The sequence below is a fragment of the Archocentrus centrarchus genome, chromosome 21 (assembly GCF_007364275.1).
Source record: "Archocentrus centrarchus isolate MPI-CPG fArcCen1 chromosome 21, fArcCen1, whole genome shotgun sequence".
NCBI lineage: Eukaryota > Metazoa > Chordata > Actinopteri > Cichliformes > Cichlidae > Archocentrus > Archocentrus centrarchus.
Genome location: NC_044366.1, coordinates 17167638 through 17659195, shown reverse-complemented (window position 1 = coordinate 17659195; position 491558 = coordinate 17167638). Strand labels below are relative to the sequence as shown.

Below are 491558 nucleotides of genomic sequence, written 5' to 3'. Positions count from 1 at the left end.
GCGATGCAGTCAAGCTAGCTGCTTGACTGCGTCTTCGAAAATGAGGGCTCACTTGACCGCAGTACTCTTGGCAGCATTACAACCAACCATTTGTGATAACTGGCGAGTCTTTCACATCACTGTAGAGGAATTTTGGCCCCCTCATCTACGCAGAATTGTTTTAATTCAGCCACACTGGAGGGTTTTTGGCCATGAATGGCCTGTTTAGGGTCATGAAGCATCTCAGATTTCAGCCCAGACATTGACTAGGACACTGTTCAGCTATTCAGAGGTGGACTTCCTGGTGTGTTTCAAATTATTGCTCTGCTGTATAACGCAAATGCACTTCACGGTACGAACTGATAGTTGAACATTCTCCTTCAGGATTTTCTGGTAAAGAGCAGAATTCATGGTTCCATCAATTATGGCAAGTCGTAGCCCCAGACCAGAGCTGTCCCAAGGTATAGGAGACTTAAGCGGCTGCATAGGGCCCCCTGACCACCAGGGGGCCCCCAAGCTCACCTACATTTGTGATGAAAATTTGTTCTTTTTTAACACGACAATGTCCTAAAAGAAAGAAGAAACCATTCCCTTTATATTTGTACAATTGCAACAACACTAATTTAATGAATAGGGCCCTTGCTGACTGACTGCACGTGTCAGCGTGAATTCAGGTAGTCTGGGCAGGCTGTGCATCGGCAGTGCTCCAGGTGACCTGATGCAAGGGCGTAGGAATGAGTTTCCTATTGGGGAGGACACATATCGGAAACTTGACAGATCCATAAATACTCTGAGAAAAGCATTAAAAAAAATGCTATTTGATCTTTTACTTTATTATTTTTCAAATGTTTCTTGGAAAAATAGTGTTGTGTACACTTATATGATTGCATGTATAATTTACATATGTATATGTTTTATAATCGTAGGACGTGGGCAAACTGGCTTGATCACAGATAAATGTTACCAGTGTATAGTTACCAGTGCACAGATAAATGATACTAGTGCACAGATAAATGTTAACAATGCACAGATAAATGTTACCAGTGCACAGAGAAATGTTACCAATACACAGATAAATCGTCCCCTTAGAATTATAAGGTTCTGACATTTTTGACGAAACTGAGTTATTGTCATATACTTATTTACTGACCACTTATGAACAATATGTAAGAGATTTTTTTCAAATATATATATTTTTGGGCATTTTATTCACAAAATAATAAGGTTCTATCTGCAAAATCAAGCTTTACCTTGGTACTATAAGGTTCTATCTGTGAACCAATAGGCACTCGAAATGTTCACAAGAGAGCCAATCAGGCTGCTTCTTTTTTGTAATGTTGGTGCCCAATGTCAAGCAGAGGAGCAGAGGAGATGCTAGAGAAAATGTTTCATGGTAAGCTGGGGCTGTTTACAAGACATCTAAAGCTTGAGGATTTCAAAAATGAGTTGATAACAGACAGAAGTACTAATGGCAGGAAAATTCTTAACTTTTGATTTCTTTTTTATTTAGATTGCACTGAGCTGTTTCTTTGCACTGTTAGCTACGAAGCTAGCGAGCTAAGACTAGTTTTGTATTGTTTGTGGTCAGTGCTAACATCAAAAAACAAACAATGTAGTTGGTAATATTGAGAATAGTCAGAGGTCATAATATAAGTTATCTCACGTATAAAATATTATTGATTGAAGAATGACTTCAGATTTTAATATATTCTATGACCTAGCAGTGGTACCATGCTAATGAGCGCTGTCTATTTTTATTTCTGTCATCAAACTCCAGAAGAGCAAGTAAAAGAAAAAAACACCAGAAAAAGGACGGCAAAGAAATTGTTACATTTTTCCTGAATAAATACAACCGAAAGAAAACAGTTCATTGTCAGTGACATTTTTATAGCAGAATAATTTTAATTAAAGATCCAAGTATAAAAAATCTACCTTTTAAGTGGGATGTGTTTTTATTTGGATTTTTGTACTCAGTGGACATGGACTCAGAATCTAAATGTTTGTTAAAAATTTTCAAGAATGCTTTTTCAGGTAGATTGCAGCTTGTAAAATTTAAAAAGATCTAGGCACATTTAATAGGATTTTGAAATTACTGATTTAGAATACATATATAGGGTGTGTTTCATAATCATGTGTGAACAAGACTTATTCCATGTGTAATTTTTGCTATACAGAGTGCAAAAACTTTAAAGCTCAATATCTCAAAACTGGTCAGAGCATAGATAGAACCTTATAATTCTAAGGGGACAAAATGTTACCAGTGCACAGATAAATGTTACCAGTGCACAGATAACTGTTACCAATGCACAGATAAATGTTACCAGTGCACAGATAAATGTTACAAGTGCATAGATAAATGTTACCAATGCATAGATAATTGTTATCAGTGCATACACAAATATTACCAGTGCATAGATAATTGTTGCAAATGTATAGATAATTGTTACCAGTGCACAGATAAATGTTACCAATGCATATTTACCAGTGCACAGATAAATGTTACCAGTGCACAGATAATTGTTACCAATGCACAGATAATTGTTACCAGTGCACTAGCATAAAGTTTCATTACAAATGTATGTGAGCTTGGGGGCCCCTTGGTGGTGGTAGCCGCATATGTCGCCTATGCCTCAGTCTAGCTCTGTTCATGGCAACAATCCCGACAGACTGTTTTACCTCATTCAAGAGTTTCTGACTCCTGCCGCTGTCTCCCACCTCCCAAACACTCAGAGCCGTTCAGAGGAAGGGGGGGAGTGCATGTTGTGCCTTCAAAATAAAAGCACGTGAGTTAAAGATTTTAAAATCAAGTATTTTTCTCCTCTGCTGTGTATTTTTGGTTGGGACAAATGCGCCTGTATCCAATATTGGGGGGACACGCTAGCTGGCTAACCTGCCAGCTGTGTCAGCATCCTCAGTGTGTTACTAGGTAGTATACATTTTGCTTGGATCTTATCATGGTCGTGGGTTTTTGACCCAGGGTTTATAATTTTAGGACTTTCATTTTTCAATTTATTTTGTTAATGTTACTCTTTGATTCCTAGTTTATTGTGTTTTTGCAGTTTTGAATTTTTGTCTTTTCCTGTTAATTCCTGTTTTTTTTCACTGTTTATATCCACAAGCTTCTTAGTTTTCTGAGTGCTGTTCTTGGCTGTTGTTCAGTTTCTATTTAATCCTGTTTCAGTTCTCAGCCTTCCCATGTTCCCGGTTCTGTTTGGTGTTTCATTGTTTCTGGTTTGTTTTCCTGTTAAGTGGATTTTAGTCCTGGTCTTTGTTCCTTGTGCTATCTTTAAGTCCTCCTCTTGTGTCCAAAAGCAGGTCAAACACCCTAAATCACATATTTCCTAAAAAGTCTATGCCCTCTAGATTGGATATGGAATGTATTCAACTATGTCATGGACATAGTTTTACAATGTGTATCATATTGAAATACATTGTTTTTCAGTGGGCTGAGACTGAAACAGTGATGCATCCCAAAAAATTAATTTTCAACTTCAAACTTTCAGCATCAATAATGGTTAGGCTCAGGGGACACTGAAGTGATATAAGGGGGGCCTCCCCAAATCAAATTTTGCTTAGGGCCTCTTCAAGGCTTGGGCCAACCTTGTATGGATCCCACAGTTGTGGGAGCTAGGCTAACAACTCCCTGGGAGAGTTGAAGGTCCAGCATGTAATCAGCCATTTAATACAGTCATACATTTTTGATTATAGAAAAGCCAATTTTGATAACTATGGGTAAACCTGATGAGCATGTGTCCCCACACACCTGAGTGTTTTTATCTAACTTTTCCTTGACACCTAGTGGAGACTGAGAGAAGATATGTGGCATATGATGAATGTTTGAAAGTCTGCAGTGTTAAAAAATGCAATTTCAAAACAGTTTTTGTGGGGAGACTTTATAGGACCAGTAAAATACGGTGATAAAATAATAAAAATAAAATGAGTTAATTACATTCACGAGGCAATGACGCCATGCAAGCAAAAACACAAGTTAGTTCGTCCTATACCATCTACAAACAAACTGACAGAAACCTTTTTTTTTTGTTTTTGCATTTATTTATGCATATAAAGAAGACAAAACTAACAATACACTTTACCAACACTATTTTATATATTGTAGTTCTAAAAGACTCAGGCAAAAAAAAGTTAAAGATTTTGAAAGTGAAAACATTAAACTCAACAATCAAAACGACCCCCTATGAGCAAGCACATGGCGACAGTGGGAAGGATAAACTCCCTTTGCAAAGGAAGAAACCTCTGGCAGAACCAGGCTCAAGGAAGGGTGGCCATCTGCCATGACCAGTTGGGCTGGAAGTCAAAAAGTTTAAATAAAGTTTGAAAGTGAAAAAGTTAGAACCCAACAGTCAAAACGACCCCCTATGAGCAAGCACATGTGACAGTGGGAAGGATAAACTCCCTTTTAAAAGGAAGAAACCTCTGGCAGAACCAGGCACAAGGAGGGGCGGCCATCTGCCATGACTGGTTAGGCTGGAAGTGAAAAAGTTTGAATAAAGTTCGAACATAAAAAGTTAAAACCCAACAGTCAAAACAACCCCCTATGAGAAAGCATGTGGCGACAGTGGGAAGGATAAACTCCCTTTGAAAAGGAAGAAACCTCTGGCAGAACCAGGATCAAGGAGGGGCGGCCATCTGCCATGACCGGTTGGGCTGGAGGTCAGAAAGTTCAAATAATGTTTGAAAGTGAAAAAGTTAAAACCCAACAGTCAAAACGACCCCCTATGAGCAAGCACATGGTGACAGTGGGAAGGATAAACTCCCTTTTAAAAGGAAGAAACCTCCGGCAGAACCAGGATCAAGGAGGGGCGGCCATCTGCCATGACCGGTTGGGCTGGAGGTCAGAAAGTTCAAATAATGTTTGAAAGTGAAAACGTTAAAACCCAACAGTCAAAATGACCTCCTATGAGCAAGCACGTGGCGACAGTGGGAAGGATGAACTTCCTTTTAAAAGGAAGAAACCCCCGGCAGAACCAGGCTCAAGGGGGTTGGCCATCTGCCATGACCGGTTACGCTGGAAGTCAAAAAGTTTAAATAAAGTTTGAAAGTGAAAAAGTTAAAACCCAACAGTCAAAACGACCCCCTATGAGCAAGCACGTGGCAACACTTGGAAGGATAAACTTCCTTTTAAAAGGAAGAAACCTCCGGCAAAACCAGGCTCAAGGAGGGGCGGCCATCTGCCATGACCGGTTGGGCTGGAAGTCAGAAAGTTCAAATAATGTTTGAAAGTTTAAAAGGTAAAACCCAACAGTCAAAACGACCCCCTATGAGCAAGCACATGGCAACAGTGGGAAGGATAAACTCCCTTTTAAAAGGAAGAAACCTCCGGCAGAACCAGGCTCAAGGAGGGGCGGCCATCTGCCATGACCGGTTAGGCTGAAAGTCGAAAAGTTCAAATAAAGTTTGAAAGTGAAAAAGTTAAAACTCAACAGTCAAAATGACAGTAAAAATGACCCTCTATAAACAAGCACGTGGCAACAGTGGGAAGGATAAACTCCCTTTTAAAAGGAAGAAACCTCTGGCAGAACCAGGCTCAAGGAGGGGTGGCCATCTGCCATGACCGTTTAGGCTGGAAGTGAAAAAGTTCAAATAAAGTTTGAACATAACTTAAAACTCAACATTTAAAATGACCCTCTATAAACAAGCACATGTCAACAGTGGGAAGGATAAACTTCCTTTTAAAAGGAAGAAACCTCCGGCAGAACCAGGCTCAAGGAGGGGCGACCATCTGCCATGACCGGTTAGGCTGGAAGTCGAAAAGTTCAAATAGAGTTTGAAAGTGAAAAAGTTAAAACCCAACAGTCAAAATGACAGTAAAAATGACCCTCTATAAACCAGCACGTGGCAACAGTGGGAAGAAAGTTCAAATAATGTTTGAAAGTGAAAAAGTTAAAACCCAACAGTAAAAATGACCCCCTATGAGCAAGCACATGGCAACAGTGGGAAGGATAAACTCCCTTTTAAAAGGAAGAAACCTCCAGCAGAACCAGGCTCAAGGAGGGGCGGCCATCTGCCATGACCAGTTGGGCTGGAAGTCAGAAAGTTCAAATAAAGTTTGAAAGTGAAAACGTTAAAACCCAACAGTAAAAATGACCCTCTATGAGCAAGCACATGGTGACAGTGGGAAGGATAAACTCCCTTTTAAAAGGAAGAAACCTCCGGCAGAACCAGGATCAAGGAGGGGGCCGCCATCTGCCATGACCGGTTGGGCTGGAAGTCAGAAAGTTCAAATAAAGTTTGAAAGTGAAAACGTTAAAACCCAACAGTAAAAACGACCCCCTATGAGCAAGCACATGGCGACAGTGGGAAGGATAAACTCCCTTTTAAAAGGAAGAAGCCTCCAGCAGAACCAGGCTCAAGGAGGGGCGGCCAACTGCCATGACCGGTTGGGCTGGAAGTCAGAAAGTTCAAATAAAGTTTGAAAGTGAAAAGGTTAAAACCCAACAGTAAAAATGACCCCCTATGAGCAAGCACATGGCGACAGTGGGAAGGATAAACTTCCTTTTAAAAGGAAGAAACCTCCGGCAGAACCAGGCTCAAGGAGGGGCGACCATCTGCCATGACCGGTTAGGCTGGAAGTTGAAAAGTTCAAATAAAGTTTGAAAGTGAAAAAGTTAAAACCCAACAGTCAAAATGACAGTAAAAATGACCCTCTATAAACAAGCACGTGGCAACAGTGGGAAGGATAAACTCCCTTTTAAAAGGAAGAAACCTCTGGCAGAACCAGGCTCAAGGAGGGGTGGCCATCTGCCATGACCGTTTAGGCTGGAAGTGAAAAAGTTCAAATAAAGTTTGAACATAACTTAAAACTCAACATTCAAAATGACCCTCTATAAACAAGCACATGTCAACAGTGGGAAGGATAAACTCCCTTTTAAAAGGAAGAAACCTCCAGCAGAACCAGGCTCAAGGAGGGGCGGCCATCTGCCATGACCGGTTGGGCTGGAAGTCAGAAAGTTTAAATAAAGTTTGAAAGTGAAAACGTTAAAACCCAACAGTAAAAATGACCCCCTATGAGCAAGCACATGGCAACAGTGGGAAGGATAAACTCCCTTTTAAAAGGAAGAAACCTCCGGCAGAACCAGGCTCAAGGAGGGGCGACCATCTGCCATGACCGGTTGGGGTGGAAGTCAGAAAGTTCAAATAAAGTTTGAAAGTTTTTGTCAAGACCCGGGGAGGAAGAGGACACACAAGCGGTGGCTGATGAAAGCAAGGTGCAAGTTTATTTACAGTGATCGAGAAATGTGCAAAGACAAGGGGGTCCAGGGAGGCGAGGGTGGAGGCGGCTGAAGCGGGTCGAGAGGCTGGAGGAATTCCCAGGTGGTGAGGGGAGGTCAGGCAGGTGAGTGAGTCAGGGAAAGGAGCCAGCTGTGGTACGGCGTGGAACGGCGGGATGACGAAAAGCCGGGGTTCCGAAAGGACGAGCAGGAACTGACACGGGGATCTGAAAAGGAGCGAACACGAAGAGCAGGTAAGTAATATAAATACACGAGAGCGAGAGTCACACGAGAGAGCCGGTACTAACTGAGAAGTAGTCAATGATCCAGCGAAGAGTGATGGTCTGCTGGCAGCTTAAAGAGACCCTGCCTGATGACTTGATCCGTAGCAGGTGTGGTGATCTCCGCCCTAGGGAGGCGGAGACACCGGAACCTCCGCTGTGGCCCGCAGGACAAACACACATGTATACAGACACACACACCCCCACACACACAGACCCTCTCCCAAGGTTATGACAGTACCTCCCCCTCAACGGGAGCCTCCTGGCGACCGAAACTTCTTGGGATGGCGCCGCCGGAACTCCCGCACCATGGCCGCATCCAGGATGTTAGCTCGGGACACCCAGGATCGCTCTTCGGGATCGTAGCCCTCCCAGTCCACCAAGAACTGCCCCCCGACGGCGGGCGTCCATAATGCGACGGACGGTGTAGATCCGCTGGCCATCAAGAAAACGGGCAGGAGGAGGTGAGGCAGCTGGAGGGCACAAAGGACTGGTGGCAACAGGCTTAAGTTGGGAGACATGGAAGACGTTATGGATGCGCATGGTACGAGGGAGTTTGAGGCGGACAGACACAGGGTTAACGATGGAGTCGATCTCGAAGGGACCCAGGAAGGTGGGGGCCAGTTTCCTAGACTCGGCACGGACTGGAACATTTTTCGTGGAGAGCCATACCTTTTGGCCTGGTTGGTAGTCCGGCACAGGGGTCCGATGGCGATCAGCGATGCGTTTGTTCTGCTCCTTTGTCCGAAGCAGAGCTGCGCGGGTGGACCTCCATAGCCGGCGACAGCGGCGAAGGTGGTGCTGGACGGAGGGAATGGTGAGATCCTCCTCGATGGCAGGGAGGAGTGGCGGTTGGAAACCCAGGGAGGCCTCGAAGGGGGACACCCCTGTGGCGGAGGAGGAGAGAGAGTTATGTGCATACTCAACCCACGCCAAGTGGGAACTCCAGGTGGCCTGATTGGTGGACGCCACGCATCGTAATGCTGCCTCCAACTCCTGGTTGGCCCGTTCCGTCTGCCCATTGGTCTGAGGATGATAACCAGAGGAGAGGCTCACCTTGGCTCCGAGAGATTTACAGAACTCCTTCCAGACCTGAGATGTGAACTGGGGCCCCCGATCCGACACGATGTCTTCAGGAATCCCATGGAGTCGAAAAACGTGCGTGGTGAGAAGCAGGGCCGTCTCCAAGGCGGAGGGGAGCTTGGGTAGCGCAACGAAGTGGGTGGCCTTGGAAAACCGGTCGATAATGGTCAGGACCATGGTGTTTCCTTCAGAGGGAGGAAGGCCTGTGACGAAGTCCAGAGCTATGTGAGACCATGGTCGCTTAGGGGTGGGTAAGGGCCGGAGGAGACCTGATGGAGGTGACAGAGAAGGTTTATTTTGTGCACAAACGCTGCATGCTGCCACGTACTCACGGGTATCCTTAATCAATGTAGGCCACCAGAAATAACGCTGGAGGAAGGCCACAGTGCGATTGGCCCCGGGATGGCACGTGAATTTGGCTGTGTGTCCCCATTGCAGTACGCGGCTTCGCACTTGAGAGGGCACATAAAGGCGGTTGGGGGGTCCCGTCCCAGGATCTGGTTCAGTCTGTAGAGCTGCCTGAATGGCAGATTCGATCTCCCAGGTGATGGCTCCAATGACGCAAGAGGGAGGCAAGACGAACTCTGGCTGCGAGGAGGAGTCCGTGGAGCTGAACTGTCGGGACAGAGCGTCGGGCTTGACATTCCGTGATCCAGGTCTGTAAGAGATAGTAAAGTTAAATCGGGTAAAAAACAAAGCCCACCTGGCCTGCCGGGGTTTCAAACGTCTGGCGGTTCGCAGATAGGCCAGGTTCTTGTGATCAGTCCAGACCAAGAAGGGATGCGTCGCGCCCTCCAGCCAGTGCCGCCATTCCTCCAAGGCTAGTTTGATGGCCAGCAGCTCCCGGTCCCCTACGTCGTAATTCCGTTCTGCCGGGGAGAGGCGGCGAGAGAAGAAGGCGCAGGGTCGGAGGCTACCCACGGACTGTTGGGACAACACTGCCCCTACCCCCACGTCGGACGCGTCCACCTCCACGACGAATGATTTGGATAGGTCAGGTTGGATGAGGATGGGTGCGGAGGCAAACCGACCCTTCAGGAGCGCGAAAGCCTCTGCAGCGGCGGGGGTCCATCTGAAAGGAATCTTGGGAGAGGTGAGAGAGGTCAGAGCATGGATGATGGAGCTGTAATCTTTAATGAAGCGGCGGTAGAAATTGGCGAAGCCCAGAAAATGCTGCAGCTGTTTCCGATCCGCTGGCTCGGGCCAATCCAGGACCGCTTGTACCTTAACTGGGTCCGCCTTGATCTGCCCTTTTCCAATAATGTATCCCAAGAACGCAGTGGACTCCACATGAAACTCGCACTTCTCCCCCTTCACGAACAGACGATTTTCCAGTAACCGCTGCAACACCTGCTGCACATGTCCCTGATGCTCCTGTAATGAGGATGAGAAGATCAAAATATCATCGAGATAGACAAACACAAAATGATTGATGAAGTCCCGGAGTATGTCGTTTACAAGGGCCTGGAACACAGCTGGCGCGTTGGTTAGGCCGAAAGGCATGACAAGATACTCGAAGTGGCCGAGGTGGGTGTTGAAGGCAGTCTTCCACTCGTCTCCCTGCCGGATCCGGACGAGATGGTAAGCGTTCCGGAGATCCAGTTTGGTGAAGACGGCTGCCCCCTGCAGGAGCTCAAACGCAGAGGTGAGAAGTGGCAAAGGATATTTGTTGCGCACAGTGATTTCGTTCAGACCGCGGTAGTCAATACAGGGCCGGAGGGTCTGGTCCTTCTTGGCCACGAAGAAAAACCCCGCGCCCATGGGAGAGGTGGAGGGTCGAATCAGACCGGACGCCCGAGCTTCGGTGATATATTTTTCCATGGCATCCCGTTCCTGCCGAGAGATGCTGTAGAGGCGGCTGGAGGGGTAGGGCGCCCCCGGGATGAGGTCGATGGCGCAGTCGTAAGGCCGGTGGGGAGGCAGGGAAACAGCCCGGTCCTTATTGAATACTTCAGCGAGGTCGTGATAGATCGAGGGGACGCCGGACAGGTCAGGTGGGGTCCCCTCCCCCAAATCGGTGGACCGAGGGACAGAGGAAGTTGCGGATCTGAGGCAGCGCTGGTGGCACCGCTCACTCCAACCCAAGATGCTGCGATTCGCCCAGTTGATCTGTGGATTGTGCAGTTGCAACCAGGGAAAGCCGAGGACGATGGGCGTCTGTGCAGAGTCAAACAGGTAAAAGGAGAGCCGTTCAGAGTGATTACCCAACAAAGTCACAGAAAGTGGTTGTGTCTTATGAGTGATTTCAGAAAGCTTGGCGCCATCCAGAGCGGAGACCAGGAGAGGCATGGGTAGCGCTGTGGATAGAACGCCCCACTGCTGGGCGAGGGCACGGTCCATGAGATTTTTCTCAGCTCCAGAATCGAGGAGTGCCAAGACTGTGTGACTGCCTGATGGAAGATTGATCCTTGCCTGAAGCGTGAATCTGGGCAGGGAGGAGCATGCGTAAGCTTGACCCGCCAGTATCCCCACCATTACTGACGGGCGCGGTCTTTTGGGCGAACAGGGCAGGACGCGATGTAATGGCCCTTTTTGCCACAGTAGATGCACTCCCCCGCCTCCCATCTCCGTCGTCGCTCAGAGAGAGACAGCCGTGCGCGGCCGAGTTGCATGGGTTGCTCCTCCGCGCCGCAAGGGGGCGCCGTATCTGCGCTGTCGTCCGCTAGGAGGGGCCTCCGGTCCGCGGAAACCGCGCGGCGAGGGGCATGCTGGGAGTTGCAGTTCCTCGGAGTCCGTCGTGCTCTCAGGCGGTCATCTACATGGATACACAATGAAATCACGGCCTCCAAGGACTGAGGCAAATCCCTAGTGGCAAGTTCGTACTTGAGATCATCATTAATATTGTTCAGGAATACTCCCCTGAGCGCCTTTTCCTCCCAGCCGGCCTCCTCCGCGAGGATCCGGAAATCCACGGAGAAATCCGCCATGCTCCGTTGTCCCTGCCGCAGGCTGAGCAACTTCTGGGATGCGGATTCGGGGCTGGTTCCTTTATCAAACACCTCCTTAAATCGAGACAAGAAAGCATGGAAAGACAGATCGGGGTTTCCCCGTAACACAGCGTGCCCCCACTCTAATGCTCTTCCGCGGAACAGATTGACCATAAAACCAATCTTTGCACAATCAGAAGCGTAGGCATTTCTTTGTTGCCGGAAAACGAGGGAACATTGGGTGAGGAAACCTCCACATTTCCCTAACTCACCGCGGAACACCTCCGGGATGGGCAGGGCTTTTTCCGACGCTACGGCGGGCTCGGTCGCGGAAGCCAAACCAGCCGGCGGATCTGTCGGCGGAGGGGATAAATCCTGGTGACGGGGCGCAGCTGATGACATGGTGGATTCCAACATACCTCGGAGATCGGCGAGCTGTTGGGTGGCTGCGCCCAGCTGACTGGAAACCAGACGGAGCATATGGTCATGACGCTGGAGGGTTTCCTCTTGAATAGCCAGGGCCCGATGAACCGGATCAGCGTCCGCGGTGTCCGGTTTTGGCTGGATCATTCTGTCAAGACCCGGGGAGGAAGAGGACACACAAGCTTGATCACACAAGACTTGATCCGTAGCAGGTGTGGTGATCTCCGCCCTAGGGAGGCGGAGACACCGGAACCTCCGCTGTGGCCCGCAGGACAAACACACATGTATACAAACACACACACACCCCCACACACACAGACCCTCTCCCAAGGTTATGACAGTTTTAAAGTTAGAACCCAACAGTAAAAACGACCCCCCATGAGCAAGCACATGTGACAGTGGGAAGGATAAACTCCCTTTTAAAAGGAAGAAACCTCTGGCAGAACCAGGCTCAAGGAGGGGTGGCCATCTGCCATGACCGTTTAGGCTGGAAGTGAAAAAGTTCAAATAAAGTTTGAACATAACTTAAAACTCAACATTCAAAATGACCCTCTATAAACAAGTACATGTGACAGTCGGAAGGATAAACTCCCTTTTAAAAGGAAGAAACCTCCGGCAGAACCAGGCTCAAGGAGGGGCGGCCATCTGCCATGACCGGTTAGGCTGGAAGTCAGAAAGTTCAAATAAAGTTTTAAAGTGAAAAAGTTAAAACCCAACAGTCAAAACGACCCCCTATGAGCAAGCACGTGGCAACAGTGGGAAGAATAAACTCCCTTTTAAAAGGAAGAAACCTCCGGCAGAACCAGGCTCAAGGAGGGTCGGCCATCTGCCATGACCGGTTGGGCTGGAAGTCATAAAGTTCAAATAATGTTTGAAAGTTTTAAAGTTAGAACCCAACAGTCAAAACGACCCCCTATGAGCAAGCACATGTGACAGTGGGAAGGATAAACTCCCTTTTAAAAGGAAGAAACCTCCGGCAGAACCAGGCTCAAGGAGGGGCGACCATCTGCCATGACCAGTTAGGCTGGAAGTCAGAAAGTTCAAATAAAGTTTGAAAGTGAAAAAGTTAAAACCCAACAGTCAAAATGACCCCCTATGAGCAAGCACATGGCGACAGTGGGAAGGATAAACTCCCTTTTAAAAGAAAGAAACCTCCGGCAGAACCAGGCTCAAGGAGGGGCGACCATCTGCCATGACCGGTTGGGCTGGAAGTCGAAAAGTTCAAATAGAGTTTGAAAGTGAAAAAGTTAAAACCCAACAGTCAAAATTACAGTAAAAATGACCCTCTATAAACAAGCATGTGGCAACAGTGGGAAGAAGTTCAAATAAAGTTTGACAGTGAAAACGGTAAAACCCAACAGTCAAAACGACGACCTATGAGCAAGCACATGGCAACAGTGGGAAGGATAAACTCCCCTTTAAAAGGAAGAAACCTCCAGCAGAACCAGGCTCAAGGAGGGGCGGCCATCTGCCATGACCGGTTGGGCTGGAAGTTGAAAAGTTCAAATAAAGTTTGAAAGTGAAAAAGTTAAAACCCAACAGTCAAAACAACCCCCTATGAGCAAGCACGTGGCAACAGTGGGAAGGATAAACTTCCTTTTAAAAGGAAGAATCCTCCGGCAAAACCAGGCTCAAGGAGGGGCGGCCATCTGCCATGACCGGTTGGGCTGGAAGTCAGAAAGTTCAAATAATGTTTGAAAGTTTTAAAGTTAGAACCCAACAGTCAAAACGACCCCCTATGAGCAAGCACATGTGACAGTGGGAAGGATAAACTCCCTTTTAAAAGGAAGAAACCTCCGGCAGAACCAGGCTCAAAGAGGGGCGACCATCTGCCATGACCGGTTAGGCTGGAAGTCAGAAAGTTCAAATAAAGTTTGAAAGCGAAAAAGTTAAAACCCAACAGTCAAAACGACCCCCTATGAGCAAGCACGTGGCAACAGTGGAAAGGATAAACTTCCTTTTAAAAGGAAGAAACCTCCGGCAAAACCAGGCTCAAGGAGGGGCGGCCATCTGCCATGACCGGTTGGGCTGGAAGTCAGAAAGTTTAAATAAAGTTTGAAAGTGAAAAAGTTAAAACCCAACAGTCAAAATGACCCCCTATGAGCAAGCACATGGCGACAGTGGGAAGGATAAACTCCCTTTTAAAAGGAAGAAACCTCCGGCAAAACCAGGCTCAAGGAGGGGCGGCCATCTGCCATGACCGTTTAGGCTGGAAGTCAAAAAGTTCAAATAAAGTTTGAAAGTGAAAAGGTTAAAACCCAACAGTCAAAACGACCCCCTACGAGCAAGCATGTGGCGACAGTGGGAAGAATAAACTCCCTTTTAAAAGGAAGAAACCTCCGGCAGAACCAAGCTCAAGGAGGGGCAGCCATCTGCCATGACCGGTTAGGCTGGAAGTCAGAAAGTTCAAATAATGTTTGAAAGTTTTAAAGTTAGAACCCAACAGTCAAAACGACCCCCCATGAGCAAGCACATGTGACAGTGGGAAGGATAAACTCCCTTTTAAAAGGAAGAAACCTCCGGCAGAATCAGGCTCAAGGAGGGGCGACCATCTGCCATGACCAGTTAGGCTGAAAGTTGAAAAGTTCAAATAAAGTTTGAAAGTGAAAAAGTTAAAACCCAACAGTCAAAATGACAGTAAAAATGACCCTCTATAAACAAGCACATGGCAACAGTGGGAAGGATAAACTCCCTTTTAAAAGGAAGAAACCTCTGGCAGAACCAGGCTCAAGGAGGGGCGACCATCTGCCATGACCGGTTAGGCTGGAAGTCAAAAAGTTCAAATAAAGTTTGAAAGTGAAAAGGTTAAAACCCAACAGTCAAAACGACCCCCTACGAGCAAGCATGTGGCGACAGTGGGAAGAATAAACTCCCTTTTAAAAGGAAGAAACCTCCGGCAGAACCAAGCTCAAGGAGGGTCGGCCATCTGCCATGACCGGTTGGGCTGGAAGTCAGAAAGTTCAAATAAAGTTTTAAAGTGAAAAAGTTAAAACCCAACAGTCAAAATGACCCCCTACGAGCAAGTACGTGGCGACAGTGGGAAGGATAAACTCCCTTTTAAAAGGAAGAAACCCCCGGCAGAACCAGGCTTAAGTTGGGGCGGCCATCTGCCATGACCGGTTAGGCTGGAAGTCAGAAAGTTCAAATAAAGTTTGAACATAAGTTAAAACTCAACATTCAAAATGACCCTCTATAAACAAGCACGTGGCAACAGTGGGAAGGATAAACTCCCTTTTAAAAGGAAGAAACCTCTGGCAGAACCAGGCTCAAGGAGGGGTGGCCATCTGCCATGACTGGTTGGGCTGGAAGTCGAAAAATTCAAATAAAGTTTGAACATAAACTTAACATTCAACATGACCCTGTATAAACAAGCATGTGGCAACAGTGGGAAGGATAAACTTCCTTTTAAAAGGAAGAAACCTCTGGCAGAACCAGGCTCAAGGAGGGGTGGCCATGTGCCATGACCGGTTACGCTGGAAGTCAGAAAGTTCAAATAAAGTTTGAAAGTGAAAAAGTTAAAACCCAACAATCAAAACGACCCCCTACGAGCAAGCATGTGGCAACAGTGGGAAGAATAAACTTCCTTTTAAAAGGAAGAAACCTCCGGCAGAACCAGGTTTAAAGAGGTGTGGCCATCTGCCATGACCGGTTGAGCTGGAAGTCAGAAAATTCAAATAAAGTTTGAAAGTGAAAAAGTTAAAACCCAACAGTCAAAATGACCCCCTATGAGCAAGCACATGGCCACAGTGGGAAGGATAAACTCCCAATCACGCCCCTCCAGGTCTCACTGTCATTGCCCACGTGAGCGTTGAAGTCTTCCAGCAAGACTATGGAGTCACCAGATGGAGCACTTTCCAGCAGCCCACCCAGCGACTCCAAAAAGGGTGGGTACTCTGAACTGTCATTCGGCGCATAAGCGCAAACAACAGTCAGGACCCATTCCCCGGCCCGAAGGCGCAGGGAAACAACCCTCTCGTCCACCAGTGAAAACTCCGACGTACAGGCAGTAAGCCGGGGGGATACAAGAATACCCACCCCAGCTCGCCGCCTCTCACCGAGGGCAACTCCAGACTGGAACAGAGTCCAGCCCTTCTCCAGGACACTGGTTCCAGAGCCCAGGCCATGCGTTGAGGTGAGCCCAACTATATCTAGCTGGTATCTCTCAACTTCACACACTAGCTCAGGCTCCTTCCCCACCAGAGAGGTGACATTCCATGTCCCAATAGCCAGTCTCGATAGCCGGGGATCGGTCCGCCAGGGCCTCCGCCCTCGGCCACCGCCCGACACACATTGCACCAACCCCTACGACACCTCCTGCGGGTGGTGGGCCTACAGGAGGGCGGGCCCATGTAACCTCTTCGGGCTGCGCCCGGCCGAGCACCACAGGCTAATGCCCGGCCACCAGACGCTCTCCCTCGAGCTCCCTCCCCAGGCCTGGCTCCAGGGTGGGACCTCGGTAACCCTATCCCGGACAGGGTAAACTGTTCCCTTGCTTTTATAGACATAGGGGTCTTCTGAACCGCTCTTTGTCTGGGCCCTCACCCAGGACCAATTTGCCATGGGAGACCCTACCAGGGGGACAAGCCCCCGAGCAACATAGCTCCTGGGATCACTGGGACACACAAACCCCTCCACCACGATAAGGTGGCGATTCACGGAGGAGCAACTGGAAAACCCATTTCTTAATATGATTGGGTGAATCAACGACAGGGGTTTTCCAGAGCCATAACCAGAGGGCGTAGTTTTTGTCAGGTGATTTTGTTTTGGCCAGTTAACATATATATGTATATGTGTGTGTGTGTGTGTGTGTGTGTGTGTGTGTGTGTGTGTGTGTGTGTGTGTGCGCTTGTCATAGTACCGGCAAGAATTTAAAACTACTTTCACCCCAGGCACCTGGGTGGCTTAGTGGTGAAGCTGGCGACCACATACATATGCTGCGTTGCGGTGCGGGCGGCCCGGGTTCGTGTGCTGGCCCGGGTTCGCGTCCTGGCCCATCGCCAATTTGCCCGCGTGACTTCCCCTGTATCTTTCCCCCATTTCCTGTCTCTCTCTACTGTCAATAAAAGCTGCTGTGGCCAAAAATGCAAAAAAAAAAAAAACTACTTTCACCCCTGGCCATGACGCAGTACTGTAGTCAAGCCCACCTAACCTGAGGCAAGACTAAGACAAGAGTGTACCGAGACTTTTAGAATCCAAGACTGAGTCAAGACTAAGACTGAGGGAGAGTGAGACAAGACCAAGACCAAGACCAGTGCCCCACTCTACATGACACAATAAAATGTGAAACATGATCAAACTCACTTGTCAAATTGATCTGAAAGAGCCACAGTCCCATAAAAACATTTAGATATTAAACATTCACAGGTCAAATAAATATAAATATCTTTGGGTGACTTCCATCATCTATCACAGAATGTAAAACAATTATTCATTATTCATCACAATAGTCTTAACTCTTCTCTGCCTTTCATAAACCATACATAAAGTTATGTTGTTTTTAAACCAACAACAATCTTTGTGAAAATGGGTGCTATTTCAAAACCACATAGCTAAATGTGTAAAACTGAAAAAATGGCAAACAATCATCGACAGTAAGAACTAAAGCCACAAGTTTCTCTCTTATACAGATTAAAGCTGCAGTACGTAAGTTTTAATAAAACTGTCACCATGTCATGACAGTATGAGAAACATAATCTGTGAAAAAAATCGAGCTACTCCACCTCCTCCCTGAACTGTTCACGTTCAAAGACAACCAATCAGAGCCAGGAGGAGGGTCTTAGCACTGTCAATCACTCCTCGTATATGTGCTGCTCAATGTAGTGGTGTGCGATACTGCAAGACTTGGTATTGATCAAATGCCAAGTAAATACAGGGCCAGTATCGCCGATATTGATACTGATACTTTTTAATAATTATGAAGAATTTTCAAGAAGTTGAACTGGTTTGTGGTTATTTTCCTTTGGATCATTAATTAGTTAAAACCCAGGACAGAATTGGGCAAAGTTTATAGGTAAATAGAAAATACTTTATCAAAAGAAAAGTTATCATTCTGAAACAATAGAACATTAACAAAACAATTTTCCCCATACATTGATGTCTGGATTTCTTTTTTCATAAATAAAGTGTACAAAATCCTAACTCAAGAACAACTGCAAACTTTTTTCCAGATAGTGTTCAGAAAGTACAATACAAAAATGTAATAAAAAATACCTCTTCATTCACCAATTTTCAGGATTTTTTCTTAAATAAACAAGCTGTACAAAAAAATGTGTCACGTGACGGTATAACGTCAAAACAGTGCGGGGATGGGAGGAGCAAAGTGTGCCTGCTCTTTGCTGTGACAGGAGCGGCACTTAAACAGACAGTCAGCTCGCATTTTTGATGAAACCACAGCACTGCATACAGGAGAGAAACTGAAGCCAAAATATTGATCTCATTACACTAGTATTGATCAATACCAATACCAACGTTGGTATTGATATTATCGATATTTTGATTGATCTGCCCGCCATTAGCTCAATGTACTAATGGTGGAGAAACAACTTACTTATCTGTTGTCATTGGTGGCCATGCTAACTACAGTGTTCTAGCAAGAAATATTTTTCAGCCCAGCACTAATGCTAATTAGCAAGCTAATGCTAAAAGCCGCTCCTGCTTGTTAATTGAGTGATGGGGCCTACGAAGCTAGGCAGTAATCACAGTCTTTGTGGATGTGTAGTTACATTTCTCAAGGTGCATGTCAGGTTAGGTTTAGAAAGGATTTTCAGTTATGTACAAAGGACCAATGCAGAAATCTAAATCAAGACTTATTAGATCGATGAAGTGATAATTTTTGCATATAATCCACAAGAGTTACATTTATGTCATGCATTTAATGTGTCCCAGAGTGTCATTTCCTTCCACTGATGGGTTTGCAGAAATCACATAAAAAGCCTACACAACAAAAACATAATTCAGATTTCCTAAGTTAGAATATCAGCCACCATGTTGTGAGCATAAATTATCACAATTTTAATGCAACAACAGGAAGTGATATCCTCTTACCTGGAACTGTAGTTTTTTTTTTTAATTCTTGAAGGCCTTTCAAAGCTCCACTCAAACTAATGTTTGACTATGGCTTCCTGAATACACACGCGTGCGTATAAACCTGTGTACTGTGTGACATAAGCTGCTGCTTTACGTATATGTTTCTGATCATTTTGTTCTATTTTAAATTAAATTCTTGTGTATTTTTTATTTCTTAAAATGATTCAAATGACTTCATTCAGTGCTCCATCACGCAACATCTCAATAATTCAAACTGAACTTTTTACATTTCAAGTTCAAGGACACGGCAAGGAACCAGCCACAAGATTTAGGGAAAATATTTACGTAGAAACACACATTGTGGCTTAAAGGTGTTTTTTTTTGAGAAGTTTCATTGTATAAACCTAAATAACCTTAAAAGGATCCATGTAAGTACTTACCAACGATAATTAGAGATGGATTTGTTCTATATTGTAAAATGTTTGCTTTTTGGAGCTCTGAAAAGCAGGTGTTCACACGGTGAAGTTCATCGATGAAGTGAATCATTTCAGCCTAAACACAAGACAACAAAGACAGATGTCTTTGATGGCTTGGGTTCTATAGAACACTGCAGAGGAGCTACATTTTGACATCACTTCTGAACATTCCATTCCACTCCTGCCTGTTTCCAGCAATTCCTTGTCCACAATCTTCATCATGGCTAGATCAACGTCCTCAGGGACTCCAGAAAACAGTTGGTGGGCCCCCACTGAGCCCACAGTAAAAATCAGAATCCTTATTCCCTAAGGAAACCAAATTATAAGCACAGACACAAAACAGTGTTCAGAAATCCTTGTTTTTGTTTCTGTTTGGAGCAATTTATTTATTATTTATTTACTTTTAGAGTGGGTAGAGTGGAAACAACCCCTGTTGTTCCCTGATATACATCTTTTGGATGAAAACATGTCCAACATGTCCAAAAGCAGGTCAGATATCCAAAATGACATATTTCCTAAAAGGCCTATGTTCTTTCTCTACATTGGATATGGCATTACTGATGCTTGTCCCAACCTCCTCAGTGTCATGGACATGACACAGTTTTACAATGTTCATCATACTGAAATACATTGTTTTTCAACAGGCTTGTGTACATGAAACAGCAATGGATAGGGCCTCTTTCAGGCTTGGGCCGGCCCTGCCAGAGCTAATCATTTTAGGTATAGAAAGGCTTTGGTTAATATTAGCCTCTTATGTATTAGCATAACATCAAACCTAATCTTTTTCAGTCTTTTAATGTCTAAATGTGACTATTTCACAAATAATTTCAGGCAAATGTCCACAATTACCAGAATGTTTTCTCACAGAAAAAGTAGTTAGTTTAGCTAAACTGGCATATTTTTCTGCTAACACTGCAACATATACAAAAATGCAGGTAGTAAAAGTTAAAACTGCCCACAGCTTTCATGACTTAGCCTCTCAACCGTTCATCCATGGTTACTAAGGTTTAATATTTTTCCCGAAAATGACATGAATCAAATCCCGGGAAATGACGAGCCATTTCCCGGGAATCCCGGGAAAAAGTTTATTTATTTTTTTATTTTAATTAGGCCTTCTGTAGCCTCAGACCCGTCGCTATGGGCGGGCCCTGGGGGGCCGTGCCCGCCCACTGATACGCTTGGGCCCGCCCTGGCCCGCCAACCAGCCAGATCACTAATCAAGCTAATAATAGTGGTGCCCCCCCTGTTGGATTTCATAAGCCCCCCTTAAGAGTGAGATCTGGCGACGGGACTGTGTAGCCTGTGTCGGCCTTAACCTATTGTGATATTGTAGAGGTAGCTTTCCAGCTATGTCCTGTTATGCCCAGTAGGGGGTAACGTCGGCTTGATTAACGCAATAAAACCTACATCTGGACATTCGAGTGCTCGAGCTATGCGGTGTTGTATCGTTCCTCAACACTCCCTTAACAAATATAATTCGAATATTCCTCCATTGTACATGGAATTATACCAAGCTATTTTACAACTGCTGGTGCAAAACAATACGGTTCATCTCCACAGCATTGATAAAGGCTCAGCCACGCTGTCGTGGCGACATCTGTTGCGCTATATCTCCACCAGTGGAACGCTGTAATAGTCATTGAAAAGTTAACTACCGTACTACACTATAATATGGCATAACACAGGGCCTTGAGAAATGTACTACGACTTGGTCATTGCCATTCTGGCAACAGCAAATTTATAACACCGTGTCTGAGGGTTAAAGTAGGTTCGCTGTGAATCGTCTTTTGAAAAACTGGCCAATCCTTATAGCCTAAAAAATATACATTTTACTCAACTCCATTTTAAAAGCGAAATATGTTAAAGTATCTATTTCATGATAATTTCTTCACACATTAGGCCCGTATCCCAATTCATGATTGTTAGTAAGCGGCTGCAAACGAGGAAAAGAAACACTCGAAGTTAAACAGATATTTCTTTATTGTTCAGGGCAGGCATATTTTATAGGCTATAATGCAATATAACAATATATAATATAAAATTATATAATACAAAATACCTTAGGGTAAACACATTGCCTACGATTTCAACAAATTAAAGAGGAAAAAAGTACAACTGTGTAATACCTCTATTAAAACGCTTGAGATGAAGGCTGAAGCCTTAAACGGAGGCTGAACGTGCCTGAAATGAAGAGTAATGCTTTTCGCATTAAACGAACCCTTCTCTCAATATTTCCTTAAATTTAACATTCTGAAGCTTTCTTTTCTTTCTGAAAGTCAAATCGACGCGCGCGACTTTTTTCCCGGTTTCCCGTCTAACGTTTCCCGGGAAACGGGAAATGGTTCTGATCGCATTTCCCGGGAATCCCGGATCCCGGGATTAAACCCTAATGGTTACCATGTTCAATTCAATTCAATTCAATTTTATTTATATAGCGCCAAATCGCAACAAACAGTCACCTCAATGCAGTTCACATTGTAAGGTAAAGACACTATAATAATTATAGAGAAAATCCAGTAGTCGAAACAACCCCCTGTGAGCAAGCACTTGGCGACAGTGGGAAGGAAAAACTTTTCACAGAAAGAAACCTCCGGCAGAACCAGGCTCAGAGAGGGGCAGTCATCTGCCTCAACTGGTAGAAGAAAACTCACACGTTTGTTAAAAATATGACCTCTAGCACTGATGGCAATGTAACTGCATTACTTTGAAACATAGAAAGCTAAAATTGCTCATATCTACAATACATCCTCCTCAGGCCCAGCAGTTCATTTTAGGGGACATGAGTCAGAGATGTCAAGCACCATTTATGTAATCTATGTGAGTCCTACAGTACTGTCAACAGGACATGCCCCGAGGCATAGGCGACATATGCGGCTGCATAGGGCCCCCTGACCCCCCCCCCTCCCAAGCTCACCTACATTTGTGATGAAACTTTGTTCGTTTTTAACATGGCAGTCTCCTAAAAGAAAGAAGAAACTATCAAACTCTGACATGTTTAATACGAACATATAACATTGTAAGAAACATTGTAACAAGTAAGAAGTTAAGAAACAAAGTCAAGGAAAAAGAGATATATTCAACATTTAATTTTAAGGATCTGAGAGATGCAGTCACCTAAATCCACATAATTTAATTTTAGATTAAGGACAGTATAAAGGACTGGTTCTTTTATGTTTAAATCCAGTAGAAATAATGTACATCCCTCAAGAAACATCAGAGTGATCCATATATGTCCCCAACAGTAAGTGAGGTCAGGCGAGTCTTAATTTAACAGACACTGTTCATCACCTGACTCATTAGGCAGCACATGACAGGCCTCTTTTCACTGTTGGCTCAGTACATTTAGCACATCTGTCACAATCACACAGCTACATCTGCCTAAAAGACCATATTTTATAATGCATTTCATGGACCATTACCTTAAACAAGAGTAAAAATAACAAAATGAGTTGATTTGAGATTGTTAGCGCCCCTATTGCAAACCAAAATCAGTGTCACATGCTGGTGCAGAGGTTCTGTACTAAATCTTCACCAACATCACATTCATGTTCATTTTTAATTTCTTTTAAAGCACCTTGTCATTACTACGAGCTTTATATGTCATTTCTGTTTTCCTATTTTTCATCAGATTTTCCATTACTTTTACTTATTTTACTGCAGTATAAATAACTTAGCTGTATAAATAATTTATCCATCACTTTCAGCTTACTACTTCAATAGCTTTTACATAACTATGAGCTTTTTCACACAGAAAGATTTGACATATCAGAGTAGGAAAAGCACCAGTGTTAATGTGGCTCAGTTTTATTCAAGAGTAGCCTTTGAAATTAAAGAATGCATAGTGGGATGGATGTGGCTCAGGAGGTAGAGCAGGTTATCCACTATCAGAAGGTTGGTTTGATCCCTGGCTGCTCCAGTCTGCATGCCAAAGTATCCTTGGGCAAGAAAGTGAACTGAAAGGTGCTCCCAATGCATTCATTGTATGAATGTTAGCTAGAAAAAAAAGTGCTTGTATGAATGGGTGAATGAAGACACATAAAGTGTTTGAGTAAAAAAGTGCTGTTTAGCATTTAAACAGGATTCAACCATTACTAATAGTGATACTTTCATGTGTGCTTTTCTTAGTGTGGCAAGGAAAGTGAAAAGGTCCTAATCTGTGGAAATTAAATGGTTGTCGTGGGTTTATTTTTCTTTGTGTGTGTGTGTTTTAAATTAAAGAAGCAAAAAGCTTTCTGTTTACTGTAAGATTTGTCAAAAGACATTAATTGACTCCAAAGGACCATAAAAGCTAAGATCTTTAACAAACAAGGCTGTGCATTATCAGTACACATAATTCAAATTCACTTGTGTATTAAAACATGTTAGTGCATTAACAACCAATGAATTAGAAGATTTTTGGAAACGTAATTGATTTAGCTACCAAACACGTACTCTATCTATCTATCTATCTATCGAAAGAAAGAAAGAAAGAAAGAAAGAAAGAAAGAAAGAAAGAAAGAAAGAAGTTGTCTCTCTAGCTTCACATATTCCGATTGCCCGGTAAGCACTTCCTGAACACCCGCTGACGCGACTCTTACACTTTGAGGGCTCTGCCTATCCGTAATCAGAGGATGGTTTTGATTGGTTCGGTCATTGCATGGATACCAGGCAACAAACGCGGACTACGTCGAGCGGACAGTCTGACAAACGTAAGCTAACAACTGTAAAAATAAAATAAAATAAAAATAAAAACGTTTACATTTTTTTTGTAATTTAGATTATTTTCTTTATTTAGTAGCCACTGCATCCGATAGAAATGGCAGCGGTGGTTCTGTACGGCCGTCGGAGAGGATCCAGTAAGAATGGTGAGAGCTTAAGGAACACTAAAAGTTTATTCAGTATAGGGACAGCTGTTTTTAATTTTCAGTGTTGAAAATATATCAGAAATCGTGTAACGCCGATCAAGAAGTGCAGCTATGGTAGTAAGAATAAAAATTCTGAGCAATGTCAGTTATTATTTGATAAGTAGGATGTTACGGTTTCTTTTATATATACAGTATAACATCTTCTCTTCTATAACATAGAGTAGTGACCTCTGTGTGCTCAGTGGTTGCACTGGCCCTGCTAACATAAATACGTATCACCACTGCAAAATAATAACTAAAGCTTTAAAATAAATGGTATGGAGTAGTTTACATTTACCTAACAAGTGAAAGATCCAGGAGGAGAAGTTGGGGTTGTGTAAGGAAGATCAAAGATTAAACCTCCTGTGGCGACCCCTTGTGAATAAGTGAACAGCTGAAAGTAGCTTTTAGTACAATATTTGCATCTAAAATATAGCAGAGTGAAAGCACCAAGTAGCATAATATAGAAATACAAGTAAACCTGCACTTGCTAAGATGGGGCATTAAATCATCCTGACTATCCAGATTACACAAACTGAGGTTGCATTTTCGAGGTTACCTTCCTGGTGTAGTGGTCACTTTATGCAGCATGTTCTAACGATAATTTATTTTTTAAAGTGTCAGCAGATGAAGCCATTAGAGCTACGCAGCCACCAGACCTCCGACATGTTACTGTCTTAGGTCAGGCTGAATGGCTGAGGATTCAGGATGAACTGAGTGGGGTTAATAAAGAAGAGAAAAGAATAAGAGAGGCAGCTAAACAGAGAGAAAACCTGCACCTTCAGTCACAGGAGGTGGTGAAACTCTGGCCTGATACCATCCATGTAAGCTCCTTGTTGAGAGATCTTTTCTAAGACTTTGATTAGATTTGCACTAATATGGTCACATGCACTTATTAGGTTGAAAAGCGCTGGACACACAAAGGCAAAAGGTTGACACACTGCATGTGTATGTCTTGTCACAGGGTCAAAAGCTGAAAAAGTTGGAGGAGAAGAAGATTCGAGAGCAAATTGAGGAGGAGCAAATGAGACTGGCTGATTTAGAAGAAGCCAAATACAAGGAGCAAAAGCGGAAGGAGATTATTGAAAAAGCCAAGACGCAGCTCTATTATCAAACCGACAGAGTCAAAGGACTACATGTTAGTCTCACTTATACATTATTCTGCAACTTGAACATAAAACTGCACATTTTCGCATGACAAATAATTGCTACCTCCTCCACAGAGTGCACTACTGCTGACAGAGGTGCTGAAGGAGAGGGACGCTCAAATTGAACTTAAACAAAGAAGAAAGAGTGCCAGTAAAGATGTGGACAAAGAATTTCTGGATATGGTAAAGACCAGAGAGGGTGAAGCCTTGAAACAGGAACAGGAGATGGCACTGCAGAGAAAGCTTGTGAGACAGGTCGCTGCAGAAGACCTGAGAAACCAGTAAGACCTAGCAATCAGCTGTGAACAGGCTGCAGCTGTATCTGTTAAGAATTTGAAATCCAAAAACACCATCAAACACTAGGACCATGACAATTATATGATTACTTTTCCTCAGAATAAAGGAAAATGAGCTGCTGAGAGAGCAACAAAAGCTGGAGAACCAGAAGGATGGAGAGGAAATCCAGCGTCTCCAAGCACTCCATCAGCTGGAGCAAAGGACGGAGGCAGAAAGACAAGCAAATCAGAAGAGAGACCTTATGCAAGCTCACCTGGTAGGGTCTTAGCAGCACAGGTTATCTAGGATTTATTTGATTAAACATTAAGTTTATTAATGCATTTTACAGGAGCATATTGCCAACAGAGACCTCATAAGAGCCACAGATGCTAAGAGACAGGAGGCCGAAGAGGAGCAAAGGAAACTGTTTCTCCTTGCCAAACAAAAAATCATGAAATTACGCAAAGAAAATGAAAATAAGTTGCTTAGGTAAGATGCGGCAAAAGAGTAAATATCAATGAGTAGCTCTGGATCAAAGTTTTTCCAAATATATGTGGTGTTTTTTTTTTTTTTTTTTCTCCAGAGAGGCCCAGACACACAGAGACATTATCAGAAACAAACTGACGGTCACACAGCAGCAGCAAGCTGTCAATGAGGAGCAGAGGATCGCCAAGGCTGTCTCAGAGAGGGAGGCAAAACAGGCGCAACAGCAAGTGGAGGAGGAGGAGAAGAAAGCTGCAATGTTGAAGTCAATCAGTGTGCACAGAGAGCTAATGGTAACTCAAGCTCAATGCTACCAAAAAGTCCTGTTACAACAGCATGAAATGTCCAGTGTTTTTCCTCTAAACCATTTTTTTTAAAAATGTGGGTCCAAAAATGCTTTTTTTCCCCCTGATAAACATTTTTTATTTAAACTTAAGAGAGCGGAAAAAAAACCCCAATATAATAATCGACCATACACAATACCTTCTCCCCCAAAACTCATCACCACATAAATGTCTGGTTGTAAATGCATTTCATTTTCACTGGACATGTTTTCTGTCCATTATAGCAGTATATTACATAGACAGGAGCCCTCCTCATACACTCACCAGTTACTTTATTAGCGACACCTTGTTAGCACTGAGTTGGACTTGTTTGCTCTATGAGCCGCCTTAATTCTTCATGGCACAGATTCAATCACATGCTGGAAACATTCCTTAGAAAATTTGGTCTGCACTGACATAAAAGCATCACACATCTGCTGCAGATTTGTCAGCTGCACATCCATGATGTGAATCTCATGTTCCACCACATTCCCGAGGTGCTGTATTGGATTGTGATCTGGTGACTGTGGAGGCCATTTGAGTACAGTGTACTCATAGTCATATTCAAGGAACTAGTTTGAGATGATGTGACAAACACATTCTGCTAGAAGCAGCTATCACAAAAAGGGTACACTGTGGGCGTAAATGGATGGACATGGTCAGCAACAATACTGAGGTAAGCTGTGGCATTTAAACAATGCTCAGTTGGCACTAAGGGGCCCAAGAGTAGCAAGAAAACATCCCCTACACCATTACACCACCAACAGCAGCCTGAACTGCTGATAGAAGGCAGGATGGATCCATGTTTTCCATGTTTACACAAATTCTGACCCTACCATCTGCATGTCACAGCAGAAATAGACTCATCAGACCAGACGCTTTTCAAATCTGCTGCTGTCTGAGTTTGGTGAGCACATGTGAATTATAGCCTCGGTTTCCTATTCTTAGCTGATAAGAATGGCACCCAGTGTGGTTTTCTGCTGCTGTAGCCCAGCTGCTTCAAGGTTTAAGGTGCATTCATAGATGCTCTTCTTCATAGGTTTGTTACTGTTGGGTTCCTATCAGCTCAAAGCAGTCTGGCCATTCTCCTCTGACATCAACAAGGCATTTTCACCCAGGGAACCGTTGCTCACTAGATATTTTCTCTTGCAGAGATAGTTGTGTAGGAAAATCCCAGTAGATCAGCAGTTTCTGAAATACTCAAACCAGCCTGTCTGGAACCAATAACCATGCCACCTTCAAAATCACTTAAATCACCTTCCTTCCCCATTCTGAATCTCAGTTTGAACTTCAGCAGGCCATCTTGACCATGTCTACATGCCTAAATGTATGGCGTTGCTGCTATGTGATTGGTTAATTAGATATTTGCAACAATGAGCAGTTGAACAGGTGTACCTAACAAAGTGGTCAGTGAGGGTATATTTGCCCTGTTTTCTAAACTATGCATCCAATTTTCCAAGTCTTTTGCAGGATGTCTTTTCAAATGCTTCAGCTCTCGACCTCTTTTCAATCCAGTTTTGCACGGAGAGTTCCCCTTCAATCTTCTAAGAAGCAGTCTGCCTATCATGATGCTAATTTGGACTGGTTCTTTTAATCTTCTCCCTCTAATTTGGAATCATCACCTAAAACAAAAAATCTGGGTCTGTACTGAATTTAAATCCCTGAAATTTCACAAATATTTCCAGATATTATAATCTATAATTCATGAACTTTGTTACAGGATCATAAAGCATGAAGTCTAAATAACCTAAGGCAATGCGTGATCTTAAATTGAATAAGATGTAGCTTGAACACCTTTTTTTTTTTTTTTTAAATGTTCCTACACATTATGTCCCATTCTTTATCATCTAAGCAGCTTTTTCTATAAGCTTAACAGCTTTGGCTGCTTATAAACTAGGTCTGAAGATCCCCGAGTTGCAAATGTTAAATATTCCAAACTGGTATACAAGCTCCTCAAATTATTTCAATACACCATCACGGTGTGTGTGTGTGTGTGTGTGTGTGTGTATATATATATATATATCCTCCAATGTCTGTTTTCTGTCTAAGTGTAGAGAATACCACATTGTTGCTGACAAAATTTCACCATGCCTGTACCACAAACTGTTTTACCAGAGACAAGAGAAGGAACAGAGGGACAAAATAGCCAAGCAGAAGGCCCAAGAAGCACTGCAGGCCCAGCGAGAGGCTCACAGAATATTTTCTGAGAAGCAGCAACTAAAAGTTAAGAGAATCAGAGAAGAAAAAAAAGAGGTGCAAGACTTCAATGCTGTGAAAATGGTAATGTCAGCCAAAAAGTAATAAGTTTGGCTCAGAAACTTTGCACCTTGCTCAGTTAACTAGTCTTTGGCTTTCTAACACAGGCTGAAAAAAGTGTCAGGCTTCAGCAGCTGAGAGAAGAGGAACGTGAGTTTGAAGCTAAGAAGGCAGAAGTCATCGCTGAAGAGGAATACCGCTTCCAGCAGTATTCACAGCAAATTATCAACGCAGCAGCGGAGACTCAGCGAAACGTGTTTCCACTTTGCAAAGCTGTGAGGGAAGGGATCGGAAGTGGGTCCGATCCTGTCTTTAGTGGAGTCAGACTGAGCTATCTTGTTCAGGACCGTACTGGAGCTCAGATGCCCAAATATGTGTCAGCAGCCACCCAGAACATTAAAAAGCTTCACACAGCTGTAGATATTCAGGATGCCAAGAGAAGGCTTGGATTCACATGGTGATAGGTTAGATCCAGCTGGCGAGGATTGGGTGCAGTAATGGACCCCATTCCAGAAAGCAGGTTTAGTGAAAACTGTGAGTTTGTTAACTGTGAGATGAGGGAAACTCGGGGTGTTCTGTCCCTGAAAGAGGGTTAATTGTATATACAGTATTTAAAACATACTGTTGTGAGTAGAAATCTACATACACTCATCATAGGCATGAAGGTCACGGTAATTTGGGGGCTTTTAATAATTTTTTTAACTTCTTTTTCCAGGAATGATTGTATAGCATACATCTTTAATGACTTAAAAAAAAAAAAAATACAAGAATTGGGCACACAAGTTTGAAGGTTTTACAGTGTCCTTTAACTTGACAAGGCTGAGGCCTATTAACTTCTTGTTAGTGATCATGATTCACTACAACTGGTAGTTTCTCTTTGCCAGCATGAAAAAGGATTTGTTTGACAGCACTCATTGGACTAATCCAATACTCAGAACAATGGGAAAGTCCAAGGAACTCAGTGAAGATGTAAGGAGAACCGTAGATTTACACAAGTTGGGAAGGTTTCTTGGAGCCATTTCTAAACAACTGCAGAGTCCAAGATAATCAGTTCAAACACTTGTATGCAAATACAAGTTTTTCAGATGTGTCACCACTTTGCCAAGGTCTGGAAGAAGACCCAAACTGTGACCCTTAGAAGAGACTAAACTGGTTAGGGTGTTCAGGAACCACCAAGACTCAACCTGGCATGAACTGGAAACTGCTGGAACACCAGTGTCACTGTCCACAGTGAACGGAGTTTTACATCACCATGGACTGAAAGGATGACGACCAAGAAAGAAGGCCCTGCCCCAAAACTGACACCTTCAATCTCATCTGAAATTTTCAGCTGCCCAAATTGAAGAGCCAAATGTCTTCTGGAGAAAGGTTTTATGGTCAGATGAGCCAAAAACTGAGCTATTTGACTACAATGATTAGGTGTATTTGGAAGAGTAAAGGTGAGGCTTTCAAACCTAAGAACACTGTACCAACTGTTAAGCATGGTGGTGGTAACATCGTGCTCTGGGGCTGTTTTGCTGCCAGTGGTACTGGTACATTGCACAAACTGAATGGAATGATGGAGGACAACCTCCAAATTATTTATCCTCTCAAATCAACACGTACACAGTTGGAACTTGGACACAATTGGATGTTCTGGCATAACATTGATCCCAAACACAGATCAACACTGGTTTTAGAATGGATAAAGCAGGCTAATATTAAGCTTCTGGAATGGCCTTCCCAAAGCCCCGACCTTAACCCTATTGAAAATTTGTGGACAACGCTTAAAAGCTGGGTCTGTGCCAGGGAACCAACAAATTTAAATGAACTCTATCAATTCTACCAAGCAGAGTTGTCAAATTTCCAGTCAGAATTATGCCGGAAGCTTGCTGAGGACTACCAAAACCATCTGGTCGAGGTGCAACTTGCTAAGGGACATTTTTATCCGGGGTGCTTGAATACTTTTGAGCCTGTGTGGATAAGACAAAATCCAAAATAAATAAAAACTTGTGCACCCAATTCTTGTTTTTAAAGTCATTAAAGCTGTATGCTGTACAATCACTCCACACTGGAAAAACAAAGAAATCATTAAAAGCCCAAAATTACCATGACATTCATGAATGAGTATATGTAAACTTCTGACCACAACTGTATATTTGATACTATGATTATGACCAAGTGGCCCAAACTCTTTTCTCCCATTATGTTCTTTAACATAAGCACCATGATTCACACTGATATTCATGTTCCTCAATCTACTGGATTAAAATGGAGGCTTTGCTCTTTATTTACCTGTTGCCATAATGAATCCTGATAACAGAGCTCCACTGATGATGGTCTACAAGCTTAACTCAGGATGAACATACTCAGGCTTTCTGGAACTGAAAACTCAAGCGTTAATCAACTCAGTTTATTTTTAGTCAGTTTGTTGAACTTGCTTTCTGGAACAGGCCCTGGTTGTGGCTGCTACCACTGACTCTCTGCACTGAATCAGCTGAAATTTCAGACAACTCTGAAAAAAGCTTTCCAGGAATCTACTAAATATAATACAATGTAGAAAAGTTTTTAAAAAAATATTCATCATGATAAACAGCCACACAAAACACTGAGACCAGTGGTTTAAAAAAAAGTCACCATTACCAAGTCTGAGAATGCCAGGGCTCATTTCAGAATGTAAAAATCTCATAGTGCAAGTTTAAGATATGATAATTTACTTTGTGTTTTCAAGGATTTTTGATCTTCTGGCAGCTAATAGCCACTGCTCCCCTTCAGTTTTTGAGTTGTTTAAAAAAAAATAGATCAGAAAATGAAGAATAATGTGTAATTCTTGAATTTCACCCCTTTGTTTCATTGGTTCTGTTGCTTTTAAAATGCGAATACTAAAAATTGTACTAGTGAACAATGGTTCACACTGTTACCTCACAGCAACAGTGTGAACTGTTGGCTTGTGTCAACTCTCTGGGTACTCTGGCTCCCCTTTGTCTTTATAAATTGGCTGTAGCATTAACAGTTGTCTTTATCACTGCATTAGTCCTGTAATGGACAGGCAGCCTGTCCAGGGTGTACCCATTTTTTGCCCTGTGACAGCTGGAATAGGCTCCAGCCTTCCTGCAATTCTAAAAACTGCATTTAAATAAATAAATAAAATAAAAAGGATGGAAGCTAAGGGGTTTGCTAATTCATTGTCAGACTCCTTTTGGCCTACATCACAGCCCACCTGGGGGGCATGACAAACTGTGGGACTCATTACTAAGAATTTGTTGTTTGAAATCACAGAAAAGATGATTCATCCAAACTAAATATAACTACTGGGAACTGAGTTCCACTGCAGTGACAGAGCAGTACAAACCTACTGACTCAAAGGATAATTCAGTGTCACTTTCCTGTAATAATGTTATCACCTAAAGATAATGTGATTGTGACAGCTATTACAAAATAAAACAAAACAATGAATTAAATTCAAACAGCCTTTTAATTCAAACACTCCAGCAGTTCTTAAAGTCAGTTTGAACAAAACAGAACCCAACTGCTTTTATGTTGTACTTAACAACATGGCATTAACATTTTATCTTTCATAAAACAAACAGGATTACAGTAAATGGTTAAAAACAAAAACAAACCCCATGGGTGTATATAATCTCACACACAGTGACAAAGATGAGCATGCAAGACGCGAGTGTTTTCTTCCAGGCTGATTGATGTAGTAAAAATAACTCAAATGAGGAGGATACCAGTAAAATTTTTTTGTTCTTTTGTTTTTCTTTAAATGAACTGAAATCAGAACAAATTTAAAGCCAAAACAGAATTTACCAAATAATAATTCATTAAAAACAAAACAAAACAAAACAAAACCTGCCTCCAGTCTGACTTCACAAGATCAAATAAAGTAAGAGTTAGAATACCTGGTATTTTTACAGCCCTGCCAGTGCAGTACACATACTTTGTAGTTACAAATCCTTTTCTCTAAAATGACTCCACAGCATCAGCTACCCATTAACTGTGTTATACACTCAGTGGTGGACAAACCCACGAGATCCCCATAAAGTCCACAGTTCAGACAAAGGTTGCATGTTGCTACAGAGAATGGAGCTGCAGGTGTGAGCGGTTTCATTAAATGATTATGGTTGGAGAGGGTCTTTTCATCTCTCCATCACCTGTATACCACAGTTATTTAACAGTTCAGTAATTAGCTTAGAGGGAGGTTTTACAGTCACAGTAGGCAGAACTGTTTGTACTGTATGAAGAATGTGAATAAGCCCCACTGTATATGGAAAGCTGATGCTGTGTACTACATGTACACTGTAAAAAATAGGAACATTATCACAGGTTCAGTCGCTGTCGGAGCTGGAGCGATTCTTCTTGCTATCATTTCTATCTTTTTCTTTCGTACTATCTGGTCTTTGGCTGGCCGGGCTCCTTCTGTCTTTGGACTTGGCTCTTCTTTTGGAATCTGGGCTCCTTTGACTCTTCTTTTCTTCTCTATCACTCTCAGAGCTGCTGCTGCCGCGTCTCCTCCTCTGTCCGGCAACATCTCTGTCTTTGACTTTTCTGTGAGAGGATCGATCCCTGCTCTGGTCTCGCCTGCTGCTCCTGCTTCTCGAGCGCCTGCCTCTGTGCGAGTCCCTAGCCCTACTTCTGTCTGGACTTCTTGTTCGATGTTCTTTATCCCGGGATGTTCCTCTTCTCTTATTCTCCCTTTCACTGTTGCGTCTTCTTTCCCGACTCCTGCTACGTTCTCTGCCCCTCTCTCTGTCTCTCTCTCTTTTTTCTTCTCTCTCTTTTGATGCTGAAGTCCTGCCTCTGTCCTTGTTTCTGCTACTTGATCTACGCTCATCTTTTTTGGCTGCTCTTTCTTTGCTTCTGGATTTTGTCCTTGTTCGCTCACCATTTCTACCTTTTGGGTCTTCTTTATGCTTTTTGTCAGATTCATGACCCTTATTTCTGTCTTTGCTGTGATCAGATTCGGGCTCCTTTTCTTTCTTAACATTTCTATCTTTGCTCCTTGAGCGACCTCTCCTGTCATCACTTTTATGCTTATGACTCTTCTCTCTGCTTTTTGACCTTTTATTTTTTTCTCGGCTTTTACTGCGACTTTGAGATTTCTCTCTTTTCTTTGCCTTGTGTTTGTTATGCTTCTCATCCTTTTCTACAGTATCCTCCTCTTTGCTTTTAGATCTATGAGATCGAGTTTTTTTGTCTTTTTTACCCTCAGTTGTATGTTCAGCCTTTGTGATGGAAGTCCGTCTCTCTCTTTTCGGTGCCTCATCCTGACCCTCATTCATGTCACCTCTGTAAAAGAAATAGCGAAAAAACAAAACCTTACAACTGAGTTTAGATAACATCATTTATGAATAACGTCCTTAGCTAAATTAAAAAAAAAAAAAAAATCTGTTTGACATGAGACAATTCACTTTTTTGTTGTTTTCTTATATAAAGTATACACATTCACTCATCTGCCACTTTATTAGGTACACCTGTTCTGCTGCTTGTTAATGTAACTATCTAATCTGCCAGTCATATGGCAGCAGCTCAAAGTATTTAGGCATACAGACATGGTCAGGACAACCTGCTGAAGTTAAAACTAAGCATCGGTGCTGATCTCTGCTGTTAAAGGGTTAAGTGACTTTGAACATGATATGGTTGTTAGCATTTTCAGAAACTGCTTTTCTACAGGGATTTTCCCCACGCATTCATCTCTAGGGTTTATGGTTTATGGAGAATGGTAAAGAAAAAAAAAAAAAAAAAAAAAAAAAAAGAGGAAATATCTAATGAACAGCAGTCCTCTGGGTGAAAATGCCCCATCGATGCCAGAGGTTAGAGGAGAATGGCCAGACTGCTTTGAGCTGACAGGAAGGCAACAGTAACTCAAACTGCGTGCTTCTTCAGTCAGAGACTGGAATACCATATGATGTGTGAATTTTATTGCCTCGCACCATAAATTTTTATATCTATGTTGTGTACATCACCCATATTGCGTAATATGCGTTTTTACTCATAGGATGTCACATGTTTATATATTACAAGTGTTTAGGATACTAAACACTTGTAATATATAATTCAATATAATATAATTCAAAAGAAATGGCTTGAGGGCTAAAAAGTGTCAAACAAATAAAATTATTATACATGTTAGCAATAATATTCTCACAGTTTAATAATAATAGTTTTGAAACATTCAAGAGTGTTCAGTGGTCAATGAATTTTACTGACAGCTTATGTCTGGGATCTTCTCAGTTACAAGGCTCGAGGCCTAGCACCATTTCTCTGTTTTATGACAAACACTTCATCCCTGCTAGGTGCACTGCAGGGATGTCAGTGTTTACCAGTTTAAGATTAAATGAAGCTCAAACTGCTGACTGGCAGAATACATTCACAGTGTTCGTAACCCTTTTACTGTCCTTTGCATTGCTTTATATTTCTGAATTGCAAACTGCATGTATGGTTTTTGAATCTGAAATATGGAGTCCAGCATAAATTTCTCCCCAAGGGCTTTAAAATTAAATACTGTCATGCCTCAGAGAGCACATTTTCAACTTTACATTGTCTTCAAGTTCAAGTAACATTCTCTTACCGGTCACCCTTAATCCATCGCTCTCCAGTGACCGCCCTCATCCTCTGGCGCTGCATCTCCTGACGCCAGTGTGGGGGAGTTTCACTGCGGCGAAAACGATCTCTAGACCTTGAACGAGAGCGTGATGGAGTCCGGTATCTCTGGATGGGAGAAACAAACAAACAAAAAAACTTCTTCAGCACGCAAAATTAAAAATACTAATAACACAATAAATCATGTTAAAAATTAACAATAATGAATGTTAAAGTATGAAGCAAAGTGTGCAAAATGTTTGGTCTTCTTATGTCTGCAGTGTACGTACCCGTGGACCCCTGCCTTTTATCTTCCTGCCAGATCGAGTCATCACGAGTCTCCTGTGATATCCTGGCTGAGAGTTATAAGTTGTGCTAGAACTGCGGGTGGGGGAGGAGGCATGAAAATTAACAAACTGTTTGTATTTCATTGCAATAATTGTCATGACAGTTCAGGCAGTATCACTCAAACACACCTTTCTCTTGGTCGTTCTTCTTTATTTCGCTGTTCCTTGCCAACCTCCTCCTTTACCTTTTGGACTGTTGGACTTCTCCTCATAAGGAATCGATTCTCAGGAATGGGCGGTATTTCTTCAGGACGCACCGTAGATGTAATCAACTCATCTTGTTCCTTCTCTTCAGCACTTTCAGCTTCTGACCTGTGAAAATATTACAGCTGAGAAGCAAGACACTTGGTGATGTTCACACAGCAGACAGTAAAAAAAAGGTGATAAAGTACTTTATCTTGTCCTTCTTCTGTTTCTTGTTTTGCTTTTTTGCCTTCTTTTTCCGCTTTTTCGATTCTTTTTCTGATTCTTCGCTATCAGAGGACGAGTCCGAGGAGCTCTCAGAGTCACTGGAGCTACCACTTGAACTAGAGGAGGCTCTCTCCTTCTTTTTTGCACCTTTCTTTGCTGCAACAATATAAACAGCATTATTACGAGCTGAAGACTAAAACTCACTTGGAAAACCCCGAGCATGCTTCACATAAACAGACCTTTAGATTTGGGGATGAGTTCTCCGCAGTTCAAAACTTTCACCTCAGCGTATGGCCGACTGTTGTGGTCTGTCTTCTGGTTCTCCATGGTTTGAACAACTTCTTGGCCAGAGATCACATGACCAAAAACCACATGGACACTGAGAAAACAACATGGCAGTGATATCTAGTTACATAATGTGTGTGCTGTGCATCATGTGATCAATTAATTCAAAATGTAGTTAAGAGGCACTTACCCGTCGAGATGTGGCGCGGGTTTTGTTGTTCTGAGAAGTGAAAGCAGGACATTCAAGAAGAGAGAAGGAAAAAAAAAGAAAAAAGAAGAAGGTATATCATTACTTTCAAAGTCCAGTTATACAACTACTAATGCATGAAGTCAATAATACGTAGGAAGAGATGGTACTTACATGAAAAACTGGGATCCATTTGTATCTTTACCCCTATTAGCCATGGACAGCAGGTACTCCTTGTTGTGTTTGACAGCAAAGCTTTCATCTGGGGGAAAAGGAGAAGATTGTACTGCCATCTTGAAGCCAATGTTGGTTTGGATAACTACTGACAGCTTTCACAGCGGCTTCTTTACCTTCAAAAAAGCCTCCGTAGATGGATTCGCCTCCTCTTCCGTTGCCTATGATGTCAAAAAAAAACAAAAAAAAAAACGAGGAAAAACGAAGCATGGCATTATGATGTCTGTCGACTGGTGGAAATTTTCATTGTTTTCATAAGCGGATAACAACACCATCAGGATGCACAAGTAAAAACTGACAGCTATTAATAGAGGTGCTTGCCCTCAGTAGCTTTATCTTTACATTACTTCAATAGATCACATTTGTTACACATCACAGGTCTTCAAAGTCAAGTAGAACAAACTCACCTTCACTGAAGTCTCCTCCTTGAATCATGAAGTCTTTTACAATTCGATGGAAAAGGCATCCTTTGTAGTGGAGCGGTTTCTGAGTTCCTTTCCCAATGCCTTTCTCACCTGGATCAAACAACAGAGCTGATTAATATTAAACTGTGCTGTTGATTGTAATAATTTGTGGCATAGTCTTATTGAGTAAATTCATTCACCTGTGCAGAGACATCTGAAATTTTCACAAGTTTTGGGACAGATGTCTGCAAACAGCTCCACCACGACTCTGCCGACTGCGAGGAGACAGTGGGGTCAAAGAAATTTACTTCTGTGTAAAGTATAGTTACACACCTCAGTTAGAGGTGGAAATCACTGAGTTACTCAAGTTACAACACAATCACCTGCAGCATGACTGTCACAAATGTAATTCCTGATGACGCAGAGGCTATTTTCAGCAAATTTGAATACAGGTGCACCTTGAAAAAGCACACATTGTTGTGTGTACTCAAACATTTTACTACCCCATTCATGTCTTTAAGGATAGATTATGCAATACTGTTAAAACAGACATGTTGACCTAACACAGTGGTTCTCAAATCCAGGCCTCGTGGTCCAGTATCCTGCAGGTTTTAGATGTGTCTCTGCTTCAACACACCTGAGTCAAATATAGAAGTCATTAGCAGGACTCTGGGGAACTTGACTGAATACTGAGGAGGTAATTCAGCCATTTGATTCAGGTGTGTTGGATCAGGGACACATCTAAAACCTGCAGGACACTGGACCACAAGGCCTGGATTTGAGAACCACTGGCCTAACAAAATGGCATTTAACCCTTGTTTAGTGTTCATATTTTTATTATTCTGCCAATGTTGGCATGTCTGGTGGACCCACTATATTATGGTGTTCTACACCTATTTATGCAAAAATACTTCACAGATACTTAACTTTATCTTAATTCCAAGCAATACAGACCACATGTGTGGTTAATATCTGCAATTTACTTCTGTTAGAATACAAGAATAAAAATCCAGTTTGTTAAATTCAATAAAATGCAGTAAACAGAAATATAAAGAATCATAACCAAGATATGTACGGAAAACATATTTTGAAGACACAAGTGAATCAAATATAAATGATCGGCACTGATGTTTACTTTGAAATTAATTAGAAATTGAACAGATGTCAGTCTATACTACACATCAGTCCCATTGAACAAATAGCCTATTCCTGCAGTCTATACAACATAAGGAGGATTTTTGCTGTGCGTGTTACATATGTATTTGTAGCACCTGTTATGACTGCTACAACCATGTTGCGGCCTATGAGCCAGTCGTAACACATGTGTTTTGTGTCTTCCTGGCTGTCGCAGCTCTACATTTTCTTGATACTGGATCTACAACATAATTTAGATCAAGGAATATCTCCGGATATTCATTTCTAGATGGCAGCTGAGATAAAAAGTTAAAAATCAGATACAATGTCCTGCACAAGGAACTGCCGTTTGTGTTGGTCCTGGTTGCGCCACACTGGCAGCCATGTGTGGTGGCTCATTCCTTGTGCAAGAAGACCATTCAGTTTCACAATTTTTTTGACATCCATTGTTATGTCCCAGGGTCTAGGGGAAAACGGGGTACAACGTAAAATGCTACTCCTCCACTCCAACCACATCCAAGAAAAACTAGCATTATAACATCGATATGTCATCCTTTGCTGGTTGCTGATGGGCCTGTTTTGGAGGTGACTCATGGTCAACATCATCCTCGTCTTCCGACTACAAATTGACGGTGCTGCTACAGCTCACCTGGGTGAGCAGGTGGCCCATATACTAAAGGTTAGACAGTTTCCTGTGTGTCATTCCCCCTCACTCTCTCCTGTCTACTGTCCGCACTGTCCAATTTAGTATAGTCAAAAAAACAAAAACAAAACCTTCATCATCATCTCCCAAATCTTCTCCCTCTTCAAAAATAAATAAAAATCATTGCGGTCCACTGAGAAGAAAATATTTTTGCCATCTTGATGGATAAACAGCCACATAACCAAAGCTAAAATGTATTTATCTGTTGTGTCCCACCCCTGATTTGCAGCTGGGATACAGCTTGAGAAAATATAGAGCAGTTACCGCAAGACAGAGGGCAAAATGTCCGGTAAAGTGGGAGAAGGCAGGTGTAGGTGCTCAATGTAATAATGCGGGAACCTTGTGTGAGCAAAGCAGGAGCAGAAACAAACACACACACACACACACACACACACACACACACACACAAAATGCAAGGAGTCTGGGGTTGAAATAATAATAATAATCCACATCATTTTTCCTTTGGTAACCACTGGAAAGGCATCCAGCTGACCCAGACATCATGCAAAGATTAAAAAGCTGCCAGAAAGTTGATTTCTCCTTCTTACCAAGCACATTGCTGATTCCAATGTCAAAGAAGCAGCGAGGGCGTTGGACCTTGATCCCCATGATCACCTGAAACACCTGAAGGTGAGAAACAAGGTATGAACACAAGGATAACTGAACAACCCCCATCTGGCCAGTAAGTGCTTACCAGTAAGTCAACAGTATAAATGAAACACGTGGGAGGTCATCTTTGGATGCGACATAAAAGTTCACTTACTTTAAAAAAAAAAAAAAAAAAAAAAAATCCCACTGCTGTTCCTTCACAATATATCAATACAAACAAAATACCGATGCAGTTACCATGCTACTACAGCAGCTGGATTACCTGCAACTGAAAGTTAGCCTCGGCTAGCTAACCGCGCATTTAAAGTCTCACTCCACTCGTTAAGCGGAGAACAGACAAGTTTTCATACTTAAGAATAACAAATGTCAACGCTTACACACTCACTAACGGGGACCTTCACATTACTGTATGACACAATGCCCCCCCCACCACCACCACCACAGTATCTGTTCAGCCGCAGGCCTAGCATTAGCATTAGCGAGTCACCCACTGTTAGCCGCAGAACATGTACAGAGATTTTACTGCAAGAAGCGAGCCGCGCATTTTCAACATGTTAAACAGAAGCATTAAACTAAGGCCGACGCAACCGCGCATCACCTGGAAAACCGAAGATACAACACCGTGGAGCGAGCAGCTCTCCCAAATCACCAAAATTAAGTTTCATTCAGCGGTGGGCTCAGTGTTTTCTAAAGATGGCGCGGCGAGGACGTCAATGTGTTTCCAGAGCCGTGCGCCAGTCAACAAAAATGGTCGTTTTTGCCCTGCGTCGGGCCTGGCAGGTGCCAACTCTCCTTAGGCTGTTACGTTTGCCCTTTCGTCGTCCTGAAAAGTGTGACCATCTTTGAAGCACTTCATATGATTCTAATGTAGATCATTTATACTGTCATGGTAAACTCACGAAAACTAAAATAAAAACTGAAATAATGTGTGGTGAAAAAAAACCCTTTCATTTCATTCAGGCGACCTGGACGAGCTGCTGCCTCAAAACCTAATTGAGGGTTTAAAAAAAACCCGCTTTGCGTTACGGCACTAGCTACGGAAGTGAAACTTCAGAGCACACATGTTAGGTAAATTTGACTTTGAGCCGTTTTTAGTGCCTTATTGCTTTGTGTCGAGATATGTGATGCACGAATCTCTGTTATATATAGAAATCTAGACAAGAACATATAGCTGTAAGGGGAGGTCCGTGGTTGCTGGTGATTTTAGGTCATTGTTTCTTTAAACACGTGAAACAGCTTGCACTTGAGCCCAGTGTTAACCAGAAGAAAGCCTCTGAGCGGACAGTTTCTTCACCAGTTTCTTGGTAAATGAGGTCAGCACCTCATCCCGAGTCAGTGTTTGTTTCTAAGCATAGTCTGAGATGTTTTTATATTCTAGCAGATCATGCCATGTAGGTTGTTTTCTCTTCAGGTGACTCAGGTCCCTATAGGAAAGCCAAGCATCACTCCTGGCTGTAATTGTGTGGAGTTGATCTCGGCTCACACCGAGGCTGACAGCGGACACAGGTGCAATGAAGACCTGAGCCCAAGCCTCCGATGATGTTTCGCCTCCGATCTGTGAACTCCTGCCTCCGTAGGCTCCTTCACGTAGGGGTGGTGAGTAGAGATCAGGTTCTGGAGCAGCTGCAGGTGTGCGCTGCTGAAGACCATGTGTTTGATGTCGTGGGCAAGAACAAGGCCAAGCTCACAGTGGACCACGTGAACTGTGCTGTGGGGATGTTGTGGCAGTTTCAGAAGGAGAGACCTGAGATGCTCCGGACTGTGGACCTCATCAAGAGTCACCCACAGTTCCTTACTCTCCGGGTTTTGGCAGAAAACAAAATAGCTCTCATGGATGACTTCATGCTGGTCGATATGCTCTACGCTTTCCTCAGGTACACACTCAGACACAGTCCCACATTATCCAGTGTATTGGGATTATATGGATGCAAAGGTAACCGGCTGTAACTTTTTCCCTCTTGCAGGCTGAATGTGGAGCCACATGACTCTCTTGTTCAGCAGCTGGTTTCTGAAGCCTGGCTAAGAATAGAGAGGTACAAAATTGTTGTCTAATTTCCTTTAATTAATCGTGTAATGGTTTAAACACAGTTGTGATTTACTTTTTGCAGATTTCCAATGGCCCCTCTGTCCAAATTTGCTGTTTGCTTAAATGATCAGCACCTTCAACACAGCACTCTAATGGGCCGCATCACCAGCATTGTGGATCAGAGGCTGTCGACCATTGATGATCCCAGGTTGGTTGGGAGACGTGTTTAATCGCTGTTTTAAATAGAAGCACTTCTTGTTGTGTCTTTACTCCCCCTGACTTAATTTTTTTCAGGATCCTGACTGCTCTGATGATCAGCGTGTCATCCCTGGTGTCTCCCCGGCTGCGGGATGCTCTCATCAGCAAAGCCGATCACTTGCTGTACACCACGGATCCCTCGAATTATAACATCCCGCGACGAATGGTGCAGTTTCTGCGCAACAATAAGTACATTCACAGGCCGCTGCTGGAGAGGTGCAATGAGATCTTCCTGCGTAACATCACCAGACTGGATGCAGAGAATCTCAGCATCATCCTGGGGCTGTATCAGTCGCTGCAGTTCAACAACTGTGACTTCAGACTAGCTGCTAAACAAAAGCTGACCGAACTGATCGATTCAAGCACCGATCCTTTCTCCTTCACCAAATTGTTTGTTGCTCTGGCTCCTATGGCCACTCCAGAGATCAGAGAAAGGTTTGTTTCATTACCAGTAGCCTGATTTCAAGGGAAGTCTGTTTACAGCAGTCCCAGTGACCTGATTTGCACTTTTTCTTTACAGGTTGGAGAACACTGCCCTCTTGTTGGCAGATGAACTCAATGCACAGCAGGCTCTGGCTGTAGCTGAAGCACTAGAAGAAATTCAGAGCAGGAGCCTTAGCTTAATGAACAAGTGAGTTGTGTTATGTGATTAAGCTGTGCCAGTATGCCTGGTGTTGCCTTCACTTTGTGTGTTGTGTCTCATCATCAGAGTTTTTCCTGGCTCATAAGGGGCCCTTAGGGGTGACCTGACAGTAAGCATAATCAGCCCAGAGCTTATTTGACTGAAATCTTCATCGTCATCCTCCCTTGTTATTTCTGACCTTCTGCTGAACAAAAATGTCTTGTTTGTTGTTTGTGGTCTCTTTGCGCTCCTCTTTTCTCCTTCCCCGCACCCCTCAGTCAACTGTGGTGGAGGGCTGCCCCTTTCTGAGCCTGGTTCTGCTGGCAGTCTCTACCTCTTAAAAGGGAGTTCTTCCTCCCTACCATCACCAAGTGCTTGTTCATAGGGTGCCATTGCATCATTGGAGTTCTCTGTCTGATATTATAGGGTCTTTATCTTTATCGTACAATATAAAGTGACTTGATATGATTGTGAATTTTGAGCTGGAGTTATAGAAAATGAAATCTCATTTAACACCTCATTCTTTTGACCTCAAAGAAGAGGTCAGAGGTCAAATGTGACATGATATTTTAAATCTTTATACGGTATTTTCTATATGTTGAAAATACACACCACGCATCTAGGAATCGAAGTTTCTAGGTTATAAGGCTTTTTGTTCATTTTTGACCAATACTTCATTAAGTTGATTTTGAACATCTTGGTGGATGTAAGCCAAATTTTAATGGATTGTTAAAACAACCCCACTCTACACCCCCGCAAAGTCTTATGAGAATTAAGTCAAAACTTTTTGAGCTATCATGTTTACAGACAGAATGACACGCACACAAACGCTACCAAAAACATAACCTGGTTGGCGGACGTAATAAAAAGTCAGACTCAGATTTCTGTAAAAAACATTTTTAGGGTGGTGCCAAAAATGTCTCTACTCAGTAAAAACTCTGACCATGGTGAAATGTGTTGCCAGTTTGAGATGATGTGACATGGAGTGTCTCATCATGGTGTGGTGTTCTGCTGCTGTATCCCATCTCCTTTAAGATTGTGGGTTCAGAGATGCTCTTCTGCATACCTTGGTGGCAATGAGTGATTTGTGATGTGATTATTTATTTATTTTTTTTTAATGCTTTGGTGTAGAAATATCTTTCGAAGTATTTATCAAGTGTTTTATCAAATGTAATTATAAATATTCATTTTCCAGAATTGCATCGGTAATCCAGAAAAACCTTCATGTCTACAAGTCGGTGGAAGTGGCCAGAATTACACAAGCCCTTTTTCTGTTGCAGTATCAAAACCCTGAGCTCTTCACCACACTGAGAAACATTTTGGTCAAGTAAGTGTTAAAGGAGCAACTCCTGCTTGACAATTTATTTGGATAAAAAGTTGACTCATACCCTTTTGACTCTCAGGTTTTCGCAGCACAGCGTCTTCCCATATGAAGTGACCATGTTGACCCGTGTGCTCTCCATGCTGCCCTGCCCACGGCTCGAGGAGGCCGTGGTCTCACGGGTCGATGCTGTGGTGGAGCAGTGCAATCTCAGTGAGCTTAACACTATTTCTTTTGCCGTGGCCAAGTGGGTGCGTAACGATCAGTCCTACCGCCACAACACGCACAGTAAGTACGTGCGTCTGCTGCAGACGCTGAACCGCTGTGGCCACGAGAGGCTGCAGACAGCTGACCGGCTGGATTTATTGCTGGAAGAGCTCAAGTACGTCTCAGGGGAGTGGTTCGAGGAAATGCTGCTGGACGAGACCATGACCACACTGCAGAGAATGATCAACCAAATAAACTGGACCAATGTCCCCGAGCTGGCCTTCTTCCTAACCAGGATAAATCACCTCTGCCCTCCTCTGATGGACAGAATCGCCAATGTGGCCATTGAAGACATTGACAAGGTGCTTCAAGAGGCATCCATGACATCACCATGATAAATATTGAATGCATACATCTTAATTTACTCTGTTCTTCATGTTCCTTTTTTTAAGATTCACTTCTCAGCAACATATGCCACACTCCTCCCCTTTTCTGTCCTCAACTATGATCCTCCACAAGTAGATGAGTTGTATGATGTTTGTATTAAGCGCTTCACTCCTCATATTGGTAAGTAAATAAGTGGGACTACAGATGATCTTGGTCTCTTTATTTTTAGGCTTTCACTCACTCTTATGTATGTACTTTTAGGCTCCTTTGACCCACATCTGCTCGTCCTCCTGGGGTACTCCTTGGCTGTAGCCGACCATTTTCCTGAAGAACTAATCAGAGAAATCTTCAGCATAGACTTTCTGGGAAAGCTGGATTCACAACTGGAAAGTATGCTGCCAATTTCTTTAAATTTGAGCATCTGTGCCAAAACATGCATTTTGAAAGCAAATGCTGTAAAGACTCCTTTACGCACAGAACTCATCTAACTGTTCATATTGCTTCCTCCAGCCTTGCCTGACGCCCTCAACATGCGGACACGACTGCGGCTCATGGAGCTCAATCGTGCTGTGTGTCTCGAGTGTCCTGAGTTCCAGGTGCCTTGGTTTCATGAGCGATACTGCCAGCAGTTGCATAGGAAAGGTGAGAGGATGCACTGAAATACATTTTTTTTTCTTTTATGTAGGCTTGTAAGTTTGAATTCAGTTTCAAATTGCATTAACTTTATCTTATCAATTACATGGGATTTTTTTTTTTTTTTTTTAGGGAGTGCCTCTGTCAGTCCTGTGCAGCAGCAAATCCACAAATTGCTGGGTGAAGTTCTTGGTGGCATCAGTTGTGTCCAAATGGCAGTTGTTACGCCATATTTTTACACCATAGGTGAGTAATATGAGGTGATGATTATGTTCTTAGTCCTGAAACTACATCTCCATTTGCAAATATGCTATTGCAACACCAGAGGCCTGTACCATGGAGGGTCTGAATTTTTTTTTTAGTGGCATCTAATGTGTTTGTGTTTCCCTGATGAGGTCAGTTAAACACTACTGGGGCTACAGCTAAAAGAATAAAAACTAAAACTGTCTTTTAAACATTATAATTAACCAGTTTTCCTGTTTCTTAATGATAGTTGTGATGTTGATAAATCACTTAGACTGCATTTTAGCCGGCTTTCTTTCCAGGCTTCATATAGGCTGACCTTTATTAATGTAGGCTAACCTTTATTAATGTAGCAGCTTTTTTTCCAGTCTTACTGACCAAAGTGCTTAAAGTGCACACTTTTAATACTATGTTACTCTACAGTGCTTTACTTCTCTCTCAATCACTCTCTCTCACTCACTCACTCACTCACACACACACACACACACACACACACACACACACACACACACACACACCCACAGCGCTGCTTTATCGGCAGCTATTATGTTTCTTTCAGTCTGTATTCTGTGTTTTAACCTATTCATATTTTCACCATAGTAAAGTTTCATCTTCCTTTGAAAAATCAGCTGCTCTGTTGGCAGTACACTCCAGAGCTCACCAAGGAAGTTATGTGATTAATTACATTTGTCTCTTTATTTTCTGTTAATTAGCAGGGTTACTCAAAAATATGGACAGATTTGCAAAAAATTCTTTGTCACATTTTAAGCTTGGTCCAACTTCTATAGTGGGTGTGGATCCGGATCAGGATCCAAGAATTTTGGGAAGGATTCTTTACCACTGCGACATCTAGTAAAACTGAACATTTTGCATCACATTTTCACAAACTGAAATGGTGTAATTGGAAGACATTGTTTTGACTTTCTCAAGAAAATATTATAAACTAATTCTGATCCAGATATCCTTCTGTATCCAGGAGCTCTGTGGGTGATGTGATGGACATTTTTATGCAGTCTCGTTGTTTTTTTTTAAATGTGACTTTTCCCTTTGTCTTTTTAGACTTTGAATGCAAACTGGACAAACACTTGCAGCCATTGTCTTACATCGAACCAAGTATACTGCAGGTCTCAGACAAAGGAAAGATTCAGTGGGACACGAGCTCACTGGAAAACATCAGGGATGAGCTGCCACCCGGAGCTCAGCGGTATGAAAATACTCTCTGTCTGTTTGTCTGTAACTGAATATATGTATGCATGACATCTTCTCTTTGCCTTTTTCTCAGTGTTGCTGTGGAATTACTTGATTCAAAGTACTTCTGCAAAAACTCTCATCACCTGAAAGGCGAAGCCCTGATGAGAAAGAGACACCTTGAAATTCTGGGATATCGAGTTGTGCAGGTGAGAAAATTTTATTCTATTTGATGTTAAAAGTCACTTTCTAACTGCACCCAATTCAATTCTAGTAATATTATAAAAGACAGACTGAAGTAATTAGTGATGTCTGTTTTTACAGATCCCTCACTTTGAATGGAACTCTATGGAGCTGTCAACACATGATGCCTGGAAGGAATATCTTAAAAATAAACTATTCAGATAGCGTTCTCCTCGAAGCCCTTATTTATAAAATCTTGACTGAACTCTTAGCTTGGTTTTGAAAACCATATCGGCAGAGTGAATGAGCAGACATAAATACAGTGTACATACAGTGCCCCTTATATTTAATTATAAAGTTGAAATGAGTCTACCTCATTTATGTTAAATGAGATTGTGCATTATGTTCTTTTGTAATAAATCATTTTTTAAAATAATATCTCAATTTTATTTGTGTTTTGTACTATCCATTTCTAGATCAGTGGAAATATTCTTTTAAAAAAGTACTATATAGTACTATATATTTTTAAAATTTTTTATCATTTGGCAATTTTTATCTGACTTTTGCAAAAAAATTAACCACACTTATGTGTAGTTTAGACATCATTGGGCATTTGGCCTTTGAAAATTGAGTCTTAGCAATCAGGGGACACACATCAAAAACTATTAAGAATTTTTCCCAAAAAAGTTTTTTTTTTTTTTCCCTCCAAAACATAGAGGTCACAAGTAACGTTCTTTTCAATTACAACTTGAACCTCTTAAAACACAAAAATGTCTAAAATACCAAAGAGCCATGGTATATTTGTGGGTCATCCACACTTAAAATGAGATGCATTTAAAAAAGTTTAAAGTGATCTGCTCTTCAAGATCACTTTCCACACTGCTGTCATTGTCATATCCCATCATGCACTTGTGTGTGTGTGTGTGTGTTTGTGTGTGCGCTGTGCGATTTTACCACAGACCTTAAAAATTCATCAAACATCTGTGCCATACTGACAGATGTTGATGGTTGGATCGTCACTGGTGATTAAAGCTGGGTCTGTCAATGACTCAGGCACCAAATAACAGTTTTCAGTGAAAGAGTCACCAGTTTCCACGCTCAAAGAAGCCGCAACACAGATCATCACAGACTTGTGCAGGAACAATTTTTCCCAGTGCCACGCAACCAGATTTTACTCCTTGCAGCTTCTTCCTCTTACCCAAAATAGAAATCTAGATGAAGGGTTTTGTGCAAGACTTCAAAAAATGGCAGCTGTGCTAGAAAAGGTCCAGACGTGCACAGGGAGACTATGTTGAAGGTGAGGTTATCATGGTACTATACATGACTGATGTGTGCATTTTTCCTGTGTGGCCTTGAGTCAAATGCTGGCTGCCTAAACTAGCACTTCATTATTAACATTTTTCTAACACTATAACATAATGGTACATTTTATTAAAGCAGGGTAGGCAAAGGAAATGTGTCTGTGTGAAAATGACAAAAATATCCTGCTGAATAAAAACATGTACAGAGTATTCTCTATCCTACATTAGTAATGTGAACAACCCTGAACTGTTGTTACAGTTTGGGCATTCTGGCTGCATTCAGGCGCATAGAGACACAGGAAGCTCCAGCTGCATATCGCATCTCTCTGATCATGCCAGTCCACTGTTTCTTGTCATCTTCATATCTATTAAAAAAATAAAAAATAAAATAAGAAATTTTTAATATATATAAAACAATATAGATACTCAAATATGTAATGCAGAAGTAAAATGAAAACATACTGCCAGATGTCAATGACTTCAGTGGGTGCACACTCTTTGTTCTCATTCTCCACCATAGCAAAGCCTCCTACAGCATACAGCACCCTGCCACAGCTCACCAGGTTGATTGAACTCCTCTCCTGTGGAAACTCTGTAAATGGTGACCACCTGCAACAAGATGCACATAAATGCAATAAAGTGATCCTTGTGTGCTGTTATTTTTCTTAAAGATCAGTTTAAATATGAGCTTTGCAGGCTTTATATTTATTCACAATTTTCAAAATTACTGTGGGAGTAAGAAAGACTTACTTTTCTCTACTGAAAGGTTTCCTCAGATGCGGAGGAGCCGAAAAAGAAGCATTCATGTCTGAAGACTATTCATGTCTGCACAAGTGCTAAGCCTGTGCAGATGTGTTGAGGAAGCTGAGAAGGTTGGGAACCAGTCATTTAAAATATACTATAAACAATGGGAGCAGCATGGTGGAGCAGTGGTTATCACGGTCACCTCACAGCAAGAGGGTTCTTGGCTCAAACCTGCTGGGACCATTCTCTGTGGAGTTTACATGCTCTCCTTGTGTTGATTTTAAACTGGCCATAAATGTGATTGTGAGTGTGAATAGTTGTCTCTCTGTGTTAGTCCCTGTGACAGACAGGTGACCACTCCGGGGTGCATCCTGCCTCTCAGCCAGTGACAGCTGAGATAGGCTCCACATCAATCTGCCAAGACCTTGGAAGGCCTGTGTAGATGAACAGATGATTCCTTTCACAGGTCACTGTTCTGTACTGTGCCAGGGAAACCAAATCCCTCAGAGCCCTAGCTTACACAGTACTTCTTATCTGTAATGGACAGCAGATGCTGTCACTTTGTTGCTGCTCAAGCTCCTCAAAAGCTGGTGTGTCCTCCTCTGAGCTTCCACCTTCCTGCTCTAATGTCTGGCCCTCTTCCACTTCATCTCCAGACAGCTCTAAGTCTGATTCCCTTTCCACATTTCTGAGTAAAATCTTTTCTCCTTCACTCAGCCCTCTGCTTCCTTAAATATAGACATAGGTTGAAAAACCCAAGATAGCAAGTCCTGCTGTCCGCTACAAAGGACACTAAATAACAGGTTTGAAAAGGTTTAAAATTGCTGTACATTTGTGAAATATTACTAAGTTGAAGTTAAGACTCTCATATTGAAGAAACATTTCTTTTAGCAATAGAAACACAGTATCTGCAAAAAAAAAAAAAAGAAGTATCATTTAACTTCTGGAAGCTGCAACGCATGCCGTTTTGAAAAGAAAGTCCATGTTTTCTATTAGCCTGTTAGCCTAGGCATCAGTACAAAGCCCAGGATGTGCTCTTGACAGTACACAAGTAATCAAATAAATGGTACCTGATGTAGAGAATCTCAGAACAAAAACAAACTGCTGGGTCTCAAGAAGATATAACAGGGGGGGAAAAAAAGATGATTTAAAACACAAAAAGAAAACCAGAAATTTAATCTAAATTTGGACTCAAGGACTCATGTGCACACTACTGACATACAACAGAAAAATGAAACCCTGTTGCAGAGGTTTCCACAGAATGTTGCTTTCATCTTTCTGTCCAGTTCATCACAAACCAGCACAGGCGGGTTTATGATGGTGCTGGTTTTCCATAATTTTTAGCCTACCGTATAATTCTTTTAATGTTTTGGGGTCATTATCTTGTTGATAAATCAGTCTACTCTTACTAACCAGCCTGAAAATGAAATAAAGCACTACTTCCTGCAGCGGTAATGCCCTCCTACGGCATCAGAGGGTGTAGTAACACAGGTTGCTCTAACACTACCTCTGTTGTGTGAACAATGCTTAAATTACTTTAATGTTTTCTTAATCCATGAAAAGCACTTTGAGGTGACTGCTGTTGTGAATTGGTGCTATATAAATGAAACTGAATGTAAATGAATTGAATGAATGGTTTTTGGTGACCTAAATATTTATTTTATTAGTAATTATTATTTTACCCTGGTTAGATAAGCACTCACCTTTGTCCCATTTAAGATGATTAACTGAACATTGCTGCTCATGTTTTAATTTAAAATCAGGAAAAAAAAAGGGGGGGGGGGTATGTAAAACCTTTTAATTGTAGTGTGAAAAACTGCTATTCATTTTGTAGTGAAGAATTCAAATCCATTTATGTGTTTTTAACAGTATCTGTATCTTGTATATGTAGAAAATACGGATGCAAATCACTTATAAGTTATAACTTATAAGTTTTATATTAGCAGCACCTACTTGTTGGTCCCAAAGTCGTAGGCTTCACATGCAGCTGTGAGGCCTTCTTCATTGACTCCCCCAGCAACAATGATCCTTCCTTTGTGGATAACAGCCCCAAACATGGATCTGGGTGTCTTCATGGCAGCCACCTCCTTCCACTCTGACCTCTTGTGGTTGTATGCAAACATCTTATTGATTGCTTTACTTTATTACCAGCAAGACAAAATGATTTCCAGGAGGAGTTAATGCGAAAATTGTGAAAATGTGAAAATTGTAGTTCGACTTTATGTGCAAATGGTTGCAGCCTTACTTCTCATCTGTTTTCCCTCCGATACAGTACACCAGCCCGTTCTCTGAGACCACACAGTGGCCGTGGATTTTCAAGGGCAACTTTTTTGTTTCTGTCCATTTCATTTTTCTAAAGACACAGATAATAAAGGAACAGGAAATGTTGAACACAGAACCATAAAATGAGCATTTAAATGTGGTGAACTTACTCAGTGTCATAGCACACGACGGTGTCGTGAGACTCATTGGTTTGTAAATCTTTTCCTGCTACAGCAAAGATGAGATTCTCAAATTCACCCATACCAAAGAGACACCTGGGGGAGGGCATGGGTGGCAGAGCGAGCCATTCGGCAGTAAGGCTGTCCAGCTGAAAACAATGATTTCTGATTTAAAAAATTAAGTATTTACACTTATTGCTGTAATATGAATTAAATGTGCCATTTTCTACCTGGTAGAAGTAACACTGCAGTGGGTTTTCTTTCTCCTCTTCATCTACAAACAGTCCTCCCAACACATACATGTTGTTCTTCTTTGTTGTGAGACTAACATGGTTTTTGGGGATTTGCTCAGCCATTGCTGCGAGAAAACATTCATTTTCCTGGACATCGTAGGCCACTGCTGCAGTGTCATTAATCATCAAAACCATGTCTCTGCCATACATGCCATACCTGCGGTTATCGTTCAGGTAACCAGGCAGCTTCTCCTCATCTCCTTCCTCAGCATCTTGCCCCTTTTTCTTCGCAGGCAGCTTCCCCGCAAAGGCTTCCTTGATGACCTGGATTTTTTTCTGGAGCTCAGGATCAGCCTTAACAAGGTCATCTTTCTCCACTTTCTCCTTAAAGTACTTTTCTGGCAGCAGTCGGAAACGAATGAAGTCAAAGGCCTCAGCCAAAGACTTCACACGCTTGTCCTTGTCTTTTCTGATCCACCTCATGAGACACTCGAACACTACCTCTTCTTTTTCCACATTCAGTGCATCTGCTCCTATAATAGCAAAGAGTTCAGGCGGAGCAAGCCCTAAGAAATCATCATCCATGGCTATGGTCTCAAAGTGATCTGCAATGTAATCTCGAGCTGCCATTGCCAGTCTGGCGCAGTTCAGCATCAGTCCCAGTCTGTAGATGCCAAGGCAGCTTTTCTTGGTCAGCCTTTTCTGGAGATAATTCACACAAACTGTGAACACTGAGGGGATTTGGAAGCGATTGGCAACAATCAGAATATCCTGCACGTTGTTATCATTGATGTCGATCTCTGCTGAGTACATGTAGTTCACTATCACCTCCATAATGTTGGGGTCAAGGTTGTCCAGAACAACCTCCTTTTGGCTTGTTTCTTTACCATCCTCTGAGAAGTAGAGCTCCCGGAAATAAGGACTGCATGCTGCCATAATGAGCCGATGGCAGGGGATACTTCTGTCTCCAACTTTTAGGATACAGTCAATCAGTTTATTCTCATTCAGAAGCTCTTTGAGCCCATCTTGGAGCAAAGTGCTCTGAAACAGACGAAGATCTTCTCTCAAACCTTGGGGATCCATTCTTGTAGGACAGGAAGTAGGTGGAAGTGAGGAAGTTAAAAAACTGACCGTCCTTGCTGCTGAAGACCGAGAACTATAGACAGACAGGTCTGAAGCCACTTCAATATAACTGTGGCCCTCTAAATATAGCCAACCACCCCATCTATGAAGAATTCAGGTTGGCCAAAGGGGAGCACTCACACAGTTGTCATGGAGTAAAAACAACCGAGGAGCCTCGCCACCCAAAAGATTAGTAACAACATTGTTGTACCAAACAGAAAACAGAAATAACACATGATCTCCTTATTTAATGTAATCGACTTGTTCAAATTAAAATTTAGAAAACACAAAACACTTTTCAAACAATGGCAGTGCAGTGTGTTTCAGTACTCTCTGGGCTTACACAAATGGCCGGTATCTATACTACAGCTGTGAGTGGGGACATATACACGCTGAATGAGTCAGAATTCACTGATAGCAACGACTGCTGCTCTACAATGTGTGATTCAGTATTGGCGTGTGAGGCATCCACAGAGGAGCTACCAAACGATAAGTCAGGGGTCAGTGAACAGCTGCAGCCACAGAAGGTCACGGCCTGTTCTCATCTCACATTTTTAAAATACTTGTGCATCTTTTGTATTCAGATCATTGCATCCCTTCCACATTCATAGTACAAATGATGCTAGAAAATATATAAGTTCAAAAAAATTTACTTTTCATCATCTTTTTAAATATGTTTATTTATATTAAATCCAATTCACTACAAGAATTCATTTCATATAGTTAACTTCACAATTTACTTTTTAGGAAAAAAATACTCACAAAACTGTACATCTTTTAACCTGAACTATAAATAATATCTATACAAACACAACATGTACACAGAGTCCATATGTTTGGTGTTATTTCAACCCATTACTTCCCACAGCCCTTGGAGAGTGAAGCCATCCTTTAGCTTCTCAATGGCGAGGCCGAGCTCGTCAGAGAAAACCGGCTCACGGTCTTGTTGCTTTGGGATAACAAGAAATAAATCAGGTTTCCAACAATTTTATAGCTGTTATGATTATATTACTATTTATATATTGAAATTTTACCTTATTGCCATCTGCAAAGTAGGCCTGTAACCAAGCACATAAACACATGTAGTTAAACATAACCAATAAAGCATTCTGCTTGTAGTAAACACTTGATGACTCCCAAACATGAGCACCAGACAACATAAATTAATGTTTGCTCATTATGCTGGAGGATATTAGCTAATAGCTATTCTGAGAGTCTGAAAGCTACACCTCTAACTCCCAGAGGATGAGTGTAAGGGTGGCCAGCGGGCACACTCACAGTGAAAGCATCTGTCTGCTCGTCAGGCTCAATTTCCACGTCATCGGGAGGCTGTTCCACTGTGAGCTCTTCCAATGGCTGCGGCTGAAATCATTGTTAGGACAAACAGCGCTATGACAACACGATCAGCCGAAGAACCAGAAAAGCCAGCTACATTAAAATATCCCACTGACAGCTGTTAACTCAAAAATAGACTCGCAGACTATTTTCAAGTTTGTGATTCTAATATTGTGGATGTATGCCTACCTTTTCTTCCATTTCATAGTCCACTCCAAAGATGGGGTTGGCAGAGTACACCTTATGCAAGGAGTTGATCTCTTTCAGTGCATCTTGAAGCTTTTCCACTGGGTCAATCTTAAACCCAAGCACGTACCCTCCACTCTAAAAATCACAGAAGCAAGTGTATATTTGTGTATTAGAAGAACCAAAACTGAAAAATAAAGCCCTAATAAGAGCAGACTGTAAATGACATTGCATAGAGGTTACCTGGCGCGAGCTCTCTATCACCAAGGCCAGGCCGAACTTTGAGTCTCTTATTCTGATAGACCACTTGGGAGGAAAGAAAATTAAATGTTATACACAATCCTAATCTACATTCAGATGGACACATTTCATGAAACAAACAAATACTTTAAAACTTCTGATTTATGTAGCAGGCCACTTTATTAGGTATACCTTGCTAATACTGGGTGATCCATGTTTTTGCCATTCAACACAGTGCTGGAAACAATCCTCAGAGATTTTGGTCCATATTGACATGATAACATCACACAGTAGCAACAGATTTGTTTGCTGGACATCCATGATGAGACTCTCCCATTCTCATCATGGAGATCTGGCCATTTGAGTAGAATGAACTCACTGTTATCTTCAAGAAACCAGTTTGTGAAGTGGTTGCTATACATAAGAAGATGGGTACATTGTGGTCATAAAGGGATGGACATGGTCAGCAACAATATTTGGGTAGCCTGTGGCTAAACGATGCTCAGCTGACAGAGAGCAAATGCGTTTTCTTTACAAACGTGGCCCCATTTAAGGGGAAATAAACAGGCTTTCCAGCAGTATAAGATTTATTGGCAAGAAGCACTAATGAAACAAAGAAATAATCAACCAAATAGAAATGTCCTTACATTTTGTGCTAAGTTTAGAGGAGTATACATATTACTTTTTCCTGGCTTACTGTATCCATTAGCATGGGATGCTCTGATAAGATGAGAAGTTCATTATGTTGGCACACTGCGTTGAACTGTGAATGAAGCCAAAATGTTGTATAATCTGCATAGAAGCAGTATAACTGTCAGAAAAAAAGCTTTATGAAACCTTATTTTGGGGAAAAAAAAAACCTTTTAAAGCAGATATAATCAGATTTGAGTTGTGAGTCTGTATTTATGTCCTAATGACCACTGATATGGTAACTGAACTGCTCTCCTATTTATTTAGACAGAAGCTTCAAAATATCTGCCCAAACAAATTCCTATACTGTAAGTGTTGCTAAGATAGCTGCCAAGTGGTGACACTTCCTTCTCGAAGGACTTTGACTGTACTTACAATCTGTAGGTAAGGAATGCTGACATTGAAGCTTTCATTCATGTTGGCGTGCCACACAATCCGAACATTGGTAATGAAGAAGGTTCCAAGGTTACCCTAAGAGAAAGAGTCTTCAAATGAAACTCAGTTACACATATTCAGAGATTATTTTCTACAAATATGCCCTAAAAATTTTGAGTAAACTTTCATGATTTAAATGTGAACTGCTTACAGAAAAAAAATCCTAACAATATATTTGATAAATGACAACATATTTCAAACAACTGCTCACAAAAAAAAAAATCTTCTTTGCATAAATATTACCTGAGAAACACTAAATGCATATTCTAAAAGCCACACCAGTACCTGATCACTCGATAAATTCCACACTCCATTAATTTTATCGTAAACTTGCTCGCGGGGCAGGAGTCTAAGCTGCTTATTTTGAATCAGTGCAGCTCGCAGTTTCAGGTCCCGGTACATTTTGGAAGTCTCATAGGCCCTGTAACAGCACAAGTTACATTTTAAAACATTTAGAGGGACATATATTAGATGGATAATTTATGAACTCCCCGAGTATCGTTTTACCTGTGGACAGCAATGACAGAGGTGAAAAGTCTCGGACTCCCCGGAACCACATTTGTAAAAATAAACTCGAATCTTGTGTTGTTGGACTTGGTCAAAATGTAGAGGGCTTCAGTTTGGCCTCTTAATTTCTGGAAGAGAGTAATTACTTCCCGAATCACTTTCTCACATTTTTTATACACTTTAGCATGCCAAAAAAAAAAAAAAAAAAAACATGTTGGATTTGTCTTTATATACGTTTGACATTTGTCCACTTGAATGTGAATAAAGGAAAAAAGAGACTATTAGTATATTTAAAAAAAACAGAGGTAAAGAAACGCTTGCCATAATGAAATGAATATGTTTTTAGGGGAACTGTAAAAACATTCTGTACAAATACTTCAAGACAGAAACAAATCACACAAGTAAAACAACAGTTTACTTACTGAATTGGCTGTCCTTGTTGTGATGTTAATGATGGTGTTGTAACCTACAGCTGAAAATCAAAAAACACCAAATGGAAGGAATTTTAATTTAGGCTGGATATAATTTCATTCAGAGCTCATTAGTCCAGTTTTTGCTGCTCTGGACTGATTTCCTGTAACATTTAGAATTTATTGTAAGGTCCTCCTCTTTAATTTTTGAGCACCAAGCCACATGTCTCTTGTTAACTTGTCTTTAAGAACATTTCGATTATCTGCTCCTGGTTTATTAGAGCTTTCCAGCAGGGATGATATTTTAAAATATCACAACGCTTCAAGGCACTCTTTCTTCTTCTTTTGGCTGCTCCCTTTAGGGGTCACCGCAGCAGATTATCTGCCTCCATCTCACCCTGTCTTTGGCATCCTTGTCTGTCACACCAACCCTCTGCATGTCTTCCTTCACTATATCCAGGAGACTCCTCTGAGCTCAATCTCTTCTGCCTAATATTTCCACTATCCTTCAGCCTTGCCTCTCTTTCTCCAAACTGCTCAACCTGAGCTGTCCCTCTGATATACACATTTCTAATCCTGTCCATCCTGGTCACTCCCAGTGAAAATCTTAACATCTTCAACTCTGTCACCTTCAGCTCAGCTTCCTGTCTTTTGGTCAGTGCCGCCGCCTCTAAACCATACATCAGCAAGTCTCATTACCATCTTATAAACCATCCCTTTCACTCTTGCTGCTATCCTTAAGTCACAGATCACCCAACACTCATCTCCACCCGCTCCATCTCTCTTGTGCACTGTCTGTCCTCTACTGACTTTCATTCCTCTTCTCTCTAGAGCATACATCTACCTATCTAGGCTCTCTTCCACCTCTCACTACAATGGACTGATGTTTGCACAATGTCAACATCACAGTCCATGAAGACTCCTGCCTGACCTCACCTGTCCATCACCACTGGAAACAAGAAGGGGCTCAGAGCAGATCCATGATGTAATCCCACCCCCACCTTGAACTTCTACTGTACACCTCACAACTGTCTCACTGCCCACATACATGTCCTGCACCACCATCACATACTTCTTCATCACCCTTTACTTCCTCATGCAGTACTACAGTTCCTCTCCTATCCACAAAGACACAGTCCTTCTTTTTTTTTTTGTCTGCAGTAGAGGGAGACCGGAAATGGGGGAAAGACACAGGGAAAGACATGCGGGCAAACCGGCGACAGATCGGGACTTGAACCTGCGTACATGCATGTGGTTGCCTGGTCCACCACTGAGCCACCCAGACGCCCCAGTGCAACTCCTTCTGACGTTCTCTGTGCTTCCCCCTCAACACTCATACTGTTGCTCACTGATCGTCACCTCTCTTCAGCCTAGCTTCAACAACTCTTTCCCATAGCTTCCTGGTATGGCTCATCAACTTTATCCCTCTGCAGTTACTACAGGTCTGCACATCCACCCTTATTCTTAAGAATCTGTACCAGTACACCTACGGCATCCTCTTACTCTCCAGGATTGTGTTAAACAATCTGGTTAAAAAGTCCAGTCTCCTCTCTCAGACATCTCCATATCACCACAGGTATGCCATCTGGACCAACTGCCTTTCCACTTTTCATCATCTTCATAGCTGCCCTAACTTCTTTATTACTAATCTTGTAATGCTCACTAGCTCAAACAAAAATGAAACGCAAAGAAAAGCTACAGTTCAAATGTTTGTGTTTAGTACAAATTAACAAGGTTGTACAACACCAGCTGGTGGAGACAGAGTCAAGTGATAGAGGTATTCAGACATTCAGATGTACTTACACAAATTGACTCTTGGTAGAGCCAACGAGTGCCAAATGATTCTCAGATTTGTCACCAGGAGCCGTCCTGGAAAAAAGTGAACACCGTGATCTGTTAGTATCTTGTCAGGTTATAATCGCTTAACTAAAAACTAAAAATGTTCAAGCAATAAAAACTAAAACGAAACGAGCAAACCCTCGCTGGACAAATCACTGAAACCTAAACCTCAAAATGAAATAAAAAATACTAAACTACAAAATCTAGCAGATAGTTAAAATCTGCAAGCGGACTAAAGTACCTCGGTCTCCGTTGTTTCCTTTCGTGTCTTCAATTGAGTCCAGGCAGTCTATGAGTACCTCTCCGGGACGAGTTTTCATCTGCCTGTGGACAGCGTGTATTGAAATGCTGACAATCAGTGCGTGTGATACAAAGACTTTAAATTAATACAATTATCAGGAAGACCTCACATCACACTGTCAGCGTAAATAATAGGGGTAGATAATTAGCTTAGCTGAGCCAGATAAACCAGCTAGCCTGTACGGGCGGTGACATATTAGTTAACTTACTGTGCAGTTATGTCAAACCTAACGTCGCGGTCTTCCCACAGCGCATCTAAAACAGACGCCATGGCTGCAGGTTATCGCTTACGTCTGATGGCCCCCTGTAGTTGATGTTTCAGCTAAAGAGGCTAATCTGAAAAAGCCAGCCTAGCGTCATAATCACCAGGGCAACAGACGGCGAGCCGAGAGGACAAAAAGACTTAAATACTCGGTCAGCGTAACGCTTCGAAGTAAATTTCGTATTATTTTATCCCAGTTTTTAATCCATTAAATACTATATTAATGTATGAAATATTGTGGTGCACCTCCATTCGTTGTCAGTCTGAAACTGAAGTTACATTACATTCAAGAAGAAGAACAGCCGCGTTCAGCCCATTTAAAAGAATCAGTCGCGCAGTCTTTGACATTGTAGCCACTGATACAGACTGTGCGAGGAGAAAAATGGCCTAGAAAATATCCTCCATTACAGCACCTCAACAGCTTTTCCTGTTTTGGGCTGTGTTGGAGGGTGGGTGTCAGTAATAGCACGTTATTGTTGTCAGTGAAGTAGGTCTCTTAGTCTACTGTAAATGTACGGAAACAAACAAACAAACAAACACACACACACACAAAATAAAACAAAACAACAAACAAACAAACAAAAAACATTAAATTTTATTCCCTCATTTCGACCGCAGAATGAAAGGCTTCAAAATTAAACCCAAACTGCATTAATATTTAAGGCTCTATTAAAGCAGGTGTGATTGAAGGAGGACAGTACTAGTTAAGCAGGTAAGGACTACTACACATGGGGAAAAACAGCTTTACATTAGAATTATGATGCTAAAAATAATTTACATTTAAACTGAGGTACTCATATTTATGAAGAACCTTAGGCCATTTGTAATGGTATAATTTGCTCTGGATTTTCAATTGCACTAATAGAGATTTTATTTTTAAAAACAAGAAAAAAAAAAGCAGTATCCACAAACTTTTAAGTGGCAAAATACAATCAGTATCCACCAGTTACCACTTACTGACACTATCCACTGTTACCGCAGACATAAAGAAGCATCAACACAGATGGCTTCAGTGGCAACAATAATAGTGCTTATATAAATAGATACAAAGCAGACAACCATCCTTTTATGTTTTATTATTAAAATGCATAAAATCATCTGACATACACAGACTGCTCAAATTAACAGGCCTTAAATGAATAAACTGCAGAAAACTTCAATCTTTACAAGAAGATCTGATCTGCACTAGACCTAAGCAGTACCCAATGTAGTAACTCACAGCTGCCAATTATACCCATGTGGACATATTACAATAAAAATCAGTAAAAACAAACAGGAACATCACAAAAGTACTCAAAACATATATCAACATAATACAAACCATTCAATATTGCTGTCTTGCTCTAAATATATTCAGTATATCTAAACTGAATGGCTGGCTGAGGTATAAGAATGACCTATAGATTAACTTTAAAACACAACAAACCCTGAAGGATTTGTCCTGCTGCATGAAAAACAATACAATATCTCTGAGGCAATGAAGTCTATTTAATAAAGTCACTCTGACCTTTTTTTTTTTTTGGGTTAAACCAGCAACATGTCAGCTGTCTTTCTATTTATTAAAAATGGATTTGTGTCTAAGATCAAATGTGACACAAGTGACACAAGGCATCACATTAAAATGAAGAAATCAGAAGACTGTAGCGCTGGATTGCCAGAGATGGTGTTTCTTCCTTTTATCCACCTGGAATGGATAAAAAAGTGACAAAAGATATTCAGAGGTGAAACATACATTTTTTTTAAAAAGTGCATTTGCTTCTTAAAATCTAGTTTTTACCTGTTCTCAACAGAACACAAGTCTTCATGCATTCATTTTCTGTTTCATAGCGGTTGTCATTTCCACCACAGCCTCCATACCAGAACTGTGCACAAGCATTGGCCTGCTTGTCATAATACCAGCGGATGATATAATCCCAGCAGGTGCCTTGGTCCAAGTTGAGGTCACAGCGGGGATCTTGATGAGGGACCTCTGAAGAGTGAATGGTATGTGAGATGCATGTTTACCAAAAAGTATTTATGTGTTTATAAGTAGAAAGTGCAGATTCCAAAGTCACAGTGGTTTTATGAGCATTCACCACTTTTAAGTTAACGTTCCTCATAGCTTCATCAGACCAACCCACGTTCAGTTACTGTCAGATTAATGGGAAGAAGTGCTTGTGTGAAAGCTTATGGAGCTTACAACAGCAGACGTAGAAAACATGCAGTCATATGAAAAATAAACTATGTAGTCCTATGAAAAAAAAAAAAAACTCTCTTAATGCTTCCATAGAAATTAAGAGAGTAAATAGCAGCTAGCTGCTGCTGATCAAACACACTTGATTAACTGATCATCAATAAATGTGAGCTGGTCTGGAGCATTCAAGTGTGTGTTAAAACAATGCAGCAATCTTCCTCAAAGAAACTGTAAAAACCAGAGAGCTACATCACAGAGTCTACAGGCCTCAGTTAGCATGTTAAATGTTAAAGTTCATGAGAGGACAATTAGAAAAAGACTGAACAAGTATGGCTTGTTTGGAAGGGTTGCCAGGGAAAAGCTCTTTTCTCTGAAAAGAACATGGCAGTACCTGTGGACAGGTGGAAATGTTTGGGCATAATGCACCACATTTGGTGAAAACCAAACACACCATATAGCACAAACACCTCATACCAACTGTCAAATGTGGTGGTGGAGGGGTGATGATTTGGGCTTAGCAGCCACAGGACCTGGGCCCCTTAAAGTCATTGAGTCGACCTCCTCTGTATACCAAAGTATTCTAGAGTTAAGTGTGAGACGAGCTTGGCTGAAACTGGGTCATACAACACATCTGTGATCCTAAGCACAATCAATGGCCCAGTCAAAATCCAGACCTTAAACCGAATGAAATGCTCTGACAGGACTTGAAGAGAGCTCTGTATGAACTGCTTCAAGTTATTGCTGCTAAAGGTGGTTCTACAAGCTACTGAATCATGGGGTGTACTTAGTTTTTCATAGGACTGCACTGAGTCCTGTGAAATCTCTCTCTTTTGCATGACTGTCCTGTGTAGAATTTGCATGTACTACAACGGATCTAACACAGCTTAGGACCTTTTTAACAACATAATCAATGATTTGTCATAGCAGGTAAAGCAGAGACAATGACAATGTCACAGTATGCCAGCATGCATAATAAAAGCACTCTGAAAATGAAGCAGTTCACTTCATTCAGCCATTTTCATTTTATTTTGTGCTTTTGTTTCTGTCTATCCTCCTTAAAAAATGCTTCCTGAACAGGATGTGGTACTCACCTTTAAGCTGGACTGGATTTACTACAGGCTGCAACTGATTGGAGTTTGAGCTTGAACTTGACAAAAATGTTGCAGATACAGATGATGCTGACGATGATGACGAAGATGATACGACAGCCTTATTGGACACGGAGCTTTCTCTAACAGGTGATGCTGTTTTGTTGACTCTAGAAAGAGTGTTATCACCCCGCACATGGACCCTTAAATCTAAATCTTCACCATCATCATCTTCTGTCACCTAGTATGAAACAGCAACATAATGTATCAGTATTGCATTGAATACCACTACTGTAAGTAACAGAGTATTATTTAAGTAAAACAGTGCAAGAGAGACCTGAGCAGGAAGAGGATCAGCACTAATAGGCAGTGTGAAACTGTCTCCACGGGTGTTGGTGCGTCTCTGATTTTGGATTTCTTCTCCATAATTGTTCCCATATCCATTGTTTCCAAAAATGTAACCATTATTACCATAGACATTGTAGGTATTAGTAGTCTCTCCATTGTTTCCATTAATACCAAGCCCATTATTACTGTTCCAATGTTGATTGGTAATGTGATTGTAAATAAAGGCACCGTTTTCATCTTCACAAAACTGGCTGACAAGTTTGGACTCCAGTGCTGTGAAAAGAAATGAAGATATGTGATATTAGGCACTTTAAAACCTCTCACCATATTTAAAATATCCGACTGTGACTTTCACCTGATAGCGTGTTGAAGTCATCAATGAGGTACATGTGTTCACTATCCGGATCCGAGGCAATAAGATTGAGTTCCTGTAAGAACTCATCCTGCGTTGGATCAGAGGCATTGAAAATTCCCAGAGCATACATCTCAATGTTTGCAGCGTGAGCTTCCCGCACAGCTATGTCAAGCTTGACAGGCTCTCGTTTGTCAGTCTGACCATCGGTGATGACGATGGCTACTTTTCTGACTCCAGGGCGGGCGCTGAAGAAAGCCTCCTGAGTCGCCTTTCTAATCGCAGTGCCAGTGTAAGTGCCCTCACCCATGTAAAGCATTTTTCTGATTGCCTGCTTGACATCCTGTTTGGTCACGTAGCGAGCCAAGTTGAACTCTAAATGAACATCCAGACTGTAGAGGACCAGGCCAATCCTGGTGGCGTTGCGCCCAACTGTGGTCCGATCCACCAACCTCGTGACAAAATCTTTGATGATCTCAAAGTTCTCAGGGCCGACACTCTCTGAGCTGTCAATGACGAAAACAAGTTCCATTGGCCTTTCCTTGCACTTGATACCACATCCTGAAAATATATAAAGTACAGTTAATACATGACTGCTTTACTGCAGATATGCTGCTTGTGAACAGGGAAGACAGGCAACTGCTTAAGGCCCTACACAGACCATCAGCGGCTACTCATATTGGCACATGTTTCAATAGCAATAAACCCTCTTAAATCTAAGAGAGCATTGCTTCTGCAGCTGCTTGATCTGGAAAAGCTATAACAACACTATAGTACTAAAGACTGTCAGACAAAGTCAGACGATAAACAGCCTGATATTTCCTCTAAAGTTTGTGGAGACCCCAAGCAGCTTTAAAGTAAAAGTATAGTATATTTAAGTTGCATTACTTATGCCCACAGAAACTAATATTAACTAATAATTTGGCGCTTCAACCTCTGGTTCAAAACATCCAAGATGATGATGGCCATGCTAACTCTAAACTGACAGTCAACTTTTACTCAAGTCTTCAAAATGGAAATCAGTAAAACAATGGGTTACTTTGTGGCAGCAATGTCTATCATTTATATACAGTCTATGATTAAGGTGACATTATGTCAGTGTTACTGGCTTTACAGTTTGTTCTGTTGTCCTAAATTGGCCATATGACAAATAAATTCTCCTTTATAATAACTCAAATACATTTGTGCAGCCTGATTCTGGACCAGAGTGATTGGTTTTACACTAGAGGGACACTTAGTGAGTGCATCTTCCATCAATACCAATGTCAGTGCTCCATTTTGCAATGAAATGCACTTAATGACTGTATTTTTGAACACTGGCATTCAAAAATACAGACAAATAAATGGCAATACGGTAATTACATATTGTTTTGGCTCCTGCTTTGGCAAACTAATAAAATACCAGTAAGCCAGTAATGAATTCAAGGCTCCACTGCATGCAGATTTACCAGGTTTCATTGCAGATTTGACTCTGTCATTGTTTTCTTTTCGACATCTGTTCATTAATCATTATTAAAATTTAATAGACTTGGTTTGCATTCTTACCGCAGATTTCCCTGATCAGCTTAATAATTTCTTCTCTCTGAAAAATACAGAAAAAATATGTCAGTGAAAACTTTTTACTTTTTTGAATGACAAAAAAAAAAAAAAATATTTGAATTACTGAACTTACTGTGAGGCCTGGTTCTCCCTTTCCTCCCGGCCTTCCCTGCAATTTGAAAAGGGTTGAAAAACAACAATAAAGTTTCAGTCTTGTGTTATTAAAAACACATTTATATGTAATTCATTCTATCGTTGTGATTTTGGTCGATTTTACCATTTCACCAGGGACTCCAGGATCTCCCATGTCTCCTTTTGTACCCTTCATCCCTCTCTCACCCTGTAGTCCGCGATCACCCTACAATGATCGAAGAGTAAAATATCAGTCAGAGACCAGGTGATCAGATATCAATAAAACATTTGAAAGATGCCTGTAAATCCATCACTTTTTCTCCAGGGGGTCCATCTCCTCGAGGCCCTCTAGGCCCAGTTATGCCTTGCGATCCTGGCTCACCCTGAAATTAGACTTTGTTATTCACTGAATCATACAGAAGGGATCCAAACTCAAGAAAGATCATAAATTATTTTGTGTTTATCCGGCAGCTGGTTTGTCAGGCGGCTCACTTGTGAAACATGTCAGCACTAATAAAATGCTGTATGTAATGTTTGCTTCGCTCTTTCAATAGCACCTTGCCTTTGGACCTTGAATACCTTCTCCTTGGGGTCCAGTTGGGCCCGGAGGACCTGGCCTCCCAACATTACCCTTAAAACAAAAAATACAAATTATATTAATGGACCAATTTACTGTAGATGCACGCAAAATAACTTAATTTGTTTAGGTATCAAAATGTAGAATTAAAAGCAATTAAATCAAACTGTAAATGTCCTTACTGGTGGTCCTTGTAAGCCCTCTCCAGGTGGACCAGGCAAACCTGGCAATCCTCTAAAGCCAATTTCTCCCTGAAAAAACAAGATACTATAAAACAAGCATCCTTATACCTCATACCACACACTTCTCCAAAAAACCCACACATAAAAACCATAAAAACAAACAATCAAAATTAGCCCCAAAACATGTCGCATGTAGGTACAAACCTTAGGTCCAGGAAATCCCACACCCTCTGGGCCGGGCTCACCTGGTAAACCTGGCATACCTGGAGGACCCTGGATAAGTATAGAGATTATTTCTCTCTTAGCCAGCTTGCACAGCATCAAATAATTACCAAGTTTCATAATGTGCAATATATAAAAATTTGTAATGTCTTAGCAGCTGATACAAACCATTGGGCCAGGAATGCCTTCACCTTTTGGGCCATCTGGACCCGGCGAACCTGGATAACCACGATTGCCCTGGTACAAAAAATTCATGGATGAGGCCCAAATCAATATGCTGTTTTAATCAGTTTGCTTAGTAAATGATATGAAAACATGTAAAATCAAAAAAGCCACATATACCTTGGGACCAGGTAGTCCATGTCCTGTTTCCCCAATAGGACCAGGGGGGCCAGCAGGACCAATATCACCCTGAATACAAGACAATAAGTCTGACTAGAGCAGCAGTTTTTGATACATTAAATTGCATCAGACTTTGACAGTGCTGGTTGCCTACCAAGATCAGTCTAAAGAGGATTTGTTTATTTACCTTTGGACCTGCTATGAACCGTCCCGGCTGCCCCGGCACGCCCTGCTGGCCTGGTACCCCGCGTTCACCCTGGAAGGCAAAAATTGGCAAGAGACTTAGCATCCACTTAGCATCCACTTCATACTTGTCTTTATTTCAACAGGTGTGCTGCCAACAATTGGTAAAGACTCTTTTTTTTTTTTGGCTCTGCTCAAAGGTTGGGTTGATATGACATAAATCTTCACCTGGAACAGATTTGTGATAGGATAAATGGAACTGGAGCTCCTACAACTTTCTCAAGAAAGCTTTACTCCACAGTAAGATAACACTGCCATGTTCTCTGAAATTCTTACTTTTGCTCCAGGTGATCCTGAGACCCCAGGAGGCCCATGTAACCCACGGATGCCCCTCAGGCCCTGGTCACCCTGGGAGTGAATACCATAGATATAATGTGAATAGTGAATTAATTCTGATGTAAACTGTGTACTTTACATGACTATTGAATCTAAAACACACCTTCTCGCCTTGAATGCCAATTCCTTGTGGCCCCTCAGGACCTCTTAAACCAGCCAAACCAGGCTCCCCCTGAAAGAAGGAAATGGTTTATTCAATAAATAACAATATTTATTTTCATAGTCAGGGTTACAAGGAGCAGCCAGGCATTGGTTCACCTTCTGCCCAGGAGCTCCATCTTCTCCCGGCAGACCAGGCAGGCCACTCACTCCTGCTGCTCCAGGTTCTCCCTGTAACAGCAGAATGGTCTCATTCAGATGTTGATGTATTCAATACATTGGCACTCCTTTATCTTAATAGACCATGATTAGCCTGCCACATTTTGTTCAGGAAATGACTTGTCTTACTTTTGGACCTGGTTCACCAACGCCTATCTCTCCTGGAGCTCCGTGCTCTCCTGGTAAACCTTGGTCTCCCTTTGAACAGAAGTAACATCGGGTCATTACAACAAATGAGATAAGGCAGCATGTTTTTTTTTACATGTTGGCTATACAGTCATATATATTTTGTGCTACATTTAATTAAACTTAAATTTGAACACTGAATTAGCTGTATTTAAACTTTAATAACAGCTCTACATTTGAAATATTTTACCTTTTATTTTATTTATTTGTAGTGGCTTTTAATGGATTTTCCTCTCTACATTAGAACAATTACAAGCAGTAAGAAACTTGAGTCCTGCAGTGAAATTATTTTGTTGTGACATGACAGGACAGTGGAAAATTGTAGTTCTAGACTGGCCTGGAATCGAGCTCTTATCTTGTCTGTGTGAGCACTGTGTACTCTGAATGTGAGTGCATGGGTGTTTTAACAAACCTTGGGCCCAGGTAGTCCTTCTCCTGGAAGACCTCTGATTCCTGGTGGTCCTCTTGGTCCTTCATTTCCCTGTGCAATAATAATTATTAAGGGGTTAAAGCAGTGGGTGATATTACTGTATTTATCAGCATGTGCGTCAGAAAAATTAAAGCTATGTAAGTAGCTTTTTGATAAAGATATTGTCCTGACCTTTTCTCCCTGTATGCCCACTCCTATTGGTCCAGTTGGCCCTGGCAAACCTGGTGGGCCCAATTCTCCCTGGGAATAAACCATCATAAACAAATAATAAATACTTCGTATTAACACTCACGACTAGGTATGCCTATCAAAACTGCAATTCAGTTCAGCAGCTGTGTAGTTTTTGTTTTTAATTTGTTGACAGTATGAGAGATTTTTTTTTCTTTGAGTGAGTGTAATCATACTGAGTGTTGTTTTTGACCTGAGAGGACAGAATATAAGAAAGACCTCTAAATAAAATGCAGCTCATCATAAAACCACCACTTTAATTAAAACCCACAAAAACTGATCATTACAGGCATTAAAAAAGCAGCCTTATATTACATGGGTATAACATCAAAAATATAGTCATTGAGAGCAGTAGGTAGTACAATACAGACTAGATGACAATTAGTACTATAGGGTGCAGAAAACAGTTGATATCAAGAGGAAGATTGTAAAGAACACTGCAAACAAAACCTAATGTTTATGTTATAGGTTCATATATTTTCACATGCTTGTTGTTGGACATGTGTGCTACTGACCTCATGGTACCAATAAAGTCTAATCTCTTTATTTTCCTGCTTTGCATCTCTGTCTAGCTTTGGGTCTTCAATATAACTCAATATAACATATATTAATTCCAAAAAATGCACAGACAATTGCAGCACAGCACTAAGTAGTATCAGCTGCTTGAGATACTTTGGAAATTAGAGCTATTAATGTTAATTTTCCAGGTTAAAAAATGTTTTAACTCACAAGCAGCCAATGAAAGATTATATACAAGCTATATAGCTACCTAATCTTATACCATGTACTGCAGTCCTACTCTGTGTACTACCTTTAATTTTCCCACAGTAACCAGATGTTTAATTTAACACACTCCTGCCTTTTGCCTCACTCAGTCTAGCTTTAAAAGACAACATTTTTTAATTGTAGCCTACAGGACTTTTGCAGTTTCCTCCTGTGGATTTCATTAGTGTCTTTGTTGTGAATAGTCTTTGTTGCTGCAGTGAATTCTCTTAGTTAGCTTCCTTTACAACCCACCTTTTCTCCTTTAATGCCCACACCCTGCTGTCCCTGTGGCCCCCTGGGTCCTGGGAGCCCTCGATCCCCCTGTGGACCAAAACCAGGTCATTTCCATTAGTTACATAACAGCTACTCGAGATTGGATCACAGCCATGCTATCTTGTTTTAGTAAAGCATGGAAGGAGAGCATGTTTGCTCCTGTTGCTGATTGATTCACAATGATCCCATGCACTAGGAATGACTTTTTTTTTTCTTTTTGTCTTCTGGCAATTTGTGAGTGTATGATTATTTGTTTAACACTTTCCAGTGCCACTAAATTTCAAAAAGTGAAGGGATTGTGAATGGAGAAGAAAGATTTTTTTTTTAAATTGGCTGTTATAGTAAAAAGTATCACAACCAAGAAGTCTGTAAGAGGTTAAAAACGTGCAACTGCTTGAGGACATTTTCAGTGATAATTCCTTCGACAAATAAAACTGCTTTTAGATTTCAGAGAAGTTTCAGCAGCTTTATAAATATCCTCCACCATCTTCAAATTCTCCCTCAAGTTTGTCTGGAGCTGCATTAATTGGTGACAGAGTGTTAATACAATTATTTAAGTTCTTAGTTGGGTATTATACTGTTCTGGCCTCACAGTGGTTAGGTTGTTTTCTTTGCTGCTACACAGTAAGACCAGTTGTCATCAGTATTAACATGTCTTGTTAAGCACTTGGTTGAATCCTTGCTATCTCCATTTGAATGTGATTCCTGCTCTCTGTTTCATAATGCAGCATGTTGCAGCATGGGGGAAAAACACAGTTTTTAGGTTTAACAACAGAGCAAGCATACACCTGAGTAAACTCTTGTGTTGTGAGTCAGTGAGCTGGAACAGAAGCTGATTTTGACAGATGCATATGAACTGGTTACATGAGACTGAAACATATGCTCTTTGTGACTTTGTGCTAGCTGTGGACCTTATGTTATGTTAATGTCTTTGCAATCTTCAGATCTAGCAGTTGATTCGTGGAATATTTATTGTAGTAGGCTTTGAACTTGGTCATAATGAAAGTAATTAGTTTAAGGATAATTTTATTGAAGGACTTAAACATATTATTGCATTTATCAAAGAAAATCTACTGCAGCTAGTTAGGTCTGCTAGTGTGAGATATGAAACAGAGGTGTGTTTTTAGGTGCCGTGGATTGGTGTAGAGGCGAATCACAGTCAAATTAATTCTGTTGATAATCCAGATGGAGAGGTGGAGCTGGGATTTTTCTTTTGCCACATTTTTTTTAACAATGCAAAATAGTTTTTCCCCCCTCCAACCTGCAGGATTATGCAAAAACTACCAGTTTGACATTCATAAAATTTTTTGGAGAGGTGGAGCCTAGCTGAAGAAATAACCTATTAAAATTTGGCTTTGATTCAGATCTTTTTTCCCCTCCCAATTCTGGCAATAAGAAAGTATATCTTATCATAAATGCAAGGTAGGCCGTTTGCCTTGGTGGTGGATGCACTCACAGAGTTAATACATATTTTTTAAGAATATCTTTTGTCTTTTGCTGATCTGCCTGTTAAAATGTAACCCCAACTTTGTTTTCTTAGTTCTCTAATGATAGATTTGAAAAAATACCTTTGATCCAGGGAACCCTTCGCCTTGGGGTCCTTTTTCCCCTTGAACACCTTGTGGTCCTTGAGGTCCCTGTAAATAGTCAGTGTACAGTATATCTAGTTGTGACTCAACATACAAGTTTTCCTCAGACTTCAAATCTCACATTAACACAAACATGGACTTCATGTGTACAAAACCATAGCACAGACTTTGATGCTTCAGAACTTACAGGAAGGCCGGGTTCACCCACTCCTGGAGGACCAGGAGGACCTGGTCGGCCTTGGAATCCCATGTCACCCTGCAGAGAAATGTCAGCACCAATTAATTACCCCCAAACAATTACAAAGTCCAATATTCAGAGGACAGTCTACAATATGACTTACTTTTGGTCCAGGAAGTCCAATACCAGTCTCCCCCTGAATCCCTGGAGGGCCAGGTGGGCCCCGTTCACCCTGTATTCACAAACAAATTATTACCACAACTTTGCTTTAGACCTTGCATCGTTAACATACAGAAGTACTGAACCACGATTTTTGTATTGCCCTTGAAATCTTTTGTTGAAGCTTAATTTAAACCTTTAATGGCTTTGTTTTACTGTGTTAAAAATGTTTTTTTCTACCTACACATGAGATTGGGATTAAGGTAGCTGTTATCTAAATATAATGGAAAACCAAAAATAAAGAGTCGACATCATGCTATTATTTAGACTGCTTTTACTGTTTGTATGTGCTGTTTTAACCTTAACTTATGAATACAATGAGTGTATACAAAGGCTTGTCTTACAGAAACTCCCTTTAACTGTGTGCTAGCACAAATTATATAGGGACCACCAAGGCTCCTTTTAATCTTTCCGAATGCTTACAGGTCCTCACATGGTGAGACACTGAGCACACACAGAGTTTCCATGTGTATGTTATTAAGTGCAAGCCTTGTTGGAAAAGCAGAAGATGCTGTAGGCACTTCATAGTCTGCATTTAGAAACAGGATACAGGCCATCAGGAGAGCCTGTAGAGAGATTTTTTGATGATGGTTCTTCCCTGTGCTCCTGAATGTCAGTAATGATGGGGAAGACTTTGGCTTATTGCCAAGTCTTCACACAGGGGTCTATTAGCAGACACTCTGTGTTGTAGGATAATTACTGAGGTGGGAAAATTCTAGCCTCTTGTTTATTCTCATCATCAAAGAAGATGCAAAGGTCACAGCAGATGTGCATGACAGGGTAAGTAAAAGTTGTCAAAAAGGGGCAGACCTGCTTTCCCTGAGGGCCCTCAGGTCCACTGTCTCCATTTGGTCCTGGTAAACCCTGGACAGGAAAACATACAGATATTAATCATCACCTGAAACATCACAGTTTTGTGGGTGTACATGTGTGTTTGAGTATCAGTCTGCATAGATATGAGCTTCTAGTAAAATTCAACTACATTCTAAAATTCAGAAACATATCCTTTAACAATCTGAAAGTCATTGCACGGTATTTGTAACAAATCAGTTCAAATGTGGACCCAAAAGCACACACAGAACTCAGTGAATAGAACAAATCTAATTGCTAAAGTGCATTGCAAAACAAACTCAAAGGTGGAAAGCCAAAAGAATGTAGCACATGAAATGGGTAGAAACTGACACGATGTCAAATACACTGAGGGCTATTTACATAACAAGACATAGGTGGAAACGAGGCTCAGGTGAGAAAAATCAACTACAGGTGAAATCAGTGATGCTGGACAATATTGAAGGTGGGATACAAATGCAGGAAGTACAACCAAAACAAGACTCACAAAAATACTATGCTTCAAAGTAAAAACAGGAAATAACCAATTAAGTAACACTGAGACATGAAGACTACCATAAACAAAATGACAGAGACAGGAGAACACAGAAAGCATGCAGAGAAAATAAAACTAGCAGCAACTAAAAGTGGGACGATGGCACTACTGTGGAGGCGTGTTTCTGCCACTGAAGAAGACATTTTTGACATCCGTAAGTCAATATTTCAGGTAATCTCAAAATTTTTACTTACTAACTCAAACTTCTGAGAAAATAAGGCATTTTGAGTTAGATAGTAGTTATGCATGGGAATTTTTTTTTTCCTCAGTGGTGGAAACAAGCTTCCCTACAATACCCCCTGATTTTGATTCTTCTGATAAGGTAGAACATCTAACTGCTCTGTCGTGTCTGCTTGTTTAAATCATATTAGGTACTAATGATTAAAAAAAGTGTACAGACATTTGAGTTCTTACTAACCTGCAGGCCTCGGGGTCCTCTTGCTCCAATTGAACCCTCAGGACCCTGAAGCGCATTAAACACACAGAGGAAACAGACCATAAACTCAATCACCATATACACAATGAGTAAAACTCATTAAATTGAAAATGCAATGTTTAGTGCCCAGTGTTGTCGTACCCTGTCTCCTTTGATTCCTGGAGTGCCACATTCACCTCTCTCACCCTGTGCAGAAATTGCAAGTGTGGTTCAGGCTTCAATTGTCTCAAAAAATGCCATCATTGTTAATAATCTAAATTGCATACCTTATCTCCTTTGTAACCTGGTTTTCCCTGCAAATAAAAATTATCGAGATGTCATGTGTGAACAAGTTCAGAGACGATGAAGATGTTGATCACAAATAGCATCATTTACCTCTGAACCCTCTCGCCCAGGCACTCCACTTAATCCTGCTTCACCCTGAGGTTGGATTAGAAACAGGTTTAGTAACAAAAATGCAGACAGGGCCTAGATTATTAGAGTGTTAATCTCATTCAGATAATTCAGAAATAAAAAAAAAACACCCTCATAGGCACCATACTTAACAGAAGCCAGTGAAGAAAAGTTAGGTTTATGAAAGATGACATATAAACTTCACTGTCAAAATGCGAATAAATAAAAAATATGCAAAGCAGTGTCTAAATATTAGCACTTAATCACAAAAAGTCAACATGGTTTGGAAGGTCTGCAAACATTTATAGTCATGATGAAATAAAGTCTTTTAATCTACTGTTTGAGCCAAAATGCATGTTTATCATCATAGGTGTCTCTAAAGCAAACCCCAAGAACCTTATTACTTAACCGGTACCACCACTATTTTAAAAGGTGAGGTATGGTAATATAACACAAATTCATCATCACTGTTTTTTATTGGCTCACAATAATTAATTTTGCTAGTAAATACCTCACAATCTACAGTCAGTGAATGTGTAAGTTCAGGGAAGCCTGGCAAAACTCTGGAATGAAGAAGTATTAAGTAACTCATGAAAATGCCTGCAAGCTAAGAACTCCACATGTCCATTAAAAGGTGCACACCTTTTGCCCTTTAGGCCCCGGGGCTCCATCATCACCGGGGCGACCCTTCTTCCCCTGGAAAATGAAACAAACTCAGGGTTAAGATTTCATTCATTTTTTTTGACATTTTGCATTCTTTTTGCTGTGCCCCAAAATTACTTCAACAGATAATGCTATGACCTTTAACCTGAAAATTAATGCTTAACCTCACTAAGTCTTTGCAGAGTAACAGTGTGGAGAAAGGTCAGGGACCCTCATAACTTTAGCATGATTGCTGAAGCTATGAGACATGAGGCATCTTGTCCACATGGCCAGGGGTCATTGATCTGAGGTGCACCTGGGCAGTGTATGTCAGTTACTATTCACCAGAAATCCCTAGTTTGTAACCATTTTACTAATAAGAGCAATTATGAGAGCCTCTTAGTCTGAGTGTAAGAATGTGAAGAATCTCTCTGAGGTGAAAGCACCTGGTCACACAGCTGCCTGTCAATAATATACATATCTGCCAGAAAACTTGGCCATAGCTGACATTTTTCATGAGTAAAAATGTGTGAGTGGGTGTGTAGAGCAGCTGGGATCTTATTGTGTAAGTGTTACACACTGCAGTCCCTCTATCACCATCCCACTGACCATGGCAAGGTTGTTGAGATTTATTATGGCCAAAGGTCCAGTTTTATAAGGAGGAGCTCTAAATATGGTGCTTCTGTCTTCCATGGCGACATCTGATGTTGCATTAAAAAAGCAAAATAACTAGATGAGACTAGGCAAATATATTTCTCATATAGCAGAGGAAAGTTTCTTTTTTCCTTTTCCTTTAATCTGCTTTTAGGCTGAGGGATTGGACCACCTATCCTCTTACTTTGTTTGTGCGAATGCCTTTAACCTACATTTAAAAAGCAAGCAATTATCCTGTCTGAGCAAACACTACACAATTACCATAACTAAAACATCAGGTTCATATAAAATATTTCAGGAATTCTTCTCACTTCTGACAGATGAGTGTGACACTTCAAAGGACACTGCTCATTGTTTCAGCTCATGTTTATACTCACTGCAGGCCCGCTGGGTCCTCTCTCTCCTTTCTCACAAGCACATCTCTGAGACAGAGGGCACTTCAAAAAGCAGAGACATGATTGTCAAACTGTGATGAATGCAGATTTTATGTTTTTACAGTCAAAGTCATTAATTCATCACATTTTATTGAATATCAAATATCTGCAAAATCTGGGTGAGTTAATAATTTTAACTGTACTTACTCCTTCATCAGCTAAGCCAATCTGCAGATAAAACAGAAGTCATTAAATATATGACAGCCTTTCAGTTGCAGCAGCATGCTTCAGACTGTTATCAGTTGTTGCCGAGATGTTTTGTCACGAGTCAGCATAGCACAATACATATCTACATGCTGGGGTTTTCATTAAGCTGATAAAATAATGAGTAATAATGAGTCTTTTAAAAATGGTGAGTTACCATGAGTGAATAAGTCTGTAATAAATTAATTGGTCAAGTGCAAATGATAAGAACATATACAAGTCATGTTACTTCAAAGAAAATGTAACCATCTGAACCCAACTATTTCTAGCAAAAGCAAAACAATTGGAGATTACCAGACTGAAAAGAAAATCCTAGGGGCTTTTCCTTTGTGTGTTTTCTTAACTCCAGAGCTGTCATAAGCATCATTCATTTTTTCCACAGGATTGCCATCACTTCATGTCTTAAAGAATACCTGAACATGCCTGTCCATGCGTCAACTCCTATTCAAAGCACATACATTGCTTCTCTTCTTTGTGTTGTCTACTGAAAGTTGTCTACTGAAATCCTCTTGCCCATTTCAGGCATGGGGATTTCAGTAGACAACTTTCACTTTTGTTTGATTTTGCATGAGCACATTTCTGTGTATGTGTATACATAGGCATGTCTGTGTGTATACATATATGCCAATATATGTATATGGGTTTGTTGTTTTATATATCCAAAACAGAGACAATCAATTAATCAAAGCAATCAATCAAAGCGTTAATACTCACAATTTCAGTGGTGATTTTTTCAACCACATTTTCATCCTGTAAATTATAGAGAAAACGGGAAGCAGGAGAGCTGGCGAGCAGGCGGAGCTGAGCTACATTGGCTGGCTCGTTGGCTGCTCGGGTGATGCCCAAAGTGAAGATCTTGATGCCGTGGTTCTTGGCTTCAGCAGCAGCAGATAAAATGTCAGGGTTCCTCGGGTGGGAAACGCCATCTGTAAGCAGCACTGCTACTCTGATGCTGCCAGGGCTGGATTCTTCCAGGTACATCCTGGTCATGTTGGTGATAGCGTATGTGGTGTAGGTGCCGTGTCCAATGTAGATGATGGGAGCTATTTGGGTCTTGAAGTTCTCTGCTCCTCTCCAATCCCTGAAGGTCTGCTCTGTGATAACGTGGCTGCTGTACTGCAGCAGAGCAACTCTCAAACTCAAGCTGCGTCTGGTCTGCAGCTGGACACCTTGGAGTCTGTCCACCATGTTCATAGCAAACCTCTTTTCCTCCTCATGATTGTCTTTTGCACTCTCAGAGCTGTCCAACAGGAAGGCAAGCTCCAAGTTACAGTCATCATCAAGGATGGCTGTAAGCACAAAGCAAGTTCTCTGATTGAATGGCTGACTAGATCTTAATCAACTTGATGAGCAAATTCTGAAATTTTTGCAACAAATCTAAAACTTCACACAGAAAAGGTGTAAAAAAAAAAGAGTAAAATCAGCAGGGATAATGCATTTGTGTTCCTTATTGCGCTGAAATATATTGACTAAGTTTTCAATACGAAGACATGTTGATGCAGTGCTGTAAAAACAGTCTTCTTTATTCATTTCTTTTCTTACCTTGCCCATTGTGGATATTTGCAGCTAGAAGTTTGGCTCTGGACTTTTGGATAGTTTTCCTGTCTTCATAAAAGTCTTGGCCCCACACTCTGGACAGTACTGTGACCAGCAGCACTGATGTAAGCAACATCCTTGCCCCTTAGAGAATACAGCAGCAGCAGCAGCGTCAGTCCCGGTGGGAGAAGAGACTAACAGACCCTCAGACATTCACTCCTCCTTTATAAGCAGGCACTGACAGCCCAGATCCAACGGAGCAATGCCAGCACTCCTGTTCTTGCCTGAGGGAAAGGGATGGTTGAGATATGTTTGCAAGCATGAAATAACATTTTGTGTGTTTGGTGAATTTAGTGTTTTAATGACTACAAATGCAACTGCAAAAATAACACAGAATAGTATTTGTGTAATGTAATGGAGTGGAATCATTATAGTTTCAGAGCTTAATTAGCAGCCAGTAGATTCTTCCATAAATAAATAGTGTTATATTAGGTGCTTAATTCTTTATGATTTGCCTCATAAAACTGTGATGAGTTTTGTGAAGTTTTTGTAACATTGGCTAAAATTAAAATGGAATTAAAGTGACATTGATGCCAGCATGAACTCCACAGGTGGGGGGTGGGGGGGTGGGGGGGTTAAAATTTACAGGCTCTAATGGCAAATTCCTCATCACCTTCAGCCTCACCCAGGTCACCCAGGACTATGGAATGACCATAACAATGCTGCCTGAAGAAAAAAGGGTTAAAAGGTCCAAGATTTATGTTCATTTTAAAATTCCAAGCGATGCAAACTAGTGTAGAGATGGGGGAAAAAAAATTAGCAATCAGATATGATTTTGTTTTACTTAAGAGACAAGGGATGATCAGAGAACAGAGAATTCTCCACAAAAGTACCAGCTTGTTAAAGTCATTAAATTACTTACTCTCTCTCTCTCTCTCTCTCTCTCTATATATATATATATATATATATATATATATATATATAAAATACCATACAAAAAGTATTTGAGCAATAAGTATGAAGTACCTTTCTAGTGCAAGTTGTTAGTACATGTGATGCTGGTGCCCCAAATTTAGATTTTCCTTTGTTGGCTGTTGTGTCTTTCAATTGTACTTCTATTGAAAGAGGCTCAAAAGCTCTAAGTGAGTGACATGCAGTTGAATTTTCAGAAAATAAATGAGAGGAAACTGTAGGTGGTATTTCACCTTCCAGACCCTGAAATATGACCTATGCACTAGCAGAGATGACCTTTCAGTGTTCTCCTGCTGATGTGGTTTAGAGATGAGGGTTCATGGAGCCTCCTGTCTGCTGTGCTTAAAGTGAAGAGACTCTGTATTACAGACCTGCAGGCAAGGAGTAATTAGAGGAGACTTTCTGACACAAAGGAATGTAACACTGAATGATGATTTGATAAAAAAACAAAAAAAAAAACGCTGTATCTTTGCATCATGACAAACGACAACCCATCAGTGTGCTTCTTATACAAGCTGTGTTTATGACTGTAAAGTTCAGTTGTCTTGTAGGTACATTGAAAACAGGCTAAATATTTTTAACTTTGCTTCCCATTGTGATTCACTACTAGTGACTGCAAAGCAACAGAGTTATTTAAAAAATGCACACTTTGGTATCTCGATAAAGAGATGAAAGGACAATCAATAAAATAAGGTGACACTAGCAGATTGAACAACTGAATTAAAGTGATAAATGCATGGCTAAATAAAAACAGCCAAATCACTGGGAAAAAAAAGAGATTAAGTATAAGTTTGGTAGATTATTGCTCTTTTCTTTCAAATGCTGGCTAAATTGTGCTGTTTTTCAAGAAATGTTTAGATAATGACACCTTTAAAAAATAATACGTTAATAATATCAGTCCATCTCTATAATTGCTTATCCACTGAATGTTACCAGTTGGGCTGCTGGGTATTCCAGCTGACATCAGGTAAAAAGAAGAGTACACCTGTGTCTCTTACAGGGCTAACTGAGGCAGACAACCATTCACTCTCACATCCACATGTTCGACCCATTTAGAATCACCATTTAACCTAACAAGCATGTCTTTGGTCTGTGGGGGGAAGCTGGACTCTCCAAACATGCACAAGATGCAAACTCCAAACAGAAAGGTCCCACCTGAGCAGGGGTTCAAGGAGAGAAGCTCCACCATTCCAGAGTGAGGTTTTAACAGCATTCATCACAGACTGAAAACATTTCAGACCTGTCACTGTACTGTGGAAACTTATTTCTGCCACTAAAAAAACAAACATTGACTTTATAACTCAAGATTTTAAATTCTTTTCAAGTTTGACTTATAAATGGCAATAAATAAATAAATTTAAAAAATTCAAGTGGCAGAAACAAGCTTACACACTTTATAGGACTGATCTCGACTGTTTGCTTTATAAAACATCAGAGTATAATGCTATTAGCTCTAAAATGAGTTATATACACTATTATAGCTGTAGATGTTGTTGTTCTAACATTCTTATTTGAGTTTAATTGTAGCAAAATATTCTAAGAAATAAAGTTGAAATTCTCAAGAACCCAGAGATGATCTGCCATTATTACCTCTTGCAAAATAAACTATTCCAATACAAGCACAATCTGACCTGAAGATTACTATAGTAGTAACTGTATAGTATCGTTCTATTTATAAACTTAATAAATTAAGCTCACTACACAGTATTTATTATTTTACTTACCACTTTTGATTACAGTGTAAATCAGTCGTGGACCGTAACATAACTATCATGGATCTAATGGAAAATGTCGGATTTGCGCTGTCCTCTAGCGGTCCACGAGGGTATAACAACAACTCATAACGCGCATGCTCAGATGGTTCAGGGGTTAGAGATCTGCCATAGTAGAGTACGCCGTCACCTTCAGCCATCTTAACCATGTTGGGTGCCTTGGGACGGTGCTGCAGCGGGGCTCTGCAGGCTTTGAAGCCTGGTTTCGGTTCTCTGAAGACAATCACCGGGAGAAATGCGGCTCTCTGTTCGAGTAAGTAAAGTTTAAAACTGTGGCCGACTGTCAGCGTTATGTGCTGCTTGTCGCTAAAGCAAATAGATGCATGCTCAGTTGATCAGGCCTGTACCATTAATGCTTCATTCATTGGAGATCAACAAAGATTTTAGCTTATTAAAACATGAGAGAACCAGTTACTTGGGCATGTTTTTGCTTCAGGTAGATGTTATTGTTCCAGATATGCCTTACTTCGGTGTCTCCAATCAATGACCTTCCTAAAGCGGGTCAGTGTTCTGTGACTCTGTGCAGTCTGTTTCACTCAGTGCCCAAAACTTTACTAGTTCTTCTGTGTATGCTTCAGTTTCAACAAAATGTGCCAGTGCAATCAAGAAACCAAAAAAAGTGACAGTATATCGGAGTTTTGGTCACCTGACTGTCCTCTAGCTGTACTTCAAATCAGTGGCGTAGGCTCATTTCTTATGCATAGTCTCTCTAGGGTGTTTTACTTGTTCCTGTCATGTTCTGCCATTAATTTTGCTGTGCTTTTAGGCAGGGGTTATGCTGCCCCAGCTGCTCAGGCGGCACTGGCCAATGGCCGCATAGTAGCTGTGATTGGTGCTGTGGTGGATGTCCAGTTCGATGAGGGACTGCCTCCCATTCTCAATGCGCTGGAGGTGGCGGGCCGCGAGAGCAGGCTGGTGCTGGAGGTGGCACAGCATCTGGGTGAGTGTGATGAAATGATCCTGCAGCCAAAGCGCTCCTGAATGAATGTTTGTCTTTAATATCTTTCTTCATGTCTTTGTTCAGGTGAAAACACAGTCAGGACGATCGCCATGGATGGTACCGAGGGTCTGGTCCGTGGGCAGAAGGTTCTCGATACTGGAGCCCCGATTCGAATTCCCGTTGGCCCTGAGACCTTGGGCAGGATTATGAATGTCATCGGAGAGCCCATTGATGAGAGGGGTCCAATTAGTACAAAACAGTAAGTTTTAAGAGGATCATGATCCTGTACATTCAGACTTTCCCACCCATCCTTGTGGATCTCAGCCTGTGTCTGCTTTACTCAAAGAAAAGTTAAAAAGTGTTACTATTAATGAGTTTGATAGATGATAGGACACACATACCATCTGTCTTATTCAATTATGAGCATAATAAAATAAATATTATTTTTGCAGGACTGCTCCTATTCATGCTGAAGCTCCTGAGTTCACTGATATGAGTGTGGAGCAGGAGATCTTGGTGACTGGTATCAAAGTGGTAGATCTGCTGGCACCCTACGCCAAGGGTGGAAAGATCGGTTTGTTGATTTATTTATTTTTTATTTTATTAAATGTTTTTCATATCCATTCATACTTTCATATGTGCATTTCTTTTTAATTTATTGTTGTGCATGTTGTATCCCTTAAAGGTCTGTTTGGCGGAGCTGGTGTCGGTAAGACCGTGTTGATTATGGAGCTGATCAACAATGTAGCGAAGGCTCATGGTGGTTACTCCGTGTTTGCTGGAGTGGGTGAGAGAACCCGTGAAGGAAATGACTTGTACCATGAGATGATTGAGTCTGGTGTCATTAACCTGAAGGACACAACCTCAAAGGTGACAGCCTTTAACAAGTTCACTGTTTAAACATATGCAGAGACTGTAGCATAGGGAGTAATATTGTTTCTGTTTTTTCCAGCTCTACTGTTGGATTTGTGTTACATTTCCTGAGTGACTTGCGACTTAATTTTCCTCAGGTGGCGCTGGTGTACGGTCAGATGAACGAGCCCCCGGGTGCTCGTGCTAGAGTTGCCCTTACTGGTCTGACTGTTGCTGAATACTTCCGCGATCAGGAGGGACAGGACGTGCTTCTCTTTATCGACAACATCTTTAGGTTTACCCAGGCTGGATCAGAGGTTTGTGATTGGGGGGGGGGGGGCTATTAGCAGATATCTAATAAATATTTGTAATAATAACTAATATTTTTATCATTCTCCTTCAGGTGTCTGCTCTGTTGGGTCGTATACCCTCTGCTGTGGGTTACCAGCCCACACTGGCCACTGATATGGGTACAATGCAGGAGAGAATCACCACCACCAAGAAAGGCTCCATCACCTCAGTACAAGTAAGAAGTCTCAGAATGCTAATTACGTCAGCATGGTCTCGTTTTGTGGATTATTTAAATGTAAACTGTTTGTATTTCAGGCTATTTATGTGCCTGCTGACGACCTGACTGACCCCGCTCCAGCTACAACTTTTGCTCACTTGGATGCAACAACTGTGCTGTCCCGCGCTATCGCCGAGCTCGGCATCTATCCTGCTGTGGACCCCCTGGATTCAACTTCCCGTATCATGGACCCCAACATCGTTGGTGCTGAACACTACGATGTTGCCCGTGGTGTGCAGAAGATTCTTCAGGTAAGTTATATGTTGGTCATTAAAAGTTGCTAATAGCAGTCAATTAAAAAAAAACAAAATCTAATGACTTTTTCTTTCTTTCTTTTATTTTTGTAGGACTACAAATCATTACAGGACATCATTGCTATTCTTGGTATGGATGAATTGTCTGAGGAAGACAAGCTGACTGTGGCTCGTGCTCGCAAGATCCAGCGTTTCCTGTCTCAGCCCTTCCAGGTAGCCGAAGTCTTTACCGGTCATTTGGGCAAGCTGGTCCCTCTGAAGGAAACAATCAAAGGCTTTAAGAGCATTCTAGCAGGTAAAGTGCAGTGCTGAAATGAGAACTTTTAAAAAAAAAAAATGGCATTAACATAATGGGCTTTTTATGGTAACGGTTACTCTTGATTTTCCTCTTCAAGGTGAATATGATGCCTTGCCAGAGCAGGCTTTCTACATGGTGGGCCCCATTGAAGAAGTAGTCCAAAAGGCTGAGAAACTGGCCGAGGAACATTCGTAAACAATATCTCTCTGAGGTTGGAAAGTTTTGAGATGAACATTTGTACAGTATAATTTCCATTTGAGGAACTTCTAACATGTCATGCTAAGTATGTTTGTTGTGGTTCCATTTGTCTGGAAAGGTGAAGATGAAATAAAGTCAATTCATTGTGTTGTATTCATGGCTTGTTTGCCTTTTTAAAAATTTTTTTTTTGTCACCCTTACACTGTCCATTAGTACGCTCAGTTGGTGAAAAGTGTTTGCTTTAAATAAAAACCATCATATTGGTTAAAAAAGAAAACGTACCACAGGTTTAGCCAATCATGTGACGAAGCTTCCTATTTAGCTCCCTTTCCTGTGTAAGGAGGCTGGCGCTGTGCTCCTTGAAGGCGTCGAAATCCTGTGAAGATAAAAACATGTTGAGCATGTTCTCGGCCTCAGTTTGGGTGACATTGAAATTTTGCAGACCGCAGATTCCGACACACCTCTTTAAGCTTCTCGAATTTTCTCACAGATTGATCAAGAGCAGACTGGAGAGACTTCACTCTCGCCTCTTTGTTAACTGCTTCCACTTCTCGTTCAAACCTGAAAGTCAAGAACAAATGTAAGACTTTTCTCATCTAATTTGTGTCTCCTCTGCCGTCCTCTGTCTTCCTGAATGTGATCCTGGAAATAAATCCCAATACACAACGTCGAAGAACATCTCAATTCCTAAAATGCATCGGAGGAGAGAGGAGCTTGCCACAGAAGTTTAAAACTGAGGATGTGCAGGTGTATGCTTTGCAGAAGTGTTTTTACTTTCAATGTATAAAAAAGGTGTGGCACACAGCTGGAATATACAGTAATATACAAATTCTGTAGGAAAGAGGACTTCAAACTAAACCTCTGTATTTCACTGTAACAAACATTGCTGGTACCTATCCTGTGCCTCGAGTCGCGCTTTCTTCTCTTCTTTCCATTTCGCCTTCATGTGCTGGATTTCCTCCTGTTTCTCCTGCATTTAAGACCCGTTTGTATGTTAATGACGTGATTCTTTCATTCAGGGACAAATGTGTGATTATTAGTGAGAACAATGCTCTTTATATTGACCTGTATTACTTTGCCCCTTTCCATAGAAAGACACAAAAACTTGTCCTTCTCCTTGGTGACACCTGTTATGGCTTCTCTCGTGTTGATTTCATTCACAGCGTGCTCTTCTTTCACCTCTTGTAGCTGCAGTTTCAGTTCTGGTTGCGTAAAGGAAAAACATTAGCTTTACAAACTCTTATTTTGGCATCGTAGAGCAGAGACTTACTCATTTTCTACACACCTTTGCATTTGTCCACGGCATCTTTATGCTGCTGCTGTGCATCATGCAGCTCACTGAGTAGTGATGCTTCACTGGCTTTATGCTGATTTGCCTGTTCCAGGAGTTTTGCTTGGCATCCAGCTAGTTTCTCTCTTAAGTGTTAATGTAAAAAGAAATGGCATTAAAATGATCAGTGCATCCCAATTACAACTTCTCAGAGCCTCAGATGATAATAAAAACTGAAGCTATATTTTGAACAAATTAGAGTAAATGATTGGTAGTATAGGTTGAAGCATATAAACATTGGATGATCAGCATTATGACTGGGAGTTAATTACCGATATTCACTTTCTTTCTTTGCATATTTCTCTGTCAGCTGTTTGACTTCTTCCTTCAGTTTTTGAACTAACACTTCTTTGTCATGTAAATTCTGGGAGAAAAGTGATTCGTTCTCTGACTGCAGCTTTTTGTTTTCCAGCTTTAACTGGCTGTTATCATTTTTATACTCCTCCATGAAAGCAATAATTGCTTGATTGTTGGCAGCTAAATCCATAAATCTTTTTTCCAGTATCTCTGATTTCTCTCGTTCGCCTTCCAGTTCTTTCCGACAGTGTGTTACTTGGTCCTCCAGCTCGATATTGATTTTCTGCAGGCCTTGATATCGGAGAAGCATCTCATCGGCTCTTTTTTTCAGTATGCAGATTAAACTTGACTGCTCATCTATCCTGGACCTCAGCATCTTTCCCTCTGGTAGACCCTCTGGGGGAAGGCTTTGAAATTTCTCAGGTGACTTCTGAATACAGTTCATATGCTGGGAACAAAGGCAAGAAATCCTGGGTTAAAACACAAAAATGACTCCTGGTAAACATGAGGTTTTCCTCCCTTTTGTTGCAAAGTGCTCATAGGTGTGTAAATACACTTGAATTGAGCAACACTTTCCAAATGTTTCATTTTTTGAGACTGATATTTGAGAATTATCTGGGTTTTTCCTGGATCAAAATTGGGTCTTTGGGGGGTGACTACGTACGTCAGCATGACTAGTCATCATACAGTAAAGGGAAAGAGTCTCTGTTACCTTTATTAAAATAAGTTCTTGCATATTCTTGTTAATTTTTTTGCAATTTGACAAAGAACAGTGTATTTATCCTTGAGTAAACTGAACCCTGCTTAATAAAAATACAGCTTAAAAATATTTTTATCACAGACCTGGTGATTTTTCTTTGTTGGAAAAAACTGCTATTTTATATATATATATATATATATATATATATATATATATATAATTCAAGAATCGGGGCCAAGAAATTAACTCAGTGAACCAGCTGTTTTTGGACCAGTTTTGCTGCACTGACTGTAAGTGGGTAGTGGCTAGAGTACTGTCTCCATCACCTTTCAAATGTTCATTAACACGAATATCTAGTCAACTAATAACATGACAGCAACTCAGTGCATTTAGGCATGATCAAGAGGAACTGTTGAAATTCAAACTAAGCATCCATCCTGCTTTGTATGAATAGTTTAGGCTGCTGGTGGTAGTGTAATTGTGTGGGAGATATTTTCTTGGCACACTTTGGGCCCTGCAGTAGTAGTTGAGCATTGTTTAAACACCACAGCCATCTTTAGTGTTGTTGCTGATCATGTCCATCCCTTTGGGGCATCTGTGGCTCAGGTGGTAGAGCGGGTTGCTCAGTGGATTGATGCCTGACCCCTACAGTCTGCATGCCAAAATATCCTTGGGCAAGGTACTGAAGTTGCTCCTGATCCATCCACTGGATTGTGAGTGTGTACGTGTGTGTGAATGTTAGAAAGTGTTTAGGCATAGATAGGATTGTATGAATGTGTGTGTGACTAGGTGAACGAGACTTGTAGTAAAAAAGCACTTTGAGTGCTCAGCTGGGTAGAAATGCAATATATAAGCACCGGTCCATTTACCATCTTCATGACCACAGTGTACCCATCTCCTGATTCCTGGAAAGCTCACTTCATCTCAAACTGGTTCCTTGAAGATGACAGTGAGTTTGTTGTACTCAAATGACCTCCAGTCACCAGATCTCAATTCATTAGAGTACTTTTGGGATGTAGTGGAACAGAAGATTTGCACCATGGATGTGAAACCGTCAAATTTGCAGCAACTGTGTGATGCTGTCATGTGAATATGGACCAAAACCCCTGTGAGGAATGTTTCCAGCACCTTGTCGAATCTGTGCCATGAAGAATTTAGGCAATTCTGAAAGCAAAAGGGGGTCCAAAAATAAAAAGGTAACAATTGTTCATAATCTTCTTTAAGTAAATTTATTTCCACTACTGAACATGAGAAAGATTTTTGTAGCGTTGTTCTGGTACGTGTTTTGGAGACTTTGCGCGCACTTTTAGTACAAAGGTTGCTAACTTGGTTTTTATTTCACCCATATCTGATCATTTTCGGCAAGTTTCTCATTTATTCGCATATTTAACTCATTTAAATTACATAAGCAGTAAAGCCGTGCTCAGTTAAGCGTTGTCGAGAGATAGCAAATTAGTTTAAGAATAACATTTCTCTTTTTTAACACACCTCCACCGCGCTGTCCTCCGCCTTCATGGATTTTTCTGCATTGCTCTGTGCAGCCGCCATGTGGAGTACGTACCCTACAAACTCTTAAGTAACTTCTCTTCCACTTTTCGCTGAAATAATTTTTCAACTTTCGGCACTTTCGGTTGCTCCGTCGCTAATGGCAACCATCTTTGAGCCGCCCTCTCCGCTGACTTAGCGAGTCCCACTGCTCGGCCGCATGAGGGCGCTGTTGAGCTTCTTAGCGGCCGCCACCCTAGTTAGGAGCTACCCCCCCCCCCCCCCCCCCCCCCAAGAGTTTTCTGTTTTCTTTTTCACTTTTTTTTTTTTATAATGTTGCTAATAGTATTTTTCTGTGGTGTTTAAGTTTTATTTACTTTTTGGAAAATTATTATCCTATACTTCCTTTAGCGTACCATTAAATAATTTAATGAAAGCGTTTGACCCCTTTTGGCAAAGCACCGTTCCAAAGACTCTTACCAAAGTGCATTTTTATCGTCATGTATGCCAGAAAATGGTCTTCGCTCGAACTCGACCCAACCATATTGGGATTACGCTGTTTGCCTGGGCCTTCTTGGACGCCCTAATAGAAAGCCTTTTTGTAGTTGCATGTTTTATTTTAATTGTTTAGTTACACACTCATTATTTTTCTCCCAAGAAGCAGTAGGCACCCATTTCACCCCACCCCCCCCCCACCCCCCCCCCCCCAAAAAAAAAAAAAAAAAAAAAATCACACTGATAGCCCGCTGAGAGTGAGAAATCACTGGCACTCGAGACGGGTCGGACCTTACACGGCATTATGCAGATTCCGGGGCCCGGAGGGATTTATCCTGAGGGCCGAGGCTGGGCTGGGGGAGCGGCTGTCCTGGCCTTTGTGCACGCCCCTTTTCATCAACTAGCGGGCCAAGAAAGACAGAGGAAAGCAACAGCATCCCAGCCCCAGTCCTTACAGCTCCTCCATCTGCGCAGCGGAGCTGGACGGACCAGCCAGGATGTGGAGAGCACTGCTTCTTAAACTCCTTCTTGTCCTTATATGCTGTGTTACATGGCACCATTCTGAAGGTAAGTACTGTGATATATATTTTTTTTTTTTCTGTCCACACAGGATGTTAGCTGAATGACTCATTGAGGAACTGCAGAGTTGTTGAACTGCAGTGCACTTGTTGCACATAAGAAAAAATAATAGAAAACTGAAATTTAATTATGTTTGATGGAATTTAAAGAGCAAAAACAGGTGGGAATAATCTTGTTAATGATTCAAAAGGCCTTTGTTTTAATGCCTGCACTCAGGATGATATTGTATATATGTATCTATTTTTTTTTTTAATTTAGAAGGTAGGTAAAGTCGTTCTGTCTGTAGGGCTGAATGTTTTGCCACATAGTATTACATTAAAGGTTGAACACAAAGCCTTCCTCACACAGATTGGAAGTTCTCTTGAGGAACTTTTGCCTGAGCTTTACTGTTGCTAGGTAACAGAAAAGAGCATGTGACTTACAGGCAATCTGCGAGGACTGTGGGCCACTGGTACAAATCTCATTCAGTGGAGCAGATTTTACGCTGCAAAACCACCGATTCGGCTCAGATTCCAGCTTTATTTTCTAAGAGAGAGGGAGAGGGACAGACAAGAAAAAAAAAAAAAAAAGCTCACATACCGCTCTTTATACGTGACAGTCTCATGCTTGTCTGTTGTGTTAGGAGCCCAGTTAGATCTTACTTCTCAAATTGTAATCTGCTTTCTTTTTGCTCAACCCTTGGTAAGTAAGCTCCTTAGTGTGAATCAAGCAACTAATTACACTGCAGCTGCTGCAGAAAGGAATCATTTCTAACCACGAGAGGAACAGTTTCGAGTTTAAAAAAATATGTACCAAAAGTAAGGCCATTGCTAGAGCTTTCTTATTCACTCTTATGAAATATCCTAGACCTATTTCCCCACTGGCTAAATGGGGCCTGCCCATGCCAAAAAGACAATATAACTGTACTGTATAACTCTGAGACTGTAGCATTTTAACAATTCACTTGGCATTTCCTTTGAATCTTGGCAGCTGCGGGCAACTTGAAGATGAGTTTTGCTGATGACAGCTGAAGGGCAGAAAATGATGACTTGAGAAAAAACAGCAGACATCCAGCGGACTCAGCATGTGCATGTCGATCATTAGCTTGGATTAGTTAACTGCTTAAATAACATTCATTTATTTTTAACCTGAATTTTGGATGACCACTCTGTGTTATACCGTAGAGCTCGTCAGTGCTTCCTGGTGGCTGTCTGCCTTGTCACTTGAAATATAAGCTTGGTGGTAGCTTGTTTTACTATGAGGGGGGGCAGGGTACTTTCTAATCTCTTCCTGATCCTCCACAAAAATCCTTTAGTTTGATAACTGTTTCTTCCAGGACCTTCTGGAAAACATTACCCAGGCCTTGTGTTTGATACTATTACTGAATGCTTACTCTGGCATTAATAGCTAATGGGACAGTTTGAGAAGATGTCATGGTGCTGGTTTATTAACTATTCTCTGCCATTTCTGCTTTTCTGGATGTGGTTTGTCAGCAAGTTGAGCTGTTTTCTCCAATAATCATTTCCCAGGAAATCTTAATTGATTGCGTGCGCAGGGAGACCTTTAATGATGTTATTAATGGTTTTATTTAAATATGCTAACAAACAACATGTAATTGTAAGGCTTAGATTACAGACTGAAACCTATTTTTAGTTTCAGTCTGAAATGACGTCAATAAAAATGTTTTCCTTCTTGTTCAAACTTTTCAAGACGCACAAACTCGGCCAACACGTGCACCTTAAACCTCCCGCATGGCCAAGCGTCTTTCCGGTGTAGGAGCCTAAATCCGAGTGCAACAGTAACATTGCATTAGAAACTGGAACACAGTTGACACAAATTGAGAGCAAATCCTTTTTGTAGCTCCCCCAGTCTATGTTAAAGACACAGAGGATGGAGCTGAGCCTCCAACCAGCTGCTCATGAGCTGTGACTCACAGCACAGAGGAGAAGTAAGATGTCCAGTAGCTGTGTTATTGCGTTGTGACAACTTAATTTATGATTCCTTTCAACTACTGTTTTGTTAATGCATGCATCAAAAAGCTGAGAATTCCTCAATTCCAACCAGACGAAGGCTTTATTCCTCACCCTATTTATGCCTTCCTTTTGTTCACATGCCACTGCCAAAGCCCCTCAGTTTTTAGCTGTTTTTGAGTGTAGCAGTAAGAGCCAAAGTCACTTGTTTGGCAATTGACTGCATTCTGCTGCATTGATTTCCATATGAAATGGGCAGCAGCACTTCGCTCTGACAGCACGGACGGGACCAGTGTTTCATGCTGCCAGCGGCCGTTTTCTCAACTTTTCTCCGCACACATTCATTGAGTGCAGAGGGTTGCACCAAAACAAGACGGCACTGATGAAAGCGTGAAGACCTCAAAAGAGGTCTTCACACTTACCATGTGGGGCATCTCAAAAAATGCCCCACATGGTAAGAAAGAGATGTTTCAACAGCAGTGGACTGACAGGTGTTTTCTTTGGTTCAAGCTTTGCGCAGGGAGTAAAGCTTACTGTCCTCTACTTATTTTAGGGCGACATGTCAAGTGAGGAGTTTGCATCACTGCCCACACCTCTGTTATGCCATTGTAATTTCACAGTGGGATTTAAGGCATTTGGGGGGCTTCATTCTAAGGAAAATTCCACTACTGCGCTTCTTTGTTGTGCGTTCTTATCTTCATCCTCAGACAGAGCAGCGCTCTTTCCTGCTGTGGGTTTAAGTTGCTAATTAGAAAAGACAAAACCAGAAGGAAGGGGAAAGGAAAACAACAACATTACACAAAAGCCTCAGCTAAAACTCTCATTCGAAAACACTCATCACCCCCCCCCCCCCCCCCCCCCCCCATCCCCACTAAGAAAAGTGTTCTTAATGGCACCTTTGCTTTGTCCTACTTTAATTTTGACTGACTTTGTCAGGTCAACAGGAGAATTTACAAAGACATTCTTTTGAGAACGTAAGAAGAACCCTAACACAAGATAGCGCTGTTAAAGGTTCAGCTTCAGTGTACGGTATTTGTCACCTTTCCCAGAAATAATGCTGTCAGGAAACACCAGTTGCATTTGAAAGCTTCCAGTAGATTGGTTTCTTCCTGGCATACAGGGCTTTAAGGTGTCAGTGTTGGGCTGCATGCATAGCTTCCATACACATCTCGACCTTTTACAGTGGTAGAAGTAGTATTACAACTCTTTAGATAAGTGAGGAAAGTTTTTAAATCCCTGACTGAAAGCATAATGTTAAATAAAATAGAAATACTCAAGTGCAAGTGCCAGTAGCTCCAAAGTGTACTTAGGTGAACTTTTACAAACCACATTTGCAGTCTATATGTCTTTATTAAGTCACTTTTTTAAAGCCTCTTTTCAGATCTTTCCACTGATGGGATCACATTCAATTTCGCTGTACATGTGCAATGGCAATAAATATATTATTATTATTATATTTTTCTGTTTGGGAAACTCACATTCTGCACAGACAACCATTCAGTCACTGCACTGAATGCACTTCTTCTTATTAGGGTAAATATTCTGTTTTTACTTAATAGATTTAGTCTCTTAGCTACTTGTGTCCTGTATCCAACACATGCTATAGATGAGGCTGAAACCTCTGGGATCATTGCCTTGCAACAACGACCTCCTTTGAGCAGTGTGTGAGCAATTTTATCATTAGTAAACTGAGCAGGAAAAAAGGTTTGCTTCCTGGATAGCTGCTGGCAGAGGTAAAAATGCAGCCTTTCTTTTGTTGAGTTAGTTGTAAAGCAGTTAATTGGAGACAAGAAAGCAACTACATGAAGATTTTAGTGCAGAAAAACAGGCAGTGACCGCACAACTGTTGTGGAAGCAATCTATCATTAAATGAGTTTTAACTGTTTTAATGATGATTGAATGATAAACTCTGGGCTCTAAATATAGTCCGTGTTTCCTTTATGTAGCATTTATTACCATCACTCAACTGGCTGTTGTCTTTTCTGAGCTTATAGACACCATTTCACACAGCTAGAGCTGAATGGAGCCATAAAAATATTTCCTTCTGGTCAAAACCACTATTGTGAAATTGTAAAGACACGTTATAATTTACTACAGCACTAGATTTTACTCTCTAATTTGCAAATTCTTATAAGGTATTTGATCAAGGAGCAAGAATGTTTTCAAAATGCTGGACAGAGACAGACCCCCAACCTTAAGCATGCACCACCAATCACCACCTCACACTTCCTCTCATGAAGAATTTGGGTTGAAATGGTTGCGGTACCACCCAGTACCACTATTTATTCCAATTACATTTCAGACTGGACAGGAAAAGCATGCACCATAAATCAGGCTGTCAAAGAGCCCATCAGAATTGCGCATTCCTATTTGAACAGGTCTGATGGAGTGCTCTGTCTCTGAACTGTGCTGCTTGAATCAATCTCTCCTGGAAAACATCAGGGAAGGTAGAGCCGTGGTACCTTATCTCTACCATTGCCACTCAGTGGGAACATCAAAAGGAAGCTTGGGAAGAGTGCAGTGAAGATTGTGTAACTGTCGGTTGGATGGCTGGCACGCTTGTCTCCAAGGCTCATCAATGCTGTTTGCAACAGACTATATCAGAGGAAGCCTTCTCTCCCTTCCTATGCCATGTTTTTCAATAAATATATAAAATACAGCATTCGATAAGTCATTCATTTTTATTTTCCAGACAGGATGACAAACAGGATTACAGCTAAAATTAAAATGGAAAACGTACTTTGGAAAAAAATTAAACTTAAAATGCAGTCAAATTGTGATTGTGTGCAGGATGTGAATTGGGGCAGTTCCGCTGTGGGACGGGTCGATGTATCCCTGGTGACTGGCACTGTGATGGGACATCAGACTGTGTCGATGACTCTGATGAACGTGACTGCCGTGAGTTACTTATTAAATTACATTTTTTGCCAATATGATATCTACGAGAGTTTGAATATTTCATATATATAATGCTTGTTAGATGTGAGTGTTTTCAGTGGTGGAAAAAAATGAAGCATCCTGTTATCAGTGAAAATACATTGTGATAAAGTACTTCTGTAACACTGCATTTATTACATTTTACCCATTGACATGTCTGTAAAGTAATTAGTAACTTTAGTTACAGTTAAGCACAAGTAAAGTACAAGTAATTTAAAACTGTACTTGATCAGTAGGAAAATTTGTACTTGTGGATTTCATTCAGCAGGTGTAAATAATGAAATACTCTGTCCCACAGCTCAGGTAACGTGTGATAGCAGTCATTTCCAGTGTCTGAGTGATGGCGAGTGCATCCCAAACATATGGGTGTGCGATGATGAGGAAGACTGTGAGGATGGTTCAGATGAGAGGCAACACTGCCGTAAGTATATTACATTATTATCAACTTGAAAGGGGAGCTTTTCAATGATTAACTAAAAACAAAACAAATCAATATGCTATTCAGAATGAAATATTTGACATTATTTGAATTCTTGTTCTCGACTTAAACAATGAAATGTTTAAGAATGACCCCCCACATAGTCTGTTGGACTGAAGCAGTTAAGGAATTTGATGATTTCCTTTTATCTACAAGAAAATGAAATTTGAACTGCATATAAGTGAATACAAACTTTTTATCTCTTCCCAGCTGGAAGGACATGCACCAGTGGCCAATTCAGCTGCAGCAATGGTGCGTGCATCCCAGGAGGGTACCGATGTGACCATTTGGCCGACTGCTCAGATGGTTCTGATGAGAGAAACTGCCGTAAGTCTTTTCCAGGGTGGCTTCCCCCCACTTTTTTTTTTTTTTTTTTTAAATCTTGGGCTTCTATGGCATTTTAATCAATTTGTTAAGATTAAGAGGCTCGCTGACTGACAGAATGGTCCACAATATGCTTCTTGTTGTCAGAGGTTGATTGCAGATTCTTTGGTGGATTAGTCAAGCTGAAGTTCAGCTGCTATGCCATTATTGTGCCGACATGGCAGACTCACAGCACTGCACACGGTGGTAATCTCACAATTGCATAAAGAATGCTGTGGCAACTGCTGGTGCTATGGTGGTGCTGTTAAATGTTAGTCTCTTATCCCTCCTATTCACAGAGCTTTTCACGTGTTAAAGGCTGAAAAGAGCACAGTTGTCAGGCTGATTTAAATGCATAACATTTGCCTGATGATGGGTTAATCTTCCAGATTATCCCGAATGTACGCAGCTGAGGTGTGCCAACGGGGCCTGCTACAACCGGACCCAGAGGTGTGACCAGATACTTGACTGCCGTGATGGCTCTGATGAGGCAAATTGCAGTAAGAAGCCACTCAGTTTTGGTGTTAATGCTTCTTTGAGCGTTCCAAAAATGTAATGAGAAGCGTGACATAAAACGCCAAAACAAGACCTTTTTTTTCCTCTTTCTACTGTGTTTTCTTTAGCACAGCACTGCAATGCGGGCCTGTTTTCATGTCATAATGGAATGTGTGTTCCTCAACGCTACGTCTGTGACCATGACGATGACTGTGGAGACCGAAGCGATGAGCTTAACTGCAGTATGTGGTTCCTGTCACTGTCACTGTCAGTCTAATGACTCTTATTTTTGTGCAGATAAACAAATGTCTTACCCTCCCCTTACTCTGCAGCATATCCTACATGTAGAGGGAACTACTTCACGTGTCCCAGTGGCCGCTGCATCCATCAAATTTGGCTTTGTGATGGAGAGGATGATTGTGAAGATAATGCAGATGAAAAAGGCTGTGGTATGTATACAGTAGTTAGAAAAAAGCAGTCAGCATGTAGCTAGTTTATTTGTAAAATTAGGATGAGAAGCCTTGGCGCTTTAGCTGGGCAAATAGCAATGAAAGGGGTAAGAACTGGAGCTGTGTAAACCTGATTCATCTTTAGTCTCCATGGTTGGTTTGGCTTAGAGTGATACTATGCCTGTGCTCCCTTAAGTGTGGTATTCAGATGGCTCTTTGTGGCACAAGATTGTGCAGCCCCCCCAAAGTGCTTTAGAATTCCTCCACATGGCTGTGAAGAGTGTGTGTTTTTAAAGGATGGGCTGCAGAAGCTCTCTGAGCCCCCATGTGACCCCCTCAAAGCTCCACTCCCTTACGTCAATTTAAAGTGACAGCCATTTCCTAGACCATGTCCCAGCCACAATTCTCTTTAGATCAGAACCGGTGAATATCTTTTTATTCCCAACAGCTATACCACCTTTAAAACGTTCTGCTCCTCTGTTTCTTATTGTTGCTTTTCTTTTCTGTGTAAAAAGAGGGTGAATTTCTTTTTATGTACAGATAATGTACAGCGGGAGTGTTACCCAGAAGAGTGGCCCTGTCCATCCTCTGGCCTGTGCATCCCCATGGATAAGCTATGTGACGGGACACCTCACTGTCCAGATGGAGAGGATGAAACTAACACCACTGCTGGACGCAATTGCAGTTAGTATTAATGCAACCAATGTGCCTTGTTAAGTATACATTTGGACATTTAATCTTATAAACTGTGTCACTGAAGAATACATCACAAGTCAAGTTTCTTTGTTGGTCAGGTATCTGGAGATGTGCCTCTCTGAGCTGTGAGCATCATTGCCGTGCTTCTCCTGATGGTGGAACTTGTTCCTGTCCTACTGGATACATTGTCAACAGCAACAACAGTCGCACATGTATAGGTATATATAATGTAGCCTTTACTGACTTCTCTATCTGGACAATGGTTGGGATTTTTTTATGCTTTCCACCATAACAGAGCTGTTTTACTTTTCGTTAGCCTAATAGCATAATTGTCTAAGGCATATTTTGGCATATTTTGAGATACCTACCTAATTCTACTCAGCTAACAGTATAGATTCATTTAGATAGATATCTCAATTTTGGCCAAAATATGACTTAGGCAATTATGCTATTAGGCTAACGTTTTGCTTCGTTTATGGGTCAGTAAACCCCACTAATATTTGGTTAAATATTGACTGGCAAATTGCACCAGATGCTTTGTGTGGCCTTCAACAAGTTTCCGACATAATTCTGGCTGGATATTTGACCGCTCTTCTTGGCAGAATTGGTAGAGTTCATTTAAATTAGTTGGTTTCCTGACATAGACCCAGCTTTCAAGCATAGTCCACACATTTTCAATAGGATTGATTTCTGGGCTTTGGGAAGGCCATTCCAGAAGCTTAATGTTAGCCTGCTTTATCAATTCAAAAACCAGTTTTGATGTGTGTGGGATCATTGTCCTGTTGGAACACCTAATTGTGTCCAAGTTTCAGCCATCTAGCTGTTGATTTGAGATGGCATTGAAGAATTTGGAGCTGGTACTCCTTCTTCATTATTTCATTCACTTTGTACAATGTACCAGTACCAGTGGCAGTAAAACAGCCCCAGAGCATGATGCTACCACCCCCATGCTTGACAGTTGGTGCAGTGTTCTTAGGTTTGAAAGCCTCACCTTTACTCCTCCAAACATACCTGTTGTCACTGTGGCCAAATAGCTTGATCTTTGTCTCGTTTGACCATAAAACTTTTCTCCAGAAGGCATTTGGCTCGTCCATGTGGGCAGCTGCAAATTTCAGCCAAGCTTTAAGGTGTCAGTTTTGGAGCCGGGGCTTCTTTCTCAGTCAACACCCTCTCAGTCCATGGTGATATAAAACTCACTTCACTGTGGACACTGACACTGGTGTTCCAGCAGCTTTCACTTCATGGCAGGCCTGAGCCTTGGTGGTTCCTGTGTTCTTCCTGAACAACCTAACCAATTTCCTCTCATCTGAGGGTGATAGTCAGGGTATTTTTCCAGACCTTGGCAAAGTGGTGACACATCCGAATAACTTGAACTTACGGACAGTTGTTTGAACCAATGATCTTGGAATCTGCAGTTGTTTAGAAATGGCTCTGAGAAATCTTCCCAACTTGTTAAAATCTATGATTCCCATTGTTCTGGGTATTGGTCACTCCAATGATCACTAATGAGAAGTTAAAAGACATTGTAGAACCTTCAGCACCACTTATTAAAAGATTTAAGTTAATGTACCTATATATTTGAGCCTGTATGTATACCTTTGACCCTGTGCAGATTAGAGAAAATCATTCCACCCTGGAAAAAGAACAGTTCAAGGAAATCATTACAAGCCCAAAATTACCATGATGAGCATATGTAAACTTGTCCAGAACTGTAAGTGAAACAGATCAGGTTGAGGTTCAGCTCTTCTGACTATTTATGTTGTTTGTGTACTCAAATAAAACGCTAAGTGTTTAATCCTCATTTATTGATTTTGATTTGTTTGAAGATTTTGATGACTGTTCCATGTGGGGCGTGTGTGACCAGCTGTGTGAGGACCGGATCGGCTCCCATCGTTGCAGCTGTCGAGAAGGCTACGTCCTTGAGCAGCACAGATACTGTAGAGCTGATGCATCGAGTGAGTGTCGCTTCCTCTCTGTTTAAACAGTTTATCCTACATAACAAATGTTCAAATTTTGAAGGTTTGAATGATCTAGCCAGATGAGGTTTATTAGTATGGACACCTCTCCTTTTTGGGTATTTCTGTACAGTGTCTGAGGTTCTTTGTGATGCATTGTTGTGTACTAAATATTGTTTTAGTTTGTCTTTAGCCTTTGTGTAACATTGGAAGAGGGTTGTCTGGGAGGCCGACCTCTCTGTCTTTGGCTTTAGTGAGAAATTTGTGTAAAACTGTGTGTGTGTGCATTCTTTTGTAAGTTTTTGTATTGTGTTTCCTTTGCAGCTGGAGTCCCTTCCTTGATATTTTCTAATGGCAGAGACTTGCTAATAGGTGACATCCATGGCAACAATCTGCACACTTTAGTTAATTCACAGAACAGAGGGATTGCAGTGGGAGTCGACTTTCACTACAACCTCAATATGATTTTCTGGACTGATACCATCCAGAATAAGGTATTTTCTAAAGTCATATTAATTGCTTTGTTTGAGTTTTTACTCCTGTGTTAGTCATTGATGTTTTGGAAGGTAGGGTCAATTTCTTGTTTGTGCAAATGCTTGAGTTAGACTCACGCTGGCTAGGACTGAATTCTTTCAGTCATCCTATAAGATATCAGCAGTGTTGATACTATAATAATGGGATAGCTGTTGGCCCCATTGTGGCTGGGTCATAATGAAAGGGAAGTAGATATGCAGTGGAATCCAAATGGTCTAATCTTGAAACCTGTCTGATAGGCTGGTATGATGTTCACATACCACAGTGCAATTTTTGTAATTCAATCTTGTTCGAACTAATCACGCTGTATTTGTTTTCAGTGACACTGTCCATTAATGTGGATTCTTTGGCCAGCTAAAAAGAATATGTCTTGGCTTGTCTCTGCTTTAAACTGCAGCCAATTAACTAAAAGGATGAAAGTGCTGGAGGAAGTACTTTTACTAAAGTAAAAGTAGCAATTCCACAAAAATACTTGGTTACAAGTGAAAGCCTTACATTTCAAACCATAGTTAAGTAAAATAAAATAAAACAAAATGTATTTATAAAAGTATAAAAAACATTCATTGCATCCCAAATTACGCTTTGCCAGTGTCCTATTTTGTATGTTACACCACTGGGATTTTATTACTGATATGAGCAGCATTTTAATATTGTAGCCAGTTTTTTTCCTCACACAGTTTTTTATTTTCCCAAAACAGGATTTAGTCACAGCAAGAGAGAATTCACCCACACGGTGGCAAGCAGGGTTCAATTCCCTCAAACATAATTGACATTTTTGCTGATCAAATGCTCAGAAATAATTGTATAGGTTTCTTTTAAATAAAGTAACACAGACATTTTGCCTTTACTGTGTTTGTATGGCAGGAAAAACCCCAGTACCTGGTTTACTCACAAAATATACCATCAGATAGCTTAAATAGCTTAATTATACAATCATTATATGATAGGTTTTAATACATATAATACATATTATAATAGTTTTTTTATGATAGGTTTTAATACTGTATTCTGTTTTAAAGTAACTCCTAATTACAGCTGTCAAATAGGTAGAGGAGTAATAAGTACAAAGTAAATGTAAAGTTAGGTAAAGTAAATGTATCATGAAATTGTATTTAAATATCATATTTGAGTATATTTTCTTAGTTACTTCTCACCAATGAAGCTTGGACATATATTCATTTGAAACTAAGTATGCCCTGCGATTCAATAGATTGTGGAACCATCTTTTGTGGCAATAACCCAAAGTAATTGTTTTATGCATGGCTTTATCAGTCTCTCACATTATTGTGGGGGAATTATGGCCTACTCTTCTTACAATCTTGCATCAATTCATTGAGGTTTGTGGGCATACATTTATGCACAACTCTCTTAAGGTCCCACCACAGCATTTCAATCAAGTGTGTGGTTTGGACTTTGACTGGATCATTGCAGTGCCTTAATTCTTTTTTATCGAGGTGTTACAATCACTCCTTCATGGTCGACTCAATGACTGCAGGTGCCCAGGTCCTGTGGCTGCTAAACAAGCCCAAATCATCACCCACTCCACCACCATGCTTGACATTTGTGGGAGGTGTTTGTGCTGATATGCTGTGCTAGGTTTTTGCCAAATGTGGTGCTGTGCAATATGGCCAAACATCTCCACTTTGGTCTTGTCTGTCCAAAGGACATTGCTCCAGAAATCTTGTGGTTTGTTCAGATGCAGCTCTGCAAACCTAAGCCATGCTGCTGTGTTCTTGTTAGAGAGAACCCTGGCAGCCCTTCCAAAGAAGCCGAACTTGTTCAGTTGTTTTCTAATTGTACTATCATGCACTTTAACGTCTAACATGGTAATTGACGCCTGTAAAAATTTTCACAAGGCTGCACAGAGTCCTGTGAAAACTTTTGGTCTCATATAACTGTACCTCTGGCATCTGTGAATATTAGCCTTCTTCATGGCAGCATGTCCGATTAAAAGTAGGAAGAGCGCAAACAGGGCATGTGAATGCAACCGGAAAGGTTAAACTACTAGGCTATTTTCACATATTCAGTTTCTCGTTAAGCAGGTCAGTTGAAATCCTGCTTTTAAGACGTCTGGATCTTGTTTCAAAAGAAGCAGAGCTGCTAAAAGCAGCACCCCCCTGCATACTGTCAAAGATTAAACTCCAGTTTTTTCTATCTTAGAGCTATACCTACATGCCAGTATGCAAATTGCATTCGTGTTGGCTTTAATTTCAGTGGAGAGGAACAAAATCTTGGGTCTATGGGTTTTATAAAATAATAAATAAAGTATAACTAAAGCTAATATTAGGCTTTAATTGTCAGCAGATGTTTATTAACACTCACACAAGTGGGTATTATATTTAGATTATTTTGAAAAACTGAACAAAGCCTATAACATTTCCCTATACCTTTTGGAAAAATTGACCACCTAAAGGCTAATATTCTGACAACAATGCCATCTTTTGTGCACAGGTGTTTTCTGTGGATATGACCGGTTCCAACATGCAGGTGGTTTTAAATGTATCAGTTGACTACCCTGAGAATTTGGCAGTGGATTGGGTGAACAATAAACTGTATGTAGTGGAGGCCAGCGTCAACAGGATTGACATGGTGGACTTTGATGGAAGTAACCGGGTCACACTCATCACTGAAAACCTTGGAAACCCTAGAGGACTGGCGGTGGACCCCACTGTCGGGTAAGCACATCTCCCAGTTTCCATTCATTCATCTGTGGTCCCATTCCCAATTTCCACATTCAGTATCTGTCGTGCTCCATTGGATTGGAATAATGGGGCGGAGTGGGGGAGGCAGGTGAGATTAGCAGATTGTCCTGGGTGGATTAGTGAGGAGCAATGTAAGTGATGACCCTTATTGTAATCCAATAGTATAGTTCATGGGGGAAGGCGAGCCAGGTGGCTACAGAGAAATTGCTTATCTTAAATTAATGTACAGCTCTTTGGTGAGATGTACAGCCACCCACGTTGGAGACACACACCTATACCAGACTTAATTAAAAGAGGGAAAGCCTTTAATGCTTTTCTAGGAGTTTCTGTTAGTGGATACATGCACTTTACTTTCTGTATATTGCAGGGGTAATCTAATAATCCCACTTCAATATATTCCCCTTCTGTCATAGGTATATGTTCTTCTCAGATTGGGAGTCACTGAATGGACAACCAGGCCTGGAGCGTGCCTTCATGGATGGAACCAACCGCTACGGCATCATTAGCAGTAAACTGGGCTGGCCGGCTGGTATCACACTAGATATAGAGGCCAAGCGCATCTACTGGGTTGACAGTCGCTATGACTACATTGAAACTGCAACATATGATGGTTTGCATAGGTAAGCACTTCAAGTTTTACACTTCCAAAAGTTAATCAAATACAACAAGTAGCAAGACTGGTTCATTTATATATTGTAAGAAACAACCTTCCCTATCATTTTTTTCTAATAGAAAAACAGTGGTTCACGGAGGTGCTGTGATCCCTCACCCATTTGGCATTAGTCTTTTTGAGCACAATGTCTATTTCACGGACTGGACAAAGATGGCTGTGATGAAAGCCAATAAGTTCACTGATAGCAGCCCTGAAGTGGTTTACAGAACATCTCAAACCCCACATGGAGTAGCAGTGATACATCAGCTAAAGCAGCCACAAGGTAGGACCATCACTGAAACAAATGTGTCTTCATCACGATGGTCCTGATGCAGCTCACACTTTTCACCATTCCTACTGTGTGTATGGTATAAATTTACCTAGACTATATAAGTTTTCCAGTAACCAGGATTGTTTCCTTTTGTCTCCAGTACCAAACCCTTGCAGTGTACTCAGAGGTGGATGTGAGCAGATTTGTGTTCTGAGCCACAGGAGTGACAATGCAGGACTGGGTTACCGCTGCAAATGTCGCATGGGCTATGACCTGCATGCTGATGGCAAACGATGTTTAGGTAAGAGAAGATTTCTCAGTTTAACTTTTGTGAGCTTTTTTTTTTGCAGACTTCAATGTGTTTCTTGGTTTGAAGTGCCAAAAAGTGCTCTGTTGATTTCTAACCCACAGCTGTGAGACAGTTTCTGCTGTTCTCCAGCCAGCTTGCTGTGAGAGGGATCCCCTTCAACCTCTCTACACAGGAGGACATCATCCTGCCTGTTACTGGATCACCCTCCTACTTTGTTGGAGTGGATTTTAGTGCTGAGGATGATGCCATCTTTTTCTCAGACACAGCCAAAGATATTATCTATAAACAGAAAGTGGATGGGACAGGTGAGCATCCTGTCAAGCTGGATTTAAACTATCTCAAGCACTGTATGCATTCACAGAAGATAAATGAATAGTCCTACAAAGAAAATATGTTTGCAGTGCTTTTTCTGTTTGCATCCCTGGATAACTTCTTTGCTACCACAGAGCTCTACCATATGATTCAGCCAGGCTTACACTAGGAGTTAAGGGGGTGTTTGATAGTGCCTGCTGGTACTATGGGGGAGGGAATGGACAGGAGCATGGATAGTGCAAAAATAGATAATATATCATATAACTGAATATCAGCCTAAAGACATGAACATAAATAGAAATAATGACCAAGCATTCTTGTTACAAAGTCACTAAACTATCATCTAAACTGTGAAAGCAGCTACTGTGTCATAATCCACAGTCACACCACACACACACACACACACACACACACACACACACACACACACACACACACACACACACACACACACACACACACACACACACACACACACACACACACACACACAAAGAAAGGAATACCACTGCTCTGATCAGGGATGTTGTTTTTGGAGTTGCTCTAGTTTTTTCTGTCCGGTTCAGAAGAGGAAAATGCAAGCTGACAGCCTATTTATTTAAATGTGTTCCTCTTTCATCTCTGTGTTAAATGGTGTTTCTGACTGCTTTGATCTGCACAGGCAGGGAGGTACTGGCAGCCAACAGAGTGGACGGAGTGGAGGACCTGGCTTACGACTGGATTTCAAAGAACCTCTACTGGACTGACCCCCGATATAGGAGCATATCCGTCATGAAGCTAGCTGATAAGTCCAGGAGGGCCATCATTCGTAACCTCAATAACCCCAGGGCTATTGTGGTGCATCCTCTAATCGGGTAAACCATTTTAACGCCAAAAGAATTATTAGTTTTTTCATTGCTGTTGTTCCTTCAAGCAAATTTTAGCATTATGCTCACCATCACATGCACCAGCAGGTTATATGAGTAATGCAGGGGCAATTTAAAATGTACAAAGGCTAGGTGCTCACATTAATTAAGTATTTCTGGTTGTTTGGTACTGAAACCATGTGGTTTGTAGCTTTGTTTGCTTTTAAGGATTTAGAAGTCAAACATTTATTTCTAGGGTTACTAGATCTCAGCAAGGTAAATGAATGGCAAGGAGTATGTTTGAGTGGGACACTGTGAGACATGTTTGTAATGCTGTGAGGTCTAAAATCTTGTTATACTGTAGAAGACTGTAAAAACTACATTCAGCTGTTGTTCTCATAGATTGGCACATTTCTTTTTGAGCCACATTTAATCTGAGACTCATGTGTTCTTTGTCACTTCTTATCATATTCTTCCCCATGTCAGACTGAAATATAAATTAAAAAAACTCACAGAGAATCTCCCATCAGCGTGCAGGACATGGCCTCAATGTGTGGTACAAGGGATAAAAATGCTGTGCAGTCCCATGTAAAGTGCAACCTCTGGTCACCTGAAGTGGTACTCACCCATTCATAAACTGTCCACATGTTAATCTGATAAAAAGATTATTTAGGACAAGCTGTTATTTCCTTTGGCCTCAAAGTCATAAGGCCTCTGTGCCCAGCAGCTAAGATTAGCTCACTGTGTGAAGGGCATTATTGTAGTGAAGACTAAAAAGTTAGCTTAAACAAGAAAAAATAGCTCCTGTTGACCAAAGTCTAAATAAACATCACACAAGTTAGATGTTTAATAGTAGTTTTATTTAGGTAGGAGCATTTTGGAATGAAATATGATATTGAGCCATGCTGTTCATTTTGCTTTATCAGGTATATTTTTTGGACTGACTGGTACCGGCCAGCGAAGATTATGAGAGCTTGGGGTGACGGGTCACATGCAATGTCCATTGTAAACACTACTCTTGGCTGGCCAAATGGCCTAGCTATTGACTGGAGGTGAGCCAAGTGTTCAGCATCCACATGCCCAGCAAGAATATCCTTTTTTTTTTAACCAATAAACTATTGCCCCTATAAACCGCTCTTGGTTTTAGTGTGACTGTTTACTGTAAATTTATATTTCTTTGCTTTGTTCTCCACACAGTTCAATGCGCCTGTATTGGGTGGATGCCTTCTTTGACAAAATAGAGCACAGCAATTTTGATGGACAGAACAGGCTTTCTTTGGACCGCATAACCCAGATCTCCCATCCATTTGGTCTCACCATTTTTGAAGGTTAGGCGTCAGCTATAAGTTGCCTTGTTATCTAGTATGTTATCATAAATTTGATCTAAATAAAGAGTGAGTTCATATGACTAAAAACTGACTGGTTTTGCTTTGATGATGATTATGTCAAAAGGTCAATCATTGTTAGCACAAGCTGATGACAGATGGAGTTACTGCGGTTGTGCTCTGTTTCTCCTGTCCCTTAAAGGCTATGCATATTTCACTGACTGGCGCCTGGGTGGCATTGTACGTGTGCGCAAGACTGATGGTGGGGAGATGGTCATTATCAGAAGAGGAATCAGCCACATCATGCATGTCAAGTCTTTCAACTCCAACTCTCAAATTGGTGAGTACCTTTATTCACTTTTCTTCTCCCTCTGCTTGCCATGTAGCTGCAGCTCACACTTGTCCGTCATATTCCTGGTAATTAGCCTCCACTCCCCTTCTCAGGTTCCAACCTCTGCAACAGGCCGACGAATCCTAATGGAGACTGCAGCCACTTCTGCTTCCCAGCCCCAGACTCACAGAGGGTGTGTGGCTGCCCATATGGCATGAAATTGTCACCCAACCAACAGACTTGTGTGGAGGACCCTTCCAATGAGCCCCCCACACTGCAGTGTGGGGCCAACTCTTTCTCCTGTGGCAACGGCAAATGTGTCCCAAACAGCTACAGATGCGATGGTGTTGATGACTGCCATGACAACACTGATGAAGTCAACTGTGGAATTAATAGTAATGCTGTTTTTTAAAATCCAGTTGACTATACAGTCCCAACCTTATTACCCCCACCCCCGACTCTGGCTTCTTACTTTGTTTATGTTAATATGGCTTAAATTCAATATAATTTCCTTCTTTTTTGTTTTAGACACCACTTGTTCCCCCTCTGCGTTCACCTGTGCCAATCAGCGCTGTGTGCCTGCAGGATGGCGCTGTGACGGGCACAATGACTGTTTTGATAACAGCGATGAAAATAACTGCCCAACACACATTCCTGGAACCTGCCCTGCCAATCAATTTACCTGTGCCAACCGCCGCTGCATCCCACACATCTGGCGTTGTGACACTGATAACGACTGCGGAGATGGTTCAGATGAAGCTGACTGCTGTGAGTGTCTCTAAAAAAGCTAACAGTTTTACACAAATAGGATTTTCCTACGATCTAACTTAGATCTGCCTTGGTAACTCCTAACACAGTGCAGGCAGAATAGTAACTCATATTAATTACAGTGCGTAAAAACAAACCTACAGTCATTTGAAAAAGAAAGTTTTCACAGGACTCTACTATGCAGCTGTGAAAAACTAAGTAAACTCTATGATTCAGTAGCTTGTAAAGCTGCCTTTAGCAGCCACAACTTGAAGTAATCATCTTCTATATGAGTTTATCAGTTTCTCACATCATTGTGGATGAATTTGGCCCACTTTTCTTTATAGCATTGCTTCAGCTCATTGAGGTTTGGAGGCATTTGTTTATGCACAGCTCTCTTAAGGTTCCATCACAGCATTTCAGTCAGGTTGAGATCTGGATTTTGACTGGGCCATTGCAACACCCCAATTCTTTTCTATTTCAGCCATTCTGTTGTAAATTTGTTGGTGTGCTTGGGATCATTGTCCATTTGCATGACTAAATTACAGCCAAGCTTTAGCTATTAGACAGAAGGCCTCACATTTTACTCTTAGTATACAGAGGAGTTTATGGTCAACTCAGTGACTGCAGGTGCCCAGGACCTGTGGCTGCAAAACAAGCCTAAATCATCACCCTTCCTCCACCATGCTTGACAGTTGATATGAGGTGTTTGTGCTGATATGCTGTGCTTGGTTTTCACCAACATGTGGTGCTGTGCATTATAGCCAAACATCTTCACTTTGGTTTTGTCTCTTCAAAGGATGTTGTTAAAATTAAGGAGCATGAACTGCAGAGTCCTGTGAAGACTTTCTTTCTCACATGACTGAGTATTGCACAGTCTGACCTTGGGGGGAATTTGCAGTGACATCCAGATTGCAGCACTGTGTTAACACACTCCTGAATGCTTCAGATCAGCAAACTGCCAAAACCTCTGATTCTATATAAGTGCTCACACTTAAGTGCATTTGATTAGCAGCACCTCATTACTACTTACCCTCTTAATTCTAATGAAAGTAGAAAGATTGTACTGTGTTTTTCACAGGATTGTATAGAGTCCTGTGAAAACTCTCTTTTTCACATGACTGTATATGGTCTTATTTATAAAACATAAAGATAAAAGCTGGTCAGTAGGCTACTGAAGATATATATTTTTAAAATATTATTCTGTAGATGATTCTAAGTTTATCTAGAATCAGGCAACATTGATACTGACTCCCCACCAGTCTCAGGTTCCCTAATAGGAACCTGTTTATTCCTTCAGACAACACTGAATCTTTTGTGAACTCAGTGGTGCACATTGCCACTGATTAGATTATTGAAGAAGCATGGTTGTTGTTCCTATTAAACATAAAATAGTTTGAAACTAAGACTTGTACACTGTTCTATGCATTGACCAGTAACGTAGGAGATTAACTCACAGGCTTGTATTCTTTTCAAACATTTTGTGTTGACAGATCTGGGAAGTACATGCCATCCAGGACAGTTTCAGTGTCCAGACCACCGCTGTATAGATCCTAACTATGTCTGTGATGGAGACAGGGACTGTGTGGATGGGGCGGATGAGCAGGGGTGCAGTAAGTAGCTTTCTAGATTATGCACAGTTGCTGGTCACATAAATTTTGCTGGCCTAGTGTGGTGCTTACTTGCAGCATGTCAAGTATTGTGTTTAGAGCACATGTGCGAGTTTGATGAAATCAGTTTAATTTTATTTTGCCTGCAGTTATAAAACTAATAATATTAGTCAGTCACTAGACCACTATGACTTTTCGAAGATCTAATTGTAGACTTGCTGCAGCCCGGTCTCTTATTTTCAGAAGCTGTTATGAACTAGCATTTTATTCATACTGCCCATTTCCCAGTGAAAAATTAATTCATTTGTTCAGCCATTCATGCATTACAGACGTCACCTGAATGCTCTGTAAAATTCAACAAGCGTTTCCTAAGCCTCTTAATTTCTCGTTACCTTTGTTGCACAATAGATGAGCTCAGAAGTTTGAACTATCAGCTTTAACATATGTTTTGGATTTTTTTACAGTCTACAACTGCACTATGAATGAGTTTAAGTGCTCTAGTGGTCACCAGTGCATCAACTCCTACTACCAATGTGATGGAGTCTTTGACTGCAGTGATCGCTCAGATGAGCGAAGCTGTCGTATGTATTTAAATCCTTCCTGTGGTCAGAGGTTATATTAACAACATCCTGCATAATTATTTAAGTTGCTAATATGTTTGAATATTTAATCATTTGGTGTTTCCCAATATATGCCAGCTACCAGACCCCCAGGGATGTGCCACCATGAGAGTGAGTTTCAGTGTCAGTCAGATGGGAGCTGCATCCCATCTTCATGGGAGTGTGATGGTCATCCAGACTGCGAGGATGGCAGCGACGAACACCATGCTTGCCCACCTCGCACCTGCCCTTCCACGCTCTTCCGCTGCGATAATGGAAATTGCGTGTTACGTAGTTGGATTTGCGATGGGGACAACGACTGCAGGGACATGAGTGATGAAAGAGACTGTCCCACACCACCTTTCCGGTGTCCAAGCTGGCAGTGGCAGTGTCCTGGCCACAGTGTGTGCATAAACCTCACCACAGTGTGTGACAACACTCCTGACTGTCCCAATGGTGCTGACGAGTCTCCCCTTTGCAGTAAGTCTGTTCTCTGCTTTCTTCAGCCTGGAACGTATTCTTTGTCTATCAGGGCTTAATTGTTTTATTTTTGAGTCTGGCCTCACCAAATTCAATTACATTTTCACATCACATGGAAAACAGGATCAATCTCTCAGCTGATTTTGTTTAATTTGACAATTTTCTAGTTCTTGTTTTCTATAAGCAGGAGGGCCTTAAATTCACAGAGATTTTGTGTTGAATGCCATCTGTTTGTCTTTGTTTTCTTATGTTAAAATCAAGCATGTATGTGATTTGTCCTATATTAACTTAAAAATGATCTGTGATTTTCCCTTCTTGCCCTTCTCACAACTTTCAGATGAACCTTTGCCAGGTAGGAACAAACAAACTCTTAATCACTGCTAGAAATGCTGCAAGTAGTTTTGATTCCTTTTTCTACAGATGAAATATTTCCATTAATTGTTTTAATACTTATATAGATGTTCATTAATTGTGTACCACAAATAGGCATAAAATAGTTCTGGCTCAGAATAGCATTTATGAGAACACATAATGAATGTAGTGACTGCTTTGTTGTTTTTTTTTATTATTATTATTAGAGTGCAGCATATTTATAAATGGCATAATTTCCATTTTTTTTCAGTACTAAATTGTTCTTTCCCTGCTTTTAACTCAGATCAGGAGAGCTGCTCAGACAACAATGCTGGCTGCACCCATGGCTGTATCCAAGGTCCCTTTGGGGCCCAGTGCACATGCCCTGTGGGTTATCAACTGAGCAATGACTCCAAAACTTGTGAGGACATTGATGAGTGCAATCCCCCTGGACTATGTAGCCAGCACTGCTTTAATGAGAGGGGCTCTTTCCGCTGTCACTGCCAGGATGGTTACACTCTTGAAGCAGATCAGCATACCTGCAAGGCCTCAGGTGAGGAGGGATAAAATCTTCTGTGTATTGAGTACATTTAAAAACAAAACAAAAAAAAAAACTGCCTATAATTTTATAATGCATTAAAACAGGCATATTATCAGCCCTGCATTAATTTCTCTATACAGCACATACCTCAGTTTTCTTCACTGTGCTGCCTGTTGGGAAGGAGGCACAATAAAGGGGGAGCTTAGATCCCAGACTGCATGACTGACACTCTTTTTCTTCTCTCCTGTCTTTGCTTCTCTGATTTCGTAAGATAAGACAAATAACATGTATGTCACTCACTGCCCATCACCAGTGTAATTAGGACATAATCACAAACAAAGGGCTGTTTATGGGGAGCGTGCCTGACATGAGCTCCTCTTCCCAACAGATAACCCACTGAAAGACTTTGCAATACAATAGGACATTATATGGACAAAAGTGCCTTTCCAATGGATTGTCATTTGAGTAGGGTTTATTTAACCATCTTTTTGTATAGTTTTGGTCTACACACAAAAGCTGATAAGTCCTCTTATTAGCATGAGAATGGGAATAGATAAATAGATAGTGGTGGTTTTGATGTCTGTTTCAGATTCTCGTCAGGCTTTCCTGTTAGTGGCAAGTCGAAATCAGATTGTGCAAGACGACATAACCACTCAGCCTAATGTAGTCCGGTCACTGATTCGAGATGGACGCAACATTGTGGCCCTAGATTTTGACTCTGTCACTGAGCGGGTGTACTGGTCTGACACAAGCCAAGACAGAATCTGGAGTGCTCACAAGAATGGCAGTGACAGAATTGTGGTAAGTGTAGTTTGCAAGCAGCTCTGCATGAGGTGTAATTTCACCACTAAACATATTTAACTAAGAATGAGCCTCTAATGAACAGATATTCGACAGTGGAGTGACTGTGACAGAGAGCCTTGCTGTGGACTGGGTGGGCAGGAACTTGTATTGGACCGACTACGTCCTGGAGACAATTGAAGTGTCTAAACTGGATGGCACCCACCGGACCGTATTAGTGAGTGAGAATGTAACCAACCCTCGAGGCCTAGTGCTGGACCCGAGAGACAGGTCAGAAGATTTGATTTGATTTGAATCTGTGTGTGATTTCATGTGTATTTTGTGGTCACAGCTTCTCATCATGAAAGAAGGTAGCATTAAGTGAGAATTTCTTTTTTAGTGCTCACCTGATCTTCTGGACTGACTGGGGGAGGAACCCCCGCATAGAGAGGGCCAGCATGGATGGAAAACAGAGAACTGTGATCATAAGCAGCAAACTGTACTGGCCTAATGGTCTAACCATAGACTACCCAAACAATTTGTTGTACTTTGCTGATGCCTACTTGGATTTCATTGACTACTGTGATTATAATGGGAACAACAGGAAACAAGTCTTGGCCAGTGACCTGGTGAGTGTATGAGATGACAGACTTTATGCTAGTGATACATCTATAGAGATAACTTTTATGTTAATAATCAGTTCTGTCTTCTGAATAGCATGTGTGAGACACACTTTTCTTTTCTTTTGCTACTCTCTATGAAAAGGTACTGCAACACCCCCACGCAATTACCATTTTTGAGGATTTTGTCTATTGGACCGACAGATACATCAACCGTGTGATGCGAGCTCATAAGTGGCATGGGGAGAACCAGACAGTGATGCTGTACAACCTCCCTCAGCCCATGGGTCTGGTGGCAGTACACCCAGCCAGGCAGCCAGCAGGTATGATGAAAATAATGAACCTTATCTGCTTCATCTTTATTAGCTGATATTGATCAATATATTGGCCACATGATTAGAGAACCTAACTTTTTGGATGTCTTTCTGTGTAAATGTGTTGTTTGACAATTTGTAGGAGAAAATCACTGCTTGAGGAGCCCCTGTACTCATATCTGCCTGCTCTCTGCTGTGGGACCGAGGTATTACTCGTGTGCCTGCCCCTCAGGCTGGACGCTGGCAGCAGACCAAATCACCTGCACCAGAGGTATGCATCCTGCCACATGAAGGAAAACACTCATCACTCAGTTTGATGAAAAAGGAAGTCAGATCAGATGTACCAGATACATTGAAATACTCAGGTCTTCATCAGCCGTGGTTATTGTTGCAGTAGAAAGGATGCATGCTTTTTGTGCAGCTGTCTCACTTCTGGTAAGAGAATAAATCACTAACCTGAACGATCCAGGTACTTGTCAACAGTCTCCCATTTAGATTCTCTTTTAAACTGCCGTTCCAGTCGTAAATATTAAGAATCATATGAGTGTGTCTTTCAAGGTCTTAAAAAGACAAGGGACCTTTAATTCAATATCCAAGGAGTCTGCCTTAGGTCACCAGCTTAACTCATCTCAGGTTTCAGCCCATTCAAACCGAGCAGGACACAGTCTACCCCTGAGGCCACCGATTATCCAAGAATGAAAATGCCCTACAACCATTCATTGATTCTAATCTGTGATGACAAAGCAAATCAGATTGTGGAACCAGCTTTCACCAGTCAATCCTCTTTATAGATAAAGGTCTTTTGGCTTGGGATGTCTAATTTGCACCAGATATACTGATCCAGGGATCCAGGGAGCATACTTTTTGAGCTCTGTTTTAGAATTTCTTTAATAATTTTAAAAGTACTCTTTTTTTGTTTGTTTGTTTGTTTTTTTGTTAATTCTTCATCAAACTGTAGAAAGAACTGTTTATACTTCTGAATTCCTGCTTTTTGTTGTTGTTTTTTTTTTTTAAATCTTCTTGCTTTTTTTGCTTCACCTTTAGTTGAGGATCCGTTCCTGGTGGTTGTGAGAGACAGCATCATCTATGGCATTTCCTTAAACCCAGATGACAAAAGTAATGATGCTATGGTTCCTGTTGCTGGGCTTCAAAATGGCTATGATGTTGATTTTGATGACAGTGAACAGACCATCTACTGGGTGGAGCATCCAGTAAGTCACTGTACAGAAACACTATACAGTTTCTTAGTTCTTTAATCCCTTTTCCCAACAGTAAATAAGGAACTGGAATATGGTGTAGAGATGCAGTTCTGCTAGACATACTGTGCATTTCATAAGGGTTCATAGTAAAAACAACCCAAAAACATGATAAGAAGGCATAATATAAGACACATGCTGGAGGTTAATATGTCTGTCTGTCCACCAGGGTGAGATCCACAGGGTGAAGTCAGATGGTACTAACAGGACAGAGTTTGCCCCTGCAGCCATTCTTGGCTCCCCGGTTGGCCTGGCCTTAGACTGGATAACAGAGAATCTGTACTACACCAATCCAGCTACGCAGTCTATTGAGGTGATACAAATCATACCATGTCCCGTAAAAGCAGAAGTAGTGTTGCAACACAGTTTGCCAGTACAATAATTGCACCTGTTTGTGTTTGGCCAGGTCTTAAAGCTAAGAGGGGAGTTACAGTACCGGAAAACTCTAATCACAAATAACGGCTCTCCAACTGGCGCTGGTAGTCCTGTTGGCATTGCAGTGGACCCAGCACGTGGGTAAGCCCTATTTAACACAGTCCTGGCACAGATCGCTCAACCACACAGCTACTGAGCTCTAACAGCCTTCTCATTGCCATCTGCTCGGCCTCTAGAGAGATCTCAACTAGTGTTACTGAATACTACACTGCACTCTAAAACCCCAGCAGAGTGCAGTCAAGAAACAAGGAAGATGTTTCTAACCTTTTAACTCCTACATGAAGACAGTGAAACTCAGATATTGATTTTTGATGATGATTTTACACTATGTCCTCATTCAATTTCTGGTCTATGACTTAATCAGTTTACAAATGAAAGCTAGTTCATTAGCTTAGAAAGTGTGTTATTGCTGTAGATGCTATTTCAACAGTGCTCATTTAGCAGCATCAGTGTGTTTCTCTGTTAGTTGATTTTTACTTTTAAAACTTTTAAAAAGTGATAAGCACATGTATTATATCTGTGATTAAATTGCAAAGGTCTGAAATGCAGACGCTGACTGACAGTCCTTTGTGTTCTTAAGCAAATTGTACTGGACAGATCAGGGAACCGAGAGTGGCATCCCCGCCAAGGTGGCATCTGCAGACATGGATGGCTCGAACCCTGTCACCCTTTTCACCAACAATCTCGATCACATTGAATTCATCACTGTGGACATCCAGGAGAACAAGTTATACTGGGCTGTTACAAGCACCGGCATGGTGGGTTTTTGCTTGCAATGTGTTGTAATTCATTTTAATTGTGATAATTACTCAAAATGTATTTACGGCACTAATATTTTATTTGATTTCCCTAAACTGTCGCAGGTTGAACGTGGCGATCCAGATGGAAGCAACCGCATCACCATAGTGACAGGCCTGTCGCACCCCTGGGGTGTGGCTGTCTATCAGAACTACCTCTTTTACACTGACCGCAACTTTGAGGTCATAGAGCGTGTAGATAAGTCCACTGGAGCCAACAAGGTTGTGATGCGAGACAACGTGTCGGGACTCAGAGTTCTGAAAGTACATTTTCGAGACAGTGAGTAATAAACAGGTCACAGGTCACGTGTCTGTTTTATTTCTGCTGTTGCTTTTTATTCACACTGAATTCTGTTTATGCACTCAGCATCCGCAGGTACATCTAATGGCTGCACCAACAATATGGGAGTGTGTGAGCAGCTCTGTCTGCCTCGGCCACAGGGTCTGTTCACCTGTGCGTGTGCCACAGGTTTTAAAGTTAACGCCGACAACAGGACCTGCTCTCCCTACCAGTCTTATGTGGTCATCTCCACTCTATCTGCTATTAAAGGCTTCAGTCTGGAAGGGTCAGACCATTCTGAGGCCATGGTGCCAGTGGCTGGAAGAGGTCAGAGATTCTTATACTGTTACATTCATTATTAACTATGCAGCTTGTAATAAAATTTGTAATGGAGTTTTTTGAATGTGGATAAATTCTTATTATAATGAACTAAATACATTTGTAATCTGTTGTTGAAGAGATAGTAAAGGCCTCTAATAACTGGGTTATCCTCTTACAGGCCGTAATGCTTTACACATTGATGTCCACATGGCTTCTGGTTTCATCTACTGGTGTGACTTCAGCAGCACTGTGGCGATACAGAACGGGGTCAGACGAATCAAGCCAGATGGCTCAGGATTACGTAGCATAGTGACATCTGGAATAGGACGCAACGGGATACGAGGCATTGCTGTCGACTGGGTGGCAGGTATGCTGTTCATTTGTTTAAGCGCATGTTTTGTTTATCACACAAGTAATGGGTTTACAGCAAACTAATCTGTGTTACAGGATGTATTCAGTACCTTCCTTCAGAAGTCATACATTGTACTTCTACAGCAGTTAGATACATTTAAGTTCTACAACATTAGAAATAGATCACAGTCACTTTTAATGGAGTTGCTGGTTCTGACAGATTTCTCATAATCAAAACCTTCTACCCTTAAATTTTAGGATAGAGTATTTTGTAGATAGTTACACTGTCTGTTGTTTTCTTCTCCAGTTTTACCAAAAAGTCTAGTCTTCATGGATTATAGTCTTTGTAATATTTTGGTCTACTTAGGTAATTGTGTACTCCATCACAGTGGATTTTAAACAACGCAGTCGAGGCCTGTTTGAAGTGCAGATTTTCAGCTTTGATTCAAGGGGTTTTGCAGAATTTTTGCATTAACTGTTTAGTTTATGGGGTGGTTGAAGCTCAGAAGGTACAGCAGGGCATCTACTAATCAGAAGGTTGGTTGTTTAAGCCCTCGCTGCTCTAGTCTGCATGCCACAGTATCCTTGGGCGAGATACTGAACCCCGAGTTGCTCCTGACGCGTTCATTGCAGTGTGAGTGTGTGTGTGTGTTAGACGTAGAAAGTGCTTTTGACAATGAGTGAATCAGACATGCTGTATAAAGGACTTCAAGTGCTCATGACATTTTTATCCATATTCATTTTTATCATCGCCCATTTTCAGAGGCTCAAAATAATTTGACAATTTACTGACAAGCAGCCATTTGAGGCCCATTCCCATTTTATTTCATGACAAATGAAGCAGACATATCTGAAGTTGATTCAAAGTGTTGAAGAATGAATTCACTGGTCAGCTCAGCAACATCAAAAGGCCTGAAAGGCCACAGAAGACAATTATTGTGATGACATAATTATTTCCATGTTAAAGAAACTCAACTTCACAACATCTAACAAAATCAAGGAAACTCTCCAGGAGGTATGTTTGGGATTTTAAATACATACAGTTTACAACAAGGTGCAAACTGCTGGTTACACTGAAGAACAGAAAGGCCAGAAAACACCTAAAAGAACCTGGACAATTTTGGACAGGTGAAACCAAGATTAACTTGTACCAGAATGATTGGAAGAGAAAAGTATGGAAAATGAGAGAAACAGTTCATGATCTGAAGTATACTGCATTATGGTGGAAGTAATGGGCATTCATGGCTGTTAGTGAAACTGGGTCACTAGTGTTTATTGATGATGTGACTGCTGATAAAAGCAGTCACATCATCTGAATTCTGAATTGTACAGGCTCAGGTTCAGCCAAATGCTGCAAAACTGATCAGACAGTGCTTCACAGTTCAAATGGATAATGACCCAAAACAAACTGCAGAAGCATCCCATGAGTTTCTCAAGGCAAAGAAATGGCATATTCTTCAATGGACAAGTCAGTCACCTGATCTAACCCGACAGAGCATGCTTTTCAGTTGCTGAAGACAAAAGTGAAGGCAGAGAGACCTGTAAACAAGCAGCAACTGAAGGTGGCTGCAGTAAAGGCCTAGCAGAGCATCTTAGTGGAGGTCACATGGCATTTGATGATGTCCATGGGCTCTAGATTTTCATCCAAGTGTTAAAAACAATCTCATGTTCCAAATTATGTTAGCTTGTCCAATTAATTTTGAGCCTCTGAAAATGGAGGACTGTGTATAGAAATAGCTGTAGTTCCTAAAGAGTTAACGCAAAATGTTTGTTAAATCCGCTGAATTTGATCCCCAGCTCCTTAAGTTTATATGTTGAAGTCCTATGGCAAGATAATGAACCTCATTGGTGCATCGGTTTGTGTGGGTGACAGGTAAAGCACTGAATATATAGAATGATGCTGTCATGGTCCGGGGTCCTTTGGACCCCGTGTGGTGTTGTTTGGCTTCATCTTGTCTGTTCTGTTTTGGGTTTCTTTTGGTGGTGAGGTTAATTGTTATTTCTAGTCCCTGGTGTTCTCTCTGTATTCTGTGTCAGGTCTGTGTCTCTGTTCCATCGTCTTACTTCCTGTTTTATTTTGATAGTCGTCCAGTCCCGGTTTCTTGTGTTTAGTTTTGCTTCCCCTGGTCTCGTCAGTATTATCAGCGTCACCTGTGTTACCACCTGTTTCCACCTCCCTCATTAGCCCTCCAAAGGACCCCGGACCATGACAGATGCAGTGTAAAAATGTTTGTGTGATTGGGTGAATGTTGCAACTGAATGTTGCAAGTGAAAAATGGCTTTGAGTGGCCTGTAAGACTAGAAAAGGACTCTCTAAATACTAGATCAGTTACCATTTTGTCCTGATTATGCAATCATGCCAATGAGTTATACTTTTACACCAAGCACAATTCATGAGTGGCAAATTTATTGCATGATACCATAGTAATTGCAGACTTTATTGGTTTTGTCTCCTAAGGGAATTTGTATTTCACCAACGCCTTCCTGACTGAGACATATGTTGAGGTGCTACACCTGAACACAACTTTCCGCAGGGTGCTGCTCAAGACCCAGGTGGACATGCCACGCCACATCATTGTAGATCCCCGAAACAGATACTTGTTTTGGGCTGATTATGGTCAGAACCCCAAAATTGAGCGAGCACTCTTGGATGGAACCAATCGCACAGTTTTAGTGTCTTCAGGGATCATCACCCCTCGAGGTCTCGCTCTCGACTGGCAAACCGGCTATGTTTACTGGGTAGATGACTCCCTCGATATGATTGCTCGAGTCAATCCCCAAGGAGGGGAGATGGAGATAGTCAGGTATGGCAGCCGCTACCCAACTCCTTATGGGATTACAGTGTTTGAGAATAGTATCCTTTGGGTGGACAGAAACCTGAAGAAGGTGTTCCAAGCAAGCAAAGTGCCAGGCAGCACAGAGCAGCCTGCTGTCATTAGAGACAATATCAATATGCTAAGGGACATTACAATCTTTGACCAACGAACCCAGCCCACCAGTGCACAAGAGCTTAACTACAACCCATGCATGGAAGCCAATGGAGGCTGTGCCCACTTCTGCTTTGCCCTCCCAGGTTCTAATGCAGGCAGTCAGAATAAAAAATGCAGTTGTGCTTTTGGGAATCTTGGAGCAGATGAAGAAAGCTGCGTGGTGTCGAGGGATGATTACCTCATCTACACTACAGAGAGCACAGTGCGCAGTTTGCGACTCGATCCAGACGACCACGCGCTTCCCTTCCCTGTCGTCAATGTGCCTCGTACTTCAGTGGCTCTGGATTTTGACATCGTAGACAGAAGGATCTATTTCACTCAGAGCTCCGGTGCAGGATCAAGCAAGATCAGCTACATCGGCCTGTCCTCTCCCACCTCAGCTCCTGTAGTGGTAGCTTCAGGTATGTTTTACACTCATGCTGGTCATTTTATTTGTGTTGATGCGTTGCTCATGTTGTTGTGGTCTCTGTGGCTTGACAGATCTCGGTGCTCCTGACGGCATTGCTTATGACTGGATAAACAGAAGAATTTACTACAGTGACTATGTCAACCAGAGCATCAGCTCTATGTCTGTAGATGGCTCCCAAAGAAGTATAATTGCTCATGTGTCCAGGCCAAGGGCCATCATGTTGGATCCTTGTAGGGGGTAAGATTTACACAGCACGCTCTCTTGGTTCATTAGATTAAACTGCATATTTATAAATTAATCTTTCCTTGTTTGACAGATACATGTATTGGACAGACTGGGGAACCCATGCAAAGATTGAGCGTGCCACCTTAGGTGGAAACTTCAGAATAGAGATTGTGAACAGCAGTCTGGTGTGGCCCAATGGCCTGACCCTGGACTATGAAGAAGAGAGGCTCTATTGGGCAGATGCGAGCTTGTAAGAGCTGAAAAAAATTTACTTCATAAAAAATTATTTTACTATCTGTTATCTTGTTGTCATGTTAATCTGAAGCTACTGCCATTATAATCTTTTTGATCCACCATCAGACAGAAGATTGAACGAGCTTCGCTTACTGGGTCCAACCGTGAAGTTATTGTGAGCACAGCCATCTACCCTTTTGCTATGACCATGTTTGGCCAGTTCATCTACTGGACTGACTGGAACACCCGCAGCATCTACCGGGCCAACAAACATGATGGGTCTGATCAGAGGGTTATGATTCAGAATCTTCCGTCTCGACCAATGGACATCCATGTTTTAGCCAGCAGGAAGCAGCAGCAGTGTGACAGTCCCTGCCAGCAATTTAATGGAGGTTGCAGCCACATCTGTACTCCAGGTACAAGAAACCACTTTGTCTTGAGCATGCTTTTCTTCTAGTGCAGTAATTGAGAAGAAATCACACAAACTGTTCTGTGTCATGTTAGGACCTAATGGAGCTGAGTGTCAGTGTCCATCAGAGGGTCGTTGGTACCTCGCCGACAACAAACATTGTATCCCTGATAATGGGACTCGCTGCCAGCCAGGCCAGTTCACCTGTATGAATGGGCGCTGTATTCGAGCCCAGTGGAAATGTGACAATGACAATGACTGTGGAGACGGAAGTGATGAGTTGGAGAGAGTCTGTGGTAGGGTGTTCTCAATAATCTTGAATTTGTGTTGAGTTTTAATTAACAAAAGTCTCCCCATCATAGTGATCCTTATAGGTCCCTGCTGCATGACTGAATCCGAGTTTCTTCTCTTCTCTGTTTAATGCAATTGTCTATGATTTGAATTCACCCAATACTAACAAATTCTCTTTTTCTACTTTAAAATTTTATTTCTAAGGACATAAAGCAATCTTCAGCTACACTGGTGTGTATTCCTGCATGTTTTGATTATTTTTCCAATGGCATACTCCTCCCTAAGCAATGACACAAATCAATACTAACACTCAAATCAATTTGCTTCTCTTTGCATGCAGTCCCACAGTTGTTGTCATCCTTTATTGCCTTGTCAGGTAAAATGAGCTTTTAGCGCTCAAACGTACCAGCCCCTGTTTCTTTTGACCTCATTCTGCTGGTCAGAGTGCTGATCTCTTCTTGATTCTGATTGGCAGCCTTCCACACCTGTGAGCCTACTGTGTTTACCTGTGGCAATGGGCGATGTGTGCCTTACCACTACCGCTGTGACCATTATGATGACTGCGGGGACAATAGTGATGAAGTGGGGTGCCTGTTCAGACCTTGTAACCCGAACACAGAGTTTGCCTGTAACAATGGACGCTGTATTGCACAGGACTATGTTTGCAATGGCGTCAACAATTGCCATGATAATGGCTCCTCTGATGAACAAAACTGCCGTGAGTATCCTTAGTGTGTCACGGAGAGGAAAGTACTGATGGAATGTGTTATAGTAGTAAATGTGTTTTCATCTGTGATCATCTCAGCGGAGAGAACCTGCCAGCCAGAGCAAACAAAATGTCAGTCTACCAACATTTGCATCCCACGCTCATACCTGTGTGATGGAGACAATGACTGTGGGGATATGAGTGATGAGAGTCCTACACACTGTGGTGAGTGCAGCAACAATGTCAAAATAAAGTAATTTTTTCTGATGCAGTTGCTTTTGCTATAGTATTTGTACATATTCTGTCATGTAGTTATAGTCTAAATATGTGTGCGCTTGGAGGCAGGAAATGTTGAGGACCCAAAATGCAGACTCTGGAGGCAAAACTTAAACTTAAAAAAACTCCGCCTTTATTGCTGGCAATCTATAGGGCAGGGATCCTCCAATCCAGGCCTCGAGGTCCAGTATCCTGCAGGTTTTAGATGTGTCCCTGAGTCAACACACCTGAGTCAAATATAGAAGTCATTAGCAGGACTCTGGAGAACTTGACTGCATACTGAGGAGGTAATTCAGCCATTTGAATCAGGTGTGTTGGATCAGGGACACATCTAAAACCTGCAGGATACTGGACCTCGAGGCCTGGATTTGAGGATCCCTGCTATAGGGAAACAGAAGCACAGAGAAACAGGTCAGGAGCAAACAAATTGTGAACTAAGGCAAACCATACGAGAGAGCACATCGCAGACAGGGTAGCCAATGACAAGGACACAACAAAGAATTGAAGAAAACTACACACACAAGGTAATTAGTGGAAGTAGAGACAGTTGGGGAGAACAAGATACAGGTGAACAGAATGAAACTAATGAGACAAGGGAAGCAAAACTGAACACAATGCACACACTACCAGGGACTGGCAAAATAAAACAGGAAATACCTAAACATGGTAGAAATGCAGACTTGACACAGAACACAGGGAAGGCATGATAATAGAAACAAGGAATTAAATATAGATAAACCATAACCCTGAAGAGAACTCAAATAAGATAATTAAATAAAGAAGCCAACCAGAAATAACTGTAAAAAGGTACAAAACTCAACACTACAAAAACCTCAATAGACTAAGAATCAAACAGAGACATAAAATAACAGAATTTGAAAGTCCACAACAGACTCAAGATCATGATAAAATAAGCCCTATAGACTGTATACTTTGGCAGGCCCTCGGAGAAGACCAAGTTATTAATAACAGCTGAAAAACCGTTATTTATATAATTTCATTTCATTGTTTTCCAAATTTCATGTATTGCAGTTAGATACTGCATACTATGTATGCTGTTTAACAGGAAATTCTACAAGTAGCATCATAATGTGACTTCAGACACTCCCTTTGGTTTTTCAGAGGTTTAATATTAAAGTTTTGCACTCAGCAATGAGGTTTTTTTTAATGTTGTGTTTTGCACTGTGGGAAAACAGCAATAAAATATATGAATTTTTTTTTACTAGATTTAATACATTGTCATGTAATTATTGAAGCTGAACTTTTCAGAGCTTTTTTATGTAGTTTCCCAGGTTCTATAAAGCTTTGCACTGTAGATCAATCAGCGAAAAGATTTGTTATAAGCTAGATGGCCATTAGAGAGAAATGGAAAGTGATTTCATAACTTTCTGCATCCTCTCCGTAGCTGCATCCACATGTTCCCAGAGCGAATTCCGTTGCTCTAGTGGCCGCTGCATCCCCGCCCACTGGTACTGTGATGGAGGGGCTGACTGCGGTGACGGCTCTGATGAACCCCTCTCCTGCAGTGAGTGTTGAAAAACTCTCTCACCACCAAAATGGGCCTTTTGGCTTTGTGTGTCTGCCCCCCTCCCCATCATCAGCTGCTCTGTTATTGTGTGTTTATGCCTCTCCGCCAGTCTGCATCTGTGTGCTGTGTGAGAGAGTTCTGTGAGTGATGTAGCGGGGACTGCAAGTCAGTGGTGTATTTCTTTGTTGATGATGTGGTCAGTCAGGCCTCCTATTGTGTGCTGCATTCCTCTGTGGTGACGCCCCTCAATGTCCTCTGACAAACAGCACCTCCCCCTCCCTTTGTCCACCAGGGGTTACAGAGCCTCACTTTGGCTTTTGTTGAGATAGCTCACCATGCATGGGAATGTGGAGTTGCCATGACTATTTTGAAAGCTTTGCCAGTGTTGTATTGTGCCTTCTTTATTAGTGGAAAAGCAGCTGGGGGAAGTACCTGAGATAATTGGCAATTACAAAAATGAAAAATAGGGAGTGAACATTTATATTGGATAGAAGTTGGCATATGTTAAACACAGTATCTACAGTATCTGAAGTTTAATGTGTATGGTTTACACCTGCAGCCACACTGAGCAGAACCTGCAACACAGACCAGTTTCGCTGCGATGATGGCCGGTGCATTGCGTCATCCTGGATCTGTGACGGGGACAATGACTGTGGTGACATGAGTGACGAAGACCAGAGACACAATTGTGGTATGCGCCCTTCAGTCCTTTATCCTTTCCCTCTTTTCTGTCACTTCTTTCTGTGTGTCCTTTTTATGTTTGTATCCAGGCTGGGTACAGAACCCAGCCATGGTGGGTTCCTAAGCCAGTGTATTCTTAGTGCTGGTCCCAGGCCTGGGTCATTGGGGAGGTTTGGGCATCTTTGCCAAATCCAGTAGGCAGATGAGAAATAATAGGATAGGGTGAGATGGAGGCAGATGGTCCACATTGGCAACCCCCAAAGGGGGCATCTAAAAGAAGATGAAGATCAGCACTGGTAACTACAGAAACTTGTTTCTGCCACTGGAGAAAAAAAATTGTCATCCATAAATTAAACTAGAAGGGCACTGTCATGGCCCGGCGTCCTTTTGACCCTGTGTGCTTTGTTTTGCTTTGCTTTATTTGGTCTGTTCTGGGTTCCTTTTGGTTGTGGGGTTTACTTTGTTATCTCTAGTTCCTTGTGTTTTCCCAGTGTTCTGTGTCAGGTCTGCATCTTTGTTCCCTCGTCTCACTTCCTGTTTTATTTTGACAGGCGTCTGGTCCCTGTGTGTTGTGTTCAGTTTTGCTTCCCCCATCATCAATGTAATTACGTTCAGCTGTGCTCCTCACCTTTTTCCAGCCCTTTTGTTATTTAAGTCCTGTGTTTTCTATGCCTGTTGTTGTGTCCCCATCATTGTTTTTCCGCTGTGTGCTTCCTGTTTGTTTACCCTGGTTTCTGGAAATCTAGTCAAGTTTATTTTTGTTCTGTATTGATGCCGTTGGTCCCGTCCAGTCTGGCCTTTTGTTCGCACTCAGGCAAATAACTACCCTGCAGTAGATACCACCCAATGTTCCCAATGCATACTCCATCATAAATTACTAGAACACAAAGAATAGAAATTTGGCTTTTAAAAACTGCAAAATAAACTGTAAAATATTTTTATTTCAAAAATAAGATTTACATGAACAGATAATAGCATATACAGTCTGGATTTATTTTATATTTCTGTACCCTAATAGCATCCTCAAAAAAAACAAAACAAACTTTGCTGAAATCAGAACCGTGTATGTGTATGTGTGATTTTTTTTGCATAGGGCTTGTAGTTCACTTTGCATTATTGAGTATTTTAATTGCAAATAGAAAAAAAACAATAAGTTATCAACAGTAATTGTTTTTTTTTTTTTTTTTTTTATATACCCGAGTACAAAATTACATCCTGATAGATAAAGAATTTCACTGACATATGAATTTTAACATTTCGGCAGTGATGTTCTTGGGCCCCTAAGGAATGTTTCCACGAAGTTTAATCAATTTTGGTTCAAACCCTTTTAAGATATGCAAATATGTGAATATTGTCTCCATTTCACAATAATAAAATTCCTGGATCACCACCAAAATTTAATCAATTGTTCTTTGTACCACCCCGAACAACTCCATCCATTCATAATTTTCTGAGTTATCCTGCTAATAGACAAGCAGACAAACATGACTGAAAACATAACCTCTCCAGCATTCAGTGAGACACACAAAACCTTCAATGTAAACAATAGTAGTTAACATCTTTATGACTAAAACAACTTGTCTGGCTCTAGAAAATTTGGAAAATTTTTAATTTTCCAAATTTCGTCACTGCTGTCTTATGTTAAAATCGCCACAAAAAAGGTAACGGCTGTTAATTTTATAATTTTATTGAAAAAATTAGAGTAATTAATGTAATTAATTAATTACAAATGTAATTTGCTTTTATTACTTAGCTTTTACACTGAGTCAAGAATTAGAATATATTAAGGAGCAAGCAAGCATTTTGTCCTCAAAGTTGATGTGTTGAAGCAGGAAATGGACAAGCATGAGGATTTGAGTGAGTTTGATAAGGGCCAAATTGTGATGGCTAGATGAGTCAGAGCATCTCCAACACTGCAGCTCTTGTGGGGTCTTCGTGCTCTGCAGTGGTCAATATTGATCAAAAGTGGTCCAAGGAAGGAACAGTGGTGAACCAGGGACAGGGTCACGTGCTGCCAAGGCTCACTGATGCACATGGGGAGTGGCCTGTGTGGTCCAATCCAACAGATGAACTGCTGTAGCTCAAATTGCCAAAAAAAAGTTAATGCTGGTTCTGATAGAAAGGTGTCAGAATTCACAGTGCATCTCACTTGGTTGTGTATGAGACTGCATAGCTTAGGGTGCCCACACTGGCCCCTGTCCACCACTGAAAGCATCAACAATGGGCACATGAGAACTGGACCATGGAGCAATGGAAGAAAATGGTCTGGTCTGATGAATCAAGTTGTATTTTACATCATGTGGATGGCCAAGTGCCTGTGCATTGTTTAGCCGGGGAACACCTGACATTCTGGTGCCAGGTGTTCAAAACTTACAGGACTTAAAGGATCTGTTGCTAACACCTTTGTGCCAGATACCACATCTGAACAGCACGCAGTTCTTCATTGCCATACCCTTAATCCTTTTAATGGCAGAAGTATTAAACCATGAGTTGGTAATTCTTAAATATTTTTTTTACATCTTCTCACTTCTTTACCGCCCCACCCCACGTTGAAGACCATCCTCTTGTTCTCCACCACTTCTCGACTTTGCCCCCTCTTGCTCCCTGTTGTTATGCAGGATGCTGATTTAGATACACATCACTGGATGAGTGTTGTTTAGGGAGACAATGGAAGTGAGCTTCCAGCATCTTAGTCTCCTGTAGAAGGTCTCCAGTCCAAGGAGCTGACATTCCTGATTTCTCCTGCTTCACTCGCTACTTTGTGCATGTCTCCTTTCTTTTGCTTCCTGGCTCAGGGTGGATCAAGATTCTTACATCCCACCAATGTGTGCTCCAAAAATAAGATGCCTGAAGCTAAAGACTTCAGCACTGCCTGATCCTCTGTAGGAGACTCACTTCAAACAATGTGAAGCAATCACATTAGATGGATAAAGAATTTGTCCTTATAGCTGCATGCTTTGAAATACAGTTTGGAATGTTTGGATTCACAAAATATGTAGGTTGACACTGGGTCATCATAGTCGTTATTTAACTTCTTGTAAACCCCCTGTCTGTTTTGGTTTTTCTTTTTCAGCCAATCGCACGTGTTCAAGTGCAGAGTTCACTTGTGTGAACAACAGGCCGCCTCAGCGGAAATGCATTCCCCGTGACTGGGTGTGTGATGGAGATGCAGACTGTGCGGATGCTTTAGATGAGCGTCAGAACTGCACACGCAGGTCCTGCGGCATCAATGAGTTCACCTGTAATAACGGCCTCTGCATACGCAGCTCCTACAGGTAAGAAGGAACTCTGTGATATAATGCCATAAATGACATCTGTGATGAGTCTGACTGGAAATTTGAGTTAATTTTCCCTGCTCTCCTTAAATCAGGTGTGACCGCCGTAACGACTGTGGAGACAGCAGCGATGAGCAGGGCTGCAGGTACCAGCCTTGCCAGCAACAACAGTACACCTGCCAGAATGGCCGCTGTGTGTCACGTGACTTTGTCTGCGATGGCGACAACGACTGCGGGGATGAGTCCGATGAACTGGAGCACATGTGCCACACACCAGCACCTACCTGCCCCCCTCAAGAGTTCAGATGTGACAATGGTCACTGTGTCCCCTTGAACCAGGTGTGCGACAGGAACGATGACTGTTCTGACAACAGTGACGAGAAAGGATGTGGTGAGTGTTGACTTTTTCGATAAAGCCCATTAGCCATTAAAAAATTCAAGATGGTGGTTGGTTTTATATTTCTTGTACTTCTCTAACTGTAGGTATCAATGAATGCACGGACCCTTCCATTCACCACTGTGATCACAACTGCACCGACACACCTACCAGCTTCATTTGCACCTGTCATCCTGGTTACCGCCTCATGTCTGACAGCAAAACATGTGATGATGTCAACGAGTGTGCAGAGACCCCCAGCGTGTGCAGTCAAATCTGTGAAAACACTGTTGGGTCCCACGTTTGCAAGTGTGCTCCAGGATTCCTCAGAGAGCCGGATGGGCGCAGCTGCCGTCAGAACAGCAACATCTCACCGTACCTGATCTTCAGCAACCGCTACTACCTGAGGAACCTATCAACAGATGGGCAGGCCTATTCTCTCATTTTACAGGGCCTGACCAGTGTGGTGGCCATGGATTTTGATCGCGTTGATAAGCGTCTCTATTGGATCGATGTGAGCCGCAGAGTGATAGAAAGGATGTATAATAACGGCAGTAACAGAGAGGTGGTGGTTAATGGAGTTCTGCATGGGGAGGGCCTTGCAGTTGACTGGGTAGCCAGGAAACTCTACTGGGCTGACAGCTTCCTGGATTGTCTGAAAGTGTCTGAACTGGATGGCCGCTTTGTCAAGAAACTAGCTGAACACTGCGTCGATGCCAATAACACCTACTGTTTTGAAAATCCCAGAGGCATTGTGTTGCATCCCAAATATGGGTGAGGAATTAAGTCATATTATTAGTTTGCTTGGCACCAGATTGCTTATTTCCTGGAAATTTCCAATTTTCACAGTGCAGGTAGCAGGGATTTGAGCAAGAAGCATTCAGTAAGTCCAACAGCTGTTATTGTGGCGCTTGAAAAGCATTATGTAATCACAAAACTGTAGATTGTTGGATTTTTTTATTTTACTGGTATCTTAATATTATTGTAGCTTTTATTTATCATTGATTGTTTCATTGTTATCCTGATACCAAAATATGTGGGACCACACCTAAATAACCAACCATTATGGTTAAAACCATTAATCTCAAATGCTAAAGCAGGTATTCCCTTAAACTCCTGACACCTTAGCTCTTGTTTGGGATGCATTTTTAATCTCAGCTAACTATTTCTGATTAGTTGGAACTTGTAAGTATATAATATTAGCTTCTTGTTTGAACAGGAAGTTGATACCTGGTAAGATAGTTGTTACATCCTTTCGTTTTTTTTTTAAAGTATATCCTCATGTGGGGGCAGTAAGTTCATTTTGGAGCACAATACAATAGTCAGCATTTATAGTTTGCTAAGCAAGTCAGCATTGCTTAGCAAACTATAAAACAGTACTGAGGAGAAAAGCCCAAATGTAATGTCTCCATATGAGGAACTGGGGTTAAACACTGTCAGTCAGACTCTTGAATCATCTTGATGTTGGTTGTTGTCTTTTCTTAGGTCAAGAAAAGTGGCCTAAAGTATTTGTCTTTTCTCCCTAATAGATTTGTATACTGGACAGACTGGGGAGACAAAGCCTTTATAGGTCGGGTTGGAATGGATGGAACCAACAAATCGGCCATCATCACCACAAAGATCGAGTGGCCCAATGGTATCACAATCGACTACTCAAATGACAGGCTCTACTGGTCTGATGCTCATCTCAACTATATCGAGTAAGTGCATCAGAAAGCAGTCAGATACTTTTACCATGCAGTAAGTGGGGAACAATAACTCTTTTATTTCTTCTGTCAGATACTCTGACTTGAATGGTCAGCACAGGCACACAGTGTACGATGGAGAATTGCCACACCCGTTTGCCTTGACTGTGTTTGAGGACACTATATATTGGACTGACTGGAACACACGCACGGTGGAGAAAGGCAACAAATACGATGGCTCTGGCCGTCAAGTCCTTGTTAATACCACACACAGACCATTTGACATCCATGTGTACCATCCTTACAGACAGCCTATTGGTGAGTGAATCCTGATACAGGTATTCACTACAAACTAAACAGTACCTGGCCTGTGTTTTCCCAGCTGTGGCTGATAGAGAGTGTTTTAATGACTGTTGCTCCTCCTCTAACAGTAACCAATCCCTGTGCGGTGAACAATGGAGGCTGCTCTCACCTGTGCTTGATTCACCACGGGGGGCGAGAACACACCTGTGAGTGCCCAGACCATTTCCTGACTGTCCAAATAGGAGGTCTGACCCGATGCCTTCCGATGTGCACCAGCACCCAGTACAGATGTGCTAACAATGAACGGTTTGTTAAAGTTTCTTTAATGTTTGGCAATTTTTCAGATTTTTTTTTTTTATTCTGAGCGACAAATTTTTATACATCACTGCTGAGTTGACTGTGATACATTATTGGAACTAGGAGGGGGACAAGATTTTTTATGATCATCACCAAAAAATTACCAAAAAAATGTCCCTGCTAATTACATCCTTGATATGACTTTATGCATTTTTATTCTTTTTGGCTTTACTTGGAAAATCTTCATCTTTCCATCTTCTCATTTGTCAGTTCAAGAACTTGAAGTACACTGTACAACTTTTGAAGAACAGTGCCACCTAGTGTTTGTGCCTTAATATATGGCAATAATTTTTGCACATTTTGCATTTAAAAAAGAGGCTGATCCGGTTGTGTAAAATACATCTTCACAGGTCACTACTACTTTGGCAAAGGTTTCGTGTATTTCTATAGTGTATTTAAAATGCATTTAAAAATGTAAATGTTTGGAGATGTGTAGAAGTCTGTACAAAGGCGATGCAAGAAGTTTGAATGCTTAAAGGAAATCAAGGAACCTGTTTTGGTCTGGACTAAATTATTCAGCACATGGGTTTACTACATAATTTAAAGCTTTACATAATGCTCACTTCTGTTTCAACAGTTGCATTCCTATTTGGTGGAAATGCGATGGTCAGACGGACTGCAGGGATGGCTCAGACGAGCCCTCCACCTGTCCGACTCGCCACTGCAGGCTTGGCCAGTTTCAGTGCAGCGATGGAAACTGCACCAGCCCGCACTTTCTGTGTAACAGCAACCAGGACTGTCACGACGGGTCAGATGAAGACGCTGTGCTGTGTGGTGCGTTTGTTATTCATTCTTTGAAGCTTTTTTTTTCCTTCGACTGTGTTTCTCATGTTGCAGTGACTTTAAAAAATACACATCTGCCAACTGTCAAACTGCTGAGTTGTTTACTTTCTAGCTACACACCAGTGTGAGTCCCACCAATGGCAGTGTGCAAACAAGCGGTGCATCCCTGAGTCGTGGCAGTGCGATGGTGAGGATGACTGCGGTGATCTGTCTGATGAGGACCCTGCACACTGCTCCTCCAGGACTTGTCGCCCTGGGCAGTTTAAATGCCGCAACGGACGCTGTATCCCACAGAGCTGGAAATGCGATGTAGATGATGATTGTGGTGACAATTCTGATGAACCTTTAGAGGAGTGCAGTAAGTAATTTACAGTTTATTAATTCTTTATTACACTAAGTGTCATTCTAAATTACATAAAAAAACTTAGAGCTTTTTTTTCATTAGAGTTAAACCTTCACAGTTACAGCCTTTAAACTAAGTGTCTATACATAGGGATATTTAAAAAAATCTTTAATTACTATACTGTTTTCTCCAAAGTGGGACCAGGATATCGATGTGATAACCATACAGAGTTTGACTGCAGGACGAACTATCGCTGCGTGCCACTTTGGTCTGTTTGCAACGGTCACAATGACTGCAGAGACAACAGCGATGAGCAGGGCTGCGGTGAGTTTCCGTCCAGTTTGGTAGTGGCAGCAATTTGAAGATTGAGTTTTTCTTAAACACACACATCGTGCCTTCTTTTAAAGCGTTACAGCATGATCTGTTTGTATTTTTAAATTTGATGTTTTATCATTCGCACCATGGTTTATAGCATTTTTCTCTGTGCTCGTGAGACGTGGCTCTTGTGTAAATCTGTTAAGAAAAAAATAACTTAATTTGAATTGAACTTCTACAGGACTATTCTAAACATTAGTTATCAAGACCACGTTACTAATCACTAATGCCCTCAACTTCACACCAGCAATGTAGACAACTTCGTTGGCTCGGTCACATAGCATGTGTGGACCCAGATCGTATCCTTATGATGGCTGTCTTTGAACTCACTGAAGGAAACAGAACTCACAGTTGCCCACAGGACACTTGACTTGATCTTCTGCTGAAATCTGCAAATCTCAATTGTGCAGACATCCGGTCCCTTACCCAGAACAGACAACAGTGGCACAACATTGTTAATAACATTCATTGTACATAGTTTTGCTTTTATATTTCATACTGATACTCTATGATGATTTTTGCATTTACAAACTTTGTTATGAGAAACGAAGAAGAAGAGTCAGATCAGGTGCAAAACAAGACATTAGCCAAAGGAGTAAGTGAGGGACCATTAGCCAATGCCTCAACCTCCTGTGGAACGTTACATAGTGTGATAGTGGGAGGTGCTGATGCTGATGGAGAGCATCTCACCACTTACCCTCCCCCACCATTTGCCTCTCCCTGGGAGTACCACAGATTTATGAGCTGTCCACTGGTATGAGTCCACTTGTATGTGTTTATATGTGTGTGTTTTTGCTCTGTCCTTGCGTGGGGGCAGGGTTCACACAAGGCTCTTTGTACTTGCTGCGATCCAAACACACTCTCCGCGGCCCTCCCCTCTCTTATCAGAGGCCCTCACTCCATTAGTGCCATGCCTGCGCAGGAGTAGAGATCTGTGCTAATCTTCCTGTAAGAATGTAGCAGATGGACCAGGTGGAGGGCTAGGAGGGCAGGACTAGCTAACACTGCGCTATCTTTGACCCCCAGCGCTGTGTGGTAGCGATGGCTCAGACCAGCTCTGCTCCACTCCTCTCCCTTCTGTGCTTCTCATCTCCTGCAGCCTTATCCTCAACAGACATACACTGGCATGGATATGGGTCACCCATCTGTCTTTGGCAGGCTGCTCTCCTCCCTCTACCACTTATGCAGTTTAATTAAAAACCAAGAGCTCTTTTATTTCAAACTGACATTTTATCATTACCTAAATGTCTAGAAATTCTCTGTGCTTCTTGATAAAACCTCATATTTTCTCATCTCTTACTGCTGTACACAACATTTTTTCAACACTGAGAATACTTTTAATGGTTAATACATTATATGTTGGTGCCAACATGATGACCGACTAATGTCAGAGAACTTTTATAACAAATGATATAATGCAAAGTATGCATTCAGTTTACTTTTTCTTATCTACAACCAGCTTCATTCAAATACATCAGTCCTGAAAGAAATCCTACCGTCACAGAGATTACAATGTTCAGTTTTTTTCAAACTGTTACCCTAATGAAGGCTGTAATTTGTGTTTTAGTGTTAGATGTTTATACTCGAAAAGGATACAAAAAAAATTTTCATGCTGGTGGGTTTTGTTTGAGGTCTGTTTTATTGGACTGCACTGGCTTTAGTGGTGTGTCTAATGAAATGTTTACTGATTTTAAAGTGTGATTAAAATAGAATTAAAAAGAAAACAGCACAAAATATCAACCCCCCTAAAAATCATGCTTATATTTCATCCTCCTTAAATATGTCATATGTATTATAATGCTTTACTGTCCTTCGGGATGAGTTGCTGCCCCAAGTGGAGAAGTTCTCTGGGTATCTCTGGGTCTTGTTCACGAGCGACAGGAGACGGGAGCAGGAGATTGACAGATGGATTTGGGCCACAGCTGCAGTGATGCAGATGCTGCACCGGTTTATCGTGGTGAAGAGAGAGCTGAGCATAAAAGTGAAGCTGTCGATTTACTGGTCAATCTATGTCCCTACCCTTACCTACCGTCACAAGCTTTGAGTAATGACCAAAAAAAAAAAACAGGTCGGGAGAGCCTCAGAATAGAGCCAATACTCCTCCACATCAAAAGGAGCCAGTTCAGGTGGTTCAGGCATCTGACTGGGATGCCTCCTGGGTGCCTCTTGCGTGAGGTGTTCCGGGCATGTCCTACCTGGAGGAAGCCCTGGGATTGATGCAGGACACACTGGAAAGATTATATCTCTTGGCTGTCCGGGGAATACCTTGGTGTTCCCCCGGATAAGCTGAAGGAGGTGGCTGGGGAGAGGGAGATCTGACTTTCTCTGCTTAGGCTTCTGTCCCTGTGACCTAGCCCCAGATAAGCAGAAGAAAATGGATGGATGGATTTGCCAAAAAAAAAAAAATTCCAGTGCATTTTTAAAAAAAATACAGTAGTAGAAGTTTTCTTGTGCTTGCTGCTACAAAAGTTTTGTACATCTTTTTACCTTCAGGTGCTCACTCTGTTTCACATGAAGTTAATTGAGGGAACATCTCTGAGTGCTCTTTAAGCAGAAGAAAAGTTACACAAAACTTACGCTAGTAGTATTAAATTGAAAAAAAAGTGTAAAGGAGCATCATTATTTTATTGTGCCATGCGCTTCTCTTCAGATGAACTGACCTGTGATCCTAATGGAGACTTCCGCTGTGACAACCACCGCTGCATCCCGCTGAGATGGAGGTGTGACGGGGACGACGACTGTGGGGACAACTCAGATGAGCGCAGCTGCTGTGAGTAATCTCCACTCTCACAGATAAACACCGTGAGCTATTTCTAGACATTATCCTAAATGTCTGTCTATGTTAACTATAACATGCCAGTTCCTTGGTACAATTTCATCAGATGTGAGAGTAGTGCTGCTATTCAGCCAGTGAATTCACATGAGAGTGGACATCATCCACCAACCTGCGTGCACTACGGGTACATTTTATGTAGTAGTAGTAGTGGTTTTCATATATTGTACGTCAGAGGGACAGCTCAAGTTGACCGCTTTGGAGACAAATAGAGACAAGGTTGAGATGGTGTGGACATGGACAGAGGAGGAATAGTGGATATATTGGACAAAAGATGTTGACTATGGAGCAGCACCGTAGAGAAGATTCATAGATGGAGGACATGAAAAAGAACAAACAAGAGTAAGCAGTAGTGGTAGCTGATATAGCCTCAAAATTATACCATGAAATTTCAGGGCAGTTTGCGATAATGATATGATATTTTACTATAGCACAAATGAAAACAGGTTGTTGATTGCAAGGAACAGCCTTGCTATCGTTTTATCAGACATTTGAGGAGGTTTTCGTAAGAGGCTCGAGACTTCTGCCGACAGTGGAGTGGTGAGAGAGGAAGTCTTATCAGCCGCTGGAGAAACAGGTTGTCCTCAGTCTGTCAGAAAGAGGGAGTGAAGGAGTCTGTCACCTTTTGCCCTGGAGAATTTAAACATGTCTGAGAACATGTCAGGTAATAAGGGTAATGTAGTTACTCAAAGGCAAAGCAATGACGTTTAATCACAGCAGTGCAGCTCCTCGTGTTGCTGCGCTGCCTGCTGATGCAAAGAGAGTTTGTCTCCTTGAACTCATGAGCTCAGTGCAGAGTAATGTCTGCATGTAGTTCCTTGGTTAATATAAGGTCCCTTATTTAAAATTTTAACATGTAAGAAAATCATACATTCAGCATTTGAGGTCACAGGTTTGTGACATTTGTCTAGGTCGAAAAGAAAGAAATCACATGAGAGCCTTTCAAGTGGTTTTGATCAATTTTTCTCAAATTTAGTAACAACAAAAGTCATATTTCTGCATTTCTTGGATTCCACATTGTATAATTTCGGTTTCCATGTCTTCTCCCAGCACCACGCGCATGCACTGAGAGCGAGTATCGCTGCGATAATCTGCGCTGCATTCCCGACCGTTGGGTCTGTGACCATGACAACGACTGTGAGGACAACTCGGATGAAAGGGACTGTGGTAAGTGGAGGCTCTTTGTTTTGGCTCAGGATCGGGCTGTTTGTGAGTAACGGAGGGCTGCGCTAAACAAAGAAGCAATAAAACCTCAAGTTTTGAAGCACAGACGGACAGGACCACCAACGGTCAGTTTTTCAAAAAGAGTTCATTCAGTCTGCTACAAATGAAAGTTTCTACAGGGAGTGCTGGACAGACAGGTTGTTGCTTTAGAAACTTAAGTCTCACAGAAGTTATTCATGGTGAATATAGATGTAAAATAAGAGGATGTCTATGGTTCCTTAAAAAGTCTTAACATGTCTTAAATACAAATTAACCAATAAGTATTAAATGGTTTAAATTCAGTTTTTAAATGTTTTAAGTCACACCACCATGAAAATTACCAGCACACGATGCCACTATTTTTGCCATATGCACAGATTTAGATCATGTCCCTTTAAGGCTGTTTTTAGATGTAGCTATAGACTGCTAGGCTTATCAGTCTACTGGTGGAAACGCCAAAGATGATGAAGGTCTTGCTAGGCAGCTTGCAAGTTGGAAATAGGAAGATGCAGGTTTAACGATAAATATCTTAAATTTTAAAGTGATATTAAAATATCTTAAAAAGACCCGCAGACATCCTTTACCTATCTAGAAAAATCTGTAGCTTTGAGACTTGTAAGTAATGATTTTCACTCATGTTAAGTAATGCTTTATTTTGTGCTTTTTGTTGCAGAGTTGCGGACCTGTCATCCTGGCTACTTCCAGTGCGGCAGTGGACACTGTATTGCTGAACGTTTCAAATGTGACGGGAATGCTGACTGTCTGGACTACACAGATGAGACGTCATGCCGTGAGTGTCTCTTCTCTTTCGGTTTTCCCTGTCTGTGCTTTGGTAACATAATTACATCCTTTATATTTGCTTCTTGATTGTTGCAGTCTCATTGGGACCGATGATTGTTTGGTAGTTGATTTTCTTGTGTAAAAGTCACAGATTTAGTTTGACAGACTGGTTCTGATTTTCAGCCACCCGCTATCCCAATGGCACATACTGCCCCCCCTTCCTGTTTGAATGCAAGAACCACATTTGTGTCCAGCCTCACTGGAAATGTGATGGAGACAATGACTGTGGAGACAACTCAGATGAGGAGCTTCATCTCTGCTGTAAGAAGTTACTAAAACACCCACAGTCACTCAGGTCCAGCACACACAAAACCAAATCTTCCAGCATGTTAACTCGTGGTTTGCACGCTTTTGTGCAGTGGGCTGTTTATTTGAATGTTTGAATCTGCCGAAGTAAGTTTACTTCAGACCCTCTGACTCTGTTCATCCACAGTGGACATCCAGTGTGAGGCTCCATTTCGTTTTCGTTGTGACAATAACCGCTGCATCTACAGCCACGAGCTGTGCAACTCAGTTGATGATTGTGGTGATGGCTCTGATGAGAGGCAGGAAAACTGTAAGCACACTTTTTTTAAGCTTTTACTCTTATCCTAATGTATTGATAATGTTATCTACTCTGCTACTTGAACAAAACTGAATATCTTTACAGCTTCTGGTGAGATTCAGTATGTTTCTCTCGTTTAAGGTCAAAATCCAACACATGGACCCTGTACAGATGATGAGTACAAATGCAGTAATGGACAGTGCATCCCTCTTCAGTATGCCTGTGATGATTATGACGACTGTGGAGACCAGTCAGATGAGCTTGGCTGCCGTAAGTAATATCAGCAAAGAGCATATTAGTAACAGAGTCACAGTGGATAAATAAATCTAAAATATGTTTTTCAACTACAGTTGTGGTCAAAGGTTTACACTCATCAGGGGTATGAATGTCATAGTAATTTGGGGTTTTTAATGGTTTCTTTGAACTTTTTTTTCCCCAAGGTGGAACGATTGTACAGCATACATCTCGAATGACTTTAAAACACATGAATATGGTGTCCCATAGCAAGTTGTACTTTGACCAGATGCACTGTGGACAGTGATGCTGGTCTTCCAGCAGTTTCCAGTTCATGGCAGAATTGAGCCTTGGTGATTCTTGGGTTGTTCCTGAACATCCTAATCAATTTCCTCTCATGTGAGGGTGACAGTTTGGCTCTTCTTCCAGACCTTGGCAAAGTGTTGACACAGCTGAATAACTTGTGTCTATGTACAGTTGCTTGAACTGATAATCCTGGAGTCTGTAGTTGTTTTGAAATGGCTCGTTAAGCTTCTGGAATGGCCTTCCCAAAGCCCTGCCCTTAAACATATTGAAAATTTGTAGACAACACTTAAAAGCTGGGTCTTTGCCAGGAAACCAACCAGTTTAAAAAAACTCTACTAATTCTGCCAAGAAGAGTGGTCAAATATTCAGCCAGAATTATGCCAGAAGTTTGTTGATGGCTACCAAATACATCTGGTTGAGGTGCAACTTGCTAAGGGACATTTAACCAAATATTAGTGGGTGAATTCATACATTTGAGCCTGTATGAATAATTTTGACCTTGTGTGGATTATGAGTGTGTCTGAGAACTGTTGAACAGTGTAGGCAAACAGGTTGTGTGGTGACTGTGTGTGATAGCAGTTTAGCTTTTTAAAATTTATCTGCATTCGTAAACAATGATCAGCAGATAGAAACTGAAATCTTGGGCTGATATATGTTGGCACCACTGGAAGTCTCAAGAGGACCAGTCAACAAATACATTTTACTCAAATTGCTGTAATGTAACCAATTACTGAAACATAAAAAAAAAAAAGTATATTTTTTTTCTAATTTTTAGGTGTAAATTGCAGATAAATATTTACAGACAATATTACAGATAATTTAAAATACATCTGGTTTCATATGCTACTAAAATTGAACTTAATGTTTTGTGGAAATGTGAAGTTGCAGAAGGAGCAGAAGTAGTGAAGGTGGATGAATTTAAATACCTGGGGTCAACCATCCAAAGCTGACCTCACAACAAAAAGTAGCCTTTTAAAATAAAATAACAGTGCATGAAGTAAATAAACAAAAGACAACTAATAAACAGGACTTCACTTGGTAAAAAAGTGACTACATGATAAACCATGCAGCTAACCTGTGTAGGTGTCCAGTTTAACATTCAGTGCATGTTTTCTCTAAATCCACTTTTCTCAGACCATGGCAGTGGGCACACATGCACCGCCAACATCTGTGAGCACAACTGTACTGACCTGGCAGAAGGCGGGTTCCTCTGCTCCTGCAGACCTGGTTACAAGCCCAGATCAACAGAGAGACACACCTGTGAAGGTAAACAGCACACACATTAGTCAATGTGTAACTAAAACTAGTTGCACACTGACACACAACTATTTTACAGCTTTCAATTCATGTTCTCTTTTGTCCCTTTTCAGATGTGAATGAGTGTGAGGTATACGGGATGTGTCCACAGGACTGCAAGAACACAAAGGGCAGCTATGAGTGTTTCTGTGCTGATGGCTTTCTTTCTTTTGGTGAGCCACATGGGACTGAGTGTGCCGCTCAAGGTAAAGGAGAATGTTCTTTGTAAATAAAGTTTATTTCTCATTATTGTCAACGTCATTTACAACACCTCACTTTCTGTATAGGAAACCCACCGGTGCTGCTTTTGCCAGACAATGTTCGCATCCGTCGGTATAACCTGTCTTCTGAGCAGTATTCAGACTATGTGGACAACGCCGAGCACATCCAAGCCTTGGACTACCTGTGGGATCCAGAGGGTCAAGGCCTCAGTAAGACTGCTACTGTACGCTTTTAATGTTGCTGTTTCACGCGGAAAATATATCAAAAATACTCCCCTGTTGTGCTGCAGGTATTGTCTACTGGACAGTTCTGGGTCGGGGATCTCAGTTTGGCTCTATCAAACGTGCCTATATGACCACATTCAATGATTATGGCAACAACCCGGTAAAAGAAGTGGACCTGAATATGCGCTACATCGCCAATCCCGATGGTATTGCTGTGGACTGGGTTGGCAGGTAATTTACCAGAAATGAAGCTTAACTTTTATGCCCTAAATGATGAATTTAATCAGTATTTTTAATCACTGTTCACAGACACATTTACTGGACAGATTCTGGGACCAATCGAATTGAAGTGGCCAAATTGGATGGGCGGTACAGGAAGTGGTTAATCCACACTGATCTCGACCAACCAGCTGCTATTGTTGTGAACCCATCACTTGGGTATGAGGATGTATACAGCGTTTGTTTAGGAAGATTTAAGCTAAAAACTGAAAATGACCAGTTATTTCTGTGAATGCTTCTGGACAGGATGATGTACTGGACAGACTGGGGCAGAAACCCCAGGATAGAGTCTGCATGGATGGACGGTCAGCGCAGACAGGTGCTGGTACAGGAAGAGGACCTGGGCTGGCCTACTGGTCTGGCTGTGGACTATCTGAATGGAAACAGAATCTATTGGTGTGACTCCAAAGAGAACATCATTGAATCTATGAAGCCTGATGGCACAGACAGGAGAACTGTCATATCAGGAGGTCAGCACACTGAGATCTGGAGAAACCAGTCAGACATTCAAACAGATAAGATGCTGCTAGATTCTGTGTAGGGTAAAATTTGTGTTTGCATTTGCTTTTCCAGACATTGGACATCCCTATAGTCTGGATGTCTTTGAGGGACACGTGTACTGGACGACAAAAGAGAAAGGTGAAGTGTGGAAGATAAACAAGTTTGGGAGGGGAAGTAAAGTCAAAGTTCTAACCATCAACCCCTGGCTGACACAAGTCCGAATTTACCAGGAGCACCGACACAATCAGTCAGGTCAGAACTCATATGCATTTATGTAATTTTGTAAAGTTTTCACTCTTCTGTGTGATTGTCAGTGTAATTACAAACAACTTGGTAAACTTTCAACTTTATGTAAATTTAAATGTAATAACTCAAAACCGAAGTTGCGTTCTCACTCTGGCTGTGAGCACAGAAGCCCCACCCACCTGCTGAAAGCAAGGGTCAGCTAAATAGAAAAAAATTGGCATTAAAGGGAGAGGAGCAAGTTCCACTGTAACCTCAGTAAAGATCATTTTGAACAGTGAAGAGCCCAAGAATGGGTGCCACTTTAACTCACTGGTTGAGCAGGTATGTTGTAAGGCTCAATGCAATGGCCCGAGTTTGACCCAGGACCGTTTGCTAAGTGTCTTCCCCTTTACTCTGTCCCCGGTTTCCTATAAAGCCCCCCCCCCCCCCCCCCCCCCCTTTTAAAACTTGCTGCAGTTTTAAAAGTTCTAATCAAGAAGCATAATACATAAAATCTAGTTTAATCTAGTTAAGGGGCTAATGTAACTAAAAATGGGTCCTGGAAAGAATGACCACAGTTATTAGTTTGAAATGTTTTCTGCTGATTTATAGATGAGCTGTAATGAAACCTTTGCTGAAGTGATAATGTGTCATGGAATGTGTTACTAGCTTGCTATCAATTCACTTTATTTCCCCAAATACTTTTTATTTTGCTCACAAAGTTGTTTTCATTCTGTGATGTCTTTAGTGTCCAACCCCTGTAAGAATGTGTGCAGTCACCTCTGTCTCCTGCGACCTGGTGGATACACCTGCGCCTGCCCGCAAGGCTCCTCTCCGGTGGAGTTTGACTCCAACGAATGTGATGCAGGTAAAAAAAACAACAACTCCAGTGTATGTATTTGTCTGCACCCTCATGTAAGCTGGGATTGTGCATTAATACCTCTGTCCTCTGCTCGTGCTCGGCTCCTTCTGCGTGGTTTTGAGAGGCTGTGGTGTGATATTGTTTCATTGTTGTTGACCCTCTGTACGCCTGGCTTTTGCTCCTGCAGCCATTGAGGCTCCTGTTACAATGCCCCTTGCATGTAGATGCATGAATGGTGGAACCTGCTACACTGATGAAGGGGGTCTGCCCAAGTGCAAGTGAGTTCATTTGCAGCTGCCATTTTTACCCGTCGCTGTCGCGCACTTTAAATTGTTTTTACCAGTTAAGTTTTCCTGCAGCTAAAGAGTCTTATTGCATTTGATCATGATTTTGTGCAGATGTCCTTATGGCTATGTGGGCAGCTACTGTGAGATGGGGAAGTCGAGTGGTGCCCCAGCAGGAACAGGTACCATTTTCATATCTTAACGTCTTAATATTAGAGCCTGACCGATATATTGGCAGGCAGGATATTAATGGCTGCTATTAGCTATTTGTTGATATATCAGTATTGGCATTCTTACTGGGTGATTATGAGTTATGAGTGTTGACGTTATATAGTTTGTCCACCAGAGGGTACTCTGTGACTTTCTGTTGACAACACCCAGGCAGAGTGTAAATGAGAAATCCATGACTTGTTGTGACAGTAAAAGAAGTTTATTTTTAAACTGCATTGTCATGTTATTTTAGTAAAGGCTCATAAATAATTACACATAACAAATGTTAGAGAAATCTGTTCATGTTTTCAAAAAAAAAAGTCTGATTTTAAATCATCAAATATCAGTACGGGTATTATAAATTCTATATCAGTCAGGCTCTACTTTACATGTTGCTTGCATCTTCATAACGAGTTAGATATAAATGACCTGTTGGAGTCTTTCATACATGCAGTGCAGGACATGTGCATGTGCTGAAGAAGTCAGTTGCTTATTTACCTAAAAGGTCAAGATGGGAACAGTCTGGCTCAGCATTTGCTGAATTTGTTGAGTGGTAGAAATCAGAGTCTTTAATAGCTAGTTACGTAACACAACAGTCAACCAATGTTTAACATAAACCAACAGGTCTTCTAAAACCCACAAACAGAAATAGATTAGTTATTAGTATTGTTAATGATCTACACTTTGCTGCAGATGTTGTGTAACCATGAGTCTCCATTTTTTTTCCTTAGCTGTGGCTGTTCTGCTGGCAGTCATTATCATCCTGATTACTGGAGCACTGGCTGTTGGGGTTTTCCTCAACTACAAACGAACAGGCTCTTTCATCCCGTCCATGCCCAAACTACCCAGGTATCTGTCGCTTCCTTTCACTGCATGTTTTTATCAATTAAAACTGTGATGGAGCTAAAGTATAGATTTCAGAACAGCGGTCCGGTGAGAGTGTTTTGTGTTGTTCAGCCTCAGCAGCTTGGTGAAATCCGCTGACACTGGGAATGGGGTGACGTTTCGGTCGGGTGATAATGTGGATCTTGGACCCTCACACATTGGAGTGTCATTCATTGACACGGGCATGCAGATGGTGAGTCCTGGACAGACGCATACTAGCAGTTAATCATTTCCAGGATCAGTAAAAAAAAATATAATCCAATCAGCATTTTCAGAAATTTGAGAGGTTAACAAATCTTTTAAAGTTCAGTAATGAATATAAACACAATCTCACCACTATAATATCTCCATAGGATGATAATTTTGCCATGGAGGCTGGAAGGCAGCCAATTACATTTGAGAACCCTCTTTATGCCACTGGTCCTGCGTCCGGTGATGCTGCTGTTATTCATGCCACACAGGTACTCACAAATGAAGAAGTGAATCATTTTTGTGTGAAAATTAAGTCTGTGTTCTGTGCGGCCATCAGGGCAACACTGACCAGGTGCCTCTATTATGTAATACAAAAGATGAAAAAACAAACCACAAAAGCATTACTGTTTTTAGATTATTTTACGAGCCTGACATATTAACAGATCTGATTTATAATCAGTATGATCTGTTACATTGTTGCTTTCAAACAGGTGACTGTGAACGTGAGCGGTGAGCAGCTGGAGAACAACTTTGTAAACCTGGCTTACCGTGGAGGCCAGAGCGCAGGCGTCGTGAACACATCTACCGTCAGCACCCAACCTGTCCAGGTGAATATCGAGGACACAGAAGGCCCATAGAAATCTATTTTAAATACCTTAAACCGCTCATGTATGGCAGCACCTCACTGATTTTGTTTGTTAGCAGGAGTCAAAGTGGAGCTTATTCAAACGAAAACTAAAGCCAAGCACCACATTTGAAAACCCTTCATATTCAGAGGTATGTCTGGCCATTTTTGAAGACATCAGTTGGAAAACATGAAAGCTGGGGGTGCGCTCTCTCTGTTTTTTTTTAACCATCTATGCTGTTTTACAGATGAGGGATGAAAAACCTGTAGGAAGCAGCGGGGAGTCTTCTGCCCCTGAGCCATCTCCGTTTGTCCCCCCTGCCAAACCTCAGAGGAGGGATCGCCCCAACACCTTTTCGCCAACTGAGGACAGCTTCAAAGACACGGCCAACCTTGTCAAAGAGGACAGTGACGTATAACCCCTCTCTCACAGATGGGAATCGAAAAAGAAACACACTTTGCACAGAATTTATTTTTTTATGCAGCCTGTGTACAAACTCGAATTGTTTTAAGAGAGAGAAGTACATTTCTATAGAATGAAGAAAAACGTCTTCTGTGACTATGCCTTCTGTCATTTCTTATGCCAATTTTGTGTTAATGTTTTTTTTTTCTTTATCCCGATGTACGTTATGTATATCTTTGCACTGAAGCTGCTGATAGAAATGTTAATAAATATGTTGTATATTTGTAAATCTGAACAGTAAGATTTTGTCAGAAATATTCTGAAATAGATCCTAAATAGTTCAACATAAAGACAATGACACATAAAAAAGGTGAGCTGCATTGTGAATGTACAAAATGATCAAAGGAAATTGGAGAAATGTGATGGATAATAATATCTGTTTCACCACTGAATATATACCTCATTTCAAGGCTTAATTAAAGCAAGACAAATTAGATTTGAACTCATCAGTATGTGCTCCAATTTAAACAGATACATGAGGTTAGATATGTGTGCAAAGCATACCTGGATTCTACTTAATCAAACTAATTTCTACCTTATGTCATCTTTGTGACTTTGAATTGACATGATTTTTTTTTTTAGTGATATTACTGGAACAAATGATGGCCAAATTAGTTTGGAACAGTACTTGAACGTGCCCACGTCTATTGCGTGGATAAGTAGTTGATCATCTTAAAGAGCAATTTATGACCTGAGAACACAGATGTAGACATTTTCTAATAAGTTCTTTACAGACTGATCTATGTTTTATCATAATGAGGACAAATAAAAATGTTATCTGTGGGGGAAATGCCCAAATGGATTCAATTTCTGCTGCTGAGACATGCATGAATAAATTTCCTATTTTGTAACATGGTCTCTCATTCACTTTATTGCTACAGTGTATTTAATTTTCATCTATTTACTTCCGCTTATGCAGAGGGTGTCAACTCTCGACAGATTTTGATCCATGTTGACATGATAGCATCGCATAGACCTGAATCTCCCACCCAGGGGCGCAGCTATATACTGTAACAGACTGAGTTATAAGTTCTTGATGTGTTAACGTTATTGTGTTCAGAATTCCTACTTAGTTAAGGCAGAGGCATTCTTACACTGCAGCAATAGGATTAACTGAGTGTCTTTAAATGTGTAATAACTTAGAGGCTGCAAAGCTTGTCAATCATTCTAGTTTCCTATAATAGAGAGTCTACAAGAGAACATGCTGGTGATTGGCTGAGTGCATGGGGGGTGGGCGTGTGGGCTGGTGCCCGCGCGCGAGAGAGTGAGAGAGAGACGGCTGAAGAGCACTGCAGTAGTTCCTAGGAACAGTTCTGTCGTTTTGGCCTTGGCTACGGCCTACAGTAGCCTGTGTTTGGTTCCAAATAAACAGCAAGTAAAATGGCACAAGCTTTCGCTGTGGTCTGTTTGAGGGACGCTACAATACTTTCTGAGGTGTATGCGGACACATTTTTAGGCGCCCCCCCAAATGCTGATTAGCAAGCTAATGCTAACCGCTAAAAGCTGAGTGAAGGGGCCTACACATGTAACCAGAAAGCACATCTAAAGCCTAATAACAGTCTTTGTGAACCCGTAGTTACATTTCTCGAGGTGCATGTAATTTTTCTTGAAGGTCTTTCACAGCTCCACTGGTGCTGAAAACTAATGTTTGACTATGGCTTTCTGAATACAAGTGGGGCTGCAACTATTGATTATTTTATTAATCGAGTATTGTATCGATTATTCCATCAATTAAGTAATCGGATAAGAAATCATTTTTCGTACTAACAATTCATCTGCACATTTTAAATCATGCCTGAAATTTTCATTTGATCTTCATTTTTCTTCTCACTTCTCCTCATTCGTGCTGGCTGTCATTTCGATTTCTGTAGCCGCGAAATCAAGTGTGCGCATGACCTTAGGGACATCAAACGTGCACATTGTGAACTTTCCCTGCGCTGTGATAGATTGTAAATTACAGTGAAATAATTCAGGCGCAAGCTGCGATAAAAGCAGCTCCTGTTTGCTAAATGCAGTGACAGCAGAGCTCCGAAAGTGAAGCGGTGAAATCCTCAGCCCGACTAAAGGGCATCTCAGACCGGTGCGGCGCCATGCGATCTACCGCTAGCTAGAACACTACACACACGCGCGCGCACACACACACAATGCACCATCCGCATCCTCTCAACATTTACTGTGTTCATGTGTGTAGATCACTTATTCATGGACTTATAAAATACAAGACTTTTATGACATAACTTACAGACTGTCTTTAAATGGGACAGGAGGAGGGGAGGTGAAGGAGCGCAGGGGCGCCTAATCAGCGCCACGCCTCTGTTATTGATCATGTCATATGCACAGCTGTTAAATACAGAAAATGCAATTAGTGAAATATTTTCCCACATCATTTTTGCATCCCCCTCTTGTGCGGCGCCGCTATGCATTGCATATAGTGCATACCCCCTTTTTGCACCACTGCTCCCACCACATCCCAACATTTCTCTATAGGATTAAGATCTGATGAGGCCATTTGAGCACAGTGAACTTACTGTTATGTTCAAGAAACCAGTTTGAGATGTTCTGAGATTTGTGACATGGTCAGTTTTCCTGCTGGAAGCAGCCATCATAAGATGGGCACACTGTGGTTATAAAGGGATGGACATGGTCTGCAACAATACTCAGGTAGGCTGTGGTGTTTAAGCAATATTCAATATTCTCCACATCATTACACTACCACCACCAGCCTGCACCGCTGATACAAGACAGGATGGACGCATGTTTTCATGTTGTTTAGGCCAAATTCTGACCCTACCAGCTGAATATTGCAACAGAAATTAAGACTCATCAAACCAGGCAACACTTTTTCTGAAACCTTTGAAACAAATGCACTTAAATATCAGATGCAGCTTTATCTTAGGGTGAAGAGGGTTAATACATATACGGTAGAGGAGTATTGACACAGTCACAAACTTTAATCCCTTAACTGGCAAGGGCCCGCCCACAAAGTGACTAAATGACTCACGAGTGGATTATTATTCATTAGAGGACTTCCTCATTGATTCGACCGGTTTTATCGCTGCAAACGAACAGCTGTTCTGAAGCCGCTTCATGGTAAGAAATTTTATTCTCAGCTCGTCCTCGTATTATATGACGTTTAGATGTAAATATATGTAATGGTGAGCTTGACATGCACCATTACACAGAAAATATCACCGTACGCTGTTGTTGTGCCACTTATATTGTGTGCGCTTTACATATGGATATTTACAAGAGCAGTGATGGGGACAGGGAAGGTTGTTACAGGTCTCGATTTGGCTTTCATGGGGGTCTTTATTATGTTTATTACGGCAGGATGAGGAGGACAGTGGCTCAGAGCTTTTTTTGAAAAGTGTCTAAAGTTTTACTGAAAGCTTTATACTATGTGGTGGGCTTTGTGTAAGTTGTTTTGTTTGTGGGTTTGGGATGGGGTTGTAAGTTGTGTATCAGAGAAGGACTATTGGGAGTGTTAAGAATTCTTCAAGTAGAGACGTTCATACAGTTAGACCTTTATTCTTTATTAAGAAACTTCAGCCCAGTGAAGCGGAGCAGTCAGCAGAAGCCTGGTATCTCCCCCACCATCATGTATGTCACAACAACAAACCATGTCTGATTATCGATTGCTCTTTTTGGCATCAAGATGTCTCCCTGAATGAGCAACTCCTACCTGGGCCAATGCTATGTCCATCGCTAGTGGGTGTCCTCATCCGATTCAGGCAACACCAAGTAGCAGTAAGTGGTGACATCCGTGCGATGTTTCATCAAATCCGCCTTCTACCCGAGGACAGACCACTCCTGCGGTTCATCTGGAGAAACATGCACTGTGAGAACACCCCAAATGTGTATGAATGGCAGGTGTTGCCATTTGGCACAACAAGCAGCCCATGCTGTGCCATCTTTGCACTGCAGCACCATGCTCGTAACTATGAAGAAAGCCATCCGGAAGTGCTACAGTCTGTGCAACGGAGCTTCTATGTCGATAACTGCCTTGAAAGTTTAACCACCGGATCTGCAGCCAAAGAAAGAGTTGACCAGCTGTGCACTCTACTGGCAGAGGGAGGGTTCAATCTCAGGCAGTGGGCCAGTAATCAACCATCAGTGATAGCTCATCTTCCCACTGACACAAGATCTTCAGCCGCAGACCAGTGGCTGAGCCAGAGTCATACTGACCCACTTTAGGCCTGCGATGGAACTGTGCAGCCGATACCCTAGGCTATCGGTATTGAATTATTGAACACTCCACACTGACCATGAGGACAGCCTACCAAGTGCTGGCTAGCCAGTATGACCCTTTAGGATTCATGGTACCATTCACAACCCGCGCCAAAGTGCTAATCCAGCAGTTTTGGTCCAAGCAAAGAGGCTGGGATGATCCAGATTTGCCGCCTGCCCTCCGAGAATCCTGGGAAGCCTGGGAAGCCTGGGAGAGTGAACTGAAACACCTTAACAAGGTATCTATTCCTCGTTGTTATTCACCAAACCCTGTGGAAGGTCAAGATGTTAAGTTTGATCTTCACATCTTCTGTGATGCTTCGGAGCGAGCCTATGGAGCAGTGGCCAACCTGACAGTCCATACAGGAGATGCCATCTACACCTCCTTCGTGATGGCTAGGTCAAGAATAGCTCCCAAAAGACAACAGTCTATACCCCGCTTAGAACTCTGCGCAGCACTAGCTGGGGCTCAACTTGCCAAACTTCTAGAGACCGAGATGACACTCCCTATCCGACAAACAGTTCTGTGGTTTGACTCCACCACAGTTTTGGAGTGGCTCCAATCAGATTCCTGTTGATATAAGGTGTTTGTCAGGACACGTGTATCAGAGATACAAGAACTGACTGACCGACAAGCTTGGCGGTACATCAACAGTCCAAACAACCTGTCTGATGACATAACTAAGGGAATGTCATTGTTAGACCTAGCAGGACCTGGTCGCTGGAGCAAAGGGCCCCCGCTCCTCAAACGAAGCCCCGAACCCCGTCGGAATTGAAAAGTATCACCTTTTCCTGCTATACAGCAGTGGACACCGATGATGTCATTCCTGATGCAACGCAGTATAACTCATGGAAGGAACTAATAGAGGCCTCACGACAAGGTCAGAACACAGTCAGCTCTTCAGCCACAGGGATGCCAAAATCTTGCTGCTGAGATGGTGTCAAGTTCATAGCTTCCCAGAAGAAGTTGCTGCCCTTAAAGCACAGAAACCTGTGACAAATCACAGGCGTCTGCTCACCCTCACCCCAGAATGGGACGCTGAAACCGGTCTCATACGTGTAGGGGGAAGGTTGCGGAGACTGCAGAACCCAAGCATCGGAGAGGTCCACCCCATTGTGCTGGATCCAAAGCATCCTGCAGTGAAACTTCTGATCAAAGACATGGATGAACGCTTGCTGCACCCAGGCACAGAACGAGTCTATGCTGAATTACGGCGACAGTATTGGATCTTGCGGGGACGACAAGCCATCCGACACCATCAACTCAACTGCCCAACCTGCCAACGCTGGAGAGCTCAGCCAAAGGTACCACAGATGTCAGACCTGCCCCCACAACACCTCAGACTACTCTGTCCACCATTCTACTCAACAGGAGTTGACTGCTTTGGGCCTTAATAGTGAAGATAGGTAGGAGAACAGAAAAGCGATGGGGTGTGATCTTCAAGTGCCTAACAACGCGGGCAGTACACATAGAGCTCCTGACATCCATGGATGTGGATGCCTTCCTCCTTGCACTATGTCGTTTCATCGCCCGGCGTGGTCGGCCAAGGGAGATGTTATCAGACTGTGGTACCGACTTTCGTGGTGCAGAGCGAGAACTCCGGGAAGCCTTCGCAGCCATGGAACCTCAAGTAAAGGAACAGCTGGCAAAATACCAGATTGATTTCAAGTTCAATCCTCCGAATTCTCCCCACTTTGGCAGAGCATGGGAGAGAGCGGTGCGGTCGATCAAAGCAGGCCTTCAAGTATCAGTAGGCAGCCAGTCCATTCCAGAAGACATCCTGTACACAACTCTGGTAGAAGTGGAAGGGATCTTAAACTCGAAACCGCTAGGCTACGTGTCAGCTGATGTGGCCGATGCAGACCACATCACTCCAAACATCCTCCTTATGGGGCGGCGCGACGCTGCTTTGCCTCAAGTAGTCTATGCTCCAGCAGGCATGGGGAGACGTAGATGGCGCCATTGTCAGACATTAGTCGATCAGTTTTGGCTCCAGTTCACAAGGAACTACTTGCCAAATCTCCAAACCCGGTACAAGTGGCAAAGGTCATCAAATAGCATTGCTGTGGACTCCATTGTCCTGATCGTAGACCCATCACTGCCAAGAGCTCAATGGCCCATCGGGCGAGTCATCAAGACCATCACTAGCCAGGACGGGTGTATTAGAACGGCAGAAGTCAAGGTCAAAGACAGAGTCTACACACGACCAGTTGCTCGGCTTGTAGAACTTCCTGTCCTTCAGGAAGACACTTGAAGAATTTCTGTCTTACACATTTACAAGGCAAATGTGGGGGCGGCTGTTAAGAATTCTTCAAGTAGAGACGTTCATACAGTTAGACCTTTATTCTGAAACACCCGTTTATTATGAAAGTGCCAAGTTCATTTCCTGTTTCCAGTGTGTGTTCAGCTTTGCTTGTCATACTAGCAGCAGTACAGCAGTCACTGACGATGTAAGTTGTATTTATGAGAAAGCATGATGATATGTTTAAGTTGGTTATCACTAGATCCTGTTAGATCGCTCCAAGTGTGTTTTTGAGCTCTATAGAATGTCCGATTTGTAGCGTTAGCATAATCGCGAGTTAGCATAATCGCGAGTTAGCTTAATCGAGCGTTAGCATTACGCTAATTAGCATTATGCTAATTAGCATTATTGTGTGACTGCTCGCTTTCAGTCTATATGTTGAATGTGTGTATGCAGATGATTGCCTGCTCACATGACTCTGCATCTTTCTTTATGTTATGTGTCTACAGAAACTGCCATGCATCAAGGCTGCTTCGGTTCATCGTTAAATGCTTAAATCTCTCTGATGAGTCTGCGCTCTCTGACCGGAGCCCTGCAGTGGTCAGTTAATCTGGTACCCAGCAACAGAGGTCGAATCCTCAACAGGGAGGATTGTGGTTTTTTTTATTTTATGTGTATATGTAGTGTTTACATTTACTGTAATTTTAGATCAACATACAATTTATTTATTTTGGGTGTGTGAAGGAATCACTGAAAATAGACTGGGGGTTTTTGTGAATGAAGGCCTAACATTTTCCTTCTTTTACAAATTAGGGCAACCTCTGATTTATAATGATGTCTATAATTATAATTAATTTGTACTATCAGTAAATTTGTGTATAGCAGAGGATTCCTCAGGGTAGTATCTTTGATTAGACCCCTCATTGATGACTGTATGTTGAAGCATTGAGGAGTTACAGGCATTTGAAGTCTGCATGTCAAAGGCTGCTCTCATGTGGCCCTTGGGAGTCTCCAAATGGCACATGTGAGTCCTCGCCTGGACATCAACACAAAAAAAAATTTACAGAACAGTAGGTTTTTGTGCTATCTTGATAAAATTTGAAATGCACAGTAAAAATACTTCATTTTGCAGCTCCATTATATTTTCCAATCCATACCTTCTACACTCAGTGTGTAGTTACATGAAAACAAACAGGAAAAATTTAGGCGAGGCAAAAACTGTCTAATTTTTCTGTGTTCCAAACTCAATAGCTACATACTCATTACAGTTACAGAATTTTTGACTACAAAAATGAAAAATATAGGTTGTCTTCTTCACAAAGAGACCAAGCTTTTGCATGTACTCCAAAGAGATCAGGAACAGCAGCTGATTTAATTTGGGTATGCTTTTTCAGGTGTTTTTGGTGATTTTTGGAGCGGCCTGGTAAGGGGTTTAACAGTGATGGTAAAATCTGTCTGTTGTCTATACGTCTGTTTTAGGAGCAGGGAGAAGTACATTGACTACATAATCTGAGACAAATGAAGGGAGATAGGACAACGGGATCCAGAAAAGCTTTGCATCCCAGCCTGCTGCGTAACGTGTGCGTGGGAAGCGAGCAGTCAGGGCGTGCTCCATGCACCCGGTCACCTTGGAGAGATCTGAACTGCACAAGATTCCCATGGACAAGCTCTGAGCTTTCACATCTGAGAGATCAAAAATCAGATAAAAGTGATCTTATAGAGCATTTGTCTGTCAGTGTAGCTGATTCAAATGAACTGAACTTCTACTCACACTCATCGAAGTATGCAGCTCCATATGAGTCTTTAACATCGTGGGGGAGGCGGGACCACAGTCTGCTCAGGTCAGCATCAATAAGATCTATGCGGGTGACGTTAGTTTTGAAGAAACCAGGCTCAATAATGCTCACTTTGATACCAAAGTGCTGCATGTCCCTCCTGGTCAAACGAAGCAGACAACGTGTCTCTTTAAAGCAAATGAAAGACTTTTTACTGAGCATTTTTTCATTAGCACTATACTGAGGCACAGTTCCGCAGGTACTTTAACTTGTGAGTATAGGTGGGTAGTTTCCTTTTTTTTTTTTTTGGCACTTTATGTTTTCACTTCACTGCAGTAGATTTCAGTGGAAAATACTACATTTAAAAATTTGCCTTAAAAGTATGATTTTTTTTTTTTTTAAATTCATATTTTTTTAAAAACACTACGGCACTCGCACAAATGGACCTACTCCATCCTACCGATCATCAAGACACTCCAAACAACCATAAACCCATGATACAGTTTGTTTCTCCAACTATGCATTGTGGAAATGCCCCCCCCCCATCATTTTGTGTTTATTCTTCTTTATTTTGTGTCTCATATTGGTCATTTCACGTTTCTTTGCAAGTAGCAACAACTGTAACTATAAACCATATCTTTCTGCAGCAACAGGAATATTATTTAAGGATATTTTCTGATGATACTTCTGTATTTGGTCTTAGGCAGGAATTTGAAGGCTTCTGGGGTCTTTCTTAAAGCTTAAATGTTTTAACTGCTTCATCTACCATTTTATACTACTCACCTGATCTGCCCATAAAACACATGAAAATACCACCCACTCAGAGCACATATATGATTTTGTTGCTCTAGTGATGCCAAACCCATCTTGCCCACCCCAGTGTTAACCCTTTACATTTTTATAAATAGAGGCTTTTAAAATTATTATTATTTAATTGGCACCTCTACAGTATGCTTTTAACAACATGTTTTTGTCCCACTACCTGAGGCTGTCAGAAAAGGCTTCCACTCCCCATTTGGACAGGCAGTATCCTCCACCAGTGAGAGACAGTCTGCCCAGAATACTGGCTACATTCACCACTCTGCCCCGGGCTTTCTTTAGGAGAGGCAGAAACTGGAGGGTTACTTCAATCACTCCTATGAGATTCACATCCAAAACCTTTGTGAAATCCTCTAACTTCATCCATTCTGGTGGGCCGATGGGTGTCGATCTGCCAGCGTTATTCACCAGACCCCACAGACCTGCAGGATGTAGAATAATTATCAACAGAAACAGCTCCTGATCTTCATCTCTTAATTCTTTCTCTCCATGTAATCTTGACAGATTAAACTGCTTACAGGCCAAGCAGATGCTTCCCTGCATCTGTAACACACTGATACACACTGAGGTGCTACTGTATGTACGACTTCAATGCTCGTTTATCTATATTTAACCCCAGAGAAGAGTTGTGCTGCGTGCTCCACGTAGGTTCGCCAAATTTTGGTATAATAGGTTATCCTTTTCTGTAGGCATTTTTTAAATACTAGGCAATGCCACGAACCTTGTCTTTATATGTGCGAATATGCATTTGAATATTGAACAAAAATATCTAGGTTTATATTTCTTGGTTGTTGGCACAGACTTAGAGCCCATGCTATCGTCAGAGCTCGGTCTTCAGTCTAGATTTATGTCTGAAGAAGGCTTCTCCCTCCTGTTTTTAAAAACAGGATGTGTTACACGTATGAGGAGGAGGATGATGGGTTGATGACGGGATATGACCGGCTTGGCTTTATCTCTCCCAGTGCTTCACTCTGACTGGCACCCCTATCAGTGTGCACCCCCTGCTGTCCGCCCGGCTCACCTCTCTCCCCGACCTCTCTGCTCACAGACTCCACCGCCTTGCTGATGCTCGCGCTGTCCGTAACATCCAGCAGCAAGGTGTTAAGTCTGGGGGAGGTTGCCGCTGCCAAATCTGCGGCACCTTTCTCCGTGAGACAGGCGGCTGTGACTTGGAAACCTTTTCGGTCCAGCTGTCTGGCCAGGAGATTCCCAAAGCCGCTGTCGCAGCCCGTGATGAGCACATGTTTCTGACTGAAACCACCAACCTTGCAGGAATCTCTGATGTGCCAGCCGATGGCAGCGATCATGGCCAGAAGGAAAACAGAGGTTAGGGCCAGATGTGATAGGGTTACCTAAGACACAAAAATTACAACTAACTCTCTGGGAAAATTTAAGTAATTTGTGTAATTAATATACAACAAGAGAGAAATCATCTTACCTCTGATAAATATGCTGCTAGACTGTCTGTTAACACCTGAGTGGAGAAACTTGAGATGCAATTCAAGACATTTAAGCAGCAGTAATAAAACCTGAAATATACAGAGGGCCCCTAAAATCCCCATTTTTGTTTCGCCTCTTTTTATTTCTGATAAAGCAGAGCTTCAGATGAAATGTTTAGGATAATAAAGAATAACGTAACACTCCATTTTAACACAGAGCCCTTTACTTAATCCCAAAATGCTTTTAAACCCATTGCAGTGTTAAAGTTACCTGTGACCAAATTACCACACCAGGGGCCCAGGCTAATATGTAGCTCCAGCTCCCCCTTGTGGGTTACCTGGTTATGGCAGTACTACAACCACAGACTACTAATGTTTAATTAAAAAGACCCAGAAACAACTAATTAGAGAAAATGTGGCTACACCAGATTATAATGTCGGGCAAATAAAGAGCCAGTTCACCCAAACAAAAAAGTGGCATCTAACCTGGAAGTTTGCAAGTCGAATTTATTAAATTTACTCATTATAATTTTGGTTTGTTTTAACTCAGTAAAACTATGATGTGTTACTTCTCACCATATTTCAGTGGAGAACATTATATTATCTTAGAACTCATTTCAGAGGGAACTGTATTAGGGAGCGGCTGTGGCTCAGGAGGTAGAGCAATTCATCCACTAATCATCCACTGATCCCTAGCTCCCTACATGCTTGGGCAAGATACTGAACCCTGAGCTACCCCTGATGAGTGTGAGTGTGTTGTATGAATACATGTGCAAATGGGTGACTGAGGCCTGTAGCATGAAAGTCCTAAAATTAAGTAGAAAAGTACTAAAAGTACGGTCCATTTCCCATTCATCTGACATCTATAGCTATCTGTTACTTATCAAATTACAATTTTATCAGACTCAAACTAAACCATCCACAGGCATCAGCTCAGCTTACAGGAAAATGTTTTCACATACAGCCTTCAGCATTATGAATCCAGTAATAAGAGGATTTATTAAAGAATTATGAAACATTAGAGTCCATTACTTTGCATGGACATTCTTCACCAATATGCTTGCACACTAAAACTGTCAACAAAGAATTATTCACTGGAACCAAAGTTTTTGCATTGTGGTGTCACATTTTATTTAAAGGTCTCAATCCATCTGCCTCTTTGTTATTTAAATACAGTATATTGCCAAAAGTATTCTTTTGCCCATTCAGATAATTGAATGCAGGTATTCCAATCAGTTCCATGGCCACAGTGTATAAAATCAAGCACCTAGGCATGCAGATTGCTTCTACAAACATCTGTGAAAAAATGGGTCACTCTCAAGAGCTCAGTGAATTCCAGTGTGGTACCGTGATAGGATGCCACCTGTGCAACAAGTCCAGTCATGAAATTTCCTCACTACTAAATATTCCAGTCAACTGTTAGTGGTATTATAACAAAGTGGAAGTGCTTGGGAATGACAGCAACTTAGCAACAAAGTGGTAGACCACGTAAAATGACAACGGGGTCAGTGGATGCTGAGGTGCACAGTGCGCAGAGGTCACCAACTTTCTGCAGAGTCAGTCACTACAGCCCTCCAAACTTCATGTGGCCTTCAGATTAGCTCAAGAACAGTCCATAGAGAGCTTCATGAAATGGGTTTAAATTGGCTGAGCAGCTACATTCAGACCTTACATCACCAAATGCATTGCAACACGGATGCAGTGGTGTAAAACACACTGCCACCACTGGACTCAGGCATTGGAGATGTGTTTTCTGGAGTGACAAATCACGCTTCTCCGTCTGGCGATCTCATGGACGAGTCTGGGTTTGCCGGTTGCCAGGAGAACAGTACTTGTCTGACTGCATTGTGCCAAGTGTAAAGTTTGGTTGAGGGGGGATTATGGTGTGGGGTTGTTTTCCAGGAGCTGGGCTCAGCCCCTTAGTTCCAGTGAAAGGAACTCTTAATGATTCAGCATACCAAGACATTTTGGACAATTTCATGGATGAGCCAGTTTGGTGAGTCCTAACCTCAACCTAAAAGAACACCTTTGGGGTAAATTAGGGTGGAGACTGTGAACCTGGCCTTCTCATCCAAAATCAGTGCCTGACCTCACACATGTGCTTCTGGAAGAATGGGCAAAAATTCCCTTAAACACTCCTAAACCTTGTGGAAAGCCTTCCTAGAACAGTTGAAGCTGTTATAGCTGCAAAGGGTGGGCTGACATATTAAACCCTATGGATTAAGAATGGGATGTCACTCAAGTTCATATGCAGACAAGGCAGACAAGTGAATACTTGTGAAAATATAGTGTTTGTAAGAAATATTTGCATTTTTTTAAAAACATTTTAACATTTTTTTTTTTTTTAATTTCAGAGTACTGAAGATTGTGGCAATGTTCTCGATACATTTTATCTGATCTGTGCACTGATTACTTTTCATTCACACAAACCCCCGACAACACAAAAGCAAACTATCTGCATGCTGGATTAAAATATTGGCAAACAGGTTTTTAAAACAACGTGACAATTTTCATCCTACCACCAGATGGCAGCAGATCGTATTAAGCCATTGACGTAAAACAAACGACAAACAGAAAATTTACAAAAAATAATTCAACTGAGCCATTCCTTCCAAGTCTGCTCATTAACTTTGTGTAAAATAAATAACAGGTAATAAATTGTCCAGATGTTAGCTGAACAAGGTGCTCACAATGGGTACCGACACCAATGAGCACTAATTTAAGCACCATTACATGTATGCCATTAATAATAATAATAATAATAATAATAATAATAATAATAATAATAATAATAATACAAACATACCATGGTTACAGCTTTAGATGTAGCTGCTTCTTCACCCCTGGGAATATAAATGAACTGAAGCGTCCTTTCTACATCAAAACCTGCTGAAGGTGAAGTTATGTAACAAGTCTGCAGAGTCAAAGTCCGTAGTAGATATAGCAGGAGGATCTAAAAGGTCACTAGCATGGGGTTGTGTAATACACTCAGAGTTCATGAACCGTGGTTTTGATAACAGCACTCCAAAGGTTCCACTGTCTTTAATATTTAAGATAAATACATGTTGAGTAATTTTTTTTTTTTTTCAAACAGAGATTATGTGCATTGAGAGCAAAAGTTTTACAGCATTCAAGATGATTATATGACTCGAGGCATAAAGTTCATTGTGCTGAGCTGACAGAAACTACAGCACAGATATTTTGGGTCTGGGGCTATTTTTGACAAAATATGTGTCTGAAATCCAGGTTGGCATGTACGACATGGGCAACCAGAAGAACTTAGCATCCCATCCAGGGGAGTAGCGATTACGAGGGTGAAGGGCAGAGATGGCGTGCTCCATGCAACCGACCACCTTCATCAGGTCCCCATCTACAAGCTGGCTGAATCTGTGGTCCAACTGTTCAAGCACTGAAAGAGAAACATTTCACACATGAGTTCTGTAAAGATGACACACTCCTTAAATCCATCCACTCCACCAAGCTAACTGATTTGTCTGGCATCGTGACATGAAACAGTATTTCCCAATTAAAATGCATTTGGTCCAATAAGTTCTGGAGGAGGATTAATGATCATCAATCAGCATCATGGTCATGAATAATGCAGCTGAAAAGAAACTAGAAAGCTCCTGGTGCCCAAAATCTTTTCTGCTGCATATTGATTCTGTACATTCACATAAAATGACGAGATTAGAGTAGATAGAAGTGAGTCTAATGGGCAGATCGATGGAATGAACAGCTTGAGAACATAATGCATCCGGCCACAGCTAATTCTGGTGTTAGAACACCGTTAGTCTTATCTGTTAACTGAAATAAATTATCTCACTTGTGTCCAAGAAACCATCCCCATAGTCATCCTTCACGTCCTGAGGTGCTTTTCCCCAAAGCTTCATCAAGTTATTCTTCACCATAATTGTATCAGTCACGTTTGTTTTGAAGAAGCCGGGCTCAATGCATAACACCTTGACTCCAAATGGTGCCATGTTGATGCTGAAACACAAAATGAGATGCTGTAAGTCAGCAATACAGGTATGAGAATCGCAGTGTATGTACAGCCTGAAAAAGTCACACGTGCTCTCACCGGAGACTGTCATTGAAGGCCTCCACTCCATACTTGGAGACACAGTAAGGTCCACCGAATGGGCTGATTCGACCGAACACGCTGGCGATGTTTACCACCCTGCCTTTGGCCTTCTTGATGAGGGGGAGGACACTGAGGGTCACGTCGATGACGCCGAGCAGATTGACTGCTATCATAGGCTTGTAATCGTCTATGGTGAGCCAGTCGTTGGGACCAGACGGCACTGAGATTCCGGCGTTGTTCACGACAGCCCAGAGGCCTGGAGTACCACAAACCCAACCACGAAAAGCACAATGAGAGCCACGATACCGCACACAAGGCACTTTGCACCACAAGTAAAATCCCTGCTTCAGGCTATGTGTTATTATTTATCATTAATACTTAAATATAATAAACCACAAAAACTTATACCTTTGCCAGCCCAAACTTAATAAAAATATTTTGACTTTATCCCTTTGAGTGTAATAAAGGGATTATTTTTGATTAACCTAAACTATTTTCCTCATAATGTAAACTCTCCTCAAAAGTATAATTTCACCTTGTAATCTAATATGTGCTTCTTCTGTAGATTGCAGCTGTGTGTTAACATTGTGTTGCCCAGTGTGGGATGCAAATTATGGACATTAGCAGGAATTGCTGACATACTGAGCTGTTCTGTTTGTTTCTGTTTACAGTTCAGTTGCTCAGCCTGTGTTTTATTTACTTTAATGTCTGAATAGACAGAGTGAGTGAGTGGGTTGGTAGCTCGGTTATTGACTAGACGTAAAGAGATAAGAGCGTACAGAGTGATGTACTCATCACTGTGACAAAAGGAAGACCTTTACATTGAGTTTCGAGCCATCTTGTTGATACTCACCTTTCATGCAAAGCAAGGATAATGACTAATTCCTACCTTCATACCTGCTTTAGGCAGGCATTCTACTCATGCCTGCCTAAAGCAATGAAATGATTGTGATAGACTGCTTTTGCGTTCAAATGAAAGAAGAGACTGAAAACAGATTAATTGCTTTAAGCAGCCACTTTAACTTTAACCAGTTTCCTGGAATGTAATCAAAATATCTGACATTTAAGTTAATAAGTTTAACTGATTAGACTGAGCCACTCACCCTTCTGTCCAACCAGAGTCTTGATGAATGCTGCCCCTTTGCTCACACTCTCAGAATCAGTGACATCCAGGTGGATGGTGGTCAGTCTGTTGGAGGAAACCTTCTTCAGCTCATCCTCACCCTTCCCGGTGTAACAGCCTGCAATCACACGGAAGCCCAGCTTGTCCAGGCGTCTCGCCAGGAGATTACCAAACCCGGAGTCACAACCAGTGATGTACACATATTTGTCCTCCTTGTTGGAGACTCTTTTGGTTTCTCTGTACCAGCGATAGACGAACCAAACAGCCACCAGTCCAAGGATGTACAGACACATTTTTCTAAGGTCAAGAAGAAGAAACGCACCATTATAATTAAACACAACTTCAGGAAGTGTACACATATAGAGTAGTGCATGGTTAAATAATTATGCCAAACAGGTGGTAATGCGCAATAAAAAGGAGGCTGACACCAAAACCCGTTAACAGCTGTTCAAGGGGTCAAAACTAGGAGAGTAGGTAGGTTTGTATCAGATGAAGATGCACTTTGTAAAGAAAAAGAGCGCTTACATTTGCAAGTGATATGAGGAACAGAAGAAAGCCATGTATCAACTCCAGAAAGATGTACTACAGGAACAAAACATACGCCTGCTTTATGCAATGATACATGACAGTAACGAAATTGTGCTGTGATTCACAAATGATCCAGTCACTCCTGTTTGGTCAACCTTACACCTAATGCTCTCCTCTTGAGTGAAAATTAAATAACATGTGCTCTCATGCTTATTGCGGTAATATGTTGTCTTTCCCTCAAGCAGACATTCTCCTCTTTGTCATGCATAGTTTTTATATCCGTAAATTGTTTGAGCAGGGAGCTTCTTTAGATTAATGACCTGTAATTTCAGTGCACTCAAATATGTTTTACAGTGCTCGCAACTTCACACCTGTGGGCTTGGCAGACCTGGCAGACTACTCTGCCTGTGAAGACGTTGTTAATGATACATAAGAAATGCTTTATTTATCCTGTATTTGGGAAATTATTTGAAAATGCAAGATGATGAAAAAATTAATAACATGGCAGATGCCTCTCTGCCAGACAGATATCATGCATTATAGATAGTGAAAGCATGTGGTATGAAACACATGCACATATACACACACACTGGTATATGTTTGAGACTGAACCTGTCAGAATGACAATAATAATCTGGTTTGACCACAAAGACGTGCACAGCCAGAAATCTGCAGAAACTGCAGTTGTCTCATTTCAAAATATCTGCAAATGCAAACAAAGAACGAGAGGTAACACAATCCTGTGAAGAATTTCACTCGTTATTTTTTTAACTTTTACTTTCATTTGAGAACTGAGAGAAAAGCTATTCATGTGGTGGTTAAAGAGTTGTTGGCTCAGAGCAGTGGGTATGATTCTTCGGCTCTTGTTTTGTACTCAACTTTTTTGCATAGTGGTTGAAGAAGTATTTAAATCATTGTAAGTAAAAGTAGAAATACTACAAGTATAAAAATATTAGCCCAAGCATACACTTAAATTGCTACTTTCAGCTGGTCCCTTGTTTCCCTAGGGGCCACCACAGCCGATCGATCCCCAATGTTTGATTTGGCGCAGATTTGATGCCAGATGCCCACCTTGATGCGAATGCTTGTGGTTTTTTTTTGTCTAGTTTTGCGGATCCTCCTGGTCTTGAACCAGGGATCGGTCACCTAAAGTACCTAAAGCAAAAGGCAAATTTCACAGTCATATACACATTATGTTTGTGAACCATAATTATCGAATCAGGTTTAATGTTTTGGCTGCAGCCACATTTAACCACTTAATAGATTTATGTTTTCTGCTTTTTTTTTTTTTTGTTAAAATAAATGTATCTGAGTGAAATATTGTGAAGTTGAAGTAGTAAGTAGCAGAAATGCTTGAGTACATATACTAATTGACAGGTTTATCCGGTGGAAGAATGTAATGAGGTAGGGATAGAGGTGGGATCAACCTGATTCGCTGGAATTGGGTGTGGCTGGGATGGCATGAATACCATCTAAGTTATTCAGGGGTTGCAAAATCTAATTAATTTTGCTGGTCTGGATTCATTTTTGTGTGGACACGTTAGATTGTTGGATCTAACATGTCTATAAAAGCAGACTGGCGACATGCCCGGGATGTACCCCCTCCTCTCCCCCTATGGCAGCTGGGATAGGCTCCGGTCCCTCCCCACCCCCGCCTTAATTTGATAAGCGAAAGAGAATGGATGGATGATTAACGGATGGATGGACAGTAGGCGGAAAAATAACTCTTAAAAATTTCCACTGTGACATCTTCACACTGTGAGTCCAGAACACAAACTATAATTCAAATCAATTTTATCTATATAGAAGACAAAAAACAAAACAAAGCAAAACAAACAAACAAAAAACATTGAGACGCCGGGACTGAGGAATGTCTGGTAATTTTTCCTAAGCCAGGAACTGAAGTAAAACCAGGTATACGTCGGGGTACTTGAAGCATCCCACTGATAAACCATTATTAATTTATCACAACGGGTTACACAGCCTGTTGGGTGTTACCCTGAGCCAAAAATCACAAGGCATTAACTTTAGATTAGATATCATATTAGATATTAACACTTAGTTGACTTTTCCCGTTTACGTAAAATCTGAAATTTCTAGATAAAGTTTATCTATTGAGTATACATAAATTAAAAACAAACAAACAAACACAAAACAAAACTTACCCTCCTGTGCGTTTATAAGTCAGTACATGAAATCAGATTTGTAGAGCAGCGAGGCGTGAACCTCCACCGAAAAGAGATAAGTCATTTTTACCTCCTGTATTTCATCTGTTGTCAGCGGACCGAAACTTCCGGGGAAGGTTGGTGAGTCCGGGGTTGCCAAGCCTGCAAGACAAAAAGCAGCACAAAGGCGGGCACCCGGCGGAAAGGACCAATACAGCCAAGTTAGCGGAAAAGTTACTGACCTGGCAACTCGAGCTGGACTCCTAATTTTTTTTTTTTCAATTGAAAAGATGAATGAAGAGCGCCATCCCCTGGACGATAGATAGATAGATAGATAGATAGATAGATAGATAGATAGATAGATAGATAGATAGATAGATAGATAGATAGATAGATAGATAGATAGATAGATAGATAGATAGATAGATGTGATGTTATCACAGTTTGAACCAGAATTGATTCAAATCATTACAAAGAGTGTCAATATGCATTTTATGAAGCTGTGTTTAAAATGTCAGAGACACTAGCTAGTGTGAGCTTTTATTATTTTCTTTAACTTTAATAACTTGCAATATGTATATATATATATATATATATATATATATATATATATATATATATATATATATATATATATATATATATATATATATATATATATATATACACACATACATATATGAATAATGCCCAAAGCCATTCAGGTTTTTTTTTATTGTACATGAATATATGTATATTCTTCACTTACATACAGAATTTAGCAAACAAACAACAATAAATTAATTGAGCTTTAGGAGGCTTTGGAGGTGAATTTTGTTACAGTTCAAACCACAGTAGGCTGCTTTTAATTCTTTGTGCTAAATGAACCTAAACACACACACTTCATATTTCCTGTACAGTGTTAAGACTGCTATAATCTCAGTTTCATCTCTGTGTTAAACAGTTCATTTAATGTAACATAATCAGCTTCCCTATAAGACAGTATATGTCTAATATTTTGGCAGCCCAGATTAAGCAAGTAGTATTGAAGTGGCACTTATTTGGTATAAGGTCTGTTCTAAAAATGCTTAAAGTAACTTAAATATTGAAATATATTTGATGACAGCTGTTAGTGTAAGATTTAGCACAGGCGCTCTGAGAGAGGAGTCCCTCTATGACCCCCACCACAGATTCTGTTTGTTTAGAAGGATTTCTGCTCCTCGTTGCAACATATCCACACTTTTTTTTTTGTTTTTTGTAAATCTAAATTGAGGAAACTCACACTACTGACAAAACGTTGCAGTGATTGAAAGGAGGCAGGTAGATGATAAGACAGACCTAATTGAATCAACACATACTTGAATGTATAGTACTTTATATAATTCACATCAGTGAAACCAGATTTGGTTATTTATTTAATCTCATTTGTTCACAATAAAAGCTTCATGAAGTAATTTTAATAACTGATAATGAAAGGTGGGGACCAAAATTTCATAATGACATTGTAAATTACAGACTGTTCTGTGTGTACTGAGACAGTAACGAATGCCCTGGCGGTCATTAAACCCTTTTTACAATCACTTATGATAACAACCTAATAAATTTGTCCTAAGGGATGTTTTCTTTGTTCTTTTTTTTTTCCTTTTTTTTTTGTAACTGTATGATTTCTGCAAATGTCACAGTTTGTTCTTAACACATAGTTGTTAAGCTAAAACCAGTCGATATAAATCGACTTATTTGTCTTGCAAACACTTTGACAAAGGGTGTTGCTGACGTTTATCAGTCTAACGGAGGAGGCGATAGTATAAGAGAGGAGGCAGAGGTTAACCTGACAGTGAGATAGGACATTCCTCCGATGAATCTCAGCATTGTTGGTGGGATTCACAAGAAATGAGAGATTCACCAAGAAATCCAGGTATGTGGAGTGTGATGCAGTGGTTTAGCGCTTAATCAGGATGTCCCATTAATAGTTATTGTTCTTTTCTTTTGACACGTTTTAATCTTTTATTGCTGATGCTCGTATAGTGAGTGTCAAGGTTCTGGGCATTTGGGGCAGTGTTTTGTGTTTTTTGGTCTTCTTCAGTTGTGTTTCATAGTTTGCTTATGGTTTAGGTTCTTAGTTTATTTTAGGTTTTGGAGTTTTTAATGTGTCTGCTTTCCTGTGTGTCAAGTCTGCATTTTTGTCTGTTGTGTTTTGTCATTTCCTGTTTTACTTTGTGAGTCCCTGTATATTGTATTCAGTTTTGCTTCATCTGTCTTGTTTCATTCAGATTAAGTTCAGCTGTTTACCCTTGTGTGTCTCATTTCCCTAATTACCCCAGTGTGTACTTAAGCACTGAGTTTTCCTCTGTTCTATATTATGTTGTCTCTTATCAACTGTGTGTTTTTCTTGTTCAGCATTGTTCTTAGTTTGCACCTCTGGCACCAGTCTGGCTCTGTTTGTGTCTTGTTAATTTAGTGTGTTATCAGCAATAATGTTGTGTTCTTTTGATCTCAATCCTGTCTCCCGAGTCCTGCATTGTGGTCCTTTCCCTGCCTTTCACACAGTGGTCCATCACAGCAAGCTCTATGAAGCCATGTGTTATTAAAACATTTCTCTTAAATCTTATGTCAAAGCAGCTGGATAAAAATGGAAAATAATGAACAAGGCAACATAATCAAAATAATCAAATAACTGAAGTTAAGCCAACCCAAACTCTTAGTGTGTGTGAAATGATGGAGCTTTCAGCAGGTCATGTAATCATTTCCTTGTCTGCTTGTGCCATTTAGATTACATATAAAATATCTTAAAGTTACCTTATTATTGATTTCAAATTTTTTTTGTATTTCTATTTCACAGCAAATGAAGATAAACCTGCTTCAGTCAGGGCAGCAAACATGACAAAGTCAGTTGAGGTTACAATACCACCATGTACAGGAAAAGAAGGTAGGAGAGGTATAAAAAAAAAGACTAAAAAAGATTATATATAATAAGCAAATCTAATTATAATTTCTCCCTTCTCTTCAGGAGACAGTCAGAATGGGTAAGTTTGGGATTCTAATGTATAATATATGATTGCAGTGTAATGTTATTTACAGTCATAGGTTATTTATATGTTTTACAGGGAAGAGAAGAAGAAAGAAAATGCACTGAGTGTTGGATATTTTCAGCTGGTAAATAATCTTCTCATTATTCATATTTCTATTTCCACTTCTATTCAAAGCATGCAGTAACTTGCACCCCCCCCCCCAACATTTATTTGATCACGAATGAGCAAAAACAGGGTAAATATACATGAAACGCTCTTTATAACCACATAACTGTGAATCCTCAAATTCTTATTTTTAGTTCAGATTTGCCACTTGGAAAGACATTCTGATGATGGTGGTGGGGAGTTTGTGTGCCCTTATACACGGTGCAGCATCACCTCTCATGCTCCTCGTTTATGGCATGATGACAAATACATTCGTGGATTATGAGCTTGAGATCCAAGAACTGAAAGACCCCAACAAGGAGTGCATCAACAACACTGTTTACTGGATTAACGGCTCTGTGTATGAAACTGATGAAAACAGCACAGTCTACTGTGGGTGAGTCATTTGTTTGTTGCAGATGAGATTATTGCTGCAATGAGAAGCTGTTGTTGTTATTGTTACTCCCTTTATTCTTTTGGTAGGGTGGATATTGAAGCACAAATGACCTTGTTTGCTTATTACTATATTGGAATTGGATTGGGAGTTCTGCTTGTTAGTTACTTCCAGGTATGTATACATGTTTCATACTCAGCTTTAATTTTTCCTGTTGACCTTTATGATGTCAATGAGACAGAATATCTTGTGTGAGAACAGCCCCCACCCCCCACCCCCCACCCCAAAACCTTCTGTCTGTCAAGGGCAGCCAATCTGCAGAAAGTTACCTGAAAGGGAGAGGAGCTCAAATGGTTTGTTTCAGGTGAACTGAGGAGCTACACCAAGAGCCAGAATAAGCTGTAATCTAGAGTTCAAGAATACAAATCTGGAGTTTGCAATGAGCATAATAATTCCCCTTTAAATCCCTTTGGAGAATTTATGGCTTGTATCAGTGTAACAAAGACATCTTTTCTCACAACATAGATTACATTCTGGGTGACAGCGGCCGCAAGACAAACTCAGAGAATCCGAAAGACTTATTTCAGAAAAGTAATGAGAATGGAGATTGGATGGTTTGACTGCAACTCTGTGGGTGAACTAAACACAAGGATAGCTGAGTAAGTTGGGTCTCTGTGTCTGCAGATGAAGCTGTTATCCATGTTTTGTTCAGCATTTTTTTTTTTTTAAAAATACATTCTGCTGCTTAATTTTTTTAGTGACATCAACAAGATTAACAATGCCATCGCTGATCAGGTGTCTGTATTTATTGAGAGGATCTCTACATTTGTGTTTGGCTTCATGGTTGGATTCATTGGTGGGTGGAAGCTGACTCTGGTGGTCATAGCAGTGAGCCCCCTGCTTGGTATAGCTGCTGCACTAATGGCTATGGTAAGAGTTCATGATTGCCAGTTAGGAGCTGGTGGATCGATACCGTGCTGTCATGTTTAATCTCTGATATGTTTATTTTTCTGCAATTTGTTTCCTGGTTCCTGTAGGCTGTGGCCAGACTGACAGGACGAGAGCTGAAGGCCTATGCAAAGGCAGGGGCAGTGGCTGATGAGGTCCTATCATCCATCAGAACAGTATCAGCTTTTGGAGGAGAAGAAAAAGAAGTGGAAAGGTATTTTGTATTACTTTATAAATGGTGGTATTTTTATTTGAAATGATGCTAAAATATGACCTTTGCACAGGTATGACAGAAACCTCGTGGAAGCTCAGAACTGGGGAGTTAAAAAGGGGGCAATCTTAGGAGTGTTTCAGGGATACCTGTGGTGCATCATTTTCCTCTGCTATGCTCTGGCGTTTTGGTACGGCTCTAAACTGGTCATTGATACCAAGGAGATGTCTCCTGGTACTCTTATTCAGGTGTGAAAAATTAAATTCAAACTTTTCATACTCTGTGTAATAAGCTGCCGGAAAAGCAGGAAAAAGCAATGGCTGTGTTTGTTTTCAGGTTTTCTTTGGCGTACTGATGGCAGCACTCAACCTTGGCCAAGCCTCACCATGCCTGGAGGCCTTCGCGTCTGGTCGTGCTGCTGCAAAGACTATCTTTGATACAATTGACCGGGTAAAAGCAGCTAACAGAAATAGCCAGGAGACCCAAACTAGATGAAGTTAAAATAATGAAATAAATCTCTCTCTCTCTCTCTGTTGCTACTTTTGCAGGAACCGGAAATTGATTGTCTATCAGAAGAGGGTCACAAATTAGAGAAAGTAAAGGGTGATATTGAGTTCCATAATGTCACTTTCCATTACCCATCCCGGCCTGAAGTCAAGGTAACTTTGTTTACTTGGCACTTGTTCTGTCATGTTTCAGTTTTTCCACTCATTGAATGCCAAATACTTTTTCAGATTTTAGATAATCTGAGCATGCAGATCAAAGCAGGAGAAACCACTGCGTTTGTTGGACCGAGTGGATCTGGAAAGAGCACCACAGTCCAGCTCATTCAAAGGTTTTATGACCCAAAGGAAGGAATGGTAACCATCTGAGCAACTTTGCAGACTTGTGCAATGAGATGCTTGAAGGCTTCATTGTAAACCTCCTTCTCAGGTGTCTTTGGATGGCCACGACATCCGTACTTTGAACATCCAGTGGCTGCGCTCTCTCATTGGCATTGTTGAGCAGGAGCCGGTGCTTTTTGCCACCAGCATTGCAGAGAACATCCGGTTTGGTCGAGATGGAGTAACCATGGAAGACATTATCCAGGCAACAAAGCAAGCTAATGCCTACAATTTTATTATGGACCTTCCACAGGTACATTTAAAAGCTGAATGATAGTATCGAGGAACTGCAGATATTACAACAGTTTCACAGTCAGTGCTGAAACTTTGTACTTAACTTTGTACTTAACTTAACAAAACTGAAAAAAAATCTTTGCCTCTTATACAACAGAAATTTGATACTCTGGTGGGTGAAGGTGGAGGCCAGATGAGTGGAGGGCAGAAGCAACGTATTGCTATAGCTCGTGCTCTCATCCGAAATCCCAAGCTCCTCTTGCTGGATATGGCCACATCTGCCCTGGACAATGAAAGTGAAGCTATAGTCCAGGCAGCACTGGATAATGTGAGACACTCTGTATTATTTCATAGATCTTGACTTCATAAACACATTGATTTATGGAATGACATCCTAATAATAAACATATCTGCAGGCACGCACAGGCAGGACAACGATTTCCATAGCCCACCGTCTTTCCACGATTAGAAATGCAGATATTATTATTGGATTTGAGCATGGGCAGGCTGTGGAGAGAGGAACACACAGCGAGCTACTACAGAAGCAAGGCGTTTACTTCACTCTGGTCACCCTGCAGAACCGAGGCCAATTCAACGCAACTAGTGGTAGGATTCATGTGATCTGTCAGTCAACAGCTTTTAAGCTTTTGATGCAATAAAATAAAAATGCCTGGTTTAAAAATTTATGGTAACACTGTCAAGTGTTAAACAAAATAAAAACCCCAAATATATATAAAGAACATTTAAACTTTAAATCTAATCATGACTACATTTCATTCTTTTGGGTCTGAGCAGTAGGAGTCAAAGGGCAATTCTTTAAAGTGTGACCTCACAGTTGTTTCCTGTGTTTGTCAAATGACAATGGAAGCTTCAATAATTAATTTTTTTTCTTCCAGATGTGATCAGTGAAGAAGACCTTGATCTAAAAGCTCGCAGTTTCAGCCATGGAAGCCACAGATCCAGTAAAAGGTACAGTAAATCCACTTAATGAGATTATAAGGAAAGAAGTGAGGAAAGATCAGCAATAAAAAATGATTTAATATTCTCTATATTACACCTGCAGGAGCTCTCTTCGACTGCGATCTCAGAGCCAGTTATCAAATGAGTTTGTCCCTGATGCACTATCAGGCAGCCTCAGGATTACTTTGGACAACAATATCACATCACAAAATGTATAGAAATTCCTCTTGTGCTATGTAATACACAAACACCACAATTGTTCTGTGATAAACAATGGCCCTCACGCATATCTTTTAACAGCAGCTTGATGATGTGGATGAACATGTAGAGTCTGCTCCAGTTGCACGCATCCTTAAGTACAACAAGGCGGAATGGCCCTACATGCTGCTTGGCTCACTGGGAGCTGCTGTCAACGGCTCCGTCAGCCCCGTCTATGCTGTGCTGTTTAGCCAGATTCTTGGGGTAAGAGCTGTTGTCGTAATAAACACGTTATCTTTTACATACACAACTGGTTTGAGCAAGAACTAAAGAATTTAACAGTTTTTTGTTTTTACAGACTTTTGCCATCCGTGACTTGAATGAGCAGAGGGAGCAGATCAATGCGATATGTGTTCTATTTTGCATCGTAGCAGTGGCTAGTTTCTTTTCACAGTTTTTACAGGTATACTGTTGCAAATTTTATAAATATAAAATAAACATGATCTAGATTAGCAATTGCATGGAAATTTCTTATGCTGATATGTTTTATTTTATGACTAAAAATTCTTTGTAGTTTCATTAGAGTAGAGTGGAAGAGAGAAGAGTAAATCTTTAATGTACCAGTGAGGGAAAGTGCTTTCCAGTCCAACAGAAAGTATACAAGCATGATATAAACCATAGTACAAGATCTAAATATCTTGCACTGTCACCATAAAGTGCCTGAAAATATGTCAGTAAAAGGAGGCGGGGCTTGACAACATGGGTTTCATTCATGCTGCCTAAATATCTTTCACTGTCACTCTGAATCATCAGGAAAAAAAGGGTTATGATTTGTTTAAAAAACAATAGCAGATGGGATAAAGTGTCTGTATTTATTACTGATACCACTGAAGAGACTAAACCTTTACACTAGTGCAAACATGTGGAACTCAATCTGTAGTGTGCAGTTTCATTTTTTAGGACTATCTAAAAGTGTTACAAATTAACATTACCATTTTCATTTATTTCAGTTACAAAAAGTAACTGAACTCCTTGAATTACTGCAGATGTAAAAAATGAAGCTTGAGCACAACTGTATTTAAAGTACAATGTTTATTACATGAAGTTCACTACTCCACAACACTGTGTAGAATTGCCTTTCATTGGCATACAGACAAACTGTTTAAAAAAAATCCATAAAAAAGGAAAATTACTGGTAATTTCCTGCCCATACATTATCTGGTTTTTATAGAGGTTTCTATAGACAGTAAATGGTAAAAATCAATGTGGGGGTCAAAAAATATGGAAAAAAAATCCATGCAAAATAATATGGAAAATGGCCTCAATTTAAAACAGTACATTGTATTGTATTTCTATGGATGTGTTTTTTACAGTGCAGATTTAATATTTCAGGGATATTCTTTTGCTAAATCTGGAGAGCTTTTAACCCGCCGTCTGAGAAAAGTGGGCTTCCATGCCATGTTGAGACAGGAGATTGGTTGGTTTGATGACCCTAGAAACAGTCCTGGAGCTCTGACCACCAGACTGGCCACAGATGCATCCATGGTGCAGGGGGTGAGTAGGAATCTGTGGGACTGCTTTCACGGTTTTAGTTTAGTAATTAAGTTCCTGTTTTTTTAATATTACTTGAATAATTTCTGCAGGCAACGGGGTCCCAGATTGGCATGATCGTTAACTCACTGACCAGCATAGGAGTCTCTTTCATCATTGCCTTCTACTTCAGTTGGAAATTAACATTGGTAATTATGTGCTTCCTGCCGCTCATTGGGTTGTCTGGGGTATTCCAAGCCAAAATGCTGACAGGTTTTGCAAATGAAGATAAAAAATCCATGGAAGCAGCAGGTCGGGTAAGCTCCCCTTCCATTATAACATCACAGGAGAACACAGCCAGCTTTGAATTTCTTGTGGTTAAGAACTAGGAGTGATCTCTCTCCCACAGGTATCCAGTGAGGCTCTTACCAACATCAGGACCATTGCAGGCTTGGCCAAAGAGAGCTCATTTGTGGAATCATATGAGCAGAAACTTGAACTTCCTTACAAGTCCGCCAAGAAGAAAGCCAACATTTATGGGCTCTGTTTTGGTTTTGCTCAGTGTGTCATCTTCCTGGCTTATGCTGCTTCATTTAGATACGGAGGCTTCCTGGTCAGCTCTGAGGGGTTGCAATACATGATTGTTTTTAGGTTGGTAAAAATCTTGCTCTTTGGCATTTTCAGTTTTGTGATGTGATTACCAAGCATCAACGCTGTGGTCATATGCTATTTCCTTAGGGTGATTTCAGCCATTGTGATCAGTGGGACGGCACTGGGAAGAGCTTCCTCATTCACTCCGGATTATGCCAAAGCCAAAACTGCTGCTGCTGAGTTTTTCAAACTATTGGACAGAGTTCCTAAAATTAGCACAAGCCACTCAGATGGAAAGAAATGGGTTAGTGAATGTCAGTAACTGTACATTGAAATCCCTCATAAGATATGATTTAGCCACTGTTACATTTATGAATCTTGTTGGCCATTTTTAGGACAACTTCAGAGGGGAAATAGAGTTCCTTGACTGCAAATTTACCTATCCAACACGTCCGGACACCCAGGTGCTGAAAGGCCTACTTGCGTCTGTGAAGCCTGGTCAGACTTTGGCGTTTGTTGGGAGCAGCGGTTGTGGGAAAAGCACCAGCATTCAACTGCTGGAAAGGTTTTATGACCCTGATGAAGGTCAAGTGGTGTGTGTTGACTGATTAAGACATTAACTTCAGATATGCAAAATATATTCATTATGAGGACATTCCAAAATATGAGCACATTCCAAAGCCATTCACTCTGTTGTAACCATGTTGCATCGTTTCTTTTCAGCTGATTGATGGCCACCCATCTCATTCAGTCAGTGTGCCCTTCCTAAGATCTCAGATTGGAATAGTGTCCCAGGAGCCAGTTTTGTTTGACTGCAGTATAGCTGAGAACATACAGTATGGAGATAATTCCCGGAACATCAGCATGGAAGAGATTATTGAAGCAGCTAAGAAGGCTTATCTTCATGACTTTGTGATGACGCTTCCAGATGTGAGTAGAAGGACTGATACATTTATACACGAGTTACCAGTGAAAAGTGAAATGTCTAATCACTATTTTTTTGTTAAAAAGAAATCTGAGTGAAAAAAACAAGCACAAATTAAGAATTCAAGCTAAATTGAATGTGAGGTTGATTGTATCTAGTTACTTTCAGAAGGACCATCCTGAAAAACACAGCTTAAAGATGGCTTGTGGTGAACTTGCTCATTTCTCCACTTCTTTCTATCAAAATGGTAGAAATATGAAACTCAGGTTGGTGCCCAGGGCTCCCAGCTGTCAAGAGGACAGAAACAACGCATCGCTATTGCGCGTGCTATTGTCAGGAACCCCAAGATCCTGCTGTTAGATGAGGCCACCTCTGCCCTGGATACTGAAAGTGAAAAGGTATATTTTAAAACATGGTTCAACCACAGGACATAGTTCTGTACATACAGTCTATAATTGACAAGTTGTTAGGTCTGAAAATCACCTCTACATGACACACAAAGGGAACCCACTCATGACGCAGCTTTGTTGTCCTGCAGACGGTGCAGGCTGCTCTGGATGAAGCGAGAAAAGGACGAACCTGCATTGTCATTGCTCACCGGCTGTCAACCATCCAGACTGCAGATATCATTGCAGTGATGTCTCATGGAGTTGTCATCGAGCAAGGCACACACAATAAACTCATGGCCAAAAAGGGCGCCTATTACAAACTGGTAACAACAGGTGCCCCTATCAGCTAAGCACCTGCAGAATCATATGGTGAGCATAGAAAAGAAATTAACTTTGTATTTGCAGAGGCATTTAGTTGCACACTTGAACTAATTATAATCTAATAACATCACAGTTGGAAAGACTTCCTTGAAACACCCTCATTACTAATCATTAACCTGAAGAATCAGTTTCTGTTATCAGTTAATTATGCAGTGATTAAGCTCGTTTTTTTGTGTATTTATTTGTCTATAAGGAAAGTTTATAAATCAAAGGATAAAGAAAGTTCTATGGGTTGAGCCATGTTTGTATCACTGGACCACAATTGTTTTTGTTTTAATTTTAAAAAAAGGTTCAAACATTAAAAAAAGAAAATATTATTATTACTTCTTCTTCTCCCCCTGCATTGAGAAATGTTGGTGTTTAAAAAAACATGTATTTTAATATAATCATGAAAGTTATCTATTTCTAATGTTTTATTATAGTTTATTCTCAACAAAAGAGAAATATTTCTCTCCAGCTTTGCATCTTACTGTCGTGATAGGAGCCCATCCTGACTGACAAAGACCAAAAGCCAGGGTACACCCTGGACAGGTCACAGGTCTATCGCAGGGCTACCACAGAGAGAGACAGACAACCATTCAAACCCATTAACCTAACCCATGCATGTGTTTTCTGTGGGAGGCAGCTGGAGTACCCAGAGAGAACCCATGCAAGCACAAGAAAAACATGGAAACTCCACACAGACAGGCCACAGCTGGTCAGTATATTTGAACTCAGGACGCTCTTGCTGTAAGGCAGCAATGCTAACCATCAAGTAATTAGGAGCTTCAGGTCAGAAGGAGTTCTGTATCTGTAAGGGGGAAAAATTTTACTCATCACTGCTGAAATTAATTTAGACATTTTTTATTTATATTTAAACATAACCAGTAACACAGTGGGCAGAGGTCTTCATAAATGAAATAAGTTTTCTTTTAAATTGTAATTGTCTTGGAAGACAAATTAGTTCTCATAAATAGTTATCTTGATTATGCTGAAGCTGGAGTGGACCGAGTCCAGACCTCTGTTGTTGCACGCTCAGGACCAGTTGATAAAGCACCCAGGCACACAGATGTTTCTTCGAGCTGGGCTTAATGAGGAGCCTACGCACTTGGGACAGTTACATAATTCAGAGCCAAGCCTCAGGTGCCGCTGGATGCTTAGCAACTCGGGATGGTGGAGTAAAACATGGAAATATGTTCTGTCGGGGAGTTTAACTAATTTGCCTAATCTAGTTACATCACAGCCTCTGTTCTGCTTCATTTCATTTGGCTGATTAATATCTAAGTTTGCCTGAAGAGACCTGTAAGAGATTATTCAACACATGCAGAGCAGGATGTATGTACACACATCTGAAGTGTTTCCAACCTAAGAATGATACTTTTAAAATATGCATTTCTGGCATAATCTAAATAATTTATGATTTCTGATATAATAAACGAGTTTCACTTTTTCTTTCATCTGAGCAGCAGTGATAAGTGATCTTACTTGTCATCTATTGGTTTTTATTTACTTTATTGTTACTTGGGCTAACAAGGAAGAATAAATTCTGGACATCTGACCTTGTTTCAGGCTTTTGTGGTGTAAACTGTTTATTCAGACCAGGGTTATAATAGTTTTGGATTTTACATTATAGTTTAGTTTTAGTTAGTTTTTACTTTTTTTTCTCTAATTCAGTTAGTTTTAATTAGTTTTCAGAGTGGTTTTGCTCGTTTTTATTAGTTTTTATTTTGGTTTCATGCTTAGTTTTAGTTAGTTTCAGTTAGTTTCAGTATTAGTTTTAGTATTTTCATACCTGATCAGGTGCAAGATTCAAGGCGCAAAAGTGACTATTGTGTAATGAAAACTTGACAAAAGATACAGTTTAAAGAAATATAGTCAACAACCAACTGTTCACAAGACATGCTAAATTTGTGTAATATTAAGGACACACATGAGCATAATCAGGGAGAAACAAAGAAAAACATGAACTCCCAAACTCAATAAATTCTACAATAAACTCCACAATAAACTTCAGCATCAGTGCAGCAGATTAATAACGCCTACATGTGGTGTTAAACAAAAACAAACTCTTTGAAGGAGTCAAAGCTCAAATCCATCTGCATCCTGATGTTCTCACCACCTGAAGCTGCTTCTGTTTTGGAGCTAGCTTGGTTAGATGCTCGCTAATTAAACCTGCAGGGTCTTTGCGGCCTCTGTACACAACCTACAGAAGTTGCCGACCTCATGTCCGCATTTATGCTTGTGTAGCTGGATTGTGTGTGTTAATTACCTTGTGGTCGTGTGCAGGTGTTTGTACTCAAAGAACCTCCATACGGGACTCGGCAGACCGCAGCCATTACTTTGCGGACCAGCGCGGTGAGCGCACGCACATGCGCACTCACACAGTTGTCCTGTGGCGCTCCCAGCTTAAACTCGGAGAGCGGAAACAATGATTTCATATCAATCCACAAGGCTTAAAAAAACCCCCAAAAAACAAGTAAATCAAAGTAAGTTTATCGATAATTTCAGTTAGTTTTAGTTAGTTTTGTAAACTCACAATTCAGTTTTAATTAGTTATCGTTTTTTCCTTTTAATTATAGTTTTTATTTATTTCAGTTAACGACAATGTTTTTTCAATTTCAGTTTTCGTTATTTCGTTCGTTTTCGTTAACTATAATAACCCTGATTCAGACCTATTGAAATGAAGCAGTTTCAAAAGCCTCTTCTGTGCTATAATTTGTTTAACCTCCTAAAATGTCCTTAAACAACTAAATAAACCCGAAATAGCTCAGAATGGATGTTTATAAGAATAAAAAAAAGGTAAAAAAAAAAAAGAAAAAAATGAAATAACTTCAGGCAAAAGCATCTCCCAAATGACTGCAGGGTTGTATAACTTCCCAAAGAAACTCTTTAATAAAAAATCCAACAATCTTTACAATTAATATGTTGTAAACATAAAACAACATAGAATGGATTCAGCTAAGCAAAACGTAAAACAAAAAAAACTTCTATTCAAACCCAGTAATGCAGCTTTTTACATCATATAATGCAGTCTCAGTGCTCACGTGATTGCCTAATAATAACACACACACACACACACACACACACACACACACACACACACACACACACACACACACACACACACACACACACACACACACACACACACACACACAGGACCCTTCAACCTCTCTCACAACCTTAATAAGCGTTGGGTGCAATGCTGTAAAACTTCACAATTGCTCCACAATCTAGGCTAGCTTCCTCTCCTCATGCTCTCTGATAAGCAAATTAACACAGTAAGGAATAACAGCAACCACACCAAAAGGTATTGAAGCACTTTTACAAAATGACAATATATAAAACAGAGCCTCACTGTGTGTGGGCATTTTAATAAAGTCATACAGTTGCAGAAATGTGAGAGTTGTAGTCATGCACATGAGCTTAAATATGGTTTTGTAGCCATTCTTTCCTTTACAACTCTGAACAAACATCTCAGAGTTCACTGCGAGGCCCAGACCAAACAAGGCTCCGAGGTTTCTAACCAGACCTGCAAAAGGTGTAGTGTCGAGATGGATCCAGTCTGGGTTGGCACACCACTTCTTGGCTTTGGTGACTGACCACAAGGGATCAATGTCCATAAGTATGAGGAGCAGATAAAAGCAAACAGCAAAAGAGAAAAGAAAAATGTTGGTTTGGAGGTACACTTTCAAGCTTGCATTGTAGACTGATGGGATGTGATCAAAGGCCTTAGCAACCAGCATGCCTACACATTAAAGAAAAAAAAAAAGTTAATATGTGTTAATCCTAACACAGAACAACAGATATATCAGGATTTTTTTTTTTTTTTTAGAAATTTCTGACAGAGTGAAACGCACCAGTTAAAACACCAAGGACAACCTGATGTGGAAAGTGTGTTGCAATAAAAACCCTGGAGATGCAAACACTTATTTGAATGACCCAGAAAGCCATCCACAAGGAGGACCTCAGAAGACAAAACCTGCAGGGATAATAAATATTCAGATAAGACTCAATGGCAAGGCCACTTACTTTATTGTTCAAGGCACTATATAACCACTCACCTTTGAAAGCTTCGTACAGACGAGACACGGGGGGGCCGAGCAAAGTTTAGAGCAGAGGTGATCATCACATACCACACACATGATGAGCCCATAGCATGACCAGATGGACTACCTGCTCAAAGAAACATTAATGAAAGTTTTCTTAATAGCATTAAATAAAATGCACAGACCAGTGCATGCATACTAACCTGGCCCTGTTTCACATGTTATGTGAAACTGATCCAAATGTGGTATTGAATCATTGTGGTAGAAGTGAGTTTCTTGCACCCACCAGTAAGGTCGGTGCCCAAATAGAATCCTGCAAAAGAAATTATAAGATGAAAATTCATAAAGACAAAAACAAAACAAATGTTAGCCCAAGAGTTGACTTACCATTTGAAAATAAGGTTGAACCAGTCTCCAATGACAGCCACCCAAATCATCTTAGTGCCAACATTGTGACTGAGATGGAACCATATGGGGAAATAGACAGAGAAAATATTACGAGGGTCACCCACAACTGACATGAAGTCAAGAAAGTCATGGTATTGCCTGTAGTTTTTCTGCAGGTACTGTATAACCAGCACACCAAAGCTGTAGACAAAATCCATGCGGTTCCCTCTCTGTGTGCAACTGCAACAGCTCAATGCCAGTCAAAGCACCATGAGCCCCCTCTAAACATCAGATCACTTTATATGAACCTGGCATCATAAATCATTCAATGAAGCCATGGCAACAACTGCAAGATCTTTGCTTTGAACCCAAAAGAAAATAATGTTCCCAAGCCATTAGAGCTCAGCATTTTAAGACATGTTACAAAATCTGTTTACACCCGGACTGTGTAGACATTAGATTTTTTACAGAACATTGCTTTTACAATTGTTAAATATTAGCCATTGTACACACGAAGGAAGACAGTTCCCCGCGTAACCCGCTGGATCCTTTCAGCCTCATTAATATTCTCATTCTCAGTGAACGTAGCAACTAAATGGGCTTCCTATAATGCTGCAAGAGAAAAACACAGCCCATCTGGCACATGGCACAGCAGAGTTCATTGAGTGCATCCGTCAGCATTCAGTTATCTTCCCATTCTAATCAGAGCACCTGTATACACAACACTGGCAACAATATAATGTTGTTACACACAGTGTTTTGGACGGGATGCGGCTCAGCTCATTTTATCTTAACTTCCTTACATTGACCACAAGGTGGGACATCGCTGCAGCAAAAACATTGTGCATTATGTACATTATGTATATCATTATGTAGATCGACGTTTAACAGGGAGAGTGCACTATCTGATATTCTGCAAGGAAACACGGTGTTTTCTTGGGCTAAAACAATAATTTGGGTAATTTGTAAGCGGAAGAATAATAATGGGACGTAATTTCCGGTTGTCTTTTCCGTGCCCGCCCCCTGCATGCAAACCGCGGATTTTTGAAAATAACGACCTGCGTGAATCGAAGGAGTTGTCTTTAAAACATGTAAGTGTTGCATCCAAGTGTTAATGGACCGACTAATTTAAGACTGATTTGAAAATATGACTGTTGGTTTCATTTGTAAGCGAATCGACCGCCAACTAACCGCTATTGTTCCCCAGCTAACGTTGACATTAACATGCTAATTTTGTTGGTAGGGTTTGGTCTAGCTGTTATGGCACTGGTTGCCATATATGTAGTAATAATGTCGTATTTGAATAATCAATTCTACCGGTACTGGTTAGTAGTCAATTTGAACTAACTAACGAGCGGTTAAAATGTTTTAACTGACGACGGTTTCAGCTGTACTCCTGCCCTATTATATCGTTGTTTACTAGAGCGAACAGCCACAGTGGATTCTTGAACTGTAAAATCCTGAATTTTAGCGATTATTCTGTCATGCAGGCTGCAAATGACAGAATAATATACAACACTTATCCAGAACTTTTAACCTGCATGTTGTGTTCTTCAGCGTCTAGTAAACAGTTTGCAGTTGTCAGACAGATGAATGTGTAGATCTTCTATCTCAATTTCCAGGAAGGTGAACGGAATCAACGTTGTGGGATTTCCTTACCTGGTTGACTGAGCATGCATACCTTGTATCGCAATCTCACCAACTCCAATCCAATCCAACTTTATTTATAGAGCGCTTTAAAGACAACAAAGTTGAACAAAGTGCTTTCTAGATAAAATACAGCAATTCAATACAATACACAAAAAATAAACGCATAAAAAATAATAATAATTTAAAAGGGATTAACCATAAAAGGAGTACTAAAAATATAAAAGCAGTTCCCAAAATGACTCAAACTAACTAGAGACTAGTGTTTTGAAATGCCTTAGAGAAAAAGTTTGTTTTTAAGCGAGATTTAAAGACCTGTTGGGCTCTGAGCATATTTTCTGGGCCAGTGTCAACTGACCAGCACAGCTGTTCAGGCTCTACAGTGATTATTCTGCTTTCTGTTGTTTGATCGCAGATCCATAACAAAACGTCATGATGTCCATCACCGACCCAAACATGAGCGATAGGTTTACAAGTGCAATGGAGGAGATCCACAACAAGCAGCTTAAAACCTATGCAGACATAATTGACACAACTGCAGACTTGGCCCAGTCCCACAAGCATTTTGTGAATTCAGCACTTGGTAAGTTTCTTTCTTTTTTTTTTTTTTTATTAAGTTAAATTATTAGATAATTATATATAAAATATGTGTCATGGATGATATTAAGCTTGTTTTCAGTTTTAGTTAACACTACAGTTGTACCTGGTGATAGATTAGGCAGATTTGGATAATAATTCATGTTTTCTGTTGCAGATACATGTTTAAAGAAGTGTAAGGATGATGACATACTATTTGAAACAATACAGACATTCAAAAAAGGTGAGTTTCTGTAAACTGGGCACAGTCTATATTGTAGTATATGTAGTGTTTATGTCAGGATTTAGTTGGACTGACCCAATGCTTGTCTCCTAGACCTGGAACAAAAAAATGTGGTGTTGAAAGAGAAACGGCACGCCATATCTGAAGTGATGTCTGAGATTCAGGAGAAGGAGATGCAGAAAGAGGACATTATCCAGAAGATTGAGAAGCTTAAAGAAGAACAAAAGAAGAGAAAAGAATGTAAGATGACACTTTAGTGAAACTAATAGTGTATCATACAAATTAAACAATAAATTGTGACTGTATTTTACACTGCACTTATTTTTCCCCCTATGTTTCAGTGATCGAATCTCAAAATAAAGCAAACAAAGACAGACTGAAGAATCTCCAGAAAGCCAGACTCATCTTTCAGGATCATTTGGGGTTGGAGATACGAACAATCTTCAGCAAAACCCAGCTGGTTAAAGGTATACCAAACACTATCCATCCCCATCCTGTTTATATACATGAAACGAAAGTAATGTAGTTGTAGTTTTGTAAAAGAGGTTTTTTTCTTTTGCTGTTTCTCTTCACTTGAAGCTCATGCATTTTCATTGTGAACAGATTTATGCTTCTATCCTGGTATGGTTATATTTTCTGGCTATTATTACCCCTGAAACAAAACATAAACCATAGGCAAGTTTTAGCCAATCAGCTATTTGTGCTGCAGTGACAGCTCAGTACAGGATGCTCATCGTGACCCTGTGGAGATTAGTTAAAACAGAAGAACCAAATCCATGGTGTCCAAAGCTGTTTGTGTTACAAATTTTTCAAACGACTGTAATCCTGACCTGAGACCATTAATATGCTTATGGAGGCTCTGCTAGGCATGTACTTGTTACCATGGTGAACTGTTGTATATATGCATGTGTGTCTCTCAGAGTGAATATACTCAGTGAACAAACTCTGTTCATTTGTTAGTGAAAAGCGGTGTCTGTCTTAGTGATGATCAGCTGATTGTTAAAATTTCACTTTGTGGCACAGGCCCCTCTTTCTGCTGTGACTTGAGAACTTACAGATTGTGTTTGTTTTCCTTTTAAAGGTGAGAAGCTGCAGTTTGTTTTTCGAAACATCAACCCCTCTGATCCGGACAGCGCCTACGTTATCACGATGGGGATTAATGAAAGTGGATCATACCAGAGTAAGTTACATTACTTTATTTCAGAACACTGTGTAATGTAGTAGCAGATTTTGTGCATTCATTTCAAACTGATTCATAAATATAGACCAATGTGTTTTTTATTATTTAAAATGTTACAGGAAGACCAAAACTAACAATGCATGTGTTTTTCTAAAAAGTAACACTTGATATTTAATATCACTGTGAGCTTGCTTTTGATTGCTTCAAATGGCTCTGCAAATTAGTGGATTGGACAAAATATTGGAACACTTAACCTGATATTTTGTCACATGCCCTTTTGGTGCATTCACTGTAATCAAGCCATTTTTGTTGCTCTTAAACAGAAGTAGGCTATTTGCTTCTGAAACTGTAATTTGGCCCAATGTTTTTGAGCAAATTTCTCCAGGGTACTTTCTTTGACTGCAAATTTTAGAATTTTGGATAATTGTTTAGTATGATTAACTGTGGGACACTTTAGAATGCTATAATATTTTTTCATCATCAATTCTTTGGTGCTTTTAGATGTATATTTTATATGCATTTTGAGTCCATGTCCTGTGATGCAAACGGCTCTCTGATGCTCGACATTATGAATGGATGCCGTGCCTTTATAATTTTCTGATGTTGTTGTACCCTGCACAAATTCAAAGCCCCCATAATTAATTCAGGATTCAGGGTCCAGGATTAGCAGATTAGTCTTTAAACTATGTTCAAAGATGGAAATTTGCTGGATAAGAAGATACAGGTTTATTCTAGCCTGATAACAGCAAGAGGCTGAGTTGGTTAGGCCACTTTAGAAGATTTGGGCTCACGTTTTGGTCTGCTCATATTTGCTGCTGATTGACCAGCCTTATCTTATAAAACAAACTGGGTTTCATAATGTTTTTCTTCAATTTTTTTACAGTTGTCTCCAGCGACCCTGTGCTCGAGTGTTTGCCAGTCTTGGAAAGCCGACTTCTGGAGACCAATAATTTATCAGCGTTCCTGGCAAATGTGAGGAAGGAGTTTATCTCTCAGACACGCCGCTAAAATGGAAATGAAGGGACTAAAGAAAGCAGGGTGGATTACATCAGAGGGGGATTACAAATCTGTAAATAAAACATTAACTGCAGGACTCTTAGATGGGAATTTCAAATACTCTTTTGTACTCAGTAATTAAAGTGTGCATTCTTATTATTAAAAGGATCTGTTTTTTTGGCATCATTTCAGGCATGTTCTTGTGGACATTTGAACAAGGCCTCACTTTTTTACCCACTAAAATCCTAAATAAGTAACTGATCACTCACATTGATGTAAACAGTTTTCATTTATTTGTTTTTTTTTTTTTTCTTTTTTGGCTACAAATCTCATTTTACACAGTATGGTGACATCGATAATGTAATAAAGCACTTGTTTATTAAATCTTCGTCTTAGTCAATTTTATGCAAAGTGTAACATAAATAATGGAAAAACTAATGTACAATATGAATCCTAACAGCATTACAAAATACCCAAGGGGGCAGTATAAAAAAATCACTATTGAGTATGGTAAATGCAGAATATTTAACCAAATCATTTATCTTAAATCTGTGAAGAAAATCAGCCATATACACATTGGTATTTTCAGAGCAAATTTCTATTGAATATTTGGCATTGCTGTGTTTAGGATTGTTTAGGATTTGATTCAGGCATCAGATGATTTAACACTGCTTAACTGAGGTAGCTCTTCAACATAGGTTGATGGGAAATGGCCTGTCTGGCCATTCAGCATGCCAAACCACCAACCATTTTCTTCCTTGGAATAAATGTCTAGTAGGTCTCCTGTGAAACATCATTTTTATCAGTTACATTTTCAACCTTAACCACTGTTTCTAATAAACTGAGTGTCACTTACCTTCATTCAAAGCCAGTTCATCATCGTGTTCAGGGGTGAAGTTATAAAGGGCCTTGCATTTTCCTATACTGCACAACTCTGGGGTTGTTTTATCTGCTAAAAATGTTTCAGTGCGTTAATTTCACAATGCATTTCCAGATGTTGTCATTTGAAATAAACATTTGTGTCTGTGCTTGGTAGATGAGTCACCTTGTCCTTTGTCTTCTTCTGTGTGAGGCAAGACTCCATTAATGCTGCCACTCTCTGCAGCTGCACTTTCCTGTGTCGGGCTGGTAGAAGTAACCTGGTCAGTGGCATTTGTTGAAGGCTCCACAGACTGCTGTGTCACAAACAGAGGTGGTCCTTTGTAAATGATGGAAGCTCTCAGTGACTGCCGAGATCTGAGGGGTGTCCTCCTGAGTCTGACTGGACGAGTCAGCTGAACTATACTATGTTCACAGTCCTTGAACAGAAAAAATGATTCTTCTCCATTATTTGTCCTTATAAAAGCATAAACAAACATACAAAAGTGCAATGCTTTCAGTAAAAAAAATTAATAAAGCTTGGCCTTTTTGTTGTCTGAATTAACAATATCAGGATTTTGAGATTATTTTAATGAGATACCTTGAAATGACAAGAGAAGCTCTTTTTATTCCTAGTAGTGTTCAGCCTATTTAATATAATCTAGTTGTAAATTGCTTTGCATTTGAGACAGTTTGTGTATTTAATGTAGGCGGTAATGTTAGTTGATTTTGAATGTAAGATGATTCATCTGAAATGCATTCATGCTGTTTATATGGTGACTCATGGGACACAGGCAATTGATGAAAGTACAGGATCCCTAATATAGAATGAGAATAATCATTCAGAAAAAAAGGACAAATATTTTGTCACAAGTAAATGTATTATGTCTCAACAAATGTGCACATGAACTAAAACCTAAGCATGATGACACAATACCAAACTATCAGCTATGAAAGGAATGTTGAAGACGTCAGTAGAAGCAAGACCAAATACATATGTGTGAATGGGAGGGAGACAGGTGGAATGCTGAAGATGCAAGGTAGTGAAGGTGGGTGAGTTTATGTTCCTGGGGTCAACCATCCAAAGCAACAAACTGCATGGGGGAGAGTGGGTTGGAGGCGAGTGTCGGGTGATTTGTGACAGAAGGATTGCAGCAAGAGCAAAAGGGAAGACATAAGATGGTAGTGAGATGATGGCGTTGATAAAAAGATGAGGTGGAGGTGGCAGAGCTGAAGATGTTCATTTGGGGTGACCAGGAGGAACAGAATTAGAAACGAGTACATCAGCTTGAGCAGTTTGTAGACAAAGTTAGAGAGGCAAGGCTGGGGAGGCCTGGGAGCTTGAGGGTTCTGTGCAGTATCTTAGCTGCTCCCAGGACTGCGCTCTTCTGGACAGAGATCTTGGATGTTGTTCCTGGAATCTGCTGGAACCATTCTCCCAGTTTGGGGGACACTGCCCCGAGTGATCCAATCAACACAGGGACCACTGTTACCTTCACCTTCCACATCCTTTCTAGCTCCTCTCTGAGCCCTTGGTATTTATCGAGCTTCTTGTTCCTACTTCCTGATGTTGCCGTCACTTGGTATTGCAACGTCTATCACTACGGCCCTCTTTCTTTGTTTGTCCACCACCATGATGTCTGGTTGGTTAGCCATCACAAGTTTGTCTTTCTATATCTGGAAGTCCCACAGGATTGTAGCTCGGTCATTCGCAACTACCCTTGGGGGCGTATCTCATTTTGACCTTGGGACTTCCAGGTCATACTTGGCACAGATGTTCCTGTATACTATCCTGGCAACTTGGTTATGGTGTTCCATGTATACCCTGCCTGCTAGCATCTTGCACCCTGCTGTTATGTGCTGAATTGTCTCAGGGGCGTCTCTGCACAGCCTACACCTGGCATCTTGCCTTGTGTGGTAGACCCCAGCCTCTATCGATCTTGTGCTCAGAGCTTGTTCCTGTGCTGCCATGATTCATGCCTCTGTGCTGTCTGTCAGTCCAGCCTTGTCCAGCCATTGGTAGGATTTTACTATGTCAGCCACTTCTTTGATCTGCCGGTGGTACACGCCATGCAGAGGCCTGTCCTTCCATGATGGTTCCTGTTCTTGCTCCTCTCCTTTCTCGGGTTTCTGATCACTGAGCACCAGATCCTTTGTGGCCATCTTCCTGATATATTCATGGATCTTTGTTTCATTTAGGATAGTGGTTCTGACACTCACTAGTCCTCGGCCTCCTTCCTTATGCTTAGCATACAGTCTCAGGGTGCTGGATTTGGGGTGAAACCCTCCATGCATGGTGAGGAGCTTTCTTGTCTTGATGTCAGTGGCTTCTATTTGTTCCTTCGGCCAGCTTATTATCGCAGCAGGATGTCTGATGACCGGCAGGGCGTAGGTGTTGATTGCCTGGATTTTGTTTTCTTCCCATTCAGCTTACTCCTTAGGACTCACCTTACTCTCTCTCTCACTATATATATATATATATATATATCACTCTGACCTTACCTTATCCTTCCATTTTAAAATACTGTCACTGAATCGGTGTAGGGACTTGGGTTTCCCGTCTAATTCAGACAGGGATGTAGAGAGTTTGTAGTGAGTAGCCTCCAGGAGATCCAGTTTTAGAGTATTCTATAAATTAGATGACATTAGTGAGCACTTGAGAACCCTGAATTTATGGTTTGTTTGAATAAAACATCGATGGGCACACACCACTCTGGCCTTGCTGTACACTATTTACCTCATCAAGCTGCTGTTCAGTTTCCTCGAGATTCTTTTGGTTTGAAAAAGATGGATTTTCAGAGTACGTTTTCATCAGTTTTTGAATTCCTGCAACAAACTGTAAAAATTAGAATGCCAGAATAACAACAAATGACTTTACTTAGGTATTTTAAAAGATGTGCAACAGAGCTTGCCTTCACAGTCTTTCTTTGTTTTTGTGATACTGTCTTCAAGACGCTGAAGTTTAAGCTTGATTGCCTCTCTTCTTCTGTCTTTGTCCATGAATGATTTGCTGTCTTCCTCCTGAGGATAGATAACAGTTCACCTATTAAATCAAAAACAGTTTTAAAATGCTACCATTGTTAAAGCTGAAAGAATTTGAATGGGCTTAAACTAACAAATTAAAGGTGAGGTCTTCCTGAAAACTTTACATACATGCTAGTGTTGCACCCCACTCGTGCAAAATCCTGTACAGTAAATACATTTGACTAAATCAGAAAAATCTTATTGAGCTTATCGGCATATTTCCAAAGAAGCCACTTCATGAAAAATGTACATTGTTTATATGTAAGTAAATATACAGTATTTCACAGTACTGGATTGCCATCAGGCCCTATCAGTAACTTTTTATATATGCAGCTCACACAGTCACATCAAAAAGATGCCCCCTGCAGAGAAGAAACTTTAAAACGCAACAGCAGATTCTAAGACAACAAAGACTCACAAAATAATCAGTCATCAAAAACTCGGCTTTGTGATCTTCAGTGGTGTTTCTGTTCTCCTCTACAAGGGCTCGAATGTCTTTATCCATGTCCACCCTTTGGACTGCCTGTTCTATCTGTTTTTGGCCCTGGAAATAGCACAAGTGTGGACAGGTGTTAATATCCTTACACTGATTTAGCGTGTACTGGAGGACGGAGGCTGGGATGTCTTACGTGTTTGACGGTCTGCCCAAAACTGTACATTTGTAGGTTGTATCTATTCAGAATGTTGCAGAGAAGTTCGATCCGTTGTTTCTCCAGTTCCTGTACGATCTGAAAGAGCAGAAATTGAAAGAGTCCTTGTTCAGATAAACTCATGGCCATTTAACCTCGTGTTAAATTACATCTGAACCTTAAGTTCAACAAATGCACCAAGTGAATCAGGTCATAATGTGTGGAAAGAGTGTGCAGAGTGAAAGAAAGATCGCAGGTTAAAGGCAGCAGCCCCATGTTTTTGTTATGTGTCCTGTTTAAAGAAGGCCATTTTTTCATTTTCCTTTGTGCTCATATTGCATAGTGTACACTGAATAAATGTATGAATCTCTGAGAATACATGCAATGTACACTGCTCAAAAAATTAATTAATTAAGCTAAACATTTTTTACTGATATACACTGTGTAATTCATTGAGAACAAAATGACATAACAATGGTTAATAGAAATCATAATCATCATAATGTGACTCAGTAATGCTTTTGGAACCCTTCTGATGAGATGGTGTATTGTATCCTGGAGGACCTCCTCCCAGATTTGTAGGAGGGCATCAGTGAGCTACTACACAGGCTGTGGTGCTATTTAGTAACACTGGAGGCACTGATACATAAAGCATTAGAGGTTCTCAACTGGACACACTCTGGCCACACGAGGCTGGGAACTGTCCTGCACCAGGAAAAGCCCAGTGCACCAGTATAAGTGAGTCAGGATTTCATCCTGGTGTCTGGTACTAGCAAGTGCAGGTCTGTGCAATCTTTCAAGGATATGCTTCCCCAGACCATCACTGACCCATTGCCAAAGCGGTCATGATGGATGATGTTGCAGGCAGCATAACATCTACCACGGTGTCTCCAGACTCTTTCATGTCTATCACATGTGCTCAGTGTGAACCTGCTCTAATGTGTGAAGAGAAGAGGATGATATGGCACTGTTCTGTGCACCACTAAAGGATGCCAGACCCTCATGGAGACTCTGACTGTTTGGTCAGAAACATGCATGAGTAGCCCATGTGAGGTCATTTTTTTGGGGGTACTAACAGTGCTTCTCCTTTTTCATGCAGAACAGACACTGGTCCTGCTGCTGGGTTAACACTCTGTCTAGCTCTCCTCTTGTAATGGCCCGCCTCCTGGTGTCTCCTCTTAAGATCTTAAGACTCTTAAGATTGTGCTGGGAGATACAGCAAGAGTTTTTCTGCAACCAAACACTCAGAGGTTCAACCTTCCTCACTAATGAAGTGCTGTTGACTAAGTCACTGAGGCCTGATCTCTCATAAAGGGCCACTCTTAATAAGAGGAAAAGCTAGATGCTCACAAAACGACAAGTAGGAAACTATTTTCTCCACCTGGTAGCAGTTTTTCAATGTGTTTTCCCACTTGAGTCTCATCTGATGACCCTCCATGTTGATATTAAAGTACTCCTCATCCACCCGCGCCTGCATCTCTGCTGACTTAGTCAGCCTGTTAAGCATCTGGAGTCGAGAACAGAGAGAAAACTTTAGGGACCATGCTGACAGCTTTTTCCAGCAAGTAATCCCCCCCCCACACACACACACACCGTGGTGAAAAAGGCTGCAGTGATAAAAAACTGTATGACACATTCTGTACCTTCTGTTTTTCTTTCTCAGTGCAGATGTGTTTGTTGTTTTCAACAAAGTTGAACAGAGCCTCGTGCTCTCTTGTTAGTCCAATTAATTTCTTTTTTACCTAGATTAGAATATGTGGATACAAGATTTTCAGTGAATACATCATCTGTAAGAAAAAAAGCTTTATGACAGATTTATATTGCAGCAAAAAGGTTCCTAAACTGTCATAATACAGTGCTTCACAGTGAGTCATTTTATGTATGATCATTATGCTTCATAAGGTCAAACATCCCAGTGACAGATGATAAATCTACCCATTTTGCATTAGAGCTAGGGTTATGGCCAGTCACAGTTCCAGACTTTATTATATGCCCTCAAACATGAATAAAATCATAAAGTATCATAATTCCTCAGCATGATCCTCCTTTTGATGGCGTGCAGCTGCTCAAACACAGCCTACAGCATTATTAAAGCTTATATCAAACCTGCATGCAATCTAATGTATTATGTAAGTATCTACATTTAAGTACCTAGATTACTATATATTTATGGTTATACAGTCATTTTGTGAATTCAGCAGCTCCACCATAGCTGATTCATATGTCTGCATATTTGTACAACATATCCTTCTTTTCCTTTTTTAATTGGAAAAAAAAAAATTACCTTCAGTTGCTCACCCCAGTTAGCAGTAACAAGCTTTCCAGTTCTTTCAATGGCACTATCAAGCTAGAGAAGAGGGACATATTGTATAATCACTGGAAGCTGTAACAGAGAGATATTGATAGTGAGAAATTGCATACAGGCCTCTTCCTCTTATTATGCTCGTCTAAGACTTGTCGTATTTCCAGAATTGCTTCTTGCTGAAATGCATTTCCCAAGGATCTGAAATGAAAATATCAGCCTGTATTTAAACTCCGGATCCAGATAACATTTGTTTAATCATTCGACTGGCACAGTCATGAGGTGAACTGAGGGTGAAAACTACCTGTGGGCGTCTGCACTTGAGTACATCTCATCTGACACATGACACCAGGCACTGTAGGTGGAACTGAGTGGGGAACCAGCATGAAAAGGTTAGAGCTGTGGGCTAATTAGCCTGACACCTGCCTGTGTTTTGATCACATCTAACTTGCTGGCTTCATGTTATTGCTCATCACACCATTATTCCTGTACGCTGCATGGCAGTCAGTCCCAGGAAGAAGTCATGTTAAACACAAAACTGACAAAAGACAAGAGCCAATTAAAAATACAGCCCACTGTCCCTTACTTGTTTGACATTCCTTTGGAGGCCCTGATGAGTTTGCCCGCAAGTTTTTGTAGGCCTTTGGCGTAAGTAAGCTCCAGCTCGGCCCTAAAACAGGAGAAAGGTTGAAGCGAGGGCCAATAACTGAGTCACACAGTAACTCCTGAAGTCATTCAGGTGTTTTCTAACTGCAGTGAGCGTACCTTTGCTGAAAGACTGACATAAGCTCTTTGCAGAAGTATTCCCCATTTTTTGAATATCGTTTCACGTTTTGGTAGAGCTGGTTATACTGAGAAACAATAAATAATGCACTGTGAGTGGCTGAAACATTGGAGTTCACTTCAGTGTATTTTGAGAACAAATGCTGCCCTCAGATTAAGAAAGAAAAAAAAAAAAGAAATACTCACAGAGCAGGTGGTGGTAGGGTCCTTCATCTTAAGACTGTGGCTGTTTGTTGACTTTGTACCCGGAACTTTGACCACTCTCCTCCCAAAGTTACTCATGCGCAAATCACCTGAGCTTTATCCATTACGGCAAAGGAAAATTCCAGTGAGAGAGGAAGAAAAAAACAAAAAGAAGCTACAAGTGTAAACTCAGGTTTGAAGGCAACAGGTTTGTTTGCAACAGGTTTAAAGGAGGGGAGATTTATAAAGACCATAAAAAAGCTTTTTGGTTGTTAGTTTGTGGACCCCCCCCCAAAAAAAGTGTCTGTTTGATAATAACAGTTTAAAAGTTTGGTAATCCGTTGCTTCAATCAACCTCCCTTTCAATTATTTAGCTACTTGGTATGAAGCATATTCTTATTTTTATAGTTAATGCCATATAAGCTAAATTCTGGTAGCTACCCACCAACCATCTGGTGTTAATAAGTGTTAGAAAGTTGGAAATGAACAGCTTTTGGTCTGTGTAAGTGGCCCAAACACAAAACCAGCTGGCATCCCACAAAATTGAACTGAATTGTCTACCAACCCTCTGTAAAAGGTGTCTTAATGTAAATTGGTAATGGAACAATTTAGTTGTTTAATGTAAAACAACTAAATTATGTTATTTGGACTGGATTATTCTTTATCGTACAGATTCTGGGATTATTAGATCTTGTCCTAGCCCTGGATTTTTGCACTGTATATATTGTGTTATATTTGTTGTTTGGTTGTGCTTCTGTGTATTTCTAGTTTCTCTTTCTTGTTTCATCTGCCTCTTGGTATTCTTCATGACTAAGTTTTAGTTGTTTGTCTTTACTGTGAAGGTTAGTTTTCCTCTTCTGCCTTCTTTTGCTTCCTGCTTTTCTTCCTTTTCCTACTTCCTAGTTTTTACTTATTATGTTGTACAGTGCTTTGTGACTTTATGTCTGTGAGAAACGCTCTATAAATAAACTTTACTCACTTACTTACCTATTCCCACCTGTGCCGAGTCGCCTGTGTGTGTCCACAGAGTCTTGTCTTCACTTTGTCAGAAATTTGTGCTCCGTATGTTCTCATAGTGTTCCTGTTTATTTTTTTAAATTCCTGTTTTGTTTTTACCAAAACTGCAGTTTGGCTCCAACTAAAAACTGCAGCCTTAAAACATTTATACAAAAGCAACGTTTTGACCTGTGTCGCCCTCTGGCAGTTTTTCCTCCACTTTCTTTTTTGTATCAGCCACTTGCTTTTGTTGTTGACCTTGCCTGCCTCTGTGTTCTGCATATGGGTTCTTAACCCTAACCCTTCAGGTAATCCTGACAGATCTACAGTAAAACATAAATTGAGACATTTGGTAACTGCATATTGCACCTGAAAGAAGCAATGGGAGGAGGTTGGGTGTTGTCTTTGTGTTACTGAGGCAAATGTGTCCCACGGCAGCCCCTTTTCACACAGGTATTTTCATTTATCACAGTCAAACTGCGTGCACTGCAGTTATATGCCGCCTTACCTTCATGATTAAGCTTACTGTATTCAACACACTCGCACATATTTGCAATCTTCATGTTTTTTTTATTGAACTATTCAAACAATTCTTGTCTGCCTCATAAGAGGACAAATGGCCTTTAATGTAATGCTTACCAGAAATGTACCAGAATAATTAACAAAATGCTTTAATAGGGAATACAGCATCTAGCCATATCTGATGCACACACATAATACTGTTATTGACATCTCACATACAGCTTGAGTGGAGAATGAATTTTAAAGTGTAAGTGAACGTCACATAACTATCCATTTGTGAGTTGTGGCATATCTTTGGAGGTGTAGCATTAAAAAGTAAACCCAGGTCGTCAGCATTTTGCTAATACTCATTACTGTTACCGTTATTGTATCTTGGGTGTAGAATAAATGTCCAACTACAAACAGCAAACATATTTATAAAAAAAATAAATAACATAGAATGACACAAACATAGGAGAAAACACACCCCCAGTATGCCAGACCACTGTATATTAGAGTAGCATGCTTACACCATAGAGTGAAAGGCTTTCATTCACTGGTTGAACAGAGAGTGGATTGTATCGATAAGAGTGCTTCGATATTTCACTGAGTGCAGTTTGATGCAAATATATAGATGAAGAGATTAAATTGTTGAAGGAAATTAGTAAAGAATCAAACAAAACTGCATTTAGCTAAATCTATCCAGAACTTCCTGACAGGCAATGTTGTTCATCATGTATCCACTACACACTATTCCTTTCTCTCTCTCTCTCACACACACACGCGCACAGATGAATGGATGTTGTCTGTAGGCTCCACTCTTGTGGTATCAGTGCTCGTCGGGATATGGGGCTCCCATCAGGTAGCCGTTGGTCCCGTGATTTTTGTTTGTCCCGTTGGTGGCGCTGGTGTGGTGCTTCTGATTTAGCGGGGGGCTGTCATCCTCATCAGAGCTGGACTCTATGTCGCTGCGATCGTCTTTAGACACCTGCAGAAAAGAAAGGGGCGGCTGGAGATTACATTTTTCTCATTAAAATTCTTATCTGTTTCATTATCTGAGGCAGCCGAGCATAAAAGTATTATAAATGGCTTCTGCATGCAAACCGGGAGCTGCCAATCAATATCAGACAAAAAAAAAAAAAGTTGCAGAAGCCATAAGATCTATTTGCAAACTTGAAATATGGAGACCTCTACTTTGATTGCTTGTTTAGTCTGTATAATGTCAAAAAAGATAGAAAAAAAACCCCAAAACACCATGGCTTCTGAGAGCCTGAGCCTGCGTTATCCTTCTAGCAGTCCAAAACACACAATTACCATGCTATTGAACAGGGGTGGGCAACATTATTTCTCAGATTGACACACTGATTTAGAGAAAGTAAGCAAATGGCTACAGACATGTGTCTGTGCTGAATTCCTGTCACAAAATGTTGATTTTTGTTTTGTCACCGTGGTGTACCCTGACAAAAAAACAACCTACTTTAACGCTGTGCAAGCTTTTATTTTAAAATACACTGCTCAAAAAAATTAAAGGAACACTTTTTAATCAGAGTATTGCAATTAAACTTCTGGGATATTGATCTGGTCGGTTAGGTAGCAGAGGGGGTTGTTAATCAGTTTCAGCTGCTTTGGTGTTAATGAAATTAACAACAGGTGCACTAGAGGGGCAACGATGAGACGATCCCTAAAGCAGGGATGGTTTTACAGGTGGAGAACACTGACCACAGCAAACTGTGATGCTGAGCGTCATGAAATCTTTTAGTTTTGTCTTTTAGATGGTCATTTCTGTGCCTATCAGATCTTGGCATGTGATATTAAAATGCACAAAGGAGAGATGTGTAGCCAGCAGTTAAGAGCTTTCATATGTATAAAGGCCATGCTGTCTTGGAATCGAGTTTAGTGGCAGTACATACTTATTACAGTTGTTTTCCTCAAGATATAACAACATAATCCTGCCTTTTTTCTTTTTTTTTTTCATTTTTAGGGGGTTGCTGAATTTTCCCTTTAGGCCAGAATTAGATGGTCTGCTGGCTGATCACATTTAAGACCCTTGGTTAAGTAAATGTTTGTCCTTTTTACCTGTTAAATCATTGTTTTACTAACAGATTATATGCCTTTCATTTTTTAATGATGAAGCAATATATTCATTAGCATCAGACATGGATATGGACATGAGGACAAGAATCTGCTTCCATCCACGGGGTCTGTGTCGAGACAGTGGCTGATTACAAATACTCACAATAAACTGTATTTCATTAAAAACACAGAGGCCCTCTACAAGAAGGGCCAAAGCTGCCTCTGTTTTCTGAGACCACTGAGGTCCTGTAACATCTGCCGAATGATGCTCAGGATGTTTTATGAGCTTCTGGTGACCAGCGCCATCCTCTATGAGGTGGTGTGCTGGGGCAGCGGACCGAGGCTAATAACACTGTGGGTGTTTTCAGAAAGGAGGATGCTGTCCAAGTTAGGCCAAATCCTGGATAATACTTTACATCCTCTCCATCTGGACAGCCACGGGAGCACGTTCAGCAAAAGACTCATTCAACCACAATGCACCACAGAACGCTACAAGAAATCATTCCTTCAAACTTTGTAACTCCTCCTTATGACACCTGGACTAGTTTTACTTGTAATATCTTATCTACACTATACACAGTAATGTTTTAATATGTCATTTAAATTCAGTATTCCACTTTGAGGGCCTTAGTTTTACTTATTATTTCATATAGAGTTTACATTTTGTCTTTCATATTTATTACGTGAGCATCATATTTGTTACGTGAGCATCTGTAGCAAAACAGTTACATCCTGGGATTAGTAAAGGATTCTGATTCTCCACAGACTAGCAGCGCAGCTACTTATAAAGTAGGTCTGTACAGCATGCAGTGCTGGCAAAATTAAGCTTCTGCCACAGGAGACTGCTAAGTTAAGTATTCCACCTTGGGGGTCCACCACGCTTGGGCGAAACTGCTTCTCAGTTAAGGCAGCTTGCATGTAAGTTCTTTACCACAGAGTAACAGAGAGTGCAGCACATTTTCAATTTAGTTCAAAAAGAACTTTCAGTCTACATTCATTAACTTGCACGAGAATTATTGTGGCGGCATTGGTGATCATAGTTGGTTACAGTGCTGAAATGTTTGTTTCTATGATTTTGGGATTGCTGATGATGTGCTCTCAAAGTGTAAAATAGTATTGTTTTCTCTGTTTTTAAAGGTATTTTATTATGTACATCAGGGTTAGGGAACCCCAGGCCTCGAGAGCCGGTGTCCTGCAGGTTTTAGATGTATCCCTGATCCAGCACACCTGACTCAAATGACTGAATTACCTCCTCAGTCTGCAGTCAAGTTCTCCAGAGTCCTGCTAATGACTTCTATATGTGATTCAGGTGTGCTGGATCAGGGACACATCTAAAACCTGCAGGACACCGGCTCTCGAGGCCTGGAGTTCCCTACCCCTGATGTACATGTTTTTACAATCGTGAAAAAGGACGTTTTCAGAAGGAATGTAAAAAAAGTCATGTAAAGTCCTGTAAAAAATTAAGTACACCTCACGATTCAACACTGCTTCATTACACTGAGAGTATTATATTTTAACAAAATGTCAAAATTATTACAGGACTACATTTAAAAGCTTAAAAAACTGTAACATGCACCTGTTTTGGCATGTAAAAGCTGATGCTAATTTTTAGTTTTGTCACTGGCGATAAAAGAAAGTGTTGGAAAAGTTAACTTTTTGATGTGAGAAACAAGGTGAGCAGCAAAGAAAATAATACAAAGGCCAAATCTGAAGGCTGGGATTCAAATAGCTGACCTTGCAATTTGTAAAGTGAGTGCTCAACAGCTAAACTGCTTCCATCTTTTGTTAGTCTCAGTTATCTCTACAGAATAGGGACAAAATGGCATAAAATTTACTCAAAAAGCTTAAAACCTGTGGACACGGTAAGCGAAATGTCCTTAAAAAGTGCAGAAGCAGAGTGTGAAAATCCAAGTACACCCTAACTGCTTCCATTAGAACTATGAGGGTAAGTAGCAGCCAGGTGCTGCTAATCCATTGCACTTGATTATTTGATCATCCGCAAGTGTGAGCATCTCCATAAAAGCAGAAGTTTTGTCAGTTTGCAGGTCTGGAGCGTTCAGGTGGGTTAAAATAATGCCAAAGTGGAAAAACATTAGCAATGATCTTAGGGAAGCAGCTGTTTCTACCCATTAATCTGGGAAGGGTTATAAGGCCATTTCAAAACAATTTGAAGCTCATCATTCTACAGTGAAAACGATTATTCACAAGTAGAAAACATTCAAGACAGTTGCCAATATTCCCAGGAGTGGACGTCCCAGCAAATTCACCCCAAGGTCAGACTGTGAAATGCTCAGAGAAACTGCAAAAAACCCAAGAATTAGATCTCAGACTCTACAAGCAGCAATTAGCTTGTTAAATGTTAAAGTACAGTAAACACTGAACAGCTATGGCTTGTTTGGAAGGGTTGCCAGGAGAATGCCTCTTCTCTCTAAAAAGAACATGGCAGCACAGCTCAGTTTTGCAAGGCTGCATCTGAACATACCACAAGACTTCTGGAACAATGTCCTTTGGACAGATGAGTTGAATGTGGAGATCTTTGGCCATAATGCACAGCACCACGTTTGGTGAAAACCAAAACACAGCATATCAACACAAGCACCTCATACCAACTGTCGAGCACTCTGGAGGAGGGGGGTGATAATCTGGGTTTGTTTTGCAGCCACAGGATCAAGACAGCTTGCAATCATTGAGTCAACCTCTGTATCAAAGGGTCAAACTTTATGCAGACAATTTATGGTGTGGATGGCACTATAGCAGCTTTATGTCTGAACTGAACAAAAGATCAGCATAAACTCACGAGCTCACAAAAAGTTTCAATATCAGTGCCTCCATGGTGATTACACAACTGCAGAGCTCTCAGACCCTGAGAGTAGACGGTAAGTTTCCCAGACGAGGTGCAAATTGGTTGAGGCTATTGGGTGTTAGGTCACCAGTTTAAGCTTTTCACGAGGATGGCTGAATCAAAAACCCTAATTGGACTGATTGTCTAGTGAACCCAAATGTCTGTCCAAAATTATGAGTGAATTCAACTTGTAGATATTCAGATATTTCACAGAAAGTGGCAAAAAGGTGCTACAGGAAAAGCCAGGGAGTATTCCACCATGGGAACTGTGACTAGCCTGTACGAAAGTAGAGTGGTAGGCTGACCAACAGACATATTAACCACATCAGCTGCTAGAAATGTGAGGTCAAACTAAACAATGTCACATCATTAAGCTGTCATATACTTACATGTAAAGGATTCCATTTTCCCACCTTGATGGTTGCAGGGTAGCAAAGAAAACAGGAAGAGAAAGTCAAAAATGGCCTCTGAGAACACTACACATTATTTATAGATGTACTAGCAGCACAGCACCCTAGATATTAAGGTAAGGATTTTGCAAAGGGACTTGAAAAAAAACAAGTGACTCACCTTTCCTTTGGAGATGGCTCTGCATGCTGTCTTCAATATGAGGTAGGACCAGAAGGAGTGGAACAGCTGCAGCAGGACCAGAAGCAGGTTGAAAACCCACCAGGACGGGTAGGGCCCTATAATCTCCCAACTCTCGAACAAAGTGGTATTTAAAATCCTTTCACAGCAACCGAGGGAGACAGAGAAAATTAACTTGACACAAAGATTTAAAGCACTGCCTCTTATTTGGGGAATTAGGGCGTGTCCTGAGGGGTAAGTACACAAAGCCAAAGAAAGAAGGCTCTGCTCCAACATACTGTTAAAATCCAGGTGTTCCATGAACAGACAAACAGAACATGAACAAACATCAGTGTGAGCATTTTATTTATAGTTCAATATACGTAGAGCAATAATTTGAAATTTAATTAAAGTTGGCACCGCGAGAAGAAAAAAAAAGCAGTGTGCTGCCTAACTTCACACGACACATGATCGAAATTTTAAAGGTCTAAATTTAACCCTGGAAAAATTCCTCCAGTCTGTGAATCATCCTCTAGATACTGAAGCCATGGCAACAGCTTTACAGTAATGACAACTTTACTACTGGTGTGGTGGGGGCTGACTAAAATGTAGCGTATAGGAGCATCATATTACAGCATGAATAAAAGACAAAGAACTGTGGGGTCCTGGCTAAAAGCTTTTGTTCTGAAAAAAGAAGAATCTCAAAGGATTTCTCCAGAATGGCCCTAATTATCTGTGACAAACTTGAATCTATAAACTCAAAACAGCATTTTTGTGCTGCACGAGAATTGATGGTATCTCAAAGAAAAGCAGACTTCTGCAGCTGCCTGACTGAAAAACTAACTGTCTCTCTTCACTTGGGAAAGGTGTGATAACGCTGTGGCTGCCGATGAGTGCAGAATGACTTCAGTGTACACTTTCAAGGACTAAAATTCGTGTATGCTCCGCAAATATCATAAAAAAAAAAAGACCAATAATAACTGACATTTGCAAGTTATTGAAGAAATTAATTTAAACTTGTAGAGAGTAATTAAATCTCTCAAACATTTAATGAATCTCCTCTTTTCTCTGTTACAGAAATTTGGGTAGATCAGCTCCACCTTATAATGGTGAATAAATGAAAGGTGAAAACCTAAAAAGCAGCGCCGCAAAACGATGAAAGCGCTTTTCAAGTAGAAACCCCTTTGATGTTTTTAACAATCCCATCAAACTCTAGACACAGTTTTCAATGATAAGCCAATAACCATAATGATCTGCTTTTCATTTGCTGATATGTTTGGCTTTCTTTGGGAGGTTAAAGCTGTGGTATCCATAGTAACTATTACTTAGCAACAAAAATTCAAAGAGATCTGTCTGAACTGCAAACTGTTGTGCAGAAAAGAAGAAGAAGAAGAAGAAAAAAAAAAGCCACTAAGATCTTCATGGCTAAATTTTCAGGGATGCACTGCCAAAACTCAGGAATCTTTTTTTTTAAATTGTGAGCACTCCACTGTATGCAATTGCAAAAAGCAAACACTACTGCACTGAAGGCTACCTTCAGAAGGATGCTAACTATGGTACACAACAAAGAAAGCAAATAACACTCACCAGATGGGGTAAACTCCCAGCCTGGAGCTTATGAAGAGAATAGCAAACATTGCAAACAGCAAGTTGCATAGTATCTGACATTTGGCGTAGTTAGCCATCTTGGCAGCCTGGGGAAAAAAATGAAAAAAAAAAAATAAAGAAAAAATACAAAAAGCTTATGTTTCCAGCTTGAATTACAATAACACATAGCATTAAAGTCTGTTAAATGTGTGTAGGTTACATCAATGGTGAACGGGTTGTGTGGGAGGTGAAGCCTGTTTAGCATGTAGTGTTGTCAGATTAGGGTACTGATGGGCAGATAAACATGAAGTCAAACAAAATCCTCATGTGCAAATGGTTTCCAAAAAACACACGACATCAGCCCATAGATATATGCAGCCACATACTCGGTGAAGCTCTCCCAACTCTTCACCGCAGCCACCATCAGCTCTTTCTTGTTGTGGGGTCTACTCAAGGCAGAGATCAGGTGACTGACGGAGCTATTCTGAATCCTGAAAATCTCTTTGGTTGTTTTCACTGTATGCGTGGGGCTGTTGTCTCGCAGAAGAAAGAAATGCCTTCAAATAGGTTTGGATGCGTGCACAATGCTCCTGTACACCTCTACAGTCATCCTTTTGGTTCTGTCAGCAGTCAAACTATTGAGTAATGCTGGTGTGCCAGTTCTGCTGGCAGATGTAAGCGAGCCATCACAGAAGCAGTACAGTGTTTTCTTTGTGCTGTAGACTGTTGCCTGCCCCACACTCCTCATTTAACAAGGAAACATGTACACGTATATCCAGGCGAGTGCTTACTTGCAGTTTTAAAGATTTTTTAAATCTTTGCTGTATCATGTTGCTATCATTAAGCTGCACAAAAGGCCACTTTTAAAGAATTTTTAAAGGACATTTAGCCTGCTGTGCCAACAGGTTCTAAGCTTTTCGAGTAAATTTCATGCCATTTTGTCCTTATCCTGTAGAGATAAAAGATGCATAGGTGGAAGCAGTTTAGCTGTTGAGCACTCACTTTACAAATTGCAAGGTCAGCTATTTGAATCCCAGCCTTTAAAGATTTGGTTTATGGAAAATTTTCTGCTTTTGCTGATCAACATGATTCTCACATCAAAAAGTTAACTTGTCCAACACTTTCTTTTATCACCAGTGACAAAACTGATGAGATTCCAATTATTGAACAAGCCAAAATAAGGTGCATGTTACAGTTTTTTTGGTTTTTAAGTGTAGTCCTGTAATAATTTTGCCATTTTACTAAAATACAATACTCACATTTGAATAAATCTACCAATTCTGCCAAGAAGAAGGATCAAATATTCAGCCAGAATTGTACCAGAAGCTTGTTGATGCCTACCAAAAGCATCTGGTTGAGGTGCAACTTGCTAAGAGACTTTTAACCAAATATTAGTGGGTGTACATGCATAATTTGAGCCTGTATGTATAATTTTGACCCTGTGTGGATTAAAGAAAATCCAAAATAAATTCAAACTTGTGCACCCAATTCTTGTATACTGTATAATCATTCGACCCTGGAAAAAGAACAATTCAAAGAAATCACTAAAAGCCCCAAATTACCATGATATTCATGAACATGATGAATACGTGTAAACTTTTGACCATAACTGTAGTTTTTCCTTTCTTTCTTTTTCCTTTTTAATTTAGTAGCCAGCTTTGTATTACAAATTGAATGTGTTCAGTCTAGACTATAATTAGCAATGCACTTTACATCTAGTATACACTAGATGGATAAAATATTGGGCCACACCTCTTGATCTTTAAATTCAGATGTTTTCAGTCCCATTGCCACAAGCATATAGCCATGCAGTCTGCCTTTATAAACATTCAAAAGTGTGGAACGTGGAAGTGTTTAGGAACAAAGCCACGAAGTGAACAACCACGTAAAGTTACAGAGCGGGGTTGCCCACTGCTGAGGTGCATGATGCGTAAAAGTTGCCGTCGCTTTGCTGACTCGATAACTGCAGAGTTCCAAACCTCCGCTGACCTTCACATCAGCATAAAAACTGTATGCATGGCATATGTTTCCACGGCTGAGCAGCTCCTGTAGGTGTAATGTGTAGGTGATCCAGTACTTTTGTTCATTTAGTATATACACAAAGTTTTATGACATGTTGTTCATACTATATAGATTGTGTTTGAGACACTCTACCCACACACCCATATATCCACAGTGTTTAATTCTCGCCCCGATCCTCACCTCTATCAGCACGTCGGCCGCGTCGTGAAGACACATGACCAGAGTTCCCACTCGTGCCATGTTGTTCACATAGGAGAATACAATCAGCGAGATTGTTGCCACATGGTGCAGGAACATGATCAGGAAATCCTGGGGACACAGCATCCAGGGAAATGTCATACAGCTACAGAAAGAACTTTTGAAAATGTCACTGCATGCTGCATATACGTATTACAATTTACACAAACAAAAATAGCAAATACACCCCCAGTGCCAAAGCATTTAACAACACTTGTAGTGTGTGTTTTTATTTAAGGATATATTCACACATCCTACTGTCTCAGATGCAGCTGTGTCTCAAAAAAGGGAATTTCCCACTAAGAAATCTTCCCTTTTAGTGTAGTTTAGTGCTGATGAAGCTGGGCCCTGTGTGCTCTCTCTTTTAAAGAAGATGTGGAGGAACTCTCAGCTTCTTTACCTTCCTTAAACATAATAGGGCCTGAGTGTGAAAATATTTAAGTCTTATATTACAAATTTTATAGTTCAAAGTGAGCTAAAAGCCATGTTCCTCCAGTACAATTACTACTGTAGCTAAATAACTAATGATATTTGCATGAGCCATTAGTTTTCCTAGCTTTGAATAGAGATCCAGATGACTAAGGATGGAGCAGGTTAGCTACTGAATCATCAGAGGATGTCAGCTCAAAGCAACCAGAACCAGTCCAAAATGGCAAGTGAATGAGGATAGAAGATGAGCAGGAAGAGAAATGATGCAAGACAGAGAGTGAAAGCAAGGCAAGAGTGTGCAGGGGGGACATACTGAAATTGGCAGGGGATGCAGAGGACCTCCTCAGCGTAGTGCTGTGCATGAAAAAACTGAAAGGAGAAACAAAAACAGACAACATGCCAACAGTCAACAAAGAGATGACAGAGTGAAGGCATACACAGCATGGCATCATGAGGGCTGCTGCTGCTGCTGCTGTGAGTGCAGTGAGTACAGTGTGTTTGAATTGAGGGCAGAGCTGGGGATGGAGTGGAGACAGGAGTAAGATCATGGCTGGAAGGCATGCAAATTGATAATCAATGAACCAAAAATGTGGCCATTTTCATTTAAAAAAAAAAAGATGAAGTGGGATGAGGACGGTTGAATGTTTCCATGATCTAATACTGACTTTCAGTTTATACAAACATAAACCAAGTTGGTCCTTTAAAAGAATACACATTAGAGAATAAATGGATTATTTGCATTCATCATTTTTCTTCATTTTCTGTCTTTACGATGATTGATGCTGAGTTCAAATAATGTCAACATATATTCAATTAATTCCTATAAGCCCAAACCTAAACCCTCTATTTCAGACAGTTTTTTTTTTTCTACTACTGGATCTGTATGATGTCACAGAGGAGTTATCCTTCATATGGTCATTTCAGACACACAGCTGCATGGAGCAAACCTGCATATGAGTGCTAGCCAATCAGAAGAAAGAAACAAAGTTGGCTTAACGGGAAGGTGGCCCCAGAGAGATAAGAGCTAATATGCCTTATTTCAGACAATGGGTGAACTGAGGGGGTGCAGTATGGCCCCGCAGAAGATAAATACAGATTACTTTGAACAGCAAACATTAAACTCAACTCTAGTCGAGTCCAAGTATAAAAATATGGAGCTGGAAATAAGCATAGGCCCACTTTAATAGACCTGATTCATTGTGAAAGTTGATATTACATTCAGCTGGTAAACAGAAGACACAGAAGAGACACTTACTAAAAATACTTGTGATATGATGTGTGTTGATGTGAATTAGTATGAACTGAACATAAAACCTTTCTCAATAAAAGCACTGGGACTGCAGAGATCTCAGAGCAGTATAGTGAAGCATATCAAAGCAGTTTCCAGCCAGTTCTAGGATTTAACTAAAAACTTGCTCCTACTAGTTGGAAGAAGACTTAATTTTATTCTTATTATAAGATTAATGTTTTCTGTGTTTTTGTGGACAATGCCTAAATAAATGACACTAATAAAAGAAAAGATTGCATTTTTCCTTCTTTAGTAAACACACTTTTCCTGATTTGATAAAACATGGCTACGACATCATTTTCTCATTTATGCATAAACAAGAAAGTTTATAAAATATTTGATTTAATTCAATAGAATAATTGTTTGAGAAGAGTTTGAGAGAGCCTAAATTACCTTAAGTAATTTATATATATATATATATATATATATATATATATATAAATTCACATTAGTTTCTCTCCTTTCTCTCCTCTCCCACAGACAGAGTGAACAGAGTCCACTGCAATAGAATAAGTCAACCTCAATAGTAAAAGAAAAAAAAAAGACCTGTTTTCCTGTTTGCAGATAAGCAAAATATATAGTCTATTTTTCTGTAAAACAGTGTTATCAATAATATACAGATGTTTAAGTAATTTATTGCAACACTGGCAGAAAAAAGATTCCTTTTAAACTATTGTCTTGACTGCAAATAGGTGCACAGATCTCAGTTATTGTTGATAAAAACATTTCTTCTGCTGTGACAAGTCAGAATGCCTGCTGTGAAATAACTCAATTACACTGCTATTCCCACCAGGATAAATGTATGCCTGATATAATTATTCGTATCAAAAAGACTTCACCTGAAACACATCAAGAGAAATTATTTTGCCAAATGTGGAGGATTCTGTGGCACATTATACACTCACTGGTCACTTTGTTAGGTACACCTGTTCAGCCTCTCATTAATGCAAATATCTAATCAGCTAATCACATGGTAGCAACTCAATGCATTTAAGCATGCCTTTGAGCACAGAAACTGCTAATCTACTGGGATTTTCCCACACATCCATCTCTAGGGTTTACAGAGAATGGTCCAAAAAAACCCAGAAAATATCCAGCGAGTATCATTTCTCTGGGTGAAAATGCTTTGTTGAGGCCAGAAGTCTGGGGAGAATGGCCAGACTGCTTCAAGTTGATAGGAAGGCAACAGTAACTCAAATAATCGCTGGTTACAACCAAGGTATGCAGAAGGGCATCTCTCAACATGTAACGTGTTGAACCTTTAAGCAGATGACGTACAGCAGCTGTTATGTCAGTATGGAAAATCTCTGAGAAATGTTTCCCGCACCTTGTTAAATCTATGCCATGAAGAATTAAGGCAGTACCAACAGCAAAGGCGGTCCAACCCAGCAGTAGGAAGGTGTACCTAACAAAGTTCCCAGTGAGTCTAAGTTCAGTCATTTGCTGAATGGATTAAGAAAAATAAACTTTCCACAGTAGCTAGGGAAAGTGAGAGGAAAGTTTCTGTAAACTTTCTGAATGTTGGAATAAAAAGGTCTTGGTGTTAATGTTTTGTTATTTCATACATCAGTGATGATACAATCAGGCAGTTTTTACGAGCAAACAGACTAAACATCAATCAGAAAAGGATTAGGTCACTTTCTCTGTGATATCTACAACGGCATAAACATAACAGGTTTTTCTGAATTCAAAACAAGTAAGTAACTAAATATGTCCTGTTTTTCCCTTCTAACAAACAACTAATGATTTGTGTTATTGAACATGCATGATGTGTGATTTGGTGCGACTTGTACTCATTCTTACCTTCCTCCTGATGTCTGTGAATTGGGAAAATAGCAACGATAGATAGAAAGAGAGCTCCAGTATATAGTAATAATGGATGTCCACAGTCAGTGGCTGCATAAACACACAAAGCAACAGAGTTAAACTAAATATTTGATAGGTAGTAAATCCAGGAATGCTGTACCATGACCACAAAGGATGGGTAAACATTGCAGTGTAAATGTTTACCTGGTAAGGGTAGTTGTACCAGCACTCTTTAGTGTTCCACAACCATGGAGTCTACAGGAGATGAAAACAGTACGATTAAACCTTAAACAAATAAAATCAGATTATGATAGAAGTCATTCTTTGGTTTGTATAAAACTCAATAAATGCTACATTGCAGTGTATGTTCTGCTCATAAATGAATACCATGGGACAAAAATCCAGAGTAATGACGTAAGGATGAAAAGAGTAATGGTAGCTGAGATGCTAAAAAAGAAGTGTTATAAGCAAATAGTGACCCATCGCTGTGGCTGAGTTTACGTCTCCTGCACTTCTCTCCAGACCTGCTCTATTAATAAATCCCGCAGAGGCTGGAGCCTGCAGCAGCGGCTGCCAGGGGCTTAACTATTTTCACAAAGTGCTTCGTCATGCAACTTGTGTCTGTGAGAGATTTTTTCCCTGCTCTTTCTCCGCCACTGCTGTGATTGTGTTAATTTACGTATTTTCATGAATATATGTATGAACTCTATTAAACCGTCTCAGCCGCGTATTTCAGTCAAATTTGCTTAACTGGCTCGTTACCATAAATTTATAAACTGTAAAAAGTGCAGCTTATTGATGTCACTCCTCAGTGACACTGGTGCCTGCTGGAATTCAAAACTTTTTAAGCAGGGAGTGCAGTTTTAACTGGAAGTACTGGGAAGCTCTGATCACCTGGATTCCCTAAACTACACACAGGAGGCTCAGGGCACTGCATACATGGTCATTAAAAATAGCTTTTAAAAGAATATGAAAAATGTTCACTATGAATGTAGAGCTATTATTATGATTCTTAGTTAGGAGCTGTTTAAGTTAATGTTCTTAAAAACTACGAGCAAAGATAGACAAGTCACTGCAGTAACACATAAGAAAACTGACTTAGACGGCATCTTTATCCCTCCCCTTTCCTTTTTTATCTTTAGAAAATTAGTTACTGATGCTTGAATATAGTTTCATTATATACCTCCATACTTCAAGTACTTTAGAAAATAACTTCAAGCCTCAGACCTATACTAAATTCAGCTCATGTAAGAGCAAAGTGATGTAAATGTATATGTAAGTAAAACTTGCCTTTTTAAGGAAACGCACTCCATAGGTAAATATGTATAGGTAGAATGTAAATCTCCACCTGAAACAAATAAAAACATCATGAATAGAGGCATATGCAACCTGTTGTTTATTCACAAAAATTTGATTGCTTTATGATCTTGACCTTTTCTTTTGGAAATGGACCAGGGCATCACTGACAGTCTGAGGAGCTCAGTGATATGGTTAATATCGATGCATTTTAGATGGATCTAGCAGCACTAGTATGAAGGATCCTATAGCTCTGCAGTGCGCAGGTATTTGCAGTTCTTTATATTTATCTGCTTGTCTTTTCCACATTGATTTCGGTTTTCACCAGAATCCAAACAAACATCAATCCTATCATTTTGAGACCATTTTGTGGAGAACAATGACCTGCATCACAAAATGTTTTCCAAAATCTGAATTAATATCACTTGTGCTGTATGTTATTTATCTTTTTTAAGCCCTTTGCGCAACACACTGTGGCATACAATGTGGCTGCTATGCCTGTAATTAGGAACTTGAAGTGGCGTAAGGTCTTCTTACTAAACTCTGCAGTCTAGAGCAAATCAATAAAAATGGGACGGCAGTGACGTCCGTGGTGAGGTCCGGGACGTCACTGAATGGACTCACTCTGTCCATTCCCAACCTTTCTCTGCTTTATGTAACCCAGAACATAAATTACAGTAACCACAGCTACACAGTGATGGGGAAAGTGATCACGAGGTCTGACTCAGAGCTTACAAGAAGGAAACTACTTCAGCTGACATGTCGGTGATCAAAGATGTGCTTATAAAATATATCCTACTTATACCAGTCACCAACTGCGAGGACTGATTTCTGCACAACTGTGGAAGTCATATTAGACCAATGCGTCTCCAAATGGAGACAAATTAATCCACAAGGAACAACAGTGATGGCTTCATTAATGAATATATAACCTGAGAGCAAAACAGTTTAGATCCCAGAGGTCCAAGTTCTGTGGGCTTAAGGTGCAAAAGATGCATCGCTGTGTTTATAGATATAAGCTCTTTTGAATATGGCTTCACAGTTTCATGAACTGAACCAGAGGACGAAAGCAGAGCTTGGCTTCTATGACACAGAAGTAAATGTCCACTGATGCCTGTGACGGATTTTGTGGAGCCTATCGTGTGAAACAAGCATTTGCATCCTCTAAAGGTTGCGCGGCGTGGCCGCTTCAGCAATGACCTCAGATCAAACACATTTTGACAGCTGCAGGCCCTGAAACCCCCACGAACGCACACGTTACATAAACACTCAAAAAAGAGAACAAGGTAAATCTGTGCACCGCAGCCGGTCCTTTTGTGTGGATGTGAGCCGTTACTCTTAATGACTACTGGAGGAACTGTTACCGCATTGACGTGCTGCTTGTGGAAGCAATCATTAGCTGCTTTTTTGTGTCTGATCAACAGTATTGTAAAATCAAATCAACTGGACGAGTCTACCTGGAACACAGTAAAGACTGTTGCATGGCAACTGGTTGATGAAGCCCGCGAGAGTCTTTTTTCAAGTGCTACTGAATCATTGCTATATATGTACAATCACAATGACTCACAAATGTTTCCTTTGAATAGTCCTTTCTGTTTTTTTTCTGCAGCCAGGCACGACTGGGGTTTTGTCATTATGAGTTATACTTTTTCAAATTGATGATGACAGTTGAGCAAACTGGCGCTTTTTAAATGTAATTATGTAAGAGCCACTGTCTGTTTGGTGCACTCGATGGAAAAGCAACTAGCCAATTATATTTTTAACTAAACAACGCTGTATATGAGCTGTGGTTAATAGAATTAGTTTTATGAGTAATGAAACATACAAACTGTAGTTTATTATATGACACACCAAGAATATGCTTAGGTAATGCTCTGATAAAAACCACACTGTTTTTATAAATGCTCAATCAGATATTAATAAACTATTTATTATGCATGAATAAATTTAGAGGGCTCCAGTAATCACTGCGAGACCAAATGTACCTGTTTAGGCAGGACACTGCTTGAGGGAGGCAATAATTGCGGGGGGTGGGGGACTTTAATTTGATTAAAAAGTCAGTAATGAGGCTACTTTTATTCTGAAGGTAGCACCTAGTGTTGGAATAAAATCATAAGAAGCAGATCACACTGGCTCATTTAAGCTACCTTTGTCACTTCTCCAGGTGGGAAGTCTGAGGACCAGCTGGCTGCAATTGTTTGCATTCATACTGCTCAACATAACAATTAGGCACGAATCTCCAGCTTTATCAAAATTCACCAGTCAGAAAGCCTCGTCCCCTCATTGCAGTTCAATCAGCAGTAACAGCTCGGATACTCTTCAGGTAGTAATAGCTGTCCCGCCTACCTTTGTGCATTTGTCTACTTTGGTTTAATTACATGGACATGATTTTAAATTACTGAACTGAAAAAGCTCGTTAAGCATCAGTTAGTTTTAATGTGGTGCAGGAACACGGCGAGCAGTCTGAGGCATAACGGGTGCAGCCGTCTTCTCTGAAGAGCACATGTAAATGGCCCATCGCTCAGCTGCCCTGAAAGCATCTGCTGAGCACAATCATAGTTATTATTTGTCAGCTTGGAGTCTGGCAAACTGCGTCTGAAATGTATGAGACTCGCACACCTACGTGCTGTTAGAGGAAAAGCAGTAATGAGGATGCTGGTAGTGTCAGCTGCTAATAATGATATGTTTTTGGAGAGTTTAAATGCATCATTTCAATTTGGATAATCTGCTGCAGGTTTTCTTTTTTTAATCCTATTAAAAGTTAGGAAAATTACATTTTGAGATACAAGTGGCATTTTTTTAGATGTAACATTGACACAGACTTACATTTGATTCTGTTGCTCTTATTACTCTGATTTATTTATTTAGTCTTTAATCTCATTTTGACATTGATCTTGATTTAGTATGCTTTCCCTTTTATTCATTTATTTGTAGTTATATTTGTGTGATCATTATGCTTTGTATTCCTCTCTTACTCCTGATTTTAACATATTAGGTCAATTCCAAATGTTTTTGAAGTATTAGATGAAGCACGTGCAGTGGTTTACATATTCCCCCAACAATGCAAAGAGCCACTGTTTTGATTCCAGGAGGAGACACAAATCCCTTTGGGGTTGTGTCAGTCTGGGGTAAAAACTCAGCCAAATCAAACATGCAGAAATTCCTGCTGTGGCGACCTCTTGTGAATGAGGGAGCAGCCAAAAGTACCTTTAGATGAGGCATAATCACAAAGACCACCCATCTGAAAATTAACTGAAAACTCTGTATAGAAAAGATGGACGTACTGTAACTTCTGGGTCAACAACTTCAAATGCGGGCGCCTGGGTGGCTTAGTGGCGAAGCCAGCGACCGCATACACATGCCGCGTTGCAGCGCGGACGGCGCGGGTTTGCATCCCGGCCTGTTGCCAATTTGCCCGCGTGTCTTCTCCTGTATCTTTCCCCCATTTTCTGTCTCTCTCCACTGTCGATAAAAGCCGCTGTGGCCAAAAATGCAAAAAAAACCCCCAACTTCAAATGCCTTAAACCTACATTCCTTCCAATGGCCAGAAGGGCAGCAACTCCTTTATATGCAAGAAGAAGTGTATAGAAGTCTGCAGTAAAACTCTGCTATCGTCAACTATGATCTCATAAATCTCATATTAAGCAGTGTACCCTTTAGGGTGGGCATCCTTTGTGATTGGCAGGTTGCTGCCATATAAGCGTGCAGTGTCCTTTGGTTTCACAGTAAGCTCCACCCCTTACTCGGCACATCTGGTTTCAGTGACCAAAATGTTCCGCTCAGTGTTTCAAGACAGGACGTCATTGACCAGTGGCTGACTCACAGTGGCTACGTCCATCTTTATGCAGTTTATGTTCAAACTTAAATGGATATTCTAACATTTTCTAACTCAGATTTATTTGATTCCTTGTGGAGAGACAGACGAGACAATCAGTTTCTCTCTAAATTAAATATCCACTTGTAGATACATTTTAATACCTAGTTTTAATACTTTTATAACTGGCATTCATTATAGTATCATTAACACTTAAATATATATCTGAAAGAAACTGAAGACTTAGACACTGTAAGACTTCCTTTGCAGAAACTGCATTTTTTAAGTTAAAGACACGGCTGTCTGGAGCTGCCTGGAAACGGAGTTGGATTTGAAAACTTTCTCGACAATATTTCTGTGCATGAAATCATTGTACAAATGTTCATGTCGTTTGCTTATACATACACATTCTGCTTTTGGAACTTTCAATGTGTTTTTTTGTTTTATTTGTACTTGTCCTTGCCAAAAAAGAAGAAAAGAGAATATTTAAATGCAAAATTTTTAATTGAATTTGCAAGAGCAGGGCTGTCTTTTTCTCCTGTTTTCACGTTTGTGATATAGAAAGTAAAAAAACAACAACTTGGATTTAGTAACAATCCAGTTTAGTATGCATCAAATTTTAAGGGACACCTGAGATAGATAATATAAGATTAAAATAACATCATTATTTAATAACATTAAGTCTAGTCCCAGAAATACCCCGTCACCGTCTTTAAAACAAAGAAAAAAAGTGTGAATAGAATTCTTTTGCTTATGATAATTTCTTTGTTCTCAGTGAAAGTAGAGATGAAGAGAGGATGGAGGGAGATGAGATCAGACAACTGGAGCTGTTGAGGACATCAAAGCGAGCTCCTGCCTGAGCCTGTAATGACCAAGAACTGAAAAGAAGAAGGGCTCTACTATACAAGTACACTGCAAAATCTTCATTTATAGTGAAGCCTCGGACTCTGAGTGGGTTTTCATTTGTTTCTGGATTTTGTTCTTTTCCATAAGAACAAAATTGATGCAGGTTTGCTGCTAAAGAAAATTCTACATTTGCACTTGACTGGTTGACTTTTTTTTTTTTTTTTTTTTTGCAGTGTATTTGGGTAGCAATCGCTGGGACACAATGTCCATGCGGAGTCTTCATTATTTTCAGACCAAATGTGTCTGCTACATGCTCCCAGTTTGTATAATGAAAAGAACAGAATCCAAATCAGCCATCATGACAACTGAGAGACAAAGAATCCTATCAGTCTGCAACAGCTGTGCACGAGGGCCTAATTAGAGCACAATCACTGCTAGAAGGACTGAAGCCAGCCCATTCGGAGGACAGTACTCTGGGCAACTGAGACTCACAACCTGGACAAACTATTGCTAAGACCGATGCTGTCTGCTATCAATTATGCTGATGGCAGACAACAGCTTAGGCATGGGTGTTGCTTGAATGGAATGAATGCCAGCAAAGCATGTACAAAAAAGCCCTTAGATATTTCAGAGAGGCACAAATCCAATTTCTTGTTTTATTTATTTTTTTCCCCCAGATTTTTCTCTGCGCTTGTAACAAGAGTCCAGTGTTTTAATCAGCCAACAGTGGTCCCCTGAGTGAACAGCGCCCTCAGGCAGATCAGAAGATGCGCGGCTCCCCGCGTTTCAAACTGCCAGATTTGCTCTACCGGTGTCAGACATGACTCCGCTCTGACAGCGACACTCGCTTGTTGGCCTTTAACATCACACTTCAAGTAACTACAATTTCCCTGATGGCAAATGCTTTACTGCAGATTAGCCAGTTCTCTATTACAGATTGAGTGGGTTTGCTGGTTCGCACTGGGACTATTACCCAACAGCAGCACCAGCATTTATGTTGCAATCTTCATAAGCCATGTAAGACACAGCACTGACTAAGTAAAACTGAAGCAGCCCTCCTATTAGCTTTTAAAGGACCACACCAGGATTTCTGCTTCAATTTGAATGCAGAGCTGAAATAAGTGATAGCTGACTATCAGTTGAAGACGAGAGAGGAATTTAATGTAATATCTCGTCTTTGTCCAGCGTTTCTCCTGCGCATACCTGAGCTTAATTTAACATCAAGATCAATTCAACCCCTGAGAAATAGCCTCCCCCTCATCTTAGTGGGATCCCAATTTAAGATCTTAAAATACTCTTTTTTTTTTCTCTCTCTCTCATTGTTCTAGTCTTGATTTATTTGAAATAATTAGCCCTTGAGATGACGGTAGAATCCAAAAGAAAGGCTGATTGGCTTAAAACTTGCACAACATCAGGAGTTTGTCTCAGTGATTAAATTCAAGTTTGAACTCTGCAGATTTTGTCTCCTTTCTTTTGTTATGTTTCTCCTGTTATTCTCAAATCAGACAGGATGATTTTGTCCTAGACTGAGTTAATATTTCGCTTCTTAGCTCTCCTCAGTATTCCTTTCTTAAATGTGACACTTTGCTGACTGAAATCCATAAACTATATATTTTTAGTTTTGGGGGTTGATGGTCAGAGAAAACCAGCAACATGAAAATTGTAATGGGCATTTTTCAATATAGCCCTAAAATTTCCCCTTACATGCCTGCTTCCATTTCCCTAATTTGTTTTTATGAATATATGCAGCCACACGATTTACCTTCAGCTCCACACAGTATGAAAATGAGCTTGATTTATAAAGTCATTAACCATGCCTGCTTTTACTACTGTCACAGATGTGTTGTTGAGGTGTGGTAAAACAGCGCAGCTAATTCAGATTACTACTTAAGCACCAGTGCACAAACGTAGATGTTTGTATATGAAGAGAAACACGGCGTGCAGCTAAGTGAGCAATGTATTAAATGCAGTTTGTCTTACATGCTCTCACAGAATCTGGCGAGAATGCTGGGCTTCTCCTGGTTGCGTCGTTGTCTAAACCAGCGCTGGATGGTCCGCACGTCCCAGTCGAGCTGCTTGGACAGGCCCTCCAGCCTCTTCTCATCTGGGTGCTGGTGAGAAAATTTAAACACCCCATAAGTTAGATGTAGGCCAGTTATTAAGTTATAACTCAATGATAATAATAATAAAAAAAACTAACAAACAGAAAAACGTGGACAACCTTGGTTATAGCAGTGAAGACCTTCTCCAGGATGGCATTGGGTTGTGCTTTTTGGGGCCCGTTGGCTTGGATCTTCAGGCCCATGGCACATGGTCTCGCAATAAACCTGCAAAACAGATCATGGCACCATTTACATAATAAAACAAACACAGCACCTTTTCTTTGATTGTCTAAATTGAGAATTCAGCAGGTGCTGAATAATAGTTGCTTGCACCTGGACATGCACACTTGCTTGTTCCCAATTCTTCCTGAACATAACGATGTTTTGACCACAAATGGTCTGACACAGGCAGCCAAAAATATATGCGCTGAACTGCTGAAGTGCAGTATCCATGTAGATGAGGAAAGAGTAAATGATACCACAGTGTGGCTCGTTTGCCAAGATGTGGTGAGGAAGTACACAAGAATTCACAGTCAGCTGCTGAAGTTAACACGTGGCTGTCTGCATGAACAATAAAAAAAAAAAACCCTTACACAGACATACAGTATTTCACGACCAGCACGTTAAATATCAGGGCTTCCATCTCAGATCATTTGAATTTTGTTCCATATTGCGCATAAGAGGGTTTGGTGTGGCAATAAATATAAGGCCTCACTTAGTACTTTCTAAAGAGACTCGTGATAAGCATTGCTGTGACCTGACCATCGTGGCTTAACTGTCACAAATATGATGATGCAACATGCAGAATATCACAACTGGAGCAGTGAAAAAAACAAACAAAAAAAAAACCGATAAGATCGGTTAAAGTCGGTTCTTAGCACGATGCTTTGCAGAAATGATGGTTTGGGCTGAGAGAACGGTGGCTGGATTCGCCAGGTATGGTAACTTGGCCGCACAGTGTGCGTGTGTGTGTTTGTGTGCACAGACAGAAGCACCAAATGCAGACAGCTCGTAACGCTGCGGGCCTGCAGAAAGAAAGATGATCACCCTGGCGATTTGTGGGCTAACCAGACAAGATGCCATTGTTTAGGCAACAGACTGGCACACATGGACAGCGGGGTGTGCTGCGTCGTTCGCCGGAATATTTCGACAATAACACACCGTATCACAGCCACCTGGATTAACGCATGTGCGCGTAGACCCACCTTTCGAAAACCAGTCGTATCATAAAGATGCAGAATGCTAAAGGACAAGCCAGATAGAGATCCTCGGCTTGCGGAAACGTTGCCTCATCTGTGTTTTTTAAGTCAGCCCAGGTTACATTGTGAGGGAGCCAGAACCTCTCATTCCAAAACCACGCCAGAATACCGGCCATCTCCCTGCAGCAGACACTGTGACCGGGTCGAAAGAGAAATGATAGCCCGCTGTATTTCGAAGGTCTCTCAGATGCGATCTGACGGCACAGTCCCTGCTGCTGCTGATGAGATATCCGTGTGCGATCGCCGTCCGTCCGTTTCCCCTCAGCTATTCCAGTGCAGGGAAGTAGACTCAATCAGCTCCTCTGCAACTGATTGGTGCGCTGACATGTCATGCAAAACAGTCAGCGCACATGCCGGGGCCGTACTACAAGGTACAATCAAGGTAAAACACAGGAGTAACACTCAACCTAACACAGTAGAGCTGATTCCCCTTTATTAAAAGATGGAATGACGTTTGTTTTATTTATACCCATGTTTTACAAACCTGATGCTTTTATTGTTGCAGAATCCTGCAGTAACCTGCCAACCAGGTGAGGACTCACCTTTAGATACAATATTACTGCCGAAATCAAACTGATCTTTAATGACTTTTAGAAAAACAGAGAAATTAAAGCGTAATAAATATAGCAAGAGTGGAGCATGCTCCACCGTTTAAGGCTCTGCTTGGCAAACTCTGCCACCTACTGACAGATTTGAGGTAGTAAACGGACTCTGTAAATATATCTATATATTTTCCTATAGTGTTGCGAATAATAATAATAATAATAATAATAATAATAATAATAATAATAATGACTAACATTATTTTAATGACAGTAAACCGAGCACCTATTGAATGTTTATATATATTTTAGGGTGTTTTTGAAGTGTCGTAATGAAATGAATACAAAAAGAATCTCATTATAACACAATATAATAAAACAAAACCATAAAGGTTTAAAGCTAACTCAAGTCAAAAGCCTATATAAAACAAATTCATGTTCCTCACCTCTTGTCTCAAATTGTGCTAATTGATGTAAGCTGGCATATGCAACATTCATACAGGTAACAGATTAAAAGAAAAATTAACATATCTTAGAACAGCTTTGTATTGCTTTGGAGTGAGAAGTGGATCAACACTGTGCCACCAAAGTGTCCCCACAGCATGAAAGAGCCACAAGATCCCCTCTGGGGTCAGGGGTTCAAGCTTCTCCTTAAATGTGTCACCTGTTTGGTTTCAATTTTATTTAATTCACCACAGCATTCATCTATAGGCACTTTATTCTATAAGTTAAATAATATTACCTGTCTGTATATTCTGCAGTGGTACTTTTTTTTTATGTTTTATATTTGTTGAATTCCTGTAATAAGATTAAATAATGCTTAAATGCTATTCAGTACTCAGTACTATATATTTTCTCTATCTTTCTGACATATGTAAATTAAATCTCTAGTCTAACAGTAAACAATTCATATACACTCACCACTTTGTTAGGTACAAACTGAGCTTTAAAATAAGGAAGAAAGGTGATTCAAGTGACTCTGAACATGGCATGGTTGTTGGTGCCAGACAGGCTGGTTTGAGTATTTCAAAAACTGCTATTCTACTGGGATTTTCCCACACATCCATCTCTAAGGTTTACAGAGAATGGTCTGAAAAAGAGAAAACATCCAGTGAGCGGCATTTCTCTGGGAGAAAATGTCTTGTTGATGTCAGAGGTCAGAGGAGAATGGCCAGACTGCTTCAAGCTGATAGGAAGGCAACAGTAACTCAAATGCAACAAGTGCCTGCAGAAACGAGCTATGAGGTCATTTTTTAAAGGAGGACAGGCTCCTCAAATGATAACCAGATGCAGCTAAGGTATGCAGAAGAGCATCTCTGAATGCACAACACATAAAACCTCAAACCCCCTCCCCCAAAAAAACCCCTCAAAGCAGATGGAGTACAGCAAGCCAAGCCAACTTTATTTATATAGCACTTTAAGAACAGCAAGTGCTGACCAAAGTGCTTAACATTAAAACGCAATAAAATATGAAAACAGTTAAAACAAACACAACAACAGCAGCAAAAGACCACACTGGGTGCCACTCCTGTCAGCTGTGGACAGCAAACTGACGTTACAATTAAGTAGACGACTGGAAGAATGTTGCTTGGTTGAATGTTGCTGATGAGTCTCGATTTCTGCTGCAACATTCAGATGGTGGTGCAAAAGCAAGGATCCATCCTGCCTTGTATCAGCAGTTCAGGCTGCTGTTGCTGCTGGTGGTGTACGAGATTCCAGCAGGATAATGCACCATCATAGAGCTCAAATCATCTCAAACTGGTTTCTTGAACATGACGGTGAGTTCAGTGTACTCACTGGATCTCAGTCCAATAGGGAACCTTTGGGATGTGGTGAAACAGGACATTCACATCATGGATGCGCAGCTGACAAATCTGCTGTAACTGTGTGATCATCTATCATGTCAATATGGACCAAAATCTCAGAGGAATGGTTCCAGTACCTTGTTGAATCTATGCCATGAAGAATTAAAGCAGTTCTGAAGGCAAAAGTGCATCCAAACATCTCTACTTAATGAAGTGGCTGGTGAGTGTATAATAAATAAAACAATAAAGTCTCATTAATAAATTATCCCAACTATTAATTTTTTAGTATGTTAAAATATCCAGTATCAGAAAGGTGAAAATTTTCAGTATCCTCAATATGTCATCACTATATCTTCAAAATAGTTTAAAACTCAAAACATATTAAACTTGCAATTGTGTAGACAAAGAGGAGCAGGAAATTTTCATATTTAACCTATCATTTCTGGCTTTGAAAATAAACTGATGATAATTAATTTTTAGTCTGTTTGATCAGTTTAATAGTCAGTTTAGCTCCAACAAGTTTTAAGTTTATTTACTTCTGTAATAGCGCCTACGGTCACGCACAAGTCAATAAATCAGTGTGAGGGCGCCATCTGCTGGCCGGTATTAGTGACTTCTTGTGATATTCTGGACATATTACTGGAAATCTCTCTCTCTCTCACACACACACACACACACACACACACACACACACACACACACACACACACACACACACACACACACACACACACACACACACACGGCCATGTTCAAACCAGTACTTTAACACATTCATTGCTATTACACAAGTAAGTAAAGCACAGTTTCCTTAAGATCTGTAATGTAGCCATTCTTCTAATAGAGTAATAGAGTAAATGAAGCCTTCCTGTGTGTGTGGAATAAAATATCTTGCAACTAGTCACTGTCTTGAGTGCGTGAGGATGCGCGCGCGCATGGGATCCGTTATTTTCCGGGTTGCGCTCGCTCACTGTAGAGGCTCTTCCTCTGCTGCAGCTGCCAGCTGACACTACCACCGAGGAGGTGAGGTCAAATTTGACTCTCTCGCTCTCCCTCCCTCTCTCTCTGTCTCTCTCTTCCTCTCTCGCTGCCCGTCAGTCTGTAAGAGAGGCTGCTAACTAGCGCATCATCATCATCATCATCATGGCGGATCAAGGCGAATGTACAGCTCCTCTCCACCAGCCTCAACCACCGCTGACAACCAGCTGGCCAATTACCCGGGAGTCGTACGAGCTGCAGGAAGTCATAGGTTAGTACCCGGAGATGTAAAGAACGCCGTATAACTATCGCGGAAACCCAGCCCGCAGCGGGTTATCAGAGGTGAATGACGACGAGGGCCTACCGGCTTTTTTCATATGCAGCAGCCTCCTGCAACGCTTTGCAATGCGGATGTTACCAGGCACAGTCAGGGACTACCGGTTTACAGCAGGCGGAGCGGAATCAGTTAAAATCTGGACCGCTGCGCGTATATTAAACTGTTACTGGTGGCTCTCCGGCGGTCACTGAGCTCCAGCTCCAGCTGTGCGAATTTATGGCACGTGTCCAGTTTATTAGCTACTGTTTAAATCACAGATGCTGCGGTTGTGCGAAGGCCACGTCCTGCCGTCTGTGGTGGGAACTAGCACGTCTTATGTGGAAAGAGTTAAAAAAAAATGTAGTTACTTAAAAATCATACAACTAATAACAGCATTAATGGTGATAATTAAAATAATGGCGGTAGCAGAATTGCGGCATTTAAATAATTTTCAGCGTTAGCAAAGCTTACCTTAAAAAGTCAGACCGCTGCTATGTCATCTGATCATTATTTGGATTATTTAATTAAGTTAACAAGTGAGCTCTCTTGTTTAACTGCAAGTCCAAAACTTCAAGAAATCCAGTTTACAGTCATATAAATTGGAGAAAAACCTGCACACTGGTTTCACATTTATTGATTTAAAGGTTTGACCCAACTTTTCTGTTGTGGACATAGATTACTGATGAATTAAGCCACAGATTACTCAGTTATATCACTCAGTTTATAAGTTTATAGTTTATATGTAGCTGTAATAAAGGGCACGTGTGAGAATATGCATGTTGTTCATTTATGGCTAAGTATTTCTTTTGCAAAGACATTTAAAACCAAAACTTATTTACTTGCATGAATCAGATAATGCTGAATTATATTACCCGAGACATAATGTTACTAACCCAAATCATAGAGGAGGTGCAAAAGGGAAGTTGTGTGAATATTTAGGCAATTGCATGCACTATGCAGATGAGCTGATTTGACAAATCAAAACAAGAACGATAAGAAGTAGCGCCTCTGCTGTGTGCCACTGACAGTGATGAGTAAGTGAGACCCCCCTCCTGTAAGCACGATCAGCTTGTAGGCAGTTGCATCTCATGTGTTCTCTTCTTTTGGCTTGTCTGCGTCTAACAGTTTGCAAGCAATATGTCATGTGTCACAGCATCTTGGTGTGAACAGCTCTGCTACTCCACAGTGTGGCCTAATTTGTAATGAGCCCAGTAAACCACTCATCACACTGATTAAAAAAAGAAAAGTGCTGCAAGTCTGCCTGGCTTGTGGCGCTCGTCTAATGTTTCAGGCAGCACATAAGAAAGATGAAACTAAAATATATATATCTATTGTTTGGTATAACTAGAACACAAAAGCTGGGAATCTGTGAGTCGGACAAATCCATAAAGCTGCAGACTGATGCTGAATTTAGTCTTCCAGCTGTGTGTGATGCGATTCCCACTTGGCTCCTGTTTACTTTTTCATCGCTCTGTTGTGGCTGTAATTCTCAGGCAGTGGGGCCACAGCTGTGGTGCAGGCAGCCCTCTGTACCCCCAGACAGGAGCGTGTAGCCATAAAGAGAATCAACCTGGAAAAATGCCAGACCAGCATGGATGAGCTATTGGTGAGTACAATATATACAGGCTGTTTCCTCAACCCAGCGTTTTTTTATACCACACCCGAATGCTGTAGTACTACTTCACTTCTGCTACATATTGTTATTGTTCTCTTTTATCTATTAATGCACTTTGTATAGAAATCTACTCACTTTCCTGTTGTTTACACAGCTTGTTACAGCTTATTATGACAAAGCCAATGGTCTGATTAAGCGAGCTGTCCTACATGTGAAATATCCTGTCATTTGTCTCTACCAATAGAAAGAAATTCAAGCCATGAGCCAGTGCAACCATCCCAATGTTGTCACCTACTACACCTCTTTTGTTGTGAAGGATGAACTTTGGTTAGTCATGAAGCTTCTGAGTGGGGGTAAGCTCCACCCGAGATGGGTGACTTAGCAACACGTTCATGCCATAGTGATAATATGTCTTTAAATGTATTGACTATGTTAATTACAGGCAGAGTATTAACGTGTATTAATATCTAATTGGCAAAAAGCATTAAATCTGACATATTTCAAATGATTGGTGAAATGGTTTGCCCTAGTTGTCTTTGTTATGAATAATATGCTCAAGAGTAGTCAATATTTCAACCACAATTTCCTTTAATCTCTGGAGCTTGAAAAAGGCGACTGGACTTCTTTTTGTTTCTTGAAGACGTTTCACCTCTCATCCGAAAGGCTTCTTCAGTTCTCAACCAAATGGTGGAGAGACCCAGGTATTTAAACCCCTGTGGGCGTAGTCCCCTGGAGGTGGTTATGACCCTCTATTGATCATGTGCGTGAACACATGTGCCCAGGTGTGAAGGGGGCAGTACATCTGCATCTGAAGGAAAAAGGGCACTCTTTTGAGGATGCCAATGTTCACATTTTGGACAGGGAAAACAGATGGTTTGAAAGAGGAGTGAAAGAAGCCATCTATGTCCACTGTGAACAACCATCATTGAACAGAGGAGGTGGATTACGTCACCAACTTTCCCCCGCTTACAGTGCTGTCCTGAGCTCCCTTCCCAGACGTCTCAACCCCCATTCACACCTTTGTTCCAGTGACCTCAATAGGCCACAGGAAACAATGGAGCGGAGTCCTAAATTGGTTTCAACTGAAACCACTGATTAAATATGACCCACGCCCCCTTCACACCTGGGCACACGTGTTCACGCACATGATCAATAGAGGGTCATAACCACCTCCAGGGGACTACGCCCACAGGGGTTTAAATACCTGGGTCTCTCCACCATTTGGTTGAGAACTGAAGAAGCCTTTCGGATGAGAGGTGAAACGTCTTCAAGAAACAAAAAGAAGTCCAGTCGCCTTTTTCAAGCTCCAGAGACTACTATGACCTGGATGACTGAGAATCTACACAGACAATTTCCTTTAATGAGTCAAAAAAATCTCTGAAACAGCAGCATAGAATTTAAGGCAAGTTTCAATATAATTGTATGAAAGCTAATTATCATTTCCTCTGCTTACACTTACAACTCTTATTATATTAATATATTTTCCATTTGTTTAAATTTTTATTTAATATTCCCTTTAGTTTTTATTATTTTCAGTATTAGGTATTTATCATTGGCAAGGTTTAAGTTCAGCTAGGTATTACAATGCAATTATGACACTTGAAGATATCTTTGATATCAAATTTGACCACATTCATTAAGACTAAACTTAAAGACATTTCCTGATCATTTTTATTGTGTTTTTTAAAGCATAATATCTACAGGATAACAAGTAAGCACCCTAGGAACCCACAGGCTTAAACCACTGAGTTAAGACATCTGAGGGTCCTGATGTGAGTGGTTTTGCTACATTAGGTAGTTATATAGTGTAGTGGTTTACACGTCACAGGAGAAGGCTCAAATCCCTTTAGGGTTGCATCAGGTGTAAGAATCTGCCAGTTCAAACATGCGGAGCCACATGCTGTGGCGAACCCTTGTGAATAAGGGAGCAGCTGAAAGTAGCTTTATATAAGCTCACAATATCATTTCAGTTAGTTTTAGTCTTTTAAAAGTCTATTTTTTAATTTGTATTTCAGCTAAAATATTTCTTCGCATCTAGCTTTCATTTTTTGAGCTTAATTTTAGTTTACTATAATAACCTGGACTCTCACTTTTGAAGGAGTTAAACCAAACATGCTAATCACTTTAATGCATTGCCTATGGTCATAAACACTTATTGAAATAATTTTTGTCTTTAGCATAAATATTAACTATGCAACAGATTTTTGTTTTCAATTATTTTATAAAAATTACATTTTTTTTTTTTTGGCTGACGTCTTTTTAGGCTCTATGCTCGATATAATTAAGCACACAAGCAAAGAAGAAGATAAAAATCGAGCTTTGGAAGAGCCTATTATTGCCTCTATATTAAAAGAAGTTCTGGAGGGCCTGGACTATCTGCACAGAAATGGACAGATTCACAGGTAATGGTTTTACTTTGTTCATTTCTTTTTTTAAAATGTGTTCATTTAATCAACGTTTTTTAATTAAAAATAAGACCTGCTATCAGAAAACCTGGGGAAAACGCACCAGAATTTGGATGGAACAGTTTAAACAAAGTGCTAACATTTAAAATTATTTCAAGTATGTTCACTGGATTGCAGCTCAGTTGTGATCTGTATACTTCCTGGTTTTCAAGGTCAATGCGAGTCAGGCTTAAACCTCTATGGGCCCCATGGGCAGAGTTCTATATGGTGATGGTCAGGGCGACTTGTTAACAGGAGCGGAAGAATCAATGCTGCTCTGCATGACTTTGTTGTTTGACTGCATTATTGTTTTGTTGACCTCAGGGATGTGAAAGCTGGGAACATACTACTGGGAGAAGATGGATCTGTTCAGATTGCAGGTTTGTTGAAAACTGTGTAACACTCCCTTAAACCTTTTTTTTTTTCAGTTTCACACTAAATGCATACACTGTACTTGTGGCAAGATGGTGGAATTGATTTCAGAGGTTGTTATAATTAAAAGAGAGCAATAACGTATGTTTACATTTTACATTTTATTAGATGAGAGTGATAATTCTTTCTTATTTATTGTGTGTCAGCTTGTTCAGTTACTGCACTGAAGCTGGAAGATTTTTAATGCTGGTTGTTATATTTAAGTGGAGTGACTGATTACAGCCTTTAACAAAAATAATTACAGGAATGAAAAAAGATTTGACTCTGTAATAAAATAGAATATCTGCAGGTTAACAAATAAGCACAGCAGGAAAAGCACAAGTGTAAGTCATTGAGTTAATTAGTTTCAGGATCCTGATGTGAATGCATGACAATTTTGGCTTATACTGCATTCATACCACGTTGCCTGAATGGGAAAAACAGGAAAAAAAATTCTTGTTCTTAAACAGACTTGTGTGTGGCTTACACTCATTAACCACTTTATTAAGTACACCTTGTTAGTACCGGATAGGACCCCCTTTAGCCTTCAGAACTGCCTTCCTTCATAGCATAGCTTCAAGAATGTGATGGAAACATTCCTCAGAGATTTCAGTCCATTCTGACGTGATAGTATCACTGTCAGTTGCACATCCATGATCCAAAAAAAAAAAAAAAAAAAATAATAATAATTAAGAGTGTTAAGTGAAATGTCAAAAAAGTAACTTAAAGTGCCAAATTGTGTGTTATTTTTGGCATCAATTCGCGGACCGGAAGTGGGCAGGGCCGGAAGCGGCTAATATTATGTGAGGGTAAATATGCAGACTGTGAGATATTATTGACATGTGTTTCAAAATTTAAGGTGTTATTGTAAATGACACCTAAACTCTTAACCTGGGAGCAAGGAGAAATTATGGAATTGTCAGTATATAGAGAGAATTTACTGCATTTATCCAAAACAGTTTTAGTTCCTATGAGACAAACCTCTGTTTGTAACTATTAATTTGAGAAAATTAGCAGACAACCATGATTTAATGTCATGTAAACACTCAGTGAGAGAAGAAGGTGGAAGAGTAGAATTAGGCTTAGTGGACAGAAACAGCTGGGTGTCGTCAGCGTAAAAATGAAAATGTATGCCAAATTTCCTAAAAATGTCACCTATAGGTAGGAGATAAATAATAAATAGAAGGGGGCCTGGGGAGCACCACTGACAACTGGGAAAGCTTGTGATCTCAAATCTCCTGTTCCACCACTCTATTGGATTGAGATCTGGTGACTGTGGAGGCTATTTCAGTACTCATTTTCAAGTTTAAGAAACCAGTTTGAGGTGATTTGAGCTTTGTGGCAGATTATCTTGCTGAAAGCAGCCATCACAAGAATTGTTGATACAAGGCAGGATGAATCCATGCTTCCATGTTGTTTATGCCAAATTCTGAATTTTGCAGCTGAAATTGAGACTTATCATACCAGGCAACATTTTTCCAGTCTTTTATTGTTTAGTTTTGTTGAGTCCATGTAAACTGTAGCCTCAGTTTTCTGATCTTACCCGATAGGAGTGGCACCAGCATGGTCTTCTGATGCTGTAGCCCGTGTACTTCAGTGTTTGATGTGTTGTGCATTCAGAGACCACTCTGTTTGACTTTTACTCAAATAACCACTCAGAGTGGTTATTTGAGTTACTGTTGCCTTCCTATCAGCTCAAAACAGTTTGGCCATTTTTCTCTAACCTCTGGCATCAACAAGGCATTTTTTTGCTCAGAGAACTGCTGCTCACTGGATATTTTCTCTTTTTCAGACCATTCTCTGTAAACCCTAGACATGATTGTGTGGGAAAGTCCCAGTAGATCAGCAGTTTCTGAAATACTCAAACCAGCCTGTCTGGCACCAACAACCATGCCACATTCCGTATCACTAAAACCACCCTTCTTCCCAATTCTGATGCTCAATTTGAACTTCAGCAGGTCATCTTGACCATGTTTACATGCCTGAGTGCACTGAGTTGCTGCCATGTGATTGGATGATTAGATATTTAGGTTATTGAACAGTTAAACACGTGTACCAAACAGAGTGGTTGGTGAGTATACAAATCCTAATTTAGCTGCTTGTGTTGTGAAATGTGTGTGTTTTTGACATCTCTAGAAAGTGGTTTTCACATATTGGGAGATACTGCTTTGCTTTGAAATGCCTAATGTGTAACAAGTTTAAAGGTGTGTGATTTTTTTTTTTTCTGAACTGACATGGTTTACTTGGCCACTTGATCATAAAACAGTTGTCATTAAAGTTAAAGGTGACGGCTGTACTGCTCTCAGTTTGTACGAGTCAAAACTGCTGTGAAAAACCTTTAGCAATCCTAAATGAGAGAAGCAAAAGTCAAACTGTGACACAATAAACAAGCTAAAATAAAAATTAGCAATACGGCTGTCTTTAATGTTCAATATTTACTCTGCACCCTGCAGCAGTCATGAGGGGGTTTGAACTGAGCAAATGACTGCATGTTGTAATTGTTCTAAAATCTTCTCTGTTGTTCAAATGCTTTTCTAATGTAACTGTTTTTACAGATTTTGGAGTGAGTGCATTTCTGGCTACAGGGGGTGATATGACTAGAAACAAAGTTCGAAAGACGTTTGTTGGCACACCATGCTGGATGGCGCCAGAGGTGATGGAACAGGTGAGTCTATCTGTCTGTACCAAGGCAACAAGTTAATGACGTTTTTCATTTTTCATCCCTCTACCTTGTGCATTGGTTCCTGTTTTATTCCAGGATGGATTTTGTTTTATTCACTTAGCTTCAGCTCTTTTTTTGGGGTTGGTTATTTCTTCCCCTCTGTTTTCTTTATGTCTTCATGCTGTGTTCCCCTGTGTTAGTTCATTCATGTATCAGCATTTCCTTGTTTCAGTTGGCTTTATGCTTCATTTCCTGTTTTACTTTGTTAGTTGTCTCTTGTGTCTTGTCTTGAGTTTTACTTCCTCCCTGGTCTCATTGTCTACATCTGTGTCTAGTGTGCCCCAGCTGTCTTCACTTCCCTAATTGCTCCGTGTGCATAAATAGCCCAGTCTTAATATTCTCCCTAGTGTATTCATGTATTCCTACATTCTTTTGGATTGTTTTTCCTTTGCCTTCTTGACTTTTTCTTTGGAGACTCTTGTGTTTTGCTTTTGGATTTGTTCATCAGTCTCAATAAACTGCTCACTTTTGATTCATTCAGTCTGAATTTGAGTTCTCCCTTCAACGCTCCTCAAACATAACAGCAACAGCTAGGCTGCTAACAAGAACTAGCCAGCACTTCCACATCAACCCTTGGTTTCCTTTACTGGCCAAATCTATTTTCTTCCGCTTATCCAGTTAAGGTTTGCTGGAGCCTGTCCCAGCTGTCATAGTGCAAGAGAGAGGGTACACCCTGGACAGATCACAGGGGCAACACACAGAGAGACCGACAACCATTCACTCTCACATTCACACCTATGGCCAGTTTAGAATCACCAATTAACTTAACGAGCATGTCTTTGGACTGTAAGAGTCAGCCGGAGTACCCAGAGATGACCCACGCAGACACAGGGAGAACGTGCAAAGTACACACAAAATCCAAGATTTTCTTGCTCTGAGGTGACAGTTCTAACCAGTGCACCACTGTGCTACCCCTTCACTGGCTTCCAGTGAAATTAAGACTTAATTTTATTAATTACTTATAAAGCCCTGCATAGTCAGGGTCCTGCGTATATTCATGACCTGCTGAGGCCTTATTTCTTAATAAGGCCTATTAACTGTCCCACTGTTTTTTTAAATCCAGCTTTTGAGGTTGTAGCACCTAAACTTTGAAACAGGCATCTTCAGCCCATCAGGTTGGCTGAATCAGTGGTTTGTTTTAAATGTCTACAGAAAAACTAAGTTTTGTTTTTTTTTGGCGAGTTGGGCTTTTAGCCTTAATTACAATCGGACAGTAGAGAGTGGACAGGAAAGTTGAGGGAAGACATGTAGTAAATGGTCTGGGACAGATTCAAACCTGGGCCTCTGAAATAGCCTTTTGGTATATAGGTCACCTCCTTAACCTGGTGAGCTCTGTGGGCATCAGAAAGCTCTTTGTGATAGGTTAGTTTTTCCATAGTCATTCTCACATTATTTTTGGCTATATGAGTGAACCTATGTGCGACTGTGTGTTTGGGATATTTACAGTTGTTTAATGTACGTCTTTATCCAAACTGTGAAACACTTAAAAACTGCTATAAAAATAGTTATTATTATTATTAAAATGTGTTTGCCTGAGCTTGTGTCTGTTCGGTGCTAATCCTTTTCTTAATGCAATGCTGTTTTTAGAAAACGTAACTTTTTGACATGTTAACCATTAAGCATTAGTTTAGTATTACAAGGTACTGTAATTCTGTGTCCGCAGGTTCGAGGCTATGATTTCAAAGCAGATATATGGAGTTTTGGAATTACAGCCATTGAATTGGCAACAGGCTCTGCCCCCTATCATCGCTACCCTCCCATGAAAGTATGTGTTCATTTGGTGTTATTTAATCAGACTTGTAAAATACAATGGTGCTTGCAAAGAAAAAGGAAACTGTGGCCATAAACTTTGATAAACGTTCTCCTAAACAAACTTGTTTTTACAAGTTTCATCATTAGTAAGAAAAACTATGTGGGGAAAAAAAAAAACATTTTAATGCACTGCTTTTACTGTGATTGGGAAACCTAGCAGCTAATAAAGCATCATTTCATATGGCATCATTTCATATGAAACTTACTTTCCACAACATTTCCCATGGTTTCCTGCTTTTAATTTATTTTCCTCATCTAAAAGATTTGTGTTGCTGATGGGCAATTACGAGCACTTTTCCTGTCTTTTCAGGTTTTAATGCTTACCCTGCAGAATGATCCACCCACTCTAGAGACAGGTGTTGAGGACAAGGAAACTGTAAAAAAATATGGCAAATCATTTAGAAAACTAATATCTATGTGCCTTCAGAAGGATCCTGTCAAAAGGTTAGCAACATGTTTATGTATCAGCCAAATATGTTATCAGAGAGGATCTGATGCAGTTAAAATGACCCGATCCTGACTAACATTCAGTAAGCGTAATGGTGCTTTTTTGTTTGTTTGTTTCCTCTCTAGGCCTACAGCCGCAGAGCTTTTGAAGTGTAAATTCTTCCAAAAGGCCAAGGTATTTGTTTCATCTCAAACATCATGTTCACTATCTTTGTTTGGTTTTGTTATTATTGCTGTCCATATGGATTCATTCCAACAGTGAGTCAGCTATGCATGCTGAATGCTTTTTTTATGCGTTTATGATGTTTATACATACTTGGATGTATCAGCAACAACATAAAGCATAAATAGCTGCTAGGATTCAATATATATCAGAAGTAATATATTTATTCTGAATTGAATACATTTTGGGGAATATACAGGACCAGTCAAAAGTTTGGACACACTCACCCATTCATATGAATGTGTCCAAAATTCTTGAGCCACCCCTCATTTCTTTCTTATTTTGCTTCCAAGGAGCCAGACCATCTTGTGATTTTTAAACAGGTCTTGAGCAATAGAGCTCCAGGCTTTCTGAAGATCTTTTTTCTTTAGACATTGGCTGCTTTCTCACTCATTTTCAGTCCAGTTTCTGAACATTTTCAGAGGAATTTCTTTTTTGTTTCTTAAGCCACTACTGTAAGGTTTTGATCCACCATGCAATATCACCTGGAAAGCATCTGATTGACAGTGGATTCATTTATTCAAACACACTGCAACTGCAGTGAAAGCATATATGGATAGAAAAACACATAATGGAGTACTATCAATCATGGACTGGCTTCCTCAGAGCCTAGACCTCAACATTATTGAAGCAGTGTTGGATCACCTTGGCAGAGAACAGAACAAAAGGCAGCCAACATCCAAAGAACTTTGAATGTCCTTCAAGAAGCCTGGAGAACTATTTCTGAAGACTACTTAAAGAAACTGCAAGAAAGCTGCCTAAGAGAGTTTAGGCTGTGTTGAAGAATAAAGGTGGTCATACCAAATATTGACTTTCAAGCTCATTAGTACAAACTCTGATTTTAATGTATATTCTCTATTTCTATGTATTTTTGCAAATGTTTCAATTAATTGCTGCACCAATTTCCCATTTTCCTAGCAAAATATAAAGAAATGAGGGTTGGCTCAAGACTTGCTCAGTACTGTACCTCTCAGCTGTCTTACAACCTCTTGACTTCCATCAATCTAACTGATATCTGGTGGACATTTAAAAAGGTCCTATGTGAGACTGACAATTTGTTAAATTATATTTTGATCTTTTTTTTTTTCTTTTTCACAGAACAAAGAATATCTGGTCGAGAAGCTTTTGAGTCATGCACCAAAGATTTCTCAGAGAGCGAAAAAGGTATGTTTGTGTAAACGTTCCCTGTAAAATCACTCAGCTATTGACTCAACATGAACAAATTATGGCAGCGAGCAGGAATCGACTGAAGTGTCTCGCTCTCCAGCAGAGTGCTACATTTACAGTCAACACATGCTATGCTGTCCAACTTTCTTCAGCACCTCAAACACTTTATGCCCTGTTATGTAGATGATGTAAAAATATGGGCAACTGCCACGTAACAGTCAGGTGGTAAAGATGTACTGAAGCGTGTCTCAGTGGTTTCATGTGTCACACTAGAGACAAACAGGGTTAAATTAATTGTTAAGATTAGGTAACAGAAAGGCGCAAATTATTGCTCAGTTCACTTGATCTGTTTCCCACTGGTCACAGTTTACTGAGAGGAAGTGCAGCTTTTGGACACAGCTGATATTGGCTTCACATAACATTACGCCTGGATGGCCAGGACAGAAGTGGGAACACGGGGCCATTGCCAGAAGGCAGAGTGCAAGTGAGTGTAGAGGTGGAAATTCACTGACATGCTAAACGAAGGACATAGTAGATAACATGGTCATGACTGTGTATGACGTATTTATGCACAAATGCACAAACATAGCAGGGTGTCAATAGAGAGTGTGAAGACTATTGGGGGGGGGGGGGGGGGGGGGGGGGGGGCATGTGGCAGTCATAACAAAGAATGAAAACGTACTTCTTGCTAAATGGATATGCACAAGTCCTGCAGTATATACAGTTAAGTGTATTATAGCCATCACCTTCCAATTTAGACTGTATTTATGGTCACCAATACACAAAATTATGCAAGCTTTGGATGTGGAGTCACATTACTTAGAACTTGCACAGCAATATTTGTGCCAGTGATAAATTGCAGAATAAAATAAATGATTGCACTTTCAAAATGTACTTTCAGACAGTCTAAAATATATACTGTGGAGCCTTTTTATCCCAAACTGGTGATGTACAACAACAGAATATATAATGCAATGAATATATTTTCTTATGTGTGCAGTCCTCTTAAAAGAATGAGACAGACAGCATGCAGGGTTGACGCAGTCCATGTAATGTCTGATACACTTGATAGCTTTGGTTTGGGAAATGTGTGGGCTGCAGAGCCAGTGTCCTTGATGCTTTGTCCTGATTTGACCTGTAGAGTCGTCTGCATTTTAAACTCAGCAACATTACCCAAAGCTTGCAGAGACAAGCAGAATTATAGAAACACTGTCACTGCAGGATGTTGTGACCTCGTGACCTTGCTCTTGTGAGATCTTATCAAAAGACTCTGAAGCCTTATAGCGCATGTTCTCTGTACACATCTCTTTGATCTGTATTTTTCCATCCTCTTCACACCTCAGTTACTTATTGGTCGTTTTGTGTTGTTTATGCCCCGCGTGGTATTTTGCAGTTACAGACATATGGCATTCTACTCTGATGAAAGTAGTACTGACAGGATGTAGGAGACAAGACCTAAAGCCACACAACTACTCTTTGATTCAGCCTTAAAAGGAGCCTGACTTCTCCTTTAAACTACTCCAGTGAATGAAAAGGAGATGGCAGATTCTGTCACCAAGTAATTTTAGATGATAATGGAGGTGGAACTCCATTACCCTGTTATCTAATGAATGGAGCTAGGACTCAGAAATGATTTGCGGAAATGAGAAATAAAGGAAATGGACTCTAATAGAGCAGAAAAACAGGCATTTGTCAAGAATTTTATTGTATTTCAAATATAAACATTATACAGGATCACTGTCAGTCATATAAAATGAAGGTATATGTGTGATGAAAAACCAGCAGAGGGCACCCTGACACCTTCTCTTCTAAAAGAGGAAATGGCAGGCTTTATAGTTTAAAGGTTAGACATGAGTGAATTAAAACTAATGTGTGCTTAAATCATTGATTTGTTGCATAATAAAAATTGGAAAAATAGAGTTCAAATGTGTGGTCTGGCGCACAAATGATAATGCAGTGCCACTTGACTTCTGCATGAATGTTTTCTGCAGCCTGATTTCCAGAAGAACAAACTAAAAGACAGATTTGTACCAGAGTGTGTCGCAGTATCTGAAAATCCTGTTATGAGCCACTGCCGGCATTTTTACATTGTTTCTGTTCATTCGTATTTTTTTATCCTACATTGTTGGTTGGATTCGTTTCTCTGTAGTCTTTTTTTGTGAGTGAGTGTCAGCTGGGTTTCGTGTGTGGCTGCCCAGTGCATTGATCTGTGTCTGTTTTGCTCAAGGACCCTGAGCAGAACTGGGGGAGTCTTGTTTCTGTGTCAGGTTTGGAAAATAAACCTGACACCAACATAAGGGTAGTGCTTCTTTAACTTTGACCTCGTCTAGAGCTGGGCAATTTTTACGACCCTGCTGCCAGTGGCTTGCAGTTTTGTGTGCTCCCTTCTGTAACACTGTGGTGCTCTCGTATCTTATCTTGCATGTTGCTTCTCTTATATGTTTTAACTGTAGAAATGCAACAGATTACAGACTTTACCAATGACTTTGCCATACTTATTGTTTTTGCCTTGTCATACTAGATATATTTTTCAGTTATATAACTACTGTAACTACTTTAACTATGTTTAAGTCACAGATATTTTTCTCTTGTATTTATTGTGCTATACCCAAATTATGCTTATTACAACTGGTGAAAACAGCTAATGGGTTTCTCTTGGAGTCCTGAGCTGTTCTGTATTACTTTCATTTCTCCATTTCCTTTCCCATTTAGTGGGAAATATACTGTATATATACATTTTTATGTTATTGCATATTTCTTGTCATGACCAGAGTTGTTATAGTTCTTTTTTTAAATTAATTTTTAATTTTACTTTGTTTAAAATATCCAGTTCATATTGGTTTAATTATATTGGCTTTGTTAACTATAATGACCTTGGTTCTGACTATATATGACATTTTTTCTCTTTTTTGCCACTATATAAATACATATACTAGTCAAAAAATGAAATGCAACAGATTATTATAATATATGTGCTTACACAAAACATTTAATATGAGGCTTGGCTTCATATTGGACGTGAATGAAGCAGTCACCCATCTGCACATGGACTTCACAAGTGTCTGGATCTGTCATTGGGGAATTGCTCTCCAGTCCTAGATGAGTGCAGCCTGCAGCTGTGCAATGGTCATTGATTGTGGCTGCCTCTGATGAACATGTCCACCCAGCAAGTCTGAGGCACATTTAGTAGGAAACCTATCAGGCATAAATGCTGGCCAAGGAAGTGGCTGGATGTGTTCCTGATCCAGAAAAGCCTGTGCTACTCTGGCAGTGTGGGGGGTGGACATTGTCCTGCTGAAACAACTGCAGGGTGGGGTGCTGCTGCAAGACTGGCACAAGAAAAAGTTGGAGCTCCTCATTGGTACCTCCACCTAGTCAGATTTCCACCAAGAACAGTCACATGAGAGATGGGCATGCAAGCCTGCAGCAGCAGCTTGGACACGCATGCAAGCATCCAACATGCCAAAATCCCGGCCTCGGCCAGATTCAGGCAGTTGCGGCATGGTGGCACTGATAACAGTCTTGTGCATACACTGCTTTTCTGTGTGTTCAGACCATTGGCTTGAAATTGCAGGAAACTGAACCAATTCTGAGGTGTACAATGAGTTAATTTGTCTTTGCTAAACAGACGAACAATCCAGCAGTTGACTAAGGCCATTCAACGAGAACCAAAAACTACTTGCAGAACATGTTTGGCTTTTAAAAATCATGTACTGAGTGATGGATTTAAAGCAAAGATTGAAAAATTATTTCACAAACATAAAAGGTGTATCTCCTTTTTTGACTAGTATCTTTTCTTACATCTAAATTACAAGAAAAAAGGTGTCATAAAAAGCCATTTTATAACTTAATTTGAGGAAAATCTTCAAAACTTTAAACTCCTTTATTGTAACATGAAAAAAAGTCCTTTTAAAAACTAAGCCGATTTTCTCTTGCCACAGTGGCATCGATGCTGCTGCCAATGCCACTGCGGTACTGAACATATTTAACAGGCTAATTGACTTGAATTTGGCTTTGTACATTCACCTTTCATGTCACAAATGTGCAGCCAGGCTATGTAAATCACCAGGGTCAGTACTCTTATTTAAAGGCCTGTAAAAGCTAATGGACTCATGGGTAAAGCACAATGTACAGACACATGAAGTCAAAAGAGTACAAATGATTTAATTAACATTGTGTGCTGGATGTTGTAATGGTCCAGGTCAGGAGAGTCCCCGGCTCCAGTGGCCACTTGCACAAGACAGAGGATGGAGACTGGGAGTGGAGTGATGACGAAATGGACGAGCGCAGCGAGGAAGGCAGAGCAGCGGTAAATCAGGGCAGGGTAGGTGAGACTCCACAGAGAGAGGCATTAATCAATGTGTTTATTCTTTCATGATCATCAGTAAAGATCATCATCAAAACAGCCAAGATATTTTTGTTTTTATCAAGCTATATGTGTAACAGAGCTATAACTTGTGCATGGAAATTTAGAATATGAGTTATTAAGGTGTTGCATGCCATGTCTAACCTGCAGATCAAACCATTATGCAACTTTCCCTTCTGTCTTAGACACTGTACATTCCTCCCCTTCCTGATTGGTTAGTTTTTTTGGATAGCAGATGGCTTATCTCTGAGAGAGCCTGTCATGAGGTCGCTGTAATGAGCTGGAAGATAGCTGTAAGGATTTGAGGCAGGAGGAACTAGACAACTATGATCAAAGAGCCCTTTGATAAAGATTCCCAGCTTTAATGTATGATGCAATAAATAATACTCTACCAGCAGTAATGATTCAAGAAAAGAGTTGTTAAAAAAAAACACACATTTTATATATATATATATATATATATATATATATATATATATATATATATATATATATATATATATATATATATATATATATATATATATATATATATATATATGTTTTTTTCCCACAAGGGTGTGCTTTAGTTTGTTTTTTGTAAATTATGGGCTTGCTGCATTTCAGTGCAAAAAGAAAGATGGTATATAGGCAGATGTGGATAGCTTGATCTAGAAGCATACTGTGTGAGCAGTGTATGGCTTATATCTTTTTTTCCTTTTTTGCTCTTTGACAAACTAAAACAGAAAATATAACATGATTATTGCAGTATGCCTGACAATAAATATGTAAAAATGTTTTTGTTTTTTTCCTCCAGTCACGAAGGGTCAAAGATGATGCCAAAGATGTAAGTTAGCTATTCCTCTCCTAGACCAATTTGAACTTGCAAAATATCTTAGAATAACTAAAAAGACAAGATGTCATAGACAAACAGGCTATATCCTTCTGCTCTTTTACAATTCAATAACTTGCCAGAGGGGCATTTTCTTTTAAATTCAGTTGACTGGCCTACTTGAGCTGGTGTTTGTGTAAGAATCATGAACTCAGTTAATTAATGTTTATTTCTCTACACACATTTTTATGCAGTTTCATAAAAAAAAAAGGCACGAATTTGATTTAACCTGTCTCATAAAGCCAGCAAATTGCTTCTCATTGATTTGTTTGAATTGACTTTTCTCTGTTGTCTTTATACGATGAGCTCTGATTTGATATTTACCAAGGATGTAATAGCATTTGCACAATTATGCCTCTTATTTTGTTCCTCCTAGAATGAGGAGGATGCCAACAATGTCCCTATTGAAGGCTTGTCTATTCAGCATCCCCAGGTGAGGGGTTCGGCAGCAGCACCAATTTGTCATGATTCAATGACCTTGATTCCACTGTTACTCTGTGTGTTTGTGTTCATCTCTGCATGTGCACACTTAGAGTGTGTGTCTGTCTGGCCACGTGTCGGTGGGTGTGCGCGTATATATATATATACACACACACACACACACACACATATACATGTGTGTGTGTATTTGTGTGTACACGTGCACATGAAGACTGTCGGTCTCTTGGAGGGATGCTCTCAGCAGTAATAACTCAGAGTAAATGGCTGCCTGCCTGACAGTGCTAGCTCAGTGACTCTCATCTGAAAACTCACTGCCATTGTATCCCATTTTCTTTGGCTTTTGTCATTCTGAAAATGAGCCAAAGCAGTTTGAGGTGTAGTCTTGTGTCTCAGTCAGGAATTAACTCTGACAGCTTCTTAGCAATCATTTCCTTTCCATAATATCTCTTCCTTGCCAAAAAAGCCCATTTGTAATATGGTTTTGATAACAGTGATAGACCCTTACACAGTAAACCTTCACGTATTGTTCCTTTTTTTTTCCTTAAGACTTTCCCTGCTGCTGCAATGAATGAAAGACATTTTCCAGTAAAAAGTGTGTGCACACGCTTCTTGTTTATTCAGTCTAAATGTTCATCTTGAAGTCTCCAGAATCTCTTTCTGTCTAGCACATGCTTTATGTGACTCACACTCCTTTTCTTCACAGTAAAGACTTTAGCCAGCCTGATGTTTAATCTACTTCATCACCAGATATTTTCTCATGCAGGTTGAACCGTATAACAGTACACCCTTCATTCAAGGTGCTGTGAACATGGTACTACGGCTAAGGTGAGACTCAGGATATCTTTTTTTCAGTAATCACACACATACACATGAAAAAATGCTACTGAGATCTATTTTTTTAAAGCAGTAAAAGCAGAAATTTTCAGATTTGTTATCTCTTAGTTTAAACAATGCATGCTTCTAATAGACCTAATGATCTTTGCCTGCCACAGAAGGGATTTGGCATCACCGCTGATCCCCTTATCTCATGTTGTCTTACCACTGTAGTCATAGGGAGGGGTGTTGCACATCATTGCCTCTCGCTGTTCTCCACAATCTGCTTTCCTCCCTAAGACTCTTTGCACTAATAACACCTCGCTCTTTTTGCTGCATTATTCAATACATTTCTGTTTATGAAAATATTTAAATAACTAAGGGCAGGCTTGTGATTCGGTCACACAGTTTTGGCACCAGCATGCGTCTTAAAGGAATTTAAGGTGGAAGCTCAATCAGCTGTGTGGTGTATTGGAAGGCATTTTCCATATCTTGGCCTTGTTTTTTTTTTTTTAAACTCAGAATGCACAAACACAGAAATAGAAGTAGAGAGAATGGATGCACCGTCAGATGGCCAAATGTGCATTTTCAGACAGTTGAAAGTCTGCCTCTTGCTCCCTGATGAGCTGGTTGCTGAGCACACTTTTGCTTGAATAGACAACTGAAGGTCTCTCCCCAGGCGTCGAGCACGGCACAGAAACTATTTTATTCTGTGCTTTCCAGCAGAACAATGGTCTGCATGCAACAGGTGGCGGCTAACTGTTCATTGGTCAAAATTCGTTATTCTAACCTGGTGGTGAAAACGTGCATCGATTTGATGGTTTTGGCCTTTTCTGTTCTTCATTTTCAGTTTTTTTTTTTTTTTTTACATGGGTTTGGATTTTCTAGCTTAAAATCAACTCTCAATAGGCTGCATCTGTTTTTAGTAGTACATATAAGTCAAACAGCAAATTTTTTTCAATTCCACAGAGAATTTTTGTCAGAAAAAGGAACTGAAAAGATCTTGTATGGCCTGGTAGACCAGTGACTACTCCTTCTTCTTTCAGTTAATAAATTATAATATTTTTGTATCTTTTTATACATTTAAGGCTTAAAATGCTTTGTTTGATCATTTCTGACATTTCAGTCATCCGGACAGCAGATGTTCCACCGGAATACTAGAATTTTTTTGGTTATTTTTATCTCATATTGAAAATGAATTTTGTGATTTCGATTATGAGCAGTTTAGTTCTAGCTAAGGCAATGTTTCTTTAGGAGTTATTTGACTTTCTCATTGTTGAGAAGCTTTTGGCTGGTATGTTTTAAAGTGAATCAGCAGGGCTTTATAAGATGAAAGCTGCATATTTTGGGATTTTCTTTGGCAGTGCTTTGGTGTTGTGGGGGCAGAAAGAGAGATATTTCTGGCTTTCACAAATAGGAAGCGGCTGCATAAGAAGCAGTGGATTTAAGAGGGACGATTAAATAAAGGCTTTAGCTGGAATTTGTCGCAATTTTTAATGTTTGTTTTTTAATTACTTTTTTAAAGTTTCTTTTGCGACCTGAACTGAGTTATTACTGAGGTTTTACTAGCAATGAACAACTCAGATTTTCTAAAGATGAGAGTAGTTCATACCCTGACTAAAATCAGTAAAACTGATCCTGAATAAAGATTGTTGACCTGACATTAGTCTAATTAGTGAGCTGCCACTGTGCAGCAAGCAAATTCTTTAAAAATAGTTGACTATAATTAATAATTAGACAGTTTCACTTTAGTTCTTTTTGTCATTTTGTAAACCTGAATCATATTGACTGTTGTCACTTGTGCAATATTACACTAACCCTTTGATAAACTGGCTAAAAACCCTTAATAATTACTGAAAGTTTAAAGATTGTGAATGCATTAAAGTAATTGCATTGCAGAGACAAAAATAAACAACTAATTGATCTCCTTTCTCAGCTGATTAACATGAGTTTATGGTAATAGGATCCCCTCGGTAGCAGAGGTGCAGGAACAGGAGCGCCGTGATTGGTTCAGCCTTTCTGTTCTTTTTTTTTTTTTTTTTTTTTGCAGTGTCATTGAGAACTCCTGAGAATAGCAATGTCAGCAGTTTAAAGGGGAAAAGCTTTTGGTGCAATGTCACTGGAGCTTAAAAAGCCAAAAGAGAACAGATGCAAATTGATTTAGCCAAGAGGTGACATTTCCTTGTGTTTTCTTAAGACTCTTGTTTATAAAAGGTAGCTAGAAGTTGACAAATGTCACCTTAGCTTCTGGAATATCATCTTAATATTAAATTTCTGAGAAACATAAATTTAGTGTGTGTGCTTCTGTCAGCCTAAGCCTGGAGATATGGGTTTATTGCTTGTGAGCTTCTTGACGGTTGTTTTTGAACCAAATAAACCTTTCCTTCTCTCTAACATTTGGAAGATTTATCCACCTCACCATCTGCACAGGCAAGCTGTTAGTAGTGGAAGTCGCTGGCACATTAATAAGGACATGATTTCTCACCAGTTCTCCCTGCTGGTTAATTATATATTTTTGTTTTTCAGATGTTGTTGAGACAAAATATGAAGCTGTTACTCTGGATTAACATTTCCGCATTTTATTCGTAATAAATGACAGATTCATTAATGACAGAAATGAGCTTTTAATAGCCAGGTTCACAATTAATTTTCTTATCATAAGAAACTTTGCAATTTGGTACAAAGGAAAACAGTAATTTCCTTGAAAGCCTGACTGATTTCACAAATGAATATTCACTGAATATTTAATTATAGCCTTTCTCTAGCCAATAAAAACAATCTCTTTTACTCAAACGTACACTTTTTAACCTTTTGTTTTTACATAAAAAAATCCTTTCATGCCTTAAAATTGATTTTATTAAGCACAAATGTACAGATATTTAAATTAGTTCCTGTTTTACTGCAGCCCTACTTGCTGTCAACTCAGGAAACATTATCTTTACTGCAAGTGCTCTGTGTGTGTCAGGGTGAAACAGACACACAGGAGACTAATGCGGAATTTATGGTTCTGCATTTGTGTCCATTTGTGTAGGTATTTTCCTACATAGAGGGTTATGCAGCCTACACAAACATGCTTGCATGCAGTCTTTCAAAAAATTGACTGCACATAGCTTGACGAGGATGACACTGTGCAGGTTGAATGCTGATTGGCTGGAAAGCAGGCTGGAACAGTAAAAGGTGTTCACTGTGAATAGGAGAAATGTAAAAAAAAAAAAAAAAAACCCAACAACTTTACTTTGGGCCGCTCCCGTCTTTCCCAATGGGTCTCGACAGTGGATGGATCTGCATATTTGATTTGGCAAAGTATATTGAGTACTTACAAATCCTGCTCCAGTGCACACAATTGTAAAGTAATTTGAGCACATGTAAAACTATTTTACAAATGTGTCAAAACTTAGATAAGTAGTGATAATTTATTCACAATCTTTTAAGTTCAGTTTCAAAATCTGATCATTTTCCCTTTCAGAAAGCTTCCCTTTGCTTACAATTATCTAAAAAAATATTTGTGACATCCCTTTATCTCACTGACTGTACAGGTGGTTAAATACGCATGACTCACCTGACACGCACACATCATGTCACATGTGCACATGGGGTTTTGAGACTCTTCTAATGACGTCAGCTTCGCACAGATCCACAAATGTAAGCTGTATTTAAGCGCCAGTGGAAAACAGGAACATCTGGGCTTCCTTTGTATTCCTGTGTTGTTTCAAATAAAAAATTTTTTTTTTTTTTTCTAAATGCACAGAATAGCTCAGGGATTATATCATGCACACTTGTAAGCCTTTTGAGACTAATTTTACCCCATACAAACTGAGGATTTTTCATGTGCAAGGCATTGCTCCATGGAGACACTAACATCTAAGACAAAGAAAAAAACAGCATGAAGAAGACAGTGTCTGTGTATTTTAGGAGTTGCCCAAACAGAGAGCACCAAAACAGCAGTAGAGACTGTCACAATGAGCTCAAGTCACATGAGTGCACATGAGCCTTCAGCTCGACTAATCTAACATTCATATCAAATCAAATATTTTGCTAATTATAGATTAAACCTTGTTACCTATTCTGTGCTTTCATAAGGTAACCACAGCTTGCTAGTTGAGGGAATTGGTTCATTGGGTTTATTGCACATGAAACTGGTCCTGTGCAAATCAGTGTTTCCAAAACTGTAATATTCTCCACAATTGTAATGTGTGTTTTTCATTAAAGTTTTATCTTATCTTATCTTTATCTTATCTTTTTCTTTAGGAAAATACAGTAAATTGTGTTCATCTGACCTGCTGTGTGTTGATATAAAGGCTAGGTTACTGTAGCTCCAGGGTGTCAAACTCATTTCACACTTTGGGCCACATACAACCCAATTTAATGTCAAGTGAGTAAAACTTTTGACTAATAACCTAAACACATAAAACACCTCTGAACTGTTTGCCTCATATCTCAGTTTTTCTACATTGTAAAGAAATGCTGCTGTAGATCAAAGAAAGCCCATCAGTATGGCTCGTGGCCTTACATTAAGCAATAAAATTACAGAAAAAGCACTGGCACCTGGTCATTGTCTGGAATTAAAACAAAAAAAGAAAAAAACGGAACTTTTCTGTGGACCAACTGTAAAACAAAGAACCCCCAGAAAATTCTATAGTAAATTGTAAATAAAACCCAAACCAAACTAAAAAGCGAAAACAAGAACTTTTCTGTTATTTAATGGAAATATAACAATAAAACCAACACTTCAATTTCTGTCCTTTAATGGTTTATCTATTACTTACTTTGGTGTCTAACAGGCCATGGGTAATGTCCTAGTCAGTAAGAAGAGAGTAAAAACTGGCAGAAATACAGTTATCAGTCCAAAACTTATTCCCCTCTTGTTAACAATTTTCACAAAAGCTTTCCAGTGGGGCAGATTGGACTCTTTTGCCGGCCTGTTCTGGCCCCTGGGCTTAATGTTTGACACCCCCCGATGTAGCGTATTAAATAATAAAAGATTAATTAGATTATTTTGAAAACACAATTGTAGGGGAGAAATCTGGACCTCATCTTTAACGAAAGCTATAAATGTGAATACCTGAACTACTTCCTTGTTTGTACTTTTTGCTCTTCAATTAAAACGCAAGCTGCATTTCTCTTTTCACCTCTAGCAGTGGATTCCCCACAAATTTCAGTTTATCTGTTGTGTAAAAAAAAAAAAAAATGTTTACGTTCAACACGGTAGGACCTTTGTTTGTTGGCCTTGGCTTCATAGTGTGCATTGCATTTGCATTTTCTTATCTAAAAATTCCAGCTGGCTTTGCTATCAGTAACTTCTGTGACAGCCAACAATGTTGTGGTGCACTGACAAAACCTGAAGTCATTTTTAATGGATTGCACAGGAAATTTGCCTACTTGTTTCCATTATGTAATATAAAATGTCCATTAATACAATATAATCTACTTATTAGTGGAAAAGCAGTTTGTGCATATTATTATTACTGCACTTCAGTTATTTTTTAAAGAAAGAATGGGTACTCACACTTGTTCAGTGGGGTTTTACAGTTATATATGTGACTTAGCTCACAGTGTCCTAACATAAAAGGGGTATTGGTGAAATGCAAACTTTACTGTGTGACTCTTCAGAGGGATATCTCCGTCCTCAGCCTGTTATACATGGCTAATCCCAAATGATCCAGGTGTAGTCAGTACACAGAACATATTCTAAACTCTGTGGGCCTTCTACAGAGGAAGCAGAGTTAAGTCAGATTTTTTTGGGGCATGGTTATAACCATCTGAAATACACATTGCCTCATCAGCCTTGGCGATGTACACTCTCAGCTTCCACCCTGGGAAAAGAGATGTTGCTTACATCCATCTGCTCCACCAGAATTTTTTCCTTTTCAACAGCAAAATGTAAAAAAAAAGAAAAAAAGAAAAGAAAAGTCAATCTGACTCACAGTTAAATGCTAGTAAATCCTAACTCTCACCATTTTTTATGCTCGTGCCACAAACAAACTCATTATGGATATGTCTTGACCTGTTTGTGTATGTGTGTTGACTTATGGCTCTAATCTAATCTAAAATCGGGGTTGTGGACTAGCAGGGTGAGTTATTAAACTAGACTACACACCATATTAATCTTCCTCTACATGCAGTTGTTTTGGGGGGGTGTACCGCTGTCAGGCCTCGCCTTTAAAAAAGAGCTATTCCCCTGTCACAAATGCATTTTAAAGACAGATTTCTAATGCATGCGATGCTAATGAATGCAAGCGGATGCTGCAAGAGGCTGAAAGGTACATTTTATCAAAGCAGTCAAACTAGCTGAATGTTTGCTCACATTTTACTGCAGTCGAGAGTTAAGACTATATACTAACTCAAAATTATAGTTACATTTGTGAACTGTGTTCTATAACATAATGCATTTAGTCACATACAATAATCACAGCCAGATGTTAAAATCTGATCATGCATAGATCAGCAAATACAAGGGCTTTCTGCAAAGCTCTATTGGATGTCTTAGCTGAGGATTTGTTTTTATTATTTCTACAGTATATATTTCAGCGGATGCAGCAAGAAAAGGAGTTGCTCTGTGTTTGGAAAACTACTCTGACACATTATTAGAACATCCCTATACAGTCATGGTAAAAAGAAAATGCACCCTCTGTTAATTGTAGGGTTTTACAAACAGGACATAATAGTCATTAGCAGGTCTTAAAATGAAGTAAATGAAGTTGATTCTGGTTTGCAGGCATTCGTTCACACACAGCTCTCCTAACGATCCCCCACAGCATTTCAGGTGGGTTGAGGTCTGGATTTTGACTGGGCCATTGCAACACCTTGATTCTTTTCTTTCTGTTCTGTTGTAGATTTGCTGCTGTGCTTGGGATCATTGTCCTATTTAATGTCTAGTTTCAGCCGAGCTTTATCTGTTGGACAGATGGTCTCATGTTTGGCTTTAGAATACTTTGGCACAAAGAGGAGTTCATGGTCGACTCCATGACTGCAAGATGCCCAGGTCATGTGTCTGCAAAACAGGCCCAAATCATGACTCCTCCACCACTGTGCTTGACAGTTGGTATGAGACATTTCTGTGTTTACGCTGTGTTTTGTGCATCATGAGTAAACTTCTCTACTTTGGTGTCATCTATCCAGAGGACATTATTCCAGAAGTCTTGTAGTTTGTTCAGGTGCGACTTTGCAAACCTATGCTGTGGTGCCTTGTTCTTTTTAGAGAGAAGAGGTTTTCTCCTGGCCTTCTAGTCAAGCCGTACTTGTTCAGTCTTTTTCTACTTGCATTGTCATGAACTTTAACATTTAACAAGCTAACTGAGGCCTGTAGAGTCTGAGATGTTGCTCTTGGGATGACCAAATTTTGCTTCTAATGAAGAAGGACATTAATCAATTAATATAATGTTTGCTCCTTTGCCTAGGCTGTTCATTTGCCTTAATGAGTTAGTTGGCCTAGCATGAATATCACAATTTATTGACATCTTTAACTCTGCAGGCTGCTATAATCAGGATTTTGCTTTTAGTGGGATTATGAAAAAGAAGTCAAACTCAGTTCTGGGATGAACATTTTAATATCCAATGATTGCTTTGGTTGTCTCTGGTTCCACAGTCCACATTTATTTTATTTTATTTCATTCTTACCACTGTTTTTAGGTTTTTTTTTTAAATGAGATAAACTCATTGTATGTATTGCACATAGGTAGGGACAAACAGGCATGATAAGTGACTGGCTGGTTAACAAAAAGGATATACATTTTCCTAAGGAGTTGGTAGCGATTGTATGTAGGAGAGTATATTTTATATGATCATAAAAACAGCTGTGCTTTTGTAGCTTATCCACTTTAGTAGAAATTACTGAACAAAAATGGTATGATTGGAACAGGGAATTATGGATATTTATGGAGTGTAATGGTAAATAGATTGTGAAATTGTTCACTATAGATAATAATGGGGAGTGACCATTGCAGCTGATTTATTACAGCAGAAGAATATAGCAAAATATTATATGCAGAGAAATTGGAGGAAGGGTTGAAACAGACAGTGTTGCAGAGCAGCAGTGACACTGACATCACAGAGGGAGAGATAGAAAATTTGCAGCTTAAAAAGCTCACAAAATTGGGAGGGTGTGTTTGGTTTATGACATGTGGAGAGTGAGGCTTGTTAAATATGTATAAAATGGTACAGATGAGTCTGTGTGAATTGCCTTGCTATTAGCAGCTCCCCTTAATAATCGAAATATTGTTTGATTGGGTGGGGCAGATATGGTTAAGTGACTGAAAAGGAACCACTTTACTTCTAGCACCATTGCTGGAGTTATTACAAACAAAGGCATGAATGGGGAAGCTGGAATACAAATCTGCATGGCCACTGTATCAATGAATAGCAGAGTGTTTTCTTTTTTTTTTGGACATGCTATGAGAAACCCGACAGACAGATGAACTGGCTGTTAGCCGAGAAGCAGTGAATAAGAATAACAGCATGACGGCTTATTTGTGACCCTGGGAGGTCGTCTTCTTGTTTTTCAGAGATGGGTTCATATTAGGAAGTGTCCTGATGAGGTTATGTTCCACTAATGGACTGTTTGCAACTGGAGGGTGAAAAAATGATAACCGTGTGTCCGAGTTTGATGCCAGCTCATAGCAAGATGGTCATTCTGGAAGATGAGATGTGCTCTAACTTTCTGCTTGTTTCTGGTTCTGAACTGTCTGCTCTTGATACCTGGGGGGGAGTTATCCCTGCACTGTTTGATCACTTCTCTTAGATCACTGGAGACATTTTCATCTCTGCTTTCATCCTGCTTGTTTCTAGCTTTGTTCTGCTCAGGTCATGCCTCTGCTCTGCTCTGCAACAAGTTTAAATCTATCATTTTAGCTACTGCAATCGCATCCCCTTCTTTTTTCTTTCAGGAACTCCAAAAAGGAGCTGAATGACATCCGGTTTGAATTTACTCCTGGGCGAGGTAAGAGCTCAGCCTAAATTAATTTGGAATATGTTATTCTCTATGTGATAATATCACTGCACTGGATGAATTGTTTTGTATATAATGGGTAGTGGCACTGTTGTCTGGACAGCATCTAATTCAGTGTCTAACACAATTACCTGCTAAGTGGTATGTATGAGGTCCAATATTTGTCATGTTATTCTTTCACAAGACACTGCTGATGGCGTTTCCCAGGAGCTGTTCTCGGCTGGACTGGTCAACGGGCACGATGTTGTTATTGGTAATGTTATGCCTCTTTATTCTCATAAATTGTGTTGTTTAAGTACATAACCCTGCTTACCAGAAAACCCAGTGTAGAAATAATTACATTGTTAATAGAAAAACTAATAAAAGAGATTAACTTATTTCATTTGAAGCCTAAAATGATGTAAACTGGTTTTCTAGTCATGACATTTACTCTAGAGCTATTCTTCCATAAAACTTGTTTGCTATTACAGAACATAATTATTCTCTCTATTACAGTTGCTGCCAACCTTCAAAAGATTGTAGATGACCCAATTACCTACAAAGTACTGACCTTTAAGCTGGTGAGTTTCCAGGTGATTGATGGTTTATGACAGCTGACCTGGCTTTGTCTTAGCTTGCAGTGTCCAGCCATAAACAGCTTGTTGGTGAAAGGTTTAGTAAGAGCTGCAGTTATTAGAAAGGCTGCAAACAAAACAAGGAGCACGAAGCAGCATCTGCTTAAAACTAAAGGCTCTTCAGTGGATGACACAAGGAAATTATTTTAGAAGACATGAGTGAGTAGATTGTAAGACTGATGTTGAAGAAGACATTCAAAATGAATTACCATTTTTTTCCCTCTAAATATGAAATTGAAATGTTTGGATTTTTTTTGTAGGGATAAAGTTCATTTCAGCTAAATATAACAGATACTTCATTTTCACTATGTACACTCTTCATATTACACTCATTGCACACTTTGTTAGGTGCACCTTGCTAGTACTGGTCTGATCCCTTAGTTTCTTTCTGGAAAAATTCAGCTGAGATTTTGGTCAATATTCATGAGACAGCATCACAGAGTTGCTGCAGATTTATTGTCTGCACATCCATGATGTCCCGTTCCACTACACCCCAGTGTGCTCTCTTGAATTGAGATCTGGTGACTGTGAAGGCCATTTGAATACAGTGAGCTCATGGTCATGTTCAAGAAACCAGTTTGAGATGATTTGAACTTTGTGATATGGTTTGTTATCCTGCTGGAAGCAGCCATCAGAAAATGGGTACACTGTGGTCATAAAGGAATGGACATGGTCAGCAACAATACTCGATTCTCAGTTGGTACTAAGGGGCCCAAAGTGTACTGTTGCCTTCCTATCACCTTGAAGCAGTCTGGCCATTCTTCTCTGACCATTCTCTGTAAACCCTAGAGATAGAAAATCCCAGTAGATCAGCAGCTGCAAAGTCACTTAAATCACCTTTCTTTTCCATTCTGAAGCTCAGTTTGAACTTCAGAAGGTAGTCTTGACCATGTCTACATGCCTAAGTGCATTGAGTATTTTGAATTAACAAGCAGTTGAACAGGTGTACCTAATAAAGTTGCTGGTGAGTGTACATGTACTGTGAAGTACTGGATTATACAAGATAAATATATAGCATTATAAAACAAAATATATGATGTACTAAAAACAGACATTCAAATGCAATTATAAACAGACCTAACAGATCTATATTCAGTGTTTCCTAGTTCAGCTTTAATATATATAACTACATTATGTTTTTATGTTTTATTATCTCATTTGTGAACCAAGTCCAATCCCACATTGATTTTTTGTGATATATCGTTACCTTATGTAATGAATCTACACTAATTAGTTCTCCAGTAGGAAAATATAACCACTGCAGCTTCCCTTTTCTGGTTACTATAAAATTTTGTACTAAGTCCAGGAGTGTTTTTGTATTGTTTGTGGAGAGGAGTGGCAGGATTTGAATAGTCAAACACCCTTTTTTATCCAACATCAATGTTTCCTTTGTACTGGCTTCGCTCTGTTAAATCAGAATTATTTGTTGTTGTTTTCAATAGACTGCGGATTATTGTGAATCTTTATATAAAGCAGTTTTTTTTTACATCTTTATTCATAGGAAAGGGAAGGACTGACAAAGACTGAGTACTTCATATGCACTGTTAAGACCTTATGTTCGTGCTATGTGACCTATTAGAATGTGATATTAAGAAAGGAAATCATGCCATTGCCTCAGTATTTGACAAAAAAATATGTAAATTATGTTTTATTGACCTTTGTGTAGTTGTGGGTAAACAACATCTGTGCTTTGGGTGCAGTATTTTACACTGTGACCTTTCTGCCATGTTTGCCTTATCAGCAGGTGGACAAATGTCTGGAGAGCCAGAGTGAAAGCTGAACTGGGCATGTCATGTAAATATATGGGCATGCTTTCATTTCCATGTGTTAACTCTGCAGACAGTGTAAAATTCTCACTGTGGCTCAACGCTGCCTTTCTGAATGAAGAGTTACGAGGGCAGTGTCACAAAACCCAGGGAGTGAGAATAATTACCCCTGCAAGGGGAACAATTCATAACACTTTATGCAGACAATTTATGGTGTGGGTGGCACTATAGCAGCTTTATGACTGAACTGAACAAGAGATCAGAATAGACTCATGAGCTCACAAAAACTGACTGCTTTAAAAACAGTGTCTCCATGGTGATTATACAACAGGAGAGCCCCAGACCCCATGAATGTATCAGTGGCTTTCCCAGATAAGGTGCAAATTGGTTCAGGCCATCAGATGTTAGGTCACCAGTATAAGCTTTGCATGAGGATGGCTGAATCAATTAATTTCAATACAATTTTATGTATATAGCACAAAAACACAATTGGGGGGCAATTTTTATAGAATTGGTCCCAGCATGGAGCCCTGTGGAACTCCATGATTAACCTCAGTGTATGAAGAAGTCTCCCCATTTACATACACAAATTGAGACAAAAGGAAGGTTGGAAATTGGCCTATAATTAGCTAAGACAGTTGTTTTAAGTGATAATGATTTAATTACTGCCACCTTAAAGGCCTGTGGTACATAGCCAGTTAATAAAGACAGATTGACCATACTGTATTTATGATCAAAGCATTAATTAATGGTAGGACTTCTTTTAGCAGTCTTGGAAGGAATGGGGTCTAATAGACACATTGATGGTTTGGAGGAAATAATTATTGAAGTTATCTCAGAAAGATCAATCAGAGAGAAAGAGTTTAAATAAATATCAGTAATATTGGAAGTGGCTGTACATAATGATACATCTGTAAGATTATTACTTTTTTCTTCTAATGGTTAAAATTTTATTTGTGAAGAAATTTGTGAATTCATTACTAGTTAAGGTTAAAGGAATACTCGGCTCAACAGAGCTCTGACTCTTTGTGAGCCTGGCTACAGCGCTGAAAGGAAACCTGGGGTTCTTATTTTCTTCAATCAGTGATGAATAGTAAGATGTCCCAGCTTTACGGAGGGCTTTTTGTAAACTGGTTTTTGAGTTTTCCAATTAGGGTGGGCAAGGCTAAACTTCTGTCTGGGTTTTGATTAATAAGCTGGAGTGGAAGATTGCTCAGCCTATTCTTCAAGGATTCTGACAGTATGACTTGTGGGTGTTGATTCATTTAAACTAACACATTCATCCTGCTGTAACCAGGTCTCTGTAAGGTGGAATAAATGAGTATATTAATCAATCATTAAATCATTTACTAACAGGGACTTAGAAGATAGAGACCCAATGTTTAATAATCCACATTTAACTTTTTTACTCTTTGGTGCAGTTGAAAACTTTATTTTCTCTGAGCAGTGACAAAAATGAACATTCAGAATATATGAAAATATTGCTCCAGTCAAGGGCATCTGTGCAGCCTAAAACTGAGGTGAAACGAGCTGCTGCAAGTTAATTAAATATGGTGACTTATTAGGGGAAGGTATCTATGTGTAATCATCTTGTTTTCCAAAATCTAACAATGGGTTGTTGGGGTTTGATCCCTTTCTGCCACCTTAGCTTTAATGAAGCCAGCCTCTGATGTCAGGTGAACATGTCTCGCTTACAGTCAGCCCCACAATTTATCTGAAAAGTCGTGCATGGGCAGTGCAGTTCAGTCAGGGTCTTTCATGCTAAATTCTAAAAATTGTATATTTTCTGACCTCAGGAGCACTGTTATGTAGCAGCATGCAAGAACCGTCCACAGAATACCGCATATCATTTTATGCTGTAGCTTTTTGACTGACCTTAATTGGAACTAGTCCAAACCATGAAAAAACACGAGGCACTCGACGATATGTAAAGAACAGAGTCCATGTCAATGATGTAATTCCAGCTACACAAACTGCGTACTAGTACTGCTCTCATCTGATATAATGCAGCAGCCACAGCAATGATGCTGATAACTGCCATTTTTGCATGAAATAGTAGGTAAACATGCATTATTAAAGACAGTGATGGTTGTGTTCCATTAGGCAGAAAATTTTAATTAATGTGATTAGTACCATAGTAGTAACCTAAAATTTCTTAAGGTAATTGGCTGCTATGAAAAAGGTCTATTAGATATTGGCCAGATGTGACCAGCTTACATTTTCCTGTTTCTTGTTTACTGTCATAATTGTAACCGACATTTGCACAAGCCTAATAATTATAATCAATATTTATATGAGCTGTTGATCAGACAACTGGTACTGGTACTAGCAGTGACAAAAAACAAACAAACAAACAAAAAAAAAAATTCCACAGAGCTTTATAAGAACTTTAAATTTTTATTTTTATGGAAAAAAACAAATTTCACTCTCGAGTGCTATTTTCATATATAGTTGGCACCAGTTTTAAGAGAGAAAGTCCAAAGGTTCACTCTACTCTACTACTGTGCTTGTCTAGTAGAACATTTCAAAGCTAGTGACTTAGTTGCTCAAAATGTAAATTATTAGAGAACAATTTCCACCAACAGTCCCACAAATAAGTGTTATAATGAATTCTAATGTTGCTAATGATGCAGTCGCCTCACTTTTAAGCTGCACAGTTGCCCTTGACTGAAGCGATATTTTAATGTATTCTGCATATTAATTGGTGTCACTGCTCAGAGAAAATATATTTTCCCTTTTTTTTTTTTTTTTGATTCAGCCATCCTCATGAAAAGCTTAAACTGGTGACCTAACACCCGATAGCCTCAACCAATTTGCACCTTATCTGGGAAAGCCACCCATACGCTCTCGGGGTCTGAGAGCTCTGCAGTTGTGTAATCACCATGGAGGCACAGTTATTAAAAGAGTCAGTTTTTGTGAGCTCATGAGTTTATTCTGATCTTTTGTTCAGTTCAGACATAAAGCTGTTATAGTGCCACCCACACCATAAATTGTCTGCATAAAGTTTGACTCTTTGATACAGAGGTTGACTCAATGATTGCAAGCTGTCTTGATCCTGTGGCTGCAAAACAAACCCAGATTATCACCCCCTCCTCCAGAGTACTCGACAGTTGGTATGAGGTGCTTGTGTTGATATGCTGTGTTTTGGTTTTCACCAAACAAGGTGTTGTGCATTATGGCCAAACATCTCCACTTTTGACTCATCTGTCCAAAGGACATTGTTCCATAAGTCTTGTGGTTTGTTCAGATGTAACCTTGCAAAACTGAGCTGTGCTGCCATGTCCTTTTTAGAGAGAAGAGGCATTCTCCTGGCAACCCTTCCAAACAAGCCATACTTGTTCAGTCTTTTCCTAACTGTACTGCCATGAACTTTAACATTTAACAAGCTAACTGAGGCCTGTAGCATCTGACATGTAGCTCTTGGGTTTTTTGCAGTTTCTCTGAGCATTTCACAGTCTGACCTTGGGGTGAATTTGCTGGGACGTCCACTCCTGAGAAGATCGGCAACTGTCTTGAATGTTTTCTACTTGTGAATAATTGTTCTCACTGTAGAATGATGGGTTTCAAAGGGTTTTAAAATGGCCTTATAACCCTTCCCAGATTAATGGGTAGCAACAGCTGCTTCCCTGAGATCATTGCTGATGTCTTTCCTCCTTGGCATTATGTTAACACACACCTGAATGCTCCAGACCTGCACACTGACAAGTAGTCTCTTTCTCTGTATTTCTGAATGATTTTTACATTACAATGTAAAACATCTTGAGGCAACTGTTTGTTATGATTTGGCGCTACATAAATAAAATTGAATTGAATTAAATTAAATTGGATTAGCAGCACCTGACTGCTACTTACCCTCTTAATTTCAATGGAAGCTGTAAGGGTGTGCTTCGTTCTTCACAGGATTGCCTAGAGTTTCATGAAAGCTGTCTTTTCCACATGACTGCATGTTATGTGGCCAAAAGATAATTAAAAAGCTGAGAACTGTTTCAGATGAATTCTTGATAATAACCAATGCTACCGGTTTAAAATATAACTGGTTCCACTGGTGAGAAAAATCAGATCTTCTGGTCTCCAAAATGTGTTTTTAAGCTTTAAGCAGAGCAGGCCACCTGGATTATAATTTGGTACAGATTAACAGAGAATCGTTTTGTAATTCTTTTCGCCGTTTTGAAAATGAGTCTCAGATTTTGTTTCATATTAAACTTACTTTTAGTATTTTCAGCTGCCTGGATCAGTTGATGAAGATGCAAGTGATCCTCTCACTGTCTTACTTCCTGTGCAGGCTTCCAGCTGTGATGACACGGAGATCCCTGATGAAGTGAAGTTGATCGGCTTTGCGCAGCTAAGTGTTAGTTGATGCTCTCTTCGTGACTGAAGCAGGTGAGACAGGGGAGACAGTTCAGGACAAACAGACTGAGGAACACTCCGCCACTTCCTGCAGTATCTTCCCTTGCTCACTTCCTCACTCCCCTTCACCTTACCCGATCTCTGCCACCACCCTCGTTAGCGCCGGCTTCCCCGCTTACTGTCCTCCTATCTTTAACCTTAATGACATTCCACTGCCCAGCGCACAGCCGAGGAACCTAAAGATGTACTCAGGTGGCAAAAGAAGGTGATTAAGATGTAGCTTTGAATGTTTTATTTATTTATTTCTTTAGCTCGTTGTTGTTTTACATCACATTACCTCTGTGTTCAGCAAAGCTCTCATTATTTATTGAAATGAGAAGGGTTTTTTTTTTTTCTCCCATGCTGATTTGTTGCCACAGTGAAAACAAATTTGCTTAGACTCACATCTCACAAACGCACTCATTCGAGAAGTTTCCCTGAGGTCTGTGTCAGAATGTACGATTGCGTTAATTTATGAGAAAAAGCACATTTTCATAAGAACATAATGAATGTCAAAAGAGAATGAATTGTATTTCCATATTAAGACCTGTTTCACATTAACAACCATTTGCTTGAGTATACGGGGGTGGGGGGTGGGGGGGGGGGGGGGGTGGGGGGGGGGAGACCTGGATGCTACTGTGTATAATTTGCTGCTCTCAACAGTGTTAATGCTTCAAAATGCTAGAGGTGCCTTGTTCATTTTTCTGTGCCTAAGGAAGTAGTCGATAAATGAGACCACACAAAGAGGAGAACCTGCTGATTGCCATTTCACCGGTGTATTATTCCAGAAATGACACAATTCAAGTGAAGTATCTTAACTTAATGAGGCAAGCTAAAATGCACTTTTGGGCCGAGTGTGTGGACCCGACAAACAGATGCCCCCGGAGACAAGTTAATTTATGTGCTTCTGTCGTGAGACGAATACAGCGTAAAAGGACCTGCAGTCATGTAATCTGTTCTTGTTGACGGGTTTTCAGATGCCAGGCTAATCAACAAACCACAGCAGTTTAATTTCCTTGCTCTGTCCTGCTGCACTACAAAACTTCTTTGTTCTCCAAAACATCGTAGTTACTAAAATGTACTGTATGACAATGCTTCTGAAGATGAAACCAAACAGCCACTGCTGAACGGGTGACGAGCCATTTGTTTGTCCAAACAGGTCCAGTAGCTCTAAATTATTTTTAGGTATAGCGGTGGTAAATATTAACTTCTACTAAATTCTTTATTTTATGAAGTAATTTATTGTGTTTTCTATGTACAGTTCTGTGTACCATTTCAACATATTACCCCCTGTTTCCTCTGTAATCAGCTGATGTCAAGTTTCAGATGAAGAGCAACAAATAAATAATTGCTATGGTTTAAAAAAATGTGTGAATCATTTGACTAAAACATGCTGTATTAGCTGCTATTAGCATTAACCTCCTACACTTCAACTAGTGTTTGATAAAATTCATGATTACAGGTTGTATAATTGACCATATCTCTCCTACAAATGTACTTTTTAGGATGTCTTTAAACTTATTATTCAAATAAAAATCTGAATTTAGAAATATAAAATACACAGTTTTACATTTTTATACACCCAAAGTATGAGTTACTATGGCATTATGTGGTCCGGTATGACCAGTTGATTATTGTTGTTAATGTTACCAAACTGTGCTTCAGGATAACTGATGTTATATAGTGATCTGTGTGGTTTGCATTCACTAGCTAATAATTTTGAATAAACCTTAATGCAAACGCTTTAAAACAAACAGTTAATGCATACCCATAAATTATACACTCACTGCCCAGTTTGTTAGGTAGACCTGTCCAATGGGTCATTGAAATATCTAATCAACTAATGACACGACAGCAACTTTTTACATGTAGACAGACAACCTGGTGGAGTTCAAGTTGAGTATCAGAATGTGAATTAAGTGACTTTGAACGCGACGTGGTTGTTGGTGCTGGATGGGCTGGTCTGAGTATTTTAGAACCTGCAGATCTGCTGGGATTTTCCCACACATCCATCTCTAAGGTTTACAGAGAATGTTCTGAAACAGAGAATATCCGATGAGTGGCAGTTCTCTGGAGGAAAATGCCTTGTTGATGCCAGAGGAGAATGGCCAAACTGCTTTAAGCGATAGGAAGGCAACAGCAAGTCAAATAACCACTGGTTACAAGCATGGCTCCATCCTGCCTTATATCAGCAGTTCAGGCTGCTTGTGGTGGTAAATAGATGTAGGGGCCCTTCGGTACCAACTGAGCATTGTTTAAATGCAGTATTGTTGCTGTGACTTTATGACCAAAGTGCAGCCATCTTTTGATGGCTGCTTCCAGCAGGATAACTCACCACATCACAAAACTAACATCATTTCAAACTGGTTTCTTGAACATGATAGTGAGTTCAGTGTACTCAAATGACCGCCACAGTCTCCAGATCAATAGAGCACATTTGGGATGTGGGGAAACGGGACATTCACAGTGCAGCTGACAAATCTGCAGCAACTGTGTGATGCTATTATGTAAATGAGGACCTAAATCTCATGCCACAAAGAACTGAAGCACTTCTGAAGGCAAAAGGCGGGGTCTAACCTGGGAGCAGCAAGGTGTACCTAACAAATTAGGCCATGAATGTGTACATTCTTGGTGCTTTCTTTAAAAATTAATCTCCATCACCCAAGCTAATATCTGTTTCCTTTTGTACTTGTGCACTTTTGATGACACAAAAATAAGTATGATAAATAATTGATCCTAAAATAGCAAATTGCTCTTCACAATCTAAAATCTTAAAAAAAAAAAAAAGTCAATAAAGGTGCAACCCTCCACCACCCCATATCTGAGGAAACTGAAAGAAGGCACGGAGTAAAAGCAGTAATATAACTTTAATTATTCAAGTATTTGTTTTTTAATATAAAAAACATACAATATATAACAACAACCCCTTGTGGGATAGATGCTTTCACAGTAAATGCCACATTAGCTTATAATACTACAAAACCTTTGGAAAAAAAAAAGGAAAGAAAATTTGGCCGCAAATGCCATGTTATTCAAGAGACAATGTTTTTGATGGTGTCAGAAGCAGTTCTTCCATAGTCACTGATACGCCAGATACATATAATTCATCAAGTCGGTGATGGTCTTAGCTACAATTAAACTGATATTTGTACAACATGATACTGCATTTCTCTTGATGTGTGGAAAGGGCTGATGAGCTAGAAGAGCTGATGATGTATAGCGTACATAACCAAGAGCAGCAGCTGCAGTAATGAGAAGCTGGTAGCTGAGACACGTAATTACCTCAAGAGTGAAAATGTCAAAGTGGGAAAACAACAAAATGGATCTAAATACCAAAATATACATATAGCTTTTTCAGAAAGAAGAGGCAGTGAAATAAGGACAAAATGTAAACCAAAACATGAGGCAAATTCATAAAAAAGAAAAACTGAATTAACTGTGTGGTTTGATTAAAATCCCAACATTTGGCTTAATAGATTTTCTTCATGCCAAATTATACTTTCAACTTCTGTCAGATGATTGATAATTGACTGCAGCCTGTTTCCAGCTTTGTGTGTTTTCATTAAGATGGAAAATTGAGAGCTCAGCATGCGACCTGGTTTGTTTAGTTTTTTTTATTAGACTTGCATTCTTATTGTAAAAGAACTCATCTCTCAGTTCTAAGAAACACTGATAAGTGTTTCATATGGGGATGTAATATGGTAAGTAGATTTCATTGATTCTCACACATTTTCTTTTGGCTTGCACTCCTGCAAGAAGGTCAGGGTTGCTCGGTCAGCAGCTGGTAGAGAATCAGTGTCGTGCTCAAGGACACTTTAGCATAGCAAATGTTGCCGTCTCAAACCGTTAGGCCACACTAATTAATGCTTAACGCTGATTGACTTAATGCCTATAAAGATTAGTCTACATAAATTGGACCTGGGGTACATGAACAAATTACTTTCAATAACAACACCCCATTTTAATTATGCATGAGAATACACACTTTACAAGCCTCATGCATTCATTAACAATCATGAGGTGAGAAATAGACATAGATGGATGTTAATGAAAACATCTGTCTTGAAATAGACTTGTAGCAGCCCTCTCAGTTTTTACATCATTCAGTGATAATATTTTAAATGGTGAAAAAGGCAAAAAAAGGAGAAAAAAATGAGTTTTTTTCTTTTTTTTTTTAAGTGGCCCTCGTGTCCCCTAACATCTCAAGTGTTTCTTGCTGGACATGTCATTCCAAATGCGGTGCATCTCCTCCGGGGAGATCTGGTGGACAGTGATAACCCGCCTGTATCTGCAGAGACTGTAAGCCATTTTCCAGTGATTAAAACCACTGTTCTGATAAGGGTGTATCCCCAGCTTTCGCAAGCACAGTCCCACATAGACATCCTCCAGGTGCAACAGTCTTGTGTGTAATGATGTCTTGTAGATTAGCTCAGCTACATCTGCTGAGAACACGTAGCCAGTGCCCGAGCAGAAAGGTGGATATTTGCTTTCAGGATACAAGTCTCTGGGCATGTACCACTTGCTGCGCATATCTCTAATGGGACCACCATTTATTACATAGCCAGTAAAATATCTCCTTCTTGGCTTGGTGCTGGGTTTTAAGAGCTTGTAGATTAGATTGTCCATGTTGACAAAGATGTCACTGTCTGTCTTCATGACGTACTGTGCTTTGGGGCAGAAAGTCGCCACCCAGCGCATTCCCATCATGGTCTTGAGGGTGAGATTGTGGTAGGAATCGATAAAGTCCTCCACCACAATGTCATGGAAGATCTGACTCTCCTGTTCCACCATCTGGTTCAGCACAGGGTCCGTGTTCCTGCCCAGCAGAAAGACCGTGAGGATATGGACGTCGCTGAAAGTCGACTCATCCCCCCAGGTCTCTCGGATGGCCTGCCTCGCATCAAACTCTTTGTGTGTGGTGCTGATGAGGATGACCAGAAAGGGCGTGATGCTTTCGCACTTCTTCGGCTCATTGATGACAAACTCAAAGGTGTGTGGGTTAAGGGGGCGGGTGCGGATGTTGTTGAAGGTGATGTTTTTTGGAGGTTTCACAGTCTTCCGTATAGGCACTGACATGTGGCCAACATACGTGGATGTTGGGCGGGTTATGCTCAAGTACCACAGAGCGCTCGCCCAGCAGACCACTGTCAACAGGTATAAACATGACACTTTGGAAGGCATTATGCTGCATTTAGGTGTGTTTTGATGAGTAGGATCTTGAAAGGCTTTCTTTCCATTAGTGAAGTTTCACCCAGTGAGGCAGCATTAAGCTGCTCCAGCATGCAGTTTGACATTAATGGTCAGTCATGGATTACTTTAGACAGAAGGGATGTTTGTGTTTCAATGCAAAACACTTTAAAACTGTAATGATGTCCAGCCTCCTCTTTGTGATAGTGCTGCTTCTCCATTTACATCTGAAAGAGAGAGAGAGAGAGAGAGAGAGAGAGAGAGAGAGAGAGAGAGAGAGAGAGAGAGAGAGAGAGAGAGAGAGAGAGCATGAGTATAAAAACTTATTCGGCCCTAAAAATCTTTAAATGAAGTTTATTTCAATCAACTGAGCCCAGCAGAGGCATTCCCCACAGTGCAGACTTTGTTATCAGGAAGGATTCAAACAAATGGAAGAAATACTGCTGAGCTACTCAAAGTTATCGCAAGATGATTTCTAATTTTTTATCTTTGTAAATCGAGTTGGAGGAAGAAAAGGACTTAGATGAACTCAGTAGCTAATAAAAAATATCACATCAAATATGCAGGATAAATTGTACATCATCTGCTGTCTGGAAAAAGCAACTCATTGTCAGTCATATTTAGCTTATTTATTGTTAAAGCTCACTTATTATTTAGTGGGAACTCACATGAGCGTGAGTATTTTGTGAATACTGTGTAGCAGGTTTGGTATACATTGGGTGAAATGTTGCTGTGATTATATGATCATGACTATCACAGTTCCAATTTCTTGTTTATCTGTTTAGCACAACAGTAAAAGTATTCAGATTTTTTTTTTTTTTATTACTTAAGGCAATGCAACTATTACTGACCAGCTACAACCTTAAAACCACAGGCATATAACACCTTGTCACAATGCTGTGCTCTGCTGGGAAACCTTGGATCCTGGCAATTATGTAGATGTTTCTTTAATATTCAGCATCCACTTAAAAATTGTAGCGGAATAAGCCCCAGGGCAGCGACTTTCCCCAGGATGACAATGCACCCAACTGCACCACAAAAACTGCCCAGAAACAGCTGGAAGAACACCACAAACAGCCTGAGGCTAGATCAGAGATGTTTTGGTTTCATGACTGGGACCTACACAACATTATTCAGGTCCTTCTTTTGCCTCCTTGAAAGACTCCCCTACAAGCAAAAGCTTTGCGTGGAAAATGCAAAGTTTAAAAAAGTTATAAAAGCAAAATATATACTCAATATACTATAATACTATACACTATTAGATTATTATAGTTTATGCACGGACAGATAATCGACAACAATAATTCATAATCCTGTGATAGATCTGTCCAGGATCCACCCTGCTTCTTGCTTAGTGGCATAAGCTTTAGTCCTCCTGACACCCTAAAATGGATGGATGGATGGATGGATGGATGGATAGTTCATATTCTTAGTACAACTAAGTATGTGTTATTATGTAGCTCTTTTCTAGTCTTATTCAACACTAAAAGCACTTTAGACTGCAACTCATATTTTTTAATCATATATTCATGCAGCACTTTTTACTGTGCACTTCAAGTACACAGTATAAAGCTCATGTCCATGGCCAGTTTAAAATCACTAATTAATCTAACATTGAGGAAACCTATGCAGGCGCAGGAAAGCAAGTAAACTCCAGGCAAAAATAACTGGAGTTTCCACCAAGAACCTTACAATATCAAGTGGATTGAAATGAGGGGGAAAAAACATACTTAAACTTTGTCATTTGGTACATCATGTTTATGTAAAATTTACTTTATGGGCAGTGCTACATGTACAGCACACCTGGTTGAGTGAGTGACCCATATGTCAAAGGCAACTGCAGGTGCCCAGACTATTTCCCTTCTCTCCACTTTCCTGTCTAATCTCTGTACTGTCAAATAAAGGATAAAAATGACACACACACACACACACACACACACACACACACACACACACACACACACACACACACACACACACACACACACACACACACACACACACACACGCACAAAATAATTTAAATTTACTTTATGACATCTCACCATTTGTTTTTGGCTAAGTAGAAAAACCATCAACAGCTGCACCTTTCACTGACTTCATTACTATAAACTGAATTAAATACCTATACCTGCATACAACAGAGGTACAGATCTTGTGTCATTACTTAAAATCATTAGACAGCATTTTCAGCATTCAGTACATCATCCTAGTGTGCAGGCTGACATTTCACTAGAGTAGACAAATGCCCTTTTTTAACTCAAACAAAAAGCTTTACAAGCTCTCTTGTTCTGGGGCTCAAAAGTGCTCTGGGGTTTGCAGGATTCTGCAGCATGATATGGTGGCACAAAGGGAACACTGTGCCATGATAGGACTCTCCCCTGGGATGCCCCCCCCCCATTTTGTTCTGTGCTGCACAGCTATACATTCTGCCTGTCACAGATGTCTTTCATTTGTTTATTTTCTGAGCAGTCAATTTGCTGCGTGGACTCTGAAATGGAATTTGGCTGTACTTTTGCGCAGGTGGCTGAGCTCCCTATAAAGGATATGTTAACATGTAGATCATGTCTCACAGCTTTTGAAGCTCTCACTGACTTTTCTTTTTTTTTTTTTTCAAGGTAGATCAGACGATGCGTTTCACAGGAGAATGGCCATAATGCAATAAAGCTCTATATACCTATCTTCAAAGCTGGAAAGCAGCCTGAGCAGACAAATACAGCCATAATGGCATGACTTGAATTCCATTTACCAACAGAGTGTAATTACCTGCAGTCTAAACCCATATACAAAAGGACTCTGTTAGACTAAAAGACAAGCGAGCCACAACAAAGACCACACTTGCAAAACAATTTACACTATACAGCCAAAAGTATTCACTCACCCATCCAAATCAGTGAATTCAGGAATTCCAATCACTTCCATGGCTTCAGGTGTATAAAACTAAGCACCTAGGCATGCAGATTGCTTCTACAAACATGTGAAAAAACGGGTCGCTCTCAGGAGCTCAGTGAATTCCTGCATGGTACGATAGGAAGCCACCTGTTGTGAAATTTCCTTGCTTCTAAATATTCAACTGTTAGTGGTACTATAACAAAGTGGAAGCAATTGAGAACAACAGCAACTCAGCCACAAAGCGGTAGGCCACATACAATGACAGAGTGGGGTCAGCAGACATCATATTAAACCCTATGGATTAAGAATGGGATGTCACTCAAGTCCATATGAGTGTGAAGGCAGATGAGTAAATACTTTTGGTTATATAGTGTATTTTCCTTTGTAGAAAGTAATCTGTCAGATGAATTAGTGCTGGAGTATGCACTATAAATACAGAAATGCTATTTATTTCATCTCAGGGTGGGAAAAATCCTTTCCAGAAAACTGTCACAATGTAAGATTTTTACCTGGCAAATATTATGGTCAAAAATGAATGATGGTGACATAGGTGAGATATCTTTAAAAAAAATGGCCTGTAAAAGTAAAATTCATTCAAGTGCATGGCAAGGGAGCTTGCAACCATAACTGTTCAAGAAAATACAAAAAGAACAACTGCACAATTATTTACAACATGCACTTTATTGACGCAATAATAGTTATCGTCAATACAAGGCTATCTTGACATCCGTACTTTAGAGCTCTGAGGCCATCTTAAAAAATGTGTTTACTTCTGAGTTTCCCCTTGTGTCTTCCAGCCAAACTCTTATTTCTCACAATATTGGCCTAGTCCTCCTCCTGTGAAATCACTGTTATATCTCATTGGATTTACAGTGGCAAATAGTTGTTCCCTTTAATAACGCTTTGCTCAGACACAAGAAATACACAGAGGCATCAATATTTTCTCATCCCAAAGGAGGGATGAGGGTCATGTACAGGGAAGACAGTATAAAAGGGGCAGGAATGTGGAACGACTGTTTACTCTGGGGCTGATAATGCAGTGAAAACAAAGTGCTGCACAAACACAAAGCACACACAGTATGCACATGTAGACTTGCTCAAATGCATAATATATATCAGAGCTAGCTGATGGAAAGCTGACACCAGAGTCTGATACTTGAGTCTCAAGACGGAAGCAAAATCTTCCAGATAAATGGGACAATGATTATGTGACTGTTCATTGGGCTGCCAGTCTGTAAAGCATAACCTCAGCAGGCTTTTCAGAATAAATATTTCTAAGATAGTCTGCATCTCTAACATGTCTACACACGGCTAGATTAGACTACTAAATCTGTTCCTGAGTCAGACTGATACAAGAGACTGTGCTTTTCAACTCTTGTGAAATAATCTGTCATGAATTTAGGATTCTGAATGGCAAAACAAAAGAGAATGAAATTTCATAATACCTTTTTGCTATGTGGTTTGATAGTGGTTTAACCAGCTGATAAACCACTTGATTTGCTGATGAGGCTGTGATGATTGTGCACCATTTAGTGCGTCGCTAAATCCACCTTTGTGTGTGAGATAAAAATACAGAAATGGGCCAGTCTGCTTAGGGTGTAGTAAACTGCTGGAAAGGTGATAGGCATGCAGATGTTAGGCCTGATTGTTAAACACAATCCAACCATAGCACAATCTAATCTTAACAATCTTAATGAGACCCAGGGCAATTATATGCTTTCTGCTCTGCTGCCACTTTACTGAGAAACAGTTTCTACAGAATATTTAACTTTTGCTTGAAAGAATCAGACTAAAATGCAGTTTATACCAAATGTATTTTTGTTTTTGTTTTTTTTTGTGCAGAAAAGCATACAGGAAAAACAAACAGACAAACAAACAAAAAACCCATAAGTGACAATGATAGGACAGTTGTGCCATGCTGTCATATGTTTAAAAATCATATTATCTTAAAAAAAACCCAACACAAACCAGATCCCCCCAAAATAAAACGAAACAAAACAAAACAAAAAAACCAAACAAAAACCAACTAAGGAGTAGCTTTTATTGTTTAGACCATCATTTTCTTTTGATCTTCTTATTGAAATACATTAACAGATTACAGATTGCCCTTCAATTTTGTATCTCATATGGAAGAGTCTCGTTAACTCCAGTGATCATATCAAGGTTGAACCTGGAGAGGATCTAGATGCAGGGCACTGCAGGCAAAACACCAAACAACAGGTAATGGGATCATGAAACACAGATGAAGCAATCAGGACAATCGGGGGAGATACAGGAAGCAAAACTAACAACATGTACTAACATGTAACAAGTATGAGACAAGGAAACATGCTGAACAGGCAGACAAGAACACTCACACTAAAAGAACAGAGACAAGGGAACACTGGAGGGCAAAGACATGAGCACAGAAAGATGAGACAGAGGGAGGGGCAGATAGGGAAACACAGAGGGAGCTTAAACTACTTCTAATAGGAACCAAGATATGAACCAAAGCACAGGATGTGAAACTGAAACTCATCACTAGAATAGCCATAAAGCAAAAAAGGAATCAAACATTCAAAGATGCCACAGGAAATAAAGTCTGCAATATATCAGAACAAAGAAATCAAAACTTCAAACACCCAAAATAATAATAATAAAAAAATAATAAAACCAAAACTGAAGCCCAAACTAAAATATATTCACAAGCAACAAAAAAAACTAGCACCATGACAAATCCGCTGACTTTTTTCCCTTATCTGCTGAACAAATTGGACAAATTGGAATGAAATCTGATGCAGAGCTTCATATAGTGCTGTGAAAAAAGTATTTGGCCCCTTCCTGGTTTCTTTCTGTTTTTGTCACACAATAAAAACAGCGTTTACTGTTGCTGCATATATGATGTAAAGAACCATTTTGCTACTTGTGTACCAACATTTTTGTAAATTTTCTGAGTTGGTGTTTTGAATTCAGGGTCATTGTCGTAAAGGTTCTCAGTCAGGAACTCCTTTTTGTGATAGAGTATACCCTAGACTCTTAAGCCTGGATTACACTCTGCTGTGAACATGCACACAGTCAGCTGGAGACATGATGGCCGAGTAGTCACTCCAGTTATGCTTCTTTGAAGTTCGTTTGAAGTCTGGCCCCAGGGAGCACGCTCAGTCACTGTGGATAAGTCCACGTGGCCACAAAAAATTTCTTCCCTTCTAGATATTCTGCAATCAACCGAGTGCTTTTATTGCGAAGTGGAAGGGTTTAGAAACCACAGCAAGTCAGCCATGAAGTGGCAGACCATGTAAAGTTACAAAGTGGAGTCTCCAAGTGCATAGGTGCATCAAAATCAACAAGGCACCGCTCACTCAATAACTACAGAGTCCCAAATCTCCTTTGACATTAACATCAGCACTAAAACTGTGCACTGGGAGCTTCACAGTAAGGGTTTCCCTGAACATGGAGCTCCTGCTGGTGTAGGTGGCCCAGTACTTCTGCTCATATGGCGTATGATCAACTGGTCTAACTGGCTAAAATGCTACTGGTCTAACAGTCACATTTTAGCCTTAAAAGTAGCTCCCAAAGTTGCCTGAAACCTTCCCTCAACCATTTATGCTGAAATGTATCAGATCTAATGATAATGAAAACCTTGTTTTAATCATGGGTGAGTCCAGGATTTAATCATTGCACCAAAAATATGAAAAAGGGTAATACTGAGGATAGTGAACACTGCAGCACTCTATTGCTAAAGAGACCTTTTAGATTCAGACTGTTTACCCATATGTGTGAAGCCTCCACATGTGTTCCTAGACCTTTGTAGAGCTATTATTTCAAGCATTTTCCATAATATAGGATGTCAGACTGTCACGTATAAAATCTCCCATTCTGTGTGAACAGATTGGCCCAGTTGGCAGCAAGATGGTAAAATAAAGTGGTCTATAGGGGAGGAACAGGTGTGCACAGCTTCGTGTTTGGGCACTGAACCTTTAGGACATGAAACAACATAAAGAAACAACAGGGAGGGGGGGGTGTTTAATTAGCCTATACTACCAGAAGAGATTCAATTTATCGTGATTTATTATATCGCAAGTGGTAAACTTGTATGGGGAGCAGGGCACAAAGACAGCCATTCATCAACACATGACATTTCTTTCTCCAAGCTTCTAGGTTGACTGTTTGGTGGACTAGTTTCTAAAAAGGGCTATTACGCACTCCTCTGCACACAACAAAAATGTTTTGATTCATGACTCCATGACCATCTGTAGACAGGTCTCTAAAGTGTTTTTCTAATAACAATGTCTCAGAGCTAATAGATTGCCAGATCGAATTAACTGGTTCATACAAAGCTGGAGTATTGAGGAGGGCCTGTGCCAAAAATTTAAATTGATTACTTTGGCTTTCATTTGACTTGACACTCTTTGAAAATTGCTAGTTATACTTTTAATGACGTGTCACTCTAATGGTAGAACTTTAGACATAATAATATTATAATACATGCTTAACATTTTAATATGATCACACTATGCAGCTTCTTATTTATTACTCAGCAATAAGTGAATTGCATTATGAAGGTTGGATTTCTCCTCGTCCTGAGTGACCTGGCTAATAACAAATTGAATGATACAGCTAATGAAATTCTGGTGACAGGACCGTCGGATGAAGGAGAGATATGTGAAAAATAATACGCCTATTGTAGCACAGCAAGCGGTAAAACCCTAAATCTTCTGGCCCAGCATTTTATTGGCAAAAGCCACATTTGCTTGTTTGTAACCGAGACTTCATCATCCTTGGAAAAAAATGGAAGAGTGACCATGCACTCGTTTTGGAGCCATTTATGTTTTCCCCCAATTGAGCCTCCACATTTTATTTGCCATTTTTCTGGTTTTATTAAACATAAATCAAGCGAAAAGCTGAGCTGAAAAGACTTTTTGTCAGCTATAGTACTGGAACCCTTAAACATGAATGAGCCTATAAAGCTTTTTCATCACCCTGTCTCTATAAATGTTACATTGCAGAAAACTGTTGTGTACTGTAAGAGCTGCTCTTCTGGAAACACAGATGGCTTAAGTATATCATGCGAGAAAACACAGACTTCTACTGAATAATCTGGCAACACCGATGGCAGCAGGCTTTAAATAAAACCACTGAATATGTGGAGCCAACTCATTTATTTTCTAGATATTTTTATTTTCTTTCCCCCCTGCCAAGCTAGTACTCCATTACTGTTTTAATGCTAAGATTGAAACCAAAGTGCATACGTTATGAAATTGTAAAATTAGGTAATGAATCATTATTCTGAATTCTTATTTTATGGCAGCTGTGCCAGCAAATTCAATATAAAATTAAATCACATAACTGGGCCCTTTCCTGTTTTGTCACATCTAATAAATGAAGGACTATGAAATGAAATCTTCTACTATGAAATGTAACAGTTATAAAATATGATTTTGAAATTAAAACAGAAACTTAGCCATAAAAACCTGATGCAATTCAATAATAACAAAAGAAAGTCTTGGATTTTAAGATGTAATTTTTTTTTCTTTTTAAATAAAATGTCACTTTGTGTTTTTATAGGTTTCGCCTTCTCTTAAGATAATACTTGGGAGTGCATTCGGAAGTTACATGTTGTAATTTACACTCATCTGCCAGTTTATTAGATACAACGGTTTATCTTCTATCTAATCAACATAGCAGCAACTCAGTGCATTCAGGCACGCAGACAACCTGCTGAAGTTCAACCTGAGCATCAGGATGGGGAAGAAAGGTGATTTAAGGGACTTTGATTGTGGTTGTCTGAGCCCGACGGTCTGATCTCAGTATTTCAGGAACTGAAGATCTGCTGAGATCATCATAGGATGATCTCATAGGATGATCTCACCCTATGAATCATCAGAGGGTTTACAGAGAATGGTCCAAAAAAGCAAAGAAAAGAAATCCAGTGAGCAGCAATTCTCTGGACAGAAATGCCTTGTTAGTGCCAGAGGTCAGAGGAGAAGCCAGACTGCTTTAAGCTGGTAGGAAGGTAATAGTAACTGAAATAACTACTTCTTACAACCAAAGCATGCAGGAGAGCATCTCTGAATGCCCAGAATGTCGAACCTTTAAGCAGATGGGCTACAGTAGAAGACCACTGTAGTAATACCACAGCTGCAGTTGAGGAAACACACTTGGAGGCTGAAATTCTCTTTACCCGATGTGCAATTTATTTACAAGTGCTGTTTACAAGGAGGGTCAGGATGGTGATATGACCAAAAAAAGAGATACAAAAACTATAGAGAAAACAAACTTAAAACTATTCAAAAGATTTCAAAAATTAACTAAACCAAAAGAACCCAAAGGCTAAGCCCATGGCTACGAGATGATACACTGGGTGCCACTCCTGTCAACTAAGAATAGGAATCAATTCACACGAGCTCACCAAAATTGGACAATAAATGACTGGACAAATGTTGCCTGGTCTGATGAGCCTTGATTTCTGCTGCGACATTCAGATGGTAGGGTCAGAATTTGGCATAAATAACACAAACGCATGGATCCATCTTTCCTTATACTAACGATTCAGGCTGCTGGTGGTAGTGTAATGGTGTGGAGGATATTTGTATTTGTATATGATGCATATTAAAAACAATCACAGAATACTAAAAGCTAGAAAGGCTTACAATTTAAATAAATCAATGCATCACCAAATAAACAAATGTGAGTAAAAGAAAATAAGAATAATTACAATAAAAGAAAGAATAGAAAAATGATACCTTGTTTAAGTTGAGCTCAACCCAAATCAAATAAGAAAAAGCGGGCCTTCAACAGCTGCTTAAAAGTTTCTAAGATCTAAGCTGCTTGTTTGTAAAAAGGTAAGCTGGTCCAAAGATTAGAGGGCAGCAACCTCAAAGACTCAATCATCTCCGTTTTGTGCCCAGATCTCAGAGCATTCAAGAACATCTGGTTGCTCAGTTTTAATCCTCATAAACAGCTATATGCATGTAAATATGCAGATTACAGGCAGACGTCAAACAGACATCTGCCTGTAGTCTGAGTTCTATAGACCATGAGTTTTGACTACATGTAGGTAAATAGTTTGAGTAGAGAGTAAAAGAAGGATTGGATTTGCAAAAGCGCGATCTCAAAAATGTCTGCTACCATCTGAACAGTGCAGAGACTCCTAAACTTATCTTTAAAACAGATGTCCTTACTACATTGAAAGCCCCTCAGGCTAAGTGAGCTCATGAGTTGCTGTGGGTCAACCTCAGTGCCACAACTGCTAAATAAGGTGGTGGCATCTGAGCTTAAAAATAAAACAAGAATTTCCATTAATCCTGTAAGTGAACAGGAAGCCAGTGGACGGATGAATTACAAAATTTGTTTTCAAAATCTTTGACAAAAACAATAACAAAGTATACACAGACCTAAAATACACATAGTACATTGTTCAGCACTGCGGTCTCTCTATAGGGGGGGAGGATTGGTAGAGAGGTGTGAAATCAGAAGAACACCAGAATCAGCTTCTCTATTTTCCACAGACTCTCATCTTTATTGCTCTCTGACTGAAATATTAGTGGGATATTGTCATTTACATATTTTATGCTTAGGGCCTCTAAATTGTGTTCTGCTATTATAGCAAGCCAAACACTAGAGGGAAATCTATGCAGGCAATTAAATAAGTGATGCAACATTAAGCTGAATGAAAACTTTTGATGGATTCAAAACATAAACAGGATTCACTGTTCCTTTATTCAGAGGAGACGAGCTAATATCTTCTGGATATTGTCATAGCATGAAGTAAGTGAATATTTTAATAAATACTACTAACTGAATAATAATGATGCTATATATTGTTTTTAAATATATAATGTAAATAGGAGTCTTATTTTAAAACTGGGTGGGAAAAAACAAAAAACAGTCAAGTAGATGTTTTTTTCAGCTGATTTATTCAGGTACCATTTATCTAATTGGCTACAGGTGAAACTACCAGCCTGTATAAAGAGGCAACATTCACGGTGGCTGGCTTAATAAGATACCTTCTTTCTTTCTTCTGTCTGATATTAAGGAGCCGCTGTTTCAAAAACTGTTACCAGTTTTGAGATGTAAAACTGCTCCTGTTTTCTCTGTAAACAGCATACAGGCCTGTGAAAAACTAAGTACATCCTTCCTGCTTCCACAGGAGTGAGGAGATTAAGAGTAGCCAGGTGCTGCTAATCAAATCCACTTGATTAACTGACCATCAGTAAGTGGGAACATGTCTACAAAAGCAGAGGTTTTGTCAGTTGTCTGTGCTGGTCTGGAGCATTTAGGTGTGTATTAACACAATGCCAAGCACGTAAGACATCAACAAAAGTCTTAGAGAAGCAGTTGTTGATGCCCATCAATCTGGGAAGGGTTATAAGGCCATTTCCAAGCAATTTGAAGCCCATCATTCCACAGTGAGAAAGATTATTCACAAGTGGAAAAAAATTCAAGACAGCTGCCAATCTTCCCAGCAGTGGATGTCCCAGCAAATTCCCCACAAGGTCAGACTGTGAAGGAAGGGTTGTAAGAAGAAAGCCATTTTTCTCTTTAAAGAACATGGAAACATGGCTTAGAGTCATAAAGTTGTATCTGAACAAATCACAAGACTTCTGGAGCAATGTCCTTTGGACAGATGACACCAAAAATGAGATGTTTGGCCATAATTCACAGCACCACGTTTGGAGAAACCCAAACACAGCATATCGGCACAAACCTTGAAAGCTCTGTTTTCACATGTCTATACTGTTTGTGCTGTGAGACAAAGAAATCAGAACCATAGTTCAAGACTTATTGCTAAAAAAAAAAATTAACCAAGAGACACTTTTTATAGTATAGCATCAAGTAAGTTCAACTTCTGCACTATTGATCCGGTCAGTTAAGTAGCAGACAGGGCTGTTAATTAGTTTCAGCTACTTTGGTGTTAATGAAATTAACAGGTGCACTAGAAGGGCAACAATAACACAACCCCCCAAAACAGTAATGGTCTTATAGTTGGAGGCCACTGACATTTTTCCTTCCTCATCTTTCTGACCATTTTTTCCACTAGTTTTGCATTTGGCTATGGTCAGTGTCACTACTGGTAGCATGAGGCGATACCTGGACCCTACAGAGGTTGCACAGGTAGTCCAGCTCCTCCAGGATGGCATATCAATATGTGCCATTTCCAGAAGGTTTGCTGTGTCTCCCAGCACAGTCTCAAGAGCATGGAGGAGATTCCAGGAGACAGGCAGTTACTCTAGGAGGGCTGGACAGGGCCGTAGAAGGTCCTTAAACCATCAGCAGGACTGGTATCTGCTCCTTTGTGCAAGGAGGAACAGGATGAGCACTGCCAGAGCTACAAAATGACCTCCAGCAGGCTGCTGGTGTGAATGTCTCTGGCGGGGCAGGTGGGGTGTGTGTGCTGTGATTACTGTTTCATGCACCTACATCTCATCTTGTAATCATGCTGTGTATTTGTGGTGCTGTGGAAGCTCCTGCTCCTCGCCAGAGAGCCAGCGTCAGCTGCGGGGTAACTCGACTCGCTCTACTTGTTTAATGTCATGGATGCCTTTTTTTGTCTTCTGTTGCCATTTGTTTCACCACTACAAGATAACCGCCCGCCCTGCTCACCTCTCTCCAGGAATCTGCTTTTCGCTAAATGGCCCCAACTCACCTGCCTGACAGCACTGGCCATCACCAGCGCAAACCCTCCTCCTAAAAACGGATCTGTTTCCCTGCCAAGTAAGCGACTCCTTTCTCACTTATATGCACCCATTGGAACGCAGTCTGAGTATTTCAGTAATCTACCTCTTCTCTCCCTGCAAATTCAGCCTCCCTGACCATCCTGAAGTTATGCAATGTCTGATTATGTTCAGCCCCGGCATCCCCAAATTATGATTGAATGTGTGTTTGCTTCTCCTCCATGCTGCTCACCCTCCCATGATTTGAGAGCATTAAGAAGGAACAATAAATGTGTGAGATGTCTGTTTAGACCTTTTGCTCTAAGTGGAAGCTTCTATATTAAAAGACTTAGTTAATGAATTTTTCTCTAGCGTTATCGTTAAAGACCTGGTCTCAGAGTAAAGAGTCGAGTTAGTTTTAGGTTTAGAGCCAGTCTTTGCTACATCTCACATTGTGTTGTTTTTGTCCATGCTACTCTGTAAATAAATCTTAGTGTCAGGCAGTCTGTCTCTTCAGTATCTGTGTTTTGGGTTCTCCTTCTGGGTTTGGTGGTGGGTCAGTGATGGTCTGGGGAGGCCTATCCATTGAGTGATGCACAGACCTCTGCAGGCTAAGCAACGGCACCCTGACTGCCATTACTGTAGGTGCTGGGATGAAATCCTTGGACCCACTGTCAGACTCTACACTGGGGCAGTTGGAGGAATATATATAAGGAGGAATATATATATATATATATATATATATATATATCTTGCCCCCACATTCACCTGACCTATATCCAACAGAACACCTCTGGGATGTTATGTTTTGGTCCACCTGACCCCTCCAGGTTACACCTCAGACTGTCTAGGAGCTCAGTGATGCCCTGGTGCAGATCTAGATGGAGATCCCCCCAGGACACCATACATTGTCTCATTAGGAACATGCCCAGACATTGTCAGACATGCATCCAAGCACATAGGGGTCAGGCAAACAATTGAGTACCATTTTGAATTGCTACAATGAAATTTCGGCATAATGGACTAGCCTGCCACATCATTTTTTCACTTTGATTTCTGGGATTTTTGTCTTTGAATTCAGCCCTCTGTAGATTGATCATTTATTCATTTCCATCAAATGATGTGGCATCCTTTTGTTCTTAACTCAGTATCTAGTTTAGATATCCAGCATAATTATTTTTCCTTTTGGGATCTGATGTGTTTTCTAAGTGTTCCTTTAATTTTTTTTGAGCAGTTTATTTACTTATAATTTGCCGTGATTAAAAAAAAAATTGCCTAATCATATACTGTTCTGTGTCAGTGTGTTTACAAAGTGCTAAACAACTACAGGATGACTGATGTTGTTTTGGGCAGCATGGTGCCCAAAACAGCATTAGTATCGTTACCTCACAACAAAAACTGTCTTGGGTTCAAATCCAGATTGGGATCTTTCTGTGTGCAGTTTGCATGTTCTCCTTATGTCTGTGGGTGCTCTGGCTTCCTCCCACAGTCCAAGGACATGCATGGGGTTAGATTAATTGGTTATCCTAAATTGGTTGTAGGTGTGAACGTGAGCATCAATGTTTCTGTCTCTCTGTTTGATAGACTGACAACCTGCCAGTGTGTACCCTGCCTGGGATAGGCTCCAGCGCCCCCACAACCCTGAACTGGATAAGAGGAAGAGAATGAATGGATGGATGGATGCATGTTGCTTCAATGAGCATTTTTTTCTTATTGCCTAGTCATATACTGTTCTGTGTCAGCGTGTTTACAAAGTGTTAAACAGCTAAAGGATGACTGATGTTTTTTTTTTTTTTTCAATTTACGGTACATAATTAGATACATGAAGTGAATAGTGTTCAAGCTTTGAACACTATTCACTTCAACTATTTTACTATTAATTGCGTGAGACAAAGGACGACAACCTTCACTGAAAAAAAGGCTCTACTGAATATTATTCAAGCAGCAATTACTCTGCCTCAAAACATGTTTCAAAAAACAACTAAGCAGAATATAAAGATAATTTCAGGGAGACATGGTTCAAAAATTTTTTTTTTCGTTCTTGTAGTGTTGTTTTTGTTATATTATGAATAACAGTTAATTCCAATGCAACTAATTGTTTGCTCGCATGAAGTTGTCCTTGAGCATCTCCACTCCTCTGGGATACAAATGTACCTATTTAACAAGCCAGAACATGAAGCTTTCCAAGGGATCCACCTTCAGACACAGAAACTATCACTGAGGCTGTAAATAAACCATTAGTGGTGTCTGAAACAATAAGATTAATTTCCAACTTTCACTGAGAGTTGACAGGCAAGCATGTAGTCAGTGCAAGAAGCGTAATAACACTGACAGACGAACGCCAGGTGGGATGAAGACTTAAAGCTTCTGACTCGGTGGATAATTCTGGGACACTTCTCTGCTATCAGGTGTTGCCAAAAAAATATTAGCAATGAGGCTGAGTTGAATATTACTCAAATCAGAGCAGCAGACAAACAGCAAAGTAGTGGCATCTGCTTTCTCCCAGAACACATGCTGGCCAGTGCCCACTTTAGTCGGTTACAATCGCCAAAGGCACCCAGTGCTACATGCAACACAAAGAATATAAAGTACTCAGCTTAAAGCTTGGAAAGGATATGCATTAGCGACGCAGCTTCTTGCCAGTTTTAATCCGTCAACCACCTCATCAATATTTGAAGATACTTTCAAAGCTTAGAGCAAACAATGACTTGCAGAAAGTTACTTGCCTTCTAAATTCGGAACTCACTTTTACACCTGTAATTCATCCTAGAAATGTTTTTACAGGTGGTTAGTTTGATGGGCATTTAATGCCGCAGCACAGAAAAGGGTGCCGAGAAAATGTCAAGAATTGAAGGAAATAACATGCAACATTTCCCTTGATTCCATGGTAACTGTCAAGAAACAAAATGAAACGAATAACCTGCATTAATTTCTCCATTTATCACAGGCGGCCAGAAGACTATGAAAATAAATAAAACAATTCATTACACTTTACTGAGGGAAATACAATATAGAATAATGATAAAGGTTATTAATATGATTCCATCACCTTACAAAATTTCTACCTAACTAGCTAATGTATCTGTTCAGACTGCAAACATTTGCTCAAGAGCTGCTAATTTAATATTGTGATAGCCAGTAATGTAATTAGTGTGACGCCATGTAGTGAAAGTACAACAAGCAATAAATAATTGTAGTTAATAAATCATATTGCTGATCTGATTGTACTAATATCTACAGATTTGTTTATTGGTGAAAAATTATTGGATTAGATAAGAGTGAAAAGTGAAGTGAGAGAATTTATAAGTCTCTTGGAAGTTCTTTAAACTCAGCTGCAAAGATAAATAAATCCCTGATTACTGAGACCATTCACTGCTCCAAAAGAAGTTATATTAAATTACTCATACAGTACAATGACTTTACACTTTACTATGTTAGCATGTGTAACTAAATTTGCATGCATTTGCTTCGAGTCTTCCTTTCACACTCCCCTCTTGCTGCTATCCCTAAGGCTCTTGCAATTTTCAATAAACAGAAATGAGTGAGGGGCCCTCCTGCGGTGGCCGTTTTCTGTTTGGACAAGCTGTATTTCTGTGTGCTGTGCAGCAAACATCTCAAAGTAAACTGGTTTATAGGAAGAGGAAGACGCCTTTAGCAGGAAAAAGTAACGGCTATTACTTTTCTTGAAAAATGCAATACCTCCTTTTTACTACGTTCTATATGCTTTTACTTCTGCAGCAGTGGCATACCGATATGAGCAAATTATGTGTGATCACAAATGTTGAATAGTACTTTTATAAATATAAAAGGCTGCTGGTTCCGTTTTCTTAACTTTCTCACAGATGTATTATAGAGCTTTTATTAAGAATGTATTTCAACAAGTCCACAAAGCACAAAATAAGCCTTGGGAAACATTGTGAAAATGGGAAGCGTTTCTCTTCTTCACAAAAAGAACACGGTCACTGTATCGGTAGCTTGTTTCCTCAGATATCCTGTGGATTGAGTTATGTATTTCTGTGTCTTGGCTCAAGTAATATGATCTAGAGGACCCTGGTTACTGAGGTCAGGACTCTAAATTAAACAGAATTTGATATTTTTACTGAACTTCCAGTCCCTCTCAAATTCAGTGGGTGACTCTCAAGATTTCCTTTTTTCTTAAAAATTACCAACAGATACATTAACATGGGAAAGAATCCAGGGGTCATCAGATTTTATGCAAAATATGCAGATGTTAACAGTTTTGCTTAAAGCTACTTTGAGCTGCTCCCTTATTCACAAGGGGTCCCTGCAGCAGGTAGCTCCACATGTTTGACTTGGCAGATGTTACTATGAATATGAAGTCACTAGGTGCGATGATTTTGCATTTTTTAAAAATATTTTATTCACAAATATTCACCTCTAACATCATTTCAATTTAGTCACAGATAATGAATTGTAAGTGTTAGTGGAGCTAAAGGGAATTTTATGTTAAACGGATGCCAGGGGAAAAAGACTCATTAGGTTTTTTTTTTTTCCAAACTCCTACATTAAGAACATCTGAAGTACTGACATGAGGGAGTACAAAGCTACTTGAACATTTCTTTTATGGCTCAGTCACAGAGAAAAAATACGGCAGCAACCTCCCTGCAACTTGGAAAAATCCATGGTTGCCTGTGACTGCATTGAATTTTTTCACATTCAGTAACTAACTGCAAGTAGATGTGACCAACTGGTCACCCACAGGTTAAGCACGCAACAACCTGTCACCTAACAATCGCAGTCTGACTCAGACTCACTGCAATCACTCTCAGACTGATAAAGGGTTGCAAGTAATTGTCAACTAATTTTTAAAAAAAAACTTTGCCATCGATCTGAGTCAGTCTGCAGCAATGAGTGCAGCTCATCTGTGATCAGTCTTATTACAATAGGGAGCCTGACTCAGCTGGTTGCCAGCTGGTTGTATTCTGGTTATATTCCTATATAAAATCAAGGTTGCCGAGTGCCTATGTCATTTTGCAGTTAAATTGCCATCCTGCAGCAACTACATCACTATTTCGCTATTTGTGGAAGAATTTCTGTTTCAAATTTCTGTCCCAGCTGGACTCTGAATGTAAGTAGTTGATGTGAATTTCTGTTTAATGTGAATGTCTGTGTATATCAATGGCCACACATTTGCAACAGACTCGAATGAGACACTTAACCTTGGTGTGCCTCAGAATCTAGTGGCAGCTCTTCATTTGGTTAGCTACTGTATCACATGTGAATACTCTGTCTCATGTCTTTTACCACGGATGTGAGGACTGTAGTTTAAATTTATTTCATCCCACACAGTCCTGTTGCTGTTAATGCTCACAACAGGATACAAAATGTTCATTAATCTGAAAATTAAAAATGATATAAATATGGAATCAAGAATCAAGAAGAATTTATTGTCATTATACGTCAAGACATATAATGAAATTATGTTCCAGTCCACAGTCCTATTTAGTAAAAGAAAGGTAAAAAAAAAAAAAAATTACAATTTCCCCATTTATATTTTATCTGGAAGTGCTATAAGACCTAAACATCTCACAATATTCAAATTTTCTCATATAAAAAAAAAAGTTTGTGATTTATACTATATATTATATTGTGATGTTTGAAAGAAAAATACAAAAGGGGCCATTTTTTGGAGTCAAGAGTATATGTCTCATAACTTATGAGACTTTTTACTTTAAGTTTTCTTTTAAATTATGTGCTGTATAAAATACAGTTTATTTCCTCAACATGCAGCAAAGCAGAGACCATTACTCAAATCAAGATATTTTGTAAGTGTTGTAATTCATCCCAAACATGACTGACTGCTGAAGTATGCATGCCATCATCTAGATGATCATGAAATACTCAAGGATTTATGAGGCTCCCAACTATATGCAGAGAGTATGAACTGCACAATGCCAAGCAAACAAAACTGAGTGATCAGTCTTACAGAGTGCCCCAGATTTTTGGCATTAACACACAGCCAGGGGGAAAATTGCATCTGAGCTGTCCAGGCAACAGCCCGGCACACAGGCTTGCACACATCAGCTAAGACCCGACATACCCTCATAAACAGGAAACTCGTTCATTTGTACTCTTCTCTGCTGTGGACGAACAAACGGCATTGTTTACTAGCCATTAAATTAACTCAACCTGGTTAAAGGTTTTTCTTGCTTTGCTGACACGTCTCCACTATTCAGTCAATCACTGTCAGTCATGCAGCTAAGGTAAATTAGGAAAGTCGGGAAGTGTTGTGGACTATGCAGTTAGAAATCATAGCTTACTTGTTTGTGTGAATTATAATGATTCTTTCACACTCTGTGTCTTAATATAACCATGTGAACCCGGTGGCTGCAAGCAGTCCTGGGGTTTGTTTCTCCTTGATTATGAGGCATAATGTCAGTACTTATCAACTTAACTGGAATCTGAATCCTTGTTGTACACACGTAAACACATTAGCCAAGGCAACACTAAGACCAGTGTGTACAGTGGAAAGTACTTTCAGCTGCTCCCTTATTTCCAGAATTTGACTCGGCACAGATGCACCAGATGCCCTTCCTGATGCAACACTGGCATTTATCCAAGCTTGGAACAGACACTAGGATTACATAAGTTGAGACCACTGAGGCTAAGTTTGTGTCTCTGAACAATAGAACACAAAATGTTCATTAATCTGAAAATTAAAAATTATATAAAAGGGTAGAGTGTCCACTCTGGGTCGGGAACAAGTTACTGCCCCAAAAGGAGGAGTTTATGTGTGTTGGGGTCTTGTTCATGAGTGAGGGAAGGAGATCAACAGATGGGATTGGTGCGGTGCCAACAGTGATGGAGATGCTGTACAGGTCTGTTGTGGTGAAGAGAGGGCTGAGTGTGAAAGTGAAGCTGTTCATTTAGTGACAGTCATTGTTATTAAACGTTATTGATTGGTGAATAGAGCAACATCCTGCAATCTTCTGTTTACTTTTAAAATGTCTCTAGACTGTGGCATTTAATCATTAATAATGACATGAATTGTTAAAACTGAAAAGAAACATTTTGAGTAGACTTTTTTGGAATACTATTTTAATTTATTTAAACCTTTTAAGATAGTTGACGGTTGTCTCATTGTGGCCCAGTTTATACAATAATAACATTGTGTCAGACAAAGAGCAGTATAACAAAAATCCTGAAGCAGATCATTACTTGTTACTGAAAATATTTTCAGACAAAGCGTAAGAAACTATGCAGTCATTCTGGGATGCGTTCCAATTTTAACAAAGTGAGAACAAAGGGAGATACTGTTCATTTTGTTTCACTGTATACACGCTGGAATAATCACTGACTCCTTTTGTCCCCAGTGATGAAGGGGCACCGCGGCAGCAGGAACTGAGGCTGTAATTTTGTGTGTTAAAAAGTGAGACAGGCCTGATCAGGTGTCATCAGTTGTGCAGAGTTGGTGGAAATGCAGAGACTTAATGAGAGAGCGTTTTCTGTGGAGCCTCTCCAGCCAACCGTGTCACATCACAGAGCAGCCAGGTAGTCATTAGAGGGACAGATGGTGCTGCGGCTGATTGGTCTCTCTGCTGACCCATTTGAAGGTATTTTACCTCATCATGCCCGTCCGCATAGCGCGCAGTGCAGGAAATAGCGAGGATAGCGGGAAACTAAAATGAAAAAAATTATAAAATAAATAAAGAAATGCAAAGTACTCTTAGGCCTATTTCTGCTTTGAAGTGTGGGAAACTCTACAGGGTTCATTGAGCCTGTGAATTAGTCATGACTAAAAGTGCAAAACATGTCTTCTTCTTACATGAAGCCACATAACCAACTGTCACTTTGCCTTCTTCAGACGTTCTTATTGGACACAGTCTTTTGCCAACCGAGACATGAGATGGATTACTAGCAAAATGAAAATGTCAAAGCTGAACTGGATGAAAAAGTAAAGATGATGCTTAGTTTATGGGATGAATGAAATATCAAATGCAGAGAACAGCAGTGAGGCAGCTTTGCTTTCGCAGCCATTCCCTGCTAAGATAGTGAGATCCCTGTTAACTTCTTAACAGCCTGATTTTAACATGAAGAGCAAATATAAAAAAAAACCCGAAAGCCTGTAATCTCTTTTGATGACACCTCTGATGTCCTGAAATTACATGTGAGCCCATACATTTTTATGTGCACTGCACATAACGCAGGGTGCAGTTTCATGCTGTAGAGCTCAGTTTAAATCTGAATGAGATGAAACGGGATGCAGGAGCAGCAGCCATGGCAGGAATAATGAGGGCTAGATGGAAGAAAGATGAATTATGGGTCACTTCTATAGAGGCTGTCACTGCATGTTTAGCATCAAAAGATAAAGCAAAGGGTGCTGAGATTCCCTTCTCTCAAAGCCACAATCTTCCCACAGGGTGAATAAACCAAATAAAGGCATACAGTGTAATTTTCAGTATCTGTCACAAAATAAACATTTACTGAGAGAAAGCCTTTTACTTGAAGTGCTAGACCAACACCCAAATTATTCATTTCTATCCAAGGAGTTCTCTAGATATATGTGAAATTTTGCAAAATTTATGTAAAGCTCTTGCATTTTCGATTCATTATCATTTTTTAGTTAAAGGTCTACCTTGAAACCAGTCAGTGTTTATTATGGCAAGCAATTTTCTGCACTGCCTGGAACTGGGGCTTGACTGCAAAAGCGCGTGTGTGTGTGTATATATATATATACACACACACATAATCTCTGGCTCTTTTTCTGTGTATTTTCTTCCTTTACTTTATCTTAAGAATCCATGATAGTGCAGTGAGTGGGGTGAGTTCTAGTTCTTGCAAGACATTTCTTGTTTCTAAGGTTTCCCACACACAGACTTTGCTTGGGCAGACTGCACAGGTACATCAATCCCTGCCAAGTGCATGTGGTAACTCATTATATAACTTCGGATTTTGGTTTTTTTTTTCATCCGTTCGAGTGAACAAGGACATCTGAGACAGATTTACCAAGGGACAATCTCTCGCTGTGCAGGTGTTTTTTAAATTTTTTTTAAAATTTAATTTTGCTGAACCTCAGTTGCAGTGGCTAGCGTGGGTGTGTACATATAAATCGGTAATCTTCAGTCTTCCTAGTAATGGATTCAAAATCTAAAAAAAATAAATCAAAAATAGTGCATAAAATACAGTGCATGGGCACATTTGCTAGTCAAAATTAAACCAAATCTGACCTATTTGTTTCACTTTTACTATTTTTAAAGTGACACTACATTGCCAAAAGTATTCGCTGGCCTGTCTTCACACACATAAGAACTTGAGTGACATCCCATTCTTAATCCATACAGTTCAATATGATGTCAGCCCACCCTTTGCAGCTATAACAGCTTCAACTCCTCTGTGAAGGCTTTCCATAAGGTTTAGAAGTGTGTTTATGGGAATTTTTGACCATGCTTCCAGAATCTGTGAGGTCAGACACTGATGTTGGATGAGAAGGTCTGGCTCGCAGTCTCCTCTCTAATTCATCTCAAAGGTGTTCTATCAGTTTGAGGTCTGGACTCTGTGCAGGCCAGTCACACCAAACTGGCTCATGTCTTTATGGATCTTGCTTTGTGCACTGGTGCGCAGTCATGCTGGAAAATGAAGGGGCCATCCCCAAACTGTTCCCACAAAGTCTGAAGCATAATATTATCCAAAATGTTCTGGTGTGCTGAAGAATTAAGAGTTCCTTTCGCTGGAACAAAGCGGCTGAGCCTGACTCCCTACACCATAATCCCCTCTTTACACTTGGCACAGTGCAGTCAGACAGTACCGTTCTCAGACTTGTCCATCGGATTGTCACTCCAGAGAACACATCTCCAGTGCTCTAGAGTCCAGTGGCGGAGTGCTTTATACCACTGCTTGGATGCTGTTGCTTGGCCATGGAAACCCATTCCATGAGCTCTCTACACACTGTTCTTGAGCTAAACCAAAGATCACGTGAAGTTTGGAGGTCTGTAGTGACTGACTCTGCAGAAAGTTGGTGACCTCTGTTTACTATGTGCCTCAGCATCCGCTGACCCCACTCTGTCACGTGGGGTACCCCTTTGTGGCTGAGTTGCTGTCACGAATACCACTAACAGTTGACTGTGGAATATTTAGTAGCGAGGAAATTTCACGACTGAACTAGTTGCACAGGTCGCATCCTATCACAGCACCATGCTGGAATACAGTAGACATCGCCCAAGTCGAAGTTGCACAAATTGGATTTTTGCTCTCGTCAGATGGCTTCTGCAGGTCCCGATTTTTCCTAACATTAATTCCAATAAAAATGATCACCTAAATTGGATCATACAAGTTGGATTTTTGCCATTGTTGGATGAAAAATCTGGTCCCGTTGTAATGCATTTCCAATTAAATGTGATCGCATAAGTCGGATGAGTTTCGCGCTAAAGCCCTCCATGGCTCCCGCCACATCCAATTCCAGTATTTATGATCTATGCATACTCCATGCATCGGCTCATTCATGCACAGCTACACACACTAACAACACCTGGAGATTGCTTAAGTGTCTATACAGTCACATGATGTCTGGATTGGCTGCACTGGGCAAATCAGTTCATTTCACCGGAGGCAATCATGATAAGCGCAGGAGTCAAGCGTAAGCTACAAACTTGCACTTATGAGGAGAAATACGAGATTATAAAATTTGCAGAAGCAAATCCAGGGATGAAGCAGAAAGCCATTACAGCAAAATTTGACATTAGACCCCAAACTGTCTGATATTTTGAAGAATCGAATTTTATCCAACTTAGACGGACGGATCTTTTACAAGTCAGATGAAATTTCATGGGCCATTTGAATACGACTTGGGCAATTTTTACTGTATATTGAATTCCCGAGAGCGACCCATTCTTTCACAAATGTTTGTAGAAGCAATCGGCATGCCTAAGTGACTTTATACACTTGTGGCCATGGAAGTGATTGGAAACATGTGAATTCAATTATTTTGATCGGTGAGTGAATACCTTTGGCAAAATAGTGTATTAGGCTGCTATATGCTTTATTTATGATCAAGATTGGCTTACTTTCATTTGCACAAACACAGGTGGGACTCAAAAAGGTCTGCAGAACGTCAATACCACTGTTTCAAAGCAGGTCCACACATACTAGCAGGTATTTTCTTCCTCTACTTCACAATTGTTCTGATCTGTTGGTGGGAAAAATAGTATTTTAGAAAATATAATTATTTTAGTTATACAATGTCACAAACTCAGCAAAACATGGTATTGTTATGTAGACTAGTCACATGTGGTAAAAGAGAAATTATTTGTTTATATATATACTCACTATTTATTGATTTATACACAGAGATAGGCTGTCACCTTCATTATAAAGCCCAGATTAACATGATTGCTGGGTTTTGCAGTTTTGTGAGTAAATTTTTCTTTTTGGTTGTGAGAATTTTTCATGTTCCTTGTTTCTTTGGTAAATATGGTTTTCAGCTTCTTTGCATTTATTATACATTTCTTGTGGTTCCTGTATATATTTACTCTCTTGGATTTAGAAGTTTAAAAACCCAGTTTTTTTCCCCAGTGTTTATTTTCTACCCTCATTAGTTAAGTTGAGCTTCATTTATAGATTCCATTGTCTGTTAAGTCTTCAGTTATGGTTAAGTTTTAGTTACTGTGACTCTCAGGTTATCCTTTAGTTAGTCCCCTTTGTGTTGTGTCTTTGTCTTTCTATGCTTCCTTGTCTAGTCCATCTCCCCCTGTGTCAAGTTAATCCTTGCTTTCCTCATTCAACTGTGTCTTTCTATTTTATTTTGGTATTCTGTGTCCTCTCTTGAGTTCACTTCCCCCATCTCATTATGTGTCCCTTCTGTTATCTTGCTCCTCATTATCCTGTTAGTGTATATAATGTCTCGGTCTCCCTTTGTTCATGGTTGTGTTGTACTTCATAACTGTGTGAACCCCAGCTCTGCACGTTCCTGCTCCGAATTTCCCTGTGAATCTGTATTCCCTGGTGATGTCTAGCTTTTTGGATTCCCTTGCTCAGTTCCCTGTTTGTTACTGTATTTTGGAGTAATCATGATTAAAAGCTCATTTTGAGTTAGACTCTTGCCTCCAGTGCTTTGCATTTGGGTCTACAATAAACAGCTCACACAGCCACCTCATGACATAAATATGTTTTGTGGCGCCATACAGATGTTAGTCAAAAACACATCTTTTGATAGCTGCTGAGCCCTGTTCTTGTATCATGTCAGATGTACTTCAATCCTAAAGCAAAAAAAACAAAAAAAAAAAAAAACCAATCAAAGTTTCTCACCCACAACCTGTGCCTCACAAATCTGAAGCTTATGTAATGTTAGTTAGGGAAAGTGTTGTCTGGGCTTAAAGATTTAATCCTGTCAGTGTTACTGGCTATTTTATTGTGTCTGCTTTTGGGAGGTGCTTTGCTGCCTCGCACATTGACGGAATTTGCATTACTGCTATGAATTAGTTATAGTGGCTCTATCTGTTTTTCTCTTTGATTAGCACTGTATTGTCAAATTGATTCGCACACACTGTAGGCGACAAATTTAACACCTTTGCTGGCGTATTGTGACTGTTAAGATTATAATAAATATTGCAGCAGTTCTCTCAAGGTTGTTGTCATTGTTTTGGAGACTCTCCAATTGACTGAAGAAAACAAACAGTATCTAATAATAAGAATATAAGTAATATAATGTGCATTGGCTTTAGAAATGTTTCTCTGCTGAGTGTGAAGAGGTCAAAGCCTCTAAATCAACTCTGCACTCTGTATTCACACAACAAGATCTGTTCTTCGTGTGCTGACTCCCTGAAATGCCTAACTCTGCAATCCCAAACCGTCTTTTCTAAATAATTGAATGGCATGAGGTGAATTAAAAAATGTTTTTTTTTTACTTAAAGCATTGCAGACTTTATCTCTAAATGACTATGCCCTAAAATGAACCTCAACTACTTTTTTTTCTCTGAGAAAATAAAAATACATATAAACATATAAAAAAAATTATACCCAGCTATATAACAAAAGACTACCTGAACTTTATTACATATCAGTTAATCACCTGTAATTGTAGATATTATCTCATTTCAGTCAAATCGGTCTTTGGCGACAGGCTCAAACAAATCTCTGCAGCTTGCACCAGACTGTCCTTGAGCTCACCACCTGCCACTTGAAGCCTTAGAAACACAACACTGAATGAACACAAACGCCTCTTAAAACCACACCTGAATATAAATTATGCAAAAGGTTGCGTGGGTGAAGGAAATTAAACTGCAAGTAGCAGGTAGTGCAGTACGTGTCAAGGTGCAGTATGGAGAATAAGTGCCACGTGTGCTTATCTGGGCGAGCTTGGAAGAGATTGCGGTCATGTATTATTGGATTGTGTATGGAACTGTGGCGCCTGCCTGAACTAGCAGAAGGTGAAATTGCGTGCTCGCACATAATAGCACTGTATGTAAAGGAAAAAAAAAATATACAGTTAGGTCCATCATTCGTTGCACGAAGATACTAGTTTGTGTAGTTTTGCCTCTCAACAATCAATGTCAAGGTATTGCTGCCATTACACAGTCTGCCATTTTCAGAGGCTCAAAATGAATGGAACAAACAAACTTAAATATAAAGATTGTTTTTAATACTTAGATGAAAATCCTTTGCAGTCAATGGCTGTCTGAAGCCTAGAACTCACGAACATCAACAAATGATGTGTTTTCTCCCTTGAGATGTTCTGCAAGGCCTTTACTGCACCTGCCTTCAGTTGCTGTTTGTTTGCGGGTGTCTCTGCTTTCAGTTTTGTATTTAATAACTGAAAATCATGTTCTACTGCATTGAAATAAGGGCAACTGACTTGGCGTTTGAAGAATATCCCATTTCGTTACCTTGAGAAACTCTTGGGTTGCTTTTGCAGTGTCTGTTTCTATCAATATCCATTTGCACTCTGAATCACCGTTCGATCAATTTTGCAGCATTTGTCTGAATCTGAGAAGAGAGCATAGCCCTGCACACTTCAGAATTCATCCTGCTCCTTCTATCAGCAGTTACATCATTAAAGGCTAGTGACCTGGTCCCACTGGCAGCCATACATGCCCATTGCCTCCACCGTGTCTGAAAGATGATCTGATATGCTTTGGATCATGAGCTGTTTCTCTCCTTCTCCATACCTAACTGTAAATGTAAAAATACTGTATGTGTTCATTATATTACATTTAAAATGTAACAAATGCAAGACATTCACATCAACATAGTGACTGTTCATAGTAAAAGCTACATCATCTGATGGTAAGAAATCTCCTACTCTGAGAGCTCCTTCCTGCTTAGAGGAACCATTCACCTGAAACTCAACCTTGCTGTGAGAGCAGTTTCATGTTTTTTTTCCCCCTTTCTACTAAAGCAAACCTGCAAAGGAATTGTGTGTCTACCTGTGAGGCTTGTGAGAGTGTGACAGCATGAAAACATTAACAACCTTTCTTTTGGCTGTGCTGTAATGTAATGCTAGGTGTTACATGCTTCCTGTGGTCTATGGATGTCATTTGGTTAATTTGAGTTTGTGGTAAGCTGTCCCTTTAAGAAACACATTTAATGATATTTAAGTGAACAAAAACACTTGATTTAGTTAAGCATAGAAAGCACAGTAACAACAGCAGTGCACAAAGTTTTTAATTATATAGCAACCAATCAAATTCTTCACCATCATTAGCCTCTGTAACTGTCCTTGCACTTGCAGCCAAATAACCCAGCCAAGTGGTATCATTCTTTCTTTCCTGCTCGTAATAGTTCACCATGCGGCATTAAACAAGAATATAAACCATCATTATTTCCTTAATGTAGAGCCAAATCCAAACTCTCTTTCAAAACTGTCTAGAAATTGGACAGTTTTGAACATTTGCATGTTAGACTTAGAAATCAGATTGAACTCTGCATCAAGTATGTGGTCTGTCAGATCATAGTGGCTGTGTTGTACAAGACATGACTGTGATTCAATGCTACCAGTCAGCTGGTAACCAGGAGATGTATGTGATGAATGAGGCAGTAATTATGAAGTATAAGCAAACCAGCTGACATTTTGGCTTGTCATAGCAACATTAAAAACAAAAATGAGCTGTCATGGGTTTGGATACTTTTCTCTGTAAAAACTTTTTTTTTTTTTATTGTTACCTTTATTATATACAGAAATAGCAAATTATCAAATGATTCAATTTTACCTGATCTAAAGAGATTTGTCTAAAACATGGTTTGTGTCACTAATTCTAAAGCAGACTAAATGCACAGTATAACACTCACAGAAAGACTCCTGCATAAAATTGCTTTCAGGGACGGTGGCTTATTTGCCCAGACTGACACTGAACTGCTATGTGACCTGGATCATCTTAGCTCAGAAGACAAGATGAGCCATGTACTTTTCTGCTGTATAAAATGGATCCCCTGTAAGCCCCGGGAGAGAAGAGAATCGGCCACACATCATCACTCTTGGTGTTATAAGAGATGTCTCCAAACACACTTCCACAAGGCAAATATTTTTTGACATGGTGTCCACTTGCTACTCATCTCATATATTGAAAGATCCAGTAACTTTAACAGATTGCTAAAGTAGAGTGAAGATGATAATGGTTGTCACAGCGCATTTTGTAGGTTAAGAGGCAGTTAGGGGTGTGGAAATTCTCTGAATTGGAGAGTCTATACCTATAGAATGTGTCAAAAAGATGGATGGAGCCAGTGTGACAACATCCTCTGGTTAGTGAAGTCCATTTTAAAGCCTAGAGCTGAGCATTTTTAGCTGTCTCCATCTTGGCATTTTGAAACCTGACAAGATGAGCAAAGGGTGCACTAGACTGAGGAACATGGAGATTTGTCCTTCGCAAGGCAGCCCACCCTAAAGCATAACTTGCTTTACAAACACTTTGGACTTTAATGGGGACTATAATTTACAAAATTTACACTATGCTGTAATAAATTTATAGCCTGGCACCATAAACTCATCAGGCAGGTGTGTACTGATAATAGGAGTGAGCAATAGGGTTGTTTTCCATATTGACTTCTATTCAACCAATTTTTTAAAAATAAAAACATTTTTGTGACCAGACCAGTTACCCCATTAGAAAGAATGCAGATTTAGGGCATAATCACATTGGCTTCACTTTTCAGACCCATCTTTTATTTAGCCTAGGCTCCTCAATTTTTAGATCACGACCTAAAAATGAACTCCACTGTTCTGACTGATTTCACCAGACTCGCATGTTACAACCATCCCTTAACAGCTCCACGACTAACCAGCACAAGCAGCATGAGCACGTAGCTAATTTCGTAATGCACTTTACCAAAACTGTTTCTCAACTGTTAATTAGCCATCCTACATTGTCTTAAAAAAATGGCTGAACGGGACACTCAGCTAGCCCGTGGATTTCACTTAAAAGCTTATTTAACTTTTGCATAATGCTCCTGATCTGTATACGTTAGCTTGCTGCACCCTCTATATCATAGCCACACCTTAGCAACCTCAACATAGGAATTTAGATTAGACGCAGTATATCATTTCCTACTTACATGGACCATCAAAGTTAATGAAATACCTGATGATAATAAATGTACCTCACCTGGTTGAATTCTTTAATCACTTAATTGTATGCAGGGGTTAGTAAAAGCAAAGAGTTATTGTTTGTGCAAAGTGGTACACCAAACAGTCCCCTAACGATCATCTCCAGGTTAATAGGGGTCTATAACTGTCTGTTATCAATCCAGACTTTGGCGTATCGACAGAGTAAAAGCAGCTGTGGGAGCTGCACATGTGGCAGGAAGTAATTAAGCTTCCATTACACAGAGCTGATCATCTTTGCATGCCATTAATGCACTCTAAAGATTTTCCTCTTGGCCACTTCAAAACACAAGGCCACAGTTAATGTAAATAGCTACGCGGTGACCTTCCCGTCACCACAATCTTTCCCTTCTGAGGGAACATCAGCATTAATGATGAATCATAATGGAGTCTGGCATTTTTGTGTCATTATCTGACAGACTGCAGCTTCTCCATCAACCCCAAAGACACCTACATCTGAATCCTATTATACCCCCCTCCTTCTGAGCTGTGGTAATGTGAGGAGGATCACCAAGCATTTGTTAACACGCTACACCTGTGATAAGCTGCACTTATGTTAGACAGCTGAGTAAAGCAATGCATTGTAAATACCAAATTTGATGTGTTTCTGCACACCCACACATTGACACACAGGCAACACATAAAGTGCTTTTATTACCAGAGGTTCCCACACACAGACAAAAATCGCACAAAGTTTCTTTTGTGATAATGTTGTGACTCTGCACGAGTTTCCCCTCGAAAAGTGCAGTTTTTTTTCGATTCACTGACCCTCTCCTCTCCCTGACTCCCTGAGCTTGGTCATGAAATATGTATTCACATTCATTATGTTTGGACCCAGAATCAACACCCAGAACCAAAGGACTATCCTTCCTGTCAGTCCCAGTAGTCCAGCCTGCTTCTTCGACACTCTAGCCTGTTCAGGACTCACAATAGAGCTCTGTTCAGTTTCTGTGTCAAAGCTAAAGCTGAATGAAGACAGTTTTAAACTGATCACCATGAGTAAATCTGTCACAAGCTCTAAACTTTTGTCTCCACTAATTCTTAAACAAAGAATGACAAATGAGAAACTTAAGTATAGTAAACATCTTGCCTTCCTTGCTATTATTCTCCTTCTGAATTAGGATGTTTTTCTGTACATGTTTCATTTAGTATAACAAAAGATGTTATAAATGTATTTTAAGCTTCTTTGTTGAAATGGTTGCTTCATCCAATTTGGCTGCGTGTCTGCGCAAGCTTGAGATCCAGCTGAGCCTTGTGAGGACTGGAAGCAGGAAATGAGAATGATGGAAACATTCAGCCCTGGGGCTCCTGTACAGGATCTGGAAACCAAAAAGAAGACAGTGTATCTAAAGAGAAGAAAAAAAAAAAAAGCATGACCTACTCTGAAACACCATGTCATTGCCATGTGAGGTAAAAGAGAGAACTTTCAAACAATCTAAAAATGAATTGAAAAAAAAGTAGCACCCACCCAAGTCTATCATTTACAAACAGTTATGAGACAGAATTTCACACATGGACTTGTTCAAGTGAAAAGCAGTGCTACTAAGAAAGCTCATTAATGACGGTCCTCAGGAGTTTTGATGAATATATTTGCTTTTTCCAAGCAGATGGTGGTAGCTACTGAGACAGAAATCATAATTCTAGGCATGCCACAGAAATACGCATACTTGAACCAGTTGGCCATGTGTCCACATGGCATCTCTTCAGGGACTAGAAATAAAATGGACACCTAATATTCAAACCATTTCACAGAGACATTCACTTAAAACGGCACATTCACAGTGCTAAAACAGAACTGCTGTCAGATTGTGAAGCATCAGTATAATGCAGTGTGCCACCTCTGATCATCAAGAAAGATGCACAATTTAAAGTAAAATTGGTGTCATCATGCTCCTCTGTGATGCACAAAGTGCTTTAAGCCTACATCTTCAGAGAGCAGCTTGCACTGTTTGAAGTGTTCAAGGATTTGTATTTTGTCCAATGGGCACTGCAGCCTAAGATGATGAATGAAAAGAAAAGTTGAGACTCTAAACTATGCACCAAATTCTTGTGTTATGTTCGTTCACCTAAAATGTCAAGCACAAATGTGCACAACACCTTCAACTCAAATGAAAAGCGACAAAAACTGTGATCTTGTTGCCTGGTCAATGTATATACCCCCTGGCGTTGCTTTTTTTAGCTGTTCAAGCTGTTTGTGATTGCAAATAAGTCAAAAGTGTATGCACAGTAATAATATATGCTTCCACTGAGCCATTTTGGCTTTGAGCCCTAGTCTGCTAAGTGGTGTGCAAATAGAGAAAGTAAATTACCATAATACCACATTTCAGGCTGTTGTAAAAGGCATCAAGGACACGGAAACAGACAGCAAAAATTAAAATGCAAATGTGCTGAGCCAACGGCTGCTTCCGAACACTATTCACGTTAAATTGTGTGAAAGGTCTCAAGGATGTGACCTCGGGAAGACCTTTATGACGATTACATGACTTGGTCCACTGCTGCATCAAGAGGCAAATGGTGCTTAATGTGTAGCTTCAAGAAATTTTGATTGAATTGAAGCTTGATTTCATTTTTTTTAATTCAATAGAATTTTATTTGTATACAACAGCATTGTTATGAAGTGGCTCTATACAGTACAAAGCCCTTACAATAGCCTGTCATACAGAAGCCCAATGATTTAAGGGTAGAAAGTAGTGCAATAACTGCCTTGAAGGCAATACAATGTGTTGTTGGCACCAAGGACACAGCTCTCGCCTGCTTTTGCTCCTACAGAAAAAAACAAAACAAAACAAAAACTTTTTTGTAATGGAAGAATTCTCCTCATCCTGAGACCCCTCCATCTTTCTCTAGGGTTAGTTCTTGGTCCTGTTTTATTCTCTATTTATATGCTTCCACTGGGCCAGATAATCTGTAAATAAAGCAGTAATTTCCACTGTTATGCAGATGATATGCAGCTATGTCCCACAGACAGGTAGCAACATAAATACAATCTCAGATCTTATGGTTTGTCTCCACTAACTAAAAATGATATATTTATTATTATTATTATTATTATTAGTCCCTCTACATGTGTCTCAGTCAAGTCCATCTCCCACCTCCAGCTCGTTCAAAACTCAGCTGCCAGACTTGTAACAAATTCAAATATAGACAAGTCCAAATCACTACCATTCTTGCTACACTACACTGGCATCCTGTTACATATGGAGCTGCTTTTAAATGTTGTTAACTATTTTTAAAGCTTTACACGGACTCGCTCCAACCGACATTATGGATGTAGTCACACCTTGTGAACTGAGCCACTGTTTGCATTGCTCAGGTCAAACCCTCATAAAGGGATTTAAGATTTATCTGATACAAAAGAGAACACACAATTTACTCTTAGCAAGAAAAAAATCTATTTGTTTAACGTGCACACACCATACTTTATATATGAATCTTTGGGATTTCTATATAGTTCCAAAAATCTGGATGTGATGGATATCTGACTCAAAAGTGAAAAAAAAAAAATCCATATCCATCACAGGAAGGTTAAGAAAGTCTCATACTTTTCAAAAGTGAGAGGGTACAGACCCACTGCCAAGAGAATAACATGCAGAACACAACAACAGCCTGCCATTCATCACTCGCCAGCTTCGGGTTCAGAGAAATGCGGTTTTATGTAAGGTATAAAAAGACAATGCTGCTGGCTTGCGTAGATAGGCCAGGGTTTGCTGCAGCATATCAAGACCCAAATCTTGCAGATAAAAGATGTTTGAATTGCTTATCTCCAATTATTTTCCTTGCAAACATATTGTTTCTCTACATGGCTTTGTGGTATTTGCCCAGTAAAAAAAAAAAAAAATCCCTTATTCTTGAAAATGCACATTGCCATTTGTTTTAATCAGGCAGTTTGGCCGCACATCTGAGCTTACCCACAGGGACGGCTAAAATATACTTCTACTGAGCACAGAGAACTTAAGATCCTCTAGAGGCTATGTGCCTCAAAGAGCAGGCATATGGTGCATTACTTAGATTGTATTTAACTTATTATAAAATGCTGCTTTGTGTATGTTTCTTCTTAAAATTATATTATATGACTTCATATTGAGTGATTAGCCAAAGACAAATTTAGGACAGTTATACTGTACAACCTTTACTCAGAAAAAAAGTTAAACTAATGAATTTTGAACCAGAGCACAAGATGCGAGGACAAACCTACTTCAAGTCAGTTCTAGTCATTTTACATAAAACATACCATTCATCCCCAGTGACACAATTTATAATTTAAAACACATGCACCAGACCACACAGGAAAATCTCAGAGGGATAGAACGATACAATAATCTGTAGAAAGGCACCAAGATGAAGGCCGGTATGCTATTTCCAAATTTTGAGCAAAAACACTCAAATCTGAACTAAAGTTTTATGGGTTCCTCCTCGTGGTTTGGCAGTTTGACACTTAATCAAACAAACACTTGTCACATGCCTACGCCTCGGCTCTCGCTTTGACAGAGAAAAATGCATGATGGCAAAGTACATAACAACTGTAAGTGCTGCAAATAAAGTTCATTTCAAGTTCGAGTGCATAGAACCAGTGAAAAATGAGGGTGGGATGTCTGAGGGGAAGGGGCAGAGCTAAAAAGTCAAACAAAAGGCATCAGGCATAAAGACTTGTTTGTACTACAACTGGGTCAGCGCAGACATGAGCCGGAAGGGAACCGATTGATTCCCTGAACTAAAATAGTTGTGCTGGAGTATTGAACTCCTGATTCCCTACATTTTAAAACTGAGAATCTACTTTTTAAGTCCAATTATTATTCAGAAAGAAGCAAATCTCTTGCAGATATGTTGCACTCAGTCCCAATCAAACATGTAATTCATGTGCCTCTGAAAACAACAAATTATTATATTATGTTCTGTTTCCACTAGTCCTCGAGTCAAGACAGTCTGTTCTCCTGAGCAACAAGCTCTGCATGGCTTCACATTAAAGCCTCCCTCTTTCTAAATTTAATGCCATTACCAATGGGCAGACAGTCTGTCTTCATATCTTGTCATACCCTCTGTGTATCAGATTTAGTTTGGTATTTTGTCAATGTATGTAATCTCATAGCTTGCAATGTATATGCTGCTATATGCAGAATATGCATCTACCAGTGGATTTATTAAAGTTGTTTAATGTTGCTAGATTACTGTTTTTGCTCTTACTTCTCCTGATCTTAACATAACATTGACCCACCGACACACGCACTTCCTTCTACCTTTTTTTTTCCTGTGCACATAAGCATTAGCATCAAACTAAATCAACAAGCTCCCGTACTCATACTGTAAACTCTGCTGCCAGCTCCAAAGACAAAGCTGTCAGGTACCTTTACCACACACCAAACAGCCCCCTTCACAAAGATGGATCAATGTGCTTCATGTATCTGTTAGTAAAAGCTCTGAACAATCGTCTAGTAAAGAACAGCATTTTATCTTGATGTGACAAGGTTATCCAAGAAGGGTCAAAGTGTTCAAAAGAAAGCCACAACACCCCTCTCTGTGTGAGCTTACTGAAGTTTGATCATCACCGCCAACAGGAACATGACCTCCCTACTGATTGAGGTGGACCTCCCCAAACAAACACTGTTGCCCCCATCTGCTGTATGTTGTTTACAACCTCTTCACGTGAGAGAAAATACAGAGTGAAATAGAAAAAAAAAGTGCAGGACAGGACACTTTATCATGGTGTTATTTACTTTAGTTGTTTCTCTTTTTTTTTTAATAATCTGCTATTTAGCAGAAATGTGTTTTATTTAAACAGCTGACTTAAAATGTCATTGTTTATAAACCCATCATGACATCTAAAAATTAATCTAAACTCGGCATCATTTCTGTTCTTTCAGAAAAAGGGACAAAAATACGAGTCGGCAATAAAAAAAATTCTGAAATAAGGTATGATTATACAAATAATCCCAAAGAACATTGTCCATAAATGTCTCAAAATGAGGAGAGTAATTGGTACTGACAGTCAGTGATGAGTGAAATTGAACTGCAGAGTAATTACAGAGTTAGATTCATCATAGTTACTGTCTATAATTATGTCTTGGCAGTTTTACTGTAATTCGGCGATGAGACAGATTACAGTGAAGAGAATGTGCAAGAGACAGCAGAAAATATCCACCAACAACACCTCATCCTAAATCGAAGCTCATACTGAATGCAGTGTGTTTCTATATATGTGCTGTGAAAAATAGCAAATATATGCCCTGCTGTGTATGCCGCAATGTATAAAATGGAGATTAATATCAGCAGCATTTTCTGGGACATTTCAATATCAGACTGTCAGTGTGTCACACGTTTCATTACAAACTGTGCGTTTGGGTAGCGAAATGGAAGAAAAAAAAAAACAATCGAACAGAATAGGCAAATACCAAAAAATAAAAATAAAAAAGTCAGCTCATGTTTTGAGGGGACTGTTTTTTTTTTTCTTCTCAATGCCAAACTACAGTGAAACTGTCAAATACAAACCCGTGACAAACTGAATACTGACACTTTGCTTGCCTCTTAATTCTGAAACTAAAGCACAGCACAGTTCCAGCACCAGTGAACTGATGTTTTTATATGCAGTCTCCTAAGATATAAAGGAAAGCAGAAGGTTTCAAAACTTCAGCGTACGCTCATTGTTTCCACTTCAAATAAAACTAAGGGTCTCATGGCATACATTACATAAAAGTAATAAATCAAACAGGAGCATTAGTGGATGCATGGCACATAATGTGAGCAGCATAACTATGTGCAATCCATATGATGAATTGCAATAATAGTACTGACCCTATCAATCAAACCCAATAACTGAAACTCTGTATGAAAGGACCAGTAAGTTAATTTTAGCCTCCAACTGATACCTGGAAGTATTTCTCCACTGAACCAAATGACTACATACAGTAAATGTTGTAGTACAGTACAGTTTAGTACTTTTCACTTCTGTTTAAAATCTGAAAAACACATTGCTGATAGACGGCTTTTCTGTTCTCTGATTATTTAAATTTAGCTCTTCACAAGTCAGCGCACTTGAGAGACAGTCAACAAAAGCTCTGTAAATGACTGTGGAATAACATTACCCTGTGCTGAAGTAGCTGATGTAGAAAAAGGCCATGGGAACAATACCTGGATTTTTTTGGGAGAATGCATTTGGCTGAATGATATTAAAAGTGTGTGATGACCCCTGAACTCTGTGTTCCAAGCTGAAGGTATCAGGGAAAACAAATCACATGATCAGATGATTTGGCACATCTGAGGCTATGAAGTGGGATTTTGTCTTATCCAGGTAACTTTAGGTTACCTGGATAAGGTTAGGCTTAGGGTTAACCTTTCTGTAGTATGAAGGCAGTTCACTTCTTACTAGGGTGCATCATCATGGTAACCTATAATGCAGACCTAATCTGCTCCAGATTAGAGATTAAGAGGTATGAAATCACCACCTCCCGACCATTCAATTCTCTGGAAAACAGCATCACTGTTTCTAGGAGATCCCTCAGACCTCTGTGCGCAAATAGCACATGAGCCTGAAGTTTTAATTAGAGTCTGAAGTCTTTGTCTTTCCTTCATGAACATCAGTAATAAATTAGATTCTTAAATGCAACTTTAATCCCTTATTGTTTTTTTTCCTGTTGACTGTAAACACTTCTGTATGTATTATGACACAAAACACTGCACCTATTTGTACTTGCTGATCTCATACAAATGTGCAAGTATACTAAGCTTACATTTGAATTCTATTTTTACATTTATTCTTTCTTTGCTCTCAAATCATTAAACACCACTAAGTTTGCAGCTGAAAGAATCAAAACAAAAACTGTCTTTTAAAGATTAATTTAATGAAATACTTGATTATAATCCATCAGATTCTCCCATTCCTTAATGATAGTCGTGATACTAATAAGTCTGTTAACTTACACATTCACCATTTTTTTCTGGCTTTCAAGTAGGCTCAACTTTATTAATATAGTTGTCTTTTCCATACTGACAAAAGTGCATAAAATGTTTTCACATTTTTTCATATTAAACTACTGCATGGTGCGTTCCCTCTCATACACACTGCTGTGCTGCTTTCAGTCTGTATTATGTGTTTAACCTCTTCACATTTTTCCCCATAGTATAGTTTTATCTTCCTTTGAAAAAAAACAGCAGCTCTGTTGTCAGCACACTTATTCATAATTGTGATTGGTCAGATGTTGCTAACACTGCCTTTTTCATGTGAAAGTGCAGAGGAAAAGCATGGGTTAATGTAGCGAGTTGATTTTGTTTAGCCAGATTGTTAGGGTAAGTGAATCCACATAAAGATACCCTAGGTATGATGAATTCCTTTCATAGTATAGGGTTCTGGACCAAGAGATGATGAAAGTCTGTTCTGCTCAGTTATTGAGGTTCCCTCCCATTCTGGCTTGTCCCCACTGGTGTTTGCAATTTTGCTTTACAAAACCCCGCATCTCACTATGCTCAAACACCCACATTTTCACCACTGATGCCCTTATAAACATGTCATACACCAATCAGGCATAACATTATGCCCACTGACTGGTGAAGTGGATAACACTGATTATCTCATCATCATGGCACCTCTTAGTGGGTGGGAGATATTAAGGAGCAAGTAATTTTTTTTTCTTCTCAAAGTTGATGTGTTAGAAGCAGGAAAAATGGGCAAGCTTAAGGATTTGAGTGAGTTTGATCAGGGCCAAATTGTGATAGCTAAGACGACTGGGTCAGAGCATAACCAAAACCGCAGCTCTGGTGGGGTGTTCCTGGTCTGCAGTGGTCAGAATCTATCAAAATATGTCCAAGGAAGGAATGGTGGTGAACGAGTGAGAGGGTCATAGGCGGCCAAAGCTCACTGATGCATGTGGGGAGCGAAGGCTGGCCTTCTGATAGAAAGGTGTCAGAATACACAGTGCATCACAGTTTGTTGTGTATGGGGCTGCATAGCTGCAGACCAGTCAGGGTGCCCATGCTGATCCCTGCCCACTGCCGAAAGTGCCAACACTGGGCACACAAGCATCAAAACTGGACCACGGAGCAACGGAAGAAGATGGTCTGGTCTGATGAATCATGTTTTCTTTTACATCATGTGGCCAGGTGTGTGTGCATCGCTTAACAATGGAACACCTGGCACTAAGGCAAGCCGGTGGAGGCAGTATGATGCTTTGGCAATGGTCTGCAGGGAAACCTTGGGTCCTGCCATCCATGTGGATGTTACTTTGGCACATATCACCTATCTAAGCATTACTGCAGGCCATGCATCCTTTTATGGAAACGATATTGTTTGGCTGTGGCGTCTTTCAGCTGTGCTCTGCCACAAAGCATCTCGATCCAATCGAGCATCTGTGGGATGTGTTGGACAAACAAGTCCAATCCATGGAGACCCCACCTCACAACTTACATGACTTAAAGGATCTGTTCCTAACATCTTGGTGCAGATACCACAGCACACCTTCATGGGTCTAATGGACACCTCGATGGGTCAGGACTGTTTTGGCAGTAAAAGGGGGGACAAACACACCATTAGACAGGTGGTCATAATGTTGTGCTTGACTGGTGTACACTTGCTTTCTTGAATGCTTAGTGTTATTATGAGAAATGTTCTACTTCACTGTCCATTACTGCCTTTTCCATGTTTGTAATAACCTTATAGATAAATTTAGATTTAAAAAACAGATGCAACATTTAACATCTTATGTAATATTACTGTTGTCTGATGAACCAAGCAAGTTGACAGTAAAAGTCCTGTTAAAGTGCTGCTCTAATATATAACATAGCGTAGCCTTAAGCAGTGAAATCCAAAAGGACAGCATCCAATCCATAATTAGTCCCAGTAGTTGCAGCCCTTGTTTGAAAAATTACTGAATAAGTAATTAGAAATGAGTTGTTATTCTAGAGAGCAAACCCTCTGCAACTCTGAAGTCATTACAAACACATCAAAACATTCTCTATCTATACTTTGTCATGAAAAATTTCCCTTCTACAAAGCAATTACACAGGGAAATGAGGAAGTACTGCAGGTACTCTCCTGAAATACAAAGGATGGCACTGCAGAAGGGATTTGGGTCTTTAAGCACTTGGACACAGAGTGATTAACCTTTATCTTTCAACCTGTCCCTGTCAGACATCATTAGTGAGGGGACATTCACAAGAAAAGGTGGCCTGAAACAAGCAGAAACATAATGTGGGCTACGTACTCCCACGTTTTGTCAGTTTTAATCCAAAGAAGCTGGTGAAATGTGCTTCGACATACGAATAGAAAGCATTAAGAAATACAGCACTGTGCCAGGAAAACAAATAAACAGCCTTCATTTTTAGATTAGTAAATGCACTGTAATTAATTTTAATTCATTAGTACTTTTCTTGGCTGTTTAAACCTCTCATTTGAAATGAATTATTTTCCAAATCCCTGACTTTTAATTGAGGTATAATTTTGTAAATTGTTTTGTTTTTGTTGGGTTTTCAATTTGTTTGCAGTATTTTATTTGATTTAACATTCACTCTGACTCGCTTCTAGACTTTCCCTTTCCCTTTCCTCGACCTAGCACTACATAACTGCATGACCTCGTGGGCAGACAGGGCCTGGCTAATGAGGAGGCAGTGGCAGGTGAATGCATATTTCTTTCCACAATATTATCCCTGGGGATGTGCTCATTATAGGTGAGCTAGGCAACATGTTCTCCATCTGGCCCTAAGGTAACATTTTTTTTTAATGTATGGCTACTAATACTTATCTCAAGTATATATCAAAGCTTGGTGTGCATAGTATTCATTAAATTGGAGGATTTTGCTCATATTCTGGCACATTTTTATTCTTGGGCTCTCCCAGAATAGATCTGGATGATTCATGGTTCAAATTAATCTTATAATCTTACACTGAGCCTTGGTGTAGCCCCTAAGTTCACCCACTATCTGAAACAAGCTGTTTTAGTTCTTTCTGTCTTTTAGTCCCTTTACGCCAGCTCTCTTTTGATTGGCTGCTAGAGGGTTTGCAGAGCAGGTGGGTGGAACTGCTGCGGTCACAGCCAGAGTGTCCCTGAGATCACCTTAGTAAGGATATAAGACTGACCTCCATGTAATGATGTACATGGAAACGAATAATCCATCAATGCAAAAGTTCCTATTCAATAAAAAAATGAATTTCCATGAAACCTTTCACGGTACCTATTCTATAAGAATTTAAAAGAGCACAAGCAGTTCAAAAAGTTCACTTTCAATTTGAGGACATTTACAGTACGACTACTGAAACAGTGGAGGATATATTTGCAGGCTTTCAAATCGAGCTGCCAGACTAAACTAGGACACTAGTGTTACTGCTGCTTGATGCTGTTCTCATGATAAAATGTTGTACAGATCAAGTGGTCACGTCTTGTGTTTTGCAATACGATTATATAAACCCGACATAAAAATCTCAGAGTACAAACTGAAGTGATGACCTCTACTTTCATACCCTCACACATAATAAAAGCACCAAAGCAAATGGATGGAATAAAAGCATAAAAAGAGGTATATCAGGAAAAAATATTACTCTAATACCTAATTAAATGTAAAAGTGTAATGCTCATGCAATGCTTTATCATAACTAATAGCAGGCTGTAACATATGCTCTACTCTGCTGCACTATGGTTAAAGAAGAAGTCATAGTCCATATATTGTTGAGTCCATCTTTATAGCTGAGCCTTCGCTCTGGTATCTTTACTTTCTTGTTCAGTACACATCATGCAGCTGACAATACAAACAGAACACAAAAGAAAGCAGCTAACTCTGCTGTGTAACTTATCTCATCTAAGCCTATTCTCATGACCTAGCTTGGATATTTTACACAAATATGAAGAAATAAAGCGTTTCATCAACTAGTAAGCTAATAAGCTGGAGCTATTTTGTGGTTCACAAACTCTTTCACTTTCTATCCAAAGTGATTTTCGGGTGCTTTTGGTGGCAAACTTACTGCTTCACTCGATAAAATATTTTTTGCTTTGATGTGCCTATGACTAAATCCCCTGAATGCACTGGGATCATATTGACATTCTCAACACACAGCTTGCACCACTAAGCACACTGCCTAAAACACTGAAGTAAAATGACTATTTTTATTGTTATTGCTGCTGTCGTTAGTGTTTAACAGAGCTGGAAAGCTCTCACTCTCATTACATAAATACTAAAGTGCGACTTGCCAACTGTAAATCGTATTTTTTTCTTTTTTTAATGACATGTCCGGAGGCTTCAAAAATAAAAACAAAGTCTCAACTTCTGAGCAGTAAAACAATAATAAACAGTGATGACCTTTGGCCATTCCGCTTGCATATTTCTGCAGGGAATTGACCTTGTCTCTTTAAAACCCCTATAACAAGCACCAACATGGAAAGTTATATATTTTTTATCAGTAGCATTCAGCAACCTGAAAGACTCGCATTTTTAAACTTACATAACAATCGACATAAACTTTAATCTGCCACCACAGATTTGAAACCTGACTTCATTATTACAATCATGTTGTTATTGGTTTGGCTGAAAGTAGGTAATCTGTGTATGAATAGAATATTTTTAGGAAAAAAAAAAAAGATCCTGCAATATTTGAGTGTCAGGAAACAAAGCAGGAAGAGGACCACAACACAGGACTCACAGTCATACAGGAATAAATTAAAAAAAAAAAAAAATAACTAAATCAACCTTTTATTAGATGGCGTGCCAAAGTCCAAGATCTAAAATCCAAAACAGAAGCTCAGCACACAAAAAACAGGAAACCAGGAGAGTACGCTACCAAAGGGAAGGAAAACAGATGCTCAGACAAAGGACAAAGGGAAAACTGGTGCTATACACACACACACACACAGACACACACACACAGACGCACTGAGGGCTAATCAGGGAATTAGACACAGCTGGGGAACGAGGCACAGATGAAACTAATGAGGATAACAACACCGGGGAAGTAAAACTAAATGCAAAGAAGAGGAGACGACTAACTAGCAAACTAACACAGGAAATAACTGGGAAACTCAGACACAACAGTAAACTTAACAGGAGGAAATGACAAAGTAAAACACGAAGGGAAAACCTAAGGAAACAAATACTCTCATACAAAAAGTAACTGCAACTAAGAGTACTAAAGAAACACACAAAGATGATAATATAAACATACTAAGAATTGAACATAAAAGTAAATAAAGTATTCAATAATAAACAGAATTTAAGAAGTCCAAAAAAAAAAAATCTCAAAACCCTGGATCTTAGTCCCAGGGCCGTGTCAATGAGATATATATTTATTTGAATAGTTGTCTAGACTGTCATGTTACTTTTTTTTAGCAGTAAAGACAAATTTTCTATGTGTGACAGGAAAACATATTATATTTTAGGAGAGTTTATCCAGTCTGTTTACATGACTTTGGCCACTTTTTTCATTATTCCTGTCAAACAGCTTTTAAAGTGACTTTGCCAAGTGGTCTGAGACTTACACAGGCTTTTCTCTTTTTTTAAACATTTTAATGTGCTGAATATGTTAATGAATTATTCTTTGATCTGTCAAAGTTGTTTTTCCTGCTGCCTACAGTAAGTGACTGGGCTGGAGGAAAGGCTTTTTACAGAACCCTAGGCTGGTCAGGCAATCATGCCCCACCACAGCTGCAAAAGCTATATTCAACTCAAAAATATCCTGTTTACAAAAGACATTTTTATTTGGCTGGAAGCTAGAAGTTAAAAAAAAAAAAAGTCCTTTTTTCTCTCTGTCTCATATTCTTCCATTCAATCCTGGCATATATTCTGTACCTCATTTCAGCTTTCAAATATTCTTCAAGGAGAGATATTTAATCTTGCTTAAATGGACCAAGGAAAACATGTTTAGTTATCCTCCTCTGGCAAATGCTTGCGATCGTATTCAATGTTTTCATGCTTTTTTTTTTTTTTTTTTTTAAGCCATAATTAACTGATCAATTATCAGATAAAGGATGAATAAAATATGCCCAGATGCTGGTTTCAATCAGCTGGTCTAGTTTAGTTCAGCTTGCTGTAAGCAGACAGAAAACATAATATAGAATTTTCCCCACATGACATTATCATTCAGTATCTCCCCAACAAATTGATAACAGCCTATGTGCTCATTTCAACCCCATTATCTGAAGAAGCCTTTTTAATTTGGGGGGGATTTGTTGCTTTTTCTTTCAGATGCATCACCCCTTTTACTGTCACTGAATATAAAATGAAATCACTGAATACATTTTCCCTACCAAACTGTCCTCTGAGGGAGAATGCCTCCTGAATAAGTGATACTTCTACAAAAACTCTGAGGGCTTCATCACCTTGTTCAAAAATGCATCATCTACAATTACTGAGCTGATAGGCGAAAATGTTTTTATGAAGCAAAAAAGCTAAAAAATAAAAACACTAGCTTCCCCGCAGTGCTCCACTGGCATGCTGGAAGAACAAGTGCTTGAAAACACTTGAAGGGAACGATTATATGCTTGATTCCTTTGACTAAAATCATTTTCTTTAACTCAATCCTAGAACCCCTTTTTCAAGCAACCACTACAGTGGCAGCTCTAAAGCTTTGGGATATATATGTTTATGACACACATTATATTGTACAACAAAGCACATTATGGTGGATGATGCAAGACTTAGAGCTCTGCAGTCACCATCAAGGCTCCACTTCACTAACTGTCTGGGGATTCTTAGAAATATCAATTCCATGCAGGCTGTACAATGGATGGTGAAAGGTGCAGGTTTAGTGTCACCTTCACAGACTGTTCTATTACTCTGTGCCCTGAGAGGGAGGAACGGCACAGGGATCACAGGCAGCTCATAGTTTCTGTAGTAACAGCTCTGGATCAAGTAAAAGGTGTATCTCTAGCTTACTGTTCTATGCCGGGCATAAATATAGCTGATTTAATACTGTATATAGTTGGCATAATAGCTAGTTGATACCTCCAGAAACCACCCATTCATTCTCTGAGGCTCTGCGTTGTGCACTTGTAGGCAGCTTTCTTTTGTCTGCTTGCCATGTTGGCACACAGGGCCCTGGATGACACTGATATAAATATGGATAAAGCGAGGCACTGGCTGCTTTCAGAATTCAGTGCATGTCTGAAGACACAAATGCTCTTCGGTTAAGGTCAGCAACCAAACAGATCTCTGTCACTTTGAGCTGTCAGTGCCTGGAGAATTTCTCAGACTAGATTATTTTGTTTTAACCTACACATGGTTCTACCTTAAATGAGCTAAAATATATAAATGAGCAGAGTCCTACCTAAGGACATTCACCTGGTTCTTAACTTATCATTGCATCATTCACGTCAGACTTACATTATGTAACAGCCAGTCAATCAAGTTCAAATTCTTTTGCAGCTGATGCAAACTGTAATTTTCACACTTTAGCTGTAACCGATTTATCTTCACAGATAGACAGACTTCAATTATTTCCAATGAAAATCAAGCACCACTGAGAGCATCTACAACACGTCACTAGCTCAAAACTTTAAATACAAGGTGGGCATATTTGTATTTTTGGAAAACGACAGCAAAACCACTAATTGAATCGATCAATACTGAACTCTTTCTGGTGTTATGCAACCCGGTTATACAATCACAGTTCAAATGTTGGCTGACTTAACAATACAGCAGTGTGGTGCTTTTTGTTCTTGGCTTTTGGCAACAGTACAAAGCTGTGATCCTGGGAAAAGGTAGCAGAGAATATTTAATGAAGGAGAAAATGTAATTCAGTAAGTCACATTATTAGAATAGGCTACTTTTAGGTTAGTAGGAGGAACAGATATACTCTGAGAAAATTTAGTAGCATTTATAATTCTGTATATTTCAAGCATATACTGCAGGGCTGACTGATGCTGCAAAAACACACAGGGGAGGTTAGGCTGCATCTAAAAGTTATCACCTTTTTATCTCTTGATTTGGGGGAGAGTGTCAAGTAATTGTTACCAATCAGTAAATCTTCACATTAGGAGCTGGAGCTCTTGCTTGACAAGTATTATCATTTTCAATTATTTCCTCGAATCAATCAAGTTTTAGCTCTAGAGAGAAGGAGGGTTTTTTGGTTCCTATTGAGAAAGTTCCTATTTTATTTAGTTATTGTTGATATTTGTGTATTCCTTTTACTTCCTGTTTTTGTTAGTTTTCCCTCCTTTGTGATTGTATGCCCTGCCCTGATTAGTCACACCTGTGTTCAATTAGCCAATCAACCCCACTGAGTATACACTCAAAGGACCGTGTTAGATACACCTGTTAACACAAATATTTAATCAGCCAATCACATGGCAACAGCTCAATGCATTTAGGCAATGCATATACAGTCAAAACGAGATGCTGAAGTTCAAACCGAGCGTCAGAATGAATGAATGGCAGGATCGTTGGTGCCAGCCAAGCTGTATTTCCGAAACTGCTGATCTACTGGGATTTTCCTGCACAACCATCACTAGGGTTTACAAAGAATCGTCTGAAAAAGAGAAAATATCCAGCGAGCAGCAGATCTCTGAGTAAAAATGCTTTACTGATACCAGAGGAGCATGGCCAGAGTGCTTCAAGCTCATAGAAAGGCTAACTCAAATAACTACTTGTTACAACCAAGGTATGCAGAAGACCATCTCTAAATGAACGTGTCGAACCTTGAAGAAGATGGACTACTGCAGCATTCTGATTTTAGGGCCAGAGTTTTCATGAAGTTGCTTTCATGAAAGCATGAAAGCAAACTTGCAACAACTTTGTGATGCAAAATGTTTCCAGCACCTCGTTGAAGCTATGCCATGAAGAATCAGAAGCAGTTCTGAAGGCAAAAGGGGGTCCAACTCAGTACTAGCAAGGTATCTCTGATGCAGTATTTCGCGAGTACATACACCTGTTGACTTAGGAATTAGCAGGTCATCTTGTTCTTTCTTTAGTCAAGTCATCCAGGGCTTTCTTTTATTCATAGTGTTTTTGTATATTTCATGTTTTGCTTGTTTTGTTTTTCCTGGCATGCTTATCTCTTTGCTTATGACTGCTTGAGCTGTTTAATGGACCTTGACTTTTGTTCTTTGTTTGAATTGTTTGCCACACTGACAGCTCTCTTGTGTATGAGCATCACCTGTTTTTGGATTAAAGACTGGGTTCTGGATTTTCACTCTGTCTCCTGTCTGTCCTGCATTTGGGTCCTCTTCCAACAGTGATTGTCACAGACAGCCTTTATCTTGTGTTCAATCTGTGCTGTAGTTTTTCTTTTGTTTAAGGTGAATTAGGCTAAACCAAACCAGCAAAATCAAGATGAGCTCCAGAGAGAACGACCGATGTAATGACTGAAAATGCTTAACTGGCTGATTTGGGCACAATCATATCCCACTTATCTGAGCCTTGTGTGAGTGAGTGTCTTCAATGGGAGTTTAAATGAGGGGACATCAGTCTAGAGTGGCTGGTTTCTATTGGCAAACAGACTGAATTTACTCCATGACTTAACCAACTGAATACCAAGTCAGATGAGATTTTGCCCTCATAACTCTCTTCACTAATAGAATCCAACAATAATTATAAATGGATCATTTATAAACATTCAGTCTTAAGTCCATTCAATGATTAACAAATCATACACACATTCCCTCTGTGAGAATGTTTCCAGCAGATGAAAATATACCATAACGAGCAATAAGTCAGCATAGATTAAAATCAATAATCTGACCATCACTTCTTTCCTTTTCACTTTATACTGCTGTGTATATATCAGGCACATCTCTAAAAACTGGAATTGGATGAAATATGTGCTGAGGAATATCAAATTCCTTTGACGCTGTGCTGGATAAGGAGGCACTAAGTACTGTACCTGTCCTATTATCCATTTAGGAATCTCAGATAGATACGGATAGTTATTTGATCCCTCCGAGGGTCATGTGGATTATTTGTAGACAGGAAAAAAGATTTACTATCTGTGCATAACAATTTGCTACCTCCAAACAAATTTGTATGCACTGTGAACTGTCGAAGCGTGAGGAAAATAGATCAGATTTGAAACAAATTCAGAGACTGTTAAAGACTGTGATGCTGCTCTGCTGGGATATGGCTGAGCCTGACTGTCAGTCAGAGAATATATGCTCAAGGATTACAACACTGCTTAGTTATGGTTGACTACGGAGCATCTTAATGCATATGGACTGTACTGGAAATATCCACAAGCAAATTGTATGAGCCACAAATAGTAGCAGAACCTGTTAGGAGCAGTATTAGCATTAATATTAATAATATCCCATATTGTTATGTTTATTTTTCTAAGGCAGTAATCAAAAATCTATTAATAAATCAATAAGAATCTAATTCCATTCTGGCATTTTCTCCCTTTGCTGTGTTAGTTTGGCTTTTGCTGTTATCTTATGTGCTGCCAGCAAATAGATTTAGATTATTTAGCGTGTCTACACCCCAAAACAAACATCCGCGCACCAGAGAATCTAAGCTTTTAAAATATGGGCTGTTAATACATTCACTGTTCTTGAGAACAAACTTGCTAGCTATATCCTTCCCTTTCAACAGTATGCGTTACTATGTTATATCACATCAGGAGCACTGCTGAAGCTGGTTTTGAAGCTGTTCTCCTTTGAGGGTCATGGCTCCTGAAGAACTTGTTCATGGCTGTTTTTGTCACAGTAATAAAAATGGTTTGGTCAGCTGGTCTGCGGGGAAATCAAGTCACACTAGAACAGGCCCAAGTTCAGACTCATTCCTCTAATAAGGTAGCTCAAAACCAGTCTCTGGAAGGAATTCTTCCTATGTACCTATCAGTAAAATACAATTCTCCTGTCTCAGTATTTGTACCTATGAAACACTGATTTCATCATTATCTGTGAATTGGTTTTTGAATGCATTGGACAATGACTGCTGGTACGTTTAACAAGGCAACATCAAAAATGACTATATGGATAAATATAGCTTGAAGAAAACTACCAACATTTTCATTAAGGAGTGGGGCATACTTCACTATTTAATTTGTAGTTTCTGGAAAAGAACTACATAGCAACACATCAATTGTGACGCAAAGCGAATCTAAAATATAAGCAACAGAAGATATATAGAATTACATTCCAAATCATGACGTTTTGAACAATTCTCACTGCATTTTCATAAGTAAGAAGAATATCACTAATGAGAGGGGGAAAAAAACACAGAAGCCCCTCCAGAGTCTTGTTGAAAGATTGAAAACAAAAAGTAATTACAGTAGGTGTGTAGGAGGATCAGAATGATTAAAGCTGGGAACATTTGGATGCAGAGACGCGCTAACAAGACACTGAAAAGCAGGAGAGTGCTATAGGCGATAAAGGGACCATAAATTTAATAAAATACAATTACGCTGGAGAAAGTAAACAAGTCAAAGCCCTGTGAAGATAATGGAGTTTTATATTTAGATGTAAAAAAAAAAAAAATGGCTAAAGTTGAGGCACATTTCGACCTTCAAGAAGTCATTTCCGTTTATTGCATTTATTGAGTTTTGCTATGAAAAAGACATTGGACAGCATTTTTGATTTAACTTTTTTATTATGTAATCTACTGCGTTTGTTCTTTGTGATAGCCACTGAAAAACGAAACCATTGGCATTTAGATCGGCAACCTATAAATCTTTCTTTCAGCGGTGCCACCAGCCTGCCCCCGGGCTGAAATTTTTCTCCCCAAAAACAAAATATGTCAGCAGTTGCGCAAACAAGCCCATAAGTGGCTTGTTGTTAGTCGCTAGCTGTTAGACAAGAAATAGCCACACACAAACACTGCCCTGCGAATTCTTTTTCATATGTATATTCGGGTTGTCACAATACTAGAATTTCAAGCTTGATGCAGCTATCCAGGAAAATACTGGATACAAGTTTTTTTTATTCCATGGGGCAAAAAAATTACAAAAAAAAATTAAGTTAAAAAAAATTAAATAAAGATTAGAACAATACAACAATAATATCAGCTGTGACACATTTTTAAGTTGCCTGATGTAGTGCAAAACATAACTGTAATATTTTAAAATGATCTTAGACAGTGCTTAACCTTAACTGTTGCCTGTGTGGTCACTTAACTGTCAGATCACTACATGCTGCATACTGCTTTCACCAAACATGGTCGAAACTCGTACCTAATCTACTGGTTGTGGTACACTGCCAAAAACTGAACCGTAGATGTACAGATGTTGATGTTTCCATGCAGAATAGACGCTGCATCAGAGCGTCTCTTACAAAGTGAGAAATATTGATCAGATTATTGCAATGAAGGAATTAAATGCATTTGTGTTTGCTTCTTTTTAAACAAAGACAATTATGGTTAGTGTCATTGTGTATTGTAGGTATATATATATATATATCTATATATGTATCTATATATATACTCTGAAGATTTCAGCCATCTTAGCAGCTAAAGTAAAAATAATCCTACTGGAGTGATTAAATGGCTTCTGTGATTGGAAAGTTAGATTGATGCTGTAAATTGCCTGAAGTTCTTCAAAACAGAGAAAAAGCACTGAAACTGTTATTAATGCTGATAAATTGAGGTGAAAGAGGTATAGTCATCTCTTCTGAACGATTTAGGTGTTTTCCCAATATTAAACAAAGGTTTTGTTTAACATCTAAGCAAAATTAAAAAAAAACAAACTGTACAAATACAGCCTGTGAGCCTATTACTTTGTTCAGCAATGATGGTTACAAAGCAGTACCACATTCTTTAAAACCCACTCTCTTCTCTCTCTCTTTTTTTCCCCTTTTTTTTTCAAAGATTACTTTTTTGGCCATTTTGCCTGTGGATGTACAACAATGAAGCAGCAGACAGGAAACAAGGGAAAAAAAGAGGGAGCAGAAACACATCAGCCCTGATCATATTCAAATCATGCAATCTGAAAATATGTGCTGTAGCCATTCAGCTACTGGAGGGCTTCCCATTCCTCTCTTTCACCCATACAGCCTTTCCCTTCATCCATCCTTCTCTACTGATCTCTTCACATCATTGCAAACTCTGCTTCATCCTTTTACCCTTTCATCCTCCCTCAGCTCTCCTTTCTTTAAGTTGGGCCTCAAAAGGTACAGTAGTGATATTGCACATTATGAAGCCCCCCCCCCCCCCCAGTCTCATAGTTGTTGTCCCTTATCAGCCAACATGATGACCTCTTCCATGTTTTTTTTTTTAGCTCCATACAATCTAATACCTCCAATCATTAAATATTAGATCCCATAATATCCTTTCTAATTAAATTATATTTTGGATTAGCCTGACACTCTCAAACTAAAACTATACAACTTATATTGATTCCTTGTGTGCCTCAGACTGCATTGCTGGATTTTGTTTTTGCTTTATCATGTAGCAGCTCAGTATCTGGTAGTCAGTATAGCATGTAGTTCTCAATATGTCTGATAACTGATAATGTTATAACAACTTTAAAGGCACAGTCCACCCCAAAATAAGATTTGCAGATTTTTCTCCTGGCCTGAAAGACCAACATACTAACAGCATCAGTGTGCTGAAAAAAAGCTCCCATTTCCCTGTGACAAGATGTTAGTGCTCGTGATGCCATGACAGGATGAACATTAATGGTCCTTCTCTTGATAAGTTGTAATGAAGCTTAAGCGTACAGTAAGTTCAATAAGAAAGGTCTGTACTCACTCATCTGCCTACTTTCCCAGGTTTTGGCTGCTTCTCTATTTACATTACTTCCACTTTCCCATGCTTTCAAACTTCATCACGTCAAGTCCAATCATCTTTCTGCCTGCCTTCCTTGAGCCAATCAGCCTCCGTTCAGCATGCTTTAAATATCACTGCTCATCTGTTATTCTCCCTTTCAGACTGATTTGTGCAACCCACCACCTCCCCTTCACCACCCAAAAGCTACTTCCAAGCCTCCATCATGGTCTCAAACACCACCAGTGTCTAGACTCTGGGGGTCCTGCTCTGATTCCCTTCTGCTTCTGATTCCCTTCTGCTTCGATGGGTCATCGGAGTCTACTTGCCAAATACCTTAATTGTATTTCTTTTAAATAAATCATGTTCAGTTCCTCCTAATGATTTCTCCTTAGTGAAATATCAGATCATGTTCAGTTCCTCCTAATGATTTCTCCTTAGTGAAATATCAGATAGCTGCAGTCTTCTTCTGGTTAACAGATGAAGTTTAATAGAAATAAAATACTCCCTACAAGAAGTTTATGGATTTTTTTCTTTTCTTTTCTTTTCTTTTTTTTTTTTTTTTTTTTTTGAGTAACCAGGTCAATAATTCTGGAAAGAGAAATTGCTGAGTTTGCTTTTTTTTATTTCAAAATTTTTTTGTCTTTCAAGACGTTAAGAGCACATTCCAAAACTTGTCCACTCTCCCCCAAACCATCTGGATGGATAAATAGCACTACAAGCCAGAGGAAAAAATATGTAAATTTAATTTTGGGGTGATTTTTCCCTTTAGATGGCCTCTGGATTCACAAACAGAATATTGCATTTCACAGTTGATATCTACAGATGCAGGGCTGAGCTGGAACAACTGAGCAAACATTAGACTTTTTTGACCACTATAAGGTCCATATATCAGTTAGGGATGGCACGATACCACTTTTTTATGTCCGATACCGATATTTTACATTAGGATATCGTCCGATACCGATATAAATCTGATATTTAAAATTGATCCAGGCATTTAAAAACATAAAAAAAAAAAAAAAAGAAGTCAACAGTCTCTCACACAACAAAATCAAAGTCTTTTAGTTGTCCCACATACAAGACTAAGGACCAGGACGGGCAGAGCTTTTTAGGTAGTGGCACCAAAGCTCTGGAACTGTTTACCACTCCAGCTCCATTTAGCTGACTCTGTGGCGTCATTTAAAAAATAGTTGAAAACTTTTCTGTTTAACCAGGCTTTCTGGTTTCTGACTTTATTTTTATTCTTTTTCTTTTAATATAGTAATGTTGTGTTTTTAACATAGTGTTTTCTGGGGGTGGGGGTGGGGGTGGGGGGTGATATTGGGTTTTAATTATTGTACAGCGTTTTTCTGTCTGTGAAAAACGCTATATAAATAAACTTTACTTACTTACAACAATAACTATCACCTGAATCCTGTTGATTCTGTGTGAGAAGGTGATGCTTATGGCATGTTGCAAATTTCATTAGGGCTGCAACTATCAATTATTTTAGCAATTGTGTATTCTATTTATATTGATTACCCAAGTAACTGGATAAGAAATACTTTTTTTCATATTAACAGTTCATCTGCATATTTTAACTTCTGTACTGCAGTTTTTCCCTGTGTGAAACAAACAGGGTGGATTTCTTCACTTACTGATCAGGTGGTTGATGAAGGACCTCCAGCTGTTTCCCAGTAAAGGTTTAATGGAGGTTACAGGGACGAAAAGGCTTCTTTTGGACACTAGAAAAACATTTCCTTCTGCTCCATCTGAGCTCACCGGCTCCGCCTCTTTCGGCTTGTGCACATAGACTGCACGTAAATCAGCTGACTGCTGCTGTTGCGTCATCAGTGTTCACGTGAAAAACTAGGGGCTGCGTGAGCGCAATCGTGTAATGCTTTATATTTACAAGCATTCTCCTAAATACGTTTCTACTGCAGGTCTATATTTAGTCACAAATCAGGGATTAAAGTATCAAAAATATTTTGACGGCGAAGGGGTCCTTCCGGTACCGGACGGTCACTAGTGCTAATAGCTGTGCTCGCTAGCAGTATGTCCGGGAGCTGAAGTAGAGAAAAAAAATAACAGCTGATTCTCAGCACAGCGAGCACAACACACAAACAAGGCAGAGAGCGGTGGAGGCGGAAAAACATGTCAGCGATGATCGCTCAGTGTCAAAGGGAATCCGTCGCAGCGACGGAGGATCTGAAGGGGTTGTTTTTTAACTCCTGATCCCCCACTCCATTCCAGTAGGTGGTGGTAATGCAGCTCTAAGCTGGTTTGGTTAACCGCAAACCCACAAGAAGAAGAAGACGACTGAGCCCTGTAATGCAGCTAATGTGAGCGAAACGTTATTTAATGTATTGGATTACAATTTTTTATTTCTTTCCGATATCCGATCCAGTAATTTAGGCCAGTATCGGACCGATACCGATACTGAATATCGGATCGGCGCATCCCTAATATCAGTATCAGTTGATACCCTGTTGACTGATAGATACTGTAGTTACACCTGCAAGAAAGGATGACATTAACCGAAGTCAGTGGCCAGTATTATCATATATATCATATGATTTTTGCTTTGGCTAGATTAAAAAAATTGTGATAAACAGACTGAAGGCCTTAAAACACATCAGTTATTTATTTAAAGAAGGTCTGTCTTTGCTTGCTTGGAATAAAGGGAAAAAAACACATAAAAAAGGGAAAAAAAATACCCCGACAACAAATTCAAAAGACTAAATGAAATATCAACAGTTTTTTTTTTTGTTTGTTTGTGAAATTCTGGGAAGTCATTCTAAAAAAACAATCTATGACTCTTTTTTGTTTGGCTATTTTGGATTTGTTGTTATGTATCTTTAATTTTTTTGTCAGCCATTATAAAATACAACAGTTTTAAAGTCTTTTGGTCCTTCATCACAAAATAGTTAAATGAGCACAGATTCTATCACGCAAACCTGTCATCTGGACCCCAGACTGCAAAATGGGCGACAACATATAGTCACTGATAACTGCCAGTCTTTTTTGGCAGTCAGCAAAGTGATTATTGGCTGATAATGATGTCCTGCCAATAAAGAGGTGCACCCCTAAAAACCCATTACTGCTGCCAACAGAGCATGTTCTCATTTACCATATGAATCATAACATCCGGCCACCATACAGGGACTATTAACCCTTGAGTCTTATGCTCCAGTTGCACATTAGGGTAATAAGATACACCTTCAAGACATGAAAATGCTGTGATAACTGAAGAGAAGTCAAATGCTAAAAAGACAAAGTCAGAGTACAAACTGGAATTGTTACCAGAGTGCAAAGTATAGACTGTATGTAAAAGATGGACACAGCCACCATGACATTAAGCAGTGATTAGTCTCATTGTGATGCTTCAAGCTGAGCGTTTTGGCCGTTTCCATCTTAATGTTTTGAAGCCAGAAGTCGTGAGCACAAGGCAAATCCAACTGTGAAACTGAAAGACGTTCACACTCACTGGCTAACTTATCGTCAATCACAAGCCATTAGCAAATGAGCTAACAAGAGCTAAGGAGGTAAAAAGAACCAAAATTTACAAAATGAACTTCATGCTGTGTTAAAAATGACTGACTAGCAAACTGAAGCCATGAAAGCATCAGGGAAATGTTTACTGAGGTCATTCAATATAAAATCTTCCCAGCTGAGCCCCACAGAATCAGCTGTTGGCACAAAACCGTTTATTTAATGGAGCTGTGCAAAGCCATACAATGAAAGTTTCCTGAGTTGCAGGCCCTTGAAGTACACAGAAGGGGGTTGAAATTTGGTGCTTTTTAAAATCACCTTACAATATTTTATTTCAAGAGTACATCAGCTAGCATTACTGGTAGCACTGAAATTTTCAGGGCTGAAAAACACATTTTATCTATGATAAAAAAGTTCAGCCAAATCAAAGGTTCAATTAAATGTGCTAAAATTACTGTGAAAAAAACCCAAACCAAAACATCAGCTGATTCTGAGGAGGTCAGGTCACGGACCACAGGAATTAAAAAGGAGGTTTTAGACACTTTGACTTTTAAGATCCAGAAGGTACATTCATCTTAAATAGTTTGGTGCACCCAAAACATCCACAAGGCCGATAACACTGTGACATCAGCAAACAAACTGACACAAAGCTAAAATGCCAGAAAACAAAACAGAAAAATTTCAAATAAAAGACATACACAACAGTAAGGAAGCACTTCTCAGTACTGGACGGTATCATAATGATGCCTGATTATTATTGTGACTGTTGTCACAATATGTCCAAATGATCACCACCACGGCAAAACACAAGCATCTTGTGGTTGCTTTCATTAATTCAAACAGTTAGTTCTTTGCTGCTTACATGATGCAATTTCAGGAAGGGTCATTAATAAACCGACAGCTCACGTTTTACAAAACATACACCCAGTAAGGTGTTCACACTGAAAAAAATAGCCTGTTATTTTGCATAACTGTTCAACCAAAATGTTACATTTCTGTGGAAGATAGGGAAGAACCACACTCAGTACTGTAGCCATTATTTCATTACAGCACATTTTACCAAAGTGTTTTGGAGCTGTTTTTGGTGAGGTTTAATTAAAATAGCATGTAAGAATTTAGTTTCTGTATTTTGTGTTGTGTTACTATTTATTTCTTGGATCTTGACTAATTTTTTTTTTTTTTTTTAACTAGGCTATAAATAAATTGCTATGTCAAAGTTGTTTCCTACTGAACAAGCTATTCCCAAATTGGCCAGGAGATGTTATACGTTTCTTGGTAAAGAGTCTGTCAATCTGTGCTTTTAGAGGAGAGAAAGAGCTGGCACAAATACAGCAAGAAAATAAGCTGTGCACATGTCAGCCTATTATTAGCAAGCCTAAGTCCAGGCTGTTTTGGACGGGTAAATACTGAGCTATTGTCCTGACTTCATATACAGTAACTGCTGTTCTGAATAACCAAAATTTACTGTGCAAATTTTTGCCATGAATGGTGTTTTTACACAAACCTACAAGATAAACATGATACCTTTATTTGTAGTTACCATTTCGTATATAAGAGGCATTTATCTAAACTATACCTACTTATCCAACCATTAAGAATTACTAATACTCTAAAATATGGCAATGCCTTTATTCTTACATTTGATTTCTACTAAATAATAGGGTCAACTTGACAACATCTTTTCCTCTATGTGCTCTGCATAGATTTAAAGCCATTTATTTACAACAATCTCAATGCAAAATACACAGACAAGCTCTAAATAAATGCTGATTGTAAGCCCAGCGTAACCCGAGAAGCACCACTGACTAAGCAAAGATACAGTACTTTAACCAAGGATTAAGGCTTTAGATTCCCCTGACTAATTACACCTTGCAGAAATGTGATTAGTGAGAGCAGTCAGAGTAAGCTGGGCACAGACGTATAGACGGACTTACATGAGCAGTATAAGCACATGATCAACTGCATACAACGTAAACAACAAGCCGCTTCGAGACACAGAGGCAGTCTGGCAGTGAACGTTAATGGCTGTATGGGCAGATGGACATGCAATGGAAACCATCATATGGCTGCATCACAAAGAGGATTAGTGTTTGATCCAGCCAGTGATCTAAAATGACCCAGCAGATGCAGCAAGAAACACAACTCTTGGTAAGAGCTTGTAGACTCTTGGCTCTAAACTTTAAGCATTCCTATTATTCTCATCACACCGTTTACTACACAAATGAAAAAAATAATATTTCAAAATTACCATGGAGACTAAGTAATGCATCAAATTAAACATAGATATTAAGGATTAAGAAAGTTGACATAGCTTCTATGAATTCATTCAAAATAGATCTTTCAGAAGGTGATGTAAGGGAATTTTAAGAGCATCCATTTTTCTTCTTTTTAGAGATGTTGCAACTGAACATTAACACCACTAATAAATTATAATTATGATAAAACAACATAATTGTACAAGACGACTTTTATATAATCTGTGGTTGATATCTTTTGAGGAAAATATCCAGAACATTTCTCTTTCCATGAATCTAAATTATTCCCTAAAGCTTATATTATTCATCAGTCAAGACAAATATAGCTTATCTTTAAAATTTAATTTTTCTGACAGGTACTAATACTTTGCAAGAGAGCGACCAGAAAATAAATAGCATAAAAATTGAATCCGTTTAAAGTTTGATTGGGGTGCAATATAACTTGGCTACCTGTGCCTACTGTTCACATTGCCCGGGACAAACTACGCATTTCTAACGGTGAGTGCAGAGGTGACAGCCGTGCCAAAGAGGACGGATATCAGCGAGTTCTCAGCTGGGATTGCGCCGAAGTCGCCTAACCGCATCACTAAAGACTCAGGCGGGCATAACCCTAACATACTACAGCAAAAACCAAAGCTCAACAATAGAGGGGACACACAAAAACCTACGGATGCGCGCACGGGAACGAGGAAGGACAGATGATCCGAGGATGGATGTTATCCACTCACACTGCAGAAATTTTCAAAAGTAGAACCATCCCTGCGTACTGCATCCCGCACGATAAGTGAAGCGTAACCTTGCACTGCACACTGGCACAGAAAAGAGGAAAAGCGTCCTTATTGCACGTACCTCACTCACTGCCTGCATCCCACTCAGACTTGTGGTCCTGATGATATGACACCGCGTTGCTCCAGCATCCTAAAAAGCACCGTTGTTCGACTGGGGTGGGGGGGGGGGGGGGGGGGGGGGGGGGGCGTGAACCATGACGGTGGTGGTGCAACCGGGCTGACGTACAGCTCTAGGAGAAGGAGGCGACCAATCAGAGCGTAATCCGATAGAAGCCTCGCCAATCCGCTCTAAGAGAGAAAGTGAGGGCTGCGGAGAGATACTACTGTAGTAGCAAGGTAGATTGACGCTGTGGGAGAATTCATCGTCAACTCCTGCAAACTGTTTCAAACCAGACAACACGTTTATTCCGCAGATAAAACAGCGGAATGACGAAGTGTGTACTGAGGTGTTTTCTGTTTCGATTTATATTATAATGTGTTTCTAAAGATACAGGGCCTGCTAAGGTTTGTGTTTTTTTTGTTTGTTTTTTTCACTGTCAGGATATAGTCATATATTGTTGCGACTGTGCTGAAATTTTAATGTGAAATTCTGAATACTACAATACGAGCAAAACTAACAGTCAAGAAATTAAAGATTAAAAGAAGAAGGGATAAAACGCCCTTGTAAAGAAGCCCACCTTCTTTAATAATCCCTCCTGACTACTATAATAAGACCTTATATATATATATATATATATATATATATATATATATATATATATATATATATATATATATATATATATATATATATATATATATATATATATCAGCTCTTTTCTTAGATGGTAGAAGTTTTCTTAACAGCGTCACAATGTTTTAACTAATGAAAGACATGGATATAATATTCTTTACGCTCAGGTCTCTCAGATTTACAGTGGATAACCAGATCCAAACTTTTTGCAATTAATCATTTAAAAAAAAAAATTACCCATGCTAATATTAGAGAAAGTAGGTTTAAAGTACGTAAGTGAGTAGGTAAGTAGGTAAAATGTATTTGTAAAGCATATTTAAAGACATCTTTCACTGACCAAAATGTTGCAGAGCTTATATAAACCTGTATACAAAGCCATGTAGTTACATAAAAAAAAAAAACCTAAAAAGTGGACTTACAGTAATACAAAATTAAGAGGCCTTCAACAATAAGCAGACACACAACAATAACAACCAGAGGACAGTAGGGGACAAACAAAATTACAGATACAACAACTGAGAAATTTGTGGAACAGCCATCAAACACAATAACACAAGAAGTAACCCTAGTAAGAATTTTATTAGCAGTCCAAAAGGCTAACTTATTTACCAAATATAAGAATGACACCTCAAGGCAAGCAATAGGCCTATTGGTTACTATAAACATTATACAAGGTCATTAACTAAAATTTTTCTTTCAATAACCTCCCAATTACTGCTTCTTGGTAGTAATTATAGAGGTTGTACTTCAATTCAATTCAAATTTATTTATATAGCACCAAATCGCAACAACAGTCACCTCAAGTTGCTTTATATTTTAAGGTAAAGACCCTACTTTCTACCAAGTACAACATTAATCACAATTCTATTATGTTTTACAAAGTTTGGATCTTATAAGGTGCTGGCTTGAATAGCCATTCTCATTTAATAACATTTAATGATAAATTACATTCTTATAAGACGAAACAGTACACTTTAAGTGTTCAAAGTATCCAGATAAATCTAAATTAAATCCTGCTATGTTCTCTGCTATGTTCACTGTGAGTTGTGCATATAAAATTCACAAGTAGCCAACTACCTGTAGACTCTCAATACATGCTTTATTTGTTAATGGTGAAAAATTGCACCTTAATATAAAGTGTACTACATGCAATAATGCTGAAGCACTGCATATTAGCTCATGTGCACAGTTTGTGTTGAGCTTCTAATCCAGATCCTCATTTACTCTTAATATACATTTTCCTATGCTGAGACGCTGCCTTTTCTTTATTAAATAAAATGAAATCTACTGTCTGGCAGTTTAAAAGGCACCAAAGTCACCAAACAGTAGCCTAAGCTCAGAGACATCTATACTCTATGAATGAAAGCAAAAGTCACACCTCTGTTTGGATGTTTTCCCATTTTCACAGGTGTATAAAATCAAACCTCGCACCTTCTCTGGCATTAACATCAGCACAAAAACTGTGTGCTGGGCGCTTCGTGGCATGTGTGGGTGCCCCAGGATTTTCGTCCATATAATCTATGCTGCAGAGCAATGAGAGGATGAGCAGTAGGATGGGCTGGTTTTAAAATTCACAATACTGTTCAACACTTTCTTTTCACTTGATGCTACAGCATGCATTCAAGCTCCCTCTCATTTGCCTTTTTCAAAATCCCCAGTATCCAGTTATCCCTACATGATAATGCTAGACTGGTCCACTGTAAACACACCTGTGAGCTGAGCTCCAATATCCCCTCCTCCTGGTGAGAGTACCTAAAAAGGAAATTATGCCGACAGTGTAAAACTGCTCCAATAGCCTACCTTTGTCGACTGTAGACGTCTCAGATAGAAACTTCACACTGCTGCCTCTCTGTGTTTGATGTGGATGAACTCTGCACTTTGAATCAAGAATTAAAGTATGGTAGACTTTGAAGGAGACAAATGAAATTCAACATTTTATTGCCCTTAGGTCAGAAATATGTCAAAAATGTGAACCAGCCTGACAGTGTGACATAATTTTCTTGTATAAAGCAAGATACAATCATCTAATCTAAAAAATAATCTCTTGTTGCAAAAATATTTGCTAGGATACAAATGTCCAAAACAAAAATGACAATGACCAATTTACTTGTTTATATTATATACTTGCAATATCATATATAAATTAATTCTGAGATGCTTTTAGTAGTCTGCACACCAGGTGCTAAGCAAAGAAAAATGCAAAAATTGTGAATATGTTGAAAGGTAAAAGATACAAAAGCAGAGTCCAAAGAGGGTGACCTTTTTAGAGCGCTCAAGTGCACTTGTAAAAAAAAAAATAAAAAATGGCGAGACCTGTACAACAACCCAATTAATTTTGAAATAAGATGAATTGAGTTGGGAGGGGGCAAAAACAAACTCTGGGCCAAATTACATTTGAACATATAGACATTCATACTTTTAACATTTGATGTTCAAGAGCAGTGAGAATTGTACAGATTAGACATCCAGTAATAATGACTAATTAAGCATATGATTGAAATTAAAACCACCATTTTGATGCTATTTTAATCCAGATATTAAATTTGTCATGTTTCTAGCAAAACGTGACCAAACATAATCCTTTAAACCTACTGAAATTAGAATTATAACTCAATTGATACTTGTTATTGTTGTGCTGTGGTATATCAGTGTGATTATCAGAAAAACAAAAACATGTAAATAAACAGCAATGAATGAAAAATTACACATCAGTTAAAGGCACATTCACTTCATCTGCATCTGTCTCTCTAGCACTTACTATTACAGCCTGCTTTTCCCACACCATTTACATTTATATTATACACATGTTCCTACTTCTCAAGTTCTCTTTTAAATCACTTAGCTGCATAACCTTCAACCAAACCCTTCCTTAATTACACCTAAGGGACAGTTCTTTGCTCGTATTGCACCATTCAGACTTTTGTGCTACGTCTTTGGTTTTATTTGACTAAACTCTGTATTTGGGCGACATTATTTCAAAGAACACTTCTGGGAACAGCCTTTCTGTGTTGGTGTTTGGGTGACTTAGGGGAGCTGTCTGGAGGGGGCCACTGTGGTTTAGTTAGCTGAATGTCTTCTTCTATTTTAAAGGCTTTCTTTGGGGAATTGGCCTGTGGGGGCCAAACCACAGATACTTTGTTGCAGTGTGGTTTGCTTTCATTAAATGCTTTTGTCATTTCATTTTCACCGCTGTGTGTTTTCTCTACAGAACTCATGCTGCTCACAGAATATCTCCATTCAAGTTTCTCATTTGAGAGGATAGGTCCACCACTTCCTGTGGGAGGTCTCTGCCCGAGTCCATTATCGTAGTTCCCTTTGGACTTGAGGAGTTGTTTGTAATGGGGTAGGCAGTAGAAGTGTCCATGGAGAGAGACATAATTTCCTAGGCTACACACAAGAAATGAAAAATCTTCTGTTAAGAGATGCAGTGCATCAATTATTTAACAATTATTTTAATGTCATTTTAGAGCCACGAGTCTTATTTAATTGATTTTTTGCCTTTAAGGGATGAATAAAAAAAAAAAACAATCAAATTGTAAACAAAGAAGAAAAAAATTAAAACATGTACAGTTTTAATAATATACTCTATGTTGTAGATGTGCTGGCAACCATTCATATTGTCATTAAAACACTAACGCATTTACCGGTCAATAGTGCAATGTTCGAAAAGCCCCGTAAACATTTATTTGAATGAATGGCACATTTACCTTAATTTATTTCTGCAGTGCTCACAGCAGAAACAGGATTTATGGTATTTCTTTTTGTCCACTATGAGAGCATCCATCGGATAAGCTCTCCTCCGGCACACTGTGCACAACTCCGACCTCGGAACTCGAACCTGTTTCAAGGAGATAAAATGCACATTGGTTAGATTTTCTTTGTTAATTCATTCAGTGTAAATGGCACTTTTGGGCTGCCTCGTAATGGAATAGCTGCAGCTTTGCTTTCATTTTTTTTTTTATTACAGTTAAATGAATACTAAAGTAGCACAATAGATTAGCTTTGGATTCTGAAGAGTAATCACATTCTGAATCATTTTTTTCATCAAATAAAACTTTGCCAGTAGTCAGATGAGCAAATGGTTCAGTGGCTGTTAGGATTTGGAGTTATTCACCCATTCATCCACAGATATCCATGCATCTCTATTGCAGATTAATTTTGTGATAACTCTCAGGCAACATATTGTATACTGTATTTGTCCTGTTGGCTAACCTTTAGAAAATATAGCATGAACATATGAATATGCTTTTTCCAAACAATTTATGACAAACAGTTAAATAATTTAACATGCATTTACTTTTTCTAAAGCTTTAGAGCAAATCTCTGTCTTATTATGTGACCTGATGTAACCTGGTTGTGCTGATGTTGGAAATGATTGAATGAGAAGTGCACTGCAGTGCATTTATTCTCCTGAACAAACTGGATGGATTTATACTGACATACATCCCCACATGATAATCTGTTATAGCAAAGAGCCCTTCAGTTGTCCTTAAACACAGTTAGTGAAAACCTTTATTATCTAATACTTTGGGTTATGATCAAGCACCTGCAAGACTAACGACATTCTTGTCAGCCTGCGCTGCACTTTTTACTCTTGTTAGCAAGAAACAAATAAAACAACCTCATCATGCCAGCATTGCTATTTTGAGCATGTTAGCAGGCTCAGACTGGTCTATTTGTTTGTCTACGTGGACACAAAATTTCTTTTGTGGTTACAACAGTCAGCGTTACTTCTTAAACTATTTTCAAAAGCTATGCTTCCTCAGTATCTGCTGTCAGCCCATGTTGGAGGCAATTCTGATGTCCATGTACACAAGAAAAGATTAGAATTCATGCTCATGAAGTCAAATCTAGAGATTAAATGTTAGATTATTTCACAGTGCAGCATTGCTGTACAATGCCTGCATAATCCAAACAAAACAGCAAGTAGAAATGATACTTTTCTAACACAGCACCTATTGATTTTTTAAAGAAAACCCATCCTTAGTCCATGCCATTAGTTTCTGCCATTTCATGCCACACGGTTTTTACCAGACGAGACAATCTTCGTTTGATGCGACACAGCTTGTGATGTTGTTTCCTCCGAAACAGTGTATCCAAGACTCTTGAAGACTGTCTCGCTCTCTGTCCATGTTTTATGGAAATTCCTCAGCAACTTCTCTGTAGCATCTTCATCATATGTTTCTGTTCGTCTCGCTGCAGCAGCTTTTCTTTTCACTGCATCAGCATAGGAAAAAGGAACTTTGGGTTGGGTTGACACACTCTCAGAGTGCACAGTGACAGCTGTCCTTGTTCCAGTGACCTTGTTACCGAATTCATCAAGATGTGAGAAATGTTCTGTGATTGATTCGGTTTCAGAGAGGGCTGATGGTTGTGCTGGAACAGTTCCTTCCTCATTTTTCTGCACAGGGAGGGGAGTGCTCTGCCTTGAGCCTCCCTTTGTCTCTTGAGGACTTTCTTGCTTTGAAGTGTCTGCTGTTGTTTCACTCAGGCTTGACACAAGCTCCTTCTGATCCTTTATCTCATCTCTGAACGAAGAACTTTGTTCACTGAGTTCAAAAACATTTTTAATAGCCTGGATGTCAAAAGCTGGCATTTCCTGTTCCAGGACGTCTGCTTTCTCTTTGTCACAATCTTTGCTTTTGGAGTCATTGTGAAGGCGCTCTGTGAGTGGGATAAGCTCTTTTCTGGTATATGTTTTCTCTTCTGGTGATGCAAATTTGTTTACAAGACTCGACAAGTCAACCCTGGGAAGCTCATCCTTTTCTTTGTTCTTATTTTCTGCCTCACACTCGTTGACGTCTGGGCCCAGTCGCTCAGGAATAGCAATCGGTTCCTTGCGTGCATAGCTCTTATTAACTCCAGCTTTTTGAGCCTCTTCAAAAAACTCTTTCTTTTCTTTGACGGATGCAGATGATAATTCTAACGCTTCAGCGAGATCTGGGTCATTTTGACCCAATGGCACGTGGGTCTCACACTTACTTTGTATTTCATTTGCACTCAAACCTTGAGAAATATTACCTTCATCTTCTACTACTGCATAATTAACACAGGTCTGCTGAGCCTCCTCGGATGAACTCTTTTTGGACTTTTCTGTTGTCATCAAGATCCCTGACGCCTCCATAACCTGGGACTCAATTTTAATTTGTCGATGGAATGAAGCAGGCGACTCCACAATCTCCGATTTTTTTTCTGGGATTGGATTGGGAAATGGTGGCGGTGGGGTGACGCCGCGTGAGAGTTTAGCTGTTGCGTCTTTTAGTCGAGCCAGGTTTTCTGCTCTATCAAAAGTTGGAGAGGGTGTGATTCTAGTGATGCGTGATGTTGGAGTGTCACACCTGCGCAATGGCGGAGTGGGAGGTGTGGGTGGCCTGTGCAGCAGGGTGGGTGACGGTGTCACTCTTTGGGGCGAGTCCGTCCTCCGTTTGGACTCAATGGTGATAAATGTCGGCGAGGGGGAACGCGTCCTGAGTAAGGGCGAGGGAGCTCGAAGGTCAACAGTCTTGCACTGACTCACCTCTTCTTTCATTTTTTCATGTGAGGTTTCTTTCTTTCTTGGGTTCTCGATTTTGGCTGAACCAATGCTGATCTTGGATATTTTTGGTGATGCTGCACCAGAAACCGCTCTCTCAGATACTGGCTCCCCTTCATGGCTCTCCTTGGTTTCATCTTCTAGATCTCTTAGCTTGGCTTCTGCTACTCTCTTTACATGTAAAAGAATAGCTTTATTCTTTTGAGCATCACTTACTGCTACAGATCCCTCCAATTCACATTTTCTTTCTGGTGTCATGAGCCACACTGGAAGTGTATTGAGCAAACTCTTCACAGACTTGACATCACTCTTTTCTGAAAACTTTTGCATCTCAGTGATGTGAGAGATTAACATTTGGACCTCTTGTTTTTGAGACCCCTCTGTTCTCGCTGTTGTGGACTTTACCAATTCATTTTGTTCTGAGCCGCGTGTCTCTGTAATTGGGACATTCTTACTTTGTTTTGGTGGTTCCTCCTCACTCTGCTGAGTAACTGTCAGTCGTATCTTTTGGGATCCTTCCGCATGCTTTTGAACTGCTTTTTGCTGTGTGGAATTCTGATCATCTGTGCTGTCTGTGGTAATGACTTCTCTCTTGACTTCTATGTGCTCTACTTTGTGAATCTGGGTGACTGCAGTTGTCGCTTGCATTTGCTGAGTGTTCTCAGATGTTGCTTTCTTGCTTTCTATTACTTCTATCTTTGAGTCGGTGAGAATATCTTTACCTTGACCAGGCTGTGCACCCCCTTTAGACTTTTTGGACTTCTTTTTCTTCTTTGCTGGAGTTGGGTTGTTGGTTTCTGGCTGTATGTTAGTGCTCGCAGTAACAGCAGGTGGAGCGGCAGCAGCAGGAGGAGGGGAGGGAGTAACCTCCTTAATCTCCTGCTTTAACTCTGTCTTTATGTCTTTGGATTCATTGATCACTTTCACCTCAGCAGCTTCCATTTTCAAATCTTGTGAAACACTCAGTTTCTCAGTCTCGCTGGTTGTTTTTATCTCTGCTTGCTTTTCTTGTTTATTGTTCTTTTTCACCTTCTGGTTCAGCTTGCCTGTTTTCTCATTTGCATTAGCAGCTGCTGTTTCTGTTTGCATTAGCTGACAGGGAACACTTTCTTTCTTGCAAGGTGAAGGATCAGTTCTGTTCTTGTTAATATACTCCAATGATTTAGATTCCTTTACATTGTTATTTGAAGTTTCAGTTTCTTTTTTGGGCAGGTTATTGGCTAACTGTAATGTTTGTATTTCAGATTTCTGGGCTGGGGTTCTCTCTTCTTGTTTATCTTCAGATTTGCTGGGGACCTTTGATTTCTGACTTTTCAAGTCTTTCTTTGTATGAGCAGATATGCTATCTGTTGTAGCAACATCACTGACTGTTGTCTGGACTTCATCAGTCTTGACAGATTGAGCAGACTGTTTCGAGGAAACTGTTTTTTGCGTAGTTGTATGCATCTGTTGCCTAACAGTTGAAGTGGATGTGGTCTTTTGAATAGAGGCAGCCTTAGAAAACTCATTAGAGATGATTTGCTGTTGAGCAGAAGACACAATTTTAGAATCTGTGAGGATTTTCTCACTCGCATTACTCTGGGTCGGATTTGTGGCCATGAGCTGCGTAGATAGATTACATGACAGTGACTCTGAATGAACACTCACTGGCATCTTTGCATTGTCGCCCTGTGTGATGTCTGAGCTGGCGTAATTTAACTGCTTTGCATCTTCAGTGGAAATCATTTGGAGAGCAGAGGTGACTGAGTCATGTATGAAAGTGGGCGATGGAGTGGTTGGTGGTGTGTTTTCCTCCTTCAGCTTCCGGTACTTTTCTTCAGCTTTTATTAATGGTGTGTTAAATTTGCTCATTTTCGCTCTCATAAAAGGAGGAGGAGATGGTGGAGGAGTAAACTTCACAGGAGCAATGTAAACTTTCTTTGATGGCTGTGGTGACTCTGGAGGTGGGGGGATCTCATATGAAACAGTTTTTGATATATGCGTTGTTGTTTTTAATTGGTTTGGGCTCATTTGCACATGTTTCTCAGAAGTTGTCTCTACTTGTTGTGCTATGCTGAGTTCTACTTTAGGCTCCAGTTTTGGGACTGGATGTAAAATGGGAGCTTTCACTTTTTTGACTGTCATCTTCTTCGTCATTGCTGGTGAACCATGAACTGGCTGTTCTGGCATGCTCTCGAGTTCTTGTTGAGATGGAGGAGGTGGGAGGAAGTCCTGCTCAGTAGTCAGCGGTGGTGGTGGTGGAGGAGGAAGGTGATCAGTGTCAGTATCAGCAGAAGGAGGATGAGGACTAGGAGGAGGAGGAGGAAGGTCAGCGTCTATCACTGGTGGTGGCGGAGGTGGGAGAGGCAGCTCAGCTTCCAGTGCTTTTGGCTTTAAGATGTAAACATCTGTTTTTACTTTGGTTTTACCTAGTTTTATCATTCCCTTTGGGTTAGATTTAAGATTACGAAACTCTGTCTTTAACGTTTTGATGCCGTGGTTTTGGGTAATAGTTTTGTGCTTCACAACAGTAGTTGATTGCTGAGCAGACTGCTCCACAGTGCGTGACTGTCTTGTAACTATTTCACTGGAGGTAGTGTTGTTTTCTTTTGGTGTTTCGGCAAGATTTACTGTTTTAATCTTCTGTATATTTCTTTGTGCATCAGCATTAAGATTTTTAATGGGAGGGCTCTGCTTGACTCTAAGTCTTCTGTATGCGCCCGGCCGGACTTTGGGAGTTTCACGCTGTGCTGTTTCCAGCAGTGATTTAATGGTGCCTTTTACATCCCCCTTTATCACTTCTTCTTTCTCCAGCTGGGTTTGCTCCTGAGTCTCATATAATGACTTAATTGACATCTTGACATCACCCTTTACGTCACCCTCAAGGCTTGAGCTTCTTTGCATCCTCTGTGAAGGTGGGGGCTCCATTAAGAGCTGAATCGCCCCTCTGACATCACCCTGAACATCTATTTCCTGCTGACACTTTTTTGTCTCACTGGAGGCATCTTGCAGACTTTGCATTGCTGTTTGAATATCACCCCTCACAATTTCTTCCTTTTCAATTTCCCTCACTGCTTGCTTCGCCAGTTCCAGAGATTTCTTCGTGGCCTTCACATCTCCAGGAACTAAATCCTCAACAGCAGTTTCAACTCTTGATGTTGCTGATTTCTCAAGTGATCTTAGAGCCCCTTTGATATTTCCTGGTATGATATCTGGCTTCTCCACCTCCTTGTGCTGCTTCTGAGCCCTTTCCAAACACCGAAGAGCTTTCGGTATGTTGCCTTTCACCACCTCCTCTTTCTCTACAATTACTGTCTGATTCACTGATTCAGACAATGAATTCAAAGCACCTCTTAAATCACCTTTTACAATTTCCTCCTTTTGGATTCTTTCCAATGAGGCGGTTGGCTCTGACATGAAAACTTTCACTGTGTTGTGAACATTACCCGGTATAACATCCTCTACTGTACGCTCAATTTGAGTTTGATTACGGCCAAGCATGAGTTTTGTGCCCTTGATGTCACCCCCAACAATCACTTCTTTTTTTGCTGTCTCAGGTGGCGTGTCATCAGGCCCTAAATGGAGTTGTTTAAGATAGTCCAGACTCCCAGATTCAATGCACGTCGAGTAAAAGTTGACATTTCCCTTTTCAGTGTCCTCTACTCTTATCTTCACTGCCTGATCTGACTGGTCTAAGCTGGACAGTCTTTGAAGAGCACTCTTTATGTCCCCTTTTACAATGTCCTCTTTTTCAACATTAACATTTTCTTGCTTATTTAGAAGTGAATATATTGTCATCTGTACATCTCCTTTTTCATCCTCCTGGATGAGTATTCCATGTTTTGCTGATCCATCCTCATTGAAAAGTTTGTTTATAGCTTGCTGAATGTCACCGCATATTATTTCCTCCTTTTCAACGGCGCTAGCTCTCTCTTGGCTAAATAATTGCTGCACCGTTGAGCTGATATTACCCTTCTCTTCTGAATCAATTACTATCTGCTGCTCCTTTTTTTCCTGCCTGTTCAGCAGGTTCATCATAATAGTCTGGAGATCTCCACTGATTACGTCCTCTCGTTGAATCTCAGGAGCCTGCTTGTTCATTAGCTGATATTTTGCCATCCTAACATCACCAATTTCATCAGCCTCAATGATGATTCCCTTCGATTTCACCATTTTCTGACTATAAAGTTCCTGAAGAGTTCCCTTGACACTCTTGCCCAGGATTTCAGTCCTTTCCACTGTTGTCTCATTAAAGTCGTCAAATGGTGTCGTCTCAAAGAGCCAAGTTGTTGTCTTTACATCTGCTTTGGGAATCTCCTCTTGAGGGATGTTCATCTCCTCGTCCTCATTTGCCTCTTTAATATGGTCAAGAGGATTTTTCTCAAAAAGCCAGACTGAATGTTTAACATCTCCCTTTGCAATCTCCTCCTTTTTAACTGTTTCAATCAGATTTTCAGAGCTCATGCTTCTAATTTTGTCAATGGACTGAGTTTCAAATCTCCACTTAGCAGTCCTGACATCACCTTTTTGTATTTCCCTCACATTAACAGTTCGAACACAACCCTGTGACAAGGTGTCGGACTCAAAACGATGTTTATTCATTCTCACGTTGCCCCCTTGAATGTCTTCTACTGTTTTTATCAAAGGCTTGTTTTCTTCAGCAATCCTGTCAAGAGGCTGCGTCTCAAATTTCCACTTAGCAGACACGACATCTCCTTTTTGCACATCCTGCTGTGTGACGGATCTAAGTATATAAACCTCATCTGTGTCCTTGATAGCATCGAGGGGCTTTGTTTCAAACAACCATCGGGTTCCAACAACATCTCCCTGTGTTACCTCCTCACTTGTGACAGTGGTGACCTCATGGTAGTGGCCCTCTTTGTCCTGAATGGCGTAAAGGGGTTGAGTTTCAAACATCATTGTGTAATTTCTAACATCGCCCTTCTCATCTTCATCACAGACAATTTTTTGGATTTTCTTCAGCTCTGTGTCCACGTCAGAGGAAGCCTCTTGAATTTTATCTAAGGAGTAGGTCTCAAAAATGAAACGACCCTTATCCACATCTCCTCCCTGTACGTCGTTCACTGTGTGGCTGCTCATCGTTTGCGCCCGGTTGTCGTGTATGGCATCGATAGATTGGTTTTCAAAGAGCCATTTGCAGCTCACAACATTTCCTTTTTGTATGTCTTCAGTCTGAACTCTCTTGAGCTTTTGCATCACTTCCTCAGATGTAGAAGTGGTGATATCGGATATTTGATTCTCAAAAATATACTTCATCCTCGACACATCTCCAGACGCAATGTCTATCTCTGTCACACGTTTAAAAGCGCCCGTCTCCTCTCCAGTGAGGTTCTCAAGTTTCTCCGTCTCAAAGAGGAAACAAGCCATTCTTACGTCTTTTCCGCTGATGTCCTCTTGTTTTACAGTGCGCGTGTTCAGAACTGTCTCTGTCTCATCATGGATCGCGTCGAGCGCTTGCGTTTCAAAAAGCCACGTGCAGGTTTTAACATCCCCCTTATGCATTTCTTCAGATTCATTTTCATCCTTCAACTCCACTCTTTCGTACAGGATGTCCATTGGTTTTGTCTCAAATAGCCACTTGCAGGTTTTCACATCACCTTTCACAACATCAACATGTTTACTTGTCTCCATAGTTTCTTCATCTTCAATGTTGCTGAAGTACTTAATGGCATCAAGAGGCTGTGTTTCAAACAGCCACTTTGCAGTTTTAACATCACCAGACTCAAGTTCCTGTTTGGATATGCCCTTGATAATTTGGTATTTGTCAATGCTTTCATCAAACTGATCAATTGGTTTAGTTTCGAACATCCATTTATAAGTTGTGACATCTCCTTTAACAACTTCCTCACGGCGCACTGTTTTTACCTCATGAAAGTGCCCTGAGCTGTCCTGCATGGCATACAATGGAGTAGACTCAAACAATTCTTTATTTGATTTCACAGAGCCAGATGTTACGCCTTCTATTAGAATCTTTTGAGACTCATTCCTGCTGTTTAAATCTGTGCTCTCAAAGATTTGCTTGTAGCTTGACACATCCACTTTATCAATTTCTTCCAGGTCAATTGTTCGGATGACTTCTTTCCTTTCCTCTCTAATATGCTCCAGAGGCTGGCTTTCAAATCGCCATTTTTGATGCCTAACGTCACCCTTTTCCTCATTAAGTTCTATGGTCTTTTTCAGTTTTCCCACCTCTGCCAACTCCTTCAACTCTTCTGCTGGAATTGTTTCAAAATAATGTCTGGCCGATTTGACATCACCTGCAACGATGTCATCTTTAGTCAAAGGGCGTGCATTTGCATCATCTTTCAAACTATCCATTGGCTGGGTCTCAAATACCCAACAGTTCTTGCGAACGTCTCCCCTGCAGCTTGTGCCGTCCTCTTGTGTGAGGTCATCTTCAACATTCACAGTACGAGTGACCTCTTTCTTCCCCTCCCTTATATCCTCTAAGGGTTGACTCTCAAAGCGCCACTTTTGGTGTCTCACATCCCCTTTTATTTCTTCACTTATTGTTGCTGCTTTAAGTTTTCCAACCTCAGGGCAGTTCTTTCTGACTGCTTGAGGGCTGCTTTCAAAAAAGTGCCTTGCTGATCTAACATTGCCCCCGATAATCTCCTCGATAGACTGAGGTCTGGCATTGGCGTCATCCTTCAGAGAATCCATTGGCTGTGTTTCAAACACTAAGCAATGTTTGCGCACATCAGCTCCCACGATCTCCGTCTTTTCCATTTGTGAGCTTTCCAACTCGCTGAGAGAATTTAATGTTTTTATCTCAAACAACCACCTGCCCCAGTCTCCCTTATTGCTGTCCTCCATAGAAAGACTGCACACAAGTTTCAAAGGTGCATTTTCGCTGTTTGTCATGTCCAGAGGTTGGGTATCAAAAAGCCAACGTGAAGCAATAGAATTCTCCAATTCAGTTTCAATTTTGCGCACAGACTTAATCTCCAGCATCTGGCTTGATTGTCCCATAATGATACATTTGAACTGAGTGCCAAACGTACTTGTTACAGTTTTCACATCTCCATTAATCTCCTCTAACACTGACCACAGACTCAGCAGGTGGCTCTCATCAATGGTCTCAGTGTGCCCGAGGCCCTCCATGAATTTATTGTCAATCATGTAAATGGTAGCATTTCCATCCTCTTCTGTAAAAACAATCTCCTTTGTCAGATCCTCCTCCTTATGCATTTTGTTTAGTGTGTCCATAGTTTGAGTTTCAAACAACCACGCTGCAGCGCGGACATCTCCTTTGTCAAATTTATTAAATTTGTTTCTGTATTCTGTCGAGTTGGTGTTTTGTGGACCCAGCTCATCCATTGGTTTGGTCTCAAACATCCATGCTGTACGCCTCACATCTTTTCCTAGAATTATTTCCTGCTGAGTTATTCTTTTATTGTCTTCATCCTCATCGGGAGTTTCATCTTTGATGGTATCCAGTGGCTTATTTTCAAACATCCAACGCATTGCCTGCACATCTCCGGGGACAATCTCCTCCCATTCTGCATATTCGTCATCATTAATATCATCAGGACTGCCGACATTATCTTCATACATAAACTCCTGGCTCTCCACCTGGTTGTTCTCGATTCCGCTATAATCAATGTAGTACTCTTTTTCAATATTCTTGCGAACCTCAGGGTGAATGTGCCTGTAAAGACGTTTCAACTCATTCATACTCCTCTGCTTGATGTATGCATCTTTGTTGACTACGTATTTAGATGGGTTTGATGGTTCATGTGAGTACTGGCACGCTGGAATATTTTCGCTGTCTGATGTCATTTGTAATAAGTCTGGAGGTGGGGGTGGAAGGTAGTCAGAATCCTCAACTGGCGGAGGTGGAAAGTCCTCATAATCCATCACTGCAGCCATTGTGTCTTGTACCGCTTCAGTACAGGATGCTTCACACACCTCACTAACCACTGTGTTGTTTTGAGTCACATTTGAGGACCACTTAGATCGATTGATGTCACGTCCAGGCTTTGCAAGGAACAAAAATAGCATTGGCAGGTAAATAATTCATCAAATTAGGAATTACAGACAAGTGACAAATTAAAGGAAAAGAAAGTATCTGTCTCAGGTGATTCAGTGTTCTGTTTTTTTAATTGGGTTGAGATCTTGTAACTGCAAAGCAAAGCACATGATTCACATATTTTTCATACATTTCATTAAAACACTGAGTGACCCCTCTTGCCCTATGGATGGCGGTATTGTCATCCTGGAACAGACAACTCCCATCAGGATGAAAACATATCCTTATATTATATTTCAAAGGGTTGGGCCTCTTCCTTAATTTGTCATGTTTTTGTGTATGTAAATTACATTTCACCTAGTTGCAAAACTTGCAGATAAATTTGATCACGAAAGACAAACATGCATAATGCCAGTTTTACCAAGACAACTGGAACTGTGGTGTTACTCTTTTCTTTTTTTGCTCTTCTCCACAACAAAGAAATCACTCAGAAGCGCTAAAGCTATACCTTAAGACATTAACTCGACCACCTTCTCAGTACTATGCATCGATGGCATTTTCTGACCAGTAGCCATTCTGTGTATGTTTTCAGCAACCTTCTCTCCCTAGAGTGTTAGTGACAGAGCCTGTCATTCCCACACTGGAATCAGATTGCTATGACTTGCACAGGGAGAATGATATATGCAGGACTGTAGCATTACTGTAAATCTCCTACAGTAGTTATCAGCCTCAGTGCTTACATTTCATACTTTTGATGCTTCATATTAAAAATATTCAAATTGGATAAAATCTGCAGACTTTTATTGCCTAAAGGTCACTGGAAAGTTGTCACATTATTCACTGAATATGTCAAGAATACCACATCATATTTATTTTCTGCAGCTCTCAGCAGTCGATCAGTTCTATACATTGAACGTGGGAGCAGAAGCAGAAACTAAAGTGGCATATTGCAGGAGGGAGATTGCAAACCTCCAACCATTTGCAGGTCATTGCTGTGTGTATTGAAACAAAACAAGTTTGTTTAGTTATACTGTTAAAAAATAATAATAATAAAAAAAATAAATGACTCTTCCATGGAATTTTGAACTGAGAAGCAGCCCAAGCTGTAGTATTAAACTGCTTTAACTTTAAAAAATATAACAGGTCCAAATTCCAATTTAACAGTCAAAACTAAATTATAATTTCATATTGTTAATTCTTCATGTCCTTAATACTTAAGTTAAGTGGAAACCATTACCTTAATTGGTTTTTGTGGCGCAGCTTCTTCTATTGTTCTTTCAAAGTGATCCCTCAGTTCTTTTGTTGTGTACCTGGGAAACTCCTCTTCTAAAAGTCAGCGCAGCCAAAACAACACATACAGAGCTTTAATCAGCACAGCAGTGACAGCTGATATGGAAAAGCCTATAGAAAAAGCATCCTACCTGTTTCATTTTGATGGTTTTCATAAGTAGATGCCAAGTTGTTGTCACTGTATGACACCTGTGTGCAATTAAAATGGGAAATGGTAAAAATAAATTAAGGGAGAATCTGCACAGAGATAGGCAGAAGTGTAATAAGTGAACATCTCCCTTCAAGTCCTGCACATTTTTCCACTAAAAATAATGTGTTTAATCTCTGCTCAAGCTGTTAAAGTCTACTAAACAGACATTAATTACACCAGTCTGATTGATTTCAATTAGTTACAGTTTTTCTCAACAAGGCAATCAATGAGTTTAGCTTATTAGTGAGCCTTATTGCGCTGCCTGCAAGAACACAGTGATAGTAATTATTATTTACCATCATTTCTTGATTGAAATTTAGCTGCTGACTGCCTGGGAGGACCTGCCTGGTGCTACTTGACTCTGTCACCTCTGAATGGGACATTTCCTGGGAAGAGGAAGGAAATGGTATTCAAATAATGTGAAATTGTGCACATGCCACATATACACACTTCTACATGAATATATCTTTTTCTTATTTCGCGACATCATCTCCACTCCTCGTCACGGCCACAGATGTGAGCTGACTCCACTCCAATTCCACTCCAACTTCATCCAAGCAGAACTTAATACTACACAACTGTACACCATGCAGAGAAGATGCTGGACCAGATTGCTTACTGCACTTTCAAATGATGAATCACAGATGGAGGCAAGATGACAAAGACTGTGCCAAGCTGTTTGCTCATGCTCTTCCATAGAAAAAAAAAAGAAAAAAAGAAAAAAAAATCTCTTCCATTGCTTTGCTAAGTTTCAATCTACCGAAAAGAGCTACACCATAAGTGAAAATGCCCTTGAGGTTTTCATGGAAGCTGTTAAAAATGTCAAGCAGTGTCTGTGACTTAAACCCACACACTTTGGTACTTGTGCAACAAGAGATGCTAAGAGCCTCAATGTTAACATTCAATTTGAATCATGAATTTTTACTTGCAAACTTCCCCATGCAGTGGTGCAGATGGAAAACGGATGCAGCTCAGGTCAGAGCAAATGTTATAATGATTTAATCATAGGCATTGCTTTCATGCTCGTTGTATCAGCCTGATGAAAGTAAAGTAATGCTTTGTTCTGTGTAATGTGTACCTGCACGGTTCTGTGGTGAAAATGAAACTGGGTTACATTATGTGATGTTGCTGTTTCCTGGGTCTCAAATTGTTTCCTCACACTTGCAAGTCCCCCAGGCAGGGAACAGACCCCCGACTCCTCCATGACCTAATGAAGCAGGAAATATCGTTAGCTGCTTCCACTTCTACATGACCTGAAATCAGACAGCTGCTTAATAGGGTTATTCTGTCTGGCATGCATGCAGCACAGACTGCCATCAAACATGGTGTAGCTAATGTGGTTTGCTTTTTGTGGCTGCAGACACACATAAACGTGGGCACAAACTTCTATTCTGTTTGTGAAATTGTTTAAAAATGTCACGACAATTTGCGAGAGCTTTCGCCAAGTAAAGCAGACAATAATTTTTCTTTTATGGAACATTTCGCTGTAGTAAGCCGTGCCAAGGCAGTCTCATGTTTCCCCTCTATTTATAAGTGTTTGCAGCTCTGCTCTTTCACTAATATGGCATGGCATCACCAGTGATAATGGTGACAATACCAGCTTAGTGTAGTGCAGTTATGGTACAGCAACTGATTCCTTGTGTTGGCTTGAGGCTCTCTAACAGGAAATCAAACACATCAATACAACTGACTACAGAAAGTTGGTTTCTAATTGCTCATACTGCATGGTCTGTCGGGTACTATAGCGACATGCTGAGACATGTCCATGCAGAAGTTGAAGTACCCCGCTGGGGATGGTGTTGTCTGCCCGCTTGGAGACAGCTGCCTGGTACATGGCCTCACACTTGACTGGTGGGATGACCTCTGAGTCCACAGAGCGAATCCTGATTCGTCTGGTTTAAATCTTACAGGAAGTCCTGCCCTGGTTAAAATTTCACTGCCAGCAGCTAAGGCACAAGAAGCCAACTGTTAAAGGAATTGCTGGTTGTGTGTTTTATTTGCTGTCATCAAATTATTAAAAGGTATCACATCATTACAGTGCTTGATGCTACAAAAAAATTCAATTAAAGCACTGGTAAAAACATCAAAAGCTTTGTTCATTGTCCTGTCATTTTGTGCTAAAGATGAGAAGTTTTAATATAAACAAATTCAAAACTAGACACACTTGTACATGCATGACTCATATAATGATCCTATAAGGGATATTCTGCATTTATGTAATAAGTATTTCCAACTGAAAGCATATAAAAACATCTGTTTGTAAATATATTCTTAAAGACAACATGCGAAATATGGTAGTGTTTTCAAGGTGCTACTACAGTGCAGGTGACGTCATTTGCACACCTGTTTCCTGACATTCAGTTACTCACTGGATGTGTAGGATTTACTTAAAAAAGGACATAAACAGCTGTCTAAAGTGACTTTCATTATCATGATTTGCAGTGATTTTGGTCCACGCCTCCTGAGTGGAACAAAATTAAGCGTTTGGTGGTGCATTCAAATGGTCAATTAGAGCTCAATGAGTTTCTAAGAGGATCATGACTTGCAGTAAAGTCATCATATATTTGTATTAACCCACTGTCCCCTTTTAAAAGCACTGCTTTTACATTATACATCCAGTCAAAATAGTGCAACCTGATCACCTGGGAGGTTGTGTTAGTTATTATGTTTAATCTACTAACTTAGGACTGTTTTATATTGGGAATTTTATCAGCCTCCAGAAACAAACTAATGTATATATAATATAACAATGTTGCTGAAAGAACAGCATCTCTTCTATATTTGTGACGTATTTACACCTGATTGCTGAGGATGTGGAAATAAGAAAGATGAAATCTGTATTTTAACAGCTTTACAGTTAAAGATACAGCATCAAAATATTCACATAATGACCAATTACTAACACTGAGACTAGCACAAACACTAACAGCATGGCTTTGTGGTGACTTACTCACTATACTCACTATGATATCTGTATATATTTTTTTAATATTATTTAAATTTTCCCAGTTATCTCTTATGCAAGTTGCAGACAATTAAAAGAGAACAGGAATTCAGATAGGTAAGTTCAACTGTGTGTTCATAAACATTTGGTAATATACCTAGGAGCCTATGACTAAATAACTATCATGGAAAAGCATTATGTTATGACTAGTTCACTGCACCATTGTTAGTAGTTTTTTTTTTTTTTTTTCCATTAGCATGTTTGTTTATTGTCCCTCTTGACTATTTTTTGATTTGTAGCTCACCAGTCTACTATTTTAGCCATGGAGGAATGTTAACATGCTAATGAAATGGTGCATTAAAATACTTATAAATTAGGCTATTCTCGGTACTTTAGAACTCAACTTATAGCATTTAAATTGAAATAAATTCCACTACAATGCCTCTAAGTCATAGATCCATAGACTGTAAATCTCTATGGTATAGGAACTAAAAATTTGTAGAAAATGCTTAGGCTATCTCATGACACTGACTGAGAGCTCATATAACAAGAAAGTGAAGTAATCTCGGCGCCGCGCAAAAATAAATCAAACCTATTTTAAACTTAACTGTGATGGGTCGTGTTTCTCTTTGAAATATAGAGGAAAGCTAAGGGGGACAAGATTTTACTTGGAAAGAAAAAGAAAAAAAAAATCTAGATAACCCGCATATACGCATCACTGTACAGTATATCCAACCACTCCTCAGGATTCCCTTTTTTCATCACTCGGCTGGTGTTGAGGAAACAGCGACGTTATCTCCTGGAGGGTCTGGCCTTGGTACAAACGGCTTAGCAGCTCACAGTTTCTTCTCTTTGGAATTAGTTAAAACAATAACTGTAATCTCTCCTCCAGCTAATAAAAAAACTCAGAGTTAATTCAACATTTTAGTCACGGCTTGACTTATATCCTGCCCCAGTATCCTGTATTTTGGATGCAAATGTGCTCAGCATGAGGACAATACTGATGAGTAGAATCAGCAAATCACAAATCCATATTTTTCTCGGCAGGTGTCAAATAGAGATTTAATAATGTTCAGTATCACGTTTTCTATACATTCAGAATGATTAAAATAAAAATATAACTTTTATACTTTTAAACCCAGAATCACTCATGCATTCATTTTGCAGACGTAATTAGCTCCCGGAGCCTGCTCATTACCTACCAGAGCAGAAGGACGGCGAATTATAAAGAAACAAAAAGGAAAATCTCAGCAAGTAAAATCCCACAAAAAGGCCACTGCACCCTCGGCCTGCCGGGTCTGTTCAAGCCAAAAGCAAATCCCAATCAGTGATGGAGACCAGCTCCGCAGTTATGTGTTCACTTCTGTCCAACGAGTAGATAGTGACAGCTGATTTTATTTTAGACCCTCCGCCCACATGCAAAGGATGGACCTGGGGTGTTTTTTTTTTCTTTAGAGAGTGAGGCCTCAGTGCCTCCTATGTCAAGTTCCCAAAAAAATCCATATGGAAATACTTCCTGTGACTCCCCTGCAGATGCTTGGGTACTAATAAATCAGGCCACCCCGGTTTCATCATCGCACCTTGTATTAGAGTGCACCGCATACTACAGCAGCTGCCACCGCCTGTCATGATATGCAATATTATGCACACGCAAATCCACACCAGATATTCGGAGGATATCTTATAATTCACTGCTCCCGATAATTCCAGCGCAGCGCAAAGCGGATGTCAGGCAGGTGCAAGTTCGAGTGACAGCTAAACGGTGGTGAAATGTGTTGGCCATCCGCTGTGCATTGCGGTTGGTCTGAAATGGGGTCAGTGATGTAATGCTATTTGTTAAGGAGAGGGGGGAAGGGGGGTTAAGGAGGCCGTAAATACGACAAGAAGCACCTCTGAGTGTGGAAGAGCCAGCCACCTCATCTTGTTTGGCCAAGCTGCAGACGGTGGCGCCAGCCTGACTGGTACTCATGTATGGTGGGTCAGAGTTTGAGACCAGGACGCCCCTGTTCACGCTCAGCATGTGTAACTCATACCTGCATTCCCAACCAGCAGTTTTAAAGAAACACCCTGGGTCCCTGCTCCCACCAAACTACACAAGAGATGCCCAAGAAATTCCAAACATGTTTCTTTTTAAATAAAAATTTCAGTGGTGTTAATATTATAGTAAAGTTGTGTATACTCCCAGATGTTTACTGTCAGATCTCGAAAGGAGCAAGAAAGGGCTATAAGGGAATCTGAGAGATGTTTCAAGGTCTCATGTTCTTTTTATGATGACCCTGATTTATTCAGCTTGAAGTCATTCATCTGTGATCCATAGCATGGTTAAGTCATGCAGTGAGAGCAAAAGGAAAGGAAAGATATTAAAGTCAACTTCTCACACACACACACACACACACACATACACACAGGAAGCCAAGTACTTGGCAGCATGGGCAAATAGAAGCAATTTCACCCAAAACTATAGAACTTTACATGTTAGCAGACACGAAGAAAATAAATAAAAGTAAAGTGTTAGAATCTTTAAACACTTTATTGGCTGTAGAATAGTTCAACCCTACTCCATATGTCTCTAAATTTCTAGAGTTTTGTTTGCTGCAGCAAGTGCTGACAAACACATTGTATTTATATGGGCTATAATTACTGTCTGTATGTTTACAGTGAGTGTTGGAGGAAATTCTGCAAACAAACGCTGAACTGCTGTGAATTCATACTGTTGGTGGAATGGCTGGACAGTGCTGTGATAGCTATATATTTTTTCCCCCATTAAGATAAATCTTTCAGGTGGGATCGTAGCCATTTTCAACAGTATATTACATGTTTTTGGGAAGTGTGGCAGATAAGGCTACAAATTCTTGTGTTATTCAGTAACAGATTAAATCTTAAATCTGATCCAGTCTAATCCAGTGTACTGGGATGCAGAGCCAAAACAAGAACTGTGCAAGCATCCAAGTACGTGGGCATCACTGACTATTAAAGGATGGCCAGTATCAACTATAAGTATGCAGATGTTTCTTTGAACATGGGAAAGGAGGAATAGTAACTTGGAATGTTGCATAGACCAAACAAAAAAAACATAATTTACGCGCAACAAAGACAGACTAGATAAGTAAATGCTCTCATCTTTCTGAAAGCCTTACATCAACATGCCCTTAAGCAAGGCACTAAACCCCTGGCTGCTTCCTCTTGAGAAGTGGCACCTCGCCAACACAAGTGTTTTGTGGAGAGCTTTAAAGTGTGAATTTGTAAACCTCTCTGCTCTTGCAACTACTCACCCAGGCTGTTGCTGTAAATATCTTTGAGCTTTTTGTCACAGTGCCTGATTAAATAAGTGAGAAGCCCAGAGGAAAAGCCTCTGAGCTGTTTACATTACAAAATTTAATTAGATTTCTGAAACAAAGAAAATGTCACACTCACAAAGGCTGACAGACGTTTCTGTCTGATATACTGTGCGACGCCCATACAGAAATGCTTTTGGTTTTAGACGATCTGAAGACTGTAAAGAAATAATGTCATAGCCAAATGACAGCTTTATTTATTTAACAACACAAATATAAATATCTGCAATAAATGTGTCTAAATGTAGTGATAAGCCCTCAATCAAAGCAATTTCCTGTCATCCAAATAAACTGTGTGACTAATGTAAACAAACAAATTGCACTTTCAGATTTTACTGCAATAACCGTGTCGCAAATGTTCACTTTCGTGCCATTTTATAGGTTGCATCAAGAAATGTGCAGAATTTAGCAGTTCCTCATTAAGAGATTTGACATCAGTACCACAAATTTGCAATAATATATCTGCAAATGTAACAGTGAATTATGACATTTACTGGGAATTTTCTGGTTTATCACTCTCTGCTATACAGCAGCTGATAAATGTGTATACGTTTGGTCTGTGCCATATGGCTTCATCTGTAACTTGGATCATTTGGATGGCACTTATTTCACTGTATTCTGTTGGGATACTGAAGCCCGTGTTTTCATTTTGATCCTCTCTCCAGTGTAGCCTTGGTGTAGCTCACATCAGCGAGTGCTGCATGCGGGCCACAGGCTGGTAGCACCACGGGGTGCATGACAATGAGCCACATCTCCGTCAGATGCCATTAGAAGTGAGCCTATGAAAAGATTTGGACACTTACAAAGCAAAGCTTTTTATTCGGGGGCAGATTTCCTTTCTTTTCTTTAACTAGATTCCCATTTAGACTGATGAATAGGAATGCCTCCAAAGCCACAAAATTAGGCATATTAACTACTGTAGCTGTCTGGTTCAAAGTACACCAGTTGCAGCACTTAGTTTTTTGTGATTCCTTTTCATTTCTAAATTTCTTGCTTTTTTTCTGTCACCTCAAATGAGGAGTAGCATGGTATGCAGGAGCTGAGATGAGGGATATAGGCCTTAAGCAGAACATGCCTAAAAGATGATGCCAGGTGTGATAGGCTATATTTTAAGATATCATCTGAGCTCTAAGATTCCTGTACACTGTGTGTTGAGTAGCAGCAGCTTTGCGAACTTCCTCATAGTCACTGCTCTGTGTGTGGCTGTCTTTGCTAAACACAGATAGTATCACTCTTTTTGACCGCAGGCCACCTGGTAGCAGTGACGGGAGCCACGCGCTGGTGTGGTGTATCAGAAACATACCACTTAAAAATAAAATGGTTAGTTTGCAGAGAAACATTAATGAGAAGAAATGACAATGATGAAGGATGGAAAATGATCTTTATTCTTCCAATCGGCAACTATAATGTTTGAAATGCACTCTCTTCAATCAATGGACTGAATGAAAAGAGGAGATTTGGATCAGGGCAGGAGTAAAATAATGTAAACAATGTGTCTTTGATATACTTTGTTTATTGGTACTAACTCTATTATTGCAGATAGAGGCTGCCAAATATGACAGCAAGCTATTTGTTTTTTATCAGGGACCCTTTGTCATTGACAGGCAAGGTCTCTTATAGACCACAAAAACATTACAGAATGTAATTTATACCAGGCAGATAGTACACCCACCACCCAGCTCTCTTTTAGTTCCTTTGGTTTGACCTTCGAAAAATAAATATATTGACAACTGAAAAAAAATACGTACTACTACGTACCATAGTGTTGATGCTAAAGCATCAGTAACACGGTCACAATAATGACACTCACAGAATTAAGTAGTTATGATGTTTACAGTCTTGACTATATCTTAGGTGTAAATTTGAATTGTGTGAAGTTTATAAGCTGCTATAGCTGCAAAGGGTGGGCCAACATCATATTGAACTGTATGGATTAAGAATGGGATGTCACTCAAGTTCATGAAGGCAGGCGAGCGAATACTTTTGGCAATGTAGTGTACCTCAGGCACAGCGCAAAGCAGAGTGGGCAACAACTACAAATGACATGATATTGATTAAGTCAGGCACAACATCACAAGGAGAATCCAGACTAGAGGTAGGATGCAAAGCAGCTTGCAGATTCAGCAGCAACCCAGGCAGGGCTAAAGCAGCTGATAGCATATCCTAAGTGAGTTGTGCCAATAGGATGCAAAGAGAAAAATAATGTATACCATACAAAGACAAGAGTGGTATTGCAGACACTGGAGTATATTCAGTGTGCAATAATCCAAAAACCAAAACCACGAACAGTTGCATTACTTAGCAATGTGCAATAAATACATAATCAAAACTCATTTTCTGTCAGGTTATCTTTAGTCAACCTGCAGTGTGCTACTGTTGGTACCTTATTACTACTGCTATTATTATTATTATTACTATGTATGTGAAGTGAACCTTCTCACTGTGCTGTGCTGGTATGGCAATAAAATGTCTGAATAAGCGAAAAGGCTTTTCAAGAGACACATTAATGACTGTAATGAGGAACGATACATGAATTGTTAATAAAAAGCAATGAATCAGAGGCTGAAGAGCTTTTTTCTAGAAAATAAGACAATTTGTAACTCTCAGACCTGCAGTTTTTTTTTTTTTTATACATGCAAGATATTCTTAGCTTTGTACACCTGCATTCTTATTTTAATATATATACATATATATAAAACAAAGAATAGATAATTGTAATGGACACAATAATCTTTCATAGCTAATAATATGCATTCTTCTTTATCTTTATATAGGCTCTTAAAGGGGGCGGCAGAATTACAGCAGTGAGGATTGGGTGTGCCACTTAACTGTTAATCGGCACCACAGGATTTAGGAATACTTCTCCTTTGATTTTTAAACAGTTTGCAAATTAAATAAGACCCTGGAGGTGCTTCTTTTTTGGAAAATGGCGTAGAACAAGTCTGAAATCGAGTTATTGCCGTTCGTCTGCTTAAAACCTGCAGCAAAGAGCCTTCTCACACAAACCTTAACCCTCACATAAAAACACTTTAAGGGCTGAAGTCAATTTATTTATTTTTTTTTTAAAGAGAGGAAATGCTAAACATGCTGCCACATCAGAGAGAGAGAGAAGAAACAGAAAGCGAAGATCCTTGTGAGGCTTCTTCCTCCAGATCAAAACCAGTCTTTCCTGGATGTCAAACTTTTTAATGCTTACTTTCAAATTGACACTGCGATCTCATATCTCTCCAACTACCACTAGCTTGAAATAATGCAAGTGCTACCGCTCGGGGCATAAATACAGAAAATCTTTTCTACCTGTCATGCCAACATGCCTTCTTTTTGACATTTCAGTGCGTCACTGCACAGATTAGATGCTCATTTTGGACCTGAAGTAGTTTATAGTATTGGGCAGCCAAAGCTTCCAAGACTCTATGTTTGTCCCTGATATATTTAGTTTGGTGTTGGGTCACTGGCTGCTGTAGAAAGGTGCTTTCCAACATGATCACTGAATACCAACAGCACAAACATAGTCAAAAAAACTGTGTGAAATATAACAAAAACTGAATGCAGTGTTGTGCCTAGGTATATTATTATCTTTCACTGTAAGCACATTATTGCAGTAGCTTAACAGCAGTATTTAAATCAAGTAATTTCATATTGCATCATCCAAACTAGAAGTAGCTTAGTGATGTCAATAATGTGTAACAGGGACTGTCAGCCCTCGCTTAACACTTAAAATAAAACACTTATTTACAGCCATCTGTTAGAGATGAGGAGCCCTTAAAGGTTATATGACACATTCAATAATTAGTTGAGAAAAAAAATAATAAAATAGAGACAATTCTCAAAAATCGTAACAAGATGATACTTTTATATAGAAAAATGATTTTTTTTTTTTTTAAATCCCTCAAATAGTCCTGGGACCCCTTAGAATGAGAAACACCTCCAAGAGTTCAATATGAAGATTAATGCTGTCGATGGTGTTTTCTGATTTATGGAAGGGTAAAAAAAATGTGAAAAATCTCCAGTTGTATAGCTGGCTTTATCAGGTGTTCAGATTGATGCAAATTTTGAAGGATAACACCTCCCTTGCATATTTAAACAGAACCTTTCAGGAACTTGTGATACAAAAAAATACAGTCTCTTAAAATAAGTAATTGTCTGAGGAAGTATGGAGATCTCAGTTAAAAAATGTTACTGTATGCATCTTTAGTGTCTCAGCTTAAGGCCTAATCTGCCTTTCAAACAAAAGATTTAAATAAATGTTTTAAAATTCATGACTTAGACACATTGCATTGTCAAAAGGTACATAATGCTCCAAGAGTTTGCAGATTTGTGCCTCCAGACTTACAGCTGTTATTGTTTTCTGTACATCACAGAAGCAGGCTGAGCTGTGAGAGTTTGCGCCTCATAAGACAGTGAAGACAGAGGGATTTCTGTGAAAGCTCCAATCTCTCACTCCCAGCTGTCCAAAGCTGGCCTTTAGGAAAAGCCTCATTGGAGGATATTGATGGGCCGAATAGAAGCAACTCATGCGTGAATCTGTTAGAGAGGAAAGTATGATTTATACTTCAGCTTTCTGTCCTCTTTCATGTACTCATCATTTCATGCACAGTTGAAGCATATCTTTCTACACCTAAATAAATAAATTTTCTTCAAAATTAGTGATTTTCAGGCTACTGAACAGAAATATTACTTTCCAAAATACAGCAAACAGATACATTTAAACACTGCTCTGCATTTGGTTGTCTCACTGTAATGAAAACCAACTTTAGGCAGTTGTTAAGGGAAAATACACATCAACTGCATACAGCATCTTTCACACTCTCCAAATACTGTCGTGTTATTTTGCCAAACATGTCCAAACATTCTTTCTTCCTCACATGCTGACATCAGTGCAGTCTGCAAACTCATTAAAAAGCAGCACTTTCCATGAGGCCGAGGTCTCTGATACACAGAGGCAAGTGTCTTCCCTCCAGCCAGCTTTCAGAGCTCCAACCATTGAGAACAAAGAACAATGTTGCAGATTATCAGTGGGGCCACTGTGTGTGTGTGTGTGTGTGGGTGTGTGTGTGTGTGTGTGTGTGTGTGTGTGTGTGTGTGTGTGTGTGTGTGTGTGTGCGCGTGCGCGCACGCATGTGCGCGAGCGTGTTTTGCATCCATATGTGTCTGTGTGTGATAATAACTGGATGTATGTTAATAAAGCAGCATGACTGATGTGTCCTCATGAGCAAATGTCACACGGAAAGCTTTGAATTGTTTGCGCTCTAGCAGAAACACACACACACACTCACAGACATGCATGCATGCACACACACACACAGATATCAATACATACATGCAATGCTTGCTGTGGTGTCTTGGGACTGTCAGTGCTCGGTCTATCAATCAATCTGATACTTAAAAAAAAAACAAACAAAACAGTCTCTACAGGTTAAATGAATCCAAAGGAGCGAGATTGAGAAAAATTGTGGCTGAGAAGGCACTGATTCAGCGTCCATTAAAATACTACTGAACAGAAATATTCCTGTACTGTTCAGTACTATACTGTACTGAGGGGTGCAAGTACTGTACTGTACTTGCACCCCTCATAGATTCAACAAGGTGCTGGAAACATTACTCAGAGATTTTGGTCCATATTGACAGATAGCATCACCATGATGCCAATAGACTGTGACATTTAAATGATCCTTAGTTGGTACTAAGGGGCTTGCGGTATGTCAAGAAACTGTTCCCCACACCATTACACCATCAGCAGCCTGAACTGTTGATATAATGCAGGATCCATACTTTTGTGTTGTTTATTCCAAATTCTGACCCTACCATTCAGATGTCACAGTAAAAATTGAGACTGATCAGACCAGGTAATGTTTTTCCAGTCTTCTATTTAGTTTTGCTGAGCCTCACTTTTCTGTTCTTAGCTGACAAGAGTGGCACCAGGTATGGTCTTCTGCTGCTGTAGCCTATCAGCTTCGAGGTTCAGCACATTCAGAGATGGTGTTAATGATGGTCCTAATGAGTGGTTATTTGAGTTGCTTCTGCCTTCCTATCAGCTCAAGGCACTCTGGCCATTCTCCTCTGACCTCTGTCATCAGTGGGGGATTTTCACCCGGAGAACTGTCGCTCACTGGATGCTTTCTCTTTTTTGGACCATTCTCTGTCAACTGCCTCTGTTTTGACCATGTCTAGATGCCTTATCTAAATATTTCAATGTATTTGCAGAATTGAGCTGATGATGATGACCATCCATGAACTGGAGAAATTCTTCAATGAGCACTGGTAGCATTCATCACTTTTACTTTAATGTAGTTTCAAAAAAAATGTTCAAAAAACAATGAAAAAAAAAAATAATATGAAGATATAAGTTAACAGACATTACTGATAAATCTTGGCCTTTCATTCAGAGGCACAGCAGCAATGTAACGTCACTCTGTTTATGAGTGACAGCAGATTATAGCAAACAAAGGATAGAGGACTAAGAGAAGTACATACTAATTCTCCCCATAATTAGATCTGTGGTAGCCAAAGGAAGATTATAAGGCATTACCAATTAAGTGACCTGGTTTCTTTGGAGTATTACTCTTTAGAATGTTTCACATGACAAAATATTACTGTGACTGTGCTATTTTGCTTCACACACAATCTGAGACCCTTAACTTTGAAGTAGAGGAAACTGAAAAAACAAATACTACAGGCAAACTGTCTTGGATCTGGGCCATTTTTGCAGCGAAGACACATCATTAAAATGGAATGGCAAACATGCGTTTCCTATCATGTGGGTCTGTGGCAAATGGTGTGCATGGTTCCTAAATGCCTCCACCCACTGCTGTCCATCAATTAGGATATCAGGTTTCTGTGAAATAATCACCTGAGTCTTTTCCCCATATCTGACAAGCTTTTGTTCCTTAACCTTTGAAGCTTGCTGCAACCAACAGCTGAAGAACAGAAGGGAAAAAATGTAGTGGAAAGATCTTCACATGCTTTTCTGACAAATCCTGCCTGAAGGAAACAACAATCCAGGCGTACAAATGTTGACGTGATGCGTTAACAGAGCTGAAAATTGTTCAGGGTAACCATAATATTTCATTCCGGTTGATTCACCTGCGAATGTCCAAATGCCTTTCATAAACAAAAAGTGTGAAATAAGATGACAATGACACAATAATTTTGTGAAAATGCATCAGCAACATTCATAGCAACAGGGCGTATATTTAGCCCCTGCTTGTCCTATGACATAGTCATGCCTGACACCCAATCTCGGCACCAATAGCCACCACAGAAACTCAAAAAGACCTAAAAATAACTGTCTCAAGTGACAAAAGACTAACCGCCATGACTCAAAAAAAGGATGACCTACATTACTGTCAATAAAATATTTAGTGAGTTCAATTTTATTCTAATTGTAAATTTGTTCTCTCTATAGGTCTGAATGAGGACACTAGATTCAGTGGTGCACAGCATGAAATAAACAAAGTAACAGGCTGCTGAATTTTCCTTTTCCTTTCATAATGAAAGTCATGTTTTTAAAACAGTTCCCCAGTAGGTAACACATTTATCAGTGAATATATTTAAACATAATTCTTTGTCTCCTCATGCAAATAAAAAGATGTAAAAGCTGGCTTTTTTCTTTTGGTAGTATTCATCTTCTGTGAGTTCTGTCCCTTTCACACTCATCAGTCAGAAATCTGTTGTTCCATCTCATACTGGTCACATTTCTCTGCTACAAGCTGTCTCAAGGCCAAGCAGCTCAAAATCCCTCTTTCCATCCATGTAGGCTATATATGCAGCTGCACTCCAGCACTTGGATGAACCCTGCTTAGTTACTCATGCTCTTATTTAGTATGATAGACTATACCCACATTAAAGAAGCAACAGTCTTGGACACTTCAAAACTGACCTCATTCCAAATGTTCTCAACATTTCTCCCAAAGTTGTTGGCTGAGGGGAGAAGTGACTCTTGGGGAGTAAAACAGCTGCAGAGGGGAGTGATGCTCTTATCTAAATGTTAATGATGACATTTCTGCAAGAAGTCCAAAAGGCTTTCTGATGTCTCTTCAGCAATGTTTCGCTGACAATACTGTGCTATCCCACTTGCTTGATTCAACAGAGTTATTTTTAACATGGAATGAATAATAGTTTAAAAATTAGGAAAACTGTCTGTTTTAATGTATATCAATTTGCTACACCCCAATATATGGTTATACTGTATGTCATATATGTTTAGCTTGTACATTAGTGTGTGTATATATATATATATATATATATATATATATATATAATGTGTCTCTTAACTATATTGTATTATGTGACACTCTAATTTTAGCAAACTGGCAATAATTGAGCAATATAAACATAATGGCAGAGAATCTGTATCCCGTAGACTGCATCAAACTTTGGTTCTGCTCTGCAGTGTTTGGGGACTACTCAGAGGCAGATTCTTCACCTACATCAATTACCTGACTTTCCATAGTGATTTATGTTAAGAGAAAATGTTTACTAAACACAAATGGCCATTATGCAAAATTTATCATGCTTAATTAATCTTTTCTGCAGTGAGAGAATTATTTAATCAAAACTCACATCAGCTTGAACTAAAGAAATAAAGGGGAAAAAAAAAAACTAAGCTCAAGGAAGTTTAATAATAGAGTCGGAAGATTTGCAGCAGAGTCATAATCAGTGTTTTATTCATGCTGTTTGAGAAGCACATCATCTTTATTTGGATTTAATACATTTCAGTCATTTACTTTTACATTCATCAAGCTGTGGTAAAGTGGGACGACCAGTTAAAACAAAGGCTCTAGGGGGTTGTGTGTGGGGTGGGGGGGTGTAATTGCTTTGCAATATTTTAAAAGTTATGCGGAAAAACACTTGACCAAATTGCATCATCCAGTGGAGGGGAACAGGAAGAACTTCTGATAAAATATCTCTGCCAAGGATTAGCAAGTCTTTCAGTGAGTTGTGTGTGGACTTGCCAGCCATCTTGTGGTCAAACACAGTTACTGCAACATTTGGTTTTTTGTGACATTTTCAGGGTAGTGTGGCCTTGGAGTCTCTTCCCTTCTACTTTATTATGAACACAAAGAGACTGCTGCATAGTTATTGCAAGAGTGATGTGGTTAGAAGTATGTAAGGTGCTCATTACTGAACCCTCTGGATATACAACACTGACCCACACTAGAGTGCAGTTTTTTGGGAAAAAAATTCTATTGCAGGGTTAAAAAGTCTGCACATATATCGACTGTTATATTGTATCTTATACATCTTGCGCCTACAGTCTTAATACAGGTGGGCCACATGTATAAAGCCAGCCAATACTAAGTGTCACATAGTATAGCGTTCATCCAGTTTCACTAAAAAGAAGAACTGGCAGCATGTTGTTAGATGACCTGAGAGATGCGAAAAATGTCAGTCCAAGAGGTTAATATTCTACATGGCCCATATTCATCCTCTAAATGTGGATTTAGCATTTTGCAGACTCATTTGTAAAAGATAGATGGATACGCTTTCATTCAAATTCATCAGCAGTCCACAGTGTTGGAATGTGACATGATTGGCTCCCACTCACTGCTAATCATGTATTTCTGTGCTCTGCTCGATTGTCTTCCTCTATTAGAATCACTCATGTTGGACTGATTATGCTCATTGTTCTTCTCACAGTGTAAAATTACCGCGAACAATAGCATGCAATGAGAAGTTGCCATTACTCACATTTTACAAAATCATGTTAGCTGTAGGACATTCATCAAACTCATTGTTTGGTACTGTCAGAACTAAAAGAGATTAAAAAATAAATCGCTTTGCATTTGTGCTCACTGTGTAGACACAATTCTAATATATGTATACAAGGCTGGAGTATCCAGGGTTGAATCCTAGCATGGCCTTCTTAAGATATTGAGCCTCAGTTTCTTTTTGGCTCCTATTGATCTCAGTTTTCATGCTTGCATTGGGAATCTATCATAATAAGGGCTGTCAGCTGGCACTGAATTATCAATCAGTGTTGATTTATCAGACTCAGACATGCACAGGGCATCACATGGTGAAAGCAAAGGAAGCCTTATACAATTAAATAGGTTTTGGTCATTTTTACAAATATCATCAACATGTGCATAAGCCGTTTGGACATTTTATTATTTTCAGGTTTCATGGTGCATTTGGACAAAATTAAAACAGTTCATGAAGCATCTTTTTAGTCACTCAGAAGTAGAAGGAAAAGCTATGATTGGAACTGCAGGAAAAAACAGCATCACTGGCATCCATTAAGGATCTTGGATCACTTGATAAATGTACAGTTTTCACCTTCCCTTCAGTTCTGTTCTAATCTCCACCAAGTACCAAGAAGAATATCTGACTCCTTAGCTTCTAACTGCTCGTATATATTAACCCAACTACCTGCTAACTTTGCCTGCCTGGAGAGGACTGTAAAAGCTGCAGGCTGATTTAGTAAATATTTAAAAACAAAAATCAATTTACTAACCCAAAATTCTGAGAAAATAACTCAAAACTGCAAAAAAAAAATTGGGGGTTCATTAAATCAAAATTTTGATATAATAACCCCACATTTTGAATTATGGATGGCAAAACATGTTTGTCTCTGTGGCAGAAACAATCTTTCATAGATTTTGAAAAAAAAAAGAGAAAAAAACAAGTGCAAAGCTGACAAATGAAATTCCTGAAGAGCAAACAGCTGTTTTTGTTTTTTCTGAAATGCATCAGTTTTGGATTATAGCTTATTTTTTTGATCATTTTTCTTTGTCTAACCATCTGCCCCATAAAAATAATGATTTTAATTAGACATTAGAAATCAATGTAATGCAACACAGCACAGTATGTCAGCCATTCACTAATTGATATACATTTAAATAATTGGTGTACAACAGCAGCAACAAATCCAACCCTGAATGACTGCATGGTATTAGTTATGGTTTACTATACCAGGCTTTGACTGCAAGTGGTAATTACTACCGTTAGAATGACCTGACACCATTATCAGCCTGAGTGCATTCAGAGATACACATAAAAAAGAATCAATAACTGTACTCACAGTTGGGGAAAGTAAAGCTGACAGTCTTCTTCCCAGTCCACCTTCCAATACTGAAGTCTCTTTAAATCACATGTGTTTAAAGTTCCCCTTTAGAATAATTGATCGATTAGCGGGCCAGCTAGAGAGAGAGAGAGAGAGATGAAAGCAGTTGCTACTAACTCTGGTCCATCCCTTGATTGAATTTCCAGTGTGGTGCAATTGTATCACCAGGTGCTCAGACTGCAGGAGGGAGTGGACACAGGTCACCACACTCGACAGGGTTCTACTTTATTTGCAGCCTTAGGGGCTTCTATCAGCGGCTTTATAAAGGCAGAGAATTGGCAGGCTGTGCACAAAAGCTCTCCAGAGCTTCCTAAAGAAAGCCTCACTTAATGTTACAGGTCCTATAAATGTCCTTTTATACACATGCATACATCAAAACAAGCACAAACACGGGTGTTTTATCACTTCCTAGTGATACAGACAAAATAGAATAATGCAAGGCATAAATATTTTCCTTGAATGGGCAAATAGATGCGTACATTCAAATTTTCTTGTTGATGATGTAGACGGAAAAAAAAAAAGGATGGCTGAAAATATTTATGATAAATACGTCCTCTGGGATCAGTTAAATGAAGGACACAGGATATCGACTGTTAACCTGAGTGGAATGCATAATTCACAACAGGCCAGAGTGTCACATGTAGCCTGATCCTTTGTCCATTCACAGCCATCAGGTTACACTGGTGATTTTGACAGACAGCTGATCACTTTCCTTTAGAGTAAACATGGGCATTTCAGTGTTATAGGATATTTAATATCTTGCTGATGGTGGTGGTGGGGGATCGGTAAATGACACTGTCTTTCAACTGTGATTTCATGCTACTCAAATTTCTCATTACTAATTTTGTCTTTGTGCTAACATAACAGACAATATAAATTTCAGTTCATTTCAGTTTTATTTATATAGCACCAAATCACCACAATAGTCATCTTAATCTCATAGGAACAGCAAATGCTCGTTAGCGCTAATTAGAATGCCAAAAAATGAGTCAGGATGAAATTAATATATGGGAATATAAAACTTTTGAGACGCATCTGAATCCATTTAAGCCACACTAGTTGGTTCAGTGTCATTTTAATCTCCCTTTAAAATGTACTGAGAGCATTTCTTTCTTTCTTTCTTTTTTTTAATGTACTGCGATAAAAGGCTCAAATCTGATGAATAATTGTGTGGTTTTGGTGTAGCTTTATAGATGCATTTTAAGTATGCAGGATCTCGCAGCTTGGTTTATTAGAACAATTCTTTATCTGACATATGAAAAATAAGAAAGAAAAAACACCCGCTTGTAAGACTGCAAGTGAATTACTGTATATAGACATGAATTAAAAATAGAGAAAAGTCCTGTAACAGTGTCCTTAAGCACAAGTTGACATATTCACTTCACTGGGTAGTGCTGTTTTCTGATTGCTGCTACCAAAGGCCGCAGAGTGAAACAGGTTTCCTTCCTAACAATGCCTGTGCTTTTCCTTCTCCTTACACAGAGGATAGGCTGTGTTTGAACACCACCTTATTAAAAGTGGCATCTGTGCAAACACTTGAGTGTACTCTGAAATAAGTAAACAGCATGTCCCTGTTTCAACATAACGTGAAACCAAGTATATAAGAGCGTAGCTGCCTTTGTGCACAGCTGCACCACATTGTCTCTGTTAACCTTGTGTCTGTGTATTCGTGCTTAACACACACTATAAATGTATTCCAGAGTGAGCCCTTTAGCATCCTCTGCTGTTCTTTGTGAGGAGCACAGGGACTCTGCCTGATCCTGTTAAATCAGGTCAGCATTATTCAGACATCTGTGGAAGCAGGAGAACAAATGGCGTAATGGATTGACGAGACAGGTTTAGGGGAGCGAGTGGGTGGGAAAGGTGAGGAGTTCCAGTTCTGTGTATTAATAGTTCTGACAATATAGCCTTTATCACTGAAGCCATTCTGACTTGTCACAGCAGGAGAAGCAAGTGTGTACAAAATGATTAATAATGGCTGAATTGCATTTAGAGGATGTACCCTCTTGCCCAATTATCTGGTTAGATAAGTGGCTAAGAAAATGGATGGATGGATGGATGGATGGATGATGGAAGGATGGATCGTTGTCACGCTGTAATGGCTCACTGGGATATTCAACAGAGCAGAGTCATTTTTCTAGTACTGCCTGTGATTTTACTATGACTCAGAATGTCTGGTTTTAAAAACGCTTTTCAGTGGCTAAATAGAGGTTTGAACTATAATTCTAAAAGAGACATCATTTAGTTTCCCTTAATGTCTATAAATCACCAACAAATGCGTGGAAATAATGTCCCTCCCTCTCCTCTTAATCTTGACTGAAAACCAGCTTTACACAACCACACTTCCCATGCATACTATTACTTATTTCAGTAAACTATGGTTACAGTAGTAAACAATAATATACAACATACTCCTGTACCTCAGACATTACCACTGTAAGAAGCAGGTGGTAGTAATATGTTATGTACTACAGTACAGTAGTGTCAGGGTTTTATAAATATTTTATTTACTAAATTAGCATCAAGTTAGGGGACAGCATTTTATAATTAGCCATTTGCCTAACACTGGCACATTGACAGTGATGATGATTTGTGTGTATTGTCTGTGCTGTGAAAAACAAACAAATAAACAATGAATAAATAATAAAAATGAACGAGTTGAGCAAATCTTGGTGAGATTTATGTCTAACTCTTGATATGCTTAGTAGTTCATAATTTATTAAATCTCTGCTTAGCTGGGGGCAATGAAATACATTACAAAAATAAAGATAACTATTAATCTGCAGCATCAAAATGCATAGCCTCATGACCACATATTCACATATAATATGAATATAAAGTTTTTATACCATCAGGGTCATTTTTACAACTGACAATTAGAATGCTAGTTAATATTAACAGTATGATATGTACAGTCTACCTTATTTTGACTCAGCTGGTAAATGAACATGACAGATTTTTAAAATTTGCCCAGGAATGAAAAGCGGTAATCTCACCACAAGATGGCAGTGTGTTTTACTGATTCATTTCCCCCTCAACCCTCGAGAGCCCATGATGAGGATTTTATGATGAATTTTTCTTCTATTTTAATAAAATAACATAAAAAAGGAGCAGAGATTTTCAACTATATTCCGCTCTGACCTGTCAGAGACCTTTTTTTTTTTTTAATTACGTCCTTTTACTTCCTTTATACAGATTTTAACTTACATAACCAAGCACAGACTAATTAAATATGAAATGTACTGGGCTATGGGTGTTTGCCAAGGCAGCTGTTTCTTTTTATAAACCTCTTAATTTGATCAGTTTCATTACCATGTGTGACATGTTTGAAAAACATAATTATTTCACAGACCGCAGTAATCAATACAAGAAGGATGTCATACAAATGTTGCAGCTGTATTAAGCTACAAAGTTTTTTTTTTTTTTTAATTACCACAAGCTTAGTGAAGATAAATACATATTTCTGGCCTGCATATATAGTAAAAATACTACATGATAAAATATGTAGAGGCCATATAAGTGTGGGACAAATATATTTTCTTTTATTTCTTTCAGCTTTAGCGCTATTTCAGGAAATCTAACTGCGTGACCATGTAAACGGGCTCCATTATTGCCTGTTACGCACTGCAACATCCCCTGATATGTTTTTAAATCATGATTAAACACACCTTTTATGGCCACAGCCGTTCCACTGATGATACTCTGGGTTTTGCATTGAGGCTCCAGTGGGCAGGCAGCAGCAGCGCTCTGCGGCTGATTCCTGGTTTATAAAACCTTGATTGGACAGAGTAAGTCACGTTGTCCGTGAAGCTGTCAGTCTGATGCTGCACCATTGTTCTTCGAGCAGCCGGAAGGAGTGCCTGTTTAAGCACTGCTGTATACCACAGTTGTGCCGATACTTCCAGTATCATTCGGGGATCCGGGGCCGGGTTTAACAGTCTCACACTGGTGGGTGATTTCCGTAGAGGCAATCCGTGACATGGTCCTGGGGCAAAACTGTGAAGTCCATTGAGGAAAGGGGCGTCATTGACTGGCTGGATACTGATGATAGTAACGAAATGAATGGTGAGTGTGATCAATCATGGGTAATAGGCCTGTATTTGAACACATGCTTATTTGATTAAAATGGACAGATGGATTATATTTGTTTTTCACGTCTTTTCACCTTTGCCTGAAGTAAATTGACGCTTTTACGTTTGTCTGCTGTTTCCCAGTACACTGGATGGTACATTTATTTAACTACACTGGGCATCACACCTCGGCAGTCACTCTGCTCGGGACATCTGCTACAACTAAATAGTCATTAAAATTTAAGAGCGATTTAATACTTTTTCCTTCAATTTAAACTATTGTCCTTTTTTTTATGATCTAACACAAAGGGTTCAGCGCGGTGTTTGTATATACAGAGCCAAAGGGAACATGCATGTTACAGCCCCTCTTTGTGCGTCATTTTTGACACGTGTGTCATGCAGGCTGTTATACTGGAAACCAGCAGACTGGTATATGGCCAACTGTGTTCTCATGTGGACTGCTAGGGAAAGGGAGTCTAGTCCCCTGCAGAGCCTTGTGCAGAACAGGCAGGAGAGGCAGAGAGGCTCTTCCCCTCCTTCCTCCCCAGGGATACCCCCGCCTCCCCTCTGCCTCTCAACTATAAAAGGAAAGAGTGGCTCACAAAGAGATTTAGATAAAGCTCTGTCAATCATTCATATGTCAGCACTGAAATGGCAAAGTTCTCCTGGCAAAGCCTGTGTATGGCTGCTGTGATAACAAGAAGAAAGAAGAAAAAAATTGTAAATATTTTGATGCACTTTACATCAGATGATACAGCAAACTCCATAAAAACACATTTCTTAAGGGCACATTTTGCACAGTCTCTATAGATTTTATAGCTGTCGCACAGACAGATTAAAATTTGCTGCAGAGGAATAATTACTTTGTACACCTCTCTTCTTTATTCCTTACAGAACAGAAGTGGGTCGCTGCAGTCTAATATTTTAGCTAAAGGTAAGGCAAAATCTTCCTCTTATTGCACATTAAAACATCAGTTTTCACAACACATTAACATAGTGAATTTATGCCTGTGAGATAGACGGTCCTCAAATCTCACACAACTGTTGCTATGCTGCCACAAAAGACCCTCTAATAACAAGATATGATGTGATGTTGATGCAGAGAACAGTGTTTAGTCAATACAGACAGCTGCGCTATTCTCACTGGATTATACTAGAGAGAGATGCCTCTGATATCACTATGATGAAAAGAGGACATATTCTTTCTAGAATATGTTATGTTTCATATTTATTTCATTTTTTGTCAGTAAATCGCACATCAAAAAGAGCAAACAAAGACCTCAGCATGTAGCCCCAGTGTACTTGTATGTAATGCAGATATATCCTCATTTGAACTGTCAGTTTTTTTAAACATTAGACTTGAATATGGCAGCATCATTATCCAGCACTGCCTTCTTTATTGTTCCTCTGCCAGTCTTTGTTAGTCAGAAGTCCAACAGTTTATAGCTGTGTCCAAGCATGCACTCCAACATGGAGCTGTGCACATGCAACCATTTTCATATTTGTGGTTGAGATCTGAAAGGTGAGGAGGTGGGCTGTGTGTGTGTGTGTGGGCTGTGTGTGTGTGTGTGTGTGTATCTGTTTGGGGGGAGTGGGGCCTCTCTCCTTGTGACTGTGTATTTTTCTTCCTCAATCCATCTGTTTCAGTCGATCAGCATCCAGTCCTCCGAGGAACAGAATTTAATTAGTACATGTGGCACAGAGTTAAAGGACATTGAAACATTAAGTAGATGTATTTACTTGTGAAAAGCTGTATCATTAAGCTGGCTTATTTGAATAACTGATTCAGCCATGCTGGTATTACATACTGTAGCACAGATGGCTAAAGCTTGATAACAGTAAATGTAGTCCATTGAAGATTCACAGGAAAGGTGTGATGGCTTAGCGGCACTTGGAGGAGTCTCTCTGCAGGAGGCTGGTGTGGGTGAGCAGTCTGCACACAAAGTTCACATGCACGTATAAATCTATTCCATGTCCTTTTAACAGCAAGGATTTGGGGCTTTAAATTTGACCTTAAAGTTAGAAGAGATGTTCTAAGTTGGGTTAAAGGTCAAACTGTAAGATGTTGTGTGAAAGATTAACAGATTTGTGTTTTTCTTTTTTTTTCTTGAGCATTTGTTAAACAAAAAAACAAACAAAGAATATGCTGAAAGAGGAATTTTTTGTGCTTTTCAGTGCTCTCATTTCTGTTGCATCTTGTTTAACTATTTACTTTCTGGACTGTTTTCTAGAAATACATACAATTCTTCTTTTTTTATTGTATTTTCCAAGTTGCCAAAAAATATCCAAAAAAAAAAAAGAATTCAATATGTCTAAAGAATAGTTTTGCTGTTTGAGATGGTCACCCCTCCTGCCATCCCCATCAGGCTAAACAGTAAATTTAAATGTAAAAAAACAAACTCACTCATATACAAAAATACACCTCGATATTTGCAATTTAAGGACACTTTAGACAGTTTTGCAAATATAGCATAAAAAGGTATGTGCATATAACAGGAATCAGAAGATTTTATATTTTCTGGTTTCATATTGACCACCTTTATTGTATGCTATACTCACTTTACCTTCTGGCAACAAAAACCAGTTGGCTCACTCAGTAATTCTGCCTTCCTCATTCCATATTGAATGTGTTTTTCATTAATTGTACGTGTTAATTGATGCCTCTCTTCACAAACACAGAATTTAAATCATAGCACTGACAGCTTGCATAGTAGGAAAGGAGTCTGAACTAATATCAACCTTTTAGATTACATAGCAGCTTTGTGTCCCCCAGCAGGGTTCATGGTTCCAATTTAGAAGCTTTTGAAGTGATTTTTTTTGTGTCTTTGGCTCCTTCCTGGCTGCAGTGCGCCGGGTTTTCACGGTTCAGGATTGTGTTCTCTTGAAATGTTGCCATGACACCTATTTGGAATCTTTTGTCTGTCGCCAGCTAATCGAACATCAAGAAAAAAAAAAAATACACATTTTTCTGGCTTAATGAGTTTTATTTGTTAGTGCAAAGTAAAACTGTTACATACATGCTTGATACAGCCAATTTGAATGCTGGCTTTTAGACTGAATTAAGTGAGCCTGCAATTATTTGTTTTAATTTCAAATTATTTGATTACTACAGGATATATTTCAGTCTTAATTCCACATAAATGTAATTATTACACAGTGCTGTTTCCAAAGCCGGGATGCTATGTAAAACGTCTAGAGAACATTTTTTTTTAAAGTTCAGACTTTGGCATGTTTGCTTCTGTGTTGCATCATCTCTTCTTTTAAAACCCTCTGAACTAAAGATATCACTTGCTGTAAATTTGAAAGCAAAATGTTTCCCTATTTTTGCTTGATGTAGCTTTTCAGCTGCTCACAAGCTCAACAGTCCTTTGGAGCATTTTTCATTTCATAATATTGTGAATGGTTGACAGGTGACAGGCTGGATTAGCACCTTGACACCGAATGTGGTTTGGCATTACTCACTGAAACGAGCACGGCCTTCCTTGTATAAGATATCTGGATGGCAGCATATGTTTTTCCTCCAGCACCTGATATCATTCAGTATTGATGGCGCATTCAAGGCATATGTACAATAAGGTGCCCATACCATGCATTCTAATGCACAACCACATAGTGGATCTGCAAGATGTTAACAAGCTCTCCAGAGGACAGAGCATCCATCATTTTTAAGTGAATATCTTATATATATGTTTATTTCTTTTGTGCTAGAGTGTTTGTGCATGCAGTTACAAACTGTGTTTATTGAGAGTGGTTTTCCTGAATGAATGTAGTGATAACCACTACTGCTGTTATTAATGCAGTACCACCTGAGAGTACCATTTACTATAGTGTGAAAAGTCCACAGTTTTAATGCAATATTAATCTTGACCCATGTTGTTCTGAAATTGCTGAACTATTTTCTTTCTTTCTTTCTTTCTTTGTTTCTTTCTTTCTTTCTTTCTTTCATTCAATCCAGTCATGCTACTGACCTTACCTCATCACATCAGGTGTGTGTGTGTTTGTTTTGCCAGCTCTTCTCAACTTGTGGGAAATGTGTTGATGGCTTCAATTCTGAAATGAACACCCAACCAACAATTTTTTTTTTCCCGCTTATCCAATTTAGGGTCACATTGGGGCTGAAGCCAGCTGTCACAGGGCAAGAGGCAGGGTACACCCTGGACAGGTTGCCAGTCTTTTGCAGGGCTAACACACTGATACAGACAACCATGCACACCTGTGGTCAATCCAGAATCACCAGTTAACCTAACAAGCATATCTTTGGACTGTAGCAGGAAGCCAGAGTACTCAGAACCCACACAGGCATGAGCAAAACATGCTTCTCTTTGTGGGGCGCCAGTGCTAACCATTGCACCACTGTACTCATTCATGATGCAAATATACAGTTCCACCAAATCCAAAAAGTGCTCGGCCGGATTGAGAACTGGTGACTGTGGAGGCCAGTTTGGAATGATTTGAGCATTGTGGCATATTATCCTGATGGAAGCAGCCATCAAAAGATGGGTACACTGTGGTCAAGGAATGGATGATCAACAGCAGTACTCAGATAGGCTGTGGCATTTAAGCGATGCTTAATTGGTAGTAAGGGGCCCAAAATATGCAAAGAAAATCTACCCCTCAACATTACACAACCACCAGCCTGAGCCATTGATGTGTGGAAGGATTACTCCAAATTCTGACCCTAACATCTAAATGCTGCAGCAGAACTCAAGGCTCATCAGACCAGGCAACATTTTTCCAATCTTCTATTGTCCAGTTTTGGTGTGACTTGTATACTCAGGTTCATGTTCTTAGCTGGCAGGAGTGGGAAATGGTGTGTTTTCTGCTGCTATAGTCCATCTGCTTTGAGGTTCAATGTGTTGTGCATTCAGAGATGCTCCTCTGCATACTTTGGCTGTAATGGGTGATTATTTAAGTTACTGTTGCCTTCCTATCAGCTGAAAGCAGTCTGGGCAGTGTCCTCTGACCTCTGGCATCAACAAGGCATTTTTCCCAGAGAAATGCTGCTCACTGGATATTTTTTCTTTTCAGATCATTTTCTATAAACTCTAGAGATGGCTGTACAGGAAAATCGTGAATGGTGGAAACTGGCTCTCATTCACTATAAACTGAGGATATATCATAGAAACATTAAAGTATCTTCATAGAATTTATTGTCCTAACCAACAACAGCTTGAAAGACAGTTTAATTAGGGATGTAGCCTGGATACTAACATATTTCTATCAAGAGCTGTTTTGTGTCATTTGTCTTATTTTTTTTAACTTCACTCCAATTTGCCACATATAGTAATCGCACTCAGAGCTGGCCTACTTAACAATCTTTCTCAGATAACAGTGTGAATGTTTTGCATATAAAAAATTATTCAAGATCTCAACATGATACTGGCTATATATAAATGATAAGGCTTGTCTGCAGAATATGAACTCCACATCCCACAGCTTTCCCAGCCTGCGTGAAAGATAAAAGCAGCCCTGTCTCTACGAAATGCTTCAGCAGCTCTGTTTCTGCCAACAAACCGGCTTTTGCGAACTTTCAGGAGGCATGGGAAAATACAGTGATAAATAAAATATAGAGGCATGAATAATTTAGCTCATCATTGTGATTGACACGAGGGTGAGAGTACCTGATTGTGCCTCCGCAGTGTGAGACTTGAATTACAGCAAATCAAAACATCAGTCTGAATGTGGAGCTTCTTCGTTCATATGTTGTCTGCTGTGCTGTGTTTTGATCGCTAACAATAAACAACAACAGCAAAAAAGACATCATGAGATGTTGGATTAAACGTTTTCTTAAAGATTAGATTTCAGTTCAGTCATGTAGCTCTGCTTTATTAAAACACTGTTAATATTGTTTGCTGTTGAAGCTCTCAAGAAGTTATACCTAGAATATTCCCAGCAGTAATTTGCAACAATAATAATTATTCCTACAACTGGCGGTTATTTCCATTTCTTTATGACTGAATACAATGTTCAAATGATACTGGTGCATTTATATGTGCTATATTGGAGCGCCCTTTTTCTTTAGACCCATGTGTTTAATCAGAATCCATGCTTCCTCTATCTTTGTACAACGAGGAAGAACAGATCAATGATTCCCAACACTGGGCTGCACTGTAGCTGCAGAGGCTGCAGCAGGCTGTAGCACCAGGCTGTAGCTCCTCCGTGTGCTGAGTGCTGAACAGTGGGTTACACTCCCTCTCCCCTTACCCTCTCTTTCCCCTCTCTTTCTTCTAACTCCCCCCCCCCCACCCCCACCCCCTCTCCCACCCCCACCCTTTTTCATGTGTGTGGAGCAGATCTGTCTGCAGCCTCAGGCAAGTGCAAGTTAACAAATGTACAGAGCACATGCAAAGTCTCATTTGCATAAATCTGTAGATGTCACAACATTTCCTTAAATGGATTCCTTTGTGTTTAATTGGTGATTTTTTTTTTTTTCTCTCTCTCTCTCCTTATTCTTGTGCAAGTCTTTCAAAGATGATTGAGATTGGGAATGACTTATTTTTTAACAACTGATTAATTATTTGCAAAATTTGTCCACCCAACCTTTATTGCACTGCAGTGGAAAAATGATCAGATATTTGCTTACTGCTCTGCACCTAACCCGTGTAATGGCAGACCAACTGCAAATATATCAAATAAGCTTAAGCTTCACTGCAGCATTTGAATTTATTGAATTTATTAAATATCTGCAAGATCTACGAGTTCCATTTCAAAAAGGCAACTTAGACTGTGTTGTCTTTTTATGACTTCTTGTTTTATTTTTCTATGAACATTTAGTTCTTTTTTTGATTTGAACCACCCACTGCATTAATTATGTTTGGTGTGTGGTCCCAGTGACTGTGTGGTCTCCAAAAATAAAATGGAAATGAGTACGTTTAATAAATTGTTCGTGGATACGGTTGTAGCACCTACAGATTAGACCCCGTCACCTCTCGCAAAAAATATTCTGCTGTGTTCTTCTAATCTAGAAGTCCTTTCTAAAATAATGTGAATATCTGAGTATTGTATTTGTGTCACTCAGTGGCAGGGACCCTCCACTGACATCATCTGTAGCTGTATAATCATCCAGGCCACAGCCTCTCCTCAGGGGAGTCCAGCTGAGACCTGGTCTCTCTCTCTCTCTCTTCCTGCCTCTATCTATTTATTCCTCTCTCTTTCTTTGCCAAGCTTTCTTTCTCTGTTTCAAGGTTGCCGTTTATGGCTGAGTGTGACACCAGTGATAGATGACTTCGAACACAACGTCAGACTGGCTGCATGGCTGAGGATCTTTTGTGGTTTCGGGATTTTGCTTTGCTTTGTGATTCCCCCCTCAATTGGTTCTGCTGGAATGCTCCCTCAGTCACCCAGACAGAGTTTGCTGCAATGAAAATAAATGTATCTGATAATCAAGAAAGAAAGATGGAAAGGAAAAAAAAAATGAATAAAACGATCTGCCAAGCCATCTGGACTGTATAAATGTGGACTTCATCACTGTGGAAATTCTAGTAGGCTGTGATGCTACCAGCCATATTGAATAACATGGGCATTTTGTGGACGCAGACAGAACAAGGAAGCAACATTTCCTAGACTATATTGTCTGTACCCACCCAAAACTACCCATATTCACCCATTTGGCAATCCAATATACACTTATCCTGGTTTCTGCCAACTCTTACTATAAGAAAAAAATTCTGGGTCCTCAGCTTGCTAAATTCTTATTCGTCTGTACTGGCTATTGTGCTGATTGCACTTTCTGTAAATACAGTTTGATTCTTTCATTACAGTAAAACTGGAAAGAAGTAGAGCAGCCACAGGACATCTCTCTGTAGGCCCCAAAAAAATGAAAGCTCACAAATACCTTAAAAGCTTTTCAGTGTATTTACCCACTGAGCAGTCATAGGAATGAATAGGGCACCATCTTGGATCTTGGTTTCAATTTTTCTTAATTAATCTTTTGTCTGTGCTCTGTGCATGTATGGGTAATTATCTCCTTATGCATAACTATCTCCATATGCATGTCACTCAATGGAGGTTAAGTTGCACAATGTCAGAATTCAAATTCTCACTTAATGTAGGTTTAAAGTGACAATGACAATCTTTTCCTAACCTTAGACAGCTGGTTGTGATACAGTGTATCTTGTTAATACAAAATAGTTCCATGAACCTACCAGGAGAGACCTGTTTTTTGGTGGAACCATGGGTTTTATTGCAGAAGTTGTAGTAAAGTAACTTGGATCTGCCTTGTCTGTTGCTGTCTGTTGGAAGCATCCATCATGCAATATTGTTTCTTTATTAACTTTTCTCCATTAAGGTGTGATTTTTTTTTTTGCATTGATTCTACTGGCGATGAAGTTCATGTGTGGCACCTACCTCATCTGCTGTTTTCTCATTTTGTCTTTCCTTAGCAAGTGGTTTTCAGTGCTCTCTCTGCAACACGTAACAGTGGAGGACATTGAGCCTGCTTACTTATGGATGCTTACTCATCAGTTGTCAGTATCAACTTTGGAGGCAAATTGCTAATTACTTTTGGATAATGTAAACTACTCAGCATATTGTTTTGTTGCCTTTAGAAATGTGCAGTGCATGCCCTGAAATGCTTGTTCTGAATGACAGCAGATAGCATTTTGATTTGCCCAGCTGATGCACCTGATGGAAACCCTTGGTCTTTGTTGAAACTAATAGGCTGCCATCTGCTTTTTATGTATTTGAACATACTGTGAGATAGTTGTGTTGAAAAGTGATGAACAAGGTGGGTACGATGAGTCATGCTTGGTTCACTTCATTTTCTTCAAATAAAGGTTGTGATTCATGACCACTGTTGCCAAAGAATTGTTTATATGTTTTCATAAAGCCAGACAGTTCAAAGCCAAATGTTTTAGTGGGATTAGTGAAGAATTGATGTAATTGTTGCTTTTAAATATTTCGTGTTAACTGAAAACAAGTCCTGTCTAAAGGACCCTGATGCTGGCAACAGTGGTTTCCCGACTCCTCTGTAATTGATGAATTTAACAGCAGGCCTTTGAGATGTCATGATTTACTTTTAATTTGTTAGAGTAGAAGCTTTTTATACCAATTACAGTAGGGCTACACAAAGGAAGTTAATTTATTTATACATTTCTTTTTCATATTTTTTGTCTTCAGTTTCCTTCATTGAGATAAATGAAAAAGGCTCTTGAAGTCAGTGTAAATATAGGTCACCATCACTGGTGCAATGGCTTATTTTATGGACTAGAGGAGTAGTACAGTATGTATGACGCTCATGGCTAAATCGTTAAAGGAATGCAGATAAGGTTGTAAATGGCACATGTGATGAAAGATTCTGGAGAAAGTGAGAATAAGAACAACCAAAACTGATAATTATACAGTGTGTATATATATATGTATAATATATATGTGCATTATAATAGGACATCTTCTTTATGTTACAGCCACAGTGTTACCTGTAATTTTATTATGAAAAACAAACAACAAAATTTTTATATTTGAAGAGTAAAGGTCAGTTTTATTATTATTTATTTATTTATTTATTTTTTTGGCTCCTATTTTCACTTTGAAGCTCGCCAAGTATGAAATATAACTAAACATGCTGCATCAAATTTGATTAGATATCCAGACTGGAGAAGATCTTAATTTTTATTATTTACTGTGATAATATTTTCAGGTAATTGATTATAACAAGGGTAGCACAGTAGTGAAGTGGCTAGCAGACGCCTCACAGCAAGAAGCTTCTGGGTTTGAATCCACCACTCGGCTGGGTCTTTCTGTGTGAAGTATGCATGTTCTCCCTGTGCCTGTGTGGGCTCTCTCTGGGTACACCGGCTTCCTCCCACAGTCCAACGACATGCTTGTTAGGTTAATTGGTGATTCTAAATTGGGCGTAGGGGTGAATGATTGTCTGCCTCGCTGCATTATCCTTGTGATAGACTGGCAACCTGTCCAGGGTGTACTGTACCTGTCGTACAGTGACAACTGGGATACACTCCAGACCCCCCTGCACACACACACACACACACACACACACAAAACCCTAAATTGGATAAGTGGAAGAAAATGGATGGATAGATGGAGCACCACTGTAGCAGCATATTTCTCTCATGTTTAAGAATTATTTCTGTTCAATTATAAATAAATAAATATTTCATCCACTGGTAGAAATAATGTACATTGGTAAATATGAGATTTTTGGAAACATTTCCACAACAATCAATGATTGTTTTAAATCACATTTACACATGTTGGATGTGAAAATGTGGATGTGGCCTCTCTATATATTTCCATCAGCCTCTATTGCAGAAATATTAATGCAGATGTTATTTAAGTTAAGATGGGAGAATTAGTAAAGTTAGTGGCTTTGCCTTCCACACTTGCCATGCAACCTAGAATTAGATGACTCAGAGCCAACAGGCATAAATCAATGTTTCTCGTGTTCCCACTTATTAATATGACTAAGTCACTGGCATTTATTTTTGCAGAGTTGTTAGTAGAGAAAGGAATTTTTAATTTAAGAAAGTATGATGATAAGTACTTCATACTTTCCACTAGTCTGCTAAATTATATCAAAGTAGTATGTAAGAAAATTATCTCAATGAAGAAAATTGAAAACACTGTTTAATACTGTAGCCCTACTGTAATTTTTTTTTTTGAATATTGCAGACAATAATTAGAAGCACTGCTTAAAAAAATGTACTGGGTTTTATTAGCTTGAACAGGTCATCGTGTTGTTGTGTCGGTGCATTACTTTTTACTTCCTTTTTACTGTGGCAGTTGTTAAAATGCTTGCTTGTTCTTTGGTCCTTCTAATTTAACCATAATAGCTGTAATCTCTGAGTGCTCTGTTAAAGTCTGCCAGAGTACTGTTGGTACTCTTCCTCTGGTTTCCTGTCTGCAAAGTAACCACATAAGGAGCCAGTTCAATGACCACTTCATTCTAGAAAAGAATTTTGACCCTCAGTATACTAATCCCTCTAATACTCATGCAGCTACTACCATTTTAAGATTTCCTCAGTGTAGCATGTTATGTAGCAAGGAAAAAAAAAAATTAATCAGGTTATATAACATCATCAAAACATTATAAAATAAGGAAACCTATTCCTTATTAAATATTATGCAGAGTTCATACTCTACTGATGTTTGCTCTAAAAAGCTTCATTCAAAATTAATTGTGATATTTAAATGTGCATGACCAACTGAAAAAGAGATTTTTTTTTTCTGTGTAATATGGCTTACTTGCTTAATAATGTTAGAAAGCATGAAAGAAAGAGGTGAGCAGACAACAGAGATGTAGGAGGAACACAGTGCTGTCAAGCTGAGGTTCAGCAAGGACGCTGATAAAGACGCAGAATATTGCAGGGGCAAATTAGATTTGTTTTGGTTTTTTAAAAGTTGTGTCAAAGAAACAGTAGAAATTCTTTAACATCATATAGTAAATGAATGGCTTTAATAGACACTGTATAAACAAACTCAGTAGATTGAAATCATATCTATTTTATAGCTACAAAAAAAACCCCTTATGATTATGGGGAGTTCTTTAATGTTGTTAATGACGCAAACAATGTTGCTAACTCACCATTTCCATCATTCATCTGTCCTTTGGTTCTAGATTTTCAGAATCTTTAACATACTATTATTTCTGCTTCACTGTATGTTGGCTTTATGTTCAGAAATAGCTGTGTTATTATCTAGGGGGGGAAAAAAAAAAACCCTTTGTCTTAAAACTATCCTGTAAGAGGAAGTGCGGGACTTTTATGTTGACATACAATCCGTTTGGAGTGTGAGAATGATATCACGGCTCCTAGACTGCACTAGCCGAGGCCTCACTAACTCTTCAGCAGAACTTCCTGGCATAGGAAGTGTTAGGAGCACACTCGCTACAGTACTGACAAATCTCATTTCCCGTGGAGCTTACTTGTCAGCCTCTTTCAGGTATACAGCATCTTTACAGCACAAAGCCATTTGCAGATGGATAACTATCTGTTTTTGCTAAATTTAGGCCATATATTTGTTTTTAGTCTTTACAAATCAACACATTTGGATAGCGTATTTTTTTTCTTTCTTTTTCCCTCTTTCTCTATTGTGTGGTTCTTGGCATTGAATGTTTCCTCTTTACCTTTTCTTTGCCTCGCTCTGTTTCTTTTCCACATCTCTCTAACTCCACCTCTTCCTCATTATTTTTCTCCCCTTCACCATTCCCTTCTGAATTTCCTTTCTGCATTTCTTTTGCCCCCCATCCCATTTTCCTACTGCCCTCCATCTCTCACGTACCCCCCCCCCCCCCCCCCCCACCCCTTGTAAATTTCTTCAATATTTTTCATTCTCCTCTTTATTCACCCCCCTCATACCTCTCCCACCTCACTCCCTGCTCCCTGCCCCCTCCTCTCTCCAGCTCATGTTGGTAAAAATATCTGCAGACAGCAGGAGCAGAGGCACGCCTGACTCTCTCTCTCTCTCTCTCTCTCTCTCTCTCTCTCTCTCTCAGACATCCCACCCATGTGATCTCACAGACTGCCTCTGCTCTGCTCCACTCTTCTCCAGTCAGGCTTCTGCCTTTCAGCCGGCTGCAGCTAATGAGCCTTTGTGTGGCCAAAAAGACAGAGAGACAGAGAAAGAGAAGGAGAGAGAACAATACAGTGGCAGAGAGGGAGTTAAAAATGAGAAAGACTGTCATCTTGCAACAATAAAGCATATGGTACCGACAGTGCAGTCAGAACAGGAAAATTACCAGTCTGTCTCACACTCCTGCACCCTTTTTTCTCATGCCCGTGGAACTCAGGGGTCGTTGCAAGTCAGTGGACTGAAACAAAAAGGGACTCTCTTCATTCATCATGTTTCACCTTTTTTGAATACCCACATTTGTGACTTTGTTGCTCTACTGCTGTGAGGAGAGGTGAAAGGAGTCACACTCAGCCAGTGGATACAGGTCAGTTGTTCCTGTGAGGGGGCAGCCCATACACAGAAGTGAAATGTGGTCACTGTAGGACTGATTTGTCATGACTTGCTCCAGATGCCATAGGCTTGTTGGCATCACTTGGGATGAGTGTTCTGAGCATCATGTTGTCAGATTGGCTTATTGTTATTGTGGGAACCTTGCGAATGATGATGGGTAAATAATTGTATTCATAATGCAAGTGTGCTACAGTGATGTGAGCACAGCTGATTAAGGATAAGAGTTGGGTTCCACAGTTGATGTGTGTGCAGACAGAGGCAAACACAGGGAGGGGCTTTCCAAGCTGGCTTTTGCTGCATTATTTTCTCTGGGATTTTCTCTCTTGTACCATAGTGTATGCTGCCCAGCCATGATTAGTGGTAAGGCAACAGTGAAGACAAAGAGAGAGCTGTTGGAGAGGAGCAACCATCTCTGTTTTTTATTTAGCCACGATGCAAGAGGTTCACCCCATATTACCCACAGCTCTGTGGTTTATGATGTCATTTGTATGCAGTGTTAAGATTTTAACTTTTCATGCTATCATAGCTGAATACAGATGAACTATTATGCATTCATCTGGCGAAGAAATTGTGTGTAAATGCATGGACAGAATTTGCTTAAATCTTAACTTCATTCACTCTAACATCAGTGCTTTATTGTACACAGTATGTTAGACTGGAAACATTGCCATATGGGAAAACACTAGTTGTGAGAGTACATTAGAATCTCCATGGAAACCACTTTTGGTATCAAAGCCTAGTGCAGCATCATCTAAGGGCTAAGCATACGAATAGGTTTCCAACAATAGTGTCTAATTAGGACCCTCACTAGGAAATGGACTAAAATCGTGCAGGTCATTTCTGGTGGAAATTTCCATTCCTGTTTGCTGACAAATTAAGTGGATTGTGAAATAAATCAGTTCCTTTGCTGTTTCGGTTTGAGACCGGCAGATTCTGTTAATCAAAATGTAAAATATCACAAGACAGGCTTATGTAATCTACTTTGCCTTTAGTTAATCGTATTCTTGTCATAAAAGCGAGCATATTGATCTCGAGTTTCCTGTCAGCCATTCATTCAGTGGCGCTACAAGAATCTACAATAGAGTTCCCTCTAGCTCAGGATACAGACTCTTATTTCTATTTCAAATTAATATGCGTATTCTCTTTGAAGAGAAATTGTTTCAGTGAGGTTACTCTGACTGACTCCTCTCCTCTTCACATTCTCCCAGATGGAGGATGCCTCACATTCCTTAGTTGTAGGTAGAGCTGTTGACTCTGGAGGTTCTCCAAATGCTGGTGGTGCCATGTCACTGCACTGAACAAGCACATCCTCCCGGGAACAATGACCCTCTTGCTGGCAGCGCTAGTCCTCTCTGGGTTGCACCTCTTTCTCAGGCAGCATGTCTCTCAGGCAGAATTTGCATCTGTAATGATTTGATAGCGGAGCCCAGATGAAACACCGAGGCTGTCTGTGAATGGAACTCCCCCACAAGCTGCTCTGGCAGATAGACGGAGTGGGACTGGGTGAAGATGCACGCTGTCTTTACTGATTCCAGGTTCTCAGAGGGAAAGGCAGTGGGGGGAAAAGCTGCCAGTCACAGCAATCCTTGCCGTGCTACTGCAGCACTGTTGTTTTACTGGCCTTATTTTGAGATGTGACATGACGGTACAGCTACTGCTGTTAAAACAGGGAAAACAAGTAATTTAATACGGTTAAGGAGTACAGTTTAACAATGCGTTATGTTATAAATACTGATTAACACTAAACAAGTCCTGCAATTTTGCAGACCATTCATTACACACTCAAGAATAATGGCAGGATTTTATCAAAAGGGGGAAAAAAGGAGTAATCAAAATAATATACAGTTTGATAGTTGTTGCAGTGCCGTGTAGCCAGTTTCTGTAATTATAATTGGTTTTAGTTTATTTGACTGATGAGCTTGTTCTTGTTTATTTGTCTAATTGCATCATCAGTCAGAGGAGTTAATGGACCCTCTCAGTTGACATTGAAGTGGTCTGCAGCACTACAACACAGCATGATGTGCTAACCACAAACAGTCAACTGAACCTACATGCAGTTAACAAGCTGTGCATAATATTGCTGTACCATATCACTGTAGAGCTCATGTTTAAAATGTGCTTTCATTGCAGCACCGTGGTTGCATTCTCTGAAAGATTTGTTGAGGCAATCATGCCTATTATTCCCTTTTTTTTGCTATCATCTTTACAGTGCTTTATGATGCATAATTAACGAGTGCATTTTTCAGCACTGTTTCACCAGCTACAACTTTTCACAGTATAGATTTTCAGTCTAATTTGCGATGGCTCTAACTGCATTCACCCGAGGCCTTTTCTTTGTCCTCTGTAGCAAGTATCTGCCTTAACAGTGCCTCCTTTTCGACGGCAGCCTCTATTTTTTTTCCTTTAATGCAATATATCTACACATCACTTCAATAAGTATGGATAATTTTGAAGAAAGGAGCTAATTTTAATTGTAGAAAACGTGAACCTACAAAACTGAAGGGCTTTCTTTTAACCCACAGATGGTAGGGGATAATGCCTGGATGTCTAGATTTTGGTGGTGGACAATCAGATGAGGTAGGGTGGGAGAGGAGGAGGGATGTATGATTGATGCTTGAAAGAGTGACAGGATTTTAAAGAACAAGGACTAGGTTTGGCTTGGAGAAGGTGGGCAGATGGATCACTGGACCAGAGCAGTGATGCTGACATTTTTGAATGAGGTGAATCTGACAGTGTGGGAAAAGGGAAGTGATGGAAGAATAGCAAGAATAGCCTGTGGCACCAAGGGGAATGGAAACTGGACGAGAGATTGTTCTCACTCTTGTACAGCTACATGGAAATGAGCATCCTTGAGTTGGCACTTGTATAAAAACACAACTCCATATCCCACACCAATTATGAATGTGAGAATTTAATTGTATTCTGTGTTCTTTTCAAAGAAAGCCATCATTTTAAACCACTGTATATTTTTTGTAATCACAGCCTTGAGGTGACTATTATTATGATTTGGAGCTATATAAATAAAATTGGATTGAATTCAATAATTTCTAGTAGCAATTAAATGCAGTCACCTAAGATTGTGCATATTGTACATAATTTCAACCTGACAGGTAGAAATGGAAGACAAGCTGGTCCAGTCTGTCTTTTCCTTCAACCTCTCAATCAAAGACAGTGGAATGAACTTCCTATGAGGGAGACATCGTGTATAATTAACAGCTTTTGCCTTCCTTTTTCTGCTCCTTTGTGCCAAGTGATCAATTGTCAAGAGAGTGCTTAGGAGATGGGACAGTGGCAGCAGAAGAGACTTTGTGCATGTGTGAGTGAAAGTGATGCTGGGAGAGTCCGGCTGGTTGCTAATTGAGTGAATTGAGGATTACGAGGTCTCCAAACTGGATATTAAATAATGTGTGGCCCCTCTGCTGTCTGTCGGTTTCAGGTGCAGATGCAGCAGGCCATGAGCGGAATACTGAAGAGGAAATTTGAGGAGGTGGAAGCCTCCTCCTCCCCGTGCTCTTCTGTGCGGGAGTCTGATGATGAGGTCTCCTACAGTGAGAGTGGGGATAGCAGCGACAGTGTCAACCCCTCCGCCTCAGGCCCTTTCACCTGTGAGTGGCTGCATCTTTTAAATTCGCACAATATACTCAGTGACAGTAAGATTAATGTCATAATTTTGTCTTGCGATAGACAAAACTAGAGGACTGAAAGGGATTTTTACGCAAAATCAGAGCCAGCCTGATTTTGCAGCTTACAATTATTGCAGGATGCTGTTCAAAGAAGACAGATGTACATGTCTGTTGATAAGGGAGTATAATATGAATTTACAGCTATGGCTGTGCATTAGAGAAGAGAGGAGGCAAAGAGTCTGGTACTGTAATAAAGGGGAAGCATGCACAGGCAGCCTCCCTCATTAGTAATATCATCAGTGTACTGACCAGCCAGATGAATTAGCTGATTTTGTCTCAAGCTGCATGTGTGCACCATTGCTGGCACTGAGCATGCAGATGCAATAACATCTAATGTATCTAAACAAAAGTTTATTGTTTGAGATAATGATCTGCTTATTTTAATCCTGTTTTTGTGATAAAAGTAGAATCGAACAGATCTATGTATAGTGGGTTATGATTATTAATTATTAGAAACCAACAGACTATATATATAATATATGTGTGTCTGTGTGTGTGTGTGTATAAATGTATGTGAGTATATGTGTATTAAATATATTTTTTCATATATATATATATATATATATTTTTTTTTTTTTTCATATATATATATATATATATATATATATAATCCCCTCTGTGATCACCTCTATTTGCAGATTATTTTTCTGTAAATTAAGTAATGAATGAACTGAGCTGTAATTTAGATTAAACTATTCATGATAGAAGCCAGATGCAAGTTGACAAGTGAAATGAAGAAGCCACTAAAATATGCAGATATAGTTTTGAGCAGAGATTTCATGAAGCTTGGTTCTACTTTGTTATACGTATGCCTCAAAAGAGCCCTGTTGTTAAAAGATTTCACAGCATGTCTGGGCTTAAACTGACTTTGAATAAAAGAATTCAGTCTCAGTTGCATGGAAACCTATCACAAAAGACATGTCTCCTCGCCAGGTTTTAAAGGCTACCAAAGTCACTTCTAATAAGCGACGCGGTGCACATGTGAATCTTACCGTTAAAGACATGAGACCGAGTGTAAATTAAATAGATTAGACAGTAGTAGGTCATTAATACTTATATCCACAGAGAGATATTGAAAGCATTGCTTGCTGAAGAATCTTGGTAATGTGATTCTGATTCTGTGTATTTTTTTGTATCTGCACAGTTTGCTTACTTGCTTAATTTTTACAAATGAAAATATCTGAGAAAGCCAGATAATCGCAAACATTTATGTGTGTGTGTGTGTGTGTGTGTGTGTGTGTGTGTGTGTGTGTGTGTGTGTGTGTGTGTGTGTGTACATGTTTAAGTTAAAATCAGTGTCAAAACTAAACCTGGGGTTTTGATGATGCCTTTTTTGCTTGTACGAATGACATGCAGAGTAATGACGGGGCCCCTTTCCTCAGTAAGGGGTCTTAGAGACATAAGTTTTGTACTGTGTCTCTTGAGGCTGCTCTTGGCCTCTGTGTCAGCTGCAGCCGCCGGTAACTGGGGCCTCCAAGGTCAGCTAACAGCAACAAGAGAGCTGCACACTAAGGAGACTGCACTCCTGTGAAGTAATGTGCATGTAGTGATTGAGTATCTTGGCAGACAGATGAAACACTCAAGTCCTGAGTAGCTTTACTTTACATCCTTTGCTGTGGTGTTGGGCAGAGAGGAAGAAAAACATCTGTAATGTGTTTTTTTTTTTTTTTTTTTTTTTAGAGACACAGGTCAGAGTCTTAGGGCATTTAAAGAACACTTAGAGGAAAAATCCAGTTTAGATACTTCTTCCCATGAAATCTAATAACATAGGTCTTAACATCTGTTAATTGTTTATCCTTTGTTCTTGTAGATAACATAAGTCAGTTCTTCTCAGTAGCCTTACTCTCTACACATGTAGTGAAATGCATTGTCCATTTTACATGGGGTGGAGATCTGTTGGAACCAGATGGTTTCTATTTGTCCTGTCTGTCTGATAGGGGGGTGAACACTGGGAACATTGCTTCTGTGAACTAGCTCTCTCCATCTCTGGGCCAGGCAGGGGATTATTTATGCTCCAGTGTTGCCCTCTTCTCTGCACCTCCCCCTTGTCGAGCTCTCCTTAAAAAGACACACTAAAGACTCTGCTTGCCAAGCGGAAGCACAGAGACATGATGAAAATCTGTGCTAATTCACTATATACATACAGGGGCTTGATACAGGATTCCTCATATTTCTGGCACATAAGGATGATACTCTCTAAAAACTGGGCCCCACATAAAACTGATACTTAAACAGGCTTTACATGGCTGTAAAATGGCTCCAACAAACTCCAACAACAAAATAAAAAGATAAATTATAAAAGAAAATCAGCAGTTAAGAGACCTTGGAGTAGAGCTTTAATTCTTTCCACATGGCATAAATGAATTGTCAAAACCACTTTACAGCAAAAATCACTGTACCATGTTTTTCAGCCTTCCTGTTTTGCTTTTGCAGCTAACTCAATATTGAAGAGGGAGAAGCGCCTGCGGACGAGGAGGGTGCATTTTGAGAATGTGACAGTGTACTACTTCAGCCGACGGCAGGGCTTCACTAGCGTGCCCAGCCAGGGAGGCAGCACGCTGGGTATGTCCAGCAGGCACAGCTGGGTCAGGCAGTACTCTGTGGGTGAATTTGCCCTGGAGCAGAAGAGGATCCACAGAGACATGCTCAGAGACCACTTGAAGGAGGAGAAACTCAACTCAATCAAACTCAAGGTAAAAGCTTTGTTATTGGTTTCTGAGCAAAATCCCGTCTGTAAATCTTTTACTGTCTATTTCAAACCTCCATTCAGCAGATTTCATTATTTGTGAAGAATTTTGTCTGAAGGGGTTCATTGTTTAAAATAACCCAGATTATTATAGAGTTTGCCTCCCCAATTATTCTAAAAGTTCTTGGATATTTTTCCCTTTTTTTTTTTCAGCTGACCAAGAATGGCACAGTGGAGTCTGAAGAGGCCAACACTCTCACAGCAGAGGACATATCCGATGACGACATTGATCTGGACAACACAGAAGTAGACGAGTACTTCTTCCTGCAGCCTCTTACAACTAAAAAGCGTCGGGCACTGCTGCGCACCTCTGGGGTAAAGAAGATTGACGTGGAAGAGAAACATGAACTTCGGGCTATTCGCATGTCCAGAGAGGACTGTGGCTGTGATTGCAGAGTCTTCTGTGACCCTGAGACCTGTGCCTGCAGCATTGCAGGGATCAAGTGCCAGGTAAATCCCATGACACACATGCTGTATCTTCATGTTCTATTTTCTGACTTGTAAACAGAAAAAAAAACATGTGGCCCATTTAAAGGAATGCGCTTGGATTAATAATTTATGCACTACATTAAAGGACGTGCTTATGTGTTATTTTAAAACACTAACAAAATGGCATGTGCTGTCTGTATATGCTTTTCTTTTTCAGGTGGATCGTATGTCATTTCCATGTGGCTGCACAAAAGAGGGTTGCAGCAATTCAACTGGAAGAGTGGAGTTCAATCCCATTCGCGTTCGAACCCATTTCCTGCACACTATAATGAAGCTGGAACTGGAGAAGAGTCGTGAGCAGCAGCAGCCGTCCCCAACCAACGGGTACCACGGTGAACCAAGTGACCTGGGAAGTGGAAACCCTTTTGCTCAATCACAGCACAGGTTGGAGTACTCTCTGTCAGATGCAGTTCCACAGGCGGCCAGCATGCACCTGCAAGCTGCAGACGACATGGAGGAGCCACTAGATGATGACGATGAGGAAGAAGATGAAGAGGATGACGAGGAGGAAGAAGAAAATGACGATGAAGATGAGGAGGATGAGGAGGATAGCAGTAGCGTTTGCAGCGGGCTGTCTGACTCCAGCACACAAAGCTTGGCTAACAGCGACTCTGAGGACGAGGAGGGGGACGATGAGGATGAAGACAAGTCTGAGAATTTCGAGGACGATATGACGACCCCGTCGGTTTCTCATACCGAAGTGGTGCCTTTGTCCTCTGTGTTGTGTTACAGTGATGGCTCTGTGGGACATGATAACCACATTAATGGGAACACTTACTTAATGAACTCCTCTTCGGCTGAGTACTATCAGCTAGGAGGCTCCGGTGCCGTCTCTAATGGCCAAACGGGCCAACCTAGTGAACCTTATGGGGAAACCTTAGCATTCCAAGATCCAGTTAGTACGACCAACAGCAATGTGGCTCAGAGACCTTTCAGTGTCACTGCTGAGCAGTACACAGACTACTCTAATCACGCTGAAGAACAATACACAGTCAGTCACCATTTTAATCTGGGCAGTGGTGCTCCTGCCACTCCGCTGACCTGTTACACACCTGATCCGAAGAATAAAGTTTTGTCCAAAGTGGCGTTTGAGGACCAAGCGGAGAACGAGAACCAGGCCCAGTTTCAAAACTACCTGAACAATAACATTGAGGGTTCCTACAGCAGTCACAGCTCATGTATGACAGATGAGCAGCCACCGCAACAGGGGAGTCTCAATGGACATTCTGACCTGACCTTACTAGCAAACAATACTAAGAACCTCCCTTTACCAGACCACTGCCCTGAGGTCACAGCCATTTAGTGTGCCTCACCTTTTTAAGTGTTCTTTCAGTAGTATTACGTCTTCGAGAGGACATGATCATGGCCTTTTTTGGATTATCCGACCTTAAATTTCAAAGCAACTCACAGCGCCGTAATACATTTCCATCTGTAACTATAAAGCCATAAGTTCATTATGTAGAAAGTTTTGAGGAGCTTTTCCGCTGTCTCCAGTACATTGTGTGCTTAACTGCAAAATGGAACGTATCAAAAAACATCAGAACATAATTTATGTCATGCTGTGCAATGTATCCTGTAATTTCAGATGTAAAGTTCTAGTTTTAAGCAGATATTGTACTGTAGATGGAACTTTTCTATGTCTACTGTATGTGTCAAATGTTCAAAAAAAAAAAGGCTTATTGTTGGTTTATTTATTGTTTCTGAAGTATGTGTATACTTATATTGTAAATGTTTTGATAACAATAAGCATGCCGTTTTGGGAATCTCAGTGATGTTTGGGAAAAAATGCCATTGTTTTATATATATATATATAGAAAATGTGTTGGACACATAATGTACATTTTTCTTCTTGTTTTTGCCACAATTATATGCTTTTCTATGGTTTTGAAAAGCATGAAAAAAGCCTGAAAACTTATTTGTATGTTTGGAATATAATATCAGTAGAAATGTCAAAATCAATTCACAGACTTTTGCACTCACGTGTTGGGGTCCAGTGGCATGCGGTTGGTTTTAAATGACTTCAGTTTTTCCCCACTGTTAACTCTTCGAATAACACAATTAGCATGTAAAAGATGATTTTTTTTAAAGTGAAACATTTTTAATGAATGAAGTTAATGAAGTCATACTTTGACATATCTCCAAAAAATATGAGATGCTCCGTGATTCAGAATGAAACATATATTTATGAGTAAAATAAAAGAAATTGCTGAATTTGAACAGTAACCAGTTCATTGGTCAAAATATGTTCTCTAAAAATATGCCAGTAATGGTTTTGGGATTTCTGTATTATACTATCTATAATCCATAAAGATTTTGATTTTTTATTTATTTTTTTTAATATAGGATTGTTTTTAACAGGTTTTTACTTCTACAGAAAAGCCCTAGTTAAATGGACATTTAATTAACTGTAACAGTGCTTAATATTTATATTTAAAGCACTGTTTGATTAAAAAATATATACAGTTATCAAAGCTATAAGGGGTAAACATATGTTCAAGGTTGACAATCAAATCTTTCAAACAGTACACAATAGGACTCCTGGAGTTCTGTGAGCCATCCAAAAAAAAAAAAAAAAAAAACACAGCCAGATATTTAAAAAGAAATACCAGAAATGTATAAATAACCTTTAAAATCACAGATGAGGGAAACTGAAGCGACTGCTCAACAAGCGGAAGACTGCAATACTTTAGTGAATAGCGCTGCTGTACTGCTGATGTTACCTTGAGCTCTTGCATGAATAGATATTTGTCCCACTTCCAAGCTGCAAATATCTGCAACATCAGTATAATCAGAAGACTCAGTGCAAGAGTTTGGGTGGTTTTGTGTGACTGTCAAATAGCTGGGACCTCTCATGCATTGTGCCACAAAGGAAGCATACAGACTGCTTTCAGGCAATCAGTGGCGTCAGCAAAGCCAATAGTTCTGATTAACTGTGCCAAAGCATACAGTGTGAAAAGGCTAGTACAATGACACTACATCCATGTGGGAATCCTGTGTTTGGTTTTATGTTCCAGTATTTATTATGAATGATATATTGAAATGTGTATTTATTGTGGTTTACTAAAAGTCTGTATTAAGTAAATTGCTTCTCTATCTTAAAAAATGTCTTTTGTTTCATGCTGGTTGTGATTTGTAAAGCATTACGTGCCTGATTTATTTAATTCGGTTTTTATATTCTGTGAAATGCATACGTTTTGCACAAAATGGTATTTTTCTTTCCCCCATTGTGTTTGGTTTCAAACTGTAGATAGACAACTTCATTTAACATGATTTTGAAATAAATATTAAAATTTCTTTTGTATCTAAATCACTTATGACATATTTTCATATTCATGCACACAGTCACAGAATTCAGGAGAGAAAAACTGCAAAGTCAAATTTATAGTTGCAAAGCGCCCTCTGCAGGCCACGGGGGGAAAAAAAAAAAAAAAAAGAAATGCAGTGGCTCTCAGTGGGACCAAACTAAATTTATTCAGTTCAAAATAACATCTTTACACCAAGGCACTCTAACACAAAACATTTTATCCATTCTTCCGCCACAACACCAAAAACAAAGAAATGTATAATAATCCAGAGCCATCTAAACACTAGTGCCTGCACCAGAAATTCATTCGAGAACCCCTGTTGTAACAAATGGAGTCTCATGGGCACAATATTTTCAATTGACAGTTTCCTTTTAAAAACACCAAAGCATAAACCTATAAATAATACAGGAAAACTGTGCTGCAGTTAAAAATAATACATCTTACACCGCACTTACAGGTCGTTACTGCATACATGATGCTAAAAAACAAACATATTAACTGCTTGAAATTCAGTTTTAAGACCCAACTTCCTTTCCCTCAAAAAAATTGGAAGACTGAAAAAAAGGATACTTTAGGAATCAACTGAAGTGTATAAAGTTCAGTCTTGATCTGAAGGCCTTTTTGATTGAAGAAGAAAAAAAAAAAAAGCCAAAATTCTGTATCAATGGAAATCTGTTATAACCTTAATGCACCATCACCCACACTGACAACACTTTCCTGTCCAAGAAAAAAACAAACAAAAGAAAAAACAACAAACACTCAAGGCACTGGACGGTACCAAATAAGAGGTTTTTCATTCTAAGAAACATTTTAAAAGGCACAATGTCCATCATTTGTGTGTGCCAGGTTTTCACTGTCACTCCTTCTTGCCACTTTTAATCTTTATGATCTATGAAATGCTAATTTTTCTTTAATTTTGTTTTAGATGCAAATACAGATAGTTAACAGATTAAAAGAAAAACCCTTGCACCCCACACTGACGGTTAGGCTCAGTTATGCTGTGGCGGACGGTTTTCTGCCATAAATGTAGTCCACTTGGAGAAGAGGGTCACTGCAAAACAATGCAAAGTTGTCCTGAGTGATCACCTTTTAGCCTAGTAAGACCACATTTCAATCCTAATCCTGCCTCTTCCAAGATAACAATACAAAGGATGTGGTTACAATATTGCCTTCTGCTGGAGACTCTGGATCACTGTTAAGCGGACTGTTCTCTACCACATCAAAATAAAAATGAGGGACTACTTTTTGTAAGAATAAAGTTCCATTCCTCCAGTAGAGTGGCAGAGATCTGGTGAACCAATGCTGAGGCCCATTGATGCTGTGTTCAATACCTTACTATGACACTGTTACCACCCCCCCCCAACTTGTTTCCAGTAGATGTTTGTCTCTGGAAATTGTTCGTGTTAGCTTTAAATACACAATACGGCATGGAGTAGTGAAAACATGTCAAACACAAAAGAGGCACTTGTCAACAAAGTGCATCTTCATTGTTCATATAATCTCAGTCCAAGCTTTCCTTCAGCTTTTCTCTGTATAAAAATAAATTAAAACACAGTGTGATAATTTATATATATATAAAAAAAAAAAAAAAAAAAAAAAAAAAACTGGATGGAAACTGCATATAGTATACTTTTGTCCTAGTGTGCCCCTCATACAGAGTAGCTTTTTCTAAAGTGGTGTTTTGCACACTCAGACGAAGGACCAATGCTGGTATCTGTCTGAGGGGTTGCAAAGAGCAAGAGAAGGATGCTCGTGACGAGCACTCAGACACATGTTCCATCCTGGATTGTAGAATAACTGGTTCTATATGAAAAGGGGGGGGAAAAAAAAAATTACTTTCACAAAATTATTACCCAGGGAGTTTTAAATCACAAATTAAGTTCACATGAAAAAGACTAAACTCACATCCTTTAGTTCCCATTTTTGCTCTGCTCCCACCACTGTCTTTCTGCCTTTATACTGGCAGTCCTCCAGCTTCACGGCCCCCTCCGCCCCATGCAAACACAGTTCCTTCTGAATGTTGTGTCTAATCTCATGATGCGTGGAGTACTCGAAATACTTTAGCACAGAAACAAAAAAACAAAACAAAAAAACACCAACTCATGTAGTTTAAGTAAATATACTCAACTTGTCATAAAGAGATAGAACAGACATTTTCCCACTGACCTGGTTTCCTCCTAGGCCGTGACATGGGTACATGATCAGTTGCTTCCCACCCTCATTGTTCTCCCCAGCATCCAGACATGAGTCCTTGCCCACATTTTTCACCTACAGAGAAGAGGAGGGAAGGGGAAAAGCAGTGAGAGGAAACAAAATGAAAAACTAACATCCAGTGCAAGCTGTTCAAACAACTTTAGCCTCTGGAGTGCTTTCAGTGGTGTTAAATTGGAACTGCTCACTATCCTCTGGAGATTCTAAGTGGAAACCCACAGTGGCTAGACAGTGTGCTGTGAGGTTTGAAAAGAGGAGAGCTGGTGGTCTGGTGTGTGATCTTACTGAGCCAAAGCGAAGTGGGTTGAGATCAGGCATGAAGACTTCTGGATAAATGTTCTGCAAATACCAGGAGAAGCTGTTGCACTGCAGCTTTTCACGGAGTTCCACACGTTTGGAGATATCGCCAAAGGTTTTCTGTTACAACAGTGACAGGGAGGCAAAACAGCTTAAATTGTCAAAGCACGCTGCTGGCATGCTTGATGCTACCTTGGCTTCACTGCAAAGCAATAATGCCTGAGACTGACTTCTTATATTCAGTTTAGTCTCTATTCCTGCTGTCAGATATCTGAAAAAAACTCTTAGATAAACAACAAGATCACCTCCAAAAGACTGCAATTTTATGAGTACGAGCATTTCTAGATCGATCTGAAAGTGCTATTTACACGATGAACAAGGTACACAATCCGCTTTTCTTCAAAAACCCAGTGGCTGATCTGTTAGCGCTAATCTTTACTATACTCATGGTCAAGTTATTCATTGGACAGGTATATGATCACAAAACAATATATTCAGTGAACATCTGCCCTGATGCTAGTGTTACGGGAAAACCTAAGGCTGCTGTGAATCTCTGTATGAAATTTCACAGCATCTATTAGTACAGGACTTGCCTCAGGCCATTGTATTGGCCACTGTATTGACATTAAGAAAAAATTACATTAAGAAAAAGGCATAAAATAATACTGTCGATTATCGGCAAACTTGCCTGTCTTAAGCCAGCATGTGTATTTTAGTGTTCTAATGACTCATTCAATAAATTAGCTACAGACAAGTATTTGATCACTGCACTTTTTAAACTGGAGAGTAATGGCTCATTTAGCAGGATTTGCAGGTGCCTAATTCTCTTAAAGAATGAGGGCCTTACTATAATCACAAGTCAAGGATGCTTCTCACACTAGTGCTCACTGATAGCTACTACAGCGCATTCTGTGAAGCTGCTGACAAAGCTACGTCTGTCTGAAACCAGTGTGTGAGGGCTGGCCTGCTTTGTGAGATGTAGCCCGAAGGGAAATGTTTATGGCACCTAGGGGACCACATGCTGGGAAATCCTGAGAAACAGTGTCATTTACTAGAGCCCACTTCCTCCAGGCCTCTTTTTCCTCTGCTGATTAACAGTTCTGCACCTGAATAACTGATCTATTTCCGCCCATTTAAATTAAAATTTGTCCTGATGAGTGTAGTGCTCATGTTTTTCTGTATTACTTGAGTATCTCAAATTATTCATAATCATATTTAATACTTCTTGTATGCAACACATGGACAGAAGTTGGATTGGCACAAACTGATCTTAAAGCAGGTTCGGGAGGGCAATGAGTGGCCTTAAAAACACTTAAACACAAGACAAAGCAAAAGATTTTGCTGCCGAACAATTTGCAAGTTGGTGCCCTTTTCAAAATCAGGGAATGTAAAAGAATGCCGATAGACACGCAAAGGTGCATCAGAGTAAGATGTACGTACGTCTCTTGCAATCTGCCCAGCTTGCTGGTTACGGCGGTAAAAGATCTCTTTGTAGTCATCCATCCAGACTTCAGCCAGCCGTACCTGGTTGCGTGCAATCACTTGTGTGCCCTTAGGAAACGTGTGAGGGCTTTTGGTGCGGAAAACATGACCAACAATGGAGCAGGGAATGATTTCCAACTGTCCGCCACACTGCCACACCTGCAGATTAATGAGACAAAACAGATGCACACACCCATGCAGCAGTTTAAATGACTCAAACAGTAAAAGACTCAGAGATAATGACACACACGATGGCATCTGCGTAATACCTTACCCTAAAGGACATTTCAATATTCTCCCCGCCCCAGATTTCCATTTCTTCGTCATAGCTTCCAATACGGTAAAAATATTCTTTTGAAATGGAGAAGAGCCCACCAGCAAACGTGGGAGTCCTGTGAATGCAATTTGTCAAAGTTTTCTTTTAAGTTTCACAACTTTTTTTGGATCAAGTTAATATCCAGTATAGATGAACAACTTTGACTCACTTGATTGGGTACGTTTCATCCCTTCTCCTTCGCTTCTCGTGATCTGGTAGTCTCTCCCAGCCAAATGACAGACTCCAGTCAAAGTTGCCCCGATTGTGATTCTGGCCATATGGGGACGGTTTCATGAACTCAAAAGTATTGAGATCAATAGTGGTAATATCAGGACTCACTACTGCAGTGTAGTTTTCTGCTATCCTTGCCAGCAGAGGCTCCAGCCATCCATTAAAGCATTCACCTGTTAATACATCCACATCACAACCACTTTCTTACCAAAAAAGCACAAAACTGCTTAAATTCAAATGCAAATCCATATCAGTCATGGCTTTATAGAGGAGTAAACATTGTTCTGGAGTGCTGCGGGTGTGTGTCTAGGGTGTGGAAACTAGTTTTTAAACATGTGAGTAGCGTCAGTGGTGGCGGCTTACAGTGAGCGTCCAGAAAGGTGAGTGTGTCACCAGTTGCGACAGAGGCCCCCAGCAGCCGAGCAGTTATGAGTCCTTTTCTCTCCCGCTGGCGTATAACTCGTACAATGTTCAGCTGCTTCAAATATTCATCTAGCTCGCCCTTCAACACATCTGAAAACGTGGGATGTCCATTAAACATTAGAGTTACAGAGATGCTTAATTTGATGAATGTACAAAGAAGTTTAAGAACAGCTTTGGAAAAACAAACTAACAAACAAAAAAGGATTGCTCAAATGTTAAAGACTCAATCAGATAAAGAATCAGTGTGCTCCTCCCGTGTTTAACTGGGATGGCACTCCAGGGTTCAATTTGCCTGCTCACAGCAAATAGCTGAGCTTAAGTGTCAGCTGAACTTCATTCCTTGAAACCTCTGTCCTTTCCAGGATTATGTTTCCTTCCTACATCTGACCCATTTATAACAGTTAACTCTGACTCATCTCTAAGCTCAACCACTGCTAATTCCTCTTAGGAAAGTATTCACTGTGGGGCCCCTTGCTTCCTGTTGTAACCCACATCAGGTGCCACAAAAGAAGAAGCAGGGAGCTCCTCTCTGCATGTCTTCATGACACACGGTGAGTTGCCCACCCAGCACGCTGCGTGAAATCAAACCCAAAAGTGAGTAGGACGGCTATGAAGGACCCTATTGAGGTTTTACCATCCACGCTGGCGTCATCCACCAGGATGATCTCCTTGAGGAGAATGGCGGGGGAGGTGTGAAGGACACTGTATACCGTCCTTAGCAGAGTGCTCCAGGCTTCATTGTGAAACACAATTATCACGCTGGTGGTCAACAAGGGGGGGCATCGCTTGAAGGTTTGCTCGATGCATCTGTATCACGAGGGGAAAAAAAAAAAAAACCACAAAGATCTGACTATCCTGTACAGATCCTGAGTGGCACAATAGTTTAGTTATTGCATCTCCAGGCTCTCCCCTGTGGGGAGTCTATTTCAGCTGTGACACTGCATGTGTGGCAGCCTTTGAAATACCTGCCATATTATGAGCAGGAGAGACTTTGTAATTCAGCCTTGTGAGATAGCCAGAACACGCTTTATGTCTCTGCCTTGTATTGACTAAACTGACACGTAAGCCTACGTGGATTTCCGTGTACTTGGATGTACTGCAATTAGCCAAGGAAAACTTTGCTTCTTTCTGAATTTTAACCACAGTAATCGGACAGGCATGCTGAAACAAAGTCTCTCTCACAAGAATCATCTCTGTGGTTTCTGCCTGACAATTTGCCAAGTTGCAAAAAGCAGAAATTGAGAGAAATTTGTTTGGGTTAGATGGTCAATCTTACATTAACCTGGCTAACTTTAAAATGATCTATATGGATATTTTCAGAGTGCAGCTATGTTTTGGAACAGTACATCAGTCTATGTGATAGTAACAGGGAAGGTAGAGTAATTCTTACAGCACTAACACTGAATTCAGAGCCAGATGACTGATTTTAAAAACACTGAAATTATTTTTAAATAAATGCAGTATTTGGTCTACTATATCCCTTAATGATCTCCTTATTTAAAAATGGTTAATGTACACGTACTCTGGTGGTCTCGTGTCTGCACCCAGGTCTCTGCTTAAAGAGATGCGGTCACTTGCATACAAGTTAAAGCAGTGTTTCTCTTCACCCCTCTCCTTCTCCTTTTGCTCTTCGGGGCTCAGTGAGTCCGTGTTGAAAGGTTTCCCAGCAGCTCCGGGGGCAAGAGGGTTCTGGGGTGGCCGCTCCAGAGCTGGCCTGAGCTCAGCAGCAGTGTAGTGACCTGGTAGGCAGGACACGCCGTCTGCTTTCTCTTGATGACGTACAGGAGCTCTGATCTGCATCTTTGGCATTGCATCCCTGAAGTTATTGACAGCTCCCATCACCATTCCCAGCATGGCATCCCGCTTCACTGCCATTTCCTTCAGCCACGGGTCATCGTGTTGGCTTTGGCTTCCGACTTCCCATTGTATGAAGAACACAAACGTGACAAAGACAAGTGCCACTATGAGAAGTTTAAGTGGATGCAGGCGCCTTCGGAGTACTCTTCGAAGAACTGGCATTCTTCTTGAATGGAGAGCAGGCTGGCTTTGGACTGAAATTCAGCTGTAAGAAATAAGCACATTGAGGATGTGAACACTGATGAGTAACCAGCATTTATGTGATTTAAGGATTTATGACATAAGGGGCTCAGTAAAATACAGGCAACACCGTGAAATACTGCCTGCATGTACTTTAGGCATACTTTACCTTTTGGTAATAAAAAAGTATACATGAAGCTTCCTGTGCGCCATTGAAGAAAAAAAAAAGAAAGAAAAAGCTCACATATTGAACATCAGCTTGTGAAATTAGCAAAGAACCTCTGGTCTGGATTCACTTATAAAGAAAAAAAAAAAATACAATGTATCACGAGTCGCTGACCTGCAAGTTAAGGTTGTCAAAGTCCTTTACGCTGCTCTCTGAAAATTAAACGTAAGCCATCCTTCTTTAACTGGAGATCGTCTGTTCGCCGTTTAAACTCCAAACAAAACTTTTTGTGTGGCGACAAAAAGATTTACTGTTTGAAATCTCACTGAACTTCCGTCTTGTTGGATCCAGGTGTGCTCCTCTCAGGTAAAGCGCTATGACGTACTTTTGCGCTTGCGCAGGGACGACTTCTGCGTGTCAAAATAGTACATCAGGACACAATCCATGGCTGGAATAGAAACGAAAAAGTGGTCATTACAAGAGACGACAAACTGAGACAACTTTTTAAGAGAATGAAAGAGAAAAAAAAGACCTGAAAATCAATAAAACTTTTAGGCTATGGCGACAAACTATTATATAAATACGTAAAGATGGTCTGCAGCTACTTGAGAAATGTTGGAGATCCTCTCCACGGAGTTGCTTAATGGTGTGATTAATAGGATTTGTTCTACTTGCTCATTCACTGGGTCAGTTGCTGGGTTACAGATAACGGAGGAACGCGCATATATCCCACCGCATCCAATCAAGTCTCTGAGAAACGCCACATATTGCTCATAGAGCTCAAACTTATGAACTCAAGAGGACCTGAAAACGCACATGGTACACAATTTGGAAAAGTTACGCATCCCTCTCAGCATGGAAGCGAATAATTCATCAGAGCTTTCCTTATTACGGATAAAAGTGGGATAAAAAGCTCACAAACTCACCACCGCACACTGCAGCTTGTCTAATCCTTGAAATATCCCACGTTTCCCGCAACGGATGGCGTTCATAAAGACTTGGATGCTCGCAGGAGTAAAGACGTGGATTCCGCCTGCAGGGACTCTGCTCTGGTGCCCAGTTTGAAGTCTTTCTGCTTTTTGACTCGCACAGTGACTCCATCTGTAGTGACTGTGTTCCTCGCCGCTTGCTACCCACGGCAGGCAGCCAGTTTATTATGTCCATTAAAATGCTTACCGTGTGTTCTATTCCAGTCACGCTTGTAACTGTTTTTTACCAGTGATGTAAACCTTCTATTCATATTGTGTTTTCATTCTCAGTTAGGAAGGTATCCATGCTTTTTTTTGAACAATAAATCAGTTTGAAGGGGAATAAAAGCCAGGCCATACAAACACCATATCTGAAATAACTTTATTATGAGAAAAAGAGACAAACACAGTTGCCTACATTTATATAATATGCTTGAAAAAAATAAACAGATTGTAAATCATTGTCATGTATCCAGTTATTAAAGTCTGTAACAGATACAGAAAGATTTCCATCTCAATAAACTTTAAAGTTTCTTTCATTAAAACTTCTCTTCTGCAAACTCCCATTGTTTTTAAGTAGCTTTCTCTTTCTTTTCAGGGAACAAATGCTTTCAGTTATGTATGTGCTCGAGTATCTTTCGCTCCAGAAACCAAACTATTCACAAGCTCAGAAAACAGTACACAACATTAGGTAGAACATGCTTCACAATTATGAAACCTTTTACGTTTTTTAACTTCAAAACAATAAATGTGTTACTTACTGGGGTTAGGTTAATTGGCTACTCTAAATTGCCCATAGGTGTGAATGAGAGCGTGAATGTGAGTGTTAAAGGTTGTTTGTCTCTCTGTTAGCCCTGCAACAGGCTGGCGACCTGTTCAGGGTGTACCCTGCCTCTCGCCCTATGACAGCTGGGATAGGCTCCAGCCCCCCCGCGACCCTGAACAGGATAAGCGGAAGCGAATGGATGGATGGATGGAACAATAAATGTGGATTCAATCAAAAGTTACAGAAAATATTTCTCTATCACACAAATACAGGTCCAACACTATGATCTCAGGGAAGCTCGAGCTTTGTCCAGGATGTCCTTTCTTATTCTTGGATAATTTGGATGAGCAGCTAGAACCTGTGAACAAAAATTAAAAAGATTGACAGATATTATAATATTATATTTTAATAATACGTATTAAACTGTTAACATCCAAAGATGTCTCACCTTATGGCAGACATCTATGGCATCAACATATCTTTTTGCTTTTAAGTAGTTAAAAGCAAGCTTGTACCCTGAAATAAATGTAAATATGCATGTTAGAAATGTGAGTCTTTTAATCCTCCTTGTCCTTAGTAACAGAGCTGGACACGCGACTTTGACATACCAATAGTTGGGTTCGTTTGATTTCCATGTTTCCAAGCCATTTCGTAGTTGAATGCTGCATCACGGAATGACTGCTCTTTTTCCATTATGTAGCCCCTATATTCATACGCTTTACTGCATGACTGGGGGAAAAAAACAGTGCAATTATAAATTTATTTAAGTTGGCTTCTGCATAACAAAGAAACACTGTGAAAAAAATAAAAGACAGGTATATGTTAACAGGACTGCCTTGATTTCATACTTCAGCCGTGATTATATTTTTAGGCTCACCTTGTTATGATGGAGGCATTTGCTTATCAGTTCCAGAGCCATCTCATACTTCCCTGAATGGATGTAGATGTCTGCCAGGAGTAGCCAGCTTTTCTCAAACTCGTCTGCGTCAACAATGCTCCAGCTCATCTTGGCTACGCGTTTGAGCTGGTTCCTGGCTCTAGGAGTTTGCTTTAGCATCATGTAAGCTGTTGCCATTGCCAACAGGGCTGGAACGTGGTCTTTCTGAGTTGAACCAAAGAATACTGGTGAGACGAGATGATCTGACAGCACCGCACCACTATCTGACTTCTACATGTTTGCACCCAAACTGAGAAACAGCTTTATTTATAGGTTCATATGACTGATGATACACAGTGATCACAGTCCATTATTATTTAGCTAATATTAAATTAATATTTAGTTGGACACAGTGTAATGTGCAGAACCCGAAGAAGCAGAAGTAAGAACAGCTCCTACTTTGGATATAACTTCTATAAGAGTGTCATTCTCGATCTGGAGCTTACTTACCTCATTGTTGGCAATGTCTGTGAAAACACTGAGGGCTTTCTCTATATTGGCCTTCTGTTTAGTCGCCAGAAGGCAGTAGTTCTCCAGGATGCGGAGCTGTACGTGTCCACTCTGTGTCTGAGGCTTTAACTCCTTCAGCAGCTTCTCAGCCGTCCTTACAGAAAGCTGCTCTGACTCCTGCTTCTCTGTAGAGTTCCTGGAGGGAGAGATAGAGACACCAAGCAGATGCAAATCTGTTATAATGGAAGCATATACTGTATAGTCTAATATTTCTGCCCTACTGTATTAAATTCTCTTAATTAAGACCACTTACCCAATTTCACCATCTAAACTCTCAAATAATTCTCCTCCAACTGTGTCATTGTCAGGGTTTAGGTAGATTTCAATCATGTTATATACAGCGTTCTGACCCCAATCATTGTCTTTTCGTGCCTTATTAAAGTGTCGAAGAGCATCATTAGGCTGTCCTGTGTACCTGACCAATAAGCATAAGTTTAGTCATTGAGTTTAAAACAAATGTCCCTATAATCTTAGGATGATACTGTTGTAACTTACCAGAGATAAAGTCCTTTGCAATAGTTAAACCCAGGGTCAAATCGAGACCTTGAAGAATGTTTTTCTGCCATATCAAGAAATCTCGAGGCGTGTTCCAACTTCCCAGCCCTGCTCATCAACTCGATAAGACGCGACAGAACGTGGTAGTTGTCTGAAAACAACACATGTATTATGACTTCCATTTAGAGAATGTCAAATCATACTTAAATTTAGTGTGTGTGTGTGTGTGTGTGTATATATATATATATATATATATATATATATATATATATAAGATGGCCCTTATTGTACCTGGTGTGCGCTCCAGGAGTTGTTGAAAATGGGAAACTGCTTTATCATTGTCATCCTTCCTAAACATTATGTCTGCCAACATCTAAGGACAAAGATGTTAAAAAAGCAGGTTTTTATTTGTTTCAGAAAAGGTTGCGGTCACAACTGTAGTGGCAGAAGGTCAAAACGAACCAGAGTTGCATCTTCATTAAACTGGTCATTCATCAAAATGACGTTGCATTGCTCCTGGCATGCATCAATCTCGCCTAAAGTAAGGTACAAACGTGCCAACTCCAGCATCACCTAAGAACAGCGAAAACATTCCATTAAATTAAGCTGATGTACCAAACATCTTGGTATAGTGATCAGACATTTTGATAAAAACTATCAACAACTAAGATCACAACATTTGAAAACACAGAGGCAAGACTCAAAAAGTTGCCAGTGCTTGTTAACCACAGCTGCAGTAAGTACACAGAACGTTTTTGATTCAGCTGCACTGACCTTGCGATCTGTCTCACAATACACAAGAGCTTCTTTGTAGAATTTGACTGCTCTCTCATAGCCCCTCTGACTTGTGTAGTGTTTGGCGATCTCAGCACAGATCTCAGCAGCAAGTTGCTTCTGCATGGGGATAGCGTCGGGCTGCTCCAACTGCACGCGTTTCAGCACCTTGGCCTGCACATCCCGAGCCTATGAAAGGCAAATAAGCAACATTGTTAAAGAAACAACAGCAATCATGATCATTATTTCTGTGGAAAAAAAAGAAAGAAAGGAAGACAGAATTCTTAAAACTGTTTAGTGTATGTATGTATATATATATATATATATATATATATTTTTTTTTTTTTTTTGCTAGACTTAGTTTTTAAGTGGAACAATAAGTAGTAGCCGATCTGCAGACCATCTGATACAAAATGTGTAAAGAGGACCTGAGACCACTTACTTTCTGTAGTGAAAGTATAGATTCCTCAGTTTTTTCAACTTTGTTTTGTATTTTGGCCAACAGGACCAGATAACGGCAGTCATCTGAGAGCACAGGTAGCTCATTCACTGTGTGCAAAAAGTCAAAAGCACATCATTACAATAACAACAATTAGTAAAAGCATTTTCAAAAACACAACTGAGAGATGTTTTGAGCCGTGTGGGATTTTGGCTGTCATCCTGTCTGTGAATAAAATATAATCATGAGTAGATTCTCTTGTTTGTTGCGGCATTAACGTCACAACTTCACTGTATATAAAATAATGTGACGTCTTAAGCACCTTGTTCGTGGGCCAGAGCATCATGCAGGACCCTTTCACAGCGCTCGTATTGCTTCAATTTCATCAGGAGCTCGGCCAGGTCATAGCGCAGGAAGTTCTGCTGCTCAGTCTTCAGGGCCGCTTCGTAGTAATTTATTGCCTGCGTTAAAGCAGATTAAGTCAACACAAGACTGTGACCATTTGACTTATGCTTCATCTTTTAAACAAGTGCGCAACACAAACCTTGATGTAGTGATGAGTCTTTACCAGGGCCTTCCCTATCTTACTGGCTAAAGCACCGTCTTTGGGGTTTTTCTTCAGAGCCTGCTCATAAGCCTCAATGGCTTTCTCTGGCTGAAGATAAACACACATGCAGATAAGCAGTGGTGCCTTGTAAATATTATAAACAGTTATAAACATGTGGTAAAACACTTTAAAAACTGCTGCATGAGTAAGAGCTGTTAGGAAAACGGAATAAAGATACAATTTCTAATAGCTGGGCTGGGAACGTTATCACCATATCCAAAATATGTAGCATAACTAACTGTAGCAGGCTTAGGTTGCTATCTAAAAATTATGTAGGTTACCAATCCAGTCAAGGAGGGGATTAATCTGTTACTTTATTACTGGCACAATCTGTTCTTTTCCTCTGTCAACCTTTTCTGCTGTTGTTGTTTAACTTGAATTGATCACTGAGGGTTACATTGTTGCTGTTAACCAGTGTTTAGTTTCAACTAACCACTGGTTAGTTTTAAGATTAGCACAAGTGAATTCTTGTTCATTCTAGCAAATGTTTATCCTGTGCCTTGTTTTCTGTAAACTACTCACCTAAACCTAACTAAGCATTTCCAACAGAGAGAAACAGTCTGATACTCACTGTCTCCTGCTGTGGGCTACATATGAGAAAGGGAAACTGCAGACAATGTCTGTAGTCCCTAGTTCATGTGTCAAAACTGGAATGAGATGATTAAATAATGATTTTCTATGCTGCCAGTGATCCTCAGTGATCCTGGATGAAGCAGGTGGTTTTAAAATACTTGTGTATAAATTATTATGAAATTTCAGGTCTACAAAGAGGAGAATTACATTTTCTTTCCAGTAACAGGGCTGACGATTTACACCCCCCAGTCTCTGAGTCAGCTCACTGTTTAAGTATTTAAGCTTGGGACATCCTGTGACTTTAACAATGTTATGCAAACTGTACACAATATCTTTCAAGGCAAACCCCCCCATTTTTGTTAGCTCATTTTACCATAAGTGGCCTTTCGTAGCTCACCTTAAAGTGGCTATTGGGCATGGGTTTTAGCCATTAGTAAAACTACCATGTTTCACCATAATGCTCAAAACTGCACGGTAAGGATTGCACAGAGTTGTGTTCCTTTTAGACTTCAATCAGGATAATCTACCTTTTTGTTTTCCTTGTTGTTCTTGAACATCTCAAACACATGAAATGAGCATTTTAAGCCAAACTACGCTTTCAAAAATACCAATCAGTTGTTATATTGTCCACACGACATCTTCCACTTACTTCTTGAATCTTCATGTAGGCATCACCGAGTAAGACATATGTGTGAGAACTGGGCAGCTTATCGACCATTTCTCTGGAGAAAAGATAGAGGTATTATATCACATATGGTGTGCTTCATTATGTAGACATATGTCTGTGTTGGTGTGTGGTTTAGTCACACTTTACTAAGTCTCAGCTGTCAATAATAAGTATCATCTGAGACCAGTGTGAGGAAACTGCTCACTTCCTCTCAGCTGAATGGCTTTAGTTTACTTTATTTCATATAGTTTAATCTTGTGATCTTCTAAATTCTACTACAGAGTTAACTGGATGACAGGTAGCTGGTGTTTGAGGGGATATTCCTGGGTTATGTGTTTCATCAACTGGCAGTTATTTCTCTTCAAACATTTACATTGTGTTCCATATATTCAACTTCTGCCTAATATTTTAATGTTTTGGGTGGGTTTTTTTGTTTGTTGGTTTGTGTTCACTGGAGTCCAAAGTTAGTGCTCACCTGTAACAGCTTGCATACAGCCGTTTCTCTTTTCTATGGTTCAGATATATGTCTGCCATTTTCTCATTGGCTTGGATGTAATAGGGCTGCTCCGGGGTAATATTTCTGAGCATACTCAGTGCCAGTTCTGCATCACCACGCAGCAAAGCCAGGTCCGCATTAGCAATAGTGACACGCAGCTCCTCGGGTGTTCCTGAAAACTCAATGATGGCATCCTGCATCACTTTTGCTGCTTCATGCTGAAATATGAAATCCATTCATCAGCTTATAGTGAATTTTTCCATCTTTTTTGATGTATGTTGAAATCCAAAGTAAGTGCACTAGCCTTGTCAAAATTCACTATTTTACCTGTTCTCCATTGAGCCACAGTGCCTCAGCTAACTCCAGAAAGACAGAGACACAGTCTGCAGAGCTCAGCTCTGTCTTCTTGTTTCTGGACTTGGATGAGGATCCAGCTCTGCGGACACCTGGAAGACTCATGGCCATCTGCAATGTCTGAATAGCCTCAGTAAGTTCACCTGTTTTCTTCTTGGTCTGAGCCTTGATCAAGTGGTACAGTGGGTGGTCTCGAATCTGGAATGGACAAAAAGTCATGATCCATTTGGATAAATAATGCCTGGACATGACTGAGTGGAAAAATCCCCGACAGAATTCTTGATTCACGCGAAAAAAATAACATTGACCCAGGGACGCTTTGACAGCTTAACTTTCAGCGGTGGCCCAATTTCTGCACTTTCTAGCTTACACGGCAGCTTGAAAGCCCAAAGCTATCAATGCAACTTTATTAGCAGCATACAATAATATCTTATCACTGCTGCTGACAATGCCTTCAAAGTACCCTTGCTTATTCCTTATATGTATATACTCTGTTGTAGTTAATATACCTAAATAAATATTTACTGATATGTTAGAAGTTGCAGATACAGAGCTGCAATTACAAATACAGAATATCTGGCAGTGGGTCAAACAAAGCATGGAAACACAGTGTTATAAAGATTTAGCTGCCAATAATACTGTGGTGTTGATGGTAATTTTACCTCAAAGTTATGGCTGAGGCAGAGTTCAAGGGATTGGGAGCACAGCATCACATTACCCTGCAGCAGATGGATCTGTGCCATTAGCAGATGAGCATCTGCATGAGAAGGACACTGGTCCAGGCAGTGTTGTAAACTACTCTGAGCAGCATCAATGTCACCTGAATGAACACAGAAGCAATGCAATTTTAAATGTTATCTAAGAAAAGGAAACAAAAACATTTTGATTGCAGTGCTCACCTGACTGATACTTGACTTTGGCAAGCAAGAACACTGCTTGAAGGAGACCTGGCACAATTTTTACTACTGTATCCAACACAGTGGCACAGTGCTGGAGCTGAGGAGCAGCAGGCTGGCCTTGGGCAGGAGGCTTCAGCAAAAACAATAAAAGGTTTATTTATAGTGTATTGTTTTTTTTATTTTATTTTAAGCATCATTATAATATTCTTAGAACCCATATCCTTATAACTGTATCTATTTTGGGAATGCGTAAACTTAAGGCACAGAATTCACATAAACATTTATAGGACCAACAAACATCCTGTTACTGATGATTCTTCCAGCTGTACCTTAGCAGGACAGAGGGCAAGATACTCTCTGGCAATCTCCAACAGGAAGTCAGGATTTAGTTTCTCTAGGTACTCTACTCCCAGAGGCAGACCATGAAAGGAGGAGAAGTGAGCATCCACTGCATCATTCAGCAAGTTGGTGACCTCTTCCTGGGATCGGCGCTTTTTCGCTGCCAGCACAGCACGTAGGTATAACAATTCCTTTTAATACATTTTCAAAAAGAATAAAAGAGAAATAGATATTTATTAATTAACAGAAAGGAAAAACAAAAAAAATACTGCAAACAAGGTAAAGGAAGGTAGCAGGGGGAAAAAAGTGACAAGATTACAAGATCAATAAGAGGCAGCACTGTGAAATTTAAAAAATAAGGATGGAAAACAAAAAAAGTCACTGAAAATAGAAAAGACCCAAGGAAGCAGCTGCTGATTATTCTGCCAGAAGCCACAAACAGTTTTAAATTGTGACCAGATTTTGTTTACTCTGACAGAAAGACTCCTACCCCTGATTTTCCAATAGATTGTTGAATCTCTGTCAGAAATTCCAACTGTTGTTCTGCATCTTCGAGATTTCCCTCTATCAGCTGGCAATGAATTATACCTACATAATAATAATTAAAAACCCCACGTTATTTCCAAAGAAATGTTTTAAATCGGTGGTTTAATGATCCAAAGTATCATGGAGAAAACTAAGTTGAACATGTTACCTGTCAAAGCAGAAACACTGCTCTGATCCCTGTTGGTAAAAGCAGTCTTATACCACTTCATTGCCTCCTTGATTCTGCCCTGAAGCACCATCTGGTAGCCCAGCTCTGTGGCTAAGTCTGAATCCCCCGGTGCCATAGTGAAGGCTCTTTCCACCATTCTCAAAGTCTGCTCAATCACTTTCTCATTTCGTCCACACTATAATTATATTAATTAAAAGAAAAAGAAAAAAACAAAACAACCAAAAAATGCTGTAATTCTGTAATTCAAGTAAACAGGACCATTGTAAATTTAGAAAGAATACTAAAATTGTCTTACAACCCGAGTGAAGGCTAGCGACATTTGGTATAAAAGCTCATGGTTGTGTGGCTCCAGAATGTCCAAGCTGTTGATGAGGTTTGAAAGATGCTTTACTGACTGCCAAGAGGGACAAACAATTTCAACGAACTGATGAGCACTTTGCCACAACTCAATCATAAATGCAATTCAGAAATATTTCATCTGCATTTGAGCTCAATTGCTGCCCTATGAGTTCAAAGTGTGAATGTGTGAAAATGCGTACCTCAGTAATATTGCCGTCTCTGCATAAAGAATGCAGCGCTAACATCCGAAGCGCCTCCGGGTTATTTTTATCTTTCTGTAAAAGCCTGAAACATGACACAAGGAGCTGTGAATAAAGTCCATCTCCTACACTTAATAAGGTTGGACTTCTTTTATTGGTAGTAATAGAATATCTGATACTGCTGCCAGGCAAATAACATTAAAGATAAAAAGACTTGTGAAGGCGTTTGAAGGATGTAATGAATACTCTTTGCTGCCTGCACCCCTCCCATTTCATAACATCACAGTGAAGGCACCGTAGAGGCTCAGAACATGGTGCAACCTGAGTAATCGCTCTTCCTCCTGTTCTGTAAACCTGAACTGCAACTCCTTGGAATTGTATGTCTTTCCAACAGTTTGGCTCAAAGGATTTCTTATGCTGTGTGGCACTGGCTGATGTCCAGGGGGCCAAGCACAAACAATGGCTTAGTCAGTATGCACTGGTTTGAGGCATCGCGTTGGTGTTTCATTTGCACTTGAATGCTGGGTGATTTGTAAAGGCAGACTGTGTTTTTTTTTTATGTACCCAGTGGTGATTATAAATGTTTGCACTTCCTGATTTCATAAAAATTAAAGCAAAAAGGAGCTCAGATAAGCTTGTATAAAAATAAAAATAAAACTGTATTCCTATGTTTGATTTGGGAGAAACCGCTGAACTATCTTTTCACTTACCTGTGTGCTACATCTATGGTTTGGTCCCAGTCTTGAAGGCTCAGCAACAGTTTCATTTTCTTGATGAGAGCAGGTAAAAAACCAGGGAAGCTCACAATCACTTGATTAACAATCTCCAATGCTCCAGAGTAGTTCTGGCGATATTCACAGTATTGTGCCTGAGACACATGAAACATCACTGAGTGGTTAAAATCATTATAATCATTATTAACAAGTAATCTGAAAATCTTAAGATAATAAACACATCACAAACAATCATATTTTTATGGTGGACTAACTCAAAAAATTATACAATAAGAATTGTAAGATGTACAAGATCTGGAAGAACTAAGAACGACAACATAATAACATCTGTAGCTGTGGTTGAGGAAGGCTACTTAATATGGATCTGTATTTCCCATGTCACCTTTCCCATCAGGGCGAAAACATCTGCTCTTTCTTTCAGTCCCTCATCAAAGTATTTTCCAGCCTTTCTAGCGTAGGCGTCTTTACCAGATGTCACATCTATCCAAGCTTTGAGGATTAAGCCCTAAGGAATAAATATCAGTCCATGTTTGACAAAAGTACAAACACTTATCACTTGGAGATGTTTCATAATAATGTAAAAGTAATGCTGATTTTGAAAAATTAAACAATAAATAAATAAATATGTAGACCTCACCTCTTTTGAGCCATTGGAGAGTTTTATCATTCTCTCTGTGTACTCTCTCGCCTTATCATTTCGCCCTAATAGCCAGAGAAAGGTGCCAGCAAAGTACAGACTCTTTGGAGGTGCACTTTTACGATCCTCTTTTACCTTAGCATCAAGTTCTTGGATAAGATCTCTGTCTGGGAATAAAAAGACACACATAAGATTGGCACAGATTCTTGCCATTGCAAGAATCTGTGGGAAAATAACATAACGGCCTTAAAAACATTGTCTTACCTGGGTTTGTCTTTTTTTTCTCTGCATAGACAAGAGCCATTAATGTGCACAGAGAGAGATCACGATGATCTCTTATAGTGTCCAGTTCTACCAAGGCTTCTTGAATTTGATCTATACACAAATAATGACAAAAATGCACCTATGAGAGGTGACGAATCTGACCCGAAAACATTATTTTATTTGAGTCTTTCGAGCTTACCTTGCATGAGGGTACCGTATGCGTGAAAGAAAGTGTAGACAGGATCATTGCTGAATTTCTTTTGAGCAGCTGCTGCAGCGTTTACAGCGTGATTGAAATACTTCTCATAGCAATAGTACTTGATCAAAGCCTGTGGAAAAGCATACAGAGGCCACTGTGGCGATAGCAAATGCAGTCTGTAAACCACTTTACAACTAGCAGTCCTTAATGTCACATGCAACCCAAAATTGATAGCTCCTCCGTTAGCTTGTAAACGTAACGTCATTAACGTTAGCTAGTTAACTACGTTAACTATACCATTACTTTTATGCAGTATTTTAGCTTCTACATGGCATTCGCTTTCATATGAAGCCTTGCGCGGTGTAGCATTAATCATATGTGCTCACCAAGGTTATTTCTTCATCCTCCATGTTGGCTCAGAGGCTTTGAGCAGCAGCAGTAACGCGCGTCAGTATTACAGTTGGCAATATTCGGTAACTACGCTTTATTTTAAAGTAAGAGTGTTGTTATTGTAGTTTTACTTGTGTTCTCGCCATCTTGCACTAACGCCGTTAGCGTTGCCTGGTAACTTAAGAGAGTGGAGATGAGTGGCGATAATTATTCCCTACATTTTTTCTGTCAGGTTTTATTTTCGCCTACAACTGTTTGTTTTTCGCTTGCATTCAAAAATTAGCAACATATTAAAATCCTTACAGTGTTCATAGTCTCACTTCAACTTCAAATGTATGTGAGTAAAAGTCTGTTAGGTGACAATTAGCAAAGTATCATACGTCTCTCGGTCTTGTACGAAGCCCGAAAGACAACGCTCGGGGAAATATAAAAAAAACTTGACGCCATCTTCATATTTTGGAAACGATACTTCCTCTTTTGTATCTCAAGGTGGCGCAATCATCCTTGAAAAGTGACCTACACTGTCGCCACTACCACTGGCTAATAATGATAAAATAAATAAATAATAAGATACAAAAATTATCATAGATTAAAAGATAAAATATTAATATAAATAAAATAAATAAACAAAGTGAGTTTGTTTGTACCAGTACGTCCTGGACTATATTGTATTGGCACACTGAAAGAATAAACAGTTTCACCAGTTAATCGGTTGCTCCCACCTCCAAAGCTATGCATTTGGCAGAAAGAAAAACGTGCATGTCAAATGTAAAGTATGTTTAACCTACTTTGAATATATGGAAATGATATGTGCTCATTACACTCACATGTGGCAGGTTAGAGTATTGTGGTTGGTTCTTGTAAGACAGGCCTTCTGTTTGCTAGACCTATACAATTTTTCATGAATTAAGACTAATGTCTAATGTCAAAGTCTTAACAACATTTTCATTATTAACTATAAGTAGTAGAACTATAAGGTGTACTATAAGTAGTATTCAGCTCAGCTCATATATATATATATATATATATATATATATATATATATATATATATATATATATATATATATATATATATATATATATATATATATATATATATATATATATATATATATATATATATATACAGACAGTGATAATTGGTGGTCCAGTGTTATGCAACACCGTTCACTGACTGTATGATATCTGCAGTGTTGAATCCATGGCAGGAGCATGGGTGCAACTGTTCCAAGAGAGACCTTTCCATGCCTTGTCAGATACTGTTTAGCACGGACTCTGGCACATAATCATTATTCTCTACAGCACACATCAATGGTAGAGTAAATCAGGTTGGTATTGAGCTCTGTGCATGTGCAGCAATGGGAAATGTCTGTGTACTGTACCACACAGTTTTGCTCACAGAGATTATTTAACACAAATGCTAAACAATTTTGCAAATAATTTACTATTTCTCATTATTAATTGTTATTAATAGTAATTTTAATTAATAGTAATTAATAGTAATGGTATGCATCCAAATGAAATATATACAGTTTTCAGTAATATTGTAATCGCATTTACATGGTATAAAGTTGAGGTGTTGTACTTAGCAAAGAGCAATAAATACTGCATGTGTTGTTGCACATCCAGAGAATGCATTTGAAAACCTATTAGGGGAAGACGACGGAATATGGACCCCCTGGGACATGCTGCTATAGCATTCTAATGGCTATATCCATTGTGGTTTGTACAGACCATTATTGATCAAAGCACCATGCCCACTAATACAAGCAGCTCACTTGCTAATGAGTCCTTTATTTCTTTTTCCATAAGTGTTGCAATAAGAAAAAAGTTGTTTGAAATTTGATGATTGCTTTCAGCTTACATGTATACACTCTTCCCGTGTAGCCTAAAGGCTTTAAACCTACACTGATATTTTTTAATATGGATTACTTTGTTTTTTATGCTCCTTTATGTTCTTCAAGGTAACAGTTGGGTTGAGGGTAGTGGTGATGTCAACATGGGAACCAATACATTTAAAAAGCAACGTGAGATCCCTAGATATGAATGCATTAAATGGATCTCAAGAAATGCACAGTTGTATAGGATAATGCCCTAGAATGTTAAAAAAAAAAAAACCCATACAAACAAAGAAGTGTTACTGGCAATCTCATTTTATAGACATTAACTAGCAGAAGGTGCTGCTTGATCCTTTTACTGTAGATTTGGTATCATACACACAAAAATGCAGGAATTGCATTTGAAAATATTAACATATATCCCTAAATGCTGATGCTTAATCTACTGTTTGCAAAACTGAGCAGGAAAGTATATTTATGGTCACACATATTGGAAAAATCTTGAGAATGACATATTGTGGACAACTAAACAAATTATGAATATTGAAATGACAGACATAATCACTTGCACTGTATGTAAAGGAAACAATTCATGCACTATTGTTGACATTTTTGTTTGATCAGATTTCATATAGACCTGATCATATGAACATTTTCCTGTTCATATTATTTCAGTTTTCAGCGTTCACAACAAATACCAAATGCACGTAAGTAGCTGTAATGTACTCAGAATGTTTTTATCTATTTATTTTGAATTGTTAAATCTGTTTTTTGCTTACATGTTTATATGGTATGTCTTATAAGCATCCTTTGATGTAGATAATGGATTTATTTAGCTTTCTATTCAGCTGTAAAAGCAAGCAAGCAAGCAAACAAACAAACAAACAACTCCTTAGTTGGTTCAGACACTATTAACAGAGTGTTTTCTCTTTAGAGTTGAGCACCGATAACATGAGAGCAGGTTCCATTACACCAAATTTAGTGTTAGATGAGCAGACTGAGACAATTGTACTCAGTGGAAGTCATCACAGACATTATAAGGCAGGGAGATGGCCCTGAACTCTTTCCCCTCATGGGGACCTTGAAAAGAACTGAGAGAACTGAAACAATTTTTCCAAACTGAGCAATTTTTTATTATATTTCAGGTCTGTTTCCTGAGCAAAATGACTGGGTGTGTATCAGGAGTTAGTAAGGGCTACTCTTGAAAAAAACAGAACCTATTCTAATGGTTGTCAAACCAAGTCTTTATTGAGGTGTCAAAACTCATCATTAAGGGTACATTAAGGGAGGTTGTCATATGCCGTCTTTAATTTGAGTTAAAGAATCCAGCATAAATTGGGAAGAATTATCTCAGCTGCCCCACCCCTCCAACCAAAGAGCCAATCTTTTGCTTTATAAAGCTTAACCTTACACCTATAAGCCAGTTAAATGATGAATAAATTGTTGAAGTTAACACCGTCACGTATAGGGGTGCTACTAAATAAGCATGGCATCTGCTTAATGTTGAGCCTAAGTCTTCTCTGAGAATCCAGAAAGTCCAGATATGGTAAGCAGACATGGAGAAAGTGATTCAGCCTGAGTTTGACATCAAGCTTGTTCTCTCTGAGATGAAGGAAAAATGAGATAAAGGAAATGATGCCTGATTTGTTGGTCACCATCTTGTCAGCTGTAGTGGAAAGCACTGGCTTGTATTTAACTGCTCTTTCAAGGCCGAGCAAGGCCAGAATCTTAGCAAATATATCTTGCCTAACCCAGCTTAAGGTTCTTTGATACTGCAGTAACTTTAAGCGTTTAAATAAAGAGTATGTTCTGGCACGTTCCTCTTCAAGTTTTGTTTAGGAGGTAAGAGGAGGTTAATAGTGTAAAAAGACTGCTTTAAATGTCTGCCAGCTCATGCAGAGGTGAGATGCGTGGTGGACAAGCTAAGAGTCTTCCGATTTTCTACTGGACTCGTGCTTCTTCCTTCGGCTAGTAAAGAGTTCATTACACACACATCTTCTGATGGTCATCTTCAGAAGAAATCAACTCCAAAGGTTGCTTGCACAGGACAAGTTGGACAGTTCTAAATCAACATTTGGGTTTATCTGCCACTTTCACACTAGGATGTAGGACAAATGGTGCTCAGTTTGCTATGTTACACTCACTGTGCTCAACATCAGCGCTGCACCACTCCTTAGAATTGATCATACCACTAGGGCTAAGATGCTGGTGAAGTGTCTGTGAAATAAGCGCACAAGTTGGTTGCTTATCTCGTGGACTGTCACTGGGCCATCTACAATACTGCCTGAAGTTCTTAGAAAATGTTACATTATATATACCAAGACCACTATCTACCAAGACTTAATGGTAACTTGATTACTATACTAATTTCTTTATTTAGATAACCACAGGTACACCTTTATGTTGTGCGCTGGCTGACAGTACAGGTGGTAAATAGGACTGGAGGCTTACAGTTCTCTAAATCAATTATCTTACAATTTTTGTATATATAGATTATATACACTCACCGGACACTTCATTATGCATACCTGTTCTACTGCTAATTAACACAAATATCTAATCAGCCAATCACATGGTAGCATCTCAGTGCATGAAAATTCAAACTGAGCACCAGAATGGGGAGGAAAGGTGTGAATAATTGAAACTAAGAAAGATCTGAAAAAGAGAAAATATCTAGTGAGTGGCAGTTCTCTGGGCCAAAAAAATGCCTTGTTGATGCCAGAGGTAAAAGGAGAATGGTCAGACTGCCTCAAGCTGATAGGAAGGCAACAGTAATACAATGAGCCATTTGTTGCAAACAAGGTATGCAGAAGAGCATCTCTAAATGCACGACATGTCGAACCTTGAAGCAGATGGGCTACAGCAGCAGAAGATAACACTGGGTGCCACAGTTGACTAATCTTCTGATGGCTGCTCCCAGCAGGATAATGCACCATGTCACCAAGCTCAAATCCTCTTAAACTGGTTTCTTGACCATAACAATGTACTCAAATGGCCACCACAGTCACAAGACCTCAATCCAATAGAGGACCTTAAGTACGTGGTGGAATAGGAGATTTGCATTATGGATGTGCTGCTGACAAATGTGAAGCCACTGTATGAAGCTATCACAGCAATATTGACCAAAATCTCTAGGGGACGTTTCCAGAACCTCGTTGAATCTATGACATAAAGAATTTAGGCAGTTCTAAAGGTACATTAAGAGAGGGTCCAACCCAGTGCTAGCAGGATATACCTAATAAAGTGTTTGGTGAGTGAACATTTGCAGTAATTGTGTTGTTGTAAGAATTAATGTTGCATAAAAAGAAAATGGAGGAGAAAACTGTCCACTCCTTGTCTATAAACTGTGATATCTGTATATCTTGTGAATCTCTAAATCGAGAGTGCTTCACTGGGTGTGTGCATATGTGTGTGTGCAATTTAGGGGCTGAGCTAAACAGTGAATGTACGTGTGTGATTGTCTATCAGTCGGTGTGTCGGTCTATTACTGCAGTGGGAAGGTGGGGGTAGGAGGGGCAGGACTCACCACTATATAATCTAATGGGATTTTCTTCCCATCCATCCACAGAAAATAAAATTACAGTGCTGTAATGGGTAGCATTCTCAGATTTCTCTCTGAAGTGTTTTTTCTTTTTTACTACGCTCCTCTGTGCATACCAGTGGCAAGATCTCAAACCCAATACATCCTTTCACGTAAAACATGTCCACAAATTATTGCTCATCTTGTGAGACTCCAGGGGTGGGGCCAGCAGACCAACTTCCGACCTTCCACCCTAATACAGTTTAACAAAGGAGGCTGATGTCATGTTGCTTGGCAACCAGCAAGGAGAATCTGCAGAATCACTCTTGATTTACTGGCCATTAAGAACAGGCAAACTGAAGGCCTACCCCCACTTGTTGCTGTCAGTGAGGCTCCATGCCAGTTTCAATCTTTGGCTACATTTCATATCAAACTGGCTCTCTTACATTAGTTGACAGGAAACATTATAAGCAAATATTTATTTTTTCTTACTTTCTTTTTTTTTTTTTTTTCACAGAATAGGAATCTTGACATTTGCTGTTTACTGTAAAAATTTATGTGATATCCTGAGAGTAATACTGGGAAACATTTATTCATAAACATCTAAACTGTTATTATGATTGTCAGAGAAACAAAATCTGAACTCAACATAGTTACTGGTAGTGGGTGTGGTACAAAGTGATAATCACATAATCATTGTTAGAGTGGCAGGAATAATCAGCACTATGCCATCAGCCTCTTGTTTACTGCCTATAGGGTTAGGCAGCCACAGTAGGCAAAATCAATGTTGGACTATAATGAATATTTGGATTGTTATTAATAATTAATCAAATGTTCCACACACTTAAGATGCTAATAGTTTCCGGCAGAAGCCTCAAAGCGCTCTCAAAAAGCAGATTCTAGTTTCTTTCATAGATGTTTGCTGAAGCATACAACAATGAACTGACAATATCATCAATTTCTAGGCTAAATATTTTAAGTTGTGAAGCTCCCTTCTTGGCAAGAAGTGACAAAAATACATCGAAGAAAGTGTTGCATGAAGCCAACCCATTGCTCAAAATTGTTTTCTGAAATCCACACATATGCAATTGCTTTCAATGTCCCAATAAATCCAAAACATTAACTTAAGATGCACCATTTCCAATTAGATTTCTTATTTACATCTTGCTCAAGAGAGAGATCATGATAGCGTCACCATTTTACAGGGTCTGAAGTAACAGATGCTGATTGTGCTTTGGTAATTGTCAGTACTGTTAATGTTGTACAGCCTATTACTGTAAAAGCTGATGCTTAATGCCTCTGAATCATCGTTGCACTTTAGATCAATTTTTCAAAATGACATACCCTCATGCAAGTGAAAAGTACTCATCAATTTCATTCAGCTGGCAAGCCTGATGTCAGTGACAACAGTAAGTGAATAGAAGTGAAATATAACCGAAGTAGGCAGTTAGCGTCGAAAATGTGGCTTTCATAAATGCCGACATAAAAAGATTTTGCTAATTCAATTTTAAAACATGAATACTTACTGTAGGTGTGGTTTGACTATCTCACTTTGCCACTTTTAGATTCTTCAAATAACATCAGGAGGAACTGAACATATAAGTATTGATCTGCCTTGTAATAAATATTATCACAAGACATGTTTCGTAATCAAAAGTGTTGCTTAACATGTTCATGCAGGGAAGGGGGTGCTTGTTTTTAAAGTAAAAACAAAAAATAACAAAAAGAACTTCTGTGTTTGCATATGCCAAAGACACACTCTGTCTTTTCTGTGCTCACAGAGAAAAAAAAAAAGGCTCTCACAGACGGTATTATTTTCAGATAGATTATTTAAGTGCCTCAGTCAACTAGCACAAATAGCTTCCTCTCATAATGAGAGGAAGCCATTTGTGTCATAACCAGGTGGTGTTTGAGCAAGACAATCAACGAGTGAAAAGTTTACCCCACGATCAACTTTGGATGACAACCTCATTTTGCATACTGAAGCACAAGAAATTCATAAAGAAATGAATCAACAGTAGGAAATTACAAAGCGAAAATCATAGAAAAGTAAATACAGATGGATACAATAGAAAAAGTAAAGAGAACATACAGAAAAATGTGTGGGGAATAATAAATACACAAATAAATAAAACAACAGGATAGAGCAATGAGTATAAATAAACAGAAGCAAATTAAAGCAGAAATATCAGTTTATATTATAGTTTATATATAGTTAATATCACATTATATAAAATAATTAATGCCTATAAATTGTTACATAATAAAATTAATAGAATAGAATAATACAATAATAGAAATTTTATAACTTTTATTTATTTTTTTGGCCAGAATCAAAAATTTATTTATTTATTTTTGATTCTGGCAGTTTTGGTCCCACATAAAACCAAAAAAAGAATATCCCCATAATGCCTAGTATATCATATTTAATATGTACTATTTTGGGGAGTTTTTGAGACTTGTACATCACCAGTGTCATTTTTTTTCCTCCTGAAAAACCCAAATAAATTGCACAATACATTTTTAAGCACTGAACTGCAAAAAAAGGTGCCAAACTATGGCAAATATGACACAAATAAAAATCCTTTCATGTAAAAATTAATGTTTAAGTATTTTGTACAATTTGTGAGGAGGTTCAACAAACATTCCATTTTTAAGAAAATTAGATTTTTCTGGCAATTATTTCATAATTCAGGCATTAAGGGAATATGTAAAATAAAAACACTTCTGATCATGAGATAAACATGAACCTCACTGCGCTCAGTGCTGTTCTTACTTGTGATTTTAGTGTAGACTTACTATTAATTCAAAAATAATTAGAACTAAGTTCTGAAATAATAATAGAAAATATTATTACATCTATTAATAGGATCATTGCATTCCTTAATATGTATATCAAACATGTATAGCAAAGAAAATTACTTCAAATTTTGAGAAATATAAGGACTGTGGATGGGTAAACAAGGCATATTCTTACGCATAACAAAAAAAGACATAAAAACAGAATTCATTTTTAACAGACAATTTGGCTGAACAACAGCTTGAAAGCAGCGTACTGTTACTCCAGGAAATACTGTGAATGACAAGAGGGCAAGTGTGATGATCTCATGCAATCAAATAGTCTCACTGTGGAAGAATACTGTCGCTTTTCCCATCATCCCCCTCCAGTTCCACCCTCACACTTCACTTAAACAGTGAGCAATGAAATTGGACCATGCATATTTTACTTTTCATGATAAAATAAAGGAATGTTGTAGGCATACTTGACTTACATGTAATCTTTATTCCTTTAGCTTTTCAGTGAAATAGGTTATAGCACTGTCTTTCATGCAGTTAATTTATACACTACAAGTATTATGCATATAAATGATGGGAGTTGTTAAAGTCTATGTAATCAAAACATTCTTGCATTATGCATACAGTGTAATGTAAGTATTGAACGTTTTAATTACATGCAGAATGTAATTACATGAATGGATTTATACTTTTATGACAGAGAACAAAAAATGTTTATGACACAGCTTAGGATGGATGTGATGGGAAGTGAATAACTAAAAATGCAAACACAACAATATAAAATGTAAACAGAAGTAGGAAATAACTTAGAACATGTGAGATGTGAAAAGTCATATCCTTGAGCTCATTCAAAATGTTGTGAGCCATATTTCACCTAATCTTAGACACTTGACACAATAAAGATTAAGTGGTACACTGTAAGAAAACTGTGAGACAACAAAACACCCCTTTTCCTGTCATAATTCACAGTTATGTAAAAATAGCTTAACAGGAGGGCCATATAACAAAGTCAGTAATGTAATGCATATGTCTTATAAATAAGAATTTCCAACCATATTTGAATTTTTGTAGATAATATAGCTCCTGCTGGATGCGTTGGCCAAATATAACAGGATATAGAGAGCAAATTTTGTATTCATTCACAGGTAATAAATCTTTCCTATACTGTATTTCTCAAAGTCATAATCATTATAGAAGGCAAAGCAATACAAACAACTAAGAAAGAAAGTGGAGAAAGTGAAAAAGTAGGCACAAATAGACAAAATGACAGATGATCTGCTAAAACAGACTGTCAGAGGTTTGTCAAAGTATCCCAGGATCAGTTACAGTGTGAATCTGCAGCTTTCAAAGCCATTGATGCCTTTGCTTTTAGCAGTTTAATGGTAAAATGTGAACATATTTTGCAGTAGTCTCAGATTTACATAGAACACAGGAATGTGAATGCTTTGAAAATTATTTAACAACAATTTTTCTAGGGTTACTGCTCTGAATGTAATGAGCAAACTTGGCTTGGATTTGTTTGGACCATAGGCTAATTTTTTGTAATGTATAAAAGATATCCTTGCCAAGACTTCTTTGCATCCGGTGGACTGGGACAAATCATGGAGCACACTCTAGCATGCATAATTATTGACACTGCAACTTGACACCATCTATAGGATTTGAAGTGCTACTAATTAGCAAAACTAACCTTAAAGCAGTGTTTTTCAGTGTAAGGCCTACCTGAAAATACAACCCCTTATGAAGAGTAAAAAAAATGCATAAAAAAGACAGTTAACCAAACTATGATTTTTTAAAAAATAATAGCATATAACCTTTTTTTTCCTGCTTGAAAAATGAAGTTGAGTAATACAACAGTCAGTGATATAACAACAATTCAAGACACTGGGTAGCAGAACTAGCTGCAATACAAGTTAAAGTATTGACTAATGTGCCTTTCAGAACACTAAGTAATGTTGTCCATCCTTACAAGCAGGCATGAGGGATCCTTGGTCCTGAATCCATCCAACTACAGCCTGAACAACTCTTTTCTATTTTAGGCACTATCCTCTAGACTCAAGTAAGCACGATCAGTTTGGCATAGTAGATATCCACACTAAAGAAGGGGATCCAATGGATGTCTTGGTCACTGTGAAAGGTTGTAAACATTTTGCATTCATTACAATGTCTTTGGTGCATCGCAGATTTCCTTTTACATATCTTGTTCTTTGACATCTTTGCTCACAACCTCCTTTTCGCTTTTGTCTTTTTCATATTTGTTTCTTCCATTCGTTGTCAAACTGTTACATGAAGGTTGAGATGCCGCTGAAGGTGTCAGTTTGCTTTTATCAGCACTAGATGTTTTAAGTTTGTCTGTGCCCTGCTTGTCCTTGTTAATGAGCTTTTTATCCTTTTGACTGTTAATATTGGATGCGTCATGGGGCCTTGTGTCTTTTCCTGGAATTTTCCTTGTATACTGCCTGTATGCTCTCTGGATGACAAGAGCTGAAACATCCTCCTGTTTACGGCGGAGGGTTGTAGTGATGGGTTCGTAGGACACTTTGGAAGGATTTGAAGCCATGAAGCGCTCTTCCATTTGCTCCTTTAGGATGTCCATTTCTCCACCTTCACCTAGAACACGTTTTGTGAATGCAAATAGGATGTCTAGGCAGTGAATGCGGTCACCACTCACCATGGGTAAATCCATAGAGATCAGATCAAACTTGTTAGGCTTGGCTATCCGTAATGGTGGTTCCAGAGCATCTGCAAATTCTGAAAGCTTTTTGTACTCCATGAACTGTGTTGCATTTGGATCAAACCTCTCCCAGACCTGATAAAACATTTCAAAATCATCCTCACTCAGTGGGTCAGTGCTCTCTTCAGTGGCCACACCAAAGTTTTCCAGGATGACTGCAATGTACATATTCACCACAATAAGGAAACAGATGATGATGTAGCTAACAAAGAAGGTAATTCCTATAGTAGGATTTCCACAGTTTCCTATAGTGTTACTACCAGGATTCTCCATTTGAGACTCACAGTCTGGATCATTTTTGCTGAGAATGGGATATAGTAGGGTATCCCACCCGCCTGAGGTGGTGATCTGGAACAGACAAATCATGCTGTTGGGAAAAGTCTCAAAATTGAAAAGATCATCAATACCTCTTTCCTTCTTGACATATGCAAAGTTTGACATGCCAAAGATGGCATAGATAAACATCACTAAGAAGAGCAAGAGGCCAATGTTGAACAAGGCAGGAAGTGACATCATCAAGGCAAACAGGAGTGTGCGGATTCCTTTGGCACTTTTAATAAGGCGGAGGACGCGGCCAATCCGAGCCAATCGGATGACTCTGAACAAGGTCGGTGAAAGAAATTTTTCTATTATGTCAGAGAGAAACATACCTAAAGGAGGAAAGAAAAATATTACAAACTGGATTACAGATTAATGCAATATTAAAAACTTGTCAGAGATAAACTGTAAATAGAGGGGAGTCCTACCAATGATTGACAGAATAACAACGATGAAATCAAATATATTCCAGCCATTCATGAAAAAGTAGTGCCGGAGTGAGATCATCTTCAGTAAGCACTCTCCAGTGAAGATGACAATGAATACCACATTTATATCGCCGAGAACCTTTTTCTTGTAATTTGTCTGATCATCAGTTTCTACCATCATGGCTATCATATTAAGTGATATTAGAACCATAATCACAATATCAAATGACTGCTTTGTGGTAAAATCAAAGATGTATCCTTGAATCTTGTTCTGAAACAGACACACATGGGTAAAGAAGAACAAATTTTAGATGCGTCAGATGAAATAAAGATGAGATTTTTAATTCATGTTCAATGCAGCCAAGGTATGAGTTACATACTGATGGTCTAGGTATAGGTTTTTGTGGTTTCTTTGATCCCAGCTTTTTCATGGCATTGTAGTATTTCTTTTGCTCTTCAGTCATAAAGATGTCTTGACCTCCAAAGTAAAGAAAACATGACAGAAATATTAAATCACACAAAAATGTTGGAAGCCAAAACACCAAAATTAGTTTACAAAGTAGATTTGATACTTATCTTTTTCTTTTGCTGATTGAAGTTGTCTATAATGACACCAATGAAGAGATTGAGTGTGAAAAATGCTCCAAATATGATGAAAACAACAAAATAACAGTACATATATCGGTTGACCTCATATTCTGGTTGTTCTTCTGGCTACAATGACAGAGAAAGGAGACATTAAAACAGATAGAGGATTTCTGTTCTGGTTGAGCTGATGTGTGTCCTTCAAGATTTAATTCTACAGGAAATTCTACTTGTATGGCATTTGATCACTGTACAGCTAAACAAAATAATTTTATTCTAATAAAACTGACTTCACGGCGCAAAGCAGTTTGTCACCTGCAGCCTTTGATTTAGCATCTTACTGTTACTGGACAGTCTGTAAACACAGACGAAGCACTTTCATCGTGAATGAGCAGCAGTAGAAAGAGTTTGGTATGCATCAGGTGTAGTGTACTGATTTTAATAAAACATGGACATTTTACAGGACTTAAAGCATTTCAATGCTGAGATACTGAAAAAAAAAAATCCTCACCTTGCTTTGAGAATCAACAGCAGCATACATGATGTCCATCCAACCCTTAAATGTAGCCTGGAGAAAAGAATACAGCAAATGAAACAACATTAGAAAAACACATATTGTTCTATTACAAAATCTGGCACAGAATACTGAGCTACTTGCCACTTGCAGCAGTGCGAGGTAACCCATGCCAACGTTATCAAAGTTGACCTTGACGTTCTTCACGAGAGCAGCCTTTTCCAAACTGCGGCACTCTGACATGTTTTTCACCACTGATGCAGGAAAAGGCTCCATCGTGGTTGCATTGACACAATAGTAGAACTTCCCCGCAAAAAAGTTGACTCCCATGATGCTGAAGATGAGCCAGAAGATGAGGCATACAAGCAGCACATTGAAGATGGAGGGAATGGCTCCCAGTAGAGCGTTGACAACCACCTGCACATCGACACACAAATCACAACACATCTGTACAGCAGACAGAGATCCTGATAGTTTTTGAACTGATGCAAAAACCGTGTAATCTGGTAATGGTAAGAAAAAACAGGAAAACACAAATATTTAAGTGTCAGCATGCGCATTGGCATGACAGCTATGACTAGCACCAAAGCTCCGACACAGTGAACTACACGGTAAAGGCGGGAAAAGAATTAGGAGAGGAGTCAGGAGATTGATGAGATAAGTTATCGAAATTTTATATAAACATTGAAATAGAACACCTTGTAGAAGGAAGGAGGATGCCACAAAATTTGCTTACTGTAAACAGAAAGATACATAAAACATAAAGAAATTATGTTACACACGTAGCAAACATTATCCAGAACACTGAAATTAGTATGGAAACAAATGTACACTACTGACGCACATGAGAATCTGTGCATGCAAATGAGGGAATTCTCTGGCTACCACGTGAGGAAAGATGCTCATCGTAACAGTGCTGTGAATCTAAACCACCACAATATGAAGGCAACTAATCAATACCTGCTCCATTGATTGCAGCAGCCGACAACGCTGCCCGTTCAGTTACATAAGTTATCAACCTGATTAGACCATGCTTGCATAGCACAGCAAACTACTGAAATGGTGTGAGATATAACAAGAATAGGATTTCATTTGTATTACAACAGATAAAGTAACCTTCATAAGAATAGTTTGATATTCTAGTAAATATTCCACATTTATTTATTTATTTTTTTTGTTGATAGAAGAAATTACTGATCCCACTCTTGTAGTGGTGCTTCTTTAAACTTTGATTTATTTCACAGCTATTATATTTATATCCCTTCAAGTTCCAGCATTTTTATCCTACTTTGATTCTACTGTTGTTTTGATTTTGTATTGCTTTGTTTCCATTATTGTATGCTATGTATTAGCTCTGTAAAGCACTATATAATTAAATTTGACTTCAATACTTTCTTAAAGGACTAGTACTGTATATTTTTTGTTTGATCATTTACCTTATAATTATAGCACACATTTTTAACTACTCTAAACATCTGGCTCTAGCCATATATTTGCTGAACAGGGTTGTATCGATCTTAGCTAACTTTCTGCAAGAAATTCTCCACAATGTCAAACTATTCTTTTCATCAAAACCCTGCATCGCCTGCATGGTTTTATTAACTTGGTATGTAAAATATTCAAACTAACCAGGACAACAAATAATAGCAGGAGAGAGAGAATTGGGGAAAGAGAGGAATTATTGCATGCAACAAATTTTCAGTTTTGCAGCGGCATACGCTCTCCAACCACTTCATTAGGTACACTTGTTCAACTGCTCGTTAATGCAAATATCTACTCAGCCAATCACATTGCAGAAACTCAAAGCATTTATGCATGTAGATGTAGTAAAGATCAAAGCAAACAATGTAGCATGATATTAGTCTGAGTATTTCAGAAACTGATGATCTACTGGAATTCTGCCACACAACCACTGCTATGGTTCCAGAAAGAGAAAATATCCAGTGAGAGGCAGTTCTCTGGGTGAAAATGTCTTGTTGATGCCAGAGATCAGAGGAGGGTGATCAGACCTCTTCAAGCTGACAGGAAGGTAACAGTAACTCAAATGACCACTCTTTACAACCAAGGTATGCAGAAGAGCATCTCTGAATGTACAACACGTGAATCTTTTAGCAGAGGGGCTACAGCAGTATAAGACCACACTGGGTGCCACTCCTGTCAGCTAAGAACAGGAAACTGAAACTCAATGCAAAAGAGCACTTTTTGGATGTGATGGAATTGTAGATTTGCATTATGGATGTGCAGCTGACAAATCTGCAGCAACTATGGGATGCTATCATGTCAATATGGGCCCAAAATCTCTCAGGAATATTTCCAGCACCTTGTTGAATCTATGCCAGAAAGAATTAAGGCAGTTCTGAAGGCAAAAGGGGGTCCACCCAGAATTAGCAAGGTGTACCTAATAAAGTAGAAGTGAGTTTTGTGCAGTATTCTAGTACAGTGACAGTAATACTCTTACCCTCATGCCCTCAAAGCGTGACAGAGCTCTCAGTGGCCTCAGAGCTCGTAGGGTTCTCAGAGACTTGATGGCACCGAGATCATTAGCACCTAATGCATTGGCTACCAGACTGACCAGTGAGACCTAGAACGCATGCAAACACAAATATATCATAAGCAGCGATTGCAGCATGAACTCTGTTGACAGTGCAGTTTTATTCAATGGCTCAGCAAAACAACAAAGAAATGATCAAAAAAGTGTGTTTCTGTCTAAGCAGAGATTCAACCTACATCGACAATTAGGAAGTCCAACCAGCACCAGGCATTTGTAAAATACTTGGCAAATCCATATGCCACCCACTTCAGTAACATCTCCAGAATAAAGATGTAGGTAAAAATTTTGTCCGCAAACTCCAAAATAATTTTAATGGTCTTCCTCTGTTCGATGTAGACATCTTCAAATGCCTAAATGTGACAAAAAAGACGAGTATGTGTAAATACAGGTGGAATAAAACACTCTTTAAATATTGAGAATCTACTGCACGATGAGAGATTCCAGATAAAAGATGTCACAAAAATACACAAAAGAAACCAATTTAGGCATTTAAGTGCGACTTATTTTTCTTCACGCAAACACTTACAAGAGCCCCACTGCTAAGCAGGATCATTAAGATGATAAAGCTCTCAAACCAGTTGTGCTCCACTATCCGAAAACAGGTTTTTCGTAGTGTCCACCATATCTTCCACCAGCCCACAGCTACATTTACTTGACAACAAGGGAATGTGTGCACACAGACTGAAAAGAGAAAGGGGAAGATGGTGTTTTAGTCATGGAAAATGCAGATTCAGGTTAAAACTAAGGTTAGGTAGGTGGTGAATTCACCAGCAGGGAAACAGGCATCAGGATCCATAGCTTCTTCTAATTCCAAATCTACAGAAATTCCTCCATCTCCAGCTGGTTGGCCGTCCACCGTGCTACCCTCTGAGGAGCTGGACTGTCCATCATCATTATCATCATCTTCGACAATCTGTTGATGAAATCAAGAGTATAGATGAAAAGTTATGGTAGAGCAAATATAGCAGCCACTGAGTATTACTATTTTCACAGCAACATAGTGTACCAAAAAAATTAATTTTGACTAAGAATATTTAAAGTGTACTTATGAACCAGCATATTACTGAAAATTTATTAACCCCCCCCCCCCACACACACACACACACTTACTCGCACACACGCATGCACACACACACACGCACGCGCACACACACACACACACACACACACACACACACACACACACACACACACACACACACAAAACATCAGCAAAAACTATTAGTGGCTTTACGCCAAAGAACACTTGAGTGGTTCTCAACAGAGAAGGCACCAAGAAGTCTGCATTACAGTCTATACTGTTGTCCAGCCTCCTGCTCAGTTCCATATTATTGTCGGAAGAACATGCACAGCACTGGATGTTTGAACTGTCACATATTTGCTTAGGCACTTATCTATCTATCTATCTATCTATCTATCTATCTATCTATCTATCTATCTATCTATCTATCTATCTATCTATCTATCTATCTATCTATCTATCTATCTATCTATCTATCTATCTATCTATCTATCTATCGCACATGTGTGTGTGTGTGTGTGTGTGAGAGAGATTAGTAATTTAAAGCCTGACAGTGCTTTGCAGTAGCCATACTGTATGTAATCTCCTTCAGCCTGTTGTTCTATGGCTATTTGCAGGGTGTGTCTCCTAATAGCTAGTATGAAAACAGCTTGAATGTCTTCCTGGAGAATGCAGAAGCACTTGGTTGCCCTGGGACCAGCTAATGCAGAGCAGGGCATAATGTAAGCATGTTACTGTGATGTATTGTATGCACTACTGTTAATGTGATGATGCTTTTCGCATCTATTCTGCAACTGTACTTCTCTAAAAAGAATTTCATGTTACATTTGAGCAAAATCAAGAGTCATAAAATCAATCATGGTTGATTTTAAAATATGAGTTAATTTGAATAATCAACAGCACTGTGAGGAACCCATCAGGAACATCAGTGTAACATAATGTAATCCAATGAAAAAAAAAAAAAACAGACCTTAAATTCGCTCATTAAAAAAACCCTCTCTTTCACAGTGTGCCTTTTGTCTTGTTTCCCTCCCCTCACCACCAAGCAGCTGAGGGACATGGCTGCTGCTCCCTGAGCCTGGTTCTTCATGATGTTTCTTCCTGTTAAAAGGGAGTTTTTCCTCCCCACTGTTGCCAAGTGCTTGCTCATAGGGGGCGCCGTATGATTGTTGGGGTTTTTTCTGTATTACTGTAGGGTCTCTACCTAATATAAAGTGCCATGAAGTGACTGTTGTTGTGAATTGGCTCTATTTAAATGAAATCAAATCAAATTGCATTGAACTGATCTTTAAGTTTATTATTAAGATCATAGTAGTGGTGCACTGGACCACAGCCTATCAGTACAGTCATGGTAAGAAGAAAGTACTCCCTCTTTCAATTCTAAGATGTTATGTACCAGAACATAATAAAACCTCAGACGAACTGCAAAACATAACATATTAGACATTGTCATTATTTGTCAAAAACTAAACCAAAGTGCGCGGTTTTGTTCACGAATGACGGGAGAAGGGAGCGGGAGATCGACAGACAGATTGGGGCTGCATCTGCGGTGATGTTGACGCTGCACTGGTCTGTCGTGGTGAAGAGGAAGCTGAGCGTAAAAGCGAAGCTGTCAATTTAACGGTCGATCTATGTTCCTACCCTCACCTATGGTCACGAGCTTTGAGTAATGACTGAAAGCATAAGATCGTGAATACAAGCGGCAGAAATGAGCTTCCTCTGAAGGGTGGCTGGCTGGGTGGTTCCTTGGGGACTGGGCTGGTGGCGTCTTGGGGTCACTGTTGGCCCTGGGGTGGTTTCCACTCGCCCCATCTTCAGAGGGTGGGTAGCTATGAATGAATGTGTGTCTTTGTATTTGTCATAGTCTTCCTGAGTATGGGTGGGTGAGTGGATGTATATGTATGGTGTATCTATGTTTATATATGTATGAGTGAGTGTGTATGTGCATGTATATGTATTTGTGCATAAATGTGTACATGGGTGTGCTTGTGGGTGTGCGTGGGGTTGTATGTTTGGCTGGACCTGGGTCTGGGCCTGTGCCTTGCCTCCTGGCCGCTCCTTGCTGGTTGCCTCTTCCCCCCTGCCCCCCTGGGGTGTGGGTACCTCCGGGTTCCTGGGTGGGGCTGGATGTTCTGGCGTGGGTGGTGACCTGCTCCCCTTGGGGGCTGCGGCGCGGGGCTGCATTGGCCTCTTCGGCGTGGGGGGGGGCTCTGTGGGGGCTCGAGCGGTCCTCGGGTGCTGGGGCCCTGGGGCCCTGCTGCCGGCCCGTGCGGGGTGCTGGCCGCTGGGGGGGGGGCTGGGTTCTCGTTGTCTCGGATTCTCTGGTGCCCTTGCTCCTTGACTAAGGGGGCTCCGTCCAAGACCTCCCTCCCCTGTCTGCTGGGGTGGGTGTGCGGTTGTCTTTGGAATGAGTGGCCGCGGGTCTTCGTAGGTCTTGGTGGGCTGCTGGCGGCCTGGGCTTCCTGGGGCTCTCTTTGCCTGCCTCTAGCTTCTGATGGGCAGAGCTGCGGCGTTCTGCCCTCGTTGGTAAGTACATTTCATGACACAAACACAAATACTCACGTAATCATAAAGGGTTGGTCTGTGTAATCAAGCAATTTTTGTTTTCCCCACACAATTTTTAATTTTGCAAGTATTGTCAGTATCTTTTATGTTTAACAAGTGACTAATTATTTGGTTTATTCATCCTATGTTTTTTCTCTCTATTCTCTTCTTTCCCTTCTTTCTTACTCTCTCTTTCTCTCTCCCTTTTTCTTTTCTTCTTTTCTTTTTCCTAAGCCTGTCAGGTCTGGCAAAATTCATCACACAGTATGCTAAAAAGAACTAAAATAAAATAAAGGGTCACACACTAACAAGAGAAGCCTATAGAGAACCTATAGAGCTCACCTTGAAATAGCAAATATGTTTGGCACAACAATGCTTTCAGATCACAGTTCTGTTTGCAAGATCTGCCAGACATGACAGGCTAAAAAAAAAAAAAAAGAAATGAGCTTCCTCTGAAGGGTGGCTGGCCTCTCCCTTAGAGATAGGGTGAGGAGTGCGGCCATTTGGGAGGGGCTCAGAGTAGAGCTGCTGCTCCTCCACATTGAGAGGAGCCAGTTGAGGTGGCTTGGGCATCTGGCTAGAATGCCTCCTGGGTGCCTCTTGGGTGAGGTGTTCCAGGCATGTCCTACTGGAGAGGGTAGACCCAGAATACACTGGAGAGTTTATATGTCTCAGCTGGCCTTGGAATGCCGTAGGGTCCTTCCGGATGAGCTGGTGGAGGAGGCTGAGGAGAGGGAAGCATGGGCTTCTCTGCTTAGGCTGCTGCCCCCAGCGACCCAGCCCCAGATAAGCAGAAGAAAATGGATGGATGGATGGATGGATAAACCAAAGTGCAGAAGCAGAGTGTGAAAATCTAAGTACATCCTAACTGCTTCCATTAGAACTATGAGGGTAAGTAGCAGCCAGGTGCTGCTAATCCATTGCACTTGATTATTTGATCATCCGCAAGTGTGAGCACCTCCATAAAAGCAGAAGTTTTGTCAGTTTACTGGTGTGGAGCATCCAGCTGTGTGTTAACACAATACCAAGGAGGAAAGGCATCAGCAGTGAACTTAGAGAAGCAATTGTTACTGCTCATCAATCTGGGATGATAAGTGATAATTGATCTGTTAAAGGGTTATTTGATCCTTATCCCAAAAGGGGCACAGAGTTTAAAAAGTTCTTAGAGCAACAGCAAATAAGCAATAGGAATGTCAAACCATACAAATCTTCCCATAAAATACTGCTAGGAAAAATATATTTAAATGTGTTACCAAAATATTTTAAGTAACAATCCAAATAATAAATACATGTAATAACAGTGCAACTGCCATAGTATAGAAACTGAATGTATTTCATTTCTACAACACGAAACACAGTCCTCTTATGAGGAGGAATAAACTCTACAGCACTTAGACTTAAATGGCTCATAATGTAATCTGCACACTTGTGTCTTCCTGTCTATATGGCCTCTCCTTGTTAAAAGCTTGTGGTATATGGGCAGTTAGGGGAAACACTGTGATACATGTCATTGGCATGACTGTAGATTGTAGGATAACTTTTTCACCTATGGAAATGGAATACCTAACTTTTCTCAAAACATGTTCGCTTACGCCAGAGTTCTATTACATGCCATAAACATTCAACTTACAACGTAGTTTAGAAAACTTGCTTTATAACAGAAATCAGACTTCTAAAGAGAGCAGTTCCTTACCACAGGGCATCCTACTGCATCTGATGAGACACTGCTGAAGTCCTCAGTGTTGAGATTTTCAAAGTCAGACTCTCCGATGGCAATAGGAACAGTGACAGTCACACTAGGGTTGTTGATGAAAGACATTATGGAATCATCACTCTTGCTGCAGACTATGTATTTGTCCCCAGTTTTGTCCACTCCGATCACCTCTCCATTGCCATGGTTAAGGATACTGTTTGACCCTAAAGATTTGTGGAGTTCATCCAGAGATTTTTCCTCACACTTCTTTTTTTTCTTATTACTGAAGCAGGCACTGCTGCAGCTGCTTCGAAGCAATGACTTGGCGAAGGCAATGCCTTTGTGTATACGTGCAATGGCAATTTGCAAATTGTTTGTCTCGTTGTCATCTTCTGCTGCTGCGAGGTTGTCAGCACTGAATGAACTCAGCAGGAGGGCCAAGAAGAGGTTCAGGACCTATCAGGTTATGATATGACAAGTTTTACATTTAAACAACAAAACACACATTATTGTAAAATTGTATTATGAACAGATACTTAAATTAAGAACTACATTTTTAAACAGTTGGCTGAGTTTAAGTTAATGAATTGACCATAAAAAATTTTATGTACCACAAGGTTTCCTATAACCATGACCAACATGTAGACAATGATGCACACGGTAGTCCCAGCCACCTCCATACAGTCCCACATGGTTTCTATCCACTCTCCACAAAGCACTCGGAAAACAATGAGGAATGAGTGGAAGAAGTCGTTCATGTGCCAGCGAGGCAGAGTGCAGTCTTCAGAAATTTTACACACACAATCCCTGTATTTTTTTCCAAATAGCTGCATGCCCACCACAGCAAAGATGAAGACGATAATGGCCAGGACCAGCGTCAGGTTGCCCAAAGCTCCGACTGAATTACCAATTATTTTGATCAGTTTATTTAGAGTCGGCCAGGATTTAGCCAACTTGAATACTCTGAGCTGTATAAAAAATAAAGAAAAGGAAAGAAAAAGAAAACAAGTCATTTCCTAACTCAAAACACACCTGAACATACAGGCTATGACATACAGCGGCAAGCAGAAGAATGTGAGTCATTTGGAAACTATGTAGATTTAAGTAAAATAAATAAATAAATAAATAAATAATGCTTGACCCGGCCCGGTGGCACCAAAACAGCCCCAAAGTATAATGCTCCCTCACTGCTGAAATTATGTTTTTATGCTCGTGTGTTTTTGTATTGGTATGCATTGCGATTGTGTTGTACTGCATGTTCTTTCTGTCATGGTGTTGTCATTGTGTCAGGTGGTGTGTGGTGTATGGTGTGAACTTTCATAGCTGAGTCGCACTAGAGTAAAAATGGGATGGCAACCACCTTGCAAGTTGTAGAAAAAAAATTGCATTCTGATTTGCTTTTTGCATTCTGAAAATTTGCAAATAACTGCTGTCTAATTTATATAAAGAGGCACATGTTCCAATCAATCTGAGTGACTCGGCACCAGTGAGTGCCACTCATCTGCGATGTGTCTCTTTGGAACAGGGGATTTGAACTGGTAGTATTTTGGTCATATTCCTATTTAAAGGCAAGGCTGCAGAGTGCCTGGTCGTGTTGCTTTTAAATCACCGTCCTGCAGCAACTACGTCCCTAATTGTGGAAGAATTTCTGTTTCAAATCTGACGCTGTGGCTGGACTTTGAATCTAAGAAGTTAATGTGAATTTCTGTTTTAATGTTAATTTCCATGTATGTAGACAGCAACAGATTTGTGATTTTAGCCAATTTATCACATCTAATTGCTGTATTATTATCACAAACAGATTGCATCAATTTGCCAACTTGACCCCAGTCAATCGCAAAGCAGATTGGCTCCATATTATTGCCATTTTATGGTTGTCTTGATACATCAAATTTGCTCTGAAGACAGCAACTGACTGCAAGTGGTCACAGATGTGGTCGCTGTCTTCAAAGCAACCCCTTCAAAGTCAATGAGATTGCAATTTCATTACATGCATTTGCAATAATTTTGGTCATGCCACAGTCTCTAACCACTGTTTTCCTAGTCTGATTGTAGCATTGGGTAACAAGGCCAAAGCCAACCAAACAAGTAGCATGGTGCTGAGTGGATGAAAACAGAGCAAAAACTGAGCCAGAGAGTTCTTAAAAGCTTCATGGAGACTGGCCAGGTGCTCTCAGTTGTACTGTTTAGTTCTGTGTACAAGAAAACTGCAAGACAGCTCCTTCATTTTGGTTCTTTGAGGTCTCTGTTTTTTTGTAAATCAGAGTTCCCTTGTTGTTACACTGACTGCTCCCCAGGCTTGCTAACTCCTGAGCCCACTTACTTTCTGTTAATATTATTTGGCAAGTGGCTACATACACCAGCCCACACTGCGAATGGTTGAATGATGTACTGAATATAGGCAAAATATAGCAATGAATGTATGCATTGTCAGTTGAAATAGATTGTTTCTTGTGTGTGTGTGTGTTTGTGTGTGTGTGTATATGTAGGTGCATATGGGTGTGTGTATGGATGTGTGTGTGTGTGTGTGTGTGTGAGTATATCAACCCCTTTTATTTTTTTTTATTTTTTTTTATTTTATTTTTTTTCTATCTCCTTTCTTCCTTTTCTCTCCCCCCCCCCCCCCCCTTTTCTCCCCCCCACCTCTTGTTCTTGCCCCTTCCTTGTTGCCTGTCAGACTTGGCATGAATGACTAAATAAAAAGATAAATAAATAAAAATAAAATTGCAAACATTAACAAGAAGAGCCTATAGGAAACATATAGAGCTGTTCTTGTCAAAGCAAATATGTTTGGTACATCAGTGCATTCGGATCATCATTCCGATTGTGAAAGATGCCAGACATGACAGGCTAAAAAAAAAAAAAATAAAATAAAAAAAAAAAAAAAAAATGAAATAGATTGTTTCTTCATCTCTAACATATATGACGAGTTAACCAAACTTTATGACAGATGTATACATAGATTCAGATAATTCCAAATGTTTCACTTGCTTCTTCTTGCCAGTGTAGGTGTATATTTAGACTTACCAATCTGAACGATCTCAAAACAGACATGTTCTTCACATTTTCCAAACAAAGCTCGATCAAGCTGAGACTGACAATGATTCCATCAAAAATATTCCATCTCTCTTGAAAGTAATAGTATGGATCCAGTGCAATGACCTTGAAGACCATTTCAGCTGTGAAGATACCAGTGAATATCTACACACACACACACACACACACACACACACACACACACACGCACACACACACACACACGCACGCACGCACAACAAACAATAATAGCTAAAAGTTAATGAAAACAACAAGTATTTTATAAGAAAAAAATCAGCTATTAATTGAACTTACCTTATTGCCCACAATAAGCATCTCTTGGAACCCACGAGTCATTGGATAATGCTCCATGGCCATAAATAGTGTGTTGAGTGCAATGCAGATAGTGATGAATAGGTCCATAAATGGGTCCATCACAATTAATTTAATAATTTTCTTGAATTTCAGCCACCCTGGGGAACACTCCCAGATGAGGAAGGTGTGAGCAAAATCATACCAGCAAGGAGGACACTTCTGCCTTGACTCTTCAAGCTCTGATGGCAAAACAATCAAAATAATTTGTGTGAAGGTACAGTTGATCTTTTTAACTTTGCAGATATAGTTGAGTTTCGCTATTCATGCCATGGTGAAAAACACCTACCCTCCATTGTGCTGGTTATGACACTGGCAATACTATGAGCTCTCTGTCTGCCCTCTGGGCTCTGAAGGAAGTCCATATACCCTTGGTTTATTCCTCCAGTGCTGTGCCTGTACTCTACGTCAGTAGTGTCAGCCTGAGGATAGAAACAATTGTTACACATGTAACCATACAAAAATGTGTTGAATTTTACCATGAATAAATAACAACACAAACATAACTAACTACCAGTTATTATATTCACATTGCAGTATGTTTACTAAATAAATACATTAATTAAAAAAAAAAAACAAGCAGAGGAAATATTCAATAGAAAGCTGCATATCTTTTTACCAAAATGTATCCAATAAGAAAATCTCAAAATAAAGCTTTCTGGAATAAAATGACATTTGACATTCTGGTCAAATGGTCAGAAGCTACAGCTATGCCTGCAAATCACTGTGGATAACAAAACAAAACAAAACAAAACAAAGCAAAGCAAATATTGATATTTAGTTTTCTAATAACATGGTTATGTCATGATCCATGGGTTTTGGTCTTAATATTGATGTTTATTATTTAGAGTTTGTGTTATTTTTGTGTTCTTGAGTCCTTTTTATTCCATAGTGAGCTCGTGCTGTATATTATTTTTGAACCTAAAGTAGAGTTAGTTTTCTGTTTTGTCTTCAGTTTTCAGTTCATTCTGAGTGCAGTCATTTGGGAGGGGCTCAGAGTAGAGCCAGCTGAGGTGGTTCAGGCATCTGACTAGGATGCCTCCTGGGTGCCTCTTGGGTGAGGTGTTCTGGGCATGTCTTTCAAAAAGCTACTTTTGCTTTCTTGCTTGGAACACATTTCAGAGCCTGTACTTTTTCACTTTTACTTGAGTAAACAAGTTGAATCAGTACTTCAACTTTTACCACAGTATTTTTTATCTGTACAAGTATCTGTACTTCTACTTAAGTACAGAATGTTTGTACTTCTGCCACCGCTGGTATTTTGGTTATATTACTGTATAAAAGCAGGGCTGCAGAGTGCCTGGTCATGTTGCTGTTAAATCCCTGTCCTGCAGCAACTACGTCCCTATTTGTGGAAGAATTTCTGTTTTAAATCTGACACTGTGGCTGGACTTTGAATCTAAGAAGTTAATGTGAATTTCTGTTTAATGTTGAATTCCATGTACGTAGACAGCAACAGATTTGTGATTTTAGCCAATTTATCACAGTTAATTGCTGTATTGTCACAAACAGATTGCATCAAATTGCCAACTTGAGCGGGAGGAGGCCCTGGGGCAGACCCAGGACACGCTGGAGAGATGGTATCTCTCGGCTGGCCTGGGAACGCCCCAGTGTCCCCTGGATGAGCTGGAGGAAATGGCTAGGGAGACAGAGGTCTGGGCTTCTGTGCTTAGGTTGCTGCCCCCATGACCCAGCCCCGGATAAGTGGAAGAAAATGAATAGACGGCTGGATGGAGTTCATTCATGCTTAGTATTTTCTTTGTAACCATCCCTGTGTCCTTGTGTATCATGTTTAAGTGTGTATTCTTTGTAGTCTTGAATTCTGTGTCTCCTTTTGCATGTGGTGGTAAAAGACTTCCTTTTTGTTACTCAGTCTGTCTTGGTGTCTGCATTTGGGTTTTCATCTTAAACCTTATTACAGGTTATCAACTATACACTGTTATCATGACACCACTATTAATTATAACTATAAGCAGAAGTATGAATCAAAAGCCAAGGTTCTGTTAATTGGGTAAAAAGTTCTGTTAAATACATCACTTCCGGTGGGTCATTTCAGTGACCATGGGTCCATCATTGTATCATGATTGGTTAAGTTAAAATACCAAGAGTCATTGCAGTTTTGAAAAAAAAAAAAAAATCCAAAATTTTTTTGCAATGATTTGAAAAAAGGTTCAGCCAAAATAACAAATATAGCTTGCAACATATATATATATAATAAAATGTGTGTGTGTGTGTGTGAGAGTCGGATAGGCAAAAGGCAAAGAGAAAAAAAGAGAAAATAAAGAAACAGAAACATTATATAAGGTGGGCTGTCTGGGCTACAGAACCCTTTCTTACATTGTCTCCAGTGGAGCCCATGTCTAACGTCACTTTAGGCAGAAGGAGCCCCCCAGGTGACGAGGGGAGTGCATTCCCACCCACCAGAGAGACAACCCCATTGCAGTCTACAGAGCTGTGCCTGAGCTCACGGGGCTGAAATCTGCGATGTGAAAAGAAGCTGCACTGGCTCATACTGCTGCTGCGTTGATCCCTCCTTTGGGGGAAAAAAAAAGAGCCCCTCCGACTGAGGTTGTCCTCAAAAATGCTGTTCTCATCATCAGCAAATTCATTTTCTGAGCCTATTTCCTGGGCTTGGCTTTGGAAACTGAAAAGGCTGGTCTTGCTGTTCCTTCTGGATGAGAAGAGGGGTCCACGAAAACTCAGAAATGACTGGAAGAGAAAGATAGTCTCCAATGGATGTATGATACATGACAATCAAAAAGAGGATAGAATAGAGAGACAATGATCTTCATATGTAAGAACGAAGAAAAAAAGATTTCTTTGAGAAAAACTTCATGATGGTGATGATGATGATGTCGATGACTATTTTAAGGAAAATGCAAAATTAAAACTATTAATGCGAACAGGAAACATCATGATAATGATCATGACGGAATGACGAAGGAAAGCATGATGATGAAGATGGTGGTGGTGATGATGATGATGATGATGAATTGTTGCAAGAAGAAAATGGCACATAAAAAAATATCTTGATGATAGCATATGCTGTACAATGATAGGAACTTAAGAATTTGATGAAGGCAAAGAAGATGATGATAATGATGATGATGATGATGATGATGACGATGATGATGACGATGATGAAACCGATGGCAATAAAAGCGTGATGGCAGTGAAGAAAAAGTTGCATTGAGATTAAATGGCATGACATAAAAGAAATCAAAACATTTGTTAGCAGCTCATGAATGTTTTGAAAGGTTAGTAGATTCATAAAGTGAATAACAAAACATAAAATGTACTGAATATCCTAAACATTTTCAACAGTTATCTCAAATGTCATTATCAATCCATTTGCTTCCCCTGCCTGTCAGTCTGTTTGAACCCTGCAAGAGCTTGACAAAAGCCAGTGAGTCTTTGTGTTAAGAATTGTTACAAAGAGCTTTCTGAATACATATATATCTGTCATTCAAATTAAAGAGTAGTGATTGCAAGCTGTCATTTTGAATCCTCTAAGGTTTTTTAATAAACCACTGGAACAGCCATGAATTTACCAGTTTTTAATGCAGTGCTGCCTGAGGGCCTGAAGATCACGGCATCCAATATCAGTTGCAGTCTTGTCCTTTTACACCCAGTCATGTTACTGACCTCTTGCCAGTTAACATAATTAGTTGAAAAATGTTCCTACAGCTGTTTCTTTTTAGTACCACTTACTTTTCCAGCCTTTTTATCTTTTCTGTGTTCTATTGAGAATAACATATGGGTTCATGGGATTCATTCCATTCTGTTTTTATTTACATTTTACACAGTGTCCCAACTTTATGGTATTGGGCTTGTGTAATTGTTGAGTAATTTACGATAAATGTAATAAATAGTAATGAAATACACTTACAGTACAATCCACAATAAACAATTTAAAGAGGCTTTAGAACTGAAAAGATCATATGACTTTCATAGAAAAATACCTGATGTGCAGACGAGCATTTCATGTCATAGTTGAGCAGGTTTGCATCCACAGAGAAGCGGTTGCGAGTCCTCTGTATACTGTCCTGTGACTCAGATTTAGGAAGCTTCCCCTCAGGCCCTTTTCCTTCTTCCTCCTTTCTTTTTTTCCGCCTGTTGCGTCTCTCCTTTGCACTTTTGGAGCTCAGCTTGGAGGCATCAGAGGAACTTTCTGCGCCACCAACTTTATCACTGGCCTCCCCACCCTCTGCTTCAGCAGCAGCTACTGCTGCCTAGAAGAGGGAAGATAAGACAATGATGGTATACAGATTGATAAATGTTGGAATCCTGATTCTTGGTGTGAATCTCCTGGTTGGTTAGGACCTCTCTGTGTGAAGTATGCTCTCCCTGTGCCTATGTGGGTTTCCTCCAGGTATACCAGTTGCCTCCAATGGTTATTAGTTGATTTTTAAAATTTGTTGTACATTTGAATAGTTTTATGCATCTCTGTGTTATCCCAGTCATAGACTTGCAACCTGTCCAGTATGTACCTTCCCAGGAGAGAGGCCAGTGTTAGATAATCCATCACCTCTGCTGAATAAGTGGTCATGAAAATGTGTGGATGGAAATGTGTGTTATACAGGTAAAATATCGTCAGAAAAAGTGCCCTAAATTAAAAAAAAAAAAAAAATCAAATCATTATATAGGTAATAAATTACACTAACCATTTATACATGTAAATAATACATAAAATGACCACACAACCAGTGTACGCTTATTTTGGAGACATCCACTGTCTGGTTTTTGCAGTCTAAGAATGCAAAGTCTACAAAGTATTCTCTTTATGAACAGTATTTTTGTTTGTAAACCTGATCGAATTTCTAGTACTTTAAAGAAGACACATCTTGACTTATCTAAAATGATATCTTGTGAAGAATCAAGGAGTTAATCAATGTACCTGAGCTTCCTCTTGTTGTTGTCTCAGCTGCTCAAGCATGGCCTGAAACTCCTCCTCCTTCTCCTGAGCTTCCTTTGCAGCAGCCTGGTTCTGCTCCTCATAGGCCATAGCTACAACAGCCAAGATCAGGTTGACCAAGTAGAAGGAACCAAGGAATATTACCAGCAAAAAAAAAATCATGTAGGGCTTCCCAGATGCTCGCAAAGTCTGGAAAGAAAAAATAAATACAAAATACTGTCAGCCACCAGTGCTACCCTGCAGCCTCCTAGCAGTAGAATCTTTAAGTGGTGCAAATCCCCTGGAAGCGCAAGTTCTAGAACACATACCAGGTCTTGTTAAATAAGAAATGAATAAGAAATGTTAAAATTATAATAAATATAAACCACTGAGAATACTGTCACTTTCTGTGATTGGCATTATTATGGTAAAAACTAACTCATCCAAGATTTTTAGTAGATGCAGCTATGGCGTCAATTTGAACATTTGAACATCCTAGATCACATCTTTTTCAGTTATTGCGTTCATAAACTTGAAAGCTGGGCACCTGCCTGGTGGGGTGATAATACCATAAATAAACAACAAATAAGATATTGGTATACTTACACTTACTTAAAATACAGCACTTATACCTATCATAACACGCTAGGCTTCTCTATAAAATTTTTCTTTTACCCTACCTTTTTATTTTGTGTTTCACAATCTTCTTACATGCCTAACTTTGACTGTCATGGCTACAGTGTGCTACAGCATAGAAACATGCAAACTTTTACCCTTTCACAGTGAATATTTTCCAAATTAGAGGCCCTCGAAATAGAGGTGCATCTAAATTTTTCACTTTTTAACTTGCCTTTTTTCTCAGAGCACTCCCATAATTTCATAAGTAGAGGAGACAGCAGTGACATTTCAGGGATTTAAAAAAGGTTGGTTCAAAACTTTAAGTGCCATTATCATGAGATACATCATAGGTTCAATAGCAAAACTGCATGAATGTCATTTCTATTATGTAGAGTAACAGAAACAAAGATTAATAGCTCACCAGCTACTGAACACGTTTTCCTACAAACCTAACCTGCCACTCCTCTCCATTCAACTCCTCTAAGTTCCACATTTCCATATTCAAGCTCTATAAAAACAAACCTTTAACTTTGAGTTCAGCATTTTGCATTTGAGTCTGCTGATACTTTCTCTAAATGTGAAATAAACTCTCTGTAAACTATTTGAACTGTCTGCTTTGCTTGAGGTACAAGTTAAATTTATGGACAAATATATTATAAATTTGTCTCCCTATTCATTTGTCTGTGACCAATACTATGTTGCCCAAGAGTAACAGACCTACAAGAAAATGATCAAAAAACAAAACTTATGAAATAATAAAACCATCTCTGTTCCACATCATGAAGAAGAAATACTATCGTTAGAAAGCTTATTAATAGTCCCAGTTATTGCTACCTAACTGCACAGAGTGCTAAATAGATCTGCTCATAGTAGCCTTATTGTATCAGTGTTTGCTTTTCTTGTTAGTAAAATGTTTAGCAGTAGCCTATTTGTTGTAAACCTACATGGGTTTTTCCAGCCATTCAAGTGATGTTTGCCTTTGTTTGCCTCAGAGGGACTCATCTTGTTTTCCTTTGATCAAGATGCACCTGCGCAGCATTTAGATGTTTGCTTAAACAGAAAGCTCTGAATATTCTCTTTAATACTAATATTGTGGTAGAAGAATGATATTCCCATAAACATAGCAAGCACTGTCTCTTTATGTGCTCAGAGAAAGAGTGATATAGCAATCTGAAATACATGAGGTTAAACATTTTGTTAAAAAACAAACATGTTCTGATAGGATAACTGATCATCAAAAGGAACAAAGTTAATCAAATGTTAACACAATAATTTTATTATAGTAATTTTATTATTAAATTTAACAGAAATTTTTCCTAGTGTTCACTCACAAGCAGCTATGGGGCTCTTTAAGCTCGGGAGTCAATTTCTCAGTTGGATTTAAATTTATTTATTTATTTATTTTTAAACTGGTCATCTGAATATTAGCAATCCTGCTCTAATATCCAGCACGTTAATTTATAGTGAGTAAAATATTACACCTTCACTATCTTTAAACAGGAAACTGTCATTCAAAAAACTTAATGCAAACATTACACACACTGAAACACTACCACAACGGTTATTACTGAAACTGTACACATTAATTTATATTTATTATGGTCTTTTGGCTTCCCTGTTTAGCTTACCTGCTGGTAAAGGTTTTCCCAATAATCCTGTGTCATCAGTCTGAACAGAGCAAGAAAGGCCCAACCAAATGAGTCAAAACTGGTATAACCATAATCTGGGTTCTTTCCCATTTTGTAGCAAGAGTACCCCTCTGGACACTGCCTGCAAGAAACCATCTGTTAAGCTTATAAGGAACTGGCAGCACAATTCTGTGAATGAATGCACAATACAACACCAATTCCAAAAACGCTGGGAACTGAGAAGACCAATTGCTGGACTTTTGGAAGAGGAATGTTGTCCCATTCTTGTTTGAACAGTCCTGGGTCTTCTTTGTTGTATTTTCCATTTTATGATAAGACAAATAGGATGTTGTGCAAAATATAAATAAAACATAATGGAAAGATTTGCTATGATTTCTCATAAACCCATACTGTGTTCACAATATAACATAAAAAAATCAAATGTTTACTGTATCATGAAAAATATTAGCAAAATATTTACAGCATTGTATACTGCCATCCAGATGGCATCTGTTTCAGAGAAGCCTTGCATATTGCAGTAAGATGATGCTAAACTGTATATTGCAGCTGTTCCAACAGAATGGCTTTGTAGTACAATAGTCCAGGTGCCCTTTCACCAATTGAAAACATTTGGCACATCATGAAATGAAAACATGACAAAGAAGACCCAGCACTGTTGAGCAGCTAGATTCCTATATCTCCCAAAAGTCCAGCAACTGGTCTCAGACATTGCCAGACATTTATGGACTGTTGTTAAAAGAAGAAGGGAAGCTACACAGTGGTAAACATGGGCTTGTCGCAACTCTTTTGAGATGTGTTGCTGTCATCAAATTCAAAATGAACTTTATTTTTCTTAAAATGGTAAATTTTCTCAATTTAAACATTTGTTATATTTTCTATATTCTAGTGTAGATAAAATATGGTTTTATGAGATTAGGAAATCATTGCATTCTGTTTTTAGTTACATTTTACACATCATCCCAACTTTTTTTTGGAATTGGGGTTCAGTCCTCTAGCGAGTGGAGAGGTAACTTTCTTACCCCGCTCCAATGCCATTTCCACAAAGCAGTGGATGTTTTTTGTTCCCAGGAAGATAATAATAAAGACCTAATGAGAAAAGAAGGAAAACATCAGTTAAGTTATTTGTGAGGAGACTGTGACAGCAGTAATTTGTTAGAGGAGCAAAACAAACACTGATGTAAAACATCAGAGGTAGAAATGAGTTACAGCTCTACAATATACAAGAGTGCTTCAGTTGATTATCTCAACTATCTGTGATTCTATTATTGTAAAGTTTTTGTTGGGTCAGAGAAGACTGAAACACATTTTAAGAAGCTAACACAGGTCTGTGTCAGGTGTTGAGGAACCAGGGCATACTGATGATAAGTGGGCTACTGGAAATAGAAGGATATGGCATAAATGGACACGAAATGAAAATTGGGAACTGCTGGAATGCTACTACACATGTAATCCCAGTGAAAGGGGTTACATGAAGAGGATGTGGGACTTATGGATACTTCAACACCCAACATCCAAACAACTTGTAGCTCAGTGTTCCAACATTCGCAAAAAGCAAATGCTAGACTAGAGATTGACGAGGTAAATGCTAAGGCAAAGGGGAGCCAGGACGACAGGTCAGGGGGGAGATATCATCATCCCCACAACCCAAGATTGGGTACCATGCCCCAATAATAACAACTAGTATGCTGAATACCAGAGCAGCTGACCTGAAAGATAAGATCATGGCTAAGATGAAAACCAGGACCCCTCAAAGGTGATTACCAAGACTACGTGAAGTACTGAAAGTTCCCTCTATGCTGCCTTAATCTTAGCCTCTAGTAGTCTTTTCCATGGAGGTTACTGCTTCTTGTGGATGTTCATCTTATAGCCAAGCATCTCTAGGATCATTCCTGCTGTCGTATAGATCAACTGATTGGTTTCATTGATGGTTGAAGTAGAAAAGATGACTAGGCACTAAGATCAAGGCAGCACAGAGGGAAGTTAGCCAGCTATCAGAGTTGCAGAAAGGTGTGATGAAGAAAGGGGTGCCTAAGAAGTACAACAGGCTGTCTTAGAGACTGCCAAGCAAAGACTCACAGGCTTGGCTAACTGCCTAAATAGGTATGCCAGAAAGATAGAAGCCAGGAGAATAAACCATTGAACCATCCAAAGTGTACTCTCAGTGGCAAGGGAAAAATGTGAGAACAGCAACCCCACCAAGGCTGGAGATGGGGCAATACTGCAAAAGCATATGGGAGAAGGATGAATCACACAACACCAATGTGCAGTGGCTAATGGATCTAAGACCAGACCACAGTAACCTCCCTGAACAGGATCCAGTAACCATCACAGTGGCAGACATCCAAGAAAGGGTTTCACATATGAAGAGCTGGGCAGCACCAGACCCTGACATGATTCACACCTACTGGCTAAAGAAGCTAACTGCACTGCATGAGCACCTGGAAGCACAAATGAACCAGCTGCTGAAGGGTAAAACACACCCAGAATGACTGACTGAAGGCCGGACAGTCCTGATCCTGCCTCAGTACATGGAAACTCCTGTCAAGCTTCATAGCAGCTAAGATGAGTAGGCACGTAGCACAATAGATGGGCGGGGCCCAGAAAGGAATTGACAGAGATACCAGGGGAGCAAAACACCAGCTACTGGTAGATAGAGCAGTCACTTGAGACTATAAGACTAGCCTGACCAACCTGGGCACCCCCTGGATTGATTACAAGAAAGCCTGTGACTCGATGCCACACACATGGATCCTAGAATGCCTAGAACTATACAAGATCAAAAGGACCCTAAGACCCTTCATCAAGAACTCAATGGGAATGTGGAGAACAACATTAGAGGCCAACTTCAAGCCAACTGTACAAGTCACCATCAAGTGCAGGATTTACCAAGGAGATGCTCTGTCCCTCCTGCTGTTCTGCATAGGCCTGATCATCAACAAGACTGGCTATGGATACCAACTACGAAATGGAGCAACCATTAGCCACTTCCTGTACATGGATGACAGCAAGCTGTATGCCAGGAGTGAATGAGATGTCGATTCACTGATCCACACCACTAGGATCTACAGCAGTGACATTGGAATGTCATTCGGACTGGAGAAGTGCAGTCGGATGGTAATAAAGAGAGGGAAGGTAGTCAGAACTGAGGGGTTTGCACTACCAGAAGACAACTTTGGAGACATCGAAGACAGCTACAAGTACCTTGGAATCCCACAGGTAAATGGGAACCATGAAGAGGCTGCTAGGAAAGCTGCAACTGCCAAGTACCTTCAGAGAGTAAGGCAAGTCCTGAAGAGTCAGCTGAATGGGAAGAACAAGATCTGGGCAATCAAAACCTACACCCTGCCAGTTGTCAGATACCCTGCTGGGATAATAAGCTGACCAAAGGAGGAAATAGAAGCCACTGATGTCAAGACAAGAAAGCTCCTTACCATGCATAGAGGGTTTTACCCCAAATCCAGCACCCTGAGACTGTACGCTAAGGGGAAGGAAGGACGCCGAAGACTAGTGGGTGTCAGAACCACTATCCTAGATGAAACAACAAAGATCCATGAATACATCAGGATGATGGTCACAAAGAATCATGTGCTTAGTGAGTACTTCAGCCAGCAGAAACCCAAGAAAGAAGAGGAGCAAGAACAGAAACCATCATGGAAGGACAGGCCTCTGCAGGGCATGTACGACCAGCCAATAGAAGAAGTGGCTGATAAAGAAAAATCCTACCAATGGCTGGACAAAGCTTGACTGACAGACAGCACAGAGGCACTAATCATGGCAGCACAGGAACAAGCTCTGAGCACAAGATCGATAGAAGCTGGGGTCTAACACACAAGTGCCAGTGCTCATGGCAGTGCTAGTGTCGGTTTCAATGAACCTGCGAAACGCTTAAGAACGGGCCTGCGTTTCCACCGCACTTTGTGAACTGATTCTTTACATATGAGTGTGGGCAGGTCCACATCTAGACATGGAAGCCGAAGGGTACAAACATGGGAGAACACGCAGATGTGCTGTAAACATATTTTATGGTCCAAACAAAACTACTGCAGCATCTGCGTGCGGCACAAGTTAAACACAGACAGCGAATACGAGCAAGATGACAAGTACAGACTTTGCGTCCTTTTATCTGTGATATGAATGGATCCAAAGCAGCAAGTTCAGCCTTAGGGCCCACCCTAATTCCCAGCCGTGAAAATCGCATTGCTTTTCTCGTATAATACACACCTTGCAGTGAAATAACGGTAGAAAACTTTATGTTGAGATGGCAGAGTCATGCCCTTCTGCTGCTTGCATCACGTGTTCTTGGTTTGAGACCAGCTAGCTTGCGGGGCCTGAGTTGAACCCGTTTTTCGGCCAAGCACCAAGTGCGTTCGCGGTGGAAAAACCGCTGAATGGTTCAAATACCGGCACTGGCACTGGCACCAGCACCTGGTTGGTGGAAATGGGGCCTGAGATCTCTGTCAAGAAGAGTGAAGTCCTAGGAACAGCTAAGATACTGCGCAGGACCCTCAAACTCCCAGGCCTCTGTTTGAGGACCCAAGCTCGGAGGACAAAAAGACTGCCTGCAGGGTGAGCTGGGATGTTTTTTTTTTTTACAGTAGCAGTCAAAGGTTTGGACACATTTATCCATTCATATGAATGGGTGAGTGCGTCCAAACTTTTGGCTAGTATTGTAATTCCAAAATAAAAACTTTTCATTTATCCCTCACATAAAATGTCTTTCTTTTTTTTTTTCTAGCAAGATGACTTGTAGACAACTCAAAGCAATACAGAGGAAAATTAAATACTCACTCTCATTTTCAAAGTCCACAGGCAAACCTGTCTCATTAAAATCTTCTCGTATGCACTTAAATTTCAGGTTGCCCTTAAACAGTTGTAACCCTATTAGGGCAAAGACACTCAAGCAGAAAACGGTGAGAATCATCACATCAGCAAGCTTCTTCACTGACTGGAACAACGCACCAACAATGGTCTTCAGGCCTGTCAAACACAAAATCACTTGCAGTCAGTTTAGAGACAGTTAATATTATTAGCAGGTATAAGCAAACAATACAAAATGATGCCAGTGAGCTTTGTCTTTAGGAGTACTCCACTGATTGTCATCAATGGTCTTTTTATTCAGTACATTCTTTTTCCTTGTCCAAACCTGGTGCCAACATCATCCATCTGGCTGATCTTTTGGTAATTTCAGAGCGGTATGCTTTGTAGTTACACTATCTGAAGACCATATAAAGTTTGGAGGTCTGTTGCAATTGACTTTGCAGAAAGTTGGCGACCTCTGCGCATGATGCGCCTCAGCATCTGCTGACACTGCTCTGTCATTTTATGTGGCCTACCACTTCATGGCTGAGTTGCTGTCATTACCAATTGCTTCCACTTTGTTATAATACAGTACCACTAACAGTTGACTGCGGAATATTTAGTAACAAGGACATTTCACGACTGGACTTGTTGTACAGGTGGCATCCTATCACGGTACCATGCTGGAATTTACTGAGAAGGACCCATTCTTTCACAAATGTTTGTAGAAGCAGTCTGCATGCCTAGGTGCTTGGTTTTCCACACCTGTTGCCATGGAAGTAACTGGAACACCTGAATTCAATGATGTGGAGGGGTGAGTGAATACTTCTGGCAATACAGTGTATATTTGGAACATATTTACTTTGAGCATAAATGGAGTTACAGTAAGAACAGATTCACTCTGTTCTTACTGTAACTCCATGGTGGCTGTAGCTCAGTAGGTAGAGCAGGTCACCCACTGATCGGAAGGTTAGCGGTTCAATTTCCTCCAGGTTACTCCGGGCTACATGCCAATATATCCTTGGGCAAGATACTTAACCCCAAGTTGCTCTCCGATGCAACTGCCAGAGTGTGAATGTGTGTGAATGTTAGCTAATTAAAAGCACTTAGCTTAATTAATCATGGAAGTATGCATGGGTAAATGTAGAATGTGTTGTATAAGCGCTTTGAGTGCTCAGACTGAGTAGAAAAGTGCTATATAAGAACTAGTCCATTTACTCTTTATCTTTTTGTGTCATTGCCATCTATAGAACAGCCATAAGATGACATGCATCCTTAGTCTCATAAGCCATACTGTTGCTGTCAGCCAGAAGATGGCAAAAGAGAAGATGTGCTTTCATCAATCATGAGACCAAGCGTTATGGGACAGTATAACTTCTTTAACCATATGAAGTGAGGATAGAGACTCAGTTATACTATAAACTATTCAGAAATCCAAGTGATAAAAAAACAGTACATGTTTTCACATGTTGCTCAACAGAAACATGTGAAACAAAAACAAAATTAACTCTTCTCATATAGCTCACTGAAAGGACCACAGTGAAGCATGAGAGGTAAATATCTAGACACCAAAAGAACAAAACAAAAATGGTAACTACTTACCTGGAATAACAGAAATTGCTTTCAAAGCTCTTAGCACTCTGAATGTCCGAAGGACTGAAAGATTGCCTAGGGGTACAAACTCTGTTACATACCTGCAGGAAAAATTACAATTATTTTTTAATATTTACCGAGGTAACAATGGCTGTACCATAGAGATATGCACACCACCAATAATGAGGCTACAATCAATAACCAAAAAATAACACTAACAAGTAATGTCTCTGTTTATGAAAACCTTATGAAGTTTTTTGTTGGGACAGTAAAGTCCAAATGTTTAAAAAAGTACAAAAAATTATGGTGAAAACTGTGTACTTACGCCAGGACAATGACCGAGAAATCCAGCCAATTCCAAGGATCTCTTAGAAATGTGAACTTTCCTATACAGAACCCCCGAGCTAAAATTTTAACGAGGGATTCAAAGGTGTAGATCCCTGTAAATACGTACCTATTAGAAAAATACATTTCTGTTACTCTTCACAGTATCTGCACTGTGTGTATGTCATGTTTGCTATAAAGTACGTGAACTTTGTAGAACACTTACTCCACACTCTTTGCATACTCAGGTGGTTGGCTCCATGTCATAAACACACAGTTGGCGAGGATAGTGCACATGATCACCATGCTGAACAATTTACAGGCAGTTGTCAAGGAAGTAACTGGTTTTTATTGTGGAAGTAGTTTTTTTGTATGAATAAAGAAGCAACATGAACAAGTAACCCTGAGCTTATGTCAGTAAACATCTCAACATACACATTATTCATGCATACCAGATTATTAACTTAATAAAAGGATATGAGTGTACCAGAATCTGAATTGATATCCTTCTTAAGGGGTTGAAGGTGCTCAGGAGGTATAAGGCAGGATTGGCATTAAAGCGAAAAATTAACTTTCCTTTGTTTAATACTATGAAGGTCTGGGAAAGAAAAAGACATTAATACAAGACTCTTTGGCTGTTGTGCAACATCTCATTATAGTTTACAAAAATATGTAACATCATACAGTACTGTGCAAAAGTGTTGAGCCACCCCTTGTTTCTTAAAATAAACTTGAATGTAAAGAGCTTTATTGAAACATCTTTATGCTTAAATGATGCATAGATCAATGTTAAGTAGCATAACAAACAAACAAAAAATATTCTTCTAAAAATGGTCAGGTACAAGTACTGGGCTGAACATAAATGCAAAAGGAGCAAGTGTCCAAAGAAAAGCTTTGAATGACCTTCCGAAAGCCTGGAGAATTATTAGAGCAAAACATAAAGAAATTAAGGGTGATTAGAGACTTTTACACAGTACTTTCCAATACATTTAACTAACATATACAGATGAGGATAGAAGTATTTCCCAAGTGCTGTTAGGACTCTAGTTTCATCTCATCTGACCAAAGGACACACTTCCATTATGCATAATCTTTCTTCAGGTTGTCTTTAGCTTGTGTCAGTCTGGTTTGAAGGTGTCACAGTCCATTCCTGAGGAGGGATCTAGTAAATTTCTTATTTGAGACTACAATTCCTGACTTGACTAAGTCATTCACTAGTGTCTTGGCAGTTACTCTGGAGACTTTAAAAACATCTCTTACTAGTTTTCTTTCTAGAGTCTTTGAAAGATTTTGTTTCGTACCTCTGCCAGGCTTGTTCTGTACTGTGTGGCTCTCTTTGAATTTGTTGATGGTATTTTGAACCCCAGTTCTTGACACTTAGAAATGCTGTGATAACTTTGTATATCCATCTCCTGCTTTGTGAGCATCAACAATTCTTTTTCTCAAGTCTAAACTTGAGAAATTTCTTTTATTTGATGCATGATGCTTTCTCGAGTGACAGCTTAAACCCTTGCTGAAGTTTTGGGGCTGTAGTGCAGGGCGCACGGCCATCTGATATTAAAACACATCATTGCATAGCAGTGGTTTGTGCTGCAAAAAATGGTCAGTTTTTCACGGGGCTAATAATATTGACTCTGGTGATTTTTGTTTTATTCTAAAATGCAATAAAATAGAAACAAGTTATGCTTTCTACAGAAAACTTGTATGTTTAGATTATGTTGAAAATCCCTTGCTCTGTCAAAAAAAGCACTTGGGAAGATTTTGACAAATAGAAGATTTCATTGGGGGGGCTAGCAATTTTTTTTTTCAGTTTTCAAGTTTAAATTTAAACATACCCACCTTCTGATTACTGTAGTAGGGATCCAGGTCCTCCAGTGGTCTCGACACCAAGCCTTCAGGAATGTCCCCATACAGAAGAGGCAGGGATTTGCCTGCCTCCAGGTCACGGTTGGGTCTGAGCTTAATTTCATTTTTGCGTTTTTTCTTCTCTCCCTTGGGCTTCTTGGCATTCTCTTCAGCAATCTGTTTTTCGATGGCTTTAAGGGACTCACGACTAAAGGGGCGGAAGCTGTCTGGACCTGGTGGTACAAGTAGCTGTGCCATCTTTTCATGCTGCACCGTCAAAGTGAACAGCTAGCCTCCAACAAGAGAAAGGCCTGTGGGTTCAGAAAAGATATGATATAGAGAGCTGTTTAAGAGTTATATTGTCCTCACAGCCAACAGCATTTGGCTAAGAAATGCAAATGAAAATTTGTTGTGTCATGACTTGTCTCTCACTCATCATTTGCAATTCTGACAACAGATTTTTACTAACAAACTTTTTAATGGAGAAGAGAGGAAGGTGGGATTGTTTCTGCTCTTTGGTTGGAGGAAAAGGGAGGCTATAATAAGCCTAGAGATAGCTGTCATACACATAAATTCCTTTCAGCTGTGGTAAAATTAGATCTAATTACCTGCTCATCTGCAGATAAAATTAAGATTTTACATGACAATGATCAATTCCAGGTGAGATTCTTTCACCCCTCTACCATCCCTCAAAATGGAAAGAGTCTGTTTCTCCCTCACTGAGACAGAGCAGTGAGAGGAAAAGATCCATCCTACTAATAGGCCTGACTGGTATGATGTGTTAGAAAGACCTATGCACTATTAAATATGAATGCCCCAGACTGAGCAGTATTTCTGTGGGTTCCCTGCCACAGTGAGCTTCAGCATGATCCAAATGCAACTGCTTCAAAGAAAACTTCCACATGTTGTGCAGTGAGCAAACACATGCAAGAAATCAATCACAAACTCAGTGGTCAATCAGCTGTCCTCATCACTGAGTTTTGCATGTGTGATGTAATTACAACAATGAAGCGAGAGCCATCTAGGAGAAAAAAGCTTTGAGTTTGAATGTACTCTGTTTCTCCATGAGCAGAGATGGGAAGTAATGAAGTACAAATACTTCATTACTGTACTTAAGTAGAATGTTCAGGTATCTGTACTTGAGTATTTATTTGTCTGGCAACTTTTTACTTTTGGCACGGGGGTTAGTGCTGTTGCCTCACAGCAAGAAGGTCCTGGATTTGAATCCACCATCTGGACGGGGCCTTTCTGTGTGGAGTCTTCATGTTCTCCACGCGTCTGCGTGGGTTTCCTCTGGGTACTCCTGTAAATTGTCCATTGGTGTGAATGTGAGTACAAATGGTAATCTGTCTCTCTGTGTTAGCCCTGTGGCAGCCCAACCCCCACCCCCCACCCCATGATCCTGAAAAGGATAAGCGGAAGAAAATAAATGGATGGATGGATTTTTTTACTTTTACTCCCTACCTTTTAACACAAATATTTCTGCTTTCTACTCCTTACATTTTCAAAACAGACTTGTTACTTTAGGTTTAGAACATTTGAGGGTGGTTTTATTTCCCTTCACTGCGCGCTTTCAAACATCAAACTGATTTGAAGCTAAATGGGAGGAAACAATAACACAAAAATCAACCCTATTGGTGTATCCATCACTGATGCTTATTGCACATGAAGAGAAAAAAAAAGGCAAAAACCACATACTAGTGCATCATTTATAGCAGTATACTCATGGGTTAAAGTAGGCTGGCATGATCTGGAATGGTGCTTTGGGTGCAGATCCCAATAGGTTATGGTCATGGTACTTAAGCATCTAGCTAGCGCTACAGAAGATGAGCGAGCATAAAGGGAGTAATGTTATTTTTTGAGTAGTGGGAAATTTAAAATGTAATTTTCAAACAGCTCAGCAAATATCAGCAAACAGCCAAACTGTTTTTGTGTCGCGTGTCTCACAATGTGACTGTGTGCTAAAGATACAGCTGCTTCATTTCCCAGGGAGAGGAAAGAAAGCAAGACAGTGGCTCAGTGGAGTAGTGGTTTACACGTTTGTGAAACAAGTGAAAGATTTCTGGTTCAGTTCTGGAAGAAGACGCAAATCCCTTAGGGACTGCATTAGGAAGGGTATCTGGTGTAAAAATTGCCAAATCAAATATGTGGGCTGACCCCTTATAAAAGGAGCTTTTTTTTTTCTTCTTCTTTTTTTAAGAAAATGTGCAGCATCTTCACTAGAGATGGAGAAAGATGTAAGAAAGGCAGGACAGGAGAGGAAAAAAAGCTGCTCAGTGACATTTGGTAAACTGGAAATTTAAAGTTTAAATGTAATGCCCTCATTCATTTTAGTTTTTTTTTTTATAACAAACGCTGGATCTTTACATAATGTGTTGCTGAAGTTACTATATATATAACTGTACCTCTGAATAACAAAATATTAGTTATATATAAAACTAATATTTTGTTATTCAGAGGTTGAATGAAAATACTAGACACTGGTTAGTTTGTGGCACTGTGGTGAAGTTTGCAGTAGTGAACTATGATGGACAGGTGCAGAGTGGCTGTGGTGTTCATGACCAGTATTAGGTTACATCAAGCGTAGCAAGCATCAAATGAAATTCAAGGTGATGATGCTAATTAGATTCACTCACTGAAGTCCACCTTTATATCAGTTTTATACTATCAAGGGGTGGGAAATCAGCCAAAATGGCTCAGGTAACATCTGCTTATGACTTGTTGAATTCAGTTGGTTAAATCCACAAAGGCCAGAAGCACAGAAGAATATGTATCTATGCTTGTCAGAGAACAGCTAAAGAAGCTGGCTTCAGCATAAAAAAATATAGACCAGAGTTCTCAAAGTGAGGCCATCATACCAGTGACGACTCTTGGTAAAATTTCATGTGGTGATCTCATCAAGGCTGTGCTCAGAAGTGTGCATATTATGGCACAGAACAAGACCAAAGGTGCACTTCTCTTCTCTTCTGGCAATCACAGTAGGCTAAACCTTCTTAATACTGACAAATACAGGTGATGCTGAGAAATCTAACAACCACCTCACAATTGCTTAAATAACTACACTTATTTGATTTTGGCATAAACAACACAAAATTATGGATTCATCCTGCCTTGTATCAAAGGTTCAGCCTGCTTCTGGTGGTGCAATGGCATTTCTTAACTTTGGGCCAACTGACCATTGTTGCTGACCGTGTCCATCCCTCTGTAATCACAGTGTACCCATGTTCTGATGGCTGCTTTCAGCAGGATAATTTACTATGTCACATTATCTCAAACTAGTTTTTTGAACATGACGAGTTCACTGTACTCAAATGGTCTCCACAGTCACCAGATCTCAATCCAATAAAGCACCTTTGGGATGTGGTGGAACAGGAGAGTTGCCTCATGGACCCGACAAATCTACAACAACTGTGTGACACTATCATGCCAATATGGATTAAAATCTCTGAGAAATGTATCCAGCACTTTGTTGTATCCATACCATGAAAAATGAAGGCAGTTCTGAAGTGAGGTAGTAGTGAGGTGTACCTAATAGAGTGGCCAGTGAGTGTATAAACCAGGAGAAAAAATGTATTTATCTACATAAACCATACACAATCCCCTAAACTTAGAAAGTATAAACACAAAAGAAAAGATTTTTTTGTTTATTTTACCTGTGTGGCCCTACCATATGCTGGCTCTTTAAATAACTGCTCAGCTATTAAGCCTTTGAGAACCCATAAACTACAGTACTGAGAAATTTTTCTTCACAAGATAACGGTGAATCATTCAGTAGCAGATTTACATATTTTTTAATTACATTTAGCACAACATAATGATTAATGGTCTAAATTTCTAAAATCAATTTCAGGAAATTTCATTTTGTTGCTGCCTTACTGCAAATTAAACAATCTTTTTTCTGGCTTTTACAGGTTTTGGTAATCTACAGATCTAATCTACAGGTAAACTACAGAAATGTTTGGGTTTTTTTTGTTTAATTTTGTTAATGTTCTGGGCTGTATGAGGGACACGAAAATAAGGGTTTAAGGTAAAAAAGCCATTTATTACGACGCACAACTTTTCTTTAATATAATATGTTGTATAATTTGTATAGAATCAAACATTTTCTGTTGCATGAGGTAAAATACCTCTGTCAGGGTATGATTTTGAAACAATTAAAAAAAAACTTCCTGATATCTGCAAATATAAAATAAACCTTGATTTCCTGTAGATCAGCCGGCAGTGTAACCTTTAAAGAGGTATGCATCATTCTGTCAGTCTGTTCCCAGCTCATTATACACAGCTTGAGATATGAGCCACCACCACTTCAAAGCTTCTGTGGGCCCACTTCAGTTTATCAGCAACAGTCTGCATTATGAACTTGTGCATACTGACCTAAGATAGAGAAATCTGTTCCCGCAACAAAATAGAATGTCAACAAATTAGTTTGGAATCGGTTACTCGCCAAACATTAGACTGACTCCTGACGATGAGCTTCAATTGATGACTGACCTAGTATTTTAAACACTCACAGTGTCAAAAGGAAGCTCAGTTTTAATATTTAATATACATTACTGACTCCAAAACTTAATTTGTATGACCTCAAAGTGCTTCTAGGTACTTAGATGAAGTAAGAGGTGGTCTATGATAGACTGCGTCCTAATTGCTTCTAACACTTGAAAGGAAACTAACCATTCAAAAGTGGAACCACTACAATGCAGATGACTACAATATTGTTTTGACAGACCTGCAAAAGCTGCCACTCCAAAATTTGTTTGGGGAATTCAAGTCTGACAAAATAAACACACAGTGGTCAATAAAGAGCTATAAAGTGCAGAATCTCGTTTTAGTGGATTCAGTGTGTCTCAATTTTTAAATTGCTTACATGCTTCGAAATTTATTTTACAAGGCAAAAATCTGTGCAGCTGGGTAGTGGTTTTGAGGATGAGGGTTCACACTGTACAAACTGTCATTTTAACCACAGAAAGAACAAAGTTTTATACAAAAGATTTAATTTCTCATCAGTTACTTAAAAGTCACAAAGAACAGTACAGACATGAGGGACAACAGCAGTGGCTCACTCATTGCACATAAGGCCATATGAAAACTGAGATTTCAAAAAAATATGATGTGCTCAAATAAAGTTTTACTTTTTATCTTAAGTCTTGTCTTTTAGGGAGTGTACATTAAAAATAAAGATCACAGTCTATTCTTCAACATGACTAAGTGCTCAGTTTTGGTCAATCCTCGCCTACTATGCTGCACACTTGGAGGTGAGATGGAGAACTATAAGAAAAATGACTGAAATAGGGTTAGTGATTCATATGAGTTCACTGCATTCCAATATGTTCCTTCAACTTAAACATACCTAAATGCAAATTGAGAACATTTAAGTCTCTGGGGCCTCCAAAGGGACCAACACAGATCCAAGATTCAGCCTGGCATATTCAGGGCGTTGGCAGAATAACTGTTAACAATCTCTGAAATAAATACGTTTATGAACAACCTGTCAGACGGCAATACAATGCGGATTTAACCAAACATGACACTCTCATCTCTAATTGACAAAAATCTAATAATGATGTTGACAGTGAGGCAAGGAGGAAGTCATCTAATATGGAGTGTGGGTTAATAATTGCTGCCATGCCCATTAACTTTTGTAATATATTGTAAATCACAATCTTCACACTAGTCGTTGCCCAAATGAACTATGAGGGATCAATCACGTTTTTTTTTCTATACAGGCCTTCCAGCGCTGTTACTATCATCAAGGCTGATATCAATAATGTGTATGCAGCTACAAAGACTACGTCATACTCCTACAGTTGAAAAATCTCGCATAATCTCATCTTGCACATTACATTTAGATGAAAGGACCTGGACAGACGGACAGATAAATAGATCTCCTTAATCACAGCCTCCATCTTCCATATGTCAATTACAGAAATAAAAGAACTTTTCAAACAATTTCTTACAGTTAGGCCTACTTTGGGGCAAAACAAACAATTAAAAAAACAACAACAACAACATTTAGGACAAAAAGTCATCGTGATTTCAACTCACCATTAGTTTCCCATCCTCGACAGGTGGAGACTTCTCGGGAAAACAACGACTTGGATGAACAAAACTTTAGTGTATATAAATCTTTTAAAATAAGCCTGTCAATCCGATTATGATATTTGACGCTTCTCGTGGCGCAGACCTGGTCATTTCCACGATTCCGGTAGGAAAACCCAGAGAGTGAGAGAGAGTGAGAGAGAGAGAGAGAGAGAGAGAGACTGTGTCCGCCCCTCCGTGCGGGTGGGAGTACTGTACTGAAGCTGTTCCCGGGATCTTCCTGAGGACCAAGTAAAGGCAGAAATACTAGATCTGGTACTCTGACGCCCTCCAGAAACTAAAAGCTTAAACCACAATAATGAATCTGATTGTGGTCGTAAGAAGCGAGAGGTCAGTAGTGGCAGGGAGTTGGTCCTGTCTGAAATGGTTGCAATCATTGAGAAAACAAAACAACAACAAAAGCAATTCATAGTGCTGCATAACTAAGCAGCACTATGAGAGACTACACCTGCAGCCCCGTTTTTCTTATGGAGAATATTCTATAAAGTTGAGTGGATGAGTGTGAGTCAGGAGTTTCAAGAGTCAGTCGGTCTGATGCCCTCTGGTGGACACGGACAGTTCCAGTATGGGATGTTTGGAATGGCTTTGAATTGTGGCTAAAAAGTAGGCCTACATAAAACAAAGGAAAAATAAATGTAAGTGTTCAGTTTGAACAGTCAAGCAGGTGAGTCAGTAAGACATTAATGAATAATTAAGGAGCAAACACATACTGTAGTATAGCTCCTCTTCCTTTGTCACAGTCCTCTTGTTGCTTTTGTTCCTACTGTAACAACGCGAGCTTTAAAACAGCATTTAATCCTTTAAGAAATCCTTTAATTCCCAGTTTCTCTGCATGTGTTCAAACCAAGTATCAAAGTACAATCTACTTGTCTTTTCCTTCTTTCTCCCCCCCCCCCCCCCTCTCTCTGTCGTTTTTAAAAGAATTTAGTTATTACCGGTTTGGCTCACTGACCAATTAAGTACATTTTTTAAGTGCTTTTTCCAACGACCAACGCATGGCGCTGTTGAGGGTTGTTTTTTTGGCTTCAGTCGGGTTAGTGGAACCGAAGGCATTTCGCAAACATGTGAGAGTTAAACAGTGAACAGGCTGAAGGGACAAAGAGGAATCGAATCAGACCAACAGGTGCTCAAAAATGGCTCAGCAGGTATGTCTAAAGTGATGCTTGTAGGATTTAAATAACAGTCTGAAGCCTTTCTTAATAACTGCGTTTCTCTTCTACTTCTTCTTGAAATGTATTTCAGCTAAATACTGAAGAAGGGATCACATTAATTCCTCCACAAAAGGATGTCAGAAAGTCGAGAAGTTCAATGATATCTGCCTCTTTTAATTTTATCAATTCCATTATAGGATCTGGAATAATAGGTAAATACTGACTTCAGATGTCAATAGCTTTTATCACACTGCCTTAATCCAAACTTAACTAAATTATGTGAAATCAATTGCTTGGATGATAGCCTGTAATAGACTTCAAACTCTTATTTCTGTAAAGATTTTGTTAAATGATCATTTAGGTTTGCTCATTTCAGTGCAACAAGGAGAAGCCTTCATACTGCTCAAGCCCCACAGCTCTATCACATGACAACCTCCTGTTGTCATCTCTTATAAAAGTAACTCTTTGTTATGCTTATACCATTGAAAATAATAAATAGACTGACAGTATTTTGTTAGGAATCAGTGCTGGTTGTACATGTGTTTTATATGGATGCAAATGGCTAAAAAAAAGAAAACCTATTTCAGCTAATAAATTATTTTTTAAACGGGATCATCTCAGCATCACAGCCGCATGGCAGTTAGCACTGTTGCCTCACAGCAAGATGGTCCTGGGTTTGAATCCACCTGGGTTGCAACCTTTCTGTGTGGTGTTTGTGTGGGTTTTCTCCAGGTTCTCCGGTTTCCTCCCACAGTCCATAAACATGCAGTTAGTGGGGTTATTTTAATTGGTGATTCTAAATTGCCCATAGGTGTGAATGTGAGTGGTTCTCTGTGTTAGCCCTGTGACAGGCTGGCGACCTGTCCAGGGTGTACCCTGCCCTTTGACAGCTGGGATAGGCTCCAGCCCACATGTGAGATATTTTCAGTTGCAGCAGTACTTTTTCCTGTTTATTTATGTATTTAAACAGGTTTACCATATGCATTAAACCAGGCAGGGCTTCCCTTCGGCCTTCTTCTTTTGATAGTTGTTGGATTCATCACAGGTAGGTGTACTAAAAATGCAAATTTTTTAGGAAAAAAAAGGAAATTTCATTCAAAACAAAAGAAATCAATATAATCAACATAAATATGCTTGTCTTTGATGGCAGATTACTCAATTATCCTACTTATAAAAGGAGGAATCCTGTCAGGGACAAACAGCTATCAGTCACTTGTACAAAGCACATTTGGTTTCCCTGGATTTCTGATTTTAACTGGACTGCAGTTTCTTTATCCTTTCATTGGTAAGTTCAATATTAAATCATGCCTATTAGCATGTTCTCTCTCTATGAAAAGCATTAATTTACCACAATCTTCCTGTTACTGTTCATCTGTTGACTTTTGGTTTAATAGACATGAATTAGAACAATAAAATGAATCTTCACCTCGCTTTTCTCCTTCAGCGATGATCAGCTATAACATCACAACGGGCGACACGCTGACCAAAGTGTTTCAGAGAATACCCGGAGGTATGATGAAAGTTGATCACGTCTCTGCTCCTAAGTAACAAAACATGAACCTGCAATAAATGAACAATGTCTGTATCCTTTGTGTTGGCATTTATTGTGTTTACAGTTGGCCCAGATCACATACTCGCAGAGCGTCACTTTGTCATCATGCTATCAACCGTTGTTTTCACGCTGCCCCTCTCGCTTTATCGAAACATAGAGAGACTTGGGAAGGTAAGGCTGGTTGTTTCGCAGTATTCAGCACAATATGGTGATTTTAAAGCAGCTTGTAAAATATACACGTGTGTTACCAGGTGTCCTTCCTGTCAATGGTGCTGACAGTCATCATCCTCATCATTGCAATCATCAGAGCAGCTACCTTTGGACCCCAAATGTATGGATGACTATTCTGTAGTTTGCTAATCCACACTGATTTTTAGCTTAATTGCACTTGTGCGTTAAACATGGGGTTCTTTTTAAAATCACTTATTAATCACTTTAAGGAACAAAGTCATGTATGTCTGTGTTCTTTTGATGACTGAATATGAATGTACCCTCTAGCCTCCCCACAGATGATGCATGGGTATTTGCAAAGTGGAATGCAATTCAGGCTGTGGGTGTGATGTCTTTTGGTGAGTTTGTGTGCATGAAGCTTGAGTTGATGATGGAGATGTTTAGAATACTTTGAGCAGTATGCTAAAAAAAAGAAAATATTGATGAATACCAACCATATTTGAATGACATCAGGCTGTTGTTTTCGGGAAACAAACTCTGATAGAGGAACTATATCACACTTGCTTCACATCAAAATGCTAAAAGACAAATTAACTGGTAATATAAATAAAATATTGGGTGGTTGAGACTTTTTTCAGGCAGTGGTGGAGACTGTATTAGCTAGCATCTGTGAACACTGGACTAAGCAGTAATTAGGAGGCCTGAAACATGATGGCTTTGTTGCTGTGTGTCTTCTTACAGCATTTTATTTATTTGTAAAATTGTTGGTCATCAGACGGTTGCATGGCAATAACATTAATATGATCCTCGTGTGTTTCTGTCTCTTTTTCTACTCAAAAGTGACCAAAAATGTATTCATTCAGATATTACTGCTCATTCATCAGCATCCATGTGCCAAAGCTCAGAGTTTCAACATCCAGTATAGCCTATTAAGCACAAGACCTGCAACACAGCTTTACTGTAAGAAGATCAAGCCTATTATTTTGGCACACTAAGTATTGCTCTGCCTCAAAAGAAAAAAAAAAATGCTGTTATCAGAAAGCTTCATCCTATTCAGCCCCCTCCGATGGGTAGTGCTCCTGTACTGCAAAGCTAGGACATCTAAATGATAGTGTGCATGTTCTAGGAAAACTGCAGTGCAAAAACATAAATGATATGCTCAGTTTAACATTAACACCACAGGTATGAAACACCTCAATCTTCTCTTCAGTGCGCTTTTTTTAACTGTCGGCTCAACTTTAATATTCTACTCTGCTTTTGTCCTCAGCCTTTATATGCCACCACAACAGCTTTCTTATCTATGGCTCACTGGAGCAGCCCACGCTTGCTAAATGGTCTCAAGTCACCCACATCTCTGTAGGCTCAGCACTAATAATCAGTGCTGGATTTGCCGTCGCTGGCTATACAACTTTCACTGGCTACACACAAGGTACCATATAGTACAATATAGTACAGAATGTATAGTGGGCACCTGTGCAATTGAAAGGTTGCAGAAATTTTTTTTTTTAATTATATCCAAATGTATGCTTTTTAGGAGACATATTCGAGAACTACTGCAGAAATGATAACCTGGCAACATTTGGTCGCTTCTGCTTTGCCGTCAGTATAATAACCACATTTCCACTGGAGTGTTTTGTGACACGAGAAGTAAGTAATGCGTTTTGACAGACTAGTCTAAAAAAAAAAAAAAAAAATTAACTGCTAAATGTTTACATATGTGGGGAAATAATATTCTAAGGGTTTTAAGCTTGCCAGTTTACACCCTTTAAGCTCCTTCAAGGCTGCTCAATCAGAAAGACTACAGCAATGTCTATGAAATACTTCAACAGCTAGTTAGAAGTACCTTTCTTGGTGGGGCTGAATGTTATTATTTTATCTTTTACCAGTTGCATAAAATACATAAATTTTCTTATTCTCATTTATTTTTTTAAGGTGGTATCTAATGTTATTTGCAGTCGGGATCTTTCAAAAATGGAACATGTGGCCATAACTGTGCTCATAGTTGCGGTCTGCACATCAATATCTTTGGCCTATGACTGTCTAGGAGTTGTTTTGGAACTGAATGTAAGTATGTAGTAAAACACAAGTGTTCATTTAGGTATATAAATTCAGTGTTTTCTTTATTTTACTGGTTTCATCTGCCTTTCAGGGTGCTCTGAGTGCCACACCCCTGATCTTCATCATCCCATCTGCATGCTTCCTCAAGCTGTCCCCTGGCCGCTGGTTCCAGGGTGAAAAATTGATACCCATCATGTTGATCATACTCGGCTTATTTGTCATGATCACCGGTTTGATCATGACTGGCATCTACCCTCAAGGCTGTTCACATGGAGTGGAGATGTTCTACTGTGCAGATGCCAATGTCTCTAGCACTGTACCACCTGTATGAAAGGAACATTTATCAAATATTTAAGTGTTTTAAAAAACTTTTTTTATGTTAAACAAAAATACATGTATATGGACACTCTTTCCTCCATTCTCTTATATGTTTATTAGATCTGGGGCTTTTTGTCATGGTTGGCTATTAGGGTATTGCTCCTCATATTTCAGAGAGTAGTGAGGAAGGAGTCGGACCCTCCCTAAACAGCATTTTAGAGCATGCCAGATTTTATAATCCTTGTTGATATTATTTTAATTTGCAGTGAATGACCTTAAAAAACATCATTGCTTTTAGGGGAGAATTTTAATGGCGACCACAACCTAGATGGTCCACTATTGCTCTTGAGGGGGGAGCAAATGTCTTTTGCCAGAGTCCAAGATGATGTGGACAGACTGTCCAGAAGACTGGAGGCTGTGGAGCTGTAATCCCCATAATTTGGGAATACACACTGATGGGTGTGATATTGAGGTGTCCACATACTTGTAGCCATATATATATATTTTTTTAGATATATTTATATTCAATGCTTAAGATTTTTTTTTTGTTTTTTTAAAAGAGTTTTCCTGGTGCATGTAGCATATATATAGCCGACATATATATTCATACATAAATATATGCATATATATAAATAAGGGGAATTGTTGGCTTCCACACATACCCACATGGTGTCGCTGTTGACAAAGCATTTATTAAAAGGAAGTCAAAAAAACAACAAGGGTTCTTGTGTCTTTTGATGGGCTACACTTTATTTCACTAAGCGGACACAGTCGCTTAAGGTGGACTTTTTTTTTTTTTTAAGAGATAGTTGTGCCGGTTTGTTGCTTTGCGTGTTCTTGCCGAGATGTAGGCTTAACTTGGCTGCGATACCGTTATATGCTGAAGGCCACATTAGTACTAGGGAGTAAATGAGAGAAACGCCCCACTTTTGCAGCTCAGTGTTGCGATGCGATGCGATGTACACAGAAAAGTTGGCAGAGTTGTGCACTGTCTCAATAGAGACACATATCTGACTGCATATGGTTCATAGGGAGGGAGGGAGAAGGATAAACTATTCTAGGATGGTCCGTATAAAAAAGGACCACACTGCAAAGCGGAGTTATGGATCTTTTATGCAGACAGTAGGACTCTACAACTAAGGTTACCTTTGTGAACACTGATGGAAGTTGGAAGCTGCCTAGAAAACCAGCTGCATTCATGGTAAGACCTGATTAGTAAACGGTTTAAATCAAAACGGCTCATGCGAGTGAAAATCTGATGACCTCATGTGGGATTCGCCCATATTTCAGTATTTGCCCGATTGCATCACTTGAAAGCAGCAGGTTAGAGTCGCTGGTACAACGTTTGGTATGCTTGCTCCCACTAAAAATGAATTGTGCTTTTTGTTTGTGTTTGACTAGTCCGACAGAGTTTGTCAAACCAATGAGTTTAGTAATGGATGATCATGGATCCCAGTCCCATCCACGGAGCTCTGGTCTGAGGTATGTTTAACAGTTATTTGGATTACCAGCTGTAATAACTGTTTAAGCTGTTAGAAATCATTAGGATCTAATGTGTTCCGTCAGGATTTTAATGCCTATTAATCATGTTTTTTTTCTTTTTTAAAACTGAACCATTTCCACGGGGCTGTAATGTAAAGAAAATTTTAATAAAGAAAACAGAAGTAGGAAAGATTTTAAACAATGATATTGAAATATGTTTCCATTTTTCCCTCTGTGCAAATATAATACCACCGTTAAGCCCTTCCACCTAATAGTGGCAAATGGGGATCTGACAACAACTGGCAGCCCACAGCCAGCTGTTTTTCTAAGACATGAGCATAATGCCATCTTTGTAAATTAATGCATGTGCATAAGAAACTTTCAACTAACATTCCTGTCACTCAGTACATCTCAGCAGAGTCACAGTTGTTGCAGACGTTTCAACCTTTGAACTCTCCTCATTTCCTGCTCTCAGAGTTTCACTGAGAAATTGCCTTGACCATATGCAGAGGTCATGGGAACTATTTTGCAGGCAAAACATTCTGCCTCCTCTGTCTCTGTGATGAGCCTGATTGTGTTTTATTTCCTTGTGCAAATTGTGCATGTGTCGGGCTTGAAACTGCTATTCTGTAAAACAAATACTGATTTGTCACGTCCAAATTGCTGTTAAAAAAACACACACAAAAAAAGCACTGCATATATGACAGGATGGAATTTCCCATCAGCTTTTGGTTCATAGCTTTGGAGATGATGTCAGCTGCTTGTATTCCAGTGGTTGGAATCATTAAAAGGGGAGAGTGAGTTTCCAGAGCTTTTTTACAGTCACTACTCACTCTTTTGGCATTCAGAGGCGATCTGCCGAGATTTCGAGATTGAAATTAGAGGTGAGATGGAGAATTTGAGCAAATGACAGTTTCCAGTTCAGTGCTTCATGATGGCTATACAAAGTTTCCAGTCCTGCCCTGCATACTGTGATTTCCCTATTTGTTAAAATAGTATTCAGGCACATTATAGCTCACTAAGAAAACACACACATGCACGCACACACACACAGCTCACTTGGCCTGACTTTTATTCATATTTCATAAGTATTGGGTCATCTGAGCGCACAGCCACACTTCTTGGCGGTGGGGTGTTGCAGACTACCTAAATCTCTCTGTGGTTTGAGTATTATTTGGAAAAGTAAACCACACTCCTCCATAAGCTGCTGGGGTGTGGGTGAAGACATGTGTTCCCTGTCTTATTTCTGGCTTATTATATTTGGGGTGACTTAGCCCACTGCCTCTCACTTTTTCAAACGCAGTCATACGTGAAAATTTTATGTGACCCTCAAAACCATGCGTCATTTGTTATCCAAATACTGACCATGCCAGAATCACTAGGCTGACTGTTTTCAAGCAAAGATGTTGCACACACACATATTTATTATTTAACAATAGCTAGTGTTTCTTTCCTAGTTTTGAAAGGTTTTTTTTTTTTACTGTAACAGTCACTACTGTGTTCATTGAATGGCAGTGCTAATTGTCCAGTAAGAAACCTTTTAATTCCTATTCATTCCTACCAACTCCAGCAGTGCACTGCTTGGAGCTGGCCTCACTAATTGGACACACCTTAAACCATGATCTCACATGGCTGACTTCCCTCGGGGTAAAATGTGGAATTAGTTAAGGTATTGTGAATCCCCACAGCTGTTTCCCTGATGTGCAGGCAGTCATAGGGCACAGCTGCTCACATGAGTTACAGATGAAAAGTATGGCAAGACTGACAGATCAAACCGAGACACTTGAAGAATGCAGGCATGTGGAATTTGAAACAAAGTGACCAAAGTAAAGGTACAGAAATCACAGGGCCTCAAATAAACCAGTCTTTTTTTTTTCTTACTTTCTTTTTTAAAAATTTATACTTGGAGACAACAAGGCTGTCTTCTTTTGGAAAAATCCATAATTTGGTCTACAGGATTCTGCCATCAGAAGTCCCACTCAGATTCAAAAGGCACGATAATGGGTGTGATTCAAAGTTATCCACCCACTAGATGCAATAAAGCAAGATGGAAATGAGCATTAAGGCCTAGCAAGCTGTTAGTGGTAATGAGCTAGTGTGTGTTTGAATACTGGGGTGTTTTATCTCGTGGATGCTTTCAGACTGAAGAGGCTAAACCAGACAAAATGGCTATGATCCAGGGAACAGGGAAGAATGGCCCGTCTTTGTTACCAGACTGAATCCAACGCACTGACCGTAAATACCAGCAAAACATCTTAATAAACAATCTTTCCAATTTGTCTTTTTTCTCTTTAAAAAAAAGACCTCATGATTGTCTGTTTATACAAAACTGATGTTCACACCAGCCTGTTTAAGTAGATTTAGTGCACAGATCCTGCCTGTATACTGGCTATAGCCCCTCTTTGTTTCTGTTATGTGCTTTTCCAGGGCATAACAGTTGGATGCCTCCCACTCTCAGCCTGTGTAACATTCAGAATGACCTCGCATGAATTAGGCCTTTGTGCATTCTCAACAGAAACTTTTACACATCTCCGACAACATTCAAACATTTTATGTCACAAAAGAATGAATTGCCTTCATTGGCATGACCTTCATTATCAATGTTTGTCTTGTTTAGATGAGATATAGAAAAATGCCCAGCAAAGCACAACAGGCATGAGTTAAGCTTACTATAATTCTGTGTAACAAGCTGCTCAGAGAGTTATTCTGCCAGTGACAAGCTTAAAGTGGTATCAGGACAACAAAAGGCAGGTATAAAATAGGAAATATGAAGCTGCACACCAGGATATATTTCTCTAGATGGCACTGTCACTGTGCATACTGTTTGTCATGTATGCACGCATGATGTTATTGAAGCACCGGTTCCTGTGCTGAGTTTTGCTTAACGTCAGACTGCTAATGAACCGATATTGCAGCGAGCCTTATCATCTCCTAACATACAGTGTAGCAAGCTAATGAGCCACAGCGTGACACCAACAAGCACGTAAGCAGTTTCAGCGAGGGCATTCACACTTAGACTGAGCAGGACGTTGATGTACTTTGTAGTATAGATCCAGGCAGTTTGGCTGTTCCAGCTGTACTGCTTTATGTGACATGTTTTTGTAAACTTGCAGTTAAACATACAAATGTTACTCAGCCTCAGTTCATGTGATCAGCAAAAGATCAAATGCATGCTGGTGTGCTTTTGCAAGATGCCCTGCTGAAAACAACGCTGCATTGTTTTAGAAAAGAGGACACAATGTGATAGTTATAATTATGACTCAAGGGGAACGCTTGCTCTCTGAGTAACTTTATTTAAATGTCTGTCTCACTTTAAAAAAAAAGTCCACATTTGGTCAAGTTTCCAGAGACTGAAGTAATAATTATTGTGCCTTATCTTTTCTGTGCAGTTTCCAGAGTGGGGCTATTATGTACATCTTTAAAAGAATTCCTGCTAGCCCAGTCAGCTTGTTTCAAGTTCACCTTCCTGACAGATTTATTAAATTGAAATACATTTCTTTAAACACAAACAGCATTGTGTTCTTTCTTTTTACGGTTGGCACACATATGCTTTGTTTACATAGTCGTGGCTTTGTTATGGTGCAATGTTTGGTGTGAAAATATTTGAGCTGCTTAGCGATAAAGTGGGGGTAATGTACCATAGCAGGTCCAGTTCACCACTGGAATTATGTGGAGAAATCGCACTGAATGGACCCAGATGTCATTATCTGAGCCGCGAGCTTACTCTGGCTCTGCAGTGGTATTAGGCACAGGCTAAACATACAAACTGCCTGAGGCACATGGTGACAAGCGAATATTATATACTGTAGCAAAATGCTGATAATGTCACAAGGGTCGGTCCTTGGATATTTTTAGAAGTTTGCAAATTTATGTTAATGACACTGGAGAATTTGAGTTTGATCAGGTGCTAAAAAAACAACAAAAGAATGAAAAAGAAAAAAACACTATGGGAACAAGTTTTTGTTTTTTTGTGTAATTATAAATGATATACATCGGAATCAGAGGTGGGAAGTTCTCATACGGACCCTGTGCTCTTTTTCTTCTTAATTTCTTTCCATCCCACACTTCTTAGGAAGTAATGGCCTTTCCAGACCATCCTTAAAAAGCTTGTGTTTACAGTGAGTGACCTCTTACCAAATTACCAGCTGTGACTGTGGCCCTGTGTTTTGTCTTCCCTCAGGAACTGCCACCCCCCCCCACCCCGCAGCTGTGTGCCTCTGAAACTTTTTTTCTGATTAAAAAAATAAGTGTTATACATGCTATAAAATGATATGGGCTGAGTGTAGGTATGGTGGTTTGCATTGGTGAATATAGTTATGATGATTTTTCTCTGAAGGAGAAAGGGGGGGAGAAAGCAGATGTGGGATTGGGTTAAATGTGGGTTGAAAGATGAAAACTGGATGGTGCAGGAAGGGGCGCCTCAAAGTCACAAATTGCAGGTAACAAATGGGGGTGAGCTATATTAAGATTGCAGTGGGAAGGGATAAATCATAGCTTCTTTAAAAAAAATTGCCTGAAAATCCAGCATAGGGGAATTGCCACCCCACCCCCCCACCCCCCAAGGAGGGAGTTCACCTTCACCAGGGAACAGGGGAGAAGCTGATTTCTGCAGAGGTGACCCTCTGTGTCTGCCTTCTCTAGTAATTAAATATTTTAGTGTCAGTCGACAGACAGCTTGACTGTGGGGGAACCCCAGCATCTATTAGACTGCCCTTCAGAGACTGGGAGACAAAACATAGAGCAAAGAATGGGGAAAGAAGGGGTGGGGGATGCTGAAGATAGGGAGAATGTTGGTTTTCATAATAGGTTAGGGTTTAGAGAGAATCACTTGTGTGACTGTGTGTGGGTTATGTCAGTGAAGGAGGACTGCTGTACTGATAAAATTAGATTGAGATTCTCACATGCAGCAACTAATCTTTTTGCTGAACTCCTTAATTCTGTCCTTCCAGTCTGCTACACACCAATATCTCCGTTCATCACTTCACCTCCTTATCATCCGATGGTATTTGGTGGTGGTTTTGTGGAGTGGATTGCGCATTCTTAAGGGAAAGTGTAGGCTGATAAAACACTGGCAATAAGCACTTATTTCTCAATAGAAAGTCAAATTTATTACTTCCGTACCAGACAGAGTACAGTTTCCTAAACAAAGAAAAAAAGAGTGCAAGTCAATCATACTGTTTGGAACAACAGTAATTCCCCATTGTGGGACTAATAAAGGTATTCATTCATTCAAATTAACACTGAAAATATTTTTTGATTTTAAAATATTAATATTGTTAGTTCTACTGTTGTATTTTTTTTAAAGTGTGAAGAAAATGAAGTGACCTTAGTAATTTAATGTTTTATCACAATCCAAACCGCAGGCTTCTGTGTGTTTTTGAAGAGGAACTACACGCTGTCGTGAAGTACATGCTATTTTCATACCTTTGATTATCAAGTATCACTATCATTATTGTTTTGCCTAACTGTCAGCTCGTCAAACATGGTTTGGGAGTGAGTCAGTTCTGCAGAAGTAAGGTGTGGTTTAGAACAGTTGTCAGTGTATTAATGAAAAGCAAACATGGCAGCAGCACCTGAGGACATTAGCGAGCAGGGAAATTTACAGGATGGGTTTAAGCCTAGTGAGAAGGTAATAAATTAGCATGCAGTCCCTCTGACTTTCCTTGTTTGTTTACTGTGATAATTACATCATTGCCAGCATGAGTAGATCATTCATGATTAAAACACATGACAATTCAGCACATTTACTAAATCCAGTGTGAGCCCACACGCTGCAGTGTGTGTCAGTGAACTAGTCCTCCACTGGCTCCACCCACAGCTTTCTGCCAAGGGAGGCAAAGCTGCTTACCTTTCTGCTCATGACCACTGAGAGAGTGCTTAAAACTCTCAGAGGCACAGCAAGAGGGCTGACAGGATTTGGGTACAGGAGGCAGATTTCTGATGTCACAGCTCTGGGCGTGGCATTAAGGTGGGCTCTTTAAAGCCATACTGTTAGAGTTTAGTCTGGCTGGCTACTCATGGAGTACACACAGTAGAATGGAAGTGATTTGAGTGGGAACAGCTTTAAGTGAAGAGGTAAGAGCCTGGAATGAACTGCTGGCACACTGAGAGGAAAAGCAGGTCTCTCACCTGCTCTTCTAATTTCTGCTTGTCATTGCTCCGTCTGTATTATTATCTGTGCACCACAACACTGCTGCTACCTAAGTGTTCTTAGAGTGTTGGGGAAGACCCTGAAAAGCTTTTGTGTACTCACTTTTTTTTTTTGCATTCAGGGTTTTAACTGTGTGTGTTCTGACTTGAAGCTGAGGGTGTGTGGGACTTCCTGCATTGTGGCATGTCTGAGCCTGTACTTTTGACTGCTAGTAAGCTACTGCTGGTAGAGTTCTGGGGTGTTTTGGTCATTGGAGCATTGAATTGTTGCTCTTGTTTCTTAAAATAATCAGGGTGTTGTCTGAAAGTGTGACCAAAGGGCTTCTTTCAAAAGAAAAAAAAAAATAATTTTTTTTTTTTTTTTGCTTCCTCGTGCATGAACCCATCATTCCCTGAGGGCCCATCCAGCTACCCAGCAGCTGCTAGTGTAGCACAGTAGGCTTTTTTCCGCCTCTTGTTCTTAGTTTAGTTACTCCTACTTTGTCACTTTTGCATTTAATTGACTTCAGTTGGAAAAAAAAATACACACATGCGATGACATTTTTTTTTTTTCTGGTAAAAGTAGAGTGGCCTGCAGCACAAAGAGTAATGGTATGTAGGGAATCTAGGTATCCTTTTGTTCATCTGGTTTGTTCTTGCTGATATGTTATGTTTCTCATGTTTGACTGTTTATCATAAAACAAAGTATCTGTGCACACTTTCTTTCCTGTCTGCTCTCTGTTGTTGTTGTTGTTGTCGTTTGTTTGTTTCAGTTTTAATATTTGTCATGCATAAGCGCAGAAGAATTTGTAATCAGGATACAACAGATGTGATCAGGATCTTATTCTATGCTTTTATCTCTTATCTTTTTGAGGTTGTCAGGTGATGCTTTGCTAAAAACTAATCATGAAGATATAAATTTACCTATTTATGTCCTCTATCAACTCAACTCAGGTTATCTTGCACCACATGTGTTGTATGAAACAAATGGTGAAGAGCCCTTTTTAACAGCAGCTTCTCATTCATATCTAAACATTGACCCTTACACTGAGGGGTTTTGGTGGCTTTGTTATGCTTGAAGACTGTATTGTACTGTAAGTCAGGAAAAGGTTGTTTTGTGAGATTACCTTTTTATAGTTTAATAGAAAAACTCCCAAATGGGAGTGGTTTCTTCCAGAATCCCTGTGTGTCCATCCCTAGGACAGTCACTTCTGAGTAGTTTGAGTATAAATGAGTGAATCATGTGCTATGGCCTTCCACGTCACCAAATGGGGACAATGGGGAGATTTCCTACTGACGTTTTTGTCAACCTTCTTCACCACCACCACCATCAAAACACCACATGAGGGAATAACCTTTGGAGGAATGTTTTTCCATCCCTTCAATAGAGCTCAAGAAACTCATAGAATCAATGCCAAGCTTTTTTTGTTGTTTGTATTTAGTGGCAAATGGTGGCCTAACACCTTATTAAGATAGTTTGTGTTGTTATTTATTTTAATTTGCCACCTGTCTGCCTTTTATCTGCTTGAATGTTGCACGCATTCCAGTCGCATATTTGCTGGTAAACTGCAGTTAAATCAAGAAAGCCATCTCAACAAGGTGTCATAGCAAATGTTTCAGTTAATTGGTTTTTGCTATTAAAGCTTACAAGATTATCTTAAAATGTAAGATATGGCACAGCATCAACAGATTTCTATCATGTCCTGGTAGTCTGTGATCATGTCTATCAAGCTTGTTCTCGGGTGCTGAATGGGCTTGTTTGTGAGGGCTGGACCTCCCAGAGAAACCCGCGAATGAGGCATCAGCAAAGTCAAGCTTCGACATGTCTCCGTCTCATTCAGCAACTCACCAGCACAGGCAGGGATGGCACAAACTAACCAGCCTGTGTGTTTGTGTCTGTCACCTGCTTAACATGTGTTGATGAAGATCACTGATGACACAGCTGTATAAACCATGCTGACTCTGGACCTGATGCTATATAGCGATTGTGTATTTTTCCATACCAGTTTGTTTCTACTTTGAGCATTCGCATTCAGATGTCAGGATCCATTCTGTTTTCCACTGAATAATGCATTGAGTAAAACTAGTTGCATCTTCCTATCAGGCTCATTTTCAGTACCTAAACAAAAGTTTAGATGCACTGAAAGTTTTGTAAAATGAACAGCCCAGCTAATGGAATCAGGACTTTGTGCAGAGAACAGTGTGCATTTCTGTTTTACCTAGGATTTATTTTGACATTTGTAGGGATTTCCTGAGTTACATGTGGTGATCCCGCACCAACAGTCCTTAGCCTGCTCTTCATTACTGTTCTGCATCCTGCAAAACCCAGTCTGGCTTTGAAACAAATGATCCAAATAGTAAAAATGGTAAGGTTATGGAAAAGGAATATGACAAATGCTCCAGGTGCTGTACCTGTCAGTTTAAAAATGAATGGCTGGTATACATGCCAAACTTGTACAAATACAAAAGAAACAACTGTGACCAAATGGACAAAGATGAGGGAGGATGAGCGGGTTTAGAAATTTGGTGTCAGTGTGAAGCTTTAAAATCAGCAGGCTGCATCTCTAAACTTTGGACTGTATTGATTTCTCTGGTTAAATTCCAAACAACTGGTGACCAAAAGCATTTGAAGACATTTTGACTTTTAATGTAATCATCTGAATATTAGATTGAAGCATTGTTATTTTAAAATGGTAATGTTGGTCAAAGGTTAAACACTTAATTCTGTAATTCCTCTGTCGCATGTTGTCTGTTCTTTTCTCAAAGCAGAGGTCCAAAGTCTAAAAAAGTAATTTGGTTCTTGCATCTATGTTGATCAATGCAGTCTTTTCTTTCTATCCTCTGGTGTGTGCTTCTTTTTTTTTTTTTCTCTTTTAAAGGCTGCATAGTCACTGGAACAGGTTTTTCCAGATTTTATTTCGTAAACCTGATTGCATCAATATAAGCTTTTACAGTAATTCACTGGAGTTAAATGTGTGTTGTGCAAAGACTAAAATGAACTCTAAGCATAACGACGACACTGACCTTTAAAAACAAGGTCATGACAGCAGGAGAACAACATTACCGAACTCCTTCAGTGTTGTTAAAATGACCCTTTGCCTCCTTAGATGTTAATTTTTTAGATGTGTATTTTGAAAGCAAAGTCAGACAAAGAAATGTCAGGCTGGTTGAAGTACAGATCACATGCGTGTTTGATGCCTATGAAACCTATATTTGAGAGGATTGACTGTAATGTTATACTGTTAAGTACAAGCTTAGCCCTATTGTAAAGCTACATTTGAACTTACCCAAGTTTATCAAGTAGAGATGTGTACATATTAAATTAAAATGCGCTGTGCACAAACTGAACCAGCTGAAGAGCTAGTTATGGTTGGCACATCTAACAGGACATCAAATTGCTGTTTAGTGATGATGTACAAGGGAGTAATTTTGACTTGCATTATTCAAAATACACATTGTACAGAAACAATGTTAAGATGAAGCAGCCACACGTCATTGGTTAGTATACTTGGATAAGATAGACATTGACAGGCCTTATCTCAAAGCTGTATTTTAATAATGCATTTGTTTAGGTAAAACATTGGCTGGTAGCTCCTAAGAGGTCAGAAAGGGACTTTGTACACAAACTAATGGATTACATTCCGGGTTTAGGAAAAGTTGCTGAAACCCACACTGATCTGAGTGAGGTAAGCAGTCTGACCTTCTTGCCTGGTTCACTTTAAATGTATTTATTTCTTTCCGTTTTAAAGTTAATGCTGTCACAGAGAATAAAAATAACATTTTCACAACTCATGGCAACTTATGTGGCCTTGCTGGTTGTTCTTCATGCTAGATTATATTGCTTTATGGTCCTGGCTGCTTTTGGCTCAAAGATGAGCATTGTTGCTGCATTAGACTTCTTGCAATCTTTCAAATGTTTATCTGGTACTCCTGGATTTTGCAGCCTGCCATGTATATGCTTTTGGAATAGGCAAACAGTAATGCTGTAAATGCTGTGCAGTATTCACTAGTAAACTATGCGACGTGCTGTCAGTTTTAAGAAGCACTCACTTTGTTGCACATAGAAGAAGTTTGCCTTCCAGGCTTTCATGCCTGGCAGGCTCTCTGGGGTGTGAAACATTGTTTAAAGGGTGTATTTCAACCCAAATCATGATCTTTTCCTAAACCTAACACAACTACAGCTGAAAATCAAGAATAATGTAAAAGAAAAGAATCTTTCTGCCCCAAAGCCTTGAAGGCAAGCTTCTCGTATGAGCCATTTTGTTATTAATCATCACTTTTGGTTTTCTTTTGACATTGCATTGTGGCTTATTTAATAACTGGAGAATTTGAGCAACACAACATAGCAGGCAAATACAGTATACTCTAAACCTTGAATAATTTCAGACCTGATCCTGGAGGTCTTGTAGCTCCTGTAGCAATGTCATATTAAAAATTAGCTGTCTTAGCCTCTGGGTGCAGATGCATCACATTTTTTCCAACTCCAGACTTGGAACAGTTTTTTTTTTTTTAAAGAAGCTCATTATCATAGTCATGTAATAGTTTTGGTATAATATTCACCACTGTTAACACTTTTCCTTTTCAGTGTACAAGCAATGCACTGTATGTTAATGCCATGATATGTAGTATCTAAGGGATATCATTACTATTGTGTTTGTTTCAGTGTATGTGTGTTTATATGTTTAAGGGCATCCACTCCTAGAGCGATACTAATAATCCTTTGCTATACTCGCCTCAGTGGAGCTAGTGACCTTGCATTGTTCGGATTCCTTTGTTTGAATAAGTCATGCCCCCACGTAAGACTTTGCAGGCTGTGATTCAGAGCACCGGGTCTGCAGAACTTTTTTTAATCTGTGCTTACGCCAACTGAATAAAAATGACACCTGAATGTTTCTAAAGTTAGCCAATCTTGACTGACTCGCTGATCGGATCTGCTGTTTACTCCAGTTTCTTATCATAGCATCTGCTTTTTTTTTTTTTTTTTTTTTTTTTTTTTTTTCCCTTTTCAAGCAAATGGTATTAAAAAACAAAATGTGTTACAGTTAATCTTTAAACCTTATAATGATAAATCAAAACATTTTAATTTATAGCCATAAGCTTTGTGGAAATGGCATAAATATTTGAAATCCTACCTGTCACAGATGTTTTAAATACGTCTAACAGATGGGCAGCTGACAGAAAATCTTTGAATGACTAAAAGTGTGTGTGTGTGTGTGTGTGTCATACCTGATCAGCTTGTAAAGCTCACATCACAGCTACTGCTCTCTCCCATACTTTATTTACACAGTTTCCAGGAATGTCGAGCCTTGACAAACACTCAAATTGTGTTTGTCATATCTGCACAAATTGGAGACAAATTTTCTAGCTGTACCAATGCACGGCCTTCTACACAAGGAGAAGGTCATGCACTTCACTATAAAACCACATTTGCCCTTTCACAGGTTCTGTAATTGAGATCTATAGCCTGCATCTTTTTATCATTTTATCTTGTCTGTCCATTCAAAGCCATTTCTTCAAGCTCAATGAGTAAATCTGTCCACTTGGTTGTCTTGTGACTTACTTGCAGAGTGGATTTGATCTCTTTCATGTAATGGCCTCTCCGCTTCATTAAAAACTTGAGGAAGAAAGGATTTCTTTCATGCTGTCTGGTACATTTTGATTTTCAAGTAGAATATTGTCCAAAGTAGCAGAAACCTTTGGCATTTCTTACAATGTACATGCAAGTAGAAAAATGACCCCAGTCATCCCCCAGTCAAGTGTTTATTTGGCTGGTTCTGCTAAAGAAAACGGACTATTTACAAATAATGAAGCCATTCTGAGAATAATTTACTCTCGTGCCACTACAGGGTATCCACCAAAAGCAAAGCACCATCCCCACCTGGACTAAAGGAATTGGAGTCCCCAGGTTTCTCCCAGCGGTACCCAAGAAACCCTTATTTAAAGATGGACCAGAAGGAGAACCTCATTGATAAAGAACTCTCTCTGACCGTGGTTCTGCCTGGTGGAGTGGAAAAGACGACCATAGTTCATGGAAGGTACGCTTAGATCATACCTTTTTATATCATCATATATTGTTCAGTGTGCATGTAAAAGGTGACTTTTTTTTTTTTAAACACATGTAGTACTCTTGATTAATGCTGAAAAGCTTAAGCACTACATCGTGACACTGACGTCATACTAAGTCATTACATGAAGTTTGGGTGGAGTACCTAAATGGTTTTTTTTTTTTTTTTTTTTTATCATGTGGTTGCCTTTCTTTATTTTTGTTTACTGATCAAATAATTCAAATAATGAACATCAGTCTGAATTAACTCAAAACTTTCAAGTTATAAATTCAGTATCTTTGTCTTTCTATGTTAGATTTTTATTTATTTATTTATTTTTGTCATCTACACCTCACCAGTTAATTTTTCACTGCATAAGGTTGAAATTTGTACTGGAGAGCCAAAAAAAAAAAAATCAAGATAATTTTTAACATATAGTCATGTAAATAATTACCACTAAATCCAATGTTTGTATGTTTTTTTTAAACCTGTATGCAGAAATTTTAGATTTTCAAAAACTTATATCTTTTATTTTCTTGCATATTATATAATTTTACTAATGCCTGTAGGCAATTATGTCAGAAATTAGTTTAAAAAAAAAAAAAAAAAAAAAAAAAAAAAAAAAAGTTTGAAATTGCGAAATGATGTGCCACATTTTTGTTGAGCTAATAAACTGAGATATTTTGTCCAGATACAAGATGACATCATCTAATTAGAAACAAACGGCACCATTACAAGCAGCAATTTGCAAATTTCTAGAACCCAATAAAAAAAACGGGCTCAGTGGGTATTCCATTGAAAACCGTGAAGTCAACACAGTGCAAATACCTATCAAGTGAATGTTATGTTAAAGTAAAGTACTCACTGGGGAGGCTGTGACTCAGGAGGTAGTGAGGTCTAAACTGAAGGCTGGTGATTTGATCACAGGGTCCTTCAGTCTATAAAGTGTCCTTGAACAAGATACTGAACCCTAAATAGTGTTTGTGTGTGCATGTGATGATTAAACACACTTAAAAAAGCACAGAATAACACATTGTATAAATGTGTGTTTGAATGGGTGAATGAGGCTTGTAGTTGAACAGCGCTGACAGCACTCAGCTAGAGTAGAAAAGCAACATATGAGTACAAATCCACTTACAACAAAAAAGCTGTCTGAAAAATTATTAATTTTTTTTTTTCAGGCAAGTGAAGATATAGATTTTTTTTAAATTTGATAATTACAAAAAATCAGCAATATTTATTTACAGGGATGCAAATGATCAAAGGTTTCTTTGACTTTCAGTGGAAATTTCAGCTCAAGACAGGGAAAATAAGCAATTAATGATGCCTAAGAACTGCAGCAGTGTACTAGATGAAAATGATCACAGAGGAATCACTTAAAAAATCATAACTAAAAACTATTTGGAGTAAAACTTTAGGATTTGAGTTTTTTTCCATGAACTTTTGTTTTTGTTTTTTTGTTTGTTTGTGTTCGTGGTTCTGGATGAGCTGACATTGAATAACATAATACAACATTTAAATATACCTACACTCAGACTGTAAGTCTTACTTGCATAATTGGAATCACTCACGCAAGAATTTACTTAAGATATCACTGTTGTTGTCACAGTGCGCATAGTTTACATCTAATCTTTCAGAGGTATCTTATGCACTTTGCACTTTTTGTTGAGAAATGACTAAGACTAATCCACTATGATCAGATTAAATTTCTTTCCTCCTTCTGAGCCTCTTTAGAGTCGCTACACAACAGATTTATTTCAAGGTGTTACACTGTAGCAGTATTGTCAGTGTCAGGAAAGCTACAATGAGCTGTTGCTGACTTAAATCCCTGGATTTCTCCATTGTTCTGTTTCTTGCAGCTTTTTAAAAGGTTCTATCAGTCTGTGAAATAAACTTTCTTTTTTCCCCAGAGGATTTAGATCTGCGGTGTATATCAGATTGATTATTAGTTGATCATTGGGAAATTTTGGTAACATTTTCAATAAGGGGTTTTAAAATTTGTAATTTGTTCACCCCCCCCCCCCCCCCCCCCCTTTTTTTTTTTTTTAAACATTTTTGCTCACATTTTTTTAAGCAATTTTTGTGTCTAGAAAGAAAATTAATTTTTTTTTCTCAGTTTGAAACTAAATATCTTTTAAACTGGTGGCTGAGAATATACAACATTTAAGGTGGGGTTACTGCACTGGAGCGATTTTTTTCCCCATACACTAATATTTTATTTATTAATCAATTATTCAGCAAATTACTTGACAATGAAAATAAATTGCAGTCTTAAAAGCAGCCATCAAATTATCCTCAGATATAAATATAGTGAACAAAAATAGATTTTTATTAGATTTTGTTTAGACTTGATTACTTCACTCTTCTTTTCCTCATGCTGAACAGATCATACATATTTCTTTTTACGTGTCTTTCAGCAAACCCCTAATGGATCTACTGGTGACACTTTGTGCAAAGTATCACCTGAACCCCTCAAGTCACACTTTAGAACTGGTTACTTCCAACAGGAACAACATCAAGCTCAAACCCAGCGCTCTCATAGGAACTTTAGACGCAGAGAAGATCATACTTAAACCTAAAGGGGAAGATAAAAATAAGAAGACCGGTCCTCAGATGCCTGAGGTACACGAACACGTTAACACATTTCACAAACACTAACTTTTTGCTTTTAATATTGAATAAAACGGATTATCAATCTGCCTCCTTCTGTTCTCTCCAGGCAACTGTTCGGATGGTGATAAACTACAAAAAGACCCAGAAAACGATATTACGAGTGAATCCTCGAGTGCCCCTTGCTGAACTCTTGCCAGCAATCTGTGAGAAATGTGAATTTGATGTGGAGACTACAGTCCTGTTAAAAGATGTCCAATCACTGACTCCTTTAGACTTGTCCAGTTCTCTTAGTGATTATGCAATACGAGAGGTTTATGCAAGAGACACAAAAGGTAAGTATTAATGTATTAAAAGACCAAACCCTTATTCAAAACAAATTTTTGTTTTTAATGCTTTTGCATATTGGCCATCCAGTGTGTTTCTTACTGTACCTCTGCAGCTTGCTTGTTGTGTCATTATTGTGCATTTCACATGTTCTGCACCAAATCTCATGTTTTTTGGCTCCACAGCACAACCTGCTACTCCTGTGAGTCCCAGTTCACTGACCTATTCAGGTATTTCAGTTTCACCACATCAGTACAAACAGAGCCATCATACTTCTGTCTGTTATTACGTTTTTTTCTTTTTTTTTTTCTTTTTTTTTAAAGGAACAGTCACACCGGGCAAAGAGAAATATCAAAAAGAGCGAGAAAATAAAGGCCTCTTCGGCACATTCAGAAAAAGCAAGAAAAAATCCGACCAGGTAAATGTTGGGTAGTAAGATTAAGGTCATTTTTCTAATTGGGATCTAGCTCTATCACAAAGTACATTTGAATTCTTCAGAGGGAGGTTTGTTTACTTTGCTCTGCCATTAGTTAATGTTCACTGTTTTTTGGAAGCAGACTTCTTATCATGTTCTGATTGGATGTTTGTTCTTTAAAGCCAACGACAGCCAGTGCCCCAGCTTCTCCTGTTCTCGTGAGCAAGCCTCGACCACTGAGTATGGCCTTGCCTAGCACCAACTCATCCCCGCTCGACTCTCCGACAATTTCGACTGACGCACCAAAGAAGAGACGTGCACCCCAACCCCCAGTCCTTGTGTCTCAGAGCTGCACCTCTGACCCTAGTACTCGCCGGAGGCTCCACTCTGAACCGAATGCCCGACTGGACAGCGATCAGGTGGGTGCACTGTTAAGCTCTGACAACTAGATATAATGATAGAATAAAAGGTGATGCCTTTTTTTTTTTTTTTTTTGCATTGATTTAAACACAAATGTTTTTACATAGGTCTGTGGTCTAAGTCGAGGGTCCTCGGCGGAGTCTTCACTGAGGAGAACCAAACGCAAGGCGCCTCCTCCTCCTACATCTCCTAGCCTAGAACCTGTTTTTCCAGATGAAAACTTGCAAGGTTTGACCTTTTTATTATTTCCATTACATTTGTTTACATTGTTTACCAGTTTTTAGTGTCAGTCAAAGTGACTTTGTAATGTACAGTCAGATTGTTTGTGTGACATTTTGGCATGTGTGCTAAGGGCTCAAAAACAGTGTACAGGTTTTGTTCCCTTTGGCTTGTGTGCCTCCTAGTGGTGGTAATTGAAAAGTGCTTCATTTTAGACGTTGCAGTCTTGTGCAGTAATGACAACCTCTGCATATATTACTCAGAGTATGCACAATTCTACACTTAAAGTGGTAATTTTTGTGTGTATAAATTTTGTTTATGTGTTTAATTTTTTCCATTTATGAACAAGCATTTGTGCTGCTATGGTTTTTCTTGCACATGCTGCCCTTTTAACTATGGTTGTGTTTTTTGCACTTGAGTTTATTCTGCTTGTTTTTTCTAACTGTATTTATTTAGTATTTTTGTCCTCAAGCAGCTGAAAATTCCTTTTTTAAAAATACCAAAGTATGTCCATTTTGGAAACATAATTTAAAAAGAAAAAGCTGTTTCTTATTTTCCAAAGCTCTGCAGTTTTGAATACTTTACCTTTTTTTTTCTTGGTTGGGAAATACTTTCCTGTGATTGTGTAGACACACTGAGCCTTCACTGTATTTGTCCTGTGAGGGGAAACTCCGCCCGTCCTGTATATACAGCAATTTAAAGCAAAAACTAAAAACATTTAAAAATATTTTGAACTGATGTTCAGTTTAAGAATAAAGTTTAGGTTTGCTTAAATGTTATAAAGACAGGAGCAGGATCAAAGCCTCTTTTTTTTTTTTCTTCTTTTGTCTATAGATATCTAGTCATGTGGTTTTGCTAAGTAGATTTTCTCTGAGTTTCTCAGAATCCTAAAACTGCATGCTAGAAACCATATTCAGGCCTAATCTGCAGACCATCATGTCAACAGTTTGCATTATTTCATTTAACTTATTTTTGTTAAGTAATAGGAAATCCTGAAATCTGCCTGTTTGAATAAGTCAATATCATATGTCTGGATTTAATCATAACAAGTTTTTTCAAAAGTTTTAAACGCCACAAACAAAATTCACATCTTCCATGAGGTGTAGCTAGATTTTGTTTTGAAAGGGGGGGCCTAGTGTCGTCTATATCTGAATAGATTGTGGTTTTCTTTGATGTTTGTCCTTTTTTTTTAAGTTGCTGTCTGTAATTTTTTTTTTCTTTACTATCACTTTGATGTTAAAGTCTCACAACTCCTTTGTTACCCAAAATCCCTTCACTAGTCACATCTCCCAGACCTCATTTACAGGTGTAGAATGCACAGTCACACATTTCTATAGCTGCTTTCTGCTGTTTTATCCACTTGTTGCTCTTAATTTTCCCAACACTGACTTCAGAGCGAGAGGTCGTCTCCTCTCCTTTGTAGCTTAGTGTGGCTCAGTAGTTGTTGAGATCAGAGGCTGAGAACAGTAAGCTTTGTTTAAATGGCCTTGAAATTCCTTTTGCTCAGCGTCCCTGTGCGAGTGCTTCCTGTAGTGCTAAATTAAGACTGGGAGAAGGGAGAATGAAGTGTGAAGGATCATTCAGTGGAGTTTATTTAAATTAGAAACCGGGCACCCATGAGTACTAAGATAAATATATTTAGCAAAAATTCAGGAGTTCACTAAAATGTTTTTTTTTTTTGTTTGTTTTCTTCTATCCCAGAAAAAGGCCCTATACACTGATCAATGTGTATCATGTGTGGTTGAGCTTTGACTTTTTTTTTTTTTTTTTTTTTTGATGATGTTTTCCAGCAGGTGATGCTGCTCAGAGACTCGAAGAAATTAGGGAGCAAGAAGAGATGACTGCATCTGTAACGTCTGCAGCTGCTAATAATACGCAACGAGAGGACGGCAGCCTCAACGTGTCCTCTGACGTTTCGTTGCATTCCCCATCCCCAGATGTTGAGATGCAGATGTCAGTGGAAGGCAGTGGGGAAGATCAGTCTCATGATCTGTCCTCAGAGGGCAAGTACGAACTCTAGTAACATTACTCAAGGCTTTTGTTTGTTTGTTTAAACAGTGGCATTAGCAGTATCTTTTTTTTTTTTTTTAATTCTTTGTTTGCTTTATTTTCCCAGTCAACAACAGAGCACACTGAATGATTCCATAACATCAAGTGTGAGGAAAACTGATGGCACAGAGTCCTCTGAACTGGCAGATACTAGTGTGTTTGCATTGCAATATTGTTTTCTACATTTTTTTTTTTTTCCCTTAATTAGGCAAGTCTACTCCTAAAAAGGTCAAAATGCCTGTCTCACATGAAAAAATTCTCTTTTCTGTACAGATTGTGTCCCACTTCGAGTTGAAAATGTGAGCCCACATCCCATCTGTCACGAGTCTACAACTCAGAGTGCTGAAGCTGAATGCAGTACTGCAACTAGCAGCCTCCCGCCACCTATAATGCAAGATGCAGAGGCACAGGCCTCAGTTCAAGCAACTGCTGAAAGCCTCAGGGAGCTGACTAACCAGTTGGAGAATCCAGTGGCCACCGGCACATCATGCTCCACTGGAGAGGATGCTCAAGTGCAAACGGAATTCACACAGCTTCCTGTGCCTCCACCACAACACGTGGACAACGATTCCTCACCAGCAATTGTCCCAGCCTGTGAATCACCTGGGAAGAAAGATATGGCCACTTTGACAGAAGATCTGGGACCCCCTCACCTCGAGCAAGCCTTACCCTCCACCTTGGAGACCTCGTCACGCCAAGACTCAATACCAAGTGCCCTTGCCACACCTAAAGTGCCACCTATGTATGCCACAGATTCTGAGCCAAAGCCTAAGCCTTCCAACGAACTTACAAGGGACTACATCCCCAAGGTGGGGATGACAACATATACTATTGTTCCTCAGAAATCTCTGGAGAAACTGAGATATTTTGAAGTTGCACTGACACTGGAGACGCCTACTGAAGCCTCAGGACAGGTACTCAATACTGGTTCTCCTCATTCAGATGAGAGCACAAGGCAGACGGCACAGATGGAAATCTCAAAGGAAAAAAGTGAGCTGCCTTCTACTTTACGCAGGGAAGATGGACTGACTAGCACTACTACTAATCAACACACTGTTAATGGAAGTATACCTGAATCTGCTCATTTGGCATCACCAACAAGTTTATGTAACGCAGACAAGGTCTCATCCTCAGCTAATGGGGCATCTCCGGCAGGGTCCCCAGCAGAGGCCAAGGAAATGAAAATTCCACCTGCAACAAAACCTAAGCCTGCTTCTTTCCGCTTGTCACAGCATAAAAAAACACCTGGGTATTATGTAACTTCAGCAGCAGAGAAAGGTCTTAGTGCCAACTCTAGCTTTGGCCTGCTCAAGGAAGCTCAAGGAAGTGCAGAAAGAGCAGACTTACCACCCCCTCCTCCTCCACCTCCTGTGGAGTGTGAAGAGGTGACAACAGGGGCCACTAATACTCAGCTGAGCCCTAAACAGGTTGACAAGAATGTGCCCTTCATGCGAATGACAAGGCAAAGCAGTCTGCCAGCTAGAGACCCAGGCGTTGGGCTAAGCTTGGAAAAATTGAGAAGCTTTGCAGCTCCTAGGCCTTATTCTCCTGTGACCCCATCCCGCTTTGCCCAGGCAGTGTCCTCGGCTGTGAAAAGGAGTCACTCTGTATCCTATCGTCCAAAGTCCCCTCTCTCGACTGTGTCGCCTCCTGTCTCTCCAATTACAAGTCACCCACCTGTCATTGAGTCGAAGCGATTATCGAAACTCGAGGTTAGTGCTCGTGGTGTTTTACACTGACATTAAAATATCTAAATTAAAAAAAAAGTAACAGAAGTTTATCATCTACTTATGTGACCGCAGTTAATATTCACAGCTTGTTTTATACTTCTTCTCATAGCCTGCTACAGTAATGACCATTAAAGCAGCCACTTAGATTTCCTTTAACAAAGTTTTACAGATGTAGACAAGAGTGGCAGGGGGCTGTTAAAATATTCCTGTGCACTTTGTTTTGCAACTGCTCTGGTGTGTTTTGTTTCGGTATTGTGTAAGCCAGTTACGCTTTGGCCTGTGGGGAGTCTCAGAAATATTATATCTTTGGATAAATAGTGGAATACTTTTCTATAGTTCGTGTGACCCATTTTTCAAACACTGTGGTTTTCAATATAAATTACCTGCTGTATTTCCGAAGCCTTTAAAGGCACAGCGATGGGATTTGTGAGTGTGTGTGTTTTTTTTTTTGTTTTTTTGTTTTTTAAACTTCATGTGTTTTATCTTGTCCCGTGGAAATTAAAGATCAGTAAGGTTGTGGTGTGGCATTTTGTATGTTAATAGTTAATTTCAGAGAATGATAAGAGAAGCTGAGAGCAAAATAAGGATGAGTTGAGGGGCACAATCCATAATGATAATGAGTAATTAAATAATTCAAACCACTTCACTATTTCTTTATTATTTGTGTAGGTCATTGTACGCATAATAATCGAGGCTGCATGCTTCAGAATCTCATGCTGTCTGAGTTCTGATTAACAGACTTTGTAGCTGTAGCTTAAGACAAAGTCCTTCCAATATCTGAAAATGGTTCATTATCATTCCCCAGTACACAGGGTTTCATCATTTAAAGCACAAATAAGTAGTGAATAATAAACCAGCATGTAACAGCATGCTTAACAAAGTCATTAGACCACCTGTCATAAAAGCTGGAAAACCTAAAACTCTTATAGAAATCTGTCAAAACTTGTTTAAACTGTTTAAAACTGAATTCACGTGTTTATGCCCAAATTTGAGCCGGTGCGCTGGACTTCTCTGAAGAAGTCAGAATTGAATCAAGCGCAACATTCAACCTCTAAAACTAATTATTCTGTTCAGGAATGCAAGAATGTAACTAACAGTAATGTATGTTCCCCATAGAGGGGCGGGGACCATCCCTTATTTTCAGCATGTGTGAGCTAGAGAGTTTTTATTTATTTATTTATTTATTTAAAATAAATAACTCAGCATTTCATGGCACATGATAGAAATGTTTGGATTCATTGTTGTTAATTTACAAATCAGATTGGAGACTCTGAACAGAGTGAAGCTGTGAATTCCTTTTTATTTAACGTTTTCTGAATAAGCAATAAATAAAGAGGACTATCATGCTATGCAGATTAAAAATGAGCCTCTCTGCTTTCAACTCAGTGAAACATTTAATATTCTTGAATATTAGTTCATATTTTCATGCTGCAGTGCTGTTGTTGCTTTACTCTTTCTTCAAAGAATTAGGTGTCTATACTTTAGAGGCCCATTATGGCGTGTAGGGATGAACCCCCCCCCCGCCCTCTACAACAACTCCCAGTTGTTGAACAAATCCTCACATCTTGAGGAAATACTTCAAAAGATACTGCAGTCTTTTGGCACTTTTATCTTGTCTGGCATAGCAGGTCTCCAGTGATTGCACTTTGTCGCTTCTCTACGCAGGACAGTGAACGTAGCGAGGCGGATCTCGATGGCTCTGCCTTGCAGAGAGCAGAAGTTGAACCACCATCTTTTAGTGAGACTGTTCAAACAGAAGAGGCCAGTCCGTAGCAGTGCCTGAATTCTTCTGAGTGCATAACATCTACAGTAAGCAAAAATCCAACACTTTAAATTAGGACTTTTTTGAACATTTCCACAATACATGAATGAAGCATATTTTTCTCTTCCAGGAGGAACTCACCCTGTCTACTTTGAATTCTCCAGAGCCTTTTATCCCACAACACAGAAGAAGAAACTTTTTTCTTTTTTTCCCTCTTTTAGTAGTTTTCAACAGCATACATGAAATCATATATTTTGATAAACCAAAATTAAACAATTATTTTCTCACATCATTAAGTGGTATCCCCAGCTGTTATGCATATTTTAATGATTCTTTTATTTTGTTTTGACTCTCTTGAGTGCTCAGATGATAAATAAGAACAATTCTATAAATTATTAGTGATTTCCTGAGTTGTAATGTTATTGGGTTTATTAAGAAAATGTATTATCTAAATAATACTGGATGTTTAGACCAGGACTGGCCTGTCTATATTTAAGTATTACAGAGTTTTGTTTAATCTATGTGCAAAAAGACACCATTGTGTACAGCACACTTGTTGTCCTTGGCAAGCAGTGTTATGAATAAAGCTTTTATCAAATCAGTTGCCTTTATTATTAAAATCATTGCTTTGATTTGTGCACTCTGATGCGGGGTGAAATTGGATCTGGTCGAATACAGGCACGCACTCACAACAGGTAAAATGGGGATCCCACTTGTGACTTGGAGCACCTTGCACATCACCTGTAGTTTCGTTCACATATGAATCCAGTAAGTTTAATTCCAACCTGGCTGAATGCTTGTCAGCACCATTTAAGGAGGCACAAAGGTGACACTTTTACTAATGATTTTTACTTAATGAACGAGAATGAGTGTGTTAGAAACAACAGAGGTGATTAAGACTCGCTTCTGCTTATTAAGACATCCTTCAAAATTATGTGACAAATGATTTTCTCCAGCACTACCAGCACAAGTATTTAGGGAAAAATGTTTTACTACTAGCTTTTACAGAAGCGTGTAACTCAAGTAATCACTAAACATGCGCTCAGAGGCCACTTTGTTAGGTACACCAGTTCAGTAGTTCATTAAGGGAAATATTTAATCAGCCAGTCACGTGATGGCAACTCCCTGCATTTAGGCGTGCAGACATGGTCAAGATGACCTGCTGAAGTTGCTGAGTATTTGAGAAACTGCTAATCTCCTGGGACTTTCCCACATAACCATCTGTAAGGTTTACAAGAATGGTCCAAAAAAAGAAAATATCCAGGGTGCGGCAGTTCTCTTAGAGAAAATGCCTTGCTGATACCAGAGGTCAGAGGAGAACAGCCAGACTGCTTTGCGCTTATAGGAAGGCAAGTAACTCAGATAACTACTAGTTACAACCAAGGTATGTAGAAAAGCATCTCAAAACGCGCAACACATGGAACCTTGAAATAGCTGGGCTACAGCAGCAGAAGACCACAACTTTTGCCAGTCCTGGCACAGTTTGGCCCCCTTAGTCTCAAATGAGCATTGTTTAAAAGCCACAGTCTACCCGAGTATTGTTGCTGACCACATCCATCCCTTTATGACCACAGGGTACCTATCTTCTGATGGCTGCTTCCAGCAGGATGCTGGTGGAACGAGACATTCATGGAAGTTCAGTCGACAAATCTGCAACAGCTGTGACACCAAAATGTCTGAGGAATGTTTTCAGCACAAACTATGCCACGAAGAATTAAGGCAGTTCTGAAGGCGAACTGAGTCCACCTCAGTACTTTTGAGGTGTACCTAATAAAGTGGATTTTAGTGATTAAATCACTAAAATAATTTTTTCATCAATTTTTTATTAGATTCATGCACAATTCATTTATATCATATTTTTTTTACTTGCAATAAATTAGGATACAAACGTCCAGATAAGTGAAGTTAATTAACATCATGTTCATCTGATGGCCACCATGATAAAAACAAACAAAAAAGAAGCATGTAGAGTGGAGTTATTTTGACAGATACTATGGTAGATAGGAAGAATGGAGGCAGAATGAGACAGGTTAAACAGATCAGCCTAGTAAAGTGATTTCCCCTTGGCCTTTTCTCATAGTGAGTTGCAGCATTATACTATTTTCTGTTTTTTTCCCTTTCAAAAACAGCTGGGTTGTAATATTATTAAGTAAGCATTTGCTGGTGAGTTATTACTTTACCCCATGCTGCCTGTTAGTAAGTGCCTTCAGTAGCCTGTCCTCCCTTGGTCAAACTCTGTTACACATTACCTTTGAGAACGACGTTATCATCCCCACCATCCCCCACATGGAGCCACTCACTGAATGACACTGCCAACCACACAACCAGTCTGTTGAGCTGGCTGCGCTTTACAACCACAGGCCTTCTGCAGTCTACAAAGTTGTGCAATCCTTGTGTGAAGTCCGTGACAAAAGAACAGTTACTTTTATAGTAGTCATAACCCACCTGTACTCATTACCAACCTCTTTGTTTTTTTTTTTTGTGAAAAATAACTGCTTTCCACTGTGCATATAAACAATATCAAAAGAATGCAATAAAAATAACAAAAAACAGGTGGCAGAGCAAATTAAATGATTAATAATACATGACTGTGTCAGAGGAAGGATGATTGTTTTGGGAGTCATTGTGTTAAAAATATCTTTATGTGGTGAATCATGTTTGGGTAGGAGGGATCATTTTGCCCCACTGGGCCAGCCCTGTGGGCAGCAGATGAGACTTGTGTGTGTGTGTGTGTGTGTGTGTGTGTGTGTGAGTGTGTGCGTGTTTGTGTGTGCTCCGCTGAGCTGTGAGCAGATGAGCACCGCCAGGCAGCTTGCTCCAACTGTGCTCTGCACATAGTCCAGTCTGAAAGCCAGTCTCTTCCATTTGTTCCAGATGATGCCTTGGATTTAACTGGCCCACATGAGTGATATGAATAAGACACTGGGCGACATAAACACTTCTCAAAGCCTCGGACAGAGAGCAGAGATTTTTCAGAGTGACAGGGGTAATGTGCGTGGCTTTCCCAGCGCAGCCCTCATCTCATTGCAAGATCCTTTAATAACACCAAATAAACAGAAGCTCGGCACTAAACTCTGCAAAGGGAACAGGTAGGTCTCATTCTCTTTTACACTCGACAATCAGTTTGTTTGTAAAATTTAATCATGATTGTTTTCTTTGCTCTAAAATTGAAAGACTACACTTTACAACGTAAGTACACGAATAACAGTCTTATGTGCAGAAGTAAGATATAGATTTCTGTTTAAAAGCTGCAATTGTTGTTGCTTACTTGAACCCAAATATAGCTGTGTAGTACAGTAACATATTACTTAATGCATTAAAAGACCTGGAATCAAATCAAGCACCTTTTTACCTTAAGAAAGATAATTGTTAACTTTGTAATTACTATTACTATTCATAGAGTAGTAAAGAAATGTATCAGCACATGCATGTGTGCTGAAATCTGACTTTTTCTTACCTTACTGATGCAGTGACAGCGAGCACCTAATATTTTAAAAATGTGAAACTTATCACAACCCCGATAGTTGCATCAGGTAGCTCAGAGGAGATTGGAGTGTTTTGTTACAGTGTGGACTGACAGGCAAAATAAAGAAATGTGATAGCTTCTCCTTCATACAACTCTTGTGTAAAGCTGTTGTAAATTATTGCTTTGAACCAACAAAATATTATAGAGTTATGCCATTTTCTACCTGTTTCCTGGAAATTCTGTCTTAAAGCATATAAAATTTTGCCTCATTGAAGTTTGTTTCTCTCTCTCATGTTTGTGTTTTTTGTCCTTCAGAAACACTAAGGAGAGGGAAGCGTCATTCTCTTCCCCATTTCCAAACCCCTTTCCTGAGCTTCTCCCCTCAGCCCTGCCACCCACTGTTTCTCACTGTTTATTACCATGGACCAAAAGCTGTGCAACTCAGGTGAGTGTCATATTTACACATGATCCTGAAAAATATTTGGCCTGTGTTGTATCCTTTTACATATTTTACTCCATGTAACAACTTAATGCTGATTTTTAATTGCATCAAATGCCAGATAACAACTGCACCACATTTTTAAGCTAAGTAATTGCATATGCAATGTCTGGCTTGCTATTTGTCTGGGACTTCAGGTCATATCGATGGTCCAACCAGTTATGTGAGTATGGAAAATAGTTGCAGTCAGGAACTGAAAATGCTGTGTCTGCATGCTGAGATAATCCACATACTCTATGATATTACGTTTGTAATCCCAGGTTTTTTATAGTATATGCATAGAGCGGCCACTGCAAAATGGACATTACATGTGCGGTTTCACACCTCCTTTAGATTTTATGATTTACCAATGAATTAGCAGGCCTGGAACCTAACAACGATTTTGTTTGTTTTAGAAGAGGGTGTGTGATTACTTTGCACTGAAAATCAGGAAGTACCTACTGATACTGAAAGACTTGGTAGTTAAAAGCCTGTCTGTTGGTAGCATACAATTCTTGACTTTGTTGGCAGAACCTTTTTTTTTTTAACTGTTGACTAACTTGAATGTTAATCCTATGAGAGGAACTGTAACTAAAATAATGTAACCGGCAATGCAGAATTATAACCTAGTTCATTAATAATAACTTCTAGAAGCGATTATTTTATATAGTGAGCTAGTTAGATGAAAGTGCTTATTTTAGAGTGGCAAAATTTGTGTTGGAAGGACTTATTTTTTATTCTCAGTAAAAGTCAGAGTCTTTCAAACTGATTTTTTTGCTTCAGTCTCACAGTAGGCTGTTTGCTTTGTGTTTAGTCAGTTAATACAAATCAGCAAAAAAAACTTTTCTATTATGCAAAGCAAACATGATTTCTTGTTGACCATGCATTTTTATAACTCACTGGTAAATTCAGGAAAGAGAGCACTTTCATTGCTTTGGAAAGCTAGCAATCATTGGTCTGCCTCAAATGTGAAGTGATTTTGCCTATACATTTTCCAGGGCTGTTAAATCTATTTGGTTTGCCAACCAAAAAACCCTATACTGTAAGCTGGGGTTGACTGTTTTTCATTATCTTTGTGGTGTGTGTGTGTGTGTGTGTGTGTGTGTGTGTGTGTGTGTGTGTGTGTGTGTGTGTGTGTGTGTGTGCCTGTTTAGCAGTGGGGGTCGTCTCACAGCAATGACTCATTGGAAAGCATAAAAATTACAGAACTCTACACATACCAGCAGCTATCGAGAGTATAGCTGCTGGTATGTGTGCCCTTTATCTGTGTGCTCATGTGTTTGCTGCTGTTAATGAAATATATGCACAGAAATTTGTGGCTTTATCTTTTAAGCTTCAGTTGCACTAGTGTATGCAGAGTTAGTAGTTGGACAATGACACTGCCTCTGTACACCACCACAGTGGATTGTTGAAAAAAGCAAAATATAAATAATGCAGATGTGATTTAATTTCAGCACTTAGTGCAGTGCATTAACTGTTACAGACATTTTTGTTCCCCATTTTCAGAGTAATTGGACAACTGACTCACAAGCGGTTTTGTGGCCAGGTGAGACCTATTTCCTCATTATTTCATGACACATTAACCAGATAGAAACAAAACAAAACAAAAAAAAAAATCTGGAGTTGATTTAAAATGTTGAACTTCAATTTGAAAGCTGTTCACTGGAGTTCTCAATATGAGGTCCAAAGAGATGTCACTGCAAGTGCAGGAGTCCATCATTAAGCTGAAAACAAAATAAATCTATCAGACAGAGGAGTGACCAAATTGACAGTCTGGTCCATCTTAAAAAGAAGGAATGCACTGGCCAGCTCAGCAACACCAAATTGTCTGGAAGACCACAGAAGAAAACTAAATGAATTATTTATTTGGTTAAGAAAAACCCTTCACAGCATCTGAAGGAAGTCAGGAACATTCTCAAGGAGGTAGGAGTATCATCGTAAAAGTCTACAATCAAGAGACGCCATCATGAATATCAATGGTTTACAACAAGGTACAAACGGCTGGTTACACTCAAGAACAGGAAGGCCAAATTAGACTTTGCCAGAAAACATCTAGAAAGCACATGCATTGTTGAAAAAAACAAACTTTGGACAGATGAAAGGAAGATTAACTTGTAACAGAATCAGAAGAGAAAATTATGGAGAACATGAACACTCTGAAGTGTACTGCATTATCTGTCAAACATGTTGGAATCACCTGTATGGCATGGACATGTGTGTTTACCAGTGGAACTGGGTCACTAGTATTTATTGATGATGTGACTGCTGATAGTAGCAGGATGTTGCAAAACTGATTGGACAACTTCACAGTGCAAATGGATAATGACCCAAAGTGCACTGCAAAAGTAAGAAATCTCAAGGCAAGGAAATCAGATATTCTTCAATGACCAAGTTAGTCACCTGATTTCAACTCAATAGAGCATGCTTTTCAGATATTAATTACAAAACTGAATGCAGAGAGACCCACAACAGGCAGCAACTGAAGGTGGCTGTAGTAAAGGCCTAGCAGAGGATCTCAAGGGAGGGAACACAATATTTGATGGTGTCCATGGATTCTAGACTTCAATGGCTGCAATGGAGCTTCATTCAAATATTAAAAGCAATTCTTTGATCAGCATTTCAATCATATTTTGATTATTCGATTTATAATCCACTGTGGTGGTGTACAGAAGCTTAACTACAAAACTTTATCATGTCCCAATCATATGGACCAAACTGTATATTGTATCATACTAACATAAGAGCATAAACAAATTCATTATTATTCCTTTCCATATATTCTGATCAAATTGCTTCATTATCTATCTGTGAAGTGTCTCTATTTTATATACAGAGTCTAAAATGAGCTCTTCAATTCTATTCAGTCTTTTTTCTTGCTGCAAATCAAGTTAAAGAGGACCTATTATGCTCATTTCCAGCACCATATTTTTATTCTTGAACTACACTAGAGTAGCTTTGCATGATTCTTAGTTCAAAATAATCCTTATCTCATACTGTCCCAGACCTAGGTGGAGGCCCTCAGTTCATTCGTTGTTTCAAAAAAAAAAAAAAAGAAGCCATTTTAGCTTCTTTCCCTTTAGTCACCTTTCCTTTAAGACAGTTTTCTTTGATTGACTGCTTCTTGCAAACAGAAGCTTTTAACATCAAGTGGGTGTAGCTGCTGTGCTTCAGCTGACTATGTCAGCAATATTAAGAATATACTCTCTCGTTGACATTATACAGATTAAAGAGTAGAAATAAATTGTTGGAAACCAAGTCTCTAAAGGACTGGCAGTTCTCAGCGTTTCCTTACATTGACCTCATTATTTGAAACTTTGGCCACATTTAATATGGCATCCAAAATTACTAGTATATGTATAACACCAACAGTATATACACTTGCTTAGTCTTAGTCAGCAGCATTCATAGGAAGATAAAGGCAGTATGTCAGCCTGTACAGCTGTTTTTATGTCACAGTCCTAATAGCACAGCATGGTGACCTCTTTTTGGAGCAACTGTGCAGCACCCATCTCCTTATCCACCATTCACCTACAAAATTGTCCATTTGGCATTCCAGTGAGCCTTTCTGGGTAGTAATTTTATCATCATTCATAATTATCTCAAGACAATAATATTCTTCTAGAGACAGCATTAGATTATAAAATGGGCAAGCAAGGAAAATGACAATGAGTCTTGTAAGTCTTGAAAGAAAGTCTCTTACAAAACATTTATTCTGAATTACCTTGAATTTATACTTTTATAGTAATGGAACTGTGCAATGTTCAATGCAAACAAGAAATGGAGAATGTCTGGCAAGTAAAAGTAGCGCCTTTTGAAATGTGTTGATCTCAGTGATAAGACAAACTTTAATTTTGTGGTTTCTGGTTTGTGACACACATTTTCAAATTTCATTAAAGCTTTAGAGTAGTTAGTGAGTTGTTCGCAGATAATGAGGATGTAAAGTCAGCTGTCTGATCAATAGTCTTACCCCACACACACACACACACACACACTTAAATGAATCCGGTCCTACATACATAATAAAATAAATAAAGCAGAAGCTGTTTTTTTGTCCTCACAACCCAACAAATAACAAAGTAACATAAGAGTGCACCATGGATGGCGGTGCCCTTGCTTCGCACTATAAATATACCTTCCCACAGGTTAGCAGGGACTGTATACCTGCATATATACGCTGCTGCACTTCTGCACCGCTGGCTGTTGTCTTACTCTGACAGAGTCTGCAAGGGGTCTCGTCTGAAACGGCTATGGTCAAGGACAATGTGTCTGGAGCTAGCTTTGTTATGGAAGTTGTGGCGACTCTGTTATCATTCTGGGTCCATTAATTCCAATTCATTTTAGCAGTGTGATAACTAGCAGCGTCTGCTTGTCTGTTCTCTCATTCTCTCATCAAGTCAGTGTGCTGTGTTTCCAGATAAACATTAGGCCTGTTGTTGGTGGTTCTTCTTTTCCTGCGTGTTCTCATGAGAGAGTAAGAGCACAATGACTTTAACCAATCTACCACAGTTAGTGCTATGAGAGGAGATACAAGAAAATTTAACAGCTTTTCAAGGATTTAAGAAGTAGCAGTTTTATCTCTGTGTGGGACAAGGCTGTCTCACGCAGACAACTACATGTAAAGCTACAGTTTTAAACAGTATATATAGGTGTGTGTGTGTGTGTGTATATATGTATGTATTAAATGAAGCTTAAACTGTATTTAATCATGATACAACTGAAATGGCAACATTACATTGAATAGGAGCAGAAATGCAGCATTACCACATCGGGTCCAAATTAGTTTGTATGTATGCGGCTTTTATCGGGTCATGAATTCCAGTCTCCTTGAGGTTTGCAACTGTTTCCTTCTCATATTGTTAGGGATATTTTGCTAGTACCAGGTTGGACCCCCTTTTCCTTTCAGAACTGCCTTAATTCTTAATGGCATAGATTCAACAAGATGCTGGAAACATTCCACAAACATTTTAGTCCATATTGACATGAAAGCATCACACGGTCACTGCAGATTGGCTGGCTGCACATCCATAATGCGAATGTCCTGTTCCACCACATCCCAAAGATAGTCTTTTAGATTGAGATCTTGTCACTATGGAGTCAATTTGAGTCCAGTTAACAGATTGTCATGTTCACCAGTTTGAAATCATTTGAGCTTTGTGACATGGCATGGTATGCTGCTGGAAGCATCCATGAGAGGATGGGTACAGTGTTGTCATAAAGGCATGGACATGGTCAGCAACAATACTCAGGCAGGCTGTGGACTTTCAGCAATGCTCAGTTGGCTCAAAGTTAAAATGTATCCCCCACACCATTACATCTCTAGGCGCAGCATAAACCATTGATACAAGGCAAGGTGGATCCATGATTTTATGTTGTTTACACCAAATTCTGACTTTGCCATCCAAATTTGGCAGCAAAAATTGAGACTCATCAGACTGGACAATGTTTTTCCAATCTTCCATTGTCCAATTTCGGTGATCTTGAGTGAATTGTAGCTTGAGTGAATTGTAGCCTCAGTTTCCTGTTCTTAGCTGAGTGGCATTCAGTGCAGTCTTTTGCTGCTGTAGTTCATCCGCTTCAAGGTTCAACACTGTTGTGCATTCAGAGGCTTTTCTTCATACCTTGCTTATAATGAGTGGTTATTTGAGTTACTGTTGCCTTCCTATCAGCTTGAAACAGTCTGACCATTCTCCTCTGGAATCTGACATCAACAAGGCATTTTCTCACTGGATAGTTTCTCTTTTTTGGACCATTCTTTGTAAACCTTAGATATAATTGTGTGGGAAAATCTCAATAGATCAGCAGTTTCTGAATCACTAAGACCAGCCAGTGTTTTTCTTTTTTTTTTTGACATTTTAACATTGATCTCCCAGTTCTTAAACTGAAAGACTAATAACATGCATGTCTTTTAGAAATGGCAAACTACAGTAGTATTCACAGGGCTGCTTTGTCCAGTCTTGCAGCAATGTGTTGGGATGGCACATATGTTGGGAATAGTGGTAACTATTAATGTGGTAACTGTTAATGGACCTGGAAAATAATATTTTTTTTTGTTCTGTGTGTACTATATGTGTGTAGCTACTATAAGGAGGACTCACAAATATGTGCTGTGTGGCTATCCTTTGTGTTTTGACATTTGGGGAGGTGTTATTGCTTGCACGATAACTTATCTCATTGCGTAAACTCACAAGACATGTTGTAAATGTAATACCCTGAGGTTAAAAGCATTTTAAAATGAATAAACAAATAATCTGAGAGCTGGTGCAGTGTTAATAGATCTATCCATTTTTCTGTGTGTATTTTTTTTTTTTTTAAATGACTTCTCATTTCCAAAATCCTTGTCTGTAAGATACCTGAACATCAAAGGATAATTAGCAAGAATATGTCCGTGCTCGTGAATGTTCTTCTTTGCAAAATGTTTTGTGTGTCAGGGACTAAAAATAGCAATGTAGTGTCTGGTTACAAAGTAAGCAAGAAAAATTTGATACATGTACTTTCTGAGAAATCTTCAGCTTCTTGTTGTGGTTTCATATTATCTCTAGGGGAAAAATTGTTTCTTTTTTTTTTTTTTTTTAACAAGTATTTAAACTTTCTTTGGCCTTGTACTGTATATTTTAACTCCGTTCACCCTGAGAAACTTTACTCTCCATGTTATTTTTCGGAACTCCCTTTCTAAAAGAAAAGAAAGGGGAAAGGGATTTTACATCCCCAAGGACAGAGGAGGAGTTTGTGTTGTGACGAGGAAACATAATTTTGTTTCTCACACTTTGGATGGATCAGCACTTGGATGGATCTCACTCTAACAAGTTATCTATAGCAAGTCTCAGAAAAAAAAGCTTTCATACTCTCGCTATTACTATCATTCTATATCCAAATATAATTTGTGTATTAGCTTTACTTTCAGTTACTATGCATGTATATTTCTTCTCATAGTTAATTGTGCAGCTAAGGCAGAAGCATGAATTTCCATGCGAGAAGAGTCACATTGCCTGCCATCACACCTCTTTGTCTGCAGAAGCGGGTAGGAATATTAAATGGATTTTCTTCTGTCATGTCTCTTAAACATTAATGCTTTTCTGTCTGTGTTAGTGAAGTGCTGCTTTTTGTTTCTATTCAGTGTTCTAAATTTAAGCTGTTTTTCCAGATGGTGCTGGATAAGATCCAGTCTCTCGTGAGCACTTTGTGAGGGCTTACTATGTTTGAAACTTCCTAATGATTTAACCTTCATAAATGTGTTCTGTTCACATATTGTGTTCACAGTACTTCGCCTGTGCTATCGTTAGTTATTTAAATGGAAGCATTTGCAGTAGTTTGTTGAAAAATGTTAATCTACCACAAAACACATTCTTGCTATTAATTATACATTAATACCACAATTGCCATTTGAAGATTTGAAAATGTATTCAGTGCAGAAAGTAGCCTGCTCTCATTGCGACCTGGTAAAATGTACACATTGCTTTAATCAAGAATACAAGTGCTGATCAAGGGAAACCAGGGATGCCAATGGTTATATTTAAACATCAGTATACAGTGTTTCAGTATATTTTCTGTGGTCTTCTATGCCATTAGGACATCTCTGATCGGAGTGTAGATTGTTCACAAACTCTGACCTGCATTACTTTAAAATTGCTGGAGACTGCTTCTTGCTGTATTTCATAAAGCCGTAATGTTTTAATGACATTTTCATTCATTCAGTCCGAAAATCACCTATATAACAGCAAGTCCAGAGATTTTTAAATTTACCTTATAATACCCCGCCCCACTCCTCCAGCAGCCACACAGCCACTGTAATTTGCAAAGTAGCAACTATAGCTTTCCAGCATGCTTATCAGGTTTGTCTGTTGTTGTAATTCATCTCTTTGTTGTTGCACACTGACTCCACTGATCTGGACAGTACCTTCCAAGTCATCAAATTCCTTTTCAGGACTCGGCACAATAGTAACTTTTTGGATATTTAATCTTAGGCTTACGTACCAGAAAGGAGGTTTTATACTGTATAAATCGGAAACTTTCCAATGTTATTTTAGTGGTTAACTGCGAAAACTATTCTCTGTAGTTTTCTTACATAGGCAAGGCTGGAGGCCAGCTCTTTACCACCCAGTGATATAGCTACAGCTGTGGGAGTGCACCTCAAGGTTTAACCAGAGAAGGCTAATTGGTATAATGGATCACGCTGTTCTGTCCTTGAGATAAGAAGGTCCAATAGAGAAGTTTATATTCAATAAGACTATATTTAGTGTTGCATAGCCCGTATCTGGACTTTTTTTGCTGTTCATGACAGGCCTTTATAACACAGCACAGTATGTTCTCACCCTTGTGATCCAACTCTTGAACTTAACAGCCTTGTTGCCATCATAGTTTGCTGAATGCAGCTTATATTGGGAAATGGTGCCAGTACGTCCTCACCAATAAATTGATGGCTGAGTACTGGCTAATATAGACTTACTGCCTATTTATATAAGTAAGTATGCATATAAGTATATATATAGTAAGATTGCCTTAATTTAGACGTATTGTGGAGGTTGTTTACTGTATGTGAGTGAATTGAAAAGTTTACTTTTCCGGCTTTAAAAATAGCAGAGCCTCAGCTCACCACATGCACTGATCAGAAGGCTTGACACTGAAACCACTGGCAGGTGAATTAAGTAGCAATGGCTATCTCATTATAATATATATTATTATATATTAATGTGTGGACTTTATTTTGATATTGGTGAATAAATAAGAACTACATATAGTGACTACTATATACTACAAGGGTTTTTGTAGCGCCATCACAGTTTTTTAGTTCTAATTCATTCAGATGGGACAAAATAAGGTCAAACTGAAAGTGTCCACACATTGTAGAGTCACTTCTGAGAAAACTCTTGATTTCTGCACTTTTTTTTAAGCATCACTTTGTTAATCGCCATCTCCCCATGACTGTACCGACAGGTTTGGCTGTACTGAATAAGTATAGTTGGGCAGTTACCTGCTCATGAAGGCAGCGCTGTGTTCATTGATAAAGGCATCAGTGGCTCCTGTAGCAGACTGTGTAGCCTGATCATTTATTGGAAACACTTATCCCGTTGATTAACAGTACTGTCTACTCAATGTTTGTAGTCACTGTGATTTTAAAAATAATGCAAAAATTATACACTAATTTGTTTTTTTGAAGAAGTTAAACTAAATGCATTGAATAAGTTATGAATTTCTTAAATTGCTGCTTTCATCGCATAAGTAGTGTCCTCGGTGTATCTGAAATGCAGTTAGCTCTTGTGAAATAAAAAAAAAATGTTGTAAGGCCGTGGAGTTTACACACTCTCTCAATGCAAGTGTTTCATGGTTCAGATAAAATTAGCCTTTCAAAGGGTATGTTTATTCATTGTATGTATGGCATCTTGGCATCCAATCTAAACTGAGTAATACAAACATCAAGTACATCTGCAATGCTAATGCCCCACAAAGGCTCCTTCGCCTCTGACAGACCCTACCCTGTTCTTGGTGAAATGTGATGCCCGGATGATTTGATTTGGCCAATTCTCAGGAAGCCACATCCTTGAAGCAACTCAGCTAAACCCCCTGATGCAGTCACCACCAGCAGTGCAGTGAATACCTATCTTATTTAAACCAGAATTTACTCATTTTAAATAAGTATGATTTTACACTTTCTTATCAGTTCTTTTTTTTTTAAATTCAGATCAAATCAAATCAATTTTAGATGATTAACCTATATAGTGTTAAACTGCAGCAGTGCCTGCATTACACAATGAGTGAGGGAATAAACCATTCTCAAAAAATATTTCTCTTATACTCTCTACATGGCCTGATTGATGACTAAGTGGTTTACACTAGGAGGTGATGTCATAGCTGGAGGCACCCATTTGCTAAACCTCAGCCCTGCTGAAAAGCTCTGACCTCCCATCTCTACACAAAATGTGTCAGGCTTTTCCCGCCCAAGTTTAAGCTACCAATTGACCTCACTCAGAGAAAAGAGACAGCCATTTGGTCTTTGCTGCCACACTCTCCCTTTCTATACCTGCCTCTGACAGCTTTAGACTGACTTGAAGCAGAACCTTTGTAATTGCTCTCGAGCTCACGCAGGGCATTATGTAGGAGATCTGCTTGCCATGGGTGTGTGTGTGTGTGTGTGTCAATTCAAAGGGGTTGGAGCCATACGACTCTCTCACTCTCCACCCTCTAGTAAATAAGCAGATTGATCTCTGGCTTCTTGACTCTTAGTGGTGAGGAAAGGAGGCAGGTGATTTGGTATTGAGCTCCAGTGATACATATATATGGATTCAGAAAAGCACTCTGCTAAGAGGGGGTTTTGTCTAATTGCCTAATTTCAGCTTCACTGTGGCACAGAGCAAGATAAGGAGCGAGCAAGAGAAAGGGTGCTTGTGACAGGTGACACTTGCTGCGCTGTCTGATGAGAGTGTTTATGTTTCTCACAAAAGCTCTCATTCGCAATGCTTTGTACTCAGCCATGTTTTCGCTACAGAAATAGGCCAAACTCAATATTTTGCTTGGCTCCAAACAAGCAGGTAAGTTCCTGTTTAATGCATCTTGTGCTCTTTGTGTTTCTTTGCAGGCTCGAGTCGTTACATCCTGAAACACGCTTGGCATGTTGTTTTACAAGCTGGAAACATAACTTTGCTTATGTGCCTTTAAAAGTCACTCATGTCTCCCACTGCTTGCTTGAAATTGTCGGTAATTTAATGTTTCTGCTTCAGGTAATTAAAGTATATAGTGAAGATAATACCAGCAAAGCTGTAGAAGTTCCTTCTGATGTAACTGCCCGGGATGTGTGTCAGCTGTTCGTCTTGAAGAATCACTGCATTGATGATCATTCCTGGACCCTTTTTGAAAATCTCTCCCATCTGGGAATAGGTAAGATGGTGCTGTGAGAGCATGTTGCTAAACTTAAAAAGAACAAAAATATTTTGTAGCACTTTCAGTCAGTGTTACCCATAATTCTTGCAATGATCCTATCAAAATTATTTATTTATTTTAAAAATGCAACATTAAATTTTAGTTTTCTAGCCCAGTCAGAACTCACGAATGTCAGATTTGTTTCAGCTATTTATTTATTTTTTTAACAATGAAGTATTAAAACACACACTAATGAGTCACACCATTAAAACCACTGATTATCTAATGACAGTGAAACCTGTTGATATGTTTGGTAGCAAGTGAATGTTTTGAGAAAGAATAAACTGCCACGGCTAAGTGACTAGATCAGGACATATCCAAAGCAGCAGGTCTTTGTTTTTCCACTTTGCATTGTGCAGTATCTTCCAAAAATGGTGTAAGGAAGGACAACTGAGGAACTGGTGATGGGGCCATGAGCGCCAAGGCTAAATGATGCTCATAGGGCTGCCCATGCCCATGTCTGATCACAAAGAAGAGCTGCTATAACAAAGATTCCTGAAAATCTTAACACTCACTGTTCAAGAAAACAGATGATGAAAATGTGAATGTTCTATTTTATTACACATTATGTTATTAAGAGAAATATTTGAATTTGTGCATAGAATAAATGCTTTTCTGTAACCATGGACTATGACTATAACTGCAATTGTGTATTTAACATAACACACAACATTTACAGTAACATGCTGTAATTATTTGTACATGAAAGGCAATTATCTGTTTGCTTTCAAGACTGATGTACACGGCACTTCTTTTCATGTATTTGTCAATGAAACACTTAATTTGCTGTAGACATGTGAAAACATATTCAGCATTTTCACACTATCAGACTCATTTCATAATTTGGAAATCTGTGCTGTAGATGTCGTTGTCATTTTGTGATAGTGTATGTGTGTTTTTTTAATTAAACATGCATTTTTTTTTTACCCTGAATTAAACTAAGATTAATACCATTAATAAGTATATTCATCTGATAACATTGTTGCACTGATATTATTCACAGTTTACACTGCTAGATGAATACAATATGTCTTCCTATTATTCAACAATCAGTTTCAATTTAAGGAAATAATTCAGTTCTATGAAATTACTGTTGATGTTGCACCTACTGACTTGAGACCCATGCCCATATCTAGAGGTTACTCATTAATGTATAGTTAATAATCAAGCTCTTTTTCTCAATGCAACTTATGCCAGAAAATCTTTTTTCCAGATTACTGTATTGTAATTTTAAGAGCATTTAATCCCATGTCTTTATCCTTGGTTTGACATGATTTTAACTACTAAAGCCAAAAACAGGAAAAACAGCAACAATAAAACAAGCTAACGTGTCATTTCTTTCTTCTTGCTCTCACTAGAGAGAACCATTGAAGACCATGAGTACATTATGGAGGTGTTTTCAGGCTGGGTGATGGACACAGACAGCCGGCTGTGTTTTAGGAAGAATTTTGCTAAATATGAATTCTTTAGGAAACCGCTGGTGAGTTAGTAATAATTCTGTGTGTGTATATCTGTATTCATACAAATCACTTCTCTTTATACTAGCCCACCATTATGTGTAGAACGTTAATAACTGATGTCGCCTTCATATTTGTAGGACTTTTTCCCAGATCACATGGTCTCCATATCCACTGAAACCAATGGCATTGTAGATCACTGTGACCTTATACAGGTATCAGGTTCTTTGGTTCTTTATGTTTGTGTTGCACTTGCTCTGCCCTGGAGTGTCGATTGTTACCTTGATGATTTAATGCACACACCCATCTAAGGACAAATATTTCTTTACCCAACACAGACCTTTCTGAATTCCAGCACTTGTCCTGAGATCCATGGATACCTTCACGTCAAAGAGCAAAGCAGGAAGTCTTGGAAAAGGTTTTATTTTGTTTTGCGGCGATCGGGGCTTTATTTCTCCAATAAGGGGACTTCCAAGGTTAGTAAAAAAAAAAAAAAGACTTGTCCATAGAATGTATTTTGCATTATAGAAAAATCACAACCAGTTTAAAAAGCAGATTACTAAGTGGTTGTTTCATACAAACAGTCTTATTGCATCACACCAGTCCATTTCTTTTTTAGCTTCTTACAGGGGAAATATGCAGGATTAAAAATGTACTGTACCAAATAGAAAATTATACTGTTGTTTAAATCTCTAAAAATTCATACAAGCCCTTTGTTTGTGCTTAAGAGGGCAGTGGAACAGGTTGAACTTGATTTTCACTGGGTCAGCTAGCATAGCAGCCATGCAGAACCTGTACTCGCAATGCTGCTGACAACTGAAACTTATACCTGGCCACTAGCCACGCCAACACAACTACTTTTCAACTGCTTCCTTTTCCTACAACAGTAGACCTTTTGTTGTGAAGTGCAGGTTAACCTTGGCAAGGCACCCACTATTGGTCTAGCATGTTTACCCTTCTTTGTCTCGAGCAGATGTTTGCTAGTCAGTCACCACAGACACTAATGGCTGTGGCATTACATTTAAAAAAAAAGAAAGAAGTGGGAACAGTGCGTCATATGAAAGCAGAACAATTAAAGTCTTTGAGTTTTTTTTCTTGTAAAGTTATTTTTGACACAATATAGCCATTGATACCATCTCAAAACAGCACCAAACATGTCTAAATTTATCCTTATTGTTATCTTCTTTGATTGCATCACTAGAGTAACCACACCCAGAATGACTGATAATGTGTTATTTTTAGATGAGAATGTACTATTTAGCCATCATCTCCTATCACCCATTGCACGCTTTGATGTAAAATGTAGATGGCATTTATCATTTCCTTTTTACACCTTTAGAAAAACAGTTAAATTATAGTCTATTAATTATAGTTTAATATATTCGGATGCTGTATAAAATATATACAATGTCTTACAAATCATTTAAACCCTAAGTTTATTTGAAATTAGTACAAAGACAACAACAACTGCTGAAATGCTGTCTCTGGAAAATACCTATATACTCATTTTGAAACTGACACCAGCAGCACAAACAATAAAATTGTCAGACAACCAAATACTTGTGCACATTTTTGCAATATTAGGGAAAAATAAAACCAAAAAACAAACAAACAAAAAAAACCCGGCAGTCCCTCCCAGTCTACAGTAATTATATCAATAAAGTTTCTGTATCTGAAGAAATCCGTTGACTTTATGATGTTTCAGTTGTTCTTTGAGCTGCTTCCTGTTTTATTTTGAAAGAATTACCCTATGTGACTTTGGTTGTTTGGCCTCTTTTGTTCTCCCACTGTGTTGCCCTTTTTGTTTTCACTAGTATCTCTTCATTTAGCCTCTGTGTCCATGTTGATGCAGTCCTACCTCTTCTCTCTGTTCTTTGTGAGTTTGCATTTTTAATTTAATTACTTTAGTTTAATTAGATTTATATAGTGCCAATTCACCATAGTATTCTGGTCAAGGAGCTTTATATTGTAAAGACCCTGTAATATTATAGTGCCTGGTCATACTCCTTATCACCAGGCACTTGGCAACAGTGAAGAGGAAGAACTCTCTTTTAACAGGAAGACATCTCCAGCTGACCACACTCTGGGAGGGACAGCCATCTGACACAGCTGAACAGAAGGTCATAGATAACAAGCATACAATTCAAACTACTGGAAACAAATATCACAAGTTAATGTCTGGAGAAGTGCTCAGTGCATGGGATGTCCCTCAACATGTGGATTATATGGTAGCATAACCAAGAGACGGTTCAGCGTCACATGATTCATGAGAGGAGCCTGATAGCTAAGAGCTCTACCTCCCCAAAAAGTTTACTTCTGGAAACTCCAGGAATCTTAAGTAAGCCTACACCTGAAGTCCAGAGTCTAAACTGGCCTGCTTGCAGTTCAGATCTGCCACCCACTGAAAGCATTTATTGAAAATGTGACAGAGTGAGCTACAAACTTTTGAGCAACTAAAATTCTATATCAAGCAGGAATGGAAAAACATTTTGCTTTTCAAAACAGCAATTGATCTCGGTTTCCAAACTTGTTTTGCACCGCAGCACAGTATATTATATAATAATGTTTTTCACCTTGACATTTGATGTGTTTGTACTACTTTCAATTAAACACTGAAATTGAATGATGTGCAGATCTTTGCTGCTTTTATTAACATTTTAGAAGGAATTCCAGCTTTTGCAAAGATGGGTGTATTTTAACGGAAACATGTCATATTTATTCCTAAGCAAAAATACCTTTTTGCGCTTTAGTTCATCTATTTTTTTTGTATTAGTGGTAACATTATAAAACACTGACAAGTTCAGATACTGACACACATAGTACTGACCCCAGATGTTTCTGTATTCCAGCTGTAGACATGAAGACTTCAGACTGTTTCATGTGCTGTTTCATCATTCACACCTCCAGTCCATATCTATACTGCACCTTTGTTTTATTATGACCTCTCTATGTTTAACAGGAACCAAGACATCTCCAGTTCTTTGCTGACTTCAGTGACAGTGATGTCTACAACATTTTGGCAGCCAAAAAACTACATGGGGCACCTACAGAATTTGGCTTCTGTGTCAAGGTGCGATCACTTTCTTTAAAAACTGTAACAGGCGTTGGTGTTATAAAACAAATGCCAGAACTGTACAGAAGGAGCAGCCGTACACTGATTCATAGAACTGTTTTGTTTTCTTGTAACTTTTCACCTCAGTCCACAAAATGCAGCTCTGCTCGGGACTTGAAGCTGCTTTGTGCGGATGATGAGCAGACCAGGACCTGCTGGATTACAGCCATGCGCTTGTTAAAGGTTGGCTTGCTGATGACTAACTCTGAGTGATATCTAAGAGTAGGAATGCTGAGTCAGTGCTAGAATCAGATTTAGCTTTGGGAGGAGGTCAAGGGAAGCTTTTGAGTGATGCTGGAATATCACTCCTACTTTTGATAGAAGCAGCATATGCTCATTGTCTGGATATCGTCTGGATTCAATTTAGAGCATTACTCACCCCTGCTAGTCCACAAATTATATACACAGTACATTACAACATATTTGTTTGTATCTGCCATCTGTAATCACTACACCATTGGTCTGGAAGGATTTTAAGTTAACACGTAACAAATGTTTGGATTCAAATGTAAAATAAGTCTATTTTTTTCTGTGTTTTAGTTTGGGATGCAACTTTACCAGAATTTTATTCAGCCACACCAGAAACAAAAAGCCTCACCAATGGTAAGTTGAAGCACCTCATATTTTATTAGTAGTAGTAAATTGTTATTCATATTTTAGTTATAGCTTTTTAAAGCTGCTTTAAATGCTATTTTTATTTCCAATGACTCAAATGATTGTGTGAACCAACAGATTAGTGTGGCAACCCTACATGGACCTTTTTTTTGCTGCAGACATTTTGACTTGTCACAGTAGGCAAACTGCAGGTGAAATAATGGTGCTTCACTTCAATTTTATGTCCTAGTCATCCTTGACAATAAAACACCCACATCACAAAAGCAGGACATCCCTTAAGTAGAATGCAGCCATCATATTTTTTTTTTTTTTTTTGCTTTTCTTAGAGTGACTGCTGTGAAATGGGTCTATTACTGACAAACGTTCAGTTTCCTTCTGGAATAGGGAATCTTTCCACCACCACCCCCACCCCCCCTTTTTAAGTTAAGCTCATGTTTTTGTTGCTTTAGCCCTCAAGTCTTTATAGCACTGAATCTGCAGCCTCTATCCTACAAAATAAAATAAAAAAAAGCCTAATGTTAGCAACCAGCTATGAAGCATGGTGGTACATATTGCAGGTAAAATGTTATTGGACCCTACCAAAGCTTAAAAAAAAATTAATTGGACTTACATTGGACATACATTCATTTAGTGAAATATAAAACTCCAAAATAATGTTGGCTCATATCTAATGAGGCAACATTAGACATGAGGTTGAAAAAGTTTGTTACAGCATTATAAGGTGGTAATATATCAGTGTTGTACTTTCAGCTTGTTCCATCCCCCAAGGCCAAGAGAAAATGATTGATCCAGCTTTGAAGACAAATTTTCACTTGTTAAAAATAACGCGATCCAGCAAATAGCAACGTGGCACTATAATTGCATAGCGCAAATGAGGAACCTTCAGTGTCCCAGAATAGCCTTAGACCCTGCTGAGAGTATTTTAGCAGCAGCAAACACGGTCTATTTATGGGTAACGGACATGTTCACGAACTCCTTGCTTTCTAAAAATACATAGCGATCAGCTGTCCTCAGATTTAACAACTCGTCACCTCTTCTCTAGTGTTGGAGTGTCATGTGTGGCCAACAACTTTGCTAGAAAGATAGGAGAGTACGTGAATATGGCAAATACAGTGTCAGGCTACCGAATCTTACGTGCTCTAAAAGACAGCTTTAACTAGACATACTAGAACACTGCTTGGACTACAAATAAAGCCCTATTCCAATGCTGATTAACACATTTATAATCAATGAGATTTATCTTTATGTCATTTCAAGTGGGGCAGTGTTAATAGGGGCTTTAAGTAAAAACCACTATTTTCATTTTAACCACTTGTTAAAATTGCAAGCTTAGTGGGTGATAGAGGAGGGAATCTGCGTATTTAAAAGCATCTTTGTAATCCTGATAAGAAGCGTTTTCTTCTGTGTGCAGTATTATTTAGAGACACTCACTATATTACAGCTTAAATGACTAACCTGTGCCCATGTCTCATTTCTTTCAAAGCCACTCTAATCCCTGTTCAATTGAGTTTTCTGTCTGGAATCATCTAGAAAATAAGATGGAGTCATGTTACTCAGACACTAGATGGCAATACAATACCACAAGGCAGCAGAAGTCAGTCTGCTCCCGTTTCATAGTACACAAAAGAAAGTGAACCAAAATAATAACAAGAATACTGGGTATTTTGTATGTATCATGTGATTTTTTTTTTATACCATCACAAATGTGTGAGTGTGAAGAATTGTGGAAAATTGATCAATAATTTAAAAGTACACAGCAGTCTAAACTGTATCATTTCAGAGGAGCATCTCAGAGAACTCTCTGGTGGCCATGGACTTTTCTGGCCAAAAGAGTCGGGTGATCGAGAACCCGTCTGAGGTGCTCTCAGTAGCTGTTGAGGAGGGCTTGTCGTGGAGGGTAAGTCAGGGGTTCTGCTCAGAAAATGTCTCTTAATCCAGTTCTATACTTTAAACAAGTAAGAAAGACTAATAACTAATAATGCTTTATTTTAGTTGAAACTGTTGCCTTTTTTTTCCCCCAGTGGAAATATTCTGACACTGTTGTAACCTTAAAGATTATTTATTTAAAATAAATGTGGCACTGTGAGAAAATCTTCTTAAGGCCAACCTGAAGCAACTTACAAATGAGTTAGAATATTGCATTTAAAAAAGAATAAATAAATAAAAACACAATAAATGAACTCTGTATTAACATTATTTTGTAATTAATTTCTCCTCCAGAGGAAAAGCTGCCACCGCTTGAGTGGTCATGGGAGCCCCTCCACAGCTCAGAGCTCCGTGCCAAACATAGGTTTGTGTAATATATATTTTCACTTTTTTTTTTTTTATGTACAGAAACAACTGAAAGACATTCTGTAACATACCATCTCTGCTTCAGCTATCCACACGGTTCAGCCGTGGTTTCATGGCAAACTGTCTCGTGAAGAGTCTCAACGTCTAATCACTCAACAGGGTCTTACTGATGGGTAAACAGTGATACACTTCTTTTTTTGTGCACCACCCTGTTTAAGACATGCAGCTATTTTTACTGGGTACACCAAAATGTAATCCTTATAAATCCTGAAAAAAATAGATGAGCATAGTAGCCAGCATATGATCATTTTACTGTTAAAGAAAAATGTTGGTCACATTGCAAATGAGCACTTACAAATGGATTATAATGCCTATATTTTCAGTTAACAGTACAATTGTAGTATGATTGTATATATATATATATATATATATATATATATATATATATATATATATAAGCATGAAACTCTTTTATGCATTAAATACATTAGAAATTTATATAATGTATCGCATTATCTCATCTGATACAAATATTAATATTTTTGTCTGTTGAAATGAGCACATTTCCAAAACATTAAAGCAAAGCAGCTAACACACTATTCTCTAATATGCTGTCATTTACAAGACCATATGAAGCAGTTCACTCTGTTCATTTAATGTTGGTAAGTCTTTATAATGACTGCAATATATATATATATATTTTTTTTTTCATTTTGTTTTAGCGTGTTTCTTCTGAGGGACAGCCAGAGCATCCCTAAGACATTTGTGCTCTCACTGTGCCACATGCAAAAAATCAAACATTTCCAAATATTACCAGTAAGTACAATTAACCACTTGAATACAAAGTGCTGCGCAAAAGTTTTAAAACAATACCAAGAATGGTATTCCTATTATTTATTTATTACCTTCATATAGTGGAGATGAGAAAACTATATTAAATATATATTTGCATTTTAAACAACAATTCTTCTTGCTACACCTGGGTATCATTTTAATTAGCAAATGGGTTGTTTTAAGCATTTTGAAGAACTTGCCACCGTTTTTCTTTTGAGTCAGGCTGTCTCAACGTTTTCCTGGACTGACTCAAACATTTAGATCCTCCTTGTTCTCGTCACTGAAGATAGTTTTGACTGAGTAGATCAGATCAGATTCCTGATTGTACCTGAAACATTTAAAGTACCTAGAACTTTTGCATAGTACTGCACGTTTTGTGTTTTTCATTAATCTTCCAAATTTTACCTAAAATATTTAAACCCCATTCTCACTAAGTCACTTGTCTCTTGTGTGTGATGTCATGTGTCTGTATTTACATGTCTATGTGCATGCTTCACTGTAGGTGGATGATGAGGGGGAATTGTTTTACAGTCTTGATGATGGTCAAACACGGTTCACTGACTTGATCCAGTTGGTGGAGTTTTACCAGCTAAACCGTGGGGTGCTTCCATGCAAGCTCAAGCATCACTGTGCTCGGATAACCCTGTGAACGAGGGACCCAAGAGACGGCTGTGGGCCCGGGTGCACCTTAACTCCTGGTTCTTCTGGAGAAACGCTCTGGTGTTTTTGTCCCTTAAAGAAAAAAAAAGACAGAGTGTTGTTTTCATGACATTGTACATGACCCAGCCTTATTTTTTCTTATTCAGAAAAAGACAAGTTTCACAATAGACTGTATTATAAATAACTACTGGTGCTGAAGATCATTTTCATTACATTTTGGCCCTTTAAAGTTTCGGTGTATGTGGTAAATCAATTGTGCAAAGTGAGTAATATCATGACACCAGTGAAAGGAGCTGAGATACAGCAGCAGGAATTTGAGAGTTCACTGAAAACAATCCAGGAGAATGTGTACTGCAGTCTGTATAGAGCAAATATACTGTATATATGTGACATCTATGGTATGCCAAGGCTAATGATGATTGAATCCCTACAGGGACTTGCTCGTGGAAAAATGTAGTATAGCTCTTCCCTGTTAAATTTGAGAACAGCTAAGCTATCCTCTTTGTTAGGTATTCAGTGTTTTTTGTTTTTTGTTTTTTGTTTTTTTAAAGAGAGTTATTCCGTTTTTTACATTTTTAAAAAAATTTTTAATTAAGTGATAAAATTACCTCTCAGTAAGTATCACTGTGCATGTCCTGCAAAGGACTGGTAAAGAGAGGTAATTCCCAGTTGAAGAGTTGGCAACCTCACTAACCATGCACGGTGCAATGTATATCATGCATACGGTTAGGATTGAGTGGATTGTTTGTTTGTTTGTTCATGTAATCAGTCACAATATTGCTCTGGGACAGGAGCAATGAAATGAATTTTCAACATTTTTTACATGTAATCAGAAATGCTGTTTGACTCATATTTGAATTCACTGTATACAGAAATTTAGGGTTTGTATTCTGATTGTTTTTTGGGTTTTTTTTTTGACATCACAGCCACACTTGTGGATAAACAACAGCAGATACTATTTTTGTTTATGATATGAGTCTCTCTACTATTTTCAGCTTCATAAAATCCTTTTTTTTTTTTTAAATATAAACATTTTAAAAACAAGGTATTTTTTTTCTGTCTAGCTGGACACCAGTGGATTGAACTGCATACTTTTGTAAATAAACCCATATAAACCTGTCTGTTGTAAGCTGTGATTTTATGTGATTGTTTTGGTCACATTTAACAACAGGCCCCAAGGTAAACACATGGCTTGTTAACCCTCCATAAAGTAGGTTTAAGTGATGTTTAGAAACTCACTTAATGTTTACGCATGGTTTATACATAATGTTTATTACTGATTATACATATTGTAACCTGTAAGATAAGATCTGGTACTGTGTGCCACAACCACTAGGCTAATAAACTCATCCTTTCTTTAAATAGCAGTAAAATATGACAGTACACTGATACAATATATTATTGTCTTTATGAGGAATATGGGGCATACAGGGTTATCATATAAATGCAGTTAAACTCAAGCAAAGTATAAGATTCCTCCCGAGCCGTCTCATCAGCACACAGAGGGGTGCTGCCCTGTTCAGAAAGATTTTTATTGTGACTGCGTAAGTCATGATTTTCTAATGGAACCCAGCTCATAGTTAAATTTAGCCTCACTATACACTCAACATATGGGACTCATCAGGCTAATACTGTCTGGTATGAATTATGGAATTGGCTGGGTAATATGTATATATGCACTTTATTTGCTTTCAACAGCACTGACTTAGTTTTATAACCACTAGATGGTACTAGAAGCATTTTGCTCTTGCTTGTTAAAGTTTATGTTCAAAATAATAGGTCAGGCGCAATCCAAGTTACATAATACATACACAATTTGTTATAAAGATGCTATTTTGGTTTATGTGAGCTTAAGTTAAAGCTGCTCAAGACATACAACTAAGACATAAATACTGAATATACTCAATTGCTATTGCAACAATTCTATCTGCTAATAATGGTAAAAATGCATTAAGAAACATCTTGATGCGCATTGCAATAATTCAACCACTGGCTCCTTTTACATACCACTGGTTAGTAAATTAATGTCACTTGCAAGAAACGTATTTGAATCAATTAGATCACTTACAATTGACTTTAAACGATTAATAGAATTAGAAAAATTAGCAAAGATTAGGGATCGTGGTGCCTGTGCAGTAAATGAAACCGAACACCTCGTCTTGAAGCATCTGTGTTAAACAATCTTCTCTGTTGTGATACAAACACATTGCCCCTATACCTCCCCTGCTCTACTTCAGTAGCACATTTTGAAACAGTGTGCACATCCAAGGGAGATGCGCGCACACAGAGAAGTCTTAAATGCACCCCTGCTTCCGAGGTCTTGTGCTAAATGTTGTTTTGGATGTATTCCTGCCATTGATCGGAGTCTGGCTGGAGGGAAAGAGATGGCAGCTGGGAGAGACTGCGCTTCCTTTAATGAATTCATCCTGTTCTATCCTGCCCAAACGGCCTGTGGATAAACCATCTCTCCCAGTAAAGAAAGCCTCTCTCTGCCATGTCTTGGCCCTCATGGACAACCACCAGGGTTCCTAACACTTCATACAACTAGACTGAATTTACTCCTGCCTGCACTATCACTCTTATGACTTCAGGTTTTGTACTTAAGAGCTGTCAACTTTGCTCTGTTCTTAAATGTTCCTATTGTTGCATTCCCTAAGACTGGATTCAATTATCTGTCTACAGCCAGTTACTGATTATCGCCTATGAAATGTCGACCTTGTTGTTTGCTTTGCTCTTGATCAACAAAGGGCATTATCTGGCTTTGGGTTTGAGTCTAAGCAGAGTCTATAATGAAATGAGAATAGTTTTGTTTTAGCGATGCATAACGTTTAGAGGCTTTAACTGCTCCTTTGCAAAACAAATTCCTATCATGACTATCTAAGGCCAGAAGCAAATCCAGAAGCTCTACAGTGGCTACAGTGGACTTAAGCAGCAATAATCATGGGTCAGTTTGAACAAATTGTAAAATATATGGTATAGTACAGATGCGGGGTAAAATACATATTAAATTTGCTGGGCTCATTGTTTTTCTTGTATCGACTCATTTGCAGCATTTAGACTGAGAATTACTTTGGGCTGTAGTGTTTTTTCTTCTCTGCATTTTAATCTTGTAAAAACAAAAATGATGCTCTATTTAAAAAATGTTTATTTTGTTTTATTAGATAAAATCAGGTCATGCAAGCAGATTATTTTTATGTAACTATAAAGCTGTACTGTTGAGAGAATTAAGAGAGAGAATGCAGAATGGCTCACATAGATGGTTTTAAATAGTTCCCAGTATTGGTTTAAGTTCTATCAGCTGACTGTCATTAATTGGTAAGTTGGCACGATCCTTTCAAATATTTGAAAGGTCATGTTGTTTATTTCTTGTTTAGAATTGTAATTTGACAAAAGAAACATTGAATACTCCATAATTAATTTCAAAAACTAAGTAACCAAGATTTTTTTATACAAAAAAAGAAATAAATGAGTGATAATTTGTGGGTTGTTAAATGCACACATTTATACAGCCACAACAATGGGACCACATTTATTGTTAATCAGTAGTTGCT

The 491558-nt window shown here is 39.7% G+C and overlaps 26 protein-coding genes and 1 long non-coding RNA gene across 47 annotated transcripts; 12 read left to right on the top strand and 15 right to left on the bottom strand.

Annotated features, from left to right (window-relative positions):
- Nucleotides 1-24033: 24033 nt before the first annotated feature.
- Nucleotides 24034-29659, top strand: cfap210 (cilia and flagella associated protein 210). Its single transcript, XM_030758361.1, has 10 exons — nucleotides 24034-24112; nucleotides 24199-24268; nucleotides 24926-25131; nucleotides 25272-25445; nucleotides 25531-25736; nucleotides 25852-26008; nucleotides 26081-26220; nucleotides 26315-26507; nucleotides 28653-28817; nucleotides 28901-29659. Exons 2-10 carry the CDS (start codon nucleotides 24220-24222, stop codon nucleotides 29252-29254), a joined length of 1644 nt encoding a protein of 547 aa, XP_030614221.1. The 5' UTR covers nucleotides 24034-24112; nucleotides 24199-24219; the 3' UTR covers nucleotides 29255-29659.
- Nucleotides 29660-32245: 2586 nt separating this feature from the next.
- On the bottom strand, nucleotides 32246-40424 carry ppig (peptidylprolyl isomerase G (cyclophilin G)). The gene is made up of 13 exons (XM_030758360.1): nucleotides 40270-40424; nucleotides 39611-39686; nucleotides 37426-37500; nucleotides 37229-37336; nucleotides 36938-36982; nucleotides 36762-36849; nucleotides 36591-36620; nucleotides 36355-36494; nucleotides 36097-36271; nucleotides 35834-36016; nucleotides 35648-35738; nucleotides 35347-35486; nucleotides 32246-34064 (listed from the first exon to the last, which is right to left on the bottom strand). The coding sequence occupies exons 2-13, from the start codon at nucleotides 39669-39671 to the stop codon at nucleotides 33104-33106; spliced, it is 2097 nt and encodes a 698-aa protein (XP_030614220.1). The 5' UTR covers nucleotides 39672-39686; nucleotides 40270-40424; the 3' UTR covers nucleotides 32246-33103.
- A 272-nt stretch (nucleotides 40425-40696) lies between these two features.
- Nucleotides 40697-47175, top strand: fastkd1 (FAST kinase domains 1). Of its 5 annotated transcripts, XM_030758359.1 has the most exons (16): nucleotides 40747-40984; nucleotides 41083-41267; nucleotides 41400-41545; nucleotides 41636-41704; nucleotides 41780-41905; nucleotides 41992-42390; nucleotides 42476-42586; nucleotides 43773-43904; nucleotides 43981-44467; nucleotides 44558-44672; nucleotides 44754-44882; nucleotides 45003-45134; nucleotides 45258-45371; nucleotides 46428-46572; nucleotides 46651-46765; nucleotides 46881-47175. In XM_030758359.1, the coding sequence occupies exons 2-16, from the start codon at nucleotides 41208-41210 to the stop codon at nucleotides 46962-46964; spliced, it is 2364 nt and encodes a 787-aa protein (XP_030614219.1). In that variant the 5' UTR covers nucleotides 40747-40984; nucleotides 41083-41207; the 3' UTR covers nucleotides 46965-47175. The 5 variants fall into 5 exon arrangements, with proteins under 5 accessions (XP_030614218.1, XP_030614219.1, XP_030614215.1 ...); XM_030758358.1 differs by lacking the exon at nucleotides 40747-40984 and adding an exon at nucleotides 40697-40739 and having other exon boundaries at nucleotides 41083-41545; nucleotides 46881-46964; XM_030758355.1 differs by having other exon boundaries at nucleotides 41083-41545; nucleotides 46881-46964.
- A 583-nt stretch (nucleotides 47176-47758) lies between these two features.
- Nucleotides 47759-52571, bottom strand: klhl41a (kelch-like family member 41a). Its single transcript, XM_030757947.1, has 6 exons — nucleotides 51456-52571; nucleotides 51217-51374; nucleotides 51030-51137; nucleotides 50738-50923; nucleotides 48503-48649; nucleotides 47759-48405 (listed from the first exon to the last, which is right to left on the bottom strand). The coding sequence occupies exons 1-6, from the start codon at nucleotides 52539-52541 to the stop codon at nucleotides 48294-48296; spliced, it is 1797 nt and encodes a 598-aa protein (XP_030613807.1). The 5' UTR covers nucleotides 52542-52571; the 3' UTR covers nucleotides 47759-48293.
- Nucleotides 52572-53239: 668 nt separating this feature from the next.
- Nucleotides 53240-58923, bottom strand: bbs5 (Bardet-Biedl syndrome 5). Its single transcript, XM_030757949.1, has 12 exons — nucleotides 58732-58923; nucleotides 58464-58546; nucleotides 58187-58252; nucleotides 56396-56445; nucleotides 55974-56101; nucleotides 55752-55887; nucleotides 55407-55502; nucleotides 54345-54407; nucleotides 54105-54239; nucleotides 53859-53942; nucleotides 53615-53638; nucleotides 53240-53529 (listed from the first exon to the last, which is right to left on the bottom strand). Exons 1-12 carry the CDS (start codon nucleotides 58791-58793, stop codon nucleotides 53428-53430), a joined length of 1029 nt encoding a protein of 342 aa, XP_030613809.1. The 5' UTR covers nucleotides 58794-58923; the 3' UTR covers nucleotides 53240-53427.
- A 1369-nt stretch (nucleotides 58924-60292) lies between these two features.
- On the bottom strand, nucleotides 60293-76372 carry col28a2a (collagen, type XXVIII, alpha 2a). The gene is made up of 35 exons (XM_030757946.1): nucleotides 76194-76372; nucleotides 75366-75940; nucleotides 74595-74615; nucleotides 74391-74450; nucleotides 73360-73413; nucleotides 72700-72744; nucleotides 72591-72617; nucleotides 72466-72510; nucleotides 72307-72351; nucleotides 71315-71368; nucleotides 70449-70517; nucleotides 70295-70363; nucleotides 70087-70155; nucleotides 68498-68566; nucleotides 67424-67492; nucleotides 67235-67303; nucleotides 66766-66834; nucleotides 66577-66648; nucleotides 66422-66490; nucleotides 66259-66330; nucleotides 65927-65995; nucleotides 65740-65808; nucleotides 65566-65634; nucleotides 65380-65448; nucleotides 65176-65244; nucleotides 64979-65047; nucleotides 64731-64799; nucleotides 64562-64642; nucleotides 64418-64453; nucleotides 64291-64327; nucleotides 62749-63306; nucleotides 62383-62666; nucleotides 62049-62286; nucleotides 60562-60753; nucleotides 60293-60468 (listed from the first exon to the last, which is right to left on the bottom strand). The coding sequence occupies exons 1-35, from the start codon at nucleotides 76321-76323 to the stop codon at nucleotides 60461-60463; spliced, it is 3669 nt and encodes a 1222-aa protein (XP_030613806.1). The 5' UTR covers nucleotides 76324-76372; the 3' UTR covers nucleotides 60293-60460.
- A 2654-nt stretch (nucleotides 76373-79026) lies between these two features.
- On the top strand, nucleotides 79027-82194 carry LOC115800428 (ATP synthase subunit beta, mitochondrial-like). Its single transcript, XM_030757782.1, has 10 exons — nucleotides 79027-79184; nucleotides 79698-79871; nucleotides 79956-80130; nucleotides 80324-80445; nucleotides 80557-80741; nucleotides 80882-81040; nucleotides 81127-81249; nucleotides 81330-81542; nucleotides 81639-81840; nucleotides 81941-82194. Exons 1-10 carry the CDS (start codon nucleotides 79079-79081, stop codon nucleotides 82036-82038), a joined length of 1557 nt encoding a protein of 518 aa, XP_030613642.1. The 5' UTR covers nucleotides 79027-79078; the 3' UTR covers nucleotides 82039-82194.
- Nucleotides 81648-86065, bottom strand: LOC115800429 (coiled-coil domain-containing protein 89). Of its 2 annotated transcripts, none has more exons than XM_030757784.1 (8): nucleotides 85930-86065; nucleotides 83644-84116; nucleotides 83327-83457; nucleotides 83107-83243; nucleotides 82935-83011; nucleotides 82503-82602; nucleotides 82324-82417; nucleotides 81648-81800 (listed from the first exon to the last, which is right to left on the bottom strand). In XM_030757784.1, exons 2-7 carry the CDS (start codon nucleotides 84111-84113, stop codon nucleotides 82331-82333), a joined length of 1002 nt encoding a protein of 333 aa, XP_030613644.1. In that variant the 5' UTR covers nucleotides 84114-84116; nucleotides 85930-86065; the 3' UTR covers nucleotides 81648-81800; nucleotides 82324-82330. The 2 variants fall into 2 exon arrangements, with proteins under 2 accessions (XP_030613644.1, XP_030613643.1); XM_030757783.1 differs by having other exon boundaries at nucleotides 81650-81800; nucleotides 85857-86048.
- Nucleotides 86066-86801: 736 nt separating this feature from the next.
- lrp2a (low density lipoprotein receptor-related protein 2a) lies at nucleotides 86802-141321 on the top strand. The gene is made up of 81 exons (XM_030757657.1): nucleotides 86802-86915; nucleotides 91667-91774; nucleotides 92112-92234; nucleotides 92502-92618; nucleotides 93044-93154; nucleotides 93278-93391; nucleotides 93482-93598; nucleotides 94139-94282; nucleotides 94393-94512; nucleotides 96121-96249; nucleotides 96574-96743; nucleotides 99235-99458; nucleotides 99899-100105; nucleotides 100218-100420; nucleotides 100569-100709; nucleotides 100820-101023; nucleotides 101692-101884; nucleotides 102802-102927; nucleotides 103073-103203; nucleotides 103403-103540; nucleotides 103645-103926; nucleotides 104060-104299; nucleotides 105772-105891; nucleotides 106353-106469; nucleotides 106587-106967; nucleotides 107305-107319; nucleotides 107623-107871; nucleotides 108449-108660; nucleotides 108746-108930; nucleotides 109040-109268; nucleotides 109405-109582; nucleotides 109716-109844; nucleotides 110618-110784; nucleotides 110999-111142; nucleotides 111236-111345; nucleotides 111845-112022; nucleotides 112128-112341; nucleotides 112429-112668; nucleotides 112841-113029; nucleotides 115472-116404; nucleotides 116484-116649; nucleotides 116729-116887; nucleotides 116998-117287; nucleotides 117376-117576; nucleotides 117776-117802; nucleotides 117912-117947; nucleotides 118047-118289; nucleotides 118377-118502; nucleotides 119959-120078; nucleotides 120641-120772; nucleotides 123836-124037; nucleotides 124133-124428; nucleotides 124521-125187; nucleotides 125943-126113; nucleotides 126193-126416; nucleotides 126530-126707; nucleotides 127336-127532; nucleotides 127654-127899; nucleotides 128080-128208; nucleotides 130910-131029; nucleotides 132143-132259; nucleotides 132969-133085; nucleotides 133259-133396; nucleotides 133569-133691; nucleotides 133821-133949; nucleotides 135354-135485; nucleotides 135590-135721; nucleotides 135803-135946; nucleotides 136027-136192; nucleotides 136271-136399; nucleotides 136487-136710; nucleotides 136814-136993; nucleotides 137715-137834; nucleotides 138016-138106; nucleotides 138227-138294; nucleotides 139054-139171; nucleotides 139280-139400; nucleotides 139561-139668; nucleotides 139891-140007; nucleotides 140105-140176; nucleotides 140273-141321. The coding sequence occupies exons 1-81, from the start codon at nucleotides 86846-86848 to the stop codon at nucleotides 140441-140443; spliced, it is 14049 nt and encodes a 4682-aa protein (XP_030613517.1). The 5' UTR covers nucleotides 86802-86845; the 3' UTR covers nucleotides 140444-141321.
- Nucleotides 141322-146602: 5281 nt separating this feature from the next.
- On the top strand, nucleotides 146603-150452 carry LOC115800412 (uncharacterized). The gene is made up of 3 exons (XR_004021672.1): nucleotides 146603-147165; nucleotides 147467-147557; nucleotides 148437-150452. It is a non-coding gene; the product is annotated as an uncharacterized LOC115800412 (long non-coding RNA).
- rdh1 (retinol dehydrogenase 1) lies at nucleotides 148254-153886 on the bottom strand. Its single transcript, XM_030757755.1, has 6 exons — nucleotides 153797-153886; nucleotides 150990-151025; nucleotides 150573-150903; nucleotides 149715-149973; nucleotides 148729-148892; nucleotides 148254-148640 (listed from the first exon to the last, which is right to left on the bottom strand). The coding sequence occupies exons 1-6, from the start codon at nucleotides 153797-153799 to the stop codon at nucleotides 148420-148422; spliced, it is 1014 nt and encodes a 337-aa protein (XP_030613615.1). The 5' UTR covers nucleotides 153800-153886; the 3' UTR covers nucleotides 148254-148419.
- A 257-nt stretch (nucleotides 153887-154143) lies between these two features.
- On the bottom strand, nucleotides 154144-159031 carry dhrs9 (dehydrogenase/reductase (SDR family) member 9). The gene is made up of 5 exons (XM_030757756.1): nucleotides 158888-159031; nucleotides 156175-156491; nucleotides 155069-155327; nucleotides 154814-154977; nucleotides 154144-154399 (listed from the first exon to the last, which is right to left on the bottom strand). The coding sequence occupies exons 2-5, from the start codon at nucleotides 156485-156487 to the stop codon at nucleotides 154176-154178; spliced, it is 960 nt and encodes a 319-aa protein (XP_030613616.1). The 5' UTR covers nucleotides 156488-156491; nucleotides 158888-159031; the 3' UTR covers nucleotides 154144-154175.
- Nucleotides 159032-160661: 1630 nt separating this feature from the next.
- abcb11a (ATP-binding cassette, sub-family B (MDR/TAP), member 11a) lies at nucleotides 160662-169911 on the top strand. 2 transcript variants are annotated; one of them, XM_030757656.1, is made up of 28 exons: nucleotides 160662-160781; nucleotides 161706-161792; nucleotides 161874-161889; nucleotides 161971-162019; nucleotides 162195-162436; nucleotides 162523-162607; nucleotides 162959-163092; nucleotides 163192-163363; nucleotides 163471-163595; nucleotides 163666-163840; nucleotides 163929-164042; nucleotides 164141-164251; nucleotides 164327-164452; nucleotides 164526-164729; nucleotides 164868-165038; nucleotides 165127-165316; nucleotides 165607-165679; nucleotides 165774-165882; nucleotides 165974-166132; nucleotides 166227-166331; nucleotides 167261-167422; nucleotides 167512-167715; nucleotides 167808-168049; nucleotides 168137-168293; nucleotides 168385-168582; nucleotides 168713-168919; nucleotides 169166-169312; nucleotides 169453-169911. In XM_030757656.1, exons 1-28 carry the CDS (start codon nucleotides 160757-160759, stop codon nucleotides 169651-169653), a joined length of 3990 nt encoding a protein of 1329 aa, XP_030613516.1. In that variant the 5' UTR covers nucleotides 160662-160756; the 3' UTR covers nucleotides 169654-169911. The 2 variants fall into 2 exon arrangements, with proteins under 2 accessions (XP_030613516.1, XP_030613514.1); XM_030757654.1 differs by having other exon boundaries at nucleotides 165971-166132.
- A 2842-nt stretch (nucleotides 169912-172753) lies between these two features.
- LOC115801122 (glucose-6-phosphatase 2) lies at nucleotides 172754-175757 on the bottom strand. Of its 4 annotated transcripts, none has more exons than XM_030758843.1 (6): nucleotides 174296-175155; nucleotides 174100-174168; nucleotides 173916-174025; nucleotides 173728-173839; nucleotides 173524-173645; nucleotides 172754-173411 (listed from the first exon to the last, which is right to left on the bottom strand). In XM_030758843.1, the coding sequence occupies exons 2-6, from the start codon at nucleotides 174147-174149 to the stop codon at nucleotides 172897-172899; spliced, it is 909 nt and encodes a 302-aa protein (XP_030614703.1). In that variant the 5' UTR covers nucleotides 174150-174168; nucleotides 174296-175155; the 3' UTR covers nucleotides 172754-172896. The 4 variants fall into 4 exon arrangements, with proteins under 4 accessions (XP_030614703.1, XP_030614702.1, XP_030614700.1 ...); XM_030758842.1 differs by lacking the exon at nucleotides 174296-175155 and adding an exon at nucleotides 175637-175757 and having other exon boundaries at nucleotides 172755-173411; XM_030758841.1 differs by having other exon boundaries at nucleotides 172756-173411; nucleotides 174100-174191; nucleotides 174259-175155.
- On the top strand, nucleotides 174991-179777 carry spc25 (SPC25 component of NDC80 kinetochore complex). Its single transcript, XM_030758844.1, has 8 exons — nucleotides 174991-175190; nucleotides 176162-176329; nucleotides 176501-176566; nucleotides 176660-176806; nucleotides 176908-177033; nucleotides 177648-177746; nucleotides 178630-178775; nucleotides 179332-179777. Exons 2-7 carry the CDS (start codon nucleotides 176179-176181, stop codon nucleotides 178752-178754), a joined length of 714 nt encoding a protein of 237 aa, XP_030614704.1. The 5' UTR covers nucleotides 174991-175190; nucleotides 176162-176178; the 3' UTR covers nucleotides 178755-178775; nucleotides 179332-179777.
- On the bottom strand, nucleotides 179095-186620 carry nostrin (nitric oxide synthase trafficking). Its single transcript, XM_030758845.1, has 16 exons — nucleotides 186525-186620; nucleotides 186321-186406; nucleotides 186142-186225; nucleotides 185860-185922; nucleotides 185675-185756; nucleotides 185538-185600; nucleotides 184897-184995; nucleotides 184635-184760; nucleotides 183254-183352; nucleotides 183043-183168; nucleotides 182513-182621; nucleotides 182338-182426; nucleotides 182103-182228; nucleotides 179788-180040; nucleotides 179599-179694; nucleotides 179095-179525 (listed from the first exon to the last, which is right to left on the bottom strand). The coding sequence occupies exons 1-16, from the start codon at nucleotides 186618-186620 to the stop codon at nucleotides 179389-179391; spliced, it is 1734 nt and encodes a 577-aa protein (XP_030614705.1). The 3' UTR covers nucleotides 179095-179388.
- A 1456-nt stretch (nucleotides 186621-188076) lies between these two features.
- cers6 (ceramide synthase 6) lies at nucleotides 188077-210454 on the bottom strand. Of its 2 annotated transcripts, XM_030758953.1 has the most exons (11): nucleotides 210133-210454; nucleotides 209047-209152; nucleotides 208806-208936; nucleotides 202160-202217; nucleotides 201074-201124; nucleotides 200867-200959; nucleotides 197290-197418; nucleotides 195088-195194; nucleotides 193504-193660; nucleotides 193323-193346; nucleotides 188077-189006 (listed from the first exon to the last, which is right to left on the bottom strand). In XM_030758953.1, exons 1-11 carry the CDS (start codon nucleotides 210300-210302, stop codon nucleotides 188848-188850), a joined length of 1185 nt encoding a protein of 394 aa, XP_030614813.1. In that variant the 5' UTR covers nucleotides 210303-210454; the 3' UTR covers nucleotides 188077-188847. The 2 variants fall into 2 exon arrangements, with proteins under 2 accessions (XP_030614813.1, XP_030614814.1); XM_030758954.1 differs by lacking the exon at nucleotides 193323-193346.
- Nucleotides 210455-213500: 3046 nt separating this feature from the next.
- On the top strand, nucleotides 213501-247448 carry stk39 (serine threonine kinase 39). Its single transcript, XM_030758029.1, has 18 exons — nucleotides 213501-213782; nucleotides 215321-215433; nucleotides 215687-215795; nucleotides 217706-217844; nucleotides 218211-218266; nucleotides 220853-220962; nucleotides 222683-222784; nucleotides 223142-223275; nucleotides 223405-223453; nucleotides 224600-224665; nucleotides 228870-228992; nucleotides 229831-229860; nucleotides 230282-230338; nucleotides 231110-231171; nucleotides 240042-240094; nucleotides 240288-240356; nucleotides 240599-240663; nucleotides 246766-247448. Exons 1-18 carry the CDS (start codon nucleotides 213677-213679, stop codon nucleotides 246838-246840), a joined length of 1518 nt encoding a protein of 505 aa, XP_030613889.1. The 5' UTR covers nucleotides 213501-213676; the 3' UTR covers nucleotides 246841-247448.
- A 2364-nt stretch (nucleotides 247449-249812) lies between these two features.
- On the bottom strand, nucleotides 249813-309385 carry b3galt1b (UDP-Gal:betaGlcNAc beta 1,3-galactosyltransferase, polypeptide 1b). 2 transcript variants are annotated; one of them, XM_030758285.1, is made up of 2 exons: nucleotides 309302-309381; nucleotides 249813-252283 (listed from the first exon to the last, which is right to left on the bottom strand). In XM_030758285.1, the coding sequence occupies exon 2, from the start codon at nucleotides 252048-252050 to the stop codon at nucleotides 251064-251066; it is 987 nt and encodes a 328-aa protein (XP_030614145.1). In that variant the 5' UTR covers nucleotides 252051-252283; nucleotides 309302-309381; the 3' UTR covers nucleotides 249813-251063. The 2 variants fall into 2 exon arrangements, 1 of the variants encoding a protein (XP_030614145.1); XR_004021692.1 differs by lacking the exon at nucleotides 249813-252283 and adding an exon at nucleotides 281498-282448 and having other exon boundaries at nucleotides 309302-309385.
- Nucleotides 309386-312041: 2656 nt separating this feature from the next.
- xirp2b (xin actin binding repeat containing 2b) lies at nucleotides 312042-330201 on the bottom strand. The gene is made up of 9 exons (XM_030757491.1): nucleotides 330104-330201; nucleotides 327741-327903; nucleotides 327036-327164; nucleotides 326254-326343; nucleotides 325899-325956; nucleotides 325715-325803; nucleotides 315005-324485; nucleotides 313681-313811; nucleotides 312042-313360 (listed from the first exon to the last, which is right to left on the bottom strand). The coding sequence occupies exons 2-8, from the start codon at nucleotides 327789-327791 to the stop codon at nucleotides 313720-313722; spliced, it is 9990 nt and encodes a 3329-aa protein (XP_030613351.1). The 5' UTR covers nucleotides 327792-327903; nucleotides 330104-330201; the 3' UTR covers nucleotides 312042-313360; nucleotides 313681-313719.
- Nucleotides 330202-347155: 16954 nt separating this feature from the next.
- Nucleotides 347156-369786, top strand: csrnp3 (cysteine-serine-rich nuclear protein 3). 2 transcript variants are annotated; one of them, XM_030757367.1, is made up of 6 exons: nucleotides 347156-347366; nucleotides 348266-348305; nucleotides 363726-363894; nucleotides 366406-366665; nucleotides 366872-367168; nucleotides 367365-369786. In XM_030757367.1, exons 3-6 carry the CDS (start codon nucleotides 363732-363734, stop codon nucleotides 368508-368510), a joined length of 1866 nt encoding a protein of 621 aa, XP_030613227.1. In that variant the 5' UTR covers nucleotides 347156-347366; nucleotides 348266-348305; nucleotides 363726-363731; the 3' UTR covers nucleotides 368511-369786. The 2 variants fall into 2 exon arrangements, with proteins under 2 accessions (XP_030613227.1, XP_030613228.1); XM_030757368.1 differs by lacking the exons at nucleotides 347156-347366; nucleotides 348266-348305 and adding an exon at nucleotides 359914-360263.
- An 873-nt stretch (nucleotides 369787-370659) lies between these two features.
- On the bottom strand, nucleotides 370660-378326 carry galnt3 (UDP-N-acetyl-alpha-D-galactosamine:polypeptide N-acetylgalactosaminyltransferase 3 (GalNAc-T3)). Its single transcript, XM_030759065.1, has 12 exons — nucleotides 378208-378326; nucleotides 377679-378123; nucleotides 376995-377534; nucleotides 376107-376279; nucleotides 375413-375562; nucleotides 374988-375222; nucleotides 374777-374894; nucleotides 374461-374661; nucleotides 373009-373140; nucleotides 372679-372780; nucleotides 372418-372570; nucleotides 370660-372315 (listed from the first exon to the last, which is right to left on the bottom strand). The coding sequence occupies exons 3-12, from the start codon at nucleotides 377489-377491 to the stop codon at nucleotides 372202-372204; spliced, it is 1875 nt and encodes a 624-aa protein (XP_030614925.1). The 5' UTR covers nucleotides 377492-377534; nucleotides 377679-378123; nucleotides 378208-378326; the 3' UTR covers nucleotides 370660-372201.
- Nucleotides 378327-379508: 1182 nt separating this feature from the next.
- Nucleotides 379509-390123, bottom strand: ttc21b (tetratricopeptide repeat domain 21B). 2 transcript variants are annotated; one of them, XM_030757958.1, is made up of 29 exons: nucleotides 389974-390123; nucleotides 389588-389717; nucleotides 389389-389499; nucleotides 389125-389291; nucleotides 388870-388992; nucleotides 388464-388621; nucleotides 387754-387838; nucleotides 387510-387608; nucleotides 387194-387389; nucleotides 386990-387087; nucleotides 386490-386690; nucleotides 386161-386290; nucleotides 385924-386081; nucleotides 385235-385459; nucleotides 384887-385125; nucleotides 384394-384466; nucleotides 383109-383219; nucleotides 382887-383025; nucleotides 382568-382674; nucleotides 382126-382314; nucleotides 381814-381924; nucleotides 381643-381724; nucleotides 381352-381502; nucleotides 381110-381271; nucleotides 380797-380992; nucleotides 380287-380511; nucleotides 380018-380138; nucleotides 379858-379925; nucleotides 379509-379767 (listed from the first exon to the last, which is right to left on the bottom strand). In XM_030757958.1, the coding sequence occupies exons 1-29, from the start codon at nucleotides 389995-389997 to the stop codon at nucleotides 379690-379692; spliced, it is 3957 nt and encodes a 1318-aa protein (XP_030613818.1). In that variant the 5' UTR covers nucleotides 389998-390123; the 3' UTR covers nucleotides 379509-379689. The 2 variants fall into 2 exon arrangements, with proteins under 2 accessions (XP_030613818.1, XP_030613819.1); XM_030757959.1 differs by lacking the exons at nucleotides 389588-389717; nucleotides 389974-390123 and having other exon boundaries at nucleotides 389125-389287; nucleotides 389389-389474.
- A 9642-nt stretch (nucleotides 390124-399765) lies between these two features.
- scn1laa (sodium channel, voltage-gated, type I-like, alpha) lies at nucleotides 399766-429916 on the bottom strand. 5 transcript variants are annotated; one of them, XM_030758907.1, is made up of 27 exons: nucleotides 429644-429907; nucleotides 428284-428402; nucleotides 428031-428120; nucleotides 427806-427934; nucleotides 427490-427581; nucleotides 425879-426067; nucleotides 422110-422176; nucleotides 421070-421211; nucleotides 418827-419033; nucleotides 417892-418161; nucleotides 416267-416638; nucleotides 414219-414351; nucleotides 413873-414111; nucleotides 413549-413722; nucleotides 411133-411489; nucleotides 410552-410977; nucleotides 410488-410500; nucleotides 406032-406166; nucleotides 405790-405944; nucleotides 405440-405613; nucleotides 405171-405293; nucleotides 402857-403129; nucleotides 402710-402766; nucleotides 402190-402327; nucleotides 401994-402098; nucleotides 401614-401884; nucleotides 399766-401517 (listed from the first exon to the last, which is right to left on the bottom strand). In XM_030758907.1, exons 1-27 carry the CDS (start codon nucleotides 429905-429907, stop codon nucleotides 400325-400327), a joined length of 5907 nt encoding a protein of 1968 aa, XP_030614767.1. In that variant the 3' UTR covers nucleotides 399766-400324. The 5 variants fall into 5 exon arrangements, with proteins under 5 accessions (XP_030614767.1, XP_030614769.1, XP_030614765.1 ...); XM_030758909.1 differs by lacking the exon at nucleotides 410488-410500 and having other exon boundaries at nucleotides 406032-406176; nucleotides 410522-410977; nucleotides 429644-429916; XM_030758905.1 differs by lacking the exon at nucleotides 410488-410500 and having other exon boundaries at nucleotides 406032-406176; nucleotides 410522-410977; nucleotides 428031-428111; nucleotides 428269-428402.
- Nucleotides 429917-436799: 6883 nt separating this feature from the next.
- Nucleotides 436800-441570, top strand: slc38a11 (solute carrier family 38 member 11). The gene is made up of 12 exons (XM_030758706.1): nucleotides 436800-436890; nucleotides 436988-437108; nucleotides 437867-437941; nucleotides 438047-438181; nucleotides 438341-438406; nucleotides 438513-438619; nucleotides 438700-438779; nucleotides 438947-439017; nucleotides 439887-440048; nucleotides 440154-440266; nucleotides 440552-440683; nucleotides 440769-441570. Exons 1-12 carry the CDS (start codon nucleotides 436879-436881, stop codon nucleotides 441006-441008), a joined length of 1314 nt encoding a protein of 437 aa, XP_030614566.1. The 5' UTR covers nucleotides 436800-436878; the 3' UTR covers nucleotides 441009-441570.
- A 185-nt stretch (nucleotides 441571-441755) lies between these two features.
- On the top strand, nucleotides 441756-464783 carry cobll1b (cordon-bleu WH2 repeat protein-like 1b). 3 transcript variants are annotated; one of them, XM_030758520.1, is made up of 14 exons: nucleotides 441756-442196; nucleotides 442397-442477; nucleotides 454453-454641; nucleotides 457068-457272; nucleotides 457370-457595; nucleotides 457773-457817; nucleotides 457911-458005; nucleotides 458185-458421; nucleotides 458530-458650; nucleotides 460435-460648; nucleotides 460758-460843; nucleotides 460964-462402; nucleotides 464086-464229; nucleotides 464313-464783. In XM_030758520.1, the coding sequence occupies exons 1-13, from the start codon at nucleotides 442156-442158 to the stop codon at nucleotides 464191-464193; spliced, it is 3087 nt and encodes a 1028-aa protein (XP_030614380.1). In that variant the 5' UTR covers nucleotides 441756-442155; the 3' UTR covers nucleotides 464194-464229; nucleotides 464313-464783. The 3 variants fall into 3 exon arrangements, with proteins under 3 accessions (XP_030614380.1, XP_030614379.1, XP_030614381.1); XM_030758519.1 differs by having other exon boundaries at nucleotides 441757-442196; nucleotides 460432-460648; XM_030758521.1 differs by lacking the exons at nucleotides 441756-442196; nucleotides 442397-442477 and adding an exon at nucleotides 448305-448552 and having other exon boundaries at nucleotides 460432-460648.
- A 2205-nt stretch (nucleotides 464784-466988) lies between these two features.
- Nucleotides 466989-489067, top strand: grb14 (growth factor receptor-bound protein 14). Of its 2 annotated transcripts, XM_030758949.1 has the most exons (14): nucleotides 466989-467271; nucleotides 467964-468093; nucleotides 478839-478995; nucleotides 480396-480517; nucleotides 480635-480709; nucleotides 480833-480970; nucleotides 483454-483564; nucleotides 483694-483789; nucleotides 484147-484209; nucleotides 486002-486118; nucleotides 486442-486511; nucleotides 486599-486686; nucleotides 487236-487329; nucleotides 487850-489067. In XM_030758949.1, exons 1-14 carry the CDS (start codon nucleotides 467084-467086, stop codon nucleotides 487994-487996), a joined length of 1596 nt encoding a protein of 531 aa, XP_030614809.1. In that variant the 5' UTR covers nucleotides 466989-467083; the 3' UTR covers nucleotides 487997-489067. The 2 variants fall into 2 exon arrangements, with proteins under 2 accessions (XP_030614809.1, XP_030614811.1); XM_030758951.1 differs by lacking the exons at nucleotides 466989-467271; nucleotides 467964-468093 and adding an exon at nucleotides 474784-475144 and having other exon boundaries at nucleotides 487850-489066.
- Nucleotides 489068-491558: the final 2491 nt, after the last annotated feature.

Excerpts from the sequence above, each read along its gene's own strand:
- cfap210 (XM_030758361.1), top strand. The coding sequence starts at position 24,220 with ATGGCAGCGGTGGTTCTGTACGGCCGTCGGAGAGGATCCAGTAAGAAT. Across the intron at positions 26,009-26,080 it reads ACCTTATGCAAGCTCACCTG|GAGCATATTGCCAACAGAGA; the intron begins GTAGGGTCTTAG and ends TGCATTTTACAG. Across the intron at positions 26,508-28,652 it reads GTGTGCACAGAGAGCTAATG|AGACAAGAGAAGGAACAGAG; the intron begins GTAACTCAAGCT and ends CTGTTTTACCAG.
- ppig (XM_030758360.1), bottom strand. The coding sequence starts at position 39,671 with ATGGGGATCAAGGTCCAACGCCCTCGCTGCTTCTTTGACATTGGAATC. Across the intron at positions 36,850-36,937 it reads CTACGGAGGCTTTTTTGAAG|ATGAAAGCTTTGCTGTCAAA; the intron begins GTAAAGAAGCCG and ends CTTTTCCCCCAG. Across the intron at positions 35,739-35,833 it reads GAAGAACGACCAAGAGAAAG|TTCTAGCACAACTTATAACT; the intron begins GTGTGTTTGAGT and ends CCCCACCCGCAG.
- fastkd1 (XM_030758356.1), top strand. The coding sequence starts at position 41,208 with ATGATGTTTCGCCTCCGATCTGTGAACTCCTGCCTCCGTAGGCTCCTT. Across the intron at positions 42,587-43,772 it reads AGCCTTAGCTTAATGAACAA|AATTGCATCGGTAATCCAGA; the intron begins GTGAGTTGTGTT and ends TTCATTTTCCAG. Across the intron at positions 44,883-45,002 it reads GCTGGATTCACAACTGGAAA|CCTTGCCTGACGCCCTCAAC; the intron begins GTATGCTGCCAA and ends TGCTTCCTCCAG.
- klhl41a (XM_030757947.1), bottom strand. The coding sequence starts at position 52,541 with ATGGATCCCCAAGGTTTGAGAGAAGATCTTCGTCTGTTTCAGAGCACT. Across the intron at positions 48,650-50,737 it reads TACGACTTTGGGACCAACAA|GTGGTCACCATTTACAGAGT; the intron begins GTAGGTGCTGCT and ends ATCTTGTTGCAG. Across the intron at positions 48,406-48,502 it reads GAAGTCATTGACATCTGGCA|ATATGAAGATGACAAGAAAC; the intron begins GTATGTTTTCAT and ends TTTTTTTAATAG.
- bbs5 (XM_030757949.1), bottom strand. The coding sequence starts at position 58,793 with ATGGCGTCTGTTTTAGATGCGCTGTGGGAAGACCGCGACGTTAGGTTT. Across the intron at positions 58,253-58,463 it reads AGGAAACAACGGAGACCGAG|GACGGCTCCTGGTGACAAAT; the intron begins GTACTTTAGTCC and ends ACTTTTTTCCAG. Across the intron at positions 56,446-58,186 it reads TCTACCAAGAGTCAATTTGT|CTGTAGGTTACAACACCATC; the intron begins GTAAGTACATCT and ends TTTGATTTTCAG.
- col28a2a (XM_030757946.1), bottom strand. The coding sequence starts at position 76,323 with ATGTTGCTTACATCAGTGCTGCTGGTCACAGTACTGTCCAGAGTGTGG. Across the intron at positions 66,331-66,421 it reads TTGGCATTCAAGGCGAGAAG|GGTGACCAGGGCCTGAGGGG; the intron begins GTGTGTTTTAGA and ends ATTCACTCCCAG. Across the intron at positions 64,800-64,978 it reads AAGGTATTCAAGGTCCAAAG|GGTGAGCCAGGATCGCAAGG; the intron begins GCAAGGTGCTAT and ends GTCTAATTTCAG.
- LOC115800428 (XM_030757782.1), top strand. The coding sequence starts at position 79,079 with ATGTTGGGTGCCTTGGGACGGTGCTGCAGCGGGGCTCTGCAGGCTTTG. Across the intron at positions 80,131-80,323 it reads GGTCCAATTAGTACAAAACA|GACTGCTCCTATTCATGCTG; the intron begins GTAAGTTTTAAG and ends TTATTTTTGCAG. Across the intron at positions 81,250-81,329 it reads GCTCCATCACCTCAGTACAA|GCTATTTATGTGCCTGCTGA; the intron begins GTAAGAAGTCTC and ends TTTGTATTTCAG.
- LOC115800429 (XM_030757783.1), bottom strand. The coding sequence starts at position 85,916 with ATGGCGGCTGCACAGAGCAATGCAGAAAAATCCATGAAGGCGGAGGAC. Across the intron at positions 83,244-83,326 it reads TGCCGTGGACAAATGCAAAG|AACTGAAACTGCAGCTACAA; the intron begins GTGTGTAGAAAA and ends TTACGCAACCAG. Across the intron at positions 82,603-82,934 it reads CGACTCGAGGCACAGGATAG|GTTTGAACGAGAAGTGGAAG; the intron begins GTACCAGCAATG and ends CTTGACTTTCAG.
- lrp2a (XM_030757657.1), top strand. The coding sequence starts at position 86,846 with ATGTGGAGAGCACTGCTTCTTAAACTCCTTCTTGTCCTTATATGCTGT. Across the intron at positions 94,283-94,392 it reads CACTGCTGGACGCAATTGCA|GTATCTGGAGATGTGCCTCT; the intron begins GTTAGTATTAAT and ends TTTGTTGGTCAG. Across the intron at positions 126,417-126,529 it reads TCCTTACAGACAGCCTATTG|TAACCAATCCCTGTGCGGTG; the intron begins GTGAGTGAATCC and ends CTCCTCTAACAG.
- rdh1 (XM_030757755.1), bottom strand. Across the intron at positions 149,974-150,572 it reads CAGAGAGGTCGGGGAGAGAG|GTCTGTGGGGTCTGGTGAAT; the intron begins GTGAGCCGGGCG and ends TACATCCTGCAG. Across the intron at positions 148,893-149,714 it reads GCCTTTTCTGACAGCCTCAG|GAGGGACATGCAGCACTTTG; the intron begins GTAGTGGGACAA and ends TCGTTTGACCAG.
- dhrs9 (XM_030757756.1), bottom strand. The coding sequence starts at position 156,487 with ATGTGTCTGTACATCCTTGGACTGGTGGCTGTTTGGTTCGTCTATCGC. Across the intron at positions 154,978-155,068 it reads GCCTTCAATGACAGTCTCCG|CATCAACATGGCACCATTTG; the intron begins GTGAGAGCACGT and ends TTTGTGTTTCAG. Across the intron at positions 154,400-154,813 it reads GGATGGTTTCTTGGACACAA|TGCTTGAACAGTTGGACCAC; the intron begins GTGAGATAATTT and ends TTTCTCTTTCAG.
- abcb11a (XM_030757654.1), top strand. The coding sequence starts at position 160,757 with ATGAGAGATTCACCAAGAAATCCAG. Across the intron at positions 164,252-164,326 it reads CATCCCGGCCTGAAGTCAAG|ATTTTAGATAATCTGAGCAT; the intron begins GTAACTTTGTTT and ends ATACTTTTTCAG. Across the intron at positions 169,313-169,452 it reads TGGATACTGAAAGTGAAAAG|ACGGTGCAGGCTGCTCTGGA; the intron begins GTATATTTTAAA and ends GTTGTCCTGCAG.
- LOC115801122 (XM_030758840.1), bottom strand. The coding sequence starts at position 174,317 with ATGGATTTTGTCTACAGCTTTGGTGTGCTGGTTATACAGTACCTGCAG. Across the intron at positions 174,026-174,099 it reads TTCAACCTTATTTTCAAATG|GATTCTATTTGGGCACCGAC; the intron begins GTAAGTCAACTC and ends TTTCTTTTGCAG. Across the intron at positions 173,412-173,523 it reads TGTCCTTGGTGTTTTAACTG|GCATGCTGGTTGCTAAGGCC; the intron begins GTGCGTTTCACT and ends TTTAATGTGTAG.
- spc25 (XM_030758844.1), top strand. The coding sequence starts at position 176,179 with ATGATGTCCATCACCGACCCAAACATGAGCGATAGGTTTACAAGTGCA. Across the intron at positions 176,330-176,500 it reads TTTTGTGAATTCAGCACTTG|ATACATGTTTAAAGAAGTGT; the intron begins GTAAGTTTCTTT and ends TTTCTGTTGCAG. Across the intron at positions 177,034-177,647 it reads CAAAACCCAGCTGGTTAAAG|GTGAGAAGCTGCAGTTTGTT; the intron begins GTATACCAAACA and ends TTCCTTTTAAAG.
- nostrin (XM_030758845.1), bottom strand. The coding sequence starts at position 186,620 with ATGAGTAACTTTGGGAGGAGAGTGGTCAAAGTTCCGGGTACAAAGTCA. Across the intron at positions 186,226-186,320 it reads ATGTCAGTCTTTCAGCAAAG|GGCCGAGCTGGAGCTTACTT; the intron begins GTACGCTCACTG and ends CTCCTGTTTTAG. Across the intron at positions 183,169-183,253 it reads TTGGGCAGACCGTCAAACAC|GGCCAAAAACAGATAGAACA; the intron begins GTAAGACATCCC and ends TGCTATTTCCAG.
- cers6 (XM_030758953.1), bottom strand. The coding sequence starts at position 210,302 with ATGGCCGGTATTCTGGCGTGGTTTTGGAATGAGAGGTTCTGGCTCCCT. Across the intron at positions 201,125-202,159 it reads GAGTGCGTTTCCTTAAAAAG|ACTCCATGGTTGTGGAACAC; the intron begins GCAAGTTTTACT and ends CATCTCCTGTAG. Across the intron at positions 193,661-195,087 it reads CTGGGAGTTTACCCCATCTG|GATTTTAAATACCACTTTGT; the intron begins GTGAGTGTTATT and ends TTGCTGTGAAAG.
- stk39 (XM_030758029.1), top strand. The coding sequence starts at position 213,677 with ATGGCGGATCAAGGCGAATGTACAGCTCCTCTCCACCAGCCTCAACCA. Across the intron at positions 223,454-224,599 it reads AATTCTTCCAAAAGGCCAAG|AACAAAGAATATCTGGTCGA; the intron begins GTATTTGTTTCA and ends TCTTTTTCACAG. Across the intron at positions 230,339-231,109 it reads TGTCTATTCAGCATCCCCAG|GTTGAACCGTATAACAGTAC; the intron begins GTGAGGGGTTCG and ends TTTCTCATGCAG.
- b3galt1b (XM_030758285.1), bottom strand. The coding sequence starts at position 252,050 with ATGCCTTCCAAAGTGTCATGTTTATACCTGTTGACAGTGGTCTGCTGG.
- xirp2b (XM_030757491.1), bottom strand. The coding sequence starts at position 327,791 with ATGTACCAGGCAGCTGTCTCCAAGCGGGCAGACAACACCATCCCCAGC. Across the intron at positions 326,344-327,035 it reads TTCACCACAGAACCGTGCAG|GAAATGTCCCATTCAGAGGT; the intron begins GTACACATTACA and ends TCCTCTTCCCAG. Across the intron at positions 313,812-315,004 it reads AACGAAGATTGTCTCGTCTG|GTTCGAGTTCCGAGGTCGGA; the intron begins GTAAAAACCGTG and ends TCCTTGAAACAG.
- csrnp3 (XM_030757367.1), top strand. The coding sequence starts at position 363,732 with ATGCAGCAGGCCATGAGCGGAATACTGAAGAGGAAATTTGAGGAGGTG. Across the intron at positions 363,895-366,405 it reads CGCCTCAGGCCCTTTCACCT|CTAACTCAATATTGAAGAGG; the intron begins GTGAGTGGCTGC and ends TTGCTTTTGCAG. Across the intron at positions 367,169-367,364 it reads TTGCAGGGATCAAGTGCCAG|GTGGATCGTATGTCATTTCC; the intron begins GTAAATCCCATG and ends TTTCTTTTTCAG.
- galnt3 (XM_030759065.1), bottom strand. The coding sequence starts at position 377,491 with ATGCCAGTTCTTCGAAGAGTACTCCGAAGGCGCCTGCATCCACTTAAA. Across the intron at positions 372,571-372,678 it reads ACGGCCTAGGAGGAAACCAG|TATTTCGAGTACTCCACGCA; the intron begins GTCAGTGGGAAA and ends TCTGTGCTAAAG. Across the intron at positions 372,316-372,417 it reads AAAAATGGGAACTAAAGGAT|AACCAGTTATTCTACAATCC; the intron begins GTGAGTTTAGTC and ends CTTTTCATATAG.
- ttc21b (XM_030757958.1), bottom strand. The coding sequence starts at position 389,997 with ATGGAGGATGAAGAAATAACCTTG. Across the intron at positions 387,088-387,193 it reads CAGTGTTTCTGCTTTGACAG|GTATAATTCATTGCCAGCTG; the intron begins GTAACATGTTCA and ends ATTATTATGTAG. Across the intron at positions 385,460-385,923 it reads GCCTCAGCCATAACTTTGAG|ATTCGAGACCACCCACTGTA; the intron begins GTAAAATTACCA and ends TGTCCATTCCAG.
- scn1laa (XM_030758905.1), bottom strand. The coding sequence starts at position 429,907 with ATGGCACAGCTACTTGTACCACCAGGTCCAGACAGCTTCCGCCCCTTT. Across the intron at positions 405,945-406,031 it reads TGATGCCTGTTTCCCTGCTG|TCTGTGTGCACACATTCCCT; the intron begins GTGAATTCACCA and ends TTCTCTTTTCAG. Across the intron at positions 405,294-405,439 it reads TGGACTTCCTAATTGTCGAT|GTCTCACTGGTCAGTCTGGT; the intron begins GTAGGTTGAATC and ends CATGCGTTCTAG.
- slc38a11 (XM_030758706.1), top strand. Across the intron at positions 438,620-438,699 it reads ACATAGAGAGACTTGGGAAG|GTGTCCTTCCTGTCAATGGT; the intron begins GTAAGGCTGGTT and ends GTGTGTTACCAG. Across the intron at positions 440,684-440,768 it reads GAGTTGTTTTGGAACTGAAT|GGTGCTCTGAGTGCCACACC; the intron begins GTAAGTATGTAG and ends TCTGCCTTTCAG.
- cobll1b (XM_030758519.1), top strand. The coding sequence starts at position 442,156 with ATGGAAGTTGGAAGCTGCCTAGAAAACCAGCTGCATTCATG. Across the intron at positions 454,642-457,067 it reads ACGACCATAGTTCATGGAAG|CAAACCCCTAATGGATCTAC; the intron begins GTACGCTTAGAT and ends CGTGTCTTTCAG. Across the intron at positions 458,651-460,431 it reads TCCAGATGAAAACTTGCAAG|CAGGTGATGCTGCTCAGAGA; the intron begins GTTTGACCTTTT and ends GATGTTTTCCAG.
- grb14 (XM_030758949.1), top strand. The coding sequence starts at position 467,084 with ATGAGTGATATGAATAAGACACTGGGCGACATAAACACTTCTCAAAGC. Across the intron at positions 480,971-483,453 it reads CCAATAAGGGGACTTCCAAG|GAACCAAGACATCTCCAGTT; the intron begins GTTAGTAAAAAA and ends TATGTTTAACAG. Across the intron at positions 487,330-487,849 it reads AACATTTCCAAATATTACCA|GTGGATGATGAGGGGGAATT; the intron begins GTAAGTACAATT and ends GCTTCACTGTAG.